We start from the raw sequence: 576,716 nt of genomic DNA on the forward strand, positions 1-576,716 counted from the left end.
AAAATATACAACAGGGCCAGAAACATTTTGGAAAATGTATGAAGTGACTCATGAATGCTAAAACTTTTCGTGATCTGAAGGGGCAACCGGATCCACTGGAAAGAGTAGCTGCATAGACTCCATCCTTTCCTCAAGAAGTCCCTGAAAGACCAATTGGAGGTGAGAAAGCACTCCTCGCTGCAGGCTGACATCAACACTTACGCTGTCTTTACCCCACACTTTGGCCACCCATCTGCTACCGGGGTACTTTGCCCTCCCAGCGCTGCCTCCAGAGCCACGGCCCCGCAGGGACACGAGCCCGGAGCCTGCTGTAAGCGGTCTCCGTTGTGAATTCAGTGGCGGGCTGCCGAGAGAACTGCACCGAGCACGGCCAGCGAGCAGCGCGGCACCCCAGGGCGGGCTGGGGGCACGGACCCGTGCGGGCCGATGGGCCGGCAGCTCAGGCCGAGGCTCAGCCCAGCCCCGGCCGAGGCCCCTCCGCCGGCAGGGCCGGGCTCCGGGGGGGTGGCGGGGGGGCGCGGGGGCAATGGCGGCCGGGGGCGCTGCGGGCGGGGCGGGCCGGGGCGGGGCGGCGGCGCTGCCCGTGGCCAGCCCGTGGCGGCAGGGCCGCGCCGGGGGCGTCCATTAAACGCCGCCGGGGCGGCTGTGGCGGGAGGCGGCGATGGCGCTGACGGCGGGGAGGCGGCGGCAGGAGCTGGACAACGTGAGCGCGGCGGGCGGGAGCGGGGCTGCGACCACGGGGACCCCGCCCGGGTGAGCGGCCGGGCTGCCGCTGAGGGTGGGCGCCGCCGGGCGAGCGCCTCGTGTTCCGTGCCGTCTCTTCCTTCCGCCTCTTCCTGGCTGTTTTTCGTCCCGGGCGCCCGAGGCTGTACCTGCTTCTTCCGGGGGTCGCCGCCGGCCCCGGCGCCCTCCCAGTGGCCCTTTCCGAAAGGAGGAGGCCGCCACGGCCCCTCGCTCCCCGCGCTGCCCCTCCCCAGCCGGCTTGAAATATCCCCGAGGCTTTTGGGCCTGGGCTTGTTTTTAATCGAGATTATTAGCCTCTAATCGGGGCTGCTCGTGTGGCTCCTTCAGGTTTTCCGGGTTATTTTTCCACAGGCAGATCCTGTCTGTACTATCTCTGGATTATGTGCTGTTCGCTGGCGTGGCCACGGCGTTTTTGTGTTTGTTTGAATGTTTCTCCCCGCCCCAGCTGGAAGCCTGCGTGGGCAAGGCTTGCTGGCCGTGGCTTGTTCCTGCCTGCCCTCCTCCTTCTCCTGGCGCTGGGCTGCTGTGGAAGCGGTCACATGCTGGAGGTGGATCTGGGAACCAAAAGGCTAAAGCTTTAACCTGTGCTCAGCAACAGTGCCAAACAAGTCTGGATTTAAGGCATTTTGGCTTTTGACAGCTGTGGTTTTGGCTCATCTTAATGAAATGAAACCAGTGTTTGCTCCACTTAGAAAGGACACTTAATGGATTTTCTTTGTCAGGTTGACTGCATGGGATCATCACATCCCATGCTTTAATTCTCCTCCTCTCCACGTTGTCTGTAATAAAATCTATTTGAAGAGATTACGTCATCTAGTGCCTCCTAATACTAGCTGTATTTTAAGATGTAGAGATGGACTGTAGCCAGTCTTGTGAGAAAGTAGCATAGTGAAAGCTCTGATAAAACTTCATTTGTGAAAGAGTGCCCTGATCCCTTATGGTATTACAGAAATAGTGAATCATTTGTTCCCATGAGACAAAGGATATTGTCCTAAGGAGAATTGCTGCATTTGTGGGAGATGTGAGCTGTTAACCCCACTGTTGAATCTGTGATCATATAATGGTTTGGGTTAAAGATTCTTTAAAGATCTATTTCCTGGCCCCTGCCATGGGCAGGACACACTTTCCACTAGACCAGGTTGCTCAAAACAACAGCCAGCCTGGCCTTGAACACTTCCAGGAATGGGGTATCTGTAGCTTCATGGGCAACCTGTTCCACTGTCTCTCCACCCTCATAGTAATGAATTTTTTACTGATGTGTAATCTAAAGAATAAGGCAAGATGCGTTGGCTGCTGGAGTGTTGGTCTTTGCTTTCAGAGCCTAAAATTGCACTTAGCGTGTGAAAATGGGCAGACAAAGGAGAGAGGACATCTTTGCTCTCAAGCTTCTGAATTTTATATCAGTGACATAAGAGGAGTGCCATTTGTAAACATTTATGTCTGCAGTAAAAGGCCATCTTACCATGCAGGTATTTCAGTAAGAGTCATTTACGAAGACTGGGCTAATTAAAAGATATCAAATAGCTGAGGCTGGTCTGTTCACACTTTTCTGTGGCAGGGCAAGTGTAGTGTTCACGGTTCTAAAATGAAACAGATTGTTGACTGAAATAACCCTTGATGACTGTTTCCTTCACTTTAAGCAGTTATCTGCAGGTGAAATAACACTGGAGACAATCTACATTGTCCTCATTGATGTGAAGTATAAACCTAGGTCTAATCCCTCTCTTTGCATGCTAGTGTCTAGAATGGCGTGCCTCATTTGTCTTGAGGTTTATGCTGCTTTCTCTCATGGCTAAGAGAAATCCTCAGTTTATAAAGCAGTAAATAGTCTGGTGGACCCTGGCACGTCTGACTAGTCAGAAGTCTGGAGTGGATTGGGGTCTGTCCTTGTCTTGTTGGTCTAGGCTGTGGTTGGTATCATAAAGAAGAGCAGTCAAAACGTGAGTGGAAATATTGAGTTGCTTTATCTTCTGAGGCAAGGGATGTAGTAGGATGCTAAGAGAGAAACTGTAGCAGTTTTGGCCATAATCGCGCCTGTGCATATTGCACTTAATGTGTATTGAATGACTTTTTCCTGGCCTGAAAGGAGCAGGGATGCATAGCTATGAGGCAAGTTCCTTGTCAAGGGCTTTTCCCTCTACCCATACTTAGTTTTACCTTTTACTTAGTAAAAGACACTACATTTGAGCTTAATATGAAGTCAAAGACCTAATACTTGGCTCCAACATGACGAGAGTATGCTGCATTCTCTCTAGTGCAGGCAAGAGAATGTCTTGCTCAGCACTTGGTAGCATCTTCTCCCCTGTGAACTGCTGCTTCTGTCCTGCCTGAGTTCAGCTCTAGTTACTGCTGCAGGTGTTTTGACATGTCAGTAATATCAGAGGCTGAATACTCAAAACTGTTACTGTTACACTGCAGCTGTGTTGTTGCCTCCAACTGCAGCTGGACAAAAGTAAGAACCAAGGGTTTTGCAGTACCTGTATAAAGCATGTGTGAGAGACTTTGTCCCTTTTCCCCATAAATGTACTTACGCTTCTGACATCTCTCAGGTTTGAAGCTTAGATATTTGTAATACATTTTAAAGACTGAAGTTCCTGAAGGCTCAGTGTGATACTAGGAAGTGGATTAGTGTTGGGTTCCTCAGGGACTGATCTCTCACATAAAAATGGGATGGGAGTTTACCTAGAGTTTAAGAGCTTTCTTGAGATATTAACTTAGTGGGGATTTTGCCCCCTCAAGGCTTGATTTGCTAACAGAAAATTCCTAAACCTTTGTACTTTACTTTTAGAGCTTACCTGTTGTTATTGTTTGCCCTCCTTTTCTGTTCCAGGGCTCCTTGGAAATAACACAGAGCTTGGAAGATGATCCTCTGCTGGATGCACCACTTATTTCATCTCATACATTGCATTCCCAGCTGAGGCCAAGATTTCATTCTATCCCAGCAGTTCTCCTTGCCAATTTCCTGTTGCTAATACATGTAAGTTTAAGAAGCATGATTTCCCTAAGAAAACTTGATATCTCTCTTTTGAATCCTTCAGAATCCACCGTTCATATGACAGAATTCTGATGATATGACAGTGAATTGCATACTGGAAGAACTGGCTGTTCTTCCAAAGCAGTGAGGTTTGCTCATATTTGCCAATAAATTTTGATAGTGTATATACTATCAGATACTTGTTGCCTTCTCATTCTGTTGGTTGTTGGTTCTGTGATGCATCTTGTTAGGAGGAGGAGCATTTTAAATAGTAGTTCTTCTGTGCTGTTGGAAATGTACTTTAAAAATAATATTGCTGTAGAAGTGCTGTAGTAGTAAGAGCAAAAAACACAAACACTGAACAGTATCTAGGCATTTATGGGGGCTGGCAGACAGAAGCAGAGAGAGTCCTGCCTAGTAATGAGTTTTTCCTTGATAAGCTGAGGAGGCTTGTTGTTGTTTCTGAGTGTGTGGCAACCAGATATGAAGAAGGAAGGCTGAAGAACTCTGAGCCTAAGGTCTGACTGAAACGGCACTTTCATGTCTTTTAGGGACATGGGTTAGTGGTGGACATGGTAGTGTTAAGTAAAGGATGGACTTGCTGATCTTAAGGGTCTTTTCCAACCTAGATTCTAGAATTCTGTAGTACCAGTGACATGAGCTATTTCAGAGCTTAATTTGATCTCAAATAAAAAATACAGTGCTAAGTGCGCTTGAAGACGTTCTCTGCCAGGACTTTAAAAGCGCATACCAACCTCTAAGGTCTCTCTTTGAGCAGCTGCATAAAGTTGTTCAATGTGCTTTAGCCTTCTAACTTTAGGAGTAGGTGTTCTGTGGGCCTTGTAGTAGTATCAAGGAATTCCCCTCTGGCTGTGGAGCAGACTTAAGACCTCTGCTGTTCTGCTAGGTAGCCTACCACAATTCGCAATGGAAACCGTGTATCCAGCCTTACTCCCTTCCCCTACCAGAAGAACTCTGCCATTCCCTTACAGAAGGCACTTGAAGTCTGCTATTGGTAATAGAGCACTAACTGCTTTTCTGCCAAGCCCTGGGGCTTTGCTGTCTACTATAACTGATGCAGCCAAATGTCAGTCACCAGATCCTAGGAAACTGCTGCCTATTCTCCCACCTTTTCCCCTCCTGCAATGGAGAGAAGTGTGGGTAGGTGAAATGGGAAAACTTCTGTGGCATCTGTCAACACGTGTTTTCACAGGTTAAGTCTTGTTGCTACTGCTGAACCTGCTTCAGTGACCAGTTGGTCCTTAGAACAAAATGGAGAAGTATCCACTTCTGTTGGCAAAACAGCATTATAATTGCTACCTTGAGTGGCACTGTCTCTCCCACTGAAAAGACGAATGGAGAAAACAAACTTCTTGGATTTCCTTCCCCTGTGCTTCTGTAAACCTGCATTAATCTTGTGGAATGTGGAGAGAGGCCAGGTTAGCTTCTGATGCACAGCCTGCTGAAGGGGAAAACGTCCTGGAGAACTTAAGCCATCATAGTATTATGCAGTAGAGCTGGAATGCATCTCTAAAGCAATTTATATGTAACTTGGAGTATTTCTTCTCCACCTTCCTGTGCCAAGAAATGGAGTTAGGTAGCAAATTAGCTGCTGTAGTGCAGCTGCCTATTTACATACAATTCTGGAAAATGGGTAGGATATGCTGGATTGTAGTGGGACAGGGTTTTTGAGTGCCTTTCCTTTTGCCAAGCCTTGCTTTTCTGAAGGCTTCCCATCAGGAGGCTGGAGAGCAATGTGAAGTTTACAGGCTAGAAATAACTTCTTTATATTAATCCTGCTTTTCCTTAATCCTCTCTGTGTGTGCACATACACAAAATTGAACTTAAATACTACTCTTTATAAGAATAACTTTTTCTATGTAAAAATATTTGGGGGGTGAAACACCTATGACTGAACTGCCCAACAGTGCAAGCAAAACATATTTAATAAATGCCACTCTAAATGCCAGCTTCCTGTTTCCTCTTGTATACACTAGCGTAGTAGTTTAGTAGAGATGCAATGCTATGGCATTCCTGCTTGCATCAGTTTAATTATAGCCATTTTCTATACTGAAATGCATTCCTAACACCTGGAGGGAGTAGAACTAATTGTATCACTATTGTAAAATGGCAAACCAAACAGTAAACAGATCAAATAAAATACCTGAATTATTCTTAGCTTTGTAAGAAAAGGAGGTGGTAAAATAATAGATTAAACAAATTATAAAGCTTGCTCTCATTTAATTACTTACTCTAACAACCTATCTCAAGATAATATGGCATTTAATTTGCATTTGAGGTAATGGTTTATGGATAATATGGGGTACAATCCTATTTTGGTTTGGGTTTCTTTCTTTCCTTCCACCTTCTATCCTGTATGTCCTCTATAATGTCTTTTTTAGGTATTGACAATTGTATAAAAATTAATCCCCTTTCTTGCTCCTTCCCCAATTTCCTAACTCTGGTCACAGCCAGAGCAAACTAAGGGCAGTTTGTCTCAAGAATAATTAAGTGGTTATGGAAAGTTAATTTGTGAAGAACTAAGTATGGAAACAAAGGCAGCAAATGAAAATTGGGTACTTTCCTCTGTCTTCAGTTCTGATATGCTGTTTCTTTCAGTTATGACATGCAGGACATCTGACATCTTTTTTTTTTAAGCTAGGCATATTAGAACTCATTTGTAGACTTGAGGCAAATTGATTTTTTTGTTTTGTCCATTAGTAGCTCTCCATTTATTTCTGTATTGCTAGGAGTTGTTTTTCTTTACAGTTCTGTTTTAAAAATATCCCTGTTCTGTAGAATGAGCCAGGATGGAAGTATAATATTGTTCTTGTTCACTGAATGAACACAGTAGAGGAAGTATTTTCTGTGACAAAACTATAAATATTAAGGAAGCCCTGTGTGTAGACATATATTACAGGTAATATGCATCCACAGCTTTGCTTTCTAATTGGCCAAAAGATTACTGATGCTCACTGCTGATGCTGAAAATTTGGAGAAAAGTCTAGAAGACAGGAAAAGTTATAGCATAATGGCGGTAGTCTGAAAGGATAAGTAGACAAGCAATCTGACTGACAATCTGTCTGGTTTTTCTGACATAAGTAAAATCTGTTGGTAAATATACTAAAGAATGATTACCAGTTGGCGAAGATGCCTACCCAGTGTTAATAATTCACTTTTCTAATGTCAACCTGGAGATGATCTTCCGTGGCTGTAGGAAAGCATTAATTTTCACTTAGGAGGTGTCAATTTAAGGAAACATAGGCTGTACCAATAAGATAAGAGCCTGTCCCACAGAACATCATTAAGTATAATTGAATGAGTCTAAAAAGATGTGATTTTTCTTTTATAGGAGCATAAATCAAGTTTTCTTTGAAGTAAAAAGGCATAGTAAGGAGGGTCCAGAAATGAAATAAAATCACTATGAAGACTCAAGGAACAGTGAAATTGATTTAGTAGAAATTCTGGGAAGGATGACAATTACCAGCTCTGTTCTGCTGGAGACTGGTTGCCCTCCTAGAAGTCAGTCTTACTACTTAGCAATTTCATTCATCTGTATGTTCCCAGAGTGACATGTAGTGGTTGTAACAAGTGTCTGATGTTTTATATGTTACCTCAACTCTAATAAAATCAATTCAGAAAATAACGCATAATGAATTAACTACATAATCCTGATTTTGCGTTTCAGGTTTTTTTCATATACATATAGCTGAATGTTGACTTTAAAGATTTTTCTCTCTTTCTTTCTCTTCCAGGTTGCTTTTGTTGTTCTAGCATTTTTAGCAGCTATGTTTTGTTCTTACCCCAACCCAAACCAGGACAAGTGCCCTGGAAATTACACTCACCCACTTAAAGTGCAGACTGTCATAATAATTGCAAAGGTAGTTCTGTGGGTTCTGCATTTCTTTTTTGAACGGTATGTTGAGCACCACCATGGCAGAGTCAGAAGAAGAGGTTACTTCTCCATATACCGATCAACAAGGCATCTGAAAAGGCTTCCACTGCTGATATATGCCACAGGTGAAGTGAACTTGGGGTTTTTCCTATCTCAAGCTTTTAACTGTTACACAATAAAAGACTGAGAATTTTATATATAATTATGTATTATATATTATGTACTTTTACAAACCTGCATATGAGCACTTACAAATTATACTTTAGTCAGATAAACCTCTGAATTGATCTTTCTGGTCTGCCAGATGCAGGTTGTAAGGAACTGTTTGTAGTGCAGAAATGCTCACGACTGTGAGGTTGAGTAAAACATTTAGTCATTAGCATTTAGTCTTCAGCCGTGAAGTATTCAGCATGGTCTGTGTTTGACTGCTAGTGATTTTGATTTGCATATTCATTTGTCTGGCTGGGTGTGTGGTAGCACTGCTAGTCCTTCCAGGAAGTGTGCTGCTCTTCTCTTTTCAAGCTCAGCAATCCGTATAGATGAATTGCTTATTGCCCAACAGGTGTCTGAATTCAGTGAAATAACCAGTAACCATCCTTCACTGTGGACCTGTAACATTCAGCGCTCTTTCTGACTGCCTTTTTCTACTTTCTCTGGATAAAAGGTGGCATATAGGAGTGATTTAACTGTATTTTTAAGTTACATCTCTGGCAAGTTTAGCTGTAAAGTGTTGGTGCAATTAATTGGTGAAACTTTTCTACAAACCACTTTCAAATCTGAAATCCGTCTAACTTGAGGGGGTTTTCCCTACAAATAGCAATGCAAAAGGGCAGAGTGATGGCTTTTACAGTATTTTTGCCTCTTGTAATCCTGCCTCCCTCCTGGAGTAGATGGGGTTTTTTACCAGAATTAATAAGTGAAATGGTCCTGTTCTATGTAAAAACCTAGCTTTCTTTCCACACAGCCCCTGAAAGAGCTAGTCAGCTTGATAAATGCGCAACACTTCGGGCTCTGGCCACTAGATAGAGCTCTGAAGATGTAGAAGTGTTTGGAGTGCAATGACAGAAGCAGGCTACAGGAGGCTTAACGATGTAAAAGTATTATTTCTACCTGTTACAATGTAATTGGCAATATTGAGTTTGGCTTTCAGTCCTTAGATGGAGCCTACTTCTCCCCTGCTAGACAAACTCTGGGCATTTGTGAATGTTCAGATGCAGTCAGGTGTGTCCTGTAGAATTTTGATCATCTGTTGTTCAGAAGGTAGTTCTGTCATAACTGCAAGCTTCCTGCCATGGTAATGACTGCTGATACCACTTCCAGTTCCTTTGCTTGACTGACACGGTAGGAAAGAGCTGCACAGTTTCCTAGCTACATTTATGGTCTTTATAAATTTAGTTCTTTATCCAGACACTTGTTATAACAATTTTATAGGAAAGAATAGAACACTTCACACTCAGTATCAGAAAAAATGTTTAGGCCTATAACACAGTATTTTTTCTCCTTGTCTAATTGTACTCTTTTCAACTAAACTTTCAGTAATGTTCAAGTATTAAGATAATAGCTGGGCAAGTGGAAGCCTATGCCGGTAGGCTTTGAAAGGAAGGTGTTTAATTTTTTTTTGCTCTGTTAGCCTCATTTAAATATATTTTAAATCCACTGGTTGAAGGAAAATACCCCCTCATTTTCAGCTGACTGATGTGATCTCTTAGGAATTGAAAGAAGGGTAAGATGGATAGCATCAACAAAGCCAGAAACTGTTTAAGGCCATGTACTTATTTTAGTTATTTCTAGTGTGTTTCTTCCACTCTTGTTTTTTAAGTCAGAAGAATCTATAAGAAAATTCATGCTGAAATGAAACCTCATTTTACTACCAGCAGGTATAACCTTGCATGTTAAGGAAATTTGCTGAAGGGGCAAGTATGGTATGAAATTGAAAAGCAGTACTGAAGTGTTACAGCCTAATGCAGATACTGGGGATGAGAAGGTATTAATTTATTTTCAGTAGGTAATAAAATTAGTAAATCTGTAAAATACAATATTTGTTTTCTAGGTAATACAGCCCTGCTCTTGATTCTGTCAGTGCAGCATTCCTTTCCTGATCACAGCAAAGTGTACCTATATCTTATCCTGGGAGTCCTGAGCCTGGAGATGATTAGTTCCCTGACATGCTTAGTGATTTACACAGGTGAGAGTGGCAACCTTTGCCTTCTTTTATGACATTCATTATAGCTGGTACTCAACTGTTTGTTTGCCCTCACAGTAGTTCACTTGGGGTACCCCAAGGCATTTAACTACCATTATAAGTACAAAACTATCCTGTGCTTGTGGAAGGAGAACTAAGGCAAATCCAAAACAAATTGTGAAGGGTTGTCAGGCTTGATTTGATTCCAAGGGCTGCTAAATGAAAGCTCTCTGTTATCTCAAAGCTGTTAATCCAGTGAAGTGGCAATAAATTCCTAATTGTTTGAAAAAGTGTCCCGTGAACAGGTTTGTCTGTTTATCAGGGTTTCTCAAATGCATGCACCACAAGCTGTGAAACAGTAAGAGCTGGCTGGCTTAGTCAGAACTGCCTCTGGGATTTACATGTAGGGTTTGCATACCTGATCGTGTGATTGCGCCTTATCCAGCCTCTTCCTCTTTCCCTGGTCCCACCCTAAAGGTTTCAGTTTCTCTTTAAACTTAGAGTTTAAAAAGTTCTTTTAGTTTTCTCACTAAAATGGAAGATTCCTCAATGAATATTTAAAAGATGCATGGGTTTTGGAAGCTGTGATCATATCAAAACACAGTAGTGCTTTCTAAAACTGTGAGGCTTTGCTTTGTGCTATCACTGTTGGTTTGTAAGGTTGTCTGCTTTAGGTTTGGTGTAACTTATGAAGGCTTGATAAAACACTTGCCTTTTTTTGCAACTTTGCAAAGCTACCTAGAATGTTGATAAATAAATGCTTCAAAGAAAACTTTGGTGTATTCATAGTAATACAATGGCACACGGAGAAATACTGCCAAATAGCTTGTTCATCTAGGAAATAAAAGCTATTCTTGATTCTCCTGCAACAGCATCAAAAATGCACCAAGAAATAAGGTCCCAGCCCTAAATGATGTCTTTATCTTACAAGTGTGCAGAAGCCTGAATCTGCAGGCTTGTCAGGCTATCCCCTCAATGTCCCAGCATGGCTCAAGTAGACTGACGGTCCTCTGGAAGAATAAAGGCAGTGATGAGGGAATGCAATCATGGCAGTCCTGGAAAACTATTCCAAGAATGCCGGAGATCATCCCTTCTTTGCATACGCATACTTACTTTCCTGGGAAACTCGGGAAATAAGAGATAAATTGTAAAACTTTAATAGAATGTCAGGAATTCCAGAGAAAGGCTATTTCTAGCCCTGAGGCCTGCTGGAGCTCAAAGAGCTACATTGTGTGACTCTTACCTTGACCAAAGAAGCCTAAGTGCAAGAAAGATGACCTACATAGTAGTAAGATCTGAGCCTGTACTTCTGTAAGAACTCTCAAGCTATTTTTCTGCTTGTCACCAAAAAGGTGTTGTTTCCTGCCTTCTACTATGCCAATTCCTGTGACCTTCAAATTCATTAGCCAATGTATACAAGGAAGTTTTTTGATGCAGCTCAGAGAGGCTGGAAGAAGGGTCCGGTGAATCCTGGAACAAAGGGGGAGAGCTGCATTGCTAGGAAGGAGTAAGGCATTGTGTTCTACCAACAGCTACTTTATCTCCTGGGCAGCCCCAAATCAACGTAGAATTCTTTCTCTAAAGCTTGGTGTACAAAACTAGGGTTAATTTTTATGTGACTTTACACCTGCTGCAAGATGAGGAAGACTTCCAGTCACCCTAGGTTGCTTTTTCCAGTGGGTAGTATAATTTGTTTTCTTGTTTTCCATCCAAATGTTTGTTGATATGAGCTGAGAAACTGCTTGCATGTCGGTCTTATCTGTAGTGGTGGGTTTTAAGGTTTTTCAATATTTTAATATCAAAATAAAGCTATACTGAGGCAAAACAAATATATTTGGCCAATTTTGAATATACCCTGAGAATCTGTAATAATAATGACGTTCAGATGGGTGTTTTTCTCTCAGGCAAAGCAGAGTATGTGACTGGGTGGAAGCATGAGGCCTCTTTAATGGGACAGTTTTAAGGGCAGCCCTCTGCTGAGGTTTAGAATTCCCCTCTTCAAGACAAGCACTTAGCAGATATTGCTAAGATATCAGCAGAGGTATCAGCTAAGGTATCAGCAGAGCAACAATGGGGAGACTAAGGTAAATTTACACAAAAAACTACTGGCCCACCCTTTTTTGTATTAGCATGTTACTCCTAATTTTGGAGAGAAGGCAGCACCAGTTGACATTGTTTCTTCACATTGAAATAATTATTTAACTATTAGAATGAGACATAAATGCTTGTCTGTAGAAGGTTCATGTACCTGACTTATTTTCTGTTAAATAATTCTGTCTCACAAATCAGGAATACCTGATTGTAATTCTAGATACTTCCTCTCACTTCTAGGAGCTGTTTATGAATTGTATGATAGACAATGTCCTGTGAAGGACTACCGCCTTCCTGAAAATTATCTCCATGCAGCAGTGTGTGTATATAGCTGTAGGATGCAGAGACAGATTCAGAAATCTACAAGGAATTGCTGTGATTGACCTATAATAGACTCGACATATATAAATCGTTCAAGTGAGGTAAAAGTGCATGGAATGAAGTATGATACAGACAGCTCTAAATGTCAGCTTACTATTCTAAGTTTTTTACTGCTAGGATAGGGAGTAAAGCTTTAAAAGTCTTACTAAATATATGTATTTAATTACTTTCTCACATACTTCTAATATCACTTGAATAAAAGACCAACATTCCCACAAACAACACATGTTGAGAATTCCACATCCATTCCTTTGTGGTTTTATTTGTAGAGAAATACCATCATAGAATAACTAACCTTTGAGCCTAACTTGTAGTTAACCTCTGGAGGGTCTTAGCATTGTTTTAGCAGAGTGGCCTATAATAAACCCTGTCATAGTACTGACTTGTAAGGACACTCCTTCTCTGTTGCAGTGGTGTGGTTTTCTCACAGAGCTGCTGTAATGTTTTTTGTGGCATTAGATCTATTGTTTCACAAGCAGCTCTAACTACAGAGTCCTGAATGCATACTCTGGATATTTTGATATTGACCCTGAATCAGGATCTGACATTGAATGGCTTTAAATATTTTCAGCTTCCTTTTTGAAATAATGCAGAGGGTGCCTACAGCTTTTCCCACCCATTCCCGTTCTATATCTGTTAAATTTAGCCTTAAACTTTATTCACAGGTGCCCAGGAATGACTTCTGGGTTTGATAGCCAAGACTGCTAGGTTCACAATGGCTTTCTGTAGCAAGTCTGTCCTAGTCTGAACAGGTAAACAAGCTGCTGCTTCACTGCAACTGGTCTAGTTAAACTAGTACTTATTGAAGAGCTAAAGCTAGAAGTTCTGAACCAGCTACCAGTAGAAAACTTCTTACAATTTTTTTATGGCATGTTGCTTAGTTTTCCCTGAACTTGGAGACTGAATCTTGGTACCCTGTAAAAGGCAACTAAGGCTTCACCCTCTCTTAGATGGCAAATTAAACTTTGTAGATCTTAGGCAGTATGTTCAAGCTTCCACATTCAGGTCTTTTAAGCAGCAGGACTGGGGAATAGAAAAAATGAACCAACGAATAAATCAACTTGCCGAACTATCACTGACTTACAATCAAAGCAATTACAGGAATTAGTAGAAATAGATTATGCTTTTGCTTTCCCATTTCTCAGATTCCTTTATTGTGTTTCCATCTCCTGTTCTGAGATTAATCTTAGGATCATCTGTTACAGATTTTTATAACTTGGACTCTGGTGTTTTGGTTTTTTTCCCACTTTCCAACTAATTTATAAAGCTTTCTTGCAGTGAAAATAAGCAACTTCAATCGTGCCAAGCCAAGACCTGACATAATTGAAGAAGAGAAGATGTATGCCTACCCTAGTCACATTACCTCAGAAATTGGATTCAGGTAAAAATTCTGTATTAATTTTGTGCTGTGTTCAGCCATGGTATATAGGTAACACTAATGCAATTGCATGATTTCCTGTAGACTTCATGCAATCTTAAACCTGTCGGCTATAAGCCAGAGGTGGGAATAACAAACAGCTCTGAAGGAGCTATTCACAAGCTTCCCATTTCATATGCAGAGATGAGATGCAGCAGTCTTGTACTTTCTCCATAGTACATTACAATTTATTATGATGCAGAAATCCTCAAACATAAGTATGGAAGTGATTTGACCATTTATGTCTCGTTACGTGAATCTTTAATGTAAATAACTGCTTAATCTGGTTTAGTTAATGTTATATGGGGTTTGAGGAAAGATACTGTTGTCTTACAATATTACTTAGAGTAGGCCTACATAAGCCTAACTGCTTCTGCCAGTTTTTTCAGGGAAGGAAATATATTGTGGGCAGTAGATAGACAAAGAAGAGAACTTAGTTGTTCTGTTCTGTGCCAGCAATTGGACATGAGATTCTAGCAATGGATTTGGAATGCATTTTGAGTTTGGGAAGGCAAAGGTGTGGAGGGCACTTAACGAGTAAGGAAGGTCTCAGTGAGAGTAGAAGCTGTCCAGCATTAACTGAAACTGTCCCAGGCACTGAGACTTATTTTTTTGTTTGTTCTTTGTGTACCTGCCAATTGCTCAAATGTTTCCCAGTTGCTGAAATCAGTCTGGTATGACTTAATAAAAACTAGTAATTGAAAGTAACATGTATTTCTGTATAAGAATTGGAGATTTTCTAATATACTATTACTTGCTTCTATATATGCTGCCTTCATGAAAGGTTGACTAATGAGAGATGACTAATATTTTGGGACTTCCCCTGGTATCACAAATGCAGCATGCACATGCTTTTATGGAACTTGGAAGTAGATGTCCAGGATACAGGAAGGATTTAGAGTTGTCTTGAATTTTGATACCATGTCTGACTTCCATTTTGATATAAAAACCATGATGATTGCATGGTGGACCTCATTTCTTTCTCATTCATCTTCTCCCCTGAGAAATTCTCAAATGCCCAGGGAATGTGTCTACAACAATGACCAGCTGAGGAAAAGACTCTGCTTATTTTTGATTAAAGTGTGCAAACTTCCTGTGAGAACTGATTGCAAAACTGTTACTTTAATTTAGCTCTATACAATTCTGACTCTCTTTCCCTTGGGAGTTAAGGTCTATTGAAAAGTGAATCCTGTCAGCCCTTCAGTTGACCTTGTTATAAGAATGTTTTTTGAATATCATGACCTCTGCAACCTGAGCTACTGATCAGGAGCCTTAAGTTGGTAGTGCATGTTACTGGTTAAGGTTGCAAGTTTTCTGTTTACAAAACTTGTGTTCTTCACTTTTCCCAGTTTAGCTACAGTAGGTTTTTAATTGGACCTAACCTAATTTCCACTCAATACCCTTCTCAGCACTTTCTAAGAACTATGAAATGGGCAGTGTTCCTCTACAAAATGCTGTAAGGCTGAGGAACAACTTTCTCAGCACTAAGATGCTCACAAGTGTACTAAGAGGGCAGATTCCCGAGTCAGCTGAGAAGAAATAATATGTAAGGAAAGAGTAGACTACACTCAGGCATTGGTACTTCATCTTGCTGTATCTTAAAAATTCCTAATTAGATTTGACAAAATTCTGTAGTTTTGTTTTTTCTTCTCAGTTAAGTTAGCTTTATTTAAGTGTTGCAGTGTTACTATTGGAGTTAAAATGAGAGGTATCTGAAAGCTGGATATATTTTAAGGGGGGAGGGTAGTTGTACATGAGGTTGCAGATCCGAAATAGCACAACTTTTTGGTATTGATGCTGTTATGGTATGTGACAGATATTGCTGTATATAGTAGCACATAATGTATGCTACTCCAGGTTAATCAAGAGATTTCTGTCTTAAACAATTTACAGTCTTCCACAGCTGAACAACAATATTACACCCGTTCAAAACAAGCTTCTTAATGTGTGGGGGAAAGGTTCAGTGGTTCTTACTACAGTTCTAGCATGTTGTCTGTTTTGGTTTCTTAAACAGTAAGATCCTCACTGTATAACTGTCTAGCAGGAAATAAGTAACTCAGTTGTGTATACATGGCATGAAGTTCAGCCAAACTTTCTCTTCCTACCTTCTCATGCAAAATAGAGTTAGACACATAGATGTTGTAGATTGTCTCTTCCCTCAAAAATTAGTTGATCCCAGCAAAAGTGAAACTAAAGGAAACAACTGTTGAAGTTGCTTTTTAGTTGTTTTGTTGTTGATTAGCTCTGACATTTCACATATTAGAAGGCTGCTATCATTTACTTTTTTACTTACATTTACTTGTCATGTACTTTTGTTGCTTCAAGGGAAAATTCCAGTTTAGAAGAGATAGTTGAGAAGCAAGGAGATGTAATAGAGTATCTTCAGCGACACAATGCACTGCTCAGCAAGAGACTGTTGGCGTTGACGTCTCAGCAAATCAAAACTTAACAGCATTTAGAAAACTGCTGCTGGAGCTCTGGAGGGGAACATGAAGTAATGTAATATCCAGACTGATTTGTACAGATGTGACTCTTCAATCATCTTTCGCATTTTGAAATAGAAGTTAAGCTGGAAGGATAAGCTCTGCATACACTATGAACCTATTACAACTGGACACTCTGTCTCTCTTCAAATCATCAGTTCTACAGAAAAGTACTGCAGCTTCAAGGCTTTTTAATTCCTCATAAGTTCAAGTTGGACCTGAGTTAATGGATTAACTTTACCCAGTTGTTGCTATTAATTTGTATTGCTGTGTAACCTTTAAGCTTCAGGCTACCAAAGTATTTTATATTTCTGGAATACAAATTTGTTATCTAGAAAAATCTGACTTTCCAAGGGATGTATATGCAGTTTCTCTTGCTGAAGCTGAGACTAGATGTGTTCTGTCATTGATTTTCTTTACTTCCAGGGATAGAGGTGATGTACTTCAGCAATTCAATACAGACACTTGTTTTATAGATGTCTCCTTTTCTCCTTTGTCAGGTAAGTGGAGAAATTAGGCAACTAACTTAGGATTATAAAAAAAGTGGTGGGTGTCCTAAAACTGTAAATCTCACATGCAAGTTTGTGGTACAAAAATCATGCCATGATAAGCAATTGTTCAGAATTCTGGCTTTAAAACTCTTAAGATGGATCCTCAGGGCTGATGACTATCCCATTACTAGGAGTTTATGTCAGTAACAAGACTCCTACCCTGCCAACTGAGCTAACAAAGCAAAAGTACTTGAGCATAAGCTTTTCCATTGATCCGGTGACTAACTTGTGTTGAATGCTTTTAAAGATGTTGTCAAAAATGCCTGTTATATACTTGCTCTTCACTTTGGCCCTTCAAAAAAGTCAGCATCTTGATTCAAAAGCTGAAATGGTGTATGTGGGGAAGTGGAAGGCAGCAGAAGACAGAAAGTTCTTTTAGAAGTTGAAGAAACAAGAATTCTTTGTTTTAATTTATGGTGAATTAAGGCTGGTGAAATAAACATTTTGTTCTGGGTACTATTTTGTCTACCAGTGTAGACAAAGAATTATTTTAGAAGCCAATACCTCTGTGGGGATAGGGTAATCACTAATCATAACTGGGAAGAAGACTCTCAAGAGGAGTGGTCTTGTGGTTGAATATAAAAAAGGAAAATTAATTCATCCTACTTTGGTGTTAGGGCACAACTTTAGAAGTACCTAGACAGTTCAGTGTGCAACAAATATGGGGGTTGTCTCATTCAAAGGAAAACAGGAAATACTGGAGGTTTTGCTGCTATCCAACACTAGACTGTTCTCCTTAGCTGTTGTTTCTTGAAAATGCAGCCATTTTATAGTATACATGTAAGGAATAAAGTTATTTGTTTTTAGAACTCAGGTTTTGATGTGATTGTGTATGTCAATTTATATAATTTCTATGAAAACCAGTAAAATGTGACTGTGAAGTTCATGCACAATAAATGCAACCAAGGAAGTGTGAATTCTGTTATTTCCAAGCTCATGTACATCTGGTTCCAACAGGCAATCTGTGCAGATTTTTGTTATGCTGAAGTTCTCACAGCAGTGTTGGCACTTAAAAGTAGCCAAACAAGGATAGCTATGCACTTGTTTTGAAGCTTTAAGTTTTGTTTTATTCCCCTTTATAGGGAATGGTTTTATGGGTCTTATGGGGAATGGTTTTTCCATCATGCTTCAGCCTTCCCCTGCTCCTTGTGTTTCTTTCCAACACTGAGAAAAAGACTGCATAGTGTAGCAGAACAGCTTTCCTTTGTTTTGGGGTCATTACTCAAACCTTCCTCTTCTCCTCTCTGACTGCTCAAGGTAAACCTTGGATTAACCAGTAGTGTTGCTGTCTGTGGAACGTGGTAGCTGGAAAGAAAAGCAAGTATGGCTTGCTGTGTGCACATATGTACATCTGCTGCCGTTTAAATGATACCTTTCTAAGTTCACAAGTGATAACAAATGATAACAAGCATCCACCCCTTGCCCCAGGGGTATCATACTCCCAGCTCTATCTTGTTTTCTGAGTGTCTTTAAGCTTTTTCTTTGGGCAGGGTGGAGGCTTTTCACATTTGTATGGGCTCCAACCAGAAGCTGGTAATCTTTGCTACTCACCCTGAACACCTGAACTTCTGGCCATGGTAGAGCTTCAGTGAATTGTCAGGTAGGAGCTGCTGCTGTGTGTGGCAGCCCCAAGCCCCTTGTCTGCAGCAGATGGGCCAAGGCCACCCTTGTTTGGAGGCAGAAATGCTCCCCAGCCCCCAGGTTCCGCTGTGCTGCCTGTCCCAGTGCTTGGTGTGGTGTTGCTGGGTTCCGTGGGCCTGGGCACCTGCCTTCTCCTGGCCACCCTGCCAGTGGCTGAGCTCAGTGGTCTGCAGAAGGGGACTGCAGAGCTGCTCAGGAGGCCTGTGTGCAATCAGCTGCTTGAAAGGCCACATGAAAGGGGTGAATGGCTGCTGCTGCACACGGGAGATGAAGCTCAGCTGTGACCTTGCTGTGCTAAATGTGACATGCCACAGTGCTAAATTGAACAATGAGTCCTAATTGTTCTGTTTTTACTGTATCCTGCTTGTCAGACATCTCTCTGCTGCTGCAAGGTTGGGTGCTGGAGTGGCCAGAGCCATCCACCCCAGTGGACTGCACTGAGTGCCTGTCCCTGCAGTGTCAGCACCTGCTCATGGGCTGCATTGTGCAGTCTGAAGTAAAATCCGAGGTGTGCTGTGCATGCAGTAAGCACTGGAGCATTGGGCCCAAGCTTGAGGGGCAGAAATAGGTGCTGTGTGAGCACGGGGGTTTGCACATGCTCTGCTGGGAAGCAGTGCTTTGCTAACCACCAACACAGCTCTGCTCTAACTACAGCCACTGAAATGATATTTGCAGGTCTTGGTAAGATCTACTGGCTTGTAGCTGGGGCAGCAAGAAAATAACAAAAGTGAAGAAATGTTTCCTAATATATGTTACAACTGTACCTTAAAATAAAAATTTAAATAATGTATCATTATTTTATCCTCTTTTTTATTATTCGGTGCTACCCCAGTAGCTTTTTATTTCTGTAAAAAAACAATATATATGTTTTTTAGGTCTGAGAAAATAAGTATTTTGTACCACCTAAGGAATATACTGGGTTGCCTGAAAAATATTCACATTGTTTGGTTTTAATAATTTTTAGATTAAATGCTGAACTGTGCTAAATATTCTGTATGCATGAAAGAAAAGATGTGATGATCTCTTGTGAATGTGCATCTTATATGAAGGGAAACTCTCAGTTGGTATTTCTGATTTGTCTTTCTGAATTGCTCAAGTCGATATTCCATACAAACACTTCAGTATTTCACTCTGCGAGGCAAATCATTGATTGTAAAAGCTTTTAACAAGATTTTCCTGCTTTAAGGTTCTACACTAATATGTAAATAACTAACATGGAGATAGGCAGGTGTGTTTTACTGGAAATCATCTTTAATCTAAAAAACAAGGTTGAAGCAAGGATCAGAGACTTGGGCAGACAACAGTCTGAACTGGAGACATGGAAAAGCAGCTTCAGCCTTGGAATGAGTTAGGTTTTTAGGCTTTCTAAAAGCCATGTTGCCCTGTTTGTGCTGTTGGAGTGTTTCCTACTTTGCACAAATATTTTGCAGCTGATCACTAGCAAGAAAGAGAAAGACCAGTAGAAGAGCAAGCAGTGAGAGATCAGAAGACTAATAGTACTCTGATAGGCAAACTCTGATTTGAAATTTATGTGCCATGCTAATGTTTCTCTTGATTGATGTCAATTTAAATCTTTTGTGACCCTTAGCAAAAAATTTGGCTTTGTGTAGACACTGAGATATTTATAGCATATGTATATGGCATAAGGGAAATATTTCCAGTCTTTATTCTCCTATAATTTCCTTTTTTCCATACTGGAAAGGGAAGAGGTGAATTGTTTATTATCCTTTGGGAACATGCTAAATTGCTGTTTCTCACCAAAGCCTTGCATTTACCTCCATTTCCTGCTGACCTGCTGTTACAGGACTTGATGAAACGTACTTTGAAATTAAGTTTTCATTTTCCCTATGTTACCACTATGTACAAGATTAATTAATCATTAATTCAATGCTTTAGAAACTCACGTTTCCCCTTTCAGAATGTGAGGTCTTAACTTGGGATCAAGTCATGTTGGATTGCATCCATGCAAACATGGATTCTGACTGAGCAGACAGCAATTTGTACCTGTGCAAGCTGCCTTTAAACATGCACTATTACATGCACAGGGAGAGCTCAGCCTGGCTGTTGCAGCACTGTGTCCAAATGCTTCACGTTTGTAGATATGATCACATTGTTACCATGCAAAGCTGTCCTTACCACGAGCCTTATGTTATGCACGTCAAATGGAAACAGAGTTTCAACAAAATCAAATGCAAATCTGACTTGAATCAGAATTTTGCATTTTTGGAAAGACAGAAAATGTCAGGAAAATTTTTCCATGATTAATGATCATTTTATTTGTGTCAGAAACTGAGTAAAAAATTTTCAAAGACTGATTCTATACAAATCCACAGGGGAAAATAGGCAAGTTCTCAATTTTCTTTAGATGCATTGCCTTTGACAGCTGAGGAATACAGACTTTGAGGAGTGTACAAAATTTCAAGTAAGATATTATTTGAAATACATACTATCTTTTTACAAAATATACAATCAACCAGCTAGTTGATAAACATATCTATCAAAGTTCACAATAGATGCCTTTTTCAAAGCAGATTTTATGGTATCAGAATGCCTTTAAAGAACAGATATTTAGAATATTTTTGTACTTATAGTAGGCTTCCTAGGGTGGTGTTTTATTTTTTCTTCTGTGAAGGAACATGCATTTATAGCTTTCTGATAGATATATTAAGTATTTTTTACAATTTGATCAGATTTAACTGAATAATTGTGGTTATATGAAACATCCAGTGCCACAATAGATCCATATACTCATTCATAAGACATAACTGTTAAAGAGCTACTCTTCACCTTTATTGCTTTCCCACACTCTTTACCTGTACTTCTAAACAGAGATAGCCAAGAATAGATATCAAAGCCAAGTTAAATAAATAATTTATATATATATATATGTGGTAGAATGCCTCTGGGAAACTGCTTTTTTTTTTTTTTTTTCCCCAAGACTCTAAAAGTTTACATGCAGGACTGCTTGTTGATTTACGTAAGCTTGACCATCCTTTTATGATGGTTTTACACAACTCCAGAACCGGGTCTGGTTCAATTTCATTTTTCTTTCAGGTAGAGAAATTTTTAACTCCTGTTAAACTCTGCCAGCTTGAATTCAAGTAAGGTTTCAAGTTCTTAGAGATAAGGGGTTGTGTATGCACACTGATTAGAAAGTTTCAGCTATACAGTTTTTTTGATTGCTGTTCCTTCATTAATTAGAAACCATATGTTGGAAGAAAAAAATGTAATGCCAGATTTAAACCATGACACTTCTGATCTTTGCTTGTCTTTATATATTTTGTGAAAAATGTTGACATTTCAAGTCTGGTGCAATGACTTAAAATCTGGGTATGTTTTATTTTCAGGTAGTTTTAGTTATGCTAATGAAAGGGCTAACATCTTTTCCTTTATATGTAGGTAGGTAATTTCTGCTGATATAAAAGGCAGATGTGAAGCATATCTTTTTAAGAGCAAAACTCAGACTAAAAGCTCAATGTATTCTTGACTTCCAGTGCTGAAAAGAACAGCCTGTTTTCTGTTTGAAGTCCTCATTCATTGTAGTGCTATGTTCAAATATCCCATTCATGTAAATTGCAGGAATAGAGTGCTATGCAACACTCAGGCTGACCAAACAAAGGTTTCTTTTCAATGGTCTATTTTTATGCTCTATTTATAATACTTTAGTGGGTATTTTAGGAAAACTACTGTTAAGCAAATAGCTCTGTAGTACTGAATTTTTAGGCATGTTTTAACTGTCTGGTTTGGCAGCCCAGTTTAGGAAAACAAATGATAGGCTTTGCAGTAACAGCTCATTAGACAGGAAGATGGGCTTGACCTTAAGGCCTGGCTTGAGAGATCTGAGTTATCAGTTTTGCATGACCCTTGGGCAATCTCTTATCTCTGTGTGCTTCAATTCTCTAGCTATAGAATGAGGGATAACACTCTCTTTGCTTTCTTATATTGTAAACTCTTACTATGCTTACTATACATGAAGCCAGTGGAACCCCTAGTGTGGTGCTGACTTTGGTACTATTAAAGTAATGCATTATGTTATTAAGGCAATTCCATAAAGATGTAAGGTTAGATGTTAAAACACATATGAATATATTATTAATATATAGAAGTATAAACAAAAAATGGACTTTCACAATTCCTTGCTGGAGTCTGATACTATTTCATCCTAAACACTGCTGTATACACAGCCTGAACTGAGTAGTCAACAGCACTTTCAATTTCACTCAGTCTGAACATCATATACCATCAAGAGTGCCCTTGGACAAATCCTCCCTTCTTACTGCCCCTGGAAATCTAGCTCAAGTACCTGATGTTTGATTTGATCTCTAACTTTCATTTCTCATTGTGAGAGACAAATAATTTGCAGGGAATGATTCAACCAAGTGAGTCCACGTACATCCCCCATCACCACCCTTCTCCCCCCACCAGTTCTTAGGGTGTGAGACTGGGGCCTTTAGTCCAGGTCCAGTAGAATGTGACAGACAGGACTGCTGAAGATGGGACTGTAGTGGCTATCAGGTCAGCTGTTGTTGATCTGGACTTGTGACAAACTTCTCTTAACTGTTGCTCCTTTAAAACACTGAAAGGTCCAGTATGAAGTTTCTGGGGGAAAAAAGAAGAAAAGGAGAGAAATATTAATGAGAAATTTAGTCGTCTAAATAAGTCTCATACAAAACAGAATACATTATTTATGAAACACATGGATGTAATTCGAAATAATATTTCTTAATCTGGAAATTTCAGCTACAAAGTTGGAGGAAAAAAAAAGACAAAAGCAAGAAGGCTGCTAATATAAAATGTTCTGCCTTTTTTTTTTTTTAGTCCTGTGTTCTGTGTATGGAAATGATGAAAAATCAAATTCAATCTTCTCATTTCAAATGATACAAGAGGCTGCCAGGCTCATTTTAGTTTCCAACCACTAGTTGAAATTCAGGCTTAAGGGTGCATCCTGTTTGCATCTGCAAATGGCTTTATCCATATGTACAACTCCACTGAGATCAATAAGATTACTTGTGAGAGTCAAGTAACCCAGGCATGTAAATATTTGCTGAATTTGGACTAAAACTGGAAGGGAATGTAAACGTAGGTGGTAAATCCTACTTAAGATAAAGGATAGCACCCACAATGACTGAAGTTAAGAGAGTTAGTTCAGGTGCCTGTCTCCCCTTTTGCCCTAGTAGAGGTTTACTGAGTTCTAAACAGCTTTATGAACCAGAAGGATCTTTAGCTAAATGTCTACAAAATGTATTGAGAATTAGTAAGTATATGGTTCTGTTTGGTCATTGACTTTTGTTACAAGAAATCAGCTCCCCAAAGAAAAGGAGATAACACTGAAGATACCTTTTATCTTGATATTCTGTGGGGAAAGGAATTCCAGGATAAGTGCACATGTATAATGCAGCTACTGCAGTCCCAAGCAAAATGCATTCATTGTATGAGGCTTCAGAGCACATTACAGAAAATGTAGATGCTTTCTACACAATTTCCAGACATGGGTGCTGAATAGGAGGAAAGGGGGTTAAATGTACTATTTAGGAACTAAAGCAAATCATTCAGAATGCACAAATTCACAAAGCCACTGGGCCTGTCCCTCTGTCCATTCAGTCTCTGCCTGCTGAGTGAATCGATCCAATTGCTTATCTTTTTAGGTTTATGCTTAAACTGATGGAATATAATTTAATCTGTCTCTTGTTTAAATGTAGCAGTGAGCAGAAATGGCATTCAGTAGTAAAGCATCCTTCTGGCATGTCCTTCTTTCTACTTGCATCTCAGTTCTGCCACCCAGTATGCAAGCCATCTGAGATTCAATTTAAGACAGCAATCTTTTTTTCAACCTCACAAACTTGCTAGTTTACCATCCCATATGCACATTCTGTGTGTTTATGGGCCAGCACTATAGAGTGGAATAGCACCCTTTTGCATGGCTGTTTTGGGAGTGGTGTAGGTTCTTCTCACCAAGGCAGTTTATGCATTGACAAGATTCTTGGTATAGGGCTGTTAAAAGTTTTACTTTAGTCTCCTTTTCACTGCTAACCACTTAGTAAATTGAAACATCTTGGCTCCACAGAGTGCAGCTTCTACCACCATTTATTTAGGATGCTGTCATGCCTGGGGCTACAACATTATTTCAATATATAATGAGTTTCAAAGATGCAAAACTACTGAGTGCATGTTTTATTCATTCTTAAATTGCAAAGAGTGCTTGGTTTCCTTTTGATGCCTACCGTATTAGCATATGCTACCTGTGTGCTTCTGCAGTCACTTAGTATTTGAATGTATCTGCCCTCACCAGCTATAAAGCATTAATGTTTTGCACTTGTATAGCCTTTCATCCAAGGAGCCGAAAGTCTTTTGCTGACAATGATAAAGAATTACGGTCCCCTTTGAAGTGGCTGAGTGCTGCTACCTTCACCCTACTGACGGGCAGAGGGAGGTGACTTCGCCCCGCATCCAACGCGGGGGAAGTGTCAGCGCTTGCAGCCCCGGAGCATCCTCTGCAAGCGCCGCTTTGTCCAGCCTTCGCACTAATGACACTCTGCCCCACAGCTTTGCCAACAGCCTCGGAGGGCAGCGTTCGGCCCGGTTAGCGGGCTCAGTTGTTTTTCACTGCCTCACGAAGGCATTTGGCGTAGGGGGTGGCCTGGATGGGGGAGAAGGCGGCAGCAGCCGGAGGGACCCGCGCCCAGCCCCGGGGCAGAGAGCGCCCCGCCGTGCGCAGCTCCAAAGCCCCGTTTCCAGACCAAACGAGGGGAGCCCGGGTGCAGTCGTGCCTGGCGGGCTGTTCCAAAGGCAAGTGTGAATGCCCGAAGGCGCTCCCTGCGGACCCGGCCCACACGGACGGATTTACCTGGCCGCGCTCCGCCGGGGCTCAGGGGAAGGGCACCCTGGAGTGGAGCGGCACGCAGCGCCTGTGGGAGCAGCCGTGCCGGTGGAGCTTCCTGCGCAGGGCCAGGTTGGCTGCGGAGAGAGAGGGAAGGAGGGAGGGAAGCGGGGCGTGAGAGGGGCGGCCGGCAGTGCCTCTCCTGGGCCGGGCCGGCCCCGGAGCTCCCCGGAGTACCGGTGCCGTGCCCTCCCGTGCCGCCGCTGCTTCCCGCTAGCGAGTCTGCGACAGCTGCCCACCTTGGGTCCCTATTTATCCCCGTCCCAGTCGACCCCCCCTCCCCCGCCTCCCCGAAGTTGCCAGACTCCTGGGATAGGCGAAGCATCCTCTCCCGCTGCCGCTAGAAGTAGGGACGAAGCGCACAGATGGATGCGCCTGATCCAAACTCGTCCCGGCGGTCAGAAAGCGCGTGTTGGACGCGGCGAGCCGAGCACTGCCCATGGCAGGCACGAACCCCCCGCTCCCGCCCCGGCACAAGCATCCCGCTGAGGCATCGCCTACCTGGCCGCTGTCCGTAGGCTGGGAGGAGGCTCGCCAGGAGCACAGCCACGACCCAAAGCAGCAGCTGGAGTCTCATGTCTGCAGTCCAGGCGGAGGCTAGCCCTGGGCTGTGTTTGTGTGTGCCGGCGAGGAAATGCACGCACAGGCTGCCGTGAGGGGCCGGCAGCGCCAGCAGCCCTGCCCGCTCACATGCCAGGGACCCGCCGGGGAGTCAGGGCCAGCCGCCTCCAGCAGCGGGGCTAAGGATCAGGCAGGGCCAAGGCTCCTGGCTTGCGCTGCGGTCTGGGCCTCCCTCCCTTCCCTTCTCCCGTTCTTTCTTTTTCTGTCACTCCCCCTTATTTTCCATAAGCAAACAGAGCAGGAATGAAAAGCCCGTGTAAACAGCAGCTCCTGTCAATGCGTAGGGGCAAGGAGCCTCTCGAACAATGCGGCCACTCCACTTTAAATTCAACCCGGCCAGGAAAAAAACATATGTAAAACAAGCCCCGATGTTCCCTCCCCCATTTGCAACTGTTTAAACTCTGCATTGCCCATATTGGTCCCACATGCAGACACCAATAGCAGGGGCAGGAAGCGCCCCCCCGACCTTTGTTCCCCCCCGAAAGCGGGGGCAGGGAAGCCCCCCAAGCATGGCCCTTGTCCCGGCTCAAATGCTTTCTCTTTTCTCTAAACTAGCCGCGAAGCTGTGGCTATTCAAAGTGAAACTGGCAGTAGTTAAGTCTAATGGGTGTCTTTTGTACCGTCAACCATTTTTGAAGGACCAGAATATTCAGGAATTAATTTGTGAATTTTTTTACCGTGTAGGGTAAAACAGATGCATCTGTTCCAGCGGTGACAGTTTGAGGCAGCAGTTTTGGATGGGACATCCATTTGCATGGACCACCTGGACATTGCATTATATCTGTACTTGATTATGATGACAGCTCGCTTTAACAAGCCGGGCTGAATCCAATTGGTGCAGATAGCCAAGCCTGAAGAGAAAAAAGACAAAACCTGTGGAATTTGGGAGCAGCAGTGATGGCTTTGAAATCCAGTGAATTACTGCTGTCAGTTGAAATTCGACTGGTCCTTTTCTTTTTTCCAACCTACTGATTTCTTGTGATGAAATAACAGCCAGTTACTTGGAAAAAAACTTAATATTTGTTCCTTTTTGGGAAAAATTCTGTTTGAAAACATGCAGGAAGGAATAAATTTCTATATAAGTTAACCACTACTATTATTACTAGGTAACTATTATTGAAAGTTGAATAAAATTATTTGCCTATTTCCTCAAAGAGTGGAATATATAGTTGGTTTGTTGGTTTGTTTTTGTTTTGTTTTAATTCATTTGCCCCCGTACTGTTTTCCCTTACTGTGGGCTTTCCCATTTTGTTGAAAAGCCTATTTAACACAATAGTGCATGCTAGGCCCTCCTCGTAGTTACACATCATTACTTGGTTACTTAATTTGTCTAGGTAGAGTATGCCCATATGAATTAAAAAACAAATTGCAGCTCAAATACATGTGGGACATAGTTACTAAATGTTGTTTAAAAATGATACCTAGACTGCTGAGGAAGGTGTCTCAGACAAAACAGTAACGAAGGAAAACCTCTGCTGGTTGATCAGATTGGTCTGTCACGTCCCAGTGTTCTTCTTTACAGCTTGGTGGTCATTAAGTTTTCTCTTTGTGATTTCTGGCCTTTAAAGTGAACTTTTTTTTTAATATTATTGCTACTAGCTCAGCTGAAATCAGGGTCCCGTGACAGAATTTTCTTAAGGGGATTATAAATTCAAGTACAAATGTAGTGGAGTAAGAGAGGAGTGCAGTGGCCAGATCGCTCAATGAGTTTGTAACAGAGCCAGGGTTCCATCCTCAATATCCTAAATGTCATTCTGGCTCCACTAGGACACGTTTAGGGATGTGCTCTCTTGCACACCATGAATGAAAACACACTGGCCACCTCATTCATACAGCCCTGCAAATGACCATCACTTTCATTCAGCAGGTGAGGTTCAGGCTCATAACCTTAAGGTGGAAAGTAGTGTAGACTTCAAAGCGATAGGGACTTTTCAAAAAGCTAAAAGGCAGAAAGAATGCATAGACTATTGCCAGTCCCTCGGGCTATCTAGGCCTCCTCTGCACCTGAATGTGGTGAAGTTTACAGAGCTCCTGAGGTGACATTAAATTTAAGGGATTTGATTAAGTTGCAATAATTAAGTGCAATATTTATTGGGTTTTTTCCCCAGTTTTGTATACTATAAGCTGTTAATTCCACTGTCTGTGCCAAAGTTTACAAATGTTTATTTGACTAATAAAATCCAAGCCACTGTAACATGAGCATGACAGTTATTTGAATTTTCATGTAAAATACAGTAATAATTCTATGCTTCCCCACTGAAGAAACTTCTAAAATGTAATACAGCCCCACTCCAGAGTTTGTAGTTCTTCTGCAAGCAGCTTTCCTTCAGATGCTTTCACGTGACACAGTGCTGCTTGAAATTAGGCAAATAACAACTCGGTAGAAGGTAGTGATGTAATAGTTCTGCCTTTTTCAATGTTTGCTGGTGGGTTTTGTGCTGCCTTAAGAGGAAAGGGAATGTAAAGTGCATAGGAAAGCTGGAAGTCTGTAGATAATGCTTTATGACCTAGAAGAATTGGTTCCTTGAATCAAAAGGTTTCCTTCTCTTATAATCTGAAAGGAACATAATAAAGGAATGATAATTTCAGCATTTATTACCTATATCATTGCTACTTCTCCAACATTTTCTTCCCTATTTCATCCTTGATAGGATCAAATAGTCAGATTATCAGTTTACATACAGAAAGTGAAAAAAAATAGTTAGCATATTGCAGAAATATTTTTTTAACTGTTGAATAGGAACTTGTTAACTGTAAGTAACACACGACACTATCTTTTGCTTAACACATTTCAGTAAGTACTGTACCACTTCACTGGTTATGAATTGTTCTGGGTGACATTTTCAGTAGAGTGACTGCTACAGTCTTACTCGGGGAAAAAAAAATTTTGAAAACATGGTGTCATTTCTAATAATAAAATTGGAAGAAATAAGGGGAAAGTGGCTGAAGGAATATCAAATCATTTTGTCACATATAGGAGAATAAAAATTATCTTGATAAATGAAAGAGCAAGTCACTGGAAGAACAAAAGCTGAAATAATGTGAGGAAGTAGTAAAATGCATAGTATTAAAAAATAGAATAAGCAGAGTTAGATGGTTACAATAGGAGAGAAAGATAATTGGGCACCTCCTAGTATGCAGTAAAAGATTAATTAGCATTCCCTATCGCTCTGCTAGTCAGAAACTGAATACTACCTTTGATTTGAAAGCCAGCCCATAATTATAAACTCTAGTGTTTATTGTTAATATTTGAAAACAGCTTTCAAATGCTATCAGTATAAAATGTTAAGTGAAACTGCTAAGTACAGGAATTAACTGTTATATACAGAAATACTGGTTTCAATCCTAGTACCTCAAATACCCTTTGGATAATAGCTCTTCCCCTCTTGGAAGCCTGTAAAAACACACAGATCATTGTGGCTCTCTACTGTTTCATCAGAAACTATGCTGAATGCTCAGCAGTGATAGTAACTGATAATAAGTGAAAATTCTTGTTTATTTTGTATTGAAACTGTCAGATAAGATATATATACCAGAGTTTCTAGTCAGATTTTCTAACTTTGTCTTCCCCAAATTAATCCATCCTGCTGATCCAGAGGAATTATTTCACTAATCAGACAAGATCTGGGATAAACATGTTTACAGGCCAAAGGAATTTTGTGAAACACATCTTCAAGTCAAATTACAAATGTCACTAGGGAAAGTTCTCAGCTTTTCCCTGCTCCTTTCTATTACACTGGGAGATGGTAAGTGGGCTGTGCAACAAACAAAATTAAAAAAATTCAAAAAGATCATGTGAGTAACTGCTTGAAAGGAAGAAGTTGGCCAAGAAATGCTCAAAGGGATAAATTTTGAAATGTTTAGGTGTCTGTGATTTTTTTTTTCACCACAAATTTCACTGGGATTATTATCTCATGGTTTTATAAGGTCTATGTTCCTGCCATGAATATAAAGGATGTTTTTTCTTCAGCCCAGGGTACAGCACCAGATGCCAAATACAATGTTTGCCTTCTTCATTGACTATAATCATGGAGACTACTTTTTCTAGGCAAAATTCATTAGCTCAAAAAATATGATTTCAGGAGAAAATGATGCACTCTGTCCTGATTTTTATCTGTGCTTGGAAATGAAAACCTACCCAGAAACGAAAGTCTATTCCCCCTGTTTGCCATTTTATGTTTTTTCCGGAGGAAAAATACCAAAACACTTCCCTGCTTATTAGTGCTCAGCTGCTTTCCTGCCTGGGGGGAGACAGTGCTCCAGAAGAAAATGGTAGTCAGCAAACAGAAGGAATGTGCACTAGTAACCTGACACTGGAGACAGATGTGCTCAAGGAAAGGAAATGGGGATGGCTCAGACCAGACTAAACCTTGTATATATATATGGGGTTTTTTTGTGATGTTTTCTATGAGTGTTGCAGAGATGCACAACCTAGAAAGTGTATTTTCTTTCATTTTAATCTGGGAAGAAAGTATTCTGTGTTCCTGCCATCATTTCCATGTTCTTACTGCAGTACAAGTCATAATTACAATTATTAGAATAATAATAGAAAGGTAAAACATGCTCTGGTAGACTTTGTCTTACTTCTGTGACCCTACAATCTGTGTGGTTGATTTTTTTAAAAAAATTGAAATACCAGCCTTGCTCCTGAATAATCAGAAATTATGAAATCCCTCCTAGGCAAAAGGCAATTTCATCAGTTGCCCATGGAACTGTATTGATGAATTTTCTTTTTTACTTAAGGAAAATACATTTATGTGGGCTCCAAGGTGCACTTATTTTTCTGTTTCCCTCCATCCCTTCAAAGTAAATTCAATTCTAAGATTCATCTAGGAAATACATACACATATTTCTTCCTAATAGGAAAACAAAGAGGTCAATTCTGGAGCAGCAGTGCCTGTGATCCCCACCAGTGCAACCGCGTGTTCCATTTCAGGCAACCCATTTGGGGTCAGATTCTTCTCTGGCACCGGTCATAATTTCAGAGCTTTTTTAATTTAAAGAGTCATTTATATTGTCTTGAATAAATGATGTTCAAGAAAAAACCTACAATTCTTGCAAAGCACAAGGTTCTATAATAAATTTTTATTTGCTGGTTAACTTTCAAATATGTAACCCTCTTACAAGTTATCATGTAATTAAGGCAAACATATCTGTACCTTTCTGCTGCTGCTTTAACACACACATTTAGGAAAGAAAGGTGCTTACTGCAGTATTTAACATTGAAGTTACTGTTTATATTTACCAGGGAAATTTCAGAAAATAAATACAGACGTATTTTTGTCCTAAATTCCAGGTTTTAGAACTTCACATGCAGTCGGAAAATCATTAGTTTTGCCTAAATCTATCCATTCAGCTGTACAAGTTTCTGTAAGCTTTTCAGACAGAAAGCGTTAACTTCCTGGAGATAATTTTCTACATAACTAATCTTCTGTTTTGGATTTGGGCAGCCACTAGCCACAGTAAAATTTTAATGCAGGAGGTGTTAGGACAGGCTTGGCAAATTTCTGTAAAGATTGGTTGAGTGATTACTTGAAGGTGAATTTCAAATTAAACTCCAGGTTTTTGCATATTTATACTTTTGACTTCAGGTACTAAATTTGGATTGCAGCTTCAGTAGATCCTTTTTGTATGTTGCTTGCGCGCTACCATTAGGGATATGGTGTCTCATGAAGCAGATCTGTACCAAGAGTGAGCACAAGTCCCCACCAGGGAGTCCAGTGTGATGTAATGTTTTAGTATTCCAAATAGTTGTCACCATTAATGTTAACTCTCTGCAAGCCTGGTCACCATCTTGCACCCAGGTGAAATGCGTGCTTTATGTAAGGGTTTTCTTATGAGGGTTTGGACCTGTTTAGTACACTCCTCTGACCTTTGCCTCCTGACAAAAAGACTGCAGAGCTGTCTTGCTCTGGGCTTTGATACTGCATTTTCAATGTTTCCTACCTGAATTTGTTCTTTATCTGTTGTGATCAGGAAGGTGAGCTTTGCTGTGGCCAGCACAGCTGGCAAGAGGTACAAAAGAAGAAAAGGTATCTATGATTTCTCTGCTTTTCTGACCATCAGACAGTCTGAAAAGAATGAATTGCAAACTTTCATTCAAATAAAATGAAACAGAAGATAAAGAATGGAGGCAAGAAAGTCAAGCTTATATTTAAGGAAATGGTGGATTTCTCATTGAATTACCATATTGTTTGTGTGGGAAAAGCTAATGTTTTCAGGTTGCATTATATGTAGTTTTGTTTATTTGAAAAGTTTTGGAGTGTTTACTCTTAGTTAGGATAATATACCTACATGATAATTAGCCTTTTTGCTAGCTGTTCTAGATGTTGCATACTTCTAACTAATAACAGATTTTTCAAGGGATAAGCTTTACATTGTGGACTTGTGAGATCTTTCTATGCCAGCACTTTTCTTTTTTAATTACATACGCTGGATGGTTGTGTAATGTGCTGTGGTAACAAAGTCTGCCAAACTGAAGAGATTGCCTTGGAGAAGCTCTCAGTGCTTTAACTGCTGCACTTGCTGGGTCACTGCTGTGATCAGTGCTTGCTGTGGATCTCATACACTAATGATCTTACCATTTCTCCCCCTGTTGAAGCTGCACTGATAGGAAAGGTGGGAAATTTTGAGGAAAAAAGCCTACTACAAGACAGAACACAGTAATCTGTCACCCCCTGCTAATCCAGTAAGGTAGTTACTGGCTGTACAGCACTTATAGCTATACCAAATAAGGACCTGGTTGGTTGGGGTTTTTTTGTTGTTGTTTTGTTGTTGTTGTTGTCTGGTTGGTTTTTTTTGGTAGAAAAGTTGTCTATCAATGGAAAGACAAAAGACTAAATTAGCAGGGATGACGTAGTGGAAATATGTGCAAAGCCTGACAGTAGGTACAGGATACGACAAAAGAATATCCTGTAGAAGCTGAAGCAGCAAAGCATTGGTCTTGCTTCTGCAATATATATACTAAGTAATAATCATGTCCAACATGAATAAAAGGCACAAAGCTCAAAAGTGAATTTTGTTGATCTCAATGTTCACCACAAGAATTATTGTGTTAAACCCTCAAAGAAGATCTTGAGACTCCAGACTCATTGAAGATTTGAAATGGATACCATACTCCCTCAAAAAATAGTTGAATCCAGGAAACAAAACAGGAGCCCAAACCATCAACCCTCAGACAAAATACATGTTTCATGGAAGAGAGGTTACATTAGGTTATGCGCATAACTTAGCTGTTGTCAGGAAGTGCAGTTCATGAGATGTGTTGCATCACTGCCTTAGAAACCCTCAGTTGAAATTGGCAGTGTTTTTATTTGCTTTCAAGGCTAGTAAATATTTTCATCTTGCAAATTTCTACAAAATAGTAATAAATGTCTGTTACTAGAGACCCTGATGAACTTTCCTTTTGAAATGTGCTATTTAACAAAATATGTTGTTCTGTCTCTCTTCAACTTATTTCTCATTGCAGCATTTGAATCTGTTAAAAACACAAAGATAATGTTAACCTACATGCAGAGGTGGAGATGCTAATGTATCAGGTCTGAAAAATGTCATTAATTTTGAACAGTTCATCCATTAGGTAATGATAGCTACTTTTTTTCTCCCCTCTTTTTCTTTTTTCTTTTTTTTTGGTTTGGTTTGATGGAGGTTTTGTTTATTTGTTTGTTTGTGGGGGTTTTGTTGCTGTTTTTTGTCACTGTCATTTTGTTTGTTTGTTTTTGTGGTGGCTTTTTTTTGGGGGGGGGTTGGTTGGTTGGCTTTTTTATACTTTTTTATTTTTGTTTTTAATGAGCCACTAAAGTGAGTAGTTGATTATTAGCACTGGCCTTATAGGATATACTTGGGGCCAAAGTTATTTGTACCTTTGTAGTTGAATAAATTTTCTTAATGGCTTTTTGGCATGATACATGCGGGATGGAAAAATCCCAGCATGAATGTCATGGTTCAAGTAGATATTGTGATGTTGATAGGTAGTAAATCACAGGTTTTAATTTTCACAAAGCATAGTAGAAAGCTTCCTTTGCCCTCCCCAGCACAGCAGCATGTGGCAGCTGTGCAGTGTCCTGACTGTCAGAGCTGAGTGGGCCTGCTTTAGTGAAAGTGGCCACAAATGTGTGCCACCACTGTCCAGACACCTCATGCAGCCTTTCCCTAATTGTCTTCACTCTTGGGAAGGATGAGGATGGAGAAAACCATCTGAATGAGCTGTTTTTGTGTCAGCAGTGTCTTGCTCCTGCTCTCTCCTGGGAGGCCCTTTGGTTTTCCATCTGTTGTATGGTGGTTGTGCAGTTTTGATGAGGTGTGGAAAGGGCGCTGTGGCCTGAAGACTGGGAGAAGCTGAGAACAGGCCACAAAGCTCCACAGGCTGTTCTGGCAGACAGGAAACGTCCTGTGGGCTGTAGCTCGGATAACTCACAGATGGCATTTCAACTGGAAATCCCAGTGAAGAACGGATTTATGGAAGGAGCTTCCTCACAAGACTGTTATCGCTGCAGGAGTTTACCCATAGCAGGTTTCAGTGTGCTGGTTCAGGTAACCATAGCAGCGTAACAGTGAAATAACCGTGCTCCTGAGTGTTTGCTCACATCCCCTGATGACTTTACAACTGTTCCTAGGGCTGTGCTGCCATGGTGACAGGGGCAGCCTTCCTGAGCTAACTGATTTAAGGCCATCATTCAACTGCCTCAGTGAGTCAAGACTGATCTTTTATGTCTTCAGAATTGCACTAATTTCAGCCTGAAACCCCAAAATTAAATGCCAAATACTTAGAGAAATAAAACAGTAAATAGCTTGAGAATCTGTATTAAGGTGTAAGTGCATTCACTTGAAGGTCAGCAGCCTACATCTGCTGTCCATCACTGGCGTGTAGAAAAAGAAATAGACCATGATCTACCCTTGTATGATACCTCACATTTCTCTATACCCACAGCAGGGTTTTGTGGTTCTAAATACTTAAAATTCAGTGCTAGGTATATGAAAACCATTTCAGAATTCAAACAGAAATTGACTACAGTCACCTTTGGAAGACACCAACAAATTTGCTATTCCTTGTTTTGTTTTTCAAAAGATTAATGTGTATTTACTTGGACCTTTATCATGGTATAATCACAGATGGCCACTAAGCCCCACACCACGGCTCCCTCACACTCCCAAGGTGGCATGGGGGAGAGGATCAAAAGAGTAAAAGTGAAAGAATTCATAGGTTGAGATAAAGGCAGTTTAATAGGTAAAGAAAAAGCTGGGCATGCAAGCTAAGCAAAACAAGGAATTCCTTCACTACTTCCTGTGGACAGGCAGGTGTTCAGTCACTCCCAGAAGACCTGAGTTCCATCACGTGTAATGGTTACTTGGGAATACAAATACCATTACTCCAAATGTCCCTCCTGTCCTCCTTCTTCCTCTCTTAGCTGTACATGCTGAGCATGATGCCATAAGGTCTGAAAAATCCCTTTGGTCACTGGGGGAAAGCTGTCCTGGCTGTGCCCCCTCCCAACTCCTTGAGCACCCCCAGCCTCCTCGCTGATGGGGTGGGGTGAGAGACAAAGGGGATCGGATCTGTGCAAGACCTGCTCAGAAGTAACAAAAATATCCCTGTGAATTATCAGCCCTGTGTTCAGCACAAATCCAAAACACAGCCCCATGCCAGATAGTGTAGAGAAAATGAACTCTACTCCACCCTAAACCAGCCCAATCTTTTATTTGAATCTCAACAGCAACACATTTGGTTCACAGTCTTATAGATAAAGAAAATACTGTATCATTTTCTCAGTGTGTGTCAGTACTAATCTCAGGTCATGGTAAGATAAGGTAACCTTTATACCCCAGATATATTTTTTTCCTGTTCAGTTTGTATAAGTATACCTGAGAAGAACCCAAATGAAAATTCAAGGCTTATTAAATTCTAGATTGCACTTAAATGACTTACAGTGTCATATTTAGAGAACAGTGACTACATTTTTTATATAGAATTTTTGTAGATATTTTAAATAGATCTCAGGGCTTTACAGCTGTCTTCTTGAAATACATTATTTTCAGGGTTTGTTGCAGTTGTTACACATTAACTTACAGTATGCTAACAGCTAAGTAAATGTTTGGCAACAGATCAGAAGCCCTAAATGAGCTCATAACATGTGGAGAGGTGCTGAGAGGTTACAATTCCTGTGTGTCTCAATTAATATTGTAGCTAGTGAGAATTCTTTGCAGCTCATAGGCTCTGATCCAACAGTGTGCTGGTGTGGAAGTGTATATTTAAGCCAACAACCCAATAAGTAGACATGTCAGCTTCACTAAGGGTGCTCATATGCTTGGAAATATGTTCAGGAATGAATGCTTTGCTGGGTCAATGTATCTTGGAATAAATAAGTATTTGTTGGGCAAGTTTCAGTACAACAAGCTGAAAAACTTGAAAAACATCTTTTTCCTGAATGCTAGGTCGTAGCTCATTGATGCATGTGAGCAGCAATACATTTACTTTATGTAAAGTGTATTTTCTGTCTGATTGCAGCTCATTTAAGCATAAACACATTTAATAGACTATTGTTTTATCCTTGCCTAGAAGCTATCATTGTAGCTGACTTGATGAAAACAAAACTGTAGAAATAACAATTTTAGGCTAATAGACGTATTTCTTATGATGTCAGGCTCCATTGAAAGGCAGCTATTCAGCCCAGTATTTCAGAGGTATTAGTTTATGTTCCTTTCACATCATCTCTCATTATTTTGATATCATTTGGACTGACTGCATTGCTGTGAACACTAACTGACATGGTAAGTACAAATGCATAAAAAAGGAGCCACTTTCATTTATTTTTCCTATAAAATACCTAGGTATCCTATAAGAAAATACTGTCTGAAGTATTTCATTGTAAGTAGAGAATATTTCAGTCTTCACAGTTTGCACTGGAAAGGTGGTGACCAGCTCTTAAGATTGAGCTAACCTAAGAGAAACAAAAATGTGAGTTATTTGGACATTTGTATGAGATGCCTCTTGAGTCTGTTGTAGAGACAACCAAAAAATACTGTTAAAAACACAGAAAAGGAGAAGTATTTTCTTGAATTTTTGCTGACATACTATCAGTTTATTCAGTTTCATTATCTCTTCTGTTGTCAGACAGGAAATCCTTTCTTTGCTTTTACTGCTCCTGAAAGGTAGTCTTATCAACCAACCATTCTTCACATGTGGCTCCCCAAAGCTTCTTCCACTTCTGGTATCTCACAGGCCGATTAGCTCTGATAGAAGCATGCAGAGCCAGCCTGTGCTGAGCACTTGTACACACCACTGGATGTTTAATTTGTGTGAAGACAGAAAAGATTAGTCTTGACTCACTGAGGCTGATTAAAATAGTGGCCTTATTTTCAGTTTGTTCAGGATCCCACTTATTGAAAATATAATCATTACTCAGAAGGGACCTTGCCTTCAAAGAGGTCAGAACCATGTTTAATATTATCAGTTATTATATTATTAATAATAATAATAATAATACTACAAAACCTACTTACTTGAAGTTACACATCTTGAACTGTAATGATTTTGAAAATGTGGTCCAGTTTTTGTTGGGTTTTGAGTTTGGTTTTTTTTGTTTTTTTCTGGTGGTGGTGTTGGTGGTGGTTTTCTTGAGGTGGTGCCTTTTTGGTGAAGGAAAAAAATTGCCTTAAATGTGGGCTGCTCTTTGAGTCCCTTTTATCACAGATCTCATTCCAACTGCAATATCTTGTCATGAAGATCCAGGATATGTTTTGAGGGGTTATTTTTTTATTGTTGTTTTTTTAAAACCAAACCTAAGAAAATTTCCTTTGACATAAAAGTGATTTTTTATCTAACAATGTAATTTAAATGAAAGTTTTAGTAATGTTTATTCATAACTAATTTCTCAGGATCAATACATAGGTATTGATTATAATCCCATACTAAATGGCAACCATGAGCAGGGCAGACTTGAAGGATGAAGATGAAGCCAAATCCTCATACTTATTGAGTCAGGGATTTCAATGGGTAATGTTCATATTTTTTACTTGTTTTTAGCTCCCTCATTCATGTAGAAAGGCCAGCAGAAACAGAAAATCAATCAAAATGTGAGATAGATCTTATCTCATTGACTGCATTAAGACTATCCCTTTACCTGAAGGAATATGTGGTATTATGATTTTATCAATAAATACATATTTACACTTGGAAATTGCAAAGTACCTTATTTCTCTAAGATGGTATAGTTGTGCACCCATTAACTTGGCATTTAAGAACCAGCTTGTTACAGATTCCAAACAAGCAGCAAAGCTCCAAGTGTTTTCTTGATTTCCCCACACTCTCCTTGGTGCTCTCCTTGTCGATCCATAAGCCCAGTGTGTATATTCAGATAGCATAACAAGCTTGCTTCTGTTTTCAGTTTATCCTGTAGATGTTTCCAGGTGATGAAAGGAGACCTTTTGAAAATTGCATGTTCCTTTCTTTTTTGTGAGGAGATGAAAAGCACACCATGATGCTGACAGAGACTGCTTTTGTCTCGCTGACATGTATGCATAATTTATACAGCCTTATAAATCTTGGCTTTATGGGACCATGTGTCTTATAAATGAGATGAAGGGCGTCCCTTCATTGTTCACAATGGATTTGTTAAAGCTGAGAGAGAGCAGTGCTCTCTCCCTCTAACCTCTTGGCCACCCCCTGGTAAAATAGCATAGGTTTAGAATTAATGGACTAATTGCACGTACAGCAAACATCTTCATTTTCAAAGTCAGTGCAAGCTGACACCTGAATTGTCCTGTATTAAACAAAAAAAAAAAAAAAAGGTTTTTAGAGAAAAGAAATGGGGAGGAAAAGGTTGGTAGAGTAACTTATACAGGAAAGCATAATATGTTCAACAGACAAAACTGAAAGGCCTTGTCTGTGTTCATATCTGTTATAATAGTTATAGAAGATTATGGGTGTAGTAGAGATGAGACAATTATATCCCCTCTAAAAAATTTAAGAACTTTTTAGAAATGTTTCCATTTCTTGACAATTTTTTAGGTTTTTATAAAGAGTAGCTTTGATCCCAAAACTAGCTGTAATATTTTAATTTTTATTTTACTCAGATAAATTCAGATCAATTTAACAAACATTCTCTGTGGAGAGAAAATCTACTGAAGTGACAATGTTTTTTTTTCCCCTCTATTTTTGTGGAAAACTGAAAGAAGTGTGGTATCCATTTGTTTTAGTATTTCAGTCTTTTTTTTTCTTTTGTCCAGCATTATCTTTGACAAAACTGGGGGATCCCAGCATAGCATATTGAGGAGAGCATCTCAGTTAATCCCTCTGAACACCTAAGCACTGAAAAACATAGTAAAAGACCTTTCCAATACTCTTTATTAAATCATCAGAAAACTTCTAGAGGTGAGCTATCTCCAAAAAAAATAAGTGAATATTTGATGTAAATAGGAAGTTAAAAAGGAACAAAAAAATTAAACAGAGGTCTTCTATTGAGAAAAAAATACTCCAAACCTAATTAAGTAGTAAAATTCTAATTATGTATTAAAGGTTAAGATTCATTGGGAAAAAAGACACCTTTGATTCCTTTTTCTCTATCACTTTTTAAAAATCAGTTTGCTACAGTACTGGTTCAATTGGTTTTAATTGCTCATAGACGGCTAGAGAATATGTTCAGTTGCTGTGATCCTTGTTTATATGCAGGAATTGTGCTGATTTAATTCATTTAGATTCTGCTGTAAATTGTCACTGCTTCTTTTTATAATGATAACAGATGATTTCATGTTTTCTCATAACATCTTAAGGCCAATTAGCTACTAATTTTTAAACACAATTCCATGTGTTTTATATTAGATTAGACTTTGGTTGTTGGTCCTTGGCTACACAAACCCAAAAGCTTTAATTTTCAGAAGGTGTAACAAATTCTGTAAGAACTCTACCTCTTGACAGCATTGGTCCATCTAGTCCTATGTTCATCAGTTTATCCTGAATCTGGAAGACGAATAAGTAGGAAAGAAGTGATTCATGAAAAAGATGTAAAGTTTTGTGTGTATAAAAAGTACAGTGCCTGAAAATATTCAGTGAGCATCAGGGGCATACTTCCCCTGGTGTAGCAGTTATGCAAGGCAGGGAAAAGACAGCTTTTATAGCTGGGAGAGGAAAAGACAGGGAGGTTTTTATACTGTGATAAAACCTCATTCTCAACAAGCATTCCCATCAAGGTCAAAATTTCTGATATTAGCAGCCTAATACCTCTTCAGCTTAAGATTTTATTACTGGGTGTTGAAAGTGGCTCCTGCCTGCTCTGATTAGATGCGGTGCTGATCTATAAGTACATGAGATGACCGTAAGGGCTAATGCAGATGCATCCAGCCGAGGCACACGGGTGGCTGCCTGGGCTGGTCCTCCACACAGTTCATCTGGGGCTGCTTACACCGGGCTAGGAGTGCCCTCAGGGAAGGAGGTAAGGGAGTTCAAACTTCTCTGGCTTCCAGAGAGTGCATTCTCTCTTGAATAGATACAGTCTCTTCCTAATCTGTCCTCACTATCTCTAATTCATGTCTCTCATGTTACAGATTTTTCCCCAAGGTACTCTTTGCTGTTTTCCTTTTTTGCTTGCTCTTTCTGAACTGCTCCAGATAGCAGTAAGATAACAGTAAAATGTAGGCATTAGTAAGCTTTAGCAGTATCTGCTGAACAGCCTTCTAAACACTTCCTGCAAAGTGGTTTCTGAGTACTTGATATATTAAAAATTAGGGGGGGAAACTTCTGTATAAAGCAGCCCTGCCAATATTACCATCATCCATGTCAATACATGAAATGCTTTCTCCAAAATTATTTTTCAAGTAGAGTAGGATTTTGTGGTTGTGTCATTAACTTCTCTATATGTGTCTGACTGGATATTTTAAACTTTGGATTTTCAGTCTAAGCATTATTTTTAATGGTGGCCAGCATATAAGAAAAAAAAAATAATTGTGAGAACAAATTGTGATTACAGTTTTCTAGACTTCTAGTTATCCAGACTAGAATACAATAGTTCTTCATTCTGCCTTTTCTATATTTTATCTGCCTGGAGGTAGACCTGAAATGTTCTGGATGCTTTTATTCCTGCTCCACACATTTGGTATGTATTGGAGAACACAGATTAATATAGAGATATGTGACTCTATTGGTAAACACAAAATTGGGATGGGAGCTTGTTGTCATGCAAATGGATATAAAAACTTAATTTTTCCCAAGTAGTTTCAAATATATTTCAGATATGCTTGAGAAGTGAAAGAAATAGTGACACACAAGGGAAGAAACATTTGTAATGTTAGCCTGAAAAACATTATACATAAGTATAATGACCGGATATTTTAAGGAGACAAAAGGTGTTAAAATGCACAGCCTGAAGGGCAGAACAGAAGTAAAACTGTTATTTCAGAATAATATGTGATCATTTGTTCAGGAATAACTGGACGAAACTGGAGTTACAGTCCAGCAGTTGTGGTCTTTAACACAGAAAATGGGCTTTTCCAGCTTGTGGTATGCAAACAAATGAAAAGATGTTGGAAATACTGCAAAACAAAGGACAAAACCAGTCGATAAGCTGCATTAGGATCCTTTGAGAAGGACTTACCTCACAGTCACTTAGAGGTCTCCAGCCATGTTAAAAAAGGTCAATCAAACAAAAAACTGAACTGTGAAAGGATATTACTAGTGAGAAAATAAAGTCACCCTAATGTGGAAGTCTACAATTTCAAGTCTCTGTACACCAGCACACTAGAATAAGCTAGAAAGTCAAGGGCAGAATTCTACTAGAATTAGAATATAGAATTCTATCCCATTTTTTGGTTACTGGTTCATCATGAGTTATTACAGTTTCATCATTGAGGTGACTGAAGGCATTGAAGCAAAACACTATAACTTCTTTTTGCTCTTTCTGGAGCACTGTGATTGTCTTAGATTCCTTTTTAAAATATTGTTAATAATTTCCATAAGCAATGCATATCTATACTTTTGTGAATACATGTGGAGACAATGTTTTTATCCTGAAATTCTTGGTCTGTTACAACTAGAAGCTGCAGTTCAACATATTCAAAAATTCAATGTCTTTAAAGCAGCCCTTAAAAACTCATTAGGTTCACAAATCAATGACTCTTTGAACTGAATGTTTGCAAAGTTTAAAATAACCTGCTCCTAGCAAAGAGTAGTAGAGCTTGGCTAAAAGTAAAATGCATACACTTTCAAAAGTACCTCAGTAAGTGCTGAATCACTCAGGCACTGAACTTTATTTTGTCACTGCAGGCAGTCATTTTTTGGTAACGAGCACTGCATTAAATTTTTTAAAATATAATTGCATATTTATATATGCATATAATATAAATGTATCAATATAATTGCATTTAAATGTCATTGCATATTTTTAAATATAACTGCATACTGCAAACATATTTTACAACCTACTGAACTTTTTTTTGTTGATTGATTTGGTTGATTGTATTTGTTGGTGGTTTATAGTTGGTTTTTTTTAATGTTCAACATAGACAACCAGTTCAGACAAAAGAACAACAGCAAGTGAAAGTCAGTGACACTTCAAAAAGAGTCTAAAGGTAGGAAAACAATTTCAACCAAGAAAGTTAACCCCTGAAAATCTGAGACTTCTGGAAATCACCACAATTTCAGTTATAGAGGTGCAATGTTGTCATTACCATAGGAGGTGTCCGGTTTGAGTGGAGCTATGGCTGCTCTCAGCCTCCTTTCAGTGAGCTGACCTTGTTCAGTGAGGCATCTGTGGCATCCCTTCAAGAGCTGGTTGCTGAAGAGAGATCAGTTTAAGCCCTTGCCTAACACCTGTCCTGTACAAGGACTCTCAGTCTGAATCTGCATTTACTGGTTTGGCTTCCTTTGCAAGGTTTTGACCAGTCCTAATTCCCTCCAGTAGCAAAGTTAAGGAGGCATTGTATGAACTTGTCAAAAGCAAATAGGTGACACCGGTTCTTGTGGAAGAACTCTTTAGGTCTGTGCACCTTTCAGGTGGTCACTCTCCTGGTTAGTAATGCTTTCAGGTAGGGGAACAGGGTTCTCTGAAGAGAAACAGTGACAGAGGGGCTTAACTTGGAAAAGTTGTATCACAGATTGCGTGAGTCTTGACTCCTTTCTGAGGAAAGAGGGGATTGTTCAGTAGGTTTGTTATCTACAGACAGTGAAGGTAAGCAAATAAATACTAATGCTTTAGTGGGACCACCTGCCACCAAAACACCAAAAGCTACCTTCCTGAAATAGTACTGCTTTTAAGATATCCACCTGAGCAAAACCAAATACTTTAAAAGCAAACCACACACAAATATGAATTACTCACAGCAGGACGCATGGACACCTACTTTCCATACAAAGGGGCATTGATAAAGACATATAATGTAGGAAAACTAGTTAAGAATTGCCACTCATATTCCCCCTGCACTTTTTATGTCCTTTTCCGCTTACAAAATCAGTAAAAGGTACTTAGGAAGAGGAAGAGAAGTGTCAGAAGAGATGTTTTGAATGCAAAACACAAGGAAACTGATGAAAGGAGGTAACTAAACCACACAAAAGCATTTTTTGCCAAAAGAAGGGGGAAATAAATAAATAATAAAAAAAGAAATGTAGAGAATTCAGTGACTCCTAAAGGATGAGGGGATGTTTTACTTTTCTTTACGCACTGGACTTGTTGCACTATGAATGAGCAGGACTGGATGCTGATGTCTACACCAGGTTTTCCTCAGCATGCAGAATGTGTCCATAAATAGCTTTTCAGGTGGGTTATCATATCTTCTTCCTCAATTTCTCTTTCTTTTTATAGTGATTTTTTTCCTCTGCTAGAATTTCTTCCTCCATGTTTTTTAGTACAGCTGAGTGTGTGTTCTTGGGCTTGTTTGGTTTTGTTCATGTGACAAAAAAATTAGCTATTGTGCTTGCCAGTTGTGCTTTCTGGCAGAGTTGGCAAGGAAATGTTATGCCTGGCTGAAACTCATTTATGAAAAGCAAACTAAAGTGGCACAAAACTTTTCTGCTACATGTATTTAAGGGCAACTGTTTAGCCAAGGATGGTAGCACAAAATATTTCACTGAAGCCTTTAAAAAAATGAATTCTAAGAACCTAGGGACACAGACTAAGAGCCAAGTTGGAAAGAAAATCTTAAATATCCAAGAGTCATTTAAGTAACGCAATTTGAAAGCAAGGTAGTTCTTTCACTAAACAATTAAAAGAATTTCAATATAATGGCTCCTTTTTTAGTACAAGATCAGGAGTAACTGATTAAAGGGATACAATGGAGTAACACCTGCTCAAAATCTATTTCTTTCTTGCTTTTCTGCTTTTTTCTTCATTGTATTTTTCTTCCTTTTCTAATCTCTCTATCCATTATTCATTTTATATTTTTCTTTTACTCTTACCCTTCCTCTGTTTTCCTCATTTTGTGTCCCTAAATCTCATCCTCCCTCCAGAACCCATTCTTTTACTTGTGCCCTTTGTTTTCTCACCATTTTCTGTAGCTGGTTCCAATATGCCAAGGCCACAGAAACTACAGTGATAGCAGCTTATGTCATCTCCAGTGATTCAGCTTCTTAAAAGTAATTCAGGTCTTAAAAGGAGAAGTAAACCCAAATCTGTAACTTTGTGTCAGTTTTGGGCTTGTGGCTATGCAGAGGTGGGTTCTTCATGTGGTGTCCGTTTTTAAAGTTCAAGTGTTATCATTCAAAGATAAGCAGTGTTATATCTGTCAGGTAGAAGGGGAGCTTAAAGAATGCTCAGGAAAAGCCAGCTTAGGAGTTTTTGTTTGAACTCAAGTCATCTTCGACTTTTTGCTTTCAAATTTACAACCAAAAAGTGCTCAAACACAAAAATTAGTTTAAATCAAATAAATGCTGACTGAAAGCTAGTTACTTAAATTTCAGCAATTTTTCTTCTAAACCATAAGTGAATCAGATGAAATTTATTACAATTTGAAACATCTAATAAATACGGTAGTTGTAACTACTCTAAAACTTACAATTTTTTCCTTATACAAAAATGCATAAATTAATTTGATTTCACTACCAGTTTGGATCTTAAAAGAATAAGATTGAATAACCAGCATTAACTCAGGGATCTGGATGTTTTTTTGAGGCAGGGGTAGAAATAAAAAAGAAAAAGACGCTGTTAAAAGAGGGAAGTGTTTTCCTGTAGAAAGTTAGAGGTTCATAGGTGGTCACAGAGCCTGTGAGTGGGATTGGGGTGGGGAGCTTTAACATCTACAACTACAAATGCATCTGACTGAGGACTTCAGGTCTGAAAAGGAATCTTATGCACATGCATAAGTGGTTCAGCAGATTACAATGTCAATAGAGGTGTTCTTGAACAGGTGGTAATGGGCAATTTTAAGAGGAGTTAGATGTTCTCCAGTGGTAAATGTGTAGTATAGAAAAAACATGGGTATTTGCTGCAGAGAAAGCTTTGTTTCAAATACTATGTTTAAGCAGAAATTCTAAGACACAAAATGATAAATCTTGCATACAATAATTCAAAGAATGGGAAGAAAATCTATGCTTTTTACTTAAGAGTTCCAGAAAAGTACATTTGCAAAACCAGAGTAGTAATTAAAGGCTGATAAAATTATATAATTAGACAAAGTAAATATTTTATATTAAATATATAACAAAGCTAAAAAAAAACACTGCTGTGTTTAAAATCAGCTCTGGGGATAGTGACAATTTCAGCAAATGATAAATAAGATGCATCCTTGTTGATTGGAAGAGGAAGAGGAACAAAGAGTGGAAAGCAAAAGCAAGAGGAGGAGGAAAGGAGATGAATTATGGGGTGCACAAAAGCATCTACCCATATCATGACCCTTAAAACCTTTGTAAATATGTTTTTGTTACCTTCATGTCCCTTGCAGGCAGACCCCAACATGCTGTGCTGTGCCCTTAGTGCTGTACTTTCATCTCTGTGGGCCTGGAGCAACATCACAGAATTTATATCTGTATCACTGTCCCTCAGGTCTGCTAGTCTTCCCCAACAGGGCTGTAAATAGCACCACTCAGATTCCCTTTCAAATAAAAAACTCAATGAAAAAGAGAGAGGGAAGATCTGCAAGTAACTCCTCCCAAGGCCATGACCTCCTCCATCTATCACAACCAGAGCAGGTAGATAAGGAGGTTTGATATGAAAGCATCCTTTCTGAGTGACTACATGTTAAATCAACCTGCAGATGAAGCTCTGACAGGTGCTGATAGGAAGGGATGGCAGAGGCCACGTGAGAACTGTGTGCTACTTATCCATTATTTTCCAGCCTCCCGAGGGTATTTGGAGAAAGCAGAAAAGATTAAAATCTTCCATCTCTGTAAGAAGTTCTTCACTCCTCTCTCACTTAGGTCTGTGCAGGTCCTCTGAACCATCATGTAGTTCTGAAGCCATATTTCACTCCAAATCTTTTGCTTGAGAAAAAAAGACATACACTGGGACATACAGCTAACATCTGAAGAGCTATGTTTTCATCAATTTCAATTCCAGTTATTATTTTGGGCTTGCATCCAAGAGTAAATTTTATGCAGTTTCCACATTAACAGATAGTTAAATGTTACATCTAATAAATCAAAGATAAAATTATTAAATTCATAAGAGCTTTTCTTTGATGTACAGTACAAAATTTTTACACTTTTTTTTATGCCATATTGAACCACTATAACCTTTACTACAGTTATCATCCCATTATTTAAAGGAGCAAACATGGGTAGTAATAAAGGAAATGTCTTATCAACAAACCCTGCCACCCAGAAAAAGATGTCACGTTTTACATCTGTTTCATTCAGTTGAAGAGATCATACCTTGGAATCTGATATACTATGTTTTTGTAGAAAACTTTCATGAGGAAGGTTATGGGTAGATTTTAAAAAACTAGAAAATATACATCAAATATACATTTGTCCTGGGGAAGTCTAAATCTGCAGTAGTAGCCCAAATGGAATATGCAAATAGAGTTTTAAGCTTCCAGCATGACTGCTTCCAGGACTAATTTGAATTCAACGCTTTAGAGTCAGAATATATGAAGCAGAGTAAAATGTCAAATTTCAGGGCTGAGTACTTTGCCTGAATTTTAACAAAGCAAGTAAGAATATTAAACCTCAAGTTTTTGTGCCACAACACTATTATGTGCATTCATAAAATCACACCCTGTCCAGATGCTTGCTCAATTTGGGATTTATATCAGGAGTGTGCTTTTAAAATGGATATCCCAGTCATTCCCAACTACTGTACTTTACTTAGTGTCATGAAGCAGTGTCAGAAAAAGCTAACCAGATTCTCTTTGACCTAATTGTGAATTGAAGATGTGTACAACAGATGCAGTCCAACTATTGGGGGGCGTTCAATCCACAGAAGCTGATTATCAATTAGTCTGAGTAAACACACCTGAGACACACAGAGTTTGGATGTTGCATTCTTGGTACCAACAGGTTTGCTCTACAAGCCTTCTCCCATGGGGCTGCACTACTTGCTTATGCAGATAAGACTTCAGTCTTCTGAGTTAAAACTTTGTCTTTTTGCAGTCAGCCTGGCTGTTGGGATTTAAGGATAAAAGTGGACATACCACCTTATAGTCAGTGGCAGCTCAAGAGTGAGCCTCAAAGAAAATTAGAAAATAACAAGCAGCCGAAGTACCTTATGGAATGAGATAAGAAAATTCCAGACAGAATATGTATATACATATATATATATTTACACAATACTCATTTTATGATTGGGCTGTCTTGAGCAACCTTGAAAAATTGTACAGGTTGTAAAGTTTGAGCTAATGTGCCACATGTGCACATGTGCATATATTGCATGGCTTCAATATCACTGTACTGTAAGTGCTACTAGGAAAGGAATGAGAATGCATCCTGAATCCTTTAATTTAAAAAATAGGTGAGTGCTATTTTTAGCACTTTTATATGACCTTTTTTTGGAGTATGTGGCCATATAGTCCCACAAATTTACATCTGTCAATTACCTTTTAATAAATACAAGCTTTACATGTAACGTATAAAATGGAGAAAAAGGCTACAGTGTGTAGCTAAATCTTCCAAATAACTCAGACCAAAGTACAAAGTTTGGTACTCAGCTGAATTAGGTATACTATTTATGTCTATCTCATTTTGTGGTTTTTCCTTCTGTGTTCAATTACAGCATCATCTTTGAAGACATTATTGCTGGAATTAATTACTTTGCCATATACCAGAGCAGTGGCATCCTGAATTTGTTACATCAAAGGATATTGGCTGAGAAGACAAATAATTAAATGACCCGTAACACAGGTAAATGATGCTTCTGGCATCAAAGGGATCCCCTAGGAATACTGTGCTCTTTGGTTCAGCCAGTCATGGAAAATGTCATTGCAAGGGCTGTGTGAGGTTTTGTCAGTCCTTCAAAGTAAGGGGTTTCCAAACAGGATCTTCCTGTTTGTTTTCCTTGTTTGCCAATTGTTCAGAAAATACGAAGATGAATGTAAGGCTTGGTCAAATATCAATTCATATGACATGAGTACTTTAGCACTTGGGGGCCAGGCTTCTGAGCCACTTCCAGTGAAAGAGATGACAGTCAGCAGTAGTCTGTCATGGAAATGAGTGGAGATGGCTAAGAATTTTTTGGTGCAAAAGGTATTACCTTTAAATCTTGAATTAAACCAAGGCCATTATTTTTAGTCCTAAAGTTCTATACTGCCGCAATGATAATCTGGTATGATCGAATCTTTACACAATTTCATGTAAAATAGTTATTCACACAACTTTTTTCTTTTTCTTTCTTAGTGTTATTTTATTACCTCATTACCTCATTTTTATTACCTCTAAGCTCATGGCTTAGATCCACACTTTTGGTGAGATACTTTCCATTGCTTTCTAAAATTAATTTTCTAAACTAAAGGTACTCTTTCTTTTCTGTTTCTTACTGTTAATAACCTACTAAAACTTAATAAGGAGGACAACAGTCAGAAGGAACTAGACTTCTCTGTCAGTGCAGAAATAGCACACTTTATGAGTACAACTAAGGAGCAGTAACTGCTAAATTTCAGAACAAGAAAATAATTACTGCACCTCTATGGTGTCTCTTGGAAAGGAATGCTTGCCCTATGGGGAAGTCACCCTTATGGGAATTTTAAATAAAATATAAATTTACTTCTGCCTTGAGGATATGACCATTAAGCTGAACAAGTCACTTCCAAAATTACAGGTCCTCTTACCTAACTTGTGCATGGGCAGGAACGGGCTAGTAAGTCTAGGTTGCTCCCTAACTGGATTCAACTGTTAAAATTTTCTGGCTTCAACAAAATCAGATTCACATATATGAAAGACTTCACTTAAGCCAGGATCTTTACTTGGGTCCACCACAGCTGGAAAACTTTGCCATGTGTCACAGAAGTAATGGTTTTAATATGGCAGGAGAAGGAGGATTCTTGGGAAGCACAGAAATTGCCTGCAGGGTGGTTTATGGCTTCAGTGTGGTAGATGACGTATTTTGTCCTCTTACAGAACAAAATGAAGCATATTTAGAACAATATCTTCAAATTGTGCATAGTAACAGAAGAGAGCACAGAATTTTAATCTGGCACAGTACAAGCTGCATGTTCCTAGTAAAACATCTGCCTCTTTACTGTGTTTGCATAGCTGCTTCCTGTTTCTTAATGTCAGACAAGTAATTAGGTGAGGATTCCATGATAGATTCAATGTTCCAATGTTTAGACCTACAAATCATTAAAATTAGGTTTGTTGTGACTAGGCAATAATGAAAGAAGTGATTTTATCTCCATATTTGGGATTTGCCAATGTGTCTGTGAAAGACTCATCTTTGCCTGTATAAGAAGGCTAAGCTGATTTACTATGAAAAGTTTTTAAAATGATACGACTCCTGTGTGGACATTCTTATATCAAAATAGTTTCTGCACAGTTCATCTTAAATGGGTTTGCAATCAGATTCTTAAATAAGTGTATGATGATCTGTTCAGAGGATCTACTCATGTGGAGAGAAATTTCTTTGTAGTATTTAATCCTAGAGTTTTTGTCTTAAGAGAGTGTCCAAGACGAAGCTGAAAAAGATCTCCACCTAATGACAACTTCTGTTTGCAATAGCAGTTTAGTAATAAGAAGACCGCAGTATTTTTTTTTGCACTTATAACTTTTTCCATTGTATCCATGTCCCATTATACTGTCCCCTTTCAAAGTGGGGTTTTACATCTTCTTAATGTAAAGACATTTGATTTACTTAGCATGTAAAATAGGAGCACAGGCCACTAAAAACATGGATTGAGATTTAAAAAAGAAATTTTAATACTATCATTTAATTAGTACACATGACATTTTCTAATACATTTACTATACTAGGTGGCTGGTCCTGCACATCTTTTATTAGTTAAAAGAAAATTGTCTTTAGTTTTGCCCAGAATGTATGCAAAAACTTGGACTGTAATTCCCAAGAAGGACTGGACATTCATGCTTCCAAGCCGTGAATCTGAGTTAAGCACCCTCTTATCTTTGTGTCAACACTGAAGGTTTTTTCCAGATGAATGTCCCTACAAACATGAGTTGTTTTGAATGAGAACGTTGGATGAGAAACATTGGTTTCTTTTTAATCAAAATAACAAATTTGTAGATTAAATGTCATCAAAACAGTAATTAAAAAAAATCATTAAACCCCAAAGAAACTAGGTTTACAAAGAAACACACTTTACTGTTGCTCTTAAATAAAAAGAATTAGAATATGTATGTGTTAGGTTCACTCATCCTAGAATGACTTGTAATCAGATCATGACAAATGCCTATTAGAGCACTTTCTCTTGGAAAGTTTTGTTTACATAGAGATCTCCTGTTAAATATGTTTATGTAACACCTATATGAAGATAAAAACAATTATTTCTTCTGTTATGTTTTATGTCCATACTTACTGAAGTAGTTTTGGGTTAAAGGAAATTATTAAAAGAGTGGTCCTTTAAAGCATCATTTGCCTGCTCTGTGGGTGGTTTATTCACTATGTTGTTTATGTTCTCTGAATAAATATTTACAAAAATAATTTGGTGTTTACACAAGACAGACGGTATTTGCAGCAAACACTGTTTCAATAACTTTTAAATTTTTTCTACTTTTTATACTTCATATTATATTCTTTTCACTAGTTCGACCATGTTTTCAATACCAGTAACATTTAATGAGCTCTAGGAAAGTTAAAACAAAACTCAAACAAACGAAATAATGAAGACAAACCTGAACTTGTCTTAACAATAGTGTGTGTGCTATTAGAGACATTTCCAGGGATTTTTGTCACCAAGACATTTAACACAGTGTGAAGCACTTCTTTGTTTGGTTTTTTTTTTAATTGAGAAAACTTGGCTAAAATAAAGCGGTTTATTATTTCAAATGCAATTTAGGCTATGGAAAAAGTATACAAAAAGTGTTCAAAAGTGTACAAAGCTGTGTGATCTACTTCCCTTGAAAGGCAGTGATTCTCAGTGAGGTCCTGCACATACCACAGACATTTCCACGTGCAAGAGGAAAGTGGAGTCTTACTTCTGAATCTCAATGGTGGTTTTCTTCCAGTTCACAGTTAAAGAGGCACCAGCTGCTGAGATGTCTTTGCTTAACATAAAGACAGGGGAATAATGTATTTTCCTATGGGAGGCTTTGACAAGGGCCATGCTGGACAAGGATTCCTGGGATTCTCTACTATTACCTAAAAGATTGTAACTTAAATATCAGTTTTGATAGTGAATTGATTTGTTTTGGGAAAACTATTTTTGTGCTGGCACTGTATACACATCAGGCCTTGGCTGACCAATAATGTCTTAACAAAATACATGTGTTCTTCCAGCAAATGGCTCTAGCATTTACTTGATCATGGATTAATATGCAGGTTGATTATTCTTTAAATTAGTGGTTAATAGCAGAACAAGGCATCCTCATTATTTTTGTGAAGAACACTGACAATGTGAAAGCAGTGAAATCATAATTAGGCTGCTCAGCTATTGCCACCTGAAGGTTTGTGACACAACTGGGTCAATTTTGTGATATTTTTGTTCATATCACGGGGGTGAGGAAAAAAATTACTTCTTTTGTCTGCATATTACACCTTGTAGCCCAGCCCAGAGCTCTTCTGGTTGTCTCCTAGTATGCAAAAGGGAGTTTTCTAACAATTAGTCTGTGAGCTACTTTGTCCTTCCCTTTGCCTCTTTTTCCTTGTGAATAGAAGCAGCAGTGTGGGTGTAGCACTGGTTGAGACCTGAGGGAATGAATAGCAGCTGAAAACTGCAGAAGTGCTTTGTCCATAAGGCAAGAAGGATCAATTCCAACCTCTGCCTTAGAAGGTCAGCAGATCTTCTGGGCTTCAGGGAGGAAGAGGTATTGCTTCATTAGTTATATCTGCTCTGTGAAGAAACTGAGGACTTCAATGCCAAGGCTGAGCAAGGCACTCTGCAACAGCAGCAAATCAACCTGATTCTAGTAAAGCACACTGTTTCTAAGTATTTGAAATCAAAGGCAATACTTGGATATAGATGCCATGGTACTGGAGAAATAAAAAAACTACATTTGCCTGGTAGTTTTCAGTCAGCCTCAGCAGCTTATTAATGCTAATGCAAACTAAATAACTATTATAATAATATTGTTTTATTGAAAAAAAAAGTATAAATTATCTTCCAATTCTGATATTCTGTTGACTGAACAGGTAGAAAAGTAAATGCATTGCTGTTAAATATTCTTTATAAATGACTGGGAGGTGTTGAAGAAACAAAAATAACTTCTGAATGTAAGTTTCTCCTTTGGGAATTTAGAGCAGATGTGCTCTGTAAAATAAGCCCTGGTACTTTTATGAAGGCCATGAAGTGGGGCTGTAAAAAGGCGCTGAAGCAGCTTCATGGGTCGTGGTTCATTAACTCTAATTGTCACGTCTGGATTCCATCTGATGGATGACCAGGTCCTTCCTTTCTCACATCCGTTTTTTCACTGTCTTCAGGTGACCAGCTCCCAGGGATACCTCTTCCAGAGATGTTTCCAACACTGGACTTGGGCAACACTCTAAACCACTTCAGTCATGTTTGAACGCTTCTTTTTCTTGTTGGATTTGCTCCTTTTCTTGTATTCTTCCCGTGTGTAGCTTTCCTCTGGAGAGAATAAAGGCATCATTAATGAAAAGCATTTTAGATTTTGAGGGATTATGTTACAGATAAGTTTTCCTAATTGATGAGGCTTATTTTTGAAGGTCACATAATTTTTATACACATTAAAAATATAAAATGTAATAAGCCTTATCAAGCTCCACGTGCCTTCTGATTTCAGGCTTGCTCTAAGGGAGTGAAGAAGCAATATTTTATGTACCACCCACGTAAGACAACCACATAATTTATAGTATGGGGCCATCTGTGTGTTTCCCAAGTTCTTGTTTTTTTATTAGAATTAGCTCTGAGCCAAAAGCAGAACATTAAGGGAGAGAAAAAGATGCGAAATAAGTAAAGAATGTTCCTCCCTTTATTTCAGGATATTATACTTGTGACTGAAAGCTGTGTCATGACAGTTTGGAAGAGGAAGGAAAATCAGTTAATTGAGTTAATGAAATTAACTGAAGTAATTAATGCTTTCAGACCAATGTCAAACAGCACTGAGTATATATCATATGTACATGGAACTATCTGTTACCCCACTAAAAACAGTCAAAAACTTTCAGAACTTGGAAATTTTTTGGCAAGTCTAATTCCAAAGTATAACCAAAACCTCATGTCATGGTTAACAGAAGGAATAATCTTTCATTACTATGGGATATTACAATTTGATTGTTTTTCAGTGTGGTTTAAGAACTTTTCTTTAAAGTAAGTAAATAAATAATGGTGTGGTTTTAAGGAAAAATTCATTAGTATGATTGGTAGAAGGGAATTTTATGAAATCAAGAAAAATAAGATCTGTAAATCTGAACACGTTTTCTGAGTTTACAGAATCAAAGTCTAACATTCCATAAGGTTGTACTTTCTTGGCTGTTAATATTGTCACAAGTATTCAAACCATCTTTAGTTTTATATCACTGATACACTGTGCCAAAAAAAAAAAAAAAATCAATAAACTCTAAGCATGTGAAACAGTTGCAACACTTCATATATTACTTTTAAATGTATCAAATTGTTTGTACATGTAGCTAAAGTCTTGAAAAGAATTCTTACAAATGCACTTCAAAATTAATAGCACATTAAATATCTATATTTTTTTTCAAGTATATTCGGTTTTTATTAATGATTTTTTCCCTCAGAATGCCACCATCCTAGGGTATGTCTATCAGAATTGTCTGATACTGATTTCTAAAAATCCTTTCAGGATTTATATTTCTTTTAAAGTATTTCCTGTATTTTAAAATAGGAAGAAATATCACAGATAAACTGAATATCCAGATTTCCACTTCTGTAAACACGTTAAAGTCCACTTTAGTTACTGATAAATGCACTTGCTGTCTCTGTAATTTATCAGTTTTACCACAGTATTATTCACTTTTTTGGGCTGTATTGCCTGAGCAGAATTTTAATGCTTTTAGTTACAATCCTAAAAAAATACAATATGCATAACAAAATAAAACCAGTCTCTTTTACCTCTGTTTTAGTGTGTCTTGTGACTTTTATTAAAAGAATCTTCATATTTTCTGAAACAGTCTGGTTCCACTCTACAGTATAAAGTCACTACTTCATTCGGGGTTCTATATACTTATTTAATTATTTTACAGCCTCCACCTTTTCATTATTTATTACAAGTTGGGATCAAACTAACCCTGGTTCAGTCGTGGCATGCTAAGCTTATTAATTTTTAAGTCTGCAGTTTTCTCCAAAGTGTCCATGTTCCAGAGGGCATTAATAAGGGATGAAAGCTGGTGGCTTATTCAACAGCATCTCTGGTCTTTAGTCTTACCATACTTTTGTATTTTTATTGCCTAAAAATGGACTTTTTTTTCCTCCCACATTTTATCTATAGGTAAGGAGCTCACTACTTTCACACTGCAATATTTAAACTTCAGCCTTTGTTGTGGTTGTGGGCCTTTTGAATTTTCTTTAATAACAGAAGGAAATGAGAGGTGCTTAAATGTACACATAAACCATTTTTATGCAGAGCTCTCACTTCTTCAATCTCCACTGTTAAGTATTTGATTTCATCTTTTCCTTTGGGAAGCTCTACTACTCTGCTTCACTTTACTGTTTCATATGCATGCCAGTCTATTTTTTCAGATGTTTGACCTTTATTAGCTGTATAAAAAAGAATATAGTTTCTGCTTTGATAGCATTCAAATCCTGAAATTTATCATTAGGGAGTTATTCCATTTCCAGCTCTTTTCTTTTGGACCACCTCTAGTGGTTTTAAAATTGCAGGCTTTGCACAAGCTTAGCATACTTTGATATCTGATCTACACAATCTGCCATCAAACAAAACAAGGCCAACATATATATTTGACCTGTTACATAAATTTGCATCAAGGAAAAATACTGTATTTCCTGAGAAGACTGCTGGTACCTTTGGATATTGTGACGTCTATGAATTTCTTTTTTTTGTTCTCTTCATCTACTCCTCTGTACTTCCTCCATAACTGATTGGTCCTGAAGTCCTTAGGCATCTGTGTTCTTACCTTTAAAATACACACTTTTGTTTTTGCAGCTTTCTAAAGCACAGTTATTTAATACTTAAATTGTTTGTTTAACCTGTTCTTTAATGATGTTCTCCTATATTTGAACTGTTAATAGATGTAGGCCTTTGCTCTGGCCTTGGTACCATACCTTTTTAGAATTGTTCTCTCTGTGTGGGCTCATGAGTGTCATTTGTCTCGTTTAGGCTATGGCCTGAATCAAGCACAGCTGATTTATGTGAGCAAAACAAGCTCCAGATGAGCCAAGCTACCTGTTCATGTAGAAGGGGAGTGCTTGTGATTACCTAATCACTACTGGTTTCTAATGCCTTTGTTATTAATTGTCTCACAATGTTTCCATTTTTTATAAATATTTTGATTTGATGAGGTCACTGCAAAATAGCTATGCTTTCACCTTAAGATTTCCTGATTTTGCCTTTTTACTTTTGATTCTGCCTCACTGAGGGCTAGTATTTTCTCTTTCTCTTTCACCTCCTGATCCTTAGGTTATCTTCCATTGAAATCACAATAGCAATCTCTTAGTGCTGTTGTTGGTTTGGGTTTTTTTCCAACTCTCTCAGCTTCCCTCAGGTTGAAAAGTTTTCTTGAGGTTCTGGAAATCAGAACCATCCTTTTACATGGAGCAGTGAGTGCAGAAATCTTTAACTTAGAGTTTAGTAGATCCCTCCTTGCATTTCGGTGAAAGTTGCAGGAAATTCAATCATAATGAGGAAATATGTTCCTTTATATTTTAAAGTATTTTCATATTTTAAAAACATGTTTTATAAGTAATTTTTTTTCTACTTAAACTTTTTTTATCAGTCTTAGTAGTGGAATTATCTATAGGGAAGGAGATTCTATTTTTAAGCAATGCAACAAAGCTTATCTTTGTTATGAACCAGTTTGAGGACAGATTCACCGTTCTTTTGCAAAAATCTGCCCCCACCCTTACTTCCCGCTCCATCAGCCACAAACAAAATGTCTATCAAATTCAAGCTGTATAGTGAGGAATAGAGGAAACTAAAGAAAACAAATTTTATTTTGAGGTATGTTTGCAAGATTCCAGCCAGGTCAGGCAAAAGCCTGCTGAAGGTCACTTATCCATGTTTCCACAGTTGCCTCTCTGCTCCACAGGTGCAGTTCAGCACTGGCCTGAGAGAGCTGCGTGGGGCCAGTGGAGACAGGGGCAGAATCAGAGCTCAGAGAAAGAGAAAAGCACATGCAGAAGCATGAACTAATTTCAAATTTCACTCACATTTCCAATGTTTCTAACCCCAAGATGAGTCTGAGTGCACACTAACCCCTGTGGCTTTGCCATATTTTAAGAATGTTCTAGGGCACAAAGCTAGGAGAAATCCCTAAGATTGGTGAGACCTTTCTACATTCTTTTAGATATGAATTCATCCACAGACAGAGAGCTACTTGTAAAACATAGTCCTCAAAAAAGTCTTTTCTAGACACCACTCACATAGATGGGGTACAAGAGTATCATATTTTTAAGGGGAAAATAGAATTAATGGACAGAGAATGGGAGCTGGTGGAGTAATCTTATTTATTGCCTTCTTTGAACCCAAACTGTTAGTTTTTCAATCTGGGAAGGACTACTTAACCTCTCTGGCACTTACTTTGTTAAATACATACATACATACATACATACATACACACATACATATGTGTGTATACATATCTATAAATCTATATATCAGCGACATTTACCTCCCAGGGAAAGGACAACTGTTGTATACCTCTGAGTTTACTAGGAATGTCATCCAATCCATGACTGTTACCCAACATTTCAAAAGCAATCTTATGACAGCAATAAGGACTGAACTTAGTCCTAAAATAATATATGCCAGCTCCTTAGAGATTCCTGGGAAAGTCTCAGTGTTCACTGTAACTCCCACATAACTAGTTTGAAAACACAGGGCTGTTTTTTTCTTTCTTTTTTATCCTCCCCTGTAGGGCTTTTCAAAGGTGACTTATTTTCCCTGAGTTTTGCCACTGAAGGGAGTTTTTGAACTTTAAACTTTATATTCTGGGAGGCAAAGGAGTGACAGGAAAGCACCCTGGTAATGTTTTTGTATGTGGGAAGACTTGCTGTAGGCCTATTAGGTTTCTCAAAAAGTTTTCTCAAAGCAAAAAACCAAACCAAACCAAAGCAAGAAAAACCCAAAAAAACAAGACAATAAAACAATCTTGTTCATAAGGACTTAAACCTCTTGAATTTGTTGTTTGATGTTGATATTACTGTCTTTGAATACCTCACTTTCATTCTGATCAGCACATGGCATCTCGTGGTCCACTCATCATGCCTTTTTTGAGTTGAAATCATTAATTCAATCTGCATTTGATGGAGCAGTAGCAGATGATATTTATGAATGGAAGCATCTCCCTGGTCCTTACACTGAGGGAATGGAAGGCAGGGAGAAAAAGCAACTATTGTTATGGGGTTTTCTTCTTGCCAGACAAATTACAGAACTTTCACTTTCATCCACTTCTTCCTGTTCTGGCCTCTAAACCATTAAGTACTTTCACACTCCTAGCAACTAAAATTGTTTATAAATTACCTTCAGACAAAGGAGCCACTATAATTATTTCAGATTAAATACATTCTTTTATTTAATAATTCAGCATCTACCTGCAAGTTTTCATCTCTAAGACCATGCCTGTGTTTCCACACAGATGGTTGTGCTTCAGTATTTCCCATAGCTCCATCCAGGCCAAAAGCTATCGTCACTAAATCTCTACACCACACAGGTGGCCCTATACAGATTTTTTCATCAGAGTAAAAGGCCCTACATTTTCATTATGCAGTGATAGCCTGGTTTTAGTAGTACATCTGAAAATTCTGCTATAAGATATATTCTTTCCCCCAAACCTCCATGACTCTTAAGAGAAATTTATATATGTGCAAATATATATAACACAGAGCAAAATATGAAATCTACAAATCCTCCCACTGGATTTAATTCTCTACCACTTTAAATACTTCGCTTTAAATAATCAAATTTGGAACAGAATTATAACATCATCTCCCACTTTCAGTGTCTTCAAAGACTTGAATATTTGGGTTACTTAAATTTTTAGAATGTCTTCTTGCATTGATCTTCTATTAGGTGTAACCGTGGTGTTAAATACATGTTTGCTGTTTTGGCTTTCGGGCTAGAAGTTGATTTTTTTGAGCATGAATCACATACTGTTTTATTACTTATTTATGAAAGGGACATTCAGATAAAAACAAGCTATCTCTCAACTTGAGAAGCTGTAAAATACATCCCAGGCTTTTTAAAAACTACTTCAAAGGGAAATTCATAAGGAATCTTAAAATCATAAAGCAAGAAACAAGGAAAAGCTGGAATGTACCTCCACCCTCTCATATATCTAAGGATGTCATAGCCACTTCCTTGGTGCTCTGATAATATTCTTAGGTGACACATGTGATTGTGGTCAGACATGGACATGGTTCTGAACAGTCTCTGACCAAAACCCAAGTGAATCTTTCTTACTGTAAATCTCATTTCTAAGCACTGTAGGCAGTAAAAGAAGCATACGGCACATACTGAGGGGTCTTAAATGTTGTGGTGATTTCATTCAGTTTAAAAACCATGATTAAAGTATCTGCTGTGACACCCAAGTAATACTTCTGAAGTCCATAATGCAGTGTAAAAAGCAGCAGAGTTTAAAGCAGTATAAAGCAGTAATTGAAAAATACCTTCTTTTTTTTTTTTACTACAGTATCAAACACAATGGCAAGAAGCTCACATTCATGGTTGATTTTTTAAAAAATGAACATAAATTCCAAATTCTCTTTCATCAAATTAACTGAAATTTTACTGTAATCTCACTTGAGTAGGTAGGATACTTCTGAATAATTTATAATACAAGTAAATTTTTGACCTCATATTAAAGAGATACTCAAAATATTTTAAAGAGTTTTCACACAGGGCAAGATCAAACATTAATGACAGAAAGAACATAGGTGTTAAAAGAAAGTGCTGGTTGTAGCAAAGCCTGAAAAATACTGGTTACATTATTCTAAGCAGTGGCACAATCTTTAGTAAGATGTGAAAGCAACCTGAGAACAGTTAGGCAGAAGAGAAAAAAAAAATCATTAAGTGACTGTAATCTCACAGTCTTTAATACTATTAATTATGCCAATGGGGTGAACAAAAAGCCCCAAGCTAAAGAGCCTAAACCTGACTATTTTGCTGGTTTAGAGTTTGAAAATACTGACCTCTAGAGCAAAATACATCAAGCATGTGAATGTGCTACTGCCCCTTCTCATGGAATGAAACTGACACTAAATTATCAGATCAATACAGGTCACTAAGCATTGTCCCCAAGATGGTGAAAAGTGTCCCTTTGTGACTAAGGGGAAGTTAAACATTAATTCTCCAGGTTTCCTCCTGCAGATCTAACACTGTTGTGACGTGCTTTAATTTTCCCTAATGAGAACAGGTGCATAGCCAAGGCTCTTTATTCCTGAAATTGTACTTTGTAGGTAACGTATAGATGAAGATGGCTAAATGTTCAGCTGGGATGAAAATGTTTAGAAAATTGGATCATGTCATGCAAAGCTTTTTATTAAAAATTATTCAGGAATTCCTAGTAATCAGTTACAAAAAATTGTGTTACATGATTACATATTTCCTTTTGTATGGTATTTTGTTCTCCAGTGTAATCAGATTTATTGACTAGTAGGAAAGGATGTTACTCTTTGTCTTTCTTGCAGTGCTCAGGACTTGGTCCATACTCATTTCATTCTGTGAAATAGTGGCTGATGTACAACATTTATTGTTTCCTTTGGTTGGATTTTGAAGGTTTCAGCTGATTTCATTTTTCTAGGCATAACCAGTTCTTTGCAAACATGTGATTGCTAAGTTTGCTTGAGCCCTTATTTTTGAAAGAAAAAGGAACAGAAGGGTTTTTTTCTGCAGACCTGTGTGCTTGCAGTATTCCCAATGACTCCAAGGCCTCACGAGGCTTACCAACAGTTTGTAAACGAAAGAAATTATCTTCTGAGGAGTCATGGAAACATTAAACTTCCCTAATACGGAACATACTAAAAATATTAGAAGTATCTTAAACATCAGAGGATGCAAGTTCTTGAGTGCACTTATTGTTTGTACTTATCACTGCTTAGTATGTCAGTACTCAAATCATTACAGGTGAAGTCTTCAGAGTGATCAGCTCAGACACCTCTGCTTTTAGGGTCAGTATTATTAAACATGGAAAAATTTAAGTAATTTTAATGTAAGTAAATTTTTAAAAGACTAGTTTAGTGTTTAGGCAATCCTTTTATTTCTACTATACTATGTGTATAGTTGTGGGGGTTTTTTGTTTGGTTTTTTTTTCTGTAAAAAAATAATATAGATAAGGAGAAATAAATTTTCTGGACATCTTTCTTGCTGTCTTACCATTTGGATTATGCTGTGTAAGTGGAGCAAAACAGTAAATTTCTTCCACTGAAATTCAATTAGTGCATATGAAATCAAATTTCCCTGAGGCGAAAATCTGCTAAGTAAATAGAACTCCTTTGTGCGCACCTGTGTTTGGAATAGCCTGTCACGCAATGGAGATATGAATGGCAAAGCAGGCATTTTAATCTTCAGACTTGAGATTTTAATTCTAGCAGACACTGCTGAAAGCAAAGCTTCCAGGGATTCATGTGTTGTTTCTGGTCTTTGCAAGATAATTCTTCTCCAAGTAGCAGAGCTAGTGGCGCACAGTGACTAGACATCTCCCTCCAGTGGGGGATTTATTGCATAGACTCTGCTTGGAACTGTTCTTCTAATGACTGCTCTTGGCAGCAAATGCATCACAAGTTCTTAAAATCTCACTCTCTTTTACCTTTTTACAATAAATCTGTCATCTTTTATATTCCTTAGAACAAAGCTCTATGAAGCACATTGCACTTTGCCTCAAGGAGCTGTTGGTTGGTTCCTGACAGGGACACTGGTCAAATAGTGAAAAGAATTAAAGTCAAGGCTTACCTGCTACACATAAGAAAGAATCCTAGAAAATCAGAAGACTGCTTCATCACAGTTATCCCTTATATAGAAGAGCTACAGTGGCACTAGGGCATGAAAATGATGTTCCATAGAAGTTGTGGGTTTAGCCTCTTCTAAAAGGGCAGCAGGAAACACATGCTGCAGCCTCCTTCAGAACATCACACCACTACAGATTTCCAAACTTTTACTCTAATCCATGTCCTGCAGATTGTGCCAGATGCTAGCCTGTTGGCATCTAACTGTAAAGAACAAAATGTAGTGCCAGCAAAAGAGGCTTCAGAACACAGGCAATGAGTATATTCTTGATTTTACATTTGGGTTTTCTGTAGGCTTCTGTACTACTTCCAGTAGCTACTATTACGCATAATGATACACGCCTTATTTTAAATTTAGTTTTTTGAGTTAAAGTTTCCTTATGACAAATCTAGTGAAACATTTCTGCATTTTTCAGTAGTGTTCTACTTGTTCAGTACCCTTCCTCAAGTATCTTGGTTGTGTTATCAGGAGTTTCTCTTACTTCCATCTCAGTCAATGAATAAATGCTTCCAGATTTCTTATTTTTCTTCCCTGAACAAAGAACATTGTTGAAAATACTCTTCTTTTCTTCAGGTAGATACAGACTTTGGAGGATGACATTCTTTATATTTGCATGAATTTTTTGCATTTGCTCAAAGGTAGAATAATTTTACAGAACATATCCTCATTTTTATGAAGGAGGAAAACTCTTATCCTTTAATAGAAGGTAAGCATACTTCTCCTCACTTCCTAATTACTCTATTTGATATGTCTAGTCTGCCACACTTGGCCGTGCACACTCCTCTCTCCCATTGCCTTTCCTCCACTGACTGGCTTTTGAGCTGGAACAGGAACAGTTGATATGCACCATATCCTCTGCTCTGGAGTACCATGATAATATGTACTGTAATATGTGGTGAGATTGGTTTTTTAGAACAATTTCCCTCAAAACTTGCCTTAGAAATACAGGAAAATATTTCAATTTCTTATTTCCTTAATCTAAATAAATATCTGAAAAATATCTGTGTTCCATATTGTGGGAAAAGCAAATTATGTGTCAACTTCCTTGCCAAAAGAGAAAATAAAACAAGCAAAAGTTAAACTACCTCCTCTTAAATAACTGAACTAACTGGAATATAAATTACAATCCTCTTGTAACAGTCCTTTTCTGTTCAGATAACATGCAAGAGGGAAATCAAAGGTTGCTTCTTCCAGCTGTGAGTAGAATGTACTTGCCCAGTGCTGTATGAGTGTGCTAAGACTGATGAAGGACAGCCCTCACTGAAACAAGTTTTACTTAGCTTTTCTAACCAGACATCTGTCAGCATTAGTGCAAAGAGGGTGTATGGCTTTCATTCTCCTGTTGCCACTGTAACTTTGGCAGCAGGCTTTTTATAGGTTCCCTGCTTGCCAGTCTTTCCTCTAAATGCAGATTTAAAAAAACCCAAACAACCTCACTGTCAGAGAAAGGCATAAACATGGTCACAAAGCTCTGATATTGCAGCAGGACGTTGCCTGAATTCAGGGGTTATTTAACTATAATAGTAAGCATGATTTGTTCTCACAACAGCTCCATCCAAAATCATTGAGTACAAAGTTCTTTGAATATGGTTCCAATTAGGAATGTAAGAACCAGGCCTGCTGAGGGCACACCGAGGTTGTTGAGATATTTGGCACCTATGAGCTCTTAAATCAATATTCTGCTCTCTAATAGTGCTCAGCAGGAGATTTAGCTTTCTCTTTGCAAACTGGAAGTGTGGTTGTGGTGATATAAAGAGGACAAGTGAGAAGTTCTCAGGCAGTTTGGACACTAAGGAGATGCTGTCAGAGATAGTCACTCTACAACTCTGTTGTGAGTTACTGGAAGCTGAGGGCAAGGAGGGGGACCTAACCTTGTCTTTGCACAATGGCAGGCATAAACTTAAAATCAATATGATTCTATTAACTTTCCTTTTTGATCCCATGAGATATATCTCAGTTATAGACTGGTGAAACAGGGTGTCATTTTCAGATTCCTGCCTATGCAAAATTTGTTAGTTGCCAGGAGGACTGCACGCCTTACAGCACGTGCTTCACCCATCCTCGTCAGAGCGTGAGGAGTGGCTGCTCTTGCCATGTCAGTACAACAGACTTCTGCCAGGAAAAACCACTTGTGTCCACGATGTCTGAATGAGGGCAGTTCTCATGGCAACCACACTTTATCCACAGGAATGTGCATTGTTTTCAGGCACTTTCCCCTTCTGTCTAGAAATGATGTAAAATCCGAGGGAGCAGAAGAGCAAGAAAGAAACGTAATTGACATGCAAGCGCCAAGCACGGTGACATTTCCTTACCTTTCATGCTGTTAGCTACCGTTTCACAAATTATTAGGCAGGCCAGAGTTTTACAATTTGAAACATGCATAAAATGCCCATAACATAAATGTTTTATTTTAGACAGAAATTGAGGTAACGCAGGATTATTTTCTGTCAGATATGTCAGAAACCAACAGCTATATTGCTGTGTGCCTCAGGAGTTTACTTCAGTCTCTTTCTCCCTACCTCCTTTCCTTCCCCCCTTCTCCAGTTTGAGGAAGCTTAGCAGGGGAAGGATGATCCCATGGGAGGCTGGGAAGAAGAGAGTAACCCCTTTGTTGATAGGGATGGCCAGAGCCCCCTGCTCCCACTCCAGTCCAGAATCCCCGGTGGTACTCCTGCCAGCAAGAGGTTAGATGGAATGAAGGTGGCTGTGACAGCACTAGTCCTGTAACACAGGATTTCTCTGCCCATGGTGTAAGGTTATGTCAAACCTCCTCTATAGAACCACCAGGGGATCGGGCTGGGGTTTTATCCAGATTTCAAAGTCTTTTGAATGGGAGAAAGACACCCCTGCGTGCTTTTAATGGCATTTTCACTCTCTTAAAAGGCAGCAAATTCTTGGCTTTAGCCTGATGAAAACAAACATTTACCTTGATTACAAGAACATCCTCAGTTTTGCCAGGCTAAGCACTTTATAACTCCTCAGACCATGAAGCAGAACTGCTGCCAAGAGAAAATCCTCCCCTACTGAGAACAGAGGTTGCTCACAGTGCTGATCTCAGCTGTGTGGCACAGCTCCATCCGAGGGGGCAGATCAAGCTCTAAAAGGTCTCGTTCTCTCACCTTATGCAATTTCTATGCTTGTGACCTTTATTGATGCCTTAACCAGTTACTGTCTGCTTCTTCATATGGTATTCCTAAAGCTGGTGTCAGGTACCATAAGTCTACCGGCACGATAAATCACAAAACATGTAATTAGAATAAAGTACTACATTTATTTTATATCATTACCTTCTTTGTTGTCATAGGAGCCACTGTAGATAGAAGCCAGGGTAAACAAGGTGAAAATGACAAAAGCCAGCAAGATGAAAGCTAGTTCAAGGTTTGTGAAGGGCAGCTCCATGAGCTGCTACTGCTTCGCCTAGGAAAAAGTGTAAACGTTTACTTATCTGACTGGCTGTGGAAAGGGACTGCTCTCAATGGAGAAGTTCAGTCTTTACTCAGGAGGATACTAGATCCTGGTCAAACTGGTTAAGTAACTTTGGTGGTTAAGAGGGAAACAATGCTGCTGGCTCATACAAGAATGTAAACTCAAACCCTTTTTACCAAGAACTCAGAATGTGCTGTTGCTCTAGGGGACACTTTGGGCAGTGACTAAAGCAAAGTTGCACTTAACTATATGTGCAATACATAATAAATACAGCTGTATGCTATATTTATTTTATATGTTTTTGTGTGCAGTGCATTTAACGACAGAAACATATTTGGACTCTGAAAGAGTAATAAAAACCCACTTACTAAAACAAAAATTGTCTATAATGATCTGTAGGTAAGCACAGACTTTTTTTAAATAGAAAAAGTGCTAGAATATAAAACCCCCTGCCTTCTGTGTACTGGGAAGTTTAAAAAGTATAAGATAAAGCCTGAACATTACCACCAAATTGCTAATCAAATTCCAGTCAATAGTCCAGGAATTCTGAAGTCAGTGGAAGTTTACAGTGTTCAGCTGCCCCTAGGATTTAGCTCTAAAAAGCACTCCCCCAGAAATCTTAAAACCAAGGAGTCCAATACATTTAAGTAAAGAGAAGCTGGCACTTACTGATTGCCAGTGATTTGTGTGTATGTATTCCATTGGGTTTTCTTCAAAAGCGTCCCAGTTCTATGAAATGGAGTGAGTTAATCACCCGAAGCTGGAAGGATCTCATGTAACCTGATTCCCTGATGTTTTTCGGGCGCTGCCTTGCTCTCAGCAGGTACAGTCCACGTCAGACCAGGGGGTGGTGAAAGTGGCAGGAGAGGCACAGCTCAACACATGTTTCTCCTGTACCTGCCTCCAGGATGCTGGCAAAAAGCAAACTGAAAGCACACAAGTGGTCGCAACGCCTTTGGGGTTGCCAAGACTGAAATTTGCACCTTGTAAATCGTGTTGAATTTTAAGCCGTAGTGAAATATTAGCATGGTTGTAAACAAGACTAAAAAGTATAAGAAACCCAGCTCAGAAAATGTATCAGCAAGAACTTTGAAATTCAGGTCTATACTGATATAAGCAATAAATATTAGAATGATATCATCGTGTCAGCAAAACCCAAACCTGTATAGGTGCAATTTATATGAAAAAAGATCCTTTTGAAGGATCTGTCTGATCAATCAGTGAGTTTTTTTCCTGTTGAGTCTTGGTTTGAAAAACAAAACCACCATTTTTACAAACTAAAGCATCAGCCATCTTGGATTGCATTAGCTACATGTTAATTAAAAGGGCTCTCTAAACTATATTATTTAATATTTTGATTGTTTTATTATTTTAAAATATAAAATATTTTGACATTGTTATTTCTGATCTTTTGTATAGTGATCTAAGCAGGTATATTTACACAGCAGGCAAAGGAATGATGCTTATGAAACCCCATGTCAATACACAGAGTACATAAAATACAACCACTCTTAAATTAGGAGAATGTGGACATGATTTGAATGTTGTCACATCCAGTGTATCTTTTGTTGTATCACCTTTGCAACAAATATTTCATTACTAACTATTATAAATCTCTCTATTATTTCTAGGAGTGGAAGGATAGTTACACATACCTCAACTTCTTTGTCTATATGATGGATTGTTTGCCCCATTTTATTAAATAAACTCAGGAATACCTATTCCAGTCAGAGGAAAACTTACACCTGTGTATACATTGAAAAATCTTTGACTGACTGTATTTATGCTTTCTTGCTCTTTTCAACAGATATTTATATATCTGCCTAAAGTTAGATGTAAATTCAAAACTTACAGCTTTTCCTGTAAAGAGAGTTAAATTATTCCACTTTTCTTATCTCAATAAAGTTGCTAAATCTTTCACACTCTGCTTAACCGATAGAAATAAATTTATGTGCAGGTAAAGAAGGGGCCTGTTCCCTGAAATCATGCTACAGTTGATGAGGGGTTTTTTATATAATAGCCTGCAATTTCTTTAAGCAAAAATACTGATGTGTTTTGTATTGCTGGGCATATGTGTAGTGCATCCATTTATATAAATGAATATTTTACCTATACATCATTAAATACTTAAACACCAGTCTGTCGTGGTCTGGCTCTAGCCAGCAGCCAATCCCCAAGTGGTTGCTTGCTCACTCCACCACCAGCAAGATTGGGAAGAGAGCCAGAAGGGTAAAAGGTAGAAAACTCGTGGGCTGAGATTAAGACAGTTTAACAGGAAAAGCAGAAGCTGTACACAAAGCAAAACAAGGAATTGATTCACTGCTTCCCATGGCAGGCAGGTGTTGGACCATCTTCAGGGCCCCATCACAGGTAATAGAGACTTGGGAAGACAAACTCCATCACTCCCAATATCCTCTCCTTCCCCCTTCTTCCCCCCACTTCATACACTGAGCATGATGTCATATTGTGTGGGAATGCCTCTTTGGGCAACTGGGGCCACCTGTCCTGGCTGTTGCAAATTAGCATCATTTGCTAACTTAAAGCTGCTGGAGGACCTGACGAGCAGTTTCTTCAGTGAATTAGAACCTGATCAGTCATGTGCTGTGGAAATAAAGGAGATAATTTATTTAAAACTTCTTAGCTATTTATGCAGCATAGGTATGTGCCTACTCATTAGCTCAAGAGTGAACCAAAAAAGAAAAAAAATATATGAGATACTGTGAAAAAGGTAAGAGAAGGGCTGTGGAAGAAACAGCCAGAGAAGTATCAGTAGAAAAATGTTGCCAAATGAATAAATGACAACGTGTATCTATCAGTGTATATATCAAAGAGAACACAACCTTTGGACTTACATATCTGTAGCTTCATAGTTATCTCAGTACATCCTAAGTTCATAATGGATACGTCCTAGATTCGTGTTTGTTGAATCTGCTCATTTTGTTTCCTTGAGTTTTAATCTTATCAAGGCATAACTTAACTCAGGTATGTTAGTTGTGAGAAATGCAATAAGGTACAACTTTAATATGGTATACTGGAAAATAACCAGTCCCATGTAAAGTAAGACATTTATTCACTTCATAGGATCTACCTTTATTAACAATTATGTAAAAATGATATTCTAGAGATAAATTTGGCTTTCTCCCTAGGCCTTGCTGCCCCTGTGGTTAATGATTTGGGAAAGCTCGACTGACAGCTTATATTCTCCTTTGTTATCTCAGTAAAGAAGTGAGACAACAATGTTAGTGAGTCTGCAAGGAACATATAAAAGCTCTTGCTAAATAATAATTATAAAAAAGGCAGTTGTATAGTTATAATGCTGTAACAAAAAATGTTGACATTTTTCTAAGTCTGCCTTTTTCTTACCTATGTTTGCAGCTAGACCATGTTCAGTTCAAAGGCATTTTCTCTTTGTAGAAACTGCTAGTGACAGGTAGTGTTTCTAGCTATCCTTTTGTGGGGTTTTTTGGTGTTTTTTGTGTGGGTTTTTTTTTTGTTGCTGTTGGTTTGTTAGTTTTCTTTTGGTTTAGTGTTTTGTTGTTGTTGTTGTTGTTTTAGTCGGTTGGTTGGTTTGGGTTTTTTGTACTCTGGATGTTGTGGTCAATGTCTTTAATATTAAATGAACCCATGCGACTTTAACTTTGCTGTCCACATCTTCCGTGTTTTACCTGGCTAAGGAACTAGCACAGATTAAAAGGCAAAAGATCCTGCTGTATTTTTTATATTTTTCTATGATATTGAGGATTTCATAGCAGCAGTGGAATGTAATTTTTGTTTGTAGAACTGAACCTAATGCTGCTGATTTACAGGAACAATTCAAAATATGAGTGATTATTTTTATTATTTTTTGTTAATAACAGCTTGAAATCCTCATAGGTCAGATTGCAGATGAGTTCAATGTAAAACTTGATTACTTTTGTTCTGGCTCATAAGACAGCTGTACATGTAGTGCTAAACACATCTTTATAATTTCTTTCATAGTGTTGAAGACATTTTCTGTGCAAGAATATAATGATAAATAATTGATACATATTCTATTACAAAGGAAAGACACATTCAGTGTGAAATGTGAACATGCAGCAAAACTTCTGGAGTGGGGGCAGGGCTTTCCTTTAATCAACATATGCTTGAAGTTGTTGAGGTTTAAGACATTTGAAAGGAAAGGTTTGTCAAAATGGAATTTTCTACATCCAATTGACAGTCACACTACGTAAAAATTTGGGAGGGGTTTGTACATGCTCAGGGCACCTTAGCTCTGCAGGCCAGGAGGGTGCAGCCCATCCCTGTGCATTTCTGTCCAGAGCACCCTGTGGTAAAACAGTGCCAAATTGTGACTGTCATCGTAGCCTGGGTTGTTCAGCTGGTTTTACTCCAGGAGGAATCAGTCTGCCAAGCTCTGCAACAGATACATGTGCAGGCGGAAGAGAAGGGTTTCTTTGTCCTCTGTAACAAATGCAATTGCAATATTGTAATAGTACATGTTTTAACCAAAGTGAACAGTGGAACTGTTACTTTGTGTGCAGTTATATTGAATTATTATGGAGAGGTATTTCCAAAAGTATGTATGTGTACTAAATACTCTTTCCCTTAAAATACTATGAACAAAATAGCAGGCAATTGTATAATTGTAATCTCTATACTCTCTTTAAGCTGAGGACATCTCTTTAAGGGAAACTCCACCTTTCAAACTTAACTAGGCTTAATTGGTTGGAGTTCCCCCAAATTTTAAAATTTATTTATTTATTTATTGGCGCTAGCAATAGGGATATGTAAATATCTTTTTATTTAGCAAAATAGCTAAAATAACTTTAGATTGAGCTATCATGAAAAAAAGGATTCAAAATTTTCATCAAAAAAATTCTGATTAAAATGTAATATTTTGTCTTCACTCAGAATCTCAAAAATAAAAAAAAGTAGTTGAAATATTTTAAAATATCTTCTTTTTATCTTGGTTTTTTTTTGTTTTGTTTTTTTTTTTTTCCTTTTAGCAATGATTAGAAAAACTCTAACACCCATGTGTCTGAACATCTGGATGGCTCTACTTCAGCAGAGGTTCTTAGTGACTCAGACAGCCTTTCTAAGAGAAGCTGGATATTTTTTAATAAGCTATATGTAAACTGTGGGATGCAGGATATGCCAACAACTGAAACCCCGCAATTTGCCAGTTGTGATATTTGCAATTGTGATATTGCTGAAGCATCCTCTCTCCTGTTTCCATTTCTTTGGTCCAGCTTTATTAGGGTGTATGTATCATCCTTATCACACTACTTCAGTCATAAACAGTCGTTGAACAGCAGGACTGTAGCTCATTCTCTGCCCTTCCCTGGATTAGAGGTGACTTGCATGTGCAGCAGAGGCTGAGTAGGGCTTGGAATTGTCCCTTTTCTCTGTAGAAACTTTGTTGCATATTTCTCTTTAGAAAATTAGTATTAAATAGGTGGTTCTAGGTTGTTCCTTGGGCAAAAATTGGTAAGTTTTAGTAGCAGTACACATGATCTCTACATGACTTCAGTAAAAAACTAAATCAAAAATTTTGTAATTGCATAAAGACAGCTTTCTGAATTCCCTTCAAGATCATACGTGTTGGGTTTCTAGGTTTTTCTTTTTCTTTCTTTTTTTAATAGAGAGAAAGAACTGAGGCCATATCAGAAAGTATGCATATTCTATCTTGTATGATATTAGCAGCCATAAAGAGGAACTACAAAATTTTCCATTCCAAGTCACTGCTAATTACTCAATCCTTTCAATGTAAGTTAAAGAACATAGAATTATTACCTAATTTTGCAGTGCAGGACACTTCTAGCTTAAGCTGTATGAAGTGAGGCTGTGACAAGGTGGGCACTTGGCCTTGTCTCCCAGGCAACTAGCAATAGGCCAAGGGGAAATGGCCTCAAGTTGCACCAGGGGAAATTCAAGCTGGTTATTAGGACATTTTTTTCCACTAGAAGAGTGATTAAGCATTGAAACAAGCTCTCCAGGGAAATGGTGGAGTCACCCTCTCTGGAAGTGCTCAAAACTATGAGTAGACATAGCCCTTCATTACATGGTTTAGTGGCCATGGTGGTGCTTGGTACAGGTTGGACTCAATGACCTTGGAGGTCTTTTCCAGCCACAGTGATTCTGTGAATCTATAATAAGAGCTGGTGTTCATCACTTTATGGGAAGCATGACTCACTTTACAGTAAACAATTTTTTTTTTTAACATAACTTGTCTGGATATGAAGTTTTATGGCCTGTACTATCAGCAGATAATCTTTACTTTGCCAAACCAGGTGACTGCCTCTCTACTGACATGACTAGAAAGATTATGTTTAATTTTCCATGGCCAGATTATTTATTTGTGCAGCACATCCTGTCTGTACAGTGGTTTCCTGTTTAAAGCCAGTTAAATGAAGTTAGGGCTTGCTAACAGCAAGTTGCACTTGGGTTCCTTTTTTCCCTTCTCAATTTTCTCACAGTTGCCTAAAATTTGATTTTGCCTCACTAAGATTTGGAACTGAGAACACTTCACAGTATGGAGAACTCTGCAGTATTTAACAACTTGAAATACACATGTACAGATACATTTTCATATTCACAAGCATACCCATATGCAATGCAAGTGACGTGTGCGTAGTACATAAAAACAGAATTTGAGTTAGTAAGAGGATGCGTGTCAGCTTTTAAGCTCATCGTATCACCAAAATGAAGAGGTAGAAAAAAAAGCCTGAAAGGTGAATTTTCTTTAGAATTAGAGGCAAACGACTGAGGTTCAGTTTGACTCATCTGCTTATCTCAGGGGTGTGGAGAAAGTGTAAAGTAGCTGGATATGGGAAGTAGTGAACCCTTCTATGCTGTCTAAAGGCAGTGGAAATAAGATGTCTGCTTGCTTTATTTGAATAGCCAATAATGGGATATGCATGCTGATTTGATTTTACAGTCCCACATGTATTTGTTCAGTTGAATCCCTCCTTTTATAAAACAAATATAAACACTGTCGACATTTTGATATAACTAGCTCCAGTTCTGTACAAGTTTAAAGGAGAAATTTTGGAAACATGTTTTATGCCTTGTACCAATTGACTCTGTAGATTTCATCTTTCTGACTGTTTAAATGGTGGTATTTTTCTGTTAAATGAATATGAAGGGGACATTACGATTTTTATGCTTCTCTGGGTGCTTAAAATATACAAGGATGTGAATTAACCTGTCAGATTTTCTACTCTCTTTCATTTATTGCCATTCTCCTTGGTAAAGTAAATAGGTAAAGTAACAGTTGACATAAGCATATACTTTATAGTTTTCTCAGAATGTTAAAAAAGTTTGTAATTCTTAGTATAACTCAGTCTTATGTTTTTATATATATTTTGATATCTCAAAAGGAAGTCTGTCTGCCATTTCCCCCAACTGAAAGCTTTAAAAGTTCCCTCCTATATCAGTCTATGGGACTTTAATATAAATACATAGTATTTGATTTTTAAGGTGTTTGGGACAGCCTATCAATTTGGGCTCCTTGCTAAGCTAAGCATCCCGAGGTTAATGTGCACATTGAAATCAGTGGAGTAAAAATAGAAGCAGCACCAATTATTTTCATATTCCAGTTTCCCTTTTTTTGCCTCTTTATATTGCATATAGCCTGTTCTGACCAAAATGTTTGTCCAAGGTCTTCCTGGGCTGAAACTTTGCAGCCATAAGGAACTTGATTGAGATAGCTGGGGCTTCAGATTGGCTGCAGTTTTAGCTCTGATGCTGAATCTCTGATAGTAAATTTGTTAGGAGGTGGTTGCCCTCTTTTGTATCTGGCTGAGCAGATCCTACATGCCTTGTAAAAAAATACACAACTGGTGATGTTTTAATGGAAAAATTACTACAGCCAAGTACTAGTCCAAGGTATTTTTTTTGAAAAATCAGTTTCCATTTGACCAAATTTACAGATAATTCTGTGTGCAGTCATAATTTTTGAGCTATTATCATGGAAAATGGTACAAAATAAGCTACAAGAAGGAGTGGTAGTAGGGTACATATGTTGGTGCAATAAGCACCTTCATATGTCTGTTGTGAGAAATAACTATCTGGATTTGATGAAAGCTGTTCTTTTCCTTGAAGACAGCATAGTCTCAATGTTAGCTCATTTGAGGGAGGCAAATCAATAATGACACAATGTAAGGACACCTACTTTCACGCAGACAGCTATAGGATTTAGGTATTATTTTAGGAACACACATATGCAAAGCTTCTTGACACTGACTAATTCATTCAAGTTACTCTGAGCTATCTGTATTCATCTTTTCAGTTTGGCTTTTATGCTAATACCTTAGAGTTTATATCATATATAATGTACCTATAATTGCAAATTACCAAACCAAAATTGAAGGGGATAATAAATGTTGTATTCCTACAGTACTGACAGGCTCTAATCAGCTGAAAGGGCAGCGTGTACCCAAGTAACCTTCTGCCTGCAGTATGTAATTTCCATTTTCAATTAGTTTACATTTTGGGCAGTGGGTGAAGTTTGGTTGTGCAGATGCCTACTAGGGATCTAGTTTTGCTCCTTGGTTTTGACCTCTGAGAGGTGAAAGTATGTCATACTAGAAGACATGTTTATTCAGGAAGCTTAAGTTTCATAATGCCCACAGACATTACTGATCTTGTTTTCCATGATCTTTACTTAGGGAATTAAATTATCTTAAATCAATATAGTGATATTTTTCTATTTTCTGAAATCAGAGAATGGCATTTTAATTATTTTTAAAAGGGAAAGAAACAATTTGATATTAATTAAAGGATGTATTTATTGGAAACTTATTACAAATAATTTTGGTAATTGTATGAAAAGAGAATTGAATTGAAAGAGAAGCAGTTGCTTAAGAGCTCTGTCCATATACAAGCATTTTGGAAAAAATTCCAAACAAAGATATTGTCCTTAATAAACCTTTATAAGTACAATTTTATATATTTATTAAAACATTCATGTTATTGATAGCAGTCTATTTTACTTTACAACCTTCTGACTTTAATGATTGCATTTTTATTTATATTGCATTATTATATAACAAAAATATTAGACTCTTCTCATAATTCTTGCAAAAATCCATGTTTATGTGAACAATCATGTCATTGCATGTGTTTTCCTTCCTAACTTCCAGGTTTTCTGCATTTTTTGAATTGTTAGGACAATCGTACACATCTCCAACTTGGAGGACGCAATGCACTTGACATTCCCTAACTGCTTAGTGAAGCATTTTCACTCATAAAATAATGGTCCAGTCTAATGCCTCGGAATGAATCCAAATTCAGTACAACATCACAAGAGGGAGCCCTTGTCAACACCAAAAATTCACTACCTGATTTTGCAGAGCTGCATGGATCACTTTCCAGGTGAAACGTGGGTTCTATGCACTGGCAATGAAAGTAGTTTCACACTAGAAGAGAACCTTCTCAGACAGTTTATACACAAACTGATTTTTTACATAGGAAAAAAGCCAGGAAGGTGTGGTTGAACATTTGAATAGGTTTGAATTGTACTTTTTAAATTACTACTTTTTCTATTTTTGGATAGCAAGGGATATGAGGCTAGATCATTATCATTCATTAATTTTTAAAGACTGTTACTTTTATTCTCATGAAAATTCAATATTACTCTCTTGTGAGTTGCAAATTATCAATAGGAAATGAATCTTTGTCAGTTTAAAGGGACTAATACATTCTGAAATATGTTTCTTAAAAAAATTCTTTAATTATTCTTTTTTCCTATTTTAGGCACTGCTTTGCAGGGGAAAAGTATTCAGTCTGGTTTAAGTTTGTTTTGCTTTGAGTGAAAAAATGTTATGTCTTACAGTGTTATGGTGCTATCACGGTGAAAGTCTATATGATGTTGACTGGAGAATAACCTTAAAATAGAAAAATACAGTTTTAATTTGCAGGTTTCTTAAACATGTGTGTCTAACCACTTTAATAAAAGAGGTCTTATGCTAAAGACTTCAGATATATCCCAAGTATTTTACCGTAAGTCAGAGCATTTCCAGGCTAAATTAATAATGATTCTGTCTCCTCTCTGTCTGTCAGTAAGGTTTCTTCACCACTAAGTGCTGTTTTTCTTCAGGAAGTTAAGGTAAGGTTCCTAAAGAAAGCAGTGCTTTATCTTTTTGAATATTTTGATGCACTGTCTGTGTAAAAATTAACAGAATGAAAGGAAAAAAAAAGGAAATGTTCTCTAGAAGTCCAGAGTTTTGGTTGTTGTCCTTGTTTGCTTGTCTGTTTTTTGGTGTTTCTTTTTAATAATGATTCATTGAATGTATCTGATGGAATGATTTTCTCACCTAGACACACTTCAAAATCACCAAACTGGACCAAAATGCTAGTGCAAAAATCACTGATAATGGAGCACACTGGCACAGTCTGAAACTGATGCATTGCAGCAGCTCCTGAGAAGACATTATGCTGCTTTCTTCTCTGTTTGAGGAAATGATGATGTTAATATGGCTACAACCTACAATATAAATTTAAATAAATTGAAGTGTTACTCTGTATATACAGTAGAAAGTTTAGTTTTAAAACATTGATCACACAGCAACTTCATTTTTCTTTTCACACTTTCACACAATACAAGCAAGTTTGGGGTGTTGACTTGAGTATTAAATATTCATTCTGAGGCAAGGAGATTTAGTGATACAATTTCTTTTGCTATTTATGGGAGATTATGTGGTTAACCCCTGTTCAGGTGTCACAATTAATTTACTTTTGTGTTTCTGAAAGGATCATTTTTAGTCTAGGAAAGTTAAAGACTACAATTCATTGAACTGAAAAGAAAAAGAATTGAAAGTGACTTCCCTTAGAGATAAAAACCATTTTGAGAAGAAATTGTTTTGACATTCTCAAGGAAATGCTGAAGCCAAGTAAATATTAAATAATTGACAATTTTAGCTAAGCTTCTTGTGCGCAATCTTATATTTTCTCCTTCTTTTCCAGAAAATATGTACATTTCCCCACCACTTTTTTAAGACAGAACTATTTGGATGTGGGATTTGATTCTTTTAGGTGACCATTTGAAGTTGAATTGCAACATTAAAATTCTTTCACCTAATTTTTTCAAATTATTCTCAATGGCAAATTTATTACAAAGATATAGAGCAGAGACAGACAAGGAATAGGCAGCTATGCTACCAGTAAATCTTTTGCTTCTTCCCTGCCTTTCCCAGGCATGGATTTTATAATGTGCCTGGCTTTTACACTGAAAATTTGCATGCTTTGGAACCCAGATATTACCCAAGTGTCTAGTTTCCTGCTTTCAGATGGGATAAAGTTAATTTTCTTTCTAGTTGCTGGCACAGTGCTGTGTTTTGGATATAGGATGAGAATAATGTTGATAACACACTGCTGTTCTAGTTGGCACTGAGTGGTGCTTACTCTAAGTCAAGGATTTTTCAGCTTTTCACACTGCCCTGCCAGCAGAGAGGGTGGGGGACACAAGAAGCTGGGAGGGGGCACAGCTAAGACAGTTGCCTCCACTGACCAAAGGGATATTCTACATCATATGTCATTGTTCTGAAGGATAAAACTGGGGAGAATTGGCCAGGGGCTGGGGGCTCCCTGGACATTAGTCAGCAGGTGGTGAGAAATTGTGTTGTACATCGCTTATTTTGTATATTTTTTCATCACTTGTATTATTTTCATACCCTTTTCTGTCCCGCTACACTGCCTTTCTCTCAATGCACAAGTTTTACCTTTTTTCCCCAATTCTTTCACACCTTGCACTGTGGGGAGTGAGTGAGCAGCTGTGTGATGATTGACTCCCTGCTGGATTAAACTGCACCAGCAGATTCAGCAGAGCATAAGTTGGCTTTTAGCTGTATTTTGTGTCTTCTTACCAAGAAGGACAGAGACTGCCTTAACTCCACTGGAGTGCCATATCCATCAGATGTGATTTGTTCATATCACAGGCTGCATGGAACAGGGACAGGGAACAGGGAGATGGAACAGGGATCCTCCTCTCCTCAGCACCAGGTCACTGGGAGCAGCTCTGTCACCAAGCAAGGTAGTGATGGGGGAGCTCATTGGGGAAGTGGATCTCAGCCATCCTCAGTTTGGCTCAAAGTCCTGCTTAGAAACAAGACTGGCCCTGGGGCCTTCCTGTCTGGAAGTTTATGTTTGAAGAACTTATGTGAGGGAAACTGGCTCTGTGTGCTCAAATGGAGCTCATGGTCTCAGAAGCTGGGCTCTGTGCTGTGGAAGAGGAGAGCTGTTTGCCTTGGCTCGCCGGATCCTGATGGGAGTCTTGCAGAGGAGCAGGAGGACTCCCACAGCCTGTGCCATTGCCTCAGCTCCTCTAGAGAAAGGTACACTTGAGCAGTGGGAATCAAGAGGTTGAGGTGATGAGACTTCTAAGCTGCCTAAGCTCTCTGCTTTTCTCTTTACTCCCACATAACATGAGAGTATTCCAATATTTTTCAGGAAGGGCACAAATTTTTCATTTGCTGAAATTGCTGGAGTAATGAAACCATACTCTGCCATCATATGTGTACAAGAAAAAAGAGAAGGAAAAGTGGTGAGGTTCATAACAGAAATACTTTACGTTTCTTCTTTATATCTGTGCCTCTGTGGAGGAATTTTGCATGCGTGGGAGATGACAGAAATATAATATAGATGTTCAGCTGATGGGCCATGGCCAAACAAAAGGAACATCACAGAAATAAAATACAAAGATTAATAGTAGCAGAAGGCTGGAAAGGTCTAACTATTGTTATTATAGTTAAACATGAAACATTTTTCTCTCAGGTTTCTGTTTTCGGAAGACAGGGATGGTAACTCATTCCCTAGCCACTGTCACACTGGATAAAATGCTCTTTTTATCGACTTCAGAACCAGCCAGTATATCTCTTGTAAATTTGCTTCTTGTTTGTGCTCTGCACAAAATTATTTTCCAAAAGAATGACTTCTGGGAAGATCAAATGGGAGTTGCTTTTTTGCAAGCTAGGATCAATTCAGCTATCTTTTTATAAGCTAGTTCAAAGTCATACTGTAAAAAGCATCCCTTTAGAAAACTTAATTTTTCTTTCAATAAAGACTTAGTTAAAATTTTAAATGAGATGGCTTGATCAGGCTTACAAAGTACTTGTCAGAAAAAGGCAGAATTAGCTACATTGTGGGCCATCTCTTCCATTTGACTTCATCTGTGAATTCCATGTTGTGTATTTACACGAAATGAGGGAGTAAATTGGATTTGTCCCAAAAGCTGCTGATTAAAACTCTTCCAAAATTCATACATATAAGCCACAGTTTTTCCGTTTATTTTTGGAAAATTGTTTCCAGTTTTATAAGCACACCAACAAAAGAGACTGAATAGTGTCTCAGTATTCCTATGTGAATCAGAAGATTATGCCACTAAATTCTATCATTTGGTTGCCTGTGGTAGCTGGTAAATAACTCAGATAGAATTAATTTTTCCTTTTCTTAAATTTGTTCTTGGTTTTACTAATATAGGTATTTCCACTTACCTAATTTTTGCTATTACACAAAGACACAAAACTTCTCTAACACTGATGAATTTAATTGAAGAATTACAACCACTTTAGGCACCAGAGAGAGATATCAATCTCCTGAACTCTTTAGATGCATAGTTCTATTTGGTTTTATGGTCTCTACCACTGCAATATCATTCACATCCCATACTACTATAGCTCCAATTATCTGACTAATTACAACAGACAAAATGAGGATTTTAACAGTTGTGGATGAATCTCCAAACTTTGTGAATAGAAGAGTAAATTTTTCATTCCACTGTGTTCAGTTGTATTTTCACTGCAGATTTCAAGTATAGAAAAGTGGACAATTTTAATCACAATAATGTTTGCCATTTTAGGTCAATATGAGGCAAGGCTATAGAAAAGTCCTTTTAAGTTGTCTCTTGAAAAATGGTAGTAAAAATGGTGTTTACTGTATAATTATTATTTTTTTAATATTATATTTAGAGATGCTCACAGAAATTAGTCTTAAGAAGTGGTACCTAAGCTTCTCTACTAATTTCCAATGATGAATGTAAATTACCATGTCAAATCTTAAATGGCAGGGTGCACGTTACCCGGTGATTCTTCTACCCCAGGGTATATAGAACTTCAAGAAATTATTTTAATACTCTCTCTGGCATAAAGAGATGAGTCTATAAATTATATACGAGTCTCTAAATCCTCCCTCAAAATGGTGTGGACACCTGACTATACTCACTGTCTACTAGTGGAGCAGAAATACATTGTATAGCTAGGCTTAGTTATTGAAAGAAATGCACAAGAGAGAACAGAATAGAATTTCTTTCATTTGATTCTCCCCAAATTGTGACTGGTAGCAATTCAGAACTTTTCTTTCTAGTGAGCATGCTCAAATGCCTCCAGTTTCTGAAGAATTGTTTTAAAAATAAATAATAAGGGGGGAAAAAAGGAATAAAGATCTGTTGATTAAGACATGAAACAAGAAATGATTGAAGATAAATTTTCCTGCCCACCGAGTCCTTGCAAGTTGGTACTTGTTTTGAGCCCAGCAGCTTTTCAGTGGCTTCATGAGCTGCACAACCCTCACACAATGCTCTCTATAGGTCCTACAGAGAGCTTCTTTACACTGGTTCTGGTTTGTGAGTCTTTTTCATGTCACAATTAGACCTGTTTCCAGTCAGGAGTATCCTAGGCTTAGCTCTTGTGGCAGGTACCCATTCTTCTTTGCTCCACATACCCGAAACATCTTCAAGCCGGTGTACTTTTAGTCTGGTTGCTTGTTGAGTAACTCTGTTAATACACTTGGTATATTACACAAGGTACACGGATCAGGTAGGTTAAGGCCAAATGAACTATGAAAATATTAAACCCCTTAACTGAGATAATCTCTTAGCCACTCTCTTAAGTGTGTAAGGAAGGAATGACAAACGCAGCAATTTTGGTAATTGAAAAGGAGTTGATCTCCTCCTTAACAGCCAAATCATAGAAGAAAATAATGGTTCTCAGTAAGATGACAAAGGGCTTCTGAGAGACAAATACATAGAGACTGAAGCATAGTCCAGACTCCTTCCAACCATTTAAAAAAGGAAAGAGAGTCTCTGTAAGAGAGAAACTTTCAGTATTACATTATTCTTCTACATGAATGACCTTCCCCTTTCAGCATTTTCTTTGCTTTCTTTTCTTTGTTTCTGTCAAACCATTCAAAGAAACAGAAAAAAACCCAATGAAACATCTTTCAGAAGGAAAGATACTTTAAATCTTCTATTGTGCTGATTGTTTTCCTCGATTTACTTTTCCCATCTGTCTCTAAAGATTTGAGACAATGATCGTAGCGTGTAAGAGGGCAACTTTGGAAACATTTCTAACTCTAATACACATGGGTGCTCTTTGTTACCATGGAAGCAGATAAAACTATTGATCGAGAGTATCAGCAGTTACCAGTGCAACTACCAGCCCAACAAGATAGTTGGATAAAGTAGCCAGTAAAACCAAACAGCAATGCTGCATGATGCTGCAATAACTGGTATCTGATTTACTCCCTTTGTCTCGCCTGCTGTAACAGGTTTCAGGGAGTTTTCCCAAAATGGAAAATTATCTTTTGCAAAGTCAGTTGCTGTAAGTAGTGGTCCTTTGCTTCTGAAGGCATGTGCTTCTGTCTTCCACAGGAACTCCTGAAGGTAGCCTGTGTTACATAGGCTGAGGTCAGATTAAAGGAGCAGTGAAGATGTTGCTACTGTACCATATAGATACCACCAGAATCCTTCTTGGGTTCTTGTCAATATTGGAGTGCTAAACAAAACAGATCTGTGGGGTGTTGGGGTGGACACATCTGAGGATAGGTAAATACATGTATTTTAACAAAATAGTTTTAGATTGTATTGTGTACATGTACAGCCAAACATGACCCAAGCCACACAGACACTATGGTTAATATAAGCACCTAGTCTTGAGAAGTGAAAATATTTTAAGATTATTGATGGCTTTCAGGGTTTTTCAGGGCAGGAATCCAAGGTAGGCACATCTGGATTTCTGCATTAAATCCTGAGTGAGTTTAGTGCTAGAAGGCCATTATGGCGAGCCGTAATTTATGTTTTAGTATGACTTTGCAGTCTTGAATGGTTAATTCAAAATTTATCAGTAAAAAAATCTCTGAGGAAAGTAATAATGGAAAGAGGAAATTGAACAAAGTAGAAAAAAAGAAGTTTGAATTTTAAATAAAGACAGACTCTCATACTGCTGTCTTAGCTTCTCATTTCTTGTTTGTAAGATAATGAAGATGTCAAAACTTTTCCTTAAAGACAAAATGTTCTTTCTTTCCCATAGAAGTTATAAAAATGTCAAGAAAAATCAGAAACTGCTCAGAGCCCATAAAATAGGACTGTTATAAACTCCTTGACACATTTATGAAGAGAATTATTTATTTAAAATATTTATTTTGGCTCTAACAGCCCAGTTTTTACTCTGCATATGATATTATAGCTATTTTTTAATGATTTCTCCCTTAACCTCAAATAGTAAGGTTCAGAAAAGCTGCTACCTTTTGCCAATGGGCAGCCTTTGGAAATGGGAATTCAGTGATCTGGGCAGGTCAGGATCTCATATCACAACATGCTGCTAACATGGTAATAATACAGTGTAAAATGAGATTTCCCCCAGCTGCAGAATCAACCTCTAAATTATTCTCCAGCTGAGTTGACTCTTGTGCTGGGTTGGAACACAGCTGGATACGAGGATGCCCACAAAATTGGTTCTGTCACTCCCCTCTCCAGCTGGACAAGGGAATAAAAATACAATGAAAGGCTCATGAGTTGAGACAAGGACACTCACCAATTACCATCATGAGCAAAGCAGACTTGACTTGAGGAAATAAGGTTAATTTATTACCAACCAAATCAGAGTAGAGTAATGAGAAAGGAAACCAAATCTAACAAACATTTTCCCCCCAGCTGTCTCTCCTTCCAAGGCCTGACTTCACTGATAATTTTCTCTATCTCCTCCCCTTCAGTGGTACAGGGGGACAGGGAATGGGGGCTGCAGTCAGTTCATCACACATTGTCTCCCCTTCCTCCTCAAGGGAAGGACTCCTCACACTCTTCCCTGTTCCAGCATGGGGTCCTTCCCACAGAAGATGGTCCCCTACAAACCTCTCAAACACAATCCTTCCCACAGGGTGCAATTCTCCACGGGTTGCTCCAGCATTGGTCTCTTCCAAAGTTTCAGTCCATCAGGAACAGGCTGCTCCAGCATGTAACCCCATGGGATCATGAGTCCTGCCAGCAAGTTTCTCCAGCATGTGCTCCCCTCTCCACGGGTCCACAGGTTCCACAGGAGCCTGCTCATGTGCAGGCTTCCCACAGGGTCACCCTCCTTCAGGCACCCATCTGCTCCAGCATGTGAACCTCCATGGGCTGCAAGGGCACAGCTGCCTCACCATGGGCTGCAGAGCAACCTCTGCTCTGGCACCTGGAACTCCTCCTGCCTCTCCTTATCCGCTGACCTCAGTGTCTGCAGGGCTGTTCTCTCACATATTTTCTCTCACTCCTCTCTTCACTGGCTCAAAGTGACATTTCTTTAGCTTGCTTCCCCTTCTTAGATCTGCCATCCCATTGCTGATGGGCTCAGCCTTGGCCAGCAGTGGGCCCACCTTGGAACTGGCTGTCATTCCAAGGGGAAGCTTTTCACAGAAGCCACCCCTCTAGTCCCCTAGCTACCAAACTGCTGCTGCATAAACCCCATACAATTCTTTTGGTTTTAATCTGCCCTTCTGATACCCCTTCAGCAGTTAGGTTTCTCATTAAGCTAGATTTTACTAATGGTGTCTCAACACGTGGGAGAGCGCATTCTGTTCCGAGATTACTTTCAATTGTTTGTGACATGTAAGTGGAACATCAGTGACATCCTGTGGCTGCACACAGACAAGCTGTGCACCTTGAGGTATGAGGTTCATGAGTTTGCTTCTGTTTTCTTATGATCTGGTTTAAGATCTGCTTCTGGAGAGCTCAGGCATATTTTGGCAGAATTATGTTTTCTGGCCTAAATAGTAGGTGATGGTAAAATCACCTAAACAGTAGGTGAGCAAGCTAATGTTACTACAGCATCATTTAAAAATTAGTAAAGGATGAACAAGATTAATCTGAATTATTAGACACCAACTCAAAGAATAAGTCATCTCATACACACACTGTTGTGTCATCCTGGGGGATTTTTTTTTAATACTTGAGCAGAATTTACCAGAACTGTCAAACAATAAAGAAATGAGTTTCACAGGAGTGCATAGGAGAGCTGATGAACTATGTTAGAGCTAAAGCATTATTTGCCAATAGCATTTTTGCAAAATTTTTTGTTTATTCTTTTAAGGTGACAGAACTTAGAGACTTGAATGCAGAGTATACTAGTGTGTTATTTTAAAAAGTGGTATTATTTTAATAAATAAATTTGTATATCCTTCACCGGACCATGGAGGCCATTGTTAATACTGTAGATCAGTCATGCAGACTATCTTCTAAAACAAGAAAGCCACAAAACAATCTAACATTAAGCATTCAGGTATGTACCCTGTTGTGTCTACCTTTGGAAAAGAGCTGATTATCTACCATGCAACCAAAATGCATTTATGGTGCCCTCTTTTCATAAGAACATGTATCAGATACAGTAATCTCCGTAGTGCAGGTAGAAAGTCAGGACTATCCGATTTTCTTTCCCAATAATTTTATCTGAATATTGTCACTAGGACTTGACTTGTCTACTTTCATTATAAATTATTAAAAAATATTTTTAATTCCACAAGACTAAGTGAAAACAATGTGGAATATGCCTGGTAATCAGTGGTTATTTTGCTTCTAAATTTTTCTATTTTCTGCAAGTAGGGAAATATAACACATTCATTGTACTATGCCCAAATACTTTATTTTCAGTTTTTATAACTACATATCTGTCACAGCAAATTCAGACATATTAAGATAAATAAAACTTTTTTCAGTTTATTTCAGGAAAGAACACCTACTGTTCTCTTGAGTCAATGCAAGTTTTTTGATATCAATGTAAACAAGGAGAAATCCTCTGACATCAGCATTAGATTAATGAAAATGAGTCTGTTAGAAGAAAACAGAGAATACTATTTAACTAACATAAATTTTTCTTCAAGAACAGTGCTCCAACTCAGAAACAAGTTGTCCAGAAGAAAAGATCAGGGGATATTCCTGGTACCTAGAGCCTGTTTCTCCTCTCAGTGATAGAAAATGGCCTCCACCCATCATGCACTGAAAATTCTCTTTCCAGGATATCTCAATAATTCAAACTTTTTTGTGGTTCCAGTTGGGAGGGAAAAAAAAAAAATATATATAGTTTTGCAGTGATCCAAAAAATGGGTAAACTAGACTAGTTTTATGTTGCCAGAACCTTTTGCTGATTCTAAAATAATGTGTAAGGTACCTCACTGGTTAATAAAATGCTTTGAATAAATTGTGGTGTGTTGGCCAAAAAACCTGTTTGGCTGACTTTTTTCTTACTGTGTTTTCATGTGGCAATGATGCAAATGGTGATGTATGAGTAGGAAAAAGATCAAATTGGTGAATTGAATATAAATTAGGATCTTTTTAGATATCAGAGTATCAGTGGAGGTGTAAAGAAAAAAACATGCCTTGAAAGAAAAGTCAGAGTAAGAGTGAAACACCACAGGTTTTTTCTGTTCACTGTTTATATTGCAAAAATAAGTAGAAGGCAAATCTAAGGAGCCAGCTCCATTTTGCTAGAGAGGCTCAAGCTGAGACAAAAGATGGCTGCAGAGTGGAAGATAAGGTAAAAGAATATGACCACAAAAATGGAGAGACTAATTCTATAATGTTTTAATTTTTATCTGATCCAACATCATAAAGAAAATAAGCCCATGAAAGTTAATTTCTGATTTCTCAAGAGAATTCATGGTCAGAGTTGTTCCATATGCTATGAAGAGAAATTCTATTTTTCTGTGACAAATTATGGTTTCTGTTTACAGGAAAGGAAGATGCAGTCAAGAAGAAAAATTTTTTGTTATAGCTGCATTTGACAGGCTCCTTGTTTTACTCAGATTTATTTGAAAGAGTGAGGAAATAATGCCTGGAAAATCCATACAAATATGATATTATGTGAGGATCCGGAAGGGAAAAATAGAAAAAAAATCCAAAACAAACCCCCAAGCAACAACCAAGTATGATGCAGAGGCTGATAGAAGTTTTTTTTAAGGGATTGGGAAGTTCATAAAAATGTTTACTAAAATTGTTATCCATCTGTATTTATTCCATTAAACCAAGGAAATACCTTTTTATTTTCTTGCATGTAAGGGGAAAATCATTGAAACATACCTGTCAAATTTACTGTCCCAACTGATTCATAGCTTTTACTATAAATGCTTAGCATCTGATATTGTAAATTTTAGACTGCCACTGTGATTTCCCTGCTTTTTTCTCTCTACTCTCTGCTGAATCAACCTATATAGAGATAAAAAAAGTTAATTTTCATTATCAGTAAAATTTAGTTCCTCACTATATAAAAATTCAACTTATATTTTGCCAGAGAGGTTGCCCAGAGATGTGGACTCCCTATCCCCGGAGATGTTCAAGGCCAAGCTGGATGAATCTCTGAGCAGCCTGGTCTAGTAAAAGGTGCCCTTGGAAGGGGGTTGGAACTGGAGGATCTTTAAGGCACCTTAAAACCAAACTACTCTGTGATTCTATATGTTTTTTTTTAAGATTCCCACAAATTTTTGGTTTCAGAGCATGACTTGGAAAATCCATTTTTGAGCATTTTGAAAAACTGTGTTTCTTCAGCCACGAGTTCCTTTGGACCATGTGACAAAAGGGAAAAAGCCTGATATTGGTCATTTTGTCATAGAAAGCATTCAGCATCCTTACAGCAGCACCGAATTCCCTACATTTTCCTAGGTGAATTCCAAAGTATACCTTTAAGGTGCTACCCATGAGGGCACCTGACTACATTGATCAAGAACAAGTGGAATCCACATTGTAACTCCTTGCTCTTTTTTTAGGTGTCTATTTTTCTGAGCGCTGTCAATCAATTTCTGGTATGTCAATTGTCACAGCCAGAGGTGATCCTGTCCTCTGTTCAAGCAATATGAAAGCTGTAATATCAGAGCCATTTTTATATAAATCTTGATATAATGAGGCTTAATCTAGGTGAATTATTGGTGTTACCACAGCATTCTGGAAAATGTGACTGCGGGAGATGTTTTCAGCCTGAAACTCTTTCTGCTCATTGTGGTGGTTCTGCAGTCATGTTCAGCTCTCTAGAGGTACAATTTGTTGGAGTCTGTGAAATTTGGCCTTATTAAATACACCTCCCATGGAACAAGCTGGAGGTATGCAAAATCCAACAAAATCCCATTTGAATCTCCCTATGCCATGCCTTAGGTAATCAAAGACAAAGCATCACACTTGGAATGTAACGAGAACATTTTGCTTCCTGTAGGTGCTCTTCAGGTAGGAAAAAAAAAATCTCTGGATGCTTAATAGCACAGTGTCATGTGATTTTTTGTGTTATCCAGGTTCTAACCTCATGTTTAGATATGGGCTGTTAAAGTTATTTTATAAGCTTGAAGTATAGTACAGGCAAATATGTGCACTTTGTAAAAAGAATGACAGATGCTCTTTGTCCTGAAAATTGGCAGATATTCCTTAAATATATAAATTCCAGCTCCTGAGATGTTGTGAACTGTTTCTGTTATTTTTGAGTGACAATAGAGTCTCCCTGTAGGTGAAAGGAAACACTTTTGTTAGTAAATAGTCAACTGTATAGCTGGAAAATAGAGGTCAGAGTGAACTGGAAATCAATTATAAACCCTTTGGGAAATCTCTTAATTTATACTTGATTGTGGCTCCTTTCTTTCAAAGATTTAAGTAGAGAATGGATTGGAGAACTTGTTTTCATTTTAATCCACCTAACTTCCATCTGTCTGTGCATATTTTTAGTGAAAGATCATTTCTTTGCACAAATCTGTAAAACTACTGCTCTTCTGTATTTCATAAGGATGACATTTAAGAGATTATTCTCCAACTTACTTTCTTCCTTATAATGTTAAGTTTTTCAAAAATAGCCTTTTAGTCCAAAAATAACTTTTTGGAAACAAATTCATTAAAGATGTGTTTAATGTTAGATGAATGATTGCCAATAGTAAGCAAGTTTTTGTTCAAGAATGTAGGTGTTAAGCAAGATTACTATCAAAGTTGTTTGTCTGATAGCTGTAGCAAATCATGTTATTGAACACTTGAAAACAAGGAGGTGTGCTCCCTGCTTTTATTCATCTCCTTAAGTTTCACCAGAGAAAAGGCCTCCTTATCATACTTCCATAAGGAAGAAAAGAGCAAAACAGGTTTATGTTTACAAAAACACCACAGTACATTAATGGTTTCATGCAAATCAGGTCCTGTAAGGCTAGGAAGAGAAGTGCATGAGATGCTTAGGCTTGGAAGCAGGAATAGGAGAGGCTATATGTCCTGATTCAGAGATGGAAATGAGAGATGCTGAGACTAGAGTAAGGAATCAGCAAAGGAAAGGATGTTCAGAAAGACCAGAGTCTGGGTTAAAAGGGGTAAAAGGGCTCATTACTGCATTCAATATTCACACAAAAAACCTGTATGTAACCTGGATTTTCAGTTGTCATTTCTTTGCTCCAAGAGATAATTTTATTGTATAGAGAAGTGGTTCCTCATCTCCTTTTTATGACTGGTTTACAGTAAATAGCCTACTACTGTAAAACCAATAAAATTTACTACTGTTATAAGTTGTTTTATCTGATCAAGTAGAAAAGATCTGTGCAGTGGCTTTAAAAATTACATAATACAGTAATGAAACATATAGGTGTCAATGTAGTATGTGAAAGGATCTGAACATTCAGTATAGTGTTTTGTAATATATATGATGAAGACAAAATTCATTTAAAGAACACATCGAGACTGCAAAGTCAAACATTGGAAAGCTATGAAATGCAGAACTCAGCAGGAATGTTTATTTTCCTCTCCCACTTTAATTATAATTACACAGCTCCTCCTCAGGTCTCCTTTCCTCCTTTACTGGCAGGAAGGTTTGGTCTGATTACAGTTTATAACTTCCTTTGTGAAAAGAAAATATGCACTGAATCACACATTTATTGCAGAAAAAGTAGGAAAGAACCCCCTCCCTTAATACTTGCCAACTTTACAAATAATGTGGAGACAGAAAATATGTGTGGGGGAAAAAACAGTTTTTCTGATTCAGCAAACCATGTTCCTCCTCATTCAGGACAGTGTCTAAGTGATTTGTATATTCCAGCACTGTCATAAGTAGTTCATCCTTTGGTACTTGGACTGGATGGAAGACACAGATGCAATGCTTTGAGAAGGCCATGCCAGTGAACACAAGTTACATATCTAAAAAGCACGTGTTTGGATATTTTTCCTCATTTCAACCAATATGATTATTCAGAGATGTAGCCAATATTCAAAGCCTTCATGTTCTGAAACTGGCACAGAAATCTTACCTTCCTGACCCCCCATTATCCAGATGAATTATGTTACTTATTTACCTTGCCCTCTGCAAGAAAGGATTCCTAAAGGCTCACCTGTCAGATTCCAGTGTTTCAGAATGTAACGTACACAGGCTTCCTTGTAGTTAAAACTTGCCATGAAATATCACAGTGTAAATCTGAAATAACCCTAAAACATTTAAAATAACTTTCTCTGCTTACCATGAGCCCCATTCTAGTCTCATCAAAGCATGGCAAAATCCCAAGGACTTCAGTGCCATCAAGAGTAAGATCTGCATGTGGCTTTGAAAACCATATTAGTGCTATCTTGAACTTACAGGGCATAAAGGTTCCCCAGATCCCACAGAGCTTTTCTAAAAAAACCCTGTTTTTAAATACAAGTGTGAACAGGACAATATGATACATAACCTGCAGAGCTGAAAAGAACAGAACTTCATGTGGTCATGCCGGTATAATGGTGCTCACAGTCTGCAATTTGCCGTAGATACTGCTACTCCAATAAAGAAACAGCGCTCTTCTCTTCAGAGAGCACAACACCTGTGCAGAACAGGAGGCTGCCACACAGTCCTCCTGCAAGATGCAGGGACACTGCTACTGAATAAAGCCAGGAGCCACTGGCACCTTGGTAATGGTGCTGTGAGCGGAGGCATTGCCTCTTAACCAGGATTATGTTATCCACACCTTCCATCAGCTCCTTAGGAACCATAGCACATTTGAAGGGTCATGATTTTGTGGCGCAATATATTCAGAGAAGATGAAAATTCCTGATGCTCTGCAAAACTTCTAGGAATATGGATGTGGTGACTTTCACTGAGAGAGAGAGGTTTAGTATCTCAGCTAAAATAAAATGGTGAAAAGTAATGGAAAAATCACATAGAGAAGGAATCTCCAAAGTTTAATAGTTTTTCAATATAAATAGAACTCTGTGGGGATTGCAGGTGGGATGTGCAGATTTCTTAAACTTCCTAGCATATTAACACTTCAGGTTTTTTATATATATATATATATCCATCACATGAAGAGATGAAATACAGTTATGCCAACCCAGCCATTTGTGTGTGTATACACATAAAAATAATAAAAAAAAAAGTATGTATGCATATAAGTTACTTTTATGATTTGCTTACACAAGGTGAATTAATGATTACTTGATGACTAATACTGCAGCCAGCCCATCAGTATCTCATCAGAATATTTTAAAGGCCAAGTATTAAGTTAAAGTTTGATATAGTGTGAAATCATAAATAAGAGACAAAATAGAAAGTAACTGGTCAAAATATTCATTTAATGACTGTTGTTGTTTACATCATGTGTTCATGAGAACACATTCAGGACTAAAATTTCTGTAGTCAGATTAGAACTCCCCCTCTGCCCTTGTTTTGATTTGTTGTGAAGCAGATTTTCCAAATCCGGAGTATTGAAACAAATGGATGATTGTCTGTACTGGTGACTTGGACCTATCAGGGTACAGACACAGAGATTTTCTGTGGGATGAACCTGACAGATAAATCCTGTTTCAGTTACCGCTGCAGGCGCTTTTTCGGGGAGTTGTGATGACTTTGAAATGGCAGGGACTTTGTATAGAGTTTCCAAGAAAAGGGATTATCTATTAATCTTTAGGAACATAATAAGCCTGAAAGATGGCTAAGTAACAAAAGCCGATGTATGCCTTGTCTTAAATAAATTGTAGCAGAATGGTTAATCTTAAATATATTTGAGCAACCAATAGCGGGACTTAGAGATGTATTTTTCTCTGCTGCACATTCTTTTCAAGACTGACTTCCTATTTGGAACTTTGTATAAATCCATCTCTTTTGAACATGTTTCATCTATGTCAAGGTCTTTGCCAGAAGGTTTTTTGAGATCCTGACGAGGGATTTTAAAGCTGGTCAGACTGTTTTACACAATTGATCCAGACGGGATATAAAAATCTCATGGTAAATCTTCTTTTTGACAACTTGGATAGCACACACTTTAAATAGTCACTGCTAGTTTTCTGCATAATCTAATCTTAAATTCTGGAGTTCAACATTTGGATTCAGAGCGCTAGCTGAACAGAGAAATTCATTGCGCTAGTTTGAATTTAAACCATCTCATAGAAAAAAATGTATTACTTATTCACTCATAGTCCTCATCATGTTCCTCACTGGGCTGAGACATAGCCCTGAAAAAAAATCTTCATAGAACACATGTGGAGAAGACATGTTTATGTTATTGCTTTGACGGATCTTTCTGAATCAGTTGTCTGCATGGCACCAGACTGTCTAACTAATAGCATTGCAGCCTGGCTTTGCATCCTACTTCCTTTCCTTAGGAAGCTGGGAACAACATTTCATGGTAGCAGCATATTTCTGAGCCTGAGAAGGAGGCAGATACATTAACTTTAAGGTAAGAATTACTTTGGACTAATTAAGTCTCATATCTTAATGGGTTTTAGTATCAAACTCTTAATGAAGACTGAATAGTGAGACATGTAGTTCACAGTTTGCCTTGAAATCACCTAGGTATGACAAATAATTTTTTTTTTTTTTTTTTTTTGAGATGGAACCCCTACCATGCAAAAGCCACAACTAACAACAGAGTAGTAAAGCATCAGCTAAAATTTTCCTTAGAAAAAGCCTCACAGAAATGTACCCAAAGAACAAATATTGCTGTTGGCTCACACTTGTCCCAGAGGATCCTGGCTAAAATAACAGAGCTGTTTAATTATTCTGAAATTGATTTATACACAGATTTATGCAGCTGGGAATTTTGCAGACCTCTGCACCATGACAAGCAGTTGAATTCTGAGTAATTACTTCTCTATAACTAGCTTTCTGGAAGAATTGGGATAATTTCTCCTCAGTCTTAAATGAATGTTTATACAAGTATATCTAATATTTGAGATAAAATTCCCATTTTTAAAATGGAATACCAGAAAAATGAGTGGTCCCAAAAATTCACATGGCAAAACAGTAAACTGTTTGAAAATCTGTGAGTTTTGTGAAGAAACTCATTGCAGTTTTTGTCATTTAATTAATTTTAAGTATACTGGATACACACTGTAATTCCTGGTATGACGTTTGCCTGGTATTATACTGATGTGTGTCTTGGGAAAGGTCATAGGCAAAAAAATATATCTGGATGAAGACAGTACTTGGTTAAAACGATTATATTATATATTTTGGCATATTAAAAACCTAGATTCAGAATAGAGCTCAACACAGGTTTCCTGAGAGACCAAACAAAATGTATATAGTTGACACTCCTCTAACTGACAGATAACCATGTAAGAATCTATGAAACAGACTTTTACAGGGAATTTTCATACAGATTTACACTTGCTGATGTAGCCCAAATATCCTGAACATCCCCAATACTTATTTGTAGTCATCATTTGTTCTGTTGACTGGGGCAGTGTGAGTAGGAGGGTTAGGAGAACAAAGCTGTTTCCCAGCTCTCACAGGCGAGACATGTTCCACCCATGTGTAGAGCTCTGTTTCAAGGTACATCGCAAGTCAGCAGTGGCACCACAATACAAACAAGACATAAAGCCCTTAGAGAGCATCCAAAGGAGGGCAACAAAGATGGTGAGGGGCCTTGGGGGGAAGCTGAATGAGGAGCAGCTGAAGTCACTTGGTCTGTTCAGCCTGGAGAAGACTGAGGACAGACCTCATTGCAGTTACAACTTCCTCGTGAGGGGAAGTGGAGGGCCAGGCACTGATCTCTGCTCTGTGGTGACCAGAGACAGGACCCAAGGGAATGGCCTGAAGTTTGGTCAGGAAAGGTTTAGGTTGGATGCTAGAAAAAGGTTTTTCAAGCAATGGGTGGTTGGGCACCGGAACAGGTTCCCCAGAGAAGCTGCCACAGCCCCAAGCCTGACAGAGTTCAAGAAGTGTTTGGGAAATACTCTCAGTCACATGATGACTCTTGGGGTGTCCTGTGCAGGGCCAAGAGTTGGTCTTGATGTGGGTCCCTTCCAACTCAGCATATTCTGTGACCAGAACTGAGTCAAATTTGAAGAGTGGCAGTCCTTTATTTTTTACTGCATTACTATAGTGAGCTATATCTTCACCCCTAAAGTTAAAACAGTAATATGTTTCCACCATATTAAGTATAAACTAGGATAGAATATTCTTGTTACATGTAACATGAGCCTACCTTTTATATTTAACATATCCAGCAATAAATTTACATCAAAATCCATAAAAATTAGTTTGTAATGAAGAAACGTCTTTGATTCCATGAGCAGGTTAATTCTAAGTGTATGCATGTACTGATCAATAGTCAGTAGAGCTCTTCTTCTGCATGCCTACACAGCCAAAAGCCAAAGACACTTAAGTGTGTTAAGTTCAACTGCTCTTTAATATGGTTGTAAAGTAAAGCAATGTAGTGAAGCCAAGATTATCCAAAAGGGCACCCAGAGTGGATTGCTCTTATGTCAGTGTGTAACTCATGTTCCCATTAAACTAGTTGACAAATAACAGAAGACCTACAAACTATTAGTGTATTTAATGGATTGTTTAATGCTGAAAACACCGTAGTTTTGCATACTAAAATGCTAGATATAAAGTCACAGCAATGAAGAATTATAACTCGACCAGGCATATTTTTAGAATATAAATGAAAAGAGATGACTTATTACAAAGCCTATCAATAATACAACTCTTATTTAAGTCAATTTCAGGGAAAACATTTAAATTAATTAAAAATAAAAAGAGCACTTGGCTGTTTTGAGAAATGAATAAACTTATGATTTAACCTGTATAATCATAACTAATTGTTTTGACAACCCATAATGCCACCATAGGAACACAGCATTTTTATGCTCATCACATTTAATAGATGAAATTGTATGTGGTCATTCATTTGGAATTGTATTATTCCTTCTTCTTGATTATAATTTTCCCAAGTAGCAAATTTGACACATACAGACTTTGAATGTGCAGATCTGTGGTAGTGAATTTTGTTAAAGTCACAGAAGGTGAGTTTGTTTTAAATACTGAACACATCACTTGAACAACCCCAGGAGATATTAACATAGTATTTAAAAGAAGCATGGTATGGTAAGCAAAGTAGAATCTGCCTTGTCTCTTTCCTCTCCTTTTGAATGTAGAGTACAGTCTGTTCTTACAAAATTTGAAATATCTAAATCTTGGCACACTGTTACAGAAAAAGGAATCGTTCACTGTGCATTTGACAGAAGTAGCCCTCCTGTTATCTCTTGTGTGAAATCCTGTATATCCACTCAGATATAAACACATTGGTTTAGTCTGCATCTATCCTGCTATACAGGAAAAAGGTGATAATAAAAAGATAACAGAGAAGGTACAGAAGTCTAAAGCAAAATCTGAATTTGAGCAGAGGACCATCCTGGTTTATCTGTTACCACTAGCATTTTTAGTAGTAACATCCACACTCTTTTTTTTTTTTTCCCCTCAACTGCTCCCTTAGGTATCTGTTACCCTTCCATAGTCTCCGCATCTCTATCCTGCCTTCCATACCCATTTTGGTTTTTGCTTCTCTCTCATTCATACTCATAGCCCATTTCCCCATTTCCCATTTCCCATTTTCCTCATACTTTCCGGTTTCTTTTTTACCCCAATCTTTCCATGCCTTCCTGGTATCACCAACCCACATTGCCCACTCTATTTCTGGCTGCTCTTTTCTGTTGCTTCTCAGTTTCCTAATTTCCTTTTTCGTCCCAGACTTTTTACTTTCTTCTTCACTCTGATTTTTCATTCTGTTTTTCTGTTTTGCATCCTTATTGCTTGTCTAATTTCTTCATCAAGTTTCTGCCTGTTATCTTCCTTTTACCTCCTTTATCAAGCCTTTTATTATTTTTATTCCCTGTTGCCTTACTGTTCTCTATGAATAACCACACAGCCTGTTTTCCCCTTTTCCCTGTTAACTTCATTCTTTAGTAGAAAATATCGTTGAAATATAGGGCAGATTTTATCAGCACAGTTATGTTGCAGACCTGGTCCCCTCTGTTAAACAGTAATTTCCATTTCAGTATGTAGCCTTTTACTACTAATTCCTTTGAAGTGCGAAATCTATTGTTCTGCTAAAATACTGGAGTAATGCATTGTGGGGGGAAAAACCTATCTGTAATGAAATTTTAACTCTCTAAATCAACATCACAATGTCAGATAGGTATGTAAATAATGAGTTATTTATACTACCTGTCACTCTACCTTATCTAGAAAATAATTCAGTAGTTCTTATACACAATTGTGCCTGGTATGTATTTTGATGTGTGATAACTGTAAAACATTATCAGTGTCAGGAACTGTGCATGCTCACATCGTTTTTCACTTTAATGGAGCTGAAAGTGCTGAGAACAAAGCCTCACAACTGATGCAAATCTTGTGATTAACACGAAGTTTGAAGGATGTTGTGCATGAGAGAGTCTGCCCAGCCTTGTTTCAGAGCCTCGTTTCTGTAAGGATCTGAAAATGAGAAGGAAAAAATATCTTCAGTGTTTTGGAATTGATTAGGCCTGTGTCCAACTGGTTGCAGGTGTTCTTTGTGCATTAAAATTGAGCATTCAGAGAATGATAAGTATATTGCAGCAGTTTGCTAAATATTTGTTGTAGCTATATTTTCCTTTCTTCCATTTAAGAAACCCATCCTTATCTAGACATTCTGACTAATTTTACATGTTTGCAGAGACTAAAAGGTTCCTGCATTCTTGGAACATATGCTCAAACAGTTTTACCATCTACCTTCTTTTTCTTCTTTCCCATGTCCATTTGATTACAAAAGTTGTCTAGGAAGCACTAGGAAACCTCTATTAAACAGGCCGTGGAAAATGATAATATCAACTTTCAAACTGTGACTACATATGCAGGAGGAGATCTTTATGTCTACCTGCGCGAAGAACACAGGCTATCTTGCCTCATTTTGTCTTTGCACGTGAGATGGGGTAATCAGGAGAGCAGTTTGTTCTGTGGAAGGATGTGCCTGGATGAGTTCCACATCCACTTGCTGACACGAGCTGCAAAGCCTGCTCCACATTTCCTCCACTCCACACTAGCTGGATGCAGTTACTTTTCTCCAGCCATAAGAAGACTGAAGTGAGGAGGTAATGCAACAACATCAGGGCTGCAGATTTCTGCTAAAATTTAACAGTAAGCTGAATGTTGAGTGGAATGGCAGAATGGAATTCCCATAAACTGTCATCTGGTGCAGGTCATCACTTCTTGCACTGTCCATTTAGAAATATCCAAATGCCATACAGTTGACATAGAATTGTAAGAATGTTGTGTATCTCAGGGGATGTGTGACATACATACAGAATCTTGGGAATGCCACATATCTCAGGAGATCAGGATGGAGCTGGTCCAAAATGCTCTGAATCCCATGAGGTTTTGTAGATGCATTCCAACATCGAGTTATAGAGCTAAGAACTTTACACTGTAATTATACAGTATTTTAAGCATCCTGATTGGATTTCTTCAGTCACCCCACCTACTGTGCTAAAAGTATAATCAAGCCAAAGAACAGAGCCTGGAAAAAGATAATAGAGAGACAAGATATTGAAATGATAATTCTCATGAACAGCAAAAATTAATACTACCAATAGAAATTATTGGCTTCAGCAAGACAATTTAATCCACGCTCCTTATTTTGAAGTACACTTCTAAGCTTGTTTGTGACTTTCACTTACAAAAGCTGAAATATTTACAGTGCAAAAATTATTGAACAAAGAATTGGTTTTCTCTTACACTTAAACTTTCTATTATAATGGGAATGGCACAGAAACTCGTGCCAGCCTTCTACAGATGTGTGTTAAAATGAAGTTTTCTGATACATTAAGTATTTTTAAGATTTTGAAAACTTGTTAATTTGCCTTCATGCTCTTCCTTAAGAGACATAAGAATGTAATTTTTGATGAATGAAATTAGTGGCATGGCAGGTTCCCACTATCTCAGCTACCTATGGAAGAATTAGGTGGAGCAGAGATAAAAGATTTACGGAACGTACTAAAATACATTTGGCTCTTTAGTGTGAGGGTAGCTTGTGAACAAACAAGAGAAGTACAACTACATTTCGATGGAAATGTGCCAAAATTTTTTTTTTTTTAATTAGTATTTTGTTTCCAAAGGTCTAGTCTTGATCCTAGCCTGCCTTCTCTTGAGTAGGTGTGTAATCCTTTTGGTGTAGGTGTGCAATCCTGCATGGCCCAACACAGTGAGCCACTTGCAGAGTGCACCGGATTGTTCTTCTTTCCCTTTAATTATCTTGTGTCTTTTTCTGTCTCCAGTCCAACAAAGCTCCATATGAATACTTCTGTAGAAAACTACTGTAAGTTTATGTGACATCATTGTAAATTTTACAAGATGGGCTTTTTCAAAAAAATATGTGAGCCAGATCTTTCTCACACCATTTTCACAGTCATGCAGCAAAATTTAACTGTCGCAAAATGTTTCTCTGCTTTCTCTGCTCTGAAATGGAGAACTACATCTATTTCTCCTTTCATCTGTTGCAAAGATGCAAAATGCCCTGAGGTTCAACGTAGAGATTTAAAACCATAAGGAGTTTCTTATGAGCTCAGAAATGGTTCTTATGTGTGTGAATATATGTATGCATGTGTGTAGGTGCATCCTGTGAGAAACGAACCTGAGGGAAAAAACTTAGCATGGAATTTTCTGAGTTAGCATCTGCTTTGCACAAAAGGACAGCCTTATGCACCCTTTCTTGTTTTACCCAGATGCCTGTACAAATTCCCATGCTCCCTACAGAACAAGGTCATGATGTTGGTAAGTTCTTTGTCAGTAAAAACTCACCACTTCACATTTTCACCTTCCTTTGCAATACTGCCCTGGTGTTTTTCAAGTGCCTTCTGCTATGCACTAGATAACACACAGCATTAAAGGCAATCATTTTGAACTCAATGACTTCTTCCTACCATTCTGCTCTGCTTGAGATAGGCACCAGAACTGTTTTCATGTTTTTCTGACTTATTGTCAGCTGAAGCTGAAGTTATTATTGGCACCTCAGTAAATGTACAAATGTCACTGCTATATTCTCCTTGAATATACGAAGTACCAAAATCTAGATATCCTAGGAACACTACTTTTGTTTAAAAAACTGCATATTTAAAGTGATGAAGCATTAGGATGGTTGGCTTAAGTAACACTTATTAGGAAATATGTGTGTGAAAAGTCATCTACTGTTTTCTTCATCTATGCAGGATGAACTCTGCTTTTCATGATGAATCATTATGTTGCTTTGCAGTTTTTTCCCCATATCTCACAAGATCCCACGCAAGCTTTAAAAAAACTCACCAAGAAGAAAAAAAAAGCCAATTTAAAAAACATACCCAGGGCTTATTTTCCTCTTTCATTTGCTATGAAATCCCAGCAAAAACATTGTGTGAGCAGTTTTCTATAAATCTTATGCTAATTAGCTGCTAAACAAGAGGATGAAATTCCTAAGGATAAGAACATGCAAATACCCTAAACAAACTACTTTTTTTTCTGAGGGATCTTATGAAGTTCAAGGAAACTTTCTAAGGCTCCAAAGTACTTTGAGACAGAATATCTTTGAAGTATCCATGCTGCTGCTAGGCAGCAATCATAAATTGTAGAAGGCATAGATTTTCAGTTCTCACACCATTTTTATGTCTGACAGAATAACTCTATCTGTTATATCTTGTTTCTACCCAAGAAGATTTACTGAGGTGAAAAGCATTGTATCCTTACTGAAAGAATACAGAATACATTTACTATATATATGTCCTGGCTAAAGCAGTTTATATTTTTGCAGGAGACTTATACAATGTATTTTGTCCTGACCTGAGTGATAAATTTTTTAAAGTTCTCAGGAATAATGAACTGGAAAATGTATTTTCCCCACAAGGCTCTAATATATTTTTAGCAGGTGATTTCAGGATTCTATAAATAATACACATTTTTAGCAGGTATAAAGAGGTTTTGGAGACTGACTGCTAATGGCAAGCTAATCCATGCACCAAAAGAAGAGGTAAAAAAATCCTGCATAATTTTCTCCTAAACTTTTAGTGCTGTCATATTTTGCAGAGGGTCTGGAAACAGTCAGGACCACAATGCCTTAGAATATTACCAGGGGGATGTGCCTTAGATAATCATAATTTTGATTATGCAGTAATCTGCACCAGCAAGTTAAGTTTCTAGTAAAGAATTGGTTAATCCTCTTGTGCATTACAATATGTGGTGAATAAAATTATTGTTCACAGCTGCACCTACTCCTGCCCTTTTCCTGTCCCAATGAAGGTGACTAGAACATTTTGGGAGGTAAAAATAACTAGGACTAATTTTTGATTAAAATGTAGAGTATATAGCTTGTGTTGGCATTAAGATGAGGTGGTTAATACATTTAAGTGATAAATAAGAACTGTGGCTTTTTTGATTAAACTGTTTTATTTGGAAAAGTGAGGAGAAATATTTCCCCACATTTTGCAACTTCCCCTACTGTCTTTTCAAAGCAAATATACTTCTCTTGTCTAGGAGAAAATCCTCTTGTGTAGCAGCTATTTAGCTTAAACTAAAAAAATTAGAGAAAAGTAATTGACCAAGAAAATTAAGATTTCTTAGCTTTATTACTGTTGTCTTAACTACTAATGTAGATTTGTCACCATCTCTGGAGGTATTTAAAAGTTGTGTAGAGTTGGTGCTTAGGGACAATATAGTGGTGGTCTTGGCAGTGTTATTTATGGTTGTACTTGAGCTCCAAGGTCTTTTCTGATCTAAATGATCCTACGGTTCTGTAGAACTTATTTAAAAAAAAATTTTGTTTGTTTTTCCTCTGAACACACCTGCAAAAATCAATTGTCGGGCAGCATTTTAATTTTTATGCCTTCTTCAATGACTGCTTGCTCTCATTGCTAAAATACATATTTTGTTATATGAAGCACAGTTTTATAAGAAGTACTTAAAAAAACTAAATGCCAAAATGGTATTGAAGGGGTGAAAGTTTTTCAACCAGATAAATGTGCTTCCTGTATTTTTCCATCTACTTCTCTTATGGAAAATGAGAATGTTAAACAGCAGTAAGAAAAATGCCATATGGAATAGCTGCCTTGAAAATTATTCTTGAATAGTTTTGCCCTGATGAGGTATTTCTTCAATATATCAACAAAATGCATTTTCTCTGAGGTAGCTGCTTTTCACCAAACACTGCATTCCAGGAAGTAATCTCTGCTTGGATGCAGCTGAATGATTTGGAGAGTAGGATGTTAGCAGATAGGCTACAGAATTCTCCAGAATTAATTTTTATAAATATGTTTGATAAGAAGCCATCTTTTTGAATTTCAGACACAGTCCAAGAAAAAGCATGTAAAAATTTAGATGATTAAATTATTTTTTCATTTTTAGTAAGCTGTACTCTACATGCATTACTCAACATAAGTTATAGTGAGATGAAGTCAAAGATAGATATTTACAAGCAAGTTATTGCTTGAAGAATGATGTGAAATATTCCCTGAAAAAAACCCCAACAAACTACCTAGCCTTTTAAATATCTTATAATCAAACATAGATTTTAATACTTTTAGTAAAACTGAGGCTGCATTTCAAATATTTTACTGTGTCCCAAAAGAGGCTCTGGCTGACTGAGGTAATTAATACAGGTTTGCTCAAAGCAACATGATGTACTACTGAAGTTTTAATTTAATAATATCTTCATTTTATAGCACAAATGAGAAGCAATAGGCTTTACTTACAATCAATTACTTACAATTAATCTCTTTTTGATCTCTCGTGCTTTTCTTCTTCCATATTCACATTTTTCCCTTTACTGTTCTATTGCCTTTTCCACCAAATTAATGCCAATCCTATTCCAGGCATGACTTCTGTTTCCTATTCTTCTAGCAACTCCACCTTCCTCTATGCAGCTAGAAATTCCCAAGCAATATCACAACAAGTACTTAAGAGCAGTTAGGATGGTTATGAACTTTCTTGGTTTAGAGGATTAGTTTCCCAAAGAAAGATGCTTGATTAGTCTGTCATAATATAGCAATGAAAAAGTGATATAATATTTTAATCCTTTTTTCCTATTTACTTTTATATCTAAAATTACTGTTACTGCACACAGTATATCTGAGACTTGCCTACTACTATCTGTCTGGATGACAATTCCTTTTTTCAGCTATAATTTCCATGCTTGTTGTCCATTAATTCTATACCTAGTTCTTGATTTGGTAGATTTATTATTAGTCTTAATAGGTGATTTAAAATTGTATTGGATTCATTTATTTTCTTGAGATGGAGAGTATATGGTATAGTCAGGAGATGTAAAATTCTCGTCTGTTTGACTTTACTGGATTATAATTTTGTTTTCAGTGTTATTAAACTATTTGCCCTTGCACCTTTGACATCCCATTGGACACCATAATACTTATGAAAAACTGATGCAAAGTTTTCATTTCAATCCAAATCATAAACCTCAATTAACTTCAGGTTCTAAGCTGTCTTTACTGAAAAAAAATGCCCCAGTTTTATTTTTTCTTATTATTTTCTTTAGTAAATTGACCACTTTCTTTTAGCTTCTCTCACACAGTCCAGTTGAGCTTGTTCTATAGTTACTTTCACTTTTCATGTTCAACCTTCATAGCACACCAGTTTTTATTTTTTTTGTATTCTTTTTTTCCATTACAATATATTTCACCATCTGTTTGTTGAGATTTTCAATCTTCATTTAAACATTTTTTTTTAAATTTATACTTTGCAAATGTAGATGTTTATTTGATGATATATTTTTTTTCACTCTTTACTAGTGTTGATGACCACATATATCTTTTCAATATAATGCAAAGTTCTCTTTACCTACTTTCTTGAAATAAAAAAGATTCTTCCTATATTCCTATATTATATAAATAAAAAATATTCTTCCTATATGGCTTAATGGCAAAACAGGATGTCAATATAAGAGTCAGGGAACAATACAAATGTTTGTATATTTTCAGGTGTAGTAGGAATGTAAATAAAATAACTGAAGAATGTGTATTTTCTAGATGCATAGTAGGTGGCAAAAAGATTAAAATGATAAAAAAATCACTTTTTCTTCTTTAATAACTGTTTGCTTCTTTCCCCCATGAATATATTGATGATACTTGATGCCGTCATGGGAGAGAAAATTCAAATGCTTTAGATCTATAAAATTTGTTCTGTTCTACAAGTACCCTGAAAAGTATTAACACTGTGTACTATTAATACTCTGCATGTTGACATTAGGAATCTTTTACCTCCCCTAGGTCCAAATACCTTACAAATAATGTAATGTAATTAGTTAATCACTTGCTGCTGAAATAAAGATAATGGAGGCACACCTGGGAATTTCTAGTATTAGTGTCTGGACTTGAATCAGGATTGTGCTTTTGAAACACATCTCTTCCTCATTCCTCCCTCTCGAGCCTTGGCTCACATGTCACAGCAATCTTGCACCACATGCAGTGAACCTCTTTGGGATAAAATTAAACTGGAAGTTGTGATCTGTGAGCCCATATAATGCACTCCAGCTACAACTGGCCATGCAATTCATTATATGATGTCCAAGATAAAGCAGCTCCGGTGTGCAGAGCACAGAGCTCAGCTCCTCAGCTCCATTGTTCTCTTCCTACTAGCCTGTATTATCAACTAAGGTAGGCAGAGCTGCTGATCCTTTGGAAATCAGAGGGCTTATTTTAAAAAAAATCACAAAGGAGACACTTTATAGGAGACAAAAATACTCACTGTTAACTTCATGGACATATTTCTGCTCTTCCAGAACACTGAAAGTTTTTTTCTAAGGACTGCTGTAGGGCTTTCAGAATCATTACTTTAATTCTGGTCTTGTTTGAAAAAAAAAAATGGAACTTTCCCTATTCAGTTGAACAAAAGTATTGTCAAGTGAAGTACTTAGCTGATATCTGTAGTATTTTCAACATTAGGTTTAATGGGAACCAGTATTTAATTTTATGTTCTTGAAGTAAAAATGCTTTTTCAAACTCTTTGGGTCAGAGAAAGTGTAGGAGTGAGTAGAAAAAGGTAAGGAAGGGAAACAAAATCTATAAGTGATATGTTATGTATAAGTGATATAAGTGACATGTTTAAAAGAACCTCTGCATTCTAAAATCTCTGTAGCAACATATTACTTTAAAAATGAAATCTAAGAAACTTTTTAATAATCAAATTAAATTAGTTAATTAAATTAAATTGCACGGTAGTCTAGTTATAAATAGATGCAGAACAGAATCATCCCCTCTGAAAGGTATTTGAAGCCTGAATACAAATGTTTGTAGTTCTGTATTAAATGAAGTGTGCGATAAGTACAAAAAACCAGTAAAAACATTATCAGGAACAGAAAGATTATTTTTTTTTAATATAAGATATTTTCTAAATTATCAGCTTTATTTTCCAAATGAAGGATTGGCAGCTAGAGAATATTGCCTGAACTTGAAAGAGTACACAGATTATTTCATGGCTTAGGTAAAATCTTGATTATATTGCTATCTTATCCACTTTATTCACTCTGCCTGTATCAGTGGCATGCATGCTGTGAGAAAAAAAAAATCTCCACAGACTAGAACTGTGACCTGTTGCAAGGAATAGATTGTTTTCTGGGTTTTTGAGATGTAATAAAAATATTACAGGATATTATAGGAAATTCTATAACATTATTGACTGACCTTCTGTTGGACTACTGAAAAATATACTGCAAGATCAAAACAACTTAATTTTTACATTGATTGAAGATTTTAATTCTTCAGAATAATTTGTCCTTTGATAGTGAATTGTGCTTTTCTTTCTGTCATGGGTTTCATAGGTTTACTAGTAATGGTTGAAAAAAGTGTACAAAAACCCTCGTAAAGTTGCAGCAATTATTTACAACATAAAATCTTCAGTGACTATTTACAAAGACTTCAGTTGTTCAAATGTACACATAGTGTATTATTTATTATTTCTTGTTGTTTCTATTGTTGCTCCTCTGAGTGATCAACCGTCCTCCTTACTGACTACCACTTATCAATGATCCTGCACTTTATTTTTACAACCTTCTAGATCATGAAAAGCAGGTTTTTAACTTCCAGGTTTCTAACTTATTTAACTTCAGTCCAGGATAACACACAGCACAGTAAAGGCCTCCCACAGATATTATGGGGCAGAGGTGAGGTGGACAGCATGCCCATGGAGCTGCCCTGGCAGGGGGCGGCTGCCAGGGGACATGGGGATCTTCATGGGATCTTTGTGGAAAGGAGAGGCTGACTGGCACAGCTGGAGGGTCACTGAGAGCCTGGGGCTGTGTGGAGGGAGGCTGGAGGCCTGGGACTCCTGGTGGAGCAGAGGCAGCTGCCTGTCTGTGCACAGGCCTGTGGCTGCAGGCTGGGCTCGGTGAAAGCCAAGGTGCAGGGTGCAGGGAGGACAGGTCCAGGGCTGCCCGGCTCAGAACCATGCACCAACACAAGGAGCCCTCACTCCTGGCTATGGGGCTGGGACTTGGACCTGGAGGGGTCCTATGGTCCTCTGCAGACCTGACCCTGTCATCCTCTGGGGTATTTTTCTGGCCAGGGGCTCACACTCCGGGCTCCAAACAGAGTCTGCAAAGCTTTGTGGGACCCTCAGACTGTTCATTCTCCCCTGTGTCCATGTGGACACCAGTGATAGTGTCTGGGGAGAGCTCAAGCTTACCAAGAGTGACTGTAAAGGTCTGGGGAGCACAGAGAGGTTGAGGGGAATCTGTTTTGTTCAGTCTGAAGAAGAGGAGGCTTTGGGGAGAGGAATAACACCTAATAGCAATTGCCTGGTTCCCGCAAGGAGGCCATCAAGATGGAGCCAGGCCTTTCGCAAGGGGCAAGGTGGGAGGATGTGAGATAAGATTGTAAATTGAAATGCAAGACTCGGGTGGAATAGATAGAAAACCTTTCCCCTCATGGTGAAAATTCAAACACTGGAATCGGTTGCCCACAGAGGTTGTGCCATCTCTGCTCTCAGAAGCTTTCAAGACCTGAACGTGTAAAGAAAGCCCTGAGCAAAGTTGCCTGACCATGTAGCTCACCCATTCTGAGCACAAGGCTGGACTAGAGAGGTCCTGAGGTCCCTTCCAACCTGCAAGCCTAGGATTGAATCATGATCTTATGCACTGTGTAGGAGTAAAAGCTAAAATAAAATCTCTGAAATGCAACAGGATAGAGATGATCTGGCATGCCAAGTGCTGTTAGCTTAATCTGTCATGTGTTGTCATATCACAATGAGCCATAACATAATATGACTAAAGCAATCAAAAGGTACCTACTATTCACCTCACAAGGTGATAGATTTGAAGGAAAGTATGAAACCTGATTGGTTTTCTGCAAAGTGAAAAGCATCTTTAAAAAGCATCATCTATTCTAAACACTTTAAAAACAGATTTACTGTAATAAAGCGAAACTCCTGTAAGCCTTTGTATTTTCTGCAGGATTTAAGTTGCAGCTCTCCCCAGTGTAACGTGTTTTCAGTGCTGGTTTAGGTACCGTGGACCTTCTGTCACCTAAATTTCTGCTCAGCTCTTAAGGATGTTTTCAGCTGAACATTTTGCTCTGGCAGGAAAAAAGAGACACTTCTCACAAAGTGAAAGGTTTCTCCTAACTCTGTGAGCAAAGCATTACATGGGTTAATATTTGAGGTCCTGCTGGGAAAAAAGCCCCACTCAATTTCACTGGTTTCACAGGAATAGTTTGCTTTCAATATTCCTGTTGAATCAACCTTGTTCTGTCACCAGGGCTGCAAATAGTAGACCTAGTACACCACCTGAAAATTACCATTAATGTGTATTACTGTTTTTTTCTTTTCTTGCACTAAATAAATGAAAAGAAGATGAGTTCAGGTTCCACATTAATGTTTAATTTTGCTTTGTTTGGGGAACCCAAATCCTGAGCAACCTGGTAGAGTCTATGTGTCACTGTTTGGATCTGTGAGGACCAGTTTAGCACCAAGGCATGGAATTTTGACATATGGATGATTTCAGCTTACCTATAGATAGACCAGAGTGCACATACCCACCGAAATTATAAATTTAACAGCTGAAAACAAGCTGGCCAGTTAAACTGTACGCTCACAGCATGCCCACACTCCTCATTAAGTGAATGGGAGAGATTTTGGCATTTAAAAGATGCAAAGATCTTCTGTGCCTGTCCCTCATGGGCAATGGAAATTGAATTTTTGTGCATTCTTGAATGAGTAAAAGGCTATTCAAAATATTACATGGTCTTGAGTGTTTCTAGATGGTAGAATGAACTAACTGAAGTTGCCATGAGTTACAATAACATGGAACTTAACCCAGTAAATTTTACTTCTTTTTGTGATTGTGGATGGATGGATGGATGGATGGATGGATGGATGGATGGATGGATGGATGGATGGGTGGATGGATGGATGGATGCATGGATGGATGGATGGGTGGATGGATGGATGGATGGATGGATGGATGGATGGATGGATGGATGGATGGATGGATGGATGGATGGGTGTGTGGGTGGATGGATGGATGGATGGATGGATCACTTGCATATTATGACTTAGTCCACAGTGTTAGCTAAAACAATTAGTGTATGCATTAATTTTCTTGTATGTATGGGCAGAAGATAGTATAAGAGTCCTGGAAGTTTTCAAAGCTACTTGTGCTCAGAATTTTATTCATTCTTTGCTGATTTCACGAGACGTATTTTAAACACCCAAAACAGGAACTTGTAGTAATTTAACCTCCTCTGATTTCTAAGTCTATAGAGAGAACCTTACTCAGAAATTCAGACTGGACTTAGCAAGAGCATGCCATACATTGTGTAGGTATGATGGGTGTGTTGGGATATGGATGTTTTTCTTATTTATTAGAATTCCAGCAGTCTCATGCAATTCTTTGACAATCCCAGAGCACCACTCACCCTTTCACAAAACCACATAGATACAAAACACTGTCAGTAGTTGTTTAGTGTAATCAACAGAAACACTAATGCTTCCTTCTTTCCTAGATACCTGTAACATGCTAGGAAGACCATCTATTTTTGTGACTTGAGTGACTAAAAGGATTGGATCATTAATCAAATGTAAGGTGACCAAAGACTCCACTTTAATATTTCTCCTTTAGTTAGACATGCATTCATTTTTCAAAGAGTGGTTACAAAACAATATATTCTTATTGATTTAGAAGACTTTATTTTAATATTTATACACATATGCTGGCAGGTTCACAGAATATTAATAAGAGAGATAACTTGGCATTTGTTTTGCATTTTACTCAGCTGAAGAAGTTACTTAGAGAATTACTTGAAACTTTTTTTGTTAGCCTCCACAGAACTCCAGTGCTGGGTTAAAAATATTTTCCTAATGCTGGGCATGTGATAGAAAATTTCAGAGATAGCATGGCTGATGACATATGCATATAACACATTCCTATGGCAGATACAATTACTCAGGCACAGGTGTAGTTGCTTTTGCCAGTACTTGACATAGCAATCAGAAGATGTACTGGCAAAGGATTTGGCACCCAGAATGTAAATGCCAATGCTTTGTGGATTATTGTCTAGCACTTGGGGTTTATGGCATGTTATGGGATGGCAGCAGAGTAGTCAAGGAAATAAGATGACCCAGGAATTAGCCACCCACCATGGTAATTTTTTAACTCTCATTTATTTATCTGTTTATTGTTAAATTCTCTCAAAAGTGAATCCCAAGAAAGCACCTTGCAAACAACTGGTTATGTTTTGGTTGAAATGAAATCAGAAATTCAGGATGCTGTTAAGCCATGCAAGTGTTTTATTTAGTGAGCGGCTCCACCTGTGGTAAAATGGTGTTTCTAATGGACAATCGTATGCTCCTGAACAGGTGGAAAATCAGAATGTGTTGCAGCTTGTGGCTAAAAGACTATGCCACATTATGGGAGCTTCTGCTGAAGTCCCTTGTCCATTTAGAGCAGTAGCTCTGTCCTGTGACAACTGGTGAATGGGTCATGACTATGTTCTGAAACCTAAAAACCATGTTAGGCCTCAGTTGGTGGCCAACCTGTTGGGAACAAGGCAAAAATGGTTGTCCTACAGCTGTGCCCTCCACTGTGATCCACAGAAATAGGAATCTTAAAAATGTGCAAGGCTATAGGGATATAAAGCAGAAAATCTCCCCTAGGGTGCATAATCAATTTTTTCTCTCATCCCTGTTCTTTCTTTCACTACTGACTAGAACAGAATGCTTTCAAATAACTTTTAAATCACTCTGTCAATCCTGGCAAATACTGGAGTTGGTCTGTCAATGTTAACATTGACTGGGAAAGTGTTTGATGCTTGCAATGTCATGAACACTAGATTTTTTGAAAATATATAATCAGGAAAGATTTTTCCAAAACAGTGTATTCACATTAGTGAACATAAAGTATTCTGATTAAAGCCAGTTTAGAACAACACTGAAGAAATACTTTCAAAGAGCCCTGAAAACATTGGATATGCTGTTGTTATGACACTGGAAGGGAAAATTTAAGTCTCTCAAATCCCCACATTTTTGCTCATAAAACTTTCTGAATACATGCAAATCTTGATACAGAGCTACATTATTATTAACAACTTCAAGAAAACTGAAGGCCATTGTTAAAGTTTGTATTTGGACAGCATTAGGGGAGGAGAATTTTGCATATTCTTGAGGCAGGATATGAGGTTCATTCAGTAAATGTTGTAATTATTATGAAAGAGATTGTGAGATTTTAATCACTAAAATTCCTGAACAAAGTAGCTGAAAACTGTAAAGGGTCATTCAGGAGGACAAGAATACTGTGGGACATTTGTAGGTCATTGTTCAAAATATTCCCTGTAACACTAAAAACATGGTGTTTCTCAGCTCTTACACTCCTAATGCCCATAGTTCATGAAAGCACCATATTAATTAACTATTTTAATTTCTTGTTTATTTGTGTTCCCTTTTTAGTCCTTGTAAATTGTAAGATTTGCTTTACTAGAAAGTTACATCGCTTCTTGATGATTCCATGTGATAGAAAGAAACAAGGCTGAAGTCTCAATTTAACTGCAAAAATCCAAAGGTCTTTGCAAAAGAACCTGTCAGAAAGACATCTTTGTATTTTTTTCCCTTACAAAACACAAACAGAAAATATCTGTGGGCGTTTAATTGGAGGATTTATCAGGATTTACTTTTTAGTTAAAAGCAGAGCAAGGACCTCAAAGGGAGCAAATAACTGCTTGAATGCCTACACAGGGATTACCAGAGTTGAGGTATTCTAAATAAACATCTTAAGAATAAATTTCCCATTTTTCAGATAAGTGTGGTTATCATATTGTCTAGTTTGCTTTTTTCCTAATGAAGGAGTTTTGGAAGAACACTCTTAATTTGGTGTGGAACAAATTGTAAATCAGCTCAGCGGAACTTAAGGAAACAGTTCTGTACTTCCCCTGTAACTCTTCACTGAAAAATACCCAGTGCCTGAGCTGCCCCGGGGAACCCTGGCTGCCTTTCAGTGCACCTTGACTCAGATGTTTCCAGAACTGTCGCAGTCCGCAACTGCAGGATCATGTCCAGGGAAGCTACAGCTACTGAGAACCATCATGGGACAAGAACGAGATGGGCTTCTATTCATAAAATCATTTATTCAGCATGGGCATGAACTAATTCAGAGACAATGAGCTCTGAACAAAGGCAGGGTGATGGGTTTTGAAGGACAGAACGCTTGAGAGTCACCACCTTTGAGGGTGGAGTTTAGGGTTAGGACCACTAGGAAAACAGCAAGGGAGAAACCCCCAGGGTCTCAAACTCAATCAGAATTCCTGGGCTGCCCTTCACAAGGGGTTTGGGGTGGGACAACTTCATCCAGGGCTCACACGCCCATTCCCCAAAGCAGGAGGTCAAAATTCAGTAGCTTGGTTTACAGCCATGCCTCTCACGTTAACAATGCTTATCTGAAACTAAATCTTTGCCTTCCTGAGGCAACTTACAACACAGAACTCTTTTTCCCTTCAGCCCACACCTGAGATGCTGGGAGTCCCCTCCCTCCATGTTCCCTGTGCTGTTACTGGGGAGGGCTGGGCTGATGAAACCTGTACTCTGGCTAATGGCAATCAGCCCAGCCAGTGGCTACAATCTCAGGGCTCATGCAGTGTGTCCCCAGAAGGCTGTGCCATGCCCTGATGGCAAGTGCCCAAATTTCAGTCTTTTGTAGTTGAAGAACTGAAGTACTCAATTCAGCAACTGAACTTTATGAAATTTTTTAGGAAACCAGACTTGCTGGGACCTTGGACCTGATGAAATTTGAATGTGACTGGTCAGTGGATTTAACAGGTTTGTGAATTTTTATGAAAAACAATTCTGGGATGTTTCTAAGCAAAATCTTTGGGATCAAGTAAGGTGTCTTTGCCAATGAAGATGAGTAGGGGATTGGAGCATCTCTCTTTCCAGGAAAGGCTGAGGAAGCTGGGCCTGTTCAGCCTCAAGAGCAGACAACTGAGAGGGGCCCTCATCAGTGACCGTCAGTATCTGAAGGAAGGGTGCCACGAGGATGTTTCCAGGTTCTGCCAGTGGTGCAGAGCAATAGGACAAGAGGCAATGGGCAGGAACTGACGCACAGGAGGTTCCACCTGAACATGAGGAAGAGCTTCCTTACTGTGTGGGTGACAGAGCACTGGAACAGGCTGCCCAGAGAGGCTGTGGGGTCTCCCTCACTGGAGATACTCAAGAACCTGCTGGATGCAATGCTGTGCTGTGTGCTCTGGGATGACCCTGCTTGAGCAGAGGGGCTGGACCAGAACAAACCACTGTGGTCCCTTCCAACCTGACCCATTCTGTGATTCTGTGATTCCATGATCCTGCCTCCTGTTTATGCTAACAATAAATGTGAAATGGTTATAGCTGAAGAACTGATAGAGCAGGCATGGTTCTCCACACATGTGTGCACTAATGTTCAGTTTTTGGGGGAAGCTTGCTGTGTTGGGAGGAGAAAAGAGGAAATAGTGTTTTCCAATGTGTAGGCTTGTAGCATCTGAAAAGCAATAGTTTATTGTAATGGGCAATTCAATGGACCTTCTCTGGAGCAGTAGCCATGGCAACCTCTTTGCACTGGACCAATAGTTCTAAAAACCATGAGAGCTGAATGAATTTAGACATGACATTTGTATGCATTTGCTAAATACAAAAAGATTTCCCTCCTTGTTTTGAATTAAGTTCCTAGTATTAGTATTTAAACACAGTCAATCATATAAATATAAGGACATTGTGTATTTTTAATCTTATAAATCTAGCTCTAACACTCTTTTCCCAGCAATGTATATTCTGGTATTTGTTAAGTCAGACTCTGTTATTAACTGAATCTGCATTCAATCTGTCAAGCAATTGGAAAAGGAACCCAACTTATCATTTTCTCAACCCACTTCTCTGTGCATGACTCCTTGTGAAACTGTCTCAGGATGTCACTTACTGGCAGTCACAATCCAGTATTGTCCACGACTTCTCTAATGTGAAGCTCTTATTCGTCCTTATGATCCCCTGCCATACGGAAAGAAAATTACATTAGTGTTGATGCATGCAACCAACCTGCATAAAATCTGCCTTATTCCTGATTACTAGAGTTGTCATTAAAAAAGGAGTCCGGAAGTGAATAAACAGAAGGTAGTTTTATTTTTCCTGCTATTGTAAATGTAGTGTGAACAAGAGACCAGAAATTTTCTCAACATACTAGTTTCTAAAATATATTTATTTTACCTTATCTTTCTGGTATTTTCTGTATTGTGCAGGAGGTAATCAGCAAAAATATCTCTGTGTTTTATTTAATACTGACAATTACCATTGGAAAAAAAAAAAATTGGAGTCTATTGAAAACCTTCCCGTTTCACACCAAAGACAATCCTTGAGGCAGGTTTGTATTTTTATGAGACATTTTTCATCTTTTTTTCTTCTAGGGCCAGATAATTTTCAATACACAACAATCTTTATCATCAAAAATAATTTACATTTAATATTTAATTACTTTATTGCTTAAAAAATAAAACCCCAAATCAAATACAGTGATTTATGCTTAATCTGCCTGAAAATTTTGTTTGTTCCCTATTATGAACTAGAGAGCAACCAATTTTTGAAATTCTTATTTTCTGTTTCATTTTTATTTTCATAATACTCTTCAATGGTTTCTACTGTAATCAGGAAATGGAAAACAATTGAAACTATTTAATGGTGGAAACCCCTTTTATTTACAGGTAAAAAAATGGAACTTTCAGAATTCTTCATCTTGCATCTGAAGTAAATACATAACAAAAATTTTAGTTTCAGATCTTTTGTCTTTTCTTATACAATATCCATTTATGTTTTTATTTTACTTCCATAGAAATTTAGTTGTTTTGCCTTCAGAAAGGTGCATTCCCCACTCATGCATTCAAGTGATAGCTGCATGGAGTGGCTGACTTGGAAATGTAAGATCTCAGTTGTCAGCAGAATTAAAAGGTCACCTTTCATTTTGTGAAGCAGATTTTTGAGGGCTAAAGTTGTCTGTGCTGGATATCAGGCTGTGTTTCCTTGTTTGTTAGAGCTTATGTAATGTGAAATCACTTGCTTTGACTGTTCCTTACATGTTCTGTGTGACAGTGATGTTGATCGGAAAACCTTCCAGGATATATAGGAGAGGAAAATGGGCATGCAGAAAGCTTCTGCTGATTGTGCTCCTTCACCAGTCAGCATCTGTTAAAAATAAAACAGCTCAAAAAAAAAAAAAAAAAAAAAAAAGAAAAGCAAACTTGAAACTGGATTCTAAGTCATAAACCAACTAATCTGTTTATGTGTGCTCATGTGCATACCAAGTAGGGATACCAAGTTCTCCTTGAATCTGAAAAACACCTTCAATTGGCATGCAAAGGAAGATGACAACTAATTCTTTTAGCTACTATTTGTCTTATAATAGCACAGAAGACTCCCACATAGGAGTTACTGACAGATAATACAATGGAATTTCTATCCATGTTCTTTGTGGACTAAGTACCAACTTATGGGATAGCTCCATAGGTCCTGAATTAAAAATTCAGCATAGAAATCTTTGTGCTACTAAAAAGCATATGCATGCAGGGTCTGTGGCTTTGTATGTGATAAAAGTCGAATCCATCTTCCACGTTTCACACCTGCATATCAGAGCCTGACAGGATTGTCCTACAGGACCGCCAACATTGCATGTTTTGATTATTTGCTTCAAATTTGGGATTGTAACAGCTCCTGTGACCACAGTCGCTATAATTATACTGTTTTTATTTTGAATTTTGTTGCAGGAAGCTGCAATATACTTTAGTGTGTATTGCAGTAATGCAAGTCACATTTTCTTTGCATCAAAATTATTTACGGATTCCTTTTTGACCTAACCTGGTTTTGGTTTTTATTGCATGCGAATGAAACATTTTGATTTGATATAAAGCATGATAATACATTGGAAAGGCTATGCTGAATAAACTATTTTACACAGAGTTAAACCCCAGCAGGTTTAAAGCTTTTGTCACTTTGGTTTTGATAAAAAATAATTATGTATGTCTTCCTTGATTTTTCTGTCACAATGAAGAACTTAGATCTTGAATTTGCTAGCTAGACCCTTTAGTCAGACTGAGTCAAGGATTTTATTTACCACTGTGATTGAAAACTCTTTCTTTTCTGCCTTAGGGCTTCTATGCATAATTTTGACAACTTGCTCTTTATCAAACAAATTGTGTCAATCTTTAAAACTGTTGTTTTCCTTATTTACTTGCAAGGTTTGAATATCCAGCTCCAAGAGGAAAGGAAAAGCCACGTGAAAGAAAAATGTCAAGGTAATTTAAAACCAAAGGGAGGAGGTTTATATATTTCAGGTCTTTACAAGCTTTGCTCTTCACCCCTGTTTTGCTTTTCAGTTACAGCCCTTTGTGTTTCCTTTGGGCTGTGCTGGTGCAATATTCTCAGCGCTCTGCCTTGTGTTTCACTTGCTTCCACCAAAGCAAGAGGAAATCATTATTGTGTTTCATATGCATATAATCTCAAATCCATCACATAAGCTCCTTATTTCGTGGGTTTTCTCACAGGTCTCCTTGCTCAGGACTCCTTGACTGCCTCATTATGAAGTTTCCAGTGAAGCTAAGAGTAATACTTTGGATCTTAAAAAAATCTCACTTGGTCTGAAACCCCATGCACAATGGTATGGCCAGTTGTGTAGTTAATAAGTAACTGGCTGAGTATTTTGTGGTGATAACTGAGGGAAAAAAGTGTATAATGGCTCTTAAGTTGAGATGTTTGTGAAAACATTGATTTATGCACTGACCCTTCATGGATTTTATTGGAGAATTTCCTTTTGAAGTAATGATGTGTTCCAGAATCAGGGTGGCTTCTGTTTCGAAATAGTTCAAGATTTGGCAGCCTCCAGCACTGATGATATGTTGATTTATCTGTAAAAAAGATAGCTTGGCTACCTCAAATGTTCTCACAAATTAACCATGGCTTGCGTGAATTAATTTACTGTATATTTCAGAGCACAAGCATTACATTGTAAATTTGCTTGTGTGGAGACCTAATCTGCCATAGACTAACTGCCTCTGATGCCCAGACTTGTGGTTTAGGTATGTTCCTTACAAGTCCTTGACCTTCAAGCTGTACTTCAAAAGCAGCTTAAGGGGGAGGCATTTGTGGGAGGCCAAAGTGCAGAAGAAGTTTTCTTTGAGGAAGCAGTTGGGTGCTTTTATTATTGCATCCTTTTGGTAGTGCTCCTGTCTTATGAAAGGTCTGAAATAACATTGAATGGTGATTGGATTTGGTTTTGGAGCTAAGAATTGATTTCAACAGATGTCAGATCACTCTTGGATTTTAAAAAAGTTGTATTAAAACATAAATAAAACTGAAATCAGTATAAGGGAGAGCCAACAGTTAAATGGTAGTAACAACTTTTCTTCGTTTATTGGTGTAACTCTAAAAAGCATATAATAAATTTTATAAACATCCAGTAACATCAAAGATCATTCTGTATGTGCATGGTGATACAGTACTTGTCTTAAAAATGCATTAACCAAAGGAACTAAGTTCAGAAGGCAGCATTAGAAGTAGTGCAAGTCTTTTTCCCTTTGCCAGTTACAATGTACAGAAACTTAAGAGACTGACTCAAAGGCAAATACTTGAAGATAGTGATAGTAATAATGAAACTTTTTAAAGTCTGTATTTAAAATTGCAACTTTCTCTTAGGCATGTACCCATCAAATTCTAAGCCTATTGAGGAATATATTATAAACCAATAAAAACGTGTAATTCTCTTTCCTTTTTGCAGTTTCTGCCAAAAACTAAACTTTTTTATGAAGACTAAATATATAACTAATATATATAATTCATAACAACTAAGACAACTATAATATTATGTATATTATAACTAATAAAACCCAAACATTTTTCTGTTGAAGAAGGGATGGGATAGAAAAAGAAGGCATCAGTGGTATTAGGTGCAGTCTTAGAAAAACTTATTTTAACTGCCTTTAAAGTAGGATTGAATTAGACCCCTTACCTTGATGTTGATACCATGACACAAAAGATCTTTGTATCATAAGAGTGATATCAGAAAGTTCTAGAATTTTCTCTGATCTGAGTCCACTAATGCAGTTATGTTCAGATGGTTCCTTATTTCTCTGCATGTCTATGTGTGTGTGTTTGTGTGTGTGTGTGTATATGTGTGAATACTCATGAATGTTTCTCAGTTTTTCATACTGGTGTCAGCTCTAAGCAAATTTTAAGAGCTAATACCTTTTTACCTAGTTCAATTAAAAAAGCCAAATCAATATTGGATGAAATTCTGAAACATTTTTATGTTGTTTTATTTATTTTGCTCTTTTCATAGTCATCATTTGATAGCCCCCTGCATTACCTAACTTCATGCACTGAATCTTCTTCTCAGTGTTATTTATCACTTCTGATTTATTAGAAGGAATTCAAGGTTAGTTATTAGCAAACAGTAGCCATACTTTCTTGCTGATACAGTACGTAGTTTTCATCATTTGGAGGAAAATTCCCTGACAGAATTGTCTGCTCTTTGAATGCCGCCCATAGAGAGGCAAGAGGGAGAGGGAGATTCTCTGAACAAAAGAAGCAAATCTGCTTTGACAGCTGCCAGTGTAGCAGTGTAGCCCACACCACTTCAAAGCCGTGATGCTCTCTCCCATCAGCATCACTATCGGTGCTGCTGGGCTTTCTCTGGTCACTCCGCAGGGAGAGGATAAGCACCTGAATTCTCAAGTATTTTCTATTATTCTCACTTCCTCCTGGCTCAGGTGGAGACGTGGTGCAGAACTGTTATCTGCAGTCCTCCCTGCCTGACACAGGCAGGTAAATTTGTAAGCCTGCTCTGTTAGCTAGTGATAAAGACTGTCTCTGGGCAGGCAAATAAATGACAGGTCCAGGACATGAACAATAATAGTGAAAACATTTTTAACCAATATAGCTGATGTCAGTAATAATCTATATTCAGCTACCTAATAGAAAACATTATTTTTACTGTGAAATAGTTGTAATTTCTATTCTTTCCTTTTTGTGTGAGGAGAAAAACTGTTTACTGGCAATTAATTTTTTGAGTGACTCTCCCAGTCTTCATAGCTGTGTAAGGTAAGAAACTACAATGCAAGCTGCCAAAATTGTGCAGTGAGCCATGTCTACTGGCTCTTTAAGTCCTTGTAGTGAAGTTATCAAGGCAGAAGTGAAAAACAACTTCATGTCTTCTGAACTGCAAACACTGCAATAGGTTCACATTACGTCACTTTCATGCTTATGAAATATAAGAGAGACACAGAGCATTTGTCTCTTTCATCAACTAACTCAGCTCTCTCAGCATTGCTGATGGCACGAAAGCAGGTTGAAAAATAAAAATAAAATAGAACTGTGACTGAATTTTAACTCTTCTGTGTGGCTGAGCCTATTCCTGATCTTTGTCAGGCCTGGGTATTTTCCAGTATACTTTTTCAGTATTTTAAACTCCACTGTGAATAGGCTGGCTATCCCAGAAAATGGAGGTCGATATGGAGGGGCAAAAATAAGGGACGGAAATGCTCTGATTAAGAGTTTGTTATTATTAGGTATACATATGTAAAAGTGGGGTAAGTTTAACTGGCATATTATTAAGACTGTGGAGGGCAAACACAACACTCATTTCTTTAGTAGCACTAGCTAAGGAAATCCAAGGTGATCTGAATTACCTTCTGTGAGATGTGCTATTAAGTAGAATAAATATTTAAAAAAACACACACCATTGCATGCAGTATAAACACAGAATTCTAGAACATTTGGGATTGGAAGGGACATTTAAGGGCCATCTCTTGTCCAATGTCCCTACAACGAGCAGGAACATCTTCAGCTAGAACAGGTTTCTCAGAGCTCCATCCAGCCTGACCTTGAAGTAAATATGAATAATGTGAACAGCCTGGAACTGTGTCTTTCACTGTGGTGAAAGGCTGCATAGCATATCTCTTCTGCTTGGTGCTTGAGAGTCTCATGCTGTCAGAGATTCAGGTTTGTAAATCTCCATGTATCAGTTTGCACTGGATCCACCCTTGGGTGGAGCAGTATACCCTGATTTTGTGTGTAGGCTTGAGTATTCCTGCACCATGTTCCTCCCACCCTTTCAGTTCTAGTGTTAGTGGCAACCCCTTCTGTCCCTGTACACACTAAATCAATATATGTCTCTACCACCAAGAGGATGACAGGAAAATGTAACAACTTTTAACAGAGCCTTCCTGTGTTCCACTGCTCAGAGGTGTTACTTGGAGTATGGATAATAGTAATTTTTTGATGCTAATAATGACTTGGAAATATGAAATTTATTTATAAACAAAAATGAATTTTTCCAGTATTCAGTCTTATCCATGTTTTCTAGCTCATTAATATAGGAAAAAAATATTTGATAAGGAAAGAGAGTGATTTCCCATAGAAAAAAGGAATATCTAAGGCAAAGCTTTTTCTTAACTTGATCTGAGGGGTACAGTGGTGTTTGTTTCTATATAAAATGGTTATTTTTGTGTTGTGGTTTAAATGTGTTTTGAACTGGGTTTAATACATTGCATTCAGTTTGGAGCTGTGCTGTGTTTAATAGCAAAGTGACCTGTCTGTGCAGGAATACTGCACACCTGGGACTCTCTTGGGGCTTACAAAATATTTTTTGCTTCTGAATTTATTCTTTCAAGAAAGCTAGCATTTTTCTGAACTTTGCATGCTTAGAATGTGTAGAAAGAATATTTAACATCTGACATGTAACAAAAATAACATGTATTGTTAGTAGATGTCAGTATAACGTGATACAGAGTACAATGGAAACTGGAAAGGTATAGCTTGGTGCTCCTTTTTTTTGCCTTGGGATTAAGGAGATGTAGGTAAGCTTGGGGTTTTTTTGTTTGGGTTTTTGTTTCTCTGTTTGTTTTCTATTTCATATATTATCTGTGTGCCTGACTGCTGCTTTTGAATACAGGACTTCAATACCACCAAGATAAATGCAAGTGTTCACGTTACCCTGGCAGGGCTTTGTGCTTAAGCTTTTTATCTGTGAAACAAAGATATTGAATAATGGCTCACCTTGTAGGCATTATAAGGACAAATTCTCTAGCCTTTGTGAGGTAGAGGCACAGGGATAACTTCAGGTTTTGGTTGTTAAATATTTTTTAATGTTATGTATAATGAAAAGTTGTTTGTCTTAAACTGTGTTCTTTGGGGAAAAATTAGCAGTTAAGAGCACAGAGATAATCTTCATTTACATCACCCTTGTATTCAAATACAAAAGAATCTGCAGCTACAAAGTATAACATGGTTATTATCGTGCTGTGATCAAAACACACACTTGGGACAAGGCATACAAGATGAGCTGGCAGGGTGTATGGCTAAACACAGGAGCAGAGATGGGGTAGGTCTGAATTGCCTTGGTTGGCTGCAATCAGGAACAGCTCACAGTCCTTTCCCATAGGTACCTGTGCTGCCTCTTTCTTGGGACCGAAAAGGTACCGTGGATTGTCTTAGCACCAGCAAATAGGCCATGCAAAGCTCCCCACTGCAGACTACACTAAGTGTATTTAGAGTCCATTTCCAACTGTGTGTTTTGGTTACTATGGACTGAAACACAAAACCTCACCTGGTTAGTGGCTGAGGTTTATCATGGAAAGTGATAAACTTTGGATTGTGCCCCAGAGTATAGATACAAGTAAACCCTCCCTTCACCCCATCACATGTGCAATTTCCATGAATATATATTTTTATCTTTCTAGACTTTATACATCTTGACTTATGAAGAGAGAACACCAATCTCATCTCCGAAAATTGTATGCCAAGAGAAACAGCAATACACTACCTCCTGTTCCTAGCTCTAGTTTGCCATGATTATTTCAAAAGATCAAATTCATCCAGAAACCAAGATATAGGTATATTCTGTGAGGAGAAAACATAATTTAGTTTTCTTTCAAAGCAAAGGACAGCATAAGACTCAAGTCACGATTGCATTTTCTGACTTGTTTAGAGCTTTCATATTCACTATTTAGGTTCCTTTCTATGGTAGCAGAATGTTACTGTTCATTAATCCAAATTCTAGTTGTGACTGTAGTACAATTAATCAGTAGCAGGAGATAAAAGTAATTGCATTTTTCTGATTTTCCTAATTTGTTAAAGCACTTTTGGCAGTTACTGTTAGCTGAGCAGGAACTGTGTTCTCCGAAATTATTCACTGGGGTATATTCCAGTTACAAAGATGCAGTTCTGGGTCATCTAAAGGGTGTGCTGAAATGAAGTGAGGGAAGCATATAAAAGTTCCTGCTGAAAAATAAGCTTACTGAACCAGAATTAATGTGGTTTTCAGAAAAAGATTTTTTTTAATGTCTAACTTCAAACATTACTTTCCCATGGATCAATGACTGTTTTCATGATATAACATGAAATAACATCAGCTATTTTTTGTTTATTTCATGAAAAGAATTATTTCACAGAAATACTGATATTAATTTTATGAGGCTCCATATTTTTTGAATTTGTATACTTTACTGAACAATATTGATATTAAAATTATATAAACACAATTTCATTAATCAATTAAACTGTGGAGACCACCTCTCTTATTTGTATTAAAATTAAATCAAAAAAATTTATTCATCAGTAAGATTTTGCCATGAATATGGCAATATATAATAGGTGTATATATCAAAGTATGGAAAGGAAACCTCCAGAGAAAGAATCTGTGAACTTTCCTCTCCAAAGACTTCATAGTGCTGACAAAACAGGATTTGGGTTCTTTCTGTTGCTTTTTTATTTTTTTTCCTGGATCCTTATTTGAAATAGATGATTTCAGTGTTAGGATTATTTAATAACTTTAGTGCTGGATTTTAAAGTGTGCAAGATTCTAGAAATCTTTCCTTTTAAGAATATGATGGCAGAAGGACTTAAAAATTACTGCAAAAGAAATTCTATATTTGTGTAAATAATTATGACTGCTTGTTTACAAGAGGAGAACCATTATAAACCTGCATTTCTTTCACTTTGCAGTCTATTTTCATAGCTGTAACTTGTTGCTAACTGCCTTTGTGGGGCAACATCTTCATTTTGTGGTGCAAGAAGAAAATAATTTTCTACCACTGAAAGCCCCCTAAAACGCTGTACAAATATGTAACTCTGTGCATTAAGGAGTTACATCAGATTTTAATCTTTATCCCTTGCCCATGACTTCTGAAGAAATTGTAATAATTTTTGCCCAGTTTCCCATACCATTCAGTGGAGTGCAGAACATCTGATAAATTCTCTTTCTGCCTACTGCATGGATATATTCTGAATAGATGTTGCAATAAGATTAGTAGCCTAATTATTGCAATCCATACATGATGGTTGCTGTACTTCCTTTTTCCATAGAGCTGTCCACAATTTTCACAAGTTCTTTGGAAGTGCCTGAATATAGTGTAATATTCATGAAGTAAAGCAATTTTAGTTACTACATCTGTAGTACGAAAGAGAAGTCCTTTATTTGGAGAGCTAAAAAACTGGTGTTCATGTTGGGCAGGAAGGTGTTTTCTTTGAAGAAGTTTGATTTCAATCTCAATATCCTAAAACAAGTGTCTGGGACCTTGAGGCAATTCACAAAGTCTTGCTCGACCTCTTGTTGAGGAAATAAATCCCAATTCCAAAGCAGTGCATAAAAACTTGTAAGGAAAATGTGAGTGGGGTATTGCACAGACTGGAAAACACTGAATGCAAGCACAGAATCTGGAGGACTCTAAATTTGAGTAGTCACGTGAATCCTTTTATTCAAAAACATGCAGCTCCTGCTGCAGTTTGTGGATCAGCATTACAGACCTTGCTGTTCTGCATTATTTTGCCCTAAATCATACCAAAAGGAACAGATTCTGAAGCTAGAATGTTTTGAAGCAATGCTCTAATGTGTAGACAAATACCAGTTTTTTAGGCTAAGGCTCCTAGTTTTACTTGTGATATGAATACTTGGAAAAAATAAGATCCTCGTTACAGTATCCTTTCATGTTTCAGATCCTAAAGATTTCTAGGCAAATGATATTACATCAATCAAAATTTTGTGCTTTCACATATGTAAGTCCTTTATGCATTTAAAAAGACATGGACAACAGAAAGGTATTTGAAAATACTTCATTTTAGGTTGATTTCACAGGTTCTGAATGTTTGTCTATGACACAACTTTTGCTAATCCTTTGTGCTGCTTTGTTTTTGCCCCATGTGGCTATCACAGTCAGATTTGCTCAAAGCAGTTTTTACTCCCCTTCATTTACACTGGGTTTACAGGTTTTATAACTTGACTTTTATAAATAACATCTGGTTGTATTTATTACCACTAACTTTATTGGCATTGTCTGGGAATTTAGGAAACAAAACTTCATGTATGCATTTCTGTCTAACTTATATTTTTACATAGATTCCCTTTCAGTATTGAGGGAGGAATATTCTTGTAAAGTCTCAGTGAATCCCTGGCTCTGCTTTTAAATTCTTTAAAGAAATATTACTGAACAAACTTCAGTTAGTCTGTATGGATGAAATACAAGTTACAGCTTCCAACAAAGATCTAGGATATATGATAATTGTGCAATATATTTTAACCAGTAATAATAAGGCTATATAACTCAGTAAGTATTGTAACAGGAATAGTAAGATCAAGCCATTTCTTTATGGCCCAAAGCAGGGCAAAAAACAAACAAATATTTACACTCTCACATTCTTATTTTTCTACAAGACAAATGTTCTTATTTTTTCATAAATAAGAACAAAATGTTCTTTTTAGGCAAATATCTGGTGTCCTAAAGGTACTTTTGAAAATAGCTGCCAGATTACCATATAATATAAAAAGTCAAGTTCATTTAAACTAGCAAAGTAAGTCGTCACAGTGAGAAAGAATGCTTGTAGGGAACATTAAAAGCAAGACCATTTTCAAAACAACCTTTATGAAAAGTTCATACTAAGAGCATAATAAAACACACCTGGATTCCCTGGATGCTGTAGAACTGATCGAGAACTCAGAGGGATCCTGAAAAGGAATGAGATTTTTTTTTCCTCTGGTGTGGATGAGATGGAAATAAAAGAGGGAGAAGAAGCTTACAAGGCAGGAAGCATTCCTTCTTGACAGGATTCAGGCTGTCTGGGAGGCAGCATTCAGGCTTCTATCTTAAATGCCCTGGTGTCTTGGGAATGCAAAGCATGGCAAAACCTGGCATTTCTTCTGTTTTTCTGTTCTCATAGATAAGACACTCCTCTATGAGGAATTCCATCTCTTGTATATTTCCTTCTTGGGAAATGTGATCTGAATGCACAAAAAAATGTGTTGTAGATATCCAAATGCAATGAATGCACAAGATGAACTGGAATAATTTTTTTAACTAATCTAAGATAATATCTGGAGATTTTTGTATCTGGTCTGCTAACAAAGGCTTTTAGAGTTTAATGCAATGGTTATGATTTTGTTCACATTTGTTGTTCGTCACACTGGGCTTATGACACCCTGGGCATGGACATGACAATCAGTTAACAAAATTTTTTTTTACACAGATGTAACATAGTTCAATCTTCATTTTCATGGTCCCATTTTTAAGGAATGATCTATTCCTGTGTTGATTCAGTTATCTGAAGACACATGTGTGAGGTCATTATGGATAACAACCTTGCTTTCATCTGTTGGATCAAGTCCTTCTCAACCCGTATTTGGTAGGAAAATCACAGACAGAACTCAGAGCAGCAAACTATAGCAAGTGCCATTTAGTAACAAAGTCAGAAAAAAATTTCAGCAATTAAACTTAGAGGTGTACAACACTAAAACCCTCTAGAAATTCACAGTAAAACTTCAGTTGGCTCTTCAACCTGCTGAAAAGCAGGCTTATGTTTCACTTCTCCTTGAGAATAAGTTAAAATATTTATCTTTATTTATTTGGATATTAATGTACATAGAGCACTTACAAAAATACCTCTTAGATTCTTAAAATTCATATAGATTACAGATCATGAAGTGCATTCTCTTGGTGTGTAGATTTATGGTAAGAAAAACATAAATGATACATTGATACATTACTTAGCTAGTGGTTTGTGGGTTTTTTTGGTTTTTTTTTGAAAGCATTTACTATATTTAATGTCTTTTACTTTTCACCACTCTTTTAGTTAATGTTTTTTAGAACAACCACAGTTGGATGGTTGGCATCTACACTCTAAGTTCCATGTAGCATGGGTGAACAATTTTCAGCTACTGCTTAGGTTTTTTTTTTTTTTTTACTTGCCAAATGGTCCTAGTTTCATTTTAGTTAGCTTTTTGGCAGACAGATTTGATCAGCTAGGAACCTACCATCATTACTTGTGTCAGTAATGAAAAGCTTGCCAGGGCTTTAATACCACTGATTCCTGTATTTTAGAATTTACTGGATGGCAGCTGTCCTAAAGGATGTTCCAGAATTCTACAAGGGAATTATTTTGATTTACCATCTTGGCTTAGTGCAGATGATGCTTACTATGTGGGAACTGGCAGATGTATGTGAGAAGGCATAACTTGGCTTGCCAAAGGGTTTAGAGCTCTTTACTGGGTAGAGATACCGAGTCTGTGTGCCACCCAGCCTAGAAACCAGGCTAGAAACCAGATAATACCCCTAGGAACAGTCTATGTTCACACAAGTGGGTTTCATTCAGATAAACCTGTTGTTCACTTCAAAAACAATAGTGAATTTTTTGTATCAGTATTCATTCCTGGCATAAATGGAATTACCAGAGACTTTGCAGCAGGATGGATTTAATATAAATGTTTTTGTTTTTAATTTAAGATGGGGAAAACTTTCCAATTCAAAGAGGAGATAAACATCTCTCAGTGCATATGACAGGAAAAAAAAATACTATTTCCAGAATCTGATGTTATCAAGTTAGTTTCCAGATCCATGTGTACTCTTGGGCTATGAGTTTTCTCCTATTATGAGCAATTTAACTTAGAAGTTCCTTCTGGCAAAGTGCTTACAAATAGTTAATATTTAAATACACATCCTCCAGCATATATAATAACTTTGCAAGCTAGTGGGCCAGAGAGTTCCATCCAGGGGTCACTTCCTGGTGTGTAAATGCCTGGTAATACTGCAAACTGCATCACTTTGAAACAATTTTGGCTGCAATGAGCCAATTTGTAACCATCTCATTAGACAGCATTTTTGTCTCAACATCCATGAAGTTGATCCTATATCGTGGGTTGGGGGCTGAGATATTAATCTACATGGCTTGGGCAAAAGGGAGTGCTTCTATCAACTACCACATTCTACTGTTTAGAGCTGCACTATTATTTGGGCCAAATCTATCTGGAAATATGTTCAGCTTTGGCAGACGGAAGCTGATGCATTCTCAACTCTGCTGCACATATTGTGGGAATTTCATCCTTGACCAAATATTTGTCAAAAACAGTCTGGTGAAAAATGAGGAATTCTAGGCAAACAATAGGTCAAAAAGTTCCTACAATTTTGGGAATGGGGAGGCTGTTTTTCTCTTTTTACTAGAAGATGTAAAATTTATAACCAAATGCACATTTGGTTTTGCATTTTAGCAGCCATGCATGGTAGCACTTCAATTTATACTGCAGTCACTGAAGATTAAGTTTGAAGTTGATAACCAGAAATAAATGATCTTGGGTTATATGCAGACTCCTATAAAACACCCATTTATGCAAATATATATTCTATTAATTCTTTAGGAATGACCATTGGAGACAAGGTGTACCTTCCATCATTCCCTATTTCTTGAATTTTTCATACAGCTGTAGTAGAAAGCTTTTCCCTACTTCTCAAAAGAATACAAACCTCAAATTTCTGGAGTGTTCCAAGAAAAGTGAGCCACAGAAACAAAGTTATTTTGCATAAATTTGTTATTATTTCAAAATTAAGTGATATTCAGGCAGGAGTGACTTTTATTTTGAGATCAGATAGAAGGGCTGCTGCAAGAAAGTTTCATTTGTTTTTGCATGTAGCATTTGTTTTCACATGTAGCATTTGGTTTTACATGTATAATTTTTAAAACCTTTTGCACTAATAGAATGGAGTTATAAAAAGTGCTAGAAAAACAAAGTGATCACCGAGCTCTTCTGTCAGAAAGGTTTGAAGATACCTAACTTGATTTAATAATAAGCTTAAGACTCAACTTGAGTTCTAGCCCATCATGGGTTTGTGAGACAAAATAAAGTAGAAGGTACAAAAGTTTTCTTTTAGAGGATTTAACACATAGGTCAACAGCTGAAAGTCTGAAGTTATTGGAGGGCAGAAATAATCTGTGTCCCTTGATTAGAAAGTCTTAGTAGTACTTTTCTTTTCTTGGGTGTATATTAATAATTTGGCACTCAGTACCACTACTGTCAGTGTTCTGGCCGGCACATTTTCTGTCAAGTCACATAACGAGAACCCGTGGAAAAGTTCCTAAACCCTTCTCTTCCACCAGCTGCAATGTGCAGTGGGTTGAAGAATTTTTCTTCTCATAAAGATGCATGGTGGTGGCTAAAAAAACCTGGAATCTTTGTCAGTTAGACCATTGCATTTAACAGATGCAGCATCTGCCTTCCTTTGCCTTCGATAAGAGCTTTCAACAACTGACTTTTCTAGTTGTGTATGCCACATATTTTTTGGGAGAGGTACTTAAAGATAGTTTGTATTTCCCAAGGTGGTCTGTACCTTCAGATCACAGAAAACCAACTGTCATCAGTGATCATAATTCTGATGGGTTTGGTTGTGTTGGTGGCTTTTTTTTCTTTTCTTTTTTAGCTCTGATAAAATGTCAATAGTGATGCATATCCTGAGTAAGCTGGCTATATGAATATATGCACCTATGCACCTATTTCTCTCAAGAATGTCTTGTGAGAAGATGATTTTCTGTCATCTGTGGTCGCTCAGCAAAATTGTCAGAGGGCTGTGCAAAGTTGGTTACAAATTACTCCAAAGTAAATGATATAAAGGTTGCAGAATCCAATCAGTAAATGTCAAAACCTAAGGACCAGTTTGAAATGAGATAAATAAAGTTAATTACCAACCTCATTAATTCAGGTGATTTTAGGAGGATTGTCTCCATGGCAATGTAGTTTGTGAATAATTTTTATGATTAATAGATTTGATGAAAATACAATGTTTTGCCTACCTTTTATTGGCTACTGCAGCAGTGGTTGGTGAAACTCTATGGTTTTTAATTGATCTGTGGATTAACTGACAAGCAATTAAGAATTCTGTTAGGCAATAATCACTTTTATTAGATTCAAGACCATTAAATGAAAGAAGAAAATCATCAGCTTCAAAAAACCCTCACACGCTCACACCCATACTACAGTGGGCAAAAAAAGGGAAGAATACGGACAGAGCAGTAGGCTCAAGAGTCTTGTCCCATCACTTGATTATGTGACTATGCTGGAGGGGAAAAAAAAGTATTAAATGTGATTCTGTGGCCAAAACGATCCTTCTCCTCCTCCATACCATCTGCATCATCTGAGAGCCAGGCTGTTTTGAGTTACAGAAATTTGAATTAACTATATCAGATAGTACTTGTTTTGAGCCTTCTAAATTGTGACAAAATTTCTCACTTTAGCAGGCAAGAATGATATAAAGAAGCACAAAAACCTGGCTTCCAAAATTTCAGAGAAAGGGAGCAAATACTCTGCTAAGATTACAGTTGGTTGAAGTGAAAATAGTAAATTCATTGGAGTAGTCAGTATTTTTTTGAGGAATTTTTTTCTCACAGACCATATATTTGACTCAGTTCTGGCTAGTAAAAGTAAACAAGAGGATACCAAGTCATTTGCCCAGATGGGGATAATATTTACTTACTGCAGAGTAATCTTTTGAGTGAACTACCAGCAGTAGGTACCTGTATGCATGCATTTTCCTCATTTAGAAAAAAGAGAAGATGGCTACACATTTTAACACATTTAATGTGGTTTTGGGTTTTTGGGGGGTTGTTTGTTTTGTTTTGTTTGTTTCTGTATCACCAGAAATTTAAACTGGCTGGCCTGACTGTGGCTCCTTTTTGGGTGTTGGGTCTGTTGAGGTTATTTACAGCCTTGGGGAGTCCTCTCCCTCTTTCCTTCCACATCACATTGTCCACCCCCACCCCCCCCCCGCCACAAACACAGGGTCAGTGCCAGTCATTGCATTTTTATGTATTTTATATATATATATATATATATATCTATACACATACAAAAAGATGAAGCCATAGGTTTGTAAAACAGTACAGTGAAATTTCTTCTTTTTTTTTCCCCTGAAAAACACCATTAAAATAAGTATTTTTAAAAGGTTTTATCTTGCCCAGTTCCAATCTCAGCAATTATCTTGTGGTGGCAAATATTTTGGGGTATTATCAGAGCATTCAAACAAAAGCTTAGCGCAGGTATCCTCCTGTACTAGTGGAAGTTTATATAGTCATGATTAGTCTGATGCAAGAATACACATTTAGGTTGGTGTCATATGTTGCAGAGATTTGAACAAGGATTGTGTTTTAAACAAAACAAGAGTTCCCATGACAGCAGCCATGTACAAGCCAAGTAGAGCATTAATGAATATAAGTGATGTTTATAATGGCAGTGGTACTCGTCACAGATAAGAATTTAAAAGTAATGGTTGCTTTTCACATCACTGAATGAAAAAGGTACTCTTCAAGCTCTACATAGGCAATTGCAGTTCTTAAAATATCTCTGTTTGAGATGTATCTCGAAGCAGAGATATTTCTATACGTGTGGCAGTAACTATCAGGCCTAGACTGTGTAGTCCAAGAAGGAAAAAAAAAAATCCAATAATATTTTCCTTAGGAAGCTCGGAGTTAGAAAATCTGTTATCTAAAAGGAATGACAAAGGAAGAGGCTAATTTGACATAGGGCCCTCTATGATCCTTTATACAGTGGACTTCTACATATAATGGTCTGTAGTAAATAAGGGAAATGGATCATGTAGAATATTGTTTCTTTTACTAAAGTAACACCTTGAAAAATTAAAGTTCCCTCTGTGATACTTGGAGTACTTATATGAAAAGGTATTTAGGAGATAGGTAGGTAGATGCAAACTCTGAATGTCATAGGCTATAATATAAACCAGAAGGGTGCTAAACACTAATCAGAAGTCTGATGTATTCTGAATTTTTTTATAATGTGATAAACATCCCTAGTTTCCCTGCAAGATGCAACAATATGCTACTACCCTAATTAGGCAATTTAATACAAGACACTAAATTTATTCACATCTGGTTCAGCTGCTAAAAATGTAACTGGTGAATGCTGCAGATCTTTTGACAACTGGGAAAATATTCTGACTATTAACAGGAGTATCTGATTCATTTCAGTCTCTCCAAAACATAAATATTTTTGATTATGGGAAACATTGCAACCTCATTGTGTGTCTAGTAAACTTTAATCAATATTGAAAAATTAGGTTAAGAGGTATAACTAGAAATGTGCTAATTACCAAATGGATGCCATGTAAAAATAGGAAGTGACTTTTTCTGAAGGAGAAGGTTAACAGTAGCTTCAGTTGAACACCTACAGGGTACTCAATGAAAGCTTCAGCTGGTGCTCATGATAACATCTCTGCTGGTCTTTAGTCCTTTTCTCTTGCCACTGTCTATGTAAGGCTGTGATACAGATTAGCTGTAAATCAATGTTAAGGCTGAAAGTTCATGTTAGCATGTGCACACATGGTTTAGGTACCAAGTGGACTGTACTGTTATGATGACAGTCATTGCACCGTGGAACTGAAGCACAGTGTGGAAGACAGAGGCAAAGATGCTGTAACTCTTGACATATTTTCATCTGGGTAGAAGCAGCCAAGGAAAAAACTTGAAAGACTATTTTAACATTCATATCTCCCATCTCACACTCCTTCAAAGTGTTGGGTAGAGAGCCATAGTGTTGGAAAAGCAATCTCTGCAATAGCTGAGGTATAAACCTTTGTACATAGCAAAACCTTGCAGTCCAACATTCTGATCTGTAGTGAAATAAAATATTATTGGTACAAATATTTGGCAGTGTACAAGATGTCTATGACACTAAAAAAAGATAAAAATTCAGCAAATTGAGTTCTTAAGGATAAGATGGTATGATGATATCAGCATTTGATATAGTAAGCAAGAATAAAGTGCTTATAGCATTAGCAATCCAGATACCGTGTAACAGAAATCCCAGAAACAGAACAATATTTATAATTGATTTCATTATATTAATTAGATAAAAATATATTAAATACATCTATATAATGATATTTATACATACTTAAAATAATGTATTTATACTGATAATTATTTTTTTAATCTAGATGAGAATACATTAATTATAATCTGTAATACAGGAAAACATCTGAAAATTAAACTTAAAAAAAAAAGCTTTTGTTGAATCTAGAAACAGTAAAGTGGAATTTAATAATGTCATAATCATGTTATTTTCCACCTATTATGTTCTCCAAAATGACTCTGATGAGCAATTATAATATTCCAGTGTCCAGAAGCCAGTCTGAGCAGACTGGACTTATCCATCATCATTTTGTGGTTCATTAGATCTTTATATACTGTAGTAGCCAATAAGGAAGCATTGGGAACTCTTCCAGAAGTTATATCAGTGTTTCATTAGTTTTAAGGACACCTTTTAGCCTCATGCTTAAAAAAAAACAAACCAAAAAAACCCTCCTCATTCTCTGTGGAGTAATGAAAGAAAAAACCTCTTATCTTTACAAGGTTGTATTTTTTTTTTTCCAATACTATATTATCTTCTGAGCTGAAACATACAGAAAATTGTGGCTGGCTACATTTCCAGGTTATGGCCTTAAATATAGTGGGCATGAATGTAATTGAGGTGTTGGTACAAAACTATCAAAGACAAACTTACGGCCAGAAATGCAAGTGGCATTATAGAAGTCACTATTCTTGATGTGCAGTTAATGGCATTACAGCTTACTGAGAAAACATTCACAGCTGTGAAAATCACTGTAAGCACAGTGCATACTTTCACTGGAAAGGAAATGAATGACTCTTCAGCAAACTACTGTGGGGTGCATGATCCTTGCTGTTTCCCCCTTCTCTACCTCTGGCCTGCTCTGCACTCCCTCTACAGTTTCAATAACCTGCTGTCAGGTCTTGTGCAAGAGCTGGGTGGTGAAGCTTGCCTTGAACGTACTGGGAGCTCGTGCGAGGCTGGGCTGCCGGCAGCACTGACAGTACCAGGACAGCAGTACATGCTGCTAGAACAAGATGGGACAGGAGAGCAGGGATGATGAGAGTCATCCCCTGATAGCTTTGGAACATTCCTTTTCTGAATTGGAAGGGGCCACAGGGGGTCATCTAGTCCAGCCTTCCTGCTCAAGCAGGGTCATTCATCCCAGAGCACACGGCACAGCATTGCATCCAGCAGGTTCTTGAATATCTCCAGTGAGGGAGACTCCACAGCCTCTCTGGGCAACCTGTTCCAGTGCTCTGTCACCCACACAGTAAGGAAGTTCTTCCTCATGTTCCTGTGCATCAGTTCCTGCCTGTTGCCTCTTGTCCTATTGCTCTGCATCACTGGCAGAACATGGAAACATCCTCTTGTCAGCCTCTCTTCAGATACTGATAGGCATCAATGAGGTCCCCCCTCAGCTGTCTCATCTTGAGGCTGAACAGGCCCAGTTCCCTCAGGCTTTCCTCGTAAGAGAGATGGTCCAGCTCCATAGTTGTCTTCATTGCCCTCCCTGGACCTGCTCCAGAAGCTCCATTTCTCTCTTCTACTGAGAAACCCAGAAGTGCACACAGTACTGCAGATGTGGCATCATTGTGGTTGAGTGGGATCCCTTGACTGATCAGTCACCTGAGAGCAGCTCTACAGGTCTTAGAATGAACTCTGTTTCATTCAGTCTTTCAGACTCTGAACAGGCACTGTCTTCCCTCAACTCCTAAGGATGTGACAAATTCTACTACCATTTGTTAAAAATAATTTTGATCAGGAAATGACCATTCTAAGATCCCCTTTCCCCTTTCTTTTTCAATGCTTTGGAACAAGAAAACCTGGACTAACATTTCCCTTCATTCTTGGGAAAAAATGGAAAAAAACTTGGAAACAAATATAAAGGCTTTAGATATTGAGTTCTGAACTGAAATCCGAACATCAGAGTAAAAATTCTAAAGAACAACAGTTTCCACCCAGTGCATCCCTAGCATTTTTTTTGTCCTTAAAATCCACCTTAATTTTGCAAACATAATTAAATGGTATTGCCTCTCTGAAAAATATAATCTTTATATTTTTGCTGAGGTTTACTTAAATTGTCAGTGACATAGTGCTAAAATATTTAAATACGGGAGTCAGGGTTTTGCACACATGCCTCACAGCATATTCTATCAAATAGGAGAAAGATAATCATGATGATTAGGCATGTCTGGGTAAAGCACTTTTCTGATAGCTAATCATGTCAGAAATATTTCACCATGACTTGAGTATAAATGTCAACTATAATTTCCATTTTGTTTAATGTATTTGGCTCTGAAACAGTGATGTAACCATTTCAGAAAGATGCTCTCTTTATTTGGCCAACTATGTGAAGAACCCTCATGGATAGCAAGAGGTTGTGTATCACAAAGTGCTGTAAATTCATCTTTGCATCCACAGAGTAAAGATCATTGTGGTGACAGATCAAAATAACATTGTTCTGATATTTTCTCCCACAAATGCATGAAAAGTTCCCTTCATTGCAGTTCACCTCTTTGACTGAGTTTCACTTGAAAAATTATGAAGAACAGCACACAAACCCCCAAGTTTTCACAGAAATAGCAAACAACGTAACAGCCTTCAGCTTCTTCTGATATGGATTCTCACTGCCAACATACAGGCTTATAAACCTTACTCATTCATACATGTTTTGCTTATTCTGTCAGGGAATTTTTTTCTAACGATGCTCATTTTAGCCTCCTGAACTTATCTTTCTAGCCAGCAAAGGTATAACATTTTATTCCAGATGAGTTTTCACCACATCTTTTAATTTTGCTGAAAGTGCCTGTAAGATTAAAGCCAAGTGACAATGCCATTTTTCAAATTGTCTTTAAAAAAACACACATGCACACCCCAGGATTTTGTTTCATGAGAGAAGGTTTCCCTTCCCTTTGACAGGAGGTTTTTCTTACCTATTTTGCTATTTGCTATTCAGAAGCTAACACCTAATACTGATAGTTTAGATACTGTAATTCTGGATAATGTCTGTTTTCTTGGTGAAATGGGTCATATTTAGCAGGCCTGTGCATGGGCTGCTGTTGACCATAGAATATAGTTTCTTACCTATCTGTGCCTGTCAAACAATTAATGAACATTTAACAGTGTTTTAACAGACTATTACAAGTGTGAAATGTTCTGGAAAACAATGCATTTTCTATTCTATATTATGGGAGTAATTCCAGCTACTTACTGTTTAAATATCCCCATCAGCATTGTGCAGAGTAAATATATACCACAATTGAAACTGGTGTCAGAATTAGTTGTGCTATTCTGCTTAGCTTCTCAAACCTCAAGATGCTGCCCTTATTACGAAGATTCCCACAGTGAGATTGATGCTCTGGAGCCTTTTAACAACCTGGCACCTGCAGTCGTGTTCCTGATGCCAGGCCAACTCAGAGCGCAGGCAGAATTCAAAACTAAGTGTCAGCCTCTTCAATTCTCTGTGTGGAATGGCTTCAGACCACTCTGAAGATTTTCTCTGCCTTCTCCCAGCCTCTTTTTTACCACAGGTTTTAGCCCTCCTTTTGGCTTCAGCTCCTGCTTCTCCTGTGTTTATCATTAATGTAGTAGTATCTTCCAAAAAATTGAAATATAATTGAAATATTATGTATATATAATGTATGTGGGATAACTGACACTTCAGACTATTTCCTGTGCCAAGACAATGCTACTTTTCAGGAATTCAGCCTACTTTTTGAGACTGCTGGAAAATTCCTGGTTGTATTCTCATTCTCTGAGCTGTGTCTGCTCAATTTTCAGATACCTTATTTTCTTCCTGCAAGTAAACAATCCTTTTTGGCAAATGACTTTTATAGTACTATATGCAGACCGTTATATAGCCTTATAAACAAAAATTGGAAAATTTGTAACAATTAAAGGCATTTACATTTAACACCATTGAAAACCGGGCTCCTACAAAGCTCACATACCAGTTCACTTATAGACTCAGCATCTAAGTAGAATAAATCATACATATTGCCCCACTTTTAATCTTCAGAAAACAATTTAATGTAAAATGTACTTCAAAAAGAATGTGAGGTACTTCTGGTTTTCTCTCTAAGTGTTTTGTTTTCTTATTTTCAAAGATCATGGGTATGCTTTTTATTTCAAAGTAAAACTTAGGAATGTAAATTTGACTGTGTGCTGCATATCAAACAGCAATGTAACACTTGCTAATTTCTCACATGTTGGGAGATTTATGGTTTTCCACTGCTCTAAAGTTGCAAGTATTTGCATTACAAATAACGGACTGAAAGCACTCTAAGCAAGGGTTTCTCAGAACAGAGGCCCTGCAAAATGCAGTTGTACAAAGGGAATTAATTGGCTTTTGTCGCTACTGTGTTCTACAACACCAAGACACATTGCTAAAGTGGATTGTAAGGGGCAAAGAAGTTTTTCTTCACAGGCAAAGCGTTATGCTCCTCTGACCATAGATGATGCTTTCCTTATTGTAAATTTTAATTCAGATTTTCAGGAGGTGGCAGTTTTGCTTTAATTTAACAAGAGAGATTTGCAATCGCTTCCTAGAAAACAACCATGGTACAGCAATTACATAGATGAGTGAAAAGACAGTTGCTGCCTCTGTAATTGAACCAATATAGCCTTTGTCAATTTTCATGCTTTTAACTGTTTTCTTTTTAGATCTGCAAAAAGGAAGATCATGTTTTTTCAAAATGTGGCCTTGAATTACACACATTTTGACTCAGAAATATACTAATTTGAATTGTTCCCTGTGGTGTCATCTCTTTGTGCAATACACTGAAAGCAACAAGTAAGTAGTCTGTTTCTATAGATTTTATTGTTTATATTTACAAGAAATAATGCAACAAAAAAAGCTTCAAACAAACAAAAGTGCAAATATTTTTAAGGAATAATGTTATTCACATACAATTACATGCCAGTTCCTTTTGAAAAGATATCTTTTATGAGGTAGTGTTACTTTTCAGCATCAATCATTTCTGATTGCCCATTTAATAGATATTATATGTTCCACTCAAAAAATATAGAAAAGTGTCCAGTTAGAGAAGAATATTATCAGATATTTTTTCTTATGTTTCTTCACTAGGAGAGAAATAGCATAATATTCATATTTAATAAATTATTGCTCTAAATGTTTACAAGATATAAATTTCATGCTGTGCATTCACTTATTTGCACAACCCCCTGGTCTTTTCAATCAATACATGGCATGGGCATTTGGAATCCAAGGGGATTTCTTGATTTAGATTTGCAGTCCAGTTTTATATATCTGCCACTTGTGATAATTCTGGTTTATTCAGGCACATTTAGATAGCATTTGATAAAGTGAGAAATGTGTGCAGCACATAAGGTATCTCTCAGAGTAAGTACAACTGTTTTCTGGACCTCCTGTGGTAAATTTTCAGACTTGCTGCAGAGCTGCCTTAAGCTGGTGGTGAATTGATCAGGCTGATGGAGAAGACCATGAACTGGACCCCTCAGTTATCTTGCATCTGGCTCAACAAAGGCTGGACAATGGAATGATGTCTAGAGGGAAGTGGAGGTCTTGCAGCCCAATGTTGGTTCAGTGAGGCACAGAGAACCCATGGCTCTGTACCAGCCATTGGCCTTGCTCTTCCTTCATCCTGAAAAACAAGACTTGTTCCAAATCTGATCCTTTAAGAAGACAGGGATATGCACAAAGACTCTGGTGAGAGAGCCTTTGCTGCTGTCTCAGTGGGTGGAGGAGGACCAAAGTGTTTATTTTAATTTTTATATCAACTATAAATTCAGACTGAAAGTAACCCAGACCATCATTAAGGCCTATTTGCATATTAAATTTCACACCCTTCACAATGCAAACAAGGAATGAAATGAGACATGTAAAACATGTTTGACCAAAGTCACAAAACTCCACCTACAACATGTTCCATCCAGTTGGAAAGGGCCAAAAAAAATCTATAGTAGGAAAAGAAGGGAGGTTGCAGGGCAAAAAGTGAGATGAGGAAACATGTCTGTTTTCTCAGCATCAGTAGGTGGACTGTGTCTGTCTTCCTCCACTGTAGGAATGCCTTTAGGTGAGCTTTGGAATTGGAGTCGACCTGGGAATATTCAGTTATACATATATAGCACTAATAGATGTCTCTTACTATACCTCCCACTGCAATACGTATTTGCACTCCCTAGTTTTATCACCAGCAGTCCTGAATCTGCTTTCTGTTTCTTCAATAAACTATCCTTTTTATGAATCTAGAGTGTGTCAGCTCTTACTGAACTTGGCCAGACCAGATTATCTTATCAGATTGGTAAAATATATGTGCAGGTTGGCATCAGTTATTCAGAGATTTTGATATGGAATGTGAAATGCAAAGTACTAGGAAAACTGCTTATGCCTAGTCTAAGGACTATTTTATCAGCCCCAACTAGTCAAAAAAAAAAGTCTTTGTTTAAAAAAAAAAAAAGAAAGAAAAAAGGAACAATTCAGTATTTGGATAGGATGGGTTCCAAAAGTATCCTTTCTTGTAAATGAAGGAATCTGGTTGACAAATATGGGTAGTGAAACCAGAAATTTTAAAGAGAGTTTAAAATTCAAAAAACAGATTCAATCATCTCAGACAGTCCACAGCCTTAAAATCCTTGATAATTTGTAATGAAGGGTTTGTTAAACATCTGGTGTTTCTTTTTAATATTAGTGCTCATGTTGTTATATTATTGTATCTCAGTGCTGTTTCTGACAAAATGTAGGTGGTGCAAATGGATAATAACATTGTAAGCTAACAACAATTTTGTTGGAAAGTAGAGAAATAATTTGGCTAAGAAAAAAAAGACAGCTAACGTTAACTTTTTGAAATAAAAAAATGTTCAGCTTGGGTTTGAATCAGGTTTGAACCTGTTCTTATATTTTTTAAAAAACAACTGTTTTCTATTCACCAGTTTTACACAAAAGGGAAAAAGATTTTCTGTGATGAAATATAGAAAATCATCCTTATTATTAATTGAATTTATAATACATTACAGGGAAGATGTTCTAATGAAAATCATTTATTTGCTTTGAAGCTAGTGTTCAAGCTGATACTGGAAATATATGGCAATAAACAGTGAAAACTTATCACTTTATCACTTTATTCATGAAAGAACTAATTTATCTTAGCAATTAGTGGTTTCAGGGGGTAACTCATATATCTTAAGATAGCTTTATTTAAATATAAATCAGTTGGAGTGAGATAAGAATATTTTTCTCCACACAATTATATCCCTTATTCATAGTCAATATACAAAGCAAACATAGAAATTTGGTTTTTTCTTACTTTTTTTTCTGAGAAGACTTTGGAATTGACCCAGGGTTTTTGACATTAAAATGGCCATTTTCAGCTGCAAAGAACTGTTGTGAGTTGATCCCAGCCAGCAGCTGGGCACCCACACAGCTGTTCATTTCCCCCACCCCAGCAGTAGGTGGGGAGACAGAAGGAAGTGCAAACTCAACAGAAGTCCTGAGTCAAAATACAATCTGTTGAATAAGAGCTTTACCAAGAGCTATAAATTCTTCCTAACAAGAATGTGGTGCTGATCCCTAGCTGAGTATAAAAGGACTGTGTTCTGAAGTTTTGTGGTAAGTGTACTATCATTCCTGAACTTTTAAAACTTACAAAGTAGTATAAGTGAAAAACAGCTCTTGATTTTAGATGTAGATTAATGATAAGCCATTTATTTTGATATTGTTTTCCATAAGGGGGCAAGAGAGAGTTTCTATTAGGCTTGTAAGACAGCATATGCAGTGGGGGCTGGATATGAAGTGCTGTATATTGCTCATATGCTAAGAGATCGGCTACACATTTTTCAAACGAAATGTGAAGTTAACTGGCACTCCTGACATTACTTTTTTTTCCTTATCATGTACCTCATAAAACAGAGCAGCATGAATGTGCTTGAAGCAAAGTTCAGCATAAAGAACAAAGACAAAACATATGGAATAAAGTCTAGAACCATAAATCAAAACACTTCTCTCCTTCTCATGCCCCTTAAACTCTGATTCTACAAATGCTTTCCTTTTTTTTTTCTTCTTTTAAGATCATAGGCTAAAACTAGTATCGCCCCACTCAAAACAGTTTGCCTTACCTCCAGCAAAGATCACAATAGTAAGTGACCCTCTTACTTGAGTGTTGATACAGGTCATCCTTTTCAACACAAATGCTATGAGTGGGGAATTGTTTTAAGTGGCAGGGAGGGCATGGGGTTCAAGACTTGCCCCCAGACACAGCAATTCAAACTTGTTTTGCAACACAGTCAGAGGCAACTTTGGGCTGAGACACTTCCTAGCACTGGATTTGAAGTACAGCAATTCTCTAGTCTCTTGTTGGGGACAATGAAATCCCAGACTGTGACTTCTGCTTCTACATCTGTTTTATGTATCAGGCACATGAACAAAATTAATTCAGGCCTGATTCAGGGTTGAGCCTGGCATCAGGATTGTGTGGTTTATAGGAGTTTGGTAATCAGATGACTCATGTCAGCACTTGTTTTATTTCTAAATCTCTGTTGTTTTAGTTTAATTGTGGATCTGTTGAGTTGTGGTTTTTAAGTTTTCCATCCAAGATTAATTTTCACTATCAGTCAGTTTAAAATCAACAGTAAAACTCCATCTGCTGACAGGAGATGCAGGAATTTCTTTTGAAGAAACTATGTTTGGGCCAGGCTGCACAACCACCATCCTACTCCCATTTGGATTTAAACCATAGTTCTCATGCTGGAGTTCCTCAGCAAGTGGTTTTCAAAGACAAAATGGACTCTGCCCTCAGGAACTTATTTGGAGCATGCAAATGTACAGCAAAAAAAGGCAGGTGTTTTATCTTTGCCTGCGGAAATGAAGTTCTCCCTCTGCTCACCATCTGAACAAAAAGCTCTTGTCTTCTTGGGTTATTATATGTTACATGTGTTAAGCATGGAAATGCATTCTTACCAGCTGTTACTGGACACATGGAGAACAGTTTTACTTTTGCATGTTGATAGAAAGCAAATGAGATTGACTAAAAGTACAGTATTGCATGCATAATTCTTATTTTCTTTTTTATCTGTGTGCATTGTTTCAATTTTGTAGAGTGTTTTCTGCAAAAGGACTGTGTTATTAAATGTTACCCAAGGTAAATCGAGATTTGAGAAAATGCTGTAACATTGGAATATAGTTTATCTGAAAAGTTTGCACATAGTTTAACAGAGTTTGTTTTTTGTTTTTTGTGTTTTTAATGACTGTAGAAGCTTCCCATTCTTTATAAAATGCTTGTTACATCAACTATGGGGTCTGTTAGACAACTGATTTCCCCCACATCAAAACAAAGGAAATACTTCTGAGAACATGAGACAGTTTCTAAAAATCAGTATGTGTGCATATCAGTTGCCATGCAAACTAGTACTATTGTACCCTGACAAAATCAACAAGCAATTAACTAATTAGTGTTTGCTTCTCAGTGTGTATGAAGTATGTGGATAGGAAGAAAATTGGCTACAAAGCATTCAAAACAGCATGTGCTATGTAATAGAAAACAAGCTTTGAAAGGTCTTCTGGTCCAGAGAAAAGAAAAATGCTTTATTTCATGCCATGACTGTAACTCTTTCAGGGTTGTTTCTACACAGTCCTTTTCTAGAGAAAAATTGACTTTATTTATCTTTCTGTGATTAGCTCTTTACAACTTCTGTCATAATGTTATTGGCGTATCTGTTGTTTTCTCCATAAATTTACAGTACTTAATTTTGAATTCTCCAAGATGGAGCTTCACTTTTTTGTATATGCTTCAGGCAATAATAAAATTAAATATACTTAAATTAGATTAAGTATATTAATTGAATATTATATTAAATATAATTAAATTAGATTTCTCATTAAAATAAGATACTTAGATCTTTTTGGTAAGAATAGTATGCATTACCTACATGGAGACAACTTACTGTCAGAGAGAAACTATATTTCTGTTCATCTGTAATATATTTGCAAGGAAGAGGATTCAAAATTCTCCCTACACACATAGGTGGGTTTGGCATGTCTTCTAAATTAAAGTCCTGTTGGGCATAGGCTTAGTTTTGCATGCCCAAGAGTAATTATATGTAAACACACCACCACAGTGAAATTGTGAACACAGAAATGCAATGAATATTAACAAGCAAATACTCTGTGCAGTTTTTAAAAGTTTTAACCTTGTAGTGAGCAACATAGAACCATGATGGATGAACTGGGTCCAATATGTTTTCATATTAAACCAAAAAAAACCCACCCAAAAAACCAAAAAACTTATGAAAGTTTGGATGCAGTGATACATCTTTTAATTGATACACATGAATTCTAGTTCCCTTTGAATCAACTGGAAAAAAAGAAAAGTTCTGGTTCCAAGAAGCATAAATTATGTATCTGCATCTTTTGAGTTGACTCTGCTGTTTCTTTATAAAATGTATCATTTAATGACTTTTTGAATTATCGTTAGTGCATTAAGAAAAACTGCAAAACTTTAAGTCTAACTTTGGATCCCATTAAAAGCCATATCTTTCTGTCTGAGTCCTATTTCCTAGAAAATGTAAGTTAGTGCTCTTTCTCACAAAGCAGGATGGGTAAGAGTTCTCCTCTTACATCACCTTTTTTGTAACCTGCTGTGCACAATACTTGTCCCATCGTTAAACTCAACAACTTTTTGGGACCTGGATTCTGGAGCAGGTTCCCTTCTAAGGAGCCTTCCTGTGGTGAGTAAATAAGTTAAATGATCTCAGTGTATTCCAACAGGTTTTTGACTTGGGGAGGAAAGGAAAGGTTGAAGAAAATGTTTCCTCAAAAGTAATAACACACATCCTTTAGTAATTTCTAACGATTGGAATGAAGAGGAAAATGGAGTTGTATACAGTGAGGACATTTTTTGTGTTCACAGCATGAATTATTTTGTGTTCTCTGCATGAATTATTAACTAAAACAATATTTCTAAGAATACCTACAACATTGCCACAATCACAATAAAAATGCCTTACAAAAGAAGCTACAAAATTGGACAGTGAAATATTTATTTGAGAGTAGTTACTCTAGCTTTCAAAGACTTGAATGTAAACCAATTCAAGTATGTGAAAAATTCAACGTCCTCCCAGTGGTCTTCAACAAAATTCAGGTGTGGTAGATCAAGAAATTGAAGAATGAAGATGCTGCTCACATAATCTTTATTCCAGTCTGTTGAGCATTGCTTTCTATGTCCAGAACCATTACAGTCTCCCAATCTTTGATCTACAGATACAAAAAACACCTTTGAAGGAGTAAAATACAATAGCCATTACCCAAATGGGTCCGTTCACCCTTTTCTACCAAAATCTTTTCCTTACCCCTCAAACCCTAAGGACTTTCACCACTGCTGGAATTCCATGTGCCATTGAATAACCTTTCTCTCAGCTACTGAGGTTATCTGTTTTCATGTGGGCATGGAAATGGTGTGAGGATTAATGTGTTCTACTTAAGAAGTGGGTTTTGGTTGGTTTGTTTATTTTTAATGAGTTGTATAAGTCGGCAGAGCTGGAGACACTGGGAAGTAATTTTTCTGAGGGTTTTGACTTCCTCTTTGATTGAACTGTCATTGTGTATTGAAATAATAAGCATTTGTAGTGGCTAAAGGTGGGACTGTGAGAAAGAACACTCACAAGGCTTCTTTTCTAAAACCTGGATTCTTGTTATGTGATATTTGCATTACCCAGAAGACGCTGTGTGTCTGCATATAATTAGACCTGAAACCAGGAAGAGATTTATTTTTTTTGTCAGCCATGTACCTAAATCTTAATAAGGCACTAGATCTCTTGGGGAATAGTGAACAAAGGTTTCTCCTGGGTTCAAACACCCTCAAAGCTTTAGATTTGCTTTCAGGCCTTTGGGGAGAAAGAAGAATGCAAAAGATTGGGGATCTGTGTTCACTATTTCACATGACAACAAACAGTTACTAACTTATTCCTGCAAACTCTAAGGTAATGATAATAGCAGTTATGGAATTATTAAGAGATCAGAAGTAATAGCAACAGCAAAGTTGTTGTGAAAGCTAAGCTGTTTTTAACTAGGTAATGTAGGTTAGTACCAGCTTATCCCTAAAAGGAAAGCTTGATATATGAATGTTGGTTTGTGGGTATCGAAAGCCACAGATACCGTATTTAGACTTTGTGAAAGAACTCTTCTGTCTGTTCATTCTGTGTAAAATAAAGGTGCATTTCATCAGTCTTAATAACCAGCACAACTCACTTAAGGCTTTTGTTTTGATTTATAGAATGATACTATAGCATTTGTTCTTTAGCATGGGCATATGTAGGTTCCTAGAGTTACTTGTGTGAGTGATATTACAGCAATCAAAGCAATGAATGTGTGGCAGGTTCACTCTTCAGATAAATTGTTATTATAGATTTTTTTTTATAGGTTTCATTGTGTTTTGAAAATTACTGTCTTCCACTGCCTAAACAGTGGATGAGTCTTGTCAAGTGTGGGAAGAATACTGATATTTACACACTAATGCTCGCTACCAGCAGATCTATGAAAATACACATCTGACACATGAAAATACACATATTTAAATGAGTTACTGACTGACCTTTCCTTTCTTTTCTGTATCTTGTAAACTTCAGCACGGAGTTCTTTTTCATGTAGTATAGTGTTGTCAGGCTTGGCTACATTTTCACCAGCATGTAAAGATGGATGCCATACTTTTTAAATTAAGAATTAAACCTCAATTATCTTTAATCAATTCAGAATAAATTGATGAATTGATTTTCCAAGACCCCCATTCATAGAATATCCTGAATTGGAAAGGATCCCAAAGATCATTGAGTCCAGCTCCTGGCCCAGGACATACAGTATCTTAATAATTATATGTAAAATAGTCTTAGTAACATGAAATAAAAAATGATTCCTGTTATATCTTTCAATTCTGGAGTTGAGAGCAAGTCAGAGCAATGAATTCTGGGTGATTGGGCTATTAGGCTTCAATAAGTTATATAAATTATTAGGCTTCAATTATTACCTTTCTTAAAATTAAATGAGAACAAGGCATAAAGGAAAATATTACTTAAGTTATCAGCAAGACGCATATACAAGAAAGACTGAAGGAGTTTCTGTTGCCAAAAAGATCCTTTTAATTAAGGAAAACAAATCTAATGAGAATCCAGCTATTTCAAGTATTGAATCATAATGAAATGCAGTAAAAGAGACAAATTGGCTCCTGTAGATCTAACAGTATTCAAGTCAAGAGAAAAACTGTAGTTGTTGAATGCAGTAGCAGCATTCAACAGTTTAAATAAGAATAGCCCACTGCCAGAGTAGTTAAACTATCTACTTTACGAGATATTTATGCATCTTTAGCTCAAGTACAAGTGTGAAAACTAGAAACCAACCAAGTGAACTACACCAGAGGTGTGTAGCCCATCTGTTCACAGGACAGTAATTCCAAATTAAACAAAGTTCAGTGGCCAGCGTTATACAGTGGAATTGGTCTTCCACATCTGAATGAATGGGAAACTGGAGTATCCAAAGAGACTTAATCCTGATAATGTAAGTGCCTGAGAGAGCAAGGTAGATGTGACATTTGCGGATGAAATTTGGGCATGCAAACATCTAGCAGCTCCAGCATAATGACAGCCTATAATGAGTTATGAAGGTCCTGTAGAGCATTAATTTATTGTTTCAACAAAAGAACTGCTGTTGATGAATTCTTGAATAAGACAACTTTTTATTTGGACTGAAAATGCTTGTTCTTATTTAATACAAAGCATGAAACCAATAGAGCTACTGTGGTAGTCTACAATTAAGCATTAGAGAATATACAAGCTGCCATATTTTTGATAGTTAGGGTAGTGCCTCCTTGGAGGAGAAATCCTCCTTCTCCATGCATGGACAGCAAGGTGGTGGCCAAGGGCTATCTGGAATGATCACCTAGATGTCTTGCTGGTATGCATACATGATTGCAAATCATTCTCTCTTACTCCACGAATGGCAGAGTCCAGAGCCTCCTGAACTCTTCTGCATAGTAGTGTATCGCACAACAGGAACTCCCCTTGAGCAGGAATGAGTCTCAAGGCGCTCCTTGAGGCTGAGGGATTTCTTGCTGCAACAGAGTCTTGGTAAATGACTAATAGCATGCTAAACTTCTTTGAAATCTTAGCTGAGTGATAAAAAGGATCAATTGTGCCTATATAATCCTTTAGTCATAAACCACTGACCTGGTTAGTCTAGCAGTGGATCCATCTGCACCTAGAGCTCTCCCTAAGAAAGAGTTTGGAACTCAAAGGGATCCTTTCTGAACCTCATGACTCAACAGAAGGGTCTTGGTTTTGTCCAACCTGTCCTCTGTGCAGTAAATAATTAAGCTTGCTGTTGAATCTTGTTAAACCACATTTACCACTGAATTTCATTAACTCTTTGTTTTACATCAATGCATTCAGAAATCTTAATAATTAAAACCCTACTTACACAAAAAATAATACGACTGAATAGATACTCTTCAATATGTTGCATTAATTGAAGCCACTGTTCTGAATCATAATTTAACTCTTCCAAGCTGCTAAATATGATGCAGGGGACAAGCAAATCCATGGACAAAAATCAGTACAGCATACTTGATATGTACCTTTCCAAGAAACCAAGACATGAAAACACTTAATAGTAGCTTTAGTAATACCTAACTTACCCTTTCTATTAGATCATAAGTGTTGCTCAGGAACAGAATATTCATACTGCATTGTCAGGATAACTATTTTCTTTTAAGTTTTGTAAAATCTGTTCATTTTTATTTGCTGTTTATTTTCTTAATAAAGAAAATACACATTAGGAACTATATCAGGGAGTGAAAGTTCACAAGATGGAAAACAGCGCAAGTACCAAAGTGCGCTTACCTCATAGCATTGTTTTGCTCAGTATCTATTTTTTTTAAATTTAATTACTTGTTTTTGGTGGTAGGCAGCTTTTTTATACCTCTTTTTTGAAATGTTCAGTGTTTTCGTAGAATAGGTCATCTTGAGTAAGCTACCAAAACACCATTTATATTTGCAATCTGGGAGTAAAAGCTCAGAGAAGAAAACACTTGTAATATTTGTAATGTGAGTTCTGGTATGAGAGCAGAGAAGAAACTGGCAGCAGAAACAGCCCGAGGGATAAGGAGGTCTCATGCCCTCTTAAATGTGAGTAACAGATGTTCCACACACTTGCTAGTGGGGAGTCAGTGCAACGTCTTCACATCACACATAGAACATGAAGATAATGTAGGTCTGAGTTAAAATGGTATGAGAGGCAATTTGAAGTGCAGTGCTTGTAGGCATGGTATTTCAAGGATAAAAGAGGAGGGCAGCTAGCAGGAGATGTGATATTTCACACTCATTACTCCAAATTACCAAGACAGTTTTCCTGTTAGAAAATCCTTGCATATGTGGATTAATGTGTGCTGTGTTCCAGTAGTACATTAATATCCATACTGTATCTTCTTATGGAAATTTCAAATTGCTAATAAGGACACTTCAGCAGGTAACACCTTCACCTATAGAACTATATAAGGTACAGATTTTATATTAGCACAACAAAGATGACTCAGTCCTCTTCAGAGCAGACCTTGAATTACTACGCATGGCAAATATTTCCTGACAGTCAGATATTCTCAAGCCCTCAGTTTGAAATTATTTATTTCACAAGAAAACAATGTTTTTTGCATTTTGGCCCTTAGGCTCTCAGCAGACAATTGTAGAATGAGGGAAAACAAATGTCTGGTTTATACAAAGTTAATAAAACCAGATGCTATTAAGAGCTCACTGTATTATTATTCCATGCACCAACATGAGCACTGGTTTATATTGTTTCAAGAAGAAGAAGAAAAAGGAAGGAGCTAGTGTTAGGATGAAATGGAAAAGAAATGCATAACTCGGCATAAAATTTAGAAGGCTTATTTATGAAAAAGATGAAAAATTAATTCTTTGTATTAAAAACACTCTGTGTAGAGATGTCTTTATTCCAAGAAGCATTGTGAAGAAATCCATCAGTTCCTCATAGGCATAGGGCTATGATGGTGATGACATACATGAGGACATCACTTGCAAAAGTTGTCAAAGTAAAACTGGCTCATTAATGATCAGTAACCAAGATCAAAGTGGGAAACCAGAGTTATGCCTTAATATTATCATCCAGGTAATAGGACATTCCCTGCTAACATGGTGAGTTCAGGCAATGGGCAATATGCTTTTCTGTCGTTGAATGTATAGCAGGAAACATGGCATAAATATGGTAGAGTTTTCAATTTGACAGAGGTTTTACTTAGAGGAGGGAAAAGAACAAGGAAAGCAGCCTCTGTCTTGCCCCTGTAGAACCTCTATGGCCATTCTTTGTGATGTACAATAGCTCTACCTTTCTGCCTTCTCTCTTACCCCCTTCTTCTGACAACATGTAAACTCATGCTTTAAAGACCTAGCAGCATGGCAAAAAGCAGGCATGGGGAGCAATCCAGTAAAGCTGGAATAAGTGCCTGGCTTCTATGCTGAGGGTTTTTGGTTTAGTAAACACCTTTTTTCTGGTCTTGGGGATATGTATTTCTAGCTCTGCTTTATCATGCTTAGCTTTTATCCAAAGTCCAGTGAGACCTTCAACATGAACAAATGATGCATTTTTAATTTCATCTTGAAGAAAATCTTCAGTGCAAAAGTAATTACAATGGAAATGAGACTTTATTTTTCTAAAAGCACAAATTGAAAAGTAATGAAAATGATGATGCAAAATTGTTGTAGATTCACTAAATGTCAGGACAACTTTTTCCTCTCTTTTTATCTGTTATCTCTGAGACTAACATGCTTGTCCAATCTAAACATTAAACTTCAATTCCTTTTTCTGCCTGAAGAGGTTAAATGCTGTGTTTCTCATTTTATTCTAGCCACCAGGGTGTGGTCAGCTTTGGGAAAGCACTAGCTTAGTCCTTGCTATTTTGAGATGTTCTCCTGGAAGGTAGACTTGGTTACCAAGATAGCTGTTTTCAACTTAGTGAAACAAGGAAAAATGGAAATCAAGAGAACTCTAAATCTTTGCCTGTGGTTTAACTGCTTCACCCTCTGTTTTGCAGCTGGCTTGAGTTAGTGTTTCCATATCTCTGCTGGAGGGTTTCCCCTTAATTTTCTCTCCTCCAGACTGAGCTGAGCTCCTGCTACTCTTGTGAAGACACCAGTGATTGATGACAGCTGGAGAAGGGAGTATACATATAAATTTATAAAACATCCAGATTTATTGGCAGTCTACTAAGCAAACTGATCTTGCCCACCACATCAGTCCTGTATTTATTAATGCTTATACTGGGAGGCTTGGGAATACCTGAAAGAAAAGAAGAGGCACTTTTGGTCTGCACATATTAACGGGGTGTGAATCGGCAGTGTACCACATTCTGTGAGTATGGCAACAGCTCTCACCATGATGTTTGTTATTTTCGCACCATGAAGTTTGTTATCTTTTAATAGAAGAACAGTGTTGCTGCTGTCTTTCATTTCATGAATCAAGCCTGCAAAATCTGACTCAAATTTATTACTATCTTTGGGAAAGCTAATGTCATATTGTTATGTAAATTTGGATTTTATTGCAAAAATTATAATTAACTACTCATTGTAACTTTTCCTACTTTAATTCCTTGATTATATATTTTGCTTTAAATAATGTGCATACATGATTTATCCTTTCTTCTCTTTTGCTTGCCATGTCCTCCATGTTAAACGTGGTTTTATGTATTTGTTTTTAAGCTGAGAATTTGACAAAGAATTTTTGTGACATGCAGCTGTAGATGTTTGTTGCTCACATAGAAAATGTTTGTTAATGCAATATTAATTTTTGACATTTGAAAGGATTAAACTAGAAAAGTTTACTCTTGTATTTAAATTCTATGGTTCTGAACTCATAGAGCTGCTTCCAGGACCTTCTTCAGCACAAACTCTTCCTCAATTTTAATAACTCTTTAAAATTATAAATATACTGGCTGCAGATAGAATGAATATTGATATCTGAATATAAAGTTCCAGGTATGGTAAGCAAAGAACTCAGACATGTTTGGTCATAATAAATGACTCTGGTGTGTGGTTCTTGGTTGTGTTTGCCATATAGAATCACAGCAGCTGCAGTTACAGAGTTGTTAATGTGCTTAAGACGTGAAGGAATCTAAAAATTTTGCTAGAGAAAGCTGCAGCACCCTGTAAACAAGTATTTCTACTGGTGTTAAGTGATACAGGAGCAGCAATTGTAACTCGCCTTTCCCACTGACAGACTCTGCTCTCCTGAGGCATTCACTCTGAAGAAATTGCTCTGCAATGGCAAACTGAGCTCTTCTTTTTATATTAACTTCTCTGAATTAATTGCCTGCTATGCATCTCTTTAGTGCACATCTTTTTGCCAGTTAAACATTACTGTTCAAATGTCAGCCTGCCCCTTGGTTTTTGTTGGTAGCAGCCTCATTATTCACTCAGTATCAATCATCCTTGTATGAGGTGATTTTTGTCTTTTAAATTTTGTGTTCCACTGGACTCATGAGATCAGTAGCCTTTACTAGACTCTGGGGATTAGTCCACATGTGCAGAGCAATGAGCAAAGGTTTCACACTACTGCCCCTGCCTGGGACTTCAGGATCTTAGGTGGGTGGAAGACTTTTGTGGAAGGAGTGTCTTCATTCCTGCGTGTGTGTTCTTACTGATCCAGTTTTCTGAACAATCATTCTGCAGATGACAAGAAGTAACACCCAAATACTTTTCTCTAGAGGTGAGGAAGGGATGTATTTTGATGTGGTGGGCAGTCATGAAAGTATGCTAAGACTGTGAGGCAAAACAGCAACAATTGAGGCTGGTGTAGCTCAATTTTCAGTTTTCTTTTCAGGGTAAAGAAATTGCTGTTAGAAGCCTGAATAGGTGAAATCTCAATAAGAAAAGATGAATAAGGCAAGATAAATTTGCAATGAGTGAATGTACCTGTGTATAGCTGAGAATTAAGAGAATTTTTAAACTAGTGCCAGAAGGTGAGAGAATTTTGAGCAGCTTTATTTCCTTTTAATTATTTATCAGAAAAGGAGAAGAAATACATTACAAGCAGATATAACTTTAGAAAACCTCTCACGTTTTGATCTTCAGGTCATACACTATGACCCAGAAAAAGAGAAAAAATAGTTTAATCTGCTTGAGTGAGATCCATAATACAGAGGTATCTGCTTAATGTTTTGATCATGATGAAGGTGATGCTTGTTTAGACACTTGCCCTTACAGGAAGACTTGATGGTCTTCAATCTTTACAGTGGACCTGTCTGGAGGAGCCTGAGGCTTGTAATACCACTCCCTCCACACTACAGCTCAGGCTGATGTTTTCTTTAATTTCAAGATGTGTCAGTTAAGCACAAGTATTGGAAAAAACCCACCAAGTCTGTATGTGCTCTTTCTGTCTCTTAAAGACATTGAGGCATTATGTAAATCAACCTGGAATGGTTTATTCTGGTGATAAAGGCTGTATTAATACAGGTAAATAGCAGATGTACTGTGGAAATTTGGTCGAAGCTGATTGTTTCATTTTATTTTCACAATCCCACTCTGGATCGCTGCCTCAGGACCTTAGTTTGTTAAGCTAAGACGTTCAAACTCAGACTTATTTTCAAACGTGAAATGAGAATCGGGGCACAGCGTGGATTCTAAGCAATGGAGGTACATGTCCTGAGCCCCCTCCCGTTCCCATTCTCGGTGCTGAACTAAGGGCTGAGAGGTGCCATTTCTGCACAGCTCTCCGAGGGGAAGGGGACAATCGGGGAGACCACTCCGCTTTTTAATGAGGAGAGAAATAAACATGTAATTAAGACCCCTGCTTCCCTTCGCCCGGCGATTCCACGCATCACTCCTGTACTTGCAACAAACTGATTATTTAAGGCTGCTCCAGGGGAAAAGGGGGAAGCAGGGCAGAGGAGAGCGGAGGGGAGCGAGTGTTCCGGGGTGTCCCGCTCTGGCGGCTTTGCCGCGCCGTGCCCGCGGCCGGAGCGGGGCCGGGGGAGCGGGGCCGGGGCCGGCGCTGCCCGCGCTGCCCGCGCGGTGGGGCGGGGCCGCGGGGTGACGTCATGGGGCGTGGCGGCGGCGGTGCCGCGCCGGGGGGGCGCGGGGGGGGGGGGGGGGCGGGGCCGGCCCCGCCGGCCCCGCAGCCGGCTCGGCAGCCGGCTCCCTCGGGCACCCGGAACGGCGCTGGTGAGTGCGGGGGGTGGTGGTGGTGGTGGTGCCTCGGCACGGCACCGTACCTGCGGAGTCCCGGCGGGGATGGGTGCTGCCTTTTTTATATTTTTTATTTTTTAATTTTTATTTTTTCCTTTTCGGTTGTGAGGCGTGCCGATTGGGTTTGGTCGTTCGGGTGGTTGGTTTGTTGATATTTTTTGTGGTGTTGCTGTCTCGGTGTTTTTCGGGGAGAAGCGCATCAGGGCAGCCGCGCGGGCTGGCGCTGCTGCCGCTGTCCCTCGGCCGGTGCCGGCTGCGGGCACGGGGGGAAGGCTCCCGGCAGCTCCGTCGGGCCGGCGCTTGGACAGCGGCGGCCCCAGTACCCAGGTCTCTCGGGGGCGATTTCACACCCTCCTGCACTTAACACCCTGTAAATGCCGCTTTAACGATGAGGGGTTTCCGAGTAAGTGTGACATGTCGCGACTAGAGGGAACCCAGGCTGGAAAACGGTGGCGTGGGAACGCAGGCGAACTTGGCCTTTATTTGTAATCGTGTTTTAAGTAATTTCTTTTTTAGTTGATGCTCTATGTGGGAAAGTGGATAGAAGTACCAGTCCTTACAAAATGAAACAGTAAAAGCTGTGGGAATGTGAGTGAAGTTGTTCAGGTTGCCACTGCTGTCGGCATATCTTGCTGAGACTATCCTGACAAGGTTCCTCCTAACCTGGCAGTTCTCACTTTCCCTCTATCCCATATATTTTGTCCAGACTTCTTAAGAGCACAAGCGTCAAATGCCTCCTCTCTCACTTCCCCGTCTTCTTTCTTGTATTGGCAAGTTGCGGCCAGGAACGAATTAGAAAGTAGGAAACACAATCTTATAGTTTAATGCAATTTAAATTATCTTCTTTGCATAGCAGAAAGGTAACGAGCTGCCTTGTATTTCTCAGTTTGAAATACTGCAAAGTTCATTTATCTTAGTGTGTATGGAGATGTGTAAATCTGATAGTTATTGTTGTGCGTTTTCTTAAATCCCTCTGACAGTGCATGGATTGAAGTAGGTAGATAAACTGATGTACTACCACAGAAAATGAGTTTATCTTGCAGAGCATTTCCTTTTTAATACTGATCAGCTAATATGTACTCTGCCACAGTACTTCATTAAAAAGTTGGGAGCTAATTAGCTCTTTCTTACAGCTAGAGTTCCCCGATTTTAATTAGAGTTCCTGTCTTTAAGTTTAAACTGATTAAAGCAATGCCAAAGCTATTCTGGTTATTTTCACTGTTTGTTTAAAAAGAGGTGGGGAAAATGAGTAAATTTAAGCTCTTTGTACTTCATGTTGAAAAACAAACACTTCTGTTTGGGGTTCTGTCCCTAATTCTGTTGGGGGTGGGGGGTGAGACGATTATGTGTGTCTTGTATTGGAGCGAGGAAGTAAACTAACTAATGTCAATGAAACTCACGTGTTTCTTGTTCAAGGGTTATTGGTTTCAATGGGAAAATCACGATTTGAGGAGGAAACGAGAATGTGCTAACTAACAAAGGTGTGGATAACCTGTGAGCACTCAGGTGGATTTCACAGTGCTCAAACCATGTGCAGGGGTCTGTCTGGAGATGCAATGATGGTGATTCCTGTAATGGTAAAAACTCTGCTGCAGTTTAATTTGACCAAAAGTCTCATCCATACTTACATAAAGATGTCATGGTGGTTAAATATTACCCTCCATTATGTCCTCCATTAATCTCGTGTGTATACTTCCTACTTCATTCTGCTGAAGAACAGTTATTTGCATTAAACTTAAAAAAACAAAAGAAGGGTCTATCTATGGCTCATTCATGGGTACCCTGCTATATTTTAAACCCTGTTAGGGGTTTGAGAGATTTGCAAATTGATAATTCCTGAGGGAGTTGTTATGCTGATAAGACTTACAGTGTCTTTATTCTGAATATTTCACAGCACTCTTGACAGTCTTTATGGGAAGAGTTTAATGTTTGTTGTACACTGCTAAGCACTTGTGACAAGATTTAGCAGTGGGTGCTTTAAAGTACAAAAAATAAAGTTCTGGAAAATGCACAGCTAAATGAATGACAGTCTTTTAAGGTGCAGTGATGGGACAAACCAGCAGTGCTCAAAACTCTCCTGTAGACTGACAGCTGACCTTGACTTTAACTCTGTGAACTTGTTTGCTTTCAATATTTGACCGAGTCAGCACTGTGATGATACTCATGTTCTCTTGTCTTTTCTGACATTTAAAGGATATCGCTGTTATTATTTTTTCATAGGGAGGGAATTCTGTGCAAAAGAATTTCCTTGCAAAACCTTTGGTATTAATTGGCCATCACTAGATATTTGCATTCAAGGTGCTTGACTGCCCCGGTGTCAGATATGCTGCCATTGAAACCTATATAGTCAAATCTCTAAGTAAGTGTGACTAATTTTTCTATACTAGGATTCTCCATATGTTTGTTAACTACAGAGCACATGAACTAGTATGATGCCAGCATGGATAATGAGATAAACCATCATCTGTGTTTTCATATTTGATATGGGATGTTGATATGTGGCTGCCACAATTTTTAATATTCTCAGAATAACTGTCTGACTCAGACAACTGGCTTTTCTCTTGTGGGGGAAGCAAGTTTACATACTAGGAATACCGATGTGCAAAAATTAAAGCACTTAATAGATGTTTAGAAGACTTCATTGGCCTGACAGATGCCTGTATGATGTAAGAGCAAAATGTCCCAAGCATGTATTGTTACATGGAAGTATGGAATCATGGAATGATTTGGGTTGGAAGGGATCTTATGCATCTTCTACTTTAAAACCCTCTGCCATGGTGAGGGACATTATAGGAATTGGAAGTGTCTCTAAAGTCTGTGGAGTCTCACTGGAATGGTCCAGCTGGGAGCAGATACATCTGCTGATAGTCTTTTTCCAAACCATATGCCTCTCCTTATAATTTTGGTCCTCTTTCCTTTTTCAGTTCTTTTTGGTTGCTGCTGCCTCAGCCATGCTGCTGCAAGGTGCCTTTTTGCTGTTTTCACTGCCTTTTGCATTGCTGCCTTACCCCTTCTAGTTTTTCACGTTTGATTTTTGTTTGGTGTTTTCCTGTATGTATGTAATACATTTCTTTATCCAGTAGATGTGCTAATTGTGTCTCTGCCCATGGCATGGGATTGGAACTAGAGGATCCATGTCCCTTCCAACTTAATGCATTCTATGATTCAGTGTAGCATGCAAGACAATGAAATTATATGCTGTGACTTGCAAAAAAAATTAAGATCTTTAAAGAGAGACATCTTGTTATATGAAATTAAATCCGGCATAGTCTCATCATCTTAATAACAGTGCAAATTCAAATAATGACTTAATAGAGGAACTTAAACCTTTAATGTGATGAGAATAACCTTGTTAATTATCAGGGTTAATGAGGTGCATTTCTTTAAAGTGAATGGAGTGATCACAGGCCAACAAAAAGGATCTCTCTTCTGCTGGGTAGTATTTTTCCAATTCATTGGCAATTGAAAAGGGGATTTTGTTCCAGGCAAGTGTGTGATACAGCAATTTATATCAGATTCTTCAGGAAAGAGGGATAAACACCTATTTAAAAAGTAGACTTAATGATACAGTTAAAGCAATAATGAGTAGTAAGCTAACTTTAAGTTGTTTTCTGTGCCATTTTGATGGTTCACTGCCTTTCTTTTCCCCCCCAAATTCATTGGCAACTAGGCATACACTGAAATTTTAACCTTGTAGATTAGAGCTTCATGATTTGGAAGTAGTAGGGAGTTTGATAATATTGCATTATTCAGTGTAGTTTCATTGCTCCTTTGGGTATTTCCATATGGTTTATAACTTTTCTTCTATGGAATGATTTTTGGGATGCAGAGGCATTAAAGGTGCTTTGGGTGATGGTACTGCCACAGTGTTGTCCTGTTTGATTTAGGACAGGTGTGCCAGATAAGTCTTGTGACTACTGTGAGAGGCTTTTGCAATGCTGAGCTGTGGAGGGCTGTAAAGTTAATTTCAGAATAGGTGACTATTGAAAAGCAAAGTTTCTCATTTTACAGTGAAGATGATACTGTATTTATAGCTCTTTTATAATCTTATAAAATGAACATTTTTCCATGAGGAGTGTGGCTTTGAAGGTGTTGAAAGCATTTCTAGTACACTCTGTTTAGGAAGAATTCTAATATTCCTGCCTGGATTTTGTCCCATTAACTTTGTTTGTCCATTACCAGATTTCTTCACAAGAATGACTTGTAGAATTGACCCATCTGTACCTGTTCCTCTGGCACGTGAGCATGCCTGTTTTGGGACAGTGGTGGAAGTACAGCACAGTGGGAATCCTCAGCTTGTCAGCTGCTACCCTGCACTGGCTTGGGCTGAAGTAGAACTTCATTGTGGTCACAGCTGAGTCCATTTTTGCAAAGGAAAACTGTGTGATAAGTTGACTTTGTTTCATTGATAGCAGCATGGTTGTGCTTTGTAGACAAAGAATGGTAGTCCAAACACTCGGATTTCAGTAGGATAAAAAATGTAACTTAAGTCTGGAAGGTCAAGAAGGGTGTGATGTACTGGGAATGTTTCTACAGTTGCTCAACAGCAATCCAAGTTTGATCTATTTGTACCTCCAAGTTGACTTTCAGGTAGACAAAATGTCAAATGTGGTTTCTGCAAAATTGTTATGTTCAGTTTGACTGTATTAAGATAGTGGGCAATGTACTTTAAAAACTACTTTAGAACACTGAGAAGTTTAATTACTTCTAATGTGTTCAGCAGGTGAGTTTCATAGCCTGAAAACCTGAGGCTTGTTTCAAAATGGAATAATATTTGTCCTTGCCTGTTTATCTTAATTGCAAAATTAAGTTCTTTAAACAAGTTAGTGGTCACTGTCTGATTTTCTGTAAGGCTTTCTATTTTTCTTATAGAAACAGTTTATCTATTTTTTTTTCTACATGGTTAGAAGTATTACAATTAATTGCTCCCTGGTATTGTGTTATATTTTTTGCTTCACACTGTGTTTCACAGCTGTAGTGGGGGGACATGCTGCAGAAGAGAAATGCCACCATGCTTCTGTAGGAACTTGTGGAAATGTAATTACTGTGGCATTGTATGGTTAGGTCTGCTAGTAAGGAAGTGCAGGGGGCAGCCTCTGTGCATGTCAGAGTTGTTTTGGTTATGCTGGGTCATTGAGTGAAAGTGTTTTTGAGGTCAGTAGTTTATTAATCCTAGTTTTCCAGTTTCTGCCTGTTAGCTCTCTAAAGCAAAGAAGAAATGCTAAACAAAGGCACAATGAGGGAAATCCAGGCCATCTTTGCTGTGATGGGAGCAGCTTCCTTGGCCTCCATGGAGTGGAGTTTACGTTGTGATTGCTTGATGACTGCGGGTCTCGTAGAAGATGGGTTTCTTGCTCCCTTCCCCAAGGTCTTCTCTGAAGTCTTTTCCAGAAGGAAGAAAAGAGTACCAATGATGTTAAGGAACAAAGGGACTTGTTTAGCACAGAGGAAAATTTCTAAGCAGAAGCAATTATTAATACATTGCTTCAGAAGTGAAACTGATGCAACATGAGCCAAGTTAAATACATACCTAACCTAAGGGACAAAATTTTGGCATGAGATAAAGTAGTAATAAAATAGGGACTATCATAAAATTCCTAGCCAGTGGGGAAGTGAACTTTTGGAGCTACTTTATGCCAGGACAGGGGTGTGCATGTGTTAATGTGCTTTCTAAAACTTCCTCATTACAGGAAGCAGAGGGAGGGTCAGGCCTTGATCTCTTCTCTTTGGTGACCAGTGACAGGACCTGAAGGAATGTCAGGGGAAGTTTGGGCTGAATATTAGGAGAAGATTTTTTCACCCAGATGGTGGTTGGACACTGGAATAGGCTTCCCTGGGAAGCAGTCACAGCACCAAGTCTACCTGTGCTCTTAGGCACATAGTGTGACTCCTGGGGTATCCTGTGCAGAGACAGAAGTTGGGCTTGATGATCCCTATGGGTCCCTTCCTACTCAGGATACTCTATGATTATATGTGGTCAAAGTTTTGTTTAGTGTAAGGCATTGTAGGACTTAGTAAGTATGATGAAAGGAGACTGGGAGAGTAACATGGAATGCAGCATTAATCCTGGTGTATTGCTGGAAACCATGAGTTGGTACCCTTTTCTGTAGCAAAAGGACGTGGAGTGAACTACAGATGTCTGAGTTTTGGGGTTGGCTCAGTACAGAGGCAGCCATCAAGTGGAGTAGGGAAATAAGGAAAAACTCTTGCTCAGAGGTAGGCTGAAGAGTGGAAGTCCTGCACGCTAGCACAAAGCAGTGTGTAACAGGTGAAATCTAATCTTGCTTCCTTGGTCTTGGGTCATCATAAGAAAGGGATGGTTATGGTTCCCGAGGGAAGACCTTGTACTTCACCATTTCTAGTATGTGAAACTGGCATCAGTCCTTGCTGTGTAATCTGTGAATGCAGGCCAGTTGCCCTCCTGGCCTGGGGTGAAAAATGTGCTGCTTTACCTCATTGCTGCTTTAGGATCAGAGGGTCTGTGCTGCTTCTTTGAAGAGAAACCTAAAGCATAGCTTCTGAGTGCTAACTTCAAAAGATGTCCACTACCTCCTCAAAGTGGTGTGGTCTATTTAAGGTCTGCCTGCCAAGTGCAGCCAAGCACAGGTCAGCTAATGCCACTGAGTCGTTTCTCTGGTGAGTACTAATAATTTCAATGTCTTGCAGAAAACTTACTTATGTAATGACAGTATCAAATTGTCCCTGTCTGTGCTAGCTCTCTGTGTGGGTAAATAGCCATTAAAGAGCCAGCTGATGGGTATCGGTTTTTGTGGAGACAGATTCTTTTCCATAAAGTTGATAAACATAACTCTAGAGGATCGAAAATGTTTACTGTGAAATTTCCTTGTTTATGTAGTACCTCCTTAAAAATCAAACAGTAACATCAGTTCCTTAGGTTAGTGGAAATCCTAATAGAAGATATGAGGTGTTGGCTGGAAGATGACATACCTACTAAAAGGCCAAATTAATTCCACCTCCACGTGCCTCTCAAATGCCGGTCTTCACAGTCAGGGGGATGCAGTATTCTATGGAGCTGGGAGGAAGGCACTGACTGTCCAGATGGGATGCAAAGTGTTTCAAAAAGATAGAAGCTCTTTGATAAACTCTTGCTAGACTGAATAACTGAATTCACCTCTGCCATTTTATGAGGATATGCTGAAGTTGATAATGTGGGCAACTTAAGGTAGAACAAAGCCTGAGGAATTAAATTCTATCAAATTCTGTTCTTCTGCAACCTCACAGAGGGGAGCAGGAGACAGGATATGGATAAAGGGAGTGTTTTCTTGGTAAGTTTGTTACATGAACAGTTCCTCGCACTTTGTGAGTAGCTTTTTGTCCAATTTTGTTTGTGCCTTTTGAGCAGCATTCGTAGTAATTGTAATCCCGATGCAAACCCTGTTCAGGCTATAAGTGCTTGAAAATAGCTGTGTTTTATTTAACTATGAAAAAGAGGACTTCCAATGTCCTGTGCACGTGTTTTGCTTTGAAAGAGAATGGAAGGCAGTGTTACCTGGGAAGAACTTTGGCAAGCGGAAAGAATGCTGAAGAGAAGTGACAGAATGTGTAAGGGACAGTTTTTATCCCTACTGAAAGGGTGGGTGAGGAATTTAAAGAGAGAAGGATAAAAAAATTTTTGTGGAGGGGAAGACAGAGGTAAGGTTTTTGGAAATGGACAAAGGTCTAAGCAAGCTAAAGGAAAACAAACTGTGTATAGTGTAGAAGTGAAAAGGAGGAGAGAAAATATTTATGGTAAGAGAAGATTGGTAGAAGTGGGTGAAATGACCAGAATGAAAAAACAGTGGAAAAAGGAAATGAATCGAGATGTGGAATGAAGAATGATGATCACTGTGTGGAACGGGAAAATAAAAGCTTGTTTTAAACATGTGCTGTGTTTAAATTCTCAAAACCCATTTCTTCTCTTGTGCTAGGGGAAAATACCGGGCCAGTTCTGCAGCCAGAGAGGGGTGACTGGCACATGTCCATGCCCCAGTTCCAGCCAGCAGCCAGGCAGAACACATCCTGCCAGTGCACTCACACTGTGAATGTGCTCCCACACCTGCTCCACATGCTGCACTGCAGACAGATGTTCCCGTGGCCCAGCTCAGGGTGACACTTCCAGTCACTTGCCCCAGTCTCTCTGGTGGTTGGCAATCAGAAGTTGCTGCACTCAGACCTCTGTGCACATGTGCAGAATGAGCAGAGCTGCTCACCCAGAAAAGAGCTGGGAAGGGTTTACTAAGCATATAGGAGAGACTAAGCTGATCAGGGCAGTGCACAACCAGGTGAGTGAACCAGCCACCAAAATATTTGCACCCTTTTTTTTTCCACTTACTCCTCTGTTACCTCATGCTTGTTCTTTCCCAAATCCTGTAAATCCATTCCTGCTTTTGGTTTCCCCTAGGAACATCTCATAGCAATTCCTGTGTGATCTCCAAATGCCCCTACCTTACAACCCATAGTATGTCCTGCACCTGTGAGCACTTGTGATGGGTTTCAAAGCTGAACAGCGTGACTGAGGTCTTCCTTGGGACTGCCCTGAGAAGAGTCTGGATGGCTCCTCCATCCCTGAATTTGTCTCTCCCCCTATTTCCATACTTTTCTGTCCCCTAATTGGTGTCATTCTGCAGCCCTGATCCTCTGGCCTTGTCGAGAGAACCTGTTAATGAGCTGATTGCTCTTGTGGTGGGCCTGGAAGAAGATGGGCAAGGTATAATTTGTGCTTCCCCACTTGCCACTGCCTCTCTGTGCTCTGTTGTTGGAGTGCAAATGAGCTTTTATCATATAGTCTTAACCATGTATAACCATTTTCATTTCCTGTGGAAATTTTGAAGAGTAATATTGTGATGAAAATTCTTTGTTAAATAATACGTAGGAATGGAAAATATGTAATTGTTATTAAGCACATGCTTCTTGCCTCCTTGTTTGGCTTTATGCCCGTGGAATACTAAATATAATGTATGACCTGTTGAATCTAGTCAAGTTAAATTTTTGTTGTAAAACTTGAAAGGGTATATTCTGCTAGAGGACTAGTCAGTAGCAATAAACTACAGCACAGGTTACAACAGTACTTAAACATCTGTTAGGTACCAGGTAATGGTGTCTGCGAGGAATCCAGGTAATGGTAATTGGTACAAAACAAAAACTGAGGGAGTGCTTTTGATTGCCTGTGGTGATGTTGTACCTAATGGAATAGAACTAATTTTTTTTCCCAGAATTGCCACTAGTGTTTCTTTATATGCCTTTCAGAATGTAGACGACTTCTAAAGACTGTAACCACTATAATTACTTCTTTTTAAACCACGATTAAACATACGTGTGTTCTGAAAAGCTGCCATTAAGATACACTTGAATTCATGAAAGAATGATTGTGTTCATCATTGCAACTGGATTTTTCAGTGCCTTAGGACTGAAGACAGGATCCTGCACAGAAAAACTGTCAAGCTGAGTTAGGCACTGCAAAGGATATTGGGGACAGGAGCATAGAGGTCATCAGAGATGTTTCCAAGAGTGGGAATGGGAAACACTAAAAGCCTAGGTTTGTCTAAAAACATCACTGAGTGCCATGTTTTACACCAAGTGATTCCAATTGCCTACCGGAAAAGGAATAGAAGTATGGAAATTAATATGAAACTTGAATGAAGATTGGCTGTGAAGTGAGGTGTCTAGCTAATTAGGCATTAACAGGGAAGTGTGTTTTTTTTTTTTAAAGGGGCAAAAACTAATCCAAGGAACTGCAGGATTATGGTTTTGACGTCAGTGTTAATCAAGTTCTTAAACTTCTTTTGTAGGAAGGGATATTTCTGTGCATAATGGCAAAAGAATATTAGAAAAAGGTGTTAGGAGTTTACCAAGGAGAGTGGTACTATAAGGGAATGTGACAGATCAAAGGCCCCTTTGCCTCAGCTGTGCTTATATAGCTTTTTTTGTAGCTAGACTCTAAATAAGATAAATTTTGTTTTTAAGAAACAAAATGTACTGTCAACCTTTATTGACTTGTATCATGTCATTATTTGGAAGCTTGACTTCCTTGGCAAGATGAATTTTATAGAGTAAGTACTCTGTAAATGTGTGGGAATAATCACAAGGAAAATATTACCTGGAATAAGACAATGCTGCTAGCAGAGCAAATAAGCATGTTGGCTGTGTATAAATTTATTCTAGAAATAAGAGTAGTGTTTCTAATCAATAGAATAGCCTCCCAATTGAAGGAATTTTATATCAAGTCATATCTGACTCTCTTAAAGTCTGAGAAATTTCTGAAGAAGGTTTCATAAAGATTGTGAGATGTCTGTCAGAGTAAGGAATTTGTGGAGCAAGGGAACTATTTTCAGTATTATTTTCCTAAAATAAAGTTCAGAAAAAGTGAATGCACCAATAACATAAAAGTATATTTGACAGCAGATGTGTCTCTCTGTCCATGGTGGCATAGAGAAAGGTTTCTCAAACAGAAGCAACCAGTTTCAACTACTACAACAAAGTGAAAACGATTTGGAGATAACAGCGTTTTCCCTAGGCAGATGATTTAAGCATGTAGAAAACTTAAATTGCTAAAACAGCTAGAAAGGAGTTTTCCTGGCTAAAAGTTCTGAAATAGGTAGTTGAAGAATGTGGTGTGATAAATTATGAATACCCTTCTTTTACTCTAATCATCTATTTAAAGTTAGCTCTTCTTGATACATGACAATGGTCATTGTTACTTACACCTTTTGCTGGGCTTTAAACTCCCTGTATGATATCTGCCAGTCTCTTGAGTAGAAATTTTTGAAGGTTTCAGCAAGGTTAGAGAGCTGAGCTGGCAGGCAGAAGATAACTGTCAAATGCTTTTGCAAACTCACAGATACTGATGCTTCAGTATAAGGGCCTTGAAATAAAATAGATTGATTCTTGTCCAAGGAATGAGTTTCTTCCCTTCCTCAGCAGATTAATTTGCTTGTGGAAAATAGTAGACCTCGGAAACACCCGTTTTTATGCTAGGAGGACTTAGACTTTATTGGCTAAAGCCTCTGTAACATTTAATGGCTGGGCCGAAAGAGGATTACTCTGAAATCACAAATGTGAGTCATTCGGGCTGTGGGAGATGAGGGTGTGAGCAGCCGAACTGACACTGCCTGCTGCCCAGGAGCTCTGGGAGAGAAAGCTGCTTAGAAGTAACAGTCCTGAGGAAGCAAAACAAGGAGGAGAAAATGATAGGGAAGGGAAGAAACTCGAAGAGATGAATGCTTGAAACCTGAGAAGTCAGGTTGTACAATGGGGAGGTAATATTCAGAGTCTAGGCTAGAAAAGTAATGTGCTAAAAAATAAAATAAGAATCAATGTGGTAGGATGTGATTCAGATGAGGTTACTAATGAGAGGATGACAAGGAGCTTGTTAAGCAGAGCAACACTGCTGTGATTTGAGTGCGACGGCAGGCAGGTGTGCCCAGCTGAAGCCAGGTTGAGGTGCTAGTGTGACAGCAGTGCAGACTAAGTGTCCAATTTGAGTTCTTGACCACAGGGTAATAACACCTCGGCACTGTTACCTGCTTTGGCTATTACAGCAGACCCCAGTTACTCTGCAGGTTTCTTTGGTCTATGTGAGTATGTATTACAGCTGCGTATAATACCTTTTTCCATACTTTTCTGCCCTCTTTCCATAGAACCATTGCTCAAAATTCTGATGTGCTGGGGATAAATCAGAGCTGTATGACATTTTTATCTGTAGAGCTCTAACCTCATTTTATAGTGCATGCTGAATACACAATGGAGGAAAAGTGTTTTTTGTACTTAGGCAGCTAAATATTACCCTGGAGATATGGCTTATATAGCTTATGGCTTCTTTACCCACATAGGTCCTGTTTGAAGCTGGAGCTGGTTTGTTTTTGGTTTTTTTATTTAATTTTTTTTTATTTGCAGTGTATTTTGTAATGTCATTCTGGGTGCCCAATCTGGAAATCAGGATCTAGTCTATAGAAGAATTAGATGATTGCTTCTGAAGCCACTTTTAATGCTTGCTTGCTGTAGAGACTGTACCAGCCTCAACCTGCTAGTGTCTGGAGACATTTCTGAGCCAGGTATCCTGTCTATATTTAGCAATGATGATATATTATAATAAGTACCTTTTGGTTTAGCAGGTTCATAAGAGAGAATTCTGCTCTCACTTGTAATACTTTAGCATCACACCTATTTTCCTACTTAAGTATTACTGGGGAGTAGTGCAAAGCTTACTCCAGTTCCCTTTCTGCTTTTCTCTGTGGTGTTGTGGGCTGTGTAGGACTGCAGCTGTACGAGTTTTGCTTTTATTCCCTTGAAATAGCCATTCCAGAGCTGGAAGTTTGTCCATGCTTTACTGCTTTATTGGCTGTGCAGTTCCATAATAGGGCTTCATGCTTTACAGTGGCTGTAATTCCTTGTGCTAGCATCACAGTTCTTGCTGCATCATGTTAAATGCACAGAAAGAATGCAGGTGCTTTACTGGAAATGGAAAAAATTATCTATTTTTTTTTCCCTCAAGATACTACTTTTCCATTTCACCTTTATTTTGATATTTATTTGAGATTTAGTTAAATAAGAATTGAAGCCTATATTGGATCTCTAAATTACAGCTTTATGCCTCACCATCTCTACAATAATACTGTTTAAGTGCAGAAAACTTTGTTATTGCAAGGCTGGTGAATTGCACTCTTCTGTGCCATGACAGGCCATGCTGCTTTTTAGGCTAATAATAGGATGGTTTCTTTATTTCATGAAGGAATAAATATGAGACATCTGAGAATATGATCCTTAAAATTCTCTGAGGGAAAGGTTTCCTTTCTCAATGTTAAAAAAAAATAAAAATGCTGTTCAAAGTATAATTAATATCCTGTGTGTTATTTGCATCTTAGGATGATTTAAATCACTTGCCAAGAGAGGAATGCCAGAAAATAAAACAGATGATGGCGTGAAAAATTGGCAGAGAAAGCAGGCAACTTCTGGTAGTGTTTAAGTGGTAGTATTCTGGGAGAACAACAGTGAACCTGACGGGACCCCTCTACTTAACAGAAATTCAAATGGAGTGACTGTTAGCATCTCAACAGCTAAAAAGTTGCTCATGGTTAAGACCTTTTATCTTCATTGCTTTGCAGCACAAATAGATTAATAATCTTTTGTGATGGCAAAATATGTTATAGAAATGAATTTATGGTAAGATGTTGTGGGAAAACATATCCTGTACTTTCTTAAGCTACTTATAAAGTAATTTTTTAAGGGAAGATTTTTGAAAATAATTTAATAAGATTGTAAGAGAATATAGGGATAATGTGAGCTTATTTGCTTAGGCTGTAAGATGATGAAGTGAAGCAAAATGTCTCTTTCTAACTAGGCATGTTTAACTTAGAATTCATGTTCTTTTTTCCCTTTGATATTACCCAGCCCCTTGCCCCACACAACTGCAGTTACTCACATCTCACGCATCTTTTTCCCCCCCTTGGTAGAATGATTTCTGCAGCTTGTGTTGCATAAAATAGTGTTAAGCAATGCTTATTATAAACCAGGAAGCTTAATGAAATATTTACATGAACACTTAACTAACAGACATAACTTTTAAGATTAAACAGACCACCTGCTCAGCAACTGAAATAGAGCAATGCTGTTTTCAAAACTAGTTAGTTATTCATGGCCAAGGAAACATCCTGGGTAGAGCTCCCAGAAAGCTGTTTTCTCATCCCATTAATTCTTTTGAGAGTTAAAAAAAAAAACCCAACCAAACAACAAACAAACCTCAGAAAAACTTGACAAATCATGAGGCTTGCAGAGAAAAAAGAAGCATGGAGGTAAGTAGGAGAAGAAAAAGTAACAGAAACTGGTGAAGAAATGCAGTTTAGCGTTTTAACATCCCAGAGTGCATTCTCTTAACAAGGTCAGATCTTTCAGATCTCTACCTTATTGTAACAACTGGCTATTTTAACACACTATCCTTCTCCCTGTTCTCAGAGCTGTCTGTGCTCTGCCTTTAGTCCAGGAGCTATGTAATGGTCTTATATAATGCTCTGTTACTGAAAGCATTACTTAATTTGTTGGTTCTTTTTCACAAGTCTGATGAGATAAATGATGATATAAAATCATTGTTTTAATGATGATGATGAGATAAAACTTCCTAATGCCGGTTCTGGAGCAGTTTATGTGTACCTATCTTTGCAGATGTCTTCTGTGGACTGGTGAAGGCATGTGTTTAAACTGAAGTAAACCTCAGCCATTGCTGTGATTAGAAATAGCACTGGTTTAGCTGATGGAATTTTTTCTCCCAGCTGTAGAAATCCAGGAGTAGACAGGCATATCAAAATATTTGTGACTATATCTGTTCCAGCAAGGACTTTATCTGAGTGAAATAGATGCATGTTTCAAGTATAAAATCAGATAGCAATTAAATGCAACATTTTGCCTTGCAGGGGTGAGGGTTCCTTGTCAGACACAGTTGCTACACTTCCATTTTTGCATTTTAAATGGTTATCAAGTTTGTTCAGACTGTGACAGTGGTATAGCCTATCCTCTGCTTCTGTCTAGAATGAGATATGTAGAGTTGGAGGTCAACGCTGTTTCCACGTATTTCCCACAACACATACCTATTTCTTTGTAAGTTCACCTGTTCAGACAGGCAGTGAGAAGAAGACTGCAGAGGAGCTTCAAAATCTGAATAGTCATATGAGTTGAAAGATTCAAATATCCAGATGTACATCCTTGATGTATTTACTGTTAAGCAGCAGGTGTGTATTACAAACAAACCTACAAGTTCTTATCTTCACTTGCACTAGCCACTTTGGTTATGAACATAATTTTTTTTTTTTTTTAGGCAAAAAGAAAGTAGTTGTTCTCAACTAGACCCAAGAAGGTTGGCCTTTCTCATAGGCAAGAAATGTAAAATAATTTAATGGCAGATCAATTTTTTTTAATGCTGAATCAACAAATAGCATATTTTCTAATTTTTTTCAATTAATTAACAGAAATTATATGGTAGCAGGAACAACTGGGGCAAGGGTGTCATGCTCCACAGGACAAGTTTCAGTCAGTGCTATAAGTTCTCTTGGTGGACAAATGTAGCATCCTTACCAAACACCTACCTAAGCTTTGAGTCTGGAATAAACAGGCATAAGCGCCACACTTCTTACAGGACATGATATGAATGTTTCCTATCTTGAACTTCATGATGCTAGAAAGTTAATATTCTGCCACAGCTCTCATTATTATGAATATTAAGCAGGATTTGGTTTTGATGGTGTTAAACTAACTGACTGCTTATTTTGGCATAATATTCAGACTGTTAGGAATCAAGCCATTTTCTCTGGCTTTCGGTCCACATTTAAGCTTAGGCTTTGTGTTTGTCTGGTGACAAATGTTTTAAGGATCGCAGAACCGCCAGGTACTGCAAATACTTGGAAATAACAGAGGCCATTTCAGGTCGCAAAACATTTGACAATTGTGGGCATTTCTGCCTGGAAATATTGCTTGGTTCCCATTAGGGAATGTTCTGTAACAAAAAGAATACCTTGAGTAGTTTTATGTTTAGGTTGGAAATTGTTAGATTGACACCATACCTTGAAAATAAAGTAATTACAAATGGTTAACTTAAAAGTTTTTTCAAAGGCCTAGCTAGAGGTAGGGTTCTAATCCGCTTTCTGCACATCAGCATTTATTTGCTTATGGCAGGTTTTTGGAATCAGTTTGATGTTTATTGAGACTTACCTACTTTTTCCTTCATTCTCTATTTCATCTTTATCCAGTTACTTCCTTCATAGTAAGTCCTCTTTCCTAATTTTGTTAGTTTATGTACTGTATAGCAGAGAAATGTATTTGTTGGGAACTTGAGTTCTCAGTGGAAAGCATTAAGTGTGAAGCTTCTTAGCTGTTGGAAGTATGAGCGGTCGATAAACAGTTGTTGCATAGATGCCAAAACCATTTTCTTGAGGGAAGAGGATTCCCTACCTGCATATCTGTATTGGTATTGTGGGAAGTTCTGAGCACATGGCGCGCTCTCTGGTCCACGGCCAAAATCAAGACAGAGGAGACAAATGCTGTAAAGGCAGGAAGTAAGAGTATTATGAGGAAGAATTTTCCTTTATGAGGAAAAATGTACGCTGTTATCCATAAAGATACTGTATGTTGGTATTTAATTATCCCTTGGAAACCTTCCCATATGGGACCTTGTCCTTATGAAAGACTAAAACCTATGATCTATGGGGTAATGGGGAATGGTCTTTGCAGATGGGCATTTAGGAAACAGAATTTAAAGAAATCTACACAGGATACCCCCGAGAATCATGTCATGTACCTGAGGGCATTGTCCAGATACTTTTGGTACTCATCAGCTTTTGGCTTCTTTGCTGTGATTTCCAGGAATGACAATGGCAGCTGTTTGTGATGACTTGGCTTAACTTTGTTAACCTTTTCTAGAGAGCTGTAATAGAAATATTAGGGTTGGTATGAGTGAAGTAGAAATGGTGTCTTTGACCACCAGAAACAGCAGAAGGGTTAAAAGAAAGGCCTGTGATAAAGAACAGCTCTTCAAGAATGTAGTTCAGAGGACACCATTGTCAGGGGTAAGATTGAGGAATGCTTATGTTAAGACCAGGATGCCTGCTGTCTGAAAAGAGCAGATGATTTGTCAGTGAAAGCTTATTATGTGTATGAATACTTTTCCTATTTTCCCCAAAAATTAAGGAAAACAGCATAGCTTAATAAATATGGAGACTGAGATAAGTAAGGTTCTTATCTCAGGAGAGATATTTAGGAGCCACCCCACAATGGCTCCTAAAAGCTATGAAGGTCTGTCCAAGAAGCAGTTTATTGTTGGCAGTTGAGAACTAGAAATTCCAATAGTGAGGAGTTGTTAGCTGGTGCCCCTTGTCCTTTTTGTCACGTACAGGTGATCCTGGCAAGACCACTTGGACAATTGTGTCACTTGTGTGTGAGTTTCAGATTGGGAGTAAATCAGCTCTCTGGAAGGATGAGCATGAGTGGGATATTTCAAGTTAATATCTTCCCCTTTATAAGATCTGATGTAGATTTTTGCTGCAGTAACTCTCCCTGTTACCAGTTTCAGGCTGACATGAAGCCACTGTCCAGTTACAGACTGAACAGCCTTCAGTTTCATTGTCAACACGAGAACTGTTGGTAGCAATAGAAGGTGTCAAAGGAAGAAACATCTTGAACTAATTTACAGTTTAGAAAAATCTTCTGTATCACTAGAGTGCTCAAATTTAAACCATAAATGAAGAGCCCATCAGAGGGGAAGGAAAAAGACTGGACAGTGTTTATGACTAAATATCATATTAGATATGTTATATTATCATGTTACATTATCATGTTAAATATCAAATTAGACAATTTATTTTTAATATAAATATATTTTTATTTCATACCTATATCTCAACATTATAAATAATAGTAAATTAATAACTAATACAAGCATTTTTGAATGGGTATAGAGGCTTTCTGAAGGTACCAGCATCTTTTGATGTCATTAAGAAACTTTGGGAGTGCAGGAGGCAGTTTGACCTTTTTTTATCCTTGGCTATTTCAGCACCGATGTGTGGCATTATCACTGTTGGGTTCCCTTTTTTCTTAAAAAGTGTGTTATCACTGCTGTTACCTTCAGGGGAGATAATAAGTAGAAAATACAGAGAACAAATAGGAGGCAGCAAGAGGGAACTATTTTTATAAGAGTTCAGACAGTTACGTCAGGTACAAGCTTGGTAAGCAAGAGGTATTTTGCAAGAGCCAGAAGAACAGCCGTGTGGTACATGCTATAATTTTGGGAACTGCCTTTTCAGACTGAGAAATGTAGGCACCAAGATAAACATTTGTAGTTCTGTACTTGAACATGCATTATATCTGGCGTATGCAGCAAACCGGTGGGAAGGACTGCGTAGGGGACAGACGCTGCCTAGCAGTTTTGTTTAGGCTGTTTGTAGGATGCATTGCAGTTTATATGTTGTTTGGTTTGTATCTTTTTTTAATGTTCAGTAGACGGTAACATGGTATTTTTTATGTCCTAGACCATGTTGTTTTCCAGGGCCTTGTATGTAGTTTAATTAACTCCCTAGAATGAAGGGAGGGGAAATTCTTGGATGTGCTACTTGATAAGAGCCATACAGACTTGTAGGGAGAGTAGAAGGAGAAACGGCAAAGTATCTGATTGCTTCCATGTGTCCCTACAGCTTTGTAGGGAAGAACAATATTTTTAAAACAAATCTCCAAACTTCCCTTATCTTGTTCTCTTGGAAGCCTTTAAAGTAATGATGATGTTTTGTTTTGTCTTTTTGGAAAAAAAAATCATAATTCATTAAACTTCATGGATAATAATACTGGGTTACTCAGTGTTTTTCAAGATGTGTTTTCCTACATGTTTATGTAGCAAACACGTGGCTTGTTCTGAGTGCTCTTTTTGAAGTTGCACAACTGGAGGCTGTACGGTAATTTCACTATATTAACACATTTTTTTGATTTTATTTGGTGTAGAGGTGGTTTGGATTTCTTAATTTTTGAGGGGGAGTGCAGCTGAATCAATGAGCTGGGAATAGCAAGAGAATAATGCCTTATTTCATGCTTGTAGAAGTGGTGTCTGAAGTGAGACCCTTGCCTTTAATTTGCCTGTCGAAAGAAGTGGTGTGTTAGAAGCCTTGACCTTTGACTTAAACCTAGAACTAAAGTCTGTGTATGAAAAAGTTGTCAAAAATGGAAGGTTATACAAAATGTGATTAATTTTTGAACTCCTCAAGAGCGAGTACTCTAATTCCCTGTTGATTTCCCTAGCCAAAGCAACATTCTGTCACTGTTCACTGAACACCATTGTACTTTTATTCATCACCTCCATGCAAATGTAAAAACTCTAAGCAGAATATGAAAATAGTCCAGCCTAAACAAGCAATGTATTTGAATCCTTAGGAAATATGTCAAATTAGGTCAAAAATTTTATCAGCCAGAATCAGTTCACTAATAGCTGACCTTGGCTATTTGATTTTACTTCCTGTTTCTTAGCAGCAGGAAACTTTTCTGCAGGATGGTTGTTAAATATCCTAAACTGTTTTAGAAGCTTTTATACCTAAAGAGGAGCAGATGGTCTAAGGAAATGTTATTTGTGCCAGTTGAGGTAGGGAATATCTATGGATTCTTTCTTTTCCTCATTTTATTGTCCTGCACTTATAATTATCTAGCATTTCTTTGATGGTTGCAAAAAAACTTCTTTTAGGATCAAAGCATAAAAGAAAATCCTTAGATCCTACAGGTTTCTTTTTTCTTTTGGTGCATGATGCAGGAAAGCATCATGCATAAAAATATGTTTGCTCTTACATCTGTGCATTTCTAATAAAAAGTGAGAGAATTTCCATAATTATGTTCTGTAAGTGTTGAATTGTACTCGAATGAATGAAGAAAGCACTGTCTGCAGTGTGACTTTGTTCACTGGCATTTGCTTACTCTCTTACTCTTAAAACCTATCAAGTGAATTGGCTTCCTTTCTCCTTTTTGATATATTCCAGAGGTTCTTTATATTTCAGTGTGAAGAATTTTTTTCAAAAGGTTACTTCTATGTGACTTAGTGTTCACATAAATATAATGAATCTGTAGCTTTCAAACACTATGTTGGGACTGTTAAGGGCCCAATGGTAAGAAATAATCTGGCTTGTTTTTCTGTGGTGTCAAATTCCTTACTTCCAAAGAAGCAGGTTGAATGCTTGTAGGAGATTGGACAATCTTGATATTATCTACATTAATTTAAGATTGGTACAGAAGCCTCGATTATGAAGCCTTTATTACAGCCACCCCTAAGGGATAGGATAACAAGACCTGTCCTCTTCTAATTCTTTGCCAAAGTGTTGTGTAGTACCTTTCCTTCCTTGTTCCTGAAGGATGTCATGCAAATCGAAGCACCTCCCCTACATCACTTAGTTTGCTCTCTGAAGAATCATTCTGTAATGGTGCTCATAAATGCCTGACAATGAAGATGTCTGATTTTCTGTGATTTTGATTTCTCATGGAGACATTTTTGACATACAAATTCCAGTTAGAAGGGAGAGAGAGCTTTTAGCTGCAAAGTGGGAAATGAGGTTCTCCCATCATGAAAACTCTTGCCATCTTGTGCCCCTATTGTCATATTTGTATGTTTTTGTCCTAGTTCTGGTCCAGATCAGTGGGCGGAGGCATGGCCAGGACACTGTGTTATTCGATACCATCCTACATTGTGGTTAGGGGTGGGGATAGGGAAGGAAAGGCGTGGTTTCTGGTTGGGAGCAGGCGTGGTGGATGGAGTGGTTGGGGTGGGGTGCTGCCAGCTGTGGGCATGTCAGGTTTTGGTGAACATGTTTGCGTGTGACCAGAGGCTCACCTGACTGTCAGCTGCAACCTTTTTGGCCATTTTGCAGCTCTGGGGTTGGAGTTGAGAAGTGAAGACACAAAAAGGTAAAGATTGCGTGATGAAATAGGAACGGTTTACTGAAAACAACAAGATAAAACAAACAGCAACAGCAAGAATACAATTAGCAAAAGTGTACAAAGAGAGGGAGATTTAGATGCAAAAATGCTCACCAAAGCCTGATGTAACATGTCCATAGCCAGTGGCACTGCACCCTGCACTTGTTCCTGACTGGAAACCCTACCCCTTCTTCCTTTTCCCCTGCCCCCAGCCATAACGTAAGATGGCATTGAATAACACGTTGTCTTGGCCATGCTCCCTCACACTGATTTGGGCTGTCACTAGGACAGTGGTTTGCTTCCTTATTTAAAGAATTAACCTAGAAATGTTTTTACTTGCACCTTTTCCTTGTTGCAAGAGAAGGCAATGTCATCTTTGTTTAATTCCGCTTAAGTAAAGTTTTTCTGACTTCACACATTTTCACATGAAGTATTTAGAAATGAAACTGAAGTGTGGAATTTAACTGTCTCTTTTTTCACCTTCAGAGGGGAGCTCTTCCATTTTGTTGAGCCTCTTTTTACTGGTATGTTAAATAATTGGTTGGGCTGAATGAAATCTGGAGGTTTATGTTTTGACACATTCACCCCCATCCACTCCCTTACTCCCAAATTTGACATAAAAACTCATTTCTCATTTGAATGCTAAAACAGGCTTAGTACCTATAAACATCAAAACTCTTTGCCTAGGAATGCTTTGTGAATCCTTCCAAGCAGTGAGTCTGTTCTAAGTCATACATCTGGATGGCATGCTCAGTCCAGAGAAGGAAGAGGTATGTTTTGAAAAATCTTTATGATGGCTGCAGGGAGAGGGAGTGTCCTAAGACAAGCACGAAAGAAGGCAAGACAAGGTGAAAGTTGGAAATACTTTGTTTTCATTTTTTTCTTTTTTCTGTCATATTTCCCATTATCTTTTAAAAGGAATGATAGAAAAAGAGAAGAGAGCGCATGACTTTTAATATGGACCTAATCTAATGTTAAAAATAAGTTTTCCTCTTTCATGGAGAATGACCCTGTGTAGCTTTCTGAATAAATTAAATGCCTATTACATTATCTTGCTTCCTGAGGTTTTGTATTTCTGAGAGTTTGCTCATTAATGAGAGAAAAGGTAGTGAATCTCTAGACTCTGTTATTATATCTGACTCTTTTATGCAGAAATTGCAGTCCTTCATCAACATATAGTTGGTCTTTGTATAACTAGGAAGTCTAGGAAGGAAGAACTCTTCAGTCTTAATGGAGTATTGTCACAAAGCGCATATGTAAAGTTGGAAGGGCGGAAGAAGTAAAAATTAAAGTGTTATTTTTAGGAAAAAGACATCTCCCCCCTTTTTTTTTTTCTTAGTTAAAGCTGTAAACAATGTTTTATTGTGTAGTAATTAAGCACATCTGGATAGCAGCTATGGCAGAGAATGCCTGCTCATCTGAGATGTTCATTAACAGACCTCCATATTGTTTAACCAAATCTCAATAATTGCTGAACAAGCTTAGGATTTTGAGTGGCTCAAGTCACGTATTAGTTGAGAATTTAATCTGATCTCTATGAGCATTGCTAAAACTACCTACTAAGGAAATAAAGTCTGTAATTGTCTTTTTCAAAAACAATTTGTTGCTGAGACAGGTGTGGTAGGGTTTAGGTTTGTTTTTTTCTAGTTTTTAAGTATGGCATCAATTCTGAGCCATTTTGAAGAACTTGACAAAAGATGTGAGTGAACTCAACTTCTGAACTATGTAGAAGAACAGAGTCACATCACTAAAACTGTCCAACACCGATTACTACTTACTCTTGCATCCATCTCTACTTGTGTGTCTTTTTTTTGAGGAACAAGTCTTTTATTGGCACGGGGTCTTCATTTCACTGTGACAAGTGACTTACAGGCTCTCACCTGTTGGCTCACTAAATTTTAGTTCCTTCTTTTACTTTCCTGTTCCTTCTTTTTCTGGTCTTGCTGAATCAATAAAAAAACCAGAAAAGTCCAAATAACAAGCAAACAAAAGAGCAACCCAAAAAACACCATAACCCCATCCCTCAAATAGAACATAAACAGCCAAGTAGAACTCCCTATAACAAAAGAAATAAAACCTTAAGAACTCATTAAAAGTTTTTCCCTTTAGTATTATGACATATTTAAAATTAAGAGAGAGCTGTTGCATTATATTTACAGTTTATATCAATGCATAAAGTAGAAAAAAAAAAAGATCAAAATGCTAAAGTAAGGGAGAAAATGGACTGATATCACAATCTAGAACACCATAGTATCTGGTAGTAGCATCTGGAGCACAGTAATTTTCTTTTAATGCATTATATTTCTCTTTAAACATGTTAATTCCTAAGGTGACCCATTCTTACTTCGCTTATTTTAGATTTCTTAATCCGGAATATAACCTACTCCCACTGCCCTCTATAAAAATAGCCTGATGGTGTCACAGTTCACTTTTTAATTTGAAAAGCCGAATACCATATGTAATCCATTGTAATATAACTCATCTGTCACATTCACTCTGACTAACATACCTTGGCATCCGTTAACTGGGTCCTGGTAGGTATCATCATTAATGGAATTTAGGATTCTTAATTCATGTTTCATTTTTCTATCTCAAGCAGACAAAGCTTAGGTTGGTTTTTTCGAGTATTTTGTCCAGAAGAGCAAATCTAATAATAGTAGTGTCAACAACAATAATGAAAAAAGGACTCACTTTATTGATGCAGGTAAATTTATTTTTCTGAATTTGTATTTGTGATTTGTCTTACAATCCACATGTGGCAATGTAAATCTGCAAACATTTGATTTTCTGCAGATGTCTGTGAGCAAGGCTGTCAGGAACTGAGAAGCAGCATTTTCCTGCTATAAAATTAGATCATAATGTTGATAGCATATGGTGGTCTATTGGAAAGAAGTTTTATAGTCCAAGAGCCCCCAAAAGCCTGTCTGGAGAATGTTTTAAATTAAGAAAATGTACCTGTGTTGTCCATTGCTGCCTAGCCTTTTAAACCTGCTCACAAGTGTGAATGCAGCATGTCTGTCAAACTTTGTAAAATAAACATGCTTGTTAAAGTTTTTTTGGTTTTCACACATCCTATTCTAGGTCTGAGAAAACTGTCTGAGGCATTTGTAGCAGCTCATTAGGCTTTTCAGAACCAATGAGACACTCTACACCCTTGTTTTCACCCCTATATGAGATAAAATAGGTGGTTGGCTATAAATAACTAAAAGGGGAAAAGAATCACCACAATTCTCCCAATCTAAACCAAAAAAAATATCCCTGAATCTTAACCATCAAACCTTGTGATTTATCTTAGTGTCTTATTCTTCAATTACATGCCTTGAGGCTTTTTTTCTTCCTTGGGAGGATAGCAAATCCAGTGCATCTGACAACTTTTTTTATTTCAGTTTTTATATTACAACAGTTGCTCAGCTATCATCCGTGAACTCCCACAACAGTAAAAATGCTTTACATTTTTAAAATATGTCAGAATTCACACATACCCACGTAGAAACTTGGAGTATGGTGTGTCATCTAATCATTCTTCTCAGTTTTGCTCCATCTTCCTAAGAGCTGCTTCTCTCTCCTTTCACTTTTGAGTGAATATTGATGGGAGAGATAGGAAGGTAAATGTATAGATTCTTGACTTGTAGCAGTTGATCTGTGGCCCTCCTGGGATATTAGCCAATACTGAATTTGTCATAGTTTCCACATAAAAAAACCCAAAAGAATACAAAAAAAATCTTGGGAAAATTTGGGGCAGTCCAAAATTTTAACAACTTCTTTCTCACAGCATTATGAAGTGCTTTTTGACACCTATAGTATATATGAGAAGCACATATGAAGAAATGAGTGCTGTAACCATGATTGTTCCCCCATCTTTCCTCCTTCCCCTGAGCTTTTATATCTGAGCATGACTTTGTGTGGTATGGTCTGTGTGACAGCTGTCCTGCTCATGTCCTCTCTCAGCCTCTATCTTACCCTTAGCTGATTGTCTGTGCTGGCACAGTTCAGCAATAGGTGGAACACTGGTGTGCTACCAACACCATTTCAGGCACAAATGAAAACCAGAACACCTTAAGGGCTGCCCTGAAAAAAACTAATCCATCCCTTATTCCATACCATTTCTGTATCACCTGGAATTGATCTGTCTTACTGCCTGCTTGGAACAGGGGTGGCTCTGAAAGTATGTGGGCTACCCTGGGCCTTGTCTGCTTGTTCTGGATATTTTTAGGAGTGAATATTCCTCAGTATTTCTAGGCAACCTGTTTTGGGTTTTGATCACCTTTACTAAGAATGTTTTTTTTTCCTTTAATCTGAATTTCTCTTGCTTCAGTTTACATTCGTAGCCTCTTACCTTTCTGCATTTTTTAGCAATTCTGGCTCTGTTTTTAAATAGTTGAGTATAGCACTATGATCTCCCCTTGGCATTCTCCTGCAGAGGTTGAACACACACAGTTCTCTCAGCTGCTCCCATACTCCAGCCCCAAACCGTCTTGTTGTCTTTCCGTGTGTACCAGTATGTCATATACCAGGGAGCATAAAATGAAATACAGTACTCAAGATGTAGTCTGGCAGGTGTGGATTAGAGTAATAATTCCCCTTTTCTTGCTGGTTCTGCTGTAGTGAGTGCAGCCTAGCGTGCTCTTAGCATTGAGTTTCTGCAAGGGTGCATTTTTGACTTACATTCAAGTTGTCCATCAGACCTCTTGTGCAGAGCTGGTTTCTGCTCTGTTAGCTCTCATGCGGGACTGCTGCATGGGGCTTTTCTGTCACAGTAACAGTATTTTTGCATTGTTTTTTGCTGTTTTTTCTTGAGATTTGGCAGCAAATTTCTCAAGTCAGTTGCGATCTCTCTGAATCACAGCTGTTTACCCTAGTGTGTGAACCCCTCCCCTTAGTCACCAGTGAACTTGATGAGCTGTAGTCATCCCGTCATCCAGGCCATTTTGAAGGTGTTAAATAGAGAATTCTGAATATCTCAATATATATTATTATATATCTTAATATCTTAAATAGAGAATCATAGAATATCTTAAATTGGAAGTGACTCATAAGGATCATGTTGAACTCCCAGCTCCTCACAGGACTGTCTAAAACTAAACCATATGACCGTGACATTTTTATATGCTTCTTGAGCTCTTCCAGGCTTGGTGCCTTGGAGAGCCTGTTCCAGTGGCTGATCACCCTCTCAGTGAAGAACCTTTTTGTAATGTCCTGTCTGAAGTTACCCTGATGCTGCTTCATTCCATTTCTTAGTGTCCTGTCACTGCCCACCAGAGAGGAGATGGTTTTAAGGATGCTGTTCATCTCGTGCTCATAGGGTCAACAAGTCGAAGAGACCATGGGGAAGCTGATGGTTGAGGCCTGTAGACTGTAATTTGTGTTGCTGCTAGAATGCAGTCTGTTACAAAGCAAATGGTGAATTAAAGTTTTAAATGTCGCTTGGGTTTCATTTGTAATCCTATGGCTAGAATTTCTAAGTTGTCAGTACTTACTCTTTTGGTAGATATTGAATGATGGGGAAAGGGCTGAATGATAGTAATAGGGATACTAGTCAGAAGAAAAAGGGGACTGTGAAAACCTGACAACAATGTAGTGTTTTCCTGGGACAAAGGAATATTTTAGATTTTTGGATAGGTTTCTCATTTGATACCTGAGCATTAGCAAATCACTGTGCTTAGAATAATTTTGCTGCATTTCTTTTATTCATTTTGTCCAGCTTCCACAGAGGTACAAGCATTTCTGCAAAATACCTAGGCTTTACCTGAACAGATTCAATTTATACCTGGATAAGATAACCAGAGATAGCCCTTGTTTTGCTGATTCCTGATAGGATAAAACAATAGAATGAGATGGTTACAGTAAAATACTTGCAAGATTTCATTGCCTAAATGTTATATCAATTTTGATCTAATCACGGGCACCATCAACTAAGCTTTGGGTATGCTCTTTCAAATGCTACTTTTTGTTTTGCATGCTGGTTTTTTTTTTTTTCCTTTTGCTTACCTTTATATACCAGTACACAGAAAATTTTGAAATTTCTTCAGTGTTTTTATTAAGCTGTATATAATTATTTTTCCTTTTGTAACTTCTGTGTCACTTATGGAGCACTTTGCCGTAGTACTGTATATATTTAATGATTTAGCTGATCTTTGAAATAACAAGTATAACAAAAAATTCAATCAGTAGAGAGGTGGTATTTCTTCATTTGGAGAATTGGTTATTGTGTATTTCAACACTTTGTCATTTTTAGTTTGTGTTTATTCACCTCATTCCCTTTTTGTAATTAAAGTTCCTAAAGCATAGACTGGTTCTTTCTCTTAGTAGTTCAAACAGAGTTTTTTAGTGTATCTGCTCTTCTCTCAGCCTCTCGGAGATAGTCATTCAAGGCACCAAGAGAGATTTTTTTCACAAGTATCAAAGCTGAATAAAAGCACAGAGGCGGTATAAAATTGATGGGCATTTTCCTAAATCAAGATAATTTTGATGCTCATTTGACTTCTGTTGCTAATATATTGCTGAAAATTCTGCAAAGACTTGGTTAGCATAAGTGCTGCATAATGAGTGGAATTCATGAGCAGAATTAGTACTGGTAGATATTTAATAGAGTCTACAAGATTTTTGGATTTTTGTCAGAGAAGATTAACTAAGTGGGAAGTGGTGGAAGGATTTTCAGCCAAAATGTCTCAATCATATTCAATTCATCCATAAATGTCTCAATATTTCATTACTTGCTGTTATATACCTTAATGGGAATCTGTTGAATACAGTGTTGCTATTTTTAGTTAACTTGAGGGTATTTTGCTCTCTGAGATAAAATGCTCATTTTAATTTCGAGTTACACAGCTGTAATATGTAAAGTTTACTGTCCCTGGGGATATTTTGCTTTCCTTACAAATGGTTTAGCATCTCAACACTAAGTCATAATTGGCCTGATGAGTTCTTTCATTGCTGTCACTGAACACATGGGTGGGAAGAGCACACGTCGGCTTTGACGTCACCCCACTTGAGCCCAAGCTTGAGGAACATCTGCTGTTAAGGCTGTTGATTGCTGTGACACTTCATTGAAAGACTGAGAACTTTTTTGCCTCCACCTTATTTTTAAACTAGAAATGTCTTCCTAAAGCTACAAATGATCACATTGTAGAAATGCCATTAAGTTGCTGTATATGTATGCAATTAGTTTCAGATATAATTTAATTTTTTGAATGGTTGGTCAGTGAATACTGTAATCATGTTTCAGATTCTTGGTAAGTGATCAGAAACTTTCATGCTTCCCTTGCATATACTTTTTAAATTATTGAGTAAATCTCTTTCTGGTCCATCTGTTTGCTAAATGACTGCTGAATCTGAGAATTCAGAATTTAGCAGAAATGCACATAACAAATAATGATACTGTGTATTTTTGTTTATGTATGTACAAAATTATGCTTAATTTTTGATTCAAAAAACTAGCAGCTTTTCCAAAATCTTGTAAATTGGATGTAAACTTTGTTTTGTGGAAGCTTGTGACAATCTTTAACTGTTTCCCTTTGTTGCCACTATCTTTTCTTTATACACCTAAATTGGGAGGGGAAGGGAAAAACCCCCACAAGCTCATGACAAAGAAAACCTGCAAAGAAGCTTGCCAGGTCTAGTTAGTTTTTTTGCCTCATCTTTGTCCTCTATTTCTTTTCTTCCATGCTTTCAGAAGTGAAAACTATTGCACTTTGTATTTTTCTTTGTCTTCTGTTCTCAGTCTCTACCTTGAAGTCTGTAAAGTGGCAGAGTCCAAGCTTGTTTCCTCACACTGTTACTTTCTTTCCCTAACATTTTATTAGCTTTCCACTGATAGTATTACATTTCACATTTCACAGTGTCACATTTTCTTCTTTGTTTGTTCTTCAGGATTGAGTTATTGTATTTTATTTATTAAAAGTTATTTGGTGCCTTTCGTTATGAAACCATACATCTTTCCTTCAGTAAACATACCAAATGTTTTTCCTGTGTGGAATTTTTTTTTTTTCTTTATGCTTAATGTATTGTAGAATTTTCTATCCAAAAAGAATTTTTTTCTTGTTTGTTCTTTGTCTGTTGGGAAACATTTCAGTGACTCCCTTCGCACTTCCTAGCTTTCCGAGCGCTTGTGCCAAGGCCTGCTGTAATTTTCTGTGAAGAGCACTATTTGAATATAGAGAGTTGTCAAACATATGACTAATCTTTGCTTGCAACATTTCTGTTGTGTCTTGGCATTCAGACAGACTTAATTTTCATATGCATCTAACACTATATATCCAAGTCTGCAGTATTGCTAATTTGCAGCAGCCTTGGTTTGGGAATAGTTTGGATTTCCTGTTTGTAAAACTCATAACACAGTTGCCTGACTTTTTTTTATTTTTTTTGCCTCTGCCTCCCAGGTAACTTTATCAAGGTACAGTTTCCCAAAATCTTGATGTTGCAGTCTGAATCTCTGGATGTGTTTTGCATGTGTTTTTCACAATGCTGGACAATGTGAAGCATAAAGTAATTCAAAGCAAAATGAAATGAATATACCCCAGCATTTACCAGAATGATTCCACCAGAGGTGGGAAAAGGGTAGGGCTTTGAAGAAAGTTATCTGTCTTTGGGATTGCAAAAGAAGTTGTTGAAGGCTGATGTTCATGTGAACGGAAGATGCCCATTTACCTTCCCAACTGCAAACTCCTGGATTTATTTGTATATACTGCTAGAATATATTGATGTAATACCTGGAGAGTTTCATATTATTCTGTAAGCCATTTGCTTTAAAAGAAAACTGAAATGCTTTTTTGCCAGTTGGGAAATTGTAGTCCTTTCCCTCAAAAACAACTGAGTAATTTCTCCAGATATGTAGCGGCTCTCCTTCCCGTCTGAAGAGTCACTGCTGCTTTAGGGGTGACAAGGTAACTTTTATGTGAGACAGGGAACTCTACCAGGAAGGGTTGGGATTTCTGTCTCCAAGATATGTGTAGGGGAAAATTACTGCTGTTGCTGTGATTTATAGCATAACATTTATAATGCTTTATGACATAATCAGAAAAATTAGGGTTTAGTTTAGGTGAATTCTGGAATACCTTCTTGAGTAAAAGAAAGTATGGATACTTTTCTCCCAATTAAAAGTATACTTTGGGGTAATTAATTTTTTCTTTTATTCATAGATCACCTGTAGGGTATAGGCTCAAGTAGAACATGTTCATGAGCCATGTGGCCCATTACATTTGGAGCTCCCCCAAGGATGGAGACTCCGCAACCAGCCTGGATTTTGCTGTATTTAATTTTCTGTCTGTTGACTTGTGACTAGGCACCACTGACAAGAGCCTGCCTCTATCTTCTTTAGTTCCCAGCATCATGTTTTTAGATGGGTTAAATCCCCTGAGCCTTCTGTTCACCAGGCTGAACAATCCCAGCTCTTTCAGCCTCTCCTAAAATGAGTAGGCTTCAAATCAGTCCTGGCAGGTCTTAAGATAATCTTAAACTAACACTACAGTAGTGACTTGGAGAGTTATGGAGGAAAGGGGATGTTACCCTTAATTTGGGTGATGGGAGGATATGAAGGTGTAATATGTAAACACAGGACTTTTGAGAAGGTGCTCTGCTACTGTATGCACTGACTTCTTTGCAGTTCAGCCTAGAGTATGCTTGAGATCTGCAGTACGTAAATAAATTCATGTAAGAATTTGAGCAAAAAAGATTGTGCTTTTATTAAGTTAGAGCTGAAGCTGTCTGAAATGGAAAAAAAAAAATACAATCTTTTTGGCATTTATGGAACCAGTTTATTTACTTCAAAGGAGGAAAGGGAAGAATAAAAACTGGTCCAGCCAGCTTTTTTTTTTTTTAAATTGTCTATGTTGTTATTTTAAACATGCTTTTTTTTTTTTCCACAGTGTATTTGTTTTTTCTATGTTGTATGAGTGACTTGTATTTTTTAATGTTGTAATGTAGTTTCTGGTTAGATAACAGGCTGTTTTTTGTCTTTGGTTAAAAGTTGCTAAAAATTCCAGTCTGGAGTGACCTCTTGTAAAGTATGTAAAGTACAGGCAGACTACAGTGTATCCATTTTCCATCCTTATTGAATGACTTCTTTATGGTTTCTTTTTAGTCACAGTATTCATGAGGTTTGTCTTCTTCATTCAATTCCAAAATATCACTGGAAAACTGATCTTTATTTATACTCTAAAGCATTCAGATTTCTTGGCAATGCTAATACAGTGAGAATCAAATGGAAGTCCTCTGCTTTCCTGAACTTAATAGTGTTCTCTAAACAGACCAAGAAAAAAAAACAAAACCAAAAATCCAAAAATACCCCACAAAAACCAAAAACAAACCAACCAAACAAAAAACCTCCCAAAACCAAAAAAAAAAACACTCCTGCATTCTGGGGAAGATAAAGTTTATATTTGACACTATTCCGTGCTTCATGACAGTCCCTCTTTTACCCCTATTACTGTAAAGCTTTCTGGTAAATAGTATATTGATTTTACCTTTTGGGAACACAGTGCCTCTGCATGAATGGCTGTAGAGTGCCCCATATGAACATCTCTTCTGAAACACAATCTGCTGTAAAATATTGTAGTTATAGTTGATCCTCTATATACGTCCAATGAAGAAGTCAAAACCTCTTTAATCTTTCTTTTTATGCTGCAATAAATCAACTTATTAATTTCATAGACATTTGAAATTTTTTTTTATTTGCCTTTTTCCTTTCTTTTCCCTCTTTTCCCTCCCCTTCACATCTTCCCTGTCAATGTTTAAAGATGAAGAACATAAAGAGTGAAATTTGGGTGGGTGATGAAGTGGAGAGGAAGATCGTGCACAAAGGTGCATCAGTAGTAGCAAGCTGTTGGTCCATTCCCAAAGTTTGCTAGAAACTTGACCTGAAGTGTTTGTCTATTTTGGCTGTTTTAAAAAACACACTTTCATGTTCTCAAGACTCCAATAACATCTTTAAATAGTCCTGTACAATATGTACATGGATGTACCTTGCCAGATTCTTGGTTGTGTTTAACCAAAAAACCTCCACTAATGTCTTTGATTGCTTTGCTATTGAAAGGAGGCCTAGAGCTGAGGAAGATGGCAGTGCTTTCTGCCAAACAGTAATGTTATATTTTCTGTTACAGGCATTGATTCCTTTAGAGCTTGGAGAGACTCTTTAAAACTGTTCTGTGGATAGAGCAAACCAAGGAGATGTAATAATGCACTCTTGCCCTTTAATGTAATCTAACAAGAAGCTCTCTGCAGGCAATATATTTCCTTCATATAATCAATGCATGGAGGTGTGGAAGAATAAATTGATGTCTGATTGCCTAATGCTACAGAAGGAGAACACTGAGACATGAAGAGCTTATTCTTCTAATTTACCTTGTGTTTTTGAATGGGAAACCTGCTGTACTTGTTACCAGTACGTGATAGTTCAGAACAGAGGAAAATTCTCTTGGTATGATGACTTACTGTTATCCACTAGTTAATTCAAAATGGGAAATTTTTAGAGGTCAATGAAGTGTCAGGGAAAATATGCTTTTTAAGGGTATAATTGTGTTGACTAGTTGTTGTTTGCCACCAAATCTATGTTCAGCTCTTTTTTTTGTTCTGTTCAATCCTGTTCAAATTTGTTTTGTTTGTTTGGCCACACTGCTTTCCACAAAGAAGCTGTTTCCCTGTTGGAGGAAAAAATAATTTATGGAAAACATCTGAAGCTTCAGCAGATGCTGAAAAACTCACTGCGTAAATAACAAAAAAATTCCCCCACCATATGTAACCAAACAGCTTTTCCAGTATCAAAAGTTTGATATATCTCAAAGTTTGGTTACTTTTTTTCTTGTAATATCCATTTTTGAAATGCTGTTGTAGATGAAGGAAATTCTTAGCAATTGATTTCTAAACATTTTTTTAAAAACTAAAATTAGAGGCCTTCTGGTATATTTGTAAATTAGATTTCAAGTTGTTTTCAAGATGGTTTATAGTTTTCAGGAGATAAAGCAGTAATATTTTTCAAAACTTTTAAGTGTTAGTGGGTTAGAATTCATATATCTAGCTTTGGTATTTAATTTAGAATTTGTCTTTCTGCAGACTTTTTATGTTAATGGGCAGTCTCATTCAAGAATTAATTCAGAACAGGCACTTAGGTCTAAACCTAAGGTGTGGGAAGAGCCTGTCTTTCAACTCCTTTTATGTAGATAAGTTATTTCTGGCATTTTTCTGCATCACTGTGAGGAAAATCCAGTGTCTGATTCCCTCAAGTGGAGGGGAGGGAGGAGAGGCAGAAGCACCACAAGCACTGGATATTGGTAGTGAGGTGGTAGCAGAAGCTCCCTGGGGCAGCCCTCCCAGCTGATGAATGACAGACACATGGAGAGTGGCAGGGAATGGAGGGCCCAGCCTCCTGTTTAACATGGCAGAGGCCAGAGAAGGTGCTCTTCCAGGCAGGTTTGGAGTGTCCTTTATGGATGGAGTTACACAGCCCCCCTGTGTAACCTGTTCCGTGAACTTGCAGCTGTCTGGCTAGGAGGAGGTTAATTACTGCTAATGGTCAGATTTGCAGCAAAAGCAAAGAACAGTGCGATTTGCTCTGCTGTATCTAGCCTAGAAGGGCTGCTTAGAAGGAGAAGTTGTATTTTCATTCCATGAACTGTTGCATTTTCTAAAACAAGACCAAGCAATTACATGGAAGAGTAACTTTATCCTAGAGTTTCCTCTGGACACAATAAAGTAGCTGTTCTGCTGCTTTGCTTTTATTGTGTTTGTAGTCTTCTGTGCTTTCTGGTCAGCATTCTTAGGCTGGACTGATGGTGCTTGTCCTATTCCAAGTTATTTCCAGTAGTTAGTGATGACTGGTAAGACTCCGATCTCCATACGGTTGCCTTATTCTGCCTTACACAATTCACATACACTCAGGTGTTAAATTCAGTCACAGCTAGTGCATGGATTATCCTTGATTTCTTGGCATGATAAATAACGTAGGTTAGAACTTGCTGTCAGGAGCCTCTGTTACGTGACTAGTGTGAAATGTTTGTTTAAATAAAGTTACAGAGCACTTCACAGCTGTTGTGTGTACTGGTAGAATGGTGTTCTTGCTGTGTTCAGTAACAAAGAAGCAAAAGTCAGGCACATGTGACTGCACAAATCAACTACAGCACAGTTGTGTACATAGATAAAACTTCATACAGCGATGTGTCAGCCCATAATGGAGCACTTCAAGGGCTCAATAAATCTAAATGGGTTAGTGACTTTGATAAACCAGCATGATGGTTATTTCAATTCAGATCTTTTAAGCTGAGTTGCCCAGTATTTTTGCCTATTTGAGAGACATCAGTGTCTGCCTGCTCTTGAAGCTCTACTTGAAGGATAGTAAATTCTCTGAAACAGTAAATGCCAAGTGTTTCAGGTTGCTGCTTAATGGTAATAGTGACAAAAAGATTTTCTTATTGTGCATGAAAAACTGTTAGAATTGTTGATCTATGTATCTGTATTATCTACATATATAGTTATCTGTATTATCTACGTATCTATATCTATCTACATACTACAGTTTTTTTTGGTTTGAGAGTCAGCTCTCAATGGACTTTTTGCAGCCTATTTGTGGAGTGGTTTGTATTAATAAAGTTGTTTATTAGAGCACTCTAATCAGCTGTTCTGTTCAACTGGCTGAAGTGTTCACAGGAATTGGCTGGCCTGTTTTAATTTGCTTATTGGTAGGAATTATCTGGTTTTCCTGTTAAACAAATATATGCAGACTTAGAAGTTGCAGTTCTCTAGGTATCAATTTATAGGTTAGCAAATACTCTCTCATGAGCAAAAATATTGTGGGGAAGGATTGAAAAGACGCTTTTCAATTTTACTTTTGGGATGACTATGTGCAAGATGCTGGTAAAAAAAGAAGAAAGCTTTAGTCCATTACTTCATCTTCCTATTTGGGCACCCATTAACAATGGGAAAGGTTTGGCTTTTTTTTTTTTAATAGAAAAAGCAAATGCTAGAGGTATGTCTCTCTTTTCAGTAGTGTCTAACATGTCTTACGTTTCAATTTCCTTTCTTTTCCACTGATAAACTTTATTCAAATAATTGGTTCTTTCTGAGCCAACAAAGGTCCTGTGAAATAGGTGCTTGTAGCCTTGATTACTCCATCATCCCTGTTATTCATCTCTGAAACATGTTGAGGTGGATTCTGTAGCTAGCCCCATATTCAGCTGCTGGAACTCTTTCCTGTCCTGTCTCCTGCTGTTCTTCATGGGCATTGTTGTTGCCTCAAAATGTCACAAATCCCCTACTGCAGTCACTAGGGAAAAATAAAGTATTTATGGTAAATTCCAGTGACTTTTCAGAGGCTTCAGATTTATAGTCAGTTTTAGACAATATTCCTAGGAACTGTCCATGGCATCCTTTCTGTTTGTTTATTCTTGGCAGGCAGGGGCAGGTAACACCAGTATTAATCTAGCAGCATTTCAGCTGTATGTACTGCAATTTGTGAGTGCCACTGAGTGGTGTTAGGATGTGTATAGAATCATTGAGAAGACTTAAAGCTGCAAGCTACAAATTCCGTGACGTAATGACATTTGGTCTAGAATTATTTTGTTACTTGGAAACAGCCCAAAGTAACTGTAATGTGTTGTTCTTTGTAAAGTTCATTGTAATAATCCAGTTTGCCATTAAAATTGGTGTGTTAGAAAGGTGTTAAAAGAAAAGAAAAAAAACCCAAACATTGTCTAAAATGAATTGAAAACTGGAGGGACTATTTTGGACTGAAAATGTTCCAGTAATTTAGCAGTGTTTTATTCCAAATTAATGTGATTTTTCTTTTTTTTTAAATCATGTGATAAGATGATTTTGAGGAATACAGCTTTAGAGACATTGATTTTGACACACCCAAATCAGTAAGTTGACTGACACCGTAGTCTTCCCCATGGAGGTAGGAGCCTTTGGAGCTTCGTTTGAAAGTACACTTTAGGGATGCTGTGCAGAGAGAAAAATGTAACAGGATTATACCACAGAAATGCATTTGTTGTCTCCTTGGACTGAGTGTGGAAAGTGGATGGCAGGCAAGGCAAGCAGTGAAAAACTTCTGAAAAATATAGTGGGGAAGCAGCTGAAGGGAGGAGTTTTGGATGAAGCAGAGAAAGCAAACCAGGTGGAAAACGTCTTTTTCAGAACAGCCTGACAGAGAGATGAGTATTTTAGCAGAAGGAATGACAAAGGAGGACAGACTTAAAAGATGGAAGCAGTAGAGTTTAGTGAGAGTATTTGCAGAGGAAGAAAGAAAGGTGATGAAAGATGAGACAGCCTGAGGAATTGGGTAGTGCTGTCATGGAAGACGGCAGAGTTGCCTCCAGAGAATGTGTAGATGGAAATATTTAAGATCTCAAATAAATATTACATGCTTAGGCAGCTGAGAGAAATCCCTGGTTTTTATTTTTGGTGTTACTGCCTCTGGGGAAAACTGCTAAAAAGTTCATGTTGTGCATTCTCCAGATGAACTGTGGTGCAGAAGGATGCTAGTAAACTTTTGAGCTTCTGACCTATAACTGAGCACAGATACTCTTCTGAACCTGTTTTTCATAGCACTCAGTCAGATGAGGAGCTGGTTCTTCTGCCATTTTATCTGCACGTGCTACAAATATTAAATCTATTGCTGTACGGTTTATTAGCTAGAATCAAAGCAGTAATGACATCAGGTCCAAGATAAATATGTATTGTTTATACCACTGGAAGCAGTAGAGTGACTTGAAGTTGCAGGGCTATCTGGTCCTATTTTGCTTGACAGTTCCTTATATCCACAGATATTCCCAGTCCTTGTAAATAGTCTTTCTTTGTGTCTGATTTCACTTGTCTGTTGTGACTGAATCTTTTAGCTCTATGTTATTCTGTATAGAATGTAGTAGAAGTGTACAGTAAGAAACCAATATGTGTTTATCACCTTGCACAAAGTCAGTTTTGTTCTCTCTGTTATTGAAATTATACATGAAACCCAGTTAGAATTTGTAAGTTTTATTAGTATTTTTAAGATAGATACTTTCTCACCACAGGCTTTAAAATTGTAAGAATAGACTTGGTCATCTCTTTAAAAACATCCATGGACAACTGAGCAATTTGCATACCTGTGTGGGTGTTCTATGGAAGAAAAATGAGAAGCAAATAAACCTACAAAAAAAATTAAATCAGGAAAAATGTTTTTTGAATGTTATAAAATGAAAAATAGTTTTTCAGATAATTTTCAGATAGTTTTCAGAGAATTTATAGCCTTCTAAATTTAAGTGTGATAGTATTTAAATAAAGAGATAAATTGGATGTGATGAACTGATGTGTAAAGTTTATAATGCACACAATATTTATTTGTTTAGGGCAGTGACTTGCAATTTGTTTCAGATATTCTGATTTTTGAAAATCTCTACACTGTTATGCAAAAGTTTTTGATAGAAGTTCTTGTGAAAATATGCTTGCTTAATAGCGACTGAATCTGAATCAGTACATACTGCAAGTTAACCAGTTATTTTCATCAATAAAAACAGTGGGAAGAAGTGAGCCTGCACCCCAGGCATGAATTTTGTTAATTTTTGAAGTTCCTGCAACTGGCAGCATCTGCCATTTTCAACTTCTGTAAAAATGTGCTGTTTGAATATTTGGTACTTGATAAATTCCATTTGTATGTTTTCTATATATCCTCATGTAATAATGATTGTATTTAAAACATTGCAATGTTGGAAGGTGAAATAAAGACTAAGAAAGTAGAAATGTGTGCAATAGTGATTTTTAATTTTCCATAACATATGTAATTCAAACTGATGCAAGTTCACTCATAATATCAGTCTAATTCAAATAGAGTTGATTAATATTAGTAAATGTTGCATCAAGTAATAATGCCAAAGGAATGACTGAAGTTGCAAATTGGAAGTGTGAGCTGTTAATTACTGATTGTCTAGTTCCTGAGGTAAAAATTAAGTATGTATTGAAAAAACATATTTGTAAGTCTATCCCAAGAGCAAATATCACTCAAAATTGAGGCTGTTTCTTTTCAAATTAGGCAACTTCCATTCTTAAATTTTCTGCTCTGTGAAATATTTATGAATGTCTCTTAAAGACAGGAATCAAAATTTTGCTTTTGTTCTAGCTAGTTAATATTGAGAATGCCCTCAGGCACATGGTATGATCCTTGGGGTGTCCAGGAGTTGTACTCAATGGCCCTGATATGTCCTTTCCAACTCAGCATATTCCGAGATTGTACTTTATAAGAAAACACCTGGACATTTACATGCCCTTTTAATCTAAAGGATCCAAATGACAGACTTTTTGGTAACAGGAGTGATTATAAAAGAAGATAATGATACAAACAGAAGGCTGTAGTGCATTTCAGGAAGCATGTCTAAAGATCTGTTTTAGGGGGAAAACAGTACAAAATAAGCTGGAAGAATGTTACATCATGTAATTTTTTTAACAGTGAAAGTGATGAATGCAGAAAGTGGTATATTTAAGGAATGTTTGATTTTTCTGAATTGCATCCAGAGGGCTATAATACATAAAAAAGGGACAAGTTTTTCCTGTGAGAATATGAAATACCTATAAATTCTTGTGCACAAACTATGATTACCAAGATTTCCATTCTAAAATTGATAATTGCATATGCAAATCCAGATGGTTTTTGGGATAAGGTTCAAGCAGATGACTTTTTCAGGATAGCTACAATTTGGATTTTGTTTTCATCTATGTATCAAACCGTTACTTTAATGAAAAATTTCACTTGGCAGAGTTGCTTCATAAGATCTAGTACTGAGATGCTTGTTTCAAAAAACAAGTGGTTTGTCTTTTAAGGACATTCCAGTGTGAGTTGAGTATTCGTTACTATGAGGCTTGTTCTGTATGTGTCTATAAATTAATTTGGAGAAATATATTCAAGACTCTTCGATTTTCAGGTCATTGAACTGAGGTTGGAAATTTTTCTAGGCATGCTCTACTAATCACTTGGCTTCTTAGGAAAACTTGATATTTAATATGGTTAGTATTGTACGGAAGTAAATTCCTGTTCCTTCTTCCTTTTGTGTGTCTGTCTCCATGAAACACGAAAGCCTTCCTAGTGTAACAAATGACCATTCTGATAAGTATACTATTTATGACTTCTTTGAGAATAAATTACAATGTTTCTAAAATTGATGGGAGACTGAATACTGATGTACTTGTAGATTAACTGAAATATATGTTTGGCTGCTTTTTCATTATTGAGCTTTGTTGTGTTTTATTTGAAGGGCCATTCAACTCATTTAAGATTACAGTAATGAAAACAAATCACAGTAAGCCTTGATATATGCAATCTCCTAAATTTACACTGAAAACTAGATTGTCCAGGTGTCTTAAAGGTAATGAAGTTAGTGTGTGATTTCATTCATATTACTATTATGATGAGAAAATATATGCATTCACAGAAGGAAAATAGCAGCAGTATAAATGTTTACAACAACACTAGTACTTTCAATTTTGATTCTCTAGCTCGAATTTTTTAGTTTTTTCAGTGAAGGAAATGAATTCAGTTGCTGGTCCATAACAGTGCTATTTCATTTGTAGGTAAGGTATTGAGAAGACACAAGAAATTATCTTGGCATATAGGACTGTATTTTGATTTCACTGACTAACAAAACAGTGATGGTTTTTACCCTCTGAAGGGAAAAACATTATACAAAAGTAAATATTTTAGTCATTTAACAATGTTGTTATGATTGAGTTTTTACTTTTTGCAGTCATACTGTTCAGAGTAACTTAAAATCTGCTTGTGTGTGTATTGCCAAGATAAACATCTTCAAGATAACCTATGCTTTAAAAGGGTGTTTGGTATTCTGTTTCCAAGGGACAATACCAGCCGGTGAAAATAATGGGTTGCTTAAAAGCTTATACAAAACGTGTCTGAGAAATGTTCCACGTTTCTCAAGTATTAAGAGACAGCTTGGTCAGTAATGAAAACTTTTGAGATGAAATTTTGAGTTTACCGTTGCTGTCATGCCTCTAAAACCCAGCAACTTTTGTATACGCTGTGTGTTACACACATTCACAGCCCCTCCTCCCCCAGCACAGGAATGGAGTACACGTGTTCACTTGTTTTCTAAACTCAAAGAACACAGTACAAATCTTTGCTATTAAGAAGTGAGGGCACAGTGCAGTGGAATGTACCATGGTAATACTGGGCATGCTGGCAACGTTGCTGGCACAATTCAAACCTCAGTAAAGTTTGCCAGATGTTGGTTCAGTGAACCTCTGATCTGAGCTTAGGGTAGGGATTATTATTGCCTTATGATTTCTTGTATGATTTTGTGTTCTTGTAACACAAAAGCTTTGAAGAAAAATGATTTTAAAAAAATCAGAACATGGAACATCTGTAGTGTGGTTTCAGGATGGTTAGGATGCTGTGAATGAATTGTGAAGGGCTTCAAAATATGTGACCATTTATTCCTCATATGAATTTCTTCTGGGGAATTGATGATGTACCTTCAGAGTAGGATAACTGCACTGTAGGGTGTGCAGGAATACTACCAGGAAAGGGGTTTCTGCTTGTGGCATCTGGTGAAAAAGTTGTGGCAAATTGGGATATAATGGCTCTTTCAAACATGTCGGTAGGTATGTGTATTTTAAATGGAATACACATAATGCTATGACAGATTCTGTTTCAAGATTCATAGTATCACATACCTAATGAATTGCTTTAAGTGCAGTTATGTAAAAATGTGTGACCTGGTATTTGAAGCAAAAGATGATTTGGAGGAAGAAAACAGAATAAAGTAGGTAGCAAAAGGCTAGTTTTTGAATCGTAACATTAAGTGTCAAGTATTTTGTCTAACTGTCAAAGATTTTCATCAGTGTAGAATCAATATTAAATTTTGTCAAGTTGTTAGATTGGAAATGGCGAAGGAAACAAGAAGGGTGAATCAAAAACTTACTCTGCCCAATAAACGATCTATTTTAACATCAACAGTAGCCTACTTAAATATTTCTGGACTTCATTCCCCTGAATCATAATGTGCTTATGAAGTAAGTGAGTCTCCATTAATGGTTTCTGTGGGTACTTTGTCAAAGCAGCTGGTTTTCATGGTAGCATTGTAGGCATATTCTCCACATGTGCATAGCTTGTGTTGCTCAACCAGCAAGAGTGAACAGATACTAAATTCTTACCAAGGAGATGAATGAAGGAGACATTTTGAATACTGGTGTGGTACTGATTTAGGTCCTCTGGTTTTGTTATTTTCTTACAAAATCATGTTTTCTTCATCCTTTATAGCAGTTCTGAATTTTGAATTGAAGTACACTGTATATGAATCCCGTGTGTTGGCTTCATTTGCATAGTAATATAAAAGTTCTCCATTTATAGAAGCATTTTCCAGCTTCTAAAATACGTTTTCCCAAAAGATTAGATGTTAGGTGAGTTAACACATCTGGAATTGAATTACATCTGCCATACTACCTTTATTCAGTTCATTTGACTTCATAGAGATGTGTAGTGGAGGTTTAACTTCTTGCAGTAACGAGTTCTTGTTTTGTAGTGTCTCTGTAAGGATTAATGAAGTACTTTTATACGAGATGGCTGAAGGTAAAAGTATTGAATATAATCACATAAAGGGAATTAAACTTTTCTACTGTAATTAATATTCCAGCCCATAAAACAGAAATGTATGTTCTTCCAATGCACAGGTTTAGAGCAGCTGTCCCCAAAGAGTACAAAACCAGAGGAAATGTCCAGGCTATCCTCTTGCTGGAGCGTGTGCCTTAATGATACTGCTTCCATTTGTCATTTGGTCCCAGGAGGACTGACATCCATAGCATTCGCAGCAGGGCTGTGAATTAAAGTTTCTGACCACCCGCTCTCCGTAATTTTTATCTCTGTGTGGTTCCCAGGCTGTGTGCAGGATGAAACAGGGCTCAGACAAAGAACAAAAAGCAGATTTTTGGGCCATGTAGTCTTAATGTAAGAGGGGACTTTGCTGAAGACCCTCATAGCTGTACCAGTTTATGGAATGCTTTAAAAGCCAGAAAGCTGGATAAAAATTTAATTATCAGCCTCTACTCGAGCATTCCAATTTGATTTACATGTAAATATCCAACAAGAAATATGTTTAAAAACAATGGAGATGAAAAGTCCCATTCTGCCATGAATAACCTACATATAAAACTTTGTTAAAATGGTAAATTGCCTTTCTATATGAAGCAGACATTTTAAAAAGATAACTTGAGTTTATTTAAACTAATTTTTTAGCAAATCTGACTCAAAATATTTTTCTAATATTTTGTATTATTAAGTGTGACTTGGTTAGACTGTCAGATTTTTGCTAATTTTTTTTGGTTGATGTTCCTGCTTAGAGTATATACGACAATATTCCTATCCTTAAAAGGTTTTTCACTATTTTATAAATATATTTATTCTGTTTTAACAGGGGTTGGGTATCTTACCTGTGAAAACATATGTGTGTGAAGCTAAAGCTGTTTTATGGTATGTAGTATTTATAAAATGAGGTCATTCACTTTGGGTGCTGAAAGCTGTTTCAGTTTAATTTAAAAATCATAACAGAGTTTTTCCTGCTTCTTCATAGCTTATCTGAATACCTCATCTGTAGAATTTTGCCTAGCATGGCAAATTGTTGTTTTGTCAAAAAAACATGTTTTGGTTATGCAAATTTTGCTGGTTAAAGGCTTCTTACAATTGTTCCTCAAAATCTGAGACATAGAATGCCATCCACAAGCTAAAGAGGGGTGGTCCGTGGCAGCATTTTCCTCCCCCTGGATAAAACTCTCTTGTTTGACTGCCAGGCAGCCCCTTTTGGGGACAGGTTCTGATGTTCCTGTTGGTAACTAATGGTCTCCTCCTCTGGCATCACCAGAGAGGTGAGCTGCAGTTCTGTAATCGGTGAAGGAAGACAGTCTTAAGGTACATCACACTTGAAAGATTGCAAATGTAAGGAAATCAGCTTGTAGTCACTACTGTATCCTGTGAATTGTTGTTAATTAAAATAGCTCTACTTTCAAATGGCTAAAAGTTGACTTAGTTGGTGACTTACACTACTCAGCTCTGGTGAGGCGTATTTGGAATGCTGTGTCCAGTTCTGAGCTCCTCAGTAAAAGAGATACATGGAGCTCCTCGAGCAGGTTCAGCAGAGGGTGACAAAGATGATGAATGGACTGGAGCATCTCTCTTTCCAGGAGAGGCTGAGGAAGCTGGGCCTGTTCAGCCTCAGAAAGAGACAACTGAGAGGGGAACTCACCCATGTCTGTCAGTATCTGAAGGGAGGGTGCCAAGAGGATGTTTCCATGTTCTGCCAGTGGTGCAGAGCAATAGGACAAGAGGCAACAGGCAGGAACTGATGCACAGGAGGTTCCACCTGAACATGAGGAAGAACTCCCTTACTGTGTGGGTGACAGAGCACTGGAACAGGCTGCCCAGAGAGGCTGTGGGGTCTCCCTCACTGGAGATACTCAAGAACTGTCTGGATGCAATGCTGTGCCGTGTGCTCTGGGATGACCCTGCTTGAGCAGGGAGGCTGGACCAAGTGACTCTCTGGGCTTGCTTCTAGCATTACCCAATCTGTGATTCTGTGACTTGCACGGTTTTCTGACAGGATGATGTGTTTTGGAAAGAGGAGGAAAACATGAAGTTTCATCTCTCCCCATAAAAGTGTATGGAAAATCAGTAGGTTGTTCATCTTCTACTTCAGTTTCTAAAATGTTGAGAAGTCTTGCTGCTACTGGCATTTCTAATAAGTTCTGTATAATTATCTCAGCCCTCAGTTTTGAGAAGGTGGCAATCCATAGCTAGCAGGAATAGTACATTATCATCTCTCTAATCACATTTTCTATTTTTTTTTTGTGAGGAATGTTTATTGATTCATATTCACCAAGCTGTTATGTTTCAAACATGAAAATTGTTAGTGGGTGGCATACTCTCTCTTATTGTGCATGTGTATCAGAAATCATCTGTCATCTGATTTAAACTTCAATTTAGTCAGCAGAGCATCTCAATTTGGAGAAAATTTGACTCCATTATAAAACAATTGTGATAGGATTATGTTTTTATGGTAATGCATGTAATTTATTGCTCTTATTATCATGCAACAGATTGTAGAGTAATGTTTTGACTTACTCCTTTAGAAATGCTTTTGGAACCTGAACATTATAACATTACTCTTATGTGGATTATTTTCTTTTTTTTTTTCTTTAAAACTTTAAGGAGACATACACTGGCCTGACTTTCATGAATAACATTATAAGGAATTTTCAAAATGTATTTGGTACTATGAGACAAGTAAACAAGGGATATAATATTTGAAGGAAAGATGGTGAAGGTGTTTATTCAAGAGTGAAATGAAGATCTTTTAATTAAGTTACAGAGTTCCAGCTGGTTTTGTTTACCATAATCTTGTATTTTGCCACATGCACTTGGGTTATATCTTGTCTCTTAACAGATTCAAGTGCTAAAGTTGTGAATACACAGTTGTTAAATCAAACAACCTTCCTTTCCTGAGAGGAACTTCATAAGATTTTTGCAAATACTGAGCTATAATAGCAATTCCAATTTCATGAAAACTTCTAATTGAACCTACTGGCCAAATCCATATAATCCCTGGGTGGCTGCATTCTGTCATTTTGGATTTTCTCTTCTTTCTTGAAACACGAGATCTTGTGCTGGTCAGCAAGTTCTTGTGTTCCAGAAGTGTAAGGGCTGAATCTCTTGTGGCTGTTGGCCAACTGACAGCTTCCCTGCAAACTGGACAGTTTCTTTCCATCCAGAAATGTCCTTGTTAAGGGATGGCAATCCTATGAGACCTCTCTGATATTTGTAATTACCAATTTTAATTTATATGCCCAATCTATTCTATGATTAGAATACGAGAGATATTCATGTACTCAAAATTGCATGTAGCTTAAGGTTTTTTTGAAAGAGGAACAATATGCATTACTTTCCTGACAGAAGAAAAAGAATATTTTGTGAAGATTTTTGCAAATGCTTCTTCCTTTGCATTACTGTGTCCTGAGAACAGTTATTCAGTTGACAGCTATGAAGAACCGTGTGTGTGTGGGTCAAGCACATGCATTCAGAGTTATCTCATGTTTTTGTTCATTTTTGCTTTATTACAATGGGATACAGTCCAGACTAGGTATCTTTCAAATCTAAAAACTTAATTTTAGTGTGATTTGTAAGTGCTTTTTTCTCAATTCTGTTACTAGAAGATAATCAGTGAATTTCAGATTATAAAAAAAAATAAAAATTAACTGAGGTTGAAATGGTGATTATTCAAGCCACTGACAAATTTACTTCTTCTATATATGAGGAGCAGGGGGAACTTAAGGAGTTATGTAAGGACAAAACTCAAATCTGATTTATGCAAATTCATACTTAAAATGGTATGTTAATTATTTTCTATTGTTGCTGGTCCTCTGGCACCCTCGGAGTTGCTGCTGATATTCATGTAATTCTGTGCATTGTCCTAAAGTTGGTGGGAGAATGACTAAATTGTGTGAAATGTTGTGTTCTTAAATCTTCATAGAGAAAAATCTGTGATGTTGATGATAAAGCTATTAATTTATTTGGAGGAGTTTTTTAAATTATATGGAATAGTTCAAGCAACAGATTTGCACATGAGCTCTGCTCGTCCTGAAGGGCAATGCTGCTTTGTCACCCTGCTTTTGTCATTACCTTGCGAAGGTGGGAGATCAGATAGGACACTTGAGAAATGTACATTTTGATGGTAACATCATAGGTGAGAGCATCATCAGTAGGGGCAAGAGCTGTCAAGTTGTTTTTTTTTTAATGTTATCATTTTATTTACTATTTGACAGACTGCTAAACTGTCCCTCAGAAAAGTTTTTGTTTTCTTCGTTCTTAAGACTAAACTTTAAATTCAAGTTTAATCACTTTCCTGATTGTCTTTAAACCTTTCTTCTTTACAATCCACAAGTATGTCTGCATTTTTCAGCTTACTTCACTGTCACTAGAGGACATGGAATGACTCACATGTACACTCACAGGGGTAGGATAGAAAAAGACCTCCTTTTATTTTTCTGACTCTAGTATTTATAGATTCTCTGCAATGACCAGGGATTGGATAATAAAGTTACCATCTTGCCAATCACACTGGTCGTATGAAACGTCCAACAAGGGACGTTATCAGAAGGAATGTGGTAAACATGTTATGTTTATAAAACCTATATGGGAAAGCAACAGAAACTATGAAAAACATTCTCAGGCGGCTTGCTTTTCAGGGCGACACCTCACAATTAACATTACTGGTCTTTTTCTGTTTACAGAATGTTTATTCTCTCAAAAATGCTTCATTCTGTTCTCTGCTATAATAAATGTTGTTTCTGCCATATAGCAAAGTAAATCACAAGGTAACAAAGATCTCACAAGGACTGAGATCTTCACTGAGATAGCTGAAATTAATTTTAGAGTAACAGAGGTGAGCCACATAATGGGGCGCAACACATGCCTTTTGTACTTAAGTGAAGCATTTGGACAGTATGATGTTGGAGCCATTTCTTGCTCAGTAATTTACCTAATTGTGAAGTCTCTCCTTTAAGAAAAGTAAACTCTGATCTTCTTTGCCCAAAGTAAACTCAGACTTTCTTTGCCAATCTTTTTGTATTAGCTTGCAATTAATTAAATTTATACAGGTTGTTTTATTCAGATCCTCTGCCTTTTTTATAAGTCAAATTATTTATCACTTCATTGCTTTGCAAGTTTTTTCCTGCTGTAAGCATTTTTCCCTAACAAGGAGATGTAACTACAGCTTTAATAATGTCTTTCAATGTAATGGATTATAAAAGATTCTGAAGAAATTGGTACAAGCAAAGTTATAATTCTTTGTGCTATTTTTCTTTGCTTATCTAATGACAGCTCTTTCTGCAGAATAGACAAGCTTTTATGTCTCTCTACAGCTTTATCATGTGACTGCCTTACTATGAGCATATTTCTTGATATATTCTCCATATTAGGGAACAGCCTTTAGTCTAGAATAAAGGGCTAAAGACTGCATAAATGGCAAGCCAATTTACTGAGGATTTTTCTTTGTCTACATCCTGCTTTTTTAACCCAAATGTGAAATTTTTTTTATAGGTATTTCATTTTGGGGTTTTGAATTTAATTTCTTCTGAGGCTTATCAGCTGTCGTGATGCCAAGACCTTAAAAAAAAGAAAGGTATAGAAAACCAATTCTAAGCAGGAACAGCAACAACAAAAATAAAGGAGGAACAGAGAAAGTTTTCTTCCTGGAAACTTTGCAAACTAAATGAAAGACAAATTGATAAATACAGACAGGTAAGAATCAACAATGACGGGATGAAAATATTGATATAAAAATAAAGAGGGGGTCAAAAATTGGTTCAGTTACTAGTTGCAACCTTTTGTGTTCTTATATTCTTAATGTGGTTTCATTTACGCAGTAAAGCCTCTGGCATTAAATGGAATCTGCTCTGCATTTACACCAGAGAGATCTGGTGTTTACAGGAAAAAATATCTCCCATGGGAGGGGACTCCAAGGGGAGGACTGTGTCTTTAAACCTTTTGGTTTTCCTCCTAAGATCATATCACGGTTAGCTTGTGCTCAAATCATTCTAGTGCCACCTTCTTCTTAATTTCACTTGTTCTTTGGAGGATATGGACCAAGGTGAAAAGACATCAGTGTTATCATGCAGACTGTGATAACGAGGAGGAAGAAATCTGAACTGAGAATGAGGCATCTGTGAAAGTGGTTCTCAGCTAAGCATTTACTGAATCATAGAAAATCAGAGTTTGTTGGAAAGGACTTCAGGGGTTATCCAGCCTAAACTTTGGGCAGACCTGGGCTGTGGCCATCCCTAGGTCAGATCTCTCTCAGGATTCTGGTCCTGGACACTTCAAAGGATGTGGAGATTCCATAGCCTCCATGGACAACAAATCAAGAGCAGCATTACTTTTCTGGGGATATGTTGACTCGGTAATGTTCAGCCTGAAGCTCTCAAATGTCAGTTTGTGGCTGTTTCCCCTTGCTTAGCTGTCTGCCACTACTGAACATTTAGCGTTAGCATTGTGTGCTCATGTTCCATTAAAACTCACAGCTGACGTGAAATTTAGCAGTAATCATGTAGGTAAGAATCTTGTTTTCAAGCTTAAATTTTAAACCTGTGAAAACTCAAGGAAAGAAATAGTCACCTCTACAACTTTTCAACATTTCAGGCCTATTTCTGAGGGGAGGCTATTCTGTCAGAATAGGATAATTCAGTAACCAATATGTATTTGCACCGTAATTGTTGAAATGAGAGAACTTTTTCTGTTGTCTATCATTGAAGCATTTAGCTCTCAGAGCAGGGGAATGAGTAGCTAGTTGTGTACCAGAAATGCAACTTAGCTTGCCAGATTACTTGTGAAGCAAACCTGTGTTTGACATCTTTTTTAGACAAAGGAGATACCTTCAGAGTAGATGCCGATTGGAGTACTTTTGTTATAAAAGATTGAAATTCTAGTGTAAACTATCCAGATGATTACCTTCCTCAGAAACTTTAATTATTATTTTCTGCTCCTGTGTAGTCTTAAATGTATGTGAATTAACCATTTGTGCTTTTCTTCTAGTGAGATACTGTCATCTGTTCTCTCTTTCTGATGCAGGCCATATGTGCCAGAATTTTATCTGCACACTCACTTGCTATCAGCTGGTTTAACAAAAGTGTACTGTTCAAACTTCTCCTCTTTATAAAACATATTACTTGTTTTTCTATGCTAATGATTCAGTGGCATTATAATATAATTTGTTGTAGTGATACAGCAGACAGTGAGAAGATGCAAATTTTGAGTGTGTGCAGTTAATGAAATGTATTTTGACAGACACCTAGTAATTAGACTTTAAAACTGATTTTCCTTTTGCATTTAATTATGTTTTATTTCAGCTCTTTGCTGAGAAGCTTTTCATTAGCTGTTAGGACTTTGTGTTTCTGAATTTCACTGAATTTCATGAAGTGATGTAAATCAAGTCATCATGAGCTTATATGTGCAGAGCTGTCAGTGTGTTTTTTTTCCAAGCTTAGGATGCTGGTTTTAAGAGCAAGTTTAAGCACAAGGAATAAATTTGGATGTGTAGCTAACCATGCTGCTCTACTGTGTTGCCAGTACTACTTGGCACATGACTTTGAGTTGAAATAAACAAAGAAAAATAGTAAGTGTTTTATATCCACCTTAAGTTAGAGTAAACCCTTCCCTAAAGTATAATACTTAAATGTATTTTCTCAGTTTGACAAAGGTGTTTCATAGAGGAGATCAATAATCTTCTATTGCTGCTGTTCCTTTTCCTTCCCAAACTCCTGTTTTGTGAACTTGGTACTGAAGCTGTTCTGTTACACTAACGGCATAATTTTTCCTATTTAATGCACTTTATTTAAAACCAAAAAACTCTGCTGCATGTAGGACTTGTTCTTCTTATCTGCTTTCCCTTAAGTCCTGGCATGAAAATTACCTGTGTGAAGACTACTTTTACTCTGAAATAATTGATTTATAAGATTGCTCTCACACAACATATATCTTCCCATGTCGTTCCCCAGAGAGTGTTGTGAGGTGTTTATTTTAACATTCCCACTCAAGCTGTGGCATAGCTTTTGGGAATGTGGGTTTTCTTCTTTGAGTACACACTGTGTAATATTTTACTATATCGATAGATAAATGAGAGAGACAAAATAAGGGGTATGTAACAAAGCTTTTAACCTTGAACTCATTCCTTGAAAAACCAGGTTTTCTTGCACACTTACTCTGTCAGCATTATTAAGCTCACCTGTATGGTTATGTGTGGCTTTATGCTTTTGTGAACACTAAACATGAATGGAAATTTGATGATGAATGGATTAAAAGATAGATAAAGAGCTACATGCTAAACTGCCTCTTTACTGTACCCAGCCCCCTGCCCATTTTCTCTCTCCACTTCAGAGCCCTGGAGGACCAGTGCTCATGAGACCTGTCTCTCTCACCACAGGCTCTGGTGTTGGATCAGCTGGCTTTGTTGCTTGACCCAAGTCTTTTTATCATCTCTTTCATGTATAATGATTTCTTTTTAACTTGTTGATCAGAAGTCATGGTAGTTATGATGAACTTAAGATTTAAGATAATTGCAAAAACTTTTTCCTCTAGCAGTTCTTAGAGCAAAACAAAACAAATGTGCCTGTAAATGCACAGTGTTTCTTTTGAGTTACTGTGGGAGCTGAGCGCAAGGACTGGTAAAGAACAGTGCTGGCAGAGAAACATCTCTTCTTGGGAGTGAAAATAATGCTAGGCTTTACTTAAAAGCTGTCTGAAAATCTCTGAGATTTTTGTAGTGAACTTGTCCTGAACAAGCTGAATCAGTGGAGCTGGAAGAATCCTCACCATGTTTCTTCTTCTAGGGAAGAGTGAACACAGAATACATTATCTGGGCACTAATGCCTGCAAGGAGGGAAAAATTGGTGACATTTTTTAAAATATCCCAATACACAGATTTGAGTGTTAGTACTGCTCTTGATATTGGAGAGATGTTTTTTTTGTTTGTTTGTTGGTGTTTTTTGTTTGTTGGTTGGCTTGCTTTGTTTTGTTTCGGTTTTGCTTTCTTCTGGAATCCCAACTTACTTGTTTGTTTATGTGAAGTGCACATTTTGAGAGTTTTGGTTAGTCATTTCTCTTTCTTTCTTGTGGTGGGTTTTTTTCCCCCTGACACTTATTTCTTTTTGTTTCTCATGTCCAGACACAAAATTAGTATAGCAATGAGAGATGCTTCTATGTGTACATGTGGTAGTAGCCTTACAGTTGTTTCTTCATTACTTTTTCATCATTTTTGACTCTCTCACTGGGGGAAACCTGAACCAAATAAAGGAAGTGCACAGAAAACATACTTCATTGTACACTTAGAAATCAGCAACTTGTTTGTAACAGACATGTTATGAACACCAGGACTGCATCTGCCTCAGGGTTCCTTGAGATACTGTCCTTGCTGTCATATCTTAGTTCTGATAGGAGAGAGGGAACTCAGATGTAGCCATTGAATCACAGAACACAGTTGATGACATCATAGTATTTTTGTCATAACCAATATGCATTTACAGCATTTATTCAGTAAACCCTCAGCTTGTATAGGTTGACACTGTTATTTTTATATAAAAACGCAAATTAGAAAAATGTAACTATGAAAATAATAAAACCATGGCTGACTACAGGAGGCGTTATCTGACAGTATATATCCACATGACTGTGAGGGTAAGATAGGTGTGTGATTTAAGTTATGCCCTTAGATGTCGAATTTTACCAGTTTTTGTTGCAACAGAACTAGAAAGACATGACAAAATTACTAGAAAGCTGGCAACCACATGAGGCTGACATAAATGTTCTTTTGTCAAGCAGAATAGTCTTTGAAGGAATACACCCGTGTAAGCAACTTTGCATTTGCTTTTCCTTAAAACAAACAAAAATTTCTACCCCTAGCATTGAGACAGTTTGTCACTGTTTTTGCCTTCTGTATAAATGCAGTTTTACAGCTAGCCATATTTCTTAATTAGATTTTAGAACAAAGATCTTTGCCAGCCATTCTTTGTTTACACATTCCGTGTTTCAGCAAAGCAAGGTACTGTCTGAATTTTAGCTGACAAATGTTTTCAAGAGTAAAACCACCAGAAGCTACTGCTTGTCTTGGTAGGTAACGTTTAGGAATGTGATAAAATAGCAAGCAATATGTTTCTAACAGAAAAAGCTTTACTTAGCTCTGGATGGAGTTGCATTTAGCGTGTACCTTTGATTTCTGAGTTACTACTTGGACATTTTTCTTTACCTGTTTTTATTTTTTTAATCCACCAAAGTGTATGATTCTTTTTGCCTTAATCTGGGATTAACCTTAGCTTTTCAATGAATGAAGTTTTTTTTTGTTGTTTTGTTGTTTCTGAAAGCCGCTCAGCCTGTTATTCAATGCCAGTTTCCTTTTAACTTTTAATCAATTTTTTCTTAAGAAGTGATGTCTTCTGGCACCGTTTTCAGTGTAGTTGCTTTCAATGAAGGACATGATTGTCTCTGGTATTTATTTTAGCAGCTTCTTCTTTTTAATAGGCTACATCATTTCTGTGTCATTTTCCTTTTGGAAGTCGTGTACAGCTGTGGTGGATTTTTTGGCTTTTGTAACTCCTGGAGGGATATTGAGTCTGAATGCATTATTAGCGTGCCTTTCAATAGAAAAAAAATTGATCAAGATCCTGCACACACTGTGGAACTGCGTCTCTAATGGTTTCCTAACCAGCTCTCCATGAAATGGTTATTGTAGTGCTAATGTTTCATTTCTGGTTTGTGTCCCAGTGTGATGCTTGCCTGATACTCATGGGTGTCTGCCATTAAAATTGTATTTCCTTCCCTCATTGCCTCTCTGATTTCTCTTAGTGGATCATCAGTGGTCAAGGCTATCAGTCCAGGAAGGCAATTGCTAATATAAAGTTGCCTTGAACTCTTACATTTGAATCCAGGAACACTGAAATCTTTCTTCTTAGAAAAATTTGGTCAAAGGCAGAGTACTTCCCTGGACTCTCGCTGCGGACTCCTGAGAGCTGAGACTTTCTACTTAGGAAACTTCATTCTGTCTAGTGCCCTGTTGTCCTTCCATTGAGAGAGAAATGTATCAAGCTCCAAGCCCTGTATAACTGGTCCACAAGGCCCGGCATTTCACAGGAGCAGGACATATTTACAGAATACTTCAAATATGTCCTTATTCTGTTCACAATTGATTATTTCTTTTTCTGAACGTGAACTCCTGCTTTGGTGGGGAAAAAATGTACATGCTGTGGACATCTCCAGAGCTCTTCTCTATTGTAATCATGTATTTGTCGGTTTTTATCATCATGCTGAAATAGTACAGATATCCAAAGGCTGTACAAGGCAAGAGTGAATTGCATCACTAATTGAAATTAACAGGAATCCCTGGCTCTTTTTATTCAGCCATCTGTTGGCCTCCATGCTCTGGTTAACTCTGCATGTATTTGTTCAGAATATTGTCCATTCAGATTGCTGTACTACAGCTAGTAATAATTGACTGGTATTTTAATGCTAATCTGCACTATTCAGCTCCTGGGTCCAATTGCTTATTGTTAAGAGGATAGAGAATCAATGGTGATTTTTTTCCACCTCTCCCCTGGATTATATGTACTACATTGTAGCTGTTCAAATTTAAAAATAAATGCACAGTTCCAAGAATATGATGCTATTATTGTGCTGTTGGCTGCTGTCTCTCAATATAGATTTTTTGTGATGGAAAAGAGCACTTTTTTTGAAGCATGTTACTTTTCATAGGTTTTGTTGTTTAGCCTCAGTTTTAAGTGATAGTGTTTGTAGTAACAACAAAAAAATGCAAGTAATATATTTTGCTAAGAGACTTCCATCCTTCGTATGTAGGTAGAACTTTATCTATAACCAAAATTTTCTCTTTGGCAGAATTCTTTTTCCTGGTGAAATTCACAAGGTTTAGTCATAAAAATGATTTTCACATCCAGCTTTGTAGATGAGTTTTATGAAGTACCAGTTAGTAAATAAATAATTCAGGAAGAAGTCTGTTGAATTAATTTTGCTTGGAATTAGACAGATAATTCTACTTACTGCACTGAGAAGTTGTCACACTGAATGGTAGAATTGTTCTGCTTCCTTCCATGGGGGAAAGGGAACTGTAAAATAAGACATCTTTATGCATAAGATCTGCGAGTCTTTTATGTGATAAGTGAAAACAGTAATGCTTGGCTTTTATGTGGTCCTTAACTTTATCAGTAGTTTTGATAACAAGGAGGTTTATCTATTAAGTGATTGTAATAACATAATCCAAGTGTAGGGATAGTCACAGAAGGAAATACCCTAGAGTGAGAAGAACTGGGTGGGATAGAGGGAGGATGGGAAATTTCAGAATTTTTTCAGCAGTCTTCATAATATTAAATACTTTTCTGTATTTACATTTTTATTCAGTGTAATCGCTTGGCCGAATTTTGACTTCATAGCTCTAGAGTATATTATTCCCAGCAGATTAAGAGAATTCTAGGAATAAGGAATGCAAGAAAGCAGCAGTAAGTTCTGTGTGGAACAGTAACATTGCTTGCAAGGCACTGAAGTCTTGGCTTTACAAATAGTTATGGAGTAGAAAAATTTGTTAAAGCTGCAGGGGTATATAGTGAAACTTGAACAGGCTGAACTTGTTGTGGAATGGTGAACAACTAATTCTTCCTATTAGTGTTACGTTTCAGTATTGCTGCTGTTATGGAATATCTTGTTGATGCACCTGAAATTTTTAGTCTAGAAGAAAAATTTCTAAAGCTAAAGCTGAAACATTTTTTTTTTTTAATTTAAAATCTTTACAGTTACTTTTATAATAATTACATAGTTTTATTTTCAAAAGAATACCACATACTGTTATTGGACTGTTTCAGATGCTAAAATTCTGCCTGAGTACTATGCATTTGAGTATGATAAGTGTTCCTGCATTTTTCCCAGGGCTTGGGTGTTATTCATAACTTTTTGAATACTGAGGAGTAAAATACAGATTTATTGTTTAATGGAATAAGGAAATATTTTGGTTATTTTCTTTTCAAATATTTACTTTGGCAAAAAGTGATGGTATGAACAATAGATATCAGAAGTGGAAAATAAACTTATTAAGCTGTAACTTGCACTTTGAGTATGGCATAGAAGTACCTTGTTTATTTATCTGCTTTGTTACACTGTAAATTCCTAGCTGTTTTAGCTACATATGTTTTAGCAGGGTTTTTTTATAGCCTAATAAATATTAACATACTAAACTTTTCCTTGGCATCTCATTTATTCTTTGTTCTAACTTCAGACTATAATTTCTAATAATTGTTATGTCCTGAATAACACACCATAGTTATTTGGTGCTGGATTGACCCTGCTTGCATGTCAAGCTGTAGTTGTGAAATAGAAATCTTTTGGAAGGGGTATCCTATGTAAGGATGATTTTTCCCTATGTGAATATACTACTGTTAAAATAAATTGGAAATTGTGGAGTGACAAGAGTAATAATTTGTCATGAATCATTGGGCTAATCACATACGTGCCGTGGTTTTGGATGGTGGTACAATAGCATTTGTGGAAGAGTAGAATTTTTCATTGGCAAAACTTGAAATTTTCATATCTATGTCTGTTCTGGGAAATTTTTTCACTACTTATAAACAGCTGAGGTCTCCCTTAGCCTTGGTGCTTTGTAGAAGCCTGAATGTTAGGGCTAAAGGAACTTTGGTTCGTGAACTATCCATTTACTGCAAGAAAGCAGATTTTTTTTCAGAATGAGCCCTTTACCTTAAACCTTTAAACAACCCTCAGCACTTTAATATCCTAAGCAACAAGCTCCCTCAGCAGGTTGCTCTTTTATCAATTTGACATCATTGTTATGAGATCACGTGGCCACATATCCTCACTTTCTTTTATTCTGAAATGTAAAGTCAAAATCTGCATCACAAAACTGAGAATATTTCATAACATAAAAATTATTTTTTTTTTTTCTTTAGTTGATAAGTGCAATGGTAAATATGTGTGGTGATAGGCTACTATGCTTTTAGAAAGTAATTTAAAAAAAATAAATCTCTGTAAATCTTTTATTTGTCTGTGAACATTGTAATACTCTATTAAAACCAAAAAGCATAATTGTTCCCTGAAACGGTACCCAAGGTTTGTGATTACTTTGAGAACTATTGGTTTTAAAGTTCTTGAAGAGTGTCTGTAATCAGCATAGCTGATGACTTCTTAATTAGACTAGCCCTGTGACAATTTGGCTCCCCATACACTGTGTTTATGAATCTAATCAACCAGGCAGTGAAAAAAACAATTATAGATACTGTCTTTATTTTTTAACTCACAAAGGAGCAAGAATTGCAGTACTTGAGCTCTTGCTTCTGTGATAATTAAAACATGGATCTGAATGGATAGATATAAAAGAATAAATTAAAAAAAAATATATTGCTGTGAAGAAGTCGATTCAGCGCAAAGTGAGATCCTTGGCAGCTAACGGAAGCAAGAGAAGGACATCAACTCTTGGACTGTGCCATAAAACCCAAACTACCTTCTTAACTAGTGTGCATCAAATTTAATTTTTTTCCTTGGGTATTTCTCAAGGTACAACAGGTCTTATATGAGAGTTTTTGGTTTTGTAGTGGGAGGTCAGTCAGTCTGTTGTCTAGATTAAAAGAGGAAAACAAGTATTGTCTAATATCAATTCATGTCCTTGGATTTGTCTTGTTTCTTATTGACAGATATATGTTACGAATTTGTCATTAGTAGCCCTTTCTGTATAAAGTGATTTGTAGTGAAAATAGCTGGAAACAGTAGTTAGATTCAGTATTACCCAGACTTGTTGTTTCTTCCATTTGGTTTTTCAGTAAGTTAGTTGTTCATTCACCATCCATTTGTGACTCCCAAGATTTTGAGCTCTGTGGTTGCTGTTGCAACTGTGTTGGCAATTGAAAGGTGTGCTGTATTCTGTGAACACTTCGCTACAGTAGCTGTGGATGTTATTCTGCCTGGTGAATGACATCTGTCTGTGGTTTAATTATTGCCTTTTCTCTCCTTAGGGAAGAGGTTTGTGCACAGATTTTTTTCTTGTCATTGACTGAAAAAGCTTGGGTTTTGGTTTTGCACTGCGGTTATGTGGAAAGGTTGAGTTCATTTAATGCCTGTGAGGGAGTAGGTTAGGAGCTAGAGGCTTTTACAACTAGAAAACTTTGGTTTTGCACAAGTCAGTCTGTTCCATGGGACAGGCAATTCTCCTTCTCTTTTGGGGTGGAGTTGTTACGTTCTTTTATTCCAGTCTCTTTTACAGCCTTGTAGCTCTCTCTAAGCTAGATCACTCACTGGGTGCCTAAAGCTGTGTGCTGAAACCTGGCACTCAGCAATATTCTAGTATTGCCAGGTACAGAGCTGAAGAGACAAAATTTACACTCTTACAGACACCATTTACCTTAGTGTAAATAGTCATAATCCACCTATAAATCTTGCCTATGTGTGGTTTTCAATTATATATACGTATATATATATAAAAATTACTAATAAATCAGTAGAAAGTAGAGCAGTAGGAACTGATGTCAGAAGGCCACCTGGAATTTTCAAAGGTGAAGGTATTTATTACTTTTTCCCCTGGTTTACATCTTCAGGTTTCTCTTTCCTGATTTAGCAGTGGTTTTTGTGAGGGTCTAATGGCAGTAGTGGGGCAGGTGCCCGCCAGACTTACTGCGTCTTTTGGGTAGGGCCCACCAGAACATCAGTTGCGGTTGTATTAAACTTTTTGCCATATTCAAAGCAGTTTAATAGTTACATGCTGCCATTCTTTTTCTTGATTACATGAAAAGAATAAGGATATTCCTCCTAACAGCTGGAGAGAGACTTCAGAGTTTAAAACAAGATAGCTGGTTATTGTGAGCAGAAGCATTTAGGTTTAACTAAAAGACACCTGATGGCAGCTCTGAGAACTAGAGCTATTTTCTTAACTTGACAAGATCTCCCAATATATGATGTCAGGCAAGATGCAGCCACAGGATCATGAAAACTACATCCATAAGGGCATGGCTCCCTGCCATGCTTGCTGTCTGCCCTGTTGACTGGACTCTGTCTTGGAGGGCAGAAGCATGTTTTTGTACACAGACTGCACAGGCCTTTCTGATTGGCATTCTGGGTAGCTTTGCTTTAGTGCTATGTTACAAGATAGGTTTGTTGGTTTTTTTTTTTTTTTAATTTGCTGGGTTTGGTTGTTGGTTTTGTTTTCCTTTTCTGAAGGATCTAATTTTTTTTTCCTCTGAGTATTTACATCTCAGCAGGGACCTGGAAGATGATGATCATTTTCTTTCTCAGTTGAGTTCCATTTCAAGTGAACTGTAATAGGAGGACAATTTTCAGCCTCTACAGATGACGTGGAAAATATGCTTGATGATGTATCTTGGGGATATTTACTTAAGTGAAGTAGAGTGATTAAGTTTTGAGATGATGAGCTTTGAGTTGCAGAACTCGATGTCTGAAGTAATTAATGACAAAAAAATGGAATCCTTAAGTGTATTTTAGCCAGCATGTAGTGCTTCAGTGAGGCAGAGCATATTGGAAAAACATGCGTAAACAGCACAGAAAAAAATGCTGTTTTGATTGTAGGAAAGAATCTGCAGAAATATATCTTTCTCATACGAACTTTACCTCAAATCATTCCAAATTTGCACATCTGTAGAGATTTTATCTACCTAATCACTTAAGAACCTGAGTAGATGTGTGATGGTTGCTCTTTGCAGTTTATTACCTGCTCTGTATCTACTTCTGCTGAAGGGGACATAACTAGAGCACTGTAGAAGAGGGCTGCCATCCTTCAGATACTAAGAAATGTTTTTTGTTAGAAATCATGGTGATGAAGGGGTGACTGTTCTTGCCAGCAAGCAGCTCCCCATTTTTACCTGGGGAATTGATAGGCTGGGTGGAACAGATAGTCAGAGACCCACTGACTGCTAGAAAGGCTTAAAACAGGCAGTAAGATGGGATTCTCTGAGTTCAGTTTTTGAAGATGGTTAGAAAGATTCTGGAAGATTGAAAAAGAGCTGCCTGGAGTTTGCTACAAACCAGACTCTTGACAGAATTTCAGGCTTGATCTAAGACCAGTACGAAGAACCTTGCAGTGCAGGGGTGGGGGAAGATGACTATGTGCAAAACTTACTCTGCTTACCCTTTAGAACCAAATTCCTTATTGCAAGATTTAATTTTTCATTCAAGCTTATTTTCAGGAAAAAGGTGCTGCATCAATTTATCAGAATTTACTGTAATTGATGACTTCAATTTATGACTAAAATATTAGTGTGAGTAAATCCACCAAATGGATTTTGGATTCTGGTAAATTTGGGTGACCATTGCAGTGTGCAACAACTCACAGAAGAAGCAGAAGCAAATGCCAGCTATTATTTAAATTACAGAGCTTACCTTTCTTCCCTTCCCCCCCTCCCCCCCTTTAAGATCTTAACACCCTTTTTCAATTCTAGTGAAGGTCCCTTGGTCTTCAAAAGTCAGCTACTGGAAAAAATTTAGAAACAAAGTGATGATTGTATTTTCATGTTTTCAGTGTCCAAATAATATCTTGAGTTTATGAAGTGTAAAATATATCAATGTATCAGTGATTGAAATGCTGGTATTCCTTGAGTATTTACCAGGAAAAATGTCTGAGATAAGTAAAAAGAAAGAAAAAGTAAAATGGAGCTGGGTTTGGTTTGTTTGTTTGGTTTGGTTTTGGTTTTGTTTTTTTTCCTGAGAAAGGTGAACATAAAAGTTTTAGCTAAAAATGCTTTTGGTCCTGTGGCAGTTTATTTATTAAGATTTTTCTTAACACTAGCCATTCACTTTAGGAATTTAGGGTATACATTTTGTCTTGAAAAGTACATTGCATAATTTTTCTAGAGCAATTATAGTATTGTGGTTTGGTTTAATTTATGTAAAGGGGAAAGAAATTTTGCAGTGGAGATTTTGTGAATATAGTATACAGAGCTGTGGACTGAAAATGTTAGTGAGGCTCGTACTGATCAGACAGTGCCTTGAATGTTTCTTCTGCTCCTTAATGAACTTAAACATTTTGCTCCAGCTTTAGGACAGCATTTTCATTATAGTGCACCTTAGATATGCAGGAACTGTGGTTGTACTTCCCTTAGTTTTTTAAGTAAGACCTTGTCAATTTAGCGAAGAGGCACGCTAGGAGAGGCAGTCACCTAAATGCTACTTCTGGGTGGCACCATCAGGGATAGCAAATCCTATTTCATCTTTGCAGAAGTCATAGTACAGAGGCAATAGGCTGTTATGACACCTCTCTGTCTTACTTCTAAATCATCCCCAGTGTATTTTATTGTCATGGGGAAACAAGTACCAGATTCTGTGACTGAGTGAAGTTTATCCACCCTGTCCCTGGTTATGTATCCTTCACCTTCATACTTTCTTTTGGTTTCTGCAGATGTAGGTTCATAAACAGTTCCAACTCAGTAATACCTCAAAAATCCTCCTATTTTTTTCTTCTGCTTTTACTTCCTTCCTTGATTTCAAAAGGAGGATCATTTGAGCAGCCCCCTGTTAACTCAGCTTGGAAGACACCTAGGTTTAAATGAACTCAGCATAAAAAAAAAATATAAGCTAGTGATGATTTTAATTGTGAAAAAATTTTAGCTGGATTTGTGGTGGGAAAAATTGTTTCAGGGAGAGGTAGAATGACTCCCTGTTGCTGTGTTAGAAATGAAGGTCTGTAATAGGACCCAGTATTTGGGGACAGGAAGGTATGTGTAGTACTTCTTCCTCATGACAGCTTGCTGGCTATCACTCGACAACTAGGCACTATGAATTCTCAAATTCATGAAATGAGGTTTTTTCAATTAAATATTAATTTAAATGATAGATTAATATTCTATTCACAAAGTGTTGAAATATAACATAAAAGAAGGTTATGGATGAGTTGGCATAACATTTAAATTGTAAAACAGTTGTCTGATAAGTAGGAAATGCAAAATTAGAGATACAGCTCGCTTCATAGACAATGTTAAACTTTGAGAATTATTTTCATATTTTGAGTGATATGCAGTGCCTGTTTTGTATAGTGAATGAGGATGGCAGGAACTGAGGTTTATTAATGGCAAAATCTATGAGGACTTGAAAAACAGATGGTATTTAGAAAAATCTACACAATGAAATCCAAGTGTTCACATTATGAAAAAATTATAATGTAACATAATTGAAAAAAATTCACTGATTACTCATTCCTATAAATACTTTTTCCTAGTTTATTTGTTTATTTTAAGATTTTTTTTTTCACAAATAATTGAGCACTAATTATTATCAATAATTATCAACTAGTTGTTGATAAATACGAGAATAATTACCTTCACAGCAACAGACAGACATAATGAGAATGTAGTGGTTCAGTTCCTCATGAAGTTGACTCTATGCAAGAACGTAGTGGGCCATAACAAAACACTGTGTAGACACTTTAATTCTCAGTGTAGGTGAGAAGCCTCACCTGACTTCCCTATTTTAAACCCAGACCTGTTCATTCATTAGGAGAATCACAGAATAGTTGAGGTTGGAAGGGACCTCTCTAGACTGTCCAGCAGAACTTCCCTGCTTACAGCAGGTGGGTATTTAGTAGGCTGCACAGGGCTGGATCAAGTCATTTTTTGAGCTTGTACAAGGATGAAGACTCTGCAATCAACCTTGGTGATATTTTCCAATGTTTTCCCAATCTGATAATAAGAAAGGCTTTCCCAATGTTTAACTGCAATTTCCTTTATTTCAGTTTGTGTCCATTTCCTTCTGTCCTGCTACTCATCACCATTGGCAAACACCAATTACTCTCTTCCTTTTATGTGACCCATCCCTGAGGCTTTGAGGCTTCTCTTCACCATGCTGAATGCCTTTATCTCTCTCAGCTTCTCATAAAAAAAAGGTGCTTTTGTCCCTTAATCATCTTTGTTTCCCTTCACTGAACTTCCTTCACTGTGCTCTTACGTACTGGGGAGCTTGAGGCTGCAGCCAGCCCTCCAGATGTTTCTCACTAGTACTGAACAGAGGGAAAGAAGTGCTGCTTTTGAACTCCTGGAGAGGTCAAGTTGCTCTGAGCCATCTTTGCTGTGAGGGCACACTGCTGTTTCATGGTCAGCTTGTCTGCCAGGACTGTCAGGTCCCACTTGGCAAAGCTGTGATTTGGCCCCCAGCCCATACTGGTGTCTGGTGTTCCTACTCAGGAACAGGACTTTGCACTTCCTCTTGGTTGCATTTCATGTCTCTTGCTCTTTTCTCGGCCTGTCAAGGTTCCTCTTAATAGCAGCACAACCTTCTGATGTATCGACTACTTCTGGTTTTGTACTGTCTGTGAACTTCCTGAAGGTGCACTCTGTCTCATCTTGCAGGTTACTGATGGAAGTATTGAACAATTTGTCTTTGATGGCTGGCCTACAGCTGGACTTGGTGCTGCTGATCCACAATGCTTTGAGCTCAACACTGTGGACAGTTTTCATTGTTAATCACTCTCGATTTTAGACAGGGAACTTGATTAATACTAGCTTTTGGTGTGAGCAAAGACTTTTAAACACACATGGAAATGCAGGAGTCTGTGCATAGACACCACAATATTTTGCAGAAGGCAATAATGTGTTAACATAATTCACCTAAAAAGCCAATCAACAAGTAGAGAAATCTGTTTTCCTTATTTCTGAGGCTCATGGGAAACATTAACATCTGCTTCATCTGGCTCTAGATAATCCACTGATCTTCCAGTGTCCTGTTGTTTTCATGCCAGGCCAGGATGGAAAGACAAGAACCCTTCAAGTTGCACTGTCTGCATTGGGAAACCTGAGATCAGCAGGGTTAGTGTCAGCAGAAGAGTAACTTAAAAAAATTCGGTGACATATAAGTGAGAAAGATGCCAAACATACCAGGCGGGGAAATAAATGCATCTATGGCAAGGTGCTGGGCTGTCACAGATGGCTTTTAGTCATTGTTATTCTGAGGTTAAAACCAATGTGGAATCTTCAAGTATGTTCATATAAAAGTGCAGTTTTGAGAGATAAAGAACAGGGTGATGCTGCTTTGCATATGAAAGATCACAGGATGAATATGAAAATAACCTTCTCTCACATTTGATCCTTAGTACTAACTGTTAAGCTAGAGATGCTCTGTGATAAAAAATTCTGATTTACAAGTTTTATGTATGCTAATAAGTGGATGGATATGATGTTTTCATAATTCCATTAGGTCCCTTTCCCTTCAGCATCATATTCGTGTAATCCAGATGGGTTCTTGTCATCTCATCATGTTCTCTTTTCATTTGGGGTGTAGGAAACACAAAAGTTGAGTGGCATGTAAGGCATCTGATCTGACAGAATAGAACAAACTGAATGGGATATAGTTTATTCTAATTTATTAAAAGAAAGTATTTCAAGTTATTCGATCTTTACCTTGTATTTCTTGTGACAATCACATATTTGGAAGGTAGGACAGTTTCTATAATCATGTGTGTGCTTTTCATCTGTAGGGAAAGTAGGGAGAAGAGTTTTCTTTGGAAACTTCTAGCAGTGTCTAAGGATCCAATATTGCATTTAGTAAATGTAGATTAATTTCTAGAAATTCTGCTTCTTGGAGAGATGCAATGTGTACCTGAATTTTATATATCAGTCAATAGTAATCTGTATCACATTAAAGATTTCAAACACAGCACAGAATTCCTCCAAGCGGAGGTCTTTATATTCCCTATTCCTTCAGGGCTAAGTTGTGGAACCTCATCCACAAATCCCATATATCTATTTTTGTTTATAATGAGACTGTAGTTGAGTGACTTATCTTGACTTACAGATTGTCATCACAATGGTTTGTTTTTGCCATCTGTCAAGCTCAGGAGAAAGGCTTCTGATTGTGTCTTTTGTGCTCATGGTAGCTCTGATGAGAGCATCTATGGAAGGTCAATCTGTAAATGCTATAACTTGGGTCCTGCTTACTAATTTGAGGTTTAGAATTTGTAAGGATTGTTCTTTGTCATTTTCTTGGAATGTTTTTGTTATTTGGAAAGAGGAAACCTGATTCTACTTGGTTCACAATCCTTATTTAAAACTCTTTGAATCATAGTGAAAATTGTATGTTGAAATTCTTAGACTATATTTAATGACTTTTGCTGTGATTCCGGTTTCTATACCTTCATTCACTTCCTATATTCTCATTGTGGCTGAAAGTTTGCAGTTCAGCAAATAAAACATCCAGTCTTCAAAAGGAGACATTTATTTGAATGTGCCTTGGCGTCTTTTAGTAAAAATTCATGGCAAAATTTCTGCACAAATCTTGAAATATTTTGCAAACTTTGAGCCTTTGGGGATTTACTGAGTGTGAGGTCACCACTCACAGTGTGGTCATGCAAAATGGTAACTATGGCAACTGCAGAATACTGGAGTGGAGAGTAAGCAGGGAGGTTTGTGTGAAAGAAGTAATATCCTTGGACGTAGAAAACATCCTTAGAGAGCCTCCTCAGATGAAGATGATATATGGGCATTTTTCTGGCATGAAGTTCTTTTGTTTTCTAATGCCAAGCAAAATAAAACTTGTGATGACTAGTTCTTTTCCAAGTTTATTTTAATTGGTCCTTCAGGTTTTAAAGATAGGTTTAGTTTGTGTTCCCTCATAATTTAAAACCTGCTGATTATTTTTCAGTCTTTAAAGGCATTAACACTTTAGAATTAAATCCAGGAAAAAACAAAGGTATGAAAATACGTGCCCTAAAATTTTGGTGTCTCTCTTAGTTTAATGAGAAAAGGAAGGAAAAATTGCTTTTGAATTTTGACAAATCTGTTATGAAATAGCTGTAGGTGAATGTTAAAGTTACCTAAACAGACATGTACACAGATAGTGCTGTGCAGTATTTTGATTTAAAGCCTGTGGGAACAGAAAATTTTTGGTGTTTTTCAAGGCATTTCAAGGCTGTGTTACTTGCAAAGGCTCTCACTGGATTCTGCAACGCTTGCAAGTCTGTTGGAAGCATGTACACCTCTTTACACTCTGTTAAATCTCCAGCTTTTCTGATTTGTTGTGGCTGGAGTTTTTCTTGGGTTTTGGTTTTTTTGTAATTCTATTTTTTCTGACTACTATTCAGGGCTGCATTTGATTTCCAGTAATTTTTACCATCAGCACTGCTTACTGGGTGGAAAAAGGAAAAGACCTGTATATCTTGCTGTCTCCTCCTAAGATTTCAGTTCAGGAGTATTCTACCAGTATGTGCAGAAGTACTTTGTTCCATAGCTGATTGTATGAAACTGTTCAGTCACTCCCATTGACTGAGGGTGTCTTGTCAAAATGTTCTGTTTAGAACATCTCTGCCTCCCTCAGTATGCTCCTAGTGTTTGGAAGTAAAGGTGAGCCTCTGTCAGTTCTTGTTTGAAAGGCAGAGCCAAGAGTACTTGGAAAGAAGCATTTTGTGCATCTTTCTTTGAACTCCTGGAAACTGTTAGTGTGCTTTACACTGTGACTTCCAAAGTGTGCTGTCACTCTGATTTAGACCAGGGCCACGCTGGTGATCACAGAATCATTGGGCAAGCCAGGAGTAGGAGCCATGATGACATGGCTTTGTCCTCTGCTGTAGTGACAGAGAAAGCATGACTTTTAATCCTCTCTTATGTCATCCTTGTCATTAAATATACATAGGGTGAAATCTTTGCCCTACTGAAGGTTATGGCAGTATTGCTGTTAACTTCAGTGAAGTCAGGGCTTTACAAGTTGTGTATTATAGGGAAAAAGGAGAAGGTTTATATTCAGGTAACTCCTGAAGTTAATTTTTTTCTATTCTATTGAATATTCCATTCTATTGAATGGAAGTATGAGTTCATTATGCAATTTTTGTGGTCTCTTAAAAATAATCCTGATGTCTTTCTTTACCCTATACAACCACAGCCTTGCCATTCTTTCTTGTTGCTTGTTACAAGAAGGGCTGTGACAGGATAAGGAGCTAGAACGCAGAAATAAAATGCCAGTATGGATAATTTTCTCTTATTAGGGGATGTCCTCCCCTCCTCCAACCCAAATATGCACACTTCCTGCCATGACAGATATTTTATCTTTGAATCATGTTTGATTCTAATGTAATGCATAAGCAAATGGAATTTGAAAAATCAGCAGAGATCGAACTAAAAGTAAAATAGCTGAGGAGGCAATGAAAATTTTCAGTGAAGGGATATGGTATCCAGTACAAAGACTAAAGGAATTTATTTTTAAATTAATGGTTAGTGGAATATATTCCTACACTTTCAGATTCCAGCTGTGGAGTATATACCAACTGCTTGCAAAAAAAAGGTGTCTCCTCCTAGTTACCAAGTGTACCTTCTTGTAATTAGGATTCAAGCCAAACAGTGGCAATGTCATTAGTTTAGTTTATCTGTAAATGGTGTCAGGGCTGAGCTGGCATTTGAAGTTGTTTAGTGCTGTTGTGACTAAAAACAACATCCAAATCGAATGCAGGATACAGATTATCCTAGTATTCTGAATTATCTATCATGTTTCAAAGTTGTCAATGTGGAATAAGAGAAAATCTTCCAAGATTTTCCATTTCCTGTTGACAAAATCCTTGTCCAGTAGAGATCTGACAGATTATTTGTAGCCTGTCTGTACTGTCACATAGGAGATAGTGTAGGAAGAAAGGGGATTTTTATCTTTTGCGTGGCCTTACCCAAATCACAGTGCAAACCCTGGTCTCCCTTTCTAATACATGCACCCTAGTCTGCTGTCAGAAAGGGAGTGAGATGGCAAGGCTGAAACCTCCTGTTTGCTGTTTCACTGATGGCCAACCAGCAGCGCCGACTGACTTAATGCAAATGTTTTGAGCTAGTTTTGCTCAGAGATCTAGTTTGAGGTAGTACTGTGTAATTCCTGATGGTAACCTAGTTTTAAAATTAATTTTGAACTTATCTTTTGATGTCCTTTTAACCTTTTGGCTTCTTTTGCTGTTATGTATAAAGCATAGATATGCTGAAATTGCTTTTAAAAGAAGTGCTTGTCACCAATAATCTTTTTCTTAATCACAATTTTTTTTAATCTTTGGCTTTGATTATGGTAGTTTTGAATCCCAGATTGAAACCAGCTAATGGATTTTGCAGAGAAAAAGCATAGTTACTATGGCTACACAGCACCCTGAAAGCTTAAAAGGACAAAGCATAAATGAGCACAGTCCTGGCTGCTTGGCCATTTGCAGAATAGATTGTAATAACTTAAAAGTCTTTATAGCCTCTCAGATTTTCTGAAAAAGAAGGATGTTAGTCCTGTAAGAAATTCTATTTTATTTTTAGATTAAATTATAACTTTTGAAGTAGCATATTTGAAAAATACTTTACAAAACATGCTCTGCTTATAGCCGGTTCATCTCACATTTATCACAGGCAGTAGCATGGGGTGACATTTACTATTACTGGTCATTTAATCACTGTTGTTTTTACTATGGTATTTTAAAATGAGTCAAAATCTAATCCTCCTATGGACAGGTAAACACAAAGTATGTGTGGTTTGATGAAAACTTAATGTTCTTTTTATAGCTTTCACTGTAATTTTGGCTGAAATATTTTTAACTTTTATTTTCTTATAAACCAAGAAAACTAACCTACATATTTAAGAGAAACATTTTGTATACAGTGAAGAATAATAAAAGACATTAATTGTTAGACTCATACAATTAAGGATTGAATTAGCAGTTTTTAGGATGACCCTAATGACTGATGGAACTACCTGTTTTTGCTTGAAAAATAAAATGCATTAGAATCATAAACATGTCACTCATAAATTCACAGGCTTATTTCAGTGGCCTATTACAAATGTAGAATAAAAGTTTTTTGAGTGGAATGCTAAAGTGCATCTATTGTTCATCACAAATAGGAGTTCTGTCCACAGATAATTATAGGCAGTGTACTTTGGCTGATGGGTAGTAAACCACAGGAAAGAAAGGTAGCAGGTGAGCACACAGGTGGTTTTGTTAAGACGCTATTTATGTGCTCTTATTTGCAGGCAGAGGGCTCTCGTATTTGTATTTTAGATTTATCTTTCTAGCAATGTTTGCATATATTTGTAAAACAGACTGACTTGCTGCATACACAACAGACCAGCTGAGCTGTCCTCCTGTTGCAGATCTGCCCTGTGCTCTGTAGAAATGCCGTGTGAAGCAAACTTCATTAGTCCATCGGGTCATTGATGTCTAAAACATCTAAAGAAGCCTTTCTCACTGAGAACAGCAGAATCATTGTACAGAATTTCACCACAGAGACCAGAAATCTAGACTAATCTCCAAACATGTTTGGGCCAAATTCCAAGGTGAGCAGATGAGGTGCCTGGGAAAACCCAAGAATAACCCAAGGAAATTGGGAGAAGTACGGTGGTTTAATCCCAGCTGGCAGCTGGGTATCAGGCAGTCACCCACTCCCTGCCTCTGCTCTCCAGTGGGGAGGAGAATCAGAAGAGTAAGGTTTATGTATTAAGAGTTTGTGGGTTTAATAATTGAAACAAAATAAAATATAATAATCATACTAATTACAATAATAGTATTAGTAATGAAGAGGAGAGAGAGGACTGATTCTATGAAAAAAACCCCAAGAGAAACAAGTAATACACAATACAATTTCTCACCCCCTGCTCATGGATGCCCAGGCTTTGTGAAAGCAGTGATCAGCCCCTTCCAGCCAGCTTCCCCCAGTTTATGTGCTGGGTGTGACATTCTGTGTGTGGAATATCCTTTTGGCCAGCTGGGGACAGCTCTGCTCCCTCACAGCTTCCTGTGCACCTCCTCACTGGCAGAGCACGAGACAGTGAAAAGTCCTTGATTTGGGGTGAGCACTGCTGGGCTACAAGCAAAACAGGAGCGCGTTGGAAACGTTATTCTCGCGTTGAATCCACAGCACCGCACTGTGCCAGCTACTAAGAACACTTAACTTCATCCCAGCCATAACCAGGGCAGGAGGGGATGCTGGCGGAAAATGATTGTGAGAATTTAATCCTGCTGTTTATTATGGACCTGACATTGCTAAATTGTAGTAGTTCTTAAAGTAGCTCTAGGTCTGTAAACTACCATAAACTAAAGTGTGGTGGTGTAGGAGTGACCCAGAAGGTCTGATTATCTTTCAGATCTCCAGAGGGCTTGTTCCTAGATTGGTTTTGGTCAGACAAATCTAAAATAAAAGATATAAGACTTTGAAATTCAGTAGGCTAATTTTCCTAAGTATAAACATTACTTCTTTAATGTACATCTTGAACAATGCTTCTGTTGCAATTTCACACAGAATCAGTGTGCTCAGGACTAGGGCGATATTTACTGAAGAGTTTGGGATTTTTTGATGCTTACTTTAAGAGAGTTTTTCAGGAGAACTTAATTTAAAAATGTATGTTTCTACCATGTCTTAATTTAGGGAGGAAGGGGGGTCTCAAGATAGAATCTCAGGTAAAAGAGGAGTTACTTTCATGAAATCAGTGTTATTAGTTTGTCTTGAATGAAAATGTATTAAGAAATTTTCCTCTTATTTGCATTTATTTGATCATTAGAAATATGAGGATGTAAAAATTAGAGAGGCTGGCTAGTAATAATTCGTAGGTAATGATGTCTATCAGAAGTTGTCCCATACTTAAGCAGTCATTGTAGTCTTTTCATTCCAGAACTTTTCAAGGTATTATTTCCTTATTATTTAAAACTCATGCACAATTTATTTTGCTACGTGCAACATAATGATTTTGAAATTTTAATCAAGTAAAAACTACGATCAGATTGATGGGGTTTTTAGGTAACATATATCTCCCACCTCACCTTAGATGATTTAAATGTAATGCTCTTGAAAAATCAAATTATTAAAACAATAAAATAAAAAAATAAATGCCCAAAGAGAGGGGCATGTTCATGGGTATTTATTTCATTCATGTGGATTTTTTTTTTTTTTTGCTTGAAGAAATGCTCCATTTATTATTTACTTAAATACTGCAGAAAAATATGCTGTTTGAAATTCAGGAGTGGATCAGTTAGAAGGGCTTTGACAGAAGACTGAGACTATGTGATATTTGGTGTTGCCATGGGAAACTGCTTTGCAAGAACATTTGCAGAGCAGATGGACCAAGATAAATAAAACAGATACAGGTATGGAATAGAGATTGTTTAATGTTCTGTGAAAAAACAGGAAAACAGGAACTTAAATCTATTTAAAATAGTTCTTTAATTTGCCCTTTTATTAATGGGCATGCTGTTTGATATGAGTAGTTCCACAGTGAAAGTTTCCTATAAATTGTCTTTCCAAAAAATCAAAGAAAATGCCAGGTTTATCTGCCTCATCTTCTGTATCATGTAAAATCCATAGTGTCCTTACTTTATGCCATAATCTATTGCCTTTTTGGGCTAGTCTCTGAAGTTACATTTAAGTACACAAACACTATGAAATGAAAAATTTTTGTATTTCAGATGTTCTAATTTTGTTAGCTTCACATGCTCTTGGCTACTTGCAGCTCTTCTATAACCTTATAAACCAGCTTTTTTCCTTGATATAAAAAATAAAAAAAGATAAGACTCATACCCTGTTTAAAAGCTAGAATGTCTTTGTTATCATTTTTGATTATACAGAAGTTTGTTTCCAGAGCAACATGAGCACAAAAGATGCCCATGTAACTATCTACATACAACATGCCTTTGTATGAGTACCTGTGTGCAGAAATACTCTCTGTTTAACGTGTATTCTTTGTTCTGCCTGGCAACGAATAAAATAGGCATGTGCTCTTTACTTTTCCTCCAAGGAAATAGGTCATTAGAAAATTTAAAATATAATTCATAGACATATAGACATATCTTTTCAGCAACTCAAACTTGTAGAAAGAAATAGCTTTGGGAAAAATAAAAGCTTTATCTGCTTCCTTGAAGATATATGATTTCAATTGCTAAAGGATTTTTTTTTTCCCCTCAAAGTAACATGTTGATTTAAAAATATTTCTTTGGATTTTCTACAATCTAATTGTGCTTCTGTTCTTCATGACTTATAAAAGTTACTCCATGAGTCGATATCTCCACATGTGTGGAACAGTTGTTTGGGAGATGCTGTCATAAATCTGTGCATGCTCACATAAATGTTGGTGTTTTCATTTAGTATAAAATACCATGAAATTCCATTCCACTGAACACTGTGCAGGTGGTTCACATTTTTAGAGTGCATGTTATCCAACTTTTTTTGAGTGGTCGGAGCAATGTTTGTTTGCTTTTTAGTATATCTTTCTTTTATGAAAGGAAATACATTTGATGCATTTGTTATTATTCCATTTTAAATATCAGATGTGAATACCTGCCTGAAGTCCTCTGTTCATTTATGTTTGGCATTCTCATGGGAAACTAGGAGTGTTAGCAGCAGGAATTATTGGGGAAAATTTTTATCTTTTACAGTGACAGGATCACAGAATTGTTAGGGTTGAAAGAGACCTCTGGAGATGATGTGGTCCAACACCGCTGCCAAGGCAGGTTCAGCTACAGCAGGAACACGTCCAGCTGGGTTCTGAATGTGTCCAGAGAGAGAGAGACAATTAATTAGATCAGAGTATCTGAATTTCTCCTGTTGATTTTAATCTATGGTTTTAAAATCTTGCCATTGATATCCAGGAGTCCAAAAGGCATGTTGACATTCATTAGGGTCAGGGTTACTGTGTGTTTCTAGCTTTAAGCTGTAACCTTTTTAAGCCTTTTACACTAGCTAAAGCATAATAAAGTTGATTGTACGTTTTTTTTTTCCCATGCATTTTGGAGAAGAGATTTCATGGGTGATTAATTTAACCTCTTTTCAATTAATTTTAAGCAGAGACCAGTTAAATAAAGCACTTTGCAGAGTCATATTGCAGTTGGAAGGGAGCTCTGGAGACTGGCTAGCCCTTTGGTCAGAGCAGGGTGACAGGGTAACCTAGCACACATTGCCCAGGGCTGTGCCCAATGGGCTTTTGAATATCTGCAAGGAAGGAGATGCATCTTGGGCAACCTGTGCCATTGGCTGACCACCCTCGTAGGAAAAAAATAAAAATATGTTTAAATGGAACATCTTGTGTTTAATTTGTGCCTCTTGCCTCTTGTCCTTTCACTTGATATCGCTGAGATAAGTTCTGCCTTCTTATTCTGCCACTGACCAGGCATAAGTGTAGGACAGATCCCACTGAGCCTTCTCTTCTCAAGGCCTTCTCCTCATACAGAAAGTGCTTCAATCCTTTACCTGCCTCCATAAACTTCAGCTGGCCTTGCTGCAGTGGCTTGTTGTCTCTCTCAGGCCCAGTTCTGGTCCACGCACTACAGCACTCAGGATGGCTCAGCAGTGCTGAGCAGAGAGGAAGGATGACCTCCCTCAGTGTGCTGGTGATGCTCTTCCTCATGCAGCGTGGGTTGCTGTGGGCTTTCTTTGCTGTGAGGCCATGCTGCTGGCTCATGGCCAGCTTGTTGTCCCTTGGGTCCTTTTCTGCCAACATGCATGGGATTATTGCTGCCAAGAGCTGCACTTCACTTTTTCCCTGTATTGAACTTCATTGAACTGTTGGCCATTTCTCAGCCTGCCAGGGTTTTTCTGAATAGCAGGACAACCCTCTGATGTATCAGTTACTCTGTTTTGTAGTATCTATGCATTCTGTCTCAAGTTGCAAGTTATTGATGAGTTTCTTAAGAGTATTGGCTTTTTTATTGACACCTGGTGTGTGTGCCTTTGATGACTGGCCTCTGGTGAACTTGGTGCTGCTGATCCACCTTTTTTGGCCAGCAGTTCAGTCAGTTTTCTGTTTGCCTTACTCTCCATTCATCTATTTTGTGTTTCATCAGTTTGTCAGGGAGAAGATGATGCAAGGCTGTGACAGAAACATTATTGAAGTCAGGATAAGCAATGTTCAGTGTTCTGTCCTTGTTCTCTGGGTTAGCCTGCTCATTGTGAATGGCTATCAGGTTGGTCAGGTACAGTTTCCCCCCCATGTATTCATGCTTACCATGTCCAAATGCATTCTTATCCCTCCTCTGTTTGGCAGTGGCTTTCAGGTTTATTTTCTCCATTCCTTTCCGTGGAGTCAAGGTGAGACTGGGACTGAATTTCTTGAAAGTAGAGGTGATATTTATTCTGTTCCAGTCCTCAGAGTTTCTTCCCCTCACCTTGGTCTCTGTTATGCTTTTTGATCTTTCTGTGATAGAGTGCTCTCACAGTGACATCAGCCAACCCTCAGTATGTGTGGTGCATCTCATTATGGCCCATGGATCTGTGTGTTTCCAGTTTGTTTAAATGCTTCCTAACCTGACCCTCCTCCACTGAGAGGAAATCTGCTTTGCTCCAGGCTTTCCTATGGTTTTCAGGGACCTGGGGTACCTAAGGGATGGTTTTATCAGTGAAGAGAGAGATAAAGAAGGCATTCAGTGAATTGGCCTTTTTCATATCTTTTGTGACAGGTCTCCATCAGGAGATATCTCTTCCTATCTTGTGGCAGGGAGACCATTTTCCATAGCCCTTCTTATGCTGCACAGCATCAGTAGGAACTTCTACTGTTCACATTTATATGAGCTATTTACCCAGGTCTGTGATCCCAGTGAAATTGAAATTCTCCAACTGCATGCAGACCTTTTAATTCATCCTGTTTGCTCTGTAGTGTGCATTAGCAAATAGGCTAGTTGAAGAGGCACAAAAGCTTGCTGTTTTTCCAAAAAAGAGAGAATACCTTTACCATAATTGTGCCTGATGGGCATTTCCCTATATGCATGTACACAGGTGGGGTGGGACCCTTACAGCTCTGCGTTTTTGCTTACAGATTTCCTCCTGTTGACGTTGCCCTATACTCTTTGCTTGCCAATTTTGTCCTTTACTTCCTCTCTTGATTGCTGGTCATGCTCTCCTACTCCTATTATTCCTGGCTTGAATTTTCATTACTGGATTGGCCAGCCTGTTGGCAAAACATTTTTCTCCACTTATTGGGACAACATCTCTGCTAAACCATCCTCTGTCCTTGTAGAGCATCCCATGATCATTCAAAATCTATAACCCCATAGCCCACACCAGCTGTGCAACAAATTCTTATGGGATCTGTTACTTCCTTTTTTACCCTTCTGCCTTTCTGGAAGGATTGAGAAGAAAACTGGCTGGGGTCTCCCCAGCCTCCACATAACCAGCAGTGTAATCAGTGCTTGATGCTTTCTTTATTGCCTCTGACATCATTTTCGGTGCTCATATGGAGGAGCAGCAGAGGGTCATAGTCTGCAGCAGCCTTTTGCAGTGTCTTGATCTCAGTCTCCAGCAGGCTGCAAACCTTCCCAGGCAGCAGCTGTGGGATTCACTCCTCCCCAGCAGCAACCTTCCTGCTGCAAATACCCACCACGGCTGCCTGGGCAGCTCCCTTCTTTTGCTGGCTTGAGTGAATCTCTTGCAGGACAGAACTTGTATTTGCTATTCTTATGTGATAACTATTTCAGTTAAGCGTTTTATGTATTTTACTCTTTGTTTTGTGAGCAAATATGAATAAAAACATTGCTGGAGAACTAATTACATGTTTTGGCTGTTTTGTGTTTTATTAAGCTTTGTTTATTTTTGAATGTTATCCTGCCAATGCCATATGGGTTAGCTGGCTACACAAAGGCTTTTTGTACTAGTGTGGTTGATGGAGGGAAAATCATGTGTGGTTTTCCTGTGCTCAGAAGATCAAGGAGTAGTCTCAAATCATTCTGAAAGTCTACAGAAAGATTGATGGATATCAGTATCTGGTACAGGATTTCATACAAATTATTTAAGATTAACTTTCAAGTCCAGAATTTTTTACTTGAAGTTATGTCATTTGGAAGACACCAGCCTAAAAAGTTTTTCTAAACCTTGCTTCATAATCTGTTTTAAGGCAATGAAATAGACACTATTTTAACATTAAAACTGTTTTCACGTGTGTCTTGTTTCTATTTCTTCTAGGAAATGAACCCAGGAAGTAATGTGAAAGGACATGTGAAGCTCTGTCATAGCAGAAACTTTCTAAAAGATTGCTTTACCTGTAAGTTCTTTTTTTCTGTTGTTAAATATCAAGTTATATCCTACTGCGGTGGGAAAAAAAGATTTTATTTTGGCATTTTAACTTGCAGCTTAATTGTGAGGAAAATCTTTCCAAATGCATTATGTGGTAACATCTGCTATTATTCACTTTCTATATTTTAGTAAAGCCCAAACAAACATTCTTCCTCTAAGTAAATAACTAAAACTAACATTTTCCCTAAAACCTACTAAGGTTTTGAATCCAACAAGCAAGATTTTCATGCTGTTTCATTACAGATTATACATCCACTGTGATGCATGCTAAACTGCAATTACTTGTTTTTTAGAAATTATTTTAAAAGCAAAGGGTAAAAATTATTCAAACTTGTATGAGAGTGTGAAACTACCACTAAAAGCTCTTTGCAAAGATTTCACGTGCAGGTGCCTGCTGTGACTGAGACATCTTTGGGATTCAGAGTTATTAAATTATATGATAGTGCTCTTTACAATTGTGTCACTTGTGGCAAAGAATTTTCTTCAGACTAAAATGAACTCATTTCATTTTGTATATATCTCACAACAAACTCCACTCACAAGTTTAAACTGTGGCTTTCATCTTAAGTCTAATTGTCCATATCAGAATATTTAAATTGGGAGATATAAGCTTGCTCTCCTAGCAAAATGCAAGAAAAATATTAGAAGATCCATTTTACACAAGGAACTGAAACCATTAGGCTTGATTTTGGCACATTCAGGTGGGTGGTGGCAGAGCTTAGAACAGAATACAGAAATTTTTAATCCCTGTCAAAAGATATAATTTGAAAATATGTAAATATGCCAAAAAAGTGTGCTCTGAAGGAGACTGGGAGTTTGCAAGCTACAATTTCAGCAGTATGTTAATTTTTTTCCCTTTTGTATGTACTTATGTATGTTCAACTACGCATCACCTAGATAGCAAGTTCTTGAAAATTAATAATAAGGGGGAAAGCACTACTGAAAAATGTTTCAAAACTGAAGTAGATGTTTAATCCTTTAAAAGTAATAATTTCAGATTTTTTTTTTGTTATCTACCACTCTATTTTAAAGTAGCAGCAACGCCTATACATGGGCAGCATAGGTAATTTAGTTTGACATAAAATCTTCAACCAAATAAACACTTGAAAACACTAGCCCTCTACATTTCAAGCTCCTTATGAAGTTTCAGAAAATCTCCTGATATTTATTTGGTTTTCCTCAAAATATGCTTCTTTGTCTTAGTATTTTTTTACTACTCTGATGTAACTTATAGTAAGTACCAATGCAAGCAAAAGTGTTACAAATTAAAACCTTAATTCTGCACTTTGAGTTGTGAAGTAGAAACTGAATGTTACTGTCTTTATTATATAAATATTCACACAGTACTGGTGCAAGTTCAGCAATTGTTCTGTGTTATCCTAAGTGTATTAAAATTACTCCAACATTCGAGCCTTTCTTTTGGTTTTGTCAAAGAATTCAGATGGGCTATTTCAGGACAATTCAAGGAGACTTTTGCAATTAGTCAGGGAAGATAGAAGAAAAGGTGCTGCTCTGATAATGCTGTTTTAATAACTGAATTAGTCAGATTTCCAGTATTATTTGATAGGTTTAATTACTTTGCTCTAGTCAGGTGGATTTCCAGTATCATAACAGTAGCCTTAAAGAACACAAATGATAAGTAAGATTGAGTTAGAATGGGCTAATTTATTTCACTTTTTTCTTCTCTTCCAATTAATTGCTCGGTTATTTTCCTCATGTCTCCCAGAGAAATCCTAGTATTTTACCTGTGTGCACATGTACGTGGGTGGGTGGGTCTGTATCCATTAGAGATAGTTATATTCAGTGAAGATAAGACAACAGCTGGGACAAAAGTAGCAAAGTGACTTGGAAAAATCGTAGGTGAGAACATAGAAAAGAGTCCCTGACAGGATGCAAACACTGAGTGTTCTGTTGCGCACTGAGCAATAAAGGACATTTGCAGCCTCTCAGACAACAAATGCATTATTTGGAATCATGCAAACAGGCTGATTTTCATAGCATGACTGCATTTGAGGACAAAATAGCAGAAAAATCTTGGTTTTTTTTCCTCATCTAAAATGTTTGCAACATTGTATTACTATATAGTTATGGACAGTTCTGAAGTCTGGTTAAAGAGCTGGCAATGTCCAGTAGTATTTCTTACTGCAGACTGCAATTGATTTTATAAATCATATTTTCAACCATTAAATTTGTGTAAACAGAAAAAGCAACATAGGGAGGAAAAGGATGTTGTTGTTGTTGTTACTATTACTATAATTTTATGAGTACAGATTGCTACAAGATGGAGAAATCTAACATTTTTAACCATTATCTAGATCCTACTTATTTGTCTTTTTTGCCAGAAATAATTCCATACTGCTAATTTTTATGCTGATTAGAAGCTTTTCTGCTATATGTTTAATGTACCTGCTAGTGTTCTGAATTAATTAATCAGTATTGTAAAACTGGCTGTTTTACATACAAACGCAGACAAGCAATAACATAACTCATTGAGATTTGTAGATTGTGGTGGCAATTAATTATGATCAGTTTTGTAATTGTTACATTTTTCTTCCCAGAGGAATTTCCATGTATTATTTCTATTAATATTAGCTGATTAACAAATCATAGCATCATAAAACAGTTTGGGTTGGAAGGGACCATAAAGATCATCTTGTTCCAACTCCCCTACCATGGACAGGGACACACACTTGACCAGATTGTTCAGAGCCCCATCCAAACTGGCCTTCAGTACTTCCAGTGATGGGGCATCCTCAACTTCCCTGGGCAACCTGTTCCAGTGCCTTCCTACCCTCTGAATAAAGAATTTCTAACATCCAATCTAAATCTCCCCTGTTTTAGTTGAAAAGTCTTCCCACTTGTCTTATCATTATCCACGTGTGTAAAAAGCTACTCTCCCTCTCTTTTATAAGCTCCCCATAAGTATTGAAAGGCTACAAGTAAGAAAATAAGAATATTTTCTGCCTTTCACCTTCCCTCTCCCACAATTACATTGTTCTATGTTCAGCTAGTTACTATCAAAATAATATTTCAGTCCTATGCTTATAAAAGATCAAAATTTTACCCATCATAATGTGTTCTGTTTAAAATAAGGAGCAGTGCAAAGTCTACTGCTGTATGTTTAGAGAAGAACCAGAAGTTCTAAATATGAACCAGAAGTTCTTAATATGCTAGCTAATCACCTTGACAGCAATTTAAGAGCAGAAATGTTCTGTTGACACAATAAATTATTCCCATTTAGGAAAAACATGTTTGCTGATGCACAGCAACAAGTGTTCCTCATTTTCTTTGATTAATTCCCTTTCTGGATCTTTGAGAACTTAGCTTTTTCTCCTATTCTTCTCATGCCCTCTGGGGAGAAAAAAAAAAATAAAAAAATATTTGGAATACCTTCTCATGATTCACAGCTACAGGGTTGGGTCAGTTATATGGAGATGCTGGTGAGAGTCCAGTGCAAGTGCAGCAAAAGGGAAGACCAGCCGAGTTAAAAAACCAAAAACACACTAACCAAAATCAGTAGTAAGAATTGAAGTAATATGTATGGAAACTGGTGAACACTAACAGGCTTTTTTGTAGAATATTCCCATACTCTAAGAGTGCAGTAATTTTCAAGGAGTGTCATGCACAGCTCTAATTAGGGTTTCACTAATCACTGGGGATTGAATCTTCCACTGCTCTCCCCATGCCTGCCTCTTGTCTTTCTGAACTGAACTTAGACTTGAACTTGAACAACAGGTGTTACATTTTCATGTCAGCTTCTGTCAATATATTCAGGGGAATACAAGTTTTAATTGTAGCATTTCTGCATCATAATCATCATCCTGATCATAAGCTTGTACAAACCTAAATTGCAGAGTAAGGAGAATAGAATTATTGCAAAGGTATTTTATGTTTTGCTTCATTACTTATTATGTAGATTTTTTTTAATAAGGGGTATACTGTGGAATATAAATAGATATATCTGAACTGATGACAGCAAGAAATACAACAGCTGTCCCTGTTGTTGCTTGTTAATTTGTTGTGCTGAGGTGTAATTTCATGCTTTATTAAAATCAGACGTATTAACAATGATTTGCTGAAGGTGAAATAGGGGGACAGGCTCTGTTAAATTTCTTTGTTTAAAAAATAGGTGATACCTAATATTCACTGAAAGTAGTGGTCTGGAAAAGGTATCCTGTAAGTTAAATATGTTGACACAGTAAAGAGCTAAACTAAAACCAAAAATATTTTATTCTTTATAGTCAGTATGCAGTTAATATTTTCTCTAGGCATGAACTTCCTAAATCTCAGGTAGTGTCACAATGCATGTGTAGATATCAAGATGGTGCTGGTCAACAGGTGCACAGCATTCATAGTCCACCAGCCATGGCTGCTGAACATAAGGAAACCTGGAGAATTCTATGAGATGCCTTAAAAATTAAGAGTTTGATAGCTTCTCATGACCTAAGCAGTGCTAAAGTAGAAAAAGAGCTCATGGAAAAAAAAAAAAAAAAAGATATAAACAAAAGAGAAAAATATATTGCAAAGAATTCTCAGGAAAAAGGTAAGATACTCTGTTTCAATGAATAAAAAGAATTGAAATCCAGTGGGAGAGAAGAAAGGTAATAATACAAGCAGTGAATACCTCTGAACAATAGTTGTTACTTTTGATTGGTCTAAACTTTTTCAAATTCAGTAGAAGAAACTTCTTAGTTTATTTTCAATGTTGTGAAAATATACGTTAATTCTATATATTTTTATCATTAGTAAGTCTCTTAATTATGTGTAGGTTTAGAGACTGTATGGGTAAAATGATAAATGTTTTGCACGGTGTGGGTATAGTATATACTTGCAAATAGTGCAACAAGATTTGGCTTTGCAGCCTCTCTCAAGACTGAATTTGCATCTGTTCCTCTTGACTATCTTGACCGTGCTACAGAAGTAGCTTGGGAGGGAAGGAATGAGCATTGGTGTGTAGCCTGTCATTTTTACTTCACCTGCTTGTTGCACTCCTTGGATATTACTCCACAGTTGGCCCATTGACAGGAAAGCTTACCTGGGATTAAGAGACAGTGAAATTTTCTTCTGCTGAATCTCTTTGCAAATAGTTGTTTGTCCTGAAAATAAGATTAATGCACTTGAGAGCAAGAGTCATAATGGTATTAAAAAAAAGTACAAAGAAAATTCTTTATAATCTAATTCAAACCATTTAACAGATACACCAATTTTGGGTGAGATGTGGTATTATGTTGTATGTCTACATGCCATATTATCTGGCTTGAAGCAGAAAACTTTGATTCCGCTTCCCAGAAGACGAAAGGTTCAAGTCCAGTACCAATAATTTACAGTGTGGAAGGGTTGTGTTGTTATAGATATGCAGGGGAGGCATCAGGACCTCCAGAAAGCCCAGGCAAGCACACTTCTCTCTGGGGAGCTTCTTTGGACCCACTGGAAGCAGAACACTCCTGAGGAACCTCACATTGGTAGAGAAGCAACTTCCATTTTTTTTTCATTCATGTTGCCTAGAAGTTGATGTGTCACTGGGCGTTGTGTCTCCCTCCTCTGAAGGCAGGTTTTAGGTGATTGTCTCAGGAAATGTCATTCTGCAGGATTACTCTTGCTGTAGACTCCTGTTAGAGTCTGAAGGACTGTCATGATTGTGGCCTTCTTGTGCCTTCCACAGAGCTAAAGAGGATAATTGTTGATTAATGTAATGAACCAAAGACAGCACTGTTTTTGTGGGCTGATTCATGTGAGAATGGTCTAAGCATTCACTGTTTCCTGGAAAAAAATATGTAAGCTCTTGCCTCTAAACCTGAATGGGGGAGGCGAATTCATACTTCTGTAATTGCTTTGATTGCAGTTTCTTGTTGTAGTCTATTCCAGGTAAACCTACACTGCATGAATCATAAGAAATTGCTAGCTAGAAAACAGTTAGAATGTCAAGAGGTGCTTTTGCTCCTCAGTTAACTAGTTGAGCATTAATGTCAGCTCTGTGTAGCTGTAAGACTGGGGTTGTTTCTATTTCCTTTTCTTTTTTTAAATCATGCGTGCATTGTGAGACCACTGACTTTCAGCTGTCCAGTAATCTCTGATAGCTAGTTTGTGTGTTTAGATTTTGTATGACTTTTGTACCCCTGAGTCTTCAAGATACCCTCTTTGTACAGCTCTTAGTTTGTGACTGTGACTATTAGCAGAAGGTTTATTTAGCAGAAAACAACCTAAAGAGTGACATTAGAAATTACTGTCAAACAGACAGGAGGGCAGTAGGAATACTGATGTGTTTCTACTTTTGTGATTAATCAGTGAAAGAAGTCTGTATTCTAAAAGTAAGTAAACAAGCAAAACTTGTCTGCTTGTGTTGCTACCCGCAGCTTTCTGTTGGCTAGGAGCTGGGAGGTATCAGCAGCTTGTGGGTTTTTTTGGTTGACTAGCCCAGCAGTGTACATAGTTTCCATCATATGGAGCTGGGTAGAAGATCTTGAGAAAACAAGGTTTTGTGCCTGGTTGCCATTGTTAGCATTGCATAGAGGTTGCTGCAATTCTTGGCCTTTCCAAGTTCAGTTGTCCTGTTATTAGTGGTAAAATCGTTAAAATCGTCCTGGTAAGTGCTATTTTGTGTGTTTAAATAGCTAAAACACATATTTGTAACTGTAGTTACAGCTAGAATTTCTCAGCAGGTACACCTCATCTTGGTCATCTTGTTCTGTGGACGGAGACCTGGCAGGGCTGGAGGTGTGTGTGATTCCTCCTGTGTGTGAGGGTTTCCTCTGAGGCATCTGGCACCTGCATAGGTCAGAGAGGAATGATGGGTATTAATACAGTATTCATGTGGAAGATACTGTTCCTGAAAAGTTTTACAGAAATCATTTAAGAATTCCTGCTGAAGTGAAAACCTCCTTTGATAAACTTGTTTGTGTAAACTGTCCAGAAAGTTAATTCTTGAGGCTATTAGCACTGACAGCACTAATTTTCTCTGTTAATTTCAGAGGATGAAATTTGTCCAGACATCTGGCTTTGTAGAGAGCTGTTGCTTTGGAGGGTAGACCGCACATTCCACTGTGGCTAAGGGTTAGATTATATATATATATATATATATATATACACTATTTCCCCAGTATATATCTGTCAAGAAACAGGATTGCAACAACTTCCAGTTTTGAAATAAACCTGGATTTCATATTGAAATGATCCGTGGAAGAGGTGGGAGTAGTTTGCATGTTAAAGAAGTAGATTAATTATCTATAATGACTTAGTTTGGCTCAACTGACAGCGGGCAGGAAGATCCTGGAGTGACCCTCGCAGCCTCGGTTTCCTAGGTGCTCCTATCAGGAGTGTCCCCTGGCTTCCCCAGGTCAGTACCAGGCTGGCTTCCATCTGCTCACACATGAGCAGCCCAGCCTTCTCCTGGCGTGGGGAAGCTGTGACACCGGGGGGCTGGAGCTGAGGAGGGGCTGTGGAGTGGACTGACTTGGCTGTGGCCACCTTTGTGGGTCAGACTGGAGCTGCCTGTGTGTGAGGTGATGTAATGGAGATATTTCCTGAGAGCTGACCAAATGTAACTGCATTGCTTAGAGTGAGAGACTGAAAGCTGATGTTCAGTTCTTGAGAAAGCAAAATGACACCATTTCTTTTCTGACCGTGGACTGAGATTCTTTGTTTTGGGAGAGAATGAGTGTCTTTTATTTTAAATTATGTTGGGTTTATTTTTTTACTTTATTTTTTTTTTCCTTAAGTAAGTCATGCTGTATTTTAATGGAGCTAAATATACTAAATAAAGAAGACCCATGCATAATCAGAATTATGAGACAAAGAGATATAAAGGAAGCTATTATTCCTTTTTTCCTGGAAGATTTCTGGGAATTGCAAAGTTCTTAATAGTCCACATAAATAAAGTTTCAAAGATGTCACCATGAATAAGAATTCTGTTGTATTTGAGAAATGCGTTTAATTGCAGCTATACCACTACTACTATTACTACTAGTATTATTAAGTGGAATGATGGCATGTTGAACACTTTGAAGCAAACAGATCTGGAGAAACAAACTCGTTTGGAGAGATGTATTCTTAACCAATAACAATTAAAAATTATCTTATTAGCTCTTATAAGTCTCATCTGAGACCTAAATTTGGATTCTGCTAATATATAGTATAAAGAATTCTGTCAACAAAGCATCTAAACATCTTCTGATTCTTAATGTAATTATGACTTTAACTACAACCTGTAACTGAATTATATAGGCTGATTTTATGCTATGAGAATGCCAACCTTTAACAATTTATGAACTTTATTCCTTAAAATTTCATTTAATAGGCTCTTGCTTCCTGTTTCTTCTGTGCATTTTTCATTTCTTTATTCACTTTTGTTCTTCATCATTTATCTCCTCCAGCTGGATGATCTGTCCTTTTCATCAGTGTTTCTGGAGGTGGAAGTTTTGTAGATTCCATACTGTTTGAGTGAACCTGATGGGGTGGGAGTGTCACAGTGAATGTTTATGACCTTGCAGCAATTGTTTCTGTGAAACTGGTGAAAATTTCCACAAAAACAAATGGAGAGGAAAGTACAGTAACAGTTTTGGGGTTTTTTTCCTACTTTTTTATGCTGGTTATACAAAGTTTTAATTTGATCCCGTTAGGCTGCACCTATATAAGCATATATATCTGCTTACTTCTTGTTAGAATAAGTCACAGCAATAGTCTCCTTTGTTGAAAGAAAAGTAGCCCACTACACATGCTTAGTTGTTTCAGAATTGTGATCCCTGAATGGAAGAAAAGATGCTATTTACAGACAAAAGTTGAGCACTGTTATTGTAAGGAGTGTGAGGTGGGAAGGGTTGCAATGATTCTTTGAAATCAGAGAATTTTAATCCTTTCTGTTTTTAACAAATGTAATTCTATGTTAATATAGCCTGAAAGTTCTAATTTTAAGACTGGCTTTCTGATTTTCTAGACATGGCACACATATAAAGAAATATTTTTTTTTCCTGTAGGAGTGACTAACATCTAAATATACAAAGAACACGTAGGTTGAAAATAGAGTTTTACAGTAGTAGCTTTTTTCTTTAAACATAGCTTAGTTGTTCCATCCTTTATCCCCTATTTTCTGGTTGAAAGAAAGTTGCTTGTCAAGAAGCTTACAAGGAAAGTTGTAATGAGGTGTTTGTTCACTTTAAAAAAAAAGAAAAGGGTAGTAAAAAGAGTATTGGTTAAATGAAGAAATCGCAGACAGCATAGAAGGCAGATGCTCCTGCGTGTGTCATGCTGGTAGTCATCCACCACCTTGAGTAAACTGGGCTGTGCAATTCAGAGAAGGGCAGCTCTCAGCTTTTTGTTACTCATGTACTACCAGGGACTCGTGCTCAGGCAGCAGTGGGAAATTTCAATGCTTTTCTAAAGGAAACACTTCCAAAAATTGCAACTGTAGGGCACTTGATCTAAAAACAGATTTGTACCTGCTATTAATTAGATCCAGGGTGGGCTGCACAGCATGCAGCAGTAAGGGAAAATTTTGCCTTTGCGTCACAAACGCAATGAAACTCTTGACCCAGTGCCACTAATAGCTGTGGCTAAGTTGACACAATCGTGTAGCTTTTTTGAGCTAGTGGGACAGCAACAGCTCGGGGCTGTGATAAGTATTTCATTCTTAGCTGAGTAATAGGAGAGCACAAAGCTGCTTCATTTATTGCTTTGTGTCTTACAGACAGCAGCTTGTTAGTCCTTCTGGTAAATGCATGTTACAATATTGTTATTATAGGTCTGATTCTGGTTTGTGTCACTTCAGTTTTCCTCATAGCCAGTGAGGGAAAATCATCTAGCAAGGGGTCATTTTTAACTGCATTTTCTATCTGAAATGAGAATTTCAGTGAGATAAGAAAGCTCTGGGTTTTCGATTAAGTTGGTTTAAGTTTACTACTTAGGCTTGAAAATTCCAGTGGGATGAGATTTAGGTGACAAAATACCTTATCAGGCAGCTGAAGAATATTGGAGGGAGGGAGCAAGAGCCAAGTCAGAATAAATTCTACAATCAATTTATGAGAAAGAATATTATTATAAGGTAAATGATTCCTAAAATACTAATATCTACAAAGTGTTTATCAGTGGATAATGTTAGAAAAAATAGTAATAGAACAAGATGTGCCTCAATAGTTTTTGTGAATATTTTAAGGTGCAGACTTTGCTCAGGGTACTTTAAGACTCATCCTTCTGGAAAAAATGGAAATGTTATCTTTGCAAACTTTCCTAAAGGAATTTTAAAAATCTCCCCCAAAACATGTTTGGCTGAAATGGAGGTTTTGCTAGCTTCAGAAAATACTCAGTTTCTGCTTCAAAAATATTTTCTGTTTCTGGATTTCTCTTATTTTGACCTGAACCAGTTCATTAATGTCATGAAGCATGTTTGATATCTAGTGTGTCTTTTTTCTGGTAAGACTCACATTTCACTAAATTCTCTTTGAAGAAAACAAAGAACAAATCAAGAGAATTTTCCAAAGATATTCAGTACAGATGAAATGAATCACTAGAGTGAAAAGGATAGTTTTTTAACATGATTATGGTGGATTTTCTAAGGAATTTGTTGCTAAAACATGTTTGAAATTTAGCAGCGGAAGGCTTTTAACTTACTTAGACTCTTCAGAAAATCCAAAACTTAATCCCAGTTTAAATATCTAAATAAGTAGTGTCCAGAGTAGAGGATCTTTAGGTTCAGAATTTAGAAATATTCTTAGGAGAAAGCTGATTTTTATTGGTTTTGAGATATTTTTGCTAATTTTTTTTTTTAACTTTTCAAACAGCATTTTCTCTAATGTGCCTATTAAACTGACATTGTTTAATAGACATAGTTGAGTAGTTATGTTGTCCAAAGCCTATATTGATCTTCCCCACTGCTTTACATTTTTCCATTTTCTTCAGCTGTTTTATACTGGTTTTTCTTTGTTGTTAAGAAATATCTGCTTCAAAGTATGTGTTGGATTTCCCTATGCAGTTTAAAATAGCTTTCCACTGGTATGTTCAACAGTTTTAAAATGTCACCAATGCATGTGCCTAGTTACTAAATCCAGTATTTTGTGCACTGAATAAGTAGATTTTCCATAGCTATTAACTGAAATTTGTGTATATTGTTTGATATCTACATATAGTGTCTGCTTTGAGACAGATGCTACCCTTGTGTTTTTGTCACACTGTGTACCTTAACAAGAATGAAGATTTACTCCCTGCTTGCAGGGTTAGTTACCAGAAAATGTCTGTAAGCTTATGCTCTAAATGGTCTTGAAATGTGTGGCTTTTTGTAGTTTCCCGCTGATAGGAAGTTTCTCAAGGGGGGAAAAAACCCCCAAACCAGTTAGAATTCAAATAAAAATAGCGATTTCCTGTTTTGTCATTTTCAGTTTTTATATTCACCCAGTGGCAGCATCATTTTAAGGGTGGACCTTTGTTGGGTAAGAAACACGTGATGCTCGCACCAAGGCAGTGATTTTGTGCATAACTTTAATGGTAGCTTTTAAATCCCAGAAGCAGATAGGTGTGAGTGGTTTCACATCTTGGAGGTGTTCCAGTGTAATCCTAACTTTCAGAGCTGGTGTATCTGTGCAGTTCAGAGAACGGGGAATGAAGATCCTTACTTCTGTAAAGCTGAGCTTTATAAAATTGGGTTTTTCCTCTGAAGAGTGTAAATGGTGTGTGAACTGTTGCTAGTGTTTGGAATTTACTCCTAGTGAATCTTAAACTGCTGCAATATAAAAAAGTGTGTCATAATTGGTAACGTGCTAAGATACTCATCAGTACAAAATAAACTTTTAATCGGTATATTATGTAAAGAAATTGGATATATTTGTAGCACATGGGCGGTTGGATAGTAAATCTTTCAATCCTGAAAATTAATTTATTAAATGTTTTTAATCAGGAGATTGACAAATCTGACCCTTTGTTAATTTAGGCTCTTAATAACCCCTTCTGACTTTAAAAAATGCAGTTTTTGAGTGAGAAAAACAAGAAAAAACTTGTTTTGTCTGAAAATATTCCTGGAAAAGATGACTTCAGAAAGTGTACTGGAGAGCAATTGTAGCTTTTTTCATGATTGTTTTTGATTGCTATGGGCAAATGATGAAAAATCACGCTCACCAAAGGTGAAATAGCTGTGTGGAGGAGGTGGGCACTCTGAAGTGCTTAGTAGAACTTAAAAGAACTGTAACTGGTATTGGATCTTCTTAGGCTGGATTTTCCTCCAGTGCTTAAGTAGGAGTGTGATTACAGAACAAGTGCTTTTCAAAGTATCCTCACATTGCACAGGAATTAACTCCAAAAAGTACTATTTTTATGTACTACTTTGACTACTTTTACTTTTATTGGTGAGAATTCAGTTTTTTATTGAAGCCTGAAAGAAGAGATAAATGAAATAGCATGTTACATTTAATCTTATCTTCCAAAGCAAAGCATGCAGGCAGAGGTAAGATAAAAGTATGATTAAATTAGTCTTGCAATGTTTAGAAAGCTGGTAATGGGGGGTAACCCAAAGAAATATGTAATTAAATCTGTGGAAGAGGTGTGTTAATTTGGAAGGAATATTTAAGACCCATAATTTTCAGAAATACATTGGGAAAGTTGCAATGATGAGCCTGGGAGCTTATGTTGGAGGGCTTTTTTCCTTTAGGAAATAATTTTATTGTCTTTCTTCTTCTGCGTGCCTCCCTGCTGAATTACCACTGTTAGATCCTAAGCTCCATGGAAAAGTAACAGAAAAAATAACCTTCTGGCAGAGTCTTGATTCTTTAGTCAGTAAGTAACACACAAAAATCTGAATAAGTTTTATTTCAGTATTGCTTTTCAAAAAATGTTTGCAGGTTTGAAAGTAACCATTGGATCCTCCAGAACAGGAACTCGAGGGATTTGTTTTCTGAACTACTGCAATTTAATGTATTGTGTAATGTATTGTGATGATAAACTCAAAGTTAGTATGGCCATGTCCATCTAAGTGTAATAACTAATTACAGCATTAGGTAAGCATCATAATGCCAAACTGTATTTGATTTGAAATTAGTATCTTTATATTAGTTATGTGACTCTGCTTTTGGTACGCTTCCACAAATTTAAATTACAAACTTAATACCATTTTTTTTTTTGTCTTGTGGTTTAATAAGACTTTGAAATTCTTGTTATCTGGAGAAAATTAAGAGGGATGAAGAAAAGTCTTGTGCTTGTTCAGAAGAATGCTGTATCACAGATTTCTAAATTTAATTATCTTTATTTAATCAGAAAAAGCATTCCATGTTTGTTAAAGAAATAACTTTTTCTGATTTCATTAGTTTCTCAGGCATGTAGAGTTTCAGCCAGGGAATGTGCTTTGTTTTGAACTCAGTCAGTGACCCCTGTAAAAATGTTTAATTAACTTTTGCCAATGTCAATATAGTTCTATTATACTCAGCAGGCTGGATGAGCTCCCTCTGGTGGCTCATTTACATTGAGGTTCTGTTCTTCATCTCTGTTTACTCAAGCAAACAAGGCTGCTGACCCCAGGTATCAGTCAGGCATCAGTTCCTTCTGGGCTTACACTTTAATTGAAAAACATCAATAATTTCCTTACAGAATGAAACAAAAGCATTTAAATTCACAGGAGGTTCAATTCGTTAGCAAAGTAAATAAAGAGCTTCTGGGTAACAAAGTAAGCAAATACAACCAAATTACTTCCTTCTAAGTCAAAAGTACACAGTAGATGGATGGCAGTAGTTTAGTCGTGTCACCCACTTACAATAGTGCTTATTGTTAAACTTAGGAAATATTTGGATATTAAACCAAAATATTTGGATCTTGACTATGAAATTGTGGAGTTTAGTATCAGCAAGGAGGAGGCAGGGTAGCAAGTAAGATTACAAACATGGGCTTCAGGAGACCAAATTTTGGCCTCTTAAGGGATATTCTTGGAAGAACCCCATGGGAGCAGGCCCTGCAGGGAGGAAGAGTCCAACAGAGTTGGTTGATATTCAAGGATTGCTTCCTCTGGGCTCAAGAATGATGCATTCCAGTGAGCAAGAAGTTTGGCATAGTTGGCAGGAGATCTGTGTGGATGAATAACTCCTGACGCTGCTCAAGCCTAAGTAGGGAACACACAAGTGATGGAAGCAGGGTCAGGCTGCTTGAATGGATATAGAGAGGTTGTCAAAGTAGAAATGAGACAAGGAAGGTCAAGGCCCATCTGAAATTAAATCTGGTCAAGGGAAAGCAAGAAAAGGCTTCTTCAAATACATCAATAATAAAAGGAAAAATAAGAGTAATGTGGGCCTGTTACTAAATGGAGGGGGGACCCTGGTAACAGGACACAGAGAAGGGCAAGTTACAGAATGCCACGCTTCCACGGGTCTTCACTGGCAAGACCAGCCCTCGGGAATCTCTGACTCAGGAGACCATGATACAGCGATGTTGTAAGAAAGATTTTCCCTTAGTCAAGGAGGATTGGGTTAGAGAACACCTGGTGGTGAAGACTTGACATCCACAAGTCCATGGGCCCTGATGGTATGCATCCGTGAGGGCTGAGAGAACTGGACAGCACAGCCAGACTGCTCCTGATCGTCTTTGAAAGGTCTTGGTGATGAGGAGGGGTGCCTGAGGCCTAGAAGAAAACAAATGTCACCCCAGTCTTCCAAGAGGGCAAGAAAGAGGATTCAAGGATCTACTGTCCGGTGAGCCCCATCTCAGACTCTGGTAACGTGATGGAAGGACTCATCCTGGGAGTGCCTGTCTGTACCCACTTGGAGGACAAGGAGGTGGTCAGGAGTAGTCAGCATGGATTCACTAGAGGTAAATCAACAAAGATGATGAAGGGACTGGAGCATCTCTCCTATGAGGACAGGCTGAGGGAGCTGGGCCTGTTCAGCCTCAAAAAGAGACAACTGAGAGGGGAACTCACCCATGTCTGTCAGTATCTGAAGGGAGGGTGCCACGAGGATGGAGCCAGGCTCTGCTCAGTGGTGCCAAGCAATAGGACAAGAGGCAACAGGCAGGAACTGATGCACAGGAGGTTCCACCTGAACATGAGAAAGAGCTTCCTTACTGTGTGGGTGACAGAGCCCTGGAACAGGCTGCCCAGAGAGGCTGTGGGGTCTCCCTCACTGGAGATACTCAAGAACTGTCTGGACACATGTTGATGACCTTGCTTGAGCAGGGAGGTTGGACCAGATGGCCCACTCTGATCCCTTCCAACCTGACCCAGTCTGTGATACTGTAAAGAAAATGGTTCAAGAATGTGAAACCTGTGGTTTTAAAGTGGGTTAATCCTGTAGATGAACTACAATATGAGTTAAAATGAATCTTGGTATCAGAATTCATTTAAGCTATTTCATAGCATTAAAGAGAAGCATAATCTCACTTTTTGCAGTCTTTTTAAAATTAAGTAGCCAGGGGAATTTCTGGGTCAAAACCACCAGTAAATTTAAAATGCGTTTTCCCCCTCCTTATGGTAGTTTCTACAAATACTTTCTAATTCCATACTGTTGCAATTTAATGGAATCCTTACCCTACTGGCATTGAGCCCTCCTCTCTCTGAAGCAGTGGGAGAAGTTTTGAAGACAAATAATGTGAAAATTGGACACAAGGTTAAAAATTTGTTCAGTATAGAAGATTTTTCTTCTATTTAGTTATTATCAGTAAAGCAGGTTACTGCTTTAAATAAAATATTATTATTATTTAAATAAAATATTCAAGAGTTAGAGAATTTACAGTTTTTGGAATATGAGTATTTAGACAAAGATAAAATTTTGCTTGGAGAAGGAGAAAAGGGTCACAGCAGATGAGATTAGGAGGGAAATAGCAGTGTTTATAAGGTGATCAGATAGCCATGTGAAAGGGAAAAACAGAATATAGTCAACTACAGACACCTGTAGGAAGTTGAGAAGAAATATCTTTAAAAAATTGGTTTGAATGAATATTCATTTGTATGTTTAAATTATGTCTTATATTTTTTCATCGTCCTTAAACATTCTAGCAGCTGAGATTCACGAAACAAATAATGCTTAGAAAGCATGGCAAATCTCTAAATTGAAAATCTGTAGACTTTCTGTATTCACAGAAATGGACCTGTTGTTTTTTGATCACAAATTGTTCATCTTTTTTTTCATCAAATAACAATTGAGAACACAGTCCGTAGCATAATACTGTGTACCTGAGTATCTACATTAAAAATAAACAATCTTAGTCTTCCAGTATAATTGTATGTGGTTAGTAACAGAAGCAGGTGGGTTAGCAAATAATTTTCTTTTATGCAAGTTTTTTAAAACAGTTTCCTACTGTGTTCAAGTTCAGAATCTCTTTGATGTTGGTGATCAGATTTGAGGAAATTACTGGCATGCTTTATTCAGGACTTAGAAGAATTGGAAATAACTTAGTTGGTGCACCCTGGACTGTTTACATTTTTGCAGCTGATGAGAACTAGCATTTTCCAGTCATCCTTTCATAAAGGAATATGCTGATCCAGACTGATCCTTAAATCAGTCTGTGCTCCTGGCTGCTGCCCAATTTCTTTTTCCTGTTCTACCAGTACCGTAACTGGGTTACTTGTAGTATTGAACTTCATCCTGTTTGTCATGCTCTCATCTAGAAGATTGTCCAGGTCTTCCAGGATTGTGCCCCTGTCCCCTCCTGTGCTGACTGGCAGCTTTGAAAGTTGGCCAAGAACTTGAGCCCATTCTTACGAAGCAGCGCTGGAACTCTTTTAAGATTAATGGATTCAGGTTTGCAGCATTTAACCCAAAACTAAGCAGGTGGATTCCACTGCTTGCTAAATTTAGATGCTTCTGTTATAAAGACTGTCAGCCACTTCATGTTAAAGAGCTGTTTAAAAGACCTTTTTCATGTATGTCGTTTAGAAGTGGGAGATAATACTTTGTATTATGGCAATGTCTTTATTTACCTTTTACTCTGGAGAGGAACATGGACAACACCATTAAAATTTTGTGTGCTGGTGGAAATGAGCAGCTAGGCAGCATGGCATTGAGATTAATTCCACCACTACAAATGCAGGAACATAATTTTATATATTATAAATATATAAATATATATTGTTCTGAAGTGATACTGTCTTTACATTGCTGAAGGTCAGCAACATTTGTAAGCAGAGAGGTGCTTGAGAGTTCATTATGAATGTAGATGTTCCTCAAACCTGAACTACAGAGGTAATAGGACCTCTTAGTACTTGTGGGCAGACACACAGGTTGGGTTTTGCAAATTAGAATAAACTTAGTAGGAGTTCTGTCTGTGTACTGAGTAGCTAAGTTTCACTGTAGTATAAATAATTTCTTCAGTGGACACCTTAACAGCATAATTTCAGTTCTTTCTTAGTGTAAATTGGCTAAATACGTAGTCTGCCCATTCTGCCTAAAAATTGGTAATTTACTTTTTCTGACAGTTTTTATAAGTTTTAGTTACATTTAAACAAAAATTCTAAATTCTAAATGAGCTGTTCAAATTACTGGCAGTTTTTAGAACTTTACAAGTCTTCCCTTGTTCCCTATTTCATGGGGATGCTGTAGTGTGATGAGGAAGTAGTATGCTTGGTTTAATTTAAATAAAGTAAACTTAGTGCAAGCACTACACTGGAGGCATCTGTGAAGGTCTTTGTGTTTGGCAGAGAAAATCAGTTGGTTTTAATTCTCTTTGCTGGGAGATAATGAAGATAATTTGTTTTAATAGCTGATTTATCACCACTGTCATTTTATATCTCACTTTCATTGGTCTAAGTTTTGGCTAGGTTAACTTTTATTTGAGGTACCAGTCATATTTTAATTCAGTCTCAGCTATTACTTTTTGATTTTTAACTTGCTTTTTGACTTGTACCATCCTGTGACCTTGGATTTTCAGATGTTCTAGAAATTTTCTACTTAGGTAATATATCTGCATAGAATATACAAGTGGCAAATAGATTCCTCTGTATTCCCACTGACTTCTGTTAGTCTCTCAGTGGAGGGCAAGATTGCCTGTGCTTAGTAATGCTGTTGATGAAATTATGTGTAATAATGTACAATATCTGTGAATGGCAACGTAGAAAAATATCCAAAGACATTAGTTTGAAATTTTCAGTTGATTGCTTCCTTAATACCTTTAATACACCTTTATTGCACTAATGCACCATATTACATTATGTGCTACTTCTCAGCAGTTCAGTCAGTTGCAAAGCTGAAAGAGGCAAGGAAAAAAGCTGCCAAAACCTCCCTGAGGATCTAGTAACATGATGGCTGCATTCAAATCTATACCAACTTCATATGGCATTTAAAAAGCAGCTTCTAATATGATATCTCACGGCCATTCATTCTTATTTGTGAAGAATGCAAATTCTATTCAAGTTTTTAAAATAACTCTTAAATTTTGCCTCTGCTAAGGACTTACTTGAACATGAATTCTGCTGAAAACTTGCATTCCTGATGCTCCTCCATTTGAAGCCAGCCCACAGTGCAGAACAGTATTTAGGATATATTCGTGCACATAGCAGAGAACAGGTTTTCCCATTTCCATCTGGTATCTACTGCTTTGGAATGTTTGTGTTTGGCTAAAGATGTCTTTCATATTTGCCCTAATTCCATGACCAACTTTGTGGTCCTGTAGGCTTAAGGCTTGGGAGAAAATCTAAAGGAATTTTTCATTTATCTGAAAATTTCATTTGGTTCTAGTGTCAGCTTCAGGATGCTGTGGAAGCCCAAGGGATTGGTTTACAACAGTCCTGTTTGAACTGTTAGACTGCATTGGACTACTGCTAGTTGCACTTTTAATTTAGGTGTTGGGAGCTTCTGCTAGATAAAGTGACTGCACTCATCCCAGTTGATCATGACCTAGCACTAGTGTCTGTCTGCTTCCACAGCTGCTATAGAGTTCAGACTTTTGTCTCTGCACCTAAGTTGTTACAAGACATGCAATCCTTGTTAGGTCGTAAAGGGTCATAGCATGTACAGTGTTTGTAACTTAATTTTGAGGAAAATTAAAGTAATTCCTAAATCTCAGGACTATAGGACTATATATATGTCTATACCTTCTTGTATATTGTGTATTTGTAGCCAATGTGTCTTTTTGGCAAATAATGTGGAGTCAAAACAACCAGCTTGAAAGTGTTTTATGTCCACAATGATTTTTATTTTTATTTTTAACTTCAGTATAGCTTTTGTCTGAAAGAGCATATAAAAGCTGCAGTACATCTTATCTAAAGATTATTTTATGTGAGTAAAAAAGAGCTAGAATTACCTGTTTCTGATAGTGCTGTTTATGCAGGTAAACTTATTATGCTTTTTTCAATTCAAGAGTCTTGTACAAATTTTTTTGTAAGCGATGGCAGAGCTATTAACGTATATAAGAGCTATTCTATATAAGCTGCCAGTGAACTGCCAGTACACTAGTACAGTTTCCTTGCAATTGTGTTACAATAGAATTGTCTTGCTGTCTTTCATTCTCTCATTGGAACTTGCATCACCATGGTTGAACCATTAACCATAGCTGATCAGATTGTCTTCATAGTTCAAAGCAGGAGTCTCATGCAAATGGGTATGCTGAGAAGATGACGTGCTCCTTCCTAAATTAAAGTAAAAACATTGTGTGTGTGTGTGTGTGTGTAGGGTTATAATTCTTATCCCTTTTTGCTGTCACATTCTTATGGAAGTGCCTCTAGGGAAGTTTTGTGCAGGGAATGTGTGTGTCCTGAGTGTGAGAGAGGACACCGTACCCGCAGAGCCATGTGTGGAGGGAATAGATGAAAAGATTTAATGTGTTGCAGGTGAGAGCAGAAACTCAGGGTAGTCCACAGCTTGGGAGTGGATAGATACACATTGTGAGACACTGGGAAATTATTTCTTTTGTCCTAGTTTCTTTCATGGTCCCCAAGATCTGACTGGTACTCTTCATAAAGTATGTACTAAGGGGAATGTGTTGGGTGACTGAAAATAAAGTTGGATTCCTTGCCTTATCCCGAGCTGGGATTAGTAGGGTTTCAAGCAATAAGCAAGAGGAGGGAGGGGTGGTACTTCTCTTTCCTGTAATTACTTGCTTCAAAAACTGTGAATTATATTAATGTAAATCAATTACTAATACACACCCAACACATACTCCTTTTCTCTGCCAATGTCATTTTCACCTGCTCCAGGTGACCAGTTCTCTTTTGTTATTCTTATCCTCTTGAGACTGAAACCCTATCAAGCTGCTTTGCACAGCAGCTTCATACTTCACCGAGCAGCTGTCACACTGTCCTTCAGGTGAGGGATGGCTCTGAAATCACGACTCTTTGGGTGGTACGTTCGCCAAAATTAGCATTCTTTAAATAGAACACCACAGCCTGTTCACCATGGAGGATAAGTGGAAGTAAATACACTTTCTAACAAGGTGGGTTGTGTGTGTATATATAAAATCACTTTATTTACAACTTTGGGACTCTGGGAGCTAAAAACGCATTGTAAATTGAAATCAATCATTTTGTTGTTTCTTTAAGATGTGCTCTGATGTTCTGAGATCACAGAGATCACAGGTGTACTAACACCTTTGCAAAAGTTCTGTAATTCTATCACAGTAAACTTGAAGAAGCAAAGACGGAAAACTAAATTTTAATGAAAAATTATCCCAACCACACATCTGCCATTGACTTTTACAATGTGCATCTGGATGTGTCCTGTATTTTCCAGCAGCTTCCTTACCGTTGGAGCAGTGGTGATCTCTATATTTCTAGGTATAGCAGCATGAGGCTTGATTGTTTTGCCACTTGTTTTAGCACTTAGGCTGAGAAGAGCCATGTTCACCATATGTACAGAGAAGGCAATTGCACATTAATTTGAAGTCTCCACATGATGAAGAAATGTAATTAGTAAAATAGTTAAGCAGAATGCAAGCATGGACCTATCTAATGCTAAAAGATAGCTCTTGTTTGGAACTAGGGTGTTTTGTTGGATACACACTGATGTTACAGGTACACTATGGGGGCAAAAAGGGGCCCCGCATCATTTTAAAAAAAACTAAGCACATCACACCCTGTAAGGTCTTTATTCTGGCTAAAACAGGCATAGATGGGATTAAAGAGATTACTGGTTAACCCAGAAATCTCTGACTTAAATCTCAAGTTAATATTATTTCAAATGCAGAATTATTGGCACAGTATCAAAAGGTAGGTTGATTTTTTAAAGCTTAACTAGACATGAAAGCACATTTACAGGAAGGTTCCATTTAAATACCACAAATCCTCTACTTTTCTATCAATATTTTTATAAAAGAGGTGAGTGATTATCATGACAAAGCAGAATTCAGGTTTAGAAATTCTTAATCTGGTTGGGCCTCAGAGGAAGGAAAAGAGTTTTTCTGTAGCTTTAAAACATTCTATTGAACTAAAAAGGAATTTCCTTTACATTATAATCAAGTTTAAGATTAACAGTTAAACTTTACCAGCCTGGTATATGACATGTCTTGTCTTTGAATATTTCTGGAATAAATTTTTGATTTACCACTGTCTTGGTAGAGCTGGAGCTTGTCTTTTTTTCCTTTATTTGTATTCAGAATTCAGGACAATTTCCTTGGGTACACTGGAAATTATTTAAACTTACATTGAAACTGATTTTGGAATGTTGGAAATTAAAAATTGAATTAGCATGTGAAATATAATTTAAAATGTGTAAAAGGAACTGTGTAAATGCCAATGGAATTAATTTTATTTTTGTAGATCTGTTCCATGACTATGGATATATAGAATATATTTATATAAATATAAAAATGTGCACACTTGCAGCATCTCTGAACTCCTAGCACAGATTGTTTCTTTGCTAATGCATTTATAAACTCTTCTATTCCAGCCTATCAGTATACCTTAGTTTAAATCAGTGACGTAAAACCAGGATGGCAACCTGAACCAGATCTCAATTCATCTCAAGCTAGTCCCTTGTAAGCTCTATTAACTCAGACTGAGAAATAGTAACTAAAGTAGTGGAGAAGTGAATCAACAGTATTTTAAATCCTCCCAACTGGCTTTGCAAGAGAATCCAGGCTGTTTATAATGCTATTATTTCTTGTCAGAATTCTAAGTGCCACTCTGTACAGCTGGAAATAAAGATGATGTATTTCAGGGTTTGGGTAATATTTTTTTTTTCTTTAATTGACAGCATATTAAAACATTGGTGGTACTTGGTGTGGGATTTTTTTTCTTTTTTTCTTTCCTTCTTGTGTTATTTATACAGCTAAGAATTTAACTTCTGATCTAATAATTTCTTTACTGTTTTTAATCAAAATCAGTTTTATTGGAATTCCTAATACTTATCAAAGATAATAAATGTCTTAGAGAAGGATAAATGATAGGGCTTCCTTCATATCCATTTTTGTAATTCACCACCTGGGACTTGTGTTGTTTGGCATTTGAAGGGGAGGGGGAATGTGGACCAGTTTTCCTGGGGGTTTTGCTGCACTGAAGCTCCCCTAAGTGACATTCCCAGAGCGTGTGCGGCTGCTGGAGAGGCGCAGCAGCCTCCGGCTCGTCCTGCTCAGCCGGCTTCAGGGGAAGTCTCGGGAGAAGAGGAGCGCAGCAAAGGGTTAACTTTTTACTATCAACCTCAGAAAGGCATATTTGCAATCCCTCCCAGTCTTGTCTCCCTTTTTTTACACCTCGTTTGCTCCCCGCTACTCCTCACTTCAAGGCAGATCCTTTGACCTAAGCAGATTACTGTAGACGCATGAAGGACACGGCAAGCTCGCCGGTGCTTTTCAAGGAGGAGATTTTGGCTCCAAAATAGGACACTAAGCTTTTCAGCCTTCTGCTGCTGTACCTAGCGAGCACGGGGCGGGCTCTGGGGGTGCCCGGTGCGCTCCTGGGGAATCGGATGGCAAACAAAAGCACAAGTGGCAGCTGCTGCAAATGTGGGAGCCTGTGCCTTTAGCGGGAAGCGACTGCTAATAAGGGCCTGTGAGACCTGGGTTTCCTTGGTTTCCATGACAGTTATTAGGTAACTCAGAAATTGAATTGTCTCCCACAGTGCTCTTGGGGGATAGTGTATGGCGGGGTGCTCCAGGGACACAGACTTGCAGCAACTCATCACTCTGAGCATGTGAAACTCCCTGGATTGTTGTGCTTTACTTCTTTGTTTGCCGTGTCTCGCTCGTGTTTGCAATTTGCTCTGCTTTGTTGATTTTTTTTTTTTTTTTCTTCTTCTTCTTTTGATGGAAGACCCTGGCTACACCGTTTCTCAAATAATATTTTCCCCTTTTTATTTAGAGCTGAGCTTGGCAAAGAGAGGATATGAACAATTGTACAGGTGGGCTACTCGGGGGGAGTGAAGATATAAGGCATCCAAACAGGTACTGGCAACCTGCAGCTCTGTAAAAATGCCACTCCAGCAGATTTCTGTAGTTCCAGCGCGGGAGACTGCCAGCAATGGGAGAAGTTCAATGGGCACAAAGAAAGAGAAGAGCAAGGAGGCGGAGGTAAGAGGAAGGTCCCGGTTTGCTGGGCCAGGGTGCCTTTGCTAGGCGCTGGCTTTGGCTGCCGAGCGGGATGCGGCGCTGCTGGAGCGCTGCGGAGCGCTCAGGGGTGCAGCTGTAGCACACTGCGGGGGATGCTGTGCTGGCAGAGCCTCTGCCTTACACACACCACCAGCCTGCCTAAAAAGTAACATAAATAACGGGGAAGTTACAAGCTGTATCGGCGGGGTTTAACATTTTCATTGGAATGAGTGCAGCATGCTAGTATCGGCAGTCGTTGTTCCTTATAAGCTGTCAAGTAGCAATTTCTTTACAATAGGTTGGATGAAAAAGTAGTTTTAGCTGAAACTCCTCTTTGTTTAAAACCAACAAAATTACTGTAGTAAAGCCTGTCTTTCTAATGTGCGTGTGCTATAGGCATAAGCTCTATGACTTAGTCTTTTTACCATTTAAAAGGCATCATTGTTTGGTTTTTTATCTCTTGGACTTTCTTTGATTCATAAACATACAGAAGTGTTGTTTCATCAGTAAATACCGTATCCTGTTGTCTCCTGGTTAAGAAGAAGCTGTAGGTTCATATTGCATGAATGGTTAATACAAAAAAATAAGTACAGATAATCTGTGCAATTTTAATGGTATTTTTACCTGTAGGAATCTCTTTTGCTATGTATAGATTAAACATGTATTGTGCAAGACCAAAATAAAAAGAAAAGCATCCCTTCCAAACCTAAAACATAAGTAGTTTGTTGGTAGATTTAGCCATAAATGTATGTAACATAGACATCTGCTTTTTACAGACATATTTCTTGTCTCTGTGCTTTTCTTTTCCTCTTGCTGTATGGAAACCAAGGAACTATTGGGAAAACAAACATGATGTCTTTTAAGTATCATCTGAGAGACTGTGACAAACTGCATCCCTGAAAGAAGTCTTTCTTCTTGTGGATTGTGTGACATAGTTTTCAGGAAATTGTTAAGTTCAACAGATGGTTGATATTCATAACAGGTCTGTGTGACTGTGGAAAAGTATTGTTTGGGTTTTTATTAATTTTTAAATTTAAGATAATATTTTTGCTCAATATTTGGCTATGACAAGTTCACTGAAAGTGATTATTCTGTTTTTCATTTGAGCACTTTGGTGTAAGTAGCATCCTTCCCTGGAAGTAGTCTCCAGTTGTTAACTAGTAGCACAATCATAAGAGTCATAATATTTTGGGATTCTGTCCTGAAATGGAAAATTTTGATTTAGTTTTATTTTTTCATTAATTGGTTAAAGGTGAAGGTTCACATGAGAAGGTTCTTTGTATTAAGACTCAAGGCATGAAACACAGAAATACTAAGCCAATTACCTGGCTAGAATTGTTCTCTGGCATTCTTGTTTTAATTTGATCATTAGAGTTAACTGAAGAATACATGCCGTATTCACACAGGAGTCAGATAAATGTGAGACTTAATTTAGAGGGCTGGAGGAAGTGTGGAGATTCTGAGTTGTGAGAATCATCTTGCACACTTTTCTGTTTTTTGGTTTGTTTTTTTTCTCCTGTGAGCACTGGGTTACATCATTTCATCAAGACTCCAGTGTCTCAGAAAACAATTTCTTCTTGAATGTTGTGGAAGTTATATATCAGGAAAGAGCAAAATGACACAGATAACTAAGTTCATTAAAGTTCTCTTCTAAACTTAATATAAAAAGTACCAAGCACCAACCCTACAAAACTCCCAACCAAACTTAAAGTACATGGTACTCATTGAAATGTATTTGCCAAACGGCTCTCTGCTGGTCAGACCCTAATCATCCTGCTCGAATTTCTGCTTATCCTATAAGGCTTATGGCTGGAATTTATACAGTGTAAGAACTCCCTAGTGTTATTGGTGGAGGTAGTAGCCCAAGCAGTAAAGACTTTTTCCCATAATATCTACGTATTTAAATTATGATGATGTTCAGGTTTGTTACGTGGATGTAAGTTTGGAATAGAGAACCAGCCTTTTTATTGTCTAGACAGAGATTGCTCAGGCTTATGTAGATGGTGCTCTACCCCTGCACTGTGTGGTTCTCACAAAGGGAGACTCCCCTACCTGGTACTCAAGTGTTTGTGTTGGTGAGGGTCTTCTGTGTTCTTGGTATTCTGATATTGTTTCTGCAAGTACCTGCTTCCTCTGCCTTTCCATTAGCAGGCTTTTTGAGGTGAAAGCTAAATGAAGTAGTTAAATGGACTTCTAGCTGTGAGCATCAAGCTGGTTGAGGTTGAGGAAGACATGAAAAAAGGAAATTTCTGAAAGGCCTTCCAGTTGCTAGGGATAACAGCTGTCAGGATTGTATGCCAAATCCTGTTATTGCTAAAGAGTTTCATGTTATGTTCATACAACAGCAATAAAATTTATGAAGAAGAGTTCATCTTCTGTCTAACTGCAGAGCTGGATGCAGTGAACTGTTTCTAAGCTCATGGTGAATTCGTAAATCTGCCTTAGTCATACACAACTGAGGTTCTTAGTGATGCGACTCATTCTGTAATGCTTTTCTGTGATTTTTAGATGCTCGTACACATGCTGTAACTGAAGGTTTTAATGTGTGTCTGTACACACTCATAGGTGGTTGCCTGGTCTATCACTAAGGATGGTGAGTGCAGTACCACTTTCGAGCCCCAGGTGCCCATAGTGGACCTCTGTCCAATATTGGGAGTAGAGGTGTGATAACAATGGCTACAAGGAGTGTTTACGGTGTTCTTTGTGGGAATAAAAACCTTAGTGCAGGCTATTCCTGCAATATTTCCTTGATTTGCCTCAATAATTAGCAAAGTTGTAGCTAACAATGGAGTTTTACATCAAATTTAGCTATAGAGCCTCTTTGAGTGTAGCCTGAAGATGAAGTAGGTCTTTTCCATAATGGAGAAGTGAAGATGCTTAGTTGTTAAACAATCTATTGCAGCAGCTGTACGCTACATTTCCATGTGAAACTTCTGCTAGTTTGTTTCACTGATTTTAGGAGAGTTTACCAGTCATTAATGCTACTAGTTTTGCCCCAAACATTTAAGTGTATGAGCTGTCTTTCTTACTCTTTTATTAGTGCAGTTGGAAAAGCTGGTTGCAGAAATGGAGACTAAAGTGCATTCACAACATGACATGTGCTTTTTTTGTTTGTTTGTTTTTTTCATTAAGTAATTAATTCAGCTTTCTTCAATATTTGAGAAATATCATAAGTTTATAGGGAAGTGTGGAATTGGGTGTCTGTGACAGAAAAAACCTTGTGTGTCTGTTTCAGAAGAGTTTACTAATAGAACTGTTGTTAAAAGTTAATTAAGTCAGTAACCTAAAGATGAAATTATGCCATCAAGACTTCAAATTTAGTTTTTTTAATACGTAGACTTCAGTGCCTTGGGACTAATGGCATAATAATATATAATCCCCATTTTATATGTATGTAATATTTCAACAGTTGCCTTGAACATGGTTGATGAAATGCCTACTTTGGCTCATAATTTTGTTATTTGCTCATGAACATACACTGTGAAGTTCATAAAGTAGCCTCAGTTTACGTTGACTATTGTATGGGCATGAATTATTATTCTAAAGGAAGTTAAGTACAGAAAGAGAATTTCATCCAGTGAGAAAATTGGACAGGGCAAATGAATGAAGGTCAGCAAAAACACTAACCAAGAGTTTGCAAGGGTCATTGAATAAACTGCTATGGCTAGTGTGGAAAGCCAGACTTGAATGTTGTATACTTAGAGTGGTAGGAGCAAGTTTGTAAAAGCCAAAGATTGTGATTATGTGGTAGAGAAGACACTCCTTGATGCCAAACTAAATGTGCAGATACTGCACCTTTTCAGCTTAAACAGTTTTCAGTACATGGTACAGGAAAACTTAACTTGTTCCTGAAGGTAAAAAAGTTTCGGAGTAGAAGATAACCTTAATGAAGAAAGCAGTGGCAGACATCAGTCAATCTTGATTTGGTTACTTTGCAAATCTTTGATTAAAAGAAAAGAACCCTAACCAAATAATGGTTTTTGGACACATTAATATGCTAGTATAACTTGCTTGTTACAGTGATGAGTCTTACTCTGTTGCCCCAAAACCTAACCCAATATCCTAAAGATGATACAAAATTTAATATTCTGTATTTCACAAGTAACAAATTAGCCATGTTATTGTTGCTTTATTTTTAGTTTTGATTCTTTGCTCATAACTGGTAAATGGTTTTCTTCTCGTGCCTACTGTGTTTCTCTGGTCTTAATATTCTGGCAGAGGTGATGAAGGCTCTTAGTTTCCTTTCCCAGAACTTCACAGAATGCAATAAATTGCACGGAGGAATCCTCACTCCACTGTGTGTACATTGGCAGGAAATTTAGTTCTGCATCCTGCACAGTTCTAGGCTGTGAAGGAAACTTTGGACTTCTCTATTCTTCAGCAGTTCTTTTTCATATTCTGCCTTCTCAAAAGCAGTAAGACAGAACGAGACCTGTAACTTTGGAGGGTTAAAATGTTACCTAGGAAATATTTGGCATTTATGAAGGAGTATAGTAAATCGCATTTGAACTTGGTGGTTTCTCTGTACAGTTTGTACCTTAAAGAAAAAAAGAAGATAGTATGTTGCTCGAAATGATGTATGCTCATTTCTTGTGTAGAGCATGCATTATTTTTGTAAGGAGATCTTCAAATCACAATTGAGACTGAAACGTAAGGGGTCTTGTGAACGGCACTTTTGAGTGGCTGCTAATGTTTATTTTAAGCACCAGACTAGAGTAACTGCTAATGTTTGCCTTAAAGCTCATAAGTCGTTTAGGAGGAATTGACTTGTTTTTTAAAGGAGGAAGCATCAGCTAAATGTTATTGATGGCAATGAATTGTTTTATATTTCTCTATGTTATCTCACTTGTTATATACTTAATTTTAACTAGATGTAATGATAGATTAAATATTTTTACTTCCTTATATGATACAAAGAAAGTGCTTTTACATTTCTGTTAAGTTATTTTCATGGCAGTTGTGAATATACAGAGATATTTGATATTTGAAACATGCCTGTAATTAAGGAAGTAAGGTAAAGGCTTTACATGTTGTTTTATTGCCTTCCAACCTTAAGTCAATGTATTGGGTTTTCTTGCGGGGTTTTCTGTCTGGTTGTTTTGTTTTTGAGGTTGTGTGTATGTGTTTTGTTTGGGTTTGGTTTAGTTTTTGCTTTTACATAGGGAGGCATAATGTTTAGTGTAGTTAAATTTGTTAGTGGCTTTGTTCGCTTTATCAAAGGTTGAAAATACTGTAACTCCTAATATGTGACAATTTAACTTATACCAGTGCTAATAAAATGGCTTAAGGCATGCAATGCAAGGAATAAAAGTCTTCAAATTGCAGGATATTGGTGAAATAATTAATAAGCCAGATGGATGGTTTTGGTTTTGTGGCTAATTATCTCACATTCTAAAAATTTCTTGGGTATAACTTAACAGATAAATAGATACGGTCATTTATAACCAAAAATACACTGGGATTTTTTTTTTCTACGGAAAGGGTTAGGGTTTTTTTTTTTTTTCAATGACAGCTGCTTGGGAAGAGTCATGTAATTACAGTCTTTTTAGGAGGTATGATTTTTTTATTCAGCAAGAGATGTGGGGGTGGGAGAATGGGGAGGAGAAGATCTAGCATATGAATCAGATTACTGATACACTCTTTCTTGCTTTCCCTTCATAGTTTTTCTTAATGTAAAGCTCATGTTGAACATGATGTCATACACAACTATGACAAAATCTCTAATCCTTTTTATCATCAATATTATATGGTATTTCTTCTTTTTTCAACATGACCATTGTTTGGACTTGAATGCTATGTTTGCATGGAAATCCAACTGCATCTGCAGTTTAAGACACTTCCTAGTGAAATTTGTCTGGATTTTTGTGGTGATAGATTGCTCCTGTGATCAATGGTTGAAGTGCTCCCAAAGCACACCCATAAATTAGCCTGTGGCATGCTTAGTTATCTCTAAGATGTTTTAGAAAATTAAGTTCTTTATCAGTAATTCTTCTGGTCCCTGTTTGGGAGCTATTATTATTTTGGTCTGCTATGTGATGCTTATGACAAGCAATTTCATGACAGTGACAGAAATGGGAAATGTTAACATGCTGGGTTTGTTATAATAATTTTGAAACATTGTTTCTTTTTTTTAATATTTCTGTGAATAAAAACATTACTGTGCTCCAAGCAAGAAAACAAGAGATTCCTTGCTGTGCTTTTCTTAGCATGCTTTGGGATAATGCAATTCTTTATAGGCTGTTTTTCCTGATAAGATTATGCAAAGGCTACTGGCTGCATGGTAATTCTTTTTGGTCGGGCTTGTTATGAAAAGTCCATAAAAGCATATTTCTCCAATTTGGTGTGTATTGACTAAGCATCCAACACCAGTATTGATTTTGAAATTGATCTTTTCATTGATAATGGATTTGAAGCTCAAAATTCCATATCTCAATAGCCTTCTGCCTCTTTATGTCTGTTGCCAGTGCTTACAGTCTTCTGGCACATGTCTTGTTGCTGCTGAAGTCTGACTATAAGTCTCATGAAGAAAGCTTTTATAATTCCTTTTATCTCTGGAATTCCCAGCTCCAGTGAATTGAATTGGGCTTTTGTGTGTAGTTTTCCTCTCCTATTCTGTAATGCCTCTGAGTTTAAAATATTAGGCTTCAGATTTAATTTGATTTGGATTTCTCTTTAAAATTTATCTGAAGTTTTCCAGAGGAAGAGTTTCCATATTAAAATTAATTGTAGAATTTTTCTGCTCAATGGTGTTTTTTAAAAATAAATGGAAAACCCAACAAACCAAAACCACGAACACAAAAGTTTTCCATCTTTAATTGATGGTTGTTTTTCTTGTCTTCAGCTGTAAGCTTCTCTGCTTTAGTTTCATGACTTACTTGTGTCCTGAATTACCTTGAAGCAATGTCTGTAGCTGAGACAGCTGTGTTGTATGTGTTGTAGTGCCTAAACCTGGTAGCTGAATTTGGTACCAGGAGCTGGATACAGTTCAGGAAGCTGAAAACCACAATTTACTCTAGGTACCTTTCACACTGATTTCCATTATGAACAGTGTTCTGTGAGCTGTTTGCCCTGGTGGAGATGCTTTTCTTCTGGGGGGTTGGCATGTTACAAATAAAGTTCAAATACAAGTTATTGAAGGCAGAAGTTTATCATCAGCAAAGCCTGTGTCCCAAGACTCATTTTAAAGAAGTATTTTTGTATCTAGTCAGCATTTTTAGAAAGAGCTTCCATGGTCACATCTATCCCACCATATCCTGTTCTGTTTCAAGACAACTCTCAGGCATTGAAATCTGGTTGCTGGCAACTGTTTGATTAGTTAAGAGACAATATAGTAAAGGCTCAGATTGCTTGAATATACTGCCAACTTTGCAGTACTGATGCTAGCCTGATAGGTTTCTCCAGTTTTGTCTGAATCTAGCTATCTGAACAAGAAATTTTTAAATCCTGTGTATTCAGGCATCTCGAGTTCTATAAAATTATTACTATTAATACTAAAATTGTTATTATTGACAGTAATATTTAGTTCTTCTTAACCATGAACAAAATAATGCTGAGTTTGGTATGACTATTTTTTTTTTCCTAAGGCAGAGAATACCTGCCCAACTTGAGGGTCTTTCTCAAAGACACTGTGAATGCTCCTCAATCTTGCCATGAAAGTGAAAGATTATTTTCTGTCTAGTGGAGACAAGACTTTCAGCTCAGGTCACCAGCTTTGGAAGGTTCCAGCTTCAGAGAATTGTCATAGGCATATTAGAAGTGCAGTTCTAGTTTCTGCAGTGTGCACATGTGTAAACTACTCAAATTGCATGAGGCTTCTTGATTCTTGTCCTTTAAAATGAAGTGGTTATTGCAGATCTGCTGAATTCTGTACTTAGAGATGAAGGCATTGTTCCACAACAGAGATCACCCAGGGTCTTTTACAGCCCCTGGCCTTCCTTCTGCTGCAGAGGCTTTTCTTGTGTCTGGAAACAATTGCAATATGTACATTTGTAATGTTATTTTTTTTTTGTGTTGTTTTTTTGTTTGTGTTGTTTTTTTGTTTGTTTGTTTGTGGTTTTGGTTTTATTTTCAATAGAAATGCAAGGTTTTGTATTGGCGAGTGTAATTTGACAGTGTAACCTTACTTGTAATGGGAATACAAGCATCAGCTGCTTTACATTCTGGGGTGGAATGATTTGATTTTAATAGGAAGACGGAGGGTGGCTGTCAGCCTACTTTGAAGTAACAGTGGATCTTTCAACTCTTCTCCTAGACTTTGAGTGCTTGAGATTCAGGACTTCATTTCCCTATCAGTGCTGCCTTTTAAAATTGTGGCAGCAGGAACAGTATGTGTAGTCAGTGGATGCATTTCCTTGTTCAGAATATGTTTCTTAGGACTATCCATGTTGTAGAACGAAATTTTTCAGTTGTTGGCATGTTTATACCTTCATTTATCTTGGTTACTAGCCACGTGTATCTAGCTGTGTAGTCATAGGATTATGTGAATATGAAAGGTTGAATAATTTTAGTGTCAATATCAAAAAAACTCTCTCCTTGAGTGATTAGGTGTATGTCTTAACCCCCTGACATGTGATTCTAAGGAAACCCTTCTAGTTTGCTTGCTAGATATATTTGAGATTACAGCTGTATTTTACAGTACCATCATGCTGAAACAGTTTAAAGTAGTTACAGTGATGTCTTATTGATTTTAAAGAAATGCTTGTCTTATTAGAGAGATTTGTTGTCTAGTGGCAGCCCAAATAGAAAACCCCCACGCTGTCATTTCTCTTAAAATATCGTGCTTGCAGATGCTTAAAGGGAGGCTTTTCCACCCTGTACTCTACCATTACTGCAGTAGCCAGTTGCAATGGCTTTGTTGTTTTGAGAGGGATAAAGATGCAGCAAACACTTCACCCTCTTAGTACTCCCTGTGCTTCTGGGCAAGAAATCAGAAACCTTCAATTCAGTGTAGGATATAAATGTCAAGTATTCAGAGCAAGAACAAAATGAAGTGAGGGTAGGAGTCAGACAGCAATGCCATGTCAGTATTTCTAAGTTTTAGCTGTATTTAGCTATTCCTTCCATTTACTTCAGACGCTTTATTTGAGAGGAAAACAAAATTCTTCTGATCACTTGACTTCTCCAGTGGTAGGCAAGACATTACCGAACAGTTAACTGGTCAAGCCTTGTGAAAACGGTGCACTGTGTTGGTGAAGCAGGTGTTTGCCCTTTTGGCAGTGAACCCTGCAGTGCTGGTGAGTAGGCACCAGGATGTGTGGGTCTGCTGTGCCACACTCTGGGTGCAGCTAGGGTGCTGTGGTCAGGTAGTGTACATGGCCCAGAGAAGGGTCAGTTTGGTAGCTGTGAACGCTGCATGCCTGGAAGGACACTGCATCTGCAATTTTCTAGCCACTCCTAGACTTCTGCTCTGAATACAAGAGCTCAGACACAGGTGGGAATGTGAATTGGTTTTCCTGAACCGTGTGACAGTGCTGTCTCACTGTTACAGATGGGCAGAGACAGGAATGCCTGTTAAGACCCTCTAATGCTGCTGCAGTCTCCTCCAGTGAGGAAAGGAGGTCACAGCATGCGCAGGGCAGCGCTGCTGTGAGCTCTGCCTATCCACATGCTGTGCCTGAAATCTGTTTCAAGTCTCATTAGTGAGAGTGCCCACTGTAGCCCCTGTCTGCAGGTGGTGTGGTTTGGCCCTCCTGAGCCACAGTGAGAGTACTGAATGCTGGTTTGCTGTCCTCTTCACAGGATCCATGAATAGCCATTTAATGCATGAAAATTGTGTTATTTTTGATGGACGTTTTTCTGCTGTATTTCTTCCTGCTCCCTCTATCATCTATGAATGCCGTGCTTTTACAATTTGACGGACGCCTTGCAGTGCTCTGACTTTGGTTCTAATTCCAGATGTAATTTTCTGTGCTTTCATTTTTCTCCTCTGAAGTTAAGTGTGGCCCTGCTCCTTCTGCTTTCACAGAACATTATGAAATCCCCCAGCGAAGTCCATTTTCAAAGGGATGTGGATGTGTTGTTTCCTGTGGGTGGATCCTGTAGGTAAAAAGTTTCCATGGAAACAATAAGCCCTTATGCTTTTACTGTTCCTACATAATCGTGAAAGTTGTGTGCATGCGGTACAGTTTGGATCAACTTATTTCTTATGTGGAGACTCCATGGTTTTTGCCATTTTAAGCTTCCTTTAAAATGAAAATGTTAGTCACTTATCTCTTGTGCATGTGTTGAGCGTGGTTGAGAATTTGGACTACTTGTTTCAGTGTCCATTCAAAATTTCTGAATATTAACACATAAGAACTAAAATCATAAATTTTAAAAACCTGGAAGACAAATAGTAGAGTTTTGATGTCTTTTAAATATTTCAGTGTTTGGGGAATTTTTTTTATTCAGCAATACAGTCTTTATTTTCTGTGATTTATATGTTCATAAATCATGTTACTGCTCTTCTGTGTCTTTGGCAGATAGGTAGAAGGGCAGTTTAACATTTTCATCAGTTATTTCAGGATTCTGGTGTTCCAATCAGGCTCACAGTCTATATTTGTGATAACATAAAACACTTGGTAGGTCATGATAGTGCTGTCAAACCAAATATGCAAGGAGTTAAAAAGAATCACCTTTTAAAAAGATGGTGGGCTGAAAGATCATAATTCAGAATTGCCTGCTTCAAAACATTTCAAAACTTCAAAACAAAGAAAAAGTCAAACCACTGAGAATAGGTTTTGCATATTTTCACAGATTGTGTTATCAAGCTTTTTCTCCACAATTTTAAAGGCAAGGCAATGGTTTGTAAGAGAGATTTGGCAATCTTGCTTAATAATACGACTCTAAGAATGTGCATTGCTTTTTTTACTTCCAGAGGTTTCATGGTTTCAGCATCTGTCACCAGCTAGCCTGGACAGAAGATTTTAAGTTAATTTAAGATCTTAATGTAGAACTCTCTGCTTTTGTATTGCTGCTGTCCAGGTGTTTTAGGAGAAATATGACAGAATCAGTTTTATCTCTGAAGCTGATGTAACCTTTATTGCCAAACAGCTAAGCTTAAACAGATTATGGCATGACTGGGAATAGCTATTCTGCTGCCACACTTCACAGTGCTGCCATAAAACAAGTGACTGACCTGCCCTTTTAAACTTTGAGGTGTCACTTTTGTGTCTGTTCTGAAAAAAATGGTTAACCTCCAACATTTTGCTGAACTCAATTTATCCTGAATTAGGGGAAAATTTAAATGTGATGATTGGGTTGTTGATTCATATAATTATTTTTTTTTTGCTGAAATGATTACCCCAGTTCATATAGATGCCTCTGTATGGTAACTTAATGTACAGATGAGTGCAGGTGAAGTGTGTCTGACTGATGTTAAACTAAGCTCTTCAATGTGATGTCTGTTTTGTTGTTTGTTTTTTCCTTTGGAAGCCCTACATTAAAACTTGATACTTTCTGGTGTGCAGAAGCATATTCTATTTGCCATTCACTTTCTGGCAGGAGAGTGTTTGGCACTGAGTAGAATCAGAAGGGTGGAATGTTTAAGATTCAAATGCTATACCTCTACTCCTTGTGAGGTATTACTCTGTTCAAAATAAAAACAAGCAAACCCTGCTGATGTTCTAGCTCTTCTATCAAGTAATTTGTCAAAGTAGACCTAGCCTTGAAATCAAACATTTTGACTGCAAAATAGGTTTTATGTCTCCTTACATTATTGATAATGAAAATTTTGGTGACACTGAAAATAATAATGTAATATTATGTGTCACATAAGTTTAAGTGGCATTATAAGACATGATAGCATGTCTGAGTTATGTCTGCAGTGCAAATACCTATTCCCAATTTTATGCTACTTCAGTTTAATGAGAGAAAAACTAAACTGTATTTCTTTGGTCTTGACTCTGCCTGAATTGCTGCTTAAATACTTAATGGTGAACTACCACTTCAGATGTAGTTTGTAGAAACAGATTCGCTTACTGTCCTTCCCATGATGAAGAAGAAAAATCAACTTTTATCACTATTCATCTGTATGTTTTCTTTCATTATTTGCTTTGCATGTTGGTCATTGTGCTGAGGGCTTCTCAGTTGTTAATTGTGCTGTCTTTTGTACTATAGGTTGGCTGCTGAAGCTGTGTTCAATATATTGTCTGAATAATTAGCAATTTTTAAGCAAAGATTTTTTTTTTTTGGGGGTGGTGTGTGGTGTTTGGGGTTGTTTGTTTTGGGTGGTTTGGTTTTTGGTTTTGATTTTTTTCTTTTTCATAATGGGCTTTGGCTGTTTTACATCATCGGTGCTTTTGTTTATCTAATGGGCTAGATTATTTCTGCTTATTGAGTACTGAATGTAGGAGTCATTTTGGTTAAAAAAATTAGCTCTATAAGGAATGTTAAATCTTTTCTATGCCAGAGATTCTATGCCAGTGTATGGATTGTTTTTCTGTCTCTTCCAGCAATTTTTAGAGTGTTGTTTTTCATGGCAGTTCCAAAGGGGATTTTTTATGCCTCATGCAGCTACCTATAATTTCTCTAAAATTGTAACAAATTGAGGCCATCAGATTTGGGCTAAAAGCACCTTTAAGATAATCATGGGAAGTATTTACTTGTGACAGACAGAGAATCAAGTTTTGAAAAACTTGAACCTAGGGCAAAGACTTGCCCAGATTTACTCCTTTTTTGATGAAAAGAGCTGTTTTTGGAAAACGTGGAGGAAGGGTGGCAGTTTCAGGTAAAGAACACATCTATTTTATGCACAAAGCAACAGGGAACCTTTAGCAGGTGTCCTCATAAAGTCAGTTACATTTGATATAATGTTAGGACCACCAAAAAACACATTATAAGACATTGGTCTTCACTTCTGCACCTGAAAATCCATGTCTGAATAGCAATTATTTGTCATGCATGTAAAATTGTGGATATAAAAACATCAGAGTGTGTCACTAGCAAAATCAATTCTAAACACTTTGCGCACTGAGTAGATGCTCCATAAAATTTATCTTACACAAAAGGAAATAACTGCATGGGCTGTAAAGAACTGTGCAGCAGAAATGCCAGATACAATTTTGTGGGTTTTTTTGATTTTGTTTTTTTTCTGAGTTTGTTTTTAGTTTTTTTGTTTGTTTTTTTGGGTTTTTTTCTTTTTTCTGTGCAAGAACTAAAGGTTCAAAGGAAGAAAGCTATCAAAAAATCCCCACTTCACAGAGCTGAGCAGCTGGTAAAATGTGCCTCTTGACAAAGCTAGCCACACTGATCCTGTTATTACTGTGAATTTGTACAACTTTCATGGCTGTTGGAGAGCAACAGTCTGCAACAGGAAGATGTCAGCTGTATGTGCCTGCAGGTCTCCAGAGTCTTGACTTCTGTGTGCAGAAGTCTGGCATGCGTCAGAGAATATAGTAGTTCTCTAATATAATTACTTTTCCCCGCTATAAAGGACATCTGAAGCTATTTCTGTAATTATATTTAAACTTTTTTTGGGGTTTGTTTGTTTTAATAGGAAACTTTCTTGAAGAAAGACTGAAATTATGCATAAAAGATGAAGCAATAACTCGTTAAATAATTAAAGATAGATTGAAAACTCCCATTTCAAACAGAAAAAGATATTGAAGCTCGTGATCAAGCATTTAGAATATCTGTATTATTTTTACCTAGTGTAAGTGGAATTGATGAGTGGGAAATTGTTTTCAAATATATCTCAACATCAATAATTAATTTCTGTGCATTCTCCTTAAGTACTGTCCATGGCTGCATAAAGTCAATACCTCTCTTCCTGACATTAGATATGACATTTAGAAATGAAGCCTAATGATACTTACTGTGTTCTTAGCTTTCAGATTTGGAGTAGGTGTTAAATACAGAGTTGTATTACAGCATTGGGTGTTTGCAGAATTTTCAGTTAATGCTAAATACCACTTAATCAGTGTCAGATATGTTTGAATTTGCACAACTTTAAATAAGAAACACATTATTTAAATTTAATAAAGAAACATATTATTGTAATATTTGATGGTCCAGTAGGTCCTTCCTCTCAGTAATATATTTAAAAAGTGGGGATGGAAAAATGTATTTAACCTGAGTGAATTTTGAAGTACGTGTTATTTCATTTCTAGGTCCCCCAGAGTGCAAATTCAGTTGTCATTTCTTACCAATACTATTGTGGATTTAATGTGGCCAAGTTCTGCACATGAAATCGAACCTTCCAGAGGAGAAAAAAAAAATTTTCCCAGGGAAATATAGGTTGGTACCTCCAAGAACAGGAGTGTAGCATGGCATAGAAATATTTGGTAAAAAAATATGAAATAAATTGCAAGCCAGAATGGTAGATTGGGTTGACAACAATTTCTGTTGTAAAATTTCTTTTGTATGAAATAGTCAGGTACTGTAAGGATGCACACACTGGCCAAGTCTCCTGCCCCTCTGGCTGAGTGGCACCACAGGCTGGGCACAGAGGGCAGTTGCTCCAAAGGGTCGGTCCCTGTGCTCAGTCCTAGCTTGCAGCTGGCTTTTTTGAGTTGCTGTTCCACATCAGGCTCAGCCTTCTGCACGGTTTGTGGCACCCACAGAGGGCTTCTCAGTGACAGGCACCTTTCTCCACTTTTTATTGTTTCCTGACATGGGTGCTCAGGTTAAGATGCCAGTTGCTGCATTGTTGCATGGCCCCCAGTTAATCTCTGATTTTTTTTTCCCATGCATCCGAGGGCAATTTGTGAGTGTTTCCTGGGTTACTGTGGCTCCCTGGCCTCTCACAGGGAAGACATTAAAACAACATAAATTTGGTTGACTGCTTTCTTTCCTTTCATAGCTGAGAAACAATATAGTTGTTTGTCATCAAATTTGGGTCAGCCTTCCCCGTGCCAATTACATGTGTTATCAGGGACAATTATATTTGTTTTTCACATTGTTATGTAATTGATGGGCATACCTATGGTTCAAACCCTTTTTTTTATTTGAGTGATGCCTTCAGGTAAGCTTCACCCCATGACACACTCACATGTGTATGTACAAGTGTTTTTTCAGGAAACTTGCTAAGATAACAAATTGGCAGTATTCATTGTAAATGGTCAACACTTTTCATTATGGAGGTGTTTTTTCTTGCTAAAAGTCTTGCTGAACTTCAACTTTTTGGCCCAAATGCTCTGTGCTGTCTCTCAGTTGAAAAGATTCAGAGATGGTACAGGTATGTCCCTTGCTTGGATCATGTTAAAGATTTAAAATGAAAACGTTATTGAAGTTCCTAGTCTTTGCCTACCTTTTGTTGATAGTATTTGCTAAGTAAACCTGCAAAAACAACAAGAAAAAAATTACTACAATAAAAAAAAGTTATTTTTTTTCTCCTCTGAAAATATTAATTCAAAAAAGCACTTTTCAGAATACCTTAAGAATACACTCTAAGTATGGCTAAACTTTTAATTTTATTTTTTTAGTTTCATTATACAGTGGCAAAAAATTAATTCTGAAATTAATTATGATTAATTTCATTAATTGAAATTGGAAATTGATTTTTCTTGTGGCTTCAAGTTTCCTGAATAGGAAATAGGCAAGATGAATTTACATAGTAAACAGCTCCAGGTGTTATTTTCTTTACTTTTTTTTCAGTATGATTCCTGTGACTTCTGACATCATTTGTCTTTTTGATTCTTTTGTCAAACATTCAAATTTTGTAGTTGTCTTTTTTGCCATAATTTAACACTGGAATAAGTTGTGTTTGACATGTAGTGACTGACAGCTGTGAAGATAATACCGTTGTTTAAATTGTTGCATGAGCTACAAATTGCTGAGTAATTTAAGTACTATCCCTTTACTCCCCTTCCATTAAGTTGTAGTAAGTCATATACCAAAATTTGGTCTGTCTTTAAAAGTTTGTCTTTTCAGTTCCTGGTTCAATTTCAGTGTGTTGGCTGGTCTGATGGGGCAGATAGTACTGTTAAGTCAAAATGGTGATATTTACTGTGTGAAGTATATATTACTGGTTAGTAAAGCAACACCCATCTAGCTGTAACTGGGTTATGGATAGATATTATTTGCATAAGTTTTCTGACATAGGTCTCTCACTCCAAGTGCTCTGATACCCAACTGTAGTTTCACAGCTTTTGTGTCTGCAGTGAGGCCCTTCATTTTCTGTTTTGGCTAATGAAACAGTTTAATGCTGCTCTCTAACACAAAGTAGTTTAAGAATTGAACTATTGTCTGACCAAATAACACAAGAGTGTTAGTTTAATTGAATTTTGAGGGTTGTTACTTCAAACATCCATCATCTGCGAGATATAAAAGATATTGAACTGGCATAAGTTGTATCTGATTGCCCTCTCCTTTCTCTCCTTTCTTCTGTTAGAAGAGGCTGTAGCAGAAGGCTAAAAGCCAGCTAATATTTGGTGTTATAGACATTTATGTATTTTTTTTTTCTTTTAGTAAAATCAGATGAAGATGTAGTAAATGAAGCCCATTAAAATTCCAAGTGTGCAGATCATTGCACAGGTTTTGTTTTTGCTTGAACAGATACCCTATTATTTTACACAAAAGTGTACAGTATTTTACATTCTTGGGTAGTCATTTGGAAATACTGTATGAGATTTAAATTTGTTTCTGTATCACTAGTTGTAAAACTCCTGTGTTGCTCTCCACAATTTGTTATTTGAAGACTTCCAACATCATCTGCTTCCAAAATACAAAAGACCATGATGCCATTTAAGAGTGAACATTAAAAATATAGTTGGACAGGTAAACCAGCAAAATTTACAGCCCTAATAAACCAAGACACCTTTGAGAGGTTGATACACATTTTTATTGTCTTGCACTAGGAATGTAATACTGTAATCCTTGCAGCAGTTCTGTATCATGAATCAGAATTGCAATAAATGAAGACAGCATACAGTTTTGGTAATTTTGAGTGCCTTTGAATATTATTTATTAAATACAAAACTAGTAGCTCTCTAGAAAGTTTTAAGTCTTTAAACTAGACAGTAATAAACTTTCTGCTCATCCTAGATTTCTGCACAGAGAATATAGTTTCTGAGATACCTTGAGTCCTTTTTCCATATATTTAGTAACAAATATGATAATGTTGATCCTACAAACATTTTCCTTTTTCATAATCACTTTTCATAACTACAGTGACACAAAGATAAATATAAATCATGTCTAGCTCAGAAACATAGAGGAATTTAATGAAGAATGAGGGAAAAAGCAGTGCAACAACAATAAAAGAATGATTTAGGGAACATGGATCTGTTACTGCAGGCCAATTTGACAATTTTATATCTCTTAATTTTAGAAAGATCTGTTATTTCTTCTTACGTGTGAATGTGTATTTATATGAGGACAATCCAAAGTCTTTATACTGAGAAGTGGCTTAGTGAATTTGTTGCTTGTACCTGTTCTTTATAAGGATTTTTATTTTCTATTAAAAATTCAAATGCTCTTTTGCTTCAAGATGTAAGTCGGGCCACGTTACTACTAAAACATTCACTTAGTTACTTGCTGTCTTAATTTAAAGGATTAAAACCATACAAGTTCACTGTTTGTTAAAATAGTTTGTTTCAGCTGAGAAAAGTAATGGTTTCAAGTTCAAGGATATTATGATTCTTCACTAAAGGTTGAAGTCCTGTTCCAAAATAATTTTTAAAAGAGGTGTATTGTAATTAGCTCTTTCGAAAAGTGGTGAATCCTTAAACAATTTACAAGGTTCCTTTCTTTTCCCCTACACATAAAGTTTATTGATCAACATCTTTGGGAATCAGTGGCAGCAAATACACCCTCATTCCCCTGTTGATCAAAGCATGATTTTAGTGAAGCAGATGAAGGGAATCTTCAGTAATTCCTGAAGTATCAGTGTAAGCAATCAGCAGAAATCAGGAAAAAAGCATTTCATAATTTTAGTCGTTGCTGCTGTTTGGGTTTAGTTAGTTTCATTTTGAGATGGTAGTTTTAGTACCCAGTAATTTCTCATTAATATCCCATCTTCAGTAAATACTAATTAAAACACAGCAATTGCTATGTTACTGTTACATTAAATATAGCAAGTATGACAGATTTTTGTTAACAGCTTTGTTACTGTGCCTTGAGCATTCCTGCTTATAAAGTTCACTTTTTCCCATGTTTCATCCTTCGTGGGACTGTACTCATTATTCATTGTTGCTTCTAATGTACCCGTGAAAGCAGCTCATTTTTCCTGCTCAAAATGAAGTGTATGGCTGTTTATGATGGTGTGAACATGGAGTCAACATGGAATGAAGCAACAGAAAAGAAAAATGCTCACCCAACCAATACAGAATGCAGCTTCTGCAGCCTCACCAGGATAACCAAAGTCCACACTTGGTAAATCAGAAGTTTGGGCCAGAGTTGTGACAGTTATTTTGCCACCTTATGTCCAGAATGTGATCTGATCCCAAACTATAGACCCAAGTTAAGGTAATACAATAAATCAAAAATAAGAGGAGTAAATAGGACCTGCAGTAGTGAAGATGAAAGGGTGTAATTTGAATGTGCATTGCTAAGTTAAGTCACTGCACCTAATTTTCAGGAACTGATGAGGGTTAAGCTCAAATGAGCCAAATATTTTGGTGCCAAAACACCTTTAAATTCTGTGACAGGCATTTAGGTAGTAAATCCCTTTCAAAATCTGAGGTTTAGGTATAGTGATAGTTATTTGGAGAGGCTCCTATTATTATGTAAGGGCATGACTTGTAGTTGTGTTTTCTTTCCCTTTTTAGAAAGTAATGAACTGAATTTAGCAGACAAGTGTTCCAAGCCTAACAGTGCTCGAGATATACTTCTCTTCATGTTTGCTAGAATTTAACAACCAGAAGGTGTGAACAAAGTGAATAATTAGGGAAGGAGTAATGCTTAAAAGTATATTAAGTTCTCCATTTCTAGGTTACTCTGAAATACATTTGCCTCTTTGTTGAAGAAGTAGTTAAGAATGTGGATTGTATATTGAAGGGATTTTTTTTATAAGCAGGAAAACCAGCGAGAACCTACTCTAATTGGTCTGTGGTAGTATATTTCCAAGAAACTAGATTAGATATAATTATCTTGGGAGGTTAGGCAACCCTCTTATCCCCATTAGTGTACTTACATAATATATGTTTTAATACCATCTCACAGTAAGGCTACTGGTAAACCATAGGACATATGCAGATTTCCAGTGTTGCCTTTTCTTTCTCAAAGGCCCAGAAGAGATATCACTGTTCCTGGAGATATGGTTTTCTTTTTTGTCCTCTTTTTGATATAGCTTATTTATGGACATTTTTAGTTTTCCAGCAAGCTTGGCTTTGGGTGTTTGTTTGTTCTAAAAGAAAGACAAAGGTGATTGTGAACAGCTGAGTGTTTCTCCATTCCTTGAAAGAGGATTGTGCAACTGATGATACCTGGCTGATTTGATGGTAGGAATCAGCAGTAGGAGGAGATTCCTGCTTTTGTATGCTTTTTTTCGCTGGAGAAGGAAGGTGAACTGTTGTGCAAAACCTGATAATGTCTGGGTGTCGCCCTGAATGTGTAAAGTTCCATGCTAATTGTAAAATTTCTGTGTGTTACCATTGTAATGGTATAAATATTGTTATTGATGTAAACATATTAGTAAAAGAGCCCATTAGGTTTTAGGATTCAAGAAACCACTCATTGAATCCTGTGAGTACAGCTCTTACTGGTTGTTTTAAAAAGGAAAACATTTTCTCCATGCCCCCATGCACAGAGAAACACTGTCAGAAATGTGTGAACTTCTTGAAATACCTTTCAGTGACTCAGTGGAAGATTTTTCTTCTATTTTTATTTCTCTTTGGTTGAACACTGCCAGTTTTAGTGGTCTGACAAACATGAGGACTTTGCAAGTGCTGGCTCCCTTTGTTTCAGCTTTCTTGCTTGGATATAACCTATTTAGAAGCTTTTGCTTCTGTTTCAGTTTGGTTTTTTTTAGCTTTTTTTTTGTCTTGAGTTTTGGTTTTTTCCAATATTCGAATAATGAATAAAATTTCTTGTATAAAATAAAAGTATAAGAACCACTACCCAACACTGAAATAAAAAAAAAAAAAAAAAATGGCATTCAGGTTTAGAAATTCTTTGTTTCTTGTTTGTGTTTGAGATTGACTATTTTCCTGTAAGGTATACACTTACTGATATGGCCAATGGCCAAAACAGTCATAAAGAGGCTATTAGGTTGAATTGTGTTGATCTGATGAGGGCTGACTAATAAAATCAGTTTCAATTTAAAAAGCAGCAGAAACAACAAGGTCCACAACTACAGTAACAAAAATAAACAAGCATTAACAAAAAAAAGCTACATTTGTTGTGGACACATTTTGCTAATTCCACTCCACCTTTGGGTATTTATTTGGAAAGCAATTATTGGACATGCAGACTTCTGTGATGGGTACTTCCAGTAGTTACTCAGTTTAGAGAAGGTTTGCTCCCCTACTGAGCTCTGTGTGAGCTGAAGTTATTTTGAGCAGTCTGGATTGGCCCAAGGTAAATGGTTAATATTAATGCCTTTACAACTTTTGCATTTACAACTTCATGGATCCTTCTGGAGAGAAGGGCTGAAATCCAAGATCTTGATTTTACTATGGTAATCTTGAGCTTTGCATTCGTTACAGATTGTGTGTGCTTATTTGGGAAGTAGGCAGATTCTTGCAGAGTTGGACTGAACTTTTAAAACCGTCTTGCTTTCTGAACTTCTCTGGTAGGTCATGGTATAGACATGTCCTGGTGATAGCAACAGGTGGTGGTGGTACTAGAAATGACAGGGGAATTGTTTCATGTCACTAACTTTGCCAAAAAGTGCTGTGCTCTTTAGATAAACAGAACTGTGCAAGAGTTAACCAAAGATTATGCAAGTCAACAAAAATAATCCTCAAAGGGGATTACATATTTTTTTCAGTTAGTCTAATTTCAGTCTAAGGTCTGTGGGACCTTCTGTTTGACAAACCCCTGGATTTTGCATTGAATTCCAAGTTGTTGCTTTATAAGAAAACATGTCCTTTTTTCAAAGCAGATATCCAGATACTAGTGGATCAAGTTTTCTGTGTTTGGAGCTACTGTATTTAATGCTTTAGAATATAATACTTTGTTTTTCTATGTGTATAGTTGAAGCTCTCAGAAGACCTTCCAAATAAAACATTTGGTACAGTGCTACAAAGATTTTATGTGAACATTGCTTCCCTTGGTTTCAGTGTCTGCTTTGCTTTTAAAACATATTGAAAAAAAATCAAACAATATAGTATGTGATCTTAAGGAAGTAAATAATTCACCAGGTTTTTTTAGGGTTTAGAGTTTTATAAAGGGCAGGAAGAATGGAGTTGTCAAATATGTTAGGCAATTTAAGTATTACTTTTGGTAGTTTTCAATAATGGTAAGATAATAAGAATAAGCATAGACTCACAGAATGGCTTGGGTTGGAAGGGACCATGAAGATCATCTTGTTCCAACCCCCCTGCCATGGGCAGGGACACCTTCCACTAGACCAGATTGCTCAGGGTCCCATCCAACCTGGCCTTGAACACCCCAGGGATGAGGGGTCCTCAACTTCTCTGGGCAGCCTGTTCCAGTGCCTCACCATCCTCACAGCAGAGAGTTTCTTCCTAATACGTAATCTAAACCCACTCATTTTCATTCCCCCTTGTCCTGTCACTGTAGATAACCTCTTCTGTAGACCCCCTTCAGGCACTGGAAGGCTGCAGTTAGGTCAACCTGGAGCCTCCTTTTTGCCAGGCTGGACAATCCCAATTCTCTTAGACTTTCAGCATATGATTTCTGGTGGACTAGATTTGGAGAAGAGAAAGAAGATGATATGTGACAGGCTAACATGATCCAAATAATTTTTGAATAACTTTTTCAAGAATTTATTTGCAGCCATAGGTTTTGCTTTTTGTTTGAATGAATAAGCTATATAGCAGTTGTGATGGTGATAATTTTACCTTTTTTTTTTGTCATCTTTAATTCCCCCCATTGACATTCATCATTGTGTGAAAGCAACATAGAATTATCCCGTTGTAAACAGAGAACATACAAAACAGCCTACAGAAATATGTGCAAATTTTACTCTAAATAGCTATGGTGCTACAGTTCTCTTACTTAAGTAAAACAGTTTACAGTACTTGCTGTGCCTCTCAGCCAATTGCTTAGCTTTTCTTATGAGGCCAGTATGGATAGGAACAACTTTACAGGTGCACAAGTCAGCTGCAGAGCTCACCTACAATTGTTCCTACGTGTATAGAGATGACTGCATTAATAGGTTTTCCAGTCTGTACTTGACTTCACCCTTACCTATTATCCATCATGCAATCAAGTATCACACAATCATTTATTGTTATTTCACACATCTCTCATTTCAGCCCCACGTGTTGTTTAATTGGACTAAGTTTTGCACTTACACCCAAGTTACTTATTTTTATTCATGTCTAATTACTTTTAATTGCACAGTCAAAACAGGAGATGGTGCAAAGAAATGGACTGCATTCTGGTTTTAGTGTGCAATTAATATTTCTTTATTAAATTCCAAACACCTTTGTCTGTGGGGAAAAGAGTGGAATTGCAAAGATATGAAGAGAGAGCATTCTGCAATGTGCTGTGTATTTTTGGATAAGGCATGAAATGATAGGAGTTTCTTTTCAAAGCCTAGGCTGATTTGTCAACATCTGCATTTGGAAAATTTATGTAGTATTCAACACTTCATAGCCAACACTGAAAAAGTGCTGAACCTGCAGCACCAATTTTATTGCCTCTAATCAGAAACAAATTGCAGTATAACTGAACTTTGTACTGTGTTTATTTTGTGATATTTAACGAGCAACTTGCCATCTGAGTGCTTTTAGTAGTGAACTATCCCAAGGAGAGGAATTATGAGATTTTTAAAAAGTCACTTTCACCATGGGATTGGCTTGCTGCTGTCAGCATGCCAAATTTGAAACCAGATTGAAAGTTGTGTGTTACAGATCCTATTTTCAGCTGTCTTCATCTACTGCTGAGAAAATAGGAAATATATCCTGTGTACAGAGTGATAGAGAAACACCATGGAAGGCATCCATTAAATTGAACACTGAGTGAAAAAGCACACACCTCTACATTTTTGGACAAGTTTTGTAGCTTCCCTCCTCAGTTTAATATTACTCCATTTCTTGCAAAATGTTTGGTAACATTTTATCCATCTGGAAATCCCCGAAGTACTAAAGTCCATTTGTGACTGGCTGATTTTTTGCCATTGATTGATAAATTTGCCTTACAGAAATGAGTATACTATTGCTAAATATGCCCGGGAATTGGGGTTCTCTTTAGCCCCAGTTATTTTTTCTTACTTCAGACTGTTGTTTGTTCACTGGGCACCAACATCTTGCACAATCAAAATGTTACATCTTTTTTCCCTTTGTCATTGTGCTATGCCCACTCAGAAGACTTGGTTCCTTCTTCCTTCCTAAGGTATTTGTGGACATGGTCATGACTGTAAGGAAGGACATAGCTTATGCAAAAGGGAGAAGTAGGTCTGATCATATATGCTATTCCTGACCGTTCCTCAGTCTTACAGCTGGGCCTGTTGGCAAAGTATTTATTTTCCAGGCCAGATTTCAACTTGTTCTTCATTTCTAATCTAAGTTTGTCCTCAACCAAAGATGTGCTTTACTGCAGAATCTCACCCTCCCTCCACTGGTTTTGAATTTATTAAAAAAATATACCCCAACACACTGTATTTTGTTTAAAATATTTTGTTTGTTTAAAACCCAATTTTAAGGGTTTAAATCTTGAGTTAAAGGGTTTCAGGAGAATGATGGGTACTCATTGAGTATCAGCTCAAAAGCTGCGTGTTTCAAAACAACCAGCACTACCTTAAAAAAGAGAGACATTTACAATTAAATGCTTTCTTAGTCGCAGCTTTAGCTAATAATTTTGTTATGAGACTCCCTGAATTATCCCACAAGAGGTGTTATATTTTAGGTTGTTTGTTGATTTCTGATCTTTCATGTTTCAGAGGCTTTGTATCAGCAATAGTGTGGCCAGCAGGATCAGTGGTCATTCCTTGTGCCCTGTGTCCAGTTCGGGCCCCTCACTACAGGAAACACATTGAGGGGCTGGAGAATCCAGAGAAGGGCAATGGAGCTGGTGAAGGATCTGGAGCACAAGTCTTCTGAGGAGCTGCTGAGGCCGCTGGGGTTGTTTAGCCTGGAAAAAAGGAGGTTTAGGGGTAGCCTGGAAAGAAGTGTAATGAGGTGAAGGTCAGTCTCTTCTCCCAAGTGACATGTGACAGAAGCAGTGGAAATTGCCTCAAGTTGCTTCAGGGGTGGTTTAGATTGGATATTAGGGAAAACTTTATTGAGAGGCTAATCAAGCACGGGAACAGGCTGCCCAACAAAGGGGTTGCACCGTCCCTGGAGTTATTTAAAGTTTGAACATGTAGATGTGGTGCTTGGGGATGTGATTTAGTGGTGGACTTGACAGTGCTGAGTTAATGGCTGGACTTTATGATCTCAGATGTTTTCCAGCCTAAACAATTCTGTGACTGTCATGCAACATCTCAACACATAAGACTGATGATTCTTCTAATAGACTGTTAGGCCTTCTACTGTGTATTTACTTCCAGTTCTTTTATAAAGAGAGGCTTACTAAGGCAAGCAACTTGCTGAGTCTTGTGGTTATAGCAGATAGAATATCAAATTGTTTGCTCAAAAGTATGATCAAAGTTCCTTCCAATCCTTTAACATACATTGCATACGTGCAGTTATTTATTTTGTTAAAATTCGTGATTCTTTAAATGTCGTCTAAATGAGGCAGTGAGCTCTCGATTGCCGTAATGGTAGAGAGGCCAAGCAACTTTTAAAAATCAGCATTATCTATTTTTGATGTTTGAAATAAAGGTGTGTCAAATGACAGTCCATCAAGTTGACCCATTCATGGCTAAAACACTAGTAGAAGTGCAAATTCACACAAAATTATCAATGCAATAATTTCCCCCTAAAAAGATTTAGTGATTGAAAATATTTTTTTATATGAGCAGAAATTGAGTGTAACGACAGAAAGTACATTTATATGGACTTATTAATCTGCTTATGGTAAAGTGATGCTCTCAGAATATTATAATATACGGTATTATTTGATCACTACCAAAAAAAATTAAACCATGGATGTATTGTCTTGGAAAATAGTGTTTCTTTGAGTCTTTTGTGGGAATTTTTTTTGGCTTCAGAACACTAAACTGTCTTAAAAATTACTGGATATTGCTTGTCTTTAAAAGTTCTTGATGCTAGAGACTATTCAGGTTTGTTGCTGGCTTCATTTCTCCTGCTAAATTGAGAAATATCTTGATGAACTTGAGTGTGGGATTTTTTCCTTTCTTTTTTTAAAATTTCTGGAACAGATGTTTGTCTTCTCTGTGAGATATAAATTGTAGGATGTGGTAAAGGTGATGAAGTTTACACTTTTCATTGCCTTCAAAAGTTGCTGTAAAATCACCAGCTGTGTTCCCATGGGTTTATCAGTCAAATGCCCTACTCATGCAATACTTGAAATTCAGGGAATGACAGATTTCATTGAGTCAGTTCTTGAAACAAATAATTTATTTTTGCTTAATTAGAAAATAATAGAAAATAATAGAAGTAGATAATAGAAATATGAGATTTCTGGTTTTTCCATACTCTTAGAAATACTTAAATAATTAAGCCCATATGTTCTTTACTCTGTGCCAAACTGTTCAGAGAGAACAAAGTCAGTTAAAATTCAGGGATCTAGTGCAACTAGATAACTGAGGGAGATACATAATATTAAAGGCTGTCACCAAGTTTTCCACCTAAAATTAGGGATTAACAGGACCTAAAAGCCACAAAACTTCTATTTTTTACTGGTGAATGGAGGATTCCTGACAAGTTGGGTCACATCTTTTAATGACACACTGTTCATTGGCAAGGGCAAAACTGTTGGCACATAAAATTCCAGGTCTATCAGCCCCCTTTAGATCTGTAAATCATGTATAGCACTGCTTTAGCCTCTAGTTGTGGTAGGGTTGGAAGAATATGAATGTTATTGTGAGGCAGGTTTTATTCTCCTTCCTTATAGTATAAAACACCATGTGTTGAAGAGGTGAAAAACAAAGCCACGTATCTCTGAAAGACCTCACAAATTAAGTTTATGGTTGTCACAAGTTTAAAATGAGTGCTTAACATTAATGAAAAAGTCATAAAAGAATAAATGTCAATATATTTTTTCCAGTAAAAGAGCCAAAGAGGGAGAATACTTCAGGGAGGAAATTTTCCTTCCTAATTCTCATTCCATCCAGTCCCAGTAAAGGTTGCTCATTGCATAAATCCTGAAGAAGTAATTATTAGGAGCATTTTCCTTTAAAAGGTGTACAGGAATGGAAACAGGTAGGCACCTGTATTTCACAAGAATCAGAACAATAAGAGAAGCTTAATTCTGAGCTGTCACCTAAATCATTTCTGAGAAGTTCTAAAACTAATGTATGCTAACTTAGAAAGGAAGCAATCAGTTTTCCATTGGAATAAAAACACAGATACAGGGATGTGTGGGCATCCTTTCACAAAAATCTTCTGGTGCCTCAAGTTTCAGATACGTTTTGCTCAGGTGCAGTGCAGTCCCAGCTGTCTTCATGTGTTCTTGCTGTGGCTTTGCTAACAAGCCTTTGCAGGCTGTGCCTCCTGAGAAGAGCAGTGCTCCTGTGGCTTTTCAGAAGTCAGCTTGTATGTGGTGTTAGCTAACAACCTTTTCACACCTAAACTGCTTCCAGGCCTTGAACCTATCTCTGCAGTCCTATCCTATGTCAGCAGAGTAAGTGTTTGGAGCCAGGCTGTCCCCGTCACCAACTCTGTGACTGTGTCAGAGGCACGGGTAATTTGTATGGTGAGAGACATGTGTAAAGGAGGGTTTTCTGAGTGCTAATTAATGCCATACTAAAACCTGTGAGGAAATAAAAATTCATCTTTTGAAGGACCTGTACAGTATAGTAAACATGGTTTCATATAATGGCGTTTTTTTCTGCTTTCTGTGAAGTGATTATTTTCCACTCTAAGTATGAAGGAGCATGCAGAATATGATCCTATGACTAGGAATGAAGTTATAGTTCATGTATAATAATCTGTTATAATTTTGGTGGTTTTCTTCACTTATTATTTGCTTTGTCAACTTCAGCAACTTTTCTCAAGCAAGAATCCCAAATGTTCAAAATAGGAAAACCCCAGTGTAAAACCTTGAAGACCTCTTCACAACAGGAATAGCACATATATTCCTGTTTTGGCCTATTGTTGCTCAGCTGACACACATTTTTGTCTGACACAGAACTTTGCATACTGCCTATGATTACTTACTTAAATATCTTTTTCAGGAAGGTATGACCTAAAGTTCTTTGAGAGTCCAGGTAAATAGTAATTTCTATTCTTTGTTCATTATACTGTTGACTTTCCACCAAGAACTATAAGGGGTTGAAGAAGCAGGATTTACCTTATTAGTATTCTGGCCATATTTTCCTATTACCTTATGGTTATCTGTTTAATTTTAGATTTAGCTCATTCTGAAGGTGCCTGGTTTAATTATTCTGAAGAGAGTTAATGCTGTTTTTTCTAGAGGTACTAACAGCATGAATTGCTTAGGCAGCCTTCACTTGTGCGAAGCCAAAGAATCAAGGCCAGGTTTCATCTCTGTGCGAGTTCTGACTGGTCAAAACCCTATGATGCAGTAGCCAGAATAACTTAAAATTTACTTGTAGCTTTTGTTCATTGTGAATATAGTTATGCCTCGCTATTAGCAAGCAGTAGTGTCAAGCAAAACTATTTCAAATGTTCAAAGTGAAAGCAATCTTCAGTTAACCTGAGATTCCTCATTATAAAGCAAACAGTAAGCTGAATTTATTGATATCTTAATATCAATAAACTTGTGAACAACTAGTTTTTGAAACATAAATATTTAGATATACTATCTTCAGATTTGTGTATGTCTGAAATTTAGATCTGTGATGACAATATGTCTGTGATGATTCATTAATGCAATGTTTTTATCATAATTATTTTGTTACAATTATGTAGTTTAGCAATTCTTGATATAAAGTTCAAGAAGCGTTTGGACAATATTCTCAGGTATATGGTGTGTGTTTGGGATGCTTCTGTGCAGGGCTGGGAGTTGGACTCAATGATCCTTGTGCATCCCTTCCAACTCAGCTGATTCTGTGATATGATTAGTGCAAAATCCACTGGACAGGTTTTTAGTGATAACAATGTATTACTGCTCAGAAATGTCTAAAAGATCCTAATAGATTTCTCTCCAAGAACTACTGTTTTTACCTAAGCAGTCACAAACTAGAAGAATGGCAAAAAAAGTCAGCAGGGCACAGTTGCTGGGAATAAGGACCTAGTACCTTGCTTGTCACCTACCAGGCTGTCTTGGTTTGGTTTTACCAATCTCTGAATATGAAAAGTATACATTCTAGAACTCCAGCATGGGAGCACTTCAGTGGCAAATGAGAAAAGAATGCGTAGTTTTCACACTTTTGATACCACTCCTCTTCATAGCTGTACCAAGCTTACATGAAGCAAAATGTTTTCATTTCCAGTATTGTTTCTGTTCCAGGACTTCTTTGATACTCTTATAAATTTAAGGACTGTAGGGTTCTTTCTGTAAAACTCTGTGGAAGTTCTTCCACAGTAAATCTTCTGCTCTGCTGGAAAGCAGTTTTGAGCTGGCAGCTTCATTCTATATTGCAGCTGTGGGCTTTTATTTGCTGGGAAAAAAAAACTTATTGGGATGAAATTTTACATAGATGATAAAAGAGAGACATATTTCTTTCTGTCTTATGATGGAACTTATATTTAAATGCCATTTTTAAAGAGAAGCAAAAAATTGAAAATTTTATGTGTTTTACTTGATGTTAAGATCTTAGACATCAGCTGGAGGTATATTTTTTGTGCAAACTTGTTTTTTGTTACAGTGCAGGAAACATAAGGCATAAAAAAATGCATAATGTTTGTATTAACAACAGCTGGTAATTCTGTGTGCGTACTGGAGTCCCATGGGTTGTCAGTAAAGACTTAAGTAAATGCTTGTGCAGGGAATCAATGTATTTTGTGTCTGAGATTAGTCTGCCCCATCCTGACCATATCATATCGTGGTGCTTTGTCCTGACACAGAGAAATGGATTGTCATTGTAAACATGCCAGTGCATCTCCCCTGGTGATTCTGATGCTTCAAAATGTGACATAGCTTCAGCATGCACATGAGATTAACAAGACTGTCCTCCACCATGTTGGGCTATAAGATTCCTAAGGTGCTTTGCTTTATTGCATGCTCAGTGCATGTTTCATTTTTCCAGTTTTCACATCACAGATGAGTGTGTCTGACCCCACTGTTTCAGTATCTTGTTTCCACTTTGCTGTTTATCTTTTGTTTCTTCCCACCAACTTCCACCCAGTCGTCAGGGGCCACAGCTGGATTTGCTATATCCCAGATATTGCCTAAGCTGAGAGGGAAGTTGGGCTCTTCCTTTTGTGCTTGGAGTCCCTTAAAATGAGTACTTCAGTAGCAACAACAATAGCCTGTATGCAATTATTTTCACTAGTATCTTTCTTTTCCCCTTAAGAACTTCTTGAAATTCTCCCTGGTTTTGTGGGTGGCTGGCCTGCAGTTAAATACAGTTTTTACTTTCAAAGTTCGTTTTTCTCTGCTTAGCTTTCTAATTAAGTGTTAAAGTTGAATACAGGCCAACTACCTACATGTGCTTTTGCATTCGTCTCTTGTTTTCCATTATTTTATGTTTCCTGGAGCATGCTTATTTTCTGTGGAGCTATATATAGAAAAAGGGTCCTTAATAAAATCTTATCCACTGAGCTAGTGCTTTGCTAAGTGTGTGTTTTCAATTCACTCATGCATTTGAGGAAGAGAATGGAATTGCTTTGGGAACTCCAGCTAGCTTGTTGAGCCTTGTAGAATGGCATCTGTTTCAAAATTTTAAGTCCTGTGATAATGTAGTAAAAATTATTTGTTCAAGTTGTATGATTTTGTAGATGTGCTTTTCTAAATGCTTACTTAATTTTATAAGTGTGTTGGTTCTAATATCTTGCCAGAATTTTATTGGTGAAATTTTTATTTATTAACTCTTCCAAAAATATTTCTAGTTTACTTATTTTTCTGAAGATAATAAAAAAACCAAGCACTAGAATGTAAGATTACCTGCTTGTTTACTTCAAATGAGAAAGATTCATGTAAAAATACTGTGATCAGAGACATACACATACATGAAAATAAATGGTGTAATAAAGAACTAAGTGTCAAAATAATACAAATCTTAATAGAACCTTAAAGAAACAAAAATGTCTGAATTCAGCGTAAGACATCTAAATGTCTAAATGAATAAAATTTGAACTTCTAAGAGCTGAGAAGCCAAAGATAGAAGGTATAGCCTATGTACCAGCTCATGAAACTATTTAATATTGGAGAAATGCTGTATATTTTAGTGATTTAAACAAAAAGTATACATTGATTAGTACCAATTGATTGATTAGTACCAAAGGCAGAAGCCAGAGCTGGTAAATGAAAAGGGAGAAAGTTTTAGGAACCAGGGAGAATAAGAGTGCATTGGGGGAAAAAGAAAAGCTGAAAAAACAGCCAGCCAGGGCAAGTACTTATGCATAAGACAGTTTCTGTGTCAGTGAATTATATTAGGGCTGTGGAAGGCTTTGATTCCAGATCTTGTTGATTCAAAAACATGGTTACCCTTGAGGAGGCATTTAGTACAGGTCACAGAATCCCAGAATGGTTTGGGTTGGAAGGGACCTTAAAGATCCCCTAGTTCCAGCCTCCATGCCAGAGGCTGGAAATCTTGCTCTGGACCAGATTACTCATTGCCTCATCCAAGCTGGCCAGGGATAGGGCATCACAACCTCGCTGGGCATCCGGTTCCAGTGCCTCACCATCCGCACAGCAGATAATTTTTTTCTAATATCTAATCTAAACTTATCCTCCTTCAGCTTAAGGCCATAACCCTTTGTCATATCAGTAGATGTTTTATTAAAAAGTCCCTCTCCAGCTCTCTTGTAGGCCCCCATTAGGTACTGGAAGGTTGCTCCAAGATCTCCTTTGAGGCTTCTCCAGGCTGAGCAGCTCCAACTCTGAGCCTGTCTTCATAGGAGAGGTGCTCCAGCCCTATGATCAACTTACCTTGTTCTAACACATCTTTCCTGCCTTGGAGCCCCTGAGCTGGATGCAGCCCTCCAGGTGGGTCACACAAGGGCAGAGCAGAGGGGCAGAATCCCCTCCCTTGGCCTGCTGAGCATGCTGATCTGGATGCAGCCCAGGATGTGATTCCTTTCTGTGCTGCCAGTGCATTTTACCACGTTGTGTTGAGCTTTTTGTCCACCAAGCATCCCCAATTCCTTTTCTCTAGGGCTTCTCTCAGTCCATTCTCTCTGCTCAGCCCGTGTTTTCGCTTGGGATTGTCCCAACACAGGTGCAGGACCTTGCACTTTGCCTTGTTGAACATGAGGCCTGCCTCAAGCCTGACAAGGTCCCTCTGGATGGCATCCCTTCCCTCCACTGTGTTGACAGAACTACACACCTTGGTGGTGTTGACAAACTTGCTGAGGTTGCCCTCAATCCGTGTCTGGACTGTGTTGCAGCTGCATTGTCGTCAGTGGTGTAAGGTATCTTGGGAAAGCTAAGGCTTGTCTCTGTAACACCCCAGCTGTAGATTGATTGAAATAATTGAAAATAAATAATTGAAAACTGATCCTCAGTACAGCAGCTAAACAGGTTTGGGAACAGGACATTTATATGGGACTGCACGAATGGGTGTGGCACAGCTGTGCCAGACCATGTTCTGCACCTGCACAGGCATCTCTCCATGCATGCTGTGCTGCATGCTGGGCTGCATACTCCTGTCTTAGTTTCAGCACCAGGATTCAGGATAGCCCAGTAGAAAGCAGTACGAGTGGTAATAAAGTCAGAGGAGGGTTTTCAGAGGTAGAGATGAAACCTTCAGCATGAGACCCAGCTGCCTGAGCCACTGCAGAGTTAGAAATTTTTGTGCTCACCCAATCACTAAAGGGAGTCAGGGAGCAATGCTGTGCCATTGAGCATTATATTTGTTTTCTGCTGTACACTCAAGATTTCAGTTTTATAACTTTATATTTTGTCAGTGTATTCTTGCCAATGTCATATTCCTTTGAGGTTCTTTGGAAAGACTTGCAAGAGGGTGGATACTTACAGTGTGTGCTTAGTGTTATTTTTAAGTAGAAGAAATTGATGCTGTGTCTTTTAAACTTTAATTAGCAAACACAATAAATACGACATCTTTAATTTTTTAAAAATGGCTTGTGAGGAATGGCATATTAGAACTGTGACATGCATATGGTCTATGTGAATCTCAGCTTGCTGACAGCCATGTGAATTGTGGTTTTAACTGCATGTACTGCATTGCTTTCATTTCATAAAGAAGCAAACCCCAATTTTCTCTATGGACAATAATTAGTAAACCATTACAGTCTGGCATTGTAATAAATTAGGTTCAGGCTTAATTTGAAGCTATTGGAAGACACTTCTAAGAATTCCATTAATTTAAGTTTAGAGGGCCATACTGATATTAATCCAATCTTCTTGCACCTCTCCAGATTTATTATCTATTCAACAAAACATTTCTATTTATTTCCCAACTACAAGCATAAAAACTAGAAGGACTACATAATCTTTCAACTTTTTTTCCTCCTGCTCAATTTCTCCAAGTTATTTTTGACAGCAACCAGAGAAAAAAGAATAATTGCTTACAATAATTATGGCACCATTATTATTGTCTAATGATTACCCCATTTAAAAAAAAAAAATCAGATATTTGAGTCATACTTTTGTTGCCATGTGTTCACTTCTAAGTCCTACTTTTGTATTTGTTTTCTGGAAATTTTTGTCAAAAGTTATCAAAGTTATATTATTCAAATGCTTATTCACATAATTATTAGCTTTTAGGTTAACGTAATCTTTACTTATGTAAGGGACTAGTTATTTAAGCTGTTACCAGTAACTTCAGCATTAGGCCAGTAGGCCAGTAATTATTTATAACTTAAATCCCTTTATCCTGAAAAACCCTGAATAGGCCATCTGTCATGGCTTTCTACTAGCAGAGGTCAGATCATAAGTCAGATCATAAGTCATGATCACAATTTCCACTAGAAGGGGGCAGTATGAAAAGGAGCAATAGTATGTTTCAGTTAGATCAGTGGTGAAAAGCTATTTAATGGGCTTATTTAATCTTTATTAGGAAGGATTCCAAATCTTCTCCTTGGTAAATCTGTCACAAGTTTTCGTTACACATTTGGCTCTTCTGTCAACTCATTAGGTGGTATACCCTTGATGACAGCAAAAGTCTTCTTCAAAATATTTAGCAGAATTTTCTTTATTATAATGCATGCAACTTCATGTCAGTAAGTGTTCTAAATACCTTCCAACAGAATATCAAATTTCACCTTCTAACTAATTAGAATTCAGGTCTTTAGTTTTTAGAAGAAAAAAAGCTGTACCTCAGTTTCCAGAGGTGACCCTGAATTTTCTACCAACTAGCATTCAATGATACTTAATATCATTAATATTTAATGATCTTGATTGGTTGCAGAATACTTATGGATTCATATTGGTGGATATATAGCTATAATTCTCACTAATCACAGAATGATTTGGGTCAGAAGGAACCTTGAAGATCATCCAGATCCAACCCAGCTGCCATGGTCAAGGACACTTTCCATTAGACCAGGTTGCTCAGAGCCCCATCCAACCTGGCCTTGAAAACTTCCAGGGATGGGACATCTGCAGCTTATCTGGGAAACCTGTTCCAGTACCTCACCACCCTCACAGTAAAGAATTCCTCTTAATGTCTAATTTAAACCTAGTCTTGTTCCATTGGAAGCTATTCCCCCTTGTCCTGTAACTACATGTACTTGTAAAAAAGCCCTCTCCATTTTTCTTGTAGGCTCCCTTCAGGTACTGGAAGGCTGCAATTAGGTTACTCTAATCAGGAGTAAATTTCTTGCAAACACTGATTATTAAAAATAAGCACTAGCTACTTGCAGCCAAAAACCAATTAAAAGTTATGTTTTATACAATTACATGCTAAAATATGAGGGCAAATGACTAATGCTAATGATGGCTACTGACCCTAAAAGAGATTCTGAAAACTATATGAAGTGAGGTAAGAAAAATTGAAGAGACCAGCAAAGATAAAATAGCAGTGGCCTGTCCTGCGCTGGAATTGTTACAGATTGTGTTACAGAGAGCAATGATATCTAAGCAAGAGGATAAGCCCTTCTTTCCAGCAGTGATTACCACTCTTTGTGTGGGTTCTATATGATTGACCTCTCACAGGAGCAGTAGCTGAACTGCTCACAAGCAAGAGCTTTCTGTGTTTAGGGTTGTCAGAAGAAGATGGTTTATGACTGCCCAAAACTTTGTATTTGACAGAAAAACTTCTGTTAAAAATGCTTCTCTGACAAAGGAGAGATAATTCTTCTGTTGGACCATGCATGGTCTTAAGCACATTTTGGTGTGTATACTTCTGGTATTTCAATGGTTTTCTCTTCGTTCTTAAAAGTTAACTTAAAGTCAGTATTAATTGTCTATCCTTTGATACAGTGGTGTTAAATGATTAAATAATGTCTTTTGGGTATTTAACCTTTATTGAGCTTTTAAAAAAAAGTTAATTCTGTCTGTCTTCTTATTGTATTTCAATAGTGAGCTGTGCCTGACTCAAAGTGGATTTGATTTTACAACATAATATACCTTTCTTCTTCTGTAAATAAACCACATAAGAATGGGAAGAAACATTAAGAAATAACTTTTAATTTTGCATAAGCGGAACAAAGTCCATTGAAGATTTATCTGTGCCCTGTTCATTTGGATAATTGCATGCATAAATGCACCTCATAACTTCATGAGGTAGTTAATGCTTTAGCTTCATTTTTTCATTTCTAACATTTTCTGCTATTTCTGTATCTTCCCTGAAGAGTTTCCATCTGCCAAGTGCTGGGTATGTTTTATCAGGTGCACTTACCAGTCATGTCTTTATTGTTGATTGAAGCTTTGATTTACGCTGCTTGGCCGTCACGTATGGCTAAATATATGCAAACTCACAAAGCAAAAAACACGTACTTAGTTCTTGTTCTCAACTCCATGTTCGTATCAAGGCTGTTGTCCTTTCTACTTGGGATTCTGATGCATCTGGAATTGACATGGAGAGATCCTGAGGGAGGGGGTAGGCACCCTTTCATTGCTCACCCGTAGCACATACAGTTGCATTGCTTTTTGAAGGTCTGAGGAAAATTGAACAGAGATATTTAACCTTGGATGAGCAAAGCATTCCCTTGAAGAGTAGCTGTAATATTAACAGCAAGAACCACTTAGAAAGCAAAGCCATATTTGAGGATGGAATAGAGGTTGCTTATGAAAATAGTTCAAAAACTGCATCAGCAAATACAGATGTTTATACAGTATATAAATGTATAAAAGCTGGGGATCCTTTAAACATTAAATCAGTTGCCATTGATTTACATTTCTCAGCATTTCAGCATTTTCTTCTTCAAGTCTTCACAAATGCAAAATGGTATCATTACAATGCTAAAAATTTACCATGGGGATAAAACCCTGTTGGAATTTTTCTAAAGAGCCTTGAGTGATTTAAAGTTGCTTTCTGGTTTACAAAAGAGATACTCTTCCTTGTGCAGGGGAAAAAAAACCGAACAAGTGTGACTATGAGGACAAGCATACCCAGAAATTTTAAGTTGTTAGTAGCCCAAAAGACTATTTTCTTTGAAAATTTTTAGATCTTTCTTGACATGTTTTGGGCATAGTAGTTATGGAGTGGTTAAACAAAGCAATATTAGGTGCAATAATTTTTTTACCAGTCATCTTAAATTTATTTATTTTCAATGATTGAATTGTCTGAATTAATAAGTTAAATTTGCATCCTTAGTTGTGAGAAAAAAGAATCAAAGTCTTAGAGGACTAAGGACAACTTAAAATACATATTAGTAGTATAAGAGAAAAGAATAAATCAACAAAGGCTGGATTTAGTCAGAAATAATTACATGGTTAATTGTGGTACAGGACCATAAAAGTAATTTCTGAAAATTGATTAGATAATATAGGTATTAATTTAAGAATATGCCATAGTTGACAGTTGGCAAACTTAAACTATAAATTCTAGAAAACTTGGTTATAATATAATGTCTAATACTCTAGAGAGGGGTGCTGATTCTGTAATGATGTTTTGAAAGAGCTGCATAGCTAAGTTAAATGACAGCTCTATTTTGTCTTTACAGGTAGGGAAAGGCATTTAGATGTGCATAATTTGTTTTACTCTTCCAGTAGTGCCCTAGAAGCATGTCTGAAAACAGTAATTAATAAACATGGAATGTTTGCATTCAGAGTCTTAAATACACTTAATGCAGAGGTGTTTGACTGTGTATAGCCAGTAGCTATACAAGAAAGCTGGTACCATTATGGTCTTGATTGGTGCCATCATTCTAGCTGTCAACCTAATTTTTGGGCATATGTCCTTGTTTTCTGTTGGTCTCTGCATTGTTTTTGATGAGGCTAGAACTAGGTATTTTACTAGGTATTATATAGGTACTTTAGTTGGTTGCTGCAGGTATCAGTCAGGAAGATAACACTTCTCTAGCTTGATGGTCTTTCACGCTATTTTAATTCAATTTTGGACTCAAAAAATTAGTCCTCTGTTTGGAGGGGCAGAAGGTAGTCAGCACTTCTGATGATACAAAATTTTACAGGTAATTACCACATTTGTATGTGGAAATTAATTTTTTTCTCCCTGACTTGAAAGAACCACTGGTGAACCACCACAGCATTGAGATATTACTCTGCTTTTACAGCTGTTGACACAGTCACATATATTCTAATAAAAATCTATTTATTTCTTTTAGTATAGAAGTAATTTTAAAACCTGAGGTTGAGCTTCTTATTTGTAGAAAGTTTTAGTGTCATTATGTTGTTATGCTTACAGCTACACTGAATTGTCCTTGTGAATCACAGCAGGCTGGTTAAGAAAAGCCAATGGCTTACTTGTGACACACAAATAGCAGAAGCTGTCAGAGATTTCTATTGCATCCAGCCCATCAGTTTGTGGTTTTATTCAAATCAGAATAATTGATTAGGAGTCACAGCTTGGTAACACTCAGACAAGAGGTACATAATGAATAATAGTGACTATATTTATCTTAGCAGAGCTCAGCACTGAAGGCTATTTGTATTTCAGTATTCCTGTAGTTCTGCTCCTGGAGTATTTTGATGGTCTGCCAAATCATGCAGCTGGACAAATACCATCACTTTGATTGCTGTTGGGGATCTTTGAATACAGAGAACAAAACTTAGCTTAGATAAAGAACAGTGTGTTTTGTGTTCAATTTCCTGCTGTTCTGTGATAGCAGTTAGATTCTGATAAGGACTGAAAAAGCATAACCTTTGTTACCTGAATCTGATTATGCTTCTGAATTAAGCATATAAATTCTTTTCACTTGCTAGATTTGTGAACATTTTTTAGAGATAGGATGCATTTATTTCATACAACTGGCTGATTTTTAATACATCATCCTTAACACCCTTAACCACCCCTTTTTAGCATTGATATTATATAAGATGAGCAAGAATTGTGTGTCCCTTCGCTTGGCTAAATCGTAAGTTAAGATTTTCTCACCTTAAAAGATATGAATGAAGTAATTCTTCTATTTTTTAACAAATCTAGAGATGATGAATTAAGGTTGTTTTCAGGAAATTTATTTGTGGTGGTTCTTCAGGTGTATGAGCAAGAGCACAGTCCTTCTTTACGTTATGATCTGGACAATGGCAGTCATTTTGATCGCTCAGGGCAAAAAAAGAAGAGTTGGGAATCTTCCAAAGGGTTCTGCACGCTAAGACCACCAGAATAGGACTGTACCTATATTCAGATTATTTATTGTCTTCACAGGTACAGGCAGTATAAAAAGGATTGATTGAGCACTTACTGAGCATGATTTTGTATCTTATGTTAAGGTTTCAAGAGACAAAAAAAATTATAAAAATCAATTAATCAGTTGTCTCACCTAATCATCTCCAGTGCAATGAAGCTAAGGCTAATTTCCGCTTATTCCTATCAGTTCCATGAGATTGTGTGGGGAATACAGCTTTGTGCATTTTGTACTTTGAAAACTATATATTAATGGTTAAGTGTGGAAATGGTAGAGCTGTCGTTGTTTGGGAAGGGGTTGTAGTTTGTCAGACTCAGAACCTGGATGGATGAAATCTGCTGTAAATATATACATAATTTGTGTCCTGCATGGAGATGTATGGCAGAGAAAATAAATGTAAGTTACAAGTGCATAATACTCAATGATGCTGCATAGTGCCATGGGAGGTCTTTAGCATTATTGTATTTATGTTCCAGTTTTATTCAGTCTAGTGTTAGCCTTATTTGGAGTACTAGGCACTCAATCTGCTAGGTTCATCTTCCTGGTTTTTATGTTTCCTGATTCTACAGAAGAACACATTTTTAAATTACAATATGTTAACAAACAACCAGAGTAGAAATTGCTTCAGATGTTGAGAATAAAATTGTTCAAAGTTGTTTTTTGTAATTAATTAGCAAAGTTTTGCACTGAGTACCTCCATTGCCAACTTTGGTTGGGAAAAAAAAACAGATTGTGAAATTTTAAACGTATTTATGAAGGTTTCTTACACTTAGTAGCATGCTGTACTAGTGCTGCATTTCCAGAATGTGGTAGTGTTATTAAAAGGTATTTTGTTATTACAAACTAAAAGTAAATTCAAGGGCAATTTGCAGTTGGCACATAGCATTTATTTCTGCTGTGCCTACATTAGTTTTTGCTATTTACAACACATCCTAACATAGCCCTTCAAGATGAGCCAGGTATTCTGCAGTGTCTGGGCATGGGTACATACAGGTTTGTGTGTTTTCACACTTCATTTGTATTTAGGATGTGCTACTGCTTTAGGGCTATTCCTGCTTGTTTCAGTGAATTGTGGGGGTTTGTATCCAAATGTCATACAGTTTTTGGGATGGTGCTAGTCTTGGAGGTATTCTGTAATAAAATCCCTTTAAAATAACACTTTTTAAATTGGAAGGTACAACTTGAGGAAGATTTAACATGGAGAGAAAGCACTGTATTTGCTGACACTAAAATAGTATTAATGCATGTAAGGTGAGCTGAAAGTGCATGACTCTTTTCTAACCTTTATGGTTCAGCACTTTGGAATACTTCAGAAAAATGTGTTCTTGTAAAAATACGTTAATTAGCTTGTTCAGATATAACTTAAAAAGCTGTTTTTAAAGGCATGCATCCAGAGACATGCCCACAATGAATTCAAAGTGTCAATGTTTCAGGGAATCTAAATTATTTTCAGAATTTCAGAAATTGAGAAGGGATAAGTGGAAGGAGAAAATGTTGGGCTGGTGCCAAGCGATAGCTCGTAACCCTCACAGACTTCCAAACAGCACAAGAACACCCGAGGTCTCAGGTGATGCTTCACATAACTCTACTTTGGTGAGTGAAAAGTTGCATTTCGTGACGGTGGCATGCTCAGATGAACTTGAGAGGTGTTAAATTTATTTTTAAAATCGTATTGTTTACCATTGCTTGCATTTCCTCCATGTGTGAAACCCTTTGATATAACATCTGTTTACTCTTTCAGTTTGCTTTTTTTGTCTTTTACGCTATGCATGGTTCATTCTGACTTGCATGCTGTGTCTATAAATCAGTATTGATGTTTTGTGAATGATAAAGTCTTCAAGGAGGAGATGACCGAATATGGATCACTTATATTCCTTGTGATCTTAATCAGTGCAAAAATGGCATCTGGTCCCTGATGAATACAGCTGGACATTGTCTAAAGGCACCTCATTTGCTCTTTGTTCCTGCCTGTAACAGGAACAAAGTATCATGTGTCTAAACTTGTGTTAGACAGCTGGATTTTAAAATGATCTTCATATATTAAACATGCTATTGCAAGAGATGGTTGAGTTTCTGCATGCAAAGCTGGTAGTAGATGTTCAGGCAATGTAAAGTTGACAGTTTATGTGGTGGAATTAAAATATATCATATGAAACTGAATAAAGTTACTCATTGATAAGAATTTTAATCCCACAGTTTTTGTTCTTTGATATAAAGCCACTTACATCAGTAGACCTGGCCAGGTGAGTAAGAACTGGTACTTGTATGTAAAGGCTTCCAACTGCCCCATCTCTAAGAGCAAAAATTATCTAGTTGTCTGCTTGTTTTAATTCAACTGACATTTTCAGGCTACAGCAAGACTGAATATTTGAAACATACCCAGTTCAATATGCCTGCTCCAGTTTCATTAATGAGTGTTAAATAGGCACTGTATTTCCCTATCCTAAGAAGAAACATGAGTGATCAGGAAATACTGCCCTGCAGTTATTGAAACATGGACATTTAAGGATGGCATTTAAGCTAAAAGGTGAATAATTGTTCCTAACCACTGAGGAAATGTGGTAGTCCGAGTGAAGGGGCAGTGGTCTGCTTGAAAGCTGTTGAAGTTGAAATAAAGCCCCTACTTAATGTGGCAAGATTATCTTGTTCAGTGGTAAATAATATACAATTTAAGTTTCTGGCATAGAAGAGAACACAAAAAAGCAGCATTAAAAGCTGCAAATTTTATAGTTCATTGTATATATCCTAGAATATTGTTATAGCTCATTTTCATCTAGAATACTGTACTTTCAGAGAAATAGAAGGAAATTAAAAATCAATGCTACTGTGAAAAAAGATGTCAAGTATATTATCCTCACATTTAATTACTATTGCTATTTTATTTTTAAATTTTATTTTAATGCTTTTACTATTTAGCTATTAATAGTAATAGGAGGTAGCTATTAAGGAATTGAGATATGTGGAAATTTGCATATTTTGATTTCTGCTTGACTGCTATTCAACATATAATTTGGTTTGATATTCATGAGATAAGCATTCCAATCTACCAGATGGGATTTAGAAATGATGAACTGGAAATACAGTTCAGAATTGGTGGATCTAGAGACTTAGCATCTTTTAACCCTATTAATATTAAAACTGGTTCAAAAATAAGTTTGCATGTGGACTGCTGCTTAGTTGATGAAGCATGTAAGAAAGCCAGAGAAATAAACTACTGGGAAAGATATTGTGTGTCATTTAATATCATGCTTGGCTGTAGAACAGTCTTCACAACAGGAAATAAAACAATGTCTCTTGAGGCCTGCCAAGCTTTCCTTTTCATTTTCTTTTGCTTCCCACTCTCTCAACCATGACTTTTTCTATCCCTCACATGTGAAGAAAATCATATTCAGTATAAGCTGTCGCTGGCAATGTCTTTCCAATTTGCAGGATGTTGACTGAAAATCCTTATTTCACTTGTGAACATTTTTAATCTGAAATTTTGTTTGACATCAGTTTTGATTTTGCTTAGTAGTTGTTGCCTTTTCAATATTGAAAAATTTTTTGGCTGATCTTGAGTGAAGATACAGACTTTAGCACTGGAAACTGAAAAATAATGAAACAGCAGAAAATAAAGAATATAGCAAATTATTTGTTCTAAGTGTACAGAGCCACTTCTGATGAGCTATTCAAGCATCTTTTTTCTGAATTAAATTTCATTTTTCAGTGCATTGCAGCTCCTCTGTGGACCTGATTGCCTTAGTATGGGTTTATTTGGTGAGTCTTGTGCCCATGTGAGTCTGTGTCATGAAGACACAGCTCTTTGCTTCCTTATTCTGTAGGTGGCAAGTCTGGGTTTGGAAGGAAGCAAAGTGGAATGTAGACTGCCTCGTTTTTTTTACCTCTGCCATATCCTTTTATGTACACTTCTGATTCAGCAGAATGTCTTCTTTATCTCAGAACTTCAGCTAAGGCATTAAAAAATACTTTCCATTTAAACCTAAACCCCAGAGTGGGCATTTCACAGTGCCACTTTCCTGAAGGAAAATGATCTGAAAATTGCAAGCAACTCTCATTAACTTTTCACAGAATCATAGAATACCAGGATGGAAGGAATCTCAAGGATCATCTGGTCCAACCTTCCTTGGCATAAGCACCATATAGACAAGATGGCACAGCACCCTGTCCTGCTCAGTCTTTAAAATTTTGAGCAGCATCCATCCAGCACCTTCCCTTCAGAGGTTATTTCAGTGGCTCATTGTTCTCACTGCAAAGCATTTTCCTCTTGTGTCTAATCAGTGTGCCAAGACTGTTCCCAACTTGTACCCATTATTTCTTGTCTTTTCCTTCTAACTTCTTGTAAAAAGGAGTCTTCATCTTCTTTGTAGCCGCCCTTGAAATACTGGAACATGATTATGATGTCTCCCCTAAGCTTTCCTTTCAGCCTTGAGGCTGAACAAACCCAGTTCTCTCAGCCTTTCCTCGTGGCAAGCTTCCCAGTCCATTTTTATGGAAAGAAATTTTTCTCTGTGAAAAACAGAAGGAAGCTTAAGGAGCAGAAAGCAGGTTATGACCATTAAGAAATCGCTTTTTTCATTAAGCAAGTAAATGGAATACAGAACAGCAGTGGAGGAAAAAATACAGAATAATGAAGTTCATGAAAACATTGGAACGTATTTAAAGACTTTAATAAAATCAGTTGCACCATTTTATTTGATGTTAAGATGTTAAGATTAGCTTCATTGAAATCAAATATTAAATCAATTTATTTGAAATCAAATAAATTTTGAAATATTTTAGCAGAACTCAACTAAGGATTCTTGGAAACATTTTTCTGTTATTGTTGTCAACTTAATTATAATAATATCTTCAAGCTTTATCACCTTAGTCTACTTTATTTGAAGATTAAAACCTTTGCATTCAGTTTTAGGTGGTCCTCTAGCTAATTGTTTATAAGCAAAACTTTGAAATTTTTGAATCATTCTGTCATCGAAGGAGGCATAAGTTTTCAAAAAGATTATTTAACATTGGAGTTTATTGGATTTGGGGATGTGTATTGATAGTTTTAGATTCATAGTGAGTAACCTTTTTTAATACTGAAAATAATTTCATATAGTCCATTAACTTGGTGTAGTGGAACATAAACCTGGAATTGACTTTGCTTCTCTGATAGCTTCATTTCTTTATCAAGCTAAATTTATTATCAGTTTGTTTCTGTATACATTAAACGTTGAAGATTCATCCTTTGTAATGTTCATTGTATTTTGAGAGACTTGTAATACAACTTCCCCTTTTCGTCATAGTTTCCATGTTCCCATGAGTATCTTAAAAGGTCTTGTCTATTCCTGCTCCAGTTTGAACAGGAATGACCAGTTTTGCAGCATATTCCGGATCAAACTTTCTGTTCCTAACAATTTTCCAACACTATTGCCTGTCCAGTCACACATCTTTCATACTGAGTAGATTTAGAATCACTTTATTGATACTTTTTTGTAGCTGCTATTTTAGTTTTGTCACCAAACCTCTAGATTATGTTGACTTTTAATACATGAGGACTGCATAAATTCAAATTATTGATGCTCTTCTATCATTTTCTATTCATCAGGCAATATGCAAATTCATATATTTTTCATTTTTCCCTTTCTCTGATATTTTCTGGAATTGGGGAAAGAATAGTAATGGTTTTTCCTTTACTTGAAAATAATCTAGATCTTGAAAGCTCATAATTATATGCAATAGTATTTGCACAGTTTTTGTCTTCTGAGAAGATAATGATTATAATTGAAAATAAGAAATCTGAAATTATTTCTTCATTAATCAGTCTGTGCTGACAGTATCTATTTATACTGTGATTCTATAAGCATATGTATATGTGGTGAGTTCAAATAATTTTGATGGGAATATGTAAATATGCATTAACATTGATTAAGCAGTTTGCCTAGAAGCAGTTCAGTGTCTGACTGTCTTTGCAGAGCATCTAGTATTTCTCTGGGTCCTAACTCAAAACCTGAGCATTATTATAATCTATGTTTCCAATTGTTATTTGCAGCCTCTTCTGCCTAGGGCATGGACTGGTCCTTAATTCAGTACATCATGTGAAATGCATGAAGCTAATGGCACAAGAGCAGCATGTAGTGCTGAAATGTAGTCATTAGTATAAACCACTTTTCCCTGTTGTATTCCCAACCAGAATTATAGGTGAATATATGTGGAAGTATAGTCAGGTGAGTAAATAGATAATTTGTGTTCCGATATGCAAATGACATGTAGAAGTCATGGCAAATGATCGAGCATCTAATTTAGCTCTAAGGAAGGATTTCTCTTTATGTGACCAAATGATGCCATCTTCTTTCTCCAAGAGAGCATAAAATATGATTATGAATGATCTGTTTGACCTTTAAATAGCATGATAGATCCCATGTTGCCACATCTGATTTTTGACCGAGCAAGCTAATAATAGTTGATGGTCATCTGAAATACAATTAAACACACAGGGAAAAGTGAGAGGGTTTGGGGTTATTTGCTGTTCACCCTGACAGACAGCTCAGCCCCCTGTGACTGCTTTCTCACTCCATCAGTGGCAGGGGGAAGAGAAGCAGAGGGGAAATGGGAGAAAAATCAAGGGTTGAGATAAAGACAGTTTAATCGGCAAGGCAAAAGCCACACAAGGGCAAAGTAAGGAATTTAGCCACTGCTTCCCATGGGCAGTCAGGTGTTCTGCCATCCCCAGGAAAGCCAGGCTCCATCATGTATAATGATTACTTGGGAAGAAAAATGCCACTCTGAATGTTTCTCCTTCCTCCTCCTCCTTTCAGATTTATATGCTGAGCATGACAACACAGAACATGATGTGTCCCTTTGGTCAGCTGGGATCGGCCCTCCTGGCTATGTCCCCTCCCAACTCCTTGTGCCTCCTCAATCTCCTCGATTGTGAGGTGGGGTGAGGAGCAGAAAAGTTCTTGATGTGAGGCTTGCTTAGCAAAAAAGTGAAACAACCCTGAGTTATTAACACTATTTCCAGCAAAAGTTGGAAACATAGCCCCGTGCCAGCTATGATGATGAAATTTAACTCTTCCAGTCAAAACAAGTACAGGTTTTCCTCCAGTGATGATGCAGTGAGTAGCTGGGATTTAACTGTAAGTTATGTTAACTGTGTGAGAGTTGTAATAGTGTAAGAATGGTTTATCACTGGATGGTCTTTAAAGGTCCCAACTAACCCTAAACATTCTTTAAATCTGGGATCTTTATCTAAACACCCAAACAATTTCAGAACAAGAAAGATTTCTTCATCTGAGTTTGAAGTGTGTGGCTGCCTGATTTTCATCAAGGTAATGTAATTCCTTGATGAAAATCCTGTGAAATAGGGTACATCTAGGTTTCCTTTTTTACTGCAAGCCTTGAACTGTTAATCTGACAGGGAGTGATGGGATGTTTAGGATCTATATTTTAATTTGTTACAAGAAAGCCAGGTAATATAAAACTCAAAAACTAGATGTGAGAAAAGAGTAATTATCTGAGAATATGGAGTTGGTTTCTTCTGAATTATCATCTTATTTGTTTAACTGTTGAGTAGATTTCATGAATGAGGCTGCAGAACCAGCTAGGAAATCCACAATACCATACCTACAAAAGTCTCCATAGACACCGGTTTTAAAAATATAGTAGTAACGTTAATGTACTAGCCAAAGAGTGTGTATCTGTGAATAAAACTATGGAACAGAGAGATTATACAGAGAAATGGAATTTTGAAAGGTGCAGAATTGTTCACCAGTCTAATTAATTGCATGATTTCCCTAAGTATCTGTCCATGTTAAAGTAATGAAAGCTGCTTCTTGTACTGTGGGTGTTCCACATCCTTCTGCACAATGCAGCACGCTGCCCAGCAGGGCAATTGTTTTAACAATGTATTGCTTTACAATTTACAGGATCAGCCTAAGCTGTCAGTGGCCTCAGGAGCCATGCCACTCCAGGCCAATCTTGTTGATTTTCTTTATATTTAAAGCCAATTAGCAGTCGTAACCTTGGTTACCATCACCTTCTACGTTCTCACCATGAATGTGTTAATAAGGATGTAAAGTTGCTAAGAGTTCATTTGTGTTCCTTTTCTGTGCATGCATAAACAATTAGAGCAGGGTAGATGCAGTCCAAAGCTTTTGGGTAACTTTCCCCCAGTGTCATTTAATTATTTAAGAGCGAGAAAGATGCAGTCAAGTTTTTACATATTTGACCAGTGAGTTCAGTTAGACTTCCCCTATGGCAGGCTTAAAATGACAGTCCTCGCTTAAAGAATTTTCATTTTGCTTTTTCTAACAAAAAATTGAGGCTACATAGAAAATTAATTGTACTTGGAATCTGTATGCATAAAAATAACTTAAATATAGAAGAAAAAAAGAAAAGCTTATCTGAATGCTGGATTCAATAAGGCAATAAGATTTTAATATTGTCATTATCATTATTAATATTATTATTGTTATTATAGTCATGTTTTATTTAGCTTTTTAACTCAAATTATATTTCAGTTTTTTAGCTGTTATGATTCTGCATTTATAATCAGTGAAATTTGCAATAAAATGTTTTTCCCTAGATAAAATTGGTATAAGACATTGACATAAAATGTGTTAAATGTCCATGTAACTGTTTGAATAGGTTGTATTCAATCCTTTATTTTCCCCAGAACATTTCATGCATCTTGTGTCTCACAGCAACATATGCTGACAAGATTGGTTCAAATCTATTTCATATAAATTATTCGTAATTTGTTTCCTTTTTGTATAATTGAAGCTCTCATAAATCTTTCACTTAGGGAAAAGGAGCATCATTTCAAGATAGACTTAAACACCTACTAATTTTTTTTAGTTTTGAAGACAAGGCCTATGTCTGACTACATTAGACATGTTCACATAACTTTTGACTGAAAGTTCAAGAAATTATTTTTCTAGCAATTTTTCATGCATTCATAAAACTCTTATATTTAGTTTAAAGTATGTAAAACTCCAGGTTATCTGAAATAGGGTTACAGATACTGAAACAAGAGGGAATTGCCAGATCACCATTTAGTTTCTATCTGGCAAATGAGTTCTTGAAAATGAGAAAATCAGACGGGGCCAAGTAATTAACCTAAGTTTTTTTTATAAGGTGAAATGAGTTATTCTCATTCTAGCTCAGTGAAGCCTTCAGTTCCCTCATTAAATGAACACATACACTGTAGTGGGGAGGTCAGGATGATGGGAAGCATCAAAGAAATGTCTCTGCTCATTCATTTATTGCCAGAGTAACCAGCAAGGAAAACTATGAAAGCATATCATGTTAAAAAAAAAAAAAAAAAAAAAAAGGAAAAAAGCTAGTGGTAGAATATAATAATGCGACTTCATCTTGTTCGAAATCTCAAGGTAATACTAAATGCTAAATGTTTAAGTTAAATTGCAAGTTTATTTATATTCTCATTCCTGAGGCTCCCTAGTATTTGTATGGTATTTTGCTGTCCGATACTACTAGAACTACAAGATCCAGAAACAGTTTAAGATAAGCTCTCTAGTGTGCTGACTACTGCAGTTTGTGTAACTCAGTGCAGTAAGCAGAAATATGTATGCATAATTTGTTTAAATAGTCTATACTGATACCATTTGCATGCTTGCAAATATGTGAATAATGTGCATGTAAGTTTGTGTAGTATATATATATTTCAATCCTGCTAGTTTAGATTTTAGTTAATCATGTAAATTTGTGCAGTTTCTGCAAGAGGACTAATTTTCATTCTGAAGTGGTTTGCAAAGTAATGATTACTGCAAAATACATTCCGAAATATATTCTTAAGAGGAAAACAGGGTTTTACGTGCACATCTAGAAGCCATTTCCTGCATTCATATTAGTACATGAGTTTTGTTACAGACAGGGGTGGAAGAAGGAGAAAGCAGCAAAGCTGCAGGGAGCTGTGTACCTCCCTAGATGAATCCCTAATGTATTCTTCTGCTTTGCTGTCCTCAGTAAAAGCTTACCCAACACTACAATTGATTTGGTGCTGGTTTTGTGTCCTAGGAGGCTACACGGTGCAGCACATCTCTGCAGCTGTGCTCCCACTGCAGTGCTGTGCCCAGGTGTTGTGGGTCCACGTCAGCACACGTTCTGCACTGTGTTCCACCCAGGCTGTGGGCTGGCTTTCCTGCAGATAATGAGCCTGCACATAGCAGGGCTGTCATCTGAGCACCTAGCCTGGCTATAGAGGCAGCTTGAGTCCTCCTCGCAGCTCTCCATCCTTCTTCCTTTTATCTCATAGAGGTGTCGGTAGCACAGAAGATTAGTAGGGCCTCTTGAAATCTGCAGCATGTATCATTTCCGTTTTCATGTGATTTTGGTGGAGAGCTGAGGTGGAATAGGGTCTGGGGAGATATCAGACCTTCAAATAAAATATAACCTTTATAAGCAGATTCTTCCAAAAATACAGTCTTGGAAGTCTCTGAAATCATCTACTGTCTCTGTTTGTATTTTCAGTGTTACTGAATATACTTGTCATTGCAGCTGGAATTGTGGTGTTCCCTTTAAACAAAAAACGGCAACAGAAAGTGTGGGAGCAGAAAAGGAATCATAATTATTGTGTAGGTTAAAGCACTGTCTTTACATACATTCTGTGTTGTATGTAACTTCCATATAACTTTGTGAAAGTATTTTCTACTATGTTATTTCAGCCTCATTAATATGAACTAATGAACACTTGAGAGGAAGTTTCACTTAAAATAGTAAGGTGCTTCAGTTCTCTAGAGACAGAGGTGTTAGACTTATCCTGGCTGATAGTGGAATGATTTAATAACTTTGGATAATTAATACAAGGAAGGAGGATAAAATATAGCAGAAGACCTAGTTTTTTTCTCAAGATTAATCAACAGACAGGCTGCAGTTCAGTGTTTGTTCCACAGGAGATGGAGACAACTGGCTGAACCAGGCACCCTGCTGCAATCTCAGATGTGTTCAAATCTTTCTCTTAGGAATGGCAGTTGTATCAATTTCATTAAAATGGGTACATGGTCAAAGATGGCTGTGTGTGGATGCTGACCGTAATCACTTGTGTTGACTCTGCTGACTGAGGAAGAAAACTACTTGTGACCTTGTTAGGCTAATTATCTCTGGGGTTAATCTGTTATTCCCTGCCCCTGGCCTTTTCATGAAGTATGAGATGGGAGTAATAGGATAAGGTTAAGAAGGGGAAATTTAAACTGAAGGTGAAGAGCATAATCTTGCCAGTAGCATGTCTTAGGCTGCTGTGTGATTTTGTGTTGGGGGGTTACAGAAGTCCCATGTCTGTTCCTTGAAATTTGGAATGGAAATGGAAACATTTGCTATGGTATTTTTGTTAGCTTTTTTCATCTTTGATTCGTCTCTGATGTTCTGTGCTTCTAGGTTTTTTCCCTCCTTCTAAAGAAAATACACCCTAACTTTTCTTGCCCTAATTTTTTAGAATAAATCAGTGGTATGAAAGGTACAACTTCTGTACTACATCAGTTGTCTGTGATTTCTCTAATAACTAAGCATTGTTTAAATAGAAGTGTTTGGAATTCATTCTTTGAACCTGAAGATCTGTTTTTTCTGATAAAGTGTCAGTTTTCTATTTCTGTGCTCAATATTTCAATTTTTGTTTCTTTTTCAATCTGCATTGACACTGACAATATTTACTTATTAACCCTGTAGGCTGCAATTTATGTAATTGAGGTATTGGGGTTTGTAAGGTATTTTAAAAAGCCCACAGTACAGTAAGAAGAGAGAGCTACACCAACTGTACTTTTTTATTCTGGGTATTTTTTTATACCCAAATGTTAAACACTAGTTCTCTTTCATGATGGATGGGAAGAAAAAAAGTTATTTTTTTTTCTTTTCTTATGACAGTTTTATCTTTTCTGTTGTTTTGGAGAAGCAAAATTTTATGACATACAGCATAATCATTATCTGACAGAAAAAGATGAAAAGCATGACAAAAATTGAGTTCATAGATGTACTGATATTACTAAGAGGATGTCTTGTTTTCTATTTATTTTCTACTTATGAATAAATGATGCAGTTAAATTTTGAGAAGTGTTTGTTCTTAGATTTTGTATTTATTTCATGTAAAAGAATCATGTTTCAAACTGCAGTAGGATTTGTTCGTATGTGTATTCTACACTTTTATTATTCAGGCTGTAAATACCTCATTCTGGCAGTACGTAAATGTGATAATAAATGTATTTTGAGTTTTATTGCTAAACTGAATTTTCTTTGCCATGAGAGAGAAGAAAGATTTTCATCCTACACCTATGTTGGATTTTTTTTAAATTTAGAGTTATAGAATCATTTAGGTTGGTAAAGACCTAAAAGGTCATCTAATTCAACCATAAACCTAACGCTGCCAAAATGGAAAGTTTCCCAAAACAACTAACTTTCCTGTCAGTTTGAGCTATTCTTCTTTGATATTTACCAGGATTTACTATACAGTGGTCCTGGAAAGACTTTGGATTGGTTTGTTTTAAGATTAGGATTCTAAACTTAATTATTAATTAAAATTAAACTTAATTTAAAATTTAAATTAAATTTAAAATTAAATTAAAAAATACTTAAAATTTTAAAATAAATGTAATTGTTTTAATTTAATTATAAATTAAATTAAAATATAATTAACTTAATTTAAAATTAATTAATTTTAAAAGCCACATTAAAATTTCTTTTTTGAAAATGTAGTTTGCTATAAAATATTTGAATTGAAAATGACAGATTTTAATTTTTCTTTTCATGTAATTTTTCAGTTTTTATGTCATTTTTCTACAAATTTTTATTCCTTCCACATAAATTAATTTGGTAGTTTATAGAACTTTTGCCTCCGTTTGTTTCCTGTGTTAAAGAAACAACAAAAGAAAAAGGTCAGAAATTTGAAGGAACAGCTACTGAGCGAAAAAAATAAAATTGAAAGACATAGAAGATTGTATTAATTTTATGCAATCCCATTTTATTTTTCCTGGTTATTATTTGGCTCCTCCCATTGTCTTGAGTCCCAGAGGAGAATCTGTTGTAGGGCTCTCTTTAGTGTCAGCCAGGCAATAATTGGTGTTTTTAGTATAACCATTGGAAGAAATATGTAAGGGACATAAGTAAATAAGAGGTAAAGGTGTATTGTGGGGGAAAAAGTGGATGTAGATAAAGCTCATTTGCTGTAGAGGCCATAATTTGAACTCGTGTTCTCCCTAGACAAAGAAACCCCCAAGCAAGCAAATAAAAGAAAAACTTCCAAACCTGAGGACCTGTTACTTCTTGTATTTCATAGAGAAGCTCTTGAGTAAAGGCTCTGCCTTGTGTAAGTGTGGAGGCAGGCAGAATAAACTTATGTGCAGTGAAATTCATGGCAATGAGGTCATTGAGCAGAGGTGCGTTGGTGCTGCTCCATCTAATTACAAGCTCACAGTAGAGGAAGACAACAGCAGCAGGGCAGGTGCTTCTGAGAGCTCCCAAGGTACTCTGTTGGTAATGGGATGCATCAGAACTGTATATATATTATATATATAACATTTTACCTATTTGATGCCAAAATGATTGAATTAATTCTTGTATTATGGAAACTTGTGTTTATTGAATCGTGTTTGATATTTGTTTTCTCTGGGTAATAATATTCCAGAATGTGTTAATTGCTTCATGTAATCTTTGTAATCTATAAACATTAGTTCTTATGAAATGTTAATTACAGCTGATAAAAATAAAATACAGAAAAATGAGCTAGTCAATTAATAAATTTAAATTATAATTGCATGAATAATTACTAAATTGTCAAAACATCAATAATTGTGTGTGTTCAACTACAGTAGTATGGGATAGGTTGAGTATTTTATGTAGACTAAGTATGATTTCCCTTTAGTTTTGTTGCTGTTGTGGGTTAAGGCCATTTTATTTAGAACTGAGATTATAAATTGCTGAAGGTCTCATCTTGTGAGTAGCCAGTTCAGCACACTAATTTTTAAGGAAGTGCTGATATCCCAGTACTTTAAATATCTAATGGTGCTCCCTATCTGAAAATCCTAGTCTGTAATCAAAAGGGGTCTTTTCAAATGTGTGAATATAAATTTTGGTTTTAAGTCAGTGTTTTGGGATTTCAGTAACAATGGTCTGATAGAGATTATTTGTTTAGGATATCTGAAGTGATGTGTCTCAGAGTTGATGTTACTGATATCAAGGTCCTACAGTGGAATTTTTTTTAAATAATGAGAGGGTGACTTTGGAATTTTATACTGTTATTAATACTGTTATGTAAAGTAGAGGGAAAATGGAGTGAGGAAAAAAGGGGAAAAAAGTGAACGCTGTATAAATACAGATGTCAACTCCACTTTGATAAGTGTCTTGTACAACTCTGACTTCACTTGTTCTCAAAAGAAAGTTTGTTTTATTCCAAATGCTCTATCACACCAGATTCACAGTTCACTTTGGCATCTGTAGTCAGAAATATCAATTAGCTGAATATTCACTGTGTTGACACTTCCAGCTAAGTGTAGTTTAAATGTTCTGGGGGTGCCTACCCTTTTGGCATGTGAGTATGTTTAAAATACAGTGTAAAAAATTATTGAGACATCTGTAACTAATCTGTTGTTTTTGAAGGTCTGTTCTAAGGAAACAGCGCTTTTGTGTGCACCATCATTGACAGGAATCACAAACAGGCATCTTGCTGTACTTTAGTCATTGGAACATTCATTTTTCCTGCTTGATCTTGAATGTTGATCACGTTTATTTCTCAAAATAGACGTAGAGAATGTAGAGTATTACATAATTAATGTAAATGTGCTTTTTGGAACCCTTTTTCTAAAAGGTTTTTGGATTCAAAAAGAGATCAAAATACAAAGAATTCTGCAAAGTGCAATATTAAAACTTTGCTTTAGTGCCGTAAGTGACCTAAAAGCTTTTTGTTTAACATAGACAAAAAGTTTTCATGTAATACATCTGCATTTACAGGGTTGAATCAAGAAATTCTAGCTACAGTATCATCTTGAAAGCAGGGTCTCTTCTTTAACAGAAAAAAAAAGAAAACATCTTTTCATATGAGTTTTTTTAGTGAGTTCAGATATGAAAGAGTTTTTAACTCAGTGTTTAGAGTCTGAAGAACCATTTGCAAAGAGATAGGTTTTGAACAATGTGGGTTCCAGTAACATGAGTTAATGCTTTGGTCAGTCGGTGCCTGACATGGAAAATGTGCTGCTTGTCAACTCAGATGCATAAGATGTGCAATTACTGTAACAATTTTGTATATTTATTCTCAATTCAAAGTGGTTGTTAAAGCAATTGGTTTCTTGCAGGTAAAAATAAATAACTGAAAGCAACTTGGTTTTGTACATGAGAAAATTCAATATGGTCTGGCTATCTATGCATTTATTTTTGGGAGGCAATTAGCCACATAAAAGTCAGTCAGATTGGGATCTGTGCATACTTACATATTCATGCACAGCATGTACTTTAATTAAACAACAACCAAAAAAATTGCACTACGAGGAAAGAGCCTATTTTATTTTTCAAACCTTTTTATTTTTTGTCATCTAGAGATCATATCATTAGGAATTTTGTTTCTAGGTGCCATTGCCTGGAGGTTTAGTGTTCTATTTTTCTTTTTTTTTAATTGCATGGTATGGCTAAACTCTTTCTTTACCAAAAGAGCTATAAAGGTGGGAGAATATCTGAGAATTTTGTTTTCTGTTAGCTCACAGGAGATCAGATCAAGTTCACTAGTGACTTTTCACAGTAGAAACAATGCAGTGCGTTGGATTAGACCTGACCTGCTTTTTGTTTTAAATTGAGAGGTTACTAACCTAGTATATGTATTTTTCTGATTGCAAGTTTTTATTTTGTTTTAATACAGATTTCCTCCTGCATAGAATACTAAAAAGCATTCTGACATGCTTGCAGACTTGCAGCAATAAAGTAAATTGGTAAATATAATTTTAAACTTAACTGTTAGAACTTCTCTTAGAAACGTAATGTATTTACTTGAATTAAATTAAGTAATGCACCTTTGAGTATTTTTCTGCATTACTTTATTAGATACACTTTAAAACCAAAGATAAATAGAGTAGACTCCATTGGATAAACTCCTATTGTGGCTTTGTGTAAAATAATAAACAAAATGTATTTCTTTCAACTCAGTATTGCTAAAAACAGAGCAAGACAGTCCTCCAGGGCAGCTTAGTAGCTTCTGGTTTTCCCTGCAGGTAGCAGAGTGTCTACTTTAATTCACAGCATTTTATTTTTTTTTTTCCAAATAGCTGAAACAGCTCACCTACAAAGTAAGAATTGTCAGTGCTGGTGTAGGCACCCCCACTGAAACAAGCTGAGCACCACTTTTAGGGCTTTCTGCACACTACCACAGTCTCAGGCTTAGTGCTCACACTCCTTGGAATCTAAAAAATGATAAAAACAAAAACATGACATGAGAAAACCGAGAATCAATAACTTGTGGCACGCAGGAATGATGTAAAGTTTTGCAGTTGCTGGTTTTAGTTATTTCATAAACCTTTAATTTGCCTTGGACTGATTACAGATACCAAGAAATGTAACTGCTTCATGATTTATTGGCTGTTTACATTATTTCATTAGCCATCTCAAGCTGCTTCAAGGATATTACTACTGCTAGTATTACTGTTGTTATTGCTATCATAATTATTTACATAAAACAAGAAATCATAACATTTGCATTATTTTTTCCATAATGTTAAATTTGTAAATACTTTGGGAAAGGACGAATGTTTCCATATCAGACATGGTAATTCAATTACTGCTAAGTTTTCTGTACCATGAGAAAGAATGAGGAGAGAAAATACATTCTACTGTTTTTTTTCTAAATGGGGTATGTGACAAGAATTATATATGTGATACTGAAAACCAGGGGGTTTACATGTTCACTCCTTTTCCCTTCAGACCCAATATTAAATGAAGCCCAAGACCCAAGACTTAGAAATGACAGCCTTTTAAATACATTATTTAGAAAGATGAGAGTGAAAATTTAATGTATTCCCATGCATTTGACCTGTAGGTTATCTTTAAAACAATATAAAAAAAAATTAGATTCAGCAGGATGTCTGTGAATAACATGTCTGCTCAAGAAAGCTTATTAGTTTTCTATAATAGCCTTCCAGTCACTGCCTCTGGATTTGGTTGTCCTGAGATTGTTATATTAATGGAAACAGTGTAGTTGAAACTGCTTTATAATCTTCACTAAAACCTGTCAAGAGATTTTTGTGATGAAACTTTCCACAGTAATGATGCTGGTTTTGACATTCATGGAGATGCTTTTTCTTGGAAATGTATTTTTTTGTACTGTGTTCTGTAAAGCTCACCTTTTGAACAAAACCATGGATTTTCCTATGTCTTGTAAGAAATAAATTTATTTTACAATAGAAATCAAGTAATTGTTGAGTTCCTTTGCTTAGAAAAGTTTTAGAAAAAATTATTTCAAGTCTAGGTTTAAGTTTTCAGAATTGTTCCAAGTTCTTATTTCAAATAGTAAAAACTAAAAGCTTTCAAACATTTTGAACTTGAAAATCCAATTCACAATATGCTACATTGCCCTTCCTGATTTCCCATCGCTCCCCATCCCATCATTTCCCACCGAATCTCAGGTGTGCACATCTGTCTTCCTCTGTCTAAAGGTCTTTTCAGTTAGGAGGAAATTATTGCAGGATTTGGTTTCCAAATTTCAAAGCCTCAGTAATGGACAGCACAGATATTTTTGGCGGGAAAGGGAAGAAGGGAAGATTTTGAACACAGTTTTCTACTATTTTACCTTTCATTTTATCAACTGTGTATAATTTTTCAATTTATTTGAAGTCCCAGATACAATGTTTTTAAGATGAATACATTTTTAAATGCATCTCACTTTCAATCAGAGCTTAAGTACTAAAAATTTGAAATATTTTTGTTCTGATTTGAAGAATCTTGTCTAATTTTCAGATTAGAATAGATATGGGCAAAACTGGTATGCCTGAAAATCCACTGTAGAAGGTTCAGTAATTAAAGATACATGACTGATTTTGATAAAGCACCCAGCACTTCCTTATCTGAGTGTTCCTCTTGGTTGCAGAATGAAAAGCATATTAATATTTGGTGAGCTAAGATGAGAAATCTAACCAAATGTTCATTTTAGTGCTGTAGAAGGGCATCTTTTTCAATGGATAAGGTATGTAAACATGTTCATAGCAATATCCCTTAGCCATGTTTTGTTTAAAGTGTGTCTTTAAAATCCATATGTGCAGATGAACTGAGGGATGAGAAAAGCTAAATAAATATATTTGGACTTGCTGGAAATACTTTTATCTTTTAATAAATTTTTATTGAAACTCCTTTTCCCTATTCCATTTATCTCACTCCATGCAGCAGCAATGAGTGCATTAACAAAGGAAATTAACCTTTCATGCTGCCCTGAGCTGTGATCTCATCAGATCTTGTGGAATAAGCCAACCTGGGCTTAATCAGTATTTTAGAGAACTGCAAGGAGCAAAAAAATGTAGGTCTGCAAAACAGGTTGCTCCTCTGTTGTTAAGATTTCTTTTTTTCTAGCAGATTTTATTCTTGTGTAGTTTTTAATTTAGCTTTTTCAGGTGCCTTGCTTTGAAAATACAAATCATGAAACATCACCATTCATCACTCAATTTCTAGACAGCAATGACATTATTTTACCTGTTATTATACTGAGTAGTGCCTGGAGCTTTCAAATAAACATGTCAAAGTATAAAATATGAAGTAGCATACAAATATGTTTGTAATTCGTATGAAATTTACTTCTTGCTATAGCTACAAGCGTAATAGCTTTATATGAGGCTGAGTATGATACAAAATAAGGCACACATTGTATTTTGGTATTAAAAGATGCTTCAGTATAGCAGAGGTTGATATTATTCACTGTGCTTCTAAAATACTGTGCTGCTACTGGAATTGTTGTGTATTGTTTTGTTTTGTCCAAGTTCTGAACAATGAGAAAGCAATAATGAAATTTAAATGTAAAATCTCTCTCCACCTAAAAAAGATGGACTTTTCTACTTCAAAAGCAACTGATGTCTTTAGAAAATCTCAGTATTTCTGTGACATGCTTCCCAAAACTGAAGAGGAGATAATGTAGGACATTTAACAGCCCATGATAAAAGTATTTACTTTCATTAATTTCACCAGTTGCATTCCTTTTAATATCTACAGAACATTAAATTTTAAAATGTACCAATTTCTCTGGCAGAATTCCTGATTTGATTACTGGATTGTGTGAAGAACTACTGCTTGTTATTGTTGATGAAATCCCTGGGCTCCTACCGAGCTGCGTATTGAAATAAATTGTCAAATCTTACATGGATTTAGAAAGCGTCTTTTAGAAAGCCTCTTTCACAGGCCATATTGAAAAATTGCAAGGGTCCCTGAGGCCTAGGATGTAATTGCTGTTTCTGTACAATTTTGAGGCTACTGTGTAAATTTTTTGAAGGAAAAAATCATTGTCACTTATTGATACTATCTCCAAAATTATGCCTTCTACCCCTTTGACAGTCAAAATTAAAGAAATTCAACTCAGAGTCTTTGAAACACCTATGTTTTTTTGGAAAGAATGTGAAATACCCTCAAAAGGATTTCAAGCAGAGTGCTACTCTCAGTTTCAGATTTCCTTGCAGTGGGTTCTGGAATAACCAGAGCAGGATGCAATGTCAGCAAATTCATGGGTGCTGAAAATCCAGTTGAGTGGAAGAGTAGGAGGTGGCATTAACTGCTCCATCTCAGCAGATCCCACTGTTCTCTGCAGCCTTGGTGCCCTGCCTGCTCACCTCAGGAATGGGAGGCAAGGACATGATGAGCAGTCAAAATGCTCATCCAGGATTCCCTCCCAGGCATGTGTGTCCAACCTTCATCTTCATAGGGGTTGCACTTGTGTCACTTCCACCATTCTTTGCAAGGGGGAAAAGAGCAGCAGCTTTTCCCTTTTTTTTTTTTTTTTTAATTAATTCATTTATTTATTTTATTTTTTTTTTCAGTATGGAGGTACTGAATGTGTTTGGGGGATGACTTTGGATTAAAATTTAACCAAGACTCTTTGGTTTTTGAAAATGCTTAGGCAGAAAGGTTCTTGGAATTAAGGCAAAATCTCTGGAGGAATAGGTTGTTCTTTATTATCACTTCTTGTAAACCTTTCTCTGAGCACATGCAGGAAGAAGTTAAATTTATAATTTTGTTCCCAGGTTAGTTCTTTGGCAGTAGAGTTTCTCACACCAGGCATAATCAAAGGTGAAATTAAAAGGTTCATTGTTCTTTTTGAAGACAGTTCTTCTGTGATATGTTTGTACAAAAAGCATCACTGAAAGACTGATTCCTGTCTTCTTGTATCTGTAAATTCATCAGGGCAGAATAGCCATGTGTTTCAAAAGTAATTGATGTGCCTCACATAAGCTGACTTTGAGATGCCTCAGCACAGTATATTGCTTAGAGAGGACTAGATTCTTTGGCATTGCACTTAGCTAAAAGTCAAATTTTTATTTTGGTATGGGACAGAATAATTTATGCAGACCCTCTGCAATACCTATGAACAGTAACATTTGCCAGGAATTTAACCTCCCAAAGTGTGATCTAAGTCCTAATTTCATTTCAAAGTAGTTATTTTTATAGCTTGCATATTTATATGGGAAGTAGTCTTTCATTTGCCTTCATGATTTAGGCAAACAGGTGATTTACCATGCAAACATGGAAAATACTTTATATTCGAAGGCTTTACTGGAGTCATGTGCTGTCATTGAAAGCTCTCTCACTGGAAAACAATAATTAACATTTCTGATGTGATTCTAATGTGATGAAAAGCTGAAAGGGTGGAGATCATGATGTGCAGCTGTGTGGGAAGAAAGGACTGAATGCAGGCTGTATGTGAAAGCAGCAGAGTATTGTCAGACTGCTTCTGAAATAGAGGGCTGCAGGTGACCTGTTTAGTTTACATACTTATTAAACTTAATTATTCCTTACTCAGAGGCATGATTTTTTTAATTAATACAGTATCACAGGGAAGAGTTTCTCTAGGATTTCATGTCTTACGTTGTTTTTTTCTGCTTCTTCTTACTTGTGGAGTCCTTTAATTAGTATACTTGCACTTAAAAGAATATATTTTATTTATACCTTCTATTAGTTCTGTGAATATTATTTTGGTGTTTTTTAACAGCAGCCTCAGAATATTTAAAACTAAGGGTTTTAAGTGGAATAACAGCAATGAGATGCTTGGGTTTTGTCACTGAGTGTTCAAGTACTTTTGAAACATTCAACCTGTTTTTAGAATAGCTTGGGACTTCATAGATCAGGAGGAATGTTAAATGTGCTTTTTTGCACATTTCTCGGTCACACAGGCACTAGGATGTATAAATGCGCATATATATATATATAAATGCTTAATTTTTTAAAAAAAAGATGTTTTTCAATAATTTTATACTTATGTACTAATTTCTTGTTCTCTTGTACGCTTACTATGTGTTTTAGGTTTCATAACTTCCAAGTTAAGATGTCAATGTTCTTGTTAACCCTAACACTACTTCTTTTAGGTATGCAGTAAGGTATTAGATTATAAAAAAACCTATTAATTCCAGTAATTTAGTGAGCTAAAAAAAGGACATTAAGTTCCTGATAGATTCCTAAATATGAACATATGCTGTGTTGTTTGTGTATGTTAAAATGTCAACACTGAATTATAAGTAATGCTACATCCTGCCATATGATCAAGTACTTGAAGTTAATGTAATACTTACAGTAGTTTAAAAATAACACCCTAAATAAACTATTTGTGTATACATTGCTTCTCTTTTCCACTACTCCAGCAGTGAAAAATAAGCTAAGATACAAATTTTACACCACTTACATCTAGTGGGAACTTTGCAATTCTCCCATGACACCAGCAAGATCATCTATCCCAAATTCACAAATTTATCCATGAAAATAAGAGATAATTTTGCTGTATTATATCCTACTTTTTAAAGCTCAGTCAACACAGGAATTTAAGTGCAGAGTGATTTAAGTACATTTTGGAAAAAAAAGATGGTTTTGAAAAAGAAAAGTTATGGTTTTGCATGAAGGTAAACAAAACCTTTTACCAAAAACAAACAAACAAACAAAATGTAGGAAAAGATAAAGATTCACTTACTAAGGAAATAAAAATTAACTTTTAAAATTAATGTTCTTACTTTAGTAGCTGTAAGCATGCTTGGACTGTAACAGGGTCACTAGATTTTTGTTTTTTTCTTAAACAGAAATTGATTTAAAGATACATCTCAAGAGTTTTCAGGTCGTGTTCCAGCCTTCTGAGAGTGGGCTGCACAGGACTCACTGTGAGCACTGGTAGCGCTATTCACCAGGAGCATGAGTGTGTCATCAGGCACTTTCCATTATTTTGTGTATTTCCAGTATTCCAATGGCTTCATTACAATTTCATGGCTGTCTAGCCATGCCCACAATCACAGGGTTCATTTCACTAGTGAAATAAAATTAAACCAACGATGAGCAGTTCACATCATCCAAGCTGAGGCTTTTCCCTGAATGTGTAGATTTGCTTTAAAGCTTTCAATGTCGTTACCAAATTGAATGAGAATTTTAGATACTCTTTTCTGTGTTGTAAATCAAGCCTGATTGAATCACTGGTGGCACCATGGCATTTGGTTGATAAGATAAGCAGAATGCTGAGCATAGAGAGGAGATAATGCACTAATGGACAAATCTTCATGTGTCCTGCATTGCAATCTGCACCATAACAAGGCAGTGTGTATCAGCAGAGCCAGTTCCAGTGCTGCAGACGGGTAGCCAAAATTCTCTTAAAAAACAAAAAAATATCAGCCTTTCTGGATCTCTTTCATTTAGGGAAGAATAAAATGGTTGGGTTTTTTTTTTTTCCAATTTCTTACCTTGTCACATTCGGTAGAGTCATCGCAATCTCACATCAGCTGCAGGTACTGAAACACATGGCATTAACTGAACTTGTTTATGTGTCAGAAACTGTAGTTTTGGAATTCTGCTGGCTTAAAGGAGTGCTGTGATGCAGTGGCCACTGGACAAGGTTTGATTTGGAAAGAAAATTAACTTGGATGCTTAGAACATTGCGTCGGTGTCACAAGTTATGTGTGTTTCTTGTTTCATTTCTGGTTTAGGCTGGGGGCAATCAAAGCTCTAACAGCATGGCAGGTTTTAAATTTTTTAATTGAGTGCTCATCAGTGAACCCAAATCAAATGAGGAAATGCAATATGATATCCTATTACCAGCGATGAATAGAATAAACAGAGGTGAGAGTTCAGGTATTTACCAGTACCCTAAGCTACAGGGTTTATGGTATAGATTGTAAGTTAGTGTGTTATATATCAATATACTAGTGAAATTCTTGGTGTTACAAAGTCAAAGCAGATGGATTTTGGTGTTTGCATTGTTTATGAAATTTGAATATATAGTGGTACAAACTTTGGAACATTTTGTATTTATAATTTCATGTCAACTGAGCTGACAGTTTTGGAATCATCAGTGAAGTATAGAAACGCTGCAGGGGAAGAAGAAACTTTTCCCCATAAATAAAATACATCTTTTTTATTAATGAATGAATGTGCCCTAGTGAAGTCTCCTTTACAGGGTTTTTGCTGCCTGTTTTTTCCTGTAGGTTGAATTGAAAATTGTTCTCTTTCAAAGTACTGAAGTAATAGCAAGATGCAAAATTCACTAAAAAAAATTGGGGGTCCATCCAGTTGGAATTTAGGTTTTTTTAAAACCTTTTAATCTTACTTCTCAGAGTAAGATTTAAATAAAGGAATTAACTGCCACTTTCCAAAGAAGAGGGAAACAAGGATTCACAGAGTTATAAAATTTTAATGGAAACATCCTGCAAGGTGCAAATGTTGTTTCATAGCTGGGGATAATAGTTGGTTGGCATAGAGAATATTTTGAATAAAAATATTTATTTGTATAAGAATAGTTTTGTTGGCAACTGTTCTAAGGAAAACTTGACAAAATGTGTATTTATTAAAAATACTAGTAATTAGTTTTAAAATTTAACAGTAAATTGCTGTACAAAGCAATAAATATTTAGCTAGCTAAAGTAGCTAAACTCAAAGTTCATTTGAGTGAATATTGACAGATTTATTGGAGTGTTTAGTGTATGAAAGGCAGAATGAAAAGTCACAAATATGTTTGAGAAAGGAAAGGTAACAATGAGTGGAAATAGCCTTTGGATGAACAAAGAGAAATGCCAGATTAGAGAAGCCCAAATCCTTTCTGTGACTAATAAGGTCCTTGAGCAGTTTTGAAAACACTGAGGAGATACAGAGTCAAGGATTATGTGTTTGTTAATTATTTTGAAGCTTGCTAACTAAAAAAAGGAATAATTTTTGTTGATAATAAAGGATTATTCAGTGGACAGGAAACAATAAATTATAGAAGAATTAACTATTAATCTCAGGTTTGATTTAGTGTTAGATTTCCATCTTGGATACAGTATGCAATATTGCTTCATGTTCCTGAAGAATGCTCTTAGCAAAATACCTAGCGTTAAAAAATGTGTTTCTGCTGAAAATTGAGCTCTTCTGCCCTGTTAAACAAAAACCTGTATCAATGCTTTCAGTAGAAAATTGAGCTTCTGTGTTTGAAAACAGGGGAACATAAAGACAAATTTTTTGATACTCGCATTAGTTGTTGCAACTGCCTTACTTATACTGTATTTTGCATATTACATCCACAAGATCTTTAATAGGCTTTCTTACTAAAACATGTAGTTTGAGGTCTGAGCACTTAGACAGTTGCTTGAGAGGAGAAGACATTAAAGTGCTTGTGCTATTTTGTGCTTCATACAAATTTCAAACCCAAAACTTGGGTAATTTTTGCATTGGAAGCATTTCTCAGGCCATTCATTATTCTAGGTATTGACCAAGTTTGAAACAAGAATTTTCATTTTGTTGATGTTAATAATTTGAAGTTTTAAAAAATCGTATTTCTAGTGGAAAGCAGATTGTTAGAAAGTAAAATTTCCTAAATTAATCACTCTCTCTAATGAAAGCTACAAAACATTCTAAAATAAATAGATGTTTAGAGGTGACTCCATGATGGAGTCTCGTCGTATTGCTGCTACAATATTCATATTATTCTTCCATTTATTGTTAACAGTTACATTTTTTTCTCCTTTTACTGGGAAATTGTTCTTCTAGCAATCAAGAATATTCTGTGTCCTGCCTAAATTTACTCTGTGGATATTTTAAACCTGTTTATTCTGTGCAAACTGTGGCTTATCTTAAATTGTCCCACCAGTTAACCTGTTGCAGCTTTATAGCTGCTATCTATCTATCTAGCTATCTATCTATCTATCTATCTATCTATCTCTGTCCCATTTTGGCCATAATTATGGTAATCTAAACCAGTCAAACTTTTAAAATCTTTTTAGGAGAGTTCGCTTTCTCTGCTGATCATACTACAATTAATCTTTCTTATGTTTTTGTCCTTGCTATTATAGGTGTGATCTCATCAATGCCTAGCACAATGATATCACTTCCCAGATAACTTTCAGAAAGGATGCATATTTCTTTTAGTGTCAGTTAATAAAAGGCTTATAAAGAAACCTGTTGCTGAAGAATTTGGATTAAAAATTGTTATATATGATATATTGTGCTAATCTAAAATGTGTCATGTAATAAGAATAGCAATTACCATTTAATCTTCAAAAGAAGGAATTGTTCAGGCAAGTAAAGAAATAAAGTTTTCAACTAGAGATTGGTTGCTTTCAAAGATATTGAAGCTGAAAGTTCATGAAAGAGCATCCATAAGATTTACATTATGTAAAAACTTTACATGATATAAAAAATAAGAAAAAAAAATAGTACAAAGCTCGTTAGGTTTTTGTTTATTTTTTTATTTTGTTTTACCACTGTTAATACTGAAAGTTAGATATGGCAATTTAAAATAGGTTTTACAGCATCCAAAATTAACACTTTCAGAAAAATGGTCGCTGTGGTGCTGTGCATTCCTGAGGAGAATCTCCCCCAGGATTAAAGTCTATATTCTTTGAAACTGTAAGTGTGAGAACTGATAAATATGAGAATAAATCACAGGAATGAGACCATGTAAATCAGTATTAAGGCCTAGACAAAAATTCTAGAACACTATACATTTGTACAGATTTCAGAAATTCCTACTCAAAAAGATTTAGATTGTATCTTGAGGCTTGTCACTAATCTTCAAGGCCTGGGGGAAAAAAAAAACATGAAAAGAAAAAAGTAGAAAAATTGGAAATAGCATTCAGCTCAAGGAAAGATAAGGATAGATTATCTGAGCAGCAAGGGAAGACCATGCACATAATGCACATACTGGATGTCATAGCAAACTGGTTTAGAAGTTCTATAACTTTCTCATAATGCAGAATTTTCTGTTATCAACTGATCAAGATGCTACTCAGCTGGGGTAAGGATGGAAAAACTTAAGAGTTCCAAAAAGGGAAAGTTGACTAATGATCTGTAATTCAGTTCCCAGAAGAACAAGTTGTGAGGTACTGTATGGAGGGCATGATTTAGTTTCAAGGTTGGGCTGAATTACCATTTTGTCAGTACCAAAATGTGAAAGGCTTTCCTTGCTTTATGTGGAATTTATCTTCTCTTCCTTTCCCACAAACAAAGTTAAACCTGGGGGCAAGAGCCTGAAAAGACAATTAATTGTCCATATTGTTGATAGTTTCCTTTCTTTTCCCAAAGCCCCTGAGGCTGTATGTCCTTCTTTAAATGTTTCCTCTGAAATCTGTTTTCATCTTAAGGGCTTGTGGGGCTATGAATTAAGTCTCTAGGACCAATAGAGCTCTTTAGTACTAATAAAGATCAGCTTTTTCTTTTATCTGCATTTTATCTTGCTCTTATTTCTTGCTTGGTCATTCAGTTCCTTCCAGTTTTCTGTACAATACTGAGTGTATTGCCTAATGAAATTTTATAGCACTAATCTACTCATCAGGGTTTTCAGAATAATTATTCTCCAGAGTCACAGCATGAAGCATGCATAGCATAACTCTTCTACCCCTCCCCTTCATCCCTCTTTGCTGGCATCATATAAAATTATATTCCCACATTGCTATTTAGCATCTGGTTTAATTTATCAAAGTGTATCTGGAAATCTTTACTAAATTCACCGAAGATCTTTGTAAAAAAGAAGCTGAAGTATTTAAATAAACTTTTCTGAAACTTTTGTTAGATAAGTCAAGGACATTAAGAAAGGAAGGAGTTACTAGCATGCTATACATTAGTTTTCTCTATGACCTGTAAATTAGAATGAGAACAAGAACTACTATTCTTGATTATCCTGCCCATTAGCAAGGAACTTACTAAGTGGATGTAGTTTCTGATGATGATTCTCCTTTATTTCATGTAGAAGTGGTGTCTAAATTCGAGTTACTTCAGAACTATACTTCAGAACTGAAGTGTTCAGCAAAATTTTTCAAAGCATACTATGGTGAAAAAAACTTGCTCACCTCCAACAACAAAAATAAATCTGTTCAGAATAGGATGAAACTGGGATTTTCTTAATTAACTTAATCGATAAACTGCTTCACAGGAAGCTTAGAGCATAACAGAGGAAAAGGCAACAGATGGTTAATGGGAGCAACAAGATAGTTTTTCATGGTGGCCAAGTTGAATTTGTGAAGGTAAGACTAAAGGAAAGGCAAAGAACCTTTGAGAGGAAAGCACCTATTTTTTTAATATTATTTTTTTTTTATTATTTCATTTTTTTAAAGATTTTTTCCTACCCTAAGTAAAAAATACATTGTATAGCAGATTTGTACAGCAGTTGTTACAGCAGAGTTGACAGATTAAAGTACATTTTAAGTGTATATTTAATAAATACGAGTCTTGTCATAATTAAATAATTGAAATAACTGAAAAACATTTTAATGGTGGTTCTGTTTTGTGTTATTTTCATCGTTGAAAAAATCAGGAGCCATTTATTGTATTTGTCATTATTTACTCTTTATGCTTTTTAAAGTACCTAGGAGTAAAAGAGGGGAGTAAATTGACCTTAATTTTCCAGAGTTTTTTCAGTTGCCAGATATACAGGTTTGTTGTCATGGAGATCAGTGCACAGCTCATGCGTCTGATTTGGTGCCAGTAAAGGGAGCACCTTAGTGGATTGTCAGGTAAATGTTTGACTCTATTAAAAACATAAATAAACTGCAGGTGTTAGAACACATTTATTTTAGGGTGCAGGGGAAGTTACTAACATCCCAATACCTATTCTCAAATTCCAGTAGGTACTTGTGAAAACACAGCTTTGCATTCATTGCTCCAATTCCATGTCACAGATTCTTAGGACCACAAAAGAACTTGTAGCCCTTGGAGAAGTGCACTGTAAAACTGAACTGAGAAGCTGCTGTAAATATGAACTCAAAGCTAGATCCATGAGGGCACTCGAAGAGCAGGAGTGCTTTGCAGAAGTGATTTGGATTGATGTAAAAATATCTTTTCTTTTTATGTTTAAAGTGTAACAATAGATTCTTGGTACTGACTGAGCATCTCAGAGGCAGGATGGGGATTTCTTCCTTGGATCTTTCACATCCTGAAGCTGATTCGGGCTCCTGGTGCTAATTTTTGCCATGACACAACTGAGGGACTGAGAGCAAGGCCATGTTAAGTGGTTTTTTTTTACTGGAAGTATTCACTAACATTTCTGCAAATAGGAGCAAAACTCACTTGCTCTCTCCTTACATTGTGGATATTGTTACTGAGCAGCTCAAATAAAGACTTGAGAAGGGAAGAAGATCCAGTTGCACTGTTTCTTCTTTCCATTTCCTTGCAGGGGCCAGTTGCACCATGAGAACTTATCATAGGGAGTGACCCCAGGGAGATGGTGTTATCTGCTGTGTGAGGAGAGCTGGGACATTTACATGACTTCTCTCCCCCATGGATCTCCTTACATAAAGAGCTGGTACTCTTTGCCTTATACATCCTTTACATCACAGAGGCTTAACATATTTTACCTGTGTAGCACTTAATCTTCTGCTTTTATCTGAGCCTTCTGAGCATATTTTAATCCAATTTCCCTGAAGCATAATGCTGGGAAGGAAGTGATCTCACTTTATGCTCGCTGTGAGTAGTGCAGGCTGAGGGAATTTAATCACTGAGACATTCATATTCACAGGGACTGTAGTTGTGACTGTCTTTTTGCAAATAATGGGAAGGGGCTACCACTGTCCTGTCCAATTAGACCATGTGTGCATTAATTTTAAAAAAGAAATCATATTGGAGCTGTTATTGGGGATTATATTTTCATCTTTTGTCACTAGCAAAGTTTCTCCATGTAATCACAGTATGAGGTTATATTCATCATCCTGCTAATTGGCACCACTTTCAGAAGTTCTGTCAGTTTGTCCTTATCTTTCCTCTTTAGTTTGTCTCTAATATGGATGGGTAGGCTGAGTTGTATGCTGTAGTGCTTGCATGTATCACAGTTCAGTGGTTTTAGCACATCTATTTTCTTTGAATGCAAAAGGTTAATTTCATTTCATTGTAGGTTCAATCTGGATACTGACCTTTACAACTGGAAAAACAGATAGAATCATAGTTTAATTAACCTTCCAACCAGGACACATATTTGAAGCATACTCAAGAAGCCATATGTTTTAAATACAGGGAGTCACATTGGAGTAGCAGATCATTGGTATCCAGAAACATTATCATTTTCCTGAATTAGACAAAAGGAGAGATTTATTTCTGAAGTGGTGAAGCACACAGCTGAGCTTGGAAAGAACTAAGGTAAACTGAAAACAGAATATTGAAATTATGTCTCCATACTTTGTCTGTATTGTGAAATAGGAACAGCAAAGAAAATACTGAAACTGTCTGATTTTCTATTGACATTTTCTCTAACCTGACCTCTTTTCAAGCTCACTGTTGTAGTTTTCCATGGCCCTTCTAAGTTAAAACACAAACATGTTTTTTGGAATTAGATTTTGTTGCTATTTTTAAAAACTCAACTCTGAAAGCAAGTAAAGGAAAACAAATATAGATTTAATCCCTTTACTTTGTTTTCTGCTTGATCACTCATTGTTTCTAATCAATTAAACACTTAATAAAAAATCAGGACCAAAAATTGAATCTTTAATCCTTCCTCTGAGGCTCTTCTCTATAATAATTTCTTCTCTAGAATCTCACATTGTGAAAGCCTTGGCTTTTTTTGTTTGTAGTAATAATTGGAAAGATACTCTTTCTGTACAAGGGAAAAAAGTTCATTTGGAGCTAAAGATGGTTTTTTAGACCTAAAAGAGAATCACCTGAATACCATCTGCATTTTTATATTTGTGTATGCAAATGTTTGCCAGCGCTGGGAGATGAGGTTTCCAAAAATCTGAAAGGTATCATGTTGCTGAGGATGTTCTATGAGCATCAGATTTCAAACTGTGGACAACTACCCGAGATCGCTGAGCTGAATCTTCAGTGGACAAGGCTGCATTTGACTCTGAGTAAGTCACCAGTTAAATACCTGCTTTAGATACAAGTGGCAGAATATTGTATATTTTCTTAAAATGGTCTAACTGTGCTTCAACATAGACTGCTGGAAGTCTGGAAATGTACTGAAGATTGAAAATCTAGAGCATTTGTTACAATGAGATCTATTGAAATGTGAGGAAGTATTATTATTATTATTATTATTATTATTATTATTATTATTATTATTTAGAAAATGATACTAGAGATTTGGGTGTAATGTTATTTCCCTTCATGTAGTGACTAAGCAAGGCAGGATTCTTTGGTGAGAAAGCAGAGAAAAGAATAGAATGAAATCACACATGCTTCATTATTGCCTGCAGTATTGGAAAAAATGAAGAGCATAAGGTAGTAATTAAAATGTTTCATGAATAAGAGACTGGATAATTTCTGTGGCGTTTTTAGCAGCTACAGCCCTGAAGACAAAAACACATGAATGCATGGAATATTGTGGGCAAATACTCAAGTCAATTACAGTGTCAGGATGCTACTCCCAACACATTAGTCTAAATTCTGTGCAGTAATTAACAGATATTAATAAAATAAATGTAGTCTATTCCATATTCTGGTAAGTAGTTATTTATAGCCACCCTGGGAAAGTTTGAATTATTGTCTGTCCTAATTGTGCCAGGGACTTTTTTATTAGGCATGAAGGTCTGACTGGGAGGAATTAATAGCTGCCTGCAAAGTCTCTGCATTACAGTTAATCAGATATCTTGGCAGAGCTGCTTCTTATATTTTGGTCTTATTTTTCTGTTCATTCATTCGTCACATCTAGAATCAGAAATTGTGCTCTCTACAGTAAAATCTTCTTTTGCTAGTAATGTTTTGTCTACATCAGGACAGTGTCATTATTACCTGTTTTCCCCAACCTTCCTCCTCCTTAGCCCCGTGGTGTTCCTCTTTACATCTAAGAGATTTCTGTTTATAACACAAAATCTGCTAAGAGGGAGTAATCAGTAAATGCTGTGCTGTACGTGCCCCTCTCTCAACACATCTTGGAGTCTAAATGTAGGTCATATCTGTATGTAGAAACCTTCTCTCATGAATATGTATAACCTGCTTGGCAAGTTCGCTAACTTTCAAGGTGTATTCTGTGTTCCTCACTTCTTTTTACTGGCATTATTTTATGTGGAAAATAGAACCAACTTTCAGACTTTTAATTAAATATTAAGGTAACTATAAAGGAAAATAACCAAAAAAATCTTTTGTGTAATAGTTTCCTTCCATCCCCTGACTGAATAAATGAATATGTAGTATTAGTTAGGGTTTGTGCATTCTAAGAATAATTGTAATTTCCACAGCATCCTTTCATTAATTAATATAATAAATATTGCTGTCCTAAAATATTCTAGAGGTAACTGAAACAAGGATCAAGCATTTTTAGAGCAGGTTGTCCAGGGAAGTGTTTGACTCACCATCCCAGGAGTTACTTAAAAGGCATGTGGGTGTGGTGCTTGTGGATGTGGTTTAGTGGTAGATCTGGCAGTGCTGGGTTAACAGTTGACTTGGTGAGTTTAGAGGTATTTTCAAACCTAAACAATTCCATGACTGTTTTTTATAAAGGACGGATTGAAGTACATAGGAAGAAGATTTGAGTTAAATTCAATTTTAGTTCTGAAGTGGAGAAGTGGCTGTAGAGATGCATTTAAACTTGAGGCTGTCTTTTTTCAAGTTTTCTACACCTTTTATTGTGAATACATTTATCACTTTCATACAGAAAAGTGAATTTTCTTACAGGAACTTTCTTACAGAGCTTTGTTGAAAATAATTGTATACAAATTTTGTCATTCAGGCCCTAAAATTTATATTTTGCTTTGATGGTTAAAGAGACATAAGTTGCAATGTTCACATTTATGTTAAAAATTACAAACTACATAACTAAACTAATTGTGTTAAATGATAAGCCAAAATCTGCTTAATTATTTATTAACCTGATCTCACATTAAGATGAACTTAAGGATTTCCAGAAGAAATAGGAAAGTTGCTAATGGTTATATCTATGGAATCTATGTACATCTTGGATTCAACTGGCATGAAATTTCCTCATGTTCTTGCACTTCTTATTTTCATGTTGTGATTGTAAGGTTTCAGACATGCTAACCCCATAGCACCAAGACTTACAGGGCCTGCTGGTACAAAATAAATTACTCAGCTGGTAGCATTTATGATTTTTTTTTGTCCACGTTCAGAAGTGGAAATCCTGGCCACCAGTGTACAACATAAAGATACAAAACTTTATAATTAGATAGCAGATATGAAAGGGGTGATATTGAACATACAGAACATACAGAACATAATCAAGTGATGTTTTATAGCTCTACTGTAATTGAGGCACTTTGACTTTGTGTATTTAATTAAACTTTTATCCTTTGATAAACACTTGGCTGTTAGAGAACTACTTGACCACCCAGAGGCTTTCATCTCTGGTACTAATTGATTGGAATCCAGGAGGTCACAAAAACACAGACAGCAAAGTGATCCTTGAATTCCAGCTTCTGAAATGCATTAGTTGGCCTTTTCAGTTAAAAAATCTGCATATTTGCATGCTTAACAAAGATAAATTGGAATGCATACCATACTGTGAAATCAAATAAAATCAAATAAAATCACGGTCCACGCACCATATCTATTTTCTTGCAAAGAACTTTAAACTCCTGGCTGGAATTTGTACTGACCACCAAGAATGTTCTTAAAATAGAGAACTGCAGAGACCAGATGTTTGGGAGCATTCAGACTGACAATGGATCAAACATTATCAGTTTAGAATGGCCATCTCTTCAGATTCACTGAATCTTATGGAAATGCAAAGTTGCATCTTGTACTAGGAGGTTGGGAAGATAAATACAGTGCCTAGTGTATGTAGGAGGCCAGAGGAACAGTTGACTGGCTCAAAACAACCAGTGGGAAGCGCCTTATTCCGTCAAAATCGTCTAAAGTTTGCAAGAAAAAGTTGTTTCCTGGGAATTTTGTTGTTTCTCCTGCACAATTCCCACAGTAAATCCAACTATTTCCTGCTAAATCCACTGAGCAGACTGAGGATTACAGTGTTCTGAAGTACTGTCATGTTGTACAAGACAGAATGAAAAGACAGATCTTTATTGATTAAGGATGGAAATGCCTAAATACATCATCTGTAAATGATAGTAATGTGTAAATAATAGACCCATTCAATTTAAGAGTGCTACAGTGAAATTTATTGTGTTGCTTTTCTGTTCATCCCAGAGAGAGACAAAATGATAGCTTGATGTCAAAGCGAGGAGGACTCTATTTCACCTTCCTGTTCTATATGTCAAACCCATTTAAGAAGGGTAATACAGTGTGAAAATAAGTGATAATTAAAGAGTTGCTTTATTGCATATCTGAAACCAGGTTATGTACAGTGACATATCTTGGTTGACATACAGTGGCACTTCACACCTGTCCAGAAGTAATGAAACTTCAGCTGGACTGCTAGTCTTACATTAAAAAAACAGATTGACAAATTAAAGCCTGCAGGCTGTTAATAGCATTTGTATTTTAGAGTAAAAAAAAAAATAAAATAAAAAGGGAGTGGCGTTTTTCTTCATTTTCTATAGCTGAGAAATGTCAAGAAAAGGAAGTATAAAACATTTTCAGCTTTTTAAGGTAAGGTATCTTTATTAACCACACCCAACCACAAAATCCCTGTAGCATGTTTCCAGTATTAAATAAATGTAAATCAAGTGTTGGTGCAATCATGCAGGTTATTTATAATTACCAGGTAATTTAAAAATGAGCAAGCAAATGGCAGAAGCTGGTTTTGACATGTGGAAATCTATCTCAGATTCTATGGTTTACCTGTTTTAGCTAAAGTGCTCTGATTAGCATAGTGAGATGGTGGAAATTAAACAGGGTGCAGTTAGACATTGATACAATGGTAATTAAAAGCTCTGTGTTCTTGCTGAAGAGAAGTAACTTTGCAAATAGCAGTGGAAAAAAAAAAAAGCATTAGTAAAATGTTTGGAGGCCAAGCTGTGTTTCTAAATGTGACATGAGAATCTACAGACACTTATGTGTCAGAGAACTTGGAGCCTTGTATTGAGTGTCAGTAAGTGCACAGTTCTCTGATTAAAAGCTTAACAGTGATAAATTCATGCAATTTCTCACCCTCCCTATGGGTTTCTCTTTTGTGTTTAAGAGCAATGTTAAAATGCCTATATGCACAGAGAAATGTTTATAAGAAGCAAAGAAAACTCTTTATATGGTTCCGTATTTTGACTTGACAGGTGGAACATTTTCCCATGTTTATTTTTCATTCCATCTCTTTTCCCTTATATTTGTGGTTTTTTCCCATTAAATTTAATTATTTTCCTAATATTTTCTTCAGTTGTAATTAATATTATCCCTCTTAATTTTTTATTTAGTACCCTTTGTGAATAGTATTCCATACATCTTGGTAATACCAGGGTACATCATTAGAGTACTGACTGGCAGTTTATTGATTTTTAAGTTACAGTCTTCCTTGCTTTTTTCTCTGTGACTTTTTAATTAAAAAATAATGGCAAGTTTCATTTTCCCAGTATCTGTCTTTTAATTTCTTTAATTCTTTAATTAAAATCTGCAGATTTTAATTTTTAGCTATGTGGTCAGCTTTGGATAAGACAGGCATCCAAGGTATAATCTGAAGGGCACGGGCAGCTAATTTTGCTGGATTTTTCATGCAATGCTGTGTTTAATGCACGATGTTCACCACACATTTCCTGAGTCAACAAGGGCAGATACTATTTTAGATGTGTCCTTTTGCATACTAGTTATTTTAGAATGCCTAATCAGAGAGAACAACCTTGGGTTAGATGCTTGTGATTTTTCTTAAAGTGCTGTCAGTCAGCTGATGGATTCGGTGAGTGAAACTAGCAGTGTATGAAAACCTGGCATCTATTTAAAGAATGAAAACAATCATGTCAAACTATGGGGGGTTTAGAGTATGTTAACGTAGAAACTGGTTAGGAGATTGTTGTCTCTGTGGTCTCTGATAGATTGTGTCATTTGGAAGTGAGCTGGGTGGTATAGGACGGGGGTTTTTTTGAAGAGGAGTGCCACAAATTTCTCAGTCAGTAGGTTCAGGCTGGTGTATTGCCCTAGACCAAGGAAGCAGAAGGATCCACTTCTGCTCATTGCACCTGAGTGCCCAGGCTGCTGCCACTCAGCAGTGTAATGCTTATTGCCCAAGTCTGTCCCTGGCAACACAGAGTTTCGCCTCCCAGCAGAGCTAAGTGGAGCCATTTGTCAGATTGGGATGCATTGTATTGACTATTGGCACTTGTTTCTGTGAAAAACCAAAATGCACCTGAATTATAAGCACTGTTTCCAGCAGAGTACAAAACACAGTCCCATACCAGCTACTGTGAAGAAAATGATCCTAGCCAAAACCAGCACAAACCTCATTCTCAGTTGGTAATAGGCACTGCCAGAAATAATTTTCCAATAAAAGCTTCTGACTAGATTCTTACCTCACGATCACTCAAGGGCAACTACGTGACACACATTGTCTGTTAATTGATTTGTGTTGAACAGATTCCCAGCTTCATGGTTATTTAATTTGTAATTTTGGCGAGGATTTCTAGGAACTTTTCATTTTTGCTACATGTGCTAGAACAAATTAAAATTGGTCCCTTTTTGTGATCTGAGAAAGAGATTTCACTTATATCAGGGGAATGTTTAGTATGGTGTTTCCTGACTGTATTCTTCACATGCCTGTGCTTGTTTCAAGGCTGATTCAATGCTGCATTTTTCCTTTATTTTGTTATGGTGCATTGTTCCCATTGGAGAACAGCTTTGACTGTGGATATCTGTGCAGCATAGAGAAAGTAACTGAATGCTGTAACATGGAAGATATACATGTAACTGCAGGTAAAAGCATCACTGTGAAAGCCTTAAGAGGAATCATGCTGTTGACTCATCTTGGCCTGTGATGGAAGGTGCTCTGAGCCTCATTAAATTGTAATTACCATTTGCAACTCAAAAGGATGGTGGATGAGATTCTGATGTATTTATCATGCTTATTAGCTTACACTGAAAAAAAAAAAACAGCCCTGGCACACTGGGACTGATATGAAGATAGGAATCTATCCCACTAGAGATGCCAGGACAAGAAGCAGCCATAGGTAACACAGCGATATGTCTGTGCCATGCAGTTGGTGGCATTGTAAATTTTTGTTTAGAGGATAAAAGTGCTGAAAAAGGAGATAACTTCCTAAAATGTTTAATTCTGAACCTTATTACAGTGGAAGGACCAATGTAAAATTTTTACGGTCTTACGTGCTGCAAATCTGGCACCAGGGATTTCTTAATTGCACACTAATGACAGGGCCTATGACAAGTAAAGCACCTGTACCTTATTGTTAAGTATTTTTAAGTAAAGTTACACATGAACAGGTAAGTTCCTTGGTCATTGCTATGTACTCTCCTACCCATACATAAATGTGACAAATATACAACTTCTGAGGTGATTAGACTGACTTTTTTTTTTATGTCACACTGGACTATGTAGTCTGTTTCCACAGATGACAGTCAAAATGGCATTTTGAAATGCTTCAGCATCCTCAGAACCGTTTTTTTGATAATTAGCTGGTTTTGCACAGTTGTGCTTTACGACAGAGCCCTTCAGTCTGTTTAGATTCATCTTCTTCTGCCTTTCCCCTAGTGACCTTGTAGGTGATTTGACATTAATCTTGAACTTCAGTGAAGTAAAAATGTCTTAGAACAAGCAAGATATTTGTTTACAAAGAAGGGAGGTGGATTTTCTTACATTTGCATGTATAGATTTGACTACCGATAGTTTTGTATTTGGTGATTTAGTGGTATGATTCATTTATAAGAGGAATTATATGTCTGACTGTTGAATATTTGAGAGTATGAAAAAAATAGATAAAATATATAGCAGAGAATAATTACATAAAAAAATAAAAGATAACTGTCAGCTGATTATATGCTTTTTTCTCTGTATTATTTTAGAGCTAAAGTCTGCTTTGACTTCCTTTCAGAACATAAATTCCCCACATCAAACCTGTTTAGGAATTGCCAGTTACTCTGAATTTGTTAGGCTGTTATCACCAGCAACTGATTTCCTCCTCTCCTTTCCCATGGAGAAAAGGCTGTCCAAATCCAAACAGGCCAGGAGGCAGGGTGTATGCTCTGTCATTGTCATTATCTTCTTGGCATAAATAATTTTGAATAAATAGTAATATGCTCGTGTTTGTTGTAAAAACGTAGACCCCAACACAAGAAACTGAGTAATGTAGCAATAGCCACACCACGGGAGACAGCATTATCCTGGCTCTGGCTATTTGTAGTAGCAGAGAACTACTAGACAGTAAATACATTTACACATCTATTCATACAAATAGATCAAGAGGTAGTTATGTATTTTCAGATGTTTTATTTATATATGTGTGACACAGTGTATATGAATAATACAAATGGCAATATTCTGTGTATTTTGTTGATGTTTAATTTTATTAATGGTTACTGTTTGTTGTCTGAATTTGTTCTTTTAATTAAAGGTTGCATCTGTATCACAGTCTTTAATATTTGCAGTGAGCTTCTTTTCCTGTCACTTGGCACTTTGAATCTAGCAGTTCTGTCATATTGAAAAAGTTCTAAGTTCCAGTAAAATTATGCATGATGCCCAGTAATTACCATGTGTTTATGTCTTAGATAATTATGGGCATTGGAGTTTTTGTTTAACAGTTAAAGCAAATGTTGCCTGGTTCATGATTTTTTTTCTTTCTGTTTTCATGTTGAGATATCGAAATGAGTGCATCTAGTCTGTACATCAGTTTTAATAATATCAGTTCCTGCTCTTTCAGCCACTGATGTTCCTATTTGAGATCATCTATGTATGTGATAGCTCAGGCCATATAGGGAGAGCAGCTTCTGCTCCTTTTCAGAATTAGAGAAGTGAAAAGGTGCTGAGAGGAGGCTTCTGTGCAGATCCAGTGAGGGGGTACTGTGTGAAAAGGCACTTTGGGCAGGCAAAACTGTTTGTTTGGTCTGTGTTGTGCTTACACTTAGGAGGCATTTATTTTTGTGGCATGTTGTGACATGACTTACAGATGGATATCCGTCATTACAGCCACGTGTGGAGCTCCGAGGCTGGGTACTGTGTGCAGATGTGTCCAAAGCAGAGCCTGGCACCGCTGGGATGCAGAGATTTGAGTCCACAACAAAGAAAACGAAGACAAAATATTTTGTAAAAGGGTTTTTTTTCAGGGATGGGTTTGTTATACTTGTATGACAGAAGCTGTTGCTTAAGATTCTCCTGTGAACTGAGATATTCTAATTAATTCTTGATGCTTTGGTGCTCACTTCAGAGAGATGAAGTGCAATCCATTAGCAAAGTGCTTTGGTCAGCCTGAGTGATCCTCAAAGCCAGAGCAAAACAAGGGGCAGCTAAGGAAAGAAACCAGACAAATGGATTAGTTTAAAATCTGCTGTGCTGCCCAGCAAGACTTAAAATCGTTAACCGTGCGTATGAATATTTATGTATGAGCCAGAAAGCAACTAGCTAATTTCCTACTTTCCTCTTTGTAATGAGAGCCTGAACTGTTCACAGCAGTATTTTAGAAATTTGGTATTACTAACCTCTTCCTCTACCCAGTCAGGGGTTTATTCTCTTGCTTTAAAAACAAAAAATATGTTTGTAAGCAGTGCAAGTCACATTTCCAAATTGAAAAAAAATAAAAATAAAAGAAGCTGTATCTAAGTATTAGAAAGTTTAGTGGGTTTAGATTTAAGATGGACCCTGAAAATAATATAACTTCAAGAACTCAGTGTTGGGCTGATACTAAGTTTTGGGAGGTAGTTTACTATTGTAAAAAAATAGATTTTGCACTTATTTTTAATTATTTTAATTACTAATTACATACAGATTTTTTTTTTTTTTAATGTAGTGGGACAGGTGCATGGCACATTCCTCCCAAAGCACTTTCATGAACATGTCAGTCTGAAGTTTTGTGATATTATTTCTCCATTGTCTTCCTCCCAGAATTTATATTGAAGGCTGACTTGCATTTTCAAGTATATCCTTGTAAATGATCTTGGTAAAACCTAATTATTAGGAAATTTACAAACTGACTGATTTTTCTTGATATTCAAGTAGAATAGTTCAAGTAACTTACTTTTCTGCCATCACATTTCAGAAAAGATAGGTGATGAGTGTTTGCAGGATGTGGCATAGGATAGAAGAGATGAGATATTGGTGGTATAGGACATCTGATAAGGAGAAGCATTTCAGTGTGGTCTTCATAAGACAACCCAAAAAGCTTGTGCCTCTCCAGGAGGAGTCTCTTGGGAGGAGCTGTTTTGCTCTTTTGCTGACTGAATGAAAACAAGGTTTAAGAATTTTATTGAGAGATCTTTCTAAATATCTTATTTTCACTTTGCTAAGAGCCAGGACTCTGTGTGTGTGTGTGTGTGCGTGTGTGTGTGTGTGTAAATTTAGAAAACTCAGTCACGGAGATAAAATCCTCTTTACAGACATTAAATAATTCCTGCTGAGAAGTGTAATTCTAAAAGGTGAATGCTATTTTCTTTGAAATAATCTGATTCGAAGATTAAGGAAATTGGATCTGATTTCCTTGATGCACAAAAATATGTATAGATATTAGAATATATATGTCTTTGGTAAAATCCTTCAATTATGTCTTTACTCTGCAGTGCTGTGGCCTCACCTCAAGTCCTGTATGCAGTTTGGGGACCAAAATTTAAAAAAGATATTAAGACATTAGACTGTGTCCAGAGGAGGGCCATAAGGATGGTGAAGGGCCTTGGGGGGAAGCTGAATGAGGAGCAGCTGAGGTCACTTGGTCTGTTCAGCCCAGAGAGGAGGAGACTGAGGACAGACCTCATTGCAGTTGAAACATCCTCGTGAGGGGAAGAGGAGGGACAGGCACTGATCTCTGCTCTGTGGTGACCAGTGATCCGAGGGAATGGCCCATAGTTGTGTCAGGAGGCATTTAGGTTCAATATCGGGGAAAGGTTCTTCACCCAGAGAGTGGCTGGGCATTGGAACAGGTTCCCAGGGAAGTGGTCACAGCACCAGCTCGAGAGTTCAAGAAGCACTGGGACAATGCTCTCAGGCACATGGTGTGACTCTTGGAGTGTCCTGTGCAGGGTCAGGAGGTGAGCTTGATGAGACTTCTGGGTCCCTTCCAACTCAGCATATTCTATGTTTCATTGTTAACTTTTAAAATGGAAATTAGTATTGAATCTGTGCAAAAAAAATTAGAAATCTTGCTGTTTAGCAATCTTGTAGGGAAAGCATTCTTCAATATAGTTTCTCTTCACTTAGTTATAACAAAAATCAATTATTCTTAACAATGTGAGTACTTTGTAAACATAAATCATTAAAACAGAAACATGCAGACACTCTTTAATGACTCATTGCAAAAGTGATTTTGCCGTACCTTTTCTGTTCTTTTGTTGTATGAATAGTCGTGCAAGCTGAATAGGAATTTAAGTGAAGAATTCTGTATTTGATTTATGCACTGTAATTTAGTGCAACACTTCTTGTTCTATTTATACTGTAGTTTTCAGGATAAATCACCATGAAATACCTGAACATAGTAATGATGATTAAATTTATTGCTTTGTTTTTAAAAAAAAAACTGTTGAGACAGCACTCTTTCTCTCAGTTTAGACCATTCAGTGTATGAGCAGTACTTTGCAAACTGTGGATGCTGTGAGCTTTCAGTTGGAGAGTCAGAATCCTGTTGTAACCCAAGTGAAGGAGATAATGTACCAGAGAGAAGAATGAATCATGTGAAAAGCCTGGAGAGCTGTGGTCAATAAACAGATTTTGAAAATGAATCTTGAACGATGGATTGTTGAAAGAAAAAAAGTTAAAGTTGCAGGGTTCACTACACTGTCAGAAAACACAGTGTATGTTTTAGTCCAAGGGATGGACAATAAAGGCTGCATGCTTTTAGCAGGGAGTTTCTCAGCTGTGATCCCTGTTCATAATTTCTAACCACAAAATGGGAACTAATTTCATGGGTCCATAACTTCTATTATTTTGAGGTCAAAGCAGAGCTCCTCCGAATGATGTACCCAGAATATCCAAAGTCTATTTTCTATGGATATAAATGCAGGCATTCAAAACTGTATATATTTAATGTCATTGAGAAAGGATAAGGAATTATGAATTTATTACCAAAGCTACAGTGGATAATATACCACGGAAGTAATATTTGAATCACAGGATACTTCAGGTCAGAAAGGATCATCTACTCCACATCCCTGTTCAAAGTGGGCCTGGCCTCAAGGACAAAGTGTAAAAAATGAATGCATAACTTGAAGAACTTGTTTTTTCTAAATTGTTCTTTTAAAAAAAAAAGAGTGACAAGCAAACCTGAAGGTGGTGAAGTCATGAGAGTTTGTATAATAGAATAAAATGTACAGTGCTGTGTGGTCAGGGAGCTCAATGATGCTTGATTTTGATGACAAGCGTCCATTGTGCTACTCAGGGCTAGTGAAGACAAAATAGAGAGTTCAGGTTATTTATATTTGCAGTACAAAAAAAAATGATGGCACTGAGGGATGGAATAAAAACTTAAGCCACCTAGAGTCTGGAGAAAGAAAGATACATAGGTGTATGAAACAAGAAGTAGTTTTAAAACTATTTATTCATATGGATGTGCTTACTGGAGTTGAGATCAAAGTGGCTTTTTTTAGTACAAAAATGACAAATAAAAGTGGGCTTTTTTCCTAAATATTCTCTGACAAATTGCCTGAGGTTTCTTTTTGGTCATTTTTGCCACCACAAAACTGTTCTGTGCTGCAAAGTATTGAGGAAATACTAATTTCTAGATTAGACATGCATTAATGGAGGAGGAAATTTATCCTTTGGTAGCTGGCACCTTATTTTTCTGTAATTTCATTGAATGCAGTTTGAGGAGGGATGGATCATAGTCACGTTGAAAGCCTCTTGTGGATGTGTGCATGTGTGTGTTTGCATGATGCATGACTTGCAAATAAAGCTGCAGAAGTGAAAGCTCTGCTTCGGGTTTTGACCCCCTGTTCCTCCGAGTAGATTATCTAACAGACTTAGATGACGTCTAGTTCAACTCCTTCTAGCTAAAAATCAGTCTTGTTGATGTGAATGTTTCCCTTGAGTGTTTGAACCTACGTTCTTAAGTTCTGAGGAAAATATTTTCATGACTCTCTTAAGATACATGCATTTATTAAGGAGCCCTATTTCTGAAATATCTCACCTTTTCAGTGTAAATGAAGGCAGGGATGAATTGCCAGGGAAGTGTAAATGCTGAAAAAAATTTTGGACCCCTTCTCCACTCCCTCCTTTGGATTGCTAGAAAAAACCCCACAACGACCATGTACTATAGAAGTGTAGCTCTTTGACTTACACTTTATTAATGCACTTCAGCCTGTGGTGTTGGTTTGTGTATATGTGTTGTTTGCAAGACTGAGAGGGGATGGAAGATTAGATGATAAACTGAACTACATCTCTGCATGGTCACAATTTGTTTTTCTCAGAACATATCTGTGCAGGAAGTCATCTAGTACTGCTAATTTTCCTAGAGGATGAATTCTATTATTTATTTAAGCAGGAGTGTGCTCAGTGTGACTGGAAAGTTTTTGTCCTTGAACATTTGTTTTCATATATAAGTATCAGTTTTCATGAGAATCTCTGATGATTCCTTCATCTTTGACTCAAAATGGTTTTTCTAAAAAACTGCAAAATAAATCAACAGTAATTAAATGCTAATATTAATTTCTTACAGAACTTTTTAAAAACTTTTACTCACGTAATTCTTAATACTATCATGATGGTTTATTTTTTGAATTGTCTTCCATTGTACAGTCAGCAGACAAACTGAAGAAAAAGAGAGGAAGAGAATCTCTGTGCAGTCACAATCACAGAAAAGATTAGGTGAAATGCAAATGACATAACTTTTTCATCTTTTAATTTTGTTTTCCAGCATGACAAATCCCCAGGGCGTTCCACAAGTCGATCAAGTAATATTTCAAAGGTATGTGAAATCTATTTCCTTTTTCTAGAATTTAAAGGAAACTAGGTAATTAAATATAAAGTAGTACTTTAATCCATTATATTTCTTTAGTATTTTATTTATAAGAATCAGATTTTAAAGTTTTGCTGCTGAATATTATGGTTAGCCTGTAAACTCCATCATAAATATACAGTTAGTCATTACTGTAAAATGTGTAATAAGTAAGTAACACATGCACTTTTTTTTACCTGCTTTCTCCAATTGTTCATTGTTAACTTAGCACTTTGGCTTAAGATAGAATTACTACTTTTTTTACTTTCTACTTTTCTACTCCTGCTTTATCTAAATTATAACAGCTGTAATGGGAAAAGCTATGAATCTTTCTTCATTTCAGCCTGAATTCTGAATTCCTTTTACAGGGGTATGTGGTTCACTGAGGCCAGGACTTTATATCTACATGCATTTTGGTTTTTAGGAAATAGAAGGGAAACTTTAGGAAAGGCAAAATGTAACTTTGAGAGAGACGGGGAAAATTGAGTGGAGATCAGAATCCAAATTTACAGTGGACTACATATGTTTATATACCATTCTGGGAAGGCTAGTAATTTTTTTATTACAATGATTTGGTTAAACATCGTACAAACAAACTTACACATTTTTGCAACATCTCTTCTACTTGCAGAAATTGATTCAGTCTTATTCCCTGTCACCAGTCTGATCCAGTCTTCCTGCAGTCTTCAAAAGCTCTGTTTGTTCTTGCCAAGGCATCCTGATTATCAAATCTCTTATGCTAATCAGGTCCAAAGTACTTTCTGTCTTTGCAACAGTGATTTTTTACCGAAGTTATTTGGTTTTAACCCCTTTTTGTCTCTATTTTTGGTTCAGATATGGCTGAAATTTATGCCAAATAGCCAAGAAATGCAGGTGAAAGGACGTAAAAGATAAAAACTCAGTATTTTTTAATCCAGGCCTAAACATCTGCAATGCATTATGTTGGGTTCTGAATATTTTGCATTTAGGGAAAGCACAGTATCCTTAAACCTCTTCCCAAATTAATTTTGTCTTTGGGGTATCCATTGTGAAACTTTTTTCTTCTCATAGCATAAAACAAAACAAAAAAAAAAAGACAACAAACCCCATCTGTCATTTTAACTTGAAATACTATTTCTACGTTAGGTTTTGCTCTCTTATGTTAAGAAGGGAAAAAGAAAGGCAGAGAAAAAGATGTAGAATATATCCAGCCTGCTGTAGGATATGACTGAAACTCTTGTAGGCTTACTGCCTGTCCTTAGAAATTACATAGTTATATACTTAAAAAAATGATCATTTGGAATTGCCTTAATTATTATTTAATTACAAGTTTTAAATGCATGTCTCTTGCTATTGTTACTGTAAATCTATTATGAAATAACTTTTTCTGCTCTTTTTAAAGACAAGTGCATGGATTGCACAGTGACAAAACATAAATATATTCACTGACATGAGAAACATGCCAGTGCCTAAACATTTATTTTGAAGTGATTTCTTCAGAAATCAGTATTGTTGCTTATTAGAAAGTGATAGCTGCACTAGTTTTAGTTGCAAGGTAAAAAAACCCAGGTTTCAGTCATGCACTTAATCTGTTTCTGATGTACAGTGTCATGCATTGTTTTGGATAGATTTTTCTGTGTGAAGCTACCTGCCAATGAAGTTTTTCAAATGTTGAAAGACATTTGACTGGAATTCTAGTTTCATTTGTTGTCTGAATTAAAATGCTTTTTTATGTAAAACTGGTTTTTATATGTGTGTGTATCTGTAGAAGAGCAAACACCTGACTTTTCAGGTTAATACTGCATGGCAGAAAGTGATGGTAAGAAATACTCCACCTCAGAACAAGACTGAAAGCTTCTAGGCCAGATAAACTACATGCCAAAGGCAAGAGCTGTGTTCTGTGCAGTGTCAGATCTTGCACAGAGTAAAAATTTCAATGGGCAGAAAAATTAGATAATCTTTATGTAAAACTATAAATTATTGTCATCAAAACACTGTCTTTCACTGTTTTCATTTGCCTGTATGTGTAAGTTAAAAAGGGTCAAATGGAATTATATTTTAATAGTTACCATATGTTGTGTATTCCACCCTTGACTGGATGTAGAGCTTCTGTCCCAGTGCAGATATCACTGGATTTTGTGCCAGCCTATTTGGGAAATGAAATACAGCATAGATTCTGTAAATACAGATTCGTATTTCATAATGCTCTCGAATTGTTTATTAGGAGAGGACACCTGAGGTTTGCAGTGTATGCTTGGGCAATTTTACGTGCTAGGTGCATGAATTTTAAATCTGAATTTTCTGGTATTACAGATTAAACTGAATTGTTGAACACTGAATATGTCTTATCTAGTTATAATGAGAAGGAATGGTTTTGATTTGGTATTTTCCAGATACTATTTAGTATATACACCTATTCAATACAGAGATTTTAAAATCAAACATTCCCAAGACAGGTGGATGGATATGTGTGTGTGTGTAAATCGACACCTCAATTTTTCAAAATTTGCTTTTGCTGTCTGTTGAGAGTCTAGAAGTTTAGCATGTTGAGAGGACTTTTCTTATTGCATGTAATTTTTTAGCAAGAATTTCAGTGACAGACTATTTAAGGTGAATGAAAGAACAAAACTTAAAATATTTGACTGATAGCTGTGGCTGTCTTCAGTGAACAGCAGCCTGGGAATTTGTTCATTCGCCTCAGCCTTTTGTTTATTTGTATCAAGAAAACTGCCCTGAAACTCCAAAAGCAACTGCTTCTGTTAGTTTTCCAGTCAGAGACAATTAGGAAAATGTATCCATGATTTTTGCTGCACTTCTGGTAATAACCTAGATTTTTCCTCTGCAATCAGTAAATCAATAAACAATCTTTTTGCATTCTGCCCTGCTAGTGCTTAATTAGGTATGAGTAATGATTTAATAATTAGATTATTAAGTCATATTTTGGACTGATCAGTATTCCACATTACCTTGTATTGACAGATTGTAGCACTGGTTAGTAGTTATGGCTTTCAAAACCTATCTACATAAAGGAAGCTACACACATAAAGATAAATATAAAGTATTTGGAAATGTGAGTTATGAGCCAGCCTTGATGATTTTAAATTACTACTATTCTTCTAAGCATTAGACTTGTTTCCCACCTATTTCCTATGTTGCTGGTAGCAGAAGGAACTTAATTATTCTTTGGGAGAGATAGTATTGTGCAGTCTTCTGGATTTCAGAATTGAAATTATCCTATCTGCATGTGTTTAAAATCTAAGTAAATTAAAAACTTGACCTCGTTCATTACCTATTTTCTGTTGCTTAGTTTTCTGTGCACTGTAACTTCTTTCATTAAAATTCTTATGTCTTCCTAAATATATGTAGAATTTAAGAGGAAAGCTAGTCAGAGAAGGATCTGATGGATTCATTGTTTCCTGATGTGGTTAACCAGTGGGAACAAGTCTTGTGTCTGAATTACAGTCTGTAGTCTTTATGCTCTATATGTGTTTCTGAGGCTGCCTGGTTATGTTAAAATGCTTTCTGGAAGAAATGTTTCTAAAACATTGTAATTATCTTTCTGTTTGTTAATTATGATTCAAGAGCTCATTAGAGAGGGATGCTGTCTCAGCAGCAAGATTTGAAATTCTCTGATGGGAACCTTGGGCTTATTTTTCAGTGCAGAGAAAATCAGGCTTGGAGAAAATTGCCTGAATTTTGCCTCAATTATTTCTCAAAAGCCTAGAGGAGGTGTTAGAACATTTTTTATTTGCAAGTCTCTGAAGCATCCATATAATAAAACTCTGTCAAGTTATATCAGGAATTGAGGTGCTTGTTTTGGAATATTCTGTGTGATAATATTCACATGTCTAATTTAGAATATGAACAACAACAGAGGAAAGAAAGAAAGAATGAAATAATTATTTTTACTGTATGTTAGCAATTTCTGATTTCTTGTGTCGGGTGGGGCTCCTCTCAATAAGATAAAAATGAAAACCGAAAGGCACCAGGATGCCAAAGTAGCACTCACTAAAGTTCTAGATGAAAAATTTATTGTTGCCAATGTATTGATTGTTGATTCAAACCACTCAGTTTGTGACTCTGAAAGAAATTTCACAAACTGAGTATCAAATTCTGTAATAAGTAATGCAATATTCATTCTTTTGAATTATAAATTGCTATTTAATCTCTTCCATTAAAATTGAATAATCTTTCACACGGGTTTTGATATTCTCAAATATTTCATCCTCTCTCAGTACGAGGTGAATGTGTGAAGAATCCTGTATGGCAATTTGGATGGTTTACCCAGCTTGAAGCAGAGCTCACTAGTACACACTGTGAGTGTTTGTAATGGCCAAACACCACCATGTCTTAGGCTGTGACACCAACAGAGAGCATGTAGTATCTCCTGATAGGTTTTATGGTGAAAAAAACATGAAGGAACTTAAGTGTTCTTTTTAAAGAAGTTCTTACCATGGACTTTGTTTGACAGAACCAGGATTGCAGCGTTTCCAAGATAACCTGTTTCATGACTGAAGCCAGTTGAGTGACCCCTTGTGTTTTGCTACAGGCAACGATGATGCTACAAGTTGATCCATAGTTCTTACTGTTCTTTGCCAATTCTCTTCCAGATAGGTGGTTGCTTTTTTTATTCAAGGAACCATGTAGTTCCATCCCCTTCCTAGTGCAGGTTCTAGATTATTGTAGTGAGCAACTGAGGGAAAACTTAGGGCTTTCAAAAAAGAAAACAAATCAAGGGAAAAAATAAGTCCTCGCTCTTATAAAGCGTAAAATGTCAGCCTTCATAAGTGCTTTTACAGTGGATAATACCATGTATAACAAAACTGGCATTCAAATATGAGTATAAATGTTATATTAGTCATCAAATCATTCTTCTTGCTCATAAACAGAATCATTATTATGAAAGCTGAAGACTAACCTAGCACTTAGCTCTCATTTACTGAAAACAACAGTGCAAAGTAAACAAGTTAGTGAAAAGATTTTGTTCATCAAAGCAGAATTTGTTTTGAACACAAAAAAAAATAGAAGGCAGAAAACCAGAAACTAGAATTAGATCCATTGCATAGTAACTGTTTCTGAACTTTTCACACTCCTAGATATGAATGTTTGATTTCTGTTAGAGAATGCTTTGTGGTTAGTCCATACAATTTATTCCTTGTTTACAATAAGCTTAACAAAAGCCACAATGGCAGAATTTACCTAAGTCTGCCCGAAAATTGAAATTCTGAATAAAATTGCATGAATGTATATGATGGTATTAATTCCATGGGGGCAACCATCAGAAAATAATTCAATGTCAGTTTACTCTTGGATACACTTTTTATTGGAGCTGTTACAAACTGATGTTCTAATGAGAGGGAGTACATAGAAATGTGTGATTGAATGTATACGAGAATGCGTACAGTTTTACAGATTTTGATTTATTCCATCACAGTTCTTAACAACTACTCTGAGTACACCTAAATGTGTCACATTGACACATCCAGATAAAGTTGCATATATGTGTGGAATGTGTTTTGCCACAATTTTTATGTTTTTATACAAGCTCACTCAGTGTGTAGTGCCTGTATATCATTCTAATTTTTGTTATCACAGAATTCAGTCCTATCCTGTGATAGCCAATAACACACAGAAGCAGCTAAATGGAGCATTCAAGTTATTACATATGCTTATTACTTATAATTATTTTAATTATTTCCATAATTACAAATAGTAATTATAATCTGTAACATACCTGTTGCATATATACTCCAGATGTCTTTGCATGGCTTTTATTTTTTCACCATGGCACTCAGAATCACATTGCACATATTTGTCCTGAAAAACAATTTCAGTTAAGCAAACTTTGTTCCTACAGTGGTAAAGAATTGGGGGGGGGGGGGGGGGGATCATGCAGTTTTATGATTATTTCACTTCATGAAAACACAGTATCTCCTGTTTTTTGCATGATGCATTCTTGGGGTTTGACTGCTTTCAGTTTAGTCATTTCAGTATTACTACAACTATTTTGCTTTGGCACATTTAGGCTTCTCTCTTCCCTTAGGGCTGGAATAAATAGACATCAAATACACACCAGAATGGAGTTGTTCAAATCTAAGAATGGCATCCTCACAGATGGGATTTTATCCAGTCTGTCTCCTGCACAGTCCCCCAGACCAAAGGATGAACATGGTGGGTGTCTGCACTCACATGCAAGATGACTTGTGGAAGCATGGCAGGAATGGCATCTGAGGGAAAGCTGTTTAGGATATAGGAGTGTTTTGAGGGTTTCAGTCATGCAGATAGAGGGATATGTGAAAACAAATGCCCTCTTTGGAACAGAGATTCTAAATGGCTCTCTGACTACTGCCTACCTTTAGAAATAAATTGCTGCAAAATCTGGTAACGAAGGAAATACAGGTTTTGTGCTTCATCTTTCCTATAGGCTAAATTTCCACTTAGCTCCCTCCAGACAGTCAAAAGCTGCTGGTCTCATGGCTCTGCACCTTTTGTATAAAACCTGGCACATCCTTTGTTCCAGTTGCCTACATTTTTTTTTTTTTAAATATGAAACATTTTTATTAAGAAAGTGATAATGGCTAGGAAAATGCATCCTTGAAGAGAATCATAAATGAAAAATAGTGTGTTGCTACGATACAAAGACTTTTGCATACTATAATCCATCTGATAATTCAAAGCTTAGCTAGCAGTGCTTCTATGCCTATAGAAAAAGTGGGTTTTTAGTCAAACCTGTACCTTGAAAATAAAGATTAACATAGATTAGTAAGGTGGGAGAAAGCAACTTAAACAAGCTGATTGAATCTAAAAGTTAAAGCTGTAATTACTCGTTTGCTTGATTTTTTTAATGATAGTATAGATTTGCCATTTGGAATTTTGATTTGAGATTTCAAACCTCTTTGTAACATGATCATACTCACTTTCAAAGGTGCTGAATGGTATTGTTTGGCAGAACCATAAAGATTTTTCTGCTCCTTCCTTGTGTGTTACTTTTCCCTTAGTTCATTCTCTTCAGAGGCAGGTGAAAGGAGGGGAAGGAGGAAAGGAGAGAAAGAAAAGGTTTGGAGAAGAATCGTGCAAGGAATAATTTACAAAAAAAGAAAATCTGTGAAAGGTAATTTCTTTCTGTGAAAGAAATTCAGTTGCCAATCGATGTAACAATTGCTGTAAAGTCATCAATCAGATTAAAACAACTTTAAAATCTGAGCACAAAGCAGGAATTCTATCATAAAGAAACAAATAAAGAAAAGAAAAAACCCAAAACAGTCAAACAAACCAAAACCCAGAAACGCTCTCCCCCAAACCCATGTGAGCAAATTTCAGTTTCCATCAAGACCGAGCTTGTAAAATAACACCCAACTTGGGTCATTTTTATCATGTTTTGGAACTTTTTTAGACCTGAGGAAATGTCCACATAGAAATTCATAAAGGTGGATGTTTTCCGCAGAACGTTGCGTTGTTTACAAAGCAGAAATTTTCAGATTAAAATACACAGATTGGGTCTCCTGCTGAGCTTATTGCCATACAAACTGCTCTAATCTTCTAAGGTATCCACTCCTCTGTGTGCTGTTTTACAAATAGGATAGAGTTTCAGCTTTTTAACTATAATGGCTGGTGGGATCTGGAGTATTCTGTGATGCATCACTGCTATTAGAGCAAACTCAGTAGGAGAATAAAAGCATTAGACATATTCCCTGTCTGCCCTATCACCCATCAATTGTCTGCAGCTTTCTACTTCAGCAGTGCTGTAAGTTGACCAGCTTTTGGAAATGCCTCTATTCAGAACAGAGAAAGGATTCATTAGCCTGTCTGTGATAGCTGTGAGGCCGTTTTATCTAAGCTGTTCATTACATCATCTGGTTTGTTAATTTAAAGCTTCACTCCCTTCCTGTGTGAATCTGCACTTCTGGAATCTGCTTTTACTCAGCTTTTCTGTTTTAGGCCAAAGCAGATCCCTTCTATGATCTTAAGAACAGCACAACTTGACTCATGTTCTTACACTAGTTTCAACATGCAGGTTAAGCAATAGATGGCCTCTAAGGACTTTTTTTTTTTTTTAAATATTATTTTTGTTTGTTAGTATGTTTTGGGGTTTTTTTGTTAATTTTTATCTGTAAACTTCTGTCAGATCCTGAACACCTAAGTAAAGGCAGTCTTGATTTGAAATTCCTACTGTTTGCACCAGTTGAACTTATTTCTGTTCCCCATTTGCTGGTTTTCTAACATAGACATGTACACGTTTGTGTGTGTGACACTGAAGTCCCCTTGTGTTGGGTGTGTGATTATCATCCTGCTTATCCTGAAAACTCTGTATTTACCAGCATTCTGCTTGAAAAGCACACTATCAACATCCCAAAAATAATTATGATGATGAGTGCCCTGTCATGTCTGTTAATTGAATCGCATATCCTTGACAAGAGAGTTCATCTAAACTGGCCGAGACAGCAGAAGGTGGTGACTGGGGAATCTCTCTCTACTAACAATCTCTTTGAAATGCCAAACCTAATCAGCTGGAGTTGGCATTATCCCTTAGACCTCTTCCTTGTGTTGATGGCATAGAGAAATGAGCTGCCTTGCTTATAAATTAATAGTGAAACAGCTTTATTTTGAATTACCACATTTAATTCTGCTACTGATGTAATTTGTTATGATAAAATTAGTACAGTGCTTGTTTAGTTTTCCCACTCCATTGAGCTGTACAATATACCTGTCTGAAGGAGACATTCATTCAAGGAATACTATTTTTTTAAAAAAAATAATTATTCAGCCTCTCAGGTGGAATTGGAGTCCTCAGCATCAATCTGATCCCCGTATTCACTAAATACAGTATCTCAAAATACTCAGTGTGCTAATATAGCAATGGGATGGCAATTATAGCAATTAGATCTGTCTGCTTGAGACTGTTTCCGACATCTGTTGCATATACATTCCCAAAAGAGCTGGACTGATAAGACGTGAGCAGAATATATTCAAATTCTCATGTTCTGGTTTGTCAGATATGCCTTGAAAATACACAGTTCTCTCTGTAAACACACTTCCCAAGTAAATGCCCCTTTAGGTATCTTTGCTCTCAGACTGGATTTAAGAGATGTAATTATTAATTTTTTTAAGTTAGTTTGAGATGTATGGCTTGTAGAAGAGATGGCAAAGAGGGAATATTGCCGAAAGAATTGGGGTAAACCTAGAGGCAGTGCTGGTAGCAGAAAGCAGATGTCGTTACTGCTGTCAGAACAGGGTAGGATGAAAAAGTAAAGGAATTTGAGGATAGAGATCTGGACTAGGCATCCATCTGAATTGAAATATTTACAGGTTCTTAAAAACAGCTCAACTAGCTGTAAATTATTATATTCATATGACATGTGGTAGGAAGGACAGACCTGATGTTAGCAGGTCCTTCCACAGCTATATAATTTACAAAGACTGGACCTATTTACAGAATAAGGGCCTCCATTTCCTCTGAGGTACACAAATCAACATCAGAAAATTAATATCAGAAACACTAACCTTTTTGATTTTAGAAATCACTCCATCAGTTCAATTTTTTTTTTCCACAAGATCAAACACTTTTAAGATTCAGCTGGACAGGGTTATGGGACATGTTGTCCACACTGTGCTTTTGCCAAGACAGGTTGGACTAGGTGATCTTTGAGGTTCCATCCAACCTGATATTCTGTGAATTTTCTGTGAATAGAAAAACATATATACATTTAGATAATACAGATAAAAATTTGTGTTACAAAGTTGTAGAAACCAAATGAATTATATTTGATCACAGGTAAGAATCTGAATTATCTTGTCTATAACTTGTCATGCTTTGTTTTTGAAGGCTTATGTGGTGCATTGACTTTTTGCCTACCAGTTGGCATGTGTGCTCCAATAGGGCTTAGACAAACAAGCAAAAAGCGTTCGTTTTTTAAAAGACATTTATCTAAATTGTTTTTGAAGGAAATAAACTTTTCTCTGAGTTATGTACAATAAGCATAACAAATATAACGGCATCATGTCTGCACAGCAGAACTAGAAAGTAAATTTGACTGAGAAGGGCTGAAATAGTCCAGACCTCTTGACAGTTGAAAGTGAAATTTAAGATTTAAATAGTCAAACTGATAATGTAATTTTTATCTTAAAATAATTAGATTTCCACTGGTCTGCAGTTCCCAATCATAAGTGTAAAAGCTTTTCAAGGAGTTTGTTTAGTTTTTGGCTTTATTTCAGCTCTCTTAAGAACTGTCTAGCTGGCTTCCTGCTTTAATAGCTGCTGAAAGTTTCTTGAACTTGTGCAGACCTACTGTATGGTTGCTGGGCCAGCTTAGCCAGTCTCCTTATCCCTTCGAAGGGTACTGCTTGTGGCAAGGTGATGTAAAAATGCCTTTTATCGCATGGAGATGACCTGATCTCCATCTGAGACCAGATCAAGTCCCTGTAGTACAGAGATCCTGAAAGAAGCAGTGGTAACAATCCTGGAGCTGGGAGGGGAGAAGAGAAATGAGCTCATCATGAGGGATGAATTCAGGATTCCCCACTTGACTCTAGGGCTGGATTTTTCAGCAGTCCTTCAACTGGGGCTTAGTCTGGCAGGATGTTTTTTCACACAGCAGCAGCATGTAACCCAATAACATTAGTTATTGGTGCTGATATCTGCATCTTTCCTCTTTAAGTAGCTTAATTAACCCTAATTACTTAATGCTAATCTCAGAGGCTGAGATGGAAGATGGGTTATGTACCCAACCATGCATCTAACATATGTTTCTAATATGTTCGTAAGAAAAGCTCATACTCTGTCTCAATGCATATAATTGACATATTACTTCTGTAGGAAAGGAGGTATGGAATACAATTTCTCTCACAAATACTTGTCCTTTTCTTCTAGCATGTAGACACATTAATGTTCCTCCTTTGACTGGTGAATCCAGACATGGCAAAAACTTAGAATACAAGGATTATGTCAATAAATTCATCAGTTGCTTTATCAATTTAATTTCTCATTTTGGCTTAGTTGTTAATGTAAGTTGTATAGCTCTGAGTTTCGTTTGTGGCAGTAGAAGTAAAGAATTAGTAATATTGTTGGTGGGTTTGGTGTATTTTTGCCATGTTAATCAGCAGGTAAAAATGGTTACTTGAATTCCGGGAGTTAGAAGATTGTTTTCACACAAAAACATTATTCTTAAGTCTCAGCTGGTACCCTTATAAAAGCAAAAATCCATAGTGGTAACTGAGGTTTCCAAAAGATGTATGCATTAAATTAAATGGATATTGAGAACATCAGCTAAAAGTGAAGTGTTGGCAGGTACTTGCTGTTTGTAATTATTTTTGCTTTTACTGCTAATTTTCAGACACCTTTTTAACACCACAAAAACGTCTGTGAAAGTTGAGCTAGAAATAATTTCAGTTATCTGACTGAATTTGATTTGTTAGTACAAAAGATTTGGATAACAGGCCTTACATCTTTGTATGATTTGTACTTTGTACTCCTGCCTAAAGTGATCATTGCCTTGCATCTGGTGCACGATTTTGTGGCATTCTGAGGCTTTTGTAGTATTTTGTCTGCATTTGGAAGTGGTGATCACAGTGGGGTGGATGGGGTTGCAGGCGAAAAGCTAATACCCCTAATCAGCTACAGGAATGTCATAGCCTTAAGAATGGTTTGTATTGAAACCACTTCCCACAATACCATGTCTTGTGAGGGATCCTGAAGAATCACAACGCCTTGGATTTACATTTGGATTCCATACAGTTCTCCTGCCAGTAGATAGCAAGGCAGATTGAAATGGTTTGCTTTTAACACCATCAAAATATGTTTTCAGTGAAAGTATTGGGTAACTGAATCTGCAATTTGTAGCAACAACCTTATGAACAAAATGTCACATACTAAACATGCTTTATATCTCTTCTGCTGTTTGAGAATGCAATCAGCTCTGTAGAGATGCAGCCTGCACTTTGGATTTTTCAGTTTAACATTTTCAGCACTTTTAAAAGATCTGATTGCCTTGAAAACCTTTTAAAACACACACTCTCATCTTCCTGCTGTTTCATCAGTTCACTCAACCAAAGTTAGCTTTGGGTTCTTCACCACTCAATGTATCACAAATGCACTTCACGTGATTTGGAAAGGAATCATCGTGGTTGTTTGACTGCATGAAAAGAAAAACAGTACTTTTTCCCTTCAGATATTTACAGTACAGCCAAATGAAAATTCAAAAGCTGAAAGCTGCTTCCTCAAACAGTGACAAAAAGTAGTCGTGAGCGAATGAGAGCTCAAACACTTCAGTCGTATTTAGTTCCACAAATAGGTTTCACTTTTGTTCAAGCTTCCTGTATTTTGCGAGCTTCTATGTGTTCAACAGTGCGCTATGAACTGCAGAAACAGTTGTTTTAATTTTGTGATCATGTGGCAAAGCGGTAAAATATCTGCAATGTATTTCATGGACAAAGATTCCAAACTGTCTAACTTATTTCAACAGGCAAGCAGTCCTACAACAGGAACAGCTCCCAGGAGTCAATCTCGGTTGTCTGTCTGCCCCTCCACTCAGGACATTTGTAGGTACGTGCTGAGAAAAATACTCTCTCATCTGGCTGATACGTGTAAGTTGTTTCTTTTAAATATTGTGTAGCTCTTGCTTCTGCTTAACTTTATTCATAATTGACATAGACTTCAGTTTTCTTTTGATCTCTCTTTGTTTTTATTCTGTTTTTGCCTTTTAGATTCATGTTTTTCTATTAAAATTCATGTTCTCATTCTCATTCTTTTTTTTGTGTGTGTATGATTTCTCTTTCCTCCCACCCTTACCATTTCCATCCCTTTCCTTTGCTTACTGCTTTGTCTAGATCTACTGCCTTGCATGATTTGTCAGAAGATGAGCTTGAATATGCAACCCCTGTCTTGGTGCTGGCCCCTTCTAATAGGGAGCCTGGTGGTAAGAAACACATAAAACGAAGGTTTAGGAGGAAAAGAGAGACTGGAGACAATGGTGAGCACACAGAAAAGCAAGGAAAGGGGAGAAACTGTAAATTGCATCCCGAGCCTCCGAGATCCAGCTGGAACACATCTGATTCATCATCATCTTCAGATGAGAGTCAGTGGGCTCAGGCTAGGAGGAGAGCAAGAGAAAAGGCCAGGATGGCCAGGAGAGGGAGAAGAAACAATAGATCATGCAGTAACCAGGATGTGTCCTCAAACAATAATGCTGTTGAACTTGTCACCTTGGGGACGGTGGGAAAAGAGAAACAAGAAGTGTCTGACCCTGAGAATCCTACTTTAAATCACCGCCGAAGGATTCCAAAGCTTAAGGAGTCACAGTCTTCAGCATCATCTCAGGAAGCAAGGATTTCCTCAAGAAAATGTGGGAAAAGCAAAGGGAAAAGCTACCAGAGAGATCGGCAGCCTGCAGCTTTCCTTAGACACACGAAGGACTCCTTTGCAGAGGCAGGCTCTGGCAGCGATGCTCTGGCAGTCCCAGACCATGGAGCACCTGCTGGGGCAGGGCCCACTGTGCCTCATGCTGTTCAGAAGCCTCCAGTGTTGTATGATGACTGGTCTGATGATTTAGAAGTATGCAGGTTAGTCCCTAATAAGAAGGATTTAGCATTCTTATGAGGAGTTTCTCCCTGCCACGGTCTGAGTGCCTTTCCCTTGACTGCTTTCTGTCGCTATTTCTCAGTAGTAAACTGCTAGGCAGGCCACAGGAAATAACACAAGAACCTTTGCTACAGAGAAGTTAGCATATCTAAATTTGAAGAGATTATTTAGAAAGAGTAATCCTACAAGGGAGCCAAATGTTTGTCTTTTCTCCATGAAGATGGACCTGCTCTGTCTGTCCTCTGGCAGAGTATTGTGGTTTTTTAAATCTCCAGCCAGAGGCAGAGAATGAAGCAGAGTGCCAGATAGCTCAATACAATGGGATACAGAGCTTTTCCTCCTTAAGTGATCAGTTCAAGTCCAGCTTTGGTCCCTCTGTGTAATTTTTCAATGACTTACATGAAATAAATTTATGGTCTTGATTCAGTGTCCCTTAGAGTTGCCATTACCTCAGGAATCCAGGGATGGTGCCTGGAGAACATCGTCTCTGGTGGGGCATAATTTGTCTGTGATTCTGCGCTGCCAAACACCTCCACACTGTGAATGTGTATGGGCTGTTAGTTCAGTCACCCCTCGCAAGGATTGGAGTGATACAAAAGGGTTATTGGGCAGAATCAACAGTAAAATAAGCTTTGGGAAAGAAAAAGCATCACCAAGAGATCTCTTTAGTTCAGAAGGTCAGGCCTCTGACAGTCTGATGCCCTTGGTGTGAAGCGTGCAAGCAGAAGGTGAGCATTTTACCCTGGAAATGAGATCAAGCTAGCCACTTCTGGGCTAACATCCAAATTTGGAGTACACAGCTAAGAACGCTTGCGTTACTTAGTTCAGTGGCAAATGAAAATGCACCATCCCGTAAGTCTAACAGAACTGAAACAAGTATTTCCTTTTTTCTCCCTCACCAAACTTGTGAGCCAGCATTGGCTCTCATCTACAAAGTGTAAATCAAGCTTAGTTTCTTCATATGGTAACCCAAAACTTCTCACTTTTCTTTGCTGGGAAGAATTTGTGTGGAAATCTAAACAGAGGATGAGGAAGTTCATGATGCCACATCATGCAATTTCACAGAATGCTTTAACCTAGTGAAACACTGGAAAGATCTTATTTCTAAAAAGAAAAAAGGTAATATGCAAGTATTTTGTGGGTTTTTTGCAGCAGAAGATATAAGCCATTAACTAATACAGCTAGGGCTATGCACTCCTTTTTATACTTAAAAGCAAAAATGCACATTTCCGCTGTCTGACCATTGTCTTAATTTAAGGTTCTTCAAAGTCCAGCTGTGTTTGTGCATGAGCCTGTGTATTAGCACCAGGCTTGGGTTCTCTCTGCCTTACAGAAATGCAAAGAAACAGCAGCAGTGGTAAATAAACCATATTATTGAAATGTGTCTACAGGGCATGATGCAGAGGTGTGCACAGATAGCTACAACAGCTTCAGAGCTGTCTTGTGTTTCTGAACTACCCAGCCTGCATGTATTGAAGATCCAGTGTAGTACATACACTAGTATATAGTATATATACAGTATATACGCTATATATATACACACTATATCTATATCTATATATCTGTATATATATCTATATACCTGTATATCTATATCTATATATATACACACACACACACACTATATATAGATATATATATATACACACACACACTATATATAGATATATATATACACACACACACACACACACTATATATATATATAAAAAATAAAGTTCTGTAAATGCATTATGTAGATTAGTCCTCACTGTTGGCCAAGTCACCAGACTTAGAATTTGCTATCAGATGAGAAATGAATCCCAGTCTTTTATTTGTCTTCTCAACCCACTTAATTTTATTCTAATTTGTCAGGCACTTTTTGCAAGACTTGGAGCTTGGTTCAAGGATGGACCTTTTGGATGTGCATGCATACTTTTCAGCCAGGCTCTTATTTAGTTGAGGAAGGTTGAAAAATTTTGAGAGGTTGTGTGTGCCCTTAGGCTCAGTATCAGTGGAGGTGTTCTTTGAACAACCAGCATTAAACTTAATATGGCTGGTAATGAGACCTGTTTTGCAAAATTTCTTAAGCCAATCATAAACACATTTTTTTACATGTCAGGGAAAATACTACTTTTTGTTGTTGTCATTATCAGATGTATCATAGTAACCGTGATACATCTAGGAAAAACATAGCAAAATCAAAAGCACATTAATTTTTCATAGCTGATAAGTTGTCTTACTTAATCAGTTTGCAGACAGCTGAAGAAAAGGAAAGACATGTTTTTACTACCAATTCATAACAGACTGTAGTTTCTATTTCTTGGGACAGGTCCATGCACTTCATTGATTTGTGATCTCTGTGTGGTATATTTTTTTTTAAATTCACAACCTCCAATCTGAAACAAAAACCAAACAAACAATTGCATGTCAGTGTAGTTGTATACATATGCACCATTTTTTTGCATGAGAAATAGAAAAAGGAGGGCAGTTTCATCATGTTTATGCTAAGACTGGGTTAGCATAGCTGGTTGTGATGTAGAAATTTTGTTTCCTGGGATGTTTCTTCAAGCTTTTCATCCTAGCTATTCATGTCTCTTAGTTGATATGACAGCACTGGCTGAGAGGAATGGCCCTCACCTAAGTGTGTGTCTTGTGTGGAAATAGCAGAGGAACAGGGATCATGACCATATCATGGTGACATCTTTAAGTTTCGGGGCAGGCAACCTTTTTCCTTCATTTCCTCATGGATTGCTGACAGTTTCTTCACTCTGCATTTAGCAGCATGAGCCGGAATGTGACAGGACACACTCAATTCTATACTCAAAAGTACAGTGCCATTGTGCAGGGTGTTCTTCTAGTCTAAGGGGAGCCTCTTGGTCACTCCAGTGAATTATTTGCCCTTCTAGTGTCACTGATTCTTTCCAAAATGCTGAAAAAATGTCATGGCATCAATTCTGACCTTTACAGTCTCTACCCTGAACAACTACTTTCTCCTGGAGTCCATTAGGAGGCAAGATTTCTTCTTCTGAGATACAATGTAAGTTCTGGCCCTGCTGAGTTGTTTTGGCACCTAATTTATTTATTTTATTTTTTTAAAAAAGATTCACAGCATAGGCTTTCTAAATCATACAGTTCAACCCCCCTTTTCCTAAGTTGCCCTGTGCCTGAGATTTTTTTCATATATACTTTATCCTGGAATTTGCCATGGCTTGAGGCACAGCCTCAGAAATAGCTTTCTTTGGTCTGCATGTGGATAATCTCTCAGAAGGGAGCATCTGTGTGTTGGACGTGACAAAGTGAATGGATTGTGAGAAGTGAATCCCATAGACTTTCACATGGAATCACTAAGAAAAGAAAACTGGGTAGTTGATATTACCACTAGTGGATCATAAGTGCTTTGTGTATTGATTCTGAATATATCTTGTGGTCTTTTTATTATTGAATTATTGAATTGAATTTTATTATTTTATTATAAAAGGTATTTTCTGTTTAACTAGTTAGGCTTTTGGTGTAAAATCTTTTTGTAGTGCTGATTCAGTCGTTGCACCAAAAGCATGCGCACTCAAATAAATCCGAGTTTCTCACTTTGAAAAAAGATGCTTATTGGAAATCAAATTTTGATTTTGTTGAACTCTCAATGATTCTTTCTGCAGTCAGGTAATGGCAGGCACTCATTTGAGGAGCAGGGTATAACAGCAGGGCATGTGAGAAAAGCAGGGAAGGGAAGAAGTAAAGGAGATGATGAAGCTGATTCATGAGATCTGCAGACTAGATTTCAAGCATAATTTTTAAAAAAACAGTTTTCAAAATCAAGTGTGTTAATTGAAGGCCATTATAAACTTAGGAAAATACTAATATTGGCATTTCTGTGTGTTAGCACAATTATAGATGGAAAGAAATAGTGTATACTGCACATGACAAGAGGCAATATGATTATGTTATTTCTCTCTGTGAAGTCAAGTGCTTCAGCAGGGTTTTTTTCTTAATATTATTTAGTAGGACCTTCAAAAAACATATCTTTCATGAAGTTGCTTACATTCTGAAATATTCAGGCAGAAGAGTGCTCACGAAATTAGCAGAACAGAAAGGTGCTTGGTAGGAAACAAGTCCTTGAGGAAGAAAAACCCAGAAAGTTGAACAGAAGATAGATATATAGGTTAAAATTCTACCAGTGAATTTTAACACTCATTCTAAATACTTGTGCCAAAACCTTGATGTTGGACCAGTGAAGAAACTGTAGTGAAGACTTGAAATACCATCCAGAGCTTTCTAAAATCACCATAAAATGGAAGATGCTCTGCTTCCAGACTGTGGTGTTTAGCTGGAGGGTTTTTCACTTGTTTTTCCCTGGGATGTTAGTGTGTACCTTGTGATCTCAGGATGACATGTTAGGAGTTAACTCTCTGAATCTTCTCCTGCATGTTGACTCCTCACCCCTTCCTTGAAGGAGCTGTGACTGCTGCTAACTTTCCTGTTCAGAACTTTATTTTTTTGCAAAGTGACTTTTTGATAGGAGTCTCCTGCTTTTTGAGGAATCTCCTTCTCTGCTTGCTGGTCTGGTGGTTCATCAGTCTTTGAAGCAGTATGAAATTCTGGTTAATTCTATTATCTGCCTGATGGTTCAAATCCCCATCTGTCACCTCTTCAACCATCTGGTTATGCAGTCTCTTTTGGAAGCTCTCCATGATTCACAAGGATGCAAGGAGAGCCAAAGTAAGGCAAGCATGTCTTTGTTTTGATTAGGCTCACTTATCTGGGGGAGAACTGAGTCCTGGTTTCTGCTTGTTTCTCTCAGAACTTATTATTATTTTTAATGGAATTAAGTGAAATGCCACAATGTCCTGTAAGCAAGTTATCCTTGGTTTTAAGGGTCCTGTTATTGAATACTTAAAAGCTTGCATATTTTGTGTATAGAGTGTAGTTCCTTAAAGCTTTGACTTTCACTAGGTGGGTGGGAGGAAATCTATATCCTGTTTTGAGATGCAGTCCCTAGTTCTTTGAACTTGGTCAGTGCAGTAAATCTTGTCAGACATGTATCTTGCACTAACAGTGCATCTGAGGCGCAATTACTTGTAACTCTTTAGATATCCTATTTATCACCTATAAAGGAAGATTAATAGAAAGACAAGAAATGTCGACAAAATAAAATATTTATGTGCTTTCACTAATGTTGTTTGCTGTTGGGGCTCTTAAAAATTCTGATCACTTTTGCAGAAATGAAGGGAAAGCTTTATGAACTAGGTCCTTATGAAATTCCACTAGTGTGGTGCAACATTTTAAAAATGGTTTTTCCTCTAGTCAGGTAAAGACAGCTGACTGTAGAGCGTAATGGAAGGGCAGGAAGAGATATACAAATGGATTACATTTGGTGTGGAGAATTAATGTGCCTCATTCACACCATGTTTAAATGGAGAGGAGTACCCATTTGTCATTTAGATCACTTTGTGATTTAAAAGTGGAAAGGATGGAAATGAGATTAAAAAAAAAGAAAAGCCTGTAAAATGAAACCAAGAGAAACATGGCACTCTGAACTCTATTGCAGGGTGAACAGATTCAGTGAATTTAACCTTTTTTTTTTTCAAGTGATAAACTGTGTATGAGCAGAGTTTGATATTTTTGTGGATTCTTTTTCTGAATGACAATTACTTGCTGTGAGTTGTTCATGAAATTGTTTAATTTTAGATTCTAACTATCTAAAAGTACTGTAAGAACTTTATAAATTGGCAAAAGAGAAAATGACCTTTTTTGGACAGAATAGTTCTCCTAAGAAAAAAAAAATACACCAGTAGCAACAGCAATTTTGTGCATCCTTTTGCAGTTCTGGGGAACTGGATCGTTTTGGTCCAATTAAGATAACCTAGGAGCTCATGGCATTTCATGCTGGCAGCTAATAATCCTCACAGCCAAAAATCAAATCCAGGGATTCACTTGCTCCAACATTTTTCAGCTCTTCTGTTTCTTCCTAAGCTCCCTTTAGCAACAGTGAGATTCAGTGATGAAATGTACTCACCAAACAGAGTAAAAATGTTTCTTTGCATAACCATTATGAGTTCATATGTGCTTTCCAGTGAAGGGCAGGATGTAACTGCCTCTTCAATAATTTCTCACCAAAACAAATGTTTCTAGAATAGGCATTGTCTTCCTTGAGCATATTTATATGGAGAAAGTATTTCCCTCTTTTACTAAGGAAATCTGTTAAAAGTTCAAAAGTATTTCTCTTGCTCTCTGGTATTCTTCCATCTTCAAGAAAATGACTGTGTGGTTATTAGCCATCTGTGTTAATTTAGTTCAGGTTGCCTATCAGTTGCATCACAGTTGGTGTAAACATGCCACAGTCAAAAGGCTCTAGCTCCTCCTCATTTGGCGAGTGAAGGGGCCTCTGTTAGTGCTTTAGTGCAGATAAGGAGCCTGATTTTGAAGCACACCTGATAAGTGTTACTTTTGCCATGCTTTTAGACCGCACTGAGAGTTTGTCTCAGGGTTCTTCAACCTTTGAGTGTATTCCTGGCCCAGTCTAAAATCAGTTTCAAGTCAAAGAAACACCCACCAAGATGGGTCTGGTGTAGATACCCCAGGTTTTAGCACTAGCTGGTTTTTTTTCAGCAGATTTGTTACAATTTCACTGTAGCGCTTGATAGCATGGACATAGCTGTACAGCAGCCAGAAAATTAAGGAACAATACAGGTTTTACATAATTACATCATTTATAGCCCTTAACCATTATTCTGCATCACTATCAGCATGCCCATGCCCCCATATGCATTTATATTTTTTAAAGCCTCAGAGGCATTCCCCTATATTTTATGTTCATTAATGAGGGTAAAATTTGACCTGGTGTGTTTTCAAAGAAGTCTATAAAAGCTTCTGTAGCTAAACCCTTGGTCTATGTGTAGTGGCCAAAAATCCTTAAGAGTTTTACCAGGTACTGAGATAAGGGGCCAGTTGTAAATGTGGGATCCACAGAAAGAGTTCTGGTGATGCAGAGTTACTGCAAACACTTTTCCACCAGCGCTGCTCCTAGTGAGAAGATTCTTAATCTGGCTTGCAGCAGAAGCAGGGATGTGCTGATTGATTCTTACTCTTTATCACTCTCCTTTGGCAGAGATCCAGACATGCTTGGGAATCAGCTGGGTAGATGCTGTCCCAGAGGAGCACTTGCTGGCAGGGTAGGAGTGGAGCACTAAATCTCACAGGACTCCTGCAGAATAAGTGTGTCTTCCACTTCACTACAGAGGCACAGGGATCAGCCCATTTTCTTAATTTCCAAAGAGTCAGGTGGATTAGTGAAAGACAGGTTAGGGCAACTGCTGGGTTTCCAATGAGGTTGGAGATTAGCAGCTATTCTCTTTAATGAGAGTAAAACTGTTAACTGCAAGTGAAGAAAGGGCTACAAATCTGTTGGAATCTGCCTGTATCTCTTGCAATAAGCAGCTTAGATGCTAACCATCTAGATTGCAATTTTAATTTACTTGATTTTGCCAGAATAAATAACTGTTGCAAAAACCTGAAAGCTTTCCAAGTGATCTCGTTGTTCCATACTGATTTTAGACCTTTTAAACTGAGATTATGTTTGTCTGTATGGAAAATGGAAATGTTTGTCTGTATGGAAGAAAAAAAGTCTTAATTTTATGACAAGTGAAGGTCAGTCATCCAAGATAACTCTTGGGTTTTTTTTGAGAATCAGCCAAAATCCAATGACCTTAGGAATGCCTGCAAGTTGTGGGCTGGTTTCATACTTCCCTTTCTGCCTTTTATCTTTTGCAGTGAACAGGACCATGGAAAACATGAGAAAGCAATTAATAGTCATGGAATTTAAGATAGTATGACATTAAATTCTGAAGATGCCTCACTTCTGAGTGCTTTCTTTAGCTGCCTTTCATTATTTTGATCTGATAAGAAATTCCTTTTGTTTATAAATGTGTGGTGGCAATATGTTTTGTAAGGAACATACAAGAGTTCTCCAACAGTTTTTATATGAATTATGAAGATCTTTCACAAATACTGATGTTTTCAGTTTTAACATTACATATTTTTTCCCTGAAAAATATTTTTCTTAATTTATTGCATTATATATATGAACCTGCTGTTGAAGAACATCCTTCAAGGAATTTTTGTGGTTTTGTTTTTCATCTCATGTATGCACAATGTTAGCATTATTTTCTGTGTTTGGTACATCTACATAAATGTAGGAACAATACTGTTCTAGAAAAATTTGTGCTGGGTAATTAAAAAACTGGCATATAAAACAAAAACTTACACATAAGGATGACAGCACTGTTGGAGTATTATTTCTTAAAAATTCACAGTGAGTTTTATTTAAAGAAATACAGATATTCTGTGATCTCAGTGTTTAGGGATATGTTTGTAAGTCTATACACATACAGACACAAAATTTTGTATATCTGAATGAGAAGGTCATCTAATGGCTCATATATCCTGTGTTGCCCAGTGTACACATGATTCATAGAGCAAAAGCTCCTTTGGACTCTTGTGCTCATTGTTTCCTCTGGAAAAGAAAGATCCTGTTCACAGACAGGAATCCTTAAAGCACTAAGTTGTCAAAAAAAAAAAAAAATAGTTAAAGGTATTTCTCTATAATGAAAGCCGTTTATCCACTAAAGGACTAAAAATTTGAGAAAAGCCGAGTATGCGAATTCTGTAGGTGTGTCTGAGCAGCAGACTGCATCTATTAACAATGATCTGTGCTGTACTACAACTTGTAAATAAATCAGTATAGATTTATCAAATAATATATTTTTTTCTTTATCATAGAGAGTGTTTTTGTTCCCATTCAGTTCGCATTCCCATTTTGTTCCCATTCAGTTAATTTCTAAAGTATGCAGACAAATTTTACTCTCAGAACAAGTTCAGCCAGCTAAATAATCTGATGCATGAAAGTTTCAAACACTTGTGATCATTTGACAACAGGAAGCTAGAATGAAAGTTCTCCACCTCCAGCTTGGTTCAGGTATGTCTGTGCTTTGTATCCCTACCTCCATTCTGTTTGCACAACAAACTTCTCAAAACCATGATTAACAATATACCTTCTACAATTTGTTGATAAAAATGATGTACATTATAGATGAACTCATCAAAGAGCAAAGACACACAAAATTGTGGTTCAATTCTAATGGCTGAGGAAGACAGAGCAAGTTATCTGCTCCAAGTTTTTAGAAGATGTTTAAGCACTTAGCCAACAGTCTGTCACCACAGGTGCTGGGCACCAACAAATCTTTAGACTGTCACTGTGAGTTTAGGTACTCAGTCATCTTTCAAGCTAATTTCTTACAGTTAAACAAATAACAAAGAGCTAAATTGCGCCAAAGAGACCAAAGAGCATTCAAAATAATGAAAGCTATGCCTTTGGTCATTTTCTCTGGACTTCAATTCCTTCTAAAGTTTGTTTTAATTCTCATTACATATTTCATGGTTATAAAGCTAGAAGAGGCCATTAGAATATTTAGTTCAAGCTTATTCATACTGTAAGTTCTTAGTGTCACCCTGTTGTTTATACAATTGGTTTGTGTCCTGTGTAAAAGGAAAGCCCAAATAGAATGTATAATGCATATAGAGTTCTTCTGTAGAAGTATTTCCACTAAGGATTATTTCGATTAATTTCAAATTAGCAGTGTCACTTTATTTGAAAAACCCAGTGGAATTTTAGGCTTGTATTTTAGCTCTGAAAATAATTTTAAACAATCTTGGTAGTAGTAGAAAAAGGGCTACTGGGTACATAGCTTAGTTGTCTAATTTCTAAATAGTCTAAATGCTAAGGCTGTAAAATAAATTATTTATGGCTTGAATTCAAATGAACAAAGAATGCTGGTCTTCCTTTGGGGAATAGCTTTAATTTAAAAAGAAAATTATGTTTTTTATGTAACTCTCAGTTGGGAATGCATTTGTGAAAAAAATAACTATTCTGTGTTTTGAAAATATAGTTCTGTTTAAGCTAGAGGCTCAGTAAGAAATCACCACATAGGCAATTCCCATCTAAGAGCTAAGCTACTGATGCACCTAACTCAGCTGGATTAGTAAAGACAAGACTGTAAATTGAGTTCCTGTAAAATGTGTCTCAAAAAATGAACATGTGCAAGAAGGAAGTTGTGGGTAATTTGTTCTCCTCTTCACTGCTGTGGGGCATGAAATCCTGTACAAGCACCACTGCAGAAATTGAAACCTGGCTTTTGTGGACCAGGTATTCAGAGCTTCATTTATCTGTTGGATTTTTTTGGTCTCTTTATTTCTGTATGTCCAGCAAAGCAGCTTTGTTCTGCTTTCCCATTATCGTAGATTGATTTTCTCATGGCTCTGAGCTACACTGTGGGAGAATAGTGGAGCTGCCAGTTCTGATCTGTAGATCTTTCATTTAGACATTTGAATTTCCTCCTCACCTGCTTATAGACTTGGCTGCCTCAGAGCTGTGCAGTAGCCAGTCTTTCCTGGGATGTCTTTGTCAGGTTGCCTCCTGACATACATCAGAAGCTCCTGCTCTAGAAAGGTCACCCATCTTCCCAGTAGGATGACAACCTCATCCTGAAGCTCTCCTACCCCTTTTCCTACCCTGTGGTGTGGGCACAATTTTCTCTGTAAAGGGATGTTACTTCTCAGATATGTTCAGACACTTCTGCATCTGCACTGTGGGTGCTACTCCTAAGTTTCTAAGGCCAAGACAACAGGATCTGTGCTGTTATTGCTACTTCTTTATTTTGAAATAGCATTTCTCAGACTTCAGGGTGGATTTTTTTTTGGTTTGGTTCTTTTTGTGTTTTTTTTATTTATTTTTGTTTTGGCTTTTTTTTTTCTTTTTTTTTTCCTCTTGCATGCCAGTTTGGCACTTCAGACATTCATTAGACCTTGGGTGCTTTGTTGTGTTTTTCTAGGTTTAGGGTGGGGGGGAATTACTCTTCATTTAGGTGAACCTCCTTAACTTCAGGTGTATGGTTAAGCCTTCTGCTCTCTGTAGAGCTTTCCCTGCCTTCAATGAGATGCTTGCCAATAAATCTGACATTGTTTTTGATGGGTGAATGTTTTCCTGATGTGATCAGGAGTCTGTTTGTAAGAGGGGAAAACCAGAAGGACACTTGGACATGTGTCACAGAAGAAGCCCTTTAGGTGATGATGTTAGAGTGCTGATCACTTTATGCAAAACCACAATATGAAAAGCTCTGTATCCCATCATAAAGTAAGCCAGATCTGGGACCAGCCTTTCTTATGGGGTCTCCTTACAGAGTAGTTTTTGTTTTCCCAGATAATGCAGCTGTCTACTTAAAAGGGACTGTGAGGAGTAAAAAAATGACCATGACTTTTCAATACCTGCCTCCTAAAAAGTGTGCATGTGTGTACGCACTGTGCCGTACGCATGATTCCAGAGGACTCAAAACTGCTCTCTGATTCTTTTAACTGTTACTTGTTAACTGGGTAACTCCAGAGATATATCCTGGGAACTTTTTGTACTTCACATGCTGGATATTTTCAGCTTGGGTTAGATTTCTCTGCCTTTGAGGGTTTTATTGGCATTGCTTACAGACCAAGAACTGTTCTGCTCTGGTATTTTGTCTTAAAGGTTTTGCCATGCATAAAAGGGAAAAAAACTGTTATTTCTATTGATTCACCTTCAGACCTCGTAGAAAATTCAAAGAGAAACAACTAATTGAAGGGAAATTGTTGAATGGCAGAAAGGAACATGGAGTGTGTTCCCGGGCCTCCATCTGAAAGGTCATTTACCTGGCATCTTCTGAATGTCAAGCCTGAAGATGGGGAAGCAGTGTAAATAAGCAGTGCCTTTGCATAGCTGGTTGGCAGGTTGCCTCACTCGCTCTTGCTGTCCTTCCTGTCAGGATCTGTCACTGTGAGGGAGATGATGAAAGCCCCCTCATCACGCCGTGTCGCTGCACGGGGACCCTGCGCTTTGTTCACCAGGCCTGCCTGCACCAGTGGATTAAGAGCTCGGACACGCGCTGCTGCGAGCTCTGCAAGTACGACTTCATCATGGAGACCAAGCTCAAGCCTCTCCGGAAGGTAGGGTGTTTGGGAGTTCAATTATCCTCAGGTCTCACTGCCCCAGAATGGCTGTGGAAATTGCAAGCACAGTTAAAGAAACATCTGTCCAGAATGGCTTTGTATTTGCTTTAATTAATCGGTCACGGTGGTTTTATTCTTATATTTAAGTTGGTTAATTTTGAGCAGCAGAGAATTTGACTTAAGGCTCTCTGCCATCACACATACAACATAAATGCACAAATAATAGTCTTTTGGTTCAGACTTTTTATCTTCAGCTTTTTGTTATGGGTTCATCTGCATATTTTGAAGCCAGAAAGAAATCTCATGTTTTGTTTCTGAGTAACACAGTCCAGTTCACCCAGCAATTTTTACATGGAGCCCGTAACTTTTGGTTGAGAATGATGGTTATACCCGTGTGGAGACAGCAGTAACACAGTCAATTTAGCTGCATCTGTTGTAGCTGTGACACTCATGGGCAAATTAATCACTTCTACTTTATAATTATTTAATGGAATTTAAAAGACAGGGTGACTTTGCATCCTGAATGTCAAATGTGTGTTATCTGCACTCATCTGTTTTCTAAAATAAATCAATATAATGCTCCAAGTTTGTCAGTATAGGGAAGGTGAAGAGTTTATTAAACATATGTGCGTTCTGTTTTCTTTGGAGTGGAATTTTCTTTGAATTTTTATTTTAAAATGCTCTCATCCTTCTGGATTTTTGTTGAATCTTTGAAGCTTGAGTCAATTGGGAACTGGGCAAGTTTTGATTTAAAATAAATTTCTACATGAAAGAAATAGAAACTATTGCTTATCACTAGCATATGCCTATATAGTAGTGTTTCAGTGGCAAAAGACATTTTGTTTTTCTTGGCCTTACACAGGTAGCAGTAGTTCAGAGAAAGGAGAATCAATGGAATTCCTTCACACTTCCCATTCAGAGGAATTTTTTAACAAGTCCATGGTCATAAACCACTCTGAAGAGAGAAATTGGGCTAAATTGGCAAGCAAAGTCTGTGACAGGGAAAGACAAAGTTCCCAAATGCCAGGTAGATCTGGCCATGTAGGCTAGAAATTGAAATAGATGTAAATAGAAAAAAAAAATGGCTAAAAACTTAATTATATTGACTTCAGTTTTAGTAATTGCAGATAAATTTTAACTAATGTGACAGGATAATTGTATGAAAATCCCTGACCTGTTGCATAATTTTGGGGGATTTTTTCAGTTTGTTTCTATTTTCAAACCAAATTGCTTTAATATCTAATATCTAACAAGTACTCTCACAACAGTTACTTTTCTCAAGAGATACCAGTATTTTTAACAAAATCCTTTCCCTGGTCTTGTTAGATAATATATCATCTTTTATAAAAGGGAAACAAAATTTATAGCAACCAAGAAGAAAAGGAATGAAAAATGTGCAAAACTTGATATCACAAGTAGGCACTTTCAACTCTGTGTGTGGTCAGTGCCATATCTCCTCCCACTTTTAGAGTGGTAATACAATTCCTACAAGTCTGTAATTTCTTAATTGAATGATTGCTACCTTATTCAGCTTATCATTGGTTCTCAGGTATGGTTTAGATTTCTGACGTAGAAAAGATTCACCTCTTCTTTCAGGCAAGATGTTTTTGTTTCTGTTCAAAGCACTAATTAAAGTAGTTTATCTGCCTGGCAGTCTGTGCTGGCAACATTCCTCCCTTCAGATGCAATGCTAACAAATATTTGTTTGTGTAGAATGGACCCAGCATCTAACTACAAATCCTTTCTTGTAAGTCACACCCATTTCACGAACCAAAGATTCCAAAGATTTCAAAGTTAAAATTAGTTGTCCTTTGGCATTTATAGCATTCAACTGTGACACTCTTCAAGTGTTACATTTAATTAAAAATGTGATCCTTACTAAGTGTGAGCACTATCATCACCATTGTTCACAAATTTATGAAACACCAGTTGACAGCTGTAGCAAAGCCAAGGTAAGGGAGGAAAGAGTGATCATGAGACCTGCCATATGAGTAGAGCTGACTGGTAAATTTCCATCCAAATATCCTTTATAAAAATCACTGCAACTGTTTTGGTTTTTGTGGGGTTTTTTTGGGTTTTTTGGTTTTTTTTTGTTTGGTTTTTTATTGTTGTTTGTTTGGTTGATGTTTTGGGGGTTGTTTGTTTTTTGGTTTTGGGGATTTTTTTTGTCAAAACTTTTATATTCTGCAGAAGTGTAAAGTCCCAATGAAACTGTCGAATTTCTTGTCAGCTTTTATGAAGCCCAGAATCTCAGTTTTGGGGCATTCCCTGGGAGTCCATGTTTTCAAAAGACTAGCACAAAGGGTGGTTATCAGAGACCAAAGTATGGTGGGACAGGCAGCTCCTAACACTGAAGCTCTCCACAATCCTGTCCCCTTGATGCAGGATCTGAAAAACACTTCTGACTCTGAAATTTCCAGACCTTAAAAGCTTTGGGTTTTGCTAAAGCTTGGTTCTGTACTAGACCTCAAGAGCCTTCAGTCCCCAGCACTAATTCTGGCCTGTCAGCAATGAATAAAATTTTCCACACTTCTGGAATTCTCTTGGCATGATGGCAGAGACATTATGAGCAGCTATAGCTGAAAACAATGTAATTCTTGTCAACTTTGTTGGATGCCGACTGGAACAGCGAAATTGACCCAAAAAAAGCCATTAATTTTGCTAATAGCTTTGAGGAATTCTGAAAACAGGTTTATTTTCCATGCTTCCTACAGAGAAGACCACATACTTTGTTTCAAGAGAGGAGTGCCTATTCAATTTCATAAGAAACGAATTTATTAAAAAAACAAAGGAAATAATTTCCCCTTACATTAAAGTTTCTGTCCAGCTCCAGGTGATGCAATTTCCCTTGGACCTGGCTTTGAAGTGACTTTCTACAAGTGGAAGGGTCATGTCTCTTAACCAGTTCTGATTTTTTGATTTTTAATCTTTGTCATCGCTCAATATAAGAGATTCTGAAGTTTGGTCCCTGACTGTGCATTGTTCCATTATGAATTTTATCATAATGTCTTTGTAAAATTCCTACTGCCAGTCTCCTGAAGGGAAAAAAAATACAGACTACCAAACTTAATTACAGGAAGCTGTAGTTTTGCATTTTGCAGAATCACAAAAGCATGATTTAAATATAAAACAAACTATTTAATTCAATAATGAATTACCATCTTTATTTATGTCTCAGCCTTTCATGCATCCTTAATGTATCATAGCAGATTTTTTGTCAAAGTCTAAGGTTTTATAGCACAATCATTTTGGAATATCATGCCATATCTATTAGCACGCATAAGTGACAATGTAGAACATACTAAGTTAACATAAATTAAGATAATCACTATTAAATCAATAAGTTTGTGACAACAGTTATTTAATTAGAGAATCCCTGAAAGCACCAGGCATCAAATAAAATTAGGTTTAATCGTTTTACTGAGTCTTTGCATCGAGGTAATCCTTTTAAGCATTGATCAACAGACATTGCAAGTGTTTCATATATTTGGACAGGTCTAATTACTCAGCTCAAGATAAATATAGAGATTAAATATTAAGCAATGCTTAGTGTTTTTGGTTTATTTCTCATGGTCTCTGTCGCATTTGTTGGTCATTATAAATAATACAGTTGCATTTGCAGCTTTGCCTCCCAGCATCCACAATCCATGATGCAGAATTTAAAAGCTGACTTTATCAGAGAAGAAATTAGAAAGTGGTAAGGAGCTTGTGTGAATTCCTTATTGAGCTCTCTCAGGTAATAGCTTAAACATGAGAAAAACATTGCTTCTTTAAAAATGATGCAATCCTAGATATTAACACCTGCATTTCATATCTCTTGAATGTGGTATTTGAGGACTAGTAGAAATGGGAATTGAATGAAAATGCAGCGAGTATGAAATGGATTAAAGTGTCAAATTAAAAGGAGCTTTAAACACAAAAATGTGTTTAAATGGAGATTCTCAACAGTGTCTTGCTATACTACAAAATACTTTTCATATTTAAATTTTGATATCTATTTAAGGCATCTAGTATCTGATGAGATGTCTTGCTTTGATGCATCATCCCAATAGACTATTGTGTGCTGTCAGAGATGTCTATTTTCTCTCAATTCTACTTTTGAAATGATTTGCAAATAAAGTCTTATTTATGTAAGTCATAAACAATATTGCACATTGTTACCATGTGGTTGCTCTTGGTCATTAAAGAAGAACAAGTCTTTTTTTTTTGTTTACAGAAGCATTAGGTACCAGTTAAGGTTAATTTTCTTTCTGATAGAAAGGACATCTGAATTACTGCCTTCTAAAAAATAGAGGACTGGGAATGTTCTTTTAGTACAGAGTGATATGTTTCTGTTAAACAGAAGCTAAGCAAATGCTGATAATGAAAAAAACTTGATCTTATTTGTTTTGAGTGTGTGCATATATCTTCTAACCCTATATATCTTACCCCTCTTGTATTCTGTATTTACTTATATGCTGATATAAAAAAAAATAAATGTCATAGCATGCCTGAAACATTCAGTGATGGCAAAATATGTTAAAGGTGTTTTTTACTTTTGACTCGATGGTAGCTTGGTAATTCATATTTACATTTCTTTTTTAAGAGTGTGGTGATCACTGACAAAAGTCATAGAACCTGCAGAGAATTTTCTTTGATACACCTCTATGAAATCAGAAGTACTCACCATTTGAAACTACTTCTGCCAGAGAAAACTCTCAGATCCAGGCGTGACCAGAAGAGTCTGAGAGGAAAAAAGCCCAAACTTTTGAGCAGTCATTACCATACTGCTTGCTTTCAATTCTTACTGCCCTGTGGTGTGAGGTATGAACCACCTGGCTTTGTCATCAGTTTTCTAATAATGCTGATGATAAGTGATATCAAATACTGCATAGGACTTGCTGTGGGACTAGTTCTCTTTTGACCCAATTTGATAAATATTTTGCAGTCCTCAACATAGAAAGACCTCCTGCATTTTTGTTTGATTTCTGGTGCAGCTACATAGTGTCGTCAAGGCAACCTACTCCAGTGTTATCTTTCTTCCAGTAAACTGTCTCAAAACATCAGTAGCCTCAAATAATTGCCTGCAATATGTGGGGTCAGACACTTCACCAGTATGCACAAAGGCACAAAGCTATTACTTTCTCATTGGCTATCATGTCATTATAGCAAATAACTTTGGGCTCAGGGGACAACGTGTATATTAAAGCTTGTAAAGTAAAAATGATTCTTTGGCATTTATATCCTATTGTGATGCCTCAGGGATGCAAGGGACTACTTTGTTCAGACAGTTGTATTCTTAATTTTTGGGGATAGTAGAGCATTACTGATAATTTATCTGTGTATAGACAGGGTGCTGTACTTCACAGAATACTGCTGTCTTGCATTTTCTGCCACAAGAACAACACTAGAACATAGCTTGCTTATGGTGGCAAAATTCTTATGGTGGTGCCATCTCCATATGTTTTTCTCTTCCATGCAGAACACAGCTTTATTCACACAGCTGTTCCAGTTCCCATGGACTTCTGGCAAAAGATTCTTGTACCTCTTACCTTGAAACCATCATAACATACCCTTAGACTTGTTAAAAGCCATCTTAGTGTGATGCTTTGCTGGGACACCCCCATTTGCAGCATCCTTCCTGGAGGTAGAGCAGGATGTTTGTATGGTCACTGCTTTGAACTTGCATTCTTTAAAGAGGCAGTGAAAAATATTATACCAGAAAACTAAATGAAAACTGTGTCCTCTTCTAATTAAATGCTAGTAACCAAATTGGCTACTTCTGCTGCTCAGTAGCATTTACAAAAACAAAGGGAATTTGAGAGATTGTTCAGCCCTGGGTATTAGTAGTGTTATCCACTATTGCACAGACCCATGAACATGAGCTCTGGGAGGTACAGATCTTCTGTGCTTTCTGAGGCTGAAATAAACAGTTTGGTCTGAGCTGTTTTACAGATGCAATTTGCATCAAAAGATTCAATTCCCGTTTTAGTTAGAGAGCCCTACTCCATCCTGCAGTTCATCAGCCTCTCTCTAATTTTTAAGAACTTGGGGTCTCCTTTTCATTTTTTTTTTGTTTCAGCCCTCTCGGTGTTCTGTTTTAGAGCTTGACCTCGTCAATAGTTACAACTAAGGAAGAACTGGGAAGCTGAAGCATTGAAAATAATTAAGAGACTCTCTGGCTTTACAAACAAAGAATCTGTAAAAGGAATGCTGACACAAAATGTATAGCTAGTAATATGAAATTAAAAGAGCATAATCAACCCAAGCATTGACCTAAACCAGTCATTGTTATTCATGGAGTTTTTTAAAAATGCCATTTTTACCATTTAATTTTGAAGTTAGGAACTTTACCAGCTCCCATGGGAGAGGGCTGCTATTCATGATCTGATTAATGTAGATAATTACCTGTCACATAATTAACACATACAATTTTACAGTTGTTATTTGCCTCAAATTTATTTTGCCTTGGACCTATTGATGTGAGAATGATCTGTTCCCAGGTTGATGCTTGCTTGTTGGTGGAATGCATGCTAAAAATGGCTTTTCTTTAACATAGTTCTTTTGAACACTGAAATTCAAGTAATATGGTTATGGTTATAAATTACGACCAAATGGGATAACCTTTACTTTACTCAGGTTTGGTGTTTTTTGTTAATTCAATTTTATTCCTGTAGCATTTTACTAAAATTATAGGGAAAAAATTAAAATTTCCTCTTTTTTTTTCAGAATTAATAGCTTCCCTCAGGTCTTTACTAGAGCACTAGGCTGTAGTTTTGTTTTAATTACTATAGCTTTCCTTAGCACAGCTTTCTTCTATTTTTTTATTCTTTAATTGGATCAAAAGAATCTCTCTTGTGGGGAAATTAAAAGACAGAGAAGGCAACTATAACTATTCACTGGGAAGTCAGTAGTCTTCCTAAAGCCATATTTATAGATTAAAAGCATCAGTTCCTTTTTAAAATCTTTGTTATGTGGCAATTCATACCTGTGTAGATACTGTGTATATAGCTGCAAAAAAAGGATATGTCTACGTATGTTTAAACAACAATGTATTGAAAAATACCAGGGTTTTGACAAACAAAGACATTTAAACCAAACCACATCTTGTAGCAATTTCAACTGATTCTCAGCAGGCTGGACAATTTAAAATAGAGGAAATCAAGCACTGTGGTAAATACTGGAGAGAAGGTGATTAAAGTAAAGACTAACAAAACTGTGATCATATTCTACAACTTGTTTTAGGTGCCTAAAGCAACAGATCTTCAGAAAGATTTCCTTCAACTGGACGTAACTGAAGAACTACAGGGAGTGGAGAGGCATACAAAACTATGTAATAGGATGTTGGTCTCCAGCATGTTGCTGTATCAGTTTTTCTAATTTCTCTCCATTTCAAATTCCTGCCATTCTATTGGAGCCTTCTGTCCTTGTCCATCACACAATAAACACTCAGATGTGCAAAGGGAACCCACCCTACTTGGTATTCAAAGGCAGAGGCTTCAGCACAGTCTGTTGGGAGATGGTTTGCTATGGCAGCTGTAGTGAGAAAGGACTTGTGGTTGCTTTGACCCGAGCAGAATCCATCTCAAATCTAGCGCTGAGCCTATGTCATGGCCGCTTTTATATTGCCTATAGAACACAAACCACAAAATGCAGCAGCCCTACCTGCTTTGGTCAGAAAAAGAAATCTCAGCATAACTGGTCTTGCAGCAAAATTATGGTCTGTGCTCTCGTGGTATGGCAGTTCAACTGGCTAATTTTTTTTTTTTTTTTTAGCGTTTTCTTTGTGTGTGAATGTGTCTAACTTGTTGTTTGAAAACTGGACTGTGATTTCAAGGTATTTTCTACTTAGTGACAGGAGCAGATATCATGCCTTCAATTAGATATGCTGCTCTTTTGGAAATACAGAGTAGACAGAGGCAGGAGTCGACAACTGCAAAGAGAACAAAAGTGACAAACTAGATCCTTTTGATAGAATTATCATAGAAATACTGTAGGGAGAGCAGACAACAGTAGCATCTGTTTCTGTTCTTGACTAACTGTGATAAAAGTTATTGGAGACATAGATTCTACCCCCTTTATCCCTGTTTCTTTATGGGTTACCAACATGCAGCTTCTTTTTTGTTTTTTGAGTAATAAAGGCATGTGCCCAGGCACCTGACGTAAATATTTCCTAGAGCTCTAGATGTGTGCCTCTTGTTCTTAGTACCAGGTATTCCCCATAGGTTTACATTATGGTGGTAGTTCACTCCTGATCAGTGGTTTAATGTTGTACCTGCAGTTTCTCTGTCAGGATTATTTTTTAGATAAGGTAGGTGAAGTGTACTCTGCTTGGAGATAATGATTTTTTTCTTAAAGCTCTTACAAGGCAAGAAAAGAAAAAGTTACTGTGAAAGAGGAGTTCATGATAGCACTGAAGGCTCTGTGGAACAAAAGATTGGTTAATGTTTTTTCAGCGTTCAAAGGAGACACTTGGAAAGTAACACTTTGTCGAGTACTTCTGAATTCTATATATTGATGTGAAGCAATTCCTTGCAGATGGGAGCTAGAAAGAGGTTCCCAATATGGAGGGATTGTGCTATAATTACTTGCCACAGGGTTTCTTGCACATCTCTGCAAAGCATCTGTTGTTGGCCTCTATCTGAGGCAGAGCACTGGATGAGAGGGACACGAGGTCCTGTATTTCCATAGCATAGGTGGTTTTTCTTGTTTGTTCGTTTTGGTTTTGGTTTGGTTTTTGGCTTTTTTGGGGGTTTTTTTTGTTAGTCTGTGTTGGGATGATTAGGATGCAGGTACTGAAGTTCTTTTAGTTGGTAAATGACAAGTATTCTCAATACCACTTTCATACTGCAAAAACAGCTACTTCATTTTAGAAATTATATTCTTGAATTGCTTAATTTTTACACTTCTTAATTTCTACACTTCTCTTTTACGTTTTTTAAGGGTTTGTTAATTGATGTCATACACAGCTAAAAATTGCATAAGCTTGTGAAGAGTGCATACTGATTATATCACTTAAGTCCAGCTGCTTTAATTATCACTTAAAAAAGAAATAATGTGCCATCTTGGTTATGATAAAACCAAATTATTAGTTCTTCGCAGATGATAAGGTGTTTATCAAGTGAGATTTTTCATTATGTATTTCTTTTATTACTCTAGCTATGCATATCACACAAAAGTGAATTAAAGTATGTTTCTCTTTAGAAATGCACACACTTCTGATTCAGTTTAAAATTTTTAATAGGTGTTTTAAATACACCAAAGGCATTGTTTTGAATTCCAGTCAGGTTTGTTTAGTATCTCCTAGGGACAGAAATAGATTTTGGGCAAACTTCAGACAGGTTTGCCAGACAATGATCTGTATTAGAACATCTAATGAGATAGCTGGATCAAGGTAAGGCTGTGTATAGATAGAGCCATATGATCCACCAGGTGACATGGGATTTTAAAAATTAATTTTGTTTTCCTGTTCAGCACTTAACATAGCAGGGGTCCAATTATGGCCTTCTATTTTTGATCCTTACAAGAGTTTATTCTCTGGGATACATCTTTTGAAAAAAGGCAATGACATATATGTTTTCTGGATTTTCTGTAAACCTGTTCAGTTCTTCCTTCTCTCTGGATGTGTTTGGGGAAGAGAACACAGTGTAGGTGTTTTCATGGCCCTTGCCTTGTCAGCCATCAGACCTGGCTCATTCTGTTGGACTGTCTGAGGGGCACTTCTCACGTTGGAGCAGAATGTCGGGACACACTCCTAGTCCTGTAAATCACAGTCCCCACGGTACAGGCTGTAACCACATGTTGTTTAGATGGCACAGAGAGGCCCAGAATGCTTTTATTCAAATAACAACGTTTGAAGTCTCATCTCTTGTGAACACTTCAGATTTCTGCAAGGCTGTTTTATTCTCCCAACATGAGTGGAGCCCTGTTGTCCTTTATTACTATTATTTCTTCCTCTTCCACTCACTGCACAAATTCCATTCCACAAACTACCGTGGCAGCTGCTTTCCTCCAGCTGGTAGGTTGATAGCAGTGAACAGCTCACTGTGGAGCCTGAGCCAATTAGTACTGCAACAAGTGACCAGAAAACCCTCCCTAATATAAATAACTCTGAGCTACACGTTCAGACTGTTGACACGTCTTCACTGCTCAGCTCACTTCAGCATGCACCGCACCAGTTCTTTTTCAAAAGTGCTGGCTAAATCCTTTGGGTTGAGTTTCAGATAAGAAGGATCTTTTTCTGTGTGTTTTTTAGTCTGTGTGCAGAGTGCAGTTTCTGCAGCAGCCTCTAGTAAGTAATTTTAGCCTTTATTTTGCGGGCATAATTACTTTAAGATATATGTTGGCTGAAAGTATTTCTTCAGACTATAGAATGAATTCAGAAAATGTTGCATCATGCCTTTGGCTCTAGGCGAGAGCAGAAATCCTTCCAGCTGTGGGTGTTATTTACATTATATACATAGTCATTTTTTCTGCTAAATGATGGATGGGGAGAAAAAAGTCACCAAAAATATTTAATATTAGCAATGTCCCACTTATACCAGATTCCCCTGTCAGACCTCCTTACATGCAATTTTTAAAACAGGGTTCCTGAAAATACCCAGGAGTTAAAAAGTCCAGGCAGTCATCACATGTTGCAAAGCAGCCCATAAACTTCACCTTCAATATTTGGCATCCTCAGTGCTGAGCCCCTGCAGGAGGGAGACCTTCAGCTGTAGAGGTGTGAATCTGCAAACCTGCAGTAGAACTGCAGTTGCCTCAGGACATCTGTGTAGACAAAAAATCTGTAGCCAGTGTGACAGAATATTAGCATGAACAGGAGGCAGCACGTGGACACGAAGTGGAGGATGGGAGCAGGCAGGCAGCAAATCTACAATGTGAAGGTGGAGAAAAGAAACCCAGGCAGCAGAGTTTTCTGAGTGCCACTGTGAGGTGTTGCTGGAGACAGCTTTTGTGCGAGCAGCGTGAAGCTTTCGGTTCTGCATTGGGCCATCATGAAACCACTCTGCAGAAAGCGTAATGGATGGGAGGGAATTAAAATTGCAGATTTGCTTCTGTGAAGCAGACAGGCCGTGTTGGAATGTAGGATATGAAGCAGCATCCCCACACTCACAAGGAGTATTTTCAGAAGATACTAAAGAAAATATCCATAATTATTCATCACATATTGATTAATCAAGCTTTTATTAGAAGTGACATGCAGGGAGACAGATTTTTGTCCTTTAAATATGAGACATTTTCTCAAACTACATTACAGGAAAGGGAAGTGGCTGGCTACATAGGACTTAAAGTTCCCTGTATGTTTTAGGGTTTGTTTGTTTGTTTTAATTTTGTTTTACTTCCTCAGAAGACTCATGACTACATTTTGTAATTTGGGATTTGAAATCAGTAACCACTCTTGAAGTTTCTGAGTGAAATTGTCTTTAGGAAACAAAAGCAAAACGTGGAGTAGAAATTTAGAACAGGGTACAGTTTTACAGCTGCCACTTTAAAGATTATTCCAAATTTCTCTGGTAGTAAAGCAGCTGTAAGTGGTTGGGGTGGGACGAGTGTTTCTGATCACATTCACAATCCAGCTTCTTTCCATTCTTGGTAGGAACCTGTGAGTCAGGCAGTCTCCTACCACCCTCCAGTGGTTTTCAGAGCACAGTGCAAGCAACATCTTCGGAAAGCTTATTCAGAAAATAAAAAGGGGGCTGGGAATATTCCAAGCTTTCTGCTGGGGACACATATTGTTACGCTTGGGATTTGTTTGGCGACTTGTGTAAAAGGTCTTTTGGTTCTGGTTAGATGTTACAAAGTATTCTAGCACACCTGTTCTGTGAAGCACTATGATACTCATGCGTTTGCTTGCATTTGCAGGACATTAAACCATCTGCACCTGTGATGATTTCCAGTCTGTGTTTGTATTGCTGCCAGGATTACAGAATCTGTGGGTGTGACAATTGGATGTACAACAGTGAAGGGGTGTTTTGTAGGGGGCTATGCAAAAGCTACAGGTTCTTCTATTAATTTAGTGACTCAGTAATTTGCAAGTCATTATAAATGTCTCCTCTGGCTGTAGTCTTCCATTTATTTCTCTTGTTACATTCTCTTGTGCACCTTTGGAGCATTAACATCTAAATTTCCAAGGAAAATTGCATCTGTGTACTTAATTTTGTGCTGTTTTTCTGTTCTCAGTAGCATCTGGTATTCTATCCATGGCATGTCACAGTATCATCAACATGATTGCTGTATTTTCTTGGTGATCACTGATCAGGATAATAAAACATGACACAATTTATTTTTATCTTGCTATTATGAATGTGGAAAGCCATGAAAACTGCAGGAGCTTCAAAACACAGCAGGGATGAATTTATCAGAGGTTAAGGAGGCATTCATGTGCTGTGTGACATAAAAGGTAGCGCCTGCCAAACTTCCCCACACAAGTTTAGGATGTATCAAGTCCTGGACTACAAAGCACAAGTAAAAGGGCCTGATGCTTTCATTGCTCAGTATATTGTTGTCTCATCCTTTGTTACAGATTTTCAAGAAATTTTTATTTCACATAACTGTGCTTTTGTCCAAGCAAGTCTGTCCTAAAGCTAACAGTTAATTTTTTGATATAAGCCTATTGCAAAAATCCTAAAATAGGAAATTGCACTTTTCTGCTCCAGGACAACATAAATTGCTGGCTCATCTACTAACATCACTCATCTAGTAGAGCATGAGTGTATTCACAAAGTACTCTCTGTTCAGCCAGTCTAAAATATATGAATAGGATGGGGAAGTTATGTCAGCTACCATTGGGATCACCAGAAGGACAGCACAAAGTTTAACTGCGTTTTCCCTTCTGAGTTCAGCCCCCCATCACCATAGCTGAGAGAGCTGTGATTGCAGCAAGGGCAGGGCAAAACAAAAGAGCAGCTTTGGGGCACACTGAGAGCTGTAAAATGTTCCCAGGTATCTGTCTGTGACAAACAGAGTCTCTTCTTGGACCTCATTCCTTTCCTGTATCTCAAACTGGGAGTATGAGATATTCTGCACAGTCTTCCAGTCCCGTAATCCCCCTGGCATACCCTGGTGACCTCTCCCAGTGTCTCAGCAGCCACCTTCTGTCTGGTGTGGTAACGTGTGTGTGGATAGAATAGACAGACAGGCAAGGCAAGGAGGCTGGCTTGTGGGAGAGGAAAAGGGGCCAGCTGGAGGAAGCAGAGCCCAGTAGGCCTTGGCTTGCCGTCTGGCTGGATTTGATCACGGGATGTTAGCAGAAGGGCCTGCTTCAGCCAATTTCTGCTGGCTTCCTCTCCTTCCTCTCTTGTAAATCTCAGCAGAATTCTGTGAGCTTGAACCTGTATTTACCTATCCTGCCTCTGGGTTGGTTGATTTTGTCTGGGTTTTTTCCACCTACAAAATGTTTACATTTAGACTAATGGGACCAGCATTTGTCTTTGACTGGGCATTCAGATCTGCACTGAGGCTTTTGAGGGTGTTAGAGAGTAAAATGGTTGTAAAGAGACTGCATGTATACATGACAGTGAAAATTCTGTAGAGTCTGCTCTCCAACAGATCAAATGGTGTAACATTAAAGCTGAGATAACAGACAAAATCTGTTTAAGAACAAATCATTCTTCATTGTGTTCTATGTTGATCTCTAACAAAGCATCCACAGGTAAGTGAAGGGTTGAGGTAAAACCCTTTCTTCTATCTGGAAAAAGACGAGGTTTCTTTCATAGGAAAGAAAGTCTGTTACAAGACTTGAATTGAATTTTCACTGCAAAAAGAATGGAAGTCTCTAGGTCAGAGGTTGTGTAACCTGGTGACTGTAATGATATAAGACTGTGATAATGCCACATACTCTCTGGCCTGACCACTGAATATTATCTACATGAACTATAATGAATATAAACTTTTGGGGTTTTATTACTTAAAACCAAAATAAAACTTTTTTTTTTTCTTTTTTTCTTTTTTTTTTTAATCTCCCATTTTTCTGGAATGCCATACAAAACCCAGCAAGTAAGCTTAGTTTTCACTTAAAAGTAGATGTATCAGAAACTGAAATGAGGTCTCAGCTAATTAATAAGACAATGACTCTGACTCTTTATATATTACTCAGGAAGTACTTACATTTTGCTAAACTGTTATCTATGCTTTGTGAAGCGTGGGAGAAGTGATTCTAGAGAGACCCCACCAGGAATGCTTCATCCAGCTCTGGTGCCCACCCAGGTCATGTTGGAGAGAGTCCAGAAGAGGCCACAAAAAATGATCAGAGGGCTGAGGCACCTCTACTATGAGGAAAAGCTGGCAGCTAGGGTTGCTCAGCCTGGAGAAAATAAGTCTCCAAGACCTTATTGCAGCCATCCAGTACCTAAATGGGGCCTGTAAGAAGGATGGAGCAAACTTTTTAGCAGGGCTTCTTACAGTAGTAGTACAAGGGATAATGATTTTAAACAAAAGAAAACCAAACAACAAAACCAAAACAAAACAAAGATATATCTAGGTGTATCTAGACTACACTGAGAAGAAATTTCTTATGATGAGAATGGTGATACAGTGGAACAGATTGCCCAGGGAAGTGGCAAGTGCCCCATCATGGGAAACATGGTCAGGTTAGATGAGGCTCTAAGCAAGCTGGTGTAATTGCAGATGTGCCTGCTCATTGCAGGGGGGTTGGACTGGATGACCCTTAAGGTCTCTTCCAACACAAAATTATTCTATGATTCATAGAATTTTGAAAAGGGCTAAAAAATGTTGTAGGGATTGTGTTTTGAGGCAACAGCTCTAAAACATGCAAGATTTAACTGCCATCAAAGACTGAAGTTTGTTTGGCTTGGTATGTCCTGCTCTACAAGCAGGAAGAAGTATTTCTGAGAGTTATTCCCCTTGGTGACATGGCAGTGTCCCATCTCAGGTTTTACTGCGGCTGTGCCCCTTCAAAATGCAACATGACAGCAAAGAGTATTCAAAGCAGAATGGTTATGTTGGTTCAGGTTAAAGGCTAAACATCTAGCTTGGATGGCATCCCCAGCCCTAGCCTTAAGGAATTTAGAAAAATTTCTTATTTCCTGGAAAGAAAATTTTAAAAAATCATCCCAAAATAGTGAAAACAGCTAATAAAACCAGAACAATCCAAAAACCTAAACAAGGAAAACCAAGGCAAACTCTCAGCTTGGCAGTAAATGTGCAGCATGGCAGTGCTCTGCAGTGGCCAGGGTTGCTGTCCTAGCCGTAGCAGGTGGCAGCAGTGCTGTGGCACCGAGCTGAGTGCAGCTCAGCCCAATGTTCACAGGACCACAGGGAGGTGGCACTCGCAGCTCCTGTTTTGTACGGCTTTCCTTCCTCAGATGCCAGGACTGACTCCGTGATTATCCATCACAACTGAGGCTTTTTGCTTTTAAGTGCCCTGTTCTTTCATCTGTTTTCAAAGGCAAATGTTTTAGGAGAGAAGCGTTTTGTTTTGAAGAAGTGCTGGAAGAAAAACCCATGTCACACGTGAGATTACAAAAAATCGCCTCAAGGGCTGCATTGTTCAATTGCAGAGAATAGCCTATTTCATCTTAAAATAGCCTTAACTTAAGCCGGGATTTAGCACTGTAATTCACAAACACGTGCCTGGAAGATCCTCCTTGCATTAATGAGGCTATTTGCCTGCTATTATATATGGTCATTTCCATGTAATCATCTTTTCGAGTTTATTGAATTTAATCCTCAATGCAGTTGCATTTTCTATGCTTTTATTCTATGGGAAGACTGTTACATAACTGCATTCCTATAATTTTAATACATATTACAGACAAATGTTTGAGCTTTTTTTTCTCTCACCACCAGAAATGCAGATTTAGAGTAAATATTAATCTTTTTACCTATTAACATGTTAAGGCTGTACTGTAATGAAATTACTTAAGATATCATTCACAAGCAGACAGAACAGTGTTCTTCATTCCTCTGAATCTGTGAAAATGAGATCATGGTGAATTTTACAGGGACAATGCACACCCTCCTGTAATGCACATTACTAAAACTAAAGGATTTGTTAATTTTATTACTGCTTGTGTTTTTGGTAGGAAGAGCCACAATGGCCTAATCAGTTTAATGTATAATTTTACAAGTCAGATTTTTTTAATTTTTTTTTTTTTTTATTTTTTTTATTTCAGTGGGAGAAATTACAGATGACAACAAGTGAGAGGAGAAAAATTGTGTGTTCAGTCACATTCCATATAATTGCAATTACCTGTGTTGTTTGGTCATTGTATGTTTTAATTGACAGAACTGCTGAAGAAATTAAACAAGGCAATGATAATGGTAAGTATCTTTTACCTTCTTCAGTGCTGCTGATAATGCGGTGCCAGGCTTTGAAAGGCAGCTCTGTAACCAGTCACACTCTGTTCTTAAATAACAGCTCACATGGCTTCACCAAAGGCTTTAGTGCAGAAGTTCTGAATGTGTCAGTTTGAAAATCTTACTTTATGCCCCAGCAGAGAGAACTCCACTTTGTGTAATCATTACAACAGCTTAACTAGCCTGCTGGTTCTTCCTGGGTTAATCTCCCATTATCTAGGTAATTCTAAAGCTCAGGCGAAAAGATGAGTCAAGTTCAAACAGCTCAGTGCAAGTTCAGATCCTTAAATAGTAATTTATTTATATTAATCACTTGAACCTTGATAGGAAGTAAGGTACGATAGAGCCTCTTCATTAGTAACCTTCCTAATACGAACTGCTAAGAGACTTGTGAGACTTGAGTAGCATGGAAAGCCATTCCTGTGTCCTTTCAAATAGAATTTCACTGTGAATGTCCATGTTCCAGCTGTATTTATTGGTTAGCCCTGAAACAGAGAAGTCATGGAGTCTGCATCTGCAGAGATACTGAAAATCCAACTGGCCACGTGTAACAAAATGTATGCTTAATGTCACTAGGAGCCACACTTGGTGTATGTGGAAAATATAAACATATCCTAAATGTAACTACTTTTGAGTTTTGATCTGAATTTATTTTAAGCACCCTAGAGGAACAAAGGTCTCTAGGTTAGTGTTATATTCCAAAGTTAACATGGAAAACAAAACAGGTGGAGCTTTGTGATTTGCTAGTTAGATAAATATTTGATGATACTCCTGATGCTTGCCTTTCTTGCCTTAGAGAAGGAAACAAGCAGCAAGCCTCAGTAAGTCACAGATGAATACACACTACAAAGTCTTGTTTTGCATTCTTTCAAAATGGGTAACCTTGTCTTTTATCTCAAAAACCTGGCCCAGAGGACAGGACTAGGAATGGCTTTGAACTTCTATTTATGACTACAACTACATCACCCTGCTCATTACAAGGGAGAAGCTATTTCTGTAGATTAGCTGAATTTACATAACAAAACAGCTAACAGGGATTTTTGTTGTTAGACACAATGCAAAAGAATCATGTTAATTATTCCTGGTAGGCTCAAAAATTATTTATGATTTCATATGCATTGGCATATCATTTAGCATTCAGTATTTGCCAAATGTAATGGCTGATTCTTTACTCTAAAAAATGGACAAAGAGATTCCCTGGAGCTACTTACAATATACAGAAGTAAGTGTGAAGAAGGAGCTTTTGCCCCAAAATTTGCTTGTTGCAGGCTAGAGTACTTTTACAAAAGCAAATAAGTATTTGTGGGGAATAAGACAGACATATAGGTAGTTTGCTTTCTTCTCTGTTTTCTCTCTTTAAATGGGAATTGCCAAGACAAAGACTAAGCACTGGAGAAAAAACACTTTATAAATGTATTTTGAGAAGGAGAAAAATTGAAAGCCATGAAAAATATTAGTATTATGTTTATTACTCGTAATATTCTGAGTTTAAAAATCCCATTTTAAATGGATGTCTCAAATTATTTAAAGGGTTGGGTTTTTTTTTCTCATTAGGGAAGTATATGATACAAACCCTGTAATTGCTAAACTTGACACTAGTTAATAGGAAAACCAATTTAAAATATATTTAAAATATTCAATGGTATCTTGATTCCCTACTTATAGTGGTTGGGAATCAAGTTTAACATAAGTTTATTCTACTTGAAGAAACAGGTCTAGGTTCACCTGACCTTTCTTTCTCCTGGTAAAGCTCAAGTCTGAAAATATGGCAATCCTGAAAAAAAAATGAAAGATAGAAAACTTTCTGTCCCATACCAGTGAATGAAAAAATATGCTTCCTACATTGCCACAGAAGCAGCAGCAGACTATCTTTAACGTTAGGCGGAAGAAATCCTGAAAGAAAGCTTTTGAGAGTGGTGTTTAGTTTTTTATTTGACCAAATGGTGGTCAAATCAGTTAAAAATGGGAAGCAGTTTCCTATTCCATGGGCAGTTTCTTGGCCAGCCCATGGAATAGGAAACCCTGTCTATTTTCTAGAGCCACAACTGCTCCAATAGCGTGTACGTACCTGAGCATTCTTAGCAAGTGACTTCTTTTCAATATACATTACTGAAACTCAGTGCTTGATATTCAATGTATAACATAAACTTTCTATTTCAAAGGTGTTCTCGAATGGCCATTTTGGACAAAACTCGTTGTGGTGGCCATTGGATTCACAGGAGGCCTGGTCTTCATGTATGTGCAGTGCAAGGTTTACGTCCAGCTGTGGCGCAGGCTGAAAGCCTACAACAGAGTGATCTTTGTTCAGAACTGCCCAGACACCATCAAAAGACTGGAGGAGAAAAGCTCTCCGTGCACTCAGCCCTCGGAGGTGAAGGACGCGGTGGTGGTGCCAGTAGCACAGACAGGTACAAACTCTCAGCCGGCGGCAGAAGAGGCGACGTCGGAGGTCATGCCAGTTTGACACGGACAGCATTGCTTCTTCCTTGCAGAGTAAGCCGTAGTGTTTGCTACACTACAAATGCTACAAGAAAGTAGAAATGACTGTGCATTTTTTCAGTTAAAAAAGACCCCAACCAAACAACAAAAAAATACCCCATACAAAAACCAAAACCGTACAAGGAAAATGGATCCAGCAAAGCAACTTGTTACTGTATGGAATGTGACCGTTCGTGACGTAGTTTTGCAGCTAGTCAGCAAGTGTAGTGAAAGTGGAAGTGTAGAAAGTGCAATAGAGAACAGGTTTAACAGACAATGCCAAACCAATGTGACTATGTACTTTTTTTTCCTAACTGGGCTGGCTGGGAAAGTAGGAAACAGAAGTGATACGATGATTTTGTTTACAGAAGACACAAAACCTTTCATCTGTTTACTACTAAAAGTTGTATTTGCTATTTATCTTTTCAAAGACACGCTTCAAAGGGTACCAATCCAAGTTATAGGCATTAACAGAAGTACAGAGAGCTGTATTTCAGCACTCCCTCTCTAAGCCTCGTACAGTAACACCTTCATGTGACTGTAGCGGAGCCTGAGTGTTTGGGCAGCTGTGTCAACTACGGATATTTGAACCAGATGTTTTTAAGTATGGCTGGATTTTTGAAAAGCAAGCAGTTCCAACCAGAATAAACTCATGTCTCTGTAAGCTACAGACAGTTTTGTTAAATGTCAGAGAAGTACAGGAAGGAGAGAATATGTAGATATACATTTAGAAGAGCAGCTCCGCTGTGTATTTTACTTTATAGGAGGAAATTAGGAATAAATTGGATACACAAATTATTAAGGCAGAATTGTAAACGAAAAAAAGAAAAAAAAACAAACAGTTTACTGCAGAATTACACAGAAGTAAATTGTCTATTATCAAAGGTCTGAAAAAGGATGACACATACTGAAGATGGAAGCTACTTTTGGTTTTATTTTTTAAGATTCATGATACAGAAAGGTAGATGTAAGAGAACATGCCTACCTACATATCTTAAGAAAAAGTTAGTTTTTATCTCCTTGTTCTAAAAAGCTAGTTTTTATCTTCCTGACTGGAAAAAAAAAAATCAATTGTTTCCTTCTGTACAGGTAAACTTAAGGTGTTAGAGATTCAACAGTCGTTAATTTCGTGTTTTGAGCACTGGCATATAAAAACGAAGTGTGAATAGCATTAAAAGGTGCAATAGATAAATGAATGTAGATATAATACTGTGTCCAACAGGGTGAATTATATATAAAGAACCAAATTTGTGATTCACTTTGCAAAACTGTGGTGTTTACTACAAGGACACAAGAGCAAGTATTGACTCAGAGTAGTTATGTACTGGTGTGGACAAGTCTGGGGCCTGAACATAATGTGTATTTTAAAAAGAAGTTGAAAGTTCTTTTTTTAATCTTGTATTTAGTAAAGGAAGAAAAGCAAAAAAGGCAAATAAAGAATCAGATAATGAGGACAGGAGAGTAGAGATTCACTTAAAGGAGAGGTATGTGCCACACTTACATGTCAACTAGAGTTCTACAGAAGCCTTGAAGTTTCTGCCAGTAAATTTTCTCTTTATACACTCAAATATTTACAGTGAAGTAAGAGAATCATCCCATTCTTGCAAATATCCAGGCTGCTGTGCCTAAGATGTATTGGAATTTATATACTAGGTATTCCTTTGTGAATGTTTACTGGCTTAAGGCTCAGGGAATACTAGAAGTAGCAGTGGTAGCAAGAAATGTGTCTTTAATCAGATCATTATACTCTTTTGTATTGGAATTGCTCTTGTAATTTGGCTGTGACTAAGTGATTGTTATCTGGCTAGACAGGACACAAAATATTGGTGCTTGAATGGGTCCTCAATACATATCAATATTTGCTGTAAGTTACTCGAGGTGAGTCGGATTAACGTTGAAGTTTTTCATGTAATGGCACACACTTTTTATATAAAATAATTTCCCAACTATACAACTGCAACTTCCAATTGTAGCAGCTTCTTAATTGAAGTAACATACAAGAGAAACCAAATCATTTTTCCATTTAAAATTGTGGAGGAGCAGAAGGTCTTCAGAGCATGATGACACAGCTAAGGAATGTTTGTAACTGCACAGGCTTAAAATAGTCTGCAATGGCATGGTTTTCAAAAAGCTACCCATTAAAAGGTAAATCTCATGATAGCTGCCACTTAAAATTACTAACTGCATCTGAATGTTTGGAAGGATGTTTACAGTAAACCTGTGGAATCAGCAAAATTTATTGACAATGAACATTATTATGAAGGATAAATTAAGAGCTTTCTGAAATAATAGTTTCTTACTAAGTGAAAGTAACCCTGCTTCTTTAGCCAGCTTCTTCTTTGACTGTGGTAGCACCATGGCCCCACTGAAAGTACTTTATCCTGTATTTTGTCAGCTTACTGGAAAGTAATTCACATTGGGGTTTTTTTCTTGAACAAGTATAAAATTCACCTCAAAGAAGAAAATACCCGAAGATTCTGAAAGCAGAACTGTAGCATTTTACATTTTTTTAAAAACACACTGAAGAGTCAGCAACAGAAAAAACAACGTGAAAATTTTTATACCAATGCCTTCAAACACTGTTCTGGCACTCAAGTAACTATATATGCAACTGAGTTTACAGTTAAATAAAAGAAAGCAGAAAGACTTCAGTTGAAATTCCTCCTCTCCCTTGGAAATACTGAATGTGGACAGCAGGAAAAGGAGCAAAATTGAACACTGTCTGCTGAGATGGACAATGAGACAAGTCACCAGCAAGAGAGATTTTGGCTGGCTTGAAGCAGCCTTTAACCTTTTAAAGCATTACAGTGTTAGCCTGTGCATCCCTTTCTCTTCTTAGATGCATTGGATTTTCTAGAGCTTTCAGGGATTTCATGCAGGATTGGAATTTGTTTCTGAAGCAGGGTACAACCTCTTCAAGAGGGCAAGGAGCTATTCATACCACCATGCCTTGGATTCTGGTCTTCAGTAATAAGGAAAGTACACGGATAGAGAAACTAGACAGATGCTTATCAACCAATACTTTTTCATTCCCACACAAAGTACAATTTTCTGTATTAATTTATTAACCACAGTATTCTATCCTGAAAAAACAACAAATAAACTAAACAACAGTATACTGAAGGTTTTAAGATGAAGTCTAAAGACTTTTTAATGAAGATGCTATCTCAAATAAAGAACCGTATCAAAGTCCTGTGTAGCCACAGTGCAGCTCTGGCAAATATGCTGTCAGTGGAATTTGGCCTGGCTAAACCCACAAGGGCAGAACCTGGCTCTGAGCTGCCATTAGCAAGAACAGCTTAATCTGCAGTCTTGTTTAAACCAAGTTTTAATAAAGGTAGGTAGAAGTAATTTGGTGCAGGTCAGAGCTGGAAGTTTAAAAAATATACTCCTGTATTCACTCCTGTGAACATGCATATTTCTTTTCCTGTTTTTAAGTTACAAGCATTATAAACCTTATTTCAAACTGGCATAAACATACTACTTTTGACTATCAGTAGCATTACAAAGATTCTTGACTAGTCCAACTGTGCCATTCACACACTGCTCTGACAGTAGTGTTTATTTTTGTTGTGTAGAAAAAATAATTCCCCGTCTCCAGAACAAACAGTTTATAATTTCCAATAATGCAATGAAACTTACATTCTGATGAAAATATTTTACTGTATATAATATTCGGAACTACAAGTTTGTGTTATTTGTTTAACTCCCTCTCTTTTGCAAAAGAAAAAGTGTATGTTTTTGTGGGTGAATGTGTATTGGAAGACAGAAGGTTAGGGAAACAAAAATAATGTATCTGCTTAATGTTGTGAAAAAATGTATTTGTATTAAACAAATTACTCAAAGTACTGCAGTATTCTACATTTGTCACCTTGTTACCTAGAGTGTCACATGCTGAACATGAATTGGCAAGACCACACCCTTGCAAGAAAGGTGAATATATTCAGCTGCTTACTTAATACTGATAAACCTGCTAAGCTGCAAGGGGCTTTTACCCCATCTTGGCAGAATGCTCAGGAAACTACCTCATAGTACAAAGACACTTGAAAGGACTTATAGTTGCTTAACTTGCAGGCTTCAACCCTATAAGGAAGCCTAGAAAGGAAGTGGTTTTGCATCCACAGAATAATAGACAAGTAGCACTGGGTTTTGGCTCCAGCAAGGTAAGATGAAAGCTTCCTAAGGAAAGCAGTACCTTGGTACAAACTGTTACAGTGGATTTTGGAATGTCCAACACATAAAAGCTTTAAATATGGACTGGACAGTTACATACTTTAAAGCTAATTCCAGCTCAGATTGTCAGCATGGATCATGTTCCTTTTTGTATTATTTTATACTGTGACTTGGTGAGTATTTCTCCTTTTTGAAAACCCTAAAGACATTTTTTAAAATGAAAAGGAACATTGCATGTTTGCATTATAAAAAAAAAAAAAAAGCCTGTGCATTTTGTGAAGTGTAAAACCAAAGAAAATATTTTACCTTGACAAAAACAGAGTGTTCCAACCAAAGTCCAGATTTAGTTTTGTACAGATCCACCTACCCTGTATTGTTCTAGATGGTCAGCTGGGGAGAGAGTGGGCTAAGCTTCAAAATGCCACAATTCTAGCTGGAATAAGTTATCACATGGCTGATGATTGGTAAGAATGTGTGTTCAAAACACAGAAGTAATGTTCTAACAAATTTCATTCTGTACATCCAAGGCTAGCCACTTGTTCATGTTCTTAAAGCTTCCCTAACTAGCTCACTATGTAAAATGCAAATGGATTCACAAATCCCTGCAAGATACAGAAGAAATAGCATCACGAAAGAAGTTACAGTAGTAAAGCTATATTAATTTCCATTTATTAGCATGTGGAAAGGTGGAGCCAAATTTGGTTTCATAATTAAGAGAGCAGAGGTATGGGTCCCTAAGCCTTTTTGCTTTCCACACAAGAATTTGAATCTCTTCATGAAGGGTACTGTTAGAACACAAAGCACATTTCTGTTTAGTTTGATGTCTGTATACACACATCCCAGCCAATAAAATATTAAGGCTGTTCTGCTTTGTGAAGCAGAATGAACTTTCCTAGAAGTCAAAAAAATTGTCAAAGAACTTGCCAAAAACACTGGTGTACCACATTTCTGCTACCTATGACACAGAGCTCAAAAAAATAACCTTGATTGAGAACAGAATGATTCCAGTCTGCTGGAGAACACAGACCCTGGGACAAACTTGCCCTTTTGCTCTTTGCAGATACCTGTAACTGATACTAGCTGAACCACAGGACTTTATTTTTTATTTTTTTTTAACATATAGAAGATAATATATATGAAAATACAGTAATCAGCACTATTCCAAATAAAAACCAAAGAAGATAGGTCACAGTAATTTTTAAGTGTGTTAAGTAAATCACTAATAATTTGAGGAGGTAATTCTATAATGAAACATGGATCATTACATCTGTGTATGCACATACCTGGGAATATGGTAAACAACAAGATCAACAAACTTTAATAATGGCTCACAAAAAGCATAGAAGTGAAATGCAAAGTGGCAGAATTCAGAAAAAAAAGTCAGTCTAGAAATTCAGGCAAAAGCTTTAATGAAGAAGTGCCAATTTATCTCTAGGTTTGCTACCAAATTTTGAGAGCTGGGGAAAAAGAATATTTAATTAAAAAGTATAGATAAGATTTTTTTAAACACTTCATATCTTAGCAATGGGCATCATCACTTTATCAGTTTTCAAATCAGCATGGCACTGTCTTCATTAATTGTGTGAACTTGAATAAGAGCTGGCATTAGTTGGATGCTTCCATTTTTATTCAGCAATATTGTTATTGCTAAATTTACTATGTAGAAATTCTGTTTTTAAACTAATGCTGTCATTTTAGTCTAATAACTTGATTAGTTCTATTTTTCCTTTGTAACAGGTAACTAGTTACATATTAAACCCTCCATTTTAATAAAATTGGACAGTATTTGAAATCAAGCAGTCAAGGCTTAGGTAACTTGATTACCAGGACCATTATGGTGTCTTACCAATAGCTTATGTTCAGTTTCATAAGAGGAACTCTACACAGGACTTTGTCAGGTGATTTTAAGACAACAGCTTAAACTGCAGAGCATAAATCACAAAACCTCATTAGCAAGTGTCTCTTACCTTCATGAAACTTGCTTCTTTTGCGGAAGTCTGGAAATTGACTATAATGAATTGTTGCTCTTGGAAGAGCTAAAAGATAGAAAGATAATGTATGCATTGTATCATGCTGAGACTGATCAAACAAGCCAATTTGACCTAACTGTACTGTAAGCATTTTATTGTCCTTTACTGGAAAACTAACCTGGAAGGTTCCTTAAGCAGAGAACTTTTTTCTGCTGAGAAGAATACAGAATATCTCATTCTTCATAACTTTGCATGACAATCTTTTGAAGCACTCACCAGGATGTCAGCCTAATATACTGTAATTACTATAACAGCTTCCAGTTATCGAGTTACCTGCTCATTTTCCTTCCATATTTTACACAGTGTCATGGGAAAGTGACTCAATGTTTTTACTTGCAATCTCAAACATCAGACTTCGTATACAAGCAGAAATTCAAAATGAACTTCCAAATGCAGGATCTGTCAAAGCACTGAAACAACCACATACACAAGTTTAGTTCAATCCAGTTACCCTGGCTCAGCTTCTACCACAGTTTAACACCTCAAGTTTTATAAATCAAAACAGGATACATTCCACCACACAGCACAATTTAACGAAGATATAAAACTACCAAACATCTGCCATGAACTTCAGCACACTGATCTCTCAAACACAAACATAAAGCAGTGATGTGATGGCCTGGAGGTATGTCTGGAGTCACAGGCAAAGACTTCTACCCAGGTTTAAGACTTGCAGGCACCTGAAAATGAACTACATTACCCACCCATGCTCCAGATCTGTAAAAGTTATTCAGGTTTCTTCTTTAGAATCATTTAAGGAGGACAGCTGTTAGTTCTATATAAACTAAAGAGACTGGTTTCCTATAACATTAAAGGGTAGCACAAGCCTATCTGTAAAGAGGGAAGAATTTAATATACACATTAACAAACTTACACTCATCAGTAAGTCTTGCTGCACAGCTATGAAAATACACACTTGGATGTCTGTAAAAGAAATCTGGGAAACCTACATAACTATTTACTGTGACAAAGACTTGATTGTTTAGCACACAGAAGTAAGAAGGGATCATGTGCTAGAAAGATCATTCACCAGGAATAATTATTTCCACATAATTAACAGGCATCTGAGCTGTGACTACTGCCATGTGTAGACAGTTCAGCTGAACTGTGACTTCCATGCCCAGACACTCTAATACGCACTGAGATGTCCTACTTAATGCCTGCTGTGAAATTATCCCTCGTTTTGCCCTTGCCCTTTTTCCCTTTTTATTCATTTTACAGCTTTTAAAGTAATAATCTGCTAAGAACTTTCCTGAAAGACACATTTAAAAGCATCTAAGAGTTGCTTCATAAAGCAAGCCTGCTATTGAAAAGTCGTGAGTGGCTTCAATTCAATTTTCCACAGAAGGGTTAGAGAAAAAATACAGACTAAGATATATTTAAAAATGGGCTGTGGGGACTTTGATTGGCTTTTTATCTGAAATCTGCAGTACAGATTGCTGAGGACAGTAACTCTTTCAAATTCCCTTGACAAAACATAAAATACTCAGTATTTTATTGAAGCATTTCCAGCTCTCTATGATCCTGACAAAGATTCTCAAAGAAAAGAAGGTACAAGAGAAGAGTTCCTCATGTTTAACAGGTTATTGCAATTACCACAAAAAGGTAAGGATTTCTGACCACAAAGTTTTCCAGTCTGAATCTAGACAGAAAATGGACTCAGCTAGTCAGGATTTCAAGACATAAACTTACACAATTAAGATTTTAAGTATTTATTTATAGTAAAAAAAATTTATCCAGTAATATACAGCTTTACCCAGTAATATTGTTTACTCTTTACCATATGTACAGAGATAATAAAAAAGCAACTAACAAAGATTTTAGAAATATAGTTAAATTTTATTTTTTTTTCCAGTGAAAACTAAAATAGGTTTCTAACAATTCCCTTTACTGTTTCAGCTCTTGAATCGGCTGCTGCTCATCAGGGCCCACATCTTCCTCTTCATTCAAGTCTTCTTTTGCTTCTGCATCTGTCACCACAAGGTGACTGAAGGCAGCATCCCTAACTGAGAGCTTTTTCATTTTGATGTTTGGCAGTTTCCTCAGATCACCATCCCACTCTCTTAAAGAGAAAAAAATAAGTAATGAAAACCAATTACCAATAGAAAGGAAGGCATGGCAGAGTTAATTCTGATTTCCTCAGAAGATGCTAACTCAAGTGAGGCTGCTTTTCTCAGTTATCCTCTGTCCCCCTGTGATATGAATAAGCACCAAAGATTTCACCTGATTTTATGCACTACTGAAGCTGTAATTTCTCTGTGAAGAAATAAATACTTTCAGTTGTGATATTCTGAAACAAAAATACATTTTTCACTTTATTCCCATAGACTTACTGTACCCTCAGTTACTTTTGGCCACTTGCTTTTAGGTTTGTCTTATTCAACCTGCAGTCTGGTAAGCAACAGAAATACAGGTCAGGAGAGCTTCTTCACCTGGATGCTTGATTTGCATATGCAACATAACATGTATGTAATTCCCTCATGATTTATGGTAAACGTTAACATGTTGTATGACTGACTTCAAGAGAGCACCAAGGGTTAGTAAGCATTAATTCTCATGGTGAATGTATCATTTCAAAAGGCTCCATGAAGGAGAAAGGGTTGTTTCAAATACAAATCAAATGCAGTGCTCACTTAATAGAATGCTTTCTTCATTACAGTAAGTGCACTTCATGGATAATTTTTCTCAAGGGCGAAGACAGTATTTGCCAATTATAAGATATGTTTTTCCTTTACGAAGGCAATACAACAACACTTCTATCTGATGTCCCCGTTCAAGAAGTCAATTGCGTATTTATATATACAGCAGTCCCTTTTATTTGGGATTTCTGGCTTTATTCCAACATCCTGTAAGTATGGCTTCTGGCTATCATCCCTGCGAGTCAGTGATATATCCTTGCAACACAAGCATTCCTAAGTTGTTTTTTTTCTTTAAAGTATTTCATTTGATAGGCTGTCAGCAAAAATGTTCACTCCATCTACTACCAGGACATATCAACATGCTGGCCCAGATGAGCCAGCAGCAAGTTTCACAGCTCCCAGATCTTTTAACTGGATGCAAGTAGTAAATTCATTTAAGATTTTCTACTAGTATATACACACATACCAACACTACTGTGAACAGCTGAAGTCATCATTTTAGGTAAAATATCTGAGAATATTGAGGAAAAAGGTTATTTAAGTTACAGAAATGGCATTCTAACTGTTGAATCTAAATCTTCCAATGTTTTCGTTAATAACTGGTACAAGTGTTCAGCTTGTAACAGCTAAGAAATGCCAAAATAGCAGTGCCATACCTACTCTGCTTTTCAAAAAGACAAATTCCTTGGCAGTTTTGCGTAAGTTACTTTTTTTATGAAGAAAGACAACAGGTTAACTTCAGAAACAGTATTTTGCAGATAAAACAGATTATGAGTGGTACTAAAAAACCTACCTGAAAAATTTAAGATGCTTTCTGTTCATAATGTCTGGGATTTCTAATAGGAAAGAAATTAAATTCTATTAGATGTGTTACATTATTCAAGTGAGTCTCATTTCAAAGGAAGAAATGTGAGCTAAATGGCCTCTAACCAAAATGGCTACATATCTTCTTTCCATTGCAGCCAAACTGCTCTAAAAGAAATCTGCCATACATATATACAAATATTAAAATAAATAATAATACAAATAAATAAAACAATACTACAAATGTGTACTACCTTTGCTAGTAAAAAGGAAGGCAGGTATTTTGTATTTAGACCTGTGGAACAGACCATTTTGCTTTTTTCCTCCCGGAGTAGCCAAAATCTTCCTACTAGACTGTAATTTATAAACTTAAGCAGATTTTAACAACAGGATGCCAAAGCTGCTTTGCCTTGGTTCAGTGTCATTCTTTTCCTGGTCAGTCCTGCAGTGTTACAAGCAGCCCACATTTAGCATCACCACTAATTTATGGAGTTTATACCTTAGGAGCTTTGACATCTTCCCACACTATAAAACACATCATAACTGTCTATGAACTGTACAGACTTCACAGCCATCAGGCTTTTCACAAGACAGATGTTTTCTACCTCTGTAGCATTACATTAATTTTATTTTAGCTCTTAAAATTGTGGCATTAAAGCAACTTTTATACTGTCCTTGAACAAAGATCTGTCTTTGTTCATCTATCAATTTCCTCAAGTTTTACAGTAATAAATAAGAACATGCTATCAATGCAGGATTACGGATGATTTTGCTACTACAAAACGTGGGATGATGATACCTGTACCATTTATCTTTGTGGCCAGACAGTCCTTATTATTCACAAAACTATTCCTTCCTTTCACACTTGGTTATGAAGTTACCAACTGAAGAACAATAATGTATGTAAAATGTTTTGGTAACAATTACAGTGATTTCTGCAGACTGCCCCTTGATAAGCAGATGAGGTGATACTGTTCACAGCTGGGCAAGGCAAGGCAAAGAAAAAATTGTCTAATGCTTTTTTGGTCTGCTGATTCCTTGGTTCATGCCACAATCCATGCCAAATATCCATACCACATTAGGCTTTCCCAATAAAGCTTCAAATAAAGCTATAGGTGCTGTTGCTCTTGCTGCCGTCCCTAGAACTGCACTCATGGCAGCACAGTGCCAAGCGCTGGAACATCCCAGTTGGTATTTTACAAGGAGCAATCAATGCTACTCTGTTTGCCTCTAGTAGTAAACACTGAGTTTGGCACAAGTGGCACCATGCTGAGATTTGTATTTGTTTCTTTTATCAAAGCATGGATTGAACATACAGTTCAGTGTTCTTGTCAGACAAACCAGGACTAAACGACAAGACTTTCAAATGAAGCCCTTTCATTTGTTTTTCTCTTTTTTTTTAAAAAAAAAACATTTACTGAGTCTAAGTTATGCAGACCTTCTCCAAAGAATATATTCTAAGTTTTATCTAGCCTATCATCTGGGGCACACCAACATCATGAGAAAGCAGGCACTCTGAAGAGAGAAGATTCTGTGACAAACCCAAGATTTGGCACTGAATTCATCTTTACTGCATTGGCAGTGGAAAAATTTTTAAGCTACGCTTACATGTGTGTTTACAATATGTTACACAATAAAAACTACTGAGTTGCCAGACTAAGAATAGAACCGTGTGTAGAAATAAAGTAATTATATACTGCACAGTAACTGATTTTCTAAATTATGCTGGATTAGTAACACTTGTCTAACTCAGCTGCATCTCCTCCTACCATGCACCAATGTCATGGTTTTTGCTGCTGCTTGTGAACTCCTTCATTTGCTTTAAAATGTTAAGAGGAGCATGTTTTTTTGAATTAAAGATAGAAAAAATATAAGAGAGAAATATGGAACAGGAGTTAGTGGGAAAGAAATGAACACAGTATTTTGGGGAGTAGATTATTGTCTGGCATGTCTAAGACAAAGTATTCAACAATTTACATGCTTAGCAAAACAGCAGTGAAAGATTTAAGTAAACAATTTTAAATGTTTCTGACCCTTTCAGATAGTTTTACTTTTCTTTCTTTTGAACAAGAACAATCAGCCTGTTAAAAAAGAAGGAAACTGTAGGTGCTTTTTAGGCAAAAAATTGTTCGGTTATACAATAATGATCACTACAGAAAACAGTGGCTAATGAACAGTACAGAAGTTACATTAGCAGATACATGGAATGATACAGCTTTCATCTGAATTAAATTGATTTCCCTGTAATGTGAAGCCTCCAGAACTAATTAACAAAACTGGTGTATTTAGTTTTAAAAGCCACTTTCCCCCAAGATTAATATTATGCATCTGAGAGAACATGCAAGGTAATTAGAAGCAAATTATCAAAAATGGATGATGTTCACATGAAATAATTATGATGCTTTTCCACTGAAAACATGCCAACCCTGGGTTACAAATAAATAAACAAGTATCTAGCATTACCTTTCAATAGCTTTGCTATAAACATGTAAGACCAGACTAAACAAAAAACCCTAATACACAAAAATTAAAACAAGAGGAAAAAACTGCAGTAAAACTACTGTAGATATATTTAAGGAGTAAGTGACAAGGAGCTGCTAAACCTCAACAACATCACTGATAATGTTCCCTGTATAGCTATTGTTTGTTTAAAAAGGACTTAAAATTTTCTTTATTTCGGGATGTCTACCACTTTTGTAAACAAATTTTTACATTGTGTAAAGGATTAGTTTTTCATTTATATATATCCTTGACAGGACAAGAGGAAATGCCCTCAAGCTACAGCTAGGTAAGATTCATATTGGACATCATGACAGAGGTTTTTTCACTGAAAAGGTGATTAAGCATTGGAATGAGCTGCCCAAGGAAGTGACAGGAATCAGTAGCCTGGAAAGTGTTCAAAAAATGACTGGATGTGGCACTTAGTGCTATGGTCTAGTTGACATGGCAATGTTTGGTCAAAGGTTGGACTTAATGATCTTGGAAGTCTTTTCCAACCTAACTGATTCTATGATACAAATAGACTGCATCAAATTTAAGTACCTTCCTAAATGAAAAGAATACATATAATGCAAATGCATATGCATACAAGAAATAACTGAGTTCAAGAACAGGGGGGGAAAAAAACGCAACAAATCTAAGTCAGTTATAAAAGCTTACTAAAGCTTCTAGGACTAATAATGAGCCAAAACATAAAAGCACTGTTTCCAGCTGATTTCCATTTATGCCCAATCTCTAATTACAGTATTTAGTTGCTATAGTACTTAGCAGCAACTATTTTCTCTGAATGAACAATGTCTTAGACAGAGAGCAAACCCTGCAGCAGCTGTGGTAACAAATAATGAATTATTTGAAAGTATATTTAATATGTGAAGTTGCACTGTGCTCTCTGAATGCTTTACTTACTAATTCTATAATAACCTCAAATTTTGCCTACAATATTTCTAGCTTCTTCATTATTTTTATGTTGTGCTTGTGCATTTGACACCTTTTTCTCTAGCCCTACTGCCTTCTTCTGTCAGCTTTCCACATAGCAGTAAGGAAAAAAAGAACTAAAATTTAAAAGCAAAAAACAAAAAGAATACTTTCTTCAATTGAGCTGTTTGATGACAATCACAGAATCTATTTTTCTTACTACTTTTTCCCCCTCCTTCTAAGGGATTAAGTCATAGAGATATTTCTAAATTCCTCTGCCTCTATAGGCTGCACTGACAAAACTTTAAAGCCATTAATTTTCTTGATATGTACAATACATATCAGGGTGTGCTGATTTAGGCCAGGGTAGAGTTAATTTTCTCCAAAGTAGCTAGTACAGGACTGCACTTTTGATTAGCTGGAAACGGTGTTGATGAAAACAAGGTGTTTTCATTATTCCTGAGCTGGGCTTGCACAGATCCAAGGCCCTTTTTCTGCTCCTCACCTCAGCCCACCAGCGAGGAGGCACAGAGTGAACAAGGAGCTGCAAGGGGACACAGCTAGGACAGCTGACCCGGGAATATTACACACAACCCAAACCTTGCTGTGCTTTGTATCCTAACTACAAAATAATGTAGATTTTTCATGCTTTCCACAACATATTTTACTAGTAGGAAGACCAGTTATGTCTGGATAATACTTTCGCATTAACTCAGCTTCAATATGCACATTACTGGTTAAAGCAAAATACAAACACTTCACTGCTTATCTTGACTATCCCCAAACAATTCTGCTTTTTGCATTTTCATTATCTCTTTGTCTTTCTTCCTTATTTCACCAAACTATTGCTGCTTCCCTTCAGCCTAGTTCCAGCTATCAAAGCAAGGTCCAAACAAGCTAAACATAATTTGTATTTAAGGCAGGTGCATTAAAAGCTCACTTTAGTTTCAAAAATAGGTTATATATGCCTGCACTGAAAAGACAGTGCTAGCAAAGATGCACAAAGGCAAAAGTAGAATATACAAGTCAGATCTCCACCATCGTTTTTTTCTCCTTTTCTTCACCGTGGCCCTCCTCCCAGGTAACTCCAAGGCACACCTAGCACTTAGGTTAATTTCTTGAGAGAGAAAAATAAGGACAATGCCTAGAAAGTTTGCTTAGATTCTGGCCTTGTGAGCAGGTGAGCATTCAGGTGAGGACTGAATGCTTTCTAATGCTTTTACATACCTATTCCATAACCCTCATAGAGTTGTCTTTCACGTTCTATTGTCTGCTTGATGACAGCTTCCCTTGAAGCGTGCTGTATTCCTTGTCTGCCTTTAATGCTGTTTTGTAATTCAATCTGCTCCAATTCAGCATTGAATCGACACATATAACTGAAAGAAATAAAAAGCATATAAGCTAGATGCAGTCATACAAAACAATTTTAAACAGAATTACTCTGATAAATTATTTTACTAATTGTATTTTCTAATTTATTTTCTTTATTTATTGGAGACTCAAGGAGTAAGTAGTATAAAATCTGCATGTTCAGGTGTCACAGAATAAAGAACCTAACAAGCAAGTGCATGTTATTACTACTGTCCAAATCACTTGAAGACCTCCACATACTACAAAACTAGGGATATACTTCAATAACTTAAAAAAAAGAAACTAAATACGACTTATTTGAATAATTCTAGTATGACTGTATAAATGTCTCAATATTTGTCAGTGGCAACAGAATCAACTACTTGATATTATTAACAGCAATATATAAAAGTCCTCCTGAGTCATCATCCATTATTTTTAAAGACAAGTCAAGGTTTTTAACACCAGTCTTACTTTTCAATTAGTTCACCAGCTTCCTTCTTTGTGTACTCAATTTTACTGGGGTCAAGGTGACTTTGAAACCATTGCAGTTTTTCTCCTACAAGAATAAACTTAACATTAATGGTTACACAACCACTGTAGCATCAATACAGATTAAAGTTTCTCAAAGTTTTTCAAATGCCCCCTCCCCCCATTTTTCAAGATTTTGAATGGCATCATAGGCTCTGATACTGTGGATACCACATATGAAGGCAGCTGTAATAGAAACATTCCCACATCATTTCAGGTTTATTTTATACTTTTCTTGCAGGAAAAAAAAAAAAAAAGTTAGGCTTTGTTTTACTGGAAATGAATTAAAATATCACTATATCAATTGATTAGGAAGGAAACTTAGAAAGGGGAAAAAAAGCCAACGGAGTGGCTGAGTAAGAGTCCTGATAGGCACATCTGTTTTTAAACAGATTAAATTGAAAAGATGCAGGATCAATCATATGGAAGAGAAAAATATTCCAGGTTGTGTCTTAAAGTTTTGGATTTACTTGCTAACACAATGTGTCCTTTAACCTACATATATCATCTTCTTTCACAAGCAATTATAAAAGCTTAATTGTATTTGTATTACAAATACAATATGTGTACAGATGTACAAAACACTCATTTGGTCTATACTGCCTTGCTGTTGTGTACAGTGACTAAAGATTAGCTATGCTCAGCCCCAAATTCAATCCTCTACAGATTAAGTGGACATGTCAGGTATTTCAGTATTTCAGTCAAGTCTATTTGTAGATTGCAGAATCAGATTTCAGAAAAAGAAGCTCTAATTGGATGTCTAAAAAGTTGGTGAAACTTAGAATCTCCAAGAAACTGAATACTGTAGTCACTAATAGAAGTTTCTGCTTACCAATAATGCTTAAACGCAAAGCTTTGTCAGTCTTCAACCTAGCAGAGAAAAACCAGATATGTTAGCCAGGAATGAGTACCATATAAATAATGACCTTAATTTTATTCTTAAAAAGTTGGTTTTTTTTTTTCAGTCATAGTGAAAGTCAAGGTAAAATTTCAAATAGAAATATTTGACAAATTCCAAACAATGTAAAACTTCTGTTTCATCCAAAATATCTACTTTCTGGTAAAACTACTAGCTGAAATGTGTCCAGTTTACCTATTAAGCTAAACAGCTTCTTGGAAGAAAAACAGACGCAAAATTTTTCTCTGAGTGCAAAAGGAATTTATTTCACCGAAGAGCTGCACTGTCATAATTTCCTTAAGTATTTCTGATATTCCTCTGATATGTCTAATGAGTTGGGAGATTTCACTACACTGCATTCCTTCAAATCAAGCAGGCAATGTGAAAAATACCATTCTGTCACCTTAAAACTTGCAATAATTAAAGTTTGTGCTTAGCAAACAGTAAGTTAATGTGGTAAGAAACCAAAATTAACAGCTTCATTAAAGAAGATGTAAAAAAACCCAGCTCTGTCTCGCAGTACTTTTAAGTCCACTTGAATCTTTGGCAGGATACACAAAAGCCTTCTGTGCTCTTTGGGATGTTGGTACACAGTTCTATTTGGGATTAATTTTCATCCTAATCAGGAGTTCTCAAAAAAGACAAGTTCTCTAACAGGAAATCCTGTGCCTCATGCTCTTTTGTCATGCTCAAGGTGTCAGATGCAATCTGCATCAAAAGATGTTGCAATTTTCTGTTGTTTCCAGAAAGGAAAACAAGACATTATTGGATAAGTACAAAATTTGTCACTAGAAAAAATACCCTAGCCATGCATATTCAGTGTATATATTCAAGGACCTCTCATGAAATTGACTTTTTATTATTATTATTAAATAGGAAATTTGGTAATGGATTAAGTAAATCATAAAGGCTGTAATTGACAAAGAATGAATAATGCTGAAATTCATCACTGTTCAAAGCTATTGTGCTCCTTTATTAAATTCCTTTTACTCTGTAAAACTTAATGAGCATTTTAGAGCTAACTGAAGTAACTCAGAGCACAGAAGTTTGTCACCTACCACAAAAACTGGGATCAAAAGATGAACCCCTTACCTTCCAGAGACAAACCTACATCAAACCTTCCAGAGACAAACCTACAAGTGTCACATGTCCACAAACCTACATTATTAAATAAAGATTAGATTTTTCAAGAAGTATTTCATCCTCTGAAGACTGTCTAAAAGCCATGTACAAGGAAATGCACAGCATGTGTGAGCTGCTGAGAATTCCACTAACATATTAAAGAAATTTTTAATTCTATGGATACTCCAGCATGTGTAGAAGAAGCTGAGCAATAAAAGCTGAGCAGGCTTTTATCCTCAGAGGACTTATAGCAGGGAGCTTTGGATGGTAGCAGTGTCCAAGAAAAGGATGCATACTGCACTCAGTGGAACTCCACACCAGCAACCCCTGCTGGGAACCCTGCAAGGCAACACTGCCAGAGGAGCCTGGCTGCAAAGCTTTGCCACAGAGAAAACTACAATGGCATCTAGGAAAGCTGCCTAAACAGGATCATGTCATACATCTACATTCTAAAACACTACAAACTACCATCTGCACCTGTTAGGGCCACAAAATCATTTATTTATAAAAGCAGCAAAGTACAGAACCACCATTTTCTTCTGGACGAAAAACCTTCACTCTCCTGGTGCACACAACAAATTTCAGCATGAGAAATAATGAATGATAGGCTTGGATGTTGCCTTATTGTACTTTTCATAAAAACCTCACCTCAGTGACTGCTAGAAGACAATAGCATTAGTGGGGAGGCTAATCAAATCAGGTGAGTCAAAGAAACTTCCTCTCCTTCCACACAATCAGTAATAGCTTTTACTTAGGGGAAGGAGAGGTTAAGACCAGGGATACAATCTTGTGCCAGGCTGTTGTTTCTTGATGATTTTCTTCTTCACCCACCTTCCAGAAAACCTTTACTTAAGCAATGATTAATAAGAATGATTAGTGGTTTTCTTGATGCCTACTAAGTACTTAAAAAGTAAATTCTACATGTTCCTTTAGCACCTCTTTATCTCAGATATTGTATTAAACTGCTCTGCTCTAAACACTAACAATGCATAAGTATTTCCCAAATCAGATTACAAACTCAGTATTTTTCCCAATAATATCCACACATACAAATGTCCTCTATGGCTCTGAAAACTATGACAGGCTTTTCAAAATAATTCTAAAAGCTAACAGTTTTTCCTCATGAATAATCTGCAAGAACATGTCACAAAGCATCACTGCTGCAAGCAATGCAAGTAGAAGCATAGCGGGTCAAGAAAGATTAGGAAGTTAGACTGGGGAAAACTTCAGAAAAAGCAAACACAGTTCTACCGGGAGACATTTGAAGGTTGCTTATTCCCACAAGGTCACTTCGCACCCCACCACTGTAAAAACTCCTTAGCTCTCATATCTCAGAACACATCAGTATTAGACTTGTGTTATTTATGATGAAAATGTATTCCTAAGCAATTTATTGTGCAATAGAAAGGGTCTGCTTTGACTCAGGAGGTAAAACAACAGAAAAAAAAAATGCACAGCTAGATTAGCTTTAGCTACCAAAGCCAGATAGGTATCTCTGCAGTTGCAGGAAAACATGACTGGTGTTGGAACATCACTACTACGGAAGTTTCATAAATTTCCCACTATGATCTGGTTTCCTAAAGTGTAGAAAAGTCAGTGTTCTACTGACTAACATTCTACTACTGCCAGTGAAGCAGCTATTGCTGTCTCATAAAAATATTCATGTAATTATTTAACAGAGCAAACAAGCTGCCTAAAGGAATAAGGATTCACATGTAGATTAAGAGAGAATAAATTGGCAGTAATACACTGGAAGTTGTCGCTGCTCATTAGACCTTGAAAAGAATCGAGAGGAGAGGGATGCAGGCAAGAAAAAGGTGTGATTTAAGTGAACAAGATGGCTTAAGATTGTAGACAATTTTCTAAAAGCAATTGGTCTGTCTTCTCTTATTATGGTTAAGATTGGTCTTTTGTAGTGCAGTCACAGTTTCTGGACAGTAAACTTCTAACTGCTGTCATATTTCATACAAATGCTTGCAGTGAAGAGTGGAAAATGGAGCCCATAAAAGACTTCTGCGACTTCATGCAGAATTTCTCTCTCCTTTTTCCCAGTGCATTTTCAATCTTGAAATTCCTTGTGGATAATATCCACCCTTTATTACTATCTCCTTTCAGCAAAAGATGCTGGAATATTCAACTCATAACTTAGTGCAATTTTCTTTCCTGTGTTAGATAAACAGGAACATTCACAGTACTTATTTCTTTACTTCCATCCTATAGGAAAGTTAATAAGGAAATTGAAGCCTAAACTGTCTCCAGTCCTGAATCCTGTCTCCAGACAAGTACCAAAGGAAAAAAAAAAACAAAACCCAACCAAACCAAAACAAGCAAAGCAAAATAAACAAACCACACAAAACCAAAAGCATTGACTAGTACTTCTATAAGATATTCTCACCCTCCAATAACATGCCAGTCAAGGGCTTCCTACACCCTATACCTTTGTGTTTAATAGTAATCAAGAGATAAAATGTATGTATGTTCAAAAGTATTACTGCACAAATTTAGCCAGCCAATTAGAGCATCCTCTGGCAGGGAAATCCACTGCTTAATAAAAATAGTACAGACAAACTCTATGGACTTCCTGCATTCACTGACTACTCTAATTCAGTTTTTCTGTTCTGCAGAAGTGCACTAGCCTGTACAGAAAAATTATCCCCTTTACTCAGGCCTGGTGAGATCACATTGAGAATTCTGTTTCTAGTTTTGTGTCCTATTCATACTTCAGACAACTTACTTCTACACAGTAACAAGCATGGTCAAAAAAGTATGAGATTTGTAGATGGGACTAAGGAAGAAAATTCTGTAGAGATTACAAGGCAGCTTCTCCTATTTACCACCAAAAGATGTATTAACCTTCTACCAGAGAACAGGGCTGTCATTCAATAGAAGCAATTTGGAAAATTGTTTAAAGACATTTAATAGACCTGCAGAAGCAATGCGGAAGAACAAAACTGGTGTGAGCTATTTCTTTTTCCCGAGAGTGTAGGAGTGGAAAGCTTTCCTCCATTCACAGCATCAGAAATTTATCTTGCCTTTTTCAGACAAATGCAAAATGAGTCCAAGCCTCACCATTATATTACAGAAGCTGAAAGCTAAGTAATTACAATAAAAAGTTCAACACATATTTAATTCCCAATATTAAAAAAAAAAAATCCAGAGAATTTACCAAGGTGATCATTTAGATAACAGAGATTCAAAAGAAACTGGAACCCTTAACAAGTCTTTTAAAAAACTAACAGGAAAAATAAAATCAACATTATTCATGTCTTTCAAATTAAATTGCTCTTCAAGCCAAGACAATACAGAAAATAGAATATAGACAAATGGAGTATGTTTTTAATGCAACTGATTTTTAGAACACCACAACTCAAGTGATCTACGAAGTACAGAATGTTAGTTAACCATTCAGACCCCAGAAGCATAAGATGTAGAACTCTTATTTATAAGATATAAAGATATAAAATGTAGGATCATTTTGCTATCACAATATGCTGTGGATGGTGAGAACTGACACACTATTCTTGGTGGAATGGCTTCCCTATGCAAAATGAAAGGTTACATCTTTTACAATCAGCCTAGATTGAAATAGCAAGGATAGGGTTTCTTCAAATACAAAGGAAGACTAAGGCTGATGTGATTTTCTTACTGAATTGAAGGGGACCCTGACAACAGAGACCAGAGAAGGCAGAAATACCAGACACTTTCTTTGTGTGGGCATTCACTGCCATGTGCAGCCCCCAGGAATCTCTGACCAGGATTAAGGAATGTCAGAAGGAAGACTCTCCCTTGGCCAAGGAGGGCTGGGTTAGAGAACACCCAAGCAAACTTGACATCCACAAAGCCAAGGGCCCTGAGGGATGCATCCACTGAGTGCCAAGGAAACTGGTGGAAACCATGGCTAAACTGCTTACAATTATCTTTGAAAGGTCATGGACATGAGGAGAGCTGCCTGAGGACTGGAAGAAAACAGATGTCACCCTGGTCCTCCAAGATGGCAAGAAGGAGAACCTAGGGAACTACTGGCCAGTCAGCCCCACCTAAATCACAAAGGCAATGGAGCACCTCATTCTGGAGGCCATCTCTATCCACATGCAGGACAAGGAGGTGATCAGGAGCAGTCAGCATGGATTTATTAAAGGTCATGTTTGACCAACTTGATTGCCTTCTGTTATGCAACAACTGGATGGACGAGGGGAGAACAGTGGATATTGCCTCAGTTTCAGCACCGCCTTTCAACCTTCTGCTGCTGCAAGAGGAATTAAAGTAACACTCCAAGAAGAAACATCAGCACTGGTGTCCCCATCAGTGTAACTCTAACCACATGAGACTGTCACTAAAAGATTTGAGTTTTTGAGATTTTGCCAAGTCATAATGAATAATCAGTAAGTATTGCTCCCCCACTAAGTTTTCTTGTGCATGTTTTTCTGTATGGTGAAGTCACAAATGCAAGCACTAAGAATCAAGTAAGATTAAAGCATCTTTTGTGATTAAAAGCTGTGAGTAGCTGTTAAGACACAAGGTGAGAGAACTAAGGGACAAAGTAGTCAATTTAGCAGTAGGAAAATAATCTGCAATAAAAATTTAAAATCAATAGTCAGAGAGCACAGAAAAAATACAAAAAAGCAGGGGAAACTTCTTGCACATTAAAAAACAGCCCAATCCTCAATACATGCTATTGTGAACTCCTGCAGCATCTCTGCTGGAGGCTACATGACCCCACTGTGGCAGCAAAGGCCCCCCTTCTAGTGAAAGCAATGGTGCAACTGCTGTGGATAAGGTTCCACATCAATCTTAACAACAAAACTGCACAGTCTCTGGACCAGGAGTTTCCATTTTAACACCTTCAGACAAATGAGTATTTGGGCTCAGCTCACACAGTCCATCCAGACAATACAATTTATACAGAGTTATACAGCTTATATAGTGCTATGCTAAGATGGAAAATGCTTAAGCTAGCTTGAGTAACTTCCTAAATAAACACAGTTATGCATAGCAAACAAGCTGAGACAATGTAAATTAAAGACCAGTCTTCACCAGCTGTTTTTTCCCTCTGTGAGAGGGGGAAGTAAAACTTAAAAGCAGAAAAACAAACTTGCCATGGAACAGCAGAAAACCACCAAAAAGGAGTTCACTATACAGTTTTATTCAGAAGTCTGTCTTCTGCAGGAAGGTTTCTGGGTTTTCTTTTCTGTTCACTCAGCATTTTAGCAGAAGCAGCTAGCCCCTAAACAGGATTCTTACTGAACTCGAAGTAAAGTCAAAGTAGGTGACTCACCTTCATGTGCAGTCATCAGCATCGTGCTACTCAGATTACCAAAGGCAAGAAATCTAACTTTTAAGGACAACACCCAGAGTCAAGCAGCAGAACTACACACTTTGTATAACCTGATTTAATGCATGTAAACCTGTCACTTCACATGGCCCAGCAGCAGTATTAAGTTATGCAGGCCTTTCTGTTATTTATGGTTCTATCAGCATAACAGTCCATGTCCACTACCACAAATAAGAAATATCCTTTGTGATGTTATTCTTTGGTCTGTACAGAGGTTTTGCAGTCAACTTACTTTTCTTTCTTCTCCTGTTTGTGTACATCCCTCGCAAGCTGTGCAGCTTTTCTGCTGTAGGGATGGATAACTTTTTTCTCTTGCTTCCCTCCTTGAGGTTTACGTAACTTTGGCTGAAAAGAAATCAAAGATACTAAGAACTAATAAGGCTGGGTAAAACAGCAAAGGGAAGAAAGACATACACAGCTTGGTGAAGACTTAAAAGGTCATTGATATCTAATAAAGCCCTTAACTTTCAGTAATACATTATCAATTTCACCCACTTCAATAACAAAATTACTTGAAGCCAGTACATGCTGTAACAAAACCGCTAGAGCACAGGAAATGCTGTAAGAAATCTGACATAGTGACTACTGTCAAAATACCTACTTCACAGAACTCTACAGCTAGGAAACCAAGAATAACTCTTAGTACCTTTGCCGAAAAATGTCCCCATTCAAGCTTCTATCTGAGTTTCTGACAAGAGCCTCACGTAATTTGTTCAATGTAATAAAAGCAATTTTCTTGTTTCTCCCAAGGGATCATTGGAATAATGCCTCACACCAGAGACCAGCCAGAGGCTTTCATTCTCCTCCCTTTCATACTGCACAGAGAGGGAATACCATTCACGAATTTCCAAAGTACAGCAATACTACTCTAAGTTATCCTATTTTCTGGTAAGAAAGTACTTGAACAGAACTGAAAGGCTTTATGCAATAATATGCTATTTAACTGCACCCAAAAGAAACACCTGAAAGCAAGGGGGCTTTCCTGCCATCAACAAACGGAGACTATAGTACATCCAGTTCTCTAGGATAACATCAGTGCTTAGGGATGCGAAAAAACGAGATGGTGTCAAAGGCAAAACTACTCTGAGCACCTCGGGAAATCTCCGGCGGCAGCACCTCCTCCCTGCCCCACAGCGGACCGTGCATCCCCCCGCCCCGGGGCCGCCCTGCCGGGAAGGCCCAAAAGGACACAAACCCCTGGGGGAGGAAACGCAGCAGTTTTTAAATGCAAGGTCGGCTCACCGCCCGTATCGGCCCACAGGGCCACCGGCCCGCCAGCGGACTCGCCGCAGACTCCCGAGGCCTGGTGAGGCCACTCCCGGAGGGAATGAAGGGGGGGGGAGCATGGCGTGAGCAGCCACCGCCGTCCGCAGGAGCGCAGGCTGCGGGAACCGCACCCGTACCCCTTCTCCTGTCCCTGTCCCCATGCCCGTCCCCATCCCCAGCCCGCCGCACGCACCATGGCCAGCGAGCCTCCTTCCGGCGCCGCGGTGCAGCAGCCTCAGCGCTCCGGGCGGGCGCGCGGCGGCGCGGCGGGCGTTCCGCGGCGCCCCGAGCGGGCCGGGCCGCGGTTCCGAGCTGCCGCTGTCATGGCGAAGGTGCGGGCCCAGAGCACGGGATGAAACATGATCAGGGACTGGATAATCTCTTGGCAACAGCTAAAGTGACTGCTTTGGCAGCTAAAATTAATGGGGCTTAATCTTTATCTTAACCCATGAGCTTGAGATGAAAGAAAAAGTAGTAGTCCAAGAACCTGGTGATAATTACGGTGGAGAAATTCCATAAGTGGTGCCTATGCAAAGAAGGAGCCTTGCTGAGCTGAAGAAAATGGAACAAAGTCAAGAAAAAGGTGCCAACCTGTGTGAGAAAACCTGTCCCTTGGGAGCAGAAACAGCTTCTGGGAAGCCCAAAATCAAAAGTTACCGGAGAGTGTAACTCTCAGACTTGCAGACATCACCAAACCAGAAAACCCCAAATATCTGTGGCAGCAATGCTGCTGTGGCACCTCAGAGCAGATCATCACCTGCACCACGGGCCCGTGCAAAAGCACTTGTGCCTGTTCAGCTCCAGACACCACACGCTCGAAGGAGACACCATCTTTAGGTCTTAGCACTTCTTGCTCTTCAGATGCCGATAACTCTTACAATATATAAACATATTAATTTTAAAGGTTGTCCCTAAGCAGCAGGCCCCCAAATCTTTTACTGAAATGCATACAAGGAAAGTAGGATTATCTAAAGCAAAGTCTTCATTCAGCTTGTATTGGAACATTACCTGTTTGTGTACTTGCAATGAAACTGTTTCATAGATTTACAGAACTGCTACAGATGGCGGTGACAGTAGCAATTTTGGTTTTTAATCTAATAATTTAGGATGTAGCAGTCACAGACAGGAAACTGAGCATGAAATTTTAAATAGTCCATCCAAGTAAATAGATTTAGAGGTATGCCGTCAAACAGTGCAGGAATCATAGTAGCAAACTGGGGAATAGGTCTGTTTTAATACTGTTCAAATCTTCTCGGGACCAGAAACTCACATTTAACTGAGGGGTCCTGGAAGAAGTCAGGCAATAAGGTCTGTGACTATGGGGCCCACTCATGAGTACAAATGAAAGATGAAAAAAAATAATTTGTTGATTCTTTCTTCATTTGCATGAATAGCTTGGAGGCTTTAGAACATGCATGCTTGGGAATGTGAATAGGTATGGCCTTCCCATCAAAATACCACAGAGAAACTGCTGTGGTCTCCATCTAGCTTTCATTTCACAAAGAAATGCTAGGTTGGAAGCAGATGTACAGCTGGCTTTACTTCTGAGCTGCAGAACATGGCTGATGCAGAACCTGGAGCTGAAAGGTACCCACAGTAAATTTTAAATTGTAACTGTAAGAAAGAAACCCAGACTCTGAAGACACACTTAATGGGCAGCTCCGAGGGGCCTTTCAGCTGGTCTTCTGCCACTGACTGTAATGAGACCCCTGGGTGATGATGCATTTAATCCAATGACCTAGTTACAAACCAAAAAGTACTCAATCTAAATGTGCTTGATTTCCAGTCTGATCTTGTTCTTTAAATAGTGTGTAATCTGGAAACTTTTTTTTTTTGCTTTTTAGTACTTCACTGTCTCCATCTACAAAGGATCTTTTGCAAAATGTCTTGACAGCTGTGTGGAATAATTGCTGTGTAAGTTTTCCTAAGTCATGTATTTATCCTGGGGAGGTGGCAGATATGGATACATGAATCCAAATTTGGCATGTTAATAACTGGATCTTAATTTGCATTTTTTGCATTAATTTTACTGATGCTATTACAAATGCATAAATTATAATAAGGGGATATCTGGCTATGACAGTCCTTCTTACAGTGTTCAGTGATGCAAAATAAAGTAGATTTACCAAGTACAGTTTAATTATTTCATCCTTGAACTGATTTGCTATTAAATTCTATTTACTACAAAATATTATATTAAATATTATACAGCAGTGACTACAGTACGGTACTTGGGATACAGTAGCCATACAATTCTAAGAAGGAGGCCCCATTACAATGATAACAGCATGTATCAGCTTTTCAGAAATTCTAACATTTTTATGTCATGAATTAGACCAATTGACATAAGTTTTAGACTGATTTATGAATATTCTTAAAAATCTCATTTACGGTGTTATAACTGCATTAATAAGAATGGAATTTAAAATTGTGTTTAGCTTAGTTGTAACAAAATACAAATTTCCTGAGTTCAAGGGAATCAGCTAAAGGTTAAAGCAATTAACAACTGCATTTAGAAATGAGGAAAAAAAAGGTAACGAGCAAGGGAAACTGTATCAGTGAGAGGACAGTGGGCAGTCAGTCTCAGGATCTGCCATAGACTGAATGCATCTGTAGCAGGGCTTTAGTGGAGAGACACATGTAGAGTTTCTTGAGTATATTCCGTGTTATCAATAAGACCAAGCAGTACAGTAGAAACAGAAAATAGCAGTTATGCTTGCAGTTGTGAAATGAATTTTTTAAGATAACCTCTCTTAAATTGGTGTTTTTTGCATGTCCTGTTATCTTAATGAATAAAGGATATAGCCCCCTGATTCACTTAATGTATATTTAATTGCAAACTTCCACATTAATGATATGTTCCTAGGATTTCCAGTCTCTTCCTACATATGCCAAGGTCAGATTTTCTCAAGCGGTGGTGATATGAAGGAAACGGTATTGTTTAAATATAAATAAATTGGGTAAGAATTATGAAGTACTGAAACTGATACATAACTTGTGTTATTTTTAAATCAACCTTTAGGAGAATAAATCGGCTGACAGTTGAGCTCATTGTTGTCACGGGTGGGTGTCTGACTGAGCTTCAGCAAATCTGAGGGTGCATTCATTAATATTTGCTGTATACTGAGTTCATAAATAGAATGCCACTTGCTTTTCATTTAGTTAGGCTTATGCTTTGACATTAAATTCCTGTCAATTCAATGCCATTGTTTATGTCCACAGTTTACAGACTGTGAACATGCATGGCTGAGGTAGTATTTCTACAAATTCAACTTAAATGACTCAAGAGAGCTTTAAATAAACCCAAGTTTTAAAACCTGTGCTCCAGAATTTCTAGCATTTACCTGAAATTTTCTTTACATTTCTTATGATCAGTACATTTGGTTTTACTTATGCCATAGATACTAATGCATTTTTCACTGATACGTGTAATTTTTCTGCTTACAAACTAAGAAAAGGTATGATAGAAACACCTATTTATATAACTCACTCTTTCCTACATGGTTTGCAATCATTTCTAATCTACAGTGCACAAGAAACTACTAAAAACACCTACTACATGCTCCTTTGATTATGCTGCAGGCTACCTATTTCTGCAATTCGTATTTTTTTTCTAAATGCTTCTACTATTGTATTTCTTTTAATCTCTCCATTCTAATTACACTCAAGCTCTTCCTAATGGATTCCTGCTGCTAATCAGAACATCAGAAGACCACTTATTCCTTTTGACAGGGCCTCCTTTTATCCATCTCTTTAACCTTTTTAAATGAGAGCTCTGGCCGCTTCATTTGTTTAGATTTTGAAGAGGCTCTCTGGTGCACTGTACTATGCTTCACCTTTTGCAAGTCCATGGTAACACGGGAGATATGTAGCATACTCTGCAAGTTTCCAGTTTCAAGATATCATCTGCAGAAATATGTAGATTTAAAACTTTCTGGAGAGAAGAATCAGAAATGGGGCTACAGTATAACATGCTGTCACTGTCTAGCATGGCAGCTTCAGCAAAGAAAAGAGAATCTTTTGTACTAGATCCTTTAGATGCTCTGTTTTGCAGACACCTTTCTGGATCAAATTATTCCAGTCAGGTTGCATGCAAGTGTGTCAATACACAAAGATTTTCAGCAGATTCTCTGGTACCCACAGTTTCCATGGAGCCCGTGGTGTGCCCAGTGGCTTAATGCTCAGATAAAATGATCAGAAGTTCAGTGTGGGGGCAGATATATCTGGGAAACATGCCTGAAACTTCGAGAATAAACCCTTCTGCCTCTGCTTAAACTTCTGTTTAGCCTGTCTGGGTATCCATTTGAAAAAATCCTCCTTATAACCATTCAAATATACTCATTAGTGAAGTTGCAACCAAAATTCACGATTTTATTCTTGTGAGACTTTATTGTGTCTTTTTTTTTTTCAATAGTGAATTGAATTTAATCTCCGGTAAATCTATCTGACATGTCCTTGATATATCAGGATATTTTCACTGTACATATACTAATGGAAAAATAAGGATAAAATTATCTGCCAATACAAAGATGGTTACTGAGTTAGGCTAAAAAATAATCATAGTCCTGTGAGAAACAGGAAAACATGAAAAGATTGAAATCTCAATTCTTTCATTAAAATTTGAGGGACAGCATATAATTTTTTAATCTATCTGTCTCGTTTAAGTGGTTTTTTCCTTCTTTTCCTTTTCAATCTTCAGGCTCTGTAGCTGCAGCAGTTGAGGCTATTACATGAACACACTGTATAATATTTTAGATGAGCTGACTCCAGTAATTCAGTCTTGTCTGGGATTTCATCAGGTCTCAGGAGGCTTTCCTCAGCTCCTCTGGCAGGCATATTGTGTTGTCAGGTGCCTGTGAAGCTACAAATAATTTCTGATTTTGTTCTTCATACTAATTTTTAATTCCTTTTTAATTTGAAACTTGGAATAGACTTTCTCATTACTACTGTCACAACATGTCACAGTGTTATGCAAAGTTTAAATGTACATGTGTACGGCTATGTGATATTTTCAGTTTAAAAGCACGCAATCCCCATAAATTCTGTAGCAGCATAGCATGTTTCACCTCTCCTGCATTTTTTTTTTTTTTCAGTAGATATTTTGCATACTTCTGAGTTTCAAACTGAGTCTGCAAGAGTGATCTGGGTATAGTCTAGATAAATATGTTCATGCTCACTGCTATATACCTGTATCAGAAATTATATTATTTTAAATTTGGTTTGGTGTATTTGGCTGATTGCTTGGATTTCCTCATTAAATTAATATAACTTCTCCTTGTAAACCCTTAACAATCATAATAATTCTGGTTATCTCCTTGGTCCCTCTAATGTTTTCTATTTTTTTTCCTATGATTTCATTAGTGCCTATTTAAAGGAATTAACCTTTCAGAAAAACAGGAAGCTAAGGATGAGCTTGCATTCTTTTCAGCTTTTGGTGTGTGTAATTGGTAGAGTTTGGATCATTTCATCCTCTGCAAACTGTAAAAAAAAAAAATATCTAAAATCATTTAGACTTGAAAGTAGCTCAACCCATATTCAATAGTGTGTTTATTCCTTAAAAATATCATACCCTAGGAAACAGTAATATTTGTTTCATCAGAGGAGTCTCAGTCACAAAAATGGGGGACTAGTAGCTCCTTATTAATAATATTTAGAAAAGAAAAAAAATTTGTAATATTATTGATTGTATTGAAAGAAATGCTGGGAGCACAGACTTAACAATTAGTGTGATCTAAATCATAACTGAATGTTACCAGTGTAAAAGCCATCACTGTGTACCACAGTGACTGCTGTGTCATGAAATTCTGTTGTGTGGAGCTGGAATTGTCTCAAGGCAAAGACCTTCAGTGATCTCTGTGTCACTGTTTAATGGCACTGAATCATGGTGATGAAATCCTCTAAAATCCTGCCGCTATGTTCAGAGCTGCTCCTGAATAGCTCTGAAGTGCTATAACTGCACCCATCCACCAAAGGCAATTTTCCCACTAGCTAAGACCTGACACAGCAAATGTGATGACATCTTTTGCAAGGTACTCTTTGGATACTGAGAATTACTTTGGAAAAAAACGACAAACCCTCAGTGGACTTAAAATTGTTGTGTATCTTGTATTTAAAACAGGATAAGAAGAAATTATATTTTAGTATAAACACTTTCACTGTATTAAAAGACAGCTGTACTAAGTGATATGCCTAATAGGCTATGGCTCTGATCTCTGGTGCTGTTATTCATCATTAGTTCCCTTCCCTGTGAAATTATGAAATCTCAAACAAAAAGTTTCTGGAATAAAAAAGCAGGAAAAGAGATTTCTTTACAAAATAAAGGAAGTTATTTATAAAAACAATTTTGAAATAATTTTAACTCATTTCCACAGAAGGTCTTTATATTAAATAACATTACATTTGAGAAAATCAGACTCTGATGCTTGTCACACAAATCAGGTCTCTGAGTCCTCTTGCTCACTGCTGCAGACACTTGGAAGCTATTTTGGAGGGACTTTGGAAAAACCATGTTCCCTGCCCCAAAGTCCCTGTTGCAGTGCTTGTGAGTAATCCTGTCTCCAGTATATATTTCCTGCCATGTTAAGTAAAAGGTTACTTATTTGGTGGTTTGTTGGGGTTTTTTTTCTGGCTAAATGTCCTTCCAGGCTGCAAGCTCAGAAGCATTCACATCAGTATTGAATTCACCATTCTACCTGCATGGCAGGCCAGGAACCCAGAAGTTTGACACTGGTGGGAGAAAGGCAAAACATTGCAAGAGAAAGTCTGTTCCAAAAAGCTCTCCAGCCAGGCTTTCAGCTTTTATAAGCTAGCACTAATGTGTGTGGAATAAGATTTAACATTTCTTTTCCTTAGGGACAGCATTCATTCAAGACAGTATTTCAAGTTACAGCTCCTGAGGATTCAGGTCCTTATTATTTGTCTTGTAATATGGCATGCATGGGAAACATAATTCCACTCCTCGAGCTAAAGCAAAATAAAAAGCCACATTGTTTTTAAAATTAAGTACCACTGCATGAAACTGTACAGAAATAACCAAATATTTACTGCATTTTCTAGTAATTCCAAATGTCTTGAGTTTAAAAAAAAACTAGAGGTAGCTACTGGTGGCAGTATTTCCTGAGAGAATATAAGTATGGTTTCAAGATGCTAGTTTCTCTACCTTGCCTTTTGCTTTTGAATGACAGGAGAGGGAAAAATAATTAAAACTGGGGATGAGAAGCAACTAAAACAGCATTAGCTGAAGTGACATTAACTGAAATAGTATGATAGGCAATTATATGTCTAGAGAACAGAACCATTTTTGCATGTCACTGTCACTGGCAGAGCACAGGAAACTGAAAAGTCCTTGACTTAAAGTAAGCACTACTTAGCAACAACTAAAAAATCAGTGTGCCCTCAGTATTTTTTTTCATATTAGATATAAAACACAGACTGTACCAGCTACTAGGAAAAAAATTAAATCTATTCTAGATGAATCCAGGACAGTATCCACTCCTTATTCCATACCATTTGCATCATGCCCATGTCCCAATACATCCCAGTTAACCACCATAATCTTTCTGGTCGTCTGAGATATATCTGCATTTATCTATATCTGTATCTATATCTGTAGATACAGATATCATACCCTTAATCTATGGACCATCCTTATTTAAGGATAAAGTCCATCGACTTTGTTTAGTCCATGCCTTTGAGTTCCATCTTCCATAACAGTATTTCAGGGCAGAAAAGCTGATGTGTTGTGTTGGATTGTTGCATGCTGAAGCCAGTTCTGGTTCCAACCCAGCTGTTCTTGTCCAGTGATGTGAATTTGTGAAATTGAATGATGTCTTTTGGAGCTGTGCAGAAATGTTACTGACAATTGCTGCACTATATCATGGTGTGATACAAGTGGAAGTTACAAGTGATTATGTAGTGCTGAGTCTGGAACCACCTTCAGCAAAACTCTTACTCCTTCCTATACAAAAAATCCTGCCCCCCGACCATATTTAAAACCCATTCATGTGTAGGTGTTTCCCCTAGTGTTCGGATCACAGAGAGCTGGTTTGTATGGCTGACAGGATGCTGTCCAGTAACAGCATATATGTAAATAGAGGGCTATTGGGAACTGAAAGGGTCAAGTTCATCCCATTCAGAAATCTTAATGCCCCACACAGTCATAACCTGTAATCTATTTTGAATATGACTATGTGTCTTCATGAGGCTGAAATGTAACCTATAGCAGAGGGTCCACAGGCACCATTCTTTGTGATCTGTAAGTCTCCTGACATCAGGCAACTGTCGGAGACTTTACTGTATCTGGAGGTGCTGGAAGTTTACCCAAGGTTTTGAGGGTCTGCTGTTATCAGGTACAAACAATCCACAGAAAGGCCCTACAGTTGATTTGCCAGGAGATTTGCAAATAATCTAGTAACTCCCTGCAAATGATGTTTGAGTTCTGCAATTAAATTCAGGCCTAGAAACTTGTAGCTGAAATTTGTTGCTTGTTTACAGCAAACACTTATTTGAAACCACATTGTCCGTTTGATTCCTGGTGTGTCAAGAAAACAGAAAACCACATATCTTCAAACTGTATTTGCTTTCTATTTTTCACATATAGGGGAGAGATATAACCTTGATTCCCATAAATCTAGCTGGATTGTTAAGCATCACAATTACCTAAGTTAAAGCTGTAGCACAAGTCAGGCTTGAAACTGTCAGCTTTGAAACTCATCGCAAGGTTGTGAAAAATGTACCCATCTTGGAGTGTCCACCATTCAGTGACTGAGTTGTGTAGTCACTCAGCTGTACTCTTGTCCCCAAGAAATCCTGAAATACTTCATCATGCTCAGCATCATCGTTTTCTTTGCTTTACTGACAAATGAACAGAGGCAGTAGTCTTCAATTAGTTATTCACACCATCAGTTTATACCATATTCAGAGTAAAATTCAGAGCTCCTGAGAAAGAAAAGCATTTATTGTGAAATCTGCCTTGTGTGTCTGGATGTCTCCAAAACGCAAGTTTGTTGTGAAACATATTAATTGTATAACTCTTGGTGATTTTTCATTAAAAGGTAGGTCTGGTAGTTAGATTCAGTGTTCTGTGTCTACTTAAGTACAATGAAGTGTACAATCTACTCAAGTCACACTAATGATTAAATATTGTTGTTAAATAATGATTTGTGTGGGCAAGTGTAGACATGCATAGATGAATTTTAATTTCACTTTTTTGTTTTGGCTCTAATTAGTAACACCAGTTACCTTGGCTGACCCTTCACTCCTTTGGTTTACAGGCAGCTATTACTCCTAATGAGCTTCTGGAAATAATTCAATTTGTATAGACAGAGAAGCAAACCAGATCAATTAGTCAGACTGTACATGTTATCACAAAAAATGAGAAGAAAAAGCAGATAATCTGTCTTTTTCTTAAATTTTTTTTTGTTTTTTGTTTGTTTGTTTTTTGGCTTTTGGGTTTTTTTATTTCTCAGAGATAATTGGAAGAGTTTCAAAATGACATATACCATACTGCAGTCTCAATCAGTTTATAGTGAAACAAGGCTAGAGCAGGAAGATACAGTTTTAGTGGGTGGCATCATGTGGAATCTAGGAGCTAAATTAACTTGTTTTTCTTGTTTCTAATGATTTTTTAAGTTTTTTTAATTACAACACAATAGAATTTGAGTGACTTTGAAAGGAGGGTTTTTTCACTTTTTTTGTGAAAGATTTAACTCCTTTTTTTTTTTTTTTTTTTTTCTGATGCTTCAGTGTTATATCCTATTGCATGCATTTCACTTCTCTGTGCCTGAGAAGGTCATGGAATAGATCCTTCTAGAAGCTCTGCTTAGAAGCCCATAGAGGACAGGCAGGTGATTTGAGGCAGCCAGCATGGCTTCACCAAGGGTCTAGCTCTCTTTGTCAGGCTTTCAACTTGATTCTGCTTTCAACTTCAGCTACTCCTAACTTAGCAGTTGGCGAGTAGAAATAATCAATACACAGGACTCATGATGAAGTGCGTGGATATTACTGTTTGTTGTACACATGTAAGCAGAATGTCTTGTGGACTTTGTGATTCAGTGTGGCTCCTGGCTTTTGAAGAGTCACAGCAGCCCATAGGAAGTGTGCAGAGAGGCTTTTCTCTGCATTTAGCTCCTGTGGTCGTAGTGATCATTAGATTTTGCATTTATATTACTGAAAAAGGTACTTATGCATACATTTCTCTCTAAGATGGTCAGGAGAAGCATTTTCTTAGGTCATGAGGACCATATTTCTTAGAAAACAGGGAGGTGACATCTCTGCAGGCAGAGTTCTTAGCAGGAGATAGACAAAAGCTTATTTTTATAACAGAGGAATACCCTTTAAAAACCCAGGTTAACTAACTTGAAAGAGAAGTTTTGCCCTATTTGGCAGGGGAAATTGGTCATATTTTGTAGCATCTTTTAAATAAAATCCTGTTGAAACAACTTACCAGCATAATTTCAGGAGTTTCTGTTGATAATAGTGAGCATAAAAGTATTGCAGGTGTTTTACTCTAAATAGGGAGAAAACATAACTTTATCATCTTAGAAAAGAATTTCCCTAATGTTTCACACAATGTTATGCAAGTTCAATAATTGCCTAATAATTTTTTGGTTTTTTGTATTTTGCCTTCTTTCTTTCAAAAATAAGGATATTTGGGAAGGTGTTGGTTTTATCATCTTTGATAGATCACAATATTTTTATTTTCAGATTTTACAAAGAAAAGCTATTTCTAAATGTGACAATTTCTATCAAGAACACTTGGTTTAGTTTGTAAAAGTATGATGTATTAAAAACCAGTTTTCTACTTTGTGGGCATTTGCTGCTTTCACAATGAAACTTTTCGTTCATCTGACACTTCAAATAATAACCCATTTAACCACAGCTATTACCCTTCAAAATTGCAAAAGAAAAATTTAAGATGGGTTACCTAAGGATAGGGCAAAAGTAGGCACTTTAAAAGGTAAACATTTATGCTATGAGCCATATTTTAGGGTTGCAATTTTTGTGAACTAATAACAAACAGATTTTGAACAATTTGAATATGGCAAAACATCCTTTTCAGAGGTGGTAGAAGGGAAGTCTGCAAGTCCATAATGAAGTGGATTTTTAAAATGAGTACTAGCCTAACTAGGAAGCTGAGAGAGAAATAGCATTGCCATATGTACCCTGAATGGTCACAGGGGTGTGAGAAGGAGAGAGCAAGCTGGGTGGCTGGGCCAAGGTTGGTGTTGCACCATACCGGTGAGTGCAAGGAGGCAGGAGAGCTTTATGGCTTCCTTGAATCACCAAGGAATACCTGTCACACAAAAATTTAAATGAAAAGGCATTTCCATGCCCACTATGACTTGCCCCAGCTTGATTCTTGATGCTCTGTTGAGCAATTCAGTTAGACAGAATTGTGGTGGATACATTTCACTGAGGGGAATGGGAAGATAAGTTGAAGCTCTCTCTAATGTTACCTGATGCTTCTCACTGGGGTACTGTAATTGGAAGAACCAGTTTGAAATGCCTGTCCATTAGGAAGTGAACATCTTGGTATAAAGAAAAACATCATCTACTGCAAGAGGCTCACTCTTTAAATAGTTGTTTTATTTTTGTTTGTGCTATTTTTCATCTGTAATGAAGCAATTTTCTAGAAACACAGAGCTGTCTAGTCTCATATATGTTTGATTTCTGTTGTGTGAACTTTTAAAACTATGTTTTAGCAGGATCTTTGATAGGGACTTTTTTCCCCCCTCTCCACTTCCATGTGGCTTTAAGGTATTTAAGATTTTTAGTGGTTAGTGACTGATCTAAAACTTCTTCAAAAATATCTAAGGAACCTATTCATGTTATCCCTATTTGAAAGTCTGGGTTACAGTGCCTAATGCTTCCTAAAATAGAATTACTGGACATTAAACTTCAAATGTTTTATATTAGAAGGGCAATACCTCAATCTAATTTAGAAATAGATTGATGATAGAAATGAGAATTTTTTTATAAATTCCTTTAGCCAGTTCTTGCACTGGCATGCAGTTATACTGGTTTCTACAAGAAAAAAAATGCTCTTAATGGTATACTTTTGTCCCCTATTTTACTCTAGACCAAGAATTATTTTAGTGAGTTAAATTTTAAATCCTTGGGCAGACCTTGTTAGGCAGGTACCATGAGCAGCATAGCTGTTTGTTTATGACAGTATCTGCCCAGTTGTTATCTTAAGTTAATTGGTTCAGAGGAACTGAACTGGTAAATGCACAGAGAAATAGTTCATTATCATGATTATATTTTTTATTTGGGTCATTTGTCATTAGCTTTCTGTAAACACTGTATCAGAAAGTATTAGACATGGTGGTTTTTTTTTAACATGTGTTGGCTTAAAACTTCAACTGTTTCAGATGGAATTTTGCAGTCATTTAGAAATGGATCAGACCAGGAACTGGTGTGGCTTAGAACCTCCAAGTGGCAGTCAGAGAATATTTTATTCATGCATTGTTTTTTTTTTAGACTAATTTACAACTGAGCCTGTGATATCATGATTAAGTATTTTTATCACTTAGCAAGTGTAAAAAAGGGGTTTGTGTGAAAGTGCTCTTGTGTTGCTATTGTGATTGTTATTAAGTGATGCAGATCACAAAGATTTTGACCTTTGCAATACTTTTAACAATAAATTTATGGAATAATTATGCATTGTATTAATAGTGTCCCTTTGCAATTTGCAGTTTCTGTGAGAGCCCATTTCTGTAGGTATCATTCAAAGGGATAATTAAGGGCTTCTACTAACTTTTCGTTAACACGGTCTTTTTATGAAGTTCACCAACTTACTTTTTTGCTAGCAATGTATGTATTAACTAACTAGAGATCATCTTCTCTTCTGCTCTGTATAAATAGAGATGATCAGCATGACCCATGTGACTGTACACATACAATTAATTTAAAGGACTGCATGGCACAATATTTGCCACACCTTAATTGATTAAAAATAATAATCTCATCTAATCCCTTCTAAAATAACACACCTCATTAGTTTACTGAATGAGACAGTTATGAGTTTACTGATTTAGAGAAGGAACTAAGTCACTTCTTTTTTCTTTTTTTTTACCTGCTACCTAGGTGAGTTGGTGCTTCCACTGATTTACCCAAAATAATTTTACTAGATTAAATAAATGGGATTGGAACTAGGTTTCTTGTCTGTACTTAGAAATGGTACGTTAGGTGTCATGTCTTGCGTCTTGTTCTCCTGTTATTCTGTATCACCTTCCATGCCTTGCTCTTGTGGTCTGGTATTGAGATGTGACAAGAAGGTGAGCTCAGACCTGGGAAGTGGTCTCAAGTATTTCCCCTTAGATGTAGTGCAGCAACAGAGAGAAAGAGGGACAAAACTTCTACAGTTGGATTTAATTTCTCCAGGGCCTCAAGAAAGTGGGAAAATGGAAGTTAACGTTCACTTTGCTTTACTTGCCTGTGAAGCATGGGAGTTGAGACTGTAAGCACAGCTCCAAAAAGCAAGTGGCAGCCAACAGAGCCTGCCTCTTTCTTCTCAACTCCAGAATGAAGGTCAACAAAAAATATGTTCACTCTTTGAGGTTTTTCAAAGGTTTCTTTTGGGCTGGTTACAGGGGTGTCTGCAGAGCATTTATCACTTCTGAAAACTTGTCCTGCCTTAGGTGTATTAATGTAGGGTCCTCAAAGATCCTATGATAATTTGGAAATTATTCAGTATTACCAATGATCTGTCTGTTAGTTTTTTGATACAGCAAGGCTGGTTAATGGCTGAGCAAGTTCTTGAGTTCTCTCACTTAGCGATATAAGTCCTCAGACTGATCTTTTTAGCTTTGCACAATACAATGCCCCAGTTTCCATCTTAGATTACAAATGCTCTGAGGTGGTTTGCTTTGTACAACATTTTACTGCAATTATTCAGTTCCAGACAAGCAATGAGCCCTCTACCTACTGGTGTCATTTGAGCTTAACCTTAATTACAAATAATTTCAAAGACAAAAATATATTTGTTTATTTAAGGAAAAGTCTAGTGTAGAAAAAAAAAAAAGGGCAGTGAAAAATGAAACAAAAAAGTAATCTTGAAATCTTTTTCATACAAAAGTGTCTTCCTAGCTGTCAGTTTGCATCTTTACAGCACATTTCAGCTATAGCAGCCTAGGGATCAAATTGGCCAGCACTATGCTGCCTCCAAACATTACTTCTTCCAGTGACATCTATGTCTTGTTGCTACCACTGGATTCTAGCTTACAGCTGAAGCTAGAAATAGCAGGGTTAACGTGCTTTGCTGCTCTAAAAGAAACAGAGGATATGAGATCTTGTATTAGATCATCTGAAATAGGAATCTAAGCTACATATTTATATAAAAGCATTACGTTTTTAATGAGGCATTATTGTATTTCAGCTGCTTTGAGCTCTTCAAGAGATATCAGTGCTAGTGCAAACTGAACTGGGAGTGCTTGGCTCTGAAATCATGGTAGGCTCTTCCACATAGTAACTCACTGCTCATGTTTTCCTTCTTGCACAGGAAAACAACTGTGTGCTAGCTAAAAATTAGAACTTCCCTTTTCAAGCAGAAAAATTTATATTGTAAAACACTTGTTTTTATAACTGATTGAATATTGCCTACCATAAAAGTTATCCAGTGTGTAACAGTTTCAGTATATACAGCTTTGCCAACTCGCTACACTGACTACACACCACACCTTAACCAACCATGAGTCAACATCAAAAGCAAAGTACATATATTAAACTCCTTGTTTTCTGAACAATTCTTTCACTAGCAGTTGCTACACAGCCAACCTCTGCCATCTCCATGCAAACTCTTCAGATAAGGCAACACAATTTATGCTAGTGCACAGAAAAACAGGCCCATAAACCTCTCTGGGTTCCTTTCAATCTGGATAAAGCTCAGCTTTCAGCTGAGGTGACTTTGATGCAAATGGTCAGTGAGTTCATTTGAGGCTGCCTGGGCCATCATCGGTCCCCAGAAGAACATTTGTGAAACTTTTGTGTGGAGTCCTCTGGGTCCTGAGACATGGGGGTGTGATCACTGCTTTAATGCTTCACTGCCACAGCAATGGAAGGGTGTTTGTTGTCTCTGAATATCCCAAAGCTCTCAAACTGGGAACTAGAAACTTGGAACTTTGCTTTAAGTGTGCATTCTTGCTATGTCAACATTACTTCAACTGCCTTTGCCTCTGAACTGAGATGCTGTCTAGATAGTTAGCTGGACCCAAGCATGTCTGGTAGTTCCTTGACTTAGTCTGATATGAACTTAAAATTGTTTGAACTTAAAATTCTTTTCAGGCCTCAAAAGTGGTGGAATAGAGAGACACAGCATCCATCCTTAAAATGAATACACTAAATCAGACTAAGAGGATAAGCAGCAGAAGAAATGCAAGTGAAAGAGACAGTGTTTCAACCAAAATGAGTTCTTGCTACAGGGAAAGGGGAGAGCACAGCAGGAGAAGAAGCCAAATTCATGTTGCAAGTATAGGTATTAAGGACAGCAAGTATAGACAGGGAAAGGATATTGTGTTTAATATATCCCCTTTCTGAATAATGTGGGCAGGCTACATGTGCTAGGAGTAAAGGGGAATGCCTAGAAAAAAGTTCAGTTTTGGTAGCATGAAAGAATAACTTGTGCACTCAGCACGGGCTGTCTCTGGTTGGTTATGCGGGAGAAAAAGAATGTGTTCCCCTAGGACCTTCCTGTCCACTGCCAACCTCAGAAGATCCCAAGGCTCCCTTTAGATGCTTCAGGGTTTTCAGGCTTGGCTCACTCATTCATTCCATGTCTGGGGATTGACTGTGCACACAACCTTCTGAACACCTATCATGAATGAAAAAAATCTTTAAAGAAGTTTTATTTAAAACATTCCAGATGGGTGTCAACCTTAGCCATGCAAAATTTGTACTGGTGTGAATGTAAATTGAAGGTAGTATTTCTTTGTAGATTGCAGTTTTTTGGGAAGTATTTTCCTTGACTTTCTGCTTCACTTTATAAGATGGAATTTGGAAAATAAAGGCTTTGTTTTGTGACTTTTGTAACTTAAGAAAAGTATTAATAAAAACCCTTTAGAGTACATTATAAGTGCTATCTTCTTTTACAGCTGGAGTATCTGTCTCAGAATCTCTGGTTGGCAAACAGCATCTGGAGGGAGATAAAATTTGTTCACCAGGAGAGGGCTCTCACAGTCTTCTGTTATTAGTGAACTTGGGAGCAGAAAGATCAGAAGATGAAGCTACAGAAAAAGTCATGCAAGACCTGCTTAAATCAGATTATGCCTACCAGTGTGCTATAGATACCATGACTGTTAATCTTAAATAAATAAGACCGATTATACTTTTAAAAAGAAAAAGTGAAAAATAAGGATGCTGTTGCAGCTTAGCTCTATTTCTTCCTTAGCAAGGAGGGCTGTTGTTAAACAGCACCAAAATATTACAGAAATCAACTTTCTGTACAGCACCACTAACATGCAGATTAGCTCTACTATTGGTTTTGCCAAGGAAATCCCAGAGATGTATGAAGACCCTTTCTTTTGGGGTGCTTAGTGTGGTTTAAACACTGATAACACAGTATGAAAATAGAAGTTAATGTTTCAGGGAGGAAACAGGAATTTTTTTTCTTCATATTATTTATTACTTTTTTGCTATCCTTCAAATAACATTATGTATCATGAAGAATAAATTTATAAAGTGATACAAACGTAGAATCAGCCTGGCTAATTATATGAGGAATGATCGCTTTACCTCTTATTTGTTAAAAATGAATGTATAAAATCTTTATACGAATGTTATTGCATAAACAGAGTAACAGATGCTGTCTTCATTTCTTCTGTAAACAATCAACAGTAAGGTTATTTGCATTTCTAGCAATAGCTGAATGAACTCTGCTTTTTAGTTCTTGTTTACCATTGTAAATTATGGGTTTACTTTAAACATTATCTCATGAAATCCATACATGGAAAGTAGAAATCCGTTTGCTACAGTGCTTGCAGTAAATAATGTAACCTAAGAAAAGAAATCATTATCAAATTATTTTGCATTTTTTATATGAAAGCCTTTTCTAGCCTGTTTTTTTCTTGTTGGGGTTTTTTGTGTGTTTTTTTTTGGGGGGGAGGGTTGTGTCTTGTTTTTGTTGGTCATAAAATTCTTAGTATAGCCTTGTCTTTTTTAGATGCTCCTACTTTAGGGCACAGGCTGGAAGTTGTATTTTGGCAAAAAAAAACCACCAAAGTATGGAAAAGAAGTCTTTACCTTTTAGGTATTTGAACAAGTGCTACATACATTGCAGTATTCCTATAGCTTTTTAGGGATATCATGATCTAGTCAACCTCTCATTTTGACAGATGTAAAAAAATTTTTCGAGGTCTATTCTCTTGAATCATTGTCATGGTAGTAATTCGACAGAATCTTTAATCAGGGTCAGACCTGTTGTGCCATGTAATGGAATGTGCTGATTTGGCTAGGGTAGAGTTAATTTTCTTCCCAGTGGCTGGTATGGGGCTGTGTTTTGGATTTGTGCTGAACACAGTGATGGTAACATAGAGATGTTCTTGTTCTTGGTGAGCAGGGCTTGCACAGAGCCCTTTTCTGCTTTTTGTACAGCCATGCTGGTGAGGAAGGTGGGTGTGCATGGGAGGCTGGGAGGAGACACAGCCAGGACAGGTGACCCCAACTGACCAAAGGGACATTCCAGGCCAAATGACATCATGCTCTGTATGCCAGTTGGGGGGAGGAAGGAGAAAGGGGAGCATATATGGAGTAATCGTGCTTGTCTTTCCAAATCACCAACACATATGATGGGGCCCTGCTCTCCTGGAGCTGGCTGAACACCCATGGGAGGCAGCAAATTCATTCCTTGTTTTCCTTTGCTTGTGTGTGTGTCTTTTGCTTTCCCTATAAAAAGGTCTTCATCTCTGCCTGTGAGTTTTCTACCTTTTACCCTTCTGATTCTGGTTCCACTGGTGTAGGAGTGAGCAGCAACTGTGTGGTACTTAGCTGCTGGCTGGGGTTAAACCTCTACATAGACAAACAAAAATGGAGTGAATAGCTTAAAAGCAAAGGGTAGTTTGGTGCTGGAGCTGTGTCACAAGGTGAAGTTGCTTTGGTCAGAGCACATATCAGATACGTATATATGATATATAAGGCTCCAAGGACTTAAAATAAATTTATCTTAAAATAATCAAAACTGCATATCCAAAGATCTGCTCTTTTTCATTATTAATTTCCCATACAATTTGTAAGACTAGGATTCTGGATGAATTAAATTAACTATCTAGTCCTGCACAGACAGATTTCTTCATTCCACTTCATCTCTGTGAAGTGATTCCTTGTTCCCTCTGTAGCAGTCTCATACAGGTGTCTTCCACAACTTTCTGGAAGGTCTCCAATTTTAGACTATTTCAGATCAAGAGGAAAAACAAGTAGCACAGAGTTTTCAGTCTCATTCAGTGCTTTTTTCATCCATCTCTTCTGTGAAAGGAACAACACTTGAGGACCCCTGCTGACTGCAGGTGTGATGATGTGCAAGGGGGAGATTGGTGTTATGTGCCCCTGAGAGCTCCTGGGAACTAATTTTTCTGACATAAAGGGCCTTGCAGCAGCTTTTCTGAGGAACAGAATCCCACAAAACCAGTAAGATACAAACTGTGCCCTGAATAAGCTTCAGTCCCTGAATGGTCTTAAGGAGCAATCTCAAGTCGAGCATATTGCAATTTAGTTCTGCAGAAGGAATGAGGTTCTGAATTTCACCCGTTGTGATTTGCAGTGAGGATCAGATGAGGCTATGCTATCTGAAATGTGTTCTCATACTCCAGGATATTAATTAAGAGAATGTATCATCGAGGCTTCAGACAATTACCTTTATGAGACGTGCCTTGGAACTGATGGAGTCTTAAGAAATACGTAATTGTTTCGCCTGGTTTTGGTCCCAGTAGTTACATAAAAATAAGTTTAATTTTCCTGCAGTAAACAGCTTGCACTTTTCCCAGTTGTGCTAACATCACAAAAAAGAAAAGAAAAAAAAAGAAACAAAAACAACACAAAGCCAGCAGAAAGTAAAAATTTAGCTTTTTTTCTGACCTCTTGTGCAGCTTCTTAATCCTTTGGCCAAGAGGTCAAAATCTTTATGAATTCTAAGTGAACCTCAATTTGGCAGAAAGCCTCATACATCCAAAGGAATTGTTAGGAGTTAAAACAGAGTAAGATTACCACCTTGTTCAACATAAGAAAATCTGGATGAAAATCAGATGAAAATCTGGCAGAAAGAGGCACTAAAATTACTTGTAGTAGGGATGGTTTTATTTATCTCCTAGTTTATTTTTCTCTCAGCAACAAAAAAAAAACCAAAAAACCAAATAGATTTATAGTTAAAATTATAATTAACGGTCTTCATAAATTGGGTTTTGTGTCTTTATGGTTCCAACTGAGCCTGAAGAGATGAACAACTACTTGTTGTATCACAACATTACTCCTCTGGAGAAATTTTGCACCAGTAGTGTCTTTAAAATAATTTTGTTCATAGGGACAGTAATAAATGTTTCCTGCTCAAAAAATGTCCAATTAATCTCCAAGTGATACAGATATGAGCCTTCTCCTGCTAAGACAAAGCAAGTATTTGATGAACTGAATGTAAGAGTAGGGCCAACCTACTTGAGTCTCAAATGTCACTAGTCTAATAACTTCCCAGAGGATTATTTTTAAGCCTTATTATTAAAAGGATCATCTTAATGTGACTACAGGGGCAAAATGAAACATTCATATTTGTTCAAATGAACTGAATTTGGATTGTAACAATATTTTGTTTTACGGTATTTCCTAAGATTAGCATGTAATGAAGTAATTTAATAACTTTTAAAATGTTTACAATATTTTCTCTTTAGAACAAAACAAGATTAATAAAAGTCTCAATAGTATAGTTATGTTAGATTCATAACAATGGTGCCAGTTGTGATCTTGATGCATAGCTCAGCTTTTAGAAACACACTGTGACCACATCTTCCTGCCTGCAGTTATAGTCTTTCTGAGGAAATCAGGATTTAAGACTTTTTACCAAGGACAAGCTGTATCATGTGGGAATTGACAGTGGTCAAATAAAACATTTTCAGGCCTCAGGCACTAGCTTGAGCATGTGGGAAAGTCAAGTACACAACTTTGTCACTCTGGCCTGGAAAATCATAAGGAGGTATCCAAACAGTCCTTGGAAGGTGAAAAGCCATTAGCAGGTGGTGTTTTTCTAACTTGTTATTTACCTGGAAATAACAGTCAAGGGGTGTTGTTCTAAATGGCCAATCATATCCATTGTACCAAAGTACTGTATAAAAAGGGTGTGTTTTTAAAACCTTCGCTGTGTGTCCTCCGATGAAGGCTCGGAGTCTTGTATAGTTATTTTGCTGTCGCAAATCGTAAGAATAGTATCAGGGTTTTTTGTGGGTTTTTTTTTTCTTTTTTCAATTGAGATGAAGTTTAATAAGGGGGCCAGGAGATCATGGTAACATGGTAGAGCACATATTTCTATTATCTCTGGGCTTGAGAGATTTAAAAATAGATGTTGTGGTAAGATTCACTGGCCCAAGTATATGCTCTAGTATGATGACACAGATTGTCTTAATGGCACAGCATGATGACTCAGCACCCTGAGTGATCTAAGCAAACCTATCTTTATCAAATGGTTGGGAAGCAAATGCTTGTGCATTAAAGGAAAATTTGGAGAGCGGTAATTTTGAAGGCACTTAAACCCATACGACTGTTACTTCCTGAGACTCAAGAACTTACAATAGGCTTCTGGGTCATCTGTGGGATTAATAATGTTCAGTGGTACTGTCACACACTCACTGTTTGTGGCAGGTGCTTGAAAAGATTCTGGCTTTGATTCATTCCTTTGTCACTGGCAGAATGTGGGTAAGCAGTGTTAGTGTGGATCTGCTTTCAGTTCTCTTTCTCTCTTCTGTTTCTCTTCCTATGAAAAGTTACTTCAACTGAGTATGAACATTAACAACAGCACTACCTACCCTCAGTGTAAGGGCAAATCTCAAGCAATATGCCTTTGAGAAAGGTGTATTTTTGGATCAAAATCAAGCAACTGCAGGAGTCTTCATTACATATTGCATGTAAAAGGCTCTAATAGAAAAAATGAATACGAGGGGTTTGTATTTAATTGTATATGAAAATAAACCCCATGAAATAAAAGAACAAGAAACTGGACCTCAGAGACCTCATATGGTCAAAACAGTTCAAAAATTTACTTAATTGTCTTTAAAATCATGAGGATCATGATTTTATACCATTATTGTAGTCATATGGGGGAAAAAGGAAGCAGCATGTCTAGGACAAGAGTCCTGCCACTGCCCTAAGACAGTTCTAGATTGTACTAATGTATTTTCTGGCAAGAACTTTTAAATGCAAATAGCATAGGCATAATTTACTTTCAACAAAACAAAAGGTTAAATTCCTGGACCCAACAGTATTTGTGAAAGCCATCTTTCTGGAGACTGATGTTTAATACTGTTTGTCTTGTATGCTGTAGAGTGATATTGGGACTACTGTGAAAATCTATTGATGTCTGGTTTTTTGGGGGTTGTTTTTTTTTTTTTTTCAAAAGTGCAGTAATAGCTGACAGACCCCTATGGATAACAGAAGGGCTTTTTTAGTTTGTTAATACTTTTGCACAGAAGAACTGGGTCCTATCTCAGCATGATTGGAAGTGAATGCTTTTCTTCCGGACTATGCTCCTTTGCTTGGTTCTTACACATCTGCAGATCAATGTTTTTTCCCCTTTTCTCAGGTGTTCATACTTCTGAAAAGGAAACATTTGGTCATGAGAGCTTCCAGGCTCCAGGAACAGGGCAACCAACTGCCAGTACAGCAGCAACGTGGTTTTCCTGTCCCACTGTGTCTGTGCCAGCTCCCCAGTCCCCACAGCCCTGCCCAAAGCTGGCTGTACCCCACCTGGGATGCAGTTCCTCCGCAAGGATTCTGTGCTGCCTGCTGAGGCTGCAGCTGCTCTGAACCCATGGCAGCCATGCACAGATCTCCCAGACTCTGCTGCCATGGCACTGTGAGGAAGCACAGAGGCTCCAACTCCTTCACGTCAATATCACGAAATACACTCCAGTGTCAGCCCGTGAAGATCTCACATCAGCCATGGTCACTGGCCTGGCTGGCCCAGGAGTGACCTGGACATGCCAGGACATCTGTTTTTTCTCCACTGAAAGAGAAGGGGCAAAGGGGAATTTTAATCTTTGACATATGCCAAAAGTCAACTTTGTCAATGTTATTTTGTAGAACTAGAAAAAACAATTTATGTTATGTGAGCCTTCCTAAGAATTTTAACATCCATCATACACAAGGACCAGCTGTCTCAGAGCTTTTTTTTTTTTTTTCTAATTAATAGAGCAGAATTACTCTACCATTACAATCCATTCTTCTAACTCCAATGGATACATGGCTCTGCAGCTGCTGTTTCCTGATTGCATTTAGTGGATGCCATCAAAACAAAACTCCTATCTTCCCATTTATTTAGATTTTTAGTTACAGAAGGGGTAGCTGGCCAAAGGACTTGGTTATATGTGCTACTTGAAAATCCGTTGTTATGTGCCTTGCTTTCTAGGAAGTGTGCATTATCTATATCTGTACCTGTATATGTACCTGTCCACATGTAAGAATGATAAAATGTCATTGAATATTGTGATGACATTTTCCCAACACATGTGGAAACAACACCACACTGCCAGTCACAGCTGGATATGAAGCCACAGGAGCATCTACTGCAGCTCAGACCAGATGAGGCCTAATAAGGAAGCAGGGAGGAAATATCCTTGTGTTTAGAATTTTTTATTTTTTGTTTTTTTAAATGTTCAAGACTGGGAGGATGTTAAATGGATGGTTCAGTTGTTTCTTACCCCTTTCATAGAAGTCACTCCTTTGGGAATTGCCTAATGCCTGATTTCACTTGCTACTGCTCCTGTCTGCTTCATATGTATTCCTTGCTGATACTGGGACCAAGCTACACTGGCTGTTGAAGTAAAGTGGAAGGTAGAAAAGTGGTTTTATTTTTATTTAACATTTCAGAGGAAAGACAGGGATATTTTGGAAATTTCCAAATAGAATGCTAACGATTGCTTTATAAATAAAAAGAAAATACACATTCTCCCACTATTGATTGACTTAAAAAAAGATGACAGATTTATATGGCACAGGACTAAAGAAGTTCAATAGCTGTCTTGATTTAATTCTCTATTGCCAAATTACAATTTGCTGTGCTTTGATCAGTGTAAAGAGTAGGGAGCACAGTTCATCCAGGCAAATAGATATAAATGTAAACTCTCCGATATACAGACTGATCTTTGTGCAACTCAGAAACTAGAGGAAGGCCTTATTACAGTCCTAGCATGATTCTGTTTGCCGTACAGAGTGAGTAGAATTTGATCTGGAAAGAGTACTTACTAAATAAACATTTAATTTATATATAAATAACAGTCAACAATGTAGGAGTTAAAACAGTTAAAATTCTGAAAGAATGCAAGGAATAGAAAATAAACAGCAAGTAGGAAGGAAGATAACAGTAAATTGGGAAAAATTAATTCAGAAGGAATATTTCAAGCTGAAACAATGTGACTGCTTTCTTATCCTTTTATACTATTTGGCTATATCATATAGTATAAATAAGATTACATGTTACAATGATGCAAAAATTTGTGGACAGAAAGAGGACAAAAGCTACAGTAACTTCTGTAAGACTACATAATTGTGTTCTGAGTTTAGATTTAGTTAACTTTTTCCTAAATTTATGTACTAAGATTAGTCACAAATATTTTTAAAGTACTTAAAACATTTAAAAAGCTATTTTAATATCTATTGTTCCAGCAGTATCTATTCTGTACCATTTGTACTCTGATAAGTGACATATGGTAGGGTCTTAGAATATAATAATCTGCAAAATGCAATAGTCAATGTCCAGGAAGAAACTATTAAAGTATATCACTACTGACAACAAAGAACAGTGGTTTACTGGGAATTAGATGTTAGAAAATTCTTTAAGGAGAGAAGCTATTACCTGCTGGCACGTAATAATCCGTAGCAGTTAATGGCTTGGGGAGGAAGGGTCTCAGAATTATAACACTGTGATAAAAAATAAGTTGATGGTGCTTCAAAATAAAAGACCTGCTTTCACTTTAAAGACTATCTGGAAACAACATATCTTGAGGGAAAAAAGTGCACAATGACTGTTTCCAACCACCCATTTATAAAAATAATAAATTTATTTCTCAGTCAGTAGAAGCTATATACAAAAAAGCCTATTGGATAAAAAATCTTAGTGGAGAAAAGGAAATAATCACCACCTATAAGTGGGGAGAGGTGTTACAGCTTAAAACCCAAATCAAAGGCTTTGTATATTTACTGAATCCTGAGGGCAGAGATGGATTATTAAATTAGAGTAATCTGGGGCAGGTAAGTATATATGCATATGTATATATATATACACACTTTGCATTTGTGTTATGAAATATATTATGACTTAGGGAAAATACCTGTGATTTAAATTTGGAAGGAAAAGTACTGGTCTGGTTAAAAAGGAGAAAAGGAGGGGACATGCAGAAAATGTATGTGTGTGTATATTTGTGTGTTTGCACATGTGTTTTCATACATAGAATGACAGAATGGGTCAGGCTGGAAGGAACTGCAGTGGGTCACATCTGATCCAGCCTCCCTGCTCAAGCAGGGTCATCCCAGAGCACGCGGCACAGCATTGCATCCAGCAGGTTCTTGAGTATCTCCAGTGAGGGAGACCCCACAGCCTCTCTGGGCAGCCTGTTCCAGGGCTCTGTCACCCACACAGTAAGGAAGCTCTTTCTCATGTTCAGGTGGAACCTCCTGTGCATCAGCTCCTGCCTGTTGCCTCTTGTCCTATTGCTCTGCACCACTGGCAGAACCTGGAAACATCCTCGTGGCACCCTTCCTTCAGATACTGACAGACATTGATGAGTTCCCCTCTCAGTTGTCCCTTCTCAAGTCTGAACAAGCCCATCTCCCTCAGCCTGTCCTCGTACGAGAGATGCTCCAGTCCCTTCATCATCCTTGTTGCCTTCCACTGGATCCATTCCACAAGCTCCATGTCTCTTTTGTCCAGAGGAGCCCAGAACTGCACACAGCACTCCAGATCTGCCTCACCAGAGCTGAGCAGAATGGCAGGATCACCTCCCTTGACCTGCTGGAATGCTCTTCCTAATGCATCCCAGGACACCATTGGCCTCTTGGCCACAAGGGCACTGCTGGCTCAGGGACAGCTTGTCCACCAGGATCCCCACATCCTTCTCTGCAGAGCTGCTTTCCAGCAGCTCAGCCCCCAGCCTGTCCTGCTGCAGGGGGTTATTTCTCCCCAGGGGCAGGACCCTGCACTTGCCTTTCTTGAATTTAAAAATAGTCTGCTCTGGTCCTCCCCACCTCCTCCCCCCCAATCTGTCAAGGCGCACAAGCACATGTTTATTTGAAAGCTGTTATACCTTTCCAAAGCAAGTGGGTATAATGAAGTGCAGTAAGCTTTAGCAGCATTGTAGGTCCAAGTGGATCCACTATATTATAGTGCAGTAAGCTTTTGCATTTTGATAAAGGAAGAGAAAAATTCCTGTTGTGTTTCCATTTTCTTTTTCTTTCCGCTATCATTTGCTTAGATAATGAAGGCTTACTCTGATCATAAATGTGTTGTATGTTCAGGGGTGTCATCACCTGTGTTGATATCAGGGGTGTCATTTATTTAGAAGAAAGACATAACTATAGATAAATTCAGGCTGGATGAAAATTACATAAAATGACAAGCCAGAGTGAAAATTGGCTGAGGAAATCAAAGATAGGTTGTACTGGATAAAAACAGTGTGATGGAAACAATCTAGACAAGAACAATGACCCTCAAACCCATTCCAGGGAATAAGGCAACCTAGGAATCAGCAGTAAAGCATCTTGCGAAGATATTGCAAACTATGAGTCAAAGAGTTAAGGAAAAATATTTTCCTAATCACATCCAGAAAGAGAGATTTAATTGTATTAGAAAACAAAGCTGGCACTGAAATAGTCTCAACAATAATTATTTAGTAAATGATATGTATTTTATTATAGTTTTATGACAGTTAATACTGATATGTCTAAGTAGTCTGTCTCACATTTATTACTCATTATATATTCTGCATAATTCCAAAGTACAGGTTGCCAACAATTTGGATAATGAAAATGGTATTCTGGTTTTGTACACTGGGCATGATTTCCTACATGTAACAGATAAAACATCATTATAACATATGCATGTATTTCTGCCCAAGGCAAGAAATACATGCAGCCGTAGAACTATCCATCCACAAAAAAATGCCACTAATCACAACCAAGTCAGACTAACTAAACTAAACTAATTTAGCTTTTACAGCTATATATGCCACTAGGCTTGAAAGCCATACTTATTTACTTTATCTTGGGGCACATAAAATCATGGTATTTGGCAGCATGGAATAAGGGACATTAAATCAGCTTTTATGCTGTTGTTAAGAAACCCATAGAGGATGGGATTCAAGCAGCAGGACATCATACCCAACAAATGGCATATGCAATATACTAATTTAAAGTGCCTGTTGGAAATGAGAGTGGCATTAAAATCTGTCACAATGTGGAAAAGGTGAAGAGGCATCCAACTGAAGCCAAAAACCAGTATTAGCACTGTCAGTCTGCAAAAAACCCTCCTTGATCTTGTCTTAATTCTGATGATGGACTGGGATACTGTAATCATGTTCTGGATCTCTGTATTTTCTTCTGGTTTCATTTCAAAACAGATAGGGATCCCAGGGATTAATTTACTGGAGGAAAAGAGCTGGCTTTTTTCTGTGTCAGAGGTTTCTGGGAGAACTCTGGAGTGAGTATCCTGATGATGCCTTGAAATAGCTGGCATCACACTTGAAGTCTTTCTACTGTATCTTCTGTGGTGCCTCCTGCCAAAGGCACGGCTCCACCTGGAATATCTGGAGGGTTGAACCTGTGGGCCAGTGCTCTTAGAGGGATGAAGAGTTAGATTTATCATCTCCTTTTCTTCGAACTTGTTTTCCTTGTTTGACAGCCTAGCACCTATGCTCCTGCAGACACTGGTGTGACTGGCGGTCAGGCACGCCAGCGGCAGGATGTACTGCATCAACAGCAAGGCTATGGTGAAGGCAATCCTGTAGGAATCGGAAGGCCATGACTCGATGCACAGCAGCCTGTTCTCCAGTCCCTCTAAATTCAGAGTTTTGCTGAGGTCCACAGTTTTATGGAAAACTGGCAGAGGGGAGCAAATTGTGAAGCCAAAGGCCCAAATGATCACTATTAAGAAATAGCCTTGTTTTGCTGTGAGGTTGCTAGAGAGGGGATACTTTATCATACGGTACCTGACTGCAGCAATAGATATTAACATCAAAGTTGAAACTAGGACTGACGCACACTGGAGGAAGGGCATTACATGGCACATGACAGTGCCAAACATCCATTGGTCAAGCAGGACTGATGTCAGCGTGAATGGTGAACAAAACAGCACAACCAAGATGTCAGAAAAGGCCAAGTTTCCAATGAGGATGTTTATTACTGTCTTCTGCTTGCACTTTAGCAGGGCCATTAGTATAAGCAGATTTCCCACAAAGCCAGCCAGACTTATAAGTGTGTACAGCCCAATAAGAAAGTACTGCATGTCATCAACACTACTCTTATAGTCTTCCCAGGCAGAAAAATTCTTTGTTGCAGCAGAGGTGTTCTTGGTATGTGTCCTGTTGTTACGGTCTTTGAATCCTAAATCCATTTTATAGTCCTGCTTAGAATGAGAAAGGCATTAATTAGCATCTGAAGAAATGATGATATTGCTGTTAATCAGAATGTAAAAATACATAAATTTACCTTGTTTCACCTCAATGCAAATAATTTACTTGTGATGTTAGTCTACTGTGAGGCAGATACTGCATAACTTCAGTTCAACATGAATTAGCTAAGTAGGCTTTATCATTTGGTGTTCAGCACTCCTAGGCCTCCTACCTAGATGCTCAGGTGGAAGAACAGCAATTTACAGGTCTGCATTATGATGCTGCCTTTTAACGGTGCTTTGCTACAGAACATATTGTCAGGCTTTCCATGAGGGAGCAGTTAGCTACAAAAGCAATACACCTCGAGTCGGTGAGATTACTCATGTGAATAACAGCCCATTGATATGAGTAAGGAAATTACAGTCACCATCTGGGCAGATGCCTAATCATTATATCATTGCAAATTACAAAGAACCTGAAAATGCATATGCTAACAACTGAAGCAGTATTTCTTACCTTGCTAGTAGAGAACTAACACAAAATAGGTGTGAGCTTTCAAAAAGGATCAGGAAATCCACTGTCAGTAATCCAAGATGGAATTCCTAATGTGGTGTGCATAGAAAACATATTCTACTACGTGCTGAATATAGTTTAACTGTGCTCAAGCAGATAGGAAAACTAAAAAACACCTCAAATAATTGGATGTAATATAGAGAGGACAGCGTTAACTGGAAGCAAACTCCACAGAGCCATTTGGAAATTCAGTGAACTGCTACTTATTCAGCACAGAATCATCTAGTGTTAAACCTAGAGCAGCATAAAGTTATTCTGTCTACTGGATTTTCATATATTAGTTTTCATTTTAGAACAAAGAGGAAGACATGAGAATCCAGTTCAAACCTCCATTTATCTTAAACACTTGCATGTACTAGTTTCAAAGTCAAAATTCCCCAGAGTGCCAATGTCCTCTACAAAACTGCTTAACGTTTAGAAATCTTACATAAGAGAAAACAAAAAAGATCTACAAACCCAAAGCACACATAAATAGAGCAGAAGGCTTTATCTGTCACCTAAAAAAGGCAGGACTCTTCAAGACTGTAGCAATCCTCTGTCAGCTGTACCATACTGAAATTTTCCAAGTGCAGTAGTATTATTCGGTTCCCTCCACACATGCAGATGTGCTCCTTCCTTCATATCATATGTGTTCCTACTGTTATGGTTTGAGGCAAAGGGAAGCTCAAACCATAAAACAACCCAAGAATGTTTACTAACTGTATTGTGATGTGAAGGTCCTCCAAGTAAGAGTAGAAATATATATATATATATCTGTAAAAAGATCTTGCAGGTACTATGTTGGAAAACAGTGAAAAGAAGTCAGCCTTCCCAATTTGCCTCAATGTTAAAGTGCTTTTTAACAGCTAAAATAGAATTAAGAAATGAATACAGGAAATTAGATAACCTAAATATTATAATTGTGTGCATATGAGCAGAAGCATTAATCCATATTATTTCTGTTCAGTTTCTTCTAGTCTTTAATGAAATGGTGGAAAACCATATGATAGACAAACAATGCTGAGACTACATTTGCCTCTAGACCAAGTTTAAAGGAGCAGACTCGAGATTTTGCAAGTGATCTAATTTCTCTATTTCTACATTGTTTTTATCAGAAGTTTTCATTTTGGTGGGCTTCTCCTTATACAACTGTTAGCTGATATAGTAGATAGTTCATTACTTAATTTTTCTGAGCTAATTTCTGAGTTTCTAGTAACCAACTGAAAATTGTATGATCTGTGCACCACAGTGTCTTCCCAAATCTGCTGGAATTTCTATTTCCTAAATGTAACTCTACGTAACTTTTTTTACATAACCTTTGCCCTGAATAAGATAATATAATACTAAGAATAGGATCAAGGAACAAAAATTTTTGTAGTGTTATATTGTAACATGTTTAATAAATAAATGTTTACTGAATTCTTCTTGAAGTTTTAAGTGAAAGATTGTTGCCAGGTTCTGTGGATTTCTACACCTCCACATAAAGCTCTTGCAGTATGGATTTAGCAGAAGGGTTCATTGTGTTTTTTAATAGAATTCTTTAAAAACAAAAAGCAAATATTCTGGTTTTCTGAAGTAGACATGTTTTGTTGAGATGCATCAGTACTGAAGAAGTTTAGCATCAGGAGTGCCTCTGAAGTCCAGCATGGGCTTGGCAGCTCTATTCCTTCTGTGCTATGGCTGCCTTCTGCCTTGGGTGACAGACAAACTCTTCCCTACCACGTGTCCTCATTTCCATGAGGAAGGAGCACTGAAGAAGTCACAAAATCGTCTCTTCAGACCCTGGCTGGACACCCAGGGCTCCACAAAAGTCTGTGGTGCACAGAAACCCCTTCTGCACCATCTTCCTACAGTCACAGTTCCAGAGTGACAGCAAGACAGAGAGGGAAGGAATAACAGTATAATCTGCAGGTTTCAACAGACAACTGCTGTGCTGATACAAGTTCCCTTTGCAAAAAATGCCCAAAGAGAATTTTATTTTAATTTTGAATGTGTAAAAAGAAAGTAGACTTTCCCCCCTAATTTCAAAACATGCCAATCTCTTTGCTCTCTGAGTTTTCTCTCCTGCTCAAAAAGAAACTAGTTGCTATCAGTCTGAGTGCCAGCAGCAGTAAAGATGCAAACAGAAGTTTTCCTCCCATATCACTGATCTCAAGTCCCCAAACTCATCTTATCATGCCACTGATTTCACAAGGCTGTGTGCACTTACTGACATTTATTTTCCTGCTTTGTTTTAACAACTGCTTCTATTCTTGGAGATTCGCTCACCCTCCCTCATGTTGGTTGGTCAATCCTGGTGCAGCACGTGGCTGTAACTTTCAGGGAAATGGAAATTCCTGAAAATCCCATTGTGGAAAACAGAATTAAGTAGTGCAGCCTCTTTTCAAAACCTTCACATCATATTTGAAGTATATTTCTAAACTAAATGCACGATAGTGCCAGGGTGCTCTTGCACCTGCTTTCAAAGCTCAGATTTAGTCAATCCAAAGGTACCTGCTGGAGGTTTTCTAGCTGTCAGCTCCAAAAGTTGGGTCATTTTCACCTCCTGCATCTAATCAGTCAAGCAAACGAGGTCCAGTTCTGTAATGCTGGTCTGCACACCACACATTCCTGACTGTGCTCAGCTACACCCATGGGAGTTCATACCCATGTGTGGGCTTGCCTAGGTCTCGTGTAGTTTCAGTGGAATGCCTTAGGAAGGAGGCTAGGCTGCACAAGACTAGGAGAGACTGCAGTTTTGTGGCAGGATCTGAGGTACATTTGAATATTTACTGCAAGAGTCAAATGATTGCAGTTAACATTTAGCTGAGTTAGAGGCACCAGATAACCTGTGCTAATTTAACATGTTTAATATCTTGTACTGAACATCATTTTTTCACTTAAAGCTATCACTTAAATCACAAAATCCCTAAATCATCATTTAGAACAGTTAACAGGCCGGATATTTCTTTTCCTCTACATATTTTAAGGGAAATTTTCAAGAACACAGAAGTTAGGCAGGCAACCATCATCCTCTAAAGGCAATTGTTTTTTTCAGGAAATGTTCCTTCAATTAGATGAGATACTTATATTAAGGTTTATTCATAGATAAGAGCTTATATCCCACAATATGAATACCTATTAAGTTATCTCTGACTGGCTGGTCGTTGTGCAGTCCAGTCAGTTCAATCCTTGCAACAGGGCAATTAATCTTTATAGCTGGGAACAATTTACAGTCTTGGATGACCTTTCTCTATGTTAAAAGAAGAAAAAGAACAGAAAAAAACCCCCCAAAAACACGCAAAAAACAAAAACCCTGCAAAATATCCCCAAAAACCCCATGGTGAGCACATACAAGGAGGAAGCACATTGTGTTAATTTGTAAGGAGTACAACCTTTCTGGCCTCATAATACTGGAGAAGTATCAAGACTGCACAGAAAAAGTCAGAGAAGGTTTTTAAGCATCTACACAGATTAAAATAGTTAATGTGAGTGGCAGTTACTGCATGACCACCAAAGCTTTAGGAAAGCACTGAGCTGTGTTGTTACCTGAGAAATAAAGCCCTCACATCAATACAGATGGATAACATTCGAGACAAAATCTGAAACCTCAGAAGGGTTGCATTCACAAGCTAAAGATGAAAAGCTGCTGATTCTCATGTTCTTGTTCATAATGTGCAACAGCAAAAACTAGCCCGAGAACCTGGAAGTGTTCAACAGATTGAAGTCACTTCAGAAGTCCAGAAAAAAGGATTTTTGTACACATTAATGGTATGCCTATTTCTCTAGCTCACCAAAAGAACTGCAACATTATCCCGAAAAAGAATACAACTTCCCAAATGGTGCCAAAGCCGACTAATAACATTGTATGTCCAGCTCCAAGGAAATGCTACGGAACGTAATGGGCTATTTGCTGGCCAGAACAGAAAACTTGAAACGCATGGCTACATTTTTTTTTTTTCCAGGGAGCACAGCAGCTCCTGGCTCGCAAAAGCGCCAAACAACCCCAAAAGGAGAACGACTGTTATTTTTGCCTTTCTACGCCTCCCTTGGGAACCACTCTGCACCGCCCCGCGTCCGACACCTCGCTCTCGTTCCCAGCCCGAGCCCCGGGCTCCCCGCGACACCAGCATCCCCAGCGCTGCTGCGCTCCCCGCATCCCCGCGCGTTTGCTGGCAGGGCGGGGCCCCGCGCAAACTTGCGCGGCCGCCCCCCGAGGGGAGGGGAGGGGAGCTGCGCCGAGCTGAGCAGAACCGACCTGAGCAGGAGCGGGCTGAGCCGAGCCGAGCCGAGCAGGAGCGAGCCGAGCCGAGCCGAGCTCGCCGTGGCGGCCCCGCGCCCGCCCCGCGTTACCTGCGCGCGTGTCCCGCTGCGGGCGCCCCGCGGGCAGGAGGGGCGGCGGGCGCGGCGAGGCGGCGGCCCCTGTCCGCACGCACGGCTCCGGCACGGGCGGGCGGAGCGCGGCCCCGCGGCAGCGGGGGGAGGCGCGCAGCCCCCCGGGCTGGCGGCGCATCTTACGCGGGGGCTGCGGAGGCGCCGGGGCTCGCCCGCGGCAGAGGGCCGGGCCCCGGGGCCGGGGGTGCCGCCGTCGCTGCCGCAGCCGCCGCCCGCTCGGCGGGGCCGGGACCGGGGCTGCAGCGCGGGCGCGTCTCGGGAGGCCGCTCCAGGCAGCCCTGGAGCCCGGTATTTCGGCGCTGCACGGGGTGACAAACAGAGTTTCCATGGAAATTCAGCGAGACGGTAAATACACCCCGCTCTCGCCGGTGCTTACGGGATGCTCTCAGTTCCTCACCCGGCGCTCGGGGCACGGCGTCGTTCAAAGGTGAAACGCGCTGCTAGTCTCGGGGCATAGCGAGGTGCGAGCGCAGACTGGCAACGCTGATCAGAGCTCCCCTCGCTTCGGCTGGAGCGGAGCTCCCGAGGTTTTTGTCCGTGCTGCTCAAATGCCCTTTAATTTTTATTTTAGAACAGGTGGAAGGCGATGGATTTCCCCCAAACAGTTTTTCTTACCGAGCTGAGTTCTGTTCTTATGGAGCAAAATATCTGAAGGGTGGTTTTAGTTTTATCTGAACAATCAATGGGAAAGCAGGGCATTTTCTTACTTGGGCAATATTTTAAAGCCTAAAAATTGTTTGGTATGTCATAGTAGAAAGCATGGAAAGACAAACTCTGCTATTCTCACCAGCTGTTATCTTCTAGCACAAGAAGAGTCGTTGATCGTAGTCCTATTACAGAGCTACGGGAGAACTCAGTGACATGCAGGTCCTTGGGAGCACAAGTGGCAGAATCTGACAAAGAAATGTAATGACGTTCCCATTTGCCAAGGTGCTACTTTGACAGTTGATATTAACACAGCACTGCAGAAAAGCTGTGGGTATAATTAGCCTGTGAAAGACTGTACCACACAAAGACTAAACAACTAGATCAATCATATTGTAAAATAACCTTTCTAAAGTCCAGGTAGGTTCCTTATTTAACTTGGGTATTGGGAAAATACTCATGGGGAGATCCAGGAACAAATCATCTTCAGCAGATGAGCTCAGGATGGCAAAGAAGATTTCATCCTATCTTCTTTTGAAGATTTCATCCCATCTTCTTTTGCCTGCTTCTGCATAATTCACCACCCACTGCTGGTGAATCACTGCATGTGCAAGTGGAGCACAGGGAGCTGCCGGGTGGAAGTGACGTACCAATCCATCTCATCGTATTAACACAACTCCCCTGTTAGTCACAACGGAGAACAGAATTAATCCTTTTTAGGCCTGAGCAGCTGTTCTTAGCATTTTTGACCATCTTCCCACCTAACACTGGTGGTTTTGAAGCCTTTCACACAAATTTTTGACCTATAGATAGAAACCCACTATGGCTCTAACACATGATGGGGGCGATTTAGACTTTCCCTACTTCTCTTGTTCTAGGGGAGCTTCCCACATTGCTGGCCCCACTGCTTGAAGTGGAAGGTCTCTCCTGGAAAAAATGAAGTTTTTAAGACACTACATCTTTCTATGGAAACTGCTGGCTACAGAAGACTGATATTGTCTTTAAAAAGAAATCTAAATTTGCTGGCAGAGCCCAGTGGGAAATTAAAGTTTTTTACACTGCACAAGTGTGATTTATGTGGGATGCCATAGTACCTTCATAAAGGTACAAACAGCCTGCCATCCGGTTAAGCCATTTCTAAGCTCACCTAGTACAGTTTCCCAAGGAGCCTCCAGAAAATATGTGCTTCTTAGCAGGAGCAGTCAGTAAGACGAGTATTCCTTCCTCAAAGCAATTCTCTCTAAGAATAAAATATTGTACTTTTTTTGTTGGTTATCTTATTTCAAGAGGGTTCATCAGCCAGTAATGTATTGGCAGGTGTGAGATTGTTTGTTTGTTTGTTTTATTCCCCACAGACCTGTAAATAACGCCAGATTTTTCTCAAATGTATCTGTACATTTCACCCCTGATACGTGCACACATCAGAGACAATTACAATTCAGACTATTATAATTTTTTCCTTTTCACTGTTTGTGTACCTCTGTCTTGCCAGTAATACCACTGAATAATGAAATCAGTAATCTAGAGATAGAAAAGGTATGGCCATTAGAGATATCAAGTATCAGGAGTGACAGCAAATCATAGTACAAGTTTCCTAGAAACAAGCTACCATAGGGTTGTGAAAACCATAGAGGAGTCCTCGAGGAAGTAAGAGATGGTGATGAAAGATGCCTCCTCTGGAGGAGCTGGGGGAAAACGGTGCATTAGAGAGAGAAGGCTGGGATTCCTGAGTCAGAAGGACACAAAAGAAAATACAGGGGAAAACTCTGTGTCTGTATGAATACAAATTAGTTTTGTCATGTTTCTTACAGCAGTACCAAATGTATTTTTCTTTTGGGAGAATCATTCTAATATCTAAGAGAATTTAGCCTCTAAAGGCAAACTGGGAGATATGAAATCTCAAAGCTCTAATGGAAATCTGTAAGAACTGGTAAGTGCCACAAAACCAAAAGTCTAAAGTACTTAACATCCAATTCCACAGCATGCAGTCAACCATCAAAGTTTGCCATGAGACAAAGTCTAATGTTATCAGAAAATCTGCTAACAATGGAGCACCTATCCATGGGCAAAACAGTGTAAGTGGTAGGACATAGCTACTACAGAATCTGAGAGATTTTGTGAGATACATAAAAGCATTTGTGTTGGTTAAAATCCTTCACCAGGACACTTCACGCCCAGAAAAATTCTAATAAAACACTACTAAAAATATCACTAATGTCTGGCTTCTTCCATCCCTTCCACAGGTTCTTAGCTTGCGTAAGGCAGCAAGCCTTGGACTTCTGGGAAGGTGGCAATGGTTGAGATGTCTTTGTAATGAAAGCAGGACACCTGATGATTAGCTAATAAAATACTTCCAAGGGTGAGCCTATAATTAGTAAGTTTTGTTTCCTAATGTGTCATCACATTTTTTGGCTGGTGTTATACACATTGACCTGTCTGGATGTTCACGTGTGGGGCTTATTTCTGCTTCATCTGAAGCCAGATGAGAGCTTGTATCTGAGTGTACAGGAGTTTGAATCCTGAATGGATGCAGTAGGGTGGCCATAGCAGAAGACGTGACTTAGTATTTTTGCCAGGTGGACATAATTTAGGTTATAGCTCAAGCAGCCTTTAAGCAATATTTCATGTGATCGGGATAGATTTACACTAGTCAGCTTGTCTGTATTGTTGAAGACAGAGCTGTAGCAGCAAGACTGTCAGCAGAGATAAACAACATAATCACTCATGCGGCTTTTTTGGGTTTGTGACATTAGCAGTCAAATGAAGTGTTGTTATGTTTGGTGTCAAATGCAGTTATGTCAGAATAAACATTTCTTCAGCCAAAGAGAGAATTTGCTGCAATTCAAATTATGCTCAACAGCAAAAGGCCTATTAAGGCTACTGATGACAGAATTTTGCCCCAATGACCGTAAGTTCCCTTATCTTTGAACAGAGTAATGTGAAATGCAAGTATTTAAATGGCAATGATATTCATTATTAGAATATAAAAACAATAAAAAATAAAGTTTAAAAACCCTTCAGAAAGTGTTTCCATTCATTTCCATAGTGGTGACTTCAGTTTGTTTTATACAGAGCAGAAGGTACAAATGACCTTCCTGGTGTTCTTTCACTTATTGGATTTTAAGTTTTAAGGAGGGATTGCATTGCCTGAACACATGACAAGACAGTGCAATGAAAGCAACAGCCTCACTTTATGAAATCTTTTCTATTTTTGAGTTTTGCAATGAGAAAGAATTTTAATGGATTTATATCTTGGTCTATTTTTTCTACATATTTTTTAAAAAAATGTCTCGTTCCCTTCTCAATGCTTTTGCTTCAAAACATTTCAGTATCCTTTTACTCAGACTGTTCTATTTCCTTTTTTGAAATACTTGTTCATTGTACTTACTCTCTTTTTGCAATGTCATGCCTTCATACAAACAAACAAACATACGCACACAAACAGTCTTCCAATCCAGGGTGCCTTTGACGTACTGAAAAATTTATTCCCTGGAAGAGGATAATCTTTAACACAATGGTTGTCTCCCTACTCCAGTGTTCTCATGTCCTGACGGTCACCATCAGTAAAATAAGAGTTATGAGGAATTATCTGACATCTTTGTGAGCTTGGAGCTGCAGATAGAGACCATCAACTTGGTGTTGAGACTGGAGATGCACAGAATAGCCAGGACCTGCTAATGCCTGATTTTCCTATGGAGCATATCTGAGGCACAAAATGTGTTTTATATGGCTATAATGGAAAGTTTGGAAAGAGTCAGTATCTGTTTATTAGAGTGATTATATTTTAGTGTTGACATGTATTAGTGCTCACATGTATGTGAAATGCTCCAGAGAAGACTGATATAGCTCCAACTGATTTAGTCATCTGAGATGGGCACACAACACTATGGTAAAGCAGAATGCTTGTAGCAAGGCTGGGGTTATAGCATGTATGCACATATATATATATAATTATATTTATATTTACGTTTGCATATATTTATATTTATATATATATTTATATTTATTTTTATTTTTATTTTTATGTGTGTGTGTATTTATGTATATATAAATATACATATACATATATACATATATGTAGCAAGCACATTTTTGAAAGACTCAGGGACCGAGGCAGTCCCTTTCCATTGCTTCACTGCACTGTTCAAAGCCTGACCTTGCATCTGTCTGCAGTGGGAATAATCCTATGAATATTTGTTGTTATCGCTGTGAGTTCAGGTCACTGAGTGACACATAGGCTCTATCTGTGATCTTTTATAGGTAATTATTATATTTGCATGGTGTAACAGAGGCATTGTGAGAAACAGAGGTTTGCTTTTCCCATGTTTATGCAATATTTGGAATTCATGTATGTATTAACCATTAAAAAGTTTGAAATTTTTGTATGTATTAACCATTAAAAAGTGAAGTATTATGAATCACTTCATTTGTGGCTGAAAGGGAGATCTTCATGACTAATGACAAAATGGAGGAGAAAGAAGATCATATGTATCTGAAAATTCAGAAATTTCTGAATAATTGGCATTTTGATAGGATAGTAAATTAATTACTCTGGTACATTATTGAAATCTAAATCTCAAACAGGATAGTGAGAAACAAAGGCAAAATTCCCAGCTTCCTTCATACCTGCCTTCCCAAACATCACTCTTGCCCCCCAACAGCTCTATATTCCCACCCCTCTGAGTGGTGCAGGGGAACAGGGAATGGGAGTTCTGGTCAGTTCATCATCCTTTGTCTCTGCCACTCCTCCCTCCTCACGATGTTCCCCTGCTCCAGCATGGGTCCTTCCCATGGGTTGCAGTCATTCAGGAAAAGACTGCTCCTGTGGACCACAGCAAGGATATCTGCTCCACCATATGCAGGCCCTGTATAGGCTGCAGGGGAGCAACTTGTGTCACTATGGTTCTCACCACAGGCAGCAGGGTGGGAAACTCTGCTCTGGCCAGCAGTGGGTCCATTTTGGTCAGATGTTCTGTTCAACATGGGTGTTGTCTTCTCATAGAAGCCACCCTTGCAGCTCTCCAGCTTGCCACATAAACTCAAGTCTCCTATTCTTAACTGGTCTTAAAAATGTATCTCTGCCTTGGATACCTGTTGGCAGAGTACAACAATTCTGTATCACAGAATTCTGAATGCCTATTTTATTTTTTTAATAGCTGATTTGACCATATGGGTGAGAACATTACAGGGAAGTAGTGGGAACATCCTGGCATAACAAAAAAGGCTTTTTCTCTGCCTAGCAATAGCCTATTGCCCTTAAAAATATCTTTATTGGACAACTCTCTTTTTCTGTAGTGTGGATGAATCATTCCACATCCATAGCAATGAGAGGTCTCAGTTATATATGTTCAAAAGTGTCACTGCTTCAGACAGAAATATGCTCTTTATGAGACCTTCAGCTTGGATCCCTGCCTGAGCATACCTACTTTTGCTTTGCTCAAAGACAGACACATGCTAATGATCCACATAGGACTGTAGTTCTTGAGAGATATTATATACAGCCTGCACTTTCCTTCTGGCTTCTGCTCTTAAAATGTCAGCAGCACCACAGCTACTAGTTTATAGCAGCCTTGCAGTGTGCCTGCAGTTTTCTCTTGTACATCGAGGACTGCAATTACAATGCAATTGAGCTGAGCTCCTATAAATATAGTATAAACATCAGCTTTACTCTGGGTTCCCAACTCTTCCTGTGTGGCTCCTTCTACCAAAAAAATGTCGCAAGCATTGATGCTGTGCAACTAATTTTTTAGTTATAATTAACCTAGTTTCTCAATTGAGAGTTATTCATGACACAATTGTATTGCCATATAATAGGGGCATGCCTGAGGGTAAGAATGTAAGAGCATACAGCTCCTTACACAAGAAAATTCAGTCTGGAACCTTGGACGAACTAGAGAACTTCTGTTTTCCAGGAAATATAAACTCCTATTACAGTCTACAGGTTTTTGTAAAGGCATTTTCAAAGTATTGCTTACGTTTATCAGGGTAACTTCTCACAGACTTCCCAACTTACTGTGTCTTTTGTGCCCATTGAAGTAGATCAGGGCAGTGCTTTTTGTGAGACAGCAAGGTGTTTCAGCAACTTGGCAATTTTTATTGGTCCAGTCATAGCTATTCATGATAAACGCAGACCAGAAGCTACTGGTTTAAAAAGCCAAACTCAAACTTCGTAACTTGCTCCGTGTGCTTAAAATCTCTTCCTCGTCCCCTTTCCAACGGTTTCTATTTCCATCTTTAGTTTGACCACAAGATGGCAATAACTTGCAGACAAAATGAAACAGACCGATTTGAAACTGTCTCCCTTCCTAAGCTTTTCCCTGCGCTCTGCCCCCAGCCCCCCTCTTTTGTTTCAATATTTAATTGCATGTCTTTCGGAATTACTAGGCAACCCACCCCCAGCTGTGCAGTTTAAAGGTGATGTGCTTGCAGTGTGATTTTCAGGATCTACTCCGTAGAGCACCATCATGTGATACTGGGGTAAGGTGGAGTTCAGCTTTAAGGGGGAGTCTCCAGCCTTCCTCACCAATCTTTAGGATCTGACTGGAGAAATACCAAAGGATTCTTCTCCTTTTCCTGCTCCTTCTCTGTCCAGCTCCCTGGGCCAGCCCCTGAGCAGACTAAAGACGGGCAGAGCAGTTGCAAGGTGAGTTTCCCCCGTGGTTGCTTTTCCATGGCTCTGGGTGGTTGTGTGCCAGCTAGGCTGGTGTTTGCTTGCTGTCTTAGGTGCAGGTGACAAAATCCAAGGGAGGGTTAGGCTCCAGGTAGAACTTCTGAGCAGCTGGATAAACCATCAGCTTGGGCTGAGAGTATTTTGTTCTTGCTTTTGAACAGCTCTGATAGTTTTACTTTGCATTTCCATTCACCTCACGGCACATTATTTCACCCTTTTTGTCTGTCTGTGCTAAACTTTTGACCAAAATCTCTCACAGTGTGCTTGGCAGGGGAAAACAATCACCCAGAGAGATCTGCAGAGCTATGGGCTTTCCCCACGCCAAGCCATCTCTCAGAGTGGGGAGGGATGTCCTTCCTGATTTGGGAGCTGAGGAGCTTTAGGAGACAAGGAACAGTGCAGCTGTCCGGGAGATTGAACTTCATGCCCCTCTGTTGTCTGGTCCATTTTGCAGAAGGACTCCTTGTCACTGGACAGCAGTGCTGTGTTTCTGGGCTGGTTCCTAGATAAGCTCTTGCACACCTCAGAGGGGTTGCATCTCTGCTATGGGAAAGATGAGGGAAGAAGGAGCAGTAGCATTTTCTGGTTTTGAGTTTGATATTTAATAAATAAGCGAGATCAGAGCTTGGCTAAGGGAGTAGAAAAACCCAGAGCATGAAACACCGGACACCTTATTGCTGGGGGCAGTTTGGTCCTGGCTGGTGAAAGAGCCTGCCCAGTTCCCTCCTTGCAGGACGTGGCTCCTTGCCTGCTCTTACCATCATTCCATCAAGTCACAGGGCTGGAGTGCCCACCTCATGCTACACAAGTGGTGGTGGAGTTCATGATTAAATCTAGATGTTCAGACTGTGATAAAGTTACACTGTGGGAATTGAGGAGCCCTGGCTCTCCACCTCAGCCACACACTTTCCATTTGGGTAAAATACCTACTCTGGCTGTGACAGAAGTGATTCTTCAAGGGATCTTGGGGGTAAAAATTTCTTTACTGGACCCTGAAACAGATTTGGTGGACTAGATCTGATAAATTTAGTTAGCAAAGGCAGAATGTCTGAGAGATAATAGTCAGGAGTGTACCTAGATAGCCTGAAAATCAGAGTAGTCAAACCTCAGAGAAGCCTTGTGTCTGAAATCGTTGCTGTTAACTCTCACAGTAAAATGTCACTCAGAGGCAAGCTACATTGCCTGTCACAGTTTCACGTAGCCTTGTGGTGATTAGAAAGAGGCAGCAGGGCCAGCTGGGGTTAGCTCCTGACAGCAGCGAGAAGGCATGGCATTGGCATGGTCATCCTTTGGCTGACCCTCAGGAGGAGCTGGAGCTGCAAGCCCAGCCCTCACACGCCCCTAGGGAGGAGGCAGCCCCAGGTCTGGTTCCCAGCATGTGGCTGGTTAAAAGAGTGTCTGTCACCAGTGAGAGACAAAGACAATTCTTCTCCAGAGACTTACATGGCACAGAGATTTATATCGAGTATCATTTAGGAAAAAAAGCTCACCTATTCAGGGTAACTTCTAATGAAGTACATTTTAGTGGGCAATGGTTTTACAGCTTTTGTGGTAAATGCCATATGAAGTTGCTTTTGAAACCCACTTGTGTGAATTTCAAGTGGCATTACTTTCATTACCACAACCTAAGGTTCACTAACAATAAATTACCACAACCTAAGGTTCACTAACAGTAAATTTAGCTTGTGGGAGTGGGCAGAGATAAAGTTCCAGATTCAGTGCAGAATGCAGTGCCACTAATGATGCCCAGATTCAGTGGCACTAATGGCAAGTTGAATTAAAGGTGTGTCAGGTTATCGATTGTTTTTTAATTGTTTATCAATTAATTGGATTTTATTTTTTAATTTGCCTTCTGAACACATATACTTGAGTTCAGATTTTTAAAATCCAAGGTCTTGCAAAGGGGGGTTACTTAAGCATGCCTATTTTCCTTGCATGGTTAAAAGAAATTTCATGCGGTGTTTAAAATTTGCCGATTTTTGTCTTTTGCTTGTATTCTTCTTTCTTTGCTGCACAGCCCTGCTAGTTAAGATTAAGGTGTTCAGAGTTCCTGATTTGCCTTTGACTCAGTGCCAATGCTGCTGAGGGCACTTGGCCGTTCAACATCAAGTGTATGTGCTACAGAAAAAAAAAAAAAGCAGCAATTGAGTCATTTTTCCACCCGTCACATTAGTCAGATGGGCTTTGTTAACCCCCCCTCCTCTTGTGATGCCTGGGTATAATTTCACTTAGAGCAGTTTGAGAAAGCAGACGTTTTCAGACTAAACTTGTGAAAAGGAGATGTAAATCATAAAGCGGAGGTTACGCTGGTGTGAGGCTGAAATCGCTTCCCGGCTCACTCTTTGGTGCGGCTGGTGCGGGCGGGCAGGGGCCGGGCGGGGCTGGTGTCCCTGCTCACGGTGCTGCTGTCCCCGCTGCCGTGGGACACGGGCACCGTGCCCGGCCGTCACCCGCCCTGCTGCTTCCCTTCTCCCCAGGTGCTGCGGGGGACATGCGGCGCTGAGGAGCGGGCTCGGCCCGGCCTCCGCCACGGGGCTCATGGGCGCCTTCTGAAGCCGGAGTGGTCTGGATGAAGGCGGCGGCGGGAGCAACATGAATACCTCGGTTCTCACCCCGCTGGGAAATATTTCCGGTCACCTGAATTTTTCGGAGATGAACTCGCAGATCTTGCAGTTTGAGGACGAAGATTGCCATGTGCCTTTGGCCATGGTCTTCACTTTGGCCTTGGCATATGGGACTGTGATAATTCTGGGAGTCTCTGGGAATCTGGCCTTGATCGTCATTATTTTAAAACAAAAGGAGATGCGCAATGTTACCAACATCCTCATTGTCAACCTGTCATTTTCTGATCTCCTAGTGACCATCATGTGTCTTCCCTTTACCTTTGTGTACACTCTAATGGACCACTGGATTTTTGGGGAGGCCATGTGCAAGCTGAACCCTTTTGTGCAATGTGCCTCCATCACCGTCTCAGTCTTTTCTCTAGTCCTCATTGCCATTGAGCGCCATCAGCTGATCATCAATCCCCGCGGCTGGAGGCCGAACAACAGACATGCCTACATGGGGATTGCTGCCATATGGATTTTAGCCACAGCTTCCTCCTTGCCTTTCCTGATCTACCACGTATTAACAGATGAGCCCTTCAGAAATGTAACCTTTGATGAATATAAGGACAAATATGTGTGCTTGGACCTGTTCCCCTTGGACACTGCCAGGCTGTCTTATACCACAACACTTTTGGTGATTCAGTACTTTGGACCACTTTGTTTTATATTTATTTGCTACCTGAAGGTAAGATAGAATCCTCTTGCAATACGTACTTCGTTCTATCTGATGTTTGTTTAGCCTTGCAAAGATGACAGCGGTAGGTTAATTTATCCCATGTGTTTCTCTCTTTGTTGAATTTCCTGCAGATATACATACGGTTAAAAAAAAGGAACAACATGATGGACAAGATGAGAGACAGTAAGTACAGATCCTCTGAAACCAAAAGGATCAACGTCATGCTGGTATCAATAGTGGTCGCATTTGCAGTTTGCTGGCTGCCTCTTACCATCTTCAATATCGTGTTTGATTGGAATCACGAAATTCTGCCTGTTGCTACCTGCAGCCACAACCTGTTGTTCCTGATTTGCCACCTCACTGCCATGATCTCTACCTGTGTGAATCCCATCTTCTACGGGTTTCTTAATAAGAACTTCCAGAGGGACCTGCAGTTTTTTTTTCATTTTTGTCATTTCCACTCCCGTGAGGAGGATTATGAGACTATAGCCATGTCCACCATGCACACAGATGTTTCAAAAACCTCTTTAAAGCAGGCAAGCCCCGTCACATTTAAAAAAATAAATAGCGACGATGATGAAAAAATATAAAGAGGTAATAAAAATGCTACACCAAGCTGCAAGAAGTGTGATTGCAGGTGAAGTGTGTCCAAGGACAAGCACAATTACATAACAAGTACAAAAGGGTAATGTTTTTCTTCCTTTACCAAGGAACTTTGATTGTTGTTACTTTGAAATTTTGCGCTGTGCATTCTTGCCCCTTTTACTGCTTTAATGTTCACAGAAGTTATATCTGAATTTTATTATGAGACATAGTCAGACCTGCTACTGCCTATGATTTTCATCAGCTGTTTTTGTTCTGTTTCCTTTGTACAGTTCTGCACTTCAGCACAAAGGTTTACTTATTGATTTTTTTTTCAAATTTGTAGTTTTCAGGAGTGTCCATTAGGAACAATGTGAACCATAGGGACACTGTCATTACAGAGGATATCCATGAAAGAATAAAATTAGGAAATTCTGATTTGAAGAGGACTTTTTTTTTTAATTCATCTTTTGATCGACATTAAAATCCTGTGAAATCAGTGTAGGTATGCAAAAAAAGAATTATGTGAAAAGTGTAGAATATGTTTAAATGGGGACATACAGTTGTCTCATTCAAAGAGGCAATTTAGACTGTAATCACTTAGTTTCAAAGACAGGATTAAGAAAGAAATTCTGTTCTCATTTACAAGAATAAAACCCTACAGTAATTCCACAGAGCACAATGGGATAACTGATGCTTCAGCACAGAAAATGAAAACATAAATGGGGCTTCAGTCCCAAATGATTACAGCTGGTTTTAATAACACAGGCTTTTTAATTTAAAAAATCCAAACCCCATTTTCATCTGGCATCACTGACAGGAGTTACTGTTACTGGGATGAAATGCACCATCTGTTCCGAGCTTGTGAACCATGTAAATTCTCCTTGAGATCTATGTCCAGAATCTAGAGGGAGATGGGACTGTTTGCTGCCTGGGCAAGGTGCAATTCCATCCTCACAGGTGACAGAGAAATTCAGGTCTGGCATTAAAAAAGTAAGACTGAGCTACCTCAGTCTTTTCATCGTAATTAGTGTTGATCTATATAAATAATGTATAGCGTCATAATACTTTGTGTTCAGATGCAATGGCATAAAGCTGGATAATCTCCAAGACAAAAGGATGATTTAATCAAGACCTGCAAAATTTTAAAAAAGGATATGAATGTAGTTCGGGTATAATTGGTATGTTTAGCTTCCAAACTCACAGTTCCCACAGTTGGTTGAAGTATGGAAACTTTTGCCAAATATACACAATAGACCTCTGTTACTGCTTAAAATGTATATCCTCTAATAACACAAAATATGGCTAGATCCCAGTTGAGGGAAACTATATAACTTGAGTGCTGTAAATGAAATTACAATATCAGCCAGCTGAGGTTCTGTGTCATGAAGTGTACTTTGCTATATCATCAATGTCTTTTTGAATAATCAGCTTTTTAAAATACAATATGGACCCTACTTTCAGCAAGGTCACTTTAAATCATTCTGGCAGACAAGAGGGTTTTTAAAATGGATATTAATGTAAATGCAACATAAATGGAAAACTGATGGGATATATTTCTAAGCAAAAATATCTCAGGATGTTATGGTGAATTTAATATGCTCTAAATTTGACATAGATAAATGCCTAAGAAACTAAAATTGTTTGGGTTGCCAGTATTTAAAAGTGAAACACCGTGCCTTGTGCTGTCTTATAACTAGTGTAGAATATTGAAGTAACAATGTGTTCTTGTGCATTATAATTCCATGTATTTCTCTACTGGAAGATAATTTTATTTAGAAGGAGTTTTCTGTGCTTGAGAACAGAGGCAGAATGTAGAAAATGAATTATAAGACAGAAGGTTCTTTCAGAGCTTTGGCCTTTTGTATTTTATGAGATTTCCTTTTTCTTTGTGCTTCTCCATGGAATGCGTTGTTAATAACTTGATGAGGGTTTCCCCAAATTATTTCTCTCTCACTTTGCAACAATTTTCATGTTTCAAAGGATGTGTATCTTCACAATGAGATACAATGTACAAAAACAGCCATGGGATTTTTTATTAAAGATTGTCACAGTGGGTTTTCCCCATTACAAAAAGTCACTGTGAAATTTATGGCTTTTTTCCTCTTCTGTTTGGTTTTTTTGGGGGGGGGGGGGATGGGTTATTTTTTTTTTTTTTAAAGCATTTTCTTTCAATGTAGTGCAAAAAGAAAATTTACTCAATTTAGAAACTTTCCAGTTACTTTGCTGGAAATTTTTGACCAAGGTGAATAAGGTGCTTATACAGAGCAGGCGTGGAGGAACTTCAGAGGAGCCTGCTGGTGCTCAGGGGCTCAGGGACCTGAACCAGGTGTGTCCTAAGGTTTGGAGGTCTCCAGTGGGATATCAGCGTAATTCTTCCTATGTCAATATTTCTTGTGCTTGAGGTACAGTCTCAAATCACGCAGCCTGTCTGACACTGTGTCATACTATCTCCTGAGAATGCATGTTGGGTGTTTTTTGCCCACCAGCACCTGATAAACAGAGCTAACTGTAGATGGGAACATTGCTCCTGCTCATCCTTGTTAAGCTCAGGAGCACCTTTTTCCTCTGCACTGCTGTCCTAGGATCAGGCTTCTTATGTTTCCCCGATTCCCTGCCAGAAGCCTTTCTGAGCCTCTGCTAAGGATGCAGGTTAGTGCTTTGTCACACGAATAGCACAGGGCACACTGCCTGTAATGGCAGTGGAAATGAACACAGTGTAGTAGAGACTGTTCTGCAGGAAAATGCATTTGGAGAATTTCAGAGGCAAAATCATGGCTCCTCTGAAGAATTTGTTATGAGGGTAGAGATAAAAGTAGTCTCTCTGAGGTGCTGACCTAACATCTGCAGGGCGTAGCTCAGATCTACTGAGAGCAGTATTTTTGTCTTCGGTTTTTCATGACTTGATGCTGGAGCTCTCCAAAGCTTTCCCCTCCCAACAGCCAGCTACAGTGCTGATGCTCCTTTTCATTTTCAGAGTTCCAACATGGCTTGTCCTCTATATGCTAAATTTCTTTACAGGATAAGCTGACAGATTTCATGTTTCACTATAATTTTTCAATCATTCTGGATTGATATTTATTTCTTCTACGTGCTGTTTTGTCAAACATCCCACACTTCAGCATATGTTGATTACTGTCTCAAAGCCTGAAGATCCCTTTTATTCTTTCTGGCTTGTAGAAAAGTTTTACTGACAGAAAAACAGAACAGTGAGTGATCTATAATGTATCTTATTATTTATGTGTCATACATTTCATGTAAAATCTCCAGCCTTAAATGACAAATGTAACTATTTAATAACCATCAGTATTTTCTTTATTTGTCAGTTATTTTAGCATCCTAAATGTTACTTTGATTGGACACAAACATTTAACCTTTCTGCATAATCTAAAATAAACCAGCATATTTGTATATCATGTTAATAAATGTCTGTGTTCCCAGTTTGCTCTTTTTTTAAAAAAATGGTTTTGTCATTGTTACTATGTATAGTAATTCACGACTTCCACATCAACATTGAAAAAGGATAATAAGAAAGGAAGTGATTGACAATAAAACCTACCTTTGGTAGGCTAGGAGAGAACTAGAAATTAAAAAATATGTATCTATATGTATATAATCTACCCTGTCTTTATGACCACATAAAGAGAAAAGATTTAAACCAGGAAAAGAAATCAACATGACAGAAGTCCCAAGGGACTTGAGCTGATGCTGACTGCATCTCATCACTGATGAAGGTGTGAAGAGCTGAAGGCTCATATATTCTGACTCTGTGGTCTTGCACTACAGTACCAGCTATTATTAATGGATCCTAAAGGGGAAATTTGATGCTGATTCATATTCAGACTGTGAATCAGTATATGTTTCAATCTAGGCCTGTATATCAATTTCTCATTTTGACCTCAGCAAAATGTTCTCAGATCAATGAAACGGAGAATTTTCTTACACCATTTGCCTAGGCATTCTGAATAAAACTGCTTTGCTGGCTGGCATCTTACACTTCTTCCTAAAAATCAGATTTTGGATATTAGCTTTTTACAGAAATAAGTTAATGGCAGATAGTTGTTTGGCTTTTTTTTTTTTTTTTTTCTGGATTCTTCTCTGGATTTTTTCCTCTGGCCCTCATCATGCTTCAGTTTAGAGCTTTCCTTCCTACTTCTTTGTATCAAAGAATTTACCAAAGCAGTGCATAGCGAATGAAGAAAATAAGGAGATTTTCTATCTTCTCATTTTTAAAGAATACAAAACAGTAGGAAACGTGAGCTTAAATAACATCTTTGTCTGCAAGAGATTAAATTCATTCAGTTGAATGGAAAGGGGAGAAGAATAATAATTATAATCAAATGATAAACTTTGTTGACGGTCATTTCTCAGTTGAAGGATATATGCAGCTCCAAGATCTACCATGCCTTCTTCATTCTTGTCTTCCTTAAAATGCGGTCTCTGCTGACTTATTACTAATTAGCCAAGTCATTACTAAAGTTGACGTGACAGAAAATTCTTCTATATAGGTTTTGCAGAATTTCAAATGCTTGAGTATAACATATAAGATGAAAAAATGTGATCGGCTTTGCCTCTAACACTTTAATTAACCTATGGTCAGAAATTACTTCTATACAGTATTTCTGCCCATGCATAACAGTCTTATTGGTCTGATTGAAGTTGATACTTCAAACATTCGGGAATGCATTCACAAAGACAAACTTCAGCTTTCTTTCCTACGCTGCTCCAGCAGCAAGCCAAGGGCACCCACTTCTGCACTGTTCTGGTGCTGTGCACTACCAAGATGTCTTTCCCACGGTTGTCCATACAGCTGCGGAGTGCCAGCGCTGCCTGGTGACTACTGCCTCCCTTCCTCCATCCTCCATGGTGCTTCTGCTCTCACTTTGTATTCCATCCCCTTGCTGGCTGCTTTCTGAGGAAGCTGTGGGAATTTGTACTCTGATTTTGTAAAGTGCCTGAGTAAATGATAAAATTCAACTCTATTTAGGACAGTGCTTTAAATAGTTTCTTTCATTATAATTATCTTCCGGCAAGTGTCTCATAGGCAAGTTTTTCAAAATTTAGAAGTACATCATTTACAAAGCCTGTGTAGGAAATACATCCATACAGAATATCCAGCTTGTTGCAGCAAAACCAACAGTGCACACTGTCTTATGTTTTCCAAATAGCTGACTTGATGATCTCACTATTTATCTGGTCAGGCTTAGATGCAAAAATTTTCCCCAGGTGAAAACAAGATTGAAAGTAATGCACAGAAGATGCTCTGCATGGTTAACTAACTTGCTACAAATTATGCAACATTTCAGATATACAGGGAAATAGAGTTTGGAAGAGAGACAAAAAGCAAAAGTTCTAGATGAAGTCTTGATGCCTTCTGTCAGAAACAAAAAGACTCAAAGGGAGAATCAGATATTTATTTATTTTGGGAGACCAACAGCTGACAGGTAAATGTGGTTTTTGAGCAAAGTGGTGGTCAAATAATTATGTATGATAAACATGTTCTCTTCTCCCATTTCCAGAAAAAGAATATGGACCTTTATAAATGACTCTGAAAATATGTATTTTTAATACTTTTTACCTTGGATTAATCTAAATTGCTTTTTGAAACAAAGGAAATGAAATGGTTTTGGCACAATCGAAAAATAACAGCTTTTCATCCCACCCACCCAGTGCACAGGAGTCCATTTGCATCTTCTGCACAATGTGGAGAAGGTTTGTTTATGGCAGGAGGAGTAACCTGATCAACAAAGCTCTCCTTGTCTCTCTTGGCTCATATCCACACTGATATTGTGCTGCTGTTTTTCCTTCTGCAACCTTTCCCCCTGCCCCAGCCTCTTCCAAGCTATGGAACTCTCCCAAGTTTTTTTTATGCTGTTTATGTTGTTTCTTAATAAAAGCTGTCTGTGAAAACATGCCCTTGAAAGATCCTGTTCAATGTGTACTTGAACATATGGGTGAGAGGCCATATAGAGCTTGTAGAAATGTGACTGGCAATGTGAAGATATTTCAGGCAACAGAGAAATTGAAAATGTACTTGTTGCCTACTGTTAGCCCTTTTCATTTAAAGCTGTTTTTATAATTTTAGTTCATGTAATCTAAATGTCAGCTTAGTTTACACATCTAGAGGAAACTTCCTCTTGGTGATCAGCCACCAGAGACATTCAGCAAGAGGACACCCTGGGTAACCCACTTTGTATCCTTACTTAGCCTCTCACTTGCCCATAAGCTTATCATTGTTTGCGCTATACTTGAAGACATATATGGAAAAGTCTTCACTTCTTTCTCTTGAAGACTAGTAAAAGTTGTATAATTAAGAGATATAAGAGACAGGAATGGATTACCTTTTCTGATCTTTATCTTCATTATTATTATTATGGCTGTAAAGTTTGAGGCTCTTCAATTAAGCTTTGACTTATTATCAGTTTGGGCACGGTGGTAGCCACCTGGATGGCAGTCACCATGCTGATTTGCCTGTACCCACAGGTGCTGAAGTAAAAGCCTTAAAGCCTCACTTAAAACTCTGAAGGGTTAACAAAAAGCCTCCCATTGACTTCAGTGAGCTTTGGGTGAGGTACTTGTTTCAAGTGACACTAAGGTGCAATACCTGTCTGAACACCTGCATTTGTCCAAGGGACAAATTAAAAAGATATCTTCAGCTGGTTCTTACAGTATAGTTATCCTCTTAAGTTCTTCTGTGAGTTTTACTCTGATGTATTTTCTTGACACAATTACGAGTTAAATGTGTCTGCTGAGCTGCCTGGCTTACTGATTTAAACCAATTTGCTTCACAGAAAATTGAAGAGGGTACTAGCAATTCATCACTAGCAAAAGTGTGGGCTTTTTTTTTTGATGATGATGATGATGATGATGATGATAATGATGATTACTACTACTGCTGCTTTTTTCACTTTATAAAAAAATCAACCCAAAAAAAGATCACTAACAGGCAGACTGCATAGGTTAGTTCACATTTGAAATTCACTTCAGGCAGTAAGGAATCTCAGCCTGCAGCACAGGCTGTGCATTTACCTGGTAGAGGTGCACCCTTAGCAGGAACATAAGCAATCATGAATAAAACCACTGCAAGCTGTAGCTTAAAAACAAGTATCTTCAGAATTAGATAAGGGCACATTTAGGTCAATATACAGAAATTTGAATTCAAATATTAATGTTTTTTGTAGTGGAATTTATACATTCAGATAACCAAGTGACTTCATGAAATTATAAAACCTGAGTCTGGTCTCATTCATATTAGACAAATGCTGCAGGAACATCTCTGATATTGTTCAGAAGTTTATGGTATGGATGAGGCAGGTAAATTACATCAATCTCTGAAGTTGTCAGGTTTGTTTTTTAGACTCATAGATTTTATCTTCCCTAGGATAACATAAGGAATTTTATCTTCCCTAGGGTAACATAAGGAAATGAAATACCTTGGCTTTTGAATTCCTTAATGATTTTCACTCAGTCCTGAAAGATTTGCTGAAGCTTTCTCAGAGGGAAATGGTATTGGATAAGCTGAGTACCTGTTATTTAAGTAGGGTTGTTCTTTAAAGCAGGACATAGGTATTATAGGTGTTAGCATCTGTTAGTCTTAAATTCTACACAGTAGAATATAAATATATATGGTTACTATCATTTATAGAGCACATTAAAATTCTGACTCAAAGTGAATTTTATAAATTTTCATAAAACCCTTAACATTTAGCAGTTCTTATGTTTAGCCCATGTTGGTAGAATAAAAAACCAAGCAGTACTGACTGTGGTATTTGTTTTAGCAAGAGAGTTTTGGTTTCTCTGCTCCTGGGACGCTGTCCGAGGATCAGCACCTGCATGGGAGACATGGGATATACCTCACTAAGTGAGGCAAAGGTATCTTTGCCAGCAGGATATCCAACTTCCTCAGAACGGCTTTAAATTGGGAGTGATGTGAAATGAAGACCATTGCTAGCAGCCTGTGAGAGAGTGAGGGACAGAGCTGTCTAGCTTTGCTCTAGCAAAGGGCCTAGAGTGGTGTGAGTGAAGGCAAACACAGAAACCACAATAAGGAGCTTAAATGACCTTAGGCATTTTCAAGAAGCAAGGAAGCAAGGAAGCAAGGAGTAAGCAAGTAAGGAGTAAGGAAGGAAGTAAGGAGTAAGCAAGGAAGTGCCTACAAAACATCCATTTGGGAAAAATTCCCTGATCCTTTCTGGGAAATGACATGTCCAAATGTCTCTGAAGTGCCTGTACACAAATGGGTGCAGCATGGGAAATAAATGTGAGTAAGCAGAGAAATGCATGGGATTGCAGGGCTATGGTCTTGTTGGCACCATGGCTAGGTAGTGGGATGGCTCCCATAACTGCAATAATGCAGTGGAGGGATACAGGCCCTTTAGGAAGGACCCTTCAGGACAGGAAACCAATGGGCTGGAGTTTTCCTTTAGGGGACCCTTTTGGGAGAGAGCAGTTAGAGTATATGGAGCCCTTCTGAAGATGGATGAGGAGCCAGCTGAGAACTTATGGGAGAGGATTAAACAACAAACCAGTATGGATGACACTGTAGAGAGTGTCTGCTACAGGCTGCCTGCTCAGGGAAGCAAGAGATGATGCTAGAAGAAGCCTCGTGTTCACAGACAGGCCCTGATCCTTGTGGTGGACTTTAACCACCTTGATAACTGCAGGGCATTCAGAAATCCAGGAACTTCCTGATAAAAAATTCCTGATAGAGATGACAGTGAAACCAGTGAGAAGATCTGATAGACCTCATACTTACAAATAAGGGAGAGCTTGTCAGGGATGTGAAGACTGAAGGTTTCAGTGACAGTGGAGCTTAGACGCCCAAAAGAATGGAGTGAGTCAAACAGCAAGATCACAGCCATGAACATTAGGAAAGCTGATTTTGGCCTCTTCATGGATCTTCCTGAGAAAGTCCCAGAGGATAAGGCTAGGGAAGGAAGAGGGGATCAGGCTGGCTGTTTGATATTCAAAGATCATCTCTTCAAAGCTCAAGAACAGTCCATCCCAATGAGCAGAGGGTTAAGCAATGATACCACAAGGCCTGCACGAATGAACAAGAAGCTCCTAGGGAAACTCAACCATGAAAAGCAAACATACAGAAGGGAGAAAAAGTGATAGGTAACAGGAGAGGAACATAGAAACAATTCTTGAGGATGCAATGATAGGATTAGGAAGGGCAAAGCTCAACAGTAGTTGAGTCTGGTGAGGGGACAAGGCAACAAGAAAGGCAGCAGGACGGGCTTCTGTAAGTCCATAAGCAGCAAAAGGAAGAGTAGGGAATATGGGAGTCTGCTGCTAGTGGGGTAGGGGCCCAGTCTCACAGGACATTAAAGAGGCTGAGGTATCAAATGCTTTCTTTGTCTTCATTAGTATGACCAGCCTTCAGAAATCCCAGGACCTGGAAACAAGAGGGAAAAGCAAGAACAAGACATACCCTTGGCAGAAGAGGATCAGGTTGGGGAATACTTAAACTACTTGACATAAATAAATCCTATGGATCTGAATGCAGCCTTGCTTCACAGTTATTGAACAACAGATCCTGAAAACTATTGATCTTGAAAACCATTTCCAGGTTCATGAAGGACAGGAAGGTGATGAGGGGTAGTCAGCATGGGTTCTTAAATGGAAAGTCATACTTAACCAACCTGATAGCCTTCTATGATTATGTTACCAAGCAAACTGCTGGCAGGGTATATGAGGAGAGCAGTGGATATTGTCTACCTGGACTTCAGTAAGTTCATATTTAAGTTTGAGCAGCAGCCCTGGTCTCTGAAAAAGTGTTTTTACTTTGCAAATGTTTCAATACTAACTCATTGTCATGTATTGCTCTTATTAATCCATTAAGATCCAAGTAACCTTTCTTATAGAAGTATTGCCAATTACTTCACTGTTGACCAAATTTGGTGTAATAAGCTTTTAGATAAACCTTTTAAGCTATGTTTGAGTTATACAAGCACTGACTATAACAATAGCTTGGTGCAGTTGTACTCTTACAAGTTTGGGAAAGATTGGGAACTATGCAGGTAAAAGCATTTTTATCAATGCCCAAGTAAGGAAAATAATGGAAGAGCCACACTTGCCTAGTACATTTGGCAGCAGCCATCCAGCCACGTTATCAATACAGAGGGCAACAAGTGTGCTCTTAGGTCTGAGCTAGGCAGTGCAACATGGGAAGGAGGACCATGGGGCCCTGCAGTTATGGAACACAACCAAGAGTTGTGGTAATGCAGTTTTAGTCTCTATGGAAATATGAGGGGAGAGTTGAGGCAAATTGTGTGGGTTGAAAATAGGCCATGGATACACAGAATCTGAATGTTAACGATTTTGGTATTTAGAATAATAACCTGTAGTAGGAAATGTATGATAATTATCAGTTCCTAGGCTAAGCTTTAGTACATGTGTTTGTCAAAGTTTGTGTTTGGGGCATTTTTATTTTTTAAATAAAACAGAATTATTTGAATAGTAAAATCCAGTTTAGCATGGTTCCTGTGTTAGAGAGACAACTTGTATTGAACTGTACAAATTATTATTTTTCAGCTCTAAAGCTGGATGAATTTGAAAGAGTTCTGATTGCTCTAAAATACTTTGCTTACTAGGTATGATACTTTTTTTTAGAAAAAGCCACAAGTGAAGCAATGCTTCTGATGAGGATATATGCCATGCTACTAGTTTTAAATTAAAGACACAAGTGTTATCCATACATTTTTTTAGCTAAAAATTGTCCTATCACATGTGGGAATGCATACATATTGATTTCTTGGATAGTTTTCTTAGAAATGCTTGTACTGTACAAATACAGTGCAATGGTTGTACTGTACAGTGTGCTGTACTGTTTGTACAATGACTGTGATTACAGTTAGGCAAAAAAAAAAAAAAAAAAGAACCATACAAAACCTCTTTGCCCAGAACATACATTTTTATATGATTTCTTAAACCATACCCTCTCTTTGTCAAACACTACTTCAATGTGTTTATAGTTCAGGGTAGCACATGGACAGTTTTGCTGCCTTAAAAATCTCACTGAAAGTTTCTGCTATTATTGACCTAATCTGAAAGCTGTGCTGATTTTTCAGTGCTCTCTGGAAGCAGATTCCTGCTACCAGGAGTATTTAATTATACCTCAAACTATTCTGCTACTGTGCCCTATAGTTAGCCAGAATTAAAGATCAGATGAAGCTGAAGAAGATTACACAGAAACTGAGATAAACCTGTTCTTTATGCAATGCTATTTAAAAACACCTTTCATACAGTCCTGTTTCCAGAACAACAGGAAGACAAGTTCCAAATGTTCCAAAGTTCCTGGCTTTAAGGAGCTCAGTCTCTGCCTCCTTTAAGTGTTCTGTTTCAGCTCTTTACACTGACCTCCTGTATTTGCATTGCAAGCAGCCACTGCTGGGACCACAGCAATGACAATGACACAGACCTCTTGTAGGTATGGTACAGGATTAAGCAATCCCTCTCTCCACCTTTCTCTCTTCCCACACCTATGCATCACAAGCACGCATCAGATCAAAAGGTAAGCTAAGATGCAGCATAGATCCAGCTTAAGAACAATAAACCTCACAATAAAGAAGGGATTTGAATGGGGGAATTGGTCCCATTTGTCAGCTGGTTACACAAACACTTGTTCTGGTGTGAAGGCAGAGGTTGGTGGGAGGAATGAGTGAATGTCTAAAGATGGGAATGCACAGTGCTTGGGCTGGCATGGCCACGTAAATATATTAGTCAAACTGCATCCTAACTTTTTAATAGGGAAAATACTTCTTATTGCATCAGTGCTAGCTCTGGCCTGCTATGAGGTCAGCTATTTTGGGTGGCCCCCATTGTGTGAGCTGCTGGATTTGCCAAACAAAAAGGCTTGGTTGGACTTTGTCTAGAGCCTGAGTACTTGCTGCTTTAAAGGAGCGTTCTCTTGTTTTAAGATTTAAGCTTTGCATCCTGACAACCATTTTTGCTTTTCCATATAGAAACACCTTTCATACACACTATGCTGTAGAAGCTGTTAACTCTTTTCCAAGAAATATAATAATCATGGAAGCATGCATTCCCTAGTAAACTCTACAACCATGTGCAGTGATCCATGGTGTGAGTCTTTAGATTCCAAAACCTGGTATTTCTGTGTAGTTTTTTTCTTTTCTTCACCTGGAAACTGTGTGGAAGAGACAGATTGTTGCAGGGCTACATCCAATGAGAAAAGAAAGAGTTACACAATTGAGTCAAAACCGAATTTGAGAAACTGCTGTGGTCAAGATTCTGTTGATTTTATGTTTTTATGACTAGCAATGTCACTAGCCCTGATATTTGAGCTTTCTCCAAGCATATCCTGGTATGCCAGTAGGTTCAAACTGTCTTATTAAAATCAATCACTTTTACCACCAATTACTGTGTTGAATCACTCTGAACTTCAATTTTGAACTCACTTTCAAAGTTTTAACTTAGAAGGAATTGCCTTGATTCAGCCAAGCTTGATTTATGAAATCATATATGACTCAGCCTGTATCCTCCCTTGTAAAGTGCTCAGAGACTGTGATATGTGATACTCATAAAATGAGAGAGCTTATTTACTGTGTTCACTGAAGCTTGTTTGCGTCAAATATTTGCGTTTGAACAGCAGCATTTTTTGAAAGAGAGAAATAGTAACCAAGATCTGAAATGTGAAATTGTTTCAACTGATGTTCAGTCCAGTCCCTAAGATATAGATATGCACTTTCTATTAATATCCAGTCTGGAGATCTTTTAACTGAATGTATTAGCACATAATTGCAAGGACATATATCTGGTTTACGCATTACAACTTTTGCATATAAATATGTAATAAATGCATATAAACTCATGGTTAGACATATTGGAAAGATTACTTCAAATAAAGTGACTGAATTAAAAATCTAGAAGTTTTTAGAATACTGTAACTTCTTGACTTTTGCAAACTTTCACAGTAAAATAGAATTTGATTTTGACATAGTATATTCTGTCACATTTCTAAAAAGAAAATGGCTATAGCCTGCTATTTTGACTAACAGCTTTTTTCTCAGTACGTTCACATTCATAAGATGGATATAAAATCTAGGAGATCAAAATGGAGTTACTCTCTGGGTTCCCTATGAATTTTCCAAAGGAAAGGGTAGTAGAAGGTGGTGATTTTCCTTTATGTTCCAGGCCTATTGGTATTTTGCTAACACTGGCGTATCTCACTGGTGTTCTCATTTTATTCTGTGGCGTTTGTTTCATGATTTTCCTTCTGCTCTGTTCTTTTTTAAAAGTATATTACTCTTTCTGGCCAGCCCTTCAGATGATTTTAGCAGCTCTCTCACTTAAAACATGCAAATAACTTGATGGCCAGTTTTCTAAAATCTGAGTTTCATTACAGTCATGGAAAGTAACTCTGTCAGAATCATACAGTATATGAAATGAACCAAACATACTATAACATAACTTTTTAATAGAAGAAATTGATTGTCATCACTAGCAATTCATATCATAGTCTTAGGTTTTTCTCTGCTGATCCCCTTTGGCAGCTTGTGGCACTCGGTGCCATGGTCTAGTTGTGGTGTCAGGGCTGGGCTGGACTCAGTGATCTTGGAGGTCTCTTCCAACCTTATGATTCTGTTGAATTCTGCTGTTGAATTTATGATTTGTGATGCTGGGAGTTCTAAATGTAACACTAGGTTACATTTGATCAACTCAGTATTAAATATCAAGGCCCTGCTGTGAGGCCTGTAGAAATCCATAGGAAACAACTTTCATTGCAATATAATACGTGAATTCTTTACTGCGTTGAACATTCATGGAGCTGCTGCATATGAGCTATGCATTTTCTTGTGTCCTGATTATTTTAGAAAACCTGCTCAGAATTTTGCTACCCCCCTTCAATGACAATTAGTGCACAGCCCTGCAGACTCCTGGATTCAGGGTTTTGGAAGAAATCTTCGGCTGCCTTCCCCTAGACAAAACTGGGAAGCTGGGAAGGATGAATCTGCTGAGAAAGATAAGAGATAATTCCAACTGCTGAAAAAGCTGCTTAAGAGACTCAAAGGTCTTTCTAACTTGCAGAATTTTATATGTATATTTATATGTGATGTAATGGACAGAACAGTTCTCCAAGGACAGGGTATCTATACAGATAGCCTGCCTTTGAAGTAATGGCTTTTTCCGAAAATCTTTCTTCATGAATCGGAAAGAAATACTTTTATATCCAAGTAAGATGAGTAAGGTCAATTTGCCAGGGCAAGTGCTCAACCCATGAAGTCCCATTACAACAAATCTTTCCAAAGAAGGCAAAAGAAAATGAAAAGTTAATGAAGGTGGAAAACAATAAGAAGTTGGTAGAGCACTGAGGATAAAAAAAATTAGCTTTGCCAACAAAGTTACTGATTTAGTGCCAATGTTCTTTTTGACTATGGGTTAGAGAGAGAAACAACATTTGCATCTATCTCCCTCCAAGCACCAGATTGCTAAGAGAGGCAACAAAGCTTGCAAATGCTTTGGTAAAGTTCCAGTGTGGTGAATGGATGAGGAAAATGTGTAATAGCTTCACTGAACACTGAAATTAGAGTTGAAATAACAGCACATCTTTTTTTTTTTTTTTCCGAGATCAAAAAGAGAAGTTAATTCAAGAAAATACATGGTTTGGGCTGTATGTGAATACCAGTTTTGGACTTTGTAAAAAAAATATATATATTGTCCAGGTTTGTAAAAAGTTTAAAAACATTTTTTTCTTATAATCATGATAAAATTTGGTGTAAAATGCTGTTGTGAGATGACAAAATTAGATTCTGCCGTTAAATGTTCAAAATTAGTTGTTTCAGCTTTTTTTCAAATAAAACATAATGTTTTGATGAGACTATGAAATTAAGCACTAAAAAGCATCTAAAATCTGCTCCTCCCCTCTGGGGAAAAACTGCAAAAAACATGTTGGTTGAAAGAAGCCAAATTTTATTAATAACATGGTTCCAAATAAATTATGTTTTTGGGTGTTTTTGTACTTTATGAAGATACACTGATAGAACTTCTCCAGTTTTTACATAATCTCATAATATCCTAGATATGACATGTGACTTCACAATAAACTACAACCCTCTTAATGTAAATGAACCCCATTTGTCTTCTTCCATAATTTTGTAATTTCCCTCTACAATAATTTTACAGAGAATGGGACTGGAGAATTAGGAAAGGATATGTCTGTAAAAACTTTTTACCTTGTCTTCCTAAAGGAGATAGTAACGCAAGTAAAAAACTGCATAAATGGAGGCACCACAAAGGAAAAGCAGTAGGGAAGCTTGGGAACATAACTTACAGAAGAGATTTGTTTTAGAAACTGTAATAGCATTTGTTGTTTTACAAAGTAAGTTTGCAAATTGCCTAAGATCAATATGACTTCAAAAAAATCAGAAAATATTTCACTTTTTAAAAACATAAGATGAATGTTAGAGAAATTCATTAATCCCTTGCAATTGATACTTCTCTCTTCAGTAAGTTAACTCCTATCTATGTACATTTTTTCCACATTAAGTTCTCACCACACACAGAGGTCACATTCTTTTCTGTTATTTTTCACAAAAACACCAAAGTACAGTATCTACTGTACTTATCCTCTGGTACTATGTGTATTTGAATGTTTATTAGAGGAAGAATAAGCAGAGAGATGTGTGGGTGATAGCTTTGTTATTGTAGAAAGACTAAGCTTGAGAAATAAGCAGTAGTCACTATGGCAATGAACTTAAACTCACCATGTACCGACGTAAGGTTTTTAAAATTCAATTTTTCTTTTTTCCTTTTTTTTTTCATTAGATGTAACATACAAACAATGAAGGAACAAGTGAGTGTTAATTTACAGCCCAATTCTTCTAACTACATCAAGCTCAATGCACAGATCCTGGGGTGCTGGAAAATATAGAAAAAGTGGAACAGAAGGGGCAAGAGAAAAAATTAGAGGAAGGAATGAGAAAGAATAAATGCATAACACTTTATCGGTCTTTCTTAACAATAGTACAGTTAGCTAGGTATAAGCTTTAAATTAATTTTTTTAGCAGATACTTAACAACTGACTTTACTTTGCAGAAATTAAATGCACTTTTCTACTCATGGCTTAGTTTCAGGCATATGACTGGATGTCATAATTCATCCCCTGAAAGCTGGGACAGTCTGTTCAGGCTGTTCATAGGACTGCTGGTAAGCTTTCAGCTATTTAATAGAGTATTCAGTTGGATGAAAGCAACTGACAGGACGTACAAGAAACATGCATGGTCTGTCTTTAAAGCTGAGCTATAATAATAATGAATTGTTACTAGGAGTAGCAATTAATTAATTAATTATATTTTACTAATGGTTAAAATCATGAGTAAAATAAAGGTGATTATATGATTTTATGTATCTGCACGTATGCATTTGTACAAGTGTGTGGATATAGACAGAGATTAGATATAGATATAGGCAGATACACAGACACACAATGCTATAGAAGAGTTTTTCTTGTTTTCTTTTATGTTAATAACCATGAATGCATAACTCTGTAATGTGATGCTGTACACAGATATTCTCTGATTGATTACACTGCCATTGTAAAAATTTCCCAAGATCGATTTTCAAACCATAACAATTCTTATCACTTACTCTTTTAGGAAACTGAATGCACTTAAGATCCAAGGCTCATTGACTGCATCTCATTTAAATTTGACCATACCTATTGCTGGCATTTAGATTTGTTAAACAGTGAAAACAAATGCAGTATAAGATTCCTAAAAGTGCAGCTTCCCAAGCTGTTTTTCTTTCCTCTTGGCTCTTTTAGGGGCATACAATACTAGAAGAGACCACCTGGGATATCCATTCAAGTCCTCTGCCATAGCAGAGTTGTTCTTTGTTCTACATGTGAGCTTTCCTATTGATTCATAGGAACAAATTTCTGTGGCTGCTATAAATTGAACAGTTTAGGCAAAAGCACTAGAGGTAATCAAAATATCTACAAGATAAAAAATTCCTTCTGTATTACCAACAATTTAATTTCTGTATTGCAGCTGAAAAGGAAAAAAAAAACCCAGATTAAGCATTATAAACATTGTAGCTCATTCTAACAAGTGACACAAATCCTCGGTTTTAAAATGCTGGAAGTTCTTCCTCAATTTTTTTTAAAGGAAAGAAAGAACCAGACTATGCAGAATATGTATATGTGTGTGGAATGAAATGTAACAGATTGGAGAAAACATGAACTTTTCAGTCCATTCCTGAAATTCTGATGCTGACAAATGGCGATTTGTCTTTGCTCCAAATGCAACTCTTATGACATTCTGCAAGATCAAGCTCTCTAATAAAATATAGCAATTAGCAACCACATTGCCAGTGAGCTGCTGGAAGGCATTTAGATGCCACAGTAATGCTATAATCAGCACCCGGAAAGAACAGCTATAAAGAATGCATAAGTTAGTTAAATTGAGGGAAGTGCATATTTTTATAGTATTACTTTCTGCTTAGACTTAAATGATTATTTATAGAATCAGGACTGTCAGTTACTAAAATAAATAAATGTAGCCAGTCCTTCGTCTCCTTTGTTTCCCTGGCTACTGTGTGTGCAGTGCGTCAGTAAGGACAGTAATATCTGTATGCCCAACCTACTGCTTTCTTCCCTCTTACCTCCTTTATTTGTGGACCCACAGGTGATATTTTCCTTTTTTTTTTTTTCCACTGAACCACAGTTTTATCATACTGACAAGATGCCATTAGGTAACAGGGAAGCTGATTGCGTGGTGAAAATGATTTGTTACGAGTCCATTGGTCCCCTTTTAGGGGAATAATTGTGATTTCTCCGCTTACCTGCAGAATTCAAGCATCCAATATTTAAGCACTCAATTTTAAAAATTGAAAATAAATTATTGATCTGATTATGATCAGCAGGAACTTTTCTGAATTAAAACCCCCCAAGTCAATATTTTGCAGCAGTTATGAGAGAATGATGCAGTTTTTAAAAATCTAAGTAAAATAGCCATTGCTTTCTTTAAAGCTTACAATTCCTGTTTCTTATTGTGTACCATAATGACCTGGCTACCTCACAGATCTTTTATTGCTTAAAGGTACCCACACATCCACAAAGCCCTTTGAACTGAAAGCAACAAGAGCTTCATTGCAAGCTGAGTAACATGAATCCTTTATTGATGATTGTTTTGGGGCAAATAGCTCATGACTGATATGGGAAGTAGCAAACTGATAGGTGATCAGGGTTTAAAGAGAAGTTAAGATTTTGATCTAAAAATGCATAACTTTTCTGTTTTCCCTAATAAAATTAGATTTAACAGGAATTCCAATTGGTTAGAGTACTCAAATGGTAAATGCAAAATCTTAAACTTTAAAATTCGTGAATGTATTAACTAATATTCAGACAGTAAAGGTTAGGAAATCATGCTCTCAATAACATAATGTGAAAAAAAAAAACAACAAACCATCCCTCACCTCTTCCACAGGGATTTTTTCCTATTCTATGGTTTTTCTGAAAGCTTGAATAACTCATAGGAAAGAGCAAAGCAGAATTTATGGGGATAATGTAACTGTCTCACCTGTCTCTTCATAAATAGATTGCATTCATCTTAGCTTCCCTCTCCTTGATTACATTTCGTATTTGAAATTTTTATTATCCTAAATTATTTCCTGTTTGAAATACAGATTTTTCAATCCAGTCTGGCATGCATCTCACTGAGGTGCCTAATTGCCTTTATACTGGAAGAAATTACTTGAAAAACTTGTGCTTTCTAAACCCAGACTGATTCATACCTAAGGAAACATCTAGACAAGATCATTTTTCAGCATGCAGCACAAGTATGAAAGTGGTACAAGATCTGAAGACTATAGAAACTAAATCCCTCAGCACCTAAAAATCTCATGTTAATCCTGTAAGAAAAGGCTTCTATATCAGGATCTATATCGAAGTACTCAATATTTCAGAAGAAAAAGTAAAGATTTTAGGTGCTCAAAGACTGTGTTTTGCCTGATCACCCCAACTGGGACTGTAACCAATGCAGCTGAAGAGCCCACTGGACAGCAGTCCAAGGAAGTCTGAATAGGAGCTACATGGAAAGGATCACCCTTTGCATGTTCCTATTTTGTGAATGAAAACAAGAATTTGGTCCAGGGCTAAAATATTTTTCAAACATTTAGTTCATTTGCTACTTTCACTCTTCTTCCTATTGCTGAAAACGAACCACTTTCTATTCAAACTAAATGTTACAGTAAGTCTCAGTACTACTCACTGTCTTTGCTGTTCAGAGCAATCAGTTATAACAGCATAGCAAAATTAAAATATGCAGCACATGCAGCCTTGTCTGTCACGCCCTAGGCTAACATCAGAGAGGGTTAAGGTGCAGCATAAATCAGCCCAGAAGTGGAGTTCAGGAAATTTATGCCTCTGAGGCAACTTTTTTTCTTGTTTCCATATGTGGAATGATCAAAAGAGCCCAAAGGAGAATAAGCCCAGAGCAATACATGTTTGCCTGGCTAAGTCAGTGTATCTCAGAAAAGGAGCAGGCAGCCTTGACACAGATGCATAAGATTCTTGTATTCTCTAGCAAAGTGTCAGTAGTTCCAAACTCAGTCTTGTGTAAGACCAAGAAAAGTTCTCAGGAAAAATTGCCAGGAAAACTCCAGGTTGTCTTTAACTCCAGTGGGACCTAAATACTTTATTAAACAGTATGTGTTTGTGGAGTCATGCCAAACTCCTGATACCTTGCTTTTTTTTTTAAAAAAAAAAAAAAAGGTTTTGTAAGGCTTTGTTTTCTAAGTATGTTTGATTTCCCGTCAATAAACATTTTTGCACACTTGCTTTCTTATTAGTGTTTCTACCATCCCAGTGGAAAAAAATGTCATAAGATTGTTTTCTTATGCTAAGTTAATATACTGGTTTTGCAGTCTGGGGGATGTTTTCTCAGCAGGGAAACAATTATTCTGAAAACAATGGATTTTTCTTAATGACATCTAAATCTTCCTAAGATACCCAGGGCTTCAAGCCAAACCTTCCACAGCATGAGTTTGACCCTCTTTCATCAGTGACTGTGTTGATAACCATGCATTAAAAATGATCCTTATTCTACCAATAGCTGCATAAAGTATAATTAGATGTATCCAAAAGCTAGCACAGTTAGTGTGTTGAAATAAGCCCTCCATGCACCATGCCCATCTGTGTGCTGGTGGGCACGGCATTTCTCAGGGAGAAAGGCTGTGTGATGCTCTCTTACCTGTTCTAGCAGTTGTGAAGCTTGGCATGGATTAGGGCCGTGTCATCACTTGCACCTTTTTGACTCCATGAGCTGTGCTGTACACCAGGTGAGAAAACAAGTCAGAAATTATCATTCTAGGCAACGTGCAACACGTAGCAAAGAGGGACTTTCAATGATTTTTGTCTCAATTTTTGTAAGTGCAAATAAATGATGGAAGTCTGTAATACAGCACTTAGCATTTTCCTGTCTAAGAGCTACTTTTGATCTCAATCCTGCCTCAGTTATTTAGCTTTAGGATGCTTCAGCGCCATTAACTGAAAAGAGATAGGTTACATTAGGCAAAAAGATTGCAGCACTTTTCAGGAAAAAACATGCTAAAATTCCATTAACTTGCCAGAATTGAACTTCTCTGTTGAACTCTAACTCTTGAAAGCTTCCTCTTGATATGCTTTTTTAAATGCAAGACTCTGGCTATGGTGTTTTAAATAATACTCATTTAGAGCTTTAGATATAGTTTATAAGTATTTTATTGGGAGTATTTTAATTTATCAGTCATATATTTTGTTGCTTAATACGATTATTTAATTTATTTAATATTTAATTTATTTAAGAGATACTACTGATTATAACTTCTACAAATTCCCTGAACACAGCTGTTTTCATCACTGCTAAAATTCAGTTATTTTTTTACTTCTGTGTTTGATGGCTGTAGCTGCTGGAATTTATGAACAGAAGCAGGAATATTTTAAATCCTAAATTATGACAATCCATTATTGTAAAAACATTTTTCTGTGTGAGATAAGTATTGCATCAATATTTGTTTTCTCAGATCGGGAAAGGTCAGGGAATAACTTTGGAGACCCTACCTTGCCAGAAGAAATGACTTAATGGTAAAAATAATTTTAATAACAATTCTTATTTTATAGAATCCCAGTGCATTGAACACATCTCCATTTTTATCTACTTTCACCTCCTTAAATAATTCTAATAGATTAGAAAAATGTACTTTTTCTTTGGAAAAAAATTAAAAATAACTTTTCATTATTATAAAATTTTACTTGAATTTCTTTATTCTACAAACTTCTGCTTTCTTCACTCAACTCCTTTTTCAAAGAAAGCTCGGGGGACTGTGACTATTAAAAACAGCATATGCAAATCTCTTACTACAGACTGTATTTTGTGTCAAGACTTTTCTTCAAGTATGGAATTCTATTCTTAAAAGGGTCTAAAATCAATATTTTGATATTGATATCTCTTAAATGTACTGATTAGTTTATTAAGAAAAAAAATGAGAGTGAACTAAATTGTTTTTCAGGGGCCTAAATTGCACAAAGAAATCTTATTTAATGGAAAAAATATGTCTCTGAGTACTTTGATTGACAATGCTCACATAGGAATTGAAACAGACCATTAATTTAGTTTAGTTTTATGATATTTTAATCATGCCAAATTGATAAAAAATAGAAATAAATTTTAGATTAGTTCTCATTCTTCCATAGTTGCTAAAGTCCACACTTCTCTGATGCAACCAGCACGCAACCAGCACACAGACAGAAGATTATAAAAGCATCCAAGTTTTTTTTCTTAAATCTGTGAGAGCAAGCTGTTGCTCTTAAAAAAGTTTAGCCTCATAGTTTGTGGAAGTCTGGAGTTTATGTTTAACATGGTTGTGTATCTAGTTAGTTTTGCAAAACTATTTTAACACAGGATGGCATACACTTCTAAGTGGTAGAAAGAAGAGCTTTTAATATTTTGTGTAATATATATCTGTATGAAACTGTTAACTGGACTGTACTGATTACTGATTTTATTTCAATGAGGGTTTTTAAGTATCTGTCATCCCTAAAAGTTGTTGATGTTCCGATGCGTGGCTACAGCAAATGAGAATTTTTCAAGACTATGGGGATCTTATGCCTTACTCTGCAGTAATTTACTCAAAGAGAATCCACCTTTTTAGACCTGATGTGAGAAAGTTTGTCTGAAGTCATTTGGAACAGTCTAGGCAAGTGTATATGGCCAAAGGTCCTTCAGAACAGTAATCTCCATACAGAGAAGAACTTTCTGAGATGCAGCTGTCGCATTTCTTGCTGTTCTTTACTCCTATGACAGAGATTAAGACACCTCCATCCATATTTCTGCCAAAGTCTAAGTTCCAGATCTGGAACTGATTGTCGCCTTTTGAAACTGGTATCTGTCATCTTGTGCCCCAGAAAATCCCCTCTGTGGTCCTTATCATTATGGTATAAAGTGCAGTAGAAAAAAAATGCATATACAATAGAACAACAATTCATAATGTTATAGATAGAAAATGTGCGATAAGATCTTTCTGAGGGTTACAAAGTACCCTCTAGACACAGCTTGGGGCTAGCAACATAATTTATCATGCAGAAAAGTTCCTCTTTACCCTTCCTGCCTTTATTCATGTTGTAGATTTTTTCCAAGTTGGGTGTCGGTGTAATATTTGGAAGCATTTGTCTCTTTGTATTACTTTAAATGACTGACAAGTATTGATAGATCCTGGCTGTGGAGGGTTTATTTGGGTTGGGGGGAGGTTGGTTTGTTTGTTTGCTTGCTTGCTTTGGTTTGGTTTGGCTTTTTTCTGTTTTTTATATATGTTCGTAATTTCACAGCAAGGATGCCTGTGGAAGAGCTGATAATGTACCTGTGGGATTGTGGTCATATAAATCACAAGTGTCAAGCAATGCAATGCTTTTTCTCTAAACAAAACAGAAATGTTGCATGTAGAGTATTTTCTCCAAACATATCTCTGGGGAGACTCTCCCAGGCTTTGAGATCTTACGTCTCAGCCATACTGAATCCTGTCAAGGAGATCCACTGTGAATGCTAGTGGTTCAAATCTTGCTCGTCCTTACAATATGTCATGCTAGTCCTCACAGCACCTGCAGTGCAGCAGTCATCTTCAGCAATTAAAAAATACCCTTGTGTCTGTCTTTTGAGTTCCTCAAGCCTAGAAATTAAAAAGCCTTACTCCTTTCTATTTGAAGATAATCAACAGGCTTCAAATCCTGCTTAATTAAGAGATATCACTTTAAATGAGGTTTATCATCTGAATAATAAAAAATATTCTGAAAAGTTATGCGGCTTATGTCTGTCTGGGAAGGGGAACATTTCTCTCCACTAATCCTCCAAAAGGCTTTTCAACTTTGACGCCTGCCGTGTCAAAGTTGCACAAAGATCTCCGCGGGATGCCGCTGATCACCCAGGGATAATGAGACACAAGCTCACTGATATTTGTAAAGTGCTGCTGACTGATCCATGCACAGACTTCTAATAGCCTTATGTGGACACGGTAGGAAAAACTGTCAAAAATAGGTCCACTTAAGAATCTAAAGATCTGACTTTTGAGGAAGAACAGCTTTTGTCTACCTTTACTTTCAGAAAGGAATGCTGCTGGCCAAACACCACACTGGTATTTCAGCATGCACCTATTTGAAATGTATAATGAGTTTCCTTGGTTTTTACTTATTTGCAGGAACAATTGCCATGGTTTGAACTCAGAAACTGAATGATAGGCATTTAATGATTGAATTAAGCATATCTCAGTCTCAAGTATAATGATAAAGGCAGTTTGTGTTAAAATTTATGACACACTGCAAATTTCCCATTGTTGATTATGAAAAAGAACACTTAAATAATTGTAGAACATTTTTATTTGTGTAAGAAAGTGCCCATTTTGTCTTTTTAGCATAGCTTTCGAGTGATGATAATTTCTATTCAAAGACTAATTGGATCACATTTAGGTGTGGGGGTTTTTTTGTTCAAGCCCTGTGTAAATAATTTTTTGTCATAACACTTGAGACTGACACCACTGATATTGTGAGAAATGGGATAAGATAAAACACATGTCTTTTCATGCAGAAACCTCAAAACTAGGAACATATATTTTAAGGTTTGGTTTTTCTAATTATTGAATAACGGGAAACAATGGTTTCTGCAGAAGTTCCAATATGTCTACATTTTTTAAAATTCAGTTTTAGCTCAGTATTTAATTATCTGAAAAAAACCCCAACATTTCCTTCACAGAGTTCTGGTATGAATTTTACAACCCTTATGAAGAAATAAAATTTTGGATCAGTATTCTCTCAATTTAGGCCATAATAGAACACAGCTTTCTGGAGCAGTTCATGTTATTATTACCATTGGACACAACCTCATATATCTTCAAAATCCTTTACCCACCTACATTTATTGCAAGCAATTAAAACTGATTATTTATAAAATATATGTAAGGGAAAAAAAACATGCTGCCTTTAAGTATTTCCAAGTCAACAGAAACAAAAAAGGACAACGGATGACTGCATATACTAAATAGCTACTAAAATATAATGAAACATTTCTCTAAAAAAGTGTTTTACCTTAGCTTAAGTGTATGCAATGTTTCTTTTGTAAAGAAAAGAGCCCCATAATGCTAAATTCTGATATCCATGGCACTCCACAGTCACTTGTCTTTTCTCAGTATCTCTGGTAGCATCCTGCTAGCTTACCTGAATTTTATTTTTCAACCAGAAATAGGACCAGCTGAATAATACAAATCCTGTCACTCCAGTGAAGGCAAAAGCCTCCCTCAAGGAGCATGCAGATGAGGAGGACCAGGCCTTTATCTTTTCACAGGTATTTTCACTTAACTACCACATTTCTCTTCCTGATGATAGAAAAAGGTAAAGGGAGCTAGTAAGTATGCCATGACTTTAAGGGGAACACTGCGAGAAGAAACATCAAGCCTGTCCTTACTCCTGGCTGTTTGAGCTCCACAATGGGGACAAGGCAGACAGAATATCAGAACAGATAAAGCACAGATATCTGTGTTTCTCTCTGACACACTGCTGGAGCAGCCAGCAGAGTTTCACATTTGGGTAACCCAGCACAATTTCATGTCACAAAAGGAGGAGGCAGGTCACTGCAGTGTAGGTATCATCAGCTCAACCTCATTTTGAAAGAAACCTGAAAATCTGAAAAGTCAACCTAATTAAAGCATTCCGGGAGTGGCTGCTGAACCAACATTTCCAGTTATGTTATCATTAGGATCCAATTTAGTTTATGGGTTATAATATGATACTGTATGCTATATTACAAACTAATACTACAATCTGTCTATATAATATAATATTACTGGATATAATACTTCCCATAAATTTCAGGCTTCACCTAAGTGTTTGAAGTATGACTCCACATCTATGTGTAATTTAGCAATTCATTATGTCCAGTGTCTTCTGCTGACATGAAATATCAGTGTCACCAGTTCTTAGAATAACACATATATTTATGTTTTCAAGGCTTTGTTTAATCATTTGTTTCATTAGAAAAACCAATATTCTCTTTCACAATGCCAAAGATCAGTCATTTTCTCAAGGGCTTTCCACAAGTCATTCTACTCGGGAATAATTTCTCCAGTATCTAAAATGTCACTCATTTCTTCTTATCTCTGATTTGACCATAAGTAAATGACTACAGACTGTCTGTGCACTGTGCAGTGTTAAAAATGTTATCAAAATATTTTTCATCTTGAACAATGTGATTCTCTCAGGACCCAGCTCCATCAGCAAGGTCTGTTTATAGCCTTGGGTGTTCGAAATTTCACAATGAGAGGCAAAGGGCAAGGCTCAGTCATATGTTGTGGCAACTGCATGGAAACCATCAGGTTATATACTGTTTCCAGGAATGAGAGGAAGGACAGAGAATATGTCAAAATTGTACCAACAGCAATGGATTATTATCTCAGAATTCATGGGACTCTACTTTCCCTTGCACTAATGGAAAACTAGGATGTGAAAACACGTACATGGTGAGGCTTAACTTCTCGAATACAGGCTGACGTACAAGACTGAATTCTAAGTTTCTGTTGATGAGTATTATAGGAACCAAGATATTACTCCCTTTTCATACTCAAAAAAGAGGAGCAGAGCTCTGTCTATCTAAAATGTCTCTAACCTTCCACTTTCCATATTGCTTTAGGCCATCGTATACATCTCTCTTTGCAAATGCACAGTTAAACCAGTGCAAAATGGAAACCTTAGGAGACAAGCATCTCCAACTGTTTCAAATTAGACTTTACATGCAAGCTCACCATAGGTGTTTCAAACAGGACACCACCCTTGTGCACCTCCTCCCTTCTACCACTTTCCAACCACCTCCTCTCTCCCTATTAAATAAATTTTAATATCAAAATAAAGAAAAACACACACATTTGATTTTTTAATGATTTGTACAAAGGCATGAAAGAAACTTTCTGAATGTAAAGCCTCTCTTACGTAAAGTAAATTAGGACATAAGGGATTACAGTAAGGTTTTCTCAGGTCATGAAAAGGAGGTGTTTATTCCATTTTCACAGTAGTTCTACAAGAAAAAAATGCAGCACAACTGTAAAACTTAGAACAAATAATCTCTCTGAATTTGGATTAGCTTCAAATAACATAACAAAACTGAAATACTTTTATTTGCTAATTCACCCTACTTTCTTTTTTCTTTTACTTTTTTTTTCTTTTACTTTCGACAGTTTGTGAAATATACAAGTAGCATGTTTATTCATGTTTATTCATGTGAGCTCTAGTCAAGGGAGAATTTACAATTTTTTAAACAGAAGTTACGGCCCACCACTGGATTTTTCTTCAATTGCTGTAACTTTATTGATTCATTTAAATTGAAGCTTGCTGAGGTTCACTGTAGTACCTTCAGTTACATGTTGCTCTTCTCAACCCCTCAGAGGGGCAGAGGAAAAAGGACTGAAGATGCTGGAAAGATATTAACTGTCTCAGTAACTTCCAGAACTCACCGTATCAGTCAGGTTGCACCATACATCTCAGCTTTGCCCCATGCTGCTCTTAAGTGTCCTCTACAAAACTCTATGATTTTTACTTGTTCACACTATACTTTGCGCACTGCAACTGAAAGATGAGCTATTTAAAAATCTGATAAAACCCACCACTCTTACAGAAAAAAACTCCACTGACAGAAAATTCCTGAACAAAAAAAAAAAAAAATTCCAAAGTTGTGCTAGAAACAAACTACTAACTGGTGACTTCCAAAAGAAACAAAGAAACCTTAAACCTACAGCAGCCAAAAATGCTAATAGTGGGGAAAAATTAAATGCAAATGTGAAGTGCAGTTTTGATGGCATGAGTTAAAGGAGAGTTGCAAATTGCTTTGCCAGGAATGAGTGTTCTTCTTGAAAAAGGTAGGCACAAAGGCCATTTTCCTGTATTTAACATTAATGGCAATCTCTGGTACATCTATTGAATGGGAAATATATATATTGGTTCTTTTAAGTTCCAATACTGAAAGAATGAGACAATACAAACAAGGAATTTTAGTTTCAATTTCTGTCATGCTGAAGGGACCCTGATAAGGGTAGACAGCCAGGCTAGCACAACCAGCCTTTGTACCAAGAGGGCTAATGCTGTCCCAAAGTGAGCAGGAACAAGTCTGAATGCTCCTTGGTGCTGGACAGAAGGCACAACTGACCTGCAGGCATACGTGAAGTTTGTACTCCAGGCCTGGGAAGCCAAACTAATCTATACTGCAGTGATTTTAGTAAAAAAAAAATCAAACAAAAAACCCACAGACACACCACAGGCAGACTACACTCACAAGTACAAAGAGAGGGAATTCCAGAAGATAGAGACCAACCTGGGCGGACAGAGATGTAGGTCCAAGCCTCCCAGAGAGGCTGATGGAGGCCAGAGTTCTCAACATATCGTCTCAAGAGGCTGCAGCTGGGATAAGTCCTGATTATTGGGCCTGTCACACTGGGTATGGGAGGACAGCTGGCAGAAAGCTGACAGGTGAACAGTGCCCTCCTCTACAGGAACAAGGGCTTGGGGTGATCTCAGGTTCCCCCTCAAGTGAGAGGAGGGGGAATCTCCCCCTCCTTACAAAGCCATCACTCCCCACATAGCCAAAGGAGCAATGTGGCAAATGGGCCCCCAGCCTCAATCCTCATCTTGTTTTCAGGGAGATCACCCAGGTCTGAGCAAGAAAATTGACCAATAAGCCCCTCCAAGGGGATGCTCATATAGGACTGAAGCCCTATGCCCAGAGCACCTCTCCTCTCCTCTTCTGCCCTTCTCTACTCTCTCTTAGCTACTCTTCTTCCCTCACTCTCTTCCCTCAGTCTTCCCAGTCCTTCTTCCTTCTTTTTGCTACTCCACAGCCTGCACCTTTCCTCCCCTGCTTCCTGCACTCCCTTCCTTGGCAGTGACCCCTTTAGGGTCCCACCTCCCTTTAAGACATGAAAGGGGAAGCCCTGTAAACAGGGACAAGCAGAACCTCTGTGCAGAACTTTGCTAAGGTGTTTCACGATGTAATTTTTTCCCCCACCCAAGGATTGTGCGGGTTTTTGGTTTTGTTTTTTTCATAGTTCCATTAAGATGTAGATTATTTAGTTATCATATGCACTATATATTTTATTCCAACAACTTTTCCTGTTTCAAAAATTGTTTAAAATGTAAAAATCCTTATCTCAAGGACTGTGTGACTGTCATTGAATTTTATTTTTATAACCTATTCCAAACCTGCATTCATGATTCTCCATTGACTTGTACGGCAGCTTTTCATGTTGAGCAAAAATAATTCCTAAAGCAAAGAGTGTTTTCAAGTATTTCCTGCTAAAATAGTCATTCTTTACATCTACTTCAGGATATTGTTGCATAAGATTGTTTCCTCACTTACTATTGTGTGGAAAGACTCACTCCACTCTCTAGCTCGTTCTTATCTCAGCTTTTCCCACCTAATCTCTAACTCATTCTCTGTACCTTTCTCTTGTTCTCTTATGGTGAGTCAATCTGCTTTCCCTATGGAACCCCTGAGGACGAAATGAGTCTTTTTGAAGGCTCTTTCAGGTTTTTTTTTTTCAGAACACTTCCAATTTCCCAGTAAATTCTCACTCTCCTTGTCACAGTAGCCATCCTGGGAACTCAGCTACATTTCAGTATTAGGTGTTAGCCTACTTCTTTCTTTTTTTTTAAAAAAAACCAACTAGTGTATTGATTCCCAAATCAGACTTCTTTCTTGCTGGGTGAATTTAGGCAACCCTGCCCTTTTCCACCAGAACCCCACTGTTACCACTTCTAAAGTACTTCTACACACCTAACTGAAACCCTTCTGTGCCCATATGAGGGTAAACCTCTTTTTGCTTCTGAACTCCTCAAAAGTTCACATCTCAGATACCTGAGCATTTCCCAGTAGAAATCTGCTGTCCCTCAGATGAACTTTGATGCATCCAATCTGAGACTTAATAACCTCTCCCATGAATTAACTCATGTTAATTCATTCTTCTTTCTGAGTCACATTATCACTTCTAATGAAATCCTACACTGTTCCTTCAGGTATTTGGGCATGCTTACCCCACTCCTAAATTCCACTCTCTCCTTGGGGCATCTCAGCATTTCCTGTGTGGAGAACTGTTACAAATTCAGAGAAGCACTGGAGGAAAACTTTCCACTGAAGAAACTTAATCTATAAATTACTCTGGAAGAAAATAGACCTGTAGATTAGCAAAAACCCAAACCAATAAAACCCACCTTCTATTAAGAAATAGCAAACTCCTTGTTATGATCTGAGCATTATGATTATTATAGAGATGCCTCTGCCAGAATTAAGGTGCAAATGACTCCATATGACAAAGTCAACAGTAAGTGTGAGGTAGAGAGAGATAAAGAAATAGAAAAGAGGCATGGTGGGGGAGATAAAGAGAGTGAGAGAATCACAATCCCTGTGGATCCAGTGGTATCCTGTCAGTTCTCTTCTGATATTATTGGTGGGAGGGGGTTGGTCCCTCCAACCACAGAATTCAATGGATTCATACAGGTTCATGTGGGAACCCTGCTGTGGAAGTTTGCCACTGTCTTTTGCAAGAGACACTGGATCTGTTGCAACACTTGTGAATCACGTGCAGTCCTCTTCTGGAAGGCCTCAGAAATGAGTCTGGGGGGAACTTGGAGGGTCTTTGATAGTTTATGACCCTTTGTAAGACATGGCAGCTGCCTCTTATGTGACTGTCCTGTGTGAATGTCACCTTCCTTAGGCAGGGGAGTTTTGCAGCTGAGCCAACTGAGTTTGTTGAGCTTGTTACGGGAGGATTCTCTGCAGGGTCTGCTCCTTATCTGGTCCCTAGCCTCCAGTGATGGGTGTTTGCCCCTTCTGTCTTATGCAAACCAGAGGTTTCACCACCACAGACCCAAAAACTCTCCTCATCCTCTTTTGGGGGAAATAGCGTACAAACCTAGTCTCAGCAAATGAGTTGCTGGGCTATGGCCAGCCCCAGCTGGACTCAGCCAGAGAGAACTTTCAGCACAGCTGCTAGGTTTGGCTGTCCTTGTGGCTACATTTTTCTCCCCCAGCTTTATTTACCCCTCCTTAGACCTGAGATAACTGGACAATATCTTATCTCAAGTTCCCGTATCGGGAAGCATATTCATGGGGAGGGAGGTGGCTTCAGTGGTCACAGAAGATCAGTTCTTTCTTTGCACAGTTTCCTACAGTGGGCAAAACCCTTCAGTGATTTTAACAATGTTTCTGAGCCATTAACCATTTCAGTCTCTCACACTCCTGAAAGAGAAATTAAGAGGTATGGGGCTAAGCAAGTGCCTTTGATGCATATCAACACTTGTGATGGCAAATAGATCAAAAATCTTATTTATGGAGGTCAAGATGCTGATTGCATTCTTTGAGGGCTCAGAATGTGAAATATTAGAAGTAGACATTAATGTTCTTGGTCTAACCCATTTTCTGTGACATGGCATTGAGGAATATTGAACTTAGACAGAAACAAAATAGGTGACTTTTCTTACTGTAACACACAGAAAAGCTGGTGCAGATATCAGTGAATATAACATTTTACTGATCTGTTTCTGTGGAAATTCCTATTATTGATGTTTATCCTAAGTACGAGTTTTCTGTAGAAAACCAGATCAATCATTAGGACTAATGAATCCCCCCATGTCAGTGTAGAACATCTAGAAGGATTTGGATCTCCTGTTCATATAAGTGCTCAGGAGACAACTGAATCTCCAGTCCACAACTGATAGAAAACACCATGCTGGGCTGTAAGCAGACTAGGAATTGCTTGCTAACTTCCTTACTACTTGGTCTTTTATTTCAGCTGAATGTCAGTGAATATGTGACTGAAGTGCATATTTTGATTTAACAGACACTGAGAAGATTCTCAGCAAGCTTTTGTACCTCTCAACAGGAACCATAGTATTAGAAAAATCTGAAAAGTGTATTAATATATAAATAAATCTTAAAAAGGTGGATAACTGGTAAAAATTTGTCTAGGATATATTTAAGCTAAATTAAACACTTTATCTGTGAAAATATTTTAATCAGAACAAATAACTGTAATTGGTGGACTTGTCTCCTGAACATGCTTCAGATAGGACTGTACCATCTGGAGTTACCAGCAATTTGATGAAGTGCCAAATTTCTAGTTTTGAATTCACTGATACTACTGTAATCTATTTGATACATTCTTTATTTTGGATTCATGACTAACATCACAATGTGCTTTTTGAAGAACAAAAACTGCCTAACAAAAACACCTAGCTATTTCTATTTCTAGTATTTCTATCTTATGATTATGAAGCATCTAGGAATATCAAGCAGAGTAATCACTGCATTATCTAAACAAACTCTTCTGCAACATGGTATTTTGTTATTATTATTAACAATCTTGGTCAGCGTCACAAAGGACACCAGCGCCCAGAAATAGTTTAGTTAACACATAATTCAAATAGACAAACAAGGACAAATCACAGACTAGTTGTACTATGTTGTGTAACAACAGATGACGAGTAAGGAGTTGAGTGAAGATTACATGAATGTAAAAATAAAGTAGTAAAGCAAAGAAAAGGCATGCTTTTTGGTTTAGAAATGGTCTTTCCAAGCACCTTTGTGTTTGATTTTCTTGTTTATGTACAGGTTGCTACGAAAAAAAAAAAAATATAATGTATATGGGATATAAAAATAGATTTTAATAAGATAAAAAAATAAAAGATAAGCACTCAGTCTAGCTGAAAAATTTCTGCTTATATTCTTAGTCAAAATTTACTCAGTCTTGTAGGTAGCTTTGATTTTTTAAAAATTGTCAATATTATAGCTATGTGAACCACTAAAAAATATTCTACTACTTGATCATTACCTCCCTAAATACTCTAATATTTCTCCATTCTGCTGCTATATATTATCTTTTCCCAAATAATTTGTTAGGTAGCTTAAAGTTAGTTTGTCCAAAAATTGGGCTTTCAATGTGTCCTTGTGACATACATCATAACGTCGTGGTATAAATTCCCTTCTCTTTCACAATTACTGCTTCTCTTTCAGCCTTTACCAGTAGCAAGATTTTCCCCTTGTTTCCATGGGCAGTGTCTTGTTCTGCTCTTTGATGTTCTAGCATCCCAAGTCCAATGTTTTTCTCTATGGATGTAATTGCCCTTTCACTCTTCCCTTTATCACAATAATTTTAGGTAGAAGATACAAGGAAGCAAGTGAGGAAATGGCTTCATTTATAAACTTCCCATTATGAATTTTCTCTTCTTTTTCATCTGCAACTGAAAATCCTCCCTCTACTCTGACACTGAGCAAACAGGGTGGTTACCTAAGACGGCTGAAGAGCAGGGACAGGCAGTTGCTTTTCCTCCGTGTATGTCCATATATTTGGTGTATTCAGCTTTGTGGGATTAAGGAGCTAAATCATTCACAATAAAGAGGTAGACCCAGATGATTGGAAGACAATTGAGCACCTGTAGAATGTATTTCCTTAATTGATATTATATTTATAACTATATATCATACATATAATGTGGTACATTTTTTATCTATACATATGATATGTAATTGATATTAATATCAATTGAGCTGTCCAGTAGGCAAATCCAGTCTTCTACCAGGAACAGCCGTGATTGTTGAAAGTTCTAGAGTGTCACTTTCTGGCCACAAGCTGAAGAAAGTCTTTCTTCCTGGTGCAATTAAGCACTTATTATTTATCAAGGAGTTAATCACAGGGTTTGAAATTATATGTTCTGTCTCTCTAATGTTTTGCTAGTATTTTCTTCTTCTACTCCAACTTCTTTTTTTCTTATAACAGTCTGGTTTTGGATCACCTTTTTATTCACTTATTTTTCTTCTTGATACCAAAGAAAACAGGGAAAAGTGGTCTAGTTTCTAACGTCTGTCAAAGAATGATTTTGAAAAGGGCATTGGTTTGCAGTGAACACATTGCTTTCGAGTGGGAGGGACTGGACAGCTAGTGGGAAAAAAAAGGTGAAGTTTTGCTTCTTTTTCCACACTCACTCAGAATTATGTTTCTGATAGAAGTATGCTGGCTCGTACAGAAGGTTTTATCCATAAAATAAGGTAATGATAGTACTGACAATCATGTGGAAGACTAAGTCTTAAAACCTCTACAATCACAATAGCAGTTTGATAGAAAACAGAATCTGTAGAAAAAATTGATGGCCTAACTTTCCAGCTGTAGATTTATTGCATAGTAAATGAGGATAAATCTGTTGAGTTGCAACTTTTGCAGCATATGACCCTTTTTCTTAGCTTAATCAATAAAGCAACCAATACTCCAGTTTTCTCTGAATCAATTTTTTAACAGCAAAATCAATTTTTCTATGGCATATCTCCAAAATTCAAAAAGCTTACCTCAGACACCAACTGACAAGTGGAATTTTGAGATAATTCAATCTAAGCAATAATAAAAAATATTATTAAGGGCTATACAATAATTCCTGAAATAAACTTAAATCAATCTGAATGTACAGTATGATGTGTCTTGTAGCACACTTTCTTTTTATTTTTTTTTTTTTGTGAGAATCATCCACTAATTATCATCATCAAAATACAACAGGGAATGAAAATGTTATATTCCTTTCTTCAATAATCTTTTTTTTTGTGCTTTAAGTGCCATTCTGACAATAAAAATAACCTTTTGACTATGAAAAGTAAACAATTTCTTAAAAGGATTAATTTGTTTTTATTTTTGAATAAGGTTCCTAAAGGTCTCTCAGGAAAATTCTGCACATAAAGAAGAGTAAACCCGAACAGATCAGGAAGAGTTCCTGTGAGGTAGCCATTGCTTCAGAAGTCCTGTATGTTAGGATGTCTCAGGAGAATCAGAAACTACTGCTCTGAGAGAACACAAAACCATCTCTGTTTAGACAAAAGATGCATCTAGGTGAATATCCTGTCTGCAGAAAAAGATGTCAGTGCTCATCTGAAAGAAAAGCATAATTAACAAAGCTAGCATAGGTGCTCCTAGTCGGCAGCAATCTGTGGGCCAGGAAATTTCTGCAGGCTGTGATGTTATCTTTATAATTATTAAAACACTTCTGGTATCCAAAACATTCTGTGGGGAGAAGTCCCATAGCTCAGTCTTACATGTTGTTTGAAGAAACATCTTTCTTTTCTTTTTTTCTTTTCATTTTGACCTGCCACATGAAGGTTTTAATGGTTTAATGTCATTGTTTTAAGCTTCTTGTCATTGACAAGCATTGATTCCTATTCATATTCCTCCTAAATCTCTCTGACAGTACATCTGGATTGTCTTTTAGCAGACTGAAGAAGGCTGTCTGTTTAGTACAGAATCTTCCCCACATTTGTTCCAGTTCTACTGTATCCGTTCTGACAGAAGGAACTGCATACGGTATTCAAGATACAGAAGCACAGTCAATTTATTCTGCAGCACAATATTTTTTTTTCTGTTTTGTTCTCTGTTTATTTTTCTTTCTTCTCCTGTCTTTGTCTTTCTCTTTTTTCCTTTTTATTTGGATTCTTACTGAGTGCTTAGATAATGCTTTCATAGACCTATTTATTATGATTGTAAGGTGTTTTTCAAGATCTGTAGTAAACATCTAAGAATCGATTTTAGTATCTGTAAATTTAGGACTGTTGTCTCGTGTGTTTGATTTTATAAATTTTGTTTCTGAAATTTTCCTGCCTTCTATCACCCAACTATTCAATCTTTCAATGTTCATCTGCAATTCTTCACAGTCACCTATATGTTTAATACTGTCATTTGTGTAAACGTTAGCAAATTTTACCACCTTATTGCTTTCCAGATCTCTTGTGACAATAGATAAAACAAAGTTTTCATATAAGGTTTGTCCATACCCATATATGTCAATCCTCATTTGAGCCAAGAAGTATCAAAGGCAGATGAAGGGAAGGGAAGGGAAGGGAAGGGAAGGGAAGGGAAGGGAAGGGAAGGGAAGGGAAGGGAAGGGAAGGGAAGGGAAGGGAAGGGAAGGGAAGGGAAGGAAGGGAAGGGAAGGGAAGGGAAGGGAAGGGAAGGGAAGGGAAGGGAAGGGAAGGGAAGGGAAGGGAAGGGAAGGGAAGGGAAGGGAAGGGAAGGGAAGGGAAGGGAAGGGAAGGGAAGGGAAGGGAAGGGAAGGGAAGGGAAGGGAAGGGAAGGGAAGGGAAGGGAAGGGAAGGGAAGGGAAGGGAAGGGAAGGGAAGGGAAGGGAAGGGAAGGGAAGGGAAGGGAAGGGAAGGGAAGGGAAGGGAAGGGAAGGGAAGGGAAGGGAAGGGAAGGGAAGGGAAGGGAAGGGAAGGGAAGGGAAGGGAAGGGAAGGGAAGGGAAGGGAAGGGAAGGGAAGGGAAGGGAAGGGAAGGGAAGGGAAGGGAAGGGAAGGGAAGGGAAGAGAAGGGAAGGGAAGTCCTGGTACAGATGGAGGGGCAGCACAAAACACTAATTCCCTGAACGGGAAACTGGAATGTAGGAGAAAAAGCAGAGGCAAAGAATTTAGGAAAGTCCTGTGCAATATATATTCATATATATATATAAACTGTATTTACCTTCTCTTTTCACTTCCTTTAGATAATTTTGGCACTTTGGGTACAACTTGTGTATGTGGTGTGAAATGTTCTTGCTTTTTCTGATGACTTCTTTCAGAATAATTGCTGAGTAAGTGATCTCAGCTGTGTTTGTGCCTTATTTGTGACGTTATGATTCCATCTACAAGATTTTCCATTTTGTCTGAAAACATTGAGCTCATAGGTACTGTAATTTCTCTCAAGAATAAGATAATATTTAATCAGACAGGTTTTCAAACTACCTTTTTCTACAGACACAGTTTTACTTGTGAGGTTTGGAACTGACTTGCAGCTCTCATGAGGGACAGTGTGATACAGATATTAGTTATCAGTGAGGAATCAGTAACAAGAGTTGAGCACCAAGGCAATGTTCTTTCAGTAGCTATTTTTGCTAGGCAGACATGCTTGCATTTCCTGCAGTATTTTTATTTCTTGCAAGTTTTAGGTGTTGGGGACTTTTTTGCTTGCTTGATTTTTTGAGAATATAGAGAATTATAATTAAGCCAAAAGCTTAATTAATTCTCTGTGCTTCAGACTGAATGCAATGGAAAGATTAAACCTGTGTATTTTGTGGAAGGAACTCCCTGAGTACCAAATAAGATATGAAGGCCAAATGAGCATACATAAAATTCTTGAGGACATAATGATTTCCCAAAAGCCATTCAACAAATCTAGATATGCAATGTTCTCACCTGCTCATCTCCTGTATCATCTTCTTATCCTATTGACCACTTTCTTCAAACTCCAAAACTCCAAAGAAGTGCCTGCTTATGGTTTTCCATGCAAACCAGTTTTTGTTTCAAAGGCACTTTTTAGTATTTTTCATTCTTCTGTTATTCTGTTTCTTAACACTTATCTTTCACCAAAAAAAAAAAAAAAAAAAAAAATCCAACCCAAACCAACTAATTCTTCCTCATGAGTATGAGGAGGTAAAACTTTCAGTTTTACTCATGTCTGCAAGGACAGAAATGCTGGCACAATGGAAGAGACAGAAAATGAGAACTGGAAGAAAGAGTAAAACTGCCTGTTTTACTGGCAGTGCCAGTTTATGCTGCACTGAAATTATCCAAATACAACATAAAAAATACAGTCTGAGATGTGAAGTGTGCAGAAATCTACAGCAAAACATCTGAATAAAGCGAGAAATATTTTAGATTCAATTATGACATAAGTGGATTAAAAACTACAATCTTTAATGTGTTTGCTGATTTCATGCTCAATGTCTGTCATATATTGACACGTTAATGAGTGCCTGTCTACCCAAACATTACTGCAACCATGGAAAGAATGCTAGGTAGTGCAGAGAAGATGAGATGGATTGGTTAAGAGCATATGTCAGGACAGAAAGAGAGGTCTTCCAGGCTCAGGACTTGGTGAAGTCCTCTGAGAGCTACACAAAAGCTTGTGGAAGACATGCCTGAACCATAATGATCAGATAAAATCTCAGTTCACTAAAACTTCTTCTGTTTCTTATATAGAGGTCATTACAGGGGAACCACACTCAAATTCATTTGAGTTATTCTCTCCAAATGTGAGTCACTACAAACTCCAATACACTGACTATGCAGACAGTTGAAATTTCTGAGCTGTTTATGCATATGAGAATAAATCACATTTATAGATGCAGCTTGGATCCAGTTGGTTTTGTAACTATTCAAATTATGGTTATATTGGTATAATTCAAAATATTGACTGAAACAAAGTAGAAAAAGAATGCAGTAGACTCCAATGATAATCAGACGTAATTGATAAATGAACTGTACAAACTCTTAGAATAAGTGGAGGTGAACTTGTCCTTTGTTCTGTGAAGGGATTTGGAAGGTGACTGTTGAAATTGGCTGTGGGCAGCTCAGTCACAGAAAGTCAGTAATGGGAAGATTACTGGATATTACTGATAAATAAAATTGTATGTTTTTTCCATATTTAAAAATGTATTTTTGGGAAAAATAATTTCCTTAGAAGTTCTATTTTTTTTCTTTCCATCTAGTTATAAGCTGCCGAACTCTTTATATGAAGAAAGAACTAAGAAATTTGTGTAATTTAACTCTGTACAATACTTTAAAGCTTTGAAATGAGTAAAACATTCTGTACTGTAGCTATTTTAATCTCATTTCTGTACTAGATATCTCAGCTGTGCAAGCTACAATATTGATTCATTGGGGTGGAATGAAATGTGACTAGCAACAGGGATAGAGAAAATTCTGTTGATCTGATTTCCTTTCCCTGCCACTGTTCCTGACCATGAATACTTAAGCCTCTAACAGATCAGCCAAAGAGCGAAAAAAAAAAAGGCTCTGGGATCAGAGCAGTAGCTTCAAAACTGTTTCAAATTTAAGCTCATGGTTTCCCTATTGGGGTGGTACAACTCCCTTTCCTCCTCTATGCCACTCTAGAATCTCGCAGAATCACAAAACAACCCAAGTTGGAAGGAACCCACAAACTTCATCAAATCCAACTCCTGGCCCTGCATAGGGCATCCCCAAGAGTCACACATGTGCCCTAGACCATTGTCTAAATGCTTCTTGAACTCTGCCAGGCTGGTGCTGTGACTACTTCCCTGGGGAGCTTGTTCCAGTGCCCAGCCACCCTTGGGGTGAGGAATCTCTTCCAAACCTAAAATCCAACCTAAACCTGCCCTGACACAGCCCCATGCCATTTCCTTGGGTGCTGTCACTGATCACCAGAGAGAAGAGATCAGTACCTGCTCCTCTGCCTTCTGCTTGTGAGGAAGCTGTAAACCATTATGAGGTCCCCTCTCAGGCTTCTCCAGGCTCAGACCAAGTGACATCAGCTGCTCCTCATACAGCTTCACCTCCAGACTGTCCACCACCTTTGCTCCAGTTGCTTTATATCCTTCCTATATTGTGGCACCCAAAACAGCCCCCAGCACTCCAGGTGAGGCCACCCCAGGGCAGAGCAGAGCAGAGCAGAGCAGAGCAGAGCAGAGCAGAGCAGAGCAGAACAATCCCCTCCCTTGCCTGGCTGGCCATGCTGTATCTGATGTCCCCCAGGATACGCTTGGCCCTCCCAGATGCCAGGGCACAATGACTCACGTTCAACTTGCCATTGACCCAGACCACTAAATCCCTTTCCATGGCACTGCCTTCCAGCCTCTTGCTCCCCAGTCTGTATGTACATACAAAGGTTTTCCCATCCCAGATGCAGAATCCAAAAGCAGTGTTTCTTAAACTTCATACACTTGGTGATTGCCCAGCCCTCTTAGTTTGTCTGTGTCTCTCTGCAGGACTTCTCTGACTATGAGGGACTCTGTGGGAGTTTCTCCCATTTTAGTGGGATAAAGTGATATCATTGTGTATAGTCATTAGAATATAGAAGCATAAAATATATAAATTATAAACATCTCTGTAAATGGTGCTTTCTTTCATATTTAAAATACATAAACATGACTTCCTTTCTTATTCGTACAAGACATAGTAAGCAGCACACTGAAATCTCCATCCTATTTTCCACATTAAACTATTATTTTTTTCAACAGACTCCTTTATTGCATCCAAAGAAATTCAATAAAACATTGTAATAATAGTTTGAGTGCAATCACTTTAGCTTTAAAAGTGCGATGGGAACAATTATGCACACCTGTCTTAGCAGCAAGGATGAAGAAATAAATGTAGGAAACAGCACCTCCAGAGAGCTTCATCAAAGACTTGGCAGCAGAAAACAGGGCTCACAGTACCTTTTATCCCAGCCTTGACAGATGACGTCAGATTCCAGTCCCAGCAGTGACATTTCAGACCTTGAAAACATGCGTTGGAACTACTGTGATTCAAGTGTTCATCTCTGAAATGTTTCTTTTCCTAGAACATTTCTGCTCATCCTGTTACGTTGCAGATTATTTACTGCATGCCTTCGCTGAGTGGATGACGATGTTTACTCTGCATCAAGCCTTTCAATATCCTCATTCTAAGAGCAATACTATCTTACATGTTAAGGGCTAAGCGGGAGCATTCAGATGAAATAAAGTATCTTTTTTGTTTGAAAGATGCTGCCAGTTCTGCACAAACACAGAAGAAACTGTCATAACACAATCTATGTGCCAGAGTAAAGCTATAAAACACTTACTAAAATACTTTAAAAAGCAGGAAAGACATAGTTCATAAGACAGCTGAAGTATTTTACTTACATAAATGCAATATATAGAGATCTGAGAATCTCTTTACATTTATAAAAGATGTGTGCTTAGCAAACAAAATTAATTTTCATTCAACTATTTTCATCCTACATAATGGCATTAATTAATTATAATAATTAATTATTATTATTTTACCATTTATTAGGAAAGGTTTTGGCTAATACAAGGTCTTTGTCTCCTTTGGGGAAATTATTCCCTTCCAGTCACACTGTTCAATGTTTTCACATGAACCCACACATCTTGCATTACAGTCTATTTTAGATACATCTGACAAAATAAATGAATAAATTAAAAAAAAACCACAAAAAAAACCCAGACTAATAATAAACTGTCCTTGCTTAGTTTTAAATGAAACCTGGTTTTGCAGATTGGATTTTAGCAGGATTCTGCCTCTATTCATTGTTTAATTGGATATATATTTAATTTCTGTCACTTCCTTAGGGATTAAAATATATTTGTCAATGAGATCCAATAGAAACCGTTTTTGTAGTTGCTATTGTTTTATAGTTGTTCAATATTTAATCTCCAAGCAATTGACAACTAATTGTTGTTGACATTTAATTGCATGATTTTCTAAAGATCTCTTTTGTTAAAGAGCTTGCAGTACAGGTCAGTAATGTTCAGAACACGCTTCCCAGGTACTCATCTTAGGATCCCAATGAAGGTAGAGACGATTCCTACCCTAGGTGTTTTGAGTAATTGTACAGTCAGAGTTTACTGCTGCTGTTTACACATACAGCCTATACAGGCTCCTTGCTTATGACAGTGCAAAACTATCAAATGCCCATAATGTACCTGTTCTGTTTGGCCTATACATAATTGTAGACAAGTGAATAAAGTATTGATGAATTAAACTATATACAAATTCGGGCATGTATGACTTTCCTACTAAATAAAATTCTGCTGGTTGCATCTGCTGCGTCATACTGGAGAGTGGAACTATCAGGAAATTAATCTTCTTCTTTCAGATGCTCCCTTCAGCCCGCGTGGAGCACTAGTGAAGCACTCTTGTGTCAGTGGGTTCAGTCTAGCCTGGATGTTCTGGACAAGAATAAAATGTTTTGGGTGCCATTTGAGCTGTGGGGCACAGAGTTCTCGCAGAGCTGGAGGGGAAGGTTATTACATGGAAAACATATCATTCTCTGATCTCATCAGATGCTGAAGTACCAGACCTCTCTGGCACTTCCAGCATTATCACATGCAGCTTTTTCAAGTATTTATCTATTTTTCTCTATCCTCCTCAGGCCTATACTCCATTGCCTGGTAAGGAAGACCATTTGGAATCCTGTCCAAGACAGTGTGACGTGGTCAGGGACACATAGCATTGGCCCAGGAGCAGCTGGAGGCTGGGTTAAAGGGACTTGTCACCCTAACAGTGACCTCCGACACCGAGTCTTTGGCACATCATTGCGTTAAAGAGAAAACACAGTGCTTTTCCTGCTATGTTACCCTCGTGAGGAAAAGCTTTATCTGTGTGACACCAATCACACAGAGGGTGGTCAGGATGAGCTGGAGTCTGTTCTCTCCTACGGGCCAGGGACACCACACATAACCAGATCCCGGGATGCCGAGAGTGCTTCCCCCACACCACCGAGCTGCGTCTGACAGACACCACAGAAGTCCTCAACCTCCAAAACCCTAAGTATATATGATGAACCCAGAACATAAATAAACATTTCTGTTTTGGAGAGCTTGGTATTATTATACAGTCATTATCATTATGGGGTCACTACGCCAGAGTACTACAAATTAGTATCAGTGTAGTAATTTGATATTATACAGCCTTTTCTTTTTATTATTTTTAATTTTAATTACATGATTCTGCGTGCTGTCAGCACATTTATAAAACAGAAAAACTAATCTCTCCCAGCAGGTCCTCAGTAACAGCAGCCGTGAGCTTTAGATTTGTGTTCCAAGCAGGCAGCACAGACACCGAGCCCGGGTGCGAGGTTTATACCACCTGAAGCTGCCGGGGCGCTGTGCGCGCCCCTCACCCTCCACGGCCGGGCCCTCCCCCGCCACGGCGCCTCCCGCCGCCTTTCGGCGCACGCGCCCGGGGGCGGCTCGGGGCGACCGGAAGTGGCGCGTGCAGGGGGCGGGGCCGGGGGTCGCGTGGCGCGGGAATGGAGGCGCAAGAGGAGGTGGTGAGGCTACTACAGAACCTGGCCGTGGAGCCGGGGGGCCAGCGGGCGGCCGAGCGGGAGAACGTGCCGGACGGACAGCGGGCGGCCGAGCACGAGAAGCTCGTCATGCCGGACAGGCAGCTGGTGGCCGAGCGGGAGAACGTGCCGGACGGACAGCGGGCGGCCGAGCGGGAGAACGTGCCGGACGGACAGCGGGCGGCCGAGCGGGAGACCGTGCCGGACGGACAGCGGGCGGCCGAGCGGGAGAACGTGCCGGACGGACAGCGGGCGGCCGAGCGGGAGAACGTGCCGGACGGACAGCGGGCGGCCGAGCACGAGAAGCTCGTCATGCCGGACAGGCAGCTGGTGGCCGAGGAGGAGGAGGTGCTGGACGGGAGGCTGGTGGCTGAACAGGAGGATGAGCACGAGAAGCTCGTCATGCCGGACGGGCAGCTGGAGGCCGAGCAGGAGAAGGTGCTGGACGGGCAGCTGGAGGCCGAGCAGGAGAAGGTGCTGGACGGGCGGCTGGAGGCCGAGCAGGAGAAGGTGCTGGACGGGCGGCTGGAGGCCGAGCAGGAGAATGTACCGGAGGGGCAGCTGGAGGCCGAGCAGGAGAAGGTGCTGGACGGGCAGCTGGAGGCCGAGCAGGAGAAGGTGCTGGACGGGCGGCTGGAGGCCGAGCAGGAGAAGGTGCTGGACGGGCGGCTGGAGGCCGAGCAGGAGAAGGTGCTGGACGGGCGGCTGGAGGCCGAGCAGGAGAAGGTGCTGGACGGGCGGCTGGAGGCCGAGCAGGAGAATGTACCGGAGGGGCGGCTGGAGGCGGAGCAGGAGAAGGTGCTGGACGGGCGGCTGGTGGCCGAGCAGGAGAAGGTGCTGGACGGGCAGCTGGAGGCCGAGCAGGAGAAGGTGCTGGACGGGCAGCTGGTGGCCGAGCAGGAGGCCGAGCAGGAGAAGGTGCTGGACGGGCAGCTGGTGGCCGAGCAGGAGAAGGTGCCGGGCCCTACGGAGAGCGGTGGGGAAGCCCAGGTTCCTCTGTCCCCAGCCGTGGGACCGCGCCGCTCGCCGCCGCCCGCTTGGCCCGGCCCGATCGCTGCCGCCCTGCCCTCGTCGGACTCGGACAGGTGGGTTTAGCCCCGGCGCTCCCCCCGGGTCGCCCCTTGGTCACCGGGGTCTCGGGCCGCTGGCGCTGTGGCTGAGCGGCCGAGAGCCCGGTGTGCCTGGCCGCCGCCTCCTCCCGCACCGGTGTTTCACCCTCTGGAGCTTGCTCCTTCCCGTCAAAGGTGTAATTTTCAGTTACATTTTGCCAGGAGTCTGTTAAATTAGGTCTCCATAGCGGTGCCTGTAGGGATGTAGGATTTAACGAAAGCATGAGTTTGGTGGTTGCGGCCTGGAGAGCGTGTTGGGCCACCCCACCGGTTTGACTGGTCCTCACACAATGCACTTGCAGCTCTTGGGGCAGGACACCCGCGTTATTACTGCTGAAAAACCTGAGTGTAGGATATTGGTATCTCAGTGAAAAAACCTTATTCTCAACCTTTTTTTTTTTTTTTAGTAAAAGGTTCCGTCTTTTACTTGCGGCATCTGTGCTTTGATGCTCAGTATAGTTGGTGACAGGTAACTGGTTAAATGTGGGCTCTGTTGCGGTATTAGAAGTCTGCACACTTTGGTTGTTGCAGTAAGTCTTGTGTTTTCTTCTCTGGCTGGTGCAGCAAGATGGCCATGTGCTCCTCCTGACTAGAGGAGACCAAAATAAAACTTAAGAATCTCCTCTTAAAGATACAAAGCTTCGTTAATGGATAACTGATTAAAGTTTGACTTCAGAAGTACTTTCCTTGGTTCAGAGTTTTCCATGATTATCATGAAGTCATGGAGAGTGAAATTCCTGACTTCCAGGGGCTTCCCCTGTGTCTAGTGTTTTTTACTTCAAAAATCTGTTGTGTTGATGAATCCTAAAGATGAAATTTTAATAACTTCAACTAACTTGTCTGTCTTGTATGTATCTCAGTCTTCGTTTTGTTTTGTTTAACTCCCTCCACTGGTTGGCCTTTTAGTCTTGATTTTTTTTTTTTTTCTTTCTGCTATGTTGATGTTGTTCCAAGAAGTCCATGTTTGACTTTATCAAACAGTTCATTTGGAGAGGTGCTCTTAATTCTTGTCCTTACAATGAACATTTGTTGGAATAATCAAAGGAGCAATAGAAAGCCATCCATTTACTTAGGAAGGAGATTGTGTGATATTACAAGAATCTAGAAAGGAGTGTTTGGGTTTTTGTTTTTTTTTGTTTTTTTCTTCAGGAAAGAAAGGCTATTTTGCATAAGTTTGCTTATCTCAGTGTATTTCTTGTGTAAGGTTTGTATTGTGGTTTTTCAGTTACTAGGATCAGTTGCTCCACATTTTTTTCTTCCACCAGCCCTTGAAGGATTTGACCTTAGCTAAAGTGAACATGTTAATATGAGTAGGGACTGGTTCCTTACTTCACTTCACTTGAACATGACGGTAAATATCTCTTACAAGTGTTAGTGAGAAATATTGAGTTACTCTGTGAGAATATTTACTGGGGGATTTGGACAGGAAATAAATTATGGAACTAATCACTTTTATTTACAAAAATTAGAATTTTTTATCCTTCATTGTGTAAGATGCATTGCTTGGAATAAGTATTTTCTTAACTTTCACTCAGTGTTGGGATTTTACAGGAACAGTGACTGAGAAGGCAGTATTGTAACTCCCATGTTTTGTTTTTTTATTCAGTGATACAGATTCAGATAGTTCATCAACTACACTCTCCTCGTCATCTTCAGCAGTATCAGAAGAAGATGATCATCTAAATGAGAAGGATAATAGAACACCCTGTATTAGGACAAAGGATGAGTTGCCTATTGATGTAAGTACAATGTGGTATTTTTAAAACCCTTTCCTACTAACCCAGCTAAAAATTTATATTTTAACTCAGTCCTCCTGTGTCAAGATGGGGCTAGAATCAGAACAGTAAAAGAGAAGCTCCAAGGCTGAGCTAGACACAGTTTAGTAGGTAAAGCAAAAGCCACCTGCAGAAGCAAAGCAAACCCAGAAATTAATTTATCACTTTCCATGGGCAGGCAGGTGTTCTGCCATTCCCAGGAAAGCTGGGCTCCATCATGTGTAACCATTGCTTGGGCATGCAAACACCATCATTCCAAATGTCCCTCGTTCTCCTTTTTCACCCAGCTTTGTATGCTGAGCATGATGTTACCTGGTATGGAATGTTCCTTTGGTCCGTGCAGGTCACCTGTTCTGGGTGTGCCCCTCCCAACTCCTTTTGCATCTCCTCACTGATGGGGTGGCATGAGAGGCAGAAAAGGCCTTGGCTCTGTGTAAGCCCCACTCAGCAATAATAAAAACATCTCTGTTATCAGTAGTGTTTCCAGCACAGATCCAAAATGCAACCTCATAACAGCCACTCTGAAGAAAATTGACTTTTCTGCAGTGAAACCCACCCCAGTTAATAAAATAGAAGGTTATGTTTTTCAGGTATACGTATTAAAGAGTGTTAGTGAAAATGTTTTAGAAACCTCTTGCTTTGAAGCAAGGATTGACACATACTGTGTCTAGTGTGGCAGAAGGTGCCATTTTAAGATACAGGCTCAGAATTTTACCTTCCTGCTGGTCTTTGGCCTTTGAATTGCTCTTACAAAAGTGACTTAGTTAAGTCTTAGCAGTGAACTTGATTTAATATTGGAAAAATCACTGGCCGGTAGAAAGATGTGGTGTTTTTACCTGAATTCGGGTTTGCATTTAATGGTATAACATTTGGGAAAGTCTTGACCTTTTTGATCTTTGTGTTGGTCTCTAAGCCTTTGCCAAACACTTTTGTTAGACTGAAGATTATCAGGTGATGTGTTGATAAACCAGGATAAGATTCTTCTGTTTGTGTGGGATTTTATTTCTAGTTGTGGCCTTTAAAAGTACAGTTCAGTGCTGAGATTTGAACTCTCAGAATTCACAGGGTGTTGAATTTGAAGATGATGCTTATTCTAGTTGCCTTGTGTTTAATAAAGTCTTTACTGAATTCCCAGCAGCATAGTATATACATGGAAATCTCAGTTTATGAGTAAATTTGAGGTAGATGATAAACTTGATAATCAGTCTTTGATAGTAGATTCTGAGCCTTATATTTGAGGAAAAAAGCCTAATTTGAATATTGTATTGTACTCATTTTTATATCTGAAGTTTGGCTTTTTGAGTTTTTTCTGATCTCTAGTTGTCCTCTTGTACCAAATGCAACCTTCAGCTAATAAAAATTTTCTTTGTATAAGTTGTTGCAATGTTTACATCTTCTGTAATGATCCAAGTCATGATATAAATGGACACTCCATTTTGTTAAATCAGATGATACACATCCGGTGTGTTTTATGTTCTATTACCTCTTGCTGTGTATATTTTTCTTCTAGCATGCATGGAATGTTATTGCAAATGGTCTTATTTTTTGATTTCTGATTAATTACTGAGTTGTGATGGAAATATGTAGAATAGTGTCTCTTTAGGAGAGATGTCCTCAAAAGTGGTGGTCTCCCAAGATGAGTTCATTTAAGATGATTCTGAAAGGCAAATGAAACCAGATTTTTAAAAAATCAAAACTTAAAAATGCCAAGGGATTTTTCCAAACTGTCAAATTTCTGCAGTGACAAAGTGGTAAGTGCCTTTGTGTGATATTATATTCTAAACATTGACTTGATGTTTGCAGAAATTGCCTCCTGTTGAAGACTTATCAGTAATTCTTCCAGATGATGTTGAACTGAAGCTCTTTGGGACAGTTTCCAGCATCGTTGAGCAGCTAGGTAGGCAAGATACATTTGCATTGTTTTCAATTACTATAATTTCTGTGTATCTCTGCATGAATTGTGTTCTTAGCAGTTCCTTCAAAGTATCAGTCCTGCAGCATCGTGTTTCTGGGAGTAACAGGGTGCTGAATTGGAATTTGAACTAACAGATGACATTTGTGTTGAATGTGTTCCTTTATTTGTGTTATGCATGTATTTTCTAACTTCCGTGTTTAATTAAACATTAATTAAAACCCTTTTTTACTCCTACTGTGTATTATAGTTTTTATATTGATGCTGGCTGCAGTTATTGTATTTTAAGTATTTTAAGAAAATCTTCCACTTGTAAGTGCTATTTTTGAATAATCCCTGAATATATAAGATCTGTATAATTAAAAGCACAGATGCCGTACAATGCAGTCCTGAGTGCTTGCTTGTTAATATATGAGGACAGGAAAAAGTGTTTCTTCAACAGTGCAAGTTCATTTATTTTTTTATATCTTTATTCCTTCCATTTCTGGCACTGTGAGCAAATGAAAGTTGCCCATGTCAGCAGTCAGAGGATGCTGTGACTAACATGATTTATAGGTGGAGGGTAAGCTTAATGGGATTGAGATATAGAATGGATGTAAGCTTAACTGCAGGCATAGAGGTTGAGGGATCTTTTTGGATCTATGTGGGACCTTCAGTATTTGATAAGTGAAATCAAAGTTTTGCTGAAGCTCATGTTACTAAAATATCCACAGTATGGTTGTATTTAAGCTATTTCAAGTGTTCCATTCTGCTTGATATGCATTCCAGGCAATTTGTTTATGAAAATTAGAACTTAAGTTCAATTTTGAAGTTAAAGCATTTATATTGAATGTAGTACAAAATAAAGTAAATATTTTTTTCTATTAATTTTGCTTTTTTAAAAGACTTCAGGTAATACAGGCAATTCCTCTACATTATTTTATTGGGGTGAGATTTAATTTCATTCATTTGCAGGAATCAGGGTTGAGGGTGTGGAAGGTAGTAATCTAGTTCTTTACTGCTTTGCCCTTTCTTGCTTATTGATAATAATGGGGTCTTCAAGAAGGCTGCCTTCAGCTAAAATGGTAGTTATTTTAAAACAAGTTTTAAAAAAAAAGCTAAATCATATCTGCTGTTATTCTTATTTTTGGTTTAAAATATAAAGGTATAAACAAAACTGTTTTAAAGACTGTAGTTTTGAAAACCATCCTTAATTCTAATCCTCACTGGTGAGTATAATCTTTTCAAATACCACTTTACTGGTAGGTGGATTCTTCAGGCTGCGTCCTACTTTATGTAATGTACATGTATAAGGTGTTCAATTAGATTTGTTGCTTAAAGTTAAACACAAGCTAATAATCATAATGAAATAAAACTGCATGAATGGCATAAACCCCCAGGACATCTGTGATTATTTTTTTGCTTTTACTACCTTGCTTTATGACTTCTCCTTCTCCACATTTTAGTTTCTTTTGAAAAGTTTCTTTCAGTTCTTCTGAAAACAGGCCTCAATTTCAGTTGACTTGTGGCTGTATTAGGCACCTAACTGGGGATTGTTTTTTTATTTTTAAGCAAATTGATACCTCTGTACGCCAGTTTACATCTCGTCTGAGGGGAGTTGATTCCTCATTTGGAAGCCACAAATACTATTCTGACACAGCAATCAGTATTCTTTTTCTGTCCCTTTGATGTTCCTCAGAATTTCTGCTGTTCTCTGTAGCAAGCTTCTAACTTCATCCCTCTGCAGTGAGTGAGTGATACTTAAAAGTGGATATTTCATCCTGTGAGGTAAATTTGAGGCCAGAACAGTGTAGGTTCATGCTTGCTGTGCAGTAGCTAAAATTAAAATGTCAGTACTTTCTGTGAAGTTCTTCTCAGTGTATCAGAATTTAACTTTTGCTGTGTTTTGCTTCAAGGTACTTAAAGAGAAGAGAAAAAAATCACTGTGTGGGTTGGGGCCTGGAAAGTAAACAGCTTTGGTGTATATGAGAAACTTTCCCTGGGGCTGTACTTTGTGCCTGCAAGAGCAGAAGCTGGTAATTTAGTCTGCATTGGGGTAGGGGAAGCTCTAAGTCAAATAGGCTGGAGGTGTAATATTTCTCCTAACTTTCATGGGACTGGTGCATTGTACATTCTCAGAATATATTTTCCTTAGCCTACTGCAGGCTGGGGGCTACATGTGGTGAATCAAGTTGAGAACATTATCTGAGAGTTTTTTATGTGTTGTTTTTTGTAAGGTTTTTTTTTGTTCAGATGTTTGGGGGTTTTTGTATTTTTTTTTTTTTTGCTAAGGTATATTTCTCATGAGGTTTAAACAAATTGTGTACTTTCACTGTATATTTTATCTTAAAGGTAGGCAGAAAAGAAATTGATTTCAAAAATTCTCTTGAAATTCAGTGAACTCTTAAGCCTGTAGAATTGTCATACCTTTGTTTGGCATGTTAAGGTTTTTGCAGATTGCAGTAGTAGCAGTAATGTTTAGTTTGGTGACATGTTGATTACTGAAAGTCCTTTTATGTAAGTTTAGCAGTGATGATCTTGAGCTTTTGTTGGAGTATGAATGACACTATGTACTTGAATGACTTTATTTGCTGATGGAAGGCATTGAGAATGCTTAATTGAGCATTCTGTTGTTTTACAGGTAGAGAAGTTTAATCATCATTAGGCCCAAATGTGTCGCTTATTAGGAACGGCAAAAAGAGCAACACAGACTCTCTTAGGAGTCGATCAGGAGAATTTCTCTCGGTTTATTACCTCAGGTCTTTTTTATAGACCGATACGTGAAAAGTACAGAAAAGAAACTCTTATTGGTTAGTAAACTAACACATCACCATCATTGGTCAGTGGGGTACAACACCCCTTGACCTTCTCTTGCAAGAAAACGAGGAACAGACAAACAGCACCTGCAAGGCTGTTTTCTGTCTCTGAGGACTGTTTTAATTCCTCCCCATGATTTCCCAGGCCACTGTCTCAGGCAAGACTGAGAAAGCTATGTGGCCTGCAATTTCCACAGGCACCGTGCTCTCTGTTTCACAGTTGGCATCCATACAAATGTGAGATTTCTATGGCATTAAGTTGCAAAATGTATAAGAGATTGTGTATATGCATATATAAATGCCATCAGTTGCTACTGTGACTGAACTGCCAGGCAGCTTTTGTGTTCTGGTGTGATTCTTAGGCCTCTCTCTCATTACCCCAGAGAACAATAACTTTGTAAGCAATGTAAATATTAGCATTCATATATTATTGGAGAGGGGGTGTGTGATTCTAAGTACTTTTATATAGGTGCAAGAATACTTGGTTGCAGCTCTGCAAACTTAAGTAGACAAGTACTGGTGTGCTTTAAGTTTTACTGCAATTAAGTACATGCTGTTGAAACAAAATTCTAATTTATTCTTTTCTTTCCATTTTAGTAATAATTGAATCACTGAGGGGCCTACCTCCAGTAAATGAGGAAAGCATAATTTTTAAAGAAGATCGGCAAGTAGCAGGAAAGGTGTGTGTAAAATAAAAACTTGTTACTCTGGTATAAAATTGGAAGTATTCTTTAGCACTCCTGAAAGTAGAGTTGAAGTTGACTAAATGAAAGATAATGTTTCCTTGATAGATAGTTTTTCTTTGCCTTTGACTCTTGCTATATTCATCTGGTTTTTAATTGCAAGTGTTCCTATTAATTGCATCCTTACAGAATTACAATATCTGGTGTGTTTCTAGTGTTTGATGAGAGTGCTTGTGGAGAGGAAGAGATTGCTTTCAGACGTATGGTGTTTTGGAGCAATAGGCTGTGTACTCTTTTACTGCTAGATAGAGGAAGTGGTTAGAGTGAAATATTATGAAAAATGGGGTATGTTTTCTTCTGTGCTGTTCTGATTTAAGGCCAGTGAGGAATGTTTGCGCTGAGAGGGTTGTTGCATTGAATTTTTTGTAGAAGGGAAGCCATCATCCGCAATGGTAACTACTGAAATATCTTTGAATGCTAGATGTTTTACAGAATAAACGTAGCCTGAATTGTGTATGTTCTGTAAAACATGGAAAAATTCTCTGCTTTCCATGAAACTGGGGAACAAGTGGTAACTGCTATGAAGACATCTCGTTAAGATGAACTTCGAGGAAAAAATGATCAGGAGATTGTTCTAAGTGTTACGAGACTTGAAAGCATAACAGACACAGTAAAATAGAGATTTGACAAAAGGAAGGATTATGAAGCATGTGAGAACTTACTTTTCCATATAACAACAAACAGTAGTTGGAGAAATATACTGTCAAACAAAATTTGGTAATAAAACTAAAGTGTGAAAGGAACTTTTGATGCTGCATTTTGAAAATATGTCTGAATTCTTAAATATCATTGTCTACAATGAAATTAGCCTCTAATAATTTACTTGCAGTGTATTTAAACATTTTAATTTTATTCCTTTCAGATATTTGAGATCTTTGGTCCTGTTTCACATCCTTTTTATGTGATGAGATTTAACAGCTCTGAGCATATCAAAGAGAGAGGTATTAATGTGCAAGATAGCATGTATTTTGCTCCATCAGTTAAGGACTTCACCCAGTATATATTTGCAGAGAAACTAAAACAGTGAGTCTGATTTATTTTCTAATCTGGTTATAATTGTTTTTTTATATAGCTAAAAATGTTGGATTTAAGTTGAGTCTTCAGTGAGAAATTATAGTACTAAGCTTAACACTAAACTTCATATTTCCTTTAGATAGTCTCAACTATGTTGTAATAATAAGACCCTGTACTATTTTGCCTTGGAGAACAGTAAAAAGTAACTGTAAACTGCGAGCTTTTAAAGTGCCGTAATTACTAAAGTTTAGCTTCTTATTCTGCTTAATATACTAAGCTTGCTTGCTTTTTGTGCTGCTAACTAAAATACCACATCCAAAAAAGTTCATTGATACTCCACGCCCTCTGGCACTCATATACACGAGTATAAAAAAAACAGTTTTTCAAGCTGAACTTTCCAGATTTTGTTGTTCTTTAGATTCTTGTATAGTTTCAGAACTGATAATAAACTTGTTTGCATTCTGAACAAGTTTGTATTAATTTACTATTTTTATTTCATATTACAAGGCTGGAATTGAAATGTAATTATCAATAAATCTATATACACAGTTGTAGGATGACAATTCTAGATAAAAATTACCCTCTAAATTTGCAAGAGGAGAGGGATTTGAGTGACAGTGCTAGTATGATGTTCAGAAACTTCTCAGTAGTGTTTGTGTATCCCAGTCTGAGGAAAGTAGCATGCATAAATAAGTAGTACTTGATACCATTTAGAGGGAAATCTACTCAAAGACACAGACTAAGAAATAAAACGTAATAAATGACAGCTGGATACTAATGTTCTAATTATTGATGAGCAATCATCTGAAATAACTATAGGTTAGATATCTTTTGTTATACAAGTGACTTAGTTTCTGTTTATTAGGGTTAGTTCTCAGGAGTTGCTTAATTGTCTGCATTCATTACAGCTGTGCCACTATTCATACTGAATAGTTCTTTTCTTTAGTCAAAAGTGTAGTTAGACCTGCAGGAGTCCTTTTTTTATTATTTCTTTTTAACTTCCTCATTTCTGTGCAAGCAACAAGCATATTTTCTTCCCTTCAGTAAGGACCAAAATAGATCACTTGCTTGCTCTGCTGCTTGTTTGTTTTTCTGCAGCATTCTGATGCCAGCTGGTCTTTGATTTACGCTATTAAACTTTGTTGCTTAGCGCAGTAAGTGCACAGACTTTAATCATCTGCTTGTTGCATCAATAGCCGTGTGCTGTACTCAGCATCTGAGATGGGAGACTTGTGTTTTACTTTGTTTCATGCTTTGGAAATAGTTTGGGGAACCATTTTTCATTTGGTAGTACTTCACTATCATAGGTGGTAAAAAACTGAGACCTAGGCAAGATACTTCAGGCTTGCATGGCTTACTAGCACAGCTGAACGTGCTTCAGACATTGCTCCTTGTCTCAATTACGATGAGTAGTGTGACTTAAGTTATAGCATATTGAAACAATATTTTATTTCTGGGTCTTGTCAGTACAGTTTCCTAAGCTTGTGTGAGGCATTTGGTGCTATCAGTTGAAGCGGCTTTTTCAGTAAATACGTTTTGTTAAAAATGGATTTAGAATTTTTGATTTCTGACTTACGCTGTAATGCTACATGAAGAAACCTTAATGCTATAAGAATGTGAAGGTTAGTAGAAAAGTCAAGCTTTGGTCAGTGATCCACTAGAAGACTTTTGGATGTTAGTAGATGGCAAATTTAATAACCAATAATTTTTATTTTCTGCATTTTTTTTAGTTTGACTGTGTGCAGACCAGATTGTAGAGTATTACAGGGTTAAAGTTTTAAAACTGCTGTTCAAAACTGTGATGTTCTTTGAAAATGAAAGGAATCAAGATTAAGATCTGGAAGAAACACTGAGTTTAAAGCTTTTTCTGAAATCTGAAATGCAATCTGCTTACATTGTACAAAGTTGCAGTGCTATGAATAAGCCTTACACTTTATAGAAAAATAAGTGAAAGTGTAGTGCAAAACTTTCTGAATGCAAAGTAATTTGTTGCTAAAGATAGGCTTGTGTTGTATTGCCTGAAACCCGGTTCTAAAAAAGCTCATGTATTTTCATGATTCCTCTGAATTACCTTTTGTTAGACTTAAAGATCTTGCAGTATGACTTCACAAATCAAAGAATTACTATATTGTTCTTTGCAGAAGATATTAAATATTTGGGAGCACGAAAAGCAGTTTTTGTTTGCTGAAATGAGGAAGGCTGCTTTGGGAGAGGGAGATAAGCTGCTGACCTTGAAAGATTTAAAGTTTGCAGTCAGTGATGTTACATATTGCTGAATGACCACAGGTCTTAGCGGTTCTTGTGTGCTCTGGTATTTCTGGCAGGCATATGTTGCTGCAGAATAACAAGATGAAGGGAAGAAACAGTTCAGTTCATAATTATAAAAGAAAGCTTTCTGCAGCTGAGAAATTACTTGTATATAGTCCTTATCGTATGTTGCTCCTTGTAATGTTTTCTTCTAATTAAGCTTTAAAATGTCTTCTTTGCCTTCCTCTTTCCCTCATAATCTCAAAAGGACACGTAGAAGTTGAACTTCAGTTTTATGGTTAGGGATTGAGGCACTGTGTACCTCCAGATGACTTACCAGTGCTCTTATGGGTGTGACTAATGACCTCTGAAGTCCAGGTTTTGTAGTTTTTTTGTAGTTAGTGCTATTTGATTCTTGCTGCCTTGTTGAATACATGAAAGACCCTTGGTTATTAGAGTACCAACTGAAGGCATTTCACACTGACATACTGATGTTTTTTAACTCTGTGGTTCCATTTTACAAGTAAGAATTTTCAGTATTGCACTGTTTTATACACTTTTTTTACATAGATAAGGCTTGTACCTTGATGTTTCAGACCAAAACACATAAAATTTGAGAGCAGCCTGAAAAAACCTTCAACAGACTACTGGCAGTGTAATTTAAATCTATTTCACAAATTCTTTGCTAATCAGAGAAATTACTTGATTTTTAGTGAAGGACTTCACAGTGAAGTAAATAAATTAGACTAATCCAAATTTATTTTGGTGCTTGTCAGGCAAGAAAATTGAGGTTTTGCTTCTTTAAATGTCTTTTGCCTAGCAATTTAATTTTATATTTACAACAAAATAAAAGGTGAAACCTAGTCATCTAACACTGTCTCAATAAGATTGTAAGCCAAGCACTGAGGTCTTAGGATTCTGAATTTACTTTGCTGTAGTTATACTGAAAGCCTGTGCCCTACTGAATGAGTTCATTGTTCTTTTTAACTGAAGATACATGTCTGAAACCAAAAGAATAAGAATGCTTGTGATTGTAGTCAACAGCATAAGAAAGTTGCAGTGAACTACCTCAGTTCAGGTTCAAATCAATTAAGGATCAAAAGGATTCGTTTTGAGAATATTGTCCAAAACTTAGTATTAAACTAGATTTTTCAAGTGTAGTGAAGCCCTGAATTGATCTTTACGTTACTGTTTGCTTTTGAACAATATTAAAAACCAAGTAACTCTTTGAAAAGAGGAAGCTCCTGTTCTAGGAGACCTGATAACTTATGAAAAGTGATAGCTTTCCTTTATCTGGATTGTCTAATTTGTGTTTTTGTTGTTTGTTTTTTCTTTTAGGGAAAAAGGTTCAGATGCATCTTGGAAGAATGACCAAGAACCACCACCTGAAGTAACTATTGGGTTTTTTTTTGTTTATTGTTTTTGATTACACAAGTCATTTGTGGAAAAAATTCTCTGCAGAGCAACTAATTAGCAAGATATATTTTTATGGAGACAAGAGTAGAATGTACCTTTTCATTGAAGGAGAGGATCATGCTTTTCTTGGAGAGGTCTCGTAGTGAGTGTAGACAGTACTACCTGTCTCTCTGCTTGCTTTTTGCAGTAAACAAGATGTGTATCTTCAGTTCCTCTACTCCTTCAAGAACGTATTTGACAACCTGAGTGTTTAACTTTGGGTTGCAGTGCTTTTACCTTCCCTAATAATTCTGCTTCTGTGAGGGAATTTTTGTCCCTGTCATTCTTTCACTACAGCTTTGTTTTCAGTTGACCACAAGCAATTGTTTGTTTTTAAAGCCTTACTAGTACTCTGCAAACTTACTACTTGGACATTTAAGCTGTCTGCTCTTCAGAATTACCTTGACATCTCTGTTGCATCCTTTGAATGTCTTAGTAAGCTTTCTTTACAGTTTGCTGTTATAAAACAGTAGTTCCATGAGAGGAGACTGGCTTCTTCCGCAAAAAAAGGCTGACATGCAGAGTCATATAGACTTAGGAGCTCCCTGTGACCATTGACATCATTTGCTATAGGATCTGTAAATACTTCTTCAGTGACTTTCTCTTAGTGGTCTTTAACTCCACTTCAGCTATGCATTTTGTGAGTATTCAGTAAGAATCACAAGGCTTGTCATTTTATTGAGGTGTTTTCATGAGATTTGTTTTACATCACAACAGTTGAGTCACTTTTCCTTGCCATTCCTACTTTAAACATATCTTATCCAAAGTAGCTGAAACTACTACAAGCCTTATGTCTAGCATATTATTCTAAAGAGATCTGTGTGCTTGTTTCCAATCTTCCAAATGCTTGCCTTTTTAGCATAATTCTATGCTATGCAATATATGCTTCTCACTCTGTAATTTGGTAGGAAAGGTGTATTTTGTGGGGCTTGGGGGTTTTTGTTTTTGGGGTGGTGGTGTTTGGTTTTGTTTCTCCAGTGTTCTGACTGATTTTTAGGATGGAATAGACTGTTGCAGTTGGAAGAAACCTACAGCAGTCAGGGCTGGCAAGTTCAGGGCTGACACTGAAGCATAAGCTGAAGCATGTTGTGAAAAGCATTGTCCAAATGTCTCTGAAATACTGACAGGCTCAGGGTGTCAGCCACCTCTTGAAGAATTCTCTTCCAGTGTTTGACCACCATCTCAGTAAAGAAATTCTTTATTTTCAGTCTGAACCTCCCTGGTACAGTTTTGGACCTTCCTACTCATCCTATTACTGCATACCAGGTAGAAGAGGTCATCACCTCTCCCTCCCCTTTGTCAGGAAACTATAGAGAGCAGTGAGGTTGTCTCAGCCTCCTTTCCACCAGATGAGGCAAGTCCAGAGTCCTTGTGTGCTTTTCACAGGACATGCCTTCCAGTGCTTCACCAGCTTTGTTTCTCTCCTCTGCATGCAGCATAGCCAAGGACTTTGGTGCTCTTGACATGTAGGGCCCAGAACTTCACAGAGCACTCAGGGCGAGGCCCCGCAAGGCTGAATGCAGCGGGACAGTCACCTCTGTTGGTTGTCTGCTCGTGCTGTGCTTGATGCACCCCAGGATGGGGTTTTGTCCTCTGGGTCCCAGGGCAGCCCCTGCTGACCCACACTGAGCTGCTGCTGACCAGCACCCCTGGATTTGTCTCAGCAGAGCTGCTCTCCAGCCAGTTGCTCAGTTTAGACTTGAGCCTGGTGTTACTTCATCCTAGGTGTGCAGCATTTGGACTCAGTAGATTTCATCCCATTAATCATTATTCGGGCTCTCAAACTGTCTAGATCCTTCTGGAAGGCTTCCTGTCCCTCAAGAGAGTCGATGGCAGTTTGGTATCATCAGCAGACTTGCTCTTGGTGCTTTTGCATGCTGCATCCAGATCATTGATAAATACATTGAACAGAACTGTCCCTGGAACTGAGCCCTGAAGAACTACACCCTTCAGGCAGTTCTTCACCCATTGCACCATGAACCTGCCCATCCCGCTGTTGGACAGCTTGTACAGAAGGATGCTATTAGAGACATTGTTAAATTTTGCATTCACAGTCCTTATCCCAGGATGGTTATTCTGGCTTGAAGGAGAGATGTTGTGACATGATCTTTTCTGTGCTCAAAGATAGGTCCTGTAATGGTGTATCAGTCTCTCAACTTGGAATGTTGCTTTTTCTACTGTAGTGAGTGAGGATGATGCATTTTGAAATACTGATTTTGTTTCCTGTAAATGAAACTGAGCTGTGTGGTGCTAACTTCTCTCAAAGAATTCTTGTCTGTCAGTTCTGGCTGTAAATTGCCTTCCTTTCTTGTAGACATAATCTCACAGAGAATCATAATTTGAGAATTAGAAATGTTGTATAAGAATTGGACTGTAGGTATGTTATCCATAGAGCATTGAAAAACTTAGAGACTTCTGACTAGTCTTAACTTGCTTTAATTGAGCAATTTTCTCGTGATGATGGTACCAAATGGGCTTATTGGCTAATTGTGAGCTCTTCTGTTTTTTAGTCATGTTTTAAAAGCTGTTCAGGAGATAAGCTAGATATGTAATTTCAGTTTGTAGGAACCCATGAAATTTTATTGGCCAAGTACAGGCAGTCAAATCTGCAGATACCGATTCATTGCCTTTTCCAAAGATTTTTTACTTAAATATTTTTCTTCATTTAAATTTGCTGTACCTCACTAAAGAAAGGAACAAAGGAAGCTTGAAAAAAGTCAGTGGTGACACGAGTGTGCAGTCTTCTGACTGTGTGATCTGTCTGTGTGCTCTGTTTTGGAAAAAAACACATCTAACATCTTGTAATCCTCAATTAGAATAATCTTTGGTTATTTCTAGCAGTTAGATTTTATACCATACTATCCCAAGCTGTGACAGTTGATGAGCTGATAGAAAGTAGTTTTTGCTGTGAAGGTAATAGCTGTTTACAGGGGTGCAGATTAAATTTTATGCTACTGATGCTTGAAATTGTCTCTTACAGCCAGACGCTTTACAAGACCTCAGATTGCAGCTGATTTCTGGGCAGCCCCTATAGTAAACTGTGTGCAGTTGTTGGAGTCACTTCTTTTTGATGTGTGAGGCTTCATTTTTGTACTAATTAATCCATGGTAGGCCTTTCTACTTGCTGCTTTTAGTTATATGGTAAGCATTCCTTTTTTGGCAGGCTCTTAACTAGCCTGGCTTATTTGTAGAGCCACTAATATATCTCTTCTAGCTTTGTTCTTGGGGTCAGAGGATGACAAAGTGTGATCTGTATGCTGCAAGGCTAGCAGCAGCAGATAACTGCAGTTTTTCTGTGGGGTGACTTCTATGGGATGTTACATGGAAATTAGGTAGCGGTAAAAGGTACGTATTGCTGTTCATTATTTCTGCACTAGTGGAGTATGGTGTACTGGAGTTCTTAGAAAAATCAGGAGTTAGTGAAAGATTTTACTTCATGGTAAACATCATCTTGCTGTAGTTCTTACGGCTTTTTTGAGTACATCATCCAGTTATGTAGTAGAAGAAATAGTTGTATTCAGAATTAAGTTTTATGAGGTTTCTTAAGCGCTGTTTTTTGGTGCAGTGTTTTTGAGATCCATTCTTTGTGTATTTGATAGAGAGATAAAAGTAAGCAGCAAAGCTCCTACTTCCAGATTTGGGAAGGGAAGGGTGGGAACAAATCCTGCCACTTTGAAGTCATAAGAGTGAGGTGTTTTTCAGGCAACTAATTAACGCTGACAGATTTCTTCCCTGTTCCTGATAACTTATCCTCTCTCATGTAAGTTAGGATTTGGAAGGTAGCAAAACCTTGTGTAGCAAGAAGAAAACGTTGCAGGGACGTTGGATCTGTTGTAAATGACAACATTCCTGAAAACTGAAAATGTCTTTGGAGTAACACTGCTATTACAAATTCAACAGAAAGTGTTATTAGATATACTACAGAAAATTCCAGTTTAGTGACAATATTGGAGATTTTTTAATGTAGTTTTAATATTGAATTATGTATTGGTTGCCAAGTTAATTATTTTTCATTTTAAAAATTCATTTTTTAATGCATTTAATCTGCAGTTGCTCTTTGAAAGCTTTTTCTTGGCAGTAACCAGCCACCTCCTTTTCTTTTCTTACTAACATCTAGGCTATAAAACATTTGTGGTCGGCACTGGAATGTTGCTCTTTTCAGGAAAATTAGAAAGGATACTGAGTCATGCATCAATTGTGTTATGATAAATTTTTGGAGTGTTAACTTTTTTCTTGTGCTGAAATCCAGCTGATTTTTGTTTAAACCAGGTTTTGGAGTTCAGTGATGATGAGAAAGAAAAGGAGGCAAAACAGAAGAAAAAGAAGCCTCACAGTCAAGGAAGGAAGAAAGTCAGATCAGAAACCCTTCCATCAAGTGAGTGAATGCTATGTCAATGCTTTTGTGTGTTAATCTAAGTTTGTAATGCCCTTTTATAATTATCTTAGTAATTGAGTTTTCATACAGTTAATAGTAATTCTGTACTTTCCAAATTTGTTTGAATTTGTGGCTACATTCTGTATTTATTATTTTAGAAGAAAAACAAAGTTGTATTCTCTTGAAATGGAAACCCTGTGGAAGTGGCACAGCAGCAGAGCAGTTGTCAGAGGAGAGTCAAAGGCTCTTAGAACAGTGTTGGGTGACACACATTGAGGATTCTGAACAGATGCCACCATTTGGATGGAGTTCAGCTAAAGCCTTTGAGTGCTGGGAGAAGACAGAGGAAGGCCATATGCAATTTTTGGAAACCCACTTCTTTGGCAATCAAGGGAGGAGAGACAGGTCTTAGATGGAGAATTTATTCCTCTGTCTAAAAGGAAGCTTTTCCTCATCCATGACATACAAATACTCTTCTAAATAACTCTAAATGGTGTAGCCTGCTGAGAACCTCTCTGTTTACCTAATGCAGCCATTAGATGAACGAAGCAGTATATAGATTTTCTTAATATGAATAACTTTCTTTACTCTCCTTTCTTCTGCTGTTGTTGTATCTCCTCCAGGTGCATGCTTGCAGCTGTGCTCTCTTTACCATAACCAAATTTTCTCTTCTCTCGTGCCTCTTTACTGACAAATCTTTGATTTTTGATTGTGATTTTGGTTGAATAATTCATACTGCATCCCTCGTTTTCTGTTCTCACTGGTCTGCTTTGGCCGCATGCTTTTTATACCTCTCCCTTTAAATATGACTCATCCCTTACCCTCTTCTGCTGCTTACTTAGCAGATTGCTTCAGCTATCTGCAGCATGGTGCTTCCCCCACCAAATTTCTCAGACTCCCATGAGTTTGCTGCTCTTCCTTTGTAAAGCTGATAGACATTGTGCCCTGCTGAAACCCTTTTCTCTTGATCTGTGGGAGATCAATAGCTGTCCTTTAATATTTCTTGTACAGTACAGTCCTCCCTTATATCAGTCAAATAAAGCCATGGTCTTTCTTGACTGGCTTTTTCCCTGTGGTTTTGACAGGTTTTTTTTCCCTTACGAGATGGCTCTGAATTGTGCTGTACTTTCTCTTCATTAATGATGGTTATTTTCTCCTGGTTTCTGTTAATCTAGCATATGTGTGTTTTCCACCACATCCTTTTCCTGCCAGCTTATTGCAGGCCTGCCTTTGCCTACGGCTTCCTGAAGCTGTTACTGAATTATGTTCCATAACTGAGAACACAACAGGAGAAACTGCTGCACTCTGTCAAGGCAGATAGATTTTGATTTGCTGTGTTTTTTTTTATTGTAAATAACATGGCACAAATTGGTGTGCAGTTTTGGTTGTAGAATTCAACAGCAATGATATGTTACAAATAGAGGCACAAGGTTGTTCTCAGATGAAGGTTTAGACAATTTTAATATGCTCATGTATTGTTACAGTATTTGAAAGAATGAACAAAAATACTCAGTACTTTACTTCAGTGCTTGCAAGGGGCTTGGTTGTACCAAAGGAATCTTAACTCTTAATCCCCCATGAAAATGAGTAGGAATTCTGGCATCCAACTACCTTTCCAGACTTAAAAACGTTTTCAGCTTTGAAAAGCTATGGAGTCTAATGCCAAGGATGAGATTCACACAGGTTTTTAAATTTCAGTGATTTTATGTGTTGTTATATTCCTGAATACCTTGTTGCTCCTGGCCATAAAATCCTTCTGATGGTTTAAGTTCTGCAGCTTTTTGAATCTCTTAACAGCTCTTTGGAGCATCTTCAGCATTTTAGTACTTTTCGTTTTATAGTTCTCATCCCATTAAAACTCCTATGATATTTATATAAAGGGGCAGTATATTTGCTGTGAACATTAAATATGTGCTTAGAGTGAGCTGTACAGGGAAAAATTTGTCTTTGAAAGATGAATGCTGAAAGTGAATTGGCTAGAGGTACAGATTGTCCTTTTTCTGATAGAGTAAGTTAATTTTATTAATTTGAGCTTGAATAATTTCTTGTGTCCTGTGTCTATGCTGTTATACCAATTTGGAACTGAAGGCTGGATACCCCTTCAGTGTAATGCTGTGTTGATTTATCTTTAGTTTAAAAAAGTGTTGTTTTTAATCTTGTTTCAAAAGCTTCCAAAATACAGATAATACACAAAATTCGTGTGTTCCTGACACATTTAGACAAATGGAAAGTCTGTAGGGAAAGAAGATGAAATTTCTTTTTTAAAGACTAAATTTGCAACTCTCAGGATCATCCTTTTTATATTACTCCAATCAATCAGGATTAGTTACTAAACAGTAGATTTGCTGGTATTATTCTATTCTTCATGTACTACTTGCCAGTATTATTTCTTGATAAGATTAGTTTTCAAATTTCTTTGACTTCACCTTGAAAGATTCGTGAAGACTAAACTTGATCTTTCCAAAATAATATTACAGCTATGTGTATGTGGGGTTTTTTTAGGTGAGAATAAAGAATTTCATCAGTCAGTGCAACAGCCTGCTTCAAGTTACGCAAGAGGATACCATGGCAGAGGGTTCTTCAGGGATCTGTTTCCTCCTCCATCAGGCCCTCGAGGGTTTTTCAGGCCCCAAGTAAGACCACCACAGCTGTACTCTACAGACAGGAGGATATACCAGGAATCACCAGTGTTTCCACCACCTTACAGAAAAGAATATCCAATGACGCAACAGTATGCCTTTCCTCCTCCAGATTTTGGTTATGTCAGTGATGGGTATCAATTCCACCCTCCACCTTCAAACATGAATATGATGTGGACAGGCCCAAACATGTACAATTCATCCTACTCATTTCTGTCACTGCCGCCACCACCACCGCCGCCGCCGCCGCCACCTCCTCCAGACTGCCACCCTCCTCAGTTCAGGCCTTACTAAAATTCCATATGTGTCCATGTAGAGCCCTGCAGTTTACAGGGAGAAAGAACTGCCTGCCAGGACTGCATTCCTTTATTCTGGAGATGGTTTCTTTTACTGCAGCAGTAGAACAAATGCAGAGTTTTGTGCTTTGTGGGACATCTGCAGAAAATTATTTTTTTCTGTATGTTACCTGTTTCCAAAAAGAAATTTATATGATAAAAGTAACTGAATATTAAGTAATGGTTTATTTTTATAGTATCTGCTACTTAAAGATGATAAATAAAAGCCTTTTGGACACTGGTATGTAGTGGTGGAAATCTATTTTGTAATAAATGTGAGAGTACTGTTAAGTAGCAAAGAGCGTAATTTCACATAGACAATATTTTGATATTTTTAGAGTGGTGGTATATTGCTGTGCTAAAACATTTTTCTCAATTTCTGCAAATTTTGAAACCTACATGGGACCTGAAAATCTGTCCTCTATATTTTGAGCTAGGTTTTCCACTATATATAAGGCATAAACCACTATCCAGCTTTCAATACTTTAGTAATTCCATATTAGCTAAAAGACTAATAATAATAATACTGGTTTTGTGTGCACTTGTCTGATTTCTAGGCTTTGGGCTGTGGTTGGTCAAATGTAAGTATTTTCTAGTAGAGGAAATAGAGGAAATAAGAGTATTTCCTAGTAGTTGAAAATATCTCTACTTCTGACTCCTGTTGATCTGTTTTCACATTCAGCCTGGAAAGGTGCAGTAAGCTCTGTCACTTCTGTAATATTTTTAGTTATTCCCCCTTTTTGGGGCACTTCTTCATGGACTGCTTGGAAGAGAAAACTTAAGGCATGGGATGGAGGGGAGAGACTTTTGAGGAAAAGAGGCTTTTAGGGAAAGATTTGCTATGATTTTTCATGGGGCTTAGATTTACAAATAGAAGTGTGAATGTGGTAAACTATGGGACTGTATAAATACTGTGACTGATAATATGGGAAATGAAAAATGTAATTGCACATGTGACAACATTCCTCTTAAATTTATAAACAAAAGCGGTACTTTTGCTGGCCTTTAATTTAGACAAGAGTCAGCAGCAGGAAGGGGTGAACTCATCTTGAAGGTGAACAGCAAAAGGACAAAAAGATTTTTTACAGGAAAATTCTGACAAGTGGTGTGGGAATCAGGGGAGCCCCTGCTGCCTTAGATTGCTTGGAGAGATGGTGGAATCTCCAGTCTTTGAGCGATTCAGAATTTGACTGAACAGTGGCCTGTGGGATGTCATGTCCAAGTTAGCCTTTCTCTGAGTGGAGAGGTGGACCAGCTGGTCTGTGAAATCCATTGAAGCCCAAACCATGCTTTTCATTACTGTCATTGTTCTGGAGTTTTGTCTTCTCACCAGAGGCTTTTTTTGTCTCTAGATGCTAGGAGGCATGAATAGCCTAGCCTGAATTACTGTTTTTTGGGAAGCCTAGCTTTTCATTTATGCTATTGTGATCTTTTATTGTACCTCAGATTTTTCATAAACAAAATAATGATGCTGTTCTAAAAGTTGGACTTGCTGCAGAAGATAATGAGTGCTTCCATTTCACTCGATGTAAGATGAACTGAAGAATTGTTCCTTTATTTGTTGTTTGGAAACTAATGCTAATGAGAGTCTTGGTTGCTGTCATTTTTTCTTTTGGGAGTAAAGCATTTTGTATTGTATAATTTATTTTGAGAATGTTACCAAGAAATAACTACTCAATTTTTTTTTTTTAATACAACAGAAAAAAACCCTGAGAATTATTTTTAACCAATGTTCTCTAAAGTAGGGATTTTTTGCCTTAGAAGAGACCTTTTTAATAATGCAAGGCATTCATGTCAGGATGCATATGGGTGACGTGCAGATGAAAATAAGAAATAAGCAGGTTTTTTTGTAGGTTATATTTAGGTGTTTCCAGGTTCCATTTTCTATTTCTTTGCAGCTCAAAGGTATAGACAGTTATTCTTGTCTAGTGAATTTAGTGATGCACATAATCTGATTTAAAGGATTGATGAATCTGCACAAAACAGCTGGTAATAAATTTGTTACGGTGACAGGTGAGAAAAAATGAAAAACACAGCCAGTGATGACAGAGCTTTTACAGAACAGTTTACCTGTCAGGGCAAATACATAATTTTGGAAAGCATGAGTAATGATCTTTATCTCAATCACTGTAAGGCTTACTCAGAGTTACTGAACATGGGGTAGCCTTCAAATGCCATAAATGAAATCTGTTGGAACTATGGAAGAATAATATTGTCAATTTTTCTGTGAATCTGATGCTCTGCATTTTTTAGGCAATGTTTTGCAAAAATGCTTTATTAGAATTCGGTGTTTGGCTGCTGAGCTTTGAAATAGATGGAAATTGTGGATCACAGAGTGGTTTGGATTGGAAGGAGTGTTAATGACCATCTGGGTCCAGCCCATCTGCAGTGGGCAGGGACACCTTCCAATAGATGAGAGCCCCATCCAGTCTGATCTTGCTTAGTGCAAAGTGCTTGCTATTTATTAGCAGCAAGCCAGCCAGTGATACAGAGGGACAGGAGTGAGCAACTGTCACATACTGCAGCTTTGAACTTGGGCACAGAATCTTCTGACTTTTTCTGTGCCCACCTGAGCAGTTGAGAGTACATGGGCGGAAAATAACTTGTTCCACAAAATGCTGAAACTACTATAGAAGTAATTATAGTTATGAAGTGTCTAAGTTTGCATATATTAGGTCTCAAAGACTATTGTTTGCATTCTAAGTGGGAAGATTTCACTCTCTGAGTTTGCTGTGGAAAGTAGGAAACAAAAATCTAGGAACTTTTAATCATCAAGAATGAAACTGCTGCTTGATACCAAAATTAGTTGTTATGAAGGTCTGTCGTTTTGGAACAAGTGGTACAATTAATATTTTCTTTAAAGAGAAGAAGAACATTACCTTTATCTGTTTAATACTGTTTTCTCATTTTTTTTTAATACATACGTTAGGTGGTCTCAAATCTGTTTTGTGAGAATAGCATGTGAGACCTGTAAAAAAAAAAGTACTTTCTTCACCATAGACCCAAGAAAAGAGAGTATATTTTGTGAGATTCCTTTATGTGAATGTTTAACCTCAGGGAGGCTTTCAATTTGCAATTGAAAATTATTCCTGGACTATAAAGACTTGTTAAATCTGTCTGCTGGATCTTCACACTCTCGATTCCACCTTTCCTGGGCTGTCTTGTGTAACACTACGCCCCTTTATATACAAGCAAACCTAAATGACGTTTTTGTGAGCACTTTTTGCTGAAACCATGGTCTGCATTTAGTTTCTTGGTTATACTCTTCACTGGGATGTGTTTAATTCACAGTTTTACATTTATTTATGATATTCTGCAGTCTCCACAGCTTGGCTTTGCCACAGAGTGATGCACTTGACCTTTGGTCTCGGTCAATGCTTTCTGCAGTGAGAAGAACACAAGAATATATTTTTTCCTATGTTTTGACACTGCAACAGTCATTTCTGCCACTGTTATATCCCAAAGAGGTCCAGAACCACGTGCATTGATACTCTGCTTTTGGTGACTGCCTGTTTGGTATTCCCCTTGCAATGTAGCATATTTATAAATACTCTGTTTATGGTGTACCTCATTTTTGCTCTCAGTGCCATTCTGACACTGAAATTGCTTGGACATGAACCATTTCCATCCCTCCAGCATAAGATGATGAAGTGATATCAGAGTTTGAGATGGAAACAGTAATTGTACTCTAGAGAAAAATACAGCCTTGGGTAAGTTATGTAGGTCATGATGCTCCTTTGTCTGGGAACAGAGAATCCTGTTTGCTGTTTCATTTTGTAATTCCAGTGGAAGAAGACTTACTGACCTTAGCAGGAAGAGGGTTATCATACCCTCCAAAACCGAGGTATGTCTGGATGTGGCAATGTAGAGCATTCAGATTATTTATTTGCCACCATGAATCTCAAGAAAATCAACCATTTCTTGCACTGGAGAAAGCAGTGGGGGGAAAACTAGTTAAAAAGCTATAGCATTTATAAAGATACTAATTTCTCAGCAAAGTATTTCTTAGTTTGAAGTCAATTTTGGTGGAATATGTAGCACACTGTATGATGAGTTTATTATAATTAAGCATAGAGGGATTGTCCTTTTAGAGAAGAGACGATTCTGGTTAGGCACAAGTTAGGTCAGCGTCTCCTGTGCTCTGTAACTGGTTCAGAGATTTCGTTTAAAAAGGGAATTTTGGGCAGAATTAATTCCTCTAGTATGGATGTCTGGATAACATTGAGCTTTGGATCCTGAGAAGAATTCAGTTTGCATTTCAGAGAGGACTCGGTATCAGACATTAGGCTTCTATCAAAGGCTTATGAGTCTAAACCAGTTAAGAAACTTTTAAAGTCCCATTTTTACACTTCTGTGTGATGCAAGGATATCACAGAAATGAGCATAAAATGCTTTTACTTGGTGGGATTTTTTTTCTTATGGTTTTATTTTTTAATCTTTTTTTTTCTTTTGCGCCAAACCCGTGCACAAGTGGCTGCCTTCTTATGGATGATCAATAGCTAATCCAGTTAGGTTGTGATGTTCTTCAGTCTCAGAGGACAAGAGTAAACCGTAATGACTGACTCTGAGCTAGCTTATAATGTAATATAAGAGGAGACATAGAAAATCTTTGAAGCTATGTTTTATGTCTTGTTTACATTTTAATTTTAAGTAGTGATCTTGGGAAGCAAATCTTTTAATCAGGGAAGATTGTTTTTACAGTGTTTTAATTATCATCTAATATTTTATTTCCAGGCAGCAGTTGAAGTATAATATATAGTTATAGGTATATATATAAAATATATATATATAAATATATGTAAATATAAAATGTGCATATATATGTAATATAATAATTTATAGTATATGCACTTGATAAATATTGAAGTATCATTAATAATCATATATTGTATTAAGTAAAATATTAATTTAAATTATCTCTTGAGACAGAGGAAACACGTATTTCTTTGGGAGAATCTGTTATTTTCCTTGCTTTACTTGTGATGCTAGGATGGCTGTACCCTGTGTTTTCCCTGTGCAGGTGACAGATGGAGGAATCCACACTCATATAAAATCACTTTCTGAGGTAATTCATTGTCTGCTCCATGTGATATGTTGTCATTTAGGGAATTTACTGTCATACAGGAGCTCAGCCTGACTGCATTTTAATTTTACTTTTTTTAGTTTTCAGGATATGTTTAATGAGTGGTTAAGTGGATGTAAAAATGCACTGAGAAGGTGGTTGTTACCTCTCTGCTATGTTACTGTGGTCATTTTTCAAAAATAAGTGGTCATGTTTCAGTGGGATCAGTTTTTTTAACTCAGCTGAAAAGCAAACTTGGTTTTAAGACAAAAGGTCTTGAGAGGATCTGGATGATAATGTGGCTTCCCATAGTGTGTTGAAAGGCAAGGACCTGTTGGGACTGGGTCCAGAGGAGAGACATAAAGATGTTTAGCAGGCTTGAGCACCTCTCCTTTGAAGACAGGGTGAGACACTTTGAGTAGTTCAGCCTGGAGCAGACAAGGTTCCAGGGTAACATTGCAGCCTTTCAGCACCTAAAGGAGTCTTAAAAGAAAGATGAACAAAGACTATTTAATAGGGCCTTTAGCAATAGGCCAAGGGCTAAAGGTTTTAAACTAAAAGAGGGTAGATTCAGACTAAATGTAAAGATGGAATACTTTATGATGAGGGTGCTGAAACACTGGAATGGGTTGTCCAGACAAGCTGTGGATGCCCCGTGCTTGGAAACATTCAAGGCCAGTTTGGATGGGGTTTGAGAAATACCTGAGAAAGGCTCTGAGAAACCGAATCTTGTTGAAGATGTCCTTGCTCATGGCATGGGAGTTGGACTAGGTGACCTTTAAAGGTGCCTTCCAACCCAAACTATTTTATGATTCTATGAGAGTGGATGGTGTTATTGTTTTAGAAGTTTTCAAAATTCACACGTCTTTATGATGAAACTACAGTTTCATTGTACTAGATTTTTCAGATTATTAGCACTGTCAAATGTCAGTGATTAAAAAATAATAATCTGGAGCTTTAACCCTACTGCTACACCTTTAAAGTGATTTGTTTAATTTCTCTATCATAATTTGTTTTCCTATATTCAATTATTTTGGAATGTATTAGGGCATTTCAAATTCCATTTGATTTGATTATAAAAGAGTTGTTTTTTTAAGCTCAAGAAGCAATAACTTTCAGGTGTAATTACAGTATCTCTTGATGATCAAGTAATCTTAATTTTTAAAAACACCAGTTATCAAGTATTTTCTTATCTTCACTTGCAAAATCATGCAGAAGCCAAAGACAGTAAGTTAAGCACGTACTTTGATATGCAAGTAATACACTTCAAAATTTCAGCATGGAAAGAGAACTACAAAAACCCATTCCTGATGTTACTCATTATTTAGCATGAAATTTTGCATCCCTTAATGTTTATTAGAATTTTCGTTGTATGCAACAGAATCAGAATCAAACTTTGGTGTATTTTTCTTTAAAGAATTCCTTCCTCGCTCCTCTGGAATGGAAATAATTTTCTGAAAAAATAGTATATGAGATAAAAAGACAAAGCAAAGGGATCTCTACTTGCATCCAGTCCAAAAGAATTAACAGATTTTCTTTACAGGTTTTCTGAACAAGGCCTAGGGAAGTTCAATATGACTGAGAGATCGGATACTTGTACTGCTTTGAAAAAAATAGAAAGCAGCTGACAGCACATACCTGTGAGTAATCTTTATTTGCTAGTACCTCTTGTGTAGGCTAATAAATGCAAATTACAGATTACACTACAAATAGTTTTGTATGCAGATGTCGTACATCTTGTGCAGAAGACAAGAAAGTGGAAATGGACTTTGAGTGGAGTGCATTAAAGAGCTTGTTAGTCAGCTGTAAGCACAATAACCATCAACCAACACTGAGGTTTTAAATTTCTGTTTACACTCACAAATTGTCCAAGTACTAATAGGATCTAGCTCTTAAGGCTTAATGCTGAGCAGTTTTGATGTGGCTAAAACAGAAAGCAGTGTGATTTGTTAGAGCATAATGGCAGACTACTATCTTTGATAGCCTTTAAATACAATGGCTACAGATCACCTTCATCTCTCAAAGGTGAAAATTGGAAGCATCATCATTATATGAGCATTATGAATAAATGCTTCAGAATACACTTGAGCTGAAAAATTATGCATAGAAAATTGGTCACATGGTTTACTATTCTAAAAAAATACTCATCCATTTTTCATTTATTTTAGGCCTTGTATTGCTTGTAAACCCTTTCATTTATGTTTCCCCATCTCTGCTATTTGCTTTTTAGTGGGCTGAATAATTATGTATGTGGTGCCTTTTGGTTCAGAATCAGAAGAAATGACCCTTTCAAAAGGGAAAAGCTTGCAAAGCCTCACCAGAGTTCTGCAACATGCTGAAAAAATACTACAATCCATTTTAAATATTGTAATATCTCAGTGTGAACCACTATTTTCCTGTAATGACAAAACTAGGAACTAGCAATAATATCTAGAGGTGTGTTTTCTGGAAGTAGACAGATGCTTGTACTAGGGAGATATTTGGTTTTAGATTGAGAAGCTCAGTAGTCCTGTTTATGACTTTGGACTTCTGTGGACATGAGAAGTCAAAAGTACAGGCCAGAACCAGAGGGATGAGCAAGATCACCTCAAGATGGTTTAAAGGCCTGCCTTCTGACTAGATTTATGCTGAGTAGCACTTTCTGATTTGCAAGGATGGAAAAATTTGTTTTTAGATAAAGGAAACATTTCTCTATACCAAAAATAAGTGTATATATGTCTTAGATACATTTTATAGACATCTATGTAATAAGATCTACATATAATAATATATCTCTGTATAAAATATATCTAACAAAATGTATAAACCCTTACATTTAAAATATGTATTTAAAAGTGGAGATTGCTGTTGATTAGCTGAAAATACCAATCTGTCAAAATGGATGCATCTGTTGAAAAAGTATCATTTGGAGAAATTCTTGGGACAATATTCTGGAAGAGTTTGGAAGCTCTGTGTACTTCTCAGAGTTTGTTTTGTGGCCAAGGATGGGGCAGAGGAGGTGGCAGGCCCTGAGGCAGCTGTGTGACAAAGTTACCTGGCTCCATCAGAGGCCTCCTGGAACTTAATGCAGAGATTTTCAGTGTTGACACTTGGAAAATTCTGGTTGAGAAATTTTTTTTAAATCTTCTGCAGTGTTCTGCCTATTAGTTCAACAGGCTTTGTGTGTTCTGGATTTGTGTGAAGTTCCCTCTGTGTGTGACTGCTCTCCTCTTTCTTGCCAGCACTGGCACTTAGTTACGTGGAAGAAGAGTTCTTCCTCACTGAAAAAGACAGCAGCAGCACTGTGGCCAGACTGACTTAGAAATGGTCTGCACTGTGTGCTTGTGTTGTGATTAAATTCAACTGGATGTTCAGGAGTGGATTACAGTTTGTATGAACTTCATAACAAATCCCCATTTCATCCTAGGCAGAAGAAGCACTTTTTTTATAAGGGCTTGAGATACCTGAAAAACAGATACCCCCAGCTCCCTGATAGTTTTGGTTGAAGTTGTTTGGTGCTGCACATGTGCAATGTGATGTTGTCTTAGCTCTATTCTGAAAATTATTAAAATGTGAATTATTTTAATCCTGGAAGAATGAAAGAGGAAGAACACCGATAAGAAAAGTTATTAAATACTAAGAGAAAAGCAGGGAATTAGTACTTGATGACTTGGTAAGATTGAGGATTATCCCATTCTGAGTCATTTTCCAGTGAATGATGACTGCCACGAGAATGGAGAGAAAATTAACTTCCAGATACTGCTTCTTACACCTTGGCATCTCTTGTGTATATTCATAAATAAAAAATTGCTGTGTTCTTCTGAACTGTGTATATCCAGATTTGTGAAGTCTCTTGGCACTTGGTAGAAGTTGCTGAACAAAGTGACCTAGAGAAGGAGGATTAAAGTGCTAACAACTGAAGAAAGAAGACTCTGTAAGTATAGGTAAGCTTGAAAATGCCATGGGCAAGATTTTGGTCTAAACAAAAGCACAGACTTAGTTAAAAGAAATGAAAGAAAAACCTCAAAGCAACACAGAAAATCATAAAACCAAAATAAATGAAACAACCTACCAAAAAAATGAAGGAACCAACCAGAAACCTAAGAAACCTCAAAAAGAAACCCTTCAGGCATTCTTCTAGGATGAAATTTGGCCTATAGCTTTTCAGGAGCAATTCCAGTCTAGTATCGCATGCTATTTTGCACTGCTAGGCATGTTTTTTGGCTTCCTTAGTTCCCCAGTCTATATCCTGCCTCAGTGTATCAATGCTTGTGCTGGCCTAGCACAGAGTAAGGAGTAAATCAGTAAAGCATTAATGCATGTAAGGTTAGAGCTAGAGAAACCATAGAGCACCAGGAGAGGAGGTAACAAGTAATGAAAACAGACCAGATTTTTTATCTTGACATACAGTTCTCTGGAGTGGCAGCTTTGGGGATTTCTGTACACAGAACTGCATCTTTGATTGTAGATATGGACTTTTGGGAAATAAGATTGAATGCATTGTTATTATTGTTATTATTCCTCATGGAAGAAGAAGTATTGTGATCTTATTTTTATCTTATTTAGAATTAAAATTATACTGTGCAATATGCCTGACTCAACATGTACTTTTGCTTTCTTCTGTAAAGGAACTGGGTTTGCATATTAACTCTGTGATCTATAGGGGGTAATATAGCTGAAAATCTACTAGGTGTAGTAGAAAAGGTGTTAACTCTGCTGCTTCATACAGAAAAGATTGGGAACAACATAGCTTCAAGAATTAGTAAGAGAAGAAAAATGGGATTAAAGAAAAAAATCTCCAAAATATATGTTGAAATCTATTGTGCCTATTGTATTCAGTAATTATATCCAAAAGCAAGTAATTGTGAGGGAGAACCAAATCACCAGACTGGGAGGTAGATACCGAGATCTTGAGGTAAACAAAATAAACTACTATTTTCAGCTTGCTTAAATACCTTTTGAGTTTTTGTGCAGTATTCAAGACTTGTTACCTTATTATCATAATGCTCTAAGCAGTTGCAATATATGCTGTAAATCAGTCTCTTCAAAATACAAACTTTTATTTACTGTTACTACTCTTTGGTGAAGTCACATGGCCATTAGCTATGAGTGCAGTCATAACTGCCTGATGTAAGAGACGTCAATTTGGGTTTTGTTGAGAATGGCCAGTGCTCTGATGCTTTTGAAGTGTGTTAAGTCAGTTTTCTTAGTCAAAGTGAAATCTGAAAATAAGCATATTTTATGTTTACTCACCTTTGTAAGCCAAGTGAAAGTAAAAGAGTAATATTTTTATTTAATCATTTGGAAGTGATGCTGTTTACTGTGGTGCAATGCATAGATTGGTAATCTCAGGTAAGGTCTTTGTAGGTAAACCAGAGGTGGGGAAAAATCCTCCACACACAAAAAATCCTCCTGCCTTTGAAACACATCTGTAGATCTAAAACAAAAGATCAAAGGGATGAAGCAGAGCAGAAGGCTGAACAAAGCTCTTTAAGGTTAAAAAAAAAAATAGAATCCTTATCTGAGAAGACAGGGATTTGAAATGCAGAAAGTCACTGTAACGTGCCTTAGTTAAAGAGACAAAACTGAAAAGGTAAGAAAAAATAATTTCATACTTTGGACAGGTGCAAAGAGATGTTAGAATAATTAAAAAAAAAAATAAAAAAATCTGTCTGATACTAAGTAAGATGCTCCTGGGCATTTGCAGAAGAGGATCTGTGGACCATTTATGTATCTGATGAAGCTGTACAAATAGCAACTAAATATAATCCTGTGCCAGCTACCTTTCAGAAGACAATGATACCTTAAAAAGTTATTAAAGAAATAATTTTAAGGACTAACCATAAATATTGTACCTGTAAAATGGCTTTCATTATAGTGATCAAGTCTTGGGACTTTGCCAGAACAAAGTGGCTTTCTGATGAGATGGTTTAAAAAAATAATCAATGTTAATATGAAATTAGAGCCATAAAGGACTTGAAAAAAGTTAATAATATTGATATATTTTTCTCAGACAAATTTTTAATCTTACTGAGGTAATTCCTGCCCCACCCTTTCCAAGGTGTTATGAGCTTTTCTTCTCTGAACTTCTTAATCTGTGATTTCTGTGTCTTTGTTTTAATCATACTTGCCATGCAAATAACACCCTGCTATGCAAGTTTATCTATAAGTCTATGAACTGAAACTTTGTGTATATATGTGTTTTACTGTGCTACCTCTAAGGGCCTAGATAGATGGCCATGTGTTTGGGTGGACTCCTGTAAAAAAAATCAGCGGTAATTAGACTGATGCTGTCTTGCTGAAAATTATCTCCCTCTTTATAGTTCATGCCAAGAGAATCACTGTTCACCTAATCTAGGCCAAATTTACTTCTGTTTTTCTGCCCCTTTGGACCGTAACTACCCTGTTGTATTTGTGCTTGTTTTCCAAAATGTGTAGCTCAGTTTTCCTTTCTGAGTGTGTTTGCAATATAGGAGACATCAGATTCTATATGATGAGAAACATTCCATAATGACTACTGTGTAGATCATGAAAATCTGGCAAAAGAAGGATTCTCTATGAGATTAGTTTCTCACAGATGACTGTGAAAAAAATGTGTGAAATAATATGATATCATTTCTGTTCAGGAGCTCCCTGTGACTTCATGAGCCTGATAAATGCAGGAGTATCGCTCTGTCCTGTACATGTTTGAGCTGAATTCTTCCACAGCCTTGCAGGGCCTCAAGATGTAGATGTAGTGTCAGAGGGTCAGTTTGCTCTTTAAATATGGTTGCTTTTTTCCATGGGATGTTCGTGAAATTGTCTTCACAGAATGGGTAAGGCTGGAAGGGACTACAGTGGTCAAGCAGGGTCATCTCGGAGCCCATGGCACAGGATTGCATCCAGACACTTCTGGAATATCTCCAGGGAGGGAGAGGCCACAGCCTCTCTGGACAATCTGTTCCAGTATGTGGTCACTTGCATAGTAGTGAAGTTCCTCCTCATGTTCAGCTGGAACTTTCCTGTGCATCAGTTCCTGCCTGCTTTTCTAGTTCTATAGCTCGGCAGCTCTGAGGACAGCCTGGCTCCCTCCTCCCCTGTGAGTCTGATCAATATCCCTGTGTATTTGGTAAGATGCTATTTCTTGGCTGCTTGTGTGAATTTAGCACTGTTCTAAGAGCACCTAGATGGTGTGTTCAGTGCTGGAAGCTAAAACTGTGGATTTTGGATTACCTTTATCTGATTTTTATAGCAATTAACTTACCACCTGTTTGGAGGCTTAGATGATTCCAAATAGTTTTTATTGGCAAGCCTCAGTGAATTTTTTTCCTGCTTTTCTTCTGTAATTCAGAATGTATTGTCTCATTTTGAGACATGCTGCCATCCAGGTGGTTAGATTGATTAGTCCTTTCATGGTTTCTTTTTTTAGGCAATTTCTTGTTTATATCACTTGGACTCCTAAGTGGAATGAAGATGTTGTTTAAAGGACTACAACAACAAGAGCAGTCCCATCTCTCTCTGAAGACAGAATACAGTACACTTGCTGTTGCAGTTAGATGTAGTGTTGCAGCACTTGGGTTGGTAGCAGCTACTGACTTTCAATACATTACAAGAAGTGACCTATTCTCCTGTTAGAGCACAGCTTCAGTTCGAGAGAGGGTCCACAGCATGGGGCTGAGAGGTGACTGAATTATTCAGGGCTGCTCAGCAGGTCAGACGGTGTGAGAAGCATCCTGACACTGCTGGGAAGATGAGCCTTTGAACAATTTACTTCTCCAGAAGCCACACTACTCTGTTCTTTGATTTTTCGTGAGCTTTCATTTCAATAGGGCTATGATTTAACTCATATTTACAAAAGAGGCATTATGATGTAGTTCTGAAGTGCCTGTCACTGTGATATTTTAGTTCCCACATAGTTGATTCACTGGGATTTGATCTCTTTTACAAGAGGCAATGACATTATTCATACACTGCTTGTTTGTAAGAGCTGAATTCCCAAAGGATGCTTTCTTTAAGTGATACCAGCAAGTTGCAGTTATGGCTTTCAAAGTGTTTGTGAGTTGAATTCTTTTGGCTCAAGCTGGTGGCTTTCTCACAACACCAGAATCTCTAGCTCTGTCAGCAATAGCAGCCCTTTTCAAGAAAGAGCTCTTCATTTCATCATCTTTATCCTTGAAAGGGCAACCACAGAGAAAAAATAGAGGTTTCTACTCACGAACTGGATAAGTTTTTAAGTAATTTAGGGAAGAGTGCAGAGAAAGAAACTATTCTGACCTTTTTCTCCACTACCCCTCCAAGTTCAGTTTCTGCTCTTTTCCCATTCTTTCTCATGGGTGCCAGATCTGGAAAGGGGCTGTCTTTTAAGCAGATGGACAGAAAAAAGTTCCTTCAGACAACTTTTACTCACAGCTGAGAAAAAAATGTGCAAAATTGTAATGTTAGGAATTTGTAGACTGAAAAAGTGTTGTTATTAAAATGAAACGTTATTAAAAGATGCAATGAAAGCAAGTGCAAGTGATAGTCATAAGATTAAAGTTAAATTTATGGACATTTTAACATACCACCTCTGCATGTGTAAGTGTAATTGCATGCTGTAATGCAGTATTAATGCCATTCAAAATTCAGCAACAACATTCTTTGCACAATGTTATTTTTAACATTTTTCCAATACATGTGGTCTCTAGAGTATTTGCACTTTCTTAACCACTTCCTAGAATTCATAAATCATAGAATCATAGAATTCTGGGTTGGAAGGGACATTAAGGATTATCTACTTTCAATCCCCTGCCATGGGGACACCTTCCCCTTGACCAGGTTGCTCAGAGCTCCAACCAACCTGGCCTTGAACACTTCCAGATATTGAGGCATCCATGACTTTTCTGGGCCACATGTTCCTGTGCCCCGTCACCTAAAGAACTTCTTCCCAATATCTAATCTAAACCTGCTCTCTTTCAGTTTGAAGCCATTCCCTCTTCTCCTGTCACTACAGGCCATTGTAAATTGTCTCTCTCCATCTTTCTTGTAGGCTCCCTTCAGGTACTGGAAGGCTGAAATTAGGTCAGCTTTAAGCCTCTTTTTCCATGCTGAACAAACAAAATTCTCTCAGCCTTTCCTCACAGGAGACATATTCCATCCCTCTAGTCAACTTGGGGCCTTCCTCTGGACTTGCTCTAACAGGTCAATGTTCTTCCTGAGCTGGGGACCCCAGAGCTGGATGCAGCACTGCAGCTGGGGTCTCACCAGAGTGGGGTAGAGGAGAGAATCCCCTCCCTGGCCCTGCTGCCCACACTGCTTTGGATGCAGCCCAGGACTGATTCTGAGCTGCAAGTGCACATTGCTGGCTCGTGTCTTTCAGGGAGTGGAAACAAGGACAGGTGGCCTGGGAGGAATACAATGAAATTATATGGGAAGCTATGGATAAGCTAGGGAAGCCAAGGTTCACTTAGAATTGAGTCTGGCCAGGGATATTAAGGGTAACTGGAAGGGCTTTTATAGATATGTTGCAAGCAAAAGAATGACTAGGGATGATGTCCTAAGGATAATTTCCTTCCTCTCCAGAAGGAAATGGGAGACCTGGACAAAGGGAAGGCTGAGGTCCTTAATGACTTCTGTGCCTCAGTCTTCAACAGCAAGTGCTGCAGGCACACCACCCAAGTCCTCAGCAGGGCTGCTCTCGATCTGTTCATCCCCAGCCTGTGTTGATATCAGGGGCTACCCTGACCCAGGTGCTGCACATTACACCTGGTCTTGTTAAACCTCATGAGATTCCCATTGGCCCAATTCTTGAGCTTTTCCAGGTCCTTGTGGGTGGTGTTCCATCCTTCAGGAGTGTCATCTTCACCCCTCAGAGCCCGGTGCCATCTGCAGATTTTCTGACTGTATTTGATCCCTTCATCTATGTCATTAGATGTTAAATACCACTGGTCCCAGTTTGGACCTCTAAGGGGCATCACTTGTCACTGGTGTCCAATGAGACCTGGCAAGCACTGTTGATACAGTTGACTGTGTTTATAAATGGTGATTCACTGTATCTAGTATGTTATAAACCATCCTATTCATAGATGTTATCAAATTTTTAAGTGTATATGTTATTGGACTTGGAAATTAACTTCAGAAATCAAAATCAAGCTGTTTTCTCAAACTGTGTTTTTTGTTTGTTTTGGTTTTTTAATTTACCATTCTATTGAAATGCCAGTGTTTCAAGGAAATGGTAAAAGAATTTGAACCTGTACTGAACTAAAGCTAGAATTCAGCAGTGGAGTGCTGTAGGAATAATCTCTTCTAGGGTCTTCTAAGTGACAAGTATTCAGTGCTAGCATTCAAATCTAATTAATCATCACAACAACAGAAAAGCAGTCTTTTTTCAGAAGTTCTCTATAGTTTTTAATAATTCTGAATTTTTTTTTATTACGTCTTTATATTGAACAGGGACTGTAGATGCTGTGCTATCATTTTTATCAGCACCTTTAGCTCACTAAGAGTTCTCTCCCTGAGGGATTAAATGGATGAAATTTTAAAGATTACTTTCACCACTGTTACTAAGGTACCTGACTCCTTTACACTTGCTGTCTGGAACTGTAAGTGCCAGTATTTCCCCTCTTGCTGTTGCTGTGCAAGTGTTGATTCAACATAGTTAGATATTATTGTTTGAAAGATAAAACCCAATATGTTAAAGCCGAGGTATGATTGGGATTTTTTTTTTTTTTAACTTCACTTATGGTTTTACAGGCACTTTTGCAGGGGCAGAAAATGGAATTTTCCAGCTTTGTGGATTCATTACCCCTTGTTATTCTCTGGCAAATAAGGCAGTGTTTAGTTCAAAATGTACATTACTGAAACATGCTCTTTTTCATGAAGAAATGTGTGTTATTTCTTAACTAGTCATTAATACTCATCAAAGTGTCTGAGAACAGTTTAACCATTGTGCCCCAACTCTAATTAATCCTGTGACAACTTTTGCTTCTTGTCTGGTAAATTTTATCATCTTCTTCACCAAAACTGGCATTTATTTGGTATTTATGCAGCATGTAGAATAGTGAATCACAATTTACATGGTATTGTGAATGGCACTAAATCCAAGTGAGCAGGAACAATCATTCTAATATACTATGTATGTTGAGCCAGAAAAAAAAAACAACTGCTTCAGTGTGAGACACTTGATATTTTATCTATAGCATAAGACAGACCCCAGTAGGTTTAATCACTCAATTATTGGACAAGAATTTGCTTTTGGAAGGTGACAGCTCAATTGTTCTTATTTTTGCAGGTGAACAAGTTTGCATAGGTTGTTCTGAATGTTTTCTTAACCCTGTGATCTCACAGGATCGAAAAGTAAATAGTGAAACCCAAAGCATTTTTGATCTCCTTACAAAACGTTTCCCTTTTATTCCTGAAAAGGAGAAGCTTAGTACTCCCACATTTTTCAAAAGAACTTCAGTCTTTCAGTAAACATCACTTCAGTATTCTAAGCCTTTTACTCATAAAGCTCCCATCAGCTTATTTTGGACAGTCTGAGATCTAGAAGAGTGAGCCTGATTTCATGAACCCTTAGACACAGGTCATGAATCACAATATAAAATTTTTTGTACACGTTTTACCTCTGATTCAGCTGCAGAGGGCAGTTCAACACTATTAAAAATAGCTAGCAGTTAAGCCATTTATCATTTAAGAGCAAAGAGAAATCATATAGAAAATGAAATGCTTTTCATGAGGAAAGATGTGAGAAGCTTTGTTTTTGCAGGTGATTCCATAGTATTTCCTAAGAATCCATTTTGTGTTTTGAGTTGGCTGCAGACAAGCAGCAAGATTGAAGATGATCGCTGTGAGATTCAAATGCCACCAAAACTCATTTTGTCCTTTTTTTTTTTTTTTTTTTTAATTAAGAGCAGACCTGAATGCCTTCAAACAGTTCAGGAGCACATCTGAAATGCTTATAGGTTTGTTCAGTTCCCAGAAGTATGACATCACCAGCATTGATGGGACTTGCTGGAATGCATCCCAGGATGGAGTGCAGGCATGGAGGCAGCAGGCATAGCAGGCTGGGCAGGTGAGGCACATTTGGGAGCAGCGCTGTGTGCTGGGGAGAAGTTTGGTTGTGCAGCCTTTGCAGTCAGTGCTGGTGTGTGTGGGTGACCTGCTTGCATGCATGCTAAAGGTGTTACAAAACACAGTCCAAGCAAATTCTTTCCTTTTTTAGTTCAGAGCCTTGAAACAGAAATGATGGGATTGCAGACACACTGAGTGCTTGCCATAGAGGGTAATATTTCTGTCATGATCCATGTTTACAAACTCCACTGCAGTGCACATCAGCACTTACACTGGCAGTGTGACCAGGAACTATGCAGAAATATCATGTGTTTCTGTGCTTGAAAAATGTTTTAGTAGTAAAATAAAGGGGTGCTGAGAGCGAGTCCATCCTGAGCTGTCTTTCCTGTTCCCTTTAGGACTCTGCATGTTGCTCAGCGGACACCACCTTGTTCTTTACAAGCCTTTTCAGAACCAGAGTCTGAACAGAAATCTGTCTTTTGCAAATATAAGGTGCTTTCAGGAAGAAGCATAACTTCACATTAAAAATGTTAAATTATTTCTAAAGTTAAATTCACAGTGAAATAAATCCAGCAACTGAGGATTCTATTGTAACGCTTGTTTGCAGCTTGCAGTTGGTATCAGTAGATGTGACCATATCTTTAAACTTCATGAGAGCAAAAACATAGTTCTTTAAACATGTTACCTGAAACTTAATTGATTTAATTTTTGTGTATGTTATACCCATAGAACTAAAATGAGAAACTTCTTAAAAACGTCACACTCTTTAGAGGCTTAGCACATACCTGAATCATGAGTCTGATCTAAAGCTATTTAAGATTAATGTAAGTAGCTTTCTCTCTTTGAAGGCTATGAATTGGCTTCTTAATCTCCTTGGGTTTTGAAATAACTTCCTAGTAACTTTAATTTGCAATAACTCTTTCTGATGGAAATATCAAAACTGAGTCTGAAGCTTTCAGGAAGTGACCATCCCATAGCTGGGGTCATACAAAAATCCATAAAGTGAAGAAACCCTGATTTAAATACCAATTTTTATTGTTAAGTGTAGAAGAGCATTAGTATGTTATCAACATGATATCTGAGATCTTAAGCTAGCTGGTGTGAATGAACTGAAAACATAACAGACACACTTAGTATTTCTAGTAATCAAAGGGTTTATTTATGGCAAACTAAGTGTGTTGTTGATAAACTTGAATTTAACAATTGTTTTCATCCTAAGTAGAACAAGTCCATTATTGCCTGAATTGCACCAATAGAAGAAAATAACAATACTCTCATGAAATGAGAAAGAGATGGAAATAATTTATCTATAGAAAGTAAACAAAGCAATTTTTTGGGACTACAGATCACTTAATTTGGAATTTTGTCATTTAAAAAAAAGTATATTTAGAGTGATGAAGTCATATTCTTTGTGTGAGAAATAATAAATAATTGGGTACCTTTCTTTAAAAAGAACTAGTTAAGATTTTATGTTGCACAATTAAATCAAGGTGCTTTGAAACACTAAATGCCCATTCTTAGATTCTGCTGTGATTTTTAGCATCATGCAGTGCAGAACAATTTTTCAAAGAATTTCCATATGCACTTACAATAGCTATAAGCTTTGACACATCTATAATATCAGGTTTTGATGCAAAAATCTCAAGTAATGAAGAATTAGTATCTCAATACTTGCTTCTGTCTGAAATTACCTTAATTTTAACATGTACTTTGTCCTTGCAATCCAAGTAATTTTTTTGTGGGATATTTTGGTTAGAACATTTTGTCAAAAATAGGTTTGTGTTAAAAAAAAATAAAAAAATCTGATGTAAATATAATAATAGTATTGGTCTCTTTGGGACACAAACCCAAGCTTTCATGCCAAAGTATGTTGAGGAGAATGTAAAATGCTCTGATGCACAAAGATTAGCTCAGTGGCAGATGTTCCCCTTGGCTGGAGCCTCCACTTCCTCCGTCCTCTGATTGCCCTGCCCTGCCTTGGGGACCTGCTGAAGTATCCCATGACTTCTGATTCAGGATTTCCACTTGAGAAATCTATTGTGCTTGGGAGAATATGTTATTCCATATGTTGTCCTCATACACTGTTCAGACATGGCAACGATGACACCTGGACCTGAGAACTGAGAAATGTCATCAGGTGCCCTCCTCAGCTGTGGGTGCTATAGCACAGTGTTCTGGTCTCGTTCTGCATATCCTGAGTGGAATAGTACTCTTTTCTTGCTCAGAAAAGCCTGTCAAGGAAGTTGCATATTCTATATTTAATCTAACTGCTTAACAGCTTTCTCACCACAAAAAAATCCATTAAAAAATTGACATCTTTTGTGCTTGCAGAAAATGATTGCATCAGGCAGTACTCAGGTCAAGAGATGTGGTCTGAAGTAAAGAGCAAAAAGGGAAGGTGCTTTTTCCTATTAGAGGGTTTGTTCCCAGTGGTAGTATTTAACAATTCTAGTACTTTGAGTTACTGTCAGATAAGAGACTAAAGCTGGAATCAGGTAAGAAGCACAGAGTTCTTCCGTACTAAATCTTTGCCCTCATTCTGCCCTTACTGCATCCATGAACAGTTGCTAAGGCTTGGGAAGAACAAAGGTGCTGCTCAAGAGCAAAGGCTTCTTTTTATTGACTGTTTCTTGGCATCAAGGAAAGCCATATGTTAAGATCACAAAGGAAAAAAACTCAGTGATAAAAAGGGATTGGATGTCTGCATATAATATGACATAGTTGTGCTGCACAATTGATCTGTCATCTTAGAGATTTTTTTTTACCCTTTCAAGCTACTGTTAAAATATCAGGATGGGAACATTGTAATACTGTAGAATGGCAACATCTGATAGCTCTGGTAGTTAGAGTCTGTTTAAGCCTCTATACTTCTACTTTTAAACTTCTCTGTCATCTTATTAGCATTTTCCTCATAGAAAGTCTTGGGAGACAGTATGTACTGTACATTTTCAGTACCATAAATGTCTGTTTATTTGAGCATTGGATGAAGACTGAAGTGAGTGTTTATCGTTTCAGTCAACTGGATATGCGTTTCCATTTTGGAGAATGAAGTATTCAGGTCCAGTGCTCTGTCACAAGGGTGTGGCATGCATTGCATATTAGTCCTTGAAGTAATTTTGTAATTGTGTAGATCATCTGTGTTTCAAGAACCTGGAGAACAAATCAGGTACTTCAGAGAGTTCAAGTAGGTCTAAGAATCTGAAGCACATCATGCATGCTAAATATTTTTCCTACTGTATTTCTTGGAGTAGTAAATTAGCCAAAACTTTTATAGACATGCCGATTTTCTGCTCTGCAACACTAAGCTTAAACAACATAGCAAGGTTTTATGATCACAGTAAGATGAATCTATTGGTCAGCCCATGTGGGCCTTAAGGGTTTAAATGAAAGGGATAAATTGATTTTTTTTTGTTCATTTTTAAAATAACAATTGAGTTACACAGAAGAATTTTAAAAAACCCCAACATAAAAAAAAAACCCAACAAACCCAAAATACCACCTTACCCCCTCAAATAATAAAATTGCATTATAAAAGAAATAGTCTAGCAAATTCAGACATCTTTTAGAAAACTTGCAAAGCTTTCATTTTTCCTTATAAGTCTCTGTTCTGTTTGTCTGAATACTGGTAAATCACAAAATCACAGAATGGCCTTAATGATCCCTGGAAGGGACCTTAATGATCATCTTGTTCCAACCCCTCTGCCATGGCTGAGGACACCTTCCACTAAACCAGGTTGCTCAGAGCCTCATCCAGCCTGGCCTAAAACACTTCCAGGGCTTGGGGCATCCACAGCTTCTCTGGACCACCTGTTCCAGTGCCCTACCAGCCTCACAGTATATGTGCAGAGTATTTTTTTCTTGTCTTCTTACCGTAAGTTTTCCAACTGGAGACTTTATGAAGGCTAGCTTTAGCAGCATTAATGTTCAAGGAGTTTCTTATTTTAGTGATGGTGACTGTAGGTATAACCAAGGTCCATCCAAAGTGAAAAATACCACAGTCAAATTACTGCATGGACTGTACTTTTTCAGAGATAGTGTATTTGTGATTTGCTTGCAGAGTTTTCCTTAATGTCTCTTTTTGAATTCTATAGCTGTAGAATAATCTTATGAATAAGTTTGACAATAAGGATAAATAGTACATAAACATTTTAATAATATCTATGAAAAGAAAAACAAACCACCTCAAAACTGTGATAGTAAATACAGTGCTGCCCGGATATTATTTTAGATATTTTTCAGAAAATAAATCCTCCTGTTTTGGGGATGTAATGACTTTAGGCAAAACCTTGAGGAGACCAGGCCAAGTGCTATGCATTGTTTTTACATCAGTCATCTCCCCAGGTTGCTGGTTCTGAGGAGTGGCAGCATTAGGGGCAGCATGTTCGCAGCCTGTGTTTCTCTCTCCATGAGGCAGTTTGGGTAAAGCCTTTGAGCTACCTGTAGCAAGTGGTAAGAAGATCCAGGAGGTAAAAATGACCTGCTGAATTTCATTAAGTGAATGGTGTCGATGAGAACTTGGCACATCAGAAAGTGATGGGAAAAAAGAGGATTTCAGGCTGACTAAATGGCTACTGGTGAACCACTTCAGTATCCTGGGGGTTGTCTTGGCCTGGGCTCACTTATCAGAGTCAGTATGAAAAAATTGTTATTGTTGAATATGCTACATAATAAAATCTGGACTCAAATATTTTGAAGCCGGAGAAAGACTTTTGTTTCCCAGTGCTGATATAGAGTTTAAGAAAATATCTGCCATGCTAGGTTTAGGTAAAGACAGAATTATCATAAGTACATCACTAAAATGTTACCTTTTCACAAACAATATTCTGTACCAGGATGGCAAGAGCTGAAGGAAGACATGGGCAAATGAACCAGATGTAAATTGTCAGTTTCCATACCTAAATTCTTGTGTAGCATAGATGATTAAACATAGAAAACTCATTATCAGAGGAAGAACAGCTATATGTAAAACCCATGTACTTCCAGAAGTAGTAAAGTTTGAGCCAGGATGCAAATCCTGATTATAAAAAGAAGAAAACCCCAAAAAACCTCGGCTGAGAGCAATGAATGCAGTATTAAAATTATCCTTAGCAAGAATCTGCTACTCAAGCATTTTGATTTAGCTAAAATTTGACAAACTTCTATTTTTCTGTGAATCACCATGGGCCCTTCCATTAACTCATGTGGCTTGTCGAAGCCTGAGCAGGATGCAGCACTGAAAACCCCAACCCTCTTATTATTTCTGAGGGATCCTTTCAAGACTAATAATAAGTGTTAGTAATTGTTTCTTACCCTATTTCACAACTGATATTTGTTTCTTCTATTTAAAGTACTAATTTTGTCTCATGAGAGCGCAGAGATGCAGGGTAGAGCCATGCCCCATATGAGCACGATTTTTTGAGTGGGGTGATGGTGGTGGTTGTTACAGAAAAATGTGTTCTGGCTCATGCTGCATAAAATGTATTTGGACTCTTCATTCTTGGACCAGGTACTGTCACTGCAACCTGCAGGAGGAAAGAAACAACTAAATAATATTAGTAATAATTCCATTATTAATTATTATATATTATTTGTTATATAATGGATTATGTAAAATCATATAAAATATCATTAGAGTAATTATATAATTAAATTATATTAACAAACAGTGATGCATCTGAACAGTTACCTGTGAAGGCAAATTCATCTGTAGCATTCAAACACAAAATTCATGACAGCAGGTTAAACTTATGCTGTATTATATTTCTTTATAAAATATAAAATTACAACAGCAGAGATGGCATGTAAATGCTGCAATAAAAAAAAAATCCAGTGAAAGGGGTGCAAATAGTCCAAGTTGATAAATAGTTAGTTTACAAAAAAAAACCTCTTAAAATTGCAGAACTGGTACTAACACAGCAAATGGGAGTCCTATGTGGTTAGGAGGAAAGAGATAGGAAACGCCCAATGTAAATAGAAGTAATTTAAATTCAAGCTGTATGTACTAAGAGGAAACTGGGGACTGGAGCATATGCTTTTTCATGATAATCAGAAAATGTAGTCAGCTAATTAACTTTTGTCCTCATGCTATGTTGAAAAAGGTAGAAAATTAAATTTTTGTAAGCTCTAGAGTCTTAAGTAATTATAAACCATGTTAGACCTCTCCAGTACCCCTTAAAAGTAAAGATATAATATTGAATTTGACAACCTCAGAATGGAATCTATTAGGGAGCAGCAGCAATGTATTTTAGAGCCATTCCTATCAATAATGCAAGAGAATTATTAAGGTTTTTTTTTAATGGCCTCTTTCCCAGTAAACTTACTCTAGATGCTGCTGGGTATCTGCTTAGCTGTTTTCCTATATTGCTAATCAGAAAAATGCATGGTATACCATGCTCTTCCTAATGTTTGATGTATACAACATTGTGGAGATTTGACACATCATCCATCCATCCATAGCAACAAACTTTCTAATTTCAACTCTTATATACAGGTCTGTTCAGATGGCAGTCTGTAACCAAGTTATCTTTTTTATTGTCCCTTTTGATTAATTTTAAAGTTATGAATATTGCTCTGTAAGATGTTTTCTAGAGACTCATTCGTATTTTTTACAAATTCAAAAGGCTATGCTTTGGTGGAATTCTAATGGTTGCATAAAAGATAAAGATTTTCAATTTGTTTTGTGTGTTTGTCAGATTATTGCTATGGGGTCTTTTTGTTATTCTTCAGTTTAGTGCTAAATTACTCACCTTGCTACTGGGTGATTTTTTTTGGCTTTTATCTTTGTTAATCAGCTATTTGAACTCTGTTTCCAGGGTATTTTTTAGGAAGCCTTAACTAGTATGTCCAGGGTCTCCTAATTAGACTCATGCCCTACATGTTTATGGATCACTGATGAATCTCTTGGTACCTTTGAATAACAGCCTGTAAATCAACATCTGTTTCTGACCGCCACCCTGTGAACTGGAAGCTGTGAGGATATGCATTTGGGGTTGGGTTGTAGCTCATTACTGCTTATTATGAGATGCTGAGAACCAAACTTCTCCAAAGACTTGAGAGAATAATGTTTTAGCTTTGCTTTCTCTCAGGCTCTTATGAAACAGTGGTCATATCTAAGTTGAGGAGGATGTTAAAATACCATACCGCCTTCAAAAAATTAAAACTGAAGTTATGGATACTAGTACTCCATGGATTCATTCTAAAACTAATATCACAGATTTGTTATTATTTGGTGTTTCAAAGTTTAGGAAAAATACAAATGCAACAACTGTTATATTTAATAGAGACAGTTTACTTTGCTTGGATGTGATAGCCACCCATCTTCTGCTGTGGCCATCACAGAACTGGAAAGTTAACAGAATAGTTTAGATTTTTTCCTCCATACTCTAAAAATGAAGTCTGTAGTAGCAAACTCAAATTTATCTTTTTCAGTGGGTGAGAAGTGGTGATTTGAACTTTTATGTCTATTGTAGTGCTGATATATTAAAAAAGTAAAAAAATCACTTAGTTTCACAGAATGTTATGTATGTAAATCTTTCAATGTAATCTATTCCTGTGAGATTTTGCTCAAAGTAAGTCTCTATAGAATCTTTTCACTCTGCAGCTTTGATCACTACTTGAGATTAGAAATGTCTTTTCTTCTTAGAAAAAAAAAATCTCTAAAATATGTTTTGATTTAAGTCTACCAAACTCAGTTTCAGATATGCTGTCCAAGTAATTTTCTTTATTATGCTTTTATATATAGTATATTCCCATATCTTTAAAAATCTTTAAGCCACCTTATTGAGGGTATGAAATAATAGCTTTCTTCTTTTACTGACATAGTTTTTGTCACAAAACAGAAGTCAAGACTTTTGTATATTCTTACTTTTTCAATAGTTCTTTGCAAATAGCATTTTGTGTTGGAACAGGCTCCCCAGGGAAGTGGTCACAGCCTGTCTGAGTTCAAGAAGTGTTTGGACAGTGGTCTTAGGCACATGGTGTGACTTTGGGGTGTCCTTGGCAGGACCAGGAGTTGGACTCGATGATCCCTGTGGGTCCCTGCCAACCCAGGATATTTTGTGATTCTCTGAAATCCTTATTGCCCTCTTCCTCATCTGCAGAGTACATTTCATTGCTTCTATGTAGAATATTGATTACACATCTGTAGATGACTTATTGGTACATCCTGGGATATTCTTAAAGCAATTAGCTTTATACTTCATTGAATTACTCTTTTTGCCATCTTGCTATCAGTAAAGTATTAAAATTTTGATGCTAAGTATCTGCAGCACTTTGGGGCAATTCTAACACCACCATCAGTATGCTTTTCCACTTCAAGACATTTAGAAAATGAATATGCTTACAGAGCTGTAAAATACTCAGATCTGCTCAATTTCACTTTGCTTTGACCCTAGAAGGCAGATTTTCTGCCACAGCTCCCAGACTACAAAGTTAAATTCCAATTAGAAGATATGCTTATATAGTAATGCAATTATCTTGAATATTTCCAACAGTAAATCTCGATTTCTGGAGCACAGGAGGGTATTTCTTGCTGTAGGTATATTGATTTTTCTCAATTTTCAGGTATATTAATTTTTAACAGGTAATGATCCTTTAACACTTCAAAAGGAAGTCTGAACTGTCAGAAATGTCTGTACTGTATGGCCAGCAAATATAGCTCAGTTCTTTTCTGAACGACGTGAACTCATAAATTTATAGCAGTTCTGTTTTAGACACACCAAGTCTTTGGTGGTGTGCTGTGGACATCATAGAACAAAGCTGAACACAGAAACTGTCACAAGCTCTAGCTGTCCTATCTTAGGTGACTCATAGTGCTGATGATTATTTTTTCCAGTTGCCAGAGACTCAGTTTTAAGAATATATTCCCTAAGTAGTTTTTTGATGCTGTACTGCAAAACTGGAATGTGGTGCAGCAGTATATGTTTACTTGACTGCAACATAATTTAAATTATGATCAGTGTAAGCAAGGCCACATATTTTATACCAAGAATGATATCCCAAATAACTTCCCACATTTTGCAATGTGGTGAAGAAAGTTATTCCTTTGTTATTAAGAAAACCTTAAGATATTTATGAAGCTTTACTCTGTTTGTCTTAAGGATGTGAAAGATAATCCTGTTTAATTAAGGCTTCACCTTCCTTTCAATTGTGTTGGACTTTGAAAGTATAAACTTCAGAAATTATCAGACTGTGGACACAGAGTCTTCATGTTCAGCTTAAGTCAAGATCTTTGTTTCCCCTTGAGGCAGGTGCCAACCTTCTGCTTTAGAACAAGACAGGTCAGACAGAATAATTTTCCTGTAATTCTCCAATACTGCCCTTCCATTCTCCATATCCTAATCCTTTAATTTCTGCCAATTTGCTTCTGGTCATGTGCAAGTTAAACAAACAGGAATATGTGAATTAATATGAAAATGTGCCCCAAGTAATTGAGGGTGAAAGGAATCGATTCACCTACCACTAAAGCTTTATTAATAATATGTATGCTAATGGGACTTGCTGCTTTCCATAATGCAGAACTAAAAATTGTTGGAAATCCTGCTCTAAAAAAAAAAAAGACTAAAATAAGGAGGTCAGGTCTCTACTGATCTGAACTACACATCATTGGAATTAGATCTTAAAACACTAAAAGAAGGAGGTCAGGTCTCTACTGTTCTTATTTTAAAAAAGAAAAGTAGGAAAATATTGCTGGCTAAACAAAGTTATTAATAGAAATAGAAAGGGAAGAAGGCACTTAAGCCCCATTTCTCAATGGTATTTAAATATCTAGTTCTCACTAAAATTCTGTGAGTGTTATGCACCAATATAAGATACTGAAGAGGAAATGGAAAATATTTTTCAAATTGATTAGATTTTTATGTTCCTTCTTCCTGAGACTTTCTGTAGAATGTAAATATTTTTAATTTTATCCTCAGTCTGTAGCATCCAGAAGACTAAAAGCTTTTTGTCATGCTTTTATATGCTTCTGGACAAACAAGAAAACATGTCAAAATTATGCCCAAACTTCGTTTTTCAGCTAGAAAACATGTTACAACATGTTGCAGATTATTTTCCAACTACAGAACAATATCCACACAAATTCAATCCTTTTATAGGAGGTTGATAGCAACTAGTACAGGTGCATGTCTGTAAGTGATTTCTTTTTATCTGCTTTTCCACTCCCTTCATAATGTGCCTTATTTTTAAAAAATATTTGTTTTTTGGAGAGAGGAAAAAAAAGAATTACACTAATGCATTTTCTCAAAACACAATGAATCATGAATACATTCAATTTTGAAATGAAAATACATTCACATTTGCCTTGTGGAAATAGGTGATGCTGAAAACCTTTCACAGCAGATTTAAGGTATGATTTTTGTCTTGAACCTCCATTCTTTGTGGAGTATTCTGGAATCAGATAATAATGTCACAGATTGTGAGAGCCTATAATCAACAGGTCAGAAAGCCACCTGAAATAACAAGATACAAAGTTGGCATAAACATCGTTTTGTCACATAAACAGAGAACTTTCTGTGAGGAGAAGGCAGCTTGATCTTTTTTATTATTACTGATCTTTCATTAACCTATAGGAAGATTTCTTACAATTTTAAAAGCTGAAAGAAACAGCAAATAATTTTTTGTTCTACTTGAATGGACTGCCTATAATAACCAAATTGCCCTTAGCAAATTTCACTAATTTTACTTTAGTATTCGTTTGAACAGCAAAAGATAAGGTGTGGTACACACTTGGCTAATTGTTGACAGCACTTTTCTTGATTTTTTCCCTGTATTCTTCTGTTCCAATATATTTCACAATTGATTGGAGCAAAGGCTCAGATTATAAATCATTAAAAATTGCTCTGGATTATCACCTTCCAATAGCAGCTTGCTGGAGTTGAGCAGGGGAAATAAAAGGATCTCTGAGGTAGCTTTTATTTATTTGCTTCATAAAACATAATCTGTATTTGGATGAGCCAGTCCATTTGTAGCAGAATGAGAAATGAATGTAAGAGTTCTTAGTGAGTTGAAATTATGGGGCCATGGAGTTTCAATCAATGCAAACAAATGAGATTGATACATTTAATGTTTAATCACACCTGATGTTAAATTGCACCAGATAAAAATTTGATCATTGACAAAGATGTCTTCTATAGTATCCAAAGATACTATATTCAGTACTGCTCCCACAAATGGATCATTTCTCTGCACACCCAAAATCTTCCACTGCATTTTCTGGCCAGTAGAAGAGCAGGGAAGGAAATGTAATTAAAACAAACTTCAAGCTGATTACAACTGATTATAGGATATTGAGAAGGGCACTGAGGATGTTCTTTTGAATTCTCAGCAATGCCCTGAATCATTCTGAATCAATGCCCAAAATCTTTCTCCCTCTCTCACATACATTCATATTCACTATTCATACCCAGAATTCCCTGCTTGATATGACTGAATTTTTAATTGACCTTTTGCCCATTTTCCATTGCTATTTGTCTTTAAGGAAGACTTCTTGAAGCTTCTTCTAGTCAGGATAGAAGACTAGACATGCACATGTCCAAGTAACAGAGACAAAGGGAAAAGTCCGTATCAAATATGTTGGTTAATTTAACTTGATTCTGCTTATGTAAGAGAAATGAATGTCTGGCCCTAAATTCCATGACTACATTTCTGTGTAGAGTTGAGTTATAGTGCATGTTTACTGACAAAATAAATGTTTGGTCTATTTTATTCTCCACAAAAAACACAGTTATGGTAGTTATAATTCTTAAAGAGGCCTCAGTTTGTTGTACTGTGTTTATTATCTGACAGAAACTAATGACAATGAAGACATCAAGCCCACATAAAATCTCTCAGGCACAGCCTTTGTTATTTGTTATTATTTCTTCTAATGCTTTGCAATGAATGATGAAATGGTTTGAAATAACACAAAAGAGGGCTCTGAATTATATAAAACTGTCTAATATAGTTGTGGCTTAGTATTTTAAATTACTTCTTGAATCACTGGAGGCATCAAATGGGGGGTGCAAATGCAATTCATGTGCCTTTAATTCTCATAAAGAAAATGTTAGAAGTAAAGCAGAGATGGTTTGATAACTGCTCGGGAGTCTGAAGGATTAAGGAGAAGATAATTTCTTGCATTATTTATCAAGTATGAAATTGGGGAGAAAATTTTATTCTGCAAGAAGGAATTGCATAGAGTATTTTTAAATTGCAGTAAGAAAGTAGTTTTGGAATGAAATGTTGATGCCATTCAGGAGATTCTTTTTAAAGGAAAGAGTATGTGTTTACAAATCTGGTTGGTTTTTTTTTTTTATTATTCTTAATTGATTTAATAACATCCAGATTTTATATTCCGTTCCACTGAATAAATTTCTCCAGGCCTCTAATTGCTGAGTGGAATGACTACTATGTGGCATGAAGAAATGAGTATGTTAAGTTTTCAGGCTGTTAATTTGCAAATAAGATCAAGAAAGAAATGCATGCTTTTTAGCACCATGCTTTTTAAAATCTGGGTCCCCTCACTGTACTTTTCAAGTGCATATTATCAATTCCTTTTTTAGCTTTTAGAATATACCCTGCCCTGAAGCAAAAGCAACTGAACCAGCAAACCTCTCAATTGCTCTGCCAGTTGCATCCCAGTTTCTTTAATAGATTTGCCAAGGTGTCTGCAGCATGGGTCACAGCTGATAAAAGACTCTTGTGTCATGCTGCTTCTCAGCAGGGAGCCATGATTTTGTTTAAAGCTGTAGAAACCACTCGGATTGCCACTCTGCTGAATCCTAAAATCAAAGAGGAGTGCAGGTGGTGTGTGTGCAGGTGGGATGTGTACACACAACAAAAGAAAATAGTGAAAAACAAGGCTAAACTTCTGAGGGTGCTTTCTTGTACACAGCCCTCATTAACAGGTGATGTTTCTTCAAATATAGTATTTAATTTTCGATAATAAAAATGAAGATGAATTGATTTGATGCTTTATCTTGTCAAATCTCTCCTTCATCCTGAAGATTAAAAAAAAAAAAAGGAAAACCTTATGATTTTGACCTTGGGATTCTGCTCCCTGTACCTTCCCACATTTTGTTGTTTCTGGAAGGTAGTATATATGCATTAAGAAATGTTTCAGGATGACTCATATTTTCATGTATTATTGACTTATTTTTTTGTCCAGTGCAATATAATATTTCTGCTGGGAAATACATAGTTTTAGTAGGCTTAGTATTACTTTATCATTTTTAATCAGAATTTTTTGACAATTAATGTTGGTCTCCTAATTCCTAAGCAGTAATTTCTGTTGATGGGAGAATCCATTGAAGCTTAGGTTCTAATTTCAGTAAGAGTTGTAAAAATGGTGTCATATAGAGCTAAAGCAAGGAAGCTGAAGGATGGAAGTTTAAGGTGTGATTTGATATTATAAAAATTGCAATAGCACCTTTCATATGTGTCACAGCAGGGAGTTTCTTTCCCTTTTTCTGTGCTGTCACCTCTATAAAAAGTGACATTTAGTACTGAGCACCACAGCTTAGGAAATAGCATGGTTCACTCTGGAGGGTTTTGTATTTTTTTTCTTTCTTCTCTCAATTTTTATTGAAATAATTTATTTTTGATGGCCTATAAAACACGTCCAAGTAACAGAGGCAAAACAAAAGTACGTATTTGTAGTGTGACAAACTCTGGGTCCAGAGAGACCTCCCTTACCCAAAGAAGTGATAAGAGATTGGATCATTGCAAAATGATCAAAGCAATCTGTTGAGAAAATGGTATGATAATATTTACACTGACAGCTGCTTCCTGAAGAGCCACAGGACTGCAAAATCCATCATGTACTCAGGTCATGTATTTCCCAGCTTAAAAACACGTTTTCCTCGATTTAAAAATGACTGCTGACAGAAATGTGGAGGAATTTGCTTTGGCAAGGCACAGAAGTCACCAGTTTATTTACTACTGGAGCTAATAAATGTATATTTATTTTATGGTAAGAAGAGGAACCCTCTAGCTATAAAATTTTGTGACACTACTTGTTTCTCAACTGAGGCAAGAAACAGATTTGCAATGTATATAGCACAACTATTTTGAATTCTGAATTATTTTCAAACATTTCAGGAAATATGGACTATTATAAAAGAAGGTTGGGATATTTTTAAAATGAGATGTTATCTTCCAAGTAGCATGACAGAACAGAATTCTGTACAGAGAAGGGAATTTTAAGGAATTGATTGGAAAGTTTATCTTTTTAATTTTTTTTTCTGCTTGCTGTTTTGATTATTTTTACTATTGCAGTCCGTATCCAGAGGGAATTTGTATTAAATATGATGTTTAAAAAAATTACTTAGCAGTTGCAGATTTTGGAAACTGTCCATGGAACTGTAAACACAGATATGTGGATCCGTGGAAATACGGAGAAGTACCTGAATTCTCACTAGGATGAAATAGCAAAGTGTGATCATTTGAAGTATCATATGGATATTGTTTTGTATTTTTGTCAGATAATATTTCCAGGCCACCATCTATATGAAGTCTGTATCACATTGTCAGTTATGTCTTATTTTCTTAGTACAAAATAATCTTAATTATAATCTTAATTTTTCCTTTAGCAGTGCTGTTCAGGAAAAATTTGCATGTGACAAATATTTAAATGACTTTATAGCTTGTTCATTTTAAATACTAAGGTTGTTTACCCTTATTCTCAAGCTATTGGATTAAATCTCTGTGAGGTTTAGACAACCCTTGGAGAATTTTGAGACTCTACATTCTTCATGAAAATTTGTGGTGTTAGCTTTATTACTGCTTAATTAAATGATGATTTGTTAATAGAAGAAAATTATTAATGCTTTCTCAGATGACTGAAAATATGCTCTAGTCACTTATTCTGAATTTAGCCACTATAAGGTAATAGCAGAATAAAAATCAGCACTCCTAAATGGATTTTTATTAAATGTGCAAAATTCAAAAGCTGTAATTATATTTTTTTATTGATAATATTTATTCACATAAAAATGTGAATTTTAAGTTGAAAAAAATGTTTGTAAACCTTGGATGTCTTATCCTGCAGCCTTACCAGAACCATGCCAAAAAAAAAAAAAAAGGAGGAGAAAACATGTTTTTGTTTTTGTTTTTTTTTTTAATAACATAATATTAGAACATCTTTCCCTTTACTTCTACTTATATTTAAGCTCGGGGTGGTGACACCTCAGCTCTATATAGTCCAAATAGCATCCTAAGACTCACACTGTTATGTTTGTTGGTGAAAAGCTGCCTTCCCCTTCCCTTGGGAGCAAGGCGGCTTTAGTGGCATTTTAGTTTTGAAAGTTCCGTTTCTATTGTGGAAAAGTCTGTGAGTTGTATGGGAATGATGGTGCAGGGTTTGATGATGCCCTGCCCTGTGGGGCTGCCCCTGACCTGGCCACGTTTGCTGTCTGTGTGTCTATCCCCCGCAGGCAGTAAATTGCCGTGTCTTGGAACAGACACAAACGCACACCAAGCCTGCTGAGGTCTGCCAGGCTGTGATGGAAAGTCTTGAAGGTGAGCCAGAAGAGTCTCTAGTCTGTTCTTTTAGCATGGCTTGCAGGTGTTTCGTGCAGTGTTTCTTAAATTCAGCTTTGCTGGGCCTCTGAGGAGTCTTTCTGCTCAGATTCAATCTGACGTATACAATACATTAATGTACTTTGGTACTGGCTTACCTTCCAGGACCTAAATACTTAGCCTAGTACTTCAGTATGAGCACAACCTAATCCAACCAAACCCCTTAGCACTGTCAAGATCTGTTTACTTGACTATGAACATATTTGAGAGTCAAATGTTGTACCTTTCATATCTATTTCAGTTTCAGATGAAAAAATAAGTTCTTGACATTAGCAAGAAGTTAATACTTTCCATTGAGCCCGCTGAAGAATTACGGTAAAATTCATGAATTGGAAGAAATCTTTGGAGACACCTAAGAATTTGTTTAAATTAACTGCAATCTGAATTTTTAGTATGTGAATATGAACTAGTCAGCCTTTAGATACTAATGATCATTTTGTACCTTGATTTCTCCCTTTTATCTGCTCATATCCAAAATACAATTTTCTAATTTTCTTTAGGCTGCAGCTTTTTCTTTCCCAAATACTTTTTGGTGAACCATTTTGTAAGACATGCTGTATTTGTGAAATAAAAATACTAGAAGTGATTTTTTACATTTTCATTAAAGTCATAACTTTGATTTTTACCATAAGATTAATATTTTCTAGTTCAAAACAGAAAGATTATCAAAGTATTAATGGCACCAAGAAAAGGTTCTGCTCAGTTTGCTTCAGCTAGAAATGCTGCTCGATATTACCATTACTATCATTTAAAGTATTTGACATTTCCTTTACAGCTGGCATACCTTTAGCTGTTACAGATCCAACAAAGTCTGCAAATGTGCACCGAGGCTAAGTTCCAACTGTCTCAAAGTCTTCATTTTAAGAGTGATTATGCAATGTATTTTTTAATGTGGGTTAATGCATACAGCTGCATAGAAAATAAAGTTCAATGTATGTGGTAAAAGGGCCTGCTTTAGTAATGTTTATGGCAGTATAAAAGCTATTTTAAGATGAGATTCAATGTGATAAGCAGGGGGGAGAAAGGAAAAAAAGATGTTAATATGAACACATCATGACCAAAAAGGATAATACTTTGAATAAATATTGTGAAAGATTTATAATTCAAAAATCATGGGAACTTTTCATTTGAAAACAAATCTAATAAAGCTCCCAGCTCTCAATTTATAAAAGCTCTGTGCATTTGGAATTTAAAGGTAGTGAAAGCATATTAAGGATCAGTGTTCCCTTCCTGCAACTTTTAAATATGCCCGTTTGAGGACTGCCTCCATCCTTCAGTTTATGTGTGCAACGCAACATTTATTTTTTTTTCTGCCAGATCATCAGAACTTAAAATGGGGGAATCTAATTTCACTGGAAGGTGTTCTGAGACTTCTATGCAATACTATGAAATGGATATATATGTTATCACAGGGCTTCCACCATGTCCCCAAGATGGATTTCTGACCTCCACTGTGTATCCCTTATTTTCATTACAGGATTCCAATGCATATTCTACTCCTTCTTCATGTTCAGAAATCCTAGGAATCTGCACACTTGATCACAGAAGACCCCTTGCCCTAAATGTTGTGAGTGTTTCTGAATTTAAGTAAATAATGGTAAAGGAAACTAAAATGAAAGTTAATTTAATTCAATACAACAGCAGTCTGTCATATTTCTTTGTCACTGTTGCAATATTTTACTGCAGCTGAACCACGTGCATTTGAGACACAGATTGATGGCAATTAAAATGTATTCCAAGACAGGTGTGAGAAACACCAAGGGAAGATTAAATAAATATGAAGTAATAGTGTAGGTGTTCATGTTGGGTTTTCCTTTCTCTCTCTCTCCTCTCTCTCCCTCCTTCTCTCTTTTTGTCTTTTTCTTTTTTTTTTTTCTTTCTTGCTCTTTTGCTCTCACTCTCTTCTCTAGTGCTGTGCTGATTGCATAATTTTAATATCAAGCGGAAACTCAAGGAACTGGAAATGGAAGTTGGTGGGAAATAATGAATGCAGTCTTAAATATTTTTATACTTTTATTCCTAGGAAATAAAGCTAGCAATCAAAACTAGCTAAAAGATTTTCAACACAGTGAAAATGTCCTGGGGCTCTAAAATGAGTCTGCAGATGTAGAGGGTATTAAGACTGTGGTGGCCAACCAATTACTTTTGAAACATTATTTCTTTGGGTGAATTGCCCTGAGACTTGTGTTTTAATTGTGATGAAGTCTTTACCTTGAAATTATTCAGCTAAAATATAGTGATATGGCAGCATTTATATATAATAGAGCAGTAACTGGGTTCAGCTGTATTGGTGGGCTAGATATTGGATGAGTTCAGGAGTAATAGGTGCTGTTGTGTCTTGAAAAGCAGTATTTGAATGATTTTTTTAAAATCAAAGATATTTTAAAATTTGCTTTCTGGCTCAGTGTCTTCCATCCTTGGTAAAGCTTTCATGTTTTGTGTGTTTGATCAAATGTACCTGACCAAAAACAGAAGCCTTGATATTCCCTTAACAATCACTTATAGCCATTTGTTAGGTTGAATTGCAAGCAGCAAAGGGTAATAAGATCAGTTAAAGTGCAAGGTGAATTTATTTCTTAACAACCATACACATTCTGAAGGGAAGATCTGTGTCAACAGCCACTGCTATTAGTCATATGCTCAGCTCAACAATGTTCTCAGTTGTGCTTTGAGCAGTGCTTGATTTTTAGTGGCAAATGGGGCAGTTCTTCAGCAAGAGAATGTCTCTAAATCAGTAAAAAGACCTATTATCTCTGGAACAGAGATAATACAAAATGAGACCTGCTAATAATTGTGCTTATCCTGTTGTGTGTGTTTTCCCAATTTTCACAATGTTAGAGAGGAAGAAAACAAAGCTGTGGTTTTCACTTGAAGGTAAAATGTTGAAGGATGATTGAATAGCACCTCTCTATGTTAATGTAGTTTTCTCCCTCAATGTGTAATTGAATGGGCAGGTATGAGTACAGCATAGATAAAACAAAAAGTTCTGGTTTAAAAGAGGATCAGCTTTAAAATTATATCAGCTCTAAAATTATATTGTAATTTCAGCAATGGTGTAGGTGATGAGGACTTCATCACTGAGAATTTGTGTAAGTCACTTTGAAGGCTGTGGTACCTCTCCTATATTCCTTTTAGTATCCAAACTAGGATTGTTAAAGTTAACCTGGGATATGTAATGCTTTTTTGTCTCTGTAAAACAATGTCCTATTAGGTGATGATCCTTTAAATTTTATATGTTGTTTTTTTTTGGTGGTTTTTGTTTTTTTTTTGCTTAAGGCACAAGACTACACTAATGTTTTTCATTGCTGAAACTTATACTGCTGGGTATGATAAACATTTACAGGGCTACAAGTAATGGGAAAACACAGAGATCAAAAAAAAATTACTTCTGCATATCACAGCTAGGAAGAGATCTTTGAAAACTTAGCAAGAAGTATGCATTTTTCATCCTATGGAGCTTTTTATAGAATCCAGCACAATAAATGGGCAAGGTCATACAGTCACCAACAGAAGTCAAAATAAAATTTTAGATAACAAGCAGGAGAGTTTGGGTACAACAGATACATTTTGAAAAGTAAAATTTTCACATATAACAACAATATTCGATAATTTCTTGAGTATTATAAAATTTGTAAAGTACTAGGCTGTCATTAACAATGACTTAAAATATCACAGTGCTTATCACCAGTTGCCTATTAAAGAATACTGCAACTAATAAGCTCTTTCACAACTGACCACTTTAGAAACTTGTCTTTGATTTTCCATACTAATACAACCTGCATTACTCTTCTTCCCCATATTTGTCATACAGGTCCTTAACCAAAACTGAAGTAATTTTCATAGGTTCAGATTCCTCCCAGCTGGTGAAACTTTTGCAGTGTTTATTCAAACTGAGACGCTTACTCTGCTGGCAATGTATTTTCAGATTGCAATTAAACATCTACCTAAATATCAATACTATTACGTGATTGAAAATGCAATAATGAAAAGATCTCTTTAAAATTCTTGTAATTAGTTTTTATTATGCAGATGTAACAAAATACTTAAGGCAGATTATATCTTTATTTATTTCGATAGAACTCATTATTGATAATTGCACAACTCTGTTGCTATAGTTACAGCTAACTGGGACTGAAAGCGACCTGTCAGAGACCAATTTACTGCAATCCTGGCACTTAAAAACCAACACTGGATTTCAAAGTTATGCCATCTTAGAGAAAGATACTGTCTTTAGTCCTCTAAGTGTTTAAGAAATGGAACAATCCTTGAGGGACTGAGTGTAAAACTATTCTTACGGTCCAAACAAAAGGAAAAGTAATACTTTGTCCTCTGCCTTCCCAATCTGAGCAAGTGGTTACTGAGGTTCAAACTGCTAATTATGCTTCAAAATTGGAGTTCAGGTTCGCTTTGATCCCATTTAAGCCATATCACTATGCCTTGGCTTCAGAAGTACTACAGACTGTCTAGGCAAGACTTCCAACTGTAGTTAAAAATGACATTTAGTAGTGCTGGCCAAAAATCTCATTTTCTGTCTCCTTAGAACTTGATAGTCTTGCATTTTGATGTACTTTTGTCCCTCGATGATCTGAAGAACATCTAAATATGCTATCAAAGGAGTACAATTCAGTTGAGCCCAAAGCTCACAAATATTTGATTCTGTACAATGTTACAGACTTCAAATGTATTTTGTGACCAGGAGAGAATGTTGACAGGGTGAGTAAAATGCTGAAAATTAATAAACTCGAACTCACAAGCCTCATTGTGAACTTTTGGTTTTGATTTATTTTTTTTTTTTAGGTACCTTTGACAAGAATAAACAGTATCGTTGGGAACAAGCTGGTTCTGTTATCACAGTCATATGCCTTTCTTTTCTTTCCTTTTTTACTTAGCGCAATTTCAAGTTTTCTTCCCTCTATTCAGAGGAGGACATCAGTCTGCTGCTTTCATCCTCCTCCCTTTTCAGCCCCCTGACACACACCCTTGTGTGATAGTCCCACTTTATTTTCTCATTCTTTTCCCCATTTACCCGGTGCCCTCCTGCATTCACCTTGCCAAGAGGCACTCTGTTCACTGTCTTGCTTTGCTTCTTTCTTCAGCATCTTCACCGATGGCATTTCTAGAACAGGCACCGTGGAAGGAACAGCCTGGGGAAGGACTGAAAGAGTTATCTGGCTCCCAGAAGTGGTGGACTGTTGAAAAAATCATCTGAAGTTGTTTACATTTAGAATACTGATGAGAAATACATCCTTCATTGAGTTTGGCTATGTTCCAAAAAAGTTCAAAATTGGGGTAAAACAGCTGTATCTACAAAATGCCAGCAGCCTCTATTAATGACTTATGATGAATGTTTCAATATTTTGTCTCTGAAGCACAAAAAAAGGCCAGACACTTTTGATTGCAAAGCACTGGAATATTTCAAGCAATGTCTTTTTCAAGCACTACCTTCGTCTTGATATATTTTAATTGAAAAAAGATTTATGCAAAAGTCATGATATTCTTTCTGGAAAAAGATATCTGACTATAAACACTGCTGTCAGGCTGCTTGCCTACTTAAAAAACCTGCTGAAGTAGGGCAATGATAATGAAAAGTAGCCAAGTACAGCTTGTGCAGATCAAGATTATAGAAACTCTTAGTTTATTTTGTTAATTTTTGCACAGAATTGTAGATTCTAGAAAATGATGGCTACATAACTACAAAGAAAAAGGAAACACAGAAGAACAAACAAGGGATTTTGAATATGCACATTTATTGTGAGAACAACTAAGTTGTACAAAACAAAAGAAGGGAGAGAAGTCAGTTAAATGCTAATAATTTTATGGGCTTTTTCTTATGACCCAGAAGTGCTCTGAGGAACATTAAATTGGTTGAGACTGATGATTGGTTTTTCAATGACATTTCACAAAATATAAAAAGCTTAATCATGTTGGTTTTTGCAACTAACATAACTAAGCACAAACTATTTTAAAAAAATAACTGAAGTGTGATGTCTGGGTTTAAAAATCAAGCTATGTACTAAAAATGTGGAAAAAAATAGAAAGGAAAGAAAGTGATATTATTTGCTCTAATAAAATTGAAAAATGAAAGAAAGAGAATTAAATAACTGGAATGATGGAAAATAATAGAAACAACAAGGCAAGTTAAATGTTGTTGTTCCTTGATCCAGAAATGTCTCCACCTTTACAGGTTAAATTTGACTTGTGATACTGAAGCAGTGAAGTCTTGTATCACTTTTTTTTTTCTCCACCGTTATCTGATGATGTCTATTTATCAGGTTTCCACTGTGCTTTATTTTTTCTGTCATACTTTCCTTTTTGATTTCTGCTTGTGGTTTCTTTAAATACAGGAATATGATTTTATACATATTTCTAGATATATGTATTTCTGTAAATATTTTCTAAATGCATAGTATTTTTATACATACTCCATATACAGACCACATATATTTTCCATATACAATTTGTCTCTATTTGTAGATGTTCACATAATATTATATATGGAAATTAAATGTAATTATATATATACATATGATTCTCCTGTATATGTTACATACACAAATATTTTGGCTGTAATTTGTAGTCATTTAATAATTTATATTTTACCTTAATCTGGCACTCTTGTCCATGTTCTGGGATTTTTCCTGGCCCATCATTTCCAATGAGTTACAATAAAACTGGTATTTAGCTAGAATGTTCTAGCATTTTCTTAGCCAAATAGATATTTTTTTGGTGATGTTTCTGTAGATATTGAGTATATAATGGTTGTTATAGACAGATTAAAATTTGTCATGTGCATTTGCACAACTGTGATTTATTTGCTTCTCGCTATTATTTGTAACTCCTTGGTCAAGAGGTGGGAAATGTGTTTCATTCAAAAACTGCTAAGTAATTTCTTAGTTTAATTCTGGACAGGAGAGTGCCGAATTGACACAGGTATTTTAAAAATGCCTGGATTTCTTATCCAGTAACATTCTTTTTTTGTTACTCTACAAATTTAGTGATCCCTTGGACGTATTTGAGAACAATGAGGTTTCCAGGCTAGAAAACAGCGTTAACTCAGAAGTGACAGATCAATTATTTATTTATGGACTAATTGGAGGCAGAAGCCAGGGCCCTGCTGTGGAAGGGCAGCGTGAAGAAAAGCAGGCACTAATGGCCTTTGCCACCTGCTCTGCAGGGTGCATTCTGTAGCTGGCAATCAGCTCTCCATGTGGACTTGTCCCAGTAAAGTCTCCCTACTCAGTTTCCTCTGGTGGTTTCAGAAAACCTGCTGTGAGCTTCTCTTCTTGAATGACAGAAATAAAAACAGGGCTCAGAGCACAAGCAGAAAACCAACTGTATCCCTTGGCTTTTCTAGCTGCTTCTTCCATTGACCTTTTGGGGAAAACTTTAGCTAACTAATATTTTTAGAAGTCTTAACTCCTTTCAAAAGAGAAGAGGATAGTAGTTTTTGTTATAGAAACAATTAAAGTTGTTACACACAAAACTTGCTTGTGGTTTAGCCATGTTATTGATTAATTAAAAATTCCCCGCAGAGAGAAATAAACTCAAATTGTTAATAGACATGGTAATATTTCACCTTTCAAAAATCCTTCACATGTCACACTTTTAAAGGTGATTAACATTTAAAAATAATAGAAGACAAACCTTGCTGTTGTACAGTTACTCCATTTACTTTAAAATGAACACATTAGAAACATAATTTTCCCTTAAAAGCTTGAACTGAAATCCAGGAGATTTATTCAAAGGGTTACCCATTCTGTGAAGTAATTTTGTCCTTGAATGTGGCATGGTTTAATGCCAGTCTTGCTCCAATGGGTCTCTGATCTTTATTCTATTCATGGGAAAACTGTGAATTTAATACATTGATTATTTTTATTTAAAAAGTTAAAGCCGTTGTTCATGTTGGATTTTGAGTTGGCTCTTTTAGCCTGTGCTTTAAGTACCAACAAAGGGACCTTGAAAAAATTTTTGTAATTCATATATACCACAGTGCAAGCAGTTTATATGAATGTATTTTGGAGTACAGTCTTACACATCCCAGTTAAAAGTACTAGGCAGTGTATTTGTTGTAGGCAATGTGGTTCCCTTCATTTTGAGGGAAGCTCACTGGAAAATAAAAGCAGACACTATCTGTGAAATGTTCATTACCATACAAACCTTACCTCTGACTGACTTTTTTTTTATTACTCCTGAAAGGCTGATCCACACAAATAAACAAAGAAAACAGCAATGATTTTTAATAATTTCTCTTACATCTGAAAGCCAGGTTGGATCCACAGGGATAGTGTCCATCCATCTTCTATTTCTTATTAGTCTTATTTCTGTTTTACTCATTATCATATTACATTAAAAAATGGTATATTTTAGTTGTCATTTAGTAATGTGCCAGCATCAGGCATGAGGGCCTTTATTTTTATGATTATTTTTCCTTTATCACCAAGGGAATGTAAAATGTAGTGCCTGTTTTAATACAGAACTTTTTTATTTATTGTTTTCCTTTGGCAGATGTGATTTATGTACCTGTAGTCTGCATGGCATGTGAGGTGACAATTCAAGGGAATGAGCCTTGCACTTGGAATAAGGTCTGTACTGTTTCAGCTGTAATAGGGGAATTCATTCTGTTGCCTTGGCCCTATCCTTTGAGTTGAGAAATTGAGGAATCCTATCTTTTCTGTTTGAAAGGACTGTTACATATGAAGAGTGGAGTTATAAAAAAATTAAAACTCTCTCATGAGATTTTTAGCATATTTGTTTTCCTCCTTCTTCTCAGGATGATGAAAAGATTAGCATTTGCTGATATTTTCTGGTATATAAACAATCAATATTCTGAAATGAAAAACAAAAAATGTTAACTGATTTTTTTTTTTTTACAGTGAAAATAAATTTTTTACTTTAACTTGGAATCTCACTATGGCAAACTAACACATGTGAAATACATGAGAACAAATTCAGCCATATATATGTTTACATTGTAAATTTACTTTGAGTAAGGCATACATTCACCTTCCAAAGGTCAAAGGGGGCAGAATGGTGCTATCCATGTTATGGCAGAAGTTCATTCAATCTGCATGAAATACAGATATGCATTCCTTGCTGCTTGAGATGTCCCTAGGTATTGCACACCAGACCTAACAAAAGTTGGGTGCTGCAGTTGTCTCGGTGCAGTGTTTTGTGCATTGCCTCTTGCCCCTTTGGGTTTTCCTGGTTTAGGCTCCTCTTTGGATGATACAGCCCAAGTGACCAGGATGATACAAGCAAGCTGAAATGTGGTCTGGTGCTCCAGGTTTCACCTCTAAGGTTTTCTGATTTTATAATGTGACACAGCATTTCAAGGAAGGTGCTTCCAGAGAGAAGAAGTTATGAACTTTGTATGAAAAGTGCCCACGTGGTTTGGAATTGTAAAAAAAAAATAAAAAAAATCTGCAAATATAGGTGGTCTTGAACAATCATTAACTTTAATAGTGTCCTGGTAGTTGTTTACTGATAATCTATTTTTGTGACTATGCAAGACAACTGAAAGAATTATGAAATCACATCTGTTTTGCAGCATGTCCTGGTAGGTATTTTCATCTCTTTAAGCACTTGTCATATCATAGACAACTTAAATGTGTAATCTAACTTCATGTCAACTAGTGTAAGTTATATTCAGGCTTATTTATTTTATAGGAATTTGGAGGTTTTATAACAAAGAGAATAAGGAAAAACTTAATTTTCACAGCAAATGTATAAACTAATGTACTTTATAAAAGCCTGAAAATTCTTCCTACCCCAAAATTTTCCATTTTTCCTTTTCTATATAACCTTGTTTTTTTCTTTTGGGGGGGGGGGGGTTCCTCCCATTGGCTATATCAATAAAAGTAACATCAGGTTTAAAGAAGATATAAAGTACTATTTACCAAACTATGTTATGCATTTAAGCAGTTTTTGGTAGCCAGATTGCTTCTGCCAGATTCAGAGATTTCAATTGTGATTTAAGGTATATTTTCTGCAGTTTTGACCTTGAGCAATAGTAAAAATAATTTCATTGTAAACAGAAATTTTCCCCAGATGGATTATGCAGAATTGCCAAAGGGATATGACTGCAAAATGCAATGTTCCTGCAGGTAATTTTTGCTAGATATGTAGAGCATAAAATATTTGCTACATGGTTTACTTTTAACAACAGAATCAAAGCATGTAGGGCTGGATAGGCCTTTTAACTCACAGAACCCTTTTTCTGCTGCAAATGTATTAAAAATGTAATATAAGCTAGTTGGGTATATTTTTGAGACCAGAGATTTTGAGTCATAGCACACTTTCCTTTGGTGACAGGTAAGCAGCTTGGTGGGATTTCAAAGATGAAATTTTCTAATGAAACACCCTGGAGAGTGATGAGTAGACTTGTACATCAACCCCTCCTTCCTCCAAACACATGAGAAATTGCACCCTACTTTGGAGAGTTAAGCAGGCTTCGATGCATGGGAAACAGCATGAAGTGGACTGGATCCTACCACTTTATACATGCAGCATTTCAGTTTGGAAGATAAGATATATAAAAATACTGTAGAAAACCTTTATTTTCTCTGATAACTGAAAAGGAAGTTTTTGAACTTGAAGCTGAACTTTTCTAACGTATATCGATGACAAAATGCTGGTGTCTGTGTAGCGGTGTAGTGAATTAAAATGCAATGGATTTTTTTATCCCCAAAATATCTTGCTAGCAGAGGTTAAAGTGGGCAGCAGGTTCAACAGTTTATGGAACAAACTTTCTTGGCAGTGCTTTAGAGGCCTGTGCCACAAGAGTGTAATGAAACAGAATATTAAGTGACAAAATTTAAGTGACATATCACTGTTTTACTATGCTTATGTTAATGTCTACTTTCACCAGAACCTGATGTTCACCCCACATTTCCATTAACCATTATTAGCTAGCCTGTATCTGGAATAGATGAGGGTCTTTTTTGCAGATGCTTTTTACCCTACTTTATGAAGAAAAGTGTACCTAACATCAAAGAGTTCCGTGGAATGAAGTTTTCTGTCAAGTTCCACTTTGTAATCAATGTTTGTCATGTCAATAATTGGCATCAATAACTACTATAATAACCTAAGAGAGCCTGCTGCTGGTGCTACAGTGATACATAGCAGAGTCCCATGAGAAGGAACAGCTGTAACTTTGCCATTTCTTGTGACAAAGAAGAATAAACTATAGGAATTGAGTAGTGAAAATCTTTTATATTGCTATTTTAAAATTGAACAATGGAAAGAACGACACCTTTTTGACTGTAAATTATTGTGCTTATTGAAATCTTTTGTCATGGATTAAAATTTCCAGAGAAAACTGAATCTTCAAAGCTTGCTGTCCTGGAGATTTATTATGCTTCTTAAGGGGAAGATAAAAAATAATTTGTAGAGCAGAAAAAAGTTAAGGCTGCTTACACATGCACATAGTTGTATTAAGACTCAAATTGCATTCTGTGCTTTCAAGGCTATTTGGACTGCAGGTTATTATGTTCAGTTTAGCTGTTACTGGTAGAACAATTATATTTAGGTTTGATGTTCATACTTGCTTTTAAAGGATTAAATTAAAGCTGCAGTTGAAGGGATGAAAGTCACCTGGCTTTTTTTTCTACCCCACATTTAATTAATCAAAATTGAACTTTGAGGTTAAAACTTATTAATAAAATGTAAAATTTAAAATTATGCTGCCCTGGAAACACAAATGTGCTGTGCCAAGAAGTCCATTAGTCGAGTTTCTTATTTTCTCCTGAAATCCTTGGTGTTCAAAGGACATTCAGAGAGAAGCAAACCTGGACAGAGGATTTGACTTATGATACAGTAAGAGCTGTAGTTTCCAGCTATGATCCTGCAGCCTCCTTCTGCTTTCACATAATTTAATTACATTTCCTACAGTGTTTTTAGGGGATATTAAGGATGAAAGGAAGAAGGAAATAAGGACACAATCATGAGTCTTTAGAAAACAATAGAGTACCCCAGTTTTTATTTTGATCTATGCCATTCTTCTTTCAAGACAGTCACACATCAAGCCCTCCCAGATCCAGTACATCAGAATACATAGTAGCATTAGTGTACAATAAATCTTAGTACAGAGTGAGTGCTGAGAAAAAGAGATACAATTTCCTCAGGGTAAGAATTTAAAATTTGAACTGCATTTTTTTCTCAGAGTGGTGGATTTTCAAACTGTTTCTTATTCCTCTACAGCTTCTGAACAATTTTTCCAGACAAAGGATATAATACAGGAAGGTGATATTTCCAGTATCCAGGAGACTGGAGCACCCTTGATAACCCAGTTTAAAATATTGCTCTACATCCTTACAGCTTTTAAATGCCCCCTTCACAATATATGATACTTCATCTACAGTCATAGCAAAACTATTTTGGTTCTATGTACTATAGGTTTTTTCTTTCATAAGTTGAATTAAATTGAATTTAATGTACTTTCATCCATGTTGTTGAATTAAATCTTTTTGGAATGATTAAAAATACCAGGTGTTGTTTTTCTACCTAATCAACTAATAATGTACACCTTTAAATGTAGTCTCTTGTATGTTCTTACCTAAAGAACTTGGACCATACTTTTTCTCTGGCACAAAATGCTGTTTTTCCTTTTCATAATGCCATTTATCATTCTTTTTGCCTGACTGGAGTGTGAGCCATCTGAAATCATACTTCTTATTGTATGGCTACGAATACTTCTTAAAACCTTTTTTCCAAGGACCCTGTCAGAAGGAATTTCAAGGTCCCAAGGGATTATATCTGCTTGTTTCCTTTTGTGCCTCTTGCCTTAGCGTTCTGCAAAAAGTATACCTGTATTTATAGAATGTCTGCTCAATTACACTGTTTTATGTCTATTGCCTGATACTTTCATATTTTGCTGTGTGATTCTTGTTCACTGTCTTAGCAATTAATTAGTAATTTTTCTAAATTTGAATGTCTTTCAGTTCCTGTTAGACCATTTTGCAAACACTTAGAGAAAATGCACTGCACATTTGTCTGTAATTAGGGATGTGACATCACACTGATTCTGCTTAGCTCATTTACTGATTCACTACCGTTAAATTTTAAGTTTGGAGTCATACTTTTCTACCACAAAACTTTTTAAATTTATAAAAGATATTTTTAACATTTATTTTCTTGTCTAACATGCTGTGATCTGTTCTATCTCAGTCTTTTATGTGTATTACTTCAGAAGGTAATTTCATGATATCAAATCTATTTATGGATGCAGCTGTATAATGCTTAGCTGCCTATGGAGGTTAAGCCACAATATATGGAAATTTGATTTAGTGGTGCTGTATGGCTTGTTTTACTCTGATAAGGGAAACTTTTGCTATATCTGCAGAGTTAGTAGTGCAGGCTTCCTTTATCATCCCAGCAACAGTCTTAGTCCTGGAGAGGAAGTGTTGGTTTTTCTTGCAGATTTGCAGCTCTGTGTTTTGACCCAGGTTATTTTGGTCCTATGTACACAAGTCAGAAAAAAAGTGTTTCATGTAAAAGATTCAAGCAGGGATCAGTATATCTTTAGTGGTTGTTTGACACTTGTTGTCTTTAAATGATTTTCTTTAAAGCTGTTAAGCAAGAGCTTTTCATATTTAGGGTCTGGTTTGATGTTTGTAATAGTCACCAAGGAATACACTGACTTAACTCAGTGATTTTATGTCCCAACTAACTCACTTCAAAAAACCTTTGAGAAACTTCTGTGGTTTTTTTGTGGTGTTTTGTTTTGTTTATTTTTCAGGGGTTGCAATCTGTGCTCTCAAAGCTAATAAAACTGAAACAGCTGGTACAGGGATTTTACCCAAGTCATGACAGCTGAAAACTGATGAGGACCTTCTGTTTACATGTTTACCAAACCATGCCACTTAAATGCAGGAGGACCAAAAGGATCCTGACTACACTGGAGCTCTTACACAACTGAAAGTCTAATTCAGAACTCATTAAGTCATGAAAATTATATACTGATTTTGGTAACCTCAAAGTAAGCTTCATTAGCAAAAAACCTGCTCTGCAGGATATAAGAGAATTAAAGTTATGACTTTAACACAATTGAAGGAGAGTGCAAGACAATTGAAAAAGTGTTCAAAAGAAACAAGAAAAGAGAGGATGACATTTCAAAATTATGTGTAAGTACCCAGCTTGGATGAGAGACAGAAGTACAGCTTTGTGTGCCAGGAGCTGTGGAGGAAGGGGTGTTTGCACCAGCAGGGACCAGATTGTGTGCACATACTGCTTTAGAGACACAGAAACCAAGGACTCCCTCGAAGACCATTCTTTACAGGAATGAGCTTTCATTTGCAGCACACTGGCTCTTGAGCTGTCAGACTTTTCATTTAAGACACAGTCATTAGGAACAGTGTTAATTTTTTTTTAATTTTGTCAGGTTTTAAGCTGTATCATTATTTCAGAATCAGTGCATGAAGGATGCATTATTTCTTAAAAAGAAAAACAAAACAACAACCCATCTGCTCACCTAGGTAAGATGAATCAAGAGTTAGTGTGGTTTTATTCACTGAGATAATTTGTGAACATGGTCCCTATTTATTTCTCCTGAGCTTTCAAAGTGAATTTTATTCCAATGTGTTTATAGCTGACACATTTTCCAAGCCACAGGATCATGTCTTATCCTTTTTGCAGTTTAAAGTGTTTCTTTTTTGTTGTTTGTTTGGGGTTTTTTTTGGGTTTTTTTTGGTCCACAGTTCTTCCATCAGCTCCATTTATATAATACTGAGTAATCTGCACTCATTTTGAGGGAACTGCCTTGCACCAAGATTCTGGGCTGTGAGCAGAGGTGCAAAAATTGAAGCTTGAAGCTGAAATAATTCAGGCAATTGCAGCTGCATGCAGATGAGCAGGCACAGCCTTTGAAAATGTAAGAAATAAAGAGGTTGTATGGAGACAAGTAAGTAATCAAAAGCCTGCTGGTTCCATTCTGATATGACAAGTACTAAAAGTTCATCACTGGTGCAGAGCTGATTTTTATTGCTTCGAGGCGTCACAAAGTTTCACAATTGGGACAACTTGACTTGTGCCTTGTTATTTTAGATGTCAGTGGGTTTAGTTGTTTCCCCGTTCGTTATGACAGTGTAGAGAGAAAAGTTCATACCATCCTGTAGTCTCTAGTCATACTTCAACTTTCTCCTAACAGCAGAAGTTTTCTCTTTTGTCAGCAGTTTTAAGAACTGGAGAAGTCTGTGCTCTTGCACTGAAACATTCTGTTTTATTTTTTAAAAGAGGTGTTAAACAGAAAGGGTCACAGTTGTTCGGGGTTTTTATTTCATTTTTTATTTTGCCTTTACATTTGCACAGTAAGATCTGCAAAGAATAGATCAATAGAACATCTTTCAAAGTACAATGGTAATTTCAGTAATTAAAACGCAATGCTGGGTTGTAAAGCATATTTTGATTACCACTGTCTATACCTGATTGGTGGCAAAGTCACCTTTTCCCCCTTGTTTCCCAATTCTTCCTTTATATTCGAGAGCTCCCAAGATGACCTTGTTGTGTGTAATCAGTGTGAGTACCCAGATATTATATAATCAAGGGTACAGTACTATATATGTCAGGTATATCTATACATACTGAATCCTTAGAAGTTCTAAGAGACATCCAGGCATGTTTGTTATGCATGTGGAGACAGTAGTACAGCCTTTTTTGATAATAAAAAAATACTTGTTCCTTGTCTTGATAAGGCAATTACTAAGAGTGAGAAATACTTCAAAGTGGTGTTTTACTGTTGGCATCTACAGTATTAAAAGGGTCTGGAAAGATGATAAAGTATATTGGTTCTGAACAAACATTCCTCTGATGCAGTACAGAAGGGAAATCCAGCTAATTTTGAGTAAAAAGTCGAACGGAAAATATGTTTTAGGACAACTTGAGGAAAAAAATACTACAGGTCATTAACAATAATAACTGTTAGGAACAGAAATGTCCAGAACAACTGGATTTGGTGTGTTTAAGAGTTTTAAAACTGTTTTAAATGCCTGTTTGTTCATTATCAGATTCTGCCAAACCACATCCCATTGAAGGACCACTTACCAAAAAAGGCAGACCCTAAGTTCTGCAGTTGTACATCTATCTCATGTACATCTATCTCTATCTATCAAAGTCTGAGAATGTGCAAAAGCTCATTTTCCATTTCTTGGAGCTGTTCTAGAGGTGATCAAGTCACTTGTTGTTTTCCTGTTTCAAAACTTTGTGCTAGATTGCACCGTTTGTATGTAGCGTTTTCTCTGTGGAAGCAATAGATGAGATCTAGTTAGCACTAGATTAAAAACTGATGACTAAAAAAAATAAGAATACTAGGTAAGAATACTTACATACCAATTTGAATTAAATTCAAGTGAAAAAAATATAATCAATAATTGAAAAAATTCTAAATTTGTTTAAAAATAAAGAACCTAGAAATTAATGGTAGAGAAGTGAACCAAAAAAAAGGCTTAAAAATTATTTTCTTTGATTATTTATCACCATGTTCTAACATAAACTTTTAGACTAATACAGAAGAACCTGGAAAACATTCTTAACAGAAAAAACAGGACAGATTTCTTGAGATTTCTTTCAAAGTACTGACTCCTGGGGAAATAAATTTACAGATTTTAATGAAGTATAGTTACATTTTCCAGATGTTTTATTGAAATACATTTTGATGTAAAATAAATCAGTAGGCTGTGTAATGAAATCAAGGTCTATAAAGCAAAAAAGCGAAAATCAGTCTCTCCAACAGCATAGTTTCTAATGGCCTTTTCCTTTTAAATTATAAATCCACCAAATTTAAATATTTATGGCCTTCATGTTTAAAAATAATTCCCTAGCCTTGACTGTCATCTTGCTGAACTCTGTGATAAAGACAAATACTCTGTGGCTTTATGACCTTCCTGATTATTTGTCCTGAGTAGGTGATAAAAGAACAATTTAGAACATGGATTAAAGCCAGCTATAGTTACAACAGGAATATGGGGATCCAAAGCCTGGTGGCTGCACTTTGCAGAGGTTTAAAAAGGAACAGTTAAGCTTTAGAAGCCTCCTTTTAGGTAAGAAAAAAAATCCAACCACCCCTTCTCTCTGCTTTTCTTAGCTACAGCTATCACAATTCATTAGTGTTATAAAACCTCGGTCAAATTATGCATACCTATTATTGCTGTCTCTGAGGCCATCTACAGAGTTGGTCCAGAGACCTGAATTATGTAATTTCCTTATGTTTCTTTTATAGCTAAGTTTTCTACTCTGTTCTGGTATTTGACATCTACTTTCGTGTTCTTTTCATCTTTATTTTCTAGGCATTTAACCCTTTACCTTGTTAGAAAGGGCCAAACATTGAGTGGGTGTGGTCATTCCCAGTACATCCAGGTCAACTTGAAAAATAGATTGGGGATTCTGGGATAGAACTCAGGATTTTCTCTCTTTCCAACTCAAGGTTGCGAAGTTTTTACAGTGTTATTTAAAGCTGTGCTGTAATGCCTGGTCCACTCCCTTCTTCACTGAAAATGCTTGATTCAATCCTAATTACTGTTCTTTCTGCTCCTTGAACCATTCAAAGAGGAAAAATGTTAGAAATAGTGGGATCCAGCTGGGTTCCTCCTCTCACTCATGCCAGTAATGCTTCTGCAGGTCAAGCAATAGGCTGAAGAGATTGTGTTCTTTCAGAACATGCGGTCCATTCATAACTAGATAGATTGCTTTTCTGTATTATTTAACATCTTTGGAAATGCAATGATTGCAGTGGTAGATTAAGAAGAAAACAAGGATGGGGCAACTGTCTCAGTTGTTCATGGTCAGATTTTTAGGCGTGCTGTTGGTAGAAATATGAGTAACAGCTCGTTTTGGGGATAAAGAAACAGAATGCAGTAAATATGACATGTCAGGCTCAAGGCTGTGGAGCTGTGAAGTATTAGCAGCCTGGCATTTCTTCTTTTAACTTCAGTTCTTAGTACAACTGCATTGATTACTTTTGCATTGGTTTAATTCTATTTTTAGAGCAGGTCCTGTTGGTAAGCCTGAAGCTTCTGTGTTTGCTTTTTCGTTTTTACTTAATTGGTGTCTGTCTTCAACATATGCTAGCACATTTAAAATACGTGTCCTTGACTTTAAAAAGAGAAAACTCTGATGACTTCTGCACTGTAGAGAATTCTATGTATTCCAAGTGTTATACCATAGACAACTCCTGTCATATTTGACTTTTTCTTATTATTCAAATTCAGAAATTATGTACAAAAAAAACCCTGTAATCCTCTCCTATTGGAAAAGCTTTTTAACCTTTTACAAGGAGTACAGCTTTATTTCCAAGCTTAATTCGGGTTTAAATACGAATAGTTCTCTGTGGTTGGTTTTTTTGGTTTTTTTTCCTCCTGTCAAGTAATTTTCAAAAGAACCTGATAGGTACATGTTGAAACTCCAGAGCTGAAACTTTGTATATTTATTTTTAAGAGAACTTTATCTTTATTTTCTTTAAATTTTATTGGTAAAAGCTTGGTTTTTGGCTGATGAAACCTGAGAGATTTATGTAACAGCATTAAAAAGGCATCCAGCATGAAAATACAAGTGCTTATTCCCTTGAAACATAAAACAATCTCTTTTTATTTCAAAATCTTGTCATTTAAGACACAGAATAATAAACGGAAAATTATTTCCTCCTTCACATAGGAACTTATGTCCCACACAATAACTGGGTTTTTTTATTGTAGAATTGAAAATCAGAGGGGACAAACATTTGACAGTAATCAATTATGTCTTCATCTTGGCATTAAATTATTTTGTTGATTTCAAATTTTCTCATGCTTGGAAAAATAAACATGAACAGCCTGAGATCAAAAAAACAGCATGATTTTTATCAAGTCCATAGAAACTTAGAAACATAGAGAGAAAGGAGGAAAGACAATAATCCTAGAAAAAGATATTTTGACCACAGTAAATGGTGAAAAGTACACTTATCTGAAATTAATTTAAATGTCTTGTGGATCTTATGGGTTACTTTTCCACTATAGATGTTTTCAGAAGAGTGTGGGTGTGTCCAATACATGGATTTTCTAATCTTTCCAGAGTTTATAGAACTCTCCTAGCATGTTATACTCACTTATTTTGTCTGGCACTGTAATTAAAAAAGGTTTATTTGCGTTAGAGGGTGCATGGTATTTTGCAATGACTAGTTCTCTTCCAGGTGAATGTGCTGAATGCAAAAACAAGCATTCACATCTGTGATTGTTTAACAGCATTAAACAGGAGATTTTTATTGTTTAAGGAGTCATAGCTTTCTCTTTAAATTGGCAGGAAGGACAAATTTGATTAAAGTGACCATCTGTGGCTTCCTGTACTTCTATCAGCCCAGAAGGTCTCCTGAAAAGTGGGTATGTCTCCTGTCTGGTTTGTGCTTTCTTCAACCATAATTTATTGCCCAGATGAGAGGACGGTGTAAAAACCAGAAATGTTCAGAAACTGGCAACACCACAGTAGCCCTGCACACTCATTTCTTTCTCATGTTTACTGAGTAAGGATGAACTTTGAGGCTAAACCATGTGCAGTATATACATAGAGTCTTCTATAGCCAAAGCCATGTCTGCTCTGCATTTGTGCATGTTCTAAATGAAGGAAAAACACTTGCAGCTTTTATCTTAAAGCTGTGTTGTGACCAAAGTTTATCTCTTTCATTGACAGCAGATAGGCTTTATTTGGTTGGAACACTGGATTCAGATCTATGCTATATGTGTCTGATTGCAAAGTAGCTTTATTTTTAAGCTGGACTCTAAGGAATATCTTCTTGATTGATTTATGCTACAAATGCAATAGTTAAGACTTGATTCAGATTTCTAAAAGAGAAAATATTTGAATGATAATGTGCAACTATTCTTAGATAAGATATCCAGCACTTACAACTTAATTTTAAGTTTCTTTATGTAGAAATTCTTCATCTATTTCACATACCAAATATACTAGAATTTAATAATCCAACAGCACATTCATTGAATCAAAGAGTCATAATATTTTAACATGAAAGGCTTTGGACTAGAATCAAAGAACATTAGTCACTTTGAAAACTTCATGTCCGCTGCTTATGACCAGGTAATTTAAATTTACATAAATATAAACTATGTATGTGTTTATATATAGATATAGATATAGATATAGATATAGATATGTTTATATAGGTATATATATATACCTATATAGATAGATATATAAAGAAGCATAATTAGTATGCTTATTTATATTAAGAAACATAATTTATGTTCTGTCTTTGGCAAGAAACAGATTCTCTAATAGCTTACTTACCAGTAGTTGTTTGAGTAAATACATCAACATTTTAAATTACTTATAAAACAAGAAATCTCAATCTCAAATGCATTCTAGTACACTTGTCCTTGTATACGTCTCCAAACCAGATTAAAATTTTCTGAGTCAATTAATAGCACAATATTGTGACAAGAAAGCATCTTTGAGCTGATGTGTGTGGGAAATCTGGTTTCACCTTCTGGTGCTAAAACTTACCCACCCTGGAGTGAGTTAGTAGTGACCTTGGTGGCTGGGGCAGTAAGTGCATCTGCCTTCCCTCAGCACTCAGCATTCTCTCTCGAGCTCTGAGACACTGCAGCAGTTTTTGTCAGTGTTCAGGATGCTGACACAGTGCCAGGGGAAGCTTTAGTACAAGAAAAGATGTGCTGGAGCTGTATCAGGGCAGGTGGTAGTTATTGGTGGATTTCTATGGGAGTTAATGTTGCCAGGTTAAGCATGTGGTTATGCAGTTCCTTAGTAGAGTTTTCTTGACATGACCATTTGGCTCACAAACTGGAAGCCTGGAACTAGCTAAGGAGTGCAGATAGAGAGCTCAGGAGCTGCCTGGGGCATCCCTGAGAGGCTTGGGAATGGCACTGGGAGGGCTGGTGGCACTGCTGCCCTGGGAAAGGGCTTGCATTCTGGGCAGCACAATCAGAGAATGTGCTGTCATCACACAAATCGCCTCTGTTAAAAGTCTGCCTAATTGAAAATCTTTCCCACCAACACTCCTTCCTTAGGTTTGCCTGTATAAAACTGGCCAGGGAGAACCCTCTGCAGGCTCATAACTCTGTGCTTATCAGCTTGACATGGGGCTGATGCTACAGGCATTCTTCCAATGGAGGAAGTCAGCTGCAGAATACACCATTTGTTGCAAAGCAACACTTTACTAGAGTCATTCTTCTAAATAAAGTTTGTACTTTTCAGCCACCCAGGTAAACAACTGACTGTAGAAAAAAACCATCATAATTCAAATGTTGCTAATGCTTTCCAAGCTGTTCTGACATTACCTGTCAAATTTAAAAGCAAAAAGAGCTTTATAAGATAAACACTTGCTAACAGATATGAAGTGTAGAAGGATCTTCTATTTCTATATTTAACAATGTTTTAAGTCATTTTAAAGACCACTTTTACAGTTACAGACTTATGGGTAAATCCTACAGAAAACCAATTCATAAACCAGAGCAGTGTTTCGGAATCCAGCTCCTAGGGTCAGATCATGTGAGATAATAAATCAGGTCATACAGTGCATGAATGACAGGAAAAACTCCATGGATTCTTGCCTTATATGTCCAACATTACTGTGCTTTCTTTATAATTTTTGTTTTCCCATCCTTTCTTCTGATCTTCTACTTAATTTGTTTCTTCATTTTTTAAAGTCCTATGGTTTCTATTGCTTGAAAGCTTTAGGTGTTAAATTATTAAAATAATAAGTGACTGTAGTAGGAAATTTGCACTAATTTTCTCAGGGAAATTGAAATTGCCTTTGAAATTGAAGTTGCACTTTTTGTAGGCAAGTTTTTTTCATCTGATAGACATTCACACATATGCATATTTGTGTATTTGTAAACTAGTCACATTATTTTTGTCTGCATAATCCCCCCCCATACAATCAACTTTATTTTCTGGATATTAATAAAAATTGAGTAACCACTTCATTCTCATTACAAAATGCTATCCTGCAGCATGAGCAGTATACAAATGATGGTTTGATTCATATTCCCATTACTTAACCTCTTGGAGAAAAAATCATAAAACTCCCAAATGTTAAAAGGACTTTGTAACTTGCAGCTAAATGGCCACTGTAATTGCTTTTTTTTTTTTCCTATTAAAAATGTAAGAAGCTTGTAGGTCACTATGTAACTGAAGGTCAGTGTGACTGACTGATGGCTACAAGCTATTCTGCTATACACTGCCACCGTGAAAAGACAAGTACCAATCTAGGCTTGGACTTTTTAAGGTGTTTTTGTGCCTCAAGCTGGAACTAAAGCAAAGAGCAAAGAATAGGGAGATAAGCTTGTGTTGAAGAGGAAGAGATCCTGCTTTTTAATAAGCATTTTCTAAAAGAATTCCTTGAGCTGTTTCTGAAACTGAATACCCATTTCATGTGTTAGGGAGCTGCAGGCATGGACTGCTTTGCAAGGGGGGACAAGCTGGGAGTCGAAGGTGACTGTAAGGCAAATTGTCTTGCTTGAAATCTATCTATTTTTGATAGTTCTTCAGAGTAGTAATGAATAAGAGTGATCTGACTTCAGGGGAGTTGTGAAGATTGTATGAGAGAGATGCCTATAAAATATGTTATTGGACAGTATTGTTTTCTGTTTGAGCCTTTTGCTTTTGGTGGTGGCAATTCATGCTACTAACACAAACAAGTTCCAGCAAGGCTTGTCACTGCACAAATCACACACACCTGAAATTAGATGGTACTTCTGTTAGGGCATGTCATTTTTTACTTAAAAGGGCACCCCATCAACTATAAATCATAGATTGGTTTGGGTTGGAAGGGATCTTAAAGATCATGTAATTCTATTATCCCTTCTGCACTGGAGGGACAACTTCCATTAGACCATATTGCACAGAAGTTAGAAACATGACCAGCATGAAGTTTGTTGTTTCTTTGTTTGTGGGTTTTGTGTGTGGTTCTTTTATTTTTAATATAACTTTTACCAGCATTTGGGAAAACTAGAGAACTTCATTTTCATCTTAAAGATTCTGCTTATTATCTGTTATTGTATTAGTGCAATTTTAATAATATTTGCTTAAAGGAATAAGGCTATTCTAATATAATCCTTTATGTCAATGTTTCAAAATGTGCTTGATGGACAAAGTCTGGGGGTTGAAAACATTCTTTAAGTACCTATATATGCAAATGAAGTAATTAATATAAGATTAAATATTCATATGTCTTTTTGGTCAAGTTCTGCTGGATTAAAGGAAGATGAATGACTAAATATCTCATTGGTAAAATGAAGCTGCTCCCTTTCAAAGCTTATTTATTTTTTACCAATCCCATTTTTTCCAAAGGTTTCATGGTATGATTTGTTTGGATTTTTTTAAATGATAGTTGGTATTTTCCACTCCCTTCTCCACTCTTCCATCCTCTTCCTTCCCCTTCCCAGCCCTCACCTTGGGTGGGGGACTGGATATGCAACCACTTTTGTTTACCAAACCAGGTGATTTTTAGCTCTATTTTTTTGACATATTTAATAAGATATTGTGGACATTTTTTCTTGTGATATTTCTGATAGAGATAATGATTTATTTTAGTTTGCACCTCATTAAAATATTTTATTAATTTTGAGTGAGAGTTATAGACAGCCAAGAGGCAGCTTCCTCAAGGCGGGCATATGCCAATTACAAATTGGAGCAGAGTGAACATTTAGGAAAAGTACTGAAAAATCTTTGCTTTGCTACCTGGGATATTCCTGGAGACTTTTAGAAACTGCCTTCTATCTATCAGCCTACTCTGTATACATCACATATTGGTATGTCAGCTGCTTTTTAAAAAGTGACCTTTAGTAGTTATAGATGCTTGTTACAGTGTTGTTTGTCAGCAATCTTAGGGCCCTCCAGAGATAGTGGTGATGTGTTTGCTCTGATAAAGCTATTCTTTCAAATTACAAAACCCAAAATAATAACAAAACCACCAAAACCCCGAGACAAAAGAAAAAATAGAGCAGACCCCATACCCAAGCAGTAAAAATACTGTTCCTTTTAAGAACCCTTCAGAATAACAGATCATACATATACCACTCATCTTTCAAAAGGAGTGTCAGAGGAATGATTCCTAAGAGAAGTGCCTGAAGGAAAAAGAGTCTTTTTGTTTCAAACTAGAAAATAGTACTTACAGAGTGCAGTGGATCTGTCTATTCCCTAGTCAATACCTGCCAGTAGAACCATATACCCTGCAAGCAAATCAGGTTCAAGGATTCTCTCCAGCTAAGCACAGCAAATTCACTTGTAAATATGTATAACCTAGCAAATATTTTCTCTTAGTGGTTCTCATATGGGATCTCGGCTTTAGCATTCCTCTAGGGTGCAGGATTTTCACCAGTATTATATTGGTGTAATATAGAAATAAGTAAGAGTGCTGCACATTAAATTCATAATTTTTCTACTACAGCACCAAAATATTTCTAGGGACCAGACTGTAAAAATAACCATCCTAGCTATACCACTAGGGAGATTTCCCATAATAACCGTATTTTGCCTTCTGGTAACATTCTTATGCTGTGCAAACTTGTAAGTTTCTCTAAGAGGTTTCTTATTTTTCCCTTCCTTTAATTTTTATTTTAAATTTCTTTTTTTCCCCGGTCACTCTAGAGAGTTATAGGGTGTCATAGAATCATAGAATAGTTTGAGTTGGAAGGGACCTTTAAAGGTTAGCAAGTCCAAACCCTCTGCCATGACCAGGGATATCATCAGCTGTATCCAATTGCTCAGAACCCTGTTCAGCCTTGAACATTCCCAGGGATGGGGTATCTGCCACCTCACTGCACAACCTGTACTAGTGTTTCATCAGTTGCTGTAAAAAACTTCTTCCTTATAGCTGATCACATCTACCCCCTTCATTTTAAAACCAGTGCACCTTGCTCTGTTGCCACAGGCCCTGCTGAATGTTGTGTCCATCTTTCTTTTATGCCACCTTATGCCATCAGCCTTCTTTTCACCAGGCTGCACAACTGAAGTTCCTTCAGCCATTTTTGTGACCATTTTGGGTCCATCTTGGGTGTAGCCCTGGCCAGGCTCTTGCACTCCCCAAGGTGTATCCTTTGGGGCCTTTCAATAAACACCTACTCTATTCTTAACTCTGTCCAGACTGTTCTAGGTCAGCCTTCTCTAGGTTGTTGAGAAGTTCCATTGTTTGTGGAACAATGTTAACTCTATTGAGTAACCTAAGAGGTTATTTCTGAGTAGTCAAAAGATCATTTATTGCTGTCTTTGGTTAACAAACAGTAGCAGGAAGACTAGTTTTAAATACCTTTCTTTTATTTTTTTTTTTATTTTTTTGAAGGCCTAGGCAGAGAAGCAGAAGGAACAATGACTTGCCAAATTTTTCCCGAGGTATTACCAAGTGTGATTACCTTGATTTCACATCACAATGCATTTCTACTTTAAAATACAGTTTTATCTACTGCAATATTTATTTACATCATCCTATTAAGCTCCTAGGATGACCCTTTATGGAGATGGTACTAATCTAAAAGATAGGGACTAAACTCAGGCTCTGAATCTTGTTTGCCTTGCAAATAGACAGTTTTGGCCCACCTTGGTTTTGGGGTACTCCTGCTAGCTTTCCCCAGCATGAGCTCCTTATTAGACTCTACTAGTTTTTTGTTTTCTGCTTCCTACAGTCCTTCCCTACCTCCCTATATTCATATTTTATTATCTGAAGTCTGCTTTACACTTCTGTCAAATCCCTGAGCATTATGAGCATTAAGCTCATAAAAATACTGGCACCTTCTTGCCATAGAAAGACCACTTAGAGCTGCAACACGGCAAACTTTTAGAGATTTAAAAGTGAAACTCTCTTCCTTTTACAAACAGATGTCTCTCAGGTATTCTTTAATCTATTTTTTTATTCATTAAAAAAATTAAAGGGTAGTAAGCATTTTAGCATATGTGACTAATATTTAGTTTTCTCTATTCAAAAAATAATGAAAGAGTGTGATATTCATATAAAGCATTTGAAGTCATGGGATTCCCAAAGAGCCTTAGTCTGCAAGCAGAACTACATTGAAAGAAGCTTACTTTTGGACTGCAGTGCCCTCTGCCAGCAGAAACTACAGCAGAGGAGCTGAGCACATTTATAACCTACCAGGTAATGAACACTATCCATTCAGCTAGAGCTGTAAAGCAAGACAGGTACACAAATAGATTTTGATTGGGGCCACCGGGCACAGTAACTCTACAGTTTTGAAAGAGTAATGACTAGTGATAAAGCAAATTACATTTTGTGGCCCAAATAATTGCCCTCAAATATAATTTTAATTAGAGTTTGGATTTCAGTTTAGTGTTTCCTTGGAGATGTTATAGATGACCTTCGTGTTTAAGGTCAAAACACTTTAGTATGTAGAGAATAATTTGTCTCATAGCTTCAATAGGATGTAGACATTTTGCTAATTTTGTGTTCCTGGAAATGATGGAAAGACTGTAATTGAAGAGAAAAAGAAGCTTTTGATTCTTGAAAAGAAGCCCTCTCAAAGCACTAAGAGGAGAAAATACTTCTTGGAAGCACTTAAAAGCTAGCAGTGTATAAAAAGACCATTCATTTTTAATAAGTTTTTTTTTTTTTTGATTGAATCAAATTTTTAAATTTAATTTTAGAAATTAATTGTGTAGGGTAATGTTAATTGTAAGTCAGCTCTAGATGGGTGCTTCTGCAGAGGTTCCCTGTACAAAGAAACCCCTGGGTCTTTTTACCCTCTTGGTGTATGCTCCCAGACATCGTCTGCCCTGCATGTGCCTCTTGGTGCAATGATGATTTGTGGTCTCTTTGGATTCCTTCTCCATGCCCACATGAACAGGTCATTAATTGTTCTCTTCTCTCTTGGGCCAGCTTGGGCCTTGCCCTTATCTGAAGATAACCTGTCTTTGTTTGCTCCTCAGCTCAGCCACTTGCACTAACAGAGCTCATTTCAAGTTCATCTACAACTTTGAGAAGGGCCCATTAATGCTAAGCTGTAAGCAAGTTACTGTTGCACTTAAACCTACTCAATTAATTTTTAATATTTTCTATGTAAATAATTTAATTTCCAGCATCCAGGTGTCGATAACTTTCTATTAAATGCTATTCATGAAATTGGTGAATTCTATTGAGAGCTCCTCGGTTTGGAAATCAGATCAGAGAGGTTTATACTTATATACTAATTATGTAAATAAAAATAAGTTGATGTATTTTAATCAAAATTCCAGTCTTAATAATGCCAGACAGATTTGAAATATTTCAAAATGGGACCTAAACTGCATGGAAAGATATTTTGTTCAAATGCTATACATAGGACTAACCTATAATTCTTCATAAATCCTGGTGATATGATATCAGTGTGAGAGAAGTCATATCAGACTTCCACTGGCTTAAACATTTTGATTTTTAAAATATTCATATATTATTAGGAGAAAAAGCATATATTAAAATTCACTTGAAAAGCCTCAATACTTGCAGGAGATTTTTAATATTTTTTAGTATGATTTTATTTCTTCTCACACATAAGAATACTTCTGCCTTAACTGGCATCTTTAAAATTAATGAATGGGCAGAAATTATCTCTCCATGCTTAAAGAACTTTCATGATTTGTGAGAAATGTCCCATGATTCTTGGTACCAAAATATTATGAAAGACCTGGTCAATATATGTATCCAATAATTACAAAAATTGCTCAGATAATTACAAAAAAACTAAACAGCAATGAAAAATCTATAGAGGGTTATTTCTTCAAGCAGTCTTAGAATTGAAATATGATCTGAGTCACTTAGGCATGACCACTGATGCTTGCTTTAAAATTGGATTTTTATACTTCTATCTGATTCTTTTATTTCCCGGTTGGAGAATTACTGTCTCAATCTTCCCTTATAATTCAATTTAATATCGTATCTTAGATTAATCATATGTACAGGTCATCTGAACATAATCACAGAAATTGTATATGGATAATTTCCAGAAGATGAACTCCCAAATTTTTGTAAATTGAAAAGAAATTATAAATTATTAATCATTATTTCCTATTGATTATCTATCAATAACCATATATTTATGAGATAATGGGGAATGCGGTGATTTCAATTAAGAAGGGTGAAAACTAGGTTAGAAAAGATCCCCTTCTCCTTGCTCTGTAAAGGCAATTAACAGTGACATTGGCCTAGCAGTGACTGTCTTGCAAAAATCAAGTGCAAGATGGCCTTTTTTTTTTTCCTTTAATGGAAAGATGTTACATTTATTGCAATAGGTTGCAATTTACAAAATCAAAAATGTATTCTGATCAGTAGATTTTAAAAGTGGTAAAGACACAGTCTGATGTTTAGTTGATTTGGTTCATCATTATTCAGATAAAGTACAGTATTTGTAGCCATCTGTAGAGGAACTGCCAGAGTTCACAGCTACATTCCTAATGTGGAAGTTAACGCAACTGCATTTTTTTTTTTCATTAAACATCAGCTGTAACATCTCTCCCTTAATTTGCTCAAACTGCTTTATTTGTTCAAAGTACCAGAGCACAGACTTCATTTTCAGCAAGAGGTTTACTAATTCCTGCTGACTAAACTAATTCCTGTTTACTAAATTAATTTCCCACCTCCTCCTTTACATGTAACTGTTCCTTCTAACTGATTTTTATATACAGAAGCCTAATGCTGATGTGTTTTTGACAAGCTAACCAAATTTCTCCAGATGTACCTTAACGAAATAGGAATTAGACTACTTTCTCTTCCCTCTCTCACCATTAGGGGGAGCCTCTTATGAACTTGTTGAAGAAGGCCTGTCAGGAAACAGAAGACATGGCCTTTTCTAGTGACTGTCCCAAATGTCCAAAAATCTCTAAAATTTTTGTGTTTTCTGAGAAATCAGTGATAGAAAACATTCAGTTAATGTTCTATACCAGCTGGTGCAAAGATCAGCCGTAATGAAAGGAAGATAAAATATGTTATATCCTGTGTTATTTACAGAATTTTCACTGATACATAAAGGAAATGCATAACAGATTAAGAATTTTTTTTCCTCTTAGAATAGGAGAAAATAAACTTTCCTACAAAATAAAAATAAAATAAACTCTTCTACTGATGTCTTCTTGATTCAATGGTGTGTTTACTGTCCTTCTGACACATCTGTCTTGCAAATGGGAAGAGCCAGCGTAAGTGTTCCACTTTCTTTGTTTTATTTAATGGTCTCTGCAAGTACCAAAAATATTTACTAAGCAGATTTGGTAGATGCAAACACAGAAACCATTCTAATCAAGCCAGCAAAAGTACAAACATGATAAAGAAAAAGGAAAAAATACTCATTGTAGAAGTATCTATAGAGAATATTTTGGTTCTATAGGCTAAAGGAAGATTTCTCATCTCCCTGAGAAACATATTACATTTTGCCCCTGAAGCTGCCAGCTCTGCAGGTCACAACTGCTGCCACAAAACGTCAGATTCCTTTGAATTGAATTGAAGGCTGCAATGCAATCTCATACTGTAGTACGTCAGCCCCACACTGCATCTTCATATACAAAATCAGGAAAATCAATCTCAGTTCCCAAAAGGTTACTTGACTAGAAAATCATGTGTTGTCTCGTCTTCTGTGATGTGGCTGGAGTATTGAGAAGACAAAGGCAACAAAAATTAGACAGATATTTGTGACATGACCTTATACTCCCACATCATTGACCCACTTCCTCCTGGCAAGAGTGCAACTTCAACTTCACTAAAGGCAGCAGAATTTGAAGCTGCATTTGCTATATGTACTTAACTGAGCTAGACCATCTGCTGCATTAGAGTGCTGGGCGAGTCCAAATGTACCATAAGTGAAGAGTTTACATTTATACCTTTGTGAAGATTTTAAAGATGAAATGCCATTTACTCCTTTTAGATGCTTCCAATGGAACAGATAACTTTGCTGGTGTGTTTTTTAAGCTCCAAAATTACCTTTAAACAGGTGGGTTTCTTACCAGGTAAGGTTAAGTAGATTAGCTTGAGATACTTTGGCTAACAAAAAACAGTGAAAACTTCACTTGAAGAAAAGTGAAAATCTGTAAATGCTGGTTCATTGAGGCTGAAATAATTTACAATTAAATCTTCAATTTGACAAAGGAATTCTGAAATACAGTCAGTTCTGAGGGCAGCCTGTCTTCCTTTTGAAGTCTTTTGTTTAACCTCCTTTCCCTCTTGTTCTCCTTTCTGCTTTGAGGGCTGCACAAGAACCCCAAAGTGGATAGGTTTTCAAGATGGGTTGAGGATCTCCCTTGAGATGCCAGGTTGGCTGCTGTAAGTGTGTGGTTTTGTTCGGGGAACATGATGTCCCAGGTCTCAGCCCCTTTAGCTGCTTGCTGTTCAGACAGATCTGTGAAGTATCTGCTTTAAAACTATCCTGCTTTTAAAAGTGCCAGTTCCTTCTATTCCTCGGCACCTTTGTCTGAGGGGCTGAGATTGCAATGCCAGGGTAACATAGCAACTCTTTTCAGTTTATATGTGAAATATTCACTGCCAGGATGAATGAAGTGGTGGCAGGGCAAAAGGGCTGCTTCGTGGGCTCTTTTCTGCTCCATTTTCTCTGTCTCCTTACATTTCTCAAAATCCCTTTTCCTTTAGTATCAGAAATTCTCTGCTGAGGGTGTGGTGAGGCGCTGAACAGCTTGCCCAGACAGAGGTGGCAGATGCACCATCACTGAAGCTTAGGTTGGATTGGGCATTGAGCAACCTGGTCGAGTGAAAGGTGTCCCTGATCATGGCAAGGGGGTGGTAGGACAGGATGAATTTGAAAGGTCCCTCTCAAACCAAAACATTCTGTGAGTCTATATTTATTTTAGATAATTTTATACATTTCCCTATACCCATAAATTCATTAAATGTTATGTGTATAATATTTTACTTCATGGTAAACTTTGAGGAACATTTATGACCTTTCCCAGTTTCTGAAGGTAATCATGTTATAATGACTTCCATTAACTTTCCTCCTAGGTCTGATATTTTGATCAAAAAGAACTTACTCTTTTTGTCTATAATGCTTTTGGTTTACAACATTTATATTTTTCAGATTTGTCTGGAGACTCTGACCATGGTTATCTTTCACAGTCACTACTTTTTATTAACATAGTACTGTTTGATTAGAGAGGAAAAAAAATAAAATGAAGAAAATTGTATATTTATGGTGAAATATTTGACAGCAGAACAACATAGTCAAATACAGGTAAAAGTATAATTTTCCAAGAATTGTTGGGCATGTGTTGTTTGGTTTTCTTTTGGCCTTACCCTCACCTCTGCCCCATACATATTCCTTCTATTTTGGTATAGAAGACTACCAGCATGTAAGTTTTCCTTTCTTAAATTATGGGAAATCACTTTATTTTAGAGATTAATTATTTTGATAAATCTTATATTTTCCTACAGTATCCAAGGTGTTTACTTGTTTTGTGACTGTCTCCTTTGTCATTCCCAGAAGAAGGTGTATATGCAGATCTCTGTTTAGATTTTCTTATAGTCTTACATTGAAGGAAATACTTAATAAGCCACTTTGGGAATGAGTCTGAGAAAGCTCCAAAAAAGTGTGGGGAATGCCTCCTCATGCATTCAAGCTAGAGCAGAAGGCAGAAAGGGAAAAGGAGGTGTCTGCTGAGCAGTAAATAAATGATGTATCTCGGTGGGACTGCAGTGGCAATTTTCCTAGCCAGCTCTGCAGGTTCAGCTGAACATGTTTTGCATGTTTGTCTCTTGCTGAGGTAGAAGCTTAGAAATTTCTGAATGTTGCCTTGGACATATGTTTTGTCTTAGAGTGGGGCAGAATGCTGTAGAACCCTCCAGGATCTCTGCTACTGAACAGCCCTGGCAGCCATGGCTGGTCCATCTCCTTCAGGTTCTCTTAAAAACTTGGAGTGATTAAAAAAAAAGGACTAAGTCTATGTATATTTTCTCTTGCGCATGACATATTAACAAAGCAATTATATTCTTGGCTTTTGGGATAAAGTGAAAGAGAATTAGAGAGTAAAATGTCTGTTTTTAAAGCAGGAAGGGCCTTTCCTTGTATTTTCTTGGGTTCACAGTTCCCCAGCAAGCCTAGGTAACTTCCATTCAACCCTATCTATCTCCTATCAGGGAACTGAATTTATAGATGCCTCACTGCTTTTATTATGTCTAATAAGCAGCTCCCACATATATTGCTGCTGAATGCAGGTTGACCAGCTTTTGAATATTCTTTACCCCTTTTGGATATTCTGCTTTATGGAAGACACTCTTATTTGAAAACAGTTTTCATGCTCATTACAGGTAGTTCTGAACTCTTGAATTCACTTTTTCTGTCATAATTTTATACTCTTTCCTCTATTGTTTTAAAGCAGATGTGCTTCTCAGGCTTATCATAGCGCTTCACAGAAATAATATTTTTTTTCCCCAATTTCACTTATGAGCTCTCAGAAATTGTATGGACTGCCAAAATTTCCCTGGGGTTATGGACCCTCAACGTTTAAATTAAACATTGATTGCTGCCTTGACTTCTCAGACTGTCAAAGGATCTGTGTTCAAAAGCTACAGAAATCAGGAGCCAGTAATTTAAAAGAATTATTTGCCAAGTACAATTTGTAATTGCTTTTACATTTGAGTTTGTTGAAAGACAACATGCAGTGTAAGTACAAAGTTGTATTAATGAATTATCTTAATAATGGTGTTTTGGGCTCAGTAACAGTGCAGGGACTTAGGAAGAGAAAGAAAAGCATAGCATTGATAGTGTTACTTGAATGTCTGTAATGAATGTGTCAGCCCTCTGTTTCATTCTTTTTTAGAATGCCATAGAATATCTCAAAGTATAGGTGGTAGGAGGTTGATTTTATTTATGTCTAACCTCAACTTTCCTATGTCCTGCTGTATCTAAGTAATAACCTATAGAACTTAAAGGCAGGAAGAATTCCAGAACATAAGATGATTAGATGAAAACTATTTACTTTTACATGTTGCAGGAGAATTAGGTTAATTTCTCTGACTATTTATTTGCTTTTAAGCTTGCAGAAAAATTTTAAAAGGATTGAAACAAAATATTTGTCTATGTGTGGCTTTATGTAGAGCAGATGCACATGAACTGTGCGCTTGTAGACATTTTCTGTACTGGGATGGATATCGTGGAATACTTAGGGATTGGTCAAGCACAGGGATCTCAAAGAGAAATTGCTGCATAGAAGGAGACACAATAAAGTTGTTGAGTTCAGGTATGCAAGCTGTCTGTAGGTTTGCAAGAATTTTTTTTTCAGCAGGTTTTTAGGATATATTTCTTAGCGCATGAATTTCAAGGTGAACTGGAAAAAACTGTGAAATAGAACACAGAAATTGTCATTGCTTTTTTTTTTAAGTGCTCTTCTACTGATGCATTTTTAATACTGCTTTTAGAGTGGGAAAACACATTATATCAATGTGTTGTTAGCCTCAAGAAACTGTAAAATAATGAGACAAACTGTTTATTAATGATAGGCTACTGGCATGACTTATGACATTTTCCATCATTGCATCAGATATAAATTGAGTTGTCAATGACAACAACTAGCCTAGAAGAGTTATTCTTTTTTATCTTTTTTTTTTTATTCTCCTCTGATGAAAGGTGTTAGCTCATAAACTACATGATTTTTTTTGTGTAAAAGTCTTAAAATTGAAAAATGGAACCTAAAGTTCTGTTTTGCTGGAGTCTCACTTCAGTGTCTCTACTCATTTATTTTTGTCTTTTTTTTTCAAAGGAAGAAACCACATAGCTCCCAGGGCTTGCTGACTGAAAAATAAATTAGCTGTTTCCATTCTATGAATATAAAATCTGTGTGTTTTTATTATTTTCTACCACTACTGGCGTGGTTGTTAAGTGGGGTTTTGTTTTGTGGAATCTTTTAAATGAATTTCAAGGTTTTTTTTTTTTATTTTTGCTTCCCTTTTTATGAGATATACTCTCTTAGAAGAGGTTTAACAGGAGCTCAAGTTCATATTTCATATTTCAGTAAATCTATCACTAATTAAAAAAACATTTTGCTAATGCAGAAATGGGCAAAAAATTACTTCATATACACTTTAGCATTTATGTCTAGTAATTTGTGCAGGAATAGTTAGAAAATCTTACAACTATTGGTCATAAAGGGGAAAATAAACCTTAAGGTATATCTAATAAGAGGTGAAAGGTTACATATAAATAATTTTCTAGATCATCACTGTCCAGGCATGGTTGTCTCTAGAAGCAGTTGCTTTCAGCATGCCTGCTTCACTGAACTGAAAGGTTTATTTCTTACTGCCCTTCCAGTCACTGAGGTCTGCTTTTACAGCAGTTAATTGATGGGAGGGACAGAAAGGTTTGAAGTGCTCACGCTCCTGGTCGAGCATGGTCTTCCCCAGCTATCACTCAAGAGGCAGGGCTACAGCACTAGCACTGCCTGTTGAACTGAGGTAATCTTTGAGTTAAAAGAATTTATTCTGACTGAAGAACAGGGGAGAAGTCAAACTTCTGAATATTTTTCCAAGAAACATCACTTAGGCCTGAACTTTTCTGGAGGCACTATTTAACTGCCAAGTGGCATGCACCACATCTGGACACCATGCACTATCATTTTCATTATAATTTGTAAATGGCTTGATAAATCTAAATGCACAGACTCATACAGATAGGCAGTGCCAAGTTGCACATAAAAATTGGGAATTAAGTGAGATTTTTCTAAATATATCTTATTCCTAGTTTCTCCTCTAATATGTTTTTTACCACTTTTTGGACAGTTAACTCTTGCAAAGTGACAGTTGATAGCTGATTTGCAAGGAAGTGTAAATGCAGCTGTATACCATAATGTATGTTGTATACTGTTTCTGACAGCCTTCTCAAAAGTGTATTTCCAGGAAGTCTTTGTAAGAACTGCTTCCCTTTGAACACTCTTGCCTGAGGCACTTCCAAGCATCTTAAGACTCATTCAAAACACTGCTGTCTTTTCTCCAGTCTGGGCTAAAACTTTAAAGGGAAATGTGTGTCAAAAGGCGTTCCCACCAGAATCTCTGCTTTGTATTCTGTACTGAATGAAAGGATTTAAAATTATTTTGTTTACTAAATATAGGCTGAAGACTATTTTTCTGACCTAGTTATTTACCAGTCACAGTGGAAATATAATTAACACAGGCACAAATTATGATTGCTGATTCTTGCTGGCAGTAAAATATTACTCATAATGCAGGTTTATTGCGATGGCTATTACTAACCATATTGATTCCCAGCATGCTTAAGGAACACAGCAACAGGCAACACTGTGTGAGATGCCACGCAAAAAGTCATTGCAGAGACTGGAAACAGTGCTACAAATGTGCTGCCATTAAACAAGCCTGTGGTTATTTATGATAAAAATGACACTGTGGCTCATCTTTCTTGGTGGCAGGACTAGCAATTGTGTCTGTGCAATTTTTCTGGAGAAGCTGTTGCTGTTTGTCGTTAATACTTCTCCTGCTCCTCCACTTATGGTGTGACAACAGTGTCAGCAAATTTGGTAATTTTCCCTGATTAGCCATGTGGGTTACACAGGGTTTACCGGCACTTTTTTCTTCACCTTTTCCTTCACTTTCATGTGAAAGCTTGAAAGTTCAAGAGAATATTTTTTAAAAAAATAAATATGGAAACATATTTATTGACTGGTTTTAATCAATCTAACTTGTTAACATGTAGTTAGATTAAGCAAATGATTAACCAGATGAAAACATGGTATAAATTAGCAGGGATTGCCTGTCTATAGATGTATTTATTTATTTAGGTCATTCTACACTTGCCTTTTCTTCATATCCCATGTACTTAAAATAGAAACAGCATAACAATCTCTATCATCCTTTAACTTGCAAGAAAAATGGCCAAAATGACCTAAGCAAAGTGATTCTCTGGTTTGTTTTGCAATTTAGATTTGCTCCAGAAATGTTGGATGTTTTCAGACTGATTGTCTGCAACAATAGTTACAGCATTAACTTTGTTCTTAAAGTCCTTTCCCAAATTTTTTACTAATTGTAGACTACATGTACTAGAGAAAAAAAAAATTAGTTTAATTTTGCAGTGTTATTTTGAAAGGTCACAAATGCAGGCTTTGAAACTCAACACAGACACTGTACAACAAATTTTGAACTGAGCCAAGTCCTTGCTCAGAGGAGAGCTAGAGAACAGCCTACACCTGGTGAGCTCTAAGGGCACACATGTACTGAATTCTCTGTTTCTTCAGATTTTTTTGCAAGGTGTGTTTCCCACATAAAAGGAATTGCTATAGAGCTTCCAAGTCTCCCTTCAGTGGTGGAGAGCAGACCCTCATTACTGATGTGAAGGACAATGAAGGGCATAAAGATCTTTTGGATGTTCACTTAATAACTCTTACTAGAGGACCAGGCTCTTCCCAAAGGGGGAACTCCTCCTCAGCCTGTTTAAATTACCCTGAATGGATGTACATACATTTCCTCCAGTTCAGTTGCTGGAATATGCATGTACCACCTAATAAGAAATAGTTTGGGGTTTGTTTGTTTGGTTTTTTTTTCCTTGATAAGTATTACTGAAAATTGTTTAATACCTTTTGCTGAGAATTTTACTCATTGATGTATAGACATGATCTTGTGCTATGACATGTATTCAAAAGTGATAATGAATGTTTTCATCATATGCATCTCTAAAGCTAAAGAACTTCTGAATTGTAGTAAACTAAAGGTAAAAATTGTTATTGTTAAAATTATGCCTTATATGACTACTTGCAAACAGATCAACAATAGAAGTCAGGCTGTTATGAGAAAAGAAGCTATACTTATGTTTTTTTTAATTTTATTTTTCCCCTGGAAGCTAGATTTATTCCATATATATACAGCTATAGAGTGTGCAAACTACAGAAAGAATTAGGGACATGTATTTCATGATCAGGTTACTTTATTTCTAATATATTGATTTTCTTTAAATGATAGGTTAAAAAAATAATTGTAGCAATGACTCTTAAACAGCTTCAAATCCATCTACCCTGTGTATGTCTGGAAATTTGCTTTCAATTCACACTCTGAAAGAAACCCTGGAGTCAGATGCAGTGCTTCCAGGACTTGAAATTATGTTAATTGGAAAGAGTTGCTGACATGCTTGAAGTATATCCTGACTTAATAATATACATTTGTTAGGAAGACAACCATGTTCCAATTCGTCTAGGACATAAAATATCATAGAATCAATTGAGATATATGCATCTATAAAGTTCCTCTGAGCCTCTTGATCATCATTATATGTTGTCCTGATCTACAGTTGAAAATCTGTAATAATAGTGTGGTCTCGTACAAGTGGAGATAATGTATTTCTCAGTATTATAGGCCCTAACTGTGAAAAAGCTGCAGAGTCTCACAAATTTATTGTCTAGCCATGCAGTAATGACAGCAAAATATTCAGAAACATCTGTTACAAAGAATTAAAGAATTATTCAGACATCTGTTATAAAGAGTTATAAATAATTATTAAAGAAATCTCTAACCCTTGAGATAAAGGTAATTTTTCAGAGTCATTACTGAACCAAAGCAGTAATTGTCAGCTGAGACTAGAATATTCAGAGTTTTCTATCTTTTGAGTTATTTTCTTTTTCTTGTCATCTACCCTTTCTTCTACTGGGGATAAGTTATCACGAAAAAAAAAGTAATAAATTTGGCAATTCGTTTATCTGCATTTTGTACTTGCACAGTCATTTTCCTGATCATTTTGCATATGAATTATCACCAGCTTTTCATAGAAAGCTTTGAAAACATTCTCGAGTATCTAGAGACATTTTAGATACTCTTGGATGTTAAACCAAAGCCAAACTCACAGACAGAACCTTTTATTTTCAATATCGTGTCATAAGAATTTGTGATTCTGGCTTGATTAAAAATTTTGAAGCTCATTTTTATTGCTGGATTATGAAAGAGGCTTGATTGTCAACCCTGAAGCACCTTCTAGGACGTGTTCTAGGTCTGAATACACATGTTAGCAATTCCAAGCAGGATTGCTGTGTTGAGGTCAACATCTCTTATGTCTGAGATGTGCAGTTTCTAAGAAATAGATGAGAATGACAACTTAGTAGAAAACTGGAAAGTGTCACGGCTTTGTTTTCAACAAGTTACAGATCATCTCATGGAGGTCAAGCCTTTTTCCTTAGTCAAAATTATCTTCTCTTGATAGAAAAGTACAGTTTATGTTGATGGAAACACTGTGCCAAGCCAAATTTTTGTGAATTCATGTCAACATCGCAATATTGTTTTGGCTGAAGAGAGGTAAGAGCCTTCCCAAGCACCCAATTTATATTTTAGAAACCTTTAAGTGAAAATGGCATAACACTTCAATTTGATTCTTTGTTCTGAAGTACAATTTTCAATACATATTTTCTCCAAATTGAAAGTGAACAGATTTTTTTTTTTAATGTTGTATAAGTAACTTTCTGGTGACCTAGGAAGTTTACCAAAATGTCACTTTAACGAACTTCATTTTTTAAAATTGTACCTATAAAGGACCCAAACAGTAAGTTTACTTCTTTGTGTGTCAATATTTTGGTTCTTGTTTCTCATAGGAAACTGTTGAACTTGAGAAACATGTTATTTCTCTGATTCTGCTTTTTTCAATCGCTCAGTTTCTTTCCACTAAGTCTGATTTTCATCAAGTTTATATTTAGTCTCTTTTTTGTCAATTTTGGATTAATTATTTTCATCTGGAAATCTACATAGTAGGTCCGAACAAAGAAATTTTTGCAAAATATGTAGGCACATATCTGCTATTTGTACTATATGAAATGCCTCTCATTCAGATGATATTCTTGTGTATGTGGTACTTGTTTGAAAGTACATTTTAAAAAAGAGGCTAGACTAATGTACACTTATGAATTAAACTTATAAATTTGTGATAATTGTCCAGACAGTTAATAGAGAACAACTGAGGCTTTGGCCTAAGACTGGGAAAGGAAGTCCCCCATAAAAAAGTTGAAGTCAGATGAAATCTTATGATGCTTATTAAATTGTCTATATCTTGGAATAGCCAAAGAATCATGTTTAATTATTGTGCTCTTTTTGGATATGCAACAAAAATAACTTTATGAAAAAAAGTATTTCTATCTCCTAAGATGTTAATTCTTTCTTTCTTTTTAAAATTTCCAGTTATTGTTCAATATATGCAAGAAGGTTGCAATATTTTTTATCTGTCATATTTGTCACAGAGGCATCTCTTAAACAAGTGTAGGCTATGGAATATCTTCTGGACACTGGAAGGAAATCTGCAGCCATTTGGCTGAGATTTCCTGAGGTGTTAAATAACACCTTGGACATCCTAGACTATATAACCACTCAATATGCTCAGTTTTACACACAAAAAAAACCAGATTGATGCAGCTATGCTTGACTCTTTACATGTTAGCTGGTGTGCACACGTGTGGTAAGACAGAGACATAAAGAATGTAGATTTTACTGTGTGGGAACAGTGAGTCATTGAACTTGGTCTTCACAGCTATAAATCAAAGAGCAAATAAGTATGCATGTTTTCATGTATGCAATAAAACAAAATAAAAGGGAGAACAATGTATGAATATTCAAATTTGCTGGTGTTTTGTTTCTTTTATAGCATTTCTTTATTTTATTTGTACATGAAATAAAGCGGTGTGCAAGATGGTGCACAGGTTTGTTGAGTTGTGGGGTTTTTTCCTCCAATAAGAGCAGGTAACGCTTCAATTTGAAAAGATGCAGAAACACTGTTAGCAAACCCTATGCACAGAAGTCACAGTAGTCACAGGATCAAAATCACCCTGTGATTAGTTAAGCAGCTAAAGCCATTGGTTATCAGCTTGAGGTGATATGAACTAACTTATTCTTTGAAAATATCGCAGGATTGTTAATTTCTTACATTTATTTTATTTTATGTTGCACATCTCATGCAACTGCACTAGTGCTCCCTTCACAATGCATCAGAATTACCCAAAAATTGCTTGGACTAAGGAGTCTGATGTAAATCTGGCTTCTCCAGAGCCTGCTTTCTGACCAGTAATAATGGGAACCATTGCAATGACATCTTAAGCTTGCAGCCCTCCCACATCACATACAAAGTTTTAGTGAAAACAGGAATAGAGAGAGAGGCTAAGGAATAGAAAGACCTGGATCCACATATACAGTACTCTGCAAAGTGGAACTACACTGTCCAAGGGAAAATGGTTTGCCTCTGGGGAGGTGTGTTACCCTAGAGATGTGTGGAAGGAGAGCAACTATCTGAGTCAGAAACATTTCTTGATGGGTATGGACAAAGCTGAAAGCACAGGATTAGTCTGGTTTATGAAATAATTGTTAGCCTGGTTTGTTTGCTTGAGGACATTCCTTTAGAATATTCAAAAGTCAAATCTATTAGTGCATATAGTGACTGTATTTCCAGTGTGTGCATGTGGGTGCAACTTTTTGAACTGTGTTTCCCCAATGAGACCTTTGGATCAACAGTAACTGCAGATAGCCAGCTATATTTGTTTAAATGAACTTCTGCTGCTATTACAGTATTTATAGAAACATAAAGGGCTGTGGATGCAGTTTAGCAGATATTTGTTTACATTTTAAGGAGATAATTATGTGATGTCCACCAAGCTTGTGTGCAATGTATATTGGTAATTACCATGCTTGTACAAAAATACAAATTACACTCTAAAATGTGAATCCCATGGGAAATTATTCCCTTCTACATTTTTAAACTACTTAGAAGAATAATGCTGTCACACGCTATTACTGCTTGCACTGTTCTCAGTCTAGTTTCTCCTACTTTTATTTGACTGCTGTTGATATGCTTTCACATTTCTCAGCAGATTAACTTTTTCCTCCAGCTTATGTAAGCAGCCATCTCAACTGGAAGCACTGATGGAAAAGCAGCAGAGTCATCTTAATCAATGTACCCATCTACCACTACTAGAAGCCCATGAGACCTATTGATAGAAATGATGTGTAATTGTAGTACAGCTTCTCCAGTTCTATCATTTGCAGCTGTGAGGTGACACTATATTGAATTTTGGAGCTCTAAGTGCTTTCATCCGCTTCTTCACATAGGCACACTACAAAATACTCATTGCTTTTCAACACTTCAGCCTCTCTAAGTGAAAACTCAGGTACATAGAAATTATTGTGGACTAGAAACTTTGCTGTGTCAGAATTCAGCTTGACTCACAGAAAGAGAACTTTCTGACACCTTTCTATCATTCTGAGCTTGACTGGTAAAGCAACAGATTTGGATTAATCTGCTCTACCCTGAGCTACAATAGTGCTGGGACAGCTCCCCCACATCTGTATCAAATGCCATTAGCTGAATGACAAAGTTTATTTAGTTGGCAGAAATCTGATGAGCCAAGTCTTTGCTAAGAGCATAATCTAAGTGCAGACAAACCGTATTCTTGTTTCCTTGTGGCTGTGTTAGTCAAGGCTGCGTGTCATTCAACAATATTTAAGAAAAATGTATTTATACCTTATGTTTTCTAACTTGAAGTATACACAGAATCATCTAATCTTGATCCTTGCTTCCAAAAAAGCCCAGAATGCTAAGGAGTGAACCATACAAGGAGTTTCCAGAGGTATCTGATTGATCTGAGCAGAATTCACATGACAAGTGGGCACTGAAAGCCCAGAGCATGCAAATCTTTCACATGGCAGAGAATAAACACTACTTTTCACTGAATCTGACAATACACGTTGGGAAAAAGTTACACTAGGTACTAGAAATTGTTCGCTCTTTCACCTTCTTCTTGCATCTCTGTGCTTAGGAAAAGCTACAACACCTAATAAAAGAATGTATTTATCCATGGGTTTCCTTAGTTATCTTTGGGGAAAATGTGATTTTT

At 37.4% G+C, this 576,716-nt stretch overlaps 7 protein-coding genes across 12 annotated transcripts; 4 read left to right on the forward strand and 3 right to left on the reverse strand.

The window, feature by feature from the left end:
* The first annotated feature begins 586 nt into the window (after positions 1 to 586).
* Positions 587 to 17,635, forward strand: TMEM192 (transmembrane protein 192). Its single transcript, XM_005517604.3, has 6 exons — positions 587 to 703; positions 3,575 to 3,721; positions 7,474 to 7,738; positions 9,664 to 9,798; positions 13,546 to 13,648; positions 16,010 to 17,635. Exons 1-6 carry the CDS (start codon positions 662 to 664, stop codon positions 16,131 to 16,133), a joined length of 816 nt encoding a protein of 271 aa, XP_005517661.1. The 5' UTR covers positions 587 to 661; the 3' UTR covers positions 16,134 to 17,635.
* Positions 17,636 to 22,495: 4,860 nt separating this feature from the next.
* Positions 22,496 to 26,031, reverse strand: APELA (apelin receptor early endogenous ligand). The gene is made up of 3 exons (XM_014260656.2): positions 25,738 to 26,031; positions 25,204 to 25,313; positions 22,496 to 22,958 (listed from the first exon to the last, which is right to left on the reverse strand). The coding sequence occupies exons 1-2, from the start codon at positions 25,811 to 25,813 to the stop codon at positions 25,225 to 25,227; spliced, it is 165 nt and encodes a 54-aa protein (XP_014116131.1). The 5' UTR covers positions 25,814 to 26,031; the 3' UTR covers positions 22,496 to 22,958; positions 25,204 to 25,224.
* A 123,037-nt stretch (positions 26,032 to 149,068) lies between these two features.
* On the forward strand, positions 149,069 to 375,982 carry MARCHF1 (membrane associated ring-CH-type finger 1). 6 transcript variants are annotated; one of them, XM_088056926.1, is made up of 9 exons: positions 149,069 to 149,146; positions 222,956 to 223,034; positions 246,246 to 246,454; positions 327,768 to 327,818; positions 340,286 to 340,365; positions 340,650 to 341,381; positions 353,220 to 353,400; positions 369,516 to 369,663; positions 371,862 to 375,982. In XM_088056926.1, the coding sequence occupies exons 3-9, from the start codon at positions 246,356 to 246,358 to the stop codon at positions 372,161 to 372,163; spliced, it is 1,593 nt and encodes a 530-aa protein (XP_087913052.1). In that variant the 5' UTR covers positions 149,069 to 149,146; positions 222,956 to 223,034; positions 246,246 to 246,355; the 3' UTR covers positions 372,164 to 375,982. The 6 variants fall into 6 exon arrangements, with proteins under 6 accessions (XP_087913052.1, XP_087913050.1, XP_087913055.1 ...); XM_088056924.1 differs by lacking the exon at positions 246,246 to 246,454 and adding an exon at positions 285,815 to 285,954; XM_088056928.1 differs by lacking the exon at positions 149,069 to 149,146 and adding an exon at positions 216,277 to 216,353.
* A 4,216-nt stretch (positions 375,983 to 380,198) lies between these two features.
* Positions 380,199 to 420,829, reverse strand: TMA16 (translation machinery associated 16 homolog). Its single transcript, XM_088056986.1, has 10 exons — positions 420,648 to 420,829; positions 406,899 to 407,029; positions 396,494 to 396,609; positions 395,713 to 396,054; positions 394,703 to 394,815; positions 387,951 to 387,988; positions 387,062 to 387,146; positions 386,465 to 386,613; positions 381,813 to 381,855; positions 380,199 to 380,442 (listed from the first exon to the last, which is right to left on the reverse strand). The coding sequence occupies exons 1-10, from the start codon at positions 420,827 to 420,829 to the stop codon at positions 380,268 to 380,270; spliced, it is 1,374 nt and encodes a 457-aa protein (XP_087913112.1). The 3' UTR covers positions 380,199 to 380,267.
* A 1,243-nt stretch (positions 420,830 to 422,072) lies between these two features.
* Positions 422,073 to 423,634, reverse strand: NPY5R (neuropeptide Y receptor Y5). Its single transcript, XM_005517601.2, has one exon. It carries the CDS (start codon positions 423,518 to 423,520, stop codon positions 422,189 to 422,191), a length of 1,332 nt encoding a protein of 443 aa, XP_005517658.1. The 5' UTR covers positions 423,521 to 423,634; the 3' UTR covers positions 422,073 to 422,188.
* An 11,976-nt stretch (positions 423,635 to 435,610) lies between these two features.
* On the forward strand, positions 435,611 to 439,631 carry NPY1R (neuropeptide Y receptor Y1). Its single transcript, XM_005517600.2, has 3 exons — positions 435,611 to 435,732; positions 438,237 to 439,050; positions 439,173 to 439,631. The coding sequence occupies exons 2-3, from the start codon at positions 438,352 to 438,354 to the stop codon at positions 439,629 to 439,631; spliced, it is 1,158 nt and encodes a 385-aa protein (XP_005517657.1). The 5' UTR covers positions 435,611 to 435,732; positions 438,237 to 438,351.
* Positions 439,632 to 481,913: 42,282 nt separating this feature from the next.
* On the forward strand, positions 481,914 to 502,595 carry NAF1 (nuclear assembly factor 1 ribonucleoprotein). The gene is made up of 8 exons (XM_088057114.1): positions 481,914 to 483,040; positions 484,671 to 484,803; positions 486,643 to 486,736; positions 490,144 to 490,226; positions 491,152 to 491,312; positions 494,889 to 494,940; positions 499,275 to 499,380; positions 501,883 to 502,595. The coding sequence occupies exons 1-8, from the start codon at positions 481,920 to 481,922 to the stop codon at positions 502,311 to 502,313; spliced, it is 2,181 nt and encodes a 726-aa protein (XP_087913240.1). The 5' UTR covers positions 481,914 to 481,919; the 3' UTR covers positions 502,314 to 502,595.
* The last annotated feature ends 74,121 nt before the right edge of the window (positions 502,596 to 576,716 follow it).

Source organism: Pseudopodoces humilis, chromosome 6 (assembly GCF_049639895.1).
Source record: "Pseudopodoces humilis isolate 2021_Gansu_Grassland_sample_001 chromosome 6, ASM4963989v1, whole genome shotgun sequence".
NCBI classification, from domain to species: Eukaryota; Metazoa; Chordata; class Aves; order Passeriformes; family Paridae; genus Pseudopodoces; species Pseudopodoces humilis.

What these genes read in the sequence shown, in the direction of transcription:
- TMEM192 (XM_005517604.3), top strand. Translation starts at nt 662, where the DNA reads ATGGCGCTGACGGCGGGGAGGCGGCGGCAGGAGCTGGACAAC. An exon ending in GGCGGCAGGAGCTGGACAAC is followed by an intron (nt 704 to 3,574) that starts GTGAGCGCGGCG and finishes TTTCTGTTCCAG; the next exon opens with GGCTCCTTGGAAATAACACA. An exon ending in ATTTCCTGTTGCTAATACAT is followed by an intron (nt 3,722 to 7,473) that starts GTAAGTTTAAGA and finishes TTTCTCTTCCAG; the next exon opens with GTTGCTTTTGTTGTTCTAGC.
- APELA (XM_014260656.2), bottom strand. Translation starts at nt 25,813, where the DNA reads ATGAGACTCCAGCTGCTGCTTTGGGTCGTGGCTGTGCTCCTGGCGAGC. An exon ending in AGCCTACGGACAGCGGCCAG is followed by an intron (nt 25,314 to 25,737) that starts GTAGGCGATGCC and finishes CTCTCTCCGCAG; the next exon opens with CCAACCTGGCCCTGCGCAGG.
- MARCHF1 (XM_088056924.1), top strand. Translation starts at nt 285,853, where the DNA reads ATGTTGGGCTGGTGCCAAGCGATAGCTCGTAACCCTCACAGACTTCCA. An exon ending in GATCAAGTAATATTTCAAAG is followed by an intron (nt 327,819 to 340,285) that starts GTATGTGAAATC and finishes TTATTTCAACAG; the next exon opens with GCAAGCAGTCCTACAACAGG. An exon ending in AGCTCAAGCCTCTCCGGAAG is followed by an intron (nt 353,401 to 369,515) that starts GTAGGGTGTTTG and finishes TTTTTATTTCAG; the next exon opens with TGGGAGAAATTACAGATGAC.
- TMA16 (XM_088056986.1), bottom strand. Translation starts at nt 420,829, where the DNA reads ATGGAGCTTGTGGAATGGATCCAGTGGAAGGCAACAAGGATGATGAAG. An exon ending in TGCCACGAGGATGTTTCCAG is followed by an intron (nt 407,030 to 420,647) that starts GTTCTGCCAGTG and finishes TTTGTGTGACAG; the next exon opens with GTATTCCTTGGTGATTCAAG. An exon ending in TTTGCGTTTAAGCATTATTG is followed by an intron (nt 387,147 to 387,950) that starts GTAAGCAGAAAC and finishes TTATTCTTGTAG; the next exon opens with GAGAAAAACTGCAATGGTTT.
- NPY5R (XM_005517601.2), bottom strand. Translation starts at nt 423,520, where the DNA reads ATGGATTTAGGATTCAAAGACCGTAACAACAGGACACATACCAAGAAC.
- NPY1R (XM_005517600.2), top strand. Translation starts at nt 438,352, where the DNA reads ATGAATACCTCGGTTCTCACCCCGCTGGGAAATATTTCCGGTCACCTG. An exon ending in TATTTATTTGCTACCTGAAG is followed by an intron (nt 439,051 to 439,172) that starts GTAAGATAGAAT and finishes AATTTCCTGCAG; the next exon opens with ATATACATACGGTTAAAAAA.
- NAF1 (XM_088057114.1), top strand. Translation starts at nt 481,920, where the DNA reads ATGGAGGCGCAAGAGGAGGTGGTGAGGCTACTACAGAACCTGGCCGTG. An exon ending in CAGCATCGTTGAGCAGCTAG is followed by an intron (nt 486,737 to 490,143) that starts GTAGGCAAGATA and finishes TTTCCATTTTAG; the next exon opens with TAATAATTGAATCACTGAGG. An exon ending in TTTGCAGAGAAACTAAAACA is followed by an intron (nt 491,313 to 494,888) that starts GTGAGTCTGATT and finishes TTTTTCTTTTAG; the next exon opens with GGAAAAAGGTTCAGATGCAT.